The 576716-nt window shown below is 37.0% G+C and overlaps 1 protein-coding gene across 1 annotated transcript; it reads left to right on the top strand.

Annotated features, from left to right (window-relative positions):
• Positions 1-18053: 18053 nt before the first annotated feature.
• On the top strand, positions 18054-426882 carry ZNF385D (zinc finger protein 385D; the record flags this gene model as incomplete). Its single annotated transcript, XM_084222785.1, has 9 exons — positions 18054-18156; positions 100384-100662; positions 296800-296942; positions 336592-336702; positions 365225-365387; positions 417501-417734; positions 419676-419854; positions 421155-421256; positions 426068-426882. 9 exons carry the CDS (start codon positions 18054-18056, stop codon positions 426299-426301), a joined length of 1548 nt encoding a protein of 515 aa, XP_084078911.1. The 3' UTR covers positions 426302-426882.
• Between the last annotated feature and the right edge of the window lie 149834 nt (positions 426883-576716).

Raw genomic sequence — 576716 nt, forward strand, 5'->3', positions numbered from 1 at the left:
TGTGGAGGCTTCTTTGCACCTCCTAGGTTCAAACCAGTAGAATCCATCACTTTGCTTATGCTTAGCCACCTGAGACCTCCAGCTCCCCAAAGTGCTGTCAGACACCTCCAGCTAGCTATTTATTTATTTAGAGTTATGGTAGTTGCACAAGCAAATGTAGCTCTCGTCTAAGAGGCTTTGCTGATTACAAGCCCTGCTTACTCACAGCAAGGTAATTTACTGCCTGCAGGGCAGGACTTGGATATACCCAAGCTTCCTGGACAGCTAAATGGATCATTCCATTCCAGTGCTCATTCACTTGCTGGCCTCTCTCAGACTGTTTACAAAAGCACTTATCCTGCAAATGCTTACTCATGTAAGCTATAATACTCTAATCAGAAAGTAAGTGGGGCTTGGAGACATTGAGGTTTTTTTTTTTTTTTTGTGAGTAAGAACTTTCAGGGCAAAACCCAAGGGTATCAGAAATGATGATGATTTTCTGCATAGTATATTGTCTATTTTTATCTCAAAGTCTGGATCTTTACATAACTTTCTATTAAATTGTTTGAGATCTTCCCTTCCTGGATCAGTCGAAGCCCAGTAGGCAGACATTCTTATGCTTCAAAGCATTTTCTAATGACTCCCTTTAAAATGAAATGAAACATTAGCCTGAATTATAGCTGTGATATGCTTCTAAGTTCTTTTTTAAGCACTAAATTATATCCTAGCAGTGACTGTGTCCTTTCTTCTGTCCCTCTGAATCTCACTTTAAGCTTATCAAATAACTGCTTTAACAAAAGTTGGCATTGAGGTTCATGACTTGTCCTTTTAAAAGAAGATTGTTTACAAATGTCTTCCCAGCACCTAACGACTTACATGCAAGTGCACTTTTTCATCTCCAAGGATGAAGAAGAAAATGAAGATGTGCCTGTGCAGGGTCAGCTTTGTCCCAAAGACTGAAAGATAGTCATCAAAGCAAAAAATTCACTAATTTGATGAGTGGAAGACTGTGAACTACCCAGGCAGACATTAACTGGTATGTATATGCTTGACTTGCTGCTGCTGCTATTGCCACTCTTTTTAATAGTGCTCTGACTGCCTTTAAAAGCAAGTTTCTTGTAAGAATGCTTTCATATCTCAAACAGTTCTGGTGATTTCACTCTTCAGCTATTTTCTTCCTTCAGCAGTTAAACAGCCTTTATAAACTCAAACTCCAGAAACATTAAAGCAAAGGGTGATGTTTTGCCAAGCCATATGTTCTTAAATGGTGTATTTTATGAAGCTGATAATAAATACTTCAAGGCATAGTAGCTAAAAAAAAAAAATCCCAACCTAATGTAAGCAGGCACAATTCCAGTTATTTCAACATTAACATTAGGGATGAATTTAACTGTCTATTTTCACTCAGGACTGGGTGTAGTGTTCAAACTGTGTAGGTTTCATTGACATTATATGTTGGGCTAGAATCTAGATTAAAATTGCATTTTTTTAACTCTACTCAATTTAAGATTTGCTTCACTCTGTTTCCAGCTTTATTGCTTTGCAGAAGTATTAAAATGCTGGTATAAAGTGTTCACTGGGTATAAAATCTTGCCTGGTATTTGATCATTTTCCTATCTCAACAACTTTTTAAAGACATTGTTCATCTGCAAACATTTTAATCCTCTTTCACATGAATAATAAACCTAAACCTCTAATACATTCACAATTCTATATAAAAACACCAACTGTAGGCCATAAAATGACTGTTCAATTGAATAATAAATTGCAATACCAGGTAATCCCCAAGTAAGCAAAGCTTTTACTCTTTCTACTTGGTATGCCAGGGAGCTATGGATAACCTCAGGTAGTTTAAGTAGTGATGTTTCCTTTATACTTGTAGAAATATGTTGCACAGATGTTGCTTATCTAAGTTTTGATAGATGAAGAGAGAACATATAGTGTGGAATGCCAGGCTGAGCAGTCTTATTCAGTCACTTTTCTCCATCTAGAAAATTTGATTTGGAGATGGCTCCTTCTGCCTTCTCTTTTCCTTAGATGTGAAACAAGAAGGTTTTGAATATTGATGGATTATAAATTGTTCAGAACTTTCCTTTGTTCTCATTCCTTCACTGAACATCTAATTTCTCTCTCCTTCCTAGACTGTACTCTATCCTGCGCTTTTCCACTTTAAATAGATATCTGAGGTGCGAGGTGATGATATGAGAGTAAAACTCATCCTTACAGCTTAGATACTCTTATCACATTGTTTAAATTTTTTTTAGATTGAAATTACAATTTTAAAAAATCTATTTATGTCAGGAAACTATAATCTCATCATGGCCAGAATTGAGAGGGTATCATGGCATCTTTCTGACTTTGTTTTTGGCCTTCAGAGAACTAGAAATTTCTATGTAAACTGCAACATTTAAGATAAAGATTTCAAATCTTTGTAAAACTTCAGATTTTTAATTTCCATTCTTCCAAAGGATGTCAACATAAAAGAGGAAAGATAGAAGGAAATTACACTTACTGGCATTTTACTCTTTAAAATAATACTGTATTAAATTAAGTAAAGTGTTAAAAGGCCATAAGTCGACAAACCCAACTCGTTGATCAAAGGATAATTTTAATAAGTGAAGAGAAAATTACAGTATATCTGTCATTTTAACAGCATTAAAAAAGTTTCAGGAACATTAAATCCTTAAGTAATTTATCTTTTATTTTTCCCTTCAGATATTTAAAAAGGAGATTATAAAATTGGAATTAATAATGAATTATTAGATATTAAACTTTGATCATTTTCTCATGACTATATAATATTTTGGTTTCTTGTCTCATTGAATATGTTTACTTGGCTTAGTGTATGCAAAGTCCTTTCATGATAATATGGATTTTGATAGAAAGTTATGGTAAGTTTTGGAAAACAGAGATTGGCCTCAATATTACAACATTTTCTTTATTCCTCTCTAAAACCTATTGAGGGATCCTTAAAAAAAGATCTGGTCTAATTTTATCACTGGTGTTGAAATGAAGAAGATAATAAGTAAATAATAGACTGTTGATATTTATGGACAGGAAAAACATACAGAGGAGCTGAAAATTATAAATATTGCTTAAAACAGTAGCTAATGACTATCTCCTAAACTAGCCAAAAACATTATTAAATTTTTTGACATTTAAAAGTATTGTCCTCATTTGATTTTATCCTCTGAATAATGAAATACAGAGTTTTTCCCCAATGTCATTCAGTTTCTTAAATCCTCTGAACTATAAATCTGTGCTAACTGTGTGACTCCAAAATCTCACTGGTTGGAGTCAGAGAGGCTGGGAAAAGAAGTTGTCTCATAAAAGAGACCAGAAAAGATTTAGAGAAAAAAATAAATACACACACTCAAAAAAAGGTAAAAGTTACTCATAACTCTTGAAGAAAAGAATTCTGAAAAAATGTCACTAGCAATCAGTGCCAGCAAAATCCATCCAGGAAGGCAGAGAGACAGTAATTATTTGGGTCTAGTTTTGCCCATGTAACAAATGCAATTTCGGTCCTCCTCCTTGACAAATGGCAAAAATTGGCCCCACTGATGGGGCCAATATTTCTTTCAGTGTCCTGGTGCAAGCTTGACACAATAACCAACCAACTCACATGGCCCCCTGTAGGACTTTTGCCACTGACTTCACAGGCAGCACTGCTGAACCTTTTGCCCCTGGGCCATGAGGCTGAAATCAATGAAATATCTGCTTTAAATTAGGTCATGTATCCCAGTGTTGTTTGTTTGTTTTTTCTCATGGCTACATCAGGGTCAGATCCATACCATGGCGCAGAAGTGGAACAATCAGCTTTCAGTGCACACATGAAGGTTTGCATAGATGTGATGCTGTGTTACGGATTCGATCAATCTGAGCTCATTTTGGCTGTGATGTAATTTCCATTGGTCCCAGGGGAAAAAAATAGTAGAAAAAAATCTGGCCTATTTAAGCAGCACTTTAGTATTTCTGTTTTACTTTAGGGGCAATAATTGTCATTGCCATGGTTTTTGAAGATATGTAGCATACGTTATGAAGTGCTCAAGTGGTGTACTTTGACATTGTGTGTGAAGAGGAGACTATGTGGTCCAATACGATAATTATGGGGAAAAAAGCCAACCCAGCTAACAGTAAACATCTAATTTGCAAATGAAGACCCACTGGGAAAACATAGACTAGATTGCGTGATTGGATTTTCACAGAAATTTTTTTAAATTGCTTTTTATATTTATTTAGTTTGATTAGTTTATTTTGATTAAACAGTCAGTGCTTTGCAGATTGTTCTCCATTAGCAAGTGTAATTTTAATTTTTCTCTCTCTACTGAACCCATTTTTCTCTGGTCCTATGTTTTGTACTGCATTTGCATGACCTCTTTCACTTTTATTTTACAAGCAGTGGGAGAACAGATGAAATTATCTCTCTTTTCCGTAAGGACATGTTCACCCTGAGCACTGGAGCCTGATGCTGATCTCCTTGAATCAATGTGAGTTTGAACAGATGAAGATGTACAGTGCAGCATTTCCCCAGCACGCTGGCACAAAAGCTGTTTGCACAGCACTGCTGCAACACTCCGAGCCTTGATCCAGCCTCATAAGTCGCTGGGCTGGGTCTCAAATTCCTTATTGCCCCTGGCTAGTGGATGTGACGCCAGCTCAGCTCAGCTCTAGCTCATCTACCTGCTCTGAATATATGTAAAAAGTAGGAAGCTACCAAATCTATTCCTGTTGAGTGAATCCGTGTCCATTACATGTCTTCATATCCTACAGCAAAATTATCTTTGCAGAGCACCACCTGTACTAACTTCACTGTGCAGTATAATGAAAAACACATTCCTATCATATAGGCTTCATGCAAACCTATAAACACTTTAAATCAGGGGTGTTCCTCTAAATCTAGTAATAAAAAAGATTCTCTCCCTGCCCAGTGTATTCTAGAGGAGGTTTCTCTTTTCTGAAAAACATGCTTTGGCTTGAAGGAGTTGGCAAAGAGTGATGATGGGTGAGTTGAGGCTCATTGAAGCATCCTTGTAAACTGAAAGATTAATGTATAGCCTTTAAGCCAAGGCTGGTTACCCATTTTATGAATATTCCAAAAGAGCTGAGAATGTTGTTCAGATGAATCTATCTCTACTTGCTGCTCAGACACACAAGTGTTTTTGACGTGGTACCCGCTGCAGATTTTGGATGGAAATCTCACAACTTACAGGTGAGGGTTTCTTGGATGCCTGATAAGGAATATGAGTTCCCTGGAATCTTGGACAAAATGCACTCCTTGATGATTCAGTGTTAGGCCTGGGATTTGTGAAGTCATGGAAGTGACTCCTATGCTTAGACTGTGGAAAGTAAAGAGAATTTTATTGCAAAAGGAAACTCCAGTTACTAGGCAAAAGGCAGACAGAGGCCCAGTCTGAATCAAAGAGCAAAGAGTGTATTAAGCTGTGCAAGGTAAGATAAAGGCTAGGATAAGGGAAAAGATGGAGGTATTGCAATGAATAACATTACTGTGCAGGAATTTTTAAGATTTGGGTGACACATATCATGAACCAAGAGAATGGTGAAATCCCTAGCTCTGGGCATAATACCTAGGAAGAATAGTTAATATTGAAATGTATGTTTGGACTAACCACCTAAAGGCAAAAGGTGCCTTTTTGCCATAGGTGAATTTTGCACAAAGGTCAAAGTCAGATTTGCTACCAAAGATTTATGTGAGAAGCACCATGTGAAAGCAGCCTCACTTCCCCTGTGCAATGGACATCTGTGCCTCACTGGATTAAAAGTGTTTCTGAAAATGAGGAGAATTTATAAACCACTAATTTTAACCACTAATTTTAACTAGATTCTTTCACCAGCTCTCCAAGGAGTGCAAAGGAATCCCAGGTGACATGGCATGCAAGGGGTGAGGAAAGGCCTGGCAGAAGTCTGCAGTTGTGAGGTTGGGTGACAGTGGAGAAAATGTGCTCTTCTGAGTGCCTTTTGCATGCTCCCCATGAATGTATATATTGCAAGGACACCACTTTATGGGGGCTTTCCTTGTTCACAGACACAGCAGAATGCACAGCCAGAGCGTATTTGCACCACACAAATGAAAAGATGAAGCGCTTCTTAATCCAGAAGGGAATTTGTTTCTTCCATAGGGATATCCAAGGATAACAATTTCTGCAATTGTCATTAGGGTGTCCTATCAACAGACATGAGAGGATAAGGGAGATTATTTTTTTTAGCTGTAAGAAAATTTTCGTACAACTTCTGTTTTAGGATTTCCTGTTTCTGCAGCTGGAGATTGTACTGTTACTGACAGGTTGGGTCAAAGACAACAAGTGCATTAAAAAAAGCCTCATGTGCTCAAGGGAAATTTATGGGGACACGTGTAAATGTACTAATGATATTCATCTGTAGTTGACATATCAAAGATAAATGTCAACTTATCTATTTGTTAATGGATCTATTAAAAGCTGTGTTTATACTTTCTGTCTGATTTTTTTTTTCCTCAAGCACTTACACACAGATGGATTGTGCAAACAAATACTTCATTAATCGTGGGACTCAGAGCCAAGTGAACACTTTTGAGTCCAGAATAATGTCAATTAACCCAATTTAATTGCTTTCTTGATCCACCCCCACTTTTTAAACAGTTCTTTTTATGTTTTTTGTACAAGACCAGAGGCACACTGAGTAATTCTATACTATTGAAGGAGTCTATAGATCCCATTTTATTAAGAAAAATACAATCTGTGCTCTCAAAATGGCATAGCACCATGGAACATAAAGAACAACACAAACAACAAATCCAAATGCTTAATTAGAATGAGTCACTGAGGCAAAGTTGGCACAAACAGTCTAAGATTCCCAAGCTCAATTGAGGTGATGAAGGGAAAAGAATCCTTTCTACCTATGATAACCATTTTGTTTAAAATAAATTCTAAGATACTATTTCCCTACTATGAAACAGCTCCTTTTTCAGTATCAACAGTTCAAAGAAATTTGTCTCTAAGTTGAAATAATGATTCATTATATGTGTAGCTACAACATATATCTTTAGGTTTGCCACTTAGACACAAAAAAATGTTTCACTAGGAGAGCTTTCTGGAGTTATATAATACAAAGCAGAGAGGTTTTTTTTTCTATGCCTAGCTGTATAGCATAGAAAGAACTACTTAGCAGGTAACTATAATATGTGCAGTGCAAATGATCAGCCTGATTTTCTGAGGGGGAAAACAAAAACTGTCTTAAACCGGAAACTAAATCTGAAAACAGACAGCAACTGAATGTTTTGTTATGTCTTAATGACTAATAATAAAAATGTGAATTTTCAATTTGATCTTGCATGGTATTTTCTATAAGTGAAAAACCAAAGGGTTTAAAAAGATGCATCTAATCTTGTGTTTTTGTGAGCTGTATTGCTACCACGTGGTCAAATGTTTGACTTCTGAATGAAATTCTGTACAACAATTTCACAGGTTACAAGCCAGTAAAATATTGCCTATCAAAACCTAAAACCCTAATACTTTTTCCTCTATTATTTCACTTGTATACATTTCATTAACCTTGGCAGGTATATATGAAATTTGTAACTAATTAGATGAAAAGGTTTTGCTATACATGTGTTTCTGGCATGGTCTAAAGGATTAATCATGTGATGCCACAAGACTCTGCAAATGGAAAACTGATATTTTTTTTCCCTAGAGTGAAAAAATACGGCATATTTTAAATAATATTTCCTGGATATCAGTTATTGAATCTGTGAAGTGTTAAGGCTACAAGAATTTTTGTCAATGTTTTTAGATTTTTTTAATGTTCCCAGATAAGTAGGAATTTTTAGTAATAAAAACTTAAATGTGATGTTATTTACATATCGACACATAAGGATTTTTTGTCATTTCAACTTTCTCAGACCTTCAACAGCTTCTTATAAATCCATGCCATCTAAATAATTCCCATATTGGTGAAAATCCCCAATTTACCATTAATCAGACAGAATTTGCCTGTGCTGAAAAAATCCTGTGATTGAAAACAATGTCTTCATTCTATCTCTCTGAAAAAACATTTAATATTTCAGTCCTTCTGGACAATGTTAAAATAATAACTAAAGCCTAAACTCTCATTTGGTTTTCTCATTATGCTCACTGGAGTTAATGGGACTGTATGCATGCTTAAGCATGGACTCCAGGGCTTTCCTTATAGGCTGTAGTTCAGAAAGGCAAGGGGATAATATTTAATCAAGGAAGGAAGTTTGAACTAAAACTTCCACTGTCACTGTTATGTCTAATAGTGAAGGAAATTATTTAAAAACTGCTGGCTCTCCATCCTTATTCAGCATGATCTCAAAACCACAGAATGGTCTATTACATTTTTCTGCTACTTGAAACTCGGAACATGAAAAGTTATGGGACTTTTCCCACAAATCTCTTGCTGCAAGAACAAGCACTTACAGAACTGAGCTGAAAATCCTGAAGTTCTTTCTGAGTTTCCTGGAAGCTGGGCAGAATCAGGGTCTTAGAGTGCAGGCACCCAGCTTGGCACCTGGTTTGTATCTAAGCTCAGTCAGAATCCAGTTACTGTGTCTGTTTTAAAAAAACAGTTTAGCAGGATCTCTTGGGAGCATGTCTAAAGAATGATAAAGAGGTTTCTGCCTCACAAATATAGCTTGTGCCACTATTTTAAATTTAATTTCAAATTAAAAAAAAAAAAGGCTGAAAAAGGAAATTTCCCTTTTAGTCCATAGCCTTTTTATTGGATAAAATACTTATGTAGAAAGTGGCAAACTCTGGTTGAAAATCCTTTGCTGCCATTTAAAACTACATCCATTTTAGGAATGGATATTAACCATTGACCCTAAAGACTTTCCAAGGATGGGACATGTTTTCATTCTGAATTTCAGTTGATTATAGATCATAATTATTATAAGATATACATATTCTTACCTGATTAAAAATTGACATATTTGTGTTGTAGGGAAAAAAAAAAAGTCAGCATCACTTCATTAGGAAGACCTGTGGCAATTTTTCCTTCTGCTCCCTGTACTATTTATCTATTTTATATTTAGGAGTCTCTATATAGCTTTGTGAACCGCCAGTTCTGGTTCTTTATAGAGTTCACTTTGGTCCACCTCGAAGGTAGGTCTGCTCATAGACACATAGCATGACATTACAGACTCTTTTGGTAGTGAAACATTCATAATTTAGACATTGTATTCCCTAATTTTAGGTAATTGTTCTTTGTCTTTTATACATCCTATGCATTAAGATTGTCTCCTTTGTCTTTATTGAGGCAAGTTTCCTGTGACAGAGTCAGAAGCAGAAATTTAATAATGTAAGTTGAGTTTTGGTCAAAACTGAGATCTTCTGTGTTTGATATTAGGATATAGAAGATATTAACCCAGTCCAGGGGATGGGAACATTAGCCAATATTGCATGTGCCTCGGGTTTATCATATTCCTACTAGGCCCTATACATATATTCATCTAATGTTGAGTGAACCTCTGTAATATATTGTTCAAAGTATTCTTTAAATATTCCCAAATCCTTTTAAGTCATTTGACTTTATCTGGTGCAGCATTTCACATACCTTCTTTTTTATTTTTTCCTCCATGGCAAATCATGTAATTGTAGATCAAAATATGATATATTCTAGAAAATGTTTCCTTTCCTGTGGATGAGTACTTAATATTGCTGTTTAAGTATGAGTGAAAGAAATTATTGTAGTACAGGATACACCTAAGTCTAAGAGGATGTTGCATTGTTCTATTGAACTGCTGCAGGTTTTAATATTCAGACTCTTTGTCTCAGGTCTCTTAGAATAGTGCTGTACAGAGTTATTCAATAGGTCAAGGAGGACAATTTTCAATATTTATTTACTTTTCTGTGGGTGTGTGTGTGCAGCAGTGCTGAAATGTTTCTTGAGTTTGATTTCTGAAGAAAAATGTATAGACTGGTTTACATGCTTTACATAATTGGTTTTGGCAAAACCAGCTTTTTATTCCTGTATTTTGAGGTCTGGAGTGACCTAGAATGGTCTTTTCTCTCATTATATGTAACACATACTAGAGGTATTCCATGGGATTAAAAAAAAACATGTTAACAACAACTGTTTTAACAAGTTTTAACTCCCTGATTACCAATAAGAATTGTTTCGTCCTTTTTTAGCACAGACCAGGGAATAACTAAAGTGGAGATGATCTACCAACTATTTAAGAAACAAGTTACACATGACAAATATAACTCTGTATCTATACAGGGAATGCCTTTGAGAGATACAGGATTATGAAATCCTGAAAGATACGATGTATTCCTGTTGAAAATTATGAGATAAAAATAGCAGAGGCAGATACAGCTATGTGCATTGCCTTTCTTAGTTTTACTGTAGTTAAACAGAAAAAAAAATAGGAAGACATGGATCATTATTACCAGCTCTAATTGTGTTTTTTTGGTTTTTAAAAGTCAAGCAGTTCCATGGTGTGTATCTGACGCGTCACATATTTCCATATCCCTTAGTCCTCTGGCTATTAAAGCTGAGCTTGAAAAAAATGCATCGGGAGCTCAAAAGGTGTCAAACATTAAATTGGTTTTTTATCTTTAGTCTGTAGGAAAGGCAGAGTCTGGTTGTGACAGCCTAAAGCAACCCTGGAGAGGCATGTTGCTTTCCTTAGGTCGTGAACAGGGCACTGGCTCCTGGGAGCAGCGTGTTACACAGCTCAGCTTTGCACTGGGTAAATTAAAAGCTGCTTCTTGTCTCTTGTCCCCATTTCCTACACATTTCCTGTTTTCCTTTTCTATATTCATGCAGTACTGTGGAAATGTAGATTTTGACCAAGACTGAAAGATCAAATAGGTAAGACCAAAATGCATCCATCAGAACTGTGCCTGGTGGTAAAGCCCCCGCTGCTGCAGAGGCAGCAGGGAAGGAGGGCTGACAACAACCCTCATCTCTGACTTCACACAGCTCTGGTCTCTGTCAGCCCTGAGACATGCCAGTCAACTAGACAGCACACGACCTGGCATGCATCATAATTGTGAGCATTAGCAGTATCTGCTCCTGACTCTGAGATGAGATTGTTTTGCTGGTATGTGTATGAAGAAAAAGCTTTCATAGAGAAGGGGCACACATTGGTCAGTCTCCTGGGTGGTAGAAGTCATTCTTCCACATCTGAATCTTTTCTTCTGCAGGCCAAAAGAGCAAAGTTGCAAAAATTCTATTATTCAGAGCAAATAGGTTTCAAGGAGGTTAAATATTGTATTGTGGTGTGATAGCTCTTTCTATAGCACATCAAATAAGAAGGAAGCAGTGAGACAGAGGTGTCATGAAGTATTATTGCAATAACCTAGGAACTTGTCAGCATGTTCTGTTGGATAGTCAGACCATCAGAGACAATGTCCTGGAATTCTGCTACTGAATGTGACAGAGTTGTGCCCATCCCCTCAACTCTAAAAGATCCCTGGATACTGCATGAGTCCAAAATTAAAAGAAATAGAGAATAGCTTCTGAACAGAAATGGTTCCATTAGGGAAAAGGAAAGCAGGAAAGAAATCTGAGTAATGATGAAGGCAACTATAGACTTAAAAAGTTGTATGCTGACTAGCAGGGAACCAACCAAAGGAAAGAGAACCAGGGATCTCCCATACACCTAATTCCAAAGGAATTTCCTTATTTTCATTCCATAGTCTTCTTTGATGTTACATAGAAGCAGTGCACGGAATGTTTTGTTAAAGTAGCTTTTAGATATCTGTTTACAATTTAAATGTTAATGTAGCAATTCTTTCAAGAATTAGGTGGTTATTGAAATAGAGAGGGAAATACAGACCAGATTATATAATGCTGAGTTACATCTTTAAGAGTTGAAAACCTGTTTTTCTCTTTACCCAAAGCAACACTTTCTGACTAAAAGCCAGGGAAAAGCCATATAATGCAGCTGTGGTGAATTTTATGGGTGACCAGAGCTACAAAACTGTATGGTTTGGTTACATTAACAAGTTACTCAGTATGTAGCATAAGGCTGTGTTTGATGCACTTTTGGCTACTGCACTTAGGGCTCAATCCCAGACACCAAATTCAAGCTCCCATGGAAGAGAGAGTGAAACCCTGAATTGTGGCCATAGAAACAAAGACCAAACAAACTATTCACAGATGCTAGCACCACAAAACCTGCATGAGGTATCCTGCAAGCTCCTGCAACCTGCCATATGCCAGAGGGATGCTACAGATATTGTGGCTGTTGGCAGGGAGATGCACAGCCAGGAGAGGTAATGCCTCATTCAGCATGTTCCTTTTGCAGCCCCTGGCAATAGGTTTTCTGCAGTTTCCTACAGAGCTGCAAATAGAAACTAAAACTGTGTCTGAGTCCCTGAACCTTTAAGAAAGAGACAGGTGAAAAAGAACTTGAAAAAGAGCTTGTCCTTTTTTTTTTTATCTATCTATCTATCTATCTATCTATCTATCTATCTATCTATCTATCTATGTCTATCTATCTAAATCTATATCTATCTATTATCTATCTATATATCTATATCTCTATCAATATCTCTATGTCTATATCTATATCTATATCTATATCTATATATCTATATCTATATCTATATCTATATCTATATCTATATCTATATCTATATCTATATATCTATATCTATATATCTATATATCTATATATCTATATCTATATCTATATCTATATCTATATCTATATCTATATCTATATCTATCTTCAGGATGAGTTCCCACTGAAGGACAAAGAATTCATTCTAGTTAGGATATGAGATGTCTATTTCTACTCACAAGTGTAAGGACTAAATTCTTAGTTCATATTCTGTTGTGATGTTCAGTGATATTAAACTGAATTCAGTTTCATTTTTGAAAGAAGTAGCAAGGAAGATCTCTTTAAACTTTCTTAGCATAGCCATTTCTTTCTTAAATTCTGTGGCAATTAAAAGCTGAATTTAGCCTTTTATGACTGACCTTCTAATTATTCTCTCAAAGATCCCTGTGCATGACTTTGCTCTATATTTATTTAAAATCCTATTCCTCAGGGTATCCAGAGGAGAAGCCCTGGTAAATACCTGAGAGCAGTGGGATCTCTTGGGATCTTGAGCATCCCAAATATTATCTGTCTTTTGCTGTCTTTTAGTAGCATTCCTGTTTCCTTTGCTAACATGAGGGATCAAGAGGCAGCCCTGCAATAATTCCACAGCTTTGCAAGCAAAAATTTCTTTTACATAAGCTTTATTTTGCAGTCACTGAAACATGGCTGACCTGAAAAAACAGGAACTATTCAGTTTTTCATTACAATTTATACCTTTGCAACTCTTATTTCATTCAGAAACCTCTCTGTTTATTTGTGAGCTACTAAGTTGTGGAAATACATACTTTTACCTCTAAATATTTGGTCATTCTGTTGGTGATGTATTTTTACATGCAGTGTCCCCAGCCTGCTGTAAGTTACATAGTGAAACATTGAAATATCTCCTGCATCAACACTGGGATAAATGAACTTGAGATTACAAATCTTGTAGTTTTTTCTGCATGTTGAATGAAAAGGCAAAAACATGCAGACAATTCTGTCCTGCAACTACAGGACATTCAGAGACATAACTATGATTCAAGTAAGTCCCTCTGATCTGATTTGTGTAAAAGTTTGGGAAAACTGGACTTTTGGCAGGATGTTCAATATGTAATAGGATCATTTAATATTTGAACTTCTAGAATAGTAGCTTAAATGCTCAAAGGTCAAAGTTGCATCCTGTGGGCATTCTAAATTTCCATATTTATCCATCTGGTGCATCTATCCAGGACCCCTGATTCTTTGGGCAGATCCTTGATTGCTTTTTGCAGTCAACTGGATCAAAATCTATGCAGCATGAAAAGTGTAGGTGCAGTTTATGAATCGCATCTTCTGTATTACCCACTGGAAATGTATCCCTTCACTTCCACTTGCTGGGAAACAACTTTTCTGGTGTTAGGAGTGATAGCTGAAGGAACAGAAATGTATAAAAAGAAGCACAGGCAAGGGCATAGAGAACAAAAATGTTGCTTTGACATTGTTTCACAGTTATCTATTTTTTCCCTAGTTTGTAGGAGTAGGAGAAACAATATTACACTTAAAAGAAGTGTACTTTAATTTTTGAATATGTAAGCTAAAAAATCTGTTTTGTAGATATGAGGATAAATCACTATTTCTGCTTCACTGAACATGATTTTAGTGGCTGTCCTTTTTTGTCAGACTTCTGGAACTAAGATCTGTCATCAGTGCATGTTCTTTTTCTGTGACTCCAGCTAACCCTTTAAGCCTACCCCCCAGGTTTGTGGAATAATTATGAGCACAAGAAGCCAAAAATATGACTTAAGATTAGCCTTTAAGTCTGCTTCAAACAGCTTTGGCCAGCAGCAGTCTAATGGTTTTGGGCTGGTGGGGATCCCTGCTGCCCTCTGTGCAGGCACAGTATCCTTGCTGGACTTGTGTGTGCATAGTTTCCCCTGGAGAGTGGAAGAAATAGGACTCAGATTATACAGAAGATTATAAAGTTGTGGTAGGGGTGAACACCTCTATTTTCAAGGCAAGGGCCACCACAGCCTAACACCTACTCTGTGCCTTGTCCTGTAGCTGCAACCAAAGACAATCTGCAGCTTTTCCAATTCCTCCAGCACCAGGAAGCACAAGAGGAGCCTGCACTGGGTGGCACAAAGCAGTGCATGAAAACAGCTGAGGTTGCTGTGAAAGAGCAAGCTGGGGGTATGAGTGCCAGCTCAGCTGCTTTGTTGCAGCTGCACCTACACCTACCTGCACAAAGCAGAGTAGGGCAGCTGCAGACAGGTAAATTAGTGCAGTAAAAAAAAAAAAAGAAAATGAAAAAGTTGTGCTGCTTGTTATTCAGCTTTTGTATGGTTTGTGCAAAATCTGCTGTGATGCTTTGTAACTTCGAGGAATCTTCTGGAGGGACACAGATTTCCATGTGGAATGTCAAGTGGTGGTCTGCAAGGAATCAGTGGAATTCTGTGAACTGCTTTTGTCTTTGACTAGCTCTTCTCTGTTTGACCAGATTAGGAGAAGCAGATGTCATCAGAACAAAAAAAACAAACAGAGAAAATTCATGGTAATGGTAAATTATGAGGATGTTGACACCAAGTATTGGACTGGAAGGTGGGAAGGGGCAGAAGAGTCCAAGTATTCTGGATTAGGGGTGAATTGTACCTTGGTCTCAGCCATCCCAATCTGAGGTCATATCCTCAGAATGTACTGCATATTTCTCTTTCCAAAGGAAGGAAGTATAATAATTTCAGCACTGAGAACCTGTACTACTGGAAATGCTTCCATAATGTTCTTAGGTAAAACAACAGATGCCTAAGCAAAAAAGCAAGTATGGCAGTGCTCCTATTTGTGAAGGTCTGAATAAGTCTGTTCAGCAAAAGCAAAATTTAGAACACATACTCAAACCACCAGTCTGTTTTGTGTTTATGTGCAAAGAACATGCTAAACAGAGAGATATGACACCCAAATACTCATTTGCCAGTGGAAAAACAGCCCCAAGTTAATACATGGAAACAGTTGTACATCTCCAATGCTGAATGAGCAGGAAACATAAACAAGCCCAAACAAAAATTAGCTTGAAACCTGTGATGCCATGGCAAAGAAATGACAGTATGAAACACAGAGGTAGCTCTTCAGTATTATAATTTTATTACATCTGCACCTTTTCAACAGAGGCTTCTCATATTATTGATTCTACCTTTAGCTGGCAATGATGAAGCATGATAATCTGTCAAATCACAGGTATGAACTGAACAATAATATTTAAGAAGACTCCTGCCTCCCTCTTTAAAAAAGAAAAAAATATTTGATGTTGATAATAGGAAAATCAATCTTTTAAGGAGGGGTTGCAAATATGTTTTTTCAGCTGTGGAAGTTTCTGCGAAGTTACCTCTTTTCACAGTGACAAATTAAGTATGCAAGATTGGTACAAGTCTTATTTTTCTTTTTCCTTATTTATTAGGGCTGTTCTGGAATGTTAAATCTGCATACAACTACTGCAGACTTTTCCTCCTCACTGATACTTTGTTTTATATGGAATATATTTTTACATCATTTAAAAATATTGCTCTCTACAAAACACTTTTATACTCTATCTTTCATTTGCATTCCAAATAATTGCTGTAGGGTTTTCCTAGCAAAAGGAGATAGATCCCCAGATGTATTTCCTTTTGTTTTTCTTTCTTCCTTCTCCCCTGTGTAAATACTCTTATAAAAGTAGATTTAACAAAAGACCATTCACTATAAAAAACTTCCTCAGCAGTGACACGATACACCACACACCCACTTGTGTAGTCTTTATCAATAACAACAGAAACAGTGTCAAGTGATAAAAATATATGTGATTTAAATCAGCCGTTTTGGGAGTTTATTTATTCAAGACCCTTCAAGCTGAGATGCATAGCAGGTTTCTAAATGTGGTGTTATGAGGGTAAGCAAATGAGTCACTATTTGTATTCTAGAGCAATGGAGTTGGGCAAGAGCAGCGCTGCAAGAGGGAGTAAGCAGTGGTATCTAACTGTTTATTCTATTACATCCATCACCACAGGGTGTATCTGTGCATGTCAGGTCAAGGTCAGCGATCCTTGCTCACATGAATCACTCTCAGCACTAATGAGAAACACCCCTGGTGCAGCATGTTGGAGCACCAACAGCTCCGGCCGCCTTCTGGCGCTCCTGGCTCACTTGTGAGAGCCGCAGTCCACAGGTGAGGCAGCGCTGTGGCGGTGGGGTCCGGGCCTTGGCAGGGATGACAGCTAAACAGGGGCTGCTGGTGGAGATGGGCTTTGAGAAGAAGGAGGGTAATTTTTAACTGGAGCACACATCAGTGCTGCTGTGGGCCAGCTATGGCTCCTTTACACCTTGGCTGTTTGAGCTTCCAAGCTTAAGAGTCCTTCAAAATGAAATATTAATTAAAATATGGCAACCTGGATCTGAGTTAGTTTCCAAATAAAGTTTTAAAATGATGATAACAAATCCTAATTATCTTTCTCCACAAGTTTTTTGAAATCAAGGAAACAGAGGTGGAATATAGTGGCACACGAAGAAGGGTTTATTTTTCTTCTCCCTCCTTCCTCCTCTTTTAATCAGTGCAAATTCTGCATACATTTCTCTGTATTTCCATGTCCATATAGAAAGAAGGATACATTTTGTGAAAGCGCTGGCCACACATACATATATGTATATGTATATGTATATGTATATGTATATGTATATGTATATGTATATGTATATGTATATGTATGTATGTATGTATGAAAAATGAAAAATCAACCATGGAATAACTTTTCAGGGTTGCTGCAGTGAGTACTATAATTTGATATGCAAGCAAATTAATTACTAAGGTTGCAAACAAAAGTTATGCACATTATGCTTCTTGCACTGCAATAATCCTACTACAGAAATTTTGGCGGCCCCTCGCCAAGGCCACGGGAGGAACTCGATGGCCGGAGGAGTCACCGGGACTCTAGCGAGGAAGAAGAGGGTGCTCCGCGGAGGTGAGGGAGGGAGGGAGGCAGGCTGTTCTCTCACCACACATGGTCTGGTGGGAAGTGGGAATCTCAGGTTGAGTTACTCATCGGTATGGAGTCAGGAGTGTGCACAACCAATGATTTTGATGGCAGGAGGTAACGTACACATGTTTTTCAGGGAAGGTGCTGTAGGAGGACTTGCCGGCGGGCAGGAGGAGGTTTGTGCCGAGGGCTGTCATTTCCCAAGCGCGGAATTCTTCTCATCCCGGGAGCGCATCACCGCCGCCTCCGATGCTCTCCCTCCCTACGGTACGAGCAGGGGGCCGGCGGCGCACGGACCCGGCAGGGCAGGGGGGGCGAGCGCGGTCCCCAGGGCTGCTCCCGGCGCCCCGGAGAGCGGGCGGGGGGCGCGGGGCGGCGCTGCCCGGGCTGGGCGCTGCCCGCCCGCGCTGATTGACACCGGCCCGGGCGGAGGCGGGTCCGCTGGGACCGCGCCGCTCCCGCCCGCCGCCGCCGCCGGGCAGCGCGTCCCGCGCTCCGCCGCCGCCCCCGCGCTCTCCCGCCGGGATCGCGGTGCCGCCCGCGGCATGGCCGGCGCGCTGGGCAGGGGGGCGGCGTGCTGGCGGATGCGGAGCGCGGCGGGCGGCAGGAAGGAGAAGGCGCCGGGCGCCAAGCCCCAGCCCCGGCACGGTAAGGGGGCGGCCGCGGCGGGGCTCGGCGGGGCGCCCGGCGAGGCGGGACGGGAGCCCCGAGGTCCGCGCGGGGCAGCCTCGAGGCCAACTTGCCTGAGACTTGTATTACCCGCTCGGCCCCTCCGGGGCAGGAGGATCCTTTTCTCCTTCCAGCGGGTGCGGAGGGAGAGGAGCTCCCTGCTCCCAAATTCCGACGAGCTGCGCCTTAGCTCTTTTATTTGCCGAGGCGAAAGGAGAGGAACGGTGTTCGCGCGCGTTTTGGCATCTTGCTTTGACAGCGGCTTCTTTGATAATTTTTGCAGAAAGCATTTCTTCTCTGGCGAACGCCAGCGAACCTGAGAAGAGTCTAGGAAATCTCTTTTGGCTTTCACGATCTTAATGCCCGGAAAGCACTGTTGAAAATATTGCCCTGTGTGCTGCTGTCTCCTCCTGCCTTACTTGTTCGGGGAGACAGATGCTCTCTTTGAAGGCTAAACAGCACACAGACAGTTCTCCCAAAATCAGATCCTGACTTTGAAGACATAGAGCAGAATGGTGTTTCACGAACTGTTGAAAACAAGCGTTGAGGTTCGTGACCCTTGTGTGCTAAACACTGAATGCAGTTTACCCAGAGCCAAAGCCGTCATGTACGGTTTCCTTACTGTGCTGCTTGGCTGTCACCGATCTCTGCTTTGAGGAACAAACCCAACTGTTTGTGGATCTGGTTGCAATGTCTGGAAATCTCACTAGAATTTGTTCTAGCTGTGTGTTCCCCCTTGGGTTTTAAATCCACTGTTCGGGTAAGTGGGTTTGCAGAGGTTTCTGACCTAATCCTTCAAGGGTAAAGTAACAGCTTAAGTGTGCTTGAGTTCTGCATCAATTTGCGTTTGTTTGTTGTTGTTTATGTTAGTCCCCAAAGTAACTTTGTGTCTTTTCCTGACAAGCTAATTTGGCTGAAGGAGTAATTTGTACTCTTTACAAGTACAGAGGCTGCTGTAGCTCATTCAGTAATCTTCATGACAGAAATGTTGGGATGATGGGGAGCCTGGTACCTCAGGTGTTGGCATTTTGAGAAAATGCTTGCTAAGAAAGTAATATACTCAAATGCAGGTCTGAAATGAAAGCAAACTCAGTGTTTCTTCCATTGACTCTCACCTGGATGTTTCTGAGCTGGAGTGCTTCTGCAGCAATGTCTCCTTTGCCATTTAGCTTCTTTGTGTCCCTTTCACAAGCCAAAAGAGGAAGCAGACTAAAAGTTGGGGCAAAGGTTTTGTCAGTGGATGTCAAAACCCCTCTAAAATCAATTCTGTAGGGAAAGAAAAAGTGTTATCCATTTAGTGAAGAAAAGTGGTTGTTTAAAAGCAATTGTAAATATTTATCCTACTAATTCTGACTGTAATGCTGGTAGTAGGGACTCAAATGTTGATGGGATTCTGTTTAGTTGTGTACCTATTGTATGTAGGTATTACACAGTAGCTAGGCACACAGACCAAAATTCTGGATGCAGTGAATTCAGTGGAATTTTGCCACTGACCTAAGAAGAGCCAGAATTGAATCCACAGACTGTGTAGTGTGAGGTGTCAGGCCAAACTGAAAACATTTGGCTGATTCAGCTGTGCAATTGTGGCAAAGTTTATGATCTTGCATATGCTGCTATGATTAATGTATTATCATATTAGCTCTAAATTAAATTAGTTAAATTATGGAGTTATTTTATAACTTGGTTCTAATTTACCTTAAGAAAAAAGGTGTGGTATGCTTCAGTCCATCAGGATTGCTTCTTAGAAATGTTTTCTAAAGTATCATATCATACTGAATTCACGTTTAAGTAATTACTGCAACAACACAGAACACTGAATTACGCTGAAGCCCATACACTTTGCATCCTTTCAACTGTCATTTAAAAATAAGCACTCTATTGTATTGCCTTTGCAAAGTGAACTAGACTTAGTCACCAGATCATTTACTAATCTTTGACAGCTCCAAATGTAAGGTAAAAATGAAATTAGAATGATTTGCATGTCCTTAATACCGATTGTGTGCTATAGGGAAATATTTTGGGGAAAAACCAAAGATGTGATATTACTTAAGTATGTTTACTAAATTTCCAAAGTTACAGAAACATTCTCTTTTCCAAGAATGAGCTTTAAAGTAAATTTCAGCTTTTGTAAGCAGTGTTGGTAAATTCTCATGCAGGAACAGAAAACTTACTTGAAATGTTTAAGGTGAAGCATTAGAGGGGTTATAAGTGAGATATAGCTAGAAGTAAAACTGTGGTATATGTACTGCCAGTGATTTTTAGCTAGCAAACAGACTGACACGCTGGACTCATTTATACCTGCCTGCATTCAGTTATCAAAGTGAGGTGGAACTGTCCACAAGAGAGTTCTCTGAAACACTTTGAAATTTGGGAAGTAATATTTCTTGGGAAGTAGTATTTCTTCCTAATCTCTGTTTTTGCTACAAAACCATTTGGTCCCCGTCCTGCCTTGGTAAAAAGTGTCATAGCTCTATGGATCTCAACAGCACTGTTATGACTGACACCATCTGAAGACCATGCACAGTATTTCTGTGTATGTTTGGATTAAGATATGTTTATTTGGGCCTCACTTAAGGATCTAAATTGGCAGGGTGCATATTGAGTTGCAGCTGAGCAAACCTGCCATTTAACTGAGTCAAGTTACAAATATTTTCCAGCTTTGACATTCTTCTCACCTTTTACATGAGGAATTATGGAGACTTTTTTATACTTTTCTGATATTTAAATATACAAATATGAAAATTTCCCTGTGATCTCATGGGTAAAAGTTTTTGTTTTACAGTTTTTTTGGTTTCATACCATGTAAAGCAATATAAAGCAGAACTAGCATTTCCACCCATTGGGATCTATACAGTAAATGAAGTCTTGTCAAGATTCCAGCAAAAAGTTCAAGATCCTGTTGAGACAATGAATATTAAGAGTCTTGTAAAAAGTCCATTTTTAAATTATTTAATGTTGGGTTATCATTGGCAACTTACCTATAAAATTTCCAAAGAACTTGAAAACTGACAGCTGCAATCAGAATGCTATTACAGATTCTCTTTAGGCAGAAGAGATTAAGAAGTAGCATAATGAAAAATATGTAAATAAAGTAATATTTTAGTGTACTGCTTGAGAAAACTTTGAAATACTTGTATGAGAAAACCTCCTCTCTTGAGGAGTAGATATGAAAAGATTGTGACTAAAAGCTATGAAACAGAAATAAGTTTTTAATTACTTTGTATCACCAGAAATAACTTCTGGAGAGAAAGCGATGTTTTTTATCCCTTTTAAAGCTATGGGAAAGTTAGTATAAAAAGGCTTACCAGGATAAAACAGTACAGGTAAACAGCGCTGGATGTATGTATAGGAGTGTGTTGTCAACACAGGTCAAGTTTTAGACAAAAAACAATTACTTTCAATTAGTTTGATTTTTTAAAAAAAAGTTCACAAAATGTGCCGTATTTAGACTGGCAAGTGCAAGTCCTCTGTGCTTCAGCCAGCACAATGAAATCAGTTGGTTTGATGCCAATATGTTGAATTATACCCAGGTAGACTGGATGAATGAATATGAGCTCTAGCAACACAGACCACTATTTCACCTGGATCTGCTGACTAATTTTAGTCTTCACCTATCTAGAGTTGTCACAGAACAAGACAAAAACTGTTGTTGCCATATCTGTTTGATGTCATGGAAAGGTTGGAGTGTGGGAAGGGTAGAAGTCGATGTATTATTGCTGTAGAGACGTGATCTCTTCCAACTGTGTTGAACTGCTGGGAGAAGGAAGAGAGAGGAAAAAAAACCCTACAAACCTGTTCATAGTTCTCCTCTTGAATAAGCTCAGTTTTATGCACATGTGCAAACATCCAGGTTGCTCCAGGACTGGACTATTTCCAGAGTTAGTAAGGACTTTAGTAAGGAAATTGAATTATGCTTGAGCTTTCCACTTTCAAATGTTCTCATCTTTTTACATTTCTTCTTGAAATATTCAAGAATGTGCTTCAGTATTTTCTGTTGGCTTTTCCTTGTCTTCCTTCTCTGTCTCCTGGGAAATAATGTTGTTGGTCATGTTGAGGTAGTCATAACCAAATCTTCTATTTTGCTTGAGGCATAGTTCTCGCACCTCACTTTTCACATGTGCCTTATTGTAGCATTTGTGAAAGTAAATGTTGGAAATTAATGCAGGCTTTATATATATATTATATATATGTGTGTGTGTGTATGTATGTATGCATGTATATGCTTAATATAAAGAAATAGAAGTTTTCTTCTTGAAGCAAGTAAACATCTTTTTCTGCGATCAGCTGGAATAATCTGCAGGTAGGTTTTTAAATATTGAAGCATTTTCCTAGGCTATATGTTCAGAATGTGTGAACATTGATGTTATTTCTGTTTACATCTACTGACACTTTGATGCCTCAGCCACTTTTGGGGTCTCATTAGTAAGGCAGTGTGTTTGCTGTGTAATGCAGACCTTGCTCTGAAGGCAAGGCTTTCCAAACAAATGGATGGGTAAGGAAGGGTTTTGGCCTGGAGAACAAGAGGGGTTTGTTTACCAAACCTATTTTGACTTGATTAGCCTTTCCTTTTTCCTTTGATGTAAGTGCTAGCTAGCTGTTACCTCTTTCTGTGGTTGTTTCTGTTCGTAAAATCTTTTTTGTTTATTTCTTTTGTTTTGGTTTTCAAATTATTCCCTGTAAGAAAGGTGATACCCTAGTGGATGCCTAGTTCATACAAGAGGATATTTATGATACTGATAAAACCTAGCATTATAACTTCCTCAATTAGAGATAAGTGATCAGAGCTAAAAATCCACAGATTATTCTAAATTTTAATTTATGTTAGAATGAAAAACCCATCATCTAGATCCTAGAAGCAGACTCGAAATACAGTTTTCTGATATTTATTTAAATCTAATTTTGGCACAGAAATGTAGTTAAGAAACCAAAGACTTCCCTTCAATTTCATAACTAGATATATTTTTCTGACTTTTATTTTTTTACAGACTATTTGGGTAGTTTTAGTCAGACAGAGTCTCAAGTCATCTTGCTGGGAAGTACAAGGTGTGATCTGAAAGGAAAAAAAGAAAGAATCGCTTTGCTGATCATTTGGCTTTTGCTGTTGCAAATTCTGAAGCTAGGTGAAATGATTACTCTGACAGAACTATAGAAAATATCTCATTTCAGTACAGTCTAAAATATTTTATATTTGGAGTAACCCTGGCTCCAGGGCATTTTATACTTGCTTCTGGAAGTTTCCAGTCCTAGTATTCAGTTTAACATCTCTGCCTTTGCCTTTCCATTTAGCCTTGCCATGTTAAAACAATGAATCATCTCGTCCATTAACTACAGTTGGAATGTCTGTTTATGCACTGAATTTGTTTTGTCATGTTGCCTTAATAATTGATTGGAACTGTGGCAACTCCTGACTGCTTTCCCATATGAATTTGGGCTATTCCCAGTGCTGTTCTGAGCAGTAGAAGCATAAGCCATCCCCAGACCTAGAATGTCTTTACCCTCTAAGGATTTAACTTGTCTTTCTTATGAAACTGTAAGGCAGCATTTTAATTTTCTGTCTTCATGCACATGACATTGTGTAGAGGATGTAATATTTCCTATAACAGCTGAACAAGGAATGTTGTTATTGTAGGTTCAGTTTGATACATTCTGTTTTGCTGATGGATTTTAAATTGGTGCTGATTAATATGTTGAAGCATTAAATAGCAAGTTAAATAAAACTATAATGGCATTCTTTGAATAATTTAGAGAAGTGGCATGGTGCAAAGGAAGGGGCTACAGGGCAGGGAGGGTGAGCCAGCAAATGCAAATTTGTACCTCTTGCCTTGTGAGTGAGCTTGAAGATAGCACTTTGATTGCTATTTAGGCAGTGTTTTGAAAATAAATGCCCTTTTAATAAAAAGGCATTACACTGGCAGTTCCTTGAGTTATTAAATAGCATTTGCCTTAACTATGTAGTATTATGATTGAGATTATTTTCTTTATTTCCATAAGGAGGATCTTCTTAATAAATAGGCCCAAAATACTGTGTAAAATGTGTTCATTTTAAAATGGCTTTGTGGTCTTGTCTTGTGCACTGTGATATCTAAAAATATTTTTTGTGTGCTCTCTATGGCCAATTTTCATTGAGTTTTGATGCCACATTCCTGTGGAAACGATAAAAAAGTAGAAACAAGGAGTAAGAACTAGTGGGTAGAACCTTCTCCTGTCGGCAGATTAAAGCAGAACTATTAGTTTGTGATAATGAACCCAAGAGCCTGTGGAAAAAATCAAGAAAAAAAGAGTTGTTACTGTCAATGACTGCATTGCGCTTTGCTGTACAAACCATTCCAGTACTCTGTTCAATACTTATTGCTCTGAAGCTCTGAAACTACAGAGCTGTCTAAACTGCTGGCATTTGTAGTGAGGGGGAGGAATGGGAGGTTGAGAAGAGATACTCCTTCTCCAGAAGTTGAGTTGAGTAAATTCATGTAGTGTAGCCAGATGTCCTCATCAGTTTCATCTCTTTGGCTGATTGTCACTGTGGTTTCATGTGGGAGGTCATGGTTGCTGCTAGACAAGAAGTGGGCGTGAGTAAAATTTTTTAGGAGGTAAGTGAGAGGAGGTTCTGTAATGAGAAGCTGTACACAGAGAGATCAAGGGACCCCTGCATTGCATTCATATCAGCAGGACTGCAAAACAGATGAGATGCTGTGTTCTGGAATGGGCAGAATGTTTCAAGACTTCTGCATCATTTTTAAATATAAGACATCTTCATAATCAAGTCCTGACATCAGTAATGTGTTCCTTGCAATGTTCAAACCTGAATTAGAGGGAATGGGAACACAATATTCAATTTTTATTTAACTTAGAGGTGTGAATTTTTGGCCTTCTAGCTACTTGGAATGCCAAGATATATTCAAGCCTGTAAATCCATTTAGAAACTGGAAGAAAGTTTTTTTTTTAGATCACTATATGTGTTTTAGGGAAACACCGTCTTTTCCAGTCCTGGTGACGTTGGACTTCTGTATGTTCTCCATGGCAGGACTGCTCCCAGTCCAGCTATTGATTTCAGTTAACGCTGAACTTGCCTGAGGAGTGGTCAGTTGTTCCTGTTAATGGCACTGATGGGTGCAGCCTAAATTGCTTTGAGCATTTGGCCTACAAAGGCAAGTTCTAATGAAGCAAAACAGAATTTGCAGCTGTTTTAATTCATTGTGCAGTTGTGGAGGATTTCTTGTTATTTTTCACTGAGAAGTGGTAATAATCTGTTTAGAACAGAAGCATATATTGTTGGGGGTTTTGTTTGTGTGGGTAGTCTTTGCTTTCTTAATGTCCAGGCTGAAAAGCTAGTCCCAGCTCAATTACTTTAATTTTTGGGAGAGGACTGTATTGCAAGTGTGAAGGTGGCAGAAGGATCACCTTACAGAAATTGCAGTGGCTGGAGAGAGATTCTGATCTTGGAAGGGTTTGATTCTGTGGGCTGTAGCTGCTTGCTGTATGCACCAGATCAGGGAGCTGATTTTTCAGGCTTTCTGAATTCTTCTGCTTTGGCACTTGTTCCAGGGAGAGAGGACACAAATGATCTCACAAAAGAGATGATTAAGTGACACCTGAGAGTTTTTCAGAGTTCTTAGCAGCATTGAGCAATTGTACCATTGCAGGGAGGGTGAAGCTGAGGCAGCATCCTTGACTAGCTTATTTTCCCCTCTTATTTCTGCACCAAGATTATGCCAGTTTGATGGCAGATGGACATTTTTAGCCCAAGGCTTTTGTATTCTGCAAACTCAAACTCTGTTTTATTATTTTCTTAGCATAAAAAGAGGAAAGTGGCAAAATTATTTATTGATATATTTTGACAATCGTATATGACTCTTTGATGGTGGTGGTTTGTTTGTTTGTTTTGGGTTGTTTTTTGTTGGGTTTTTTTTTTTTTTTTTATAGCTAGTTAAAATATTTAGATCCAATGAGTTCCGATTGTATTCAGCACACCTAGTGGAAACCTGAGGAATACAAAGACTGAGTTGGAAGGATCCTAAGCAGCATCTGTAGTCCAGTCTCCTGCTCTGTGTCAGCTGTGAGATAAGATCAGGTTGCTCAAGCCTTTCTTCAATCCATTCTTGAAAACATCCAAAGAAGGAGTGCACAAAGTCTGGCAACTGGTTAATTTTTCACATCCAAAACCCAAAGAGGGCCTGATAATTTTGGAAAAGTGTGAGTTGTAGATAGCAGGCATCTTCCTAGAAATAAGTTCAAGAGTAAGTGGTGCTAAAGTGATTCCACTGATGATCTGAAGTGCCACTTACAAAATATAATGAAAGCTGCCTTATTTTAGGATGTTCCAGAAAAGCTGCTACGGAAAACTAATAATTTGCTAAATCCATAGTGTTCTGAATAAAAATAATTCAAACTATTCCTAGGCTTGCAGCCCGTTATCTGAGTTCACCTAGAAACTTAGTTAACTTTTAGAGAAGTACACAGGAGTATGCCAGCTGTGTGGCCCTTCAACTCTGCGCATAAATCAGAAGTGGAGGTAAGAGATTGTGGCGAGAAGGATCTTGGCAACCTGAGTAACTGAAATGTTCCAATGTCATTATAGCACAGAAGTCTCTGGTCACTGTGGAAAGAGGCTGAAAGACATTGCTTTACTTTTCTTTTTTTTAAATTTTTTTTCATTTTTGTGTGGGAGGGGCAGGGAGGGGAAGTTGTGTGGGGTGTGTGGGTTTTTTTTTTTTTTTTTTTTTTGTCCTGTTTGGGTTTGTTTGTTTTGGGTTTTTTGTTGTTTTTTTTTTTTTTTTTTGATCCTCCACAAGGCCCCAGCTTTGGGGCAGTGATGAGACTGCTTGTTCTGATGTTCCACTTGACACCTGCCCATAGGGTGGGTGGGTTTCGCTGGATGTCCCCTGTGTCTGGCTTAGGGAATTTCACAAAGAACCAGCAGCTCCACTGCGTCTTTATGTCCTGGTATCTTCTTGTGTACAAGCCTGCAAGTAAATTTCACAATTTTTTGTCAATATTCCTATGTAAGAAATCTCCATGTAACATAGCCTGTATGCAGTAGTACAACCTTGCTGGTAATGTATTTTCCTGATATAAAAGAGTACCATTTTTCTTTAAAAAGCACATTATGACTCTTGGTATTAACTGTTATTGTCCCATATATCCTAATTAATTCAGCTATTTGGTATAATTAATTTGTTAGTGCTTCTGCAGTCATGTTATAAGATACATTGGCCCACCAGCAGTCTCAAGGCACTCATGCTAAAAGATTGTTTAGAGACTCACTTTCATTGCTTAATAATATTTTAATAAGACCTTTCATTGAGCTCTGTGGCCATTAAAGTCTTATTTTTGAAATTTTGTCTTCCTTCTCTTGTCCTCAAGTGTTTATTTTTTGTTTTGTTTTCTTCAAATCTGACATCAGATTTTATCTTTGTTCCACTGCTCTTTGCAGGTTTTGTTTTTAACAAGTAGATGGGTAAGAACTTCTGTCAGTACAGATATGATTCAGAAATCTTTGATCAGTGGTTTTCCTTGAAGCCTACAGTCCTGGAAATACTTCAAGTTTCAAGGCTAGGGGCAAGAGATGATTGAGAAACTAGTTTGGTAAACAGAAGTCATTTATGATTTTCCTAATATAAGGAAAAATAAGAACTCTCTCTGCTACCAAAATTGTGAAAATTTGGCAGTGGCTGACCGTGTGATGCAAATCCCAAGATGGATTTCTCCCATTTCTGATATTTCACGTGTTTCTTGAGAATTAGCATTTTTGCCTCAACAGTTGTTTTTTAAACGTGTCTCTGTCTGAGAAAGGGTGTGTGAAGCCAATCCATACAGTAGAAGGAATTGCTATGTACTAATAGCTTTTTCAGGAATGTGTGTTCTCTGGTCATAGCTTACAGAACCTGGCGCAGAGGAAGGTGCAGAGCGAGGGGTGCCCTGCGGAGCTCTCACAGCGCTGTGCAGTGCCTCTCTGGGTTTGCCACGCTGTGCTGTTGGTGTGCTTCTGCCACAGAAGACATGCAGCAATCGCAGCAGGCACTACTGAGCAGCGTGGCTGGGAGCTCTGCTGCCATCTGTGTCAGCTCTGCCTGCTCCTGCAAGTGTGCTTGCTTCCATACGTGTAGTTCAGCGCTTAGTCTCTACAGCCACTGGAGTAAGAGATCTGAAAACAGTCGTGGTAATTGAAGTTGATGGCAAACAGTCATTTAAGAAGTTAATTACTTGGTTTTCAATACATGTTCTGGTTTTGTTTTTTTTTTTTTCTTTTTTAATATCTCCTACTCCTTCAGAAACATTTCATGAGATACTACTGCTCGGTCCAAACTTGAAATCATCACTTTTGGCTTTGTACATCATAATAGCCTCCACAGCAACCACTGTGATGCCATAAACAGAGGGTTTGACTTCAGGTGAAGAATGTAGGCAGTAAAAGCAGAATAACCCATAAAGGAAAATGTGGGAGGATGGGGAAGACAGGGAAAGTGATTATTTTGGCTTTCTGGGTAGCGATACACCACCCACCCTCCCGGAACTTTTTTTTTTTATATCTTTACTGATAGCTTAAAGAAAATAGATTATTTTATGATGTCAGGGTTGAACTTCCATTTTAGACAGTATAATTGAAAATATATACAAGTAATGGAGTTTTATTCTTCATGAGGTTTCTTTTCCTCTCTTTCCATTCATTTTTAAAAAATCACTTTAGTAAATCCACCGTGGGAGGATAGTTTTGCTGCTGTACTTTTCCCAGGATGCAGTAAAAGAAATTGCATTTGCAGTTCACAGAGAATGAAATTAGACTTGCTCTGTCCTGATGATCCACTACTCCTACACCCAGCACATTTCTGGGAGAGACTCTTGCTTGCTATAAGAGACATTGCCCTGACTGTACTTGCACCTGCTCTTGTGCATGAAGGAACAGGCACGGATTTGAGCCCACGTAGCCCCCAAATTAGAATTAGGCACTGCATGGAGTGCCTCTGTGTGGGTCTGCCTCCTTCCTCTCTGAGGTGTTGTTCCTGGAAGGGTAGAGTTCAAATACATCACTTTGTTTGCTTATAGGGGTGGAGACAACTTTCTGTTCTGGAATAGATTTATACCTGCTCAGAAATACCAGAAATACCATGGTCTCAGAGAGCATCATGCAGCTGAAGGATGTCCATTTTTGTCTTGCACTATCTCATGTTCAGCCCATAGTTGGGTGCTTGACTGTGAAATCAGTAGAAAGTAACTGGGAAATGCAAATCTCATTGTGGCATCTGGAAGAGTGGACTGTGTTTTTTTTAAGTTTTCTTGTCGAGTGATACAATCTTGCTCTTCAACCCTTCATCCATCCATCCATCCATTAGGGATTATGTATATAAACCTATTTCTTGTCTTTTGTGTCTAGCCAGTTCTTTTTTTGGGGGGGGCTGTGACTTCTCAAAAGCAGATTCAGTTAGACAAACACTCAAATGACCTTAGTGCTCATGTAGCAACTTAAGTACCTGTGTGCCAGCCTGCACAGCAATGAGTGCTTCCTTTTCTTACAGAACAGAAATTGAATGCATAGAGTGCCTATGGAGAAAAACATTCTCAAATAAGAGCAGAGAAAGCCCAAGGATCAGCAAGGATTTCCAGTTCATGTAATGCTGATCCTGTGCTCCACCAAGCTGGTTAATGTGAGGAGTCTTACATAGATCGATCTATCTGTATCTATCTATCTATCTATACCTATATGTATGTATCTATTTGTACAACAATTCCAGCTGTTCTCATTTAGATTTCAAAGGCAGAGAAAGACTGAGAGTACTCATGTCTGTAATTCCAGTATTCCAACAGTCCCTCCATCTGGATGGTTGTTCCTATGAAACTGACACAGTCTGGACAATTTGCATCAATTTCATTTTTTCCATTTTCTCAGATGAGCCTTTAATCTCTTGCTTGCTGATCCCTGGTTTATAATCAGATTTGACAGCGATAGGATGGCAGTAAATATCTTGATATAAAGGTCTATAACAAAGTAGACCTGTTGTTTCTCGCCTTACTCCTTGGTGAGGTAAAATTTTATTTGTGAAGTGTGAATAACTTTGAAGCATAAAGCTGCCTAGCTTTGGGTCATTTTCAGGTGGATTTATTAACAAGTGGTATGTTTATTATTTTTTTCCCCTCTTAAAAAGACAAATAAAATATTTGTGACCTACTTCTTAATATTTCTGGGAATGAATTTGATATCAACTTGACTAATTATTCTGTTTCCCTAGAGGCTGATAGGATACTTTTCCTAATAAAATCTAAGGTAATAGTTATTCGACATGTGGATAATAATTTTAATTCCTAAATAAAGCCATTCTGGAATAATTTTAATGCCAATAAATAATAATAATTTTAATGTCAATAAAAACCTTATTGTTAACTGAATAAAAATATGTTTAATAGTTGCATTTAGCCAAAGCCTGCCCATGGTTTGGGTTTTTTTTCATTGCTTTGTATACATGTGTTAGCTGCAAAATTTCTGCATCTATTTTGTTTCCCATCAAAGTGGAAAAATCCTTTCTCTTTGCCTTTTAAGCTATCCTCTGCACAATCTTACAGATCAGGTCAAATTAATGGCAAAAATATTCAAAATAGAAGGATAGAGTTATACACAAAATGATGAGCATACCCAGCTTAAATGCAAGCTGTGCCTATGGAATAAAGCAATTTTGTTCAAACAATAAGCTGTAATCATTCATGTTTCATTTTATTAAATTTTTTTTCTTGAATAATTTTTCCTGGTTGTGTCTCTCCTTTACTTTTTATATTCTTATTTATAATTTTGGCATTATCCCATTGTAGCCTGTCTGTCCGTACTTAATCTTGAAAGAAAAAAGCCTCTAAATATATTGCCATATTTTATTTCTTTCTCTCACTCTTCTTTTCATGTCTATACTGTTCCAAAAATTCCTCCCCCTTTATTCAGCTCCCATAACCTCCGTTAAATCCAAGCTTCACTCTCAGAGACAAGAATTTAAATGTGGTTTCTTCCTTTCCTGCTTAAGCCCTTGTCTTTCCTTTTTAGGATTTGGTGTTCTTGCCACCTGTGTGTTCAAATGTCCATCTGGCACACTACAGAGTTTTCTAATTCTTTTATATATGTACATATATATATGTTAATTTTCTTTTCTTAAAGAAATTTGTGGTGGTTTTCATGTATGTGAAATTATTCAGTTTTTTCCTTCACAATTTTAATGAGAGTCCAAATTGTCAGCCCGATGAGCTCCAAAGTCCAAACTTGCTTATATAATAGTACTGTAATTTTCGTTTGTGCTTTCTCTGCTCTTTCTTGCTTTTATGCCAATAACTTCAGGAAGATCAAACATCGTAAACTTTATGGGTATAACTTTAGAGTTGGGACAGAAGACTCTGAGGAAACCACACTCCTAACTGCATGCTTTAAACCCAAACTCCAATCACCTGATGTACAGAGAAGTGCTGGTGTTGATTTTCCTCTTTGGAAGCTGCTGTTTTCCTTGATGTTGCTGTGGGAAGAGCTCTTTGTTGTTTTGGGTACATATGGGTTAGAGAACTCTGGAAATTGCTGACAAAAAGGGAGAATCTGATTTAGGGCATTCCCACGGATTTTGTGGGGGTAGGGAAGGACTGCGTTAGTGCTCATCACTGGCAAAGGGTAAGAACCTTTTTTATTGGGTCGTTGTTTCTGACAGCTTCATCCAGCTGCCTTTTCAGTTCTCTCTGGACATGCTGTTACAGAACTTTGAGAAACAGATTGAAAAGTTGCAGGCAGCAAATGAGCAGTACAAGTTCCTTATTAATGCTACTTTTCCCTTTGGCAAGCTTTTCAACTTCAGAGAGTATATTTTTTCCCCTGCACTTGGAATTAATTTTGTATGCCTTGACAGCCAAATTATTTGCTGTAGGAGTAAAACACCACATCTGTCCCTCACTGAAGCTGAACACTTTGACTGAGCTGGTCCTACCAGCCCACGATAGCATCAAATGGTCCATGGGCCAGAAGAGAATCTTCTGGTAATAGGGAGTTGAAATTTGTATGGGCAAACACAAAGCTGAGGTGGACTTCAACAAATGGGGACAAGTTGCAAATAATTCAGCATTCAGGAAAAAGTGATAACGATCATTGTTCATGCCAGCATGTGGCTGACTTTTAATTAGCTCGGAATTATGCTTTGCTGGTTTAGGTAAAAGACAGTAAAGATTTTGTCAGCTGAAAATTAATTGCTCGAGTTTTTTGCAGGGATTATTACTGAAACCAACACAGTTCCTACTAAAAACTGGAATTCTCTATCATATATATTTTTATATATGTTAAATCCATATATAAATTAAACATTGATGTGTAAGAATAGAGTGTCTGTTGTGGAAAAGAATGTCCATATGAGAGGGGATGCAGCACTGCCTGACTCGACCAGTTATAAGTGGTTTTCTGGCAGTGAGTGAAGAGCTGAATTTAATGATTTAAACATACAGAGACCTATGGGCAATGTCTGCACAGTGGTTATTTGCATTTGAGAAATGGGAACAGGTACCCAAGGAATTTACTGAGGTAAGTTAATAGGTTTTTGAGTGTGCAGAAAGATATATGTACTCTGGGGAAAGGTAGCATGTGGCCAAATCTGAACGCACAGGGCTTGAACGTTGTTGGCACTTTGCAAAATTGCTTATCAATTTACTTTAGCAAGTGTGGAATATTGTTCAGTGATGAAATAAGAAATATGATAGCAGTGATAAGGAGGGTGATAGGAAAAACTGTGATTAACAAAACAGTAGAATTAGGACAGCGAAACCTCGCACACAAGGTTTTATTTCCAGATAAAGAACCTTCTACAACTGAGCCTGCACAAAATGTGTGCAGTATGTTTAAAAATAAGATGTGGAAAAGAAGAAATATTGAAATGGACCAAAAAAGTGAAGAGGACTGTAATGTACAGTGGTCAGCAATAACCATCATTCCAGTTCACTCCAGTTAAAAAAAGTATTTGATAAATGTCCTAATCACAGAATGAAACAGCAGAGAGAGACCATTTTAGTTTTCCCTTAATCAAAGCCAGGAAGCAAATGAGAATCCTGAGCTAAAAGTCTTTGGCTATCTCTGCTCTGCCTGTGGAAACTGACAGGTCTCCAAGCAGGAATATGATGATTTGTGAAAAAGCTAATTCATACAGTGAAACTGTTGCATGTTTGTATATTTATCAAATTTGTAAACCAAAAAATATATATCTACTGAGCAGCCCAGGCTGAAAGGGAGGTGTGTTGAGTTGGTGGGGGTTTTTTTTGTTGTTGTTGTTTTTGTTTATTTGTTTGTTTTGTGGTGTTTTTTCTTTTTTTTTCCTCTTTTAAGTCCAGAAATATGATTCTTGCACAGAGATAGATAGGCTGCACCTACAACTTTGTGTATCTGCCAGAAGATATCACTAAATAAGAATGTCTTTGGAATTATCCTGGCATTTGAGATGTTTCAGAGGAAATTGAACCAGGCACTAGGGGAGCTCTGAGACGTTGATATTGTTGCTGGTAAAGTTCTTGTTGCAAGGAAAGGAAAAGTTTGGGAAGAGGCAGTAGAATACTGTGGGGTTGGATTGTAGCAACTCTTTGGGGCACGCCAGGCAGTGCTTGTGTCTAAATCAAAGGATGAAAAGGAAGGGTAGCGCTTGTGGGAAACTAAAGCAAGATCAGAGTGCCTTAGATCAAATCCTAAAAGTGCCAGTGGTTCCAAAACTTTGTGGAAACAGCAATGTTATCTGCACTGTGATACTCCTGGAAATTCCCCAAAACAGGCGCTGGTGTAGAGTGTACTCGGTGGGGCTTGCTAGCAGAGCCTTTAGAGACACAGGCAGCTACAGCAGAGTCAAACTGGGAACAGATCTACCTAAAAGACCCGTGGTGAAGGTTAGAATGGCAGATCCTTGGCTGACAGTGTGTGACTGCTCACATCACTTGAGAGCCAGACAGAAGCGCAGCACAGGGACTGGCAGCGGGATCCCTTATTGCCTCTTGCAGTCCATGGCACTGCCGTACAGCAGACAACACGTGGAAGTGATTCATTTCCATCTTTTATTTGTATGTCTCAGCCTCTTATTTCTGCTTTTCCTGTCTCACTTTCCTTCTCCAGGTCATCCCAGGCTTGTTAAGTACTTTCAGTACCCCCCTGTATATTCTTGTCCCACTCCCTGTCTTCTAAGCCATTCATATCCAGTAATCTTTTCCAGATTTGTGGACAAAAAGTATGTCTTCCCAGTCTAATTTTCACAAAAAGTCTCTAGCCATGTCCCCAAAAAATTCCACCAGGGACAGATACTGAACAAAAAAAAGTCCAAAAAAACCCCACCAAAAACCAACCAACCACCTAAAAAGCCCCAATCAAAGTTTGGCAAGTTTCTAAGCTGGTAATGGGGTTTTCCTGATTGGAAGTGATGGCAGCATTGATGTGCAGTTCTACCAGGACTATTACAGCTCTTTCTAATTGCATATTTTCTTATAGATTCTGACTAAAAAATTGTTAAAAGTTTGAAGGACCAAATTTTGCCTAGCACTCACAACTCAAATAGGAGACATTTGAAAAGGGACTGAATAAGATCTAGGGAAAGCAAAAATACACTTCTGTCTGACACTTGCCCACACAGGTATGGCAGTCAAGCATAATGTGTTGAAGAGAATAAATGCATTTTTTTTCCTCTTAAATGTATTGTTTCTTTGATAGTGTTTGTGGGTTTTGTGTAGATCTTGTGCAATAATATTTTTTTAGCAAACTGCTACATTGTGTGATTTCAAAAAGGATGGAGGTACTACAGGTGAACATGCATTAAATTCCCCTTTTCACCCTGTGTATATTTACTCACAGGGAAATTCAGCATGTTCTTCAATATACCCTATTTTTAGTCTATTTTGGACCTCTGTCTTTAATTGAATGAAATGAATGCATGTATTTATTACATTTGCCTTTTTATTTCAAAACAGTCCAAGCAAGGAGCAGAACAACTGTCTTCTAGAAAGTTCCTACTTTGAGTAGAAAGTTTGTATCCAGAATAACTCTGCCGCTTCAGGAAGTTTTTGCTCTTGAACCGCTGGACCAGGTTTGCTGGCAGGATTTGTGACCCTGTGGAAGGGAAGCAGTTTGTGAAGAACTGCAGCCTTTGGGAAGGAGTGGTGTTGGAGAAGTTCATGAAGGACTCCTGTAAGATGGACCCTGCCCTGGAGCAGGGGAAGAGTGCAAGGAGTTCTTCCTTGTGGAGGAAGGATTGGCAGAGTTGGTGTGTGATGAATCGACCACATTTCCCATTTCATATCCTCCTGTGGTAGAGAAAATGTGGAGTGAAATTGAGTCTGGAAAGAAGGCAGGGCTGGGTGGAAGGTATTTTAAAATTTGGTTTTATTTCTCATTTTCCTACTCTGATTTGATTGGTAATAAATTAGTTAATTTCCCTCAGCTGGATCTGTTTTGATTATGGCAGCAATTGGTGAATGATCTTTCCTTGTCTTTGTCTCAATTCATGAGCTTTTTGATGTATTTTTTCTCCCCTATCCAGCTGAGGAGGGAGTGATAGAGCAGCTTTGGCGGGGATCTGGCATCAAGCCAGGGTCAGCCCAGCACAGCTGGGATAATTTACACAAATTTGAGGCAGGTGGGAACAAAACTGAAAAGGGGCATCAGGGTGAGCTTGGCCAGCACTGTGACCACCCTGGCTTAGGAATCTCTCACAAAGGCTGACTGGAGAAGAGCTGAAAGTGGAGATGAAGAAGCTCTCTTAGGAAGTAAGGTTTTCCTGGTTTTCTGTTGGTCTAGCAAGATGAAATGATTAATACCATGGTCAGATATGTGCCAGAGAAGGAGTGGGAATGTGTGGTTGGGACAAAAATGCAGGCTTGGCAGCCACATTGGACTGATTCAGGCATACAACGTCAGTGACAAGTCACTATCCTTTAGCAAACAAGGCAACAGCATTAGGCAACATTTATGCCATATTTCCCTTTTCCCATTGCCATATCACCCTTTTTTTACTCCCTTGCAATTTAAGCCTTTTGGAGGCATACCTCAGAGCAATCTGGTGATTGTGTGGGGATATTATATCCTCTATTAACTCACTCTTTCAATCCAGAACATGCCAGGTATTACACCAGGGCTCTGTGTGAAAATGCTTGCTGTATGAAAATTTATGATCACCCAAGTACTCAAAAGGTGGCTTAGGAATGTCATCTGATACAGAAGGGAGGTGTGCTGGTACGGAGGCTGGAACTGAAAAAATAGTTTTGTTTAGCGTGTCTTGAAAGAGTTCAGGGTAGCATGGTCATTATGGAGAAAAGTCTTGAATAGCTGCTGGGAATCTGAAACATCTCTAAGGAGTGAGAAAGGATAAAGAAGACGTGGTTTTGATCTCTAGAGTAAAAACCAGGAGGAGGTCAAGAGAGTGCATTAGCTAAGGGAAATACCTTGAAAAAGGCAGGGTCATGCAGGAAGGGCATTTGGGGAAACGCAGAAATAACTCTTCAGGAGACTGTAATGATGATGAACATTCCTAGTAAACTAAGCACTGTGGAGTGTGATGAGGACAGGAGGACAATTAGAGATCACTGAACTATCACAGTTTTCCTGCAGCATTTTACTCTCTAGGAGAAACTTGACCTTTATGATTTATAACCTATTGAACTAAAATACAACCAGTCAGAACTTCAAGCATGTTCTGCTACAGCTCTATTGCAATTTTATATTTTACTGTTTATATTCAATAAGGAAACGTTTCTGTTTTGAAAAACATGCTAAGGCTATTTCTCTGCAATGCAGCTTCCTCCTAATGATATCAATTCCTGATAACTTGTTTATGTAAAGGCAGAGCTTTAATTTTCTTACTTACAGCAAGGAATACTTTTTCCTGCCTTCATACTCTAGATTCCAGCTGGGAGCATATGATGCAGCTCTGACCCAGATTCACCTGCCATCTGGACTACCTTTTAGAAACACCCTTTTTCATTGTTTGTAGCATCAATAAAACTGCTTTAGCTTTGCCCCCCAGTCCATTAAAGAGGTTGTCAGATATTACTGCACAGATTAAAGCAGTAACAGCTGATGTGTATGACAGAAACAGCTGCTGCTTACAAGTATTCAGCCTTGTCACCTCCAGTTCCCATTCAGTCTCACAAGTAACAAGTTCTCTGCATTAGGAGGAAGTGGAGCTGCGTTTGCAAAGATCCTGGTCTAGGTGACTTCACTGCTCTCCTGCTCCAGGCTAATATAGGCTCTTTAGCCAGGCTGTGAATGCCCTGGGGAAGACCAAGACCTATTTTCTGGGTTTGGCCTCTGGAGTACAGGGAGCAGGCTAATGAAAGGTGTTGGTGTTCAAGCAAGTCTGGAAATCTCACGTGATTTGATGTGTCAGAGCAAAACCAGTTAGCTGCATATCGATATCATATCAGATGGCAATCACTGCCCAGCACAAGGTTAAGAAAGATCTGTCCTGTTGATGGTATATTTTGAATGAAGGAGTTTCCTCAAGGAATGTTTCTTGGCTTGTGCATTTTTGTGTTGCCACAGATGATCAAAGATCTAGAATGTTAATTTTGCCAATAGACCCTTGAGCTTATCAAGCCTCAAACTGATGATGATTTCTAAAGCTGGTCTATAAAAATTTGGAAAATACACCTTTTGATTCTTACCTCCCATAGGGTTCCTTATTGTTTTTATAACCATTTCTAGGTCATGAAACACAATGCAACTGCACAGCAGTGAGGAACAGAAGCTAATTGATTGCTTGCTGATGGTCAGCAGTATGATGTGCATTGGAAAACTGGTGTATAGTAGTGTGCTGATTTTTAAGAAATTCGTAAGAAAAGGAAAAGCATTTACAGATATCTGATATTTAACCTGTGTCACTGAATGTCAACACAGATCACTTATACTAATTTTGCAGGATTTTTTTGCAATGCCTCTCAGATATGTATGCATTTATGTGACTTTTTAAGAGAAATGATCCTTCTAAAATTTAAATGAACATCTGGCAACTGTCTGGTTTTTAGAGTTTCTGAGTTATCAGAAAGCTAACACCTTTGAGTAAAAACTAGGTAACGTTTTGAATTCAAGATCAAGTGTTTTCCTTACAGTGTCGGTAATTCAAGAATTTCTTGCTTTAATTTTTTTTTTCTTTTCCTCCAGTCCTTCAAAATAATAAATTTAACAACTATAATAGACTTTGTGTGGAAAAACTTGAAAAAATAAAAAGCTAAATGCACGGCACTATTTTAGATTGTTTGACCTAATTTAGAGAACTAAGGACATAGCCTTTTGGATTAAGTTCAATCAGAATTTGACATCTACCAAGCACTGTGCCAATTGTTATCTGTAAGTATGAAACACCTATGAGCTAGAGGGAAGTCATTGAAGAGAAACCAAAAAATTACATGTCCAGTTCACTGTCAATTAAAACATGATTTGAATTTTAAAGTAAATCTTCTGACATTAGCAATTGCCAGAGCTTTTCAGAGTCGTGAGGCAGAAATCACTATTGTATGCTTTTGTGTCGTAAATGATGAGATTCACACATTTGTGTCACAGTCTAGCTGAGAGAAAAACAAAGCTGAGACCATCTGAAATGAAATCATGTTGTGATTTGTGCCAGATGGGTGCCTGAAGTAATTACAATGTCAGTGCTTCCTAAGTAGGGTAACGATATGGACCTAATTCTGGTCAGTCTGGAGAAATCTGTTTCGATGAACTTTCAACTCTATTTAGTCAGACATATGTTGAAAGATAACCTAATGGGATGTTACTGCAATCTGCTGCTTCTTACCCAGGCTTTTGAATACACTGTTGCCATAATTGTACCAGTGATGGTTTGTACAAGTATTGAGACAAATAGGCTGAGGCCAATTATTTTTATACTTGGCATGAAATCTAGAGGAATAATCTCTGTCATTTCAGCATTGTGGATTGTTATGAGCAAAATAGTCGTGACTTGGGAACTTTGTTGAATTTAATTTTTTATCAGGTTAAAAAAACCTCTGGTCATGGATTTGGGTATTGAAGGGGAAGCAAAAAGAAAGCATATAAACAGTTAAAAGAATCAAGCGCTTTCCTTTCCCTTCCCCAGGATGAGCTTAACCCAAACACCTATTCTAACCCCTCCCTAGTCTTGGCTTCCCTTATTTTCACTTCAGATTAGGTTCAGTGTTCCCCACTGCCTTTAGGGAGATGAAGTGCAGGAGGGGCAGTCACGTGCCATAATTGCCTATTTTTGCTCCTCTTCATTTTACTGTTTTCCCCGCTGTTCTCTCTCTTCATGTCCTGCTCTAGAGAAGGACACTCAGGCCAAAGTGCCTTTGGGGGTGCAGCTGCCCTGGCATGGGTTCCCCACAGCTGCAGTCCCTTGGGGGTGTTGCTGCCTCAGCATAGGTCACCCATGGCTGCAGTCCCTCCTGCCCAGAGCGTGCTCCAGTGCTCTGTGTCCTGCCTCTTGTGGCTGGCACAGGCACTCTAAAACCTCTTTTAAACCTGCCTGAGGTTTTTCGGGGTGATGGGCTGTCTATGCTGGTTTCAGAAGCGCCTGGAGCCAGCTGTGGCCATCTCAGGGCACCTCTGCAACCCTCTTCCACCAAATCCCTTCTCTTGATGCCCAGTAGTGCAGATTTTCCCAATCTTGTTTTAAAGTTCTAATCTGCAAAAGACAGCGCACAGAAGATGTGAACCTGCAACACTGCATTTTGTAAGGGCTTGGAGGAAATGGTTAACTTCAAGGAAGGGCTGTTTGATGAATAGCAGATAAATAAAGAGGACTTGGTAAAGAATCATTTCTTAAATCCCAGTTGTGTGTCATAGTCCTTGTGTTTTATTGACATCAGTGTCATCTTTCACCCTTTAATAATGAGACAGCTGTATTTCCTCATGGACTCCTTTAAGATGACTTCTGACAGGTAAGCAGACTGCTCATTTATCTTAAACCTCAGCATGCTTCATGCTCTTCTTCTTTTGCTGCATTTTAATATATTATTTGCTGAAACAGCCTTAGCTCAGTGGAATGAAATAATTTTTCCGTGGGCTGAGGCAACAAAAAGCCTGAGCACCTGGGAGTGGGAGCTCTCACACCCCTGGCACCTGATGGTCACTGTAACCTGGGATTTCAGCAAGGGTATGTGTCCAGTCTGCTGACCCAGCACACACAGCTCATTCTTTGTTTCCCTCCTAAATCTCTGCAGAAGGGTCACAGCTATGTAATCTAAAGAGCTTCAGACTCAGCTAGCTGATGCTGGCATGTCTCTGTGTGGACTCAGTAGTGTTGGTTCTGAAGCTGCTGTCTGAAGGCTCAGAAGTGCAATGCCCTTCTGAGGGAACACTTCGTGAGTGTTAACACTTCATGTGGGTTTGAAATGCTTTTCGAGTTTGTTTTCTAATTGGTCATCATCTAAAGCTTATCTTTACTTTAAAGAGGGAAACTGGATTTGCTGGGATTTGAATGTCTGTTTGAATCTGACACACCAAGTCGAATGCTTCTAGATGGCAGGTCTTGTGACCAATATATCCTATTCACTGGAACAGAGCAGTCTATTTTAGAAATTGTCCAAGGCCTATTTTATTCAAAATGATCTATCACGCTGGCTTTACATAAGCTGAAGAAAATATCTTTTGCAAAGCTGACTGAAAGTCAGTAGACCAATTTGTGTAAAAAGAGTTCTGTATTTCAATTTAAAATTGTATTGAGGATGGAGGAGAAAAGGAGAGACCTTTTTGTGCTGAAAGTTAAGATGAGGACAAAAATAATTCTAGCATAATGGTCTCACCCTGGAAAATGGGGTTTCATTAAAAGCAGCCTTCAGCTGAATCTATCAGAACTGTCAGTCACAAGAAGAGGTTGTTAGGCATGTAATTCCATGGAAAGATTCTAGGTCCACAGCCTGCCTGTTTACATCTTCCATGATATATATACCTCCACATTTTTTGATTTGAGAAAAATGAGAATAGTTTATTTAGTCAGAAATGCCAAAACATTGAATTTCTGAATTAGGATTCATGTAGAGGGGAATGTGCTGCCTTATTCTGAAATCTGTGAAGAGTTTAGATTGTTATCTGTGAGTTTATATTGTTTTCTGTCTTGCAACTCATCTCTAGTGTTGTTGAGTTTTATTTCAGAGGTAATACATATGAGTGATGTTGAACATGGCTTAGTATGTAAGTCTTTTGGACAATCTGTGACTTTGGCAAGACATTTGCTCTGATGAGGCTGGGAGGTTAGCTGCACGTGTAATCCCGAGAGTTTCTCAGATGGGCAGAGAAAAACCTTTTGAAATCCAACAAAGGCAAGTGCAGAGTTCTGCATCTGGGGAAGAATAACCCCTTGTAGCAGTAAAAGGGGGCTGACTTGTTGGAAAGCAGGTCTGCTGAGAGGGAATCCTGGGGTGCATGAAGAAGAGCATTGCCAGCAGGTCAGGGGAGGTGATCCTGCCCCTCTGCTCAGCTAGCGGGTCTTAGTGAGGCCACTTAGTCTGCAGTGCTGTGTTCACTTTTGAGCTACTCAGTACAAGAGAGACCTGGAGCACCTGTGGCAAGCAGCTGTGATGTGTAGGGGATGGAGCACCTCTCTTGGGAAAGTCTGAGCTGGGCCTGTTTAGGCAGGAGAAGGCTGAGAGGGGCCCCATCAAAGTATGTATATGAAGGGAGAGTGCCAAGAGGATGGAGCCAGGATCTCCCCGGTGGTGCCAAGAAACAGGAGAAGAAGGAACAGGCAGAAAATGAGAAACAGAAAGGTTCTACCTGAAAACAAGGAGGAGCTTCTTTATTATGAGGGCGTTGGAGCACTGAAACAGATTTTCCAGAGAGTTTTTGGAGTCTTCCTCAATGGAGATATTCAGGAACCGTCTGGACACATTTCTGTGCAATGTGCTGACCCTGCTTGAGGAGGGAGGTTGGACCAGATTACCCTCTGTGGTCCTTTCCAACCTTTACCATTCTGTGGTTCTGTGATCTTCAGGAAATCAGTTACAAATAACTGCCAGTACACTTGAATCTATTATTGAAGTTGTATCTATTCTAAGATAATATTGAAAAAATATAAGTCTCATATTTGTAAAATTTTCTATAGTAATTGAATCAGTGGACTTTATGGCACTAATTGAATATGGGAGAGATCTTAATTATAGTATTAAAGTAATGTATAATAATTCTTTTTGCTGTTTTACTACTAAATTGCTGGCTATGGTAATAATATCTTTGAGTGAAGTGTTAATGAAATGTGATTCCTCGATAGAGGGAGAAAAATTACAAAATCAGAATGTTTTTGTTTTCTGTGAGGGGTGTTTGACATCCCTGATATGCACGAAGAGATGGCAATTGCCACTTAGCCACTTGATCTTATGTGACATGCTATCAAATTTGTTCTGGCTGTATGTAGCGTCCTTTCCACAGAAGGTGGTGGCACATTTTGGATTTAGCTTTGAGGGCTTAGGGACTGGGTGCATTTCACTCATTTATTTTAGTCCACATATTCAAGCCATTAGAGAGCTAAGACTCTCAAATTTATCTCTGTGTGATCTGAGGAGACAAAGTACCTCACCAGTCTAAGCATAGCTCTCAACAAAAAAAGGCTCTTTATTTGAAAGAGTAACATGACCAGAACGTGTACTGTTGTTTCAAGAAACAAGCCAGTATGAGTAGTTGGTTTTGGTTTATTTATTTATTTTTCTTTCCCAAGATATGGGGCTCCAGATGATATTTAAATTCCCTTCCAACCCAAATCTTTCTTTGACTCCATGATATGGCTATATGCTCTTTTGCACACACAATATGCCATAGGCTACTTGCTCTTTAAATAAAACAGATTTCTTCAAAGAAGCTTCCCAACTCTTCCCAACATCTGCAAAAGCTGTTATTTTCCTAGCTGTTCCTCCTGCTCCTTAACATCTGCAAACTCGTCCTAAGGTGAAAACTTCCTTTGGACTAAGAACTGCAAGATGTCTCTCCATTTGCAGTCTTGTATGGACTCTTTTGACAATTCTATATGTCAAAATTTCAACATGCAGTGTGCTTTATTCAGTGCATTGAGTGCTGTTGGAGTGGGCAAAATCTATATATACCAGACTGAACTTACACAGGCAATGAGTGATGGACAGAATAACTCAGAAAAGGAGCATTTTCCTTAAGAAAAAAAGCCTCTAGTAGTCTTGTCTTTCAAGAAAAGTGCAAAATATCCTTTAAAAATTAACATCAGTGCTAAAAGAAAAATCTCATTAGATACTAAGTGCAGTGAAGACATTGGTGTTATGGCAGAATATTGTTTTCCCTGAGTATCACCTTCTAACTCTCAGCTGTTCTCTAGGTGCTAAGTGTTTATTCCTCATGCTTGGGAAACATGACTTACTGCTTCTAGCCCTGCCAAAAGCTTTTTCTGCTCTATAGGTATCTAGCCCCCTTTTCTAAAATTTGTCTAATTGTTCTGGAACAAAGCCAATTACATAAACCCTGTGTTTTTGATTTGGTACTTAGATTAATGTTTTCTGGAGCTTTTCAAGTCCAATAAAGGCTTTGAGTGTCAAAAAGCTTTTATTTCCTCCAATATCTCTTAATCTGCTGATACAAGAAAAAAGATACTGTCTCTGCAAATGCTACTTCAGCTATTCTAACACACTCTTATTTCTTGTCCTTGTCTCACCTGGTCAGTAGTTGGAGGTTGTAAAGATTTTTGAAGGTTGTAAAGACAGATGAGTTAGGGGGGGATTAATTTCATCTCCTCTTGATGCAGCTAAAACTTCAGCCTGTAGGTCAAAGTAGCCAGCTAGTTTCCCTCTGTGGAAGAGGGAAACAGGGACAAGCAAAGGAAAATTACATTCTTTTATTACTTATTTCTGCTGTAGGAAAACAGGAACAACATAGGGGAAAAAATCCCAAAACTTCAACCCTGTCAGAATCCACTTAGTTTCTGTTCTACCTTTTCCCTTCAAAAATGACTGATTCTGCAGCAGTTTATGCTCAGATCTCCAGAATGCAGTTAGGACCTGATGGCTTTCCAAAACCCAAACAGGGAAAAGGCCCATTCATCTCTAAGATACGGTTCACAGGAGTAAATTTAAGTACAGGAGAGAGGAGACTAGGAAACTAATTACTCTCAGGGATTTAGGATTAGGATGCTGGTATTTGGTAATCAGAAAAAAATGCCATTAAAATAGCAATTTAACTGTCTGACTTTTTAATACTCTCTTGCAGTGGACTTTACATAGCAATATGTTTGCATTATGTGGCTGACATACCATTTTCAATGAAAAATGCTGCACTTAACCTCCCATTATTAATCTTTTGAGACTTTTGTGTTCTTTCCAAAAGTGAATTACACTTGAATTTTTGTACTGGACTGTTTTAACTAATTTCTTCTTGGTCTGACATCTGAATGTGGTAGCTCTCATTTTTTCTCTCTTAGGAAACAAACTAAAACAAGATAAAGAAAAATAAAAATCCAAACTATTCTTACTAATAATAAAATGAAGTTCATACAACTTTTACACATCTTGTATTATTGTTGTAGGCATATTTTTTTCAAATGCAGTACTCCAGGGTATCTCCAGGTTCCAATGGCAAGTAAGTGATTTAAAGCTCTGTTTTAATAGATTTCAAAGAGAATTGTATTCACTCTTCCCTGCATATGGTGTTTTTACCTGGAGCCCCAAGAGGACACCTGAGGAGATTAAAATGTGAATAAATTAATTTAAAAAGAGAAAGACTATACTGAAATATGTGTTTAAATTTACTTATAGTTGTTGAAATTTCTGTACTGTTTATTAGCATCTGTTTGCGAATGCTGGGCATTTAAGCTGTAAGCTGTTTTGAAAAAAGTGCCATTTTGCCTGGTTAGTGTTGGAATGTGCTTCCTTGTAATACAAAACAAAAATTAAAGATACAGTTGGTAACTGTACCTACCACAAAAGGAGAGAAAGACAGGCAACCACTTAATCAAACTAAAGATGATGTTCTATTGGAAATGCTGCAAACATTTGAGATATTTTGGTTATAAATTATTCAATTTCTAGCCTTGCTTTCTTACTAATGCAAGTTCACCCATAGAATAGTAGCAAGGGGTTATAGCAATTAAACTCTTTTTAATGAGTAAGAGTTAAAAGCTCTGAGTACCATAAAACTGTTGTATCTTTTCTAAACATTAAGCTATTCTGTATAGAGACATATTGTTTTGAATACCTTTAAGTTCAAACAGTTTTTAAATAAAGAAATTAAATGTTTTGGCCTCCAAATGCACATTCTATCTGTGTATGTCCTGTGCCATTATTACATACAGTATAGACCTTATTAATGGTATGATTTGATCTGCAAATTTAGTCACAAACAGAAGCCTGTGCAATTTATGGAGAAAATTGGTAAGAGGTAGAAATAAAATTACCTGATGAATTTGTGTATATACTTAGCTAATCAACTTTAAAGGACTTCTGAGATTTTATTTGGCCAGAATTATTTGTATTTGGAAACTGACAGAATGCAAGATCAAATACTCTATTTCCTGTGACTCTAACATTTAATATAGGGTTATTAAGTGGTCTGTGTTTAGCATATTTTTTTTCTCTGATTCATAGTAATGTGTTATTTTGGTTTTGCATATTTCTTTGGAGAAACTGTTGGGCTTTTTGTTTCATATTTGATTTGAGTTAGGAAAACCTTTTAAAATAATTCTTGTTTATCCACTTATTTGCTGGTGTAAGAGATGTTACAGTTTAAATAACTTATGTTATACAAATTCTTGGGAGGGAGGGATTTAAATCTTATGGTCTTATATTTACTCTTTCATTGAAATAAAAGGTAAATGGTTTAGATTTTCTATTACTAGTGTTAACATTTAGAGTAAATGAACTAGAAAATTATCGTGCTAGAGAAACAGTGTCCATAGGCAATATAGCATGCAACTCTTTAAAATTGTTCATCTGTTTGTGTTTGTGATTTATTCACATCCCTCAGGAAGGTCAAGCAAGATGAACTGTCTTTGAGTCAGTGAATGCACTGGAAAGGGCAGTAACAGAGCCTCTCAGTTCAACTGGGCTTAAATTTATTCATGTTCCACACCCTGCATAAAAGCATTTCATGATAACTGGGCAGCTGGCCATGGATTTGTTTTGGAATTGTTGATTCTGCACTCAGAGATCCACAGCTAAAATTTTGCTTATGTATTCCTTGGCAAACTGTTGGCAAAGTGACGATAACATTGTCCATTGAGACAACATCGAGGCCTGTGAAGCTTTGGGTTGAAGGCCAAGGCATTTTTTTGGGCTGCACATTGCCTCTTTGGGAGCAAGGGTTTTGTTCATGATGTTTTTCAATTAGTATTGTCTCCCTCCCTTATTACAATAAAAATGTTGATTGAAAATAGCTGTGTAGTGATAGGATATTAAGAAATTGTTAGAGAACTTACTTTCTGATGGATTGCAGAAGATTTATCAAAGGTGACCTCTTGGCACTCAAGTCAGAAAACTCAAATAGTCTCTAAAAGTCCTTTGACTGAACAGTGAAAGGTTACCAGACCTAAAGATCACTGAAGTCCAAAGGAAAAATACCTTTGTATAATGGGCTTTGGATGAATGCTAAAGAGACAAACCTGGTAGTAAATACAGCACTTGCTCATCTTGAAATGTTTTCCAAGTCAATTAGCAGAGAAACTTGTGCTGCCTGAAATTCCAGTGTCTTGTGATCTCATTTGTACTCTATTTTCCTTTTCCATTTTGTTAACATTTGTAGAAAGCACAAAAATGAAAGCATTTTGGGTAAGCACTCAAATCTATTGTCACAGTTTAGATTAATTGCACTCAGTTATACAATATGACCTGAAATTAATAGCCAGGCTTTATTTGGGCTATTAAATGAGATATTTTTTTATAGAACACTTGCAAGTTTTAAAGTAATTTTTTTCCAGATTATATGCAAGCTGGATGATTAATTAAGCTTGCTGATGTTTCTGTGGCAATACTATGGGTGAGAGAAAACTGCATATGTGCCAGATTTGTGGTGCAGGGGATTGTGGACCACATGTTTATGTACACACACACACTGACAGTGTTGGCTGTCTGTGGCACATGACCCCCTGCTGGTGTGTGAATGAACATCTCATGCTGATAATTTTCTCTTGGCATAGCACTACTCTGATACCACCACATCCCATGTTATTTCAAAGGGAGAAAGAGGTTTGCCTGCTATTTTTTGATTTATCAGAACTTACCATTTCTTATTATTACTACCACTAACGTGGTATTCATTTTCTCTTGGAACAGTGAACATTTTTTCCAATCTTATTTTTGTATAGAAAGAGTGCAGAATCTGTTCTCCTTTCCCTCCTGTGGTTTGTTCTCATTCTGTCTCTCCTCTCAGACTGACTTCACTGGCAGCCTGCTGCAGGACAGTGAGGCTGCACTGTGGGCTTCCAGCAGATGTTGGCTGAAACCACTGGGAGGTTGCAGCTCACTGAGGCTCCCACATAGTTAGTTAGTTATTCATGCTGCTGTGGCCTGTAGGCTGTCCCTTCTGGATGAGAAGGTGTGTGTGCTGCCAGTGGGCACATGGGCATCCCCTGCTATCTGGGGTGAGAGCTGACTCCACCAGGTGGTTTTGGTGTCACTTGTCAGATTGAATGAATCTGTCCATGCCATTGGGGCACGACAGTTACTGGGGAAAGAAGAAGGTAATATCTTTCCTTCTTAACTTTTTGAAATTTATAATATCTTATAAAACTTTATTTTATTCCTTAACTTGGAAACATCTAAACAAATTTAAGTAACATGTGGTGAAGCAGATAAACAATAAACCCAAATAATCTTCCTGGGTAAAACAAGGTGAGACCTTCACTCTTCAAACTTTAGTCTCTGTGAACAAGGTTGGCCTTGCAATCATACCCAGGTGGCCTGAGAATCTTCCATTTAACCAAGAGCTGCAGACTTTGGCGATCTTCAGAAAACATGATGAAAAGTAGATTTTAAGTAAATAATAAATATTGCAGAAGTTGGGTATAGTAAAAATTTTCATAGTGCAGAGCAGTTCCAGGTTCCCTGAATGGGCAGACTGATGTCTACTGTAGCTTTTTTTAGCAAGTGGATTTTTTGTTTTGTTTTTTTGGGGGGAAGGGTTTGCTTGGTTTGGTTTAAGTTTAAATCAGTTGACTGCAACAGAAAGAACTGTGGATTCTTCATTATATATTTTCGGGGCAGATATAGTTAATTTTGTTTTGTGCCCAATTTGATAGTTTCATTTTCTCTTAGTATCATTGAAGCTCATTGATAAATGGCCATATTCAAACCTGAAATAAGTGGAACAAGGGGTAGCTAGTGCCTGGTCTCCCACTGAAGCCACTTAAGCCTTTCCTCTTTCTTCCTGTCTTTTCTCTCAGTCCACCAGGCTTTAGGATTAATTATTATTTCACTGGGTGACAGTCAGAGATAATCACATGAAGAGACTATTTGGGCTTTCTCAGTCATGAACTGACAGACACTTTTTTGAGCTGACTGTCACTTAAGTCATAATTTGAAGGTTTTTTTCAGTGCCAGAAAATAGAAGGTACATATATTTAGAATTGTGCTGGTGGTAAACAGGGATATATGGGCAAAAAGAAGTACTACTATAACTTCTGTTGGCAGGCTTAGAAGGTGGAGCCTTGGACATATTTTGAGAATGTGGAAATACTAATGAAATCTTAATTAGGTGTGGAGTTGGCTGTTACTCTGCTAAACACAAAAATAAAGAATATTTCTATTCTTTAGCGTAGCTGTGAGGATAACATATGGCCTCCAAGCTTTTAAGGTTTTTTTTCTGGAAGCATTTATGCATCATTAATACTTAGCCCTTCTGGTAGGGAATAAACCAGCATTTACAAACATTCCCTTTTCTGTCTGTCTCAGCACGAAGCATGTTGTTTGTTGAGGTGGGATGAAAATCAAGCCAGAGCTATTTAGAACATCTGTTTCAGATACTGGACATCCAGTCTATTATGCATTTGTTCTGATATAAAGTGTCACTTTCATTTAGGGGTTTTTATGGTATTCTGATACACAGTAAATGTATGAGTTTGCAAATTACCTGGACCTTCTGCAGCCCTCTTGATGTGCAAATGTTATTGCCTAATATTGAATAGGGTTTGCATTTTGGAATTCTGATATGTCTGAACACATGTGTATCTGTGCCTAAAGAAAAAGGTATTTTGTAGATGCATGCAAGTAAAGTGCTAATATCTGAATGAGTGTAATTTTATAACTAGCAAGAGCAAGTAGTATGCTTTAGAAGAAATATTTTTCCTTGAAAACCCTTTGCTTCCACAGATAATTAAGAGTGAAAAAGCTGTTTCTATTTTTTTTTTTTTTGGTCTAAACAAGGGCTTCTTTAATATTTGATTTCATGACTGCAGAAACTGTGGATGACCTTACGTTTGTACTCAGAGATCCTTTTGTATTTGAGAGCCTCATTTGCCAGGCTTATCTTCATTCTGGGGAAGGAGCTTGTGGGGGGACTTGGTGAGACTCTTCAGAGCAGTTGCTGCCTATGCAGGAGCCCTGGCAGTCCCACCAGTAAGAGCATGCAGAAGATAACGTCAGTCTGCAACCTTTCATTCAGCCAGAGCTCAGTTAGATCTCTCTCTTCTATCCTGGTGTTGATTTCCTTCTTAAACTATATTGAAATCAAACAAATGTTTGTTTTGATAATTTGATATTTCAGTTCTCTGGGTGTAGCTGAAATTTGATGAAGGTGAGCAATCTAGATCTAAGATATGGGGCAAAATTTGGTTGTGCAGCATATTGCTCATTCAAACTCTGTGGTAGCAGCTTATTTTTTGTGGTTTTTTTTCCTTTCTTTCTTTTAATTAAATAAACGAGATGAGATTAAAGGCTGGCATTAATGACATTACCTATCTTGATATTGAATCCTATTTTATGTTCCCCATTAGGTTTTGAAGTGTTGAAAGCTTTTCTTTTGACAATACCTGAGGACCTAAATACTAACAGGGGTGAACACAAGACCTTTTGGAAGACAACAGTAGGGGTTTCTGGCACATATAAAATTTTGGAAACAGTTTGGGAGTGTTAGAATAAGCAGTGGCTATTTCTGCAGAAATGATGGACAGTTAAAGGTGCTGACATTTACATTGTTATCTCTGGTTGTGAGACTTTATGTGATACTGAAACAACTGCAGCAACTTGTACTGTGTTGAGGGATATTCCAAGTATATGTTGCCCTGTGTTGCACTGCTTTGCTTCCGTGAGTGGGGATCTTTCTTGGAAGTATATAAATAAATAAATAAGCAAAAAGGAAGCACAGCCTTGAGGACTGGGTAGCCAGGCAAAATACAGGTCTCAAGGAGTGACAAGAGAATGATTATGGGGATGACACCTGCCTGTGTTTCTCCAGGTGAAGTGAATTTCAGAAGGGAGGTTTTGCAAAGAGTTAATGATGGTGCAATCATGGTTTAATCAATGGTAATGATGATTTGGTGTTTTCTTTATTAGTTTTCTTCTTTTTTTTCCCCTTTGTGTCACCTGCACCACTCCATTAAATATTTACAAAAATGGTTTGATGTTGTGTGGCCCATCAGAAATGTGCTCTGGGGTTTGTAGGGACGCATCCTGTAAGTTCCAGCAGAAACTTACAGTCCAGTCTGCCTGTAACTGCTGCAAGTTTAACAATTACACTTATTAAAGGAGAAAAATGGGGCAGTAGGAGGATGCATTTTCTCTCCACAGGTGTGTTGTCCTAACCATTTGCAAGGAGGGAGTAGGGGAATAATCTTACTTTACTTAAGAAAGGTGGTGTTCAAAGCTGCCAGGCAGAAGATCCACAGGGTTCAAATTGCTGTCTGGAGGCATGCTAATTGGCATGCCTCTTCTGGTCTCCTACTGAAATGTTCTTACAGTAGCTTAAAATAAAATAAACCAAGAAAAACTGAAATGTGTAATAGTAATTGTTTGAACTCCAAAAAAACCCCAAGGGAGAGTACAGCAAAAATCTGCTTTTTGTAGCACAGTTGGATACTAAGGCTTTGCTCTTATGAATCTGTCTGGTCTTTCAGTTTGGTCAGAGAGTTAAAGTAGTTGTACAGCTGTGAAATAACTTTGAAGTGTATGTATTTAAAATCTTCTTTAAGGAGTAGCCTCCTGAGGTGTGAAATTTGTTTTCTTGAGAGACCCAATGGGATACCAGTGCTCCAGTGCTCCTTGAGCATCCTTTATCTCAACACAGTGCAGGCTGTATAATACACTGAAGTCTGTTCTGCAGCAGAAAAGACGCAGTTTTGAATGAGGACCACATTTGGGCTACTTTACACAGCAGGGGCAGCTGTTTTAAGGATGCTGAAGTTCACTGTTTTTAACAGAACATTTGGAAAGCAGTGCATCAAACCCAGACCAGGTGCATTAGGTGTTTGGGGAAGTATCAGTAAGTGCCTGACCTGCTGTGGACTCTCTTAGCAAGTGCATCATGTTTTCTGCTCTGCAGCACTAAGTGTGGGTGTCCTTGTGTTTTATGAATGCACATACTGAAATTCTATTTGGCTGCCGTGTAATAGCACAAGGTAGTAGAGAAATTTTGCATTTGCTGCTTCCCATGAACAGTTTTAATGTGTTCAGTCAGTTTGAGTTGCAGCATCTCACCAACTGTTCCAGTTTGTTTCAGAAATGTTACGTGCAGCACTCCCACAGCCTTTTTCTTTGGGAATGAAACTATTCCAGGCAAGTTTCAGAAGGCAAAGATGAAGAAGCTCTGCAGCTTTGTTAAATACCCTAACAGAGTTCGAAGAATTCTGGATTTGTATCTCCGTGTAACAAGACATTTTCTATGAAAAATACATTAATTATATTTCTACAGTGAGACATTTATTCTGCCCTAGTAGTAAAGACTTCTGTATTTGAATACTCAAAATTGTGATTTATTTTGCTTTAGTCACTGCTCAGGCTGTGTGTAGTTCACAGTATATTTTGAAATCGCATATATGATAAAAATTAATGGACATAGTTTGGATGGTACCACATCCTTTTTTTAAAATTTTATTTTATTTTTTCTTTTTTTTCCCTTTTGCTTTCAAAACCAAAATGTAATAATTTGGTGCCTAGAGAAACACCAAAGGAATTATGTGCATGTTTCCTGTTCTGATAATTTAACAGTGATTTTGACTAAAATTGTTCATCTTCCTCATGTATAAATTGTGTATGAAACACAATTCCCAACCCTATGTATTATATCACTTGCAAGTCAATAGGTTTGTGTTCAACTATTCGTGTTATTGTCGCAGCAGAATACAAATATGGTGATTTTTGTTATGGTAATAGGTGAACACTTCCTAGGGTTCCTTCTTGTTTTTGTTGTTTTTATTCCAGATGGAAAGGATTGTACCACCCAATTTGATAGAGTCTACTCAAGATATATTTTATAAAGATTCTCACAGCAATGTTTTGAGCCATTCAGAAACAAATGCACTTCTGACAGCACAGGGAAATTGATGAGTGATCACATTTTAACGGGTGCAGGTTTTCCTAGCATAAAGAGAAAAGAAAGAAGAGAAGAAAAAAAAGAGAAGAAAATGTTGCAATGGCCCAGATTTTAATACTAAGAGTAACTGAAGGCAAGTTTGAGGACTAACATTTGTTTTCTTTGATAATTCAGCTCATTAAGTGGGACTTAAATGAAATCCTTTGACTCTCTTGGGCAGGCAAGATACAGCAATTGAGCGATGTGTAATGTGTTTTATCCAATAGCTGATGCAGAGGATGATAAATCTAGTTGAAATATATTTGGTGGCTGTAGGCAGAGTGGAATTAATTAAGATTTTTAATTGTCATCTGAGAAAGAATTTATACCTCTGAATTTATAACATGGTTAAAGTTAACTACAATTTTCTTTGAAAAAAAACCTCTGACAAGCAGGAAACTATTAAAGCATGATTATTTGGAAACATTTAAGAAACAAAAAGCCAAATTCCTTGTTTATAGTTATCATAACATTGATAGAATAAGAATCCTGCAGGGATAGAAAGATTTAAGATAGACAGATACTGATTACTCAAGTTTAACTTAAAAAACTCCAAGAAAACAAAATTCAAACTCAAAACAATTAATCATTGCCAACCTAGCTCTCCATTGGGATCAGTCTGGGTAGAATATATTTAAAGTTTGTTATTGATGAATCTAACTTGGAAACTAGCTTGAAGCAAGTCCCATGAAGGCACAGCTAATCAGCTGCAAGCTGTCCTTTTGCTGGGTTCTGCCAGGAAATTTTCTTGACACCAACAGATACTTTTTCCCTTTCCCTTTCCTTTCCTCATGGTTTAAGCCACCTTTGGAACTGCCTTCTATCATCTGTGGAACAAACTCAGTTTTTGTGCAACATCATGAGTTACTTATTTGTGCCAATATTAGTAAAGCAGTCAGCAGCTGTTGGGATGGAATTTTGAAGTGGTGGGTCATCTTGCAAAAGATGATCTTAGCTGGGGAGGAGCACTGAGGGTAGAGTCTTTATTGAGCAAAAATGTATCAGGCCTGCTTTGTTAAATACGGCATATATTTTCAAAGATTTATTGTATAATTACCTTGATTGGATGAGGAAAAAAAGTGTCTAGGACTAATCAAAGAGGCACAATTCATTGGTTTTAATAATCATTATTTGCCCCCTTCTGAACTGCAGGTGCTTGGCTTGAGTGTATGGATGGTAGTGCTTATCTTCATGAGCTTTGATTAATATCTAATTCTTTGCATCATGGAAGGAGCTAATCAGATATTCAATTTGCTAATCAGCTTCTCAATTTGATTAGTAACATACTAATCACTTAAGAAAATCAAATGTGACATATGTTTATGGTTTTTGACTTAAAGTTACAACCATCTTTGAGGGTGAGGAGGTAGGAAGATCTGCTTAATACCACCAGTTTGATGCAGGGTGAAGTACGAGGCAGCTGGAGCCTCTCCAGGAGTACCAGGGAGGGAAGAAAGCTCAGGAGCAGATGCTGCAGTTCTTGCTGTTTGAGCTGCACTTGAACTGGTGTCCCTGGTGCCTGCTGCTTTACCTAGTCAAGAGAGAAAGTGAGAAAGCAATGTCCTGACTCCTCAGCTGATTATTTCTGTTTTCAATCTTGGAATTTCCCTTGGGATGTACCTTTTGTAGGAATTTTTCTTTTTTTTCTTTTTTTTTTTTGACATGTCCTGACAGTGGAGAAACACTATTTTTAGTATTTAGTGTTGTTTCAGGATAAGTGTCTCTGAGAATATGCTGCCATGTGAAATATTGTCACCAGCACTGTGGGGCTTTTACTCTGCACCATTGATAGGCACTGTTCCTCAGAGCAGTGGGACTGTTTCTCTTGTCTTCACAGGAGAAGCCTTTTTTAGCCATTTCGTGTTTCCTTTTTCTTTTGATTGTAAAATTCTCTCTCCTAGTGAAGTTGTCAAAACTTGCTTCCTTTCATGTCGTTTTATCTTTATATTTGTCTTTTTGCTGGTGAGGAATGGGCAGTGCTTTGCCACTTCTTTTGTTGCACTTATGCACTTGGCTTCATTTATATTTGCTCATTTAAAATGTTCAGGCTGCATTGCTGAGCCCAGACTATATTAAAGAGAAGAAGTGGTTCTTGTAAACCTATTACAAATTAGAGTTATTTGCTCATCTGAAGGTTTATTAATTGATAATGCTTTCTCTGTGTTACAAATCCGTGGGATATCTCTGCTCTGTGTTCAAATCCATTTAGGTAAATAAACCAAGGAGTAAGGTATGCTTTCTATGTGCTTCCCATTTACAATGTTGCATGCATTACTGGAACCAAAGTCAGATGAAGCATGTGCTGAGGACTTAAGAGACCAAACTGTCCTTTTGTCTGAGAACTTGTTAAAATAGAGAACTCAATGGACTTTATTACATTAATTGGTGTTTGGTTCACCTTTAAAAGCATAAAGTGGCATTTTAATTATTGTTTAATCAATATTTAATTTCCACTTTAAAAATGTTGTGCCTTCAGCTCTTAGATGGCTCCATCTCTTCACTTGTCTGTTGCCTGGCAATATTTGAAATGGGAACAGACTGAATATTGGTCCAAATAAAAATAAAGTATTGGAGTTGGAGTCTGAAGTCATAATTGGGATGTTAATGATGTCTAAATGTAAATGTGTTCCCTTTATTTATCTAATGAGTAGGGAAGTGGATGTAGCCCCATCTGCTTCAAGTAGATTTATTATCAGCTGTAGCAAAATGTGTGCTTTAAATCTGTATCTGACTAAAAACCAACACATGCTGACCATGTATTTGTCAGAATAATAAAAAACCTGGGAGCTGAATGATAAATATTGTGATTATTGCTTTTTGTGTGTGTCACCTTCTAAAAGCAAGTATGAGTTTTGTCCTATGGAAGATGGAAAACCATAACTTTAAAAGGTAGGAACTTCAGTTTTGAAGTAGTAGTAGCCTTCACTTGCCTCTGCCTGAGGTAGTTCAGGTTTAAATATTACACTGCTTGCAAGCCTTCTCTAGGAAATGAACATGCAGAATACAAGGGCACATTTCAATATTTGATGGTATTAACAGCCCAGTTTTTTCCCCCACTTTTTGGTAGTATGTGTCTAGATAGAACAGCGAGCCTAAGTTTAATCTGTAACTCAAATTCAAAGCATCTGAGAGCATTTGTGTTTTGCTCTTTATTTGAGAGTCAGGTGACCCTCCTATGTTGAATAGGACAGAGAAAGGCATGACAAAGCTATTAATAAAATTTCACAAGGAAACTGATCTTGCTCTGCTCTCTGAGGAGAGCCTTTGCCAAAGATGGTGTTCAGATTCATGAACTTTGATTACTTTTTGCCTCAATTGTCCGTAAAGGATTGCATTCTTATGTTAGAGCAAAGTTTGGATGCTTTGATGTTATGGCAGTGTTAGGCCAAAGGACTTTTGGTTTCAGTCTGTGTCAAGTTAAACCTTGGAAACAAGGAGAGAGTGCTGCTAAGCCAAGGCTGAGCCAGGGGCAGGCTGAGCACTGTTTTGCTTGCAGAAAAAGTATATTGCCAAGCACTGAAACAAATCCCCCTTTGCTATGAATCCATAAGAGGATATTTCTGTAGCAGTATTTGTTTGACTTCATGAATATTTAGTTTGCAATGTGTTTTGAATGCATTGTTACAGTATTCCCATCATAAATATGGCCATTAAAAAGGACACAAAAAGAGAGGATAGCATTGGTTAAGACAGAGGCAGGGGAGTGTGTGTCTTTAAATGTGCTCAATTAAGCCTTAGAAACTGGTAATTTGTGGCCACATTGTGACACTTAGGCTGACAGACAGAGTAGGATATTATGGAAAAATGCTGCCCAAATGGCTGAGGCTGCAAGCATTTCCCCATGGAAGGAAAGACACAGAGAGGATATTCTCCGTGTGATTCAGTAGTGCCTGCAAGTGTGGCAAGTCCTGAACCTTTTCCCTGCAGCATCACTGACTGTGGAAAACAAACAATCTTGTGGTTCAGCTCTCTTACTACTTCAGCCTATTCTGCCTGCCAGTGGGAGTGCTGAGGCTTTTGGGATCTTTCCAAAGAGCAGAACAGCTGGGATTCAGACTTGTGCAGTGTCTTGTTACTCGCTCTCATTGGCATTTATGGGGAAAAAAAAAATTGTGGAGGTTTTAATTCCTCTTAACACCAGATCTGGGCATGTGTCACATGGCTCTTTGGCAAACACTCAAAAGTGTATTTTGCTTTCTGGCATTTCACTTGCAGTAAATATGTGCAGTTGCCTACTGGTGCTCAAATGGTATGTGATAATGAATTTTCCCATAGAGATGGGAATGTTATAGCAACCTTCTTAATAAAAGGATAACTTTTAATCACCCTAATATACTCCTGGTAATCTAGAGAAAGAAGGATATTTTCTATGGTGTCATGCTCAAAGAAATGTGAGACACTCACTAGGCTGTAAATAAATCTGCCTGCTCCTTCTAAAGAGCCAGAGACTGCAATAATGGCATTCAAAATGATGCTGACATCAGCCCAGTAGTTCTTGCCACGAGTGAAAGAGCAAATAGTTGCCATTTAATTCTAATGCATCGAGATAGCCTGGAGCTAAATAATACATTTTTGTTAGTAATTATTTAGCACAATCCCAAGCTGCAAAATAAATTTGCATACGACTCGTCCCTTGAGGATTATCTTGCTTAGAGGGTATATGGGAACACAGGAAGGCAAATGACTCCAAGTTGATGGTTTGTTTGCATTATTTCAACTGTTAAAATTATCAGAAGCCTTTAAATAAAAATGAACTCTAAATAAGTTACTGGTTTTAAACATTAAGGACTCCTGCATGCAATATTTAACAATATTCCATCAAAGATATTACCTTTTTATGTGAAAAGGAATGTATGAATACAAAAACACTTTCCTGAGTCCTTAGGTATGGAACCCCTGCGGTTGTTTTTATTAATGTTCAAATAATTGAACGCATACAGTAGAGGCCATGTGAAATTCCTCCTCCTCTCATTCAGTAAATGGAAAAAAAAAATCAATTGATACTTACAAATCTTTGTGGATCAATTTTGACATAGCTTTTAAATGCAGCAGTGGTTGTGTTGATTCTGAGATGAGCTCAGTTGGTTAGAACATAGTGCTAATAATGGCAATGTTGTGGGTTTGATCCCTGTCCAGGCTGTTTATTTGGCTCTTGGACTCAGTGGTCCTTGTGATGCCTTCCAACTCAGAATGTTCTGTGATTCTGTGTTGAACTCAGTGTAAAATGAAGGTTTGTTCATTGGCAGTGATGTGAGTCTGTGTCTTTGTGCTTGGCTGTGATCTTTGAATGAGCTGGATGTGCCCAGCGAGGCTCCTAAGGGCTGGAATTAGGAGCTCCCGGCTCCACTGGAACATCCTCCCTCCTCATCTGTCCCTTTCTGGGCTGTTGAGAGTGCTTACTGTCCAATGGAAACATGCTAGAGAACAGTATGCAATCTGGCAAATCCTGAAAATGACTGTACTGATGAGTAAAGAATAACATTTATCCCCAGCAACCTCCCTCACTGCAAAATGTTGTTCCAAATTTACACCGTTTTGCTCTTTCTTATTTTATTTTTACATTTCTGTGGTTTGATTGCTCCAAGGCAGCGCTGGTTGCACTAGAATTGCAGAACTACTCCTGCTATCCAAGATAGCCAAACATTGATGCCACAGTATGTATTTAACATGATAATACAAGGTCACTTATTTTGGGCACCCTTCTCAAATGTGGGGCATTTTCCTGGCTAACAAGCATCTCTCCATGAGGACAGGGTAGGAGAACTGGGACTGTTCAGCCTGGAGAAGAGAGAGCTCAGGTGTATCTTGCCAGTGGATATAAATAGAGAAGGATGTAAGGGTGCAGCCAGGCTCTTTTCAGGTGTGCCCAGTGACAGGAGAAGAGGCAGTGGGCACAAAGTGATACACAGAAGGCTCTATGTCTGGATATCAGGGAGCACTTCTTCACTGCAAACGTGATGGAGCATCAGAAGAGGTTGCCCAGGGAGGTTGTGCATTCTCCATCTTTGGATATATGCAAAGGTCATTTCAACAGGGTCCAGGGCAACTGATTGTATGTGGCCCTGCTTGAGAGGGAATTTCAACTAGATGGCATCCAGAGATCCCTTCTAACCTCAGCCCTTCTGAGGTTCTGTTAAATCCTTGATCTGGTATGTTATGATTAGTAATTTTCATTTGTATGGGGCTTTCAGGCAAAAATAAAAAGGAAAAGAAGAAGAGGAGAGAAAAAGCAGTAATTAAAGAAAACATTGCAGGCCTTTTTTTAAACAGATGGACTGCAAGAGGAGGGAAACACAGTCCTTTCGGTTAGCTGGTGCTGTAGATCTTAATCCTCTGAGGGTGGTGAAGGACTCAGTTCTGGGGATGCCAAATAAGCTCATGTCCTAGTTTTTTGGATCTAGGAATACCCAATATCTAGGAATAGTGATCACTGCTTGGTATTGGAGAGGCTGCACAGGGACCTTGTACTGGGAATAGACACTGCCTAATCACAGCTGAGAGCTGCTGAAACCACTGCAGTCCCTTGCAGCACACAAGCTGACTAGATAAAGGGGGGGGGGGGGGGGGTTAATCATGCTTTTTTGAAAGGAAGAACAGAGTTATAGACAAAAGGCTGAGATGGTTCATCAGTGAAGAAAGATGAATGTGGAAAAATCTGCCCCTCTCCTTTTGATACATCAGGTTTCAGTGATTACAGGTTAGGATAGAAGCAGCAGGATGCTGTGTGCTCAGATAGGCCCTCTAAACTAATAGGTAGGTAGGTATTATTGGCTATTATTAGCTAATAGATAGGGGTAATTATTGATTTGTAAAGTGCATCTTGACAGAGCTGCTGGAAAGTCTGGGAGTTTATTACCCACCCGTGTCTAAAGCTGCGGGAATTTGTGCCTGAAGCTGCTGCCAGTGGTAATTTCTCTCCAAATCAACTATCCTATATTTAAACTGGAATCAGACTGATAGTGGCTCTTCTGAGATGAGTTAACACAACCTTTATGGAAGTGTTATGTAGGCAATGCTGTGTCTGCTCAGGGTGCAGGCTGTAGATCCCAGCACCTCCTTCCTCACCTGCAGCATGACTGCCTGTTGCAGCTGAGTCCTTGCATCTGAAGCAAGGTTTATGTTTTCCAGGCTTCTTGGTTCTAATGTATATGAGCTTTTTTTTAAAGAGGCCTTTTTTGTTCTTGCATACCTCATATGCAGACTTGGTTGCTGCATTTTGCATTGAGGGAAGTGATGAGGATGCTTTTATTTTGCTGAGGAAATCTGATGTAAAACAGATGAGAAGAATGGCAGCAACTACAAACGCTTCCTTTGATAAGCAATATTTTTATTGGTGATGCTTAAAATTTACGAGGGGAAAAATGTTTAAGTGCCTTAGGTGTTAAGACTTTTAAAGCTGAGTTTCATTAATAGGAAGTTTTATATCTAGGAGAAGAGCTTTTAATATGCATTTGTTAATTTCTAATGAACTTTACTGTGGCATTCAAATATATTTTGTTTACAGTGAAAAGTCAGTGCAAATGAGGTTGTAAAGGTTGCCAGTCTGAATGTTTTCATTTCAGTATTGGCTTGGAGTGGCTCCTTCTGAGGGAAGGGCATGTAAGGGAGATTTTGGTATTTGAATCTAGCCCTGAATTGTCATTCACAGTAATTAGATTATTAATATTTGCTATAAAAATATGTATGATTAAATTCAGCTGTGTTCATACTGAATATGACCCAGTAGCAAGCAAACTGACCTCAGAAAATTCCTTGGAGATTCAGGAAAGAGATGGAATTTTATTGTGGCGCAGAGGAAAGTGGAAGCACAGTGCAGTTCAGACACCTGTATCATTATGGCAATGGAAGATTTCTCTTAATTGGCAAGCCTGTGATTGAAGTGCTTTTCAAGAGAGTCACTTTGGGGAATAAGGAAGCTAAATTGTCCTCAGATTGTTGCACTCAGGTTTTGACCCTCAGCATAGAGGGAAGACTTGGAGCTGTCCTCCATTTAATGGGGACAGGGCAGGCATGTAGAGAAAATCTGGGGGGACTTGAGGTCTGAAAATCCTAGACAACCTAATCTTCCCACAGAATAAGAACAAGAAAAAATTCCCTCTGGTTTGGTCCTCTGTAGTGAGTGTGCATGTTATCACTGACTTGGAAGTGTTGATTTGCTGATGTTGTGCAATCACAGGACTGAAATAATTTGGCTTCATCTTTAGCAAAAGCCAGGAAGATCTGAAAGTGGTTGCTCCTGATGATGGATAAATTATACATAGATTAATGTTTTCTTACACAAAATACTTGTGATTTACTGGTTTAGATATTTTGCCTTCTTGAGCTCTAACTATTTAACGCCTGTGGTTTTTTTCCTGAGAGATGCTATAATTCATGGGCTATATAAACTTTTTTAAAAAATGGCATGTTACTGGGTTGTCATCTAAGGCATGCTTCCTAAATACATTGTTTATTGAGAAGTATGTTGTTTCTAATCAATTACATGCCTTTGGGCATGCTAATAATGACCTCATAATTAGAGCAAAGTGCATTAGATTTCAACATGTAGGGAATAGTGCTGTAGCATTACTGTTGACTTGCACCAAAGGTGTTAAGCTTCTCTAAGAAGTAGAAAAAATTACTGAGATCTCGAGTGGCATCCGGTAGCCTGAGAAACCAAATTCTGAGAATAGATCTAAGTGACAAATCTAATTATGAATTTTACCCATGGTATTCTGCCAAAAAGTCAAGGAGCTATCGCAAAAAGAAAGGCTTTTTTTCTTAGTAGCCTTCTTTTGAATATTTCCTTTCAATGGCTTTGGTGGGCTCTCTGCACCTAGGCTGTGATGGAGACCAACTGCATGGCAGCACTTAGTGGCCAACACCTGCCCCTAGGGGTACAGGAGGATGGCATCATTTATCACAGGCTGTACCATGTTATATTGCACAAAGTGATGATCTGTTGCCTTCTCTGGCTGAAGAATATAATTCCTCAAGTGCCTCTGTGTGGCACACTGTGCAGGGCTTTGGTCATCGAGCTGTATGCAGTTGGATTTATTATTCTGTGGCTTGACTGCTAGGAAAACATTGAAGCACTGGAGTTGAGTTGAAGTACTGGAGTTGAGTTTAACTGCAAAAAGGAGATGATCTTGCAAATGTTATAAATGACCTTGTTTATTTTATAGATGCTGCCAAATAGTAGAAACAGGTGGAAATAGGAATGTCAGTTTTGATGCCTCTTGCATGCCTATGCCATCCTGCATTTCTCTGCTGCTGTTACTTGAAGACTGGTGCTAAAAGATGAGGAGAATAAAATTACTTCTTAGGCTAATTTTTTTAAAACTTTTTGGCCCGTACCAAATTTACCCAGATTTAGCTATCGTTGTTTTAGAATAGTGGAACCAAACAGCATTCTTAAACTGCATGGCAAATCTCTCAACCTACAACATAAAGATGAGTTCTTCAAGCTTCTTGTTCCAGAGGTGGTTTTAGGTGGTGTCAGAGTAATTAGTGATATCTACATGAATTTGTAACACTGATAAATTCAGCAGAAAAAATTACAACATATTTCCAGGTAACTACATTGAAAAATTCTGTTACCTCAGGTATTTGTCTGCTCTCTTTTCTTGCCTGTGTTTATGTGAAAATATAATCATGATTGCATGGCAGATTTACTGTTGTTTACTTAGTTCTAAATGGAGAAAAAAAATGCATAGGCCTGCTACAGTACTTTTTCCCTGTGGAATGTGATTTTCCGGCCCTGCAGATTGATCATGCCAAGGTGTCCAGGGCATGGTCTTGACACAGGATGGTCTTGACAATGCTGCAGCTGAGCTGGGCTCTCTCAGCTGAGTGACACCCAGGGTCAGACTGGGGGGTTCCCTCTTCCAGTCATGATAAGAACTTGGAAATACAAGAACAGACCTGTTCAGTTCTGTCCATGTGGGATAACTGAATGGCTCTTCTCTCTTCCTGGCCCCTGCAGTGTGTCCTCTGGAGAGCCATACCAGCCTGTGGAGAGGCTGGGGATGCTGTTGGAGGTTTGCAGTGAGCTGCCCCCTCTTCCATGGCCACCCAGCTCCCACGCATCCTCTCGTACCTGCCTGCAGCCTATTGCTGGATGTGCTCCCCTGGGGCACATTGGTGCAGGAGGATAACTTTAGAAGTCAGATGAAAACTGGAGACTGAAGATGGGAAGTGACAGATGACGTGTACCAAAGTACTTTCTCCAGCTGCTCCTTGGAAATGGAAGAGTTTTGCCCAAATAATGTGTTGTTGTCTGTTCAAGGTCATCCTGAAAATTGAAGGCTGTGAGTGTTCTTGAACTGTGGTTTGAAGCAAGGTTATTGTGGTAAAGATTTACTCTCTGCTCTTCCTGCTCCAACACCATCTCTGGGCAGCTGAGATTTCAGTAATTTTTAAATACATTTCATCAAGATGCCTTTGGGATTCTTTCTGAGATTTCTTTGTAATTTCATTAAATAACTGCCTTCAGTTATCCCCAAATTTCATTTTGATTGACTTTATTAAATGGGCTTTGACTTTCCTGACATTTGATTAGAAAAAGCTTTTCCTGGCATTTGCAAATGTTCAGGGTGTGTTTGGGTTTCTTTTTTGCTTGGTTTTTTTTTTCCCCCCCTTCTGTAGTCAAGTTTTATGACAGCACTTCCAATTGTTTCTGTGCTTATGTATGAGTGCCTAGATCTGCTATCACTGTTTCCCTTTTCATCTCTATTGTGTTCTTTTCTGTACTTAAAATTTTCAATTTAGCTGGTTTTAGAGACTTTGACAAAACTGAATTTTTATAGGCATGTATAGATTCACATAATTAGATCTCTGCATCATGCCTAACCTGTAGTGCTGTTCATGAAAAGCACTTCCTAAATTTTGCCTTCTATTCTGATTTGAGACTTTTAGACAAATAACTTAAATGTCAGATTATTAGTTCTAAGTTTTATAAAAGTTAAAAAAAGAAGTGAATTTTATGTGCCTGATGACAAACTTGATGTTTTTGAGCTCTGTGTTCTCAGCAAATCCCAAATTTAGTGAGCAGATGTGTGACAAGCCATTGCTAATTAAGTTATGCTTTGGGCAAGCTGATTATGTAGGCTATTTAAATGGCTATTTTAGGGTAGATATATATTTTATTTCCCTGACAAAATTTTGCAGTAAATAACAAAGCTTGAAGTGCCTTGATCTTTAACAAAAAAAACAAAACAAAACAAAAAAAAAACAACCAAAAAAAAACCTCATGTAGAAAGGAATGAAGGTAAGTAAATACAAGTTCATTGAAAAGAGCTTTAAAGAAAAAAAATGAGTGCAGGGTGTAATATGAAATTAAACTGGAGAACATTAAGTAAGAGTGGTGGAGAAAAACTGTGATTTCTTTTTTCCCCTCAGTGCTAGATGGAATATCCTTCTGCATCACAGTAGCAAGGGAAATGCATGTGGAGGAAAAATGCATCTGACTACAATAAGAGATGATTCTGGAAAGTAAAGAGAAACTAAGGACTATGTCATAGCTGCAGTTAGTGTGAAGATAAGAACTGTAGGCTACATCTTTTAAGTAAAATAAGGCAAAGCAAATTATTTTTTTTCTTTTTTTTGGTAATGTGTTTGGGGAAATGTCCATTAATTCATGTTCAATGTTATGGAACAGAATTAAGGGGGAAACAATGGCAAGCTTTCTGAAATGTCAATTTGTAGTTGGAAATTCAGCCAACATAAATTTACTTGAAGCCATAGTTGTGTCTTTCCTTTTTTTTTTTTTAATAGTTATTCTGTGAAGAAAAATACTCTCAGAGTAAAGAGGGACAAATGGGGAGAACTGTAATTCTGGTTTATACTGCCTTTGACTTGGCTCATTTTGGAGAGTCAGGAGACTAAGATTAAAGTTTATATCCCAGCAAAATATGCTTAGCCATATAGGTACTCTTGTGGTTGCTTGTCTTGAAAATTGTCTGCTCAATTTTTATTATTATTACTATTATTGCTATCTTATTGCAAAATTCTGTACCTTCCTGGGTTTTGTAAATCCAGTCTTGCAAATGTCCATACAGGACTTTTGAGGTTTCCCAGGTTTTCAGAAGAGAAACAGCTTTTATTTAGTTTTGGCTTTCACTTTTTCAGCTGTTCTGATTTTTTTTTTGTTTTCCTTGTAGAATAGTAGTTCCTAAAGATGGACCCTCCTCAAAGCCTTGGCCTATGTACATAAGCAGGGATACCTTTTGACAGCAATTCCAGAAGTTTTTATATCTCTCTTTCTCTCTCATATTTAAAATATCTTCTGAAATTATTGAAGTACTTCTGAAATTTATAAATATGATAAATATTTAAGAAGTCTATACCTAAAATTCAAGGTAGACTTTTAATAATTTTTAACATTCTATCAAATAGCAGAGAAATGTTTTTGAAATGAATCACGTGGTTGTTATTCAGATCTTTTCATCGTGAGGCCTACCTTTTGTTTGGGCAGCTAACAGAATGATATATCTATTTTTTCCCACTTTTTGGTATTACAATATAACCTACTTTCCCTTTTCCCCTATTCAATACATTTCTGTTATCTTTTCCAGTGCTACATTGAGGAAAAATGTTAAATATTAAATCAGATGAAAAGTGAGACAATTTTCTCTTTGTGTTTATTTATTAAGTATAAATATTTTAATTCCATGAATAAAAACTAGGATTGAGAATGATGCTGGAAATTTGGAGAAGGATAGCAGTGATGAGTATAGCTTGATAAGTCTAGTAATAAAATTTATTTTAGAAAATAAGTTTGACTGTCCATATCATAGAGCTGAGTCTGTATTGATTATAGGAACATAGCACTTCTGGATTCCTGTGTGGCCCGGTACCATCTTGGAGTCCCTTGGTTGCCTACCCATTGTTTTGAAGTGCTCTTCCACTTAAAACCTTGCTCTGCTTTCATCCTTGTTCCATTTTTCTATTCTTCATCCTTCTCCTGAAAACATCCCACTATATAGTACTAATGTAACTGTTGAGAATACACAGAATACAGTAAGCTACAGTGCAATATTTTTGTATTTCAGTAATATATTATTTATATATCACTGACACAAGTAGTACATGGATTTTCTTTACTGACAGCTATGCAGCAGCACCCTTTCAGTCTTCTTACATTCATGCTGCCAGGATATTGCATATTTATTAAGTGTCATTGGGATGTGAGTCAGAAATACTTTATGTTGTAATGCATTGTCCCAGTATATTTTGCCTGCATGCATTTTTTGAGTGTCTGTCTGCAAATGCCCCCCACCTCCCTTGAATTTTTGCAGAAAAATGTTTTTGTTTTCTCGTGGATCATTAACCATTGCACTTTCTAAGACAATATCATTGGGATATTCTTGTATTATATTTGTGTCTTTGTACAAAACCTCTTCTGTAGGTGTGCTAACTGCATTATTCCATTAAACTCTGCCAATGAAAAGAAATAATGTGTGTCTTGAAGATCATGATTTAAATTTACCAAATTACATCAAGATTTTTCACATGGATGAGAAAAGGCAGTATTTGACCTGTGCTACTCCATAAGAAAGTGACAAGCTGTTGAATTTTCCTCCAGAAGGTTCATTCCCAAGAGCTTACAAAGTATCTTGTCATTTAGGATCTGACTGCCCAGCATGTTTTCTAAAAAATCCAATACAAGGTTAGGAATTTTTAGGGAGAAGTAGAAAGCAGAGCATCATGGTGACACTGAATGATTCCATGGTGTGTTTGTGTGCTCAGTATTTGAATCTAGTCTCCATCTCTCAAAAAACATGAAGTAGAGTTGGAGTGGGAACTATAAAGAGCAGCAAGTATGATCAAGGGTAAGCAATGACTTCTGTCCAAGGAGGGTCTAAATTTGCTGGAGCTCTTTATCCTGAAAAAGGGACCTTATTTTAGAACTCTATAAAATCATAAGTGGCATGGAGAAAATTAATAGGGAAGAAATGTTCACTGTCTCATCCAAGAAAAGAACAAGAGTTTAGTGCATAAACCGAAATTGCTGCAGGAAGCTCCAAATAAAAATTGACATGGATGTAAGTTATGGTTGGAAAATTTAAAAGAGAAGAAATCTTTGAAGCATGATTTTAAAATAAAAACAAAGCCCACCTCCCCCTGCAAAGAAATGAAGCAGTCTCCAAAGGAAACCTCAGTGTTCCAGTCTTTAAACTAAAACTGTTGGAGTCTGAGTATATTCAAGGCATTCATGCTAAATACTTGTTCCATTTTGAAACTCTTCCATCCCTCCAATTGACTTTTGTTCTTGTAGGCATCCTCAGTGGACTTGGGTTATCTCTCGTACTCAGGGTCTACCAACAGATTAGCAGGGAGAAGAAAGTTATTTTAAAATAATACTTACTGAAGTGTTTCTGTGTATACATATCTAAAGATATCTAAGGGATTTATTCAGGGGAGTTCAGTTTAAAGTAGTATAGTGGGATAGGAAAGTGGTATTTCCCAAATTCTGCACTTGAAGCAGTGATAAAATTCTTGCTACTCATATGAAAATATGCAGAAATCTGTTTTGAGCTTTATGGCATTCTTTTAAGCTTTTGTGGTTTAATTTTCTGTATATATATTTTTTAAAATAAAAACTATAAATGTTGTAATGGTGCAAAGAAAATAGATTATAAAGAGTATATATTTTTTTAAGAGCACAAGTGGTCCCATAGATTCCATTTGTATAATCCCTGCTTTTAAGTAACACTTGGTGAAGGAGTTTAATAGTGCCATTTTTCTTCCCCTTTTTCTGGCAAGCTCTGTCACTATATATAAGGAAATCTTTTCAATAGCACTTCTATTGTTACTGGAAAAAAAAAAAGACTTTGTGTCTTCCAGCAAAGTCGTAGAGACATTTAGCAAGGAAACCCTAAAGATCTCAAGGAGGTTTTTTAAGGGGGATGATCCGAATATAATTTTGACAATGTTGCTAATGTCCAGGTGTGAGTAGCAAAACTCATGGCATTGTTGGAACCATTCTCTTTGCAAAGCTCTCCTGCAAGGACTGTATGTTAAGCAAAAGCCACAATCTCCCGGTCATCTTCCAGTGATAATAAAAGGACATGGAACTATTCTGTACTTTGCCCAAGTATTTGGATCCTGCGTGATTTATTGAAGCAGTTTATCTACAAAAGCAGCACTGCAAGTTTTTAAAAAGTAAAGGTATTTAGTTATATTTTAAGATAAAAATTGACAGTGGGTCCCGTTTTGTGTTTTAGTTATTTATAGGTTCCTACTGAGCGCCTTGAGCTATGCGTATAGAAATCATCTCTGCTATAAAAAGGACCGACTGGTTCCTTCCCAAGAGGCTTTTTGCATGGTACAAAGCAAAATAAGAAATTGCTTATAGAGCACATCTGTGATATTGTGTAACTTAAATTTCTCCTGCTGCTTGACATTTACTTGGGGTGTAACTCAGACACTGGTTTATCATTGTGGCGACTTCTTTTTTCTTAATGAACATGAGCGTGTTAAATTTGAATAACTGCATTAATGTGACATTATTACTGAAATTTACACACATTGAGTGAGTAAATTTGGAATAATGATTCCCACAATGCTCATAACTTGTCCCTTTTCTCGTGTGAGCTGTACTGTTTTCTGTTACCTTCAGTAAGCCCTTGTGCCTTGTTAAAGACAGAATATTGCTTCTCTGGTTGAATCACTGCCTTTCTTAGATATGGCTTTGGATTTTACTAAGTTTGTAATCATGGTATAATTTCCTCAGCAGTAGTTTAATGTCAGTGAAATAAATACAGTGGGAAAATCCAGAAATATCTTTTTCCTCAAACATGATTTTAGCTCAAATGAGGACAGCATCAGGGACTGAAATTGTGCAGAAGTTCTGGCCAAGAGAAGGTCAGTCATCAGACGTTAATGCAGGCCAAGCAGAATTTTTGGTTTTTTTACTGCCAGATCATGTTATGACGTGACGTTAGAAAATATCTCTGCTATAGGTATTTTGCAACTCCAGTGTTAGGCTGTTTCAACATGTTCCAGTAACAGGATTTCTGCTGGCACAGTGACATTATTTTCTTAGGTGAGATCAATTAACACAATATGCAAATGCTCTAGATTTAATTTAGTTGAATCTAAATGAACAGTTACGCCAGATTAGCTGTGTTGGCAGGAGGTATGAATCTTTTCCTAAGAAAACCTCTATTGGAAATCTTTTCTGCCAGAGTCATGATAAAATTTTTGGAAAAGGAGTTTAGGTCTATAGCTTTTTTGAGACACAGCAACAGATTGGGGCAGATAGGTACTGGCATACCCAAAACTTATTCTCAGAACAATGCAAACTCATTGGAAATTTAATTTAATCAGAACAGCAGCTTCTTTTGTTTATGTGTAAGCATAATATGTGCTTTTACTGACTTGTGAAAAATAAAGCAAAAAAATGTATCAAATTTAAGAAAGGTGGTTTATTATCACTCTTAGAAGCTTTGCTTGCTGTATTTCATAAATAAGCATCCTTCTAATTGGCAAATGATAGAGTGTGGCTGTGTAGTAAGAATGTTATTTTAAGGTCAGGCCCTACAAGACAAAAAAAATGCTGTAGTGCCATTATTAGTAAGTACTTTAGCCAGTGGCAAAAGGCTGGATTGTCAGGCAGTCAGAAGATGTCGACAGAGGAGTTATTATAGTGGATAACCACAAGCCTGGTGTCAACTGTATAGTTTAGCTCTGCACCCTGCAGTATTTAGGCTTGTTTTCCCCTTCAAGGTGGCATCTCCACAGGCTTCTTTGCAGATCAGCAAGCAGTGAATTTTTTTTTCCTGTTTAAACAAAGCAACTTTCACTGTTCTTTTTCTTTTTAAAGTATCCATAGATGCTGTAAGCTTTTCTTTATGTACTGGAAGTGAAAGTTTACTCAATTAATCATATGTTTTGCTAATTGGTCTGGTATTCAGCCTGGCTGAGATCTAGAAAAAACCATATCACATAATCACTGGGTTGGAAGATACCTTCAAGATCATTGAGTCCAACCCATGCCCCAACACCTCAACTAAACCATGGCATTGAGTGCCACATCCAGTCTTTTTTTAAACACATCCAGGGATGGTGGAACTCCATCTCCCTGGGCAAACAATTTCAGTACTTTGTCACTCTTTCCACAAAAAAACTTTTTTTCCCTAATATCCAACTTTGCTTCTTGTTTCACAGTGTGTATTTTTAGCTCTCTGTGTGCACAGATTCATGAAAAATAATCTAATGCAGAGGGGAATAATGCATTTCACATATGTCAAAAACAAACAAAAGGTGCTACTTCAAGCATCTTCCAAGTAAATTAATTGTTGAGCTAAGACATTTTACCCCAAGAGTAATTTTCTTTTAATAATTTACAGAAGAGACTTATTTGAATGTTCTTTCACCTTAATGATTTCTGTCGGTAGCACAGAGCTCCATTGTCATCAGCATTCTGCACCTAAACCTGCCATCTGCTGAGGAGCTGCCAGAAACATTAACTCTTATCAACTTAGCAGAGATTTGTTTTAAGAGAAGCTGCCTTCTTCATAAGACTTTCAGATTGAGCCTTGACACTTAATCTAAATACTGGAGCTAGAGGGATTTTCCTGGAGGTAATGTTGTGTGATTATTAGTTGATTAAAGTAGTTCTCTGTGTCAGTTTCAATCATGAATTGGCCTCCTATGTGCCAGAGACAAGGGTTTATCATGCTGATGGACATTGGTGTGCAACTGAGTGTTTTTCACATAAATTGGAAAGAGCAGTTGGGTAATCCCCTTTTGCAATCCCGCAGAGCAGCTCTGCAAACATGTCCATCTAATGCAGCAGCACAAAGCAGCTAAAAGTTAAATACCCTTTTCATCTCCTGTTTTCATAAGGTAGATTTCCACGTGTGTCAAATTTGTTACGTATGACACAAGTTCATTTAAAAATAAATAGGCGTTCTCAGGTAATGAAATTTTAAGTATGTCAAAAATGTGATGGAACTGAATTGGATATTCATCTTATTGACTCTTATGAACGGAAGAGCTGATTGTAACAAATAATTATTTTGAGGGGTTTTTATGTACTGAAATCAGAAGTAAATATAATTTTTAAGCCTATAATCGCAGCAAAAATGAGCTCTTATGCCATGTTCCAAGTATATTATGGTTGGGCTTGTAGCAAAAGACAGGTCTGAATATGGTTTTCTGCCAGCTTTGCAAGAAGGTGCTCAGTTCAGAGGTAAATATAATTTTTTTGTCCTCATTGTACCTTTGTAAAATTAGTAAGATTATGATAAAATAACAAATTCAAATAAAAGAAGAATCCCATTTGCAAATTATGTATGAAAATTGTCTTTAGCATAAAGTAGGATTTTTAATTTCAAGAAATTTATCTTCAGGATTTTTTTATGATCAGTTGCTGTTAACTTAGAATATAGAAAAATGATCATGTAGTAATCACATTTCCATCTGCATTAACTTCATCAAAACTCTTACCTGACAGCTCTTGTTTAGTTAGATCTATTGAGAGTCACATATAATTTGATATGGCTAATATGGATAATTCATGATTTTGCCTCCTTTTAATCAAGAGGAGCTGGTATTTGGAAAGGCACATGTCAGAAAAGATTTCTTTAGGATATAATGGCACGGATCTACAGCTTGCAAAGACAGAAACTGAGGAGGCTGCTGGGGCTGTCACCTCACTCAGAGGAGATCTGGCGTAGGAAGGGGTCTTGTCCATGAATTCCTGAGTGGGGAAAGAGGGCCCACAGGGCTTCCTGAGGCCAACCATCTGGCACGTTGATGCTGGACTTGGGTGCATAGCCTGTCCCACAGTGTAGAGAAGGAAGTTTCTGGAAAACCAGTGCTGTCTGCTGCCTTCTTATGGAATTTCCTGTTTTCTGGCTCATTTGGGGTTGTAGTGTATGTTTTTATTTTCACAGATATGCACAAGTTCTGATGTACAGCGTATAGAATCAGGAAAGATAACTACCCGACCTACTCATAGCATCTTTCTTCAGGGAAGCCTTGAATTTTTATTATTCAAGTATCTTTAAATAGGTCAACGTTAATGCAGTATTTCTAAGCCCATATTTTCCCCAATTTCTTGATTTTATCTTTCTTCAAATTCTTGTTTGGTAATTTTTATCACAGGTTCTGTAAATGCCAGGTGACACTGATTACTCCAGAGCTACATAATTATGATTCTGCTTTTCGTACAAGAGTGGAAAAGAAAATAATTTAGTTCTTCCACTTTTCTTTTGACTAATGTAAAATTCATTTTTTTCCATAGTATTAAATTTTGCATGATTTTTTTTAATCTCTCTTCTTTGTACCTTATGTTGTTTGTATTTACTGTGGCTCTGAAGATTGGTTTACCCTGAAGTTCCTGTGGAAGTGAGTAGCAGGAATATGACTGAGAATTTTACATTTGTCAGACAAATATTGGATAGTCAGTAAATTTTGGTTTTTCTTTTTCATCTTTTCCATTTAATGTATTTATACAAGAATGATATTGACCAGTTTTGATAGAGGGAAATGAAAGCCCAAAATGCCTCTGCTGAAAGTTTCATAAGTAACATTCTTGTTTGTATAATTGAACCTTTTTATGGGTTTCTGAGATATTACCAAGAAGCAGCTGATATGGGGAGTGAGAGGCTTAAGTGGGTGTAAAGCCTTTTATCAGGCATTTAAATTTTTGTTAGATTTCTGTACATTACTTAGTAAAAATTGACAAGCCATATTAATGGTGTTCATGAAGGTTCTCGATATTTATGTGGTGAATTATCCTCCAGTTGATATGGTAGACCTGAATCTTCTAATGACTAAAACTTTGAACTGAGTACTGGGGAAGCAGATATCCATACAGTGAAGTTAAAAAGAATAGGTTCTTTAAAAAAGATATTTCTACTATCCTTTCTGAAATGAAGGTGATACTAGCTACCTTAGAAAATTCCTTTGTTTATAGTGAACTTTACATGTCTTAGACAACAGAAGGAAATTTGGGGCACAGAAACACTTCTACAGGTTAAACCATACATTTTTATGTATATAAACTCCTGTTCTTCATCTCTTGTCCTCTGCATGATCGCTGCACTATGAGTTCAAATGCAGCGCTGTGAAGTAATAGTGTTGAGTGCCTATGGTTTTGTTTTTAATTTTTGTTATTTCAGTTAAATAAATGGTGTCTGTTTATGAAGGGGTGAGTATTGTTTCACAAGAATTGGCCTCCTTTGTTGGCAAATGGTGATGGAGACACAGAGAGACATATTTCAAAGGAGACTGATCCAGGGAGGTGCCTTTGAAGCAGCTGTCCTGGTTCTGCTTCGTGCCAGCTCTGTGGTTGTTGACCACTGAAGGATGCCACAGTCATTCTGGATCTTTGAATTAATGATTACTTGAAATAGGATTAGGAAGAAGAAGGGAAGGGTCAAATTGAAAGCTGCATCAATTTATGTAGCTTTATTCTTAAAAGAAGTCAAATGAGGCATGAGGTTGTGTTGTGTGTGAGAGTAATATTTATCTGTTCCTGCTCTTCCGTTCTGGTGGTGCTGCTTTTCCCTCAGAACGGTAATTTGTGGCTGCTGCATGACCACACTTGGCAGTGGCACGTGGAGAGGAGAATTGGATACAGCTTTCTGGTCAGGCATGAAGGGGATTTCAAAATTGCCTTGAAAATTCCACAAAATTGAGCAAGTGGTTGTGTTGGTTAGACAAATAACAGTGAAGTTGCTAAAATAAACCAGATCTTTTTTATCTTGCTCTCACTCCCATGAGACCTTTTAGGATAAAGAGAGTAAGTGTTATTCAGTTGGTCTGGAATGGTTACAGCTGTGAGATAATACAGTTGGCTCTTCAGTTTGTTCTCTAAGTCAGTATTGTACTTGGAGATGTGCTTTATTGCTTGTATCACTCAAGTGGCATGCAAGTGAAGAGGGATGTAATTGATTTAGCAAGGATGCACTTTCAAATACAGATATATATTTTTCACTAGCTATAAATGGAAAAGGAAATTTCTTTTATTTTGCAATGCATCATTCTCTTTACTGTTATAAGCTTACTTTTAGGTATTCTTCTGAATGTGTAGATTTTTTCAGCAAAACAATCTACTGGGAATTCACTCAATTCAAATAAATCTCTAGGCAGCAGGTTTTTGAGACTTTATTTAAAATAAATCTTTAATGATTTTTTCCCCCATGATTGTAGAAGGTTTGATATGATTCACTTTTATTTACTAGACTTATATTTAGATGTTTCCATTGATTGCATTCTGAACTATAGTAGTTTATCACAAAAATATCTTGTTCTCAACACAAGATAATCTTTCAAATTGCTCCCCTGACTTGCCAATCTGGGTGTATTTTGAGCATGTTTGCATACAGAATATCTCCTGGTATTTATATGTTTTAAGATAGAAATCCTGAGTTGTTGACCAGAGGAAGAGTAAATTCCTAACATGTTCTGTTCTTGCAATCTGATGTTGTGGCTGTCTTGCTGTACTTCTCCCCACACCCGTCGAGGCTCTGAAATGTGCAGAAATAATTACATAGATTAATCCTTCAAAGATCAAGCCTGGATCTTGGATATATTAATTGCACCTTGTTAGAATTTAGTTGGTTTATTTTTGCACTAACATAATATTAGAGCAGTGTATCATGAACATGGTATTAGGCAAATCTCTTGCATACCTTGGGAAATTTGTGCACAAATCTCTTGAATACCTTGGGACATTTGCATCCCACCACGCTGATGTGATTTGCTTTTTTCCTTTTTAAATAAAAAGGAAACCCCCCAGAAACCGCCAAATGATCCAAATTCAAAAGAGAATATTTTTTCTTGTATCTTTATGTATAATGCTTAGACTTTTAGACCTCATGGAATTCATAAGTAATTTGTCCTTTTTTTCTCCAGTCTTTCTTTCATTGAAGATACATAAAAGATGTATGGATACTAATTTTCTTTTTAGGATAAGAGGAAATGGAATGAAGCAGTGCTGAGGCAGGTTCACATTGCACATTAGGTAAAAGCCCTTCACCCAGAGATCACTGGAATGGAGTCCCCAGGGAAGTGGCCATGCCTTCAAACCTGTCAGAGCTGAAGCTTATGGTGCTCATATGGTTTAATTTTAGGTAGTCCTGTGAGGATCAAGGAGTTAGGCTTCATGAATGTGATGGGTCCCTTTCAACCTCAGATATTCTATGATTCCCGCTTGCATAGAAATGGAGCGTGACAGTGGTCATTAACATTCTTCTAATGAGAAAATTGCAATATTTAGCATATTCTAATATAATGCTTGCAAGCTGAGAACCTAAGTACATGTGAAGCATCATATATCTTTGATAAAAAAGGAACAAATGTACTGAAGGTTCGTAACAGAAAATAAATTATAGATTTTGTGTAGTTATTTTATTTAGCTGCAAACCAATGTTCTAGTCAACAAAAACTGTTCAATATTAGCTTTTCTACAAGAAGACAAGTATAAAGTACAAATGTAAAATAACTAAATGAAATATTTTCAATGAATGCTTCTTACTTTGTTCATTTAATCTGAAGAGAATATTTTTAGGCATTTTAATTCAAACTGATATAGCTGCTCAGAGAAATATTTTGACAGTAATCCTATTCATGGATGTTTATCATTTTCATTGTAGAACATCTGTCTGCCTTAAATCTTTAGAATTTGCTGATGAAAATGTAATTGCAAATGGATTCTTGTAAGTGGCTGGGATACCTGTAATTACTGTATCCAGCTTTAATAGAAATACTTTATGTATTCCTTGTGTCTTCTGCACAGTAATGTGATTTAATAAAATGAACCAGTGTCTAAAAGCAGGATTCAAAGTACATTTTACTCCATTTCCAAAATATTTTATTCTGTAGTTGTCTTTAATGAGAGTAATTTCTCTGTGGCAAGTCCTTCATAAAGCCAGCATAGGAACAGAATCAAAATAATTTTGAAATGCAGTATGGGTTTCAGTTATATCAATTTTAAATTCTGAATATCAAACATACTGCTATATACCTGAAATTTGTCCTGCAGCTCACAGGATACCTGAGGCTGTAAGCCTCCCTCAACCCCACCCCAGTCAGTATTAATGCAGATTAATGAAACTCCCCTAGGCCTCCTCTTCTCAATTTCCTTTGTTCATTTGGGACCACTTTTCTTACAGTTAAATTTTGGTACCTTATGATACCATACCTTTGATATGTGGAGATTTTGAGGGATAGTTTTGGAAACTTTCTTATGGTGTATATAACTGATATATTGTAATGTAATGGTCTGTATTGACAGATAGCAGCATCTTCAGGTTCCTTTAAATATAGCTCAATGAATAGTAACAACATGGATTAAAAATACTGAAATTGTTCTAACTGAAAAAAGAAAAAAAAATTAAGGAGCTGTCTAGCTGTCAGAGGTTGAGCTTTAAGCCTGTAAGTCACTTCAAGAACGCTGTGTATTTTGCTGTATTTATGTGAATGCTGTTGAATAAACCAAGTGATGTGTCCCTTTTAAATTACCAGATCAGTGGCAGATTTGTGCATTTCCTATTAAGGACCATTGGGTCACTCTCTATGTGAGTTAAGAAGAGTTGAAGGGCAAAATTAGGATCAATGCCTAAGAGAAAGATTTCCTAACAGTTATTTTTGAAATGATCAAATGCAATTCATATTTGAACTACCTCTTCATCAGAAGCCCACTCTTCCAAACTTAGAACTCATCCATACAGAAAGCAAAAGCTATAATAAAATGGGTGTTTGTTTCTTCCGTGCAAAAGGATGTGTATCCGCCTGCATTGCCAAGTGCTCCAGGAATAGTTTCAAGGTCCCATCTTTAAAAATACTGGCAAATGTTGGGGAGTGAAAGGGGAAAAAGAAAGCACATGATGTTGTTAAAAATTCCTTGAAAAAAAAACCTGCAAAGGCTAAGTAGGAACTCTGTGGTGCCTGAGAGGTTTTATTCTTGCTTGTGTTTTGGATTCACTGGAGCTTCTTTGGAAGAATCTTAAAACTTCAGCTAGTGTGCTCAAGCATGATGACGCCTCAGCCTTTTTGTAGGCATTGAAATTAGTCCTGCAGAAATGTATTAATATAGTTCTTGTCTTAGAGACTGTCAGCAAGAAAAATTGTAATTATAACTGTGTACTGTAGCAAGTATATGATGAATATCCAGATAAAGCAAAATGCACGCTGGCATGTATTTTAATTTTATGCACTTCTGTAGTACTGCTTCCTTGCACAGGTTGATAAGATATGTATACCTGCCAACTGTAACAGCTTTTTCAGTAATTAGGATTTTGGGTTGTTTGGTTTTTTATTTTTGTTTGTTTGTTTTTGCAAATAATTTTTCACTCACTCATTTGATCATTTTCCCAGGGATGTTTGTACATCACGCAACTGATTGGAGTTGTTGTTTAGAAAAAATCATCATCAAATACCTCTGAGAGCTGGCTTTACATGCCATCTAAGTTGACTCTCAGTTGTATTGGATTCACTGCCTTGATGAGGAATAGCTGATTTATTCATATGCTGCAGTGTGTTTCTCTGTCAGATTTCCTCTGCACTTCCTTTCCACTGTTCTGGTGGAACTTCAGACAAGTGTAGTTTCAGGTCTTACTAATTGGTTTCTGTGAAAATGCATTTTATTTAATTCTTGCATAGCTCTCCTCAGATTGAGAATATGAAGCAATATTTTGAAATTTCAGGGTTTTGTGTGTTGGAAAGAAATACCATTGAAAGTTTGGTTTTGGGTAACCCAAAGCAAACTACCTTTCCTTTCCAAATGTTTTATCTTTGCTGTTAATTTTATGTTCACAACATTAACACTTTTGGGCAAGTATAGAGATAGTCACCAACATATGACCCAGAAAATCTACAAGTAAGCACTTAAAAAGCAAAACAAAAACCAGTCACTCAGCTGTCAGTTTAAATTTGAACATAATACCCGGTTCTTATCATCATGTCCTTTTTTATTGTTCAGACATGGTGCTCCTTGCACAGAGTACTGTAAGACACACTGGAGAAATGGGAAGTCCCCAGGCCTGGTCTGCAGTAGCCTCATTACCTGTCACCCTCATGTCTGGTGGGTTTTTTTTAGTTTATTTGTTTTGGTTGGTTTTTGTTTTTGCTGCTTGTTCTTTTCTCCTGTTCTTCTCCCATCCTGGTGCTGGAGCTGTCATGCTGAGACTTTATGCTTTCCCAAACCTGTATCACTGTTGAATGCCTGCGTATGATTTTTGTACCCAGCTGTGGTGAAAACATGTCCTCTTTAAATGCAGAAGGTGAGATTTCCTTGCTGAGGCAAGCCCTTAAAAAAACAGAAACATTATACCTTTTTGTAGTAATTAAAAACATTTTAGGTGGGTGGAGGGCTTTGGTGGTTTGTTTTTGTTGGAGCTATTTTATGGTTTTTCTTTGAATTTTTTTTAATTTGACCTTCCTTGTCAAATTTATCTTCCTTCATGACTCTATTTCAGTGTAACTGTCCTAAATTAAATATAACTGTTGGGAGAAATTTAACTTCCATACATTCTGTGAATGAGTTCTTGTTTTCCAAATTCTTTCTGTTTTCAGTGCAAGGCTAGGCTCATTTTTCACAAAAACTTAACAAGGAAATATGAAGGATTTTTTTGATTGATGCTGTATATTTTTGAGTGACTGACTGTCAAAGAGAAAAGGGAGGTAAACCTATTTTGGAAATGTCGAGCATGACCACATAGCCTTAATAGTAGGGTAGGAAGCATTTATAAAACTAGATGCATTCAAGATATAACCCATAATACAGTCTAGTTCTAGAGGTCTCTGATGAAAGTTTGAAGGAGACTTAAGTGACCCTGAGATGGAACAGAAATAGAAGAAAAAGTGCTTACACTATGAGGAGTTCCTACAAATATAGTCTCTGTCCTCAGAGAAGGGCAAAATACTCTTTCTTAGCAACTAACAGCAGAAAAAGTTTTATTCTTGATTGTGGTTTATCCGTTCATCTTTGGCATTGTCTGAAATATTATAATTCTTTCATTTAGTGTGCTAATTACTTGTTCAGTTTGTGAACTATTTCAACATTTATAGTTTTTGCCCTAAAACTTCAACCTAACTCATTTTTCCTCATCTTGTATTTGTATGGGTGGTGATTAATATTCCTGTCTTATGGGATCCTCTTAATAGGACCTTTCTTCACTGTGTCAATTTAATTTTGAATTTAATCTTTTTCTCTGATGTGCTTTCTGTCCCTTCATTCTTAATTAATATGTCAGTTTATGCTGCATTCTACCATCCAATTGTTAATGAAACTAATGAAAAATATTGGATAGAGGGCACATCCCAATACAGCCTGTTAATACATATTTCTCATTTGGAGAAATAATTGACAGTTAGAGCTTGGTCAGCTTTCTCATAACTTAAGCATAATTCTCATAGAAGTTTCACTTAGAGTATTTTTTACACAATTTGCATGGGAAAAAAAGAGAAAATTGGGTCAAATGGCTTTCAAAATTAGTGTATGGTTTTCTTCTCTCCATAAGGCCCTTGCCATTTTCAAAAGATGTTTTTGCATGACTGTTTTTGACAGTCCATATTGGGTCTAATTCATCCTCCTGATATATTTTAGGTACAAAACTTAATTATTTGGTATTTTTCCACAAATTGAAATTAAACTAGATTGCCTGTAACTCCATATTTACCCATAGTTTGCTCAGTCCTAGCTTTTTTTAGACAAGCTTTTCATTTGCCCTCTCCTAGTTTTCTTACAGTTTAGCTGCCCTCTTAGAATTCTCAAAGAAAACTGGCAACTCAGACTGCTGGATTGCTTGGGGTTTTTTTTGTTTGTTGGCTGTTTTTTGTTTGTTTCTGCTGTTGTTTTGTTTGGTTGGGTTTTTTAACCATTCCAGAGCTTTGTTGTCATCAGACAGCAAATAATCTTGTGTTTGTACCCTAAGAGTGTTGCGTAAAGGTCAAATTCATCCTGACTCCAATATTATTCCCAACTGTTATTTATGGACCTTGTAGTGAAGAACTGAAATGAAACTGCAGACGTTTTTTTCCTTGTAATATTGAGACAAACAAGTTGTGATGATAAGGAGAGCTAATGGAATATGAGCAAGTGGAAAAGCTCAGCTCAACTACTTCTGTAGTTTTTCAGCAAGGGAAGGAGCGTTTTGTGCTTTTGCTAAGAAGGAGTTCTCAGATTAAGCGGCATACATGGGATTGCTGTAGTGTTGTGAATATTACTAATTATATTTTCACCATATAAATATTCTCTCTATATGGACTGAGCCTGATTAAAACTTATTTGTGCCTCCCATGTGATGGCAATGCAAATCCCTATAGGTTCACTATAGAACTCCCCACAGGTTTATTTATTGCCTTTCAAGCCTGCTTTTGTTGTTGGTGCAGGGATGGGCTGAAGATCCTCCAGGGCCAAGGGGTGACTTGCTCAGGTCCACAATCCTTCACAAGTTTGGAGGGCTCAGAGCAAGGGATATGAGTCTTATAAAGAGACTAGTAGCAGTGTGAAAACTGCTCTAAATCCCCTTGCAGTGCGCACTTGTGCAGTTTTGCTGTGCCTGGACTGTCTCAGCTGGAGAAGATGCCTTGCTTCAGACAAGTGCCTGTTTCAAAAATGCCAGTCCCATCGTAAGCTTCAGAGTCTGCACTAAGTGCTTTGGGGAAAAGCTCCTGTGTTTTCAAAGCCCTCATTTGAATGTCCCACTGTAAAAGGGACATGGGAAATTCAGGGTCCTTTCTCTCCAGTTGTTAATTTTTCCCATGTGAATTAGGTCAATTATTGAAGCAAACGAGCATAATGTTTGTTTAAATGGGGAGATTAATTCAATGTCTGGTTCCCTAGTGCTTTGCATTTTCCTGGCTATTTCTCTTTTTCAAGACTGGTTTTCTTAGTTTTTGTAAAAAAGACAAGTATGTGTTTGTGCTTAGTATATAAATTTTTCCTTGCTGAGCAAGTTTGCAAGAAGCAGTTCAGTTTCTGGCAAGGTAAAGATGAGGTTCTAAGGTGAGTCAGAGCTCCATGACTGCTGCATTTTGTTACATAAACAGCACAAATTGCATGAATACAGGAACATTCCATTGGGTGAAGTCATGAAGAATGTGGGCAACTTCAGCAAGCTTCTGAGTATTTTTTACTCCAAGTATTTAGCTGAATTTATGAATTTTCTGCTGATACAGATGCAGTATACTGCTCCCTTCACAGAGTGACAGGCTGAATGTTGTCTATGCTGAAAGTGTCCTTGGAACACCTGATTTCTGTTCCAGAAAACATGTATGAATGCAGAAAACCTTCAAATTACTAAAAAATCCTTCATAACAATCAAAAAGAAAAAAAAAAGTGATACATTAAAATCTGCCTTGTTAGAAGTTTTCTACAAAATTCTGCGTTTGGATGTAGTTCCTTCAAATAAGACAATATACACTGAAACCACCATTATCAATCCTAAATATCCACTTGCTTCTTTTAGATGTAATCTTGGTGATGCATTTCTTAATAGCAGAAAACAACAAACTTGAGGAATAACAAAACCTGGATTATGAACATGCCTTTCATTTTCTTGTGACAAGTGACACACATTAGAATGCATATATGAACGAAAATTGCTTTGTGCAAAAATATGGATGTTAGTGTTCTTTCTCTTCATGTCTTAAACTTTGCTAAGGTCAAAAAAAAGACTGAGATACTACATGAAATTTGATTAATAATTTGATTTGTTTGTAATCTATTAATAAATTCTTGAGAGCTTTCCAACACCTACCTGTATTTTAGTACAGGGAACTCAATTTTGCCCATGTAATTTTTTCTTACAGTTCTTTGGAAAATTTCCACTTTCTTATTTGCATGTGTATGTCCACAGTTTTCCTTTCTACACCTTAATGGGTGTGAACATTTCTCAGTGAGATGCTCTCCTCAGAACTATGACAGTGCTGCATGCTGCCCATTGAGAAATCCTCCTCCACAAATTAAAATGTAGTAAATTAGGAAATTGTGGCAAATTATAATTACATTGTAATTATGAATAGGACTGAAAAAGAAGATTTTTTTCTGATGTAGGACCAACTAAGTATTCCTTAGAGGCACTAAGTTATTAACATGCTAATGATTTTTTTTTTTTTTTAAATTCTGACCAAGTTGTAGCCAGCATGAAAATTGCCAGCATTGACATTCAAAAGAGTTTTTGAATTGCTAAGTGGAAAATTGAAGAGAAAATGATCTTTTACAGTAGAGTGGATCTTTGATTAAATGTTATATGCAATCACCAGTTTTCCCTAAAAAAGTTGTGGGGTGTAGCACACTTCAGGAAATATTGTTCTAGTACAAATTTTATGCTCCTTATGTGAATATGTTTTATGGGAACACGGGGAATATTGTACTCTGTGGATCACTATTCTCACTTTAATATCACTTCATGTTCTCTCAAAAAGAGGAAGAACTGTGTATAATTGCCAGCAAGACGAACAATGCAACCCAGACTTATGTCTCAAGTAACCATATTATTTTCAGTAAAAGAGTCAGGAGCTTGAATGAAACAACCAAACAAACTCTTGGTTGCAGGAGAACTCATGTCCCACCTATAGCTGCAGGATTATAGTGTGAAATACAGTTAAATATTCCCAAAGTTTACTAATAGCTTGCTTTTGTCACAGATTTAATATGATTTCATTTGAATTTATGATTTGAGAGAAGAACAGCTCTTGATTTTTTTGATTGTTGGCAAATAATTACTGGAAACGCCTACTAAAAGGGCAGAAAAGGTCCCCTTGCTTGTCATGATCCATAAAATCTACAATGCCAGGGCAGAGGATGAAATATCTGTCCTTGAAACTTCCTGCTAGAATACTCTTTGTGGTCACGAAGATGCATAAAATGAATGTTATGATTGCTGTTGTTGACATAGAAGAATTGCTGTTTACTAAGGTATGTTGGATGTCTTTAACATGTGAACAATATGGCTTACATTTATTTTGCTTCTTTTTGGCAGCCAGTAGTGTGGATTTAATATGTTTTAAATCAAATTTCTGGATTCAGAGCAAGTTCATTAAGGGCTTTGATAATGAAATATTAGAACAAGCGAATTGCATTTCGACATGAATTAAGGCAAGCACAAGTTTAACAAGGTTCATGAACTGGACTGAATTTATTAGGCTTTCCTTATCTTCTCTTTTATGTTATTAATTGAAAGAATATGCAAATCAAATAACAACTCAGAGGATGTGAACCTGTAGAAATTAAAGATAAATACATGATGGACCAAAGTCCTGAGTTTCATTTTCTGAAGAGGGTTGATGTTCACTAGTTCTGGGCTTTTCCCCTGTGATCTGTTTTGAGATTTTCACATATCCAGTAAAATTTGGTTACTGAATTCTAGGTGAAGAATTACATAAACTTTGGGATATGGAGCTGTTGAAAAAGTGCCTTTGTTCCTCAGTCCTTGCCTATGAGCTGTATTTCTGTTATAAAAAAAAAAAGAGTTAGGAAGCTGGCATGTCAGACTGTCCACTTGCTGCCATAAATCCATGTCCCTCTCTTCTCACTCTTTCCCAGGAGATTCGGACTTTATGCCTGTGCTAGGAAACCTGCATGTCATCCTCTTCTGTCAAGCTTAACAGTATTTGAAGCAGTCCCTCTAGAAGTGAGCAGAGATGCTATTTTTGTACAAGATCATGCTAAGTTCAGGGGTGGTATTGATTTATGTGTTGTTTAGACAATACACACTGGAAATACTGCATACAAATACAACTAAGATGAGACTAATTCAACTTCTTTACTAGAGTACAAACAATAAGCATTCATTTATAAAAGTAACTTCATTTCTATTGAAGGCCTAAAGTTACTCAAACGGGAAACTCCTGATGGCATTGTTATTGCTAGGATATACTCTGTGTATGTGTGGGAGTGTGTGTTGCTCTCTGGTGGATGGCATTGACAGCCCTGGGAGCGGAGTTCAGTGCACCATGGAAATGATGGAGAGGTCAGGGAATGATTCATCCATGCTCAGCTCCTGCCTGGGGCTGCAGTGGTGCCTGGCGGGGAGGGACTGACGCATGGGCGCTGCAGATCGCGGTTCCCGTCGCGCACCAGACACCGATTTGTTCCAGCAGGAATTCTGGTTAGTCTCTCTGCACACTGCTTTTAGTTTTCAAATATTAAGGTTGTCCTTTCAATAGGTCTGCCTGAGCTAACAAATCCTGATTTTAACTTTTGTTCCTGTGCGGGCCACAGAGGTTTTCTACGTTCTCTGTGCTTGCCGAGATGAATGCAGTTGTCCCTCAGCTGGGTTAAGGAACATCACAAAAATTTAGTCCATCCCAAACAGGAAACAATATTTTCCTGAATTTAACCAGTGAAACAAAATCCAGGGAAAGAGTCTAGAAGGAATAAATAAACTAGTTTTTAAATTTTGAACCCTAATTCTCATGGAAAAGCATTTCCTGTCAAATATCTGTACTCAATCTATTACTCAAATGTAACTAAATGTTCACTTTTTGGGTAATTCTTAAATGTTTAGAAAGATGCATCTTCCTGCTGCCTGCAAAATCTTTCCTACACTGTTTTGGTAATTGCATTCAGCTGCTTTGGAAAATATTACATGTTCAAAGCATGAAACAAATATTGACTAATTAATTGAATAATTTGAAGAACAAAAGTATACTTCCAGCAATGCAGAAGACTGTGCTTAGCACATAATAGAATAGCGATACATGGATTTCTTTGTCTTTAGCAGATTTAGAAGATGTATTGTATCATGTGAATACATTTGAGTAAATGTGTTAATCTGATAATTTCACATTTATAATGACTGGACTTAAATGCCACAAAATGGCCAGCAGTGTCATGATTTTTTAAAAAGTCCATGTGACTACTGAAAATACTTGCATGTTTTCCTTATCTAATGATGTTTTTATGATGGAATAGTACTTTAGTTATTGTACAGTGGTTGCTGATTTTAGAAATTGCAGAAATACTCATATAAGTTAGACCAAAGCAATCAACAGAGTATACTAATTGCATTGTTAATTGTCTTTGGTTTTTAGGCTCAGTTTGGGCATAATTTTAAATATCTTGTCCCTTTAGAAAAGATATTATAAAAAAATACAACCAAGATGTCAAAGCTTTAGCAATGACCTATAAAATTTCCCTTCAGCACATACAGACACTATACAGAATAATACTAGTCATAGCAATTATTCAGCAGTTTCTTGAGAAAGACCACTGAAATTGAGCAGATCACATTTTCATCGGAGTTTCCTTTTCTGTCACACTTTCAATTTCTAAAATATCATATCCAAAATTGAAACATTAGCCTTTATCTAAGCAATTGCCCTTTGTGTTTGGGGCATTCCTATGTTTTTTTGCTCTTCTTATAAAAAAAGCATTAGATTACAGCAATCATGAAATTATTTGCCAATTCTCTGGGCTATTTGTGGTATTTTTTCCTGCTGAATTCTCAAATGGCAGAAAATCAAATCATCTTCTAATGTATTTTCTCTTTAAATAGCAAACAAAAGGGAACAAGAGGCTATGAAAAATGCTGCCTCACACTAGACATAATGTGATGCTAATAAATATCCCTCTGATATTCAAATAACAGAAGTTTTATTTTTCAGTTTTCTTTTAATCTGCAATAATCTCGGAGAAATAAAGTTGTGTGAAAAAGGAAAAGAAGCAGAGAAGAGGAGGGTTGGAAAGAAAGCTGAGAAATTGTCTGTTAATGTTAGTGTTAGAATCTGTGCTAAGTTCAGACACGTAGCATGAATTCAAGTTTCACTTGGCAACTGCATGACTGAATAAAGTTTTTTTGTCCTGATGCAGACAGGAATTCTACAAGATTTACAGACACAGTAAAAGGCTTTTAACAAGGTTGCTGCTGTCAGCACTGTTTTTCTATAAGGTATTTTTTTCGAGCTCCTGCAGGTAATAAAGAAAATATAATAGTGCATGTTTCTAATTTTCCCAACTTCACTGCTATTTGCAACGCTAAAATGTAGCTGTGTTCTACATCTTGCTCTTATAGTCTAGTATTTAATTCAATTTAAAATATTTCTGCAATATTTGTAATTTCAGAAAGATTTGGTTTCTTTTGTGTCTCTGTAGGCAGTCTTTCCAATCCATTTTCTTTTTTTATATGATGCATGTTTCCTTCGGTGTATTTTAGGAAAATAATACCTTTTGCAATGGCAATGAAAGATCTTTGGGCTTCATAGTAATGCAATTTTAGCTGAATATTCTTTTGATGCTGCTTCTTTTGTGCCTCTGATGCTGATACAAAATTTGAGGTTATGAATATGTCTTAATAAGGCTGTTCATCTTTAAAGAGGGAACCTTCTTTATGATGAAGAGATTCTGTGGTGAAAAGTTCTGTGTAATGAATGTGCTTGAAGAAGGGGGATTGTATCTCACAGTACGGGAGCAGTTGGGGTTGTTGCAGTAATTGGAAGCATGATGGGACAGGACTGCTCTGCAGCTTAATGTAAATAGTCACCTCCAGAAGAGGAACTGAGAGGAAGCTTGAACTAAGTTCTCCAGGAACAAAGCTGTCTTTGCAGTACTTTATGGGGAAGTTTATGAGAGTGATTAGCAGCACTGAGTTGGGACAAACAAATCATCTTAGTGGAAATTACGTCAAAGTAGAGTGAGGAACAAATGTGAAAGTGAGTGTGAAAACAAATATGAGATACTAATGATGTTTGGTGTGTTGCATAGCTAAGGGCATTACTTTAGCTAAAAATGTGGACTGCATGTTGTGGTCAATATTAATGGAGAGCTGCTTAGAGAGAAGAAATCAGAATGAAAATGAGGATCTGCAAGGAGACAGAACACAAGACTATCAGGAAAATATGAGTTTTGACTTCATGAATTTCCTGAAGGTCAGTCTTATGATGCTGTCCTTTCTGTTTATTCCTTGGCATAATCTTGCAATGTGGTTTAAAGTTCTCAGTATCCAACAATGTACTCAGTTACTGTTATTAAAATGGACACCAGAGCCCTTACCAAGCTAACATTTACAACATCAAAGAGGATTTCCTTTAGTTTCATTACAAATATTTAAATACTTATCAATCTCACTCTATTATCTCTATATCTCCCCCCTTTTTAAAATTTTTTCTTTCTTTTCTTCACTGATGAACTAGTGGTAGAGTGGCTTCTTGTTCCATATTGTGAAAACGGAAAGGTCTTCCATGCATGCTCAGAAATGTGACTGTTTATGGAGGTAGGTAACATTAGCAAATGGCTTTCCACAGGCTGTCTGCTTCTTCCATTACTTGTGCAAGTTAGTGGAGCCCAAAAGTTCATATCTGAAGGGTGAATTCTGCAAAGTCAGCATGAGAGGAAAGTTTAGGGTTGGAATAAATTGGTTGTGGTACTGACTGTGGACACTTGCCTGTAATCAAGCACGCACAAAGCGGCCAGCACATGGCATTCAGGTGCCCAGCATATGGCAATAACGTGGCAAACATGCATCAGGCACGTGCCTGGCACATGTCATTCACCTGCCAGTCATTCACCTGGCACACCACATTCACACACCTACATCTGGCAATCATGAGCCTGACACTTTAGTACAGAACAAAATTTGAAATGTACTGACTGAGTGTTGCTTGGGCTGTAGGGCTCAGAGCTGTTGCTTGTTTTTCTCATTATCATTTAAGTTTGTGCAAGGAAATTTGAAAAATCGTCATCACTTTGTTTGATTAATTCTTCAGTAAATGAAGACCCTTGCAGAAATGCTTGATATAAGAAGTATCCAGTATAGATGATCACTGCTTTGGTTTCTGTATGAATTCCCCTTGTGATGAAAGTTTCAGAATTTGCTGAAGCAGCAAAAAATTGATAATGTGGAATGAAGTTCAGTCAATGAAGAGTGATAAGCATAGTGATCAATAAGTGAGTGATTTGTGACAAGCAGTTGATGACAGTGAGTGTGTGTTGGTTCCAGATGTGTTTGCTGTAGGAGCAAGGCATGCTGAAATGGATAACACTGCTATGCTGCAAGGTAAGCCATTCCCATTTTCTTCCTGACAGTTAAAGTTGATTAAAAATGGCATTATTTGGCTCGATTTAAATACTGCTAAGTAAAATAATGAGGATTTTGTCTAAACTAGGGAAATGAGAGATAGGATGGAGTAGTCTCTTGTGTGCAGTGGCTTTGGGGAAGGTCACTTGTTCAGTTATTTGGTTTTAGGCTGTGGTTTTGATGGCTTTGCTTACATGCAGTGTTCTCTCTTCATATGCCTCCGTGGCAAACAAAATGAAAATGTGACAAGGATTTCAAATGGACAGCCATTAAAATGAAGCCAAAGTAAATGAATAGGTATTGGGAGAGTAATTTTTTTTAACTTGGTTGCCCATAATTCAATAGTTTTTTGTCTGTCAAAGAAACTTCTCAGGGAAGAAACAATATGTAGGTTTACGACTGAAGTAGCAATTTGGCATTGTTTGGATGTTATTGCCTTATAGAGCTTCTCTTATTGCTCACATATACACTATTAGTTAAATGAGCTTTGTCAGCTGGGCACTCAACAATGAAGTTTTAGCTATTGCAATTTTTGTACTTTTTAATCATTAAAAGTTTCCCTTTTCTGATTTTTGTCTTAGAAATTCTTACTCATGCAGGTAATCCCATTAAAATTCACTGAGACTGCTAGTCAGGTAGTCTGGGTCTAAATTAATAAAGGAATCTCATTTCTATTCTTCTACAGTACAGGTATATAAAACACTGAAAGTGCTTTAAGTGTTCTTTAACCCAAGCAGTAAAAGATACCATAAATTTAAAATGTGACAGTTTCTATAATATGTAGCAAGAACAGCACAAATTATGGTGACTGCTGAGATGCTGAAATTACTATGAATTTCCTTTCATTAGAAGGAAAATGAGGATCTGATTCTGCTTTTCTTGCACTGTTTTTATGCCAGTGTTACGACGTTGAGATCAGTGGCTGTCAACCTAACTTGCATCTGTGTAGTATATATGTATAAAAAAAAATATATATATAAAAAATAAATATTTATATATTTACATCTTGCCATTTGAGAAAAACTGATCCAGTTAGGTTTCTGGGTTTTTTAGTGGAATGAGCACCATGTCGTAAAACTCTGTCAATAGCTAAAGGTCACTCCTACCATTGCATTTAACTTTTCTCTAGCTTCTCTAAAAAGCTCATTTTGATCAAAGTTATGCACATATCCAGTGACCTGCAGTGTTTTAAATTATGAGGTGAGTTAGAGAAGATAATTCTGAGGAAAAAACCTTGAAATATCAGGCAGTTTAATATTTTGTCAAGTATTCTTAACTTTTGCCATAAAATTATTTTTCATAATGAGTTAATCTTGAAAATTTCATATATATTTTATCAATAGTCTTAAATGACTTTTACTGCTAACAAACATTTTAATGAAAAGTTGAGTCATCATTCTTTAAAAATAAGAAGTTGAGCAAATCCCAGGGATTTTTATAAAGTTGTTCTGTGTATAATTGAGTTTATAAGCTGCTTCATCTGAATCAGCATGCCTGAAGGGAGAAACTTCATAGGTCTTCCAGGGCTTTGAATCCTACCATGCTTGACTTCTCAGGGCTTTTCAGCATGTTCAGCCTACCTGACCAGTTGAGAGATGTTGCAGATGGCCAGCAGAGCTAGAAAGATTTTCCTCACTCAGCAGCAGTTTTTTTTGCAGATCACAGTGGCTGAGCAAAGCGCTCAGGCTGCCTAAAAGCAGCAGCTCAGGGTCTGTGCTGTGAGCACTTGCTGCAGAGAAGTGCTGCTGTGAAGGTCTCTCAGAGAAAGCTGGAAGTCATCAGCTATTTTACCTTCTTTGTATATGTGCTTGATGTCATTCCCGTGCTTTCCATGATTCTTTTTCAGAAATATATCCAATCATGGGAGGATGTTTCAGAAAAAACCATTGATTTTTAACTATTAGCAGTGCATGCCATATAAAGCCCAACAAAAAAAATAACATGGTGGTGGAATCCTGAAGGTGGTGGTCCAACACAACTTTGCATGGAAAAGATATATAATAATGCACAGATTTCTGCAAAACTGGGAAAAAACTTTCCTATTTTGGAAGCTTTTTTTGTATTTTATCATTAGTAAGGCACTGTCATTGATTAATGTGTTCAGTGAACTCCTGGGCCTCTCTGAAAGGCTTTAAGTTTTGGAAGATGCTCCTGGACTATGCTGTACAATCAGTAATTTCAAACAGGGCCTGACTTTTAGAAGCAAAGTTGAGCAGCAGTTCCTGCTTTGGAGGGGAGGTATGGGCTTGCATTCTCTAGTGTGTCCATGGTTTCCTGCTTTCCATACTTTTATTGTGGAACTGTATATGTCCAAATTCCAAATAGGTAATGTATTTCAGAGATCTTGCATCAGTAAACACTTACAGAAATAATTTCAAACCTTCCTCTTAGCTTAAAAGCTATTTGCCTTATAAAAAATATAAGCAAATTTTCCCTAATATGCCCTGCCTTCATTTTCCACACAATTCAGCAGAGGAGTGAATTACACTCGTGGGAAAGTAATGCAAGGGAAAAGCTAGTGCCATAAATATCTCATTGCCCAGGACGTCCTCTTAGGTCCTGATATTTTATGATGCATTTTCCTGAATGTGCACTGGCACACACACTCACCCTGTGGGATTATAGCAGTCGTGCCTTGAAAATATATTTACATTCACTAATAGTGAATCACCTGAATTTATCCCAAATAAAAAATAAATCATCCCGCTTTCTGTATTCAGTAATTAGATTCCTTTTGCACATTTTTATTTTTGATGCATAAGCGTTTCTATAAATGGATTACATCTGGGTACTGTGATGAAAAGGTTATTAGAAATGTGACACAGACAGATAGTCCTTGTGTTAAAATAAGTCCCCAGTGGCAAAAGCGAAGCTCTACATCGGCCTCGTGTGACTGTAACAAAAGATTTTAGCTGCTGCTCTGGGACACTCTGTCATCCCAAGGAAAACATAAATAGGTCCAGGTCCCACAATTTGTCTTTCAGATTTTTTTACCAATGCATGTCCAGGATAGTCTGATTTGCTGGCATTATTTTTAGATCCCTAGTACTGATGAAGAGATTCAGATAAATGTATAGTTGACAAGCAGAAACATTCTATCAGGCTTGGAGACAATAGCAAAGGCATTGTCTGTCAAGCCGTGATGGAGAATATGCTTTTTAAGTTCCACACAATATGTTTATACTTCTCAGCTAAAATTGTAACACCTACCCCAAAAAGCACATGCTGTAAAGTAGCAGAAATTGTGTTCATATTACCATGAATGCAGGGGTGAATGCAGTATTTAAAGAAAATGCAATCCAGAGGTTTGAGAGTAAGATAAGCAGCAATAACTTTCACAAGCACTTGCAGAAACATCTGCTAACATTTCCAAACACAACAGACTTTCACCTTGATGTGTTTGCATTGCTTGGAAAATGATCTGGTCTCCATTAAATTCAACACTAAATGGCCCAGTGGGTGTAATGAAGCAATAACATAATAAAAAAAAAAATCCCTATACTTGTAAATGTTGCCAGAGCTATCTGAATGTTTTATAATGAGCAGATAATCTGAAAAAAAAGATTCCTGCTGTGAAAGTATAAATGATAAGATTCAACCATAAGACTTTTTCCTCAAGTTTTTTAACAGAGTATTTTAGCAATGCATATAGAGAAAAGCAGAAGTAGAACTTTGTGTTTGATTTAGAAATATTTTCTAAAGGGAGCACTGATTGAAGCACTAAAATTGCTCTGTTTTGGTCTCCTATGGTTTTTGCGTTTTCAAGGTCTTTTGTTTAAAAATATCCACACAGCAATTCCCTAAAAGAAAATTATAACAAAATGGAGAGGGAGATTGTCTTTTGGATATTTTTATACGTGGTAAACATTGCTATTTGCTAGGACCTTAGAAGGTTTGAAAATTCAAACCATAGAACTTTGAAAATATTTGGAAATTGTCTTTCAAATACACCAAAGAATAATTTCTAAAATTTCTTAGATTAAAAAAAAAAAAAGAAGGAAAACCCCACATATTTATGGCATTTCTTTTGAACTGAAAACAAAAAAAAAATCTTATTTTTAGTTATCTCTTGTTTGTAGCCTTTAATTTCCTCTCCCTCATTGTTACTACATTTATTCCCAGTTTATTTCATTTCATGTCTAATGGCTGCATTTTTTTGTGTATAACAAAGATTTTAGGGGTTGAACTGTCTTTCTAAAAATTATTATTCTTTATTTTGCAATGTTTGGGTTTCTTTGTGGAAAGTGGTGGTTTATTTTTTTAAACAGAATTCCCACAGAGCTTATTCATGTGGCTTGCCTCTTTAATTCTCTTCCTGTTTCATTTTGTGGATGTGTTTTCATCAGCATATTGCCAAAATACTTATTTCTGAAATACTTAATCACAAAAGGGGAAAAAAAGGTGCCTGTGTATCCAAAGATATAACCTATCAGCAAACTTGTCACAAACACTAACTCAAACTTAATTTTTAAAATTGCCTACTTGGATACAGTGGTAGTGATTGTATTGGAGTGTTAAAAATGGAACTTTCTCGTCTGCAAAAACGAGCTGCTCGTTATGCCCAAACAGCTGTTCATGCTCTTGCTTTCTGCTGAGATAAAGTTTTGATTGGATATTTAGGTACTGGGAAAACTAAAGATATTTGAGGTGGAAAATGGCACTTATAGGAATGACAGGTTGTAGGCTGATTTCACATATGGGAGTTGGTCCAGAGAGTCTGTAAAAAGTGATTTTTATCTTTGAAATCAAAAGTAATATTCTTGTATCAGCAGCAGTGGGGTCAGCAGGACCAGGATAGGGATTGTCCCCCTGAACTGGGCACTGGTGAGGGCACACCTCAAATCCTGTGTTCAGTTTTGGGGCCCTCACTGCAAGAGGGACATTGGGCTGCTTGGGGTGTCTCCAGAGAACGGCAGTGAAGCTGGTAAAGGGTCTGGAGCACAAATCTCATGAGGAGCGGCTGAGGGAGCTGGGAGTTTTTTAGTATAGAGAAAAGGAGGCTCAGGACCCTCTCATTCTCTGCAGATACCTGACAGGAGGGTGTGGCCAGGTGGGGGTCGGTCTCTTCTCACTGGAAATAAGCGATAGATGTGCTCAAGTTGCGTTGGCAGAGGTTTAGACTGGATATTTGGAAAAATTTCTTCAACAAACGGGTGATCAGGCAGTTATACACCCTGCCTAGGAAACTGGTAGAGTTGCCAGTCCTGGGGATATTTAACAGACGTGTGGATGTGGCTCTTGGGAACATGGTTTAGTGGTGGACTTGGCAGTGCTGGGCTAACAGCTGGACTTGAAGATCTTAAAGATCTGTATCAACCTAAAAGGTTCTATTATTATAATTCCCTATTCTATTTTTTCCCTTCCCTTTAAAGCCTTTTCTGACTGCCTACCTTCTCAGAAATATTGCTAAACCCAAGGTTTTGTCCAGCAGAGGCAGCCAGAATTGCAGTTGGATGTTTCTGTCCTTTTTGCTTGAGCTCGGACAACTCTGACTACCATTGACAGGAGTTTTGAGTTTCGAGGCTGTGAGCACAATTTCGTATATCAAGAATATGGACTAAAATCAAGAATATGGACTAAAATAATGCACTTCAGGTTGCTTGACAGCAACAAATTATCTTGGTAGGCAGAGCCTGCACAGCTTTGCTCACTCTACCATTTGTCATGCTAATTACTGCCTCAGGTGCAAGGTCTGTACCAAGATATACTGCTGGTGGAGAGGGAAGTGACGAAACACGAGCTGCTCACTTAACCTGCATGGGAGGACACACATAACTGAACCTGTGTCTTTTTCTGGCCCTCTTTTATGCAGAAATCTTTGTTTTCACAAGGACTGTTTCTGAAAACAGATTGAATAGAAAGCAAATGAGGGAGTTTTCATGGCTTGTAAGTCATCACTGTAGTGCTTCTCAGATTTTAGAAGCTGATGTTTGCAAATTAATTACTTGGCCTTTAAATAGTTCCAAACCACCCAAAGTGCTCCATTATGTTAGCGCAGGCTTGAGAAATATATATGTATTACTAGCTAATTGAATAACATATGGTGTTGATTAGTGCTTAGCTCTTTTTATAGAACTCAATTAAAAAACTGACTGCAGTATATTTTCAGACTATGAGATGTCTGTTAGTTGCTTCTGGCACGAGAGAACTGCTGAACCAAGAAACGATGAACTTTTTCTGCTTAGTCCATCTGTAAGTTCCTTTAGGATCTCTTGGTGCACGTGGCTGTGATGGGAGCTAGGCTGGGGTTTGTTCATTTGCTGCAGTATTGAAATGCAGCCTTTCCTGAAAGATTTGAGTGCTCTCCCGGCAGAGCAAAACAAAAGCCCAGGCTTTTATTTTCTGTGCTATTGCTTAAGGTATACAAATATACAATGAGCCTGTTTCAAATGGATAAGTATCTATTCTTATAGGGTTCAGTTTGCACAGAAGCATTTCTTGGGAGGAGTCCTAGGACAGAGACATAAAATTATAAAGCACTCCAACCCCAAATAATGTCAATCTCATTTCACCTCATTCCCCCTCAGCAATAAACATGTGTGGAAAACGTGACTTTATTTCATTTGCTTGATGCAGTTTTTGCTTTAGAGATTATTTTCCTCTTAGACTTCACAAAAACACCTGAGATGATGATGATTATGAGCTTCTTATTATTCCCATGGATGATTGAAGTGGTGTAGCAGCTAGCAGCAGTGATCAGACTGGTTGGAGCTGGTAGGATGCAGAGAAACAGTAAACAAGAAAATAAGATGTTTCCCTCCCTGACTTTTCTTGCCCCCCCTGCTAGGACGCCTCTTTTATTCTACTTTGTGAGGAATTTTTAAAGAGAAAATTTGGTAAATACAGACTTTAAATGTGATTAGATCTGAGCTGTATTAGGCACACGGCAAGAAGAGACACTGAGTTTTATCCACAGTTTTATCACTGACTATTAATTTAGCTCTTGGGTGTTTGACCTGATGAAATCTTCCTCAATTTCTAGAAACAAGTGATTATTCTTGCTACTAAAACTCATCCTAGAAAAGACTTCCTACAGTGTAAAATTACTTAATGCATATATTTCCCAGATTTTCACATCAAATTTTATTGTATTATGTGCTATTTGGTATTTAAATTTAATCAGAAAGGCTCAGAAAGAAGGAGACCCTGAGCAATCGATTGGTTTCTAAAAAGCATTTCAGAACCCGGTAGAATCCCGTTCCATAGTAGCTCTTCCACTGAAATGGCATTCATCCATCTGTCCATCCATCCAGAGAAAGCAGACGAGTCCTGCAGTGCATCCTGAAGGTTATGAGGTCATGTGGGAGGGATCTGTGTTCCAGAGATGCAGTGCTTTCCCCGTCACCGCTCTGCTGCTCAGTCCCTTTTGTTGCGCGTTCGCTCTGCCGCAGCCGCGATGTGCAGAACGCGCCATTCATGACCTCGGTCGCTCTGGGCTCTAAACCAGGAGCAGGTGCAGCCGCCACCAAAACCGGAAAGCTGCAGTGTTGGGATCATCCAGTGATAATGGGGGGCTGGAGGAAGCCAAGGATATTTTATTTTTGTGTTCCTCATCCTTCCCCCAGGCTACCCTGCCCCCACCGTCCGTGTTTAAAATAGACGGCAGTATGATGATTTTAGGCTTCTCCCAGGAATACATTACTAGAGCTAGCCTTTTATTCAGTGAGCTCAATTAAAGGTTGCAAAGGCAAGTTAGCACTCATGGACTTTTTGGTAAAGGCATCACAAGTGCCCAATGCATCAGGGAGCTTCAAGGAGCATAATGTAAATAAGAAAACTTCAGCTCAGAGATACCAGTTTTCAGAAGGGTCCTGGCACATAGTTTCTCTCACAGAGTGAAGAAGATTCTTAAAAGCTTGATGCAAAAGTCACTGTGCTACAGTGACTTATGTGAACTGGTGATGTCTTATCACCGGAAAGATAGAACAACTATTTATGAAATTTGAAAAGATGAGAAGGTTCCAGTTATTACATGAGGGTGTAGCATTCCCCAAATATGTGAAAACTGACAAGATTAAGGTATTGATAAGTGATCAATCTCTCTCTTTTTTTTTTCCCCCTTTTTTTTCTTTTCTTTTTTAAACATTGCATTAACAGCAGTTTATTGAAAGCAGATGGTATCTCTCAATGTTTGTTGTTATGTGTTGATATCTCAGAAAATGAGCATTATTATTATTACCTGCGAAAATTCAGTCCTTTTAATGTTTGGAAAGACATTATCACAGGCAGAGCAACATTCTCCCCATCTAATTTGAGATTTACAGCATAGACATCTGCAAATGAAGAGAAATGTGTTTTTCTGACTACAAAACACCTGAGTTTGTGCTTTAGTCTGCTTCATAGTGAGATGACTCTGCATAGGGCTTCTTGGTGACATTTAAAGTGTCTAGGAATAGAGTCTGGGAATGAGTAACTGAGATGCAAACATCTGCATCTTTGATGACTGCTACTTGAATGTCTTCCACAGTTTTGAAAAGAAATATTAGAAATCCCAGAGTATTGTAATTAGCAGACTTTGTCCTTAATGCCTTGCCCATCTTTTCTATCCTTCAGCTATTCCAGGAATGTATTTATTGTAGCAACCTGTTGGGAAGTAGATACGCTTTAACATGTATAGAACCATAGGATGGTTTGGGTTGGAAGGGATCTTAAAGATCACCTAGTTCCAGCTATCCTGCCATAGGAAGGCAACCTTCCTAGGCCAAATTATGCAAAGCTCCATCCAACTTGGACTTGAACCTGTTCAAGGGTAGAGAGCCCACTTCTCTGGGTAACCTGTTCCAGTGCCTCACCACACTTAAAATGAGGCATTTTTTTCCCCTAATACCTAATCTAAACACATCCTCCTTCACCCTGAGGCCATTTCCCCTTGTTCTATCCCTGTAGGCCCTTGTGAAAAGTCCCTCCTCAGTTTTGTAAGCCCCTTCAGGTACTGGAAGGTTTCTCTAAGGTCACTCTGAAGCCTTCTCTTCTCCAGGCTGAGCTAAGTCATTCATCAATGGCAGGAGGTCTGCATTAAGTACGACAGACTTAGGTACACAGTGGGCTCTGGGATTCCTGTACTCTGTTGGCCTCTTCAATGTGCCCAACATGTTTAAGTATTATGTACACAGAGCCAAAGTCACAGTGATTGGTGCAGTTCTATACTGATAAGATGGTCTGGAAAGAGAACAATTAGTCCTAGTACAAATGAGATATATTTCCTTTCAATTTTCTCGAATAGAAAGAATGCCTTTGGCTTGCAGCTAAGAATGTAAGGATTGTTTTGGGGAGGGATGTGATTTCTAATCTCCTACTTTCAAGCACATTTTAGAAGATAAATCCCCAGGAAGTAGCTATGTTATCCAAGGCAGCAAACACCACAAATTGTAGTTCTGCTGGTTTTCCATATGGGATAGTTTTCTACTTCACAAAGCTATAATGTCATGCAAAGTTCATTTTACTGGTAAGCATCATTGAGCCAAAATTGAGTTCAGAGCCCCAGGGTAAATAAATGTAAGCATTTATCCAGAGTGCTATTTAAATTGGCATGAAATTTTGGGATCTTGGTTGCCTAGTTCACTCATTTCTAGTGCTCTGCAGGCTTCATTAGTGCCCCTAAAATTGAGAAGCTGGCTTTCTTTTATGGGGAAAATATAGTTCTCTGCAAAACTGATGACTTTAAAAGATATGTGACCAGTACAGTTGACATGAACTCCGTAATATAATGGCAGTGAAGGAGGGCTCCCATTAAATGCTTATCCACAATAAGACACCGATAAAAAATTAAAAATTGCTTTTAAAGTTAAGTTTTTTTAACCATATAATTTTCCAATAGGATGAAATAAGCATTCTTTTCCTTGCCAAACAAAATTGCTGCCTAAATGTTTTTACTCCAGAAAATGGCAGTATATAATGATGCATGCATGAGCTGAAGGCCTGTTGCTTTCATGAGTTAGACTGCATGTGTGTTGGTTTAAACACTGATGGATCTTTACAAGATTTTAAGGAATTTATTTTTTTCCCTGTTCATTTAAAAATACTATTTGGAGTGGTAAACTGTATTTTAAAAGTATGTCAGCATATTATATTCATATATCTCCCTCTTCTTCGTCACTTGCTATCTTTATTTACTTGTTCCTTAAGAAATATTGAATAAGAATGACTGAATGTTTTAATCAGAAACTGTTTCTGTTTTTTAAAAAAAAATCTTCACATTTTCACATTTTAATTTTTTTCTTAAATGGATTGTTTTGAGTACTGCCATGTAATGCTGGCTTTACAGGTGTAAAGGTTTGTAATATGTCCCTTTAGTCCTTTAGCAGTGTCATTATATATTCAGAAATCACTGTGTATCAGTAAAGAAAATGGTGTTGTGCTGTCATGTATTATATATTTCAGAAACTTCTGTTTTCCTAGTTGTTACCTAAACTCCAGTTATAAACTATCTCCTTCCTCCAGATTCGAGAGTGACATGGACATACACAAAATGGTATTGCAGCTCTAAGGATGTCACATGCTTTTCTAAGGAAAGCACATGGTAGATGTACAAATCACTCATTTCCAAGCTGGAATTTCCGTTATTATTTTATTGTGCCGTTATTGAGCGTGCATTTTGTAATTTTGTTTTCTGGAATGAGATTGTAATGCAAGACAGATTCTATATGCCCAAAATCAGACTTTAATGGATTACACTGTTTTGACTGGAATATTAGAAGGATGTAATAACATGCTAATACATTCTGTTAGGCTGCCAGCCTATGTGTTCAAATGTTTCAAAAGGAAAGAGTCATGCCTACACATAGCACACAATGTTTAATTTACTAGATTGTATTTCCTTACAAAGGTGTACATCTTGGTTGAAAAATCTGGGGTTTTTTATAGTAATCTTATGCCTATATGGCTAGCACTATAGGTCTAGAGATATATTGTTCTTGTAATTTTAAATTCACACTGCTCTCTAGTGGTGAATGCTTTCAATGCAATAGATTTTTAATATATATATACACATATATATACATATATATATTTATTTTTCTTTTTCATGTACAACATGTGTATAAAATGGGATTACTGAAATGTTAGTGGCATCTAGACAAATTTGGTAAAACTAGTTCTATTGTGAAAGCATTTTAATCATTATACTGCTTTGATTAAAGACTGAATTTACTGATTTAAAAATAGTTTAGACAGATGAATCTTTGGAGTGAACAAACTCCAGAAGGGCTGAGATGTTGATAGATTTATGCTTCTTCCTCAGGAGAAACATCCTCCTTCCGTTAGGAGAAATTTGTTATAGGTCTGCTATTGAAAAACATCAGGTTTTCTTCTAAGCTTCTACGGTCTCACAGTGTCTTTTGCTTTGGAATGAATTGTTTAGCCTGCTTTCTCATCTCTTGCTTTCAACAGCTACAATCCTAGATAAGAGCTGACTACACAGAAGCTGAAATAATACTGACAGATCTAGTTGAGTGAGGTTTAAATCTCCAGCAAGTGCAGAGGTCCTCTCAGACTTGAGTCTGTACTTTCTTAAATTAAATGGGGTTTAGTTAGCATAGAACACAATGCTAATTAGATATCAAGCAGATCTGAAAACTGATTTGAATATTGGTAGATTTTAGATTTGCTTCTTTAGATAAATTTGTTCTTGTGATTTGATTTGAAGGCAATAATTGTCTTCAAATCCTTGCGAGATCTGTCAAAAAAGTTAAGCTGATGAAATTTAAGGCATTTGAAGCTATCTGAAGAATGATTTGCAGCATTTTGTTGTAATCAGAGGCAAATCTGGAGGCTTGCTTTAGACACTGAAACTCTTCTGGATTTGGCATTAAAGACTCATTTTCTTGTGTAGCTGCAATAATCTTTTTTTGTCTCTAGGTTGATTGATTTGTCAATTAGAGACCAAATAGCATCATCGTATTTAAGGCTGCAGTAATTTTGTCACTCAAAGTATAGATTAGATTCTTTGTCTCGACCTTCATTTATTCACTAAGTCTGGGTGAACAAGCACTTTAAAGATTTATATGGTATATAAAGGTCTCATCAAAATGCTAAGTTGGTATAACATTTTGCATTCCTTGAATATAAAATTGGATTTGCAGTGCTCAGAGCATGTCTTTACCTGTGCCATCTCTGCTCACTTTTGATCATGGAAGCTCACAGTTACACTGGTTTCACTTGAAGTTCTGCTGATGGGATTATCTTCTCATTTCTGTAGTTGTTTCTGGCTGGTATTAGCTGAATCTAAGCTAACTATCCTTCAATTGTAATCCTGGGTGGTTAAGATAAGAAACAAATAACATGTTTATTTGTCTTTGAACTACTCTGAGAAAGTTATGAAGTTATTAGACTTGGGCTTGAAAGCAATCACAGGAAGTGGGGAGAGGATGACTGGGGCTGTTAAATAGCTAATAAACTCAAGGGTGAGGTCTGTGCATTTAAGCTTATGGAACTAATATATTAGTGGGGGGAGGTTCTTCTGTTAATTACACCTTCTCCCCCTTTTCTTCCATTGACTGAAGGGTTGTTTTATCTCACATTTTTTCTCATCTCCTGCAGTGTTTTTACCCTTTGTTAGATAAGTTATCACAGGAGGTGCTGCATTCACATCTGATGGTAGCTCAACTTTGGGCACTTGGCTGTGAAGTTAGTCAAGTTACGCAGAAGAACTGTAAAAGTTTAATGGAAACAAAATATATGACTGGAAATATAATGTTAAAATAGAAAATGAAAAAAAAAATTCTGCCTTTTAGTGGTGTGAGAATGTTGCAATCTTGTCTATATTATTTTGTGTCCTCATCAATTTTCTCTCATGTGTTTTTTTCTTCTCAGAAAATATGAAGAAGCCCTGGAGCCCTGATTTACCAGTTGATAACCAGTCATACAACTCAGATTTCACATCTCTCCCAGACCGGGAAGGTGAGAAAGAATTAGCACCTGATGGCTCTGAAGAAAAGAAGGAGAGAGAAAAGAAACACACCAATTTCACTTTGTGTAATGTCTGTAACATTCAGCTAAACTCTGCTGCTCAGGCGCAAATCCACTACAACGGCAAATCCCATCAGAAGAGGTTGAAACAGCTCAGCAATGGGAATCTCAAAAGTGATAATGGTAAGCATTATAATGTATACATCTTTGCCATGTTTTGATCTGAGAATTGCAGCAACATGCACTATCTTGATATATATGAATATAAACTTTGTTTTATTCAGACAACAAATACTTTGAAGTTAAAGCAAAGGCATTTGGTGACTTCAGAGTACTGGAGGTCATCCCTAGCATCTGGCAAATAGCTTAACATATACCATCTGTGTTATTACAAGAGTTTTCAGTTTATATTTTGTTTACATAATGATGTTGATTCAGATTCTTTCTCATTTCATTTACATTTTGATGGTTTTCAGCATAATCAGTGATAGTCCACATTTCACAGTCTACTAGAAAGGTTATCCTTGTTAGGGGCGTGCTTGCTTTTAACGAATGTAAGGTGGTTGTGAAATAAACAGAAACAAATACATTACACAGAAACACATTCCCAAACTCCTTTAACTTTAGCTTGCTTATTCTGGGTTCCACCCACAGCTAACATAAGTTTGTTTCAAGATCATGGCTGAATTGAAACAGAGATAGAACAAAACCTATTTTGACTTTGATCAATTTCATTGAGGAAAGCATTTCATAGTAGGAAACCCACTCTTAAATCATCACAGTGAATTGTGATCCCCAAAGAAAAACACATGTTGCTTTTTGTACTAAGGCAGATTAGATAATAGAGGCAAATGATGGTCCCTGAGAAGAAAAAACCAAATTACCATGTTGCAATTTTTTCAGTTTAATAACAGGTAGTACTCAACTTTGCTGTGCCATGTATAGGGTTGTACTGCATTCTTGTATCTGCTTCTGTGTACCATGTCAGAGAAATAATTGTCTTAATATGTTGTACTTGGGACTTTTAGACTTTCTTTCTCCATATTACATATGTTGCTTACTATTTTATACCTTGACTTGCTTCCTGCCCCACCTGCAGAAGGATATGCAAAGCTACAATTTTTAGATCGGACTTCATATTATTATTTTGATAGTCTCTGCTTTGTTCCCACATTAGGAGTGGGGAATAACATTGATATTTTGCCTAAGAATGTTGGATGAGAGTGCTTTTCTGTGTATGAGGTGTTGCTCATTTCTGTAAAACACAACAATAAAGCAAATAACACCCCCATAATATTCAACAATACAATTAAATTTGTCTTTGACAATGTTTGGAGTTCAGGCTTAGGAAAAAATGCTACTACCATTAGTAGGAGCTGTGGAAATGCATAAAGAAAGATTGATTTCCTAATTGATTAAAGGTGCAATGTGGTTATCCACAAATGCATTCTCCATTAAACCAAATAAACACAGACTAATTTATTGCTATCTTTGGTTAAGGAGGAATTGTTATTGTTATTATTAGCACAGCAATTTTGCTAATGATAGAAAGATTTTTTTCTGCAGTTCATTTTTCCATTTTAATCCATGATAATGAAAGAATTAGCAATTAAGCAATGCTGTAATTAATATCAAAGACCTTTAATCATGGTTCAACATTTATATTCTGGAGAGGCTCAAACTAGCAGTATAGCAGCATATTTCTTACTTCCTCCTTAAGTGTATTCTATGTTGTGTGTAGCTGCATCAATTTATAGTCAGAAAATAGCAGATTGACTATCTAGCTCTTTGTTTCAAAGTGCAATTATTTTCTGAGTTTATGCGAAACTTACGGATTTTCAAATCTGGCAGATCTTTGAATATCATCAAAAGTAGCACTCCAATGAGAAAATAATGTAGGGTAGATTACAAGGAAGGCATTTTTCACATCTCACCAAGTTCAGTTCTCTTCAACTGAGTGTTATAAATTAGAGAGACCAGTATAAAATATTTCTTGTAGAAGTTAGAACTGAATTAGAACTGAATATTTGAGTAACCATCCTCTCTGCACTTTGAATAGAGACACTCTTTGAGTGTTTTCTGATACAAGTATAAATCAGAACATGAGAGTCCTTTTACCATTATAGGTTTTGTCATAACTTGTATTTCTGAAATATGGGTCGTATTTTTCTGACAAATGATTGTTTTGTTGATGAGACCCCAGCAAGCCCAAGTGACATATGACCACGACTAAACAAAGGATGACTTGAGAATTTAATTTATCATGTACATGCAAATGGCACTTTTTGAAGATCATTGATCTGTTACACATGCACATTGTTTTCTCAATGAATGTCAGAAGGATATTTTATTTAAGAGAATGGTGTTTCTTGTGTGGAAGTCCAATTGTCACAAAAGACAGCTGTTGTGCTTGATGTCCACATTAGTGACATAATAATTCTAGAGACCACATTTTGCTGTAAATTAAAAGTATGTAAATGTTCTGCTTTATGCATTATCTTCTAAGGTTTTGTCATTATAGTTTCTCAGTATGTCTTGACATATGAATGAAGTATCTGTACAATGCACAAGGAAACTTAATTTCTAAATACAGTGTTTCACAAACTCTAATCTGTTGTATATGCCTTTGCACTGCTGGATGCTCACATGGAACTAACATACATGGAAAGGCTGGGAAAAATATTGGAGTTGTCATTTCTCATTTTGTTTCATCTCCAAATGAAGAGAATTATTCCCACGAAGCAGGATAGGTTTGTGTGTTCTGTATCACGAGGGGAGGATTGATTCATGAGAAACAAAAGCCCACGTCTTCTTCCAAAATAATTTGCAATGGACTGCTGAACAGAGGTAGGGTTCAGCTGTACTAGCATTTGACTGTGTAATTAGAGTTGTCATGCTACAGTCATCAACTTCCAGCTGTGTGAAGTAGCTTTTGTCTGTTGGACTTGAATAACAGAATATTTACTTTACTTGAATATCTCTGCCTAATTTCATCGGGTAAATTGCTTATGCACAAAGTCTGTTAGTATCTTCAAATCTATAATCAGTAAATAATGTGCATTATGGGGTTAAAAGCAGAGTTTCTTTGCTGCTCTGTTGGTATCTGGACTGTACTTGAATAACCAGATAAACTCTGAAAAGTTTTGTTAGTTGCTTATGTGTCTCTTTGGCAGCTTTACTGTGCCATACCCCTGTGGTTCCTTCCTGGGGCAGAGCAACCTCAGAACAGCACACTACAGCCACAAAAGGGATATGCACCCAATGTTTCTTGTGTCATTACTTGGTACAGTGATTTGTGATGACTTAACAGGATATAGTGAGGCATCAGCACTTCTGTTACTGAAACGTGCTTGGGAGCAACACAATTTTTTGTGCACCTTCCTCCTAATAATTGCCTTTAATGGCTCTTCAAAAGACTTCTCACACTTTCCTCATTACACCCTAGAAAATATTCTTCTTACTGGTGATTTTTTGTCTTTTCTGTTCTCATGCATGCAGTGGAAAGGTGACAAGAAAGTCAGTGGAGATTTTGAGTATGTTACGGGATTAAAAGGAGGGCAAGATGCAGTTCCTATCTGGTCTGCTGACATTGCACCACTTCTCATAAAACCTGCCTGGACACTGTGGGAAGAGGTGACCTCTTGTGGGAAGTTGTTTATTCTAACCAGCAGGAGCAAAACTCACAAAACTCACTGACAGAATGGAAAAATAACTGTGGATGCAAACATATAGCAGCACCAGTGAGAAAGCTGATGTTTCTAAAATTTTATGTAAACCAGAATTTCTTCTGTGCATCTTTTGTGTAAATTGCTGAATCATCATGAGTGAATGAGGCATGGTTAGGACAACACCTAAAACTGCTTTCCTCTGCAATACTTTTTACAATACATTAGAGAACCAGCGGGAAAATAATGAAGGAGGTGAGCAAAGTCACAAAATTAATAGAAATCCTTACTCTTTAAAAACTGTTTACTGGACCATTATTTTTTTGAAACATAGAAGGCTGTGAAGCATTTGGTGGTGGTTTATTTATCTAGCTTTCTAAACTCATAACCCCGACCAAAGTCTATCCAACTTAGTATGTTTTATTTACTTCTTTTAAACTAAATCCAACTACAACTCTTTTTCCACTAAAATTTCATTGAAGCAAAATTTTACTGTAGAGCCAACAAGGACATTGAGTACATGGAAAAAGGGAGCAAAAAAGTATCAGAATTTTCCACCTTGCTAATTTCAAAAAACAAATCCTTCAATTCAATACTTAATGTTTCTTTAGAATGAATAATGATTTTATTGTTATGGTAATGAATATTATGAAATATGCACTAAAAAGTGCATTTTATTCATTTTTCAACCTCACTCAGTAGTTGAATGTAGTTTCCTACAACAATGTTTGAGATGGCAGTTCCTTAAATCTACACAAAACATTTTTTGCACGTTGGTCAAAGAAAATGTTTAATCTTTTACAAGTTTACTTTTGCATCTAAATCCTTACTTTTTACCTATCTGCAGGTAGAAAATGCAGGTGATTTATCCAAACTGCTTGCAGAGTTCCTGTCCTTGCATTTTTGTGTTGCTGTTTATTTTCTGTCTCCATGCTGCTCTTGCATTTTACACCCCTGCTGTATGTTTTGTGATCAGGAAAACTGATAGCTTTGGGGTTGACACATTCTTACTTTTAGGTGGTAAGCCACCAAGTTAGGGCTTTCAGGGAAGTGGTGTCATCTTCTCTTTTTATTGTGTTAGCCCTCCTTTCAGAAGATAGGATTGGATGGGACATTGGAGAAAAGAGGTAGTCTTCAGACAAAGTATTTTTTCCTTCAGAATAGGTGATTTTCCATTAATTTTCTGGCAAGTATGAATTGTCAGATCAGCTTGAGACGTCCCTGGAAGTCACATATCTAGCAAACATTTTTTTTTTTAATGTCCTATTCTGATTCAGAGCTTCATGGCCAGTTAACAGTAAATCCAATATGTATTTTCCTCTGATTTTAAGCATCTAGTTTGTGGGTCATACATGCCAATATCTTGTAAAGCATCACAGCAGGTTCCTTCTGGGTATTTGTAATATCTCTCAAATGTCAAAGCTGGAGATTTCTGGACAAGTAGGACTGGCTAAGGGCAGTGTGTTGTCACTTCCATTGCTTCCAAATGTAAATCTTCCTCCTTATTTCAAAGCACTTGTCTATTTTCATCATATTCCTATTTCAGTCAGTGAACTATTAACAGTTTCTGATTTCAAGAGCACTTTTGCAAGCAATGTTTTTAAACCACCACTTGTATTTGCAGAATCTTTATTTTATTCAGAAAGGTAATATCACACTATAGGACACCATAGCTCACCACAAAGTTTTACCACAAGGGGAATGAAAGAATCTTAAGTGCCCTCTCACACCAGCCTCATGAATGGTGTTGATATTTCCTCTAACAAGCATCATAGGATCTACTTGGCTTTGTGAGTATACAAAAATGATAAGTGGATGGTAAATTTGGACAAACTCTTTACATGTGTCCAAATATTCATGTTGACTTGCTGTAGTTAGCTGTCTGCTATTACAAATCCAAATGGACATTGCTAAATTTTAATACAGATCAGTCACAGGTAAAGTTGGCGCTGGAATGAGTTGTAGGAAGGCTGTAGGGAAAGTTTATTGAGTGCACCTTCAATAACTTCAATAACAGCATGCAGTCACATAGATAAAATATATTTTAGCAATTCCCAAAAGATTCTTTTGGATTTGAGGGGAAAATCCATAGGAGTTAAATAATTTTTCATGTGGCATATCTAACAACTGAATAGGACAACAAAATTTTAAAATAAAGTATGGAAACTTATAGAACTGTGATTTTTAATCATGGATAATTTTTCTTGGAGTTGAGGGATAAGTAGAAATTTATGTCTAAATATACTTAATGTATTTTTGAAGTTTCTAATTGTTCATCAAGTGCACTTAAGGATTTGCTTATGTTTTTTGTTGAAGTATAGTTCTGGTCTCAGCTAGAAAATTCCTTTCTTTTTCACTGTCTTAAGTGACAAGTGAATAAAACGTGCCGTAGCAGCTTTATATCAATCAAACTGTTTAAGGTGTGTGGAGAATCTCAACCATAAAGAACACCTGCCCAAGATCTATGAGCCTCTAACTGCAGATTCAAAAAGTTACAAAGAATTCAGTTTTTCTACCTGAGTGTAAGACTGCACTAATTCTCTTTTAAGAGCCCCTGCTGTATAGAGTGCCCTCCTTTTTACCATCTTGAAGCAAGATGCTTGGTAAATTGCCTTCATCCAAAGGACATGGAAGTTTTCCCAAGAGAAGTCCAACAGTGGCAGCTGAAACAAGTTTAGAAGTGGGTCCTTCTTTGCTGCCTTTTAGCACACCTGAAGAGGGTTTTTGAGAGCTGTGTGAAGACATGGAGGATGGAGTACTGAGAGGTGTCCTCAACAGCACACAAACGCTGCTGTTATGTGCAGGTTAGAGGGTGAAAATCTTCATCCAGCATGTGCCTGCTTGCTACATTTAATCTTCCATACTCACTTGTCTGCCTATTCCAAATATTGTTCTGTCACAGTTTGCTTGTCCTTTTTAGACATTATAACCTGATGTTTTCAGGTCTTTATGTTGCTCCTGGGTGTGCAACTCTTTCTATCATATTGAAAAATAACTACCTTTTATGTCCTCGAATTTGTGTTTAAAATACACTTGAAAGAAATGGGACATCCTTCTTTTTGAACTTCTACTTAGCATCAATGTAGGCTCTTTTTAATTACTGAGTTTTTTTCCTGTTTTTTGGGTTTTTTTTTGAGGCTAGGACCTGCCATACAACCTATTTATCTGAACAAGTTTTTCTCTCCACTTAAAGGATAATATTGTTTTAGGCAAGTGATATCTTCGTGTTTTACCTCTAGCAGGAATATTGATAATCAATGCTCAATGGATAAAGCTCAGTTGCTCTGAGAGTGGTGTATATCCATCTGTGTTGTTTCTGAACTGTGTGAGGTGTTGGTCTGCCATTCTTTGCTTCTCCCTGAGTGTGGCACCATTCTCATTTCTGAGAATGCTGGCATTTGATCTTGTACGTACAGATAACAAACCTGCTTTGCAGGCTCTCCATTTAGTTCTGCTTATATCACTAGGTCCAATATAGATTATGATCACCATGGCTTCCATCCAGACCTTCTCAGTAACTTGTCTTCTTTAAATATGGTGGGTTTTATTTCCCCTGCACTGGCATCTGGTAGGCAACAGATCTTCTACGTGTCATGACAACACACAAAGTTTATCACTGTTTCCTGGTATTAATTTCCTAAGAGCTAGCTTTTCCCATATTCACTTGTTTTCTGACTTCAGATGTAGGTCTGTACTCTTCAATGAAGTTATAAAATAATAATTTTCTGTGTCTCATGTAGCATTAATTTTTAAAATTTTTTGGGATATCACAGAGTTCATACTCAGTATATCTGAGTAGAAGAAAAAAACCCCAATTATCCTATGTGAGACAAATTTCACTACTTCTGACTTTTACTTATTTATGGCTTTTTTTTCCCTGCTCTGATTCAAAATTCACTGTCTTCCTGATAGTCATGCCTCTGAAACCTTTAGTTAACTTGTTATCCTCAGACATATTTCTCAGTAGGGCAAATATATCTCAAGATTGAAGATTTAAGACCAGTGTCAGTGAAATTAGCTCCAAAACCTGTTGATTTCAAGAGGAAGAGGCATGTTCTTTACTCTGTTCAGGAAATTAATTAATGGTAGCTATGGTGGCTCAGTACAAATCTTTGACGAAGCCCTAATTCTAATCTAAAGTTCTGCTGCTGTGGGAGTGAGTTAATCTGTATGATGTCTTTCCTTTTTTTCTCACATTGATGCTTATAGGTTAGCCTGGCTGGAGTCCTCATGCAGACAGCATGAGAGCTGTGTAGACATAATCAGATTTCCCCCCAGTTTTTTCATAAATATGAAATTAGAGAGCTGGGAAGATACACTAATTGCAAGCAAAGCTGCTCACTTTATGTTTGGTAATACTTTGTTAGTATTACTGTTTAGTAATAATTTGCTCTGTAACAAAAATTCAGATTTTTAAAATACTCATCTAGAAACTTTGTCATGATAGCATGTTTTTAATGCAAGCTCTCCCTGGTGGGGATGATGTATAATTTTATACATAATATAATTTTATTTTATATTAATATGATATAGAATAATATTATATATAGTCTGTATAATATTATATTATACAGAATATAACAATGTTTTGGTTATAAAAGCAGTATTGAATGTTTCTTTTTTAACGTTTCTTTTGCTGTTTTAACAGCAAAATGACTATTAAATTAGAACCAAAACCCAGACAGAGTACTGTACTGAATTCTAAAATGTAGAAGAAAAAGGAAGTTAATGAAGAAGAATTTTGAAAGATCATACGGTTTTGATCTTTAAACAATTTCATTCCTAGTAAAGTACAGTGAAAGAAAAACTGGAAATGTAAAAATTACTCACTTTAATATTTTGATTCCAATTGGTTAGTGATTTTGTTAAAGATTATTCAGAAATGTAGTTTTCTTCTGTTGAACCTGTTCCATTTGGGAACACTTCACAACTCATCTGTCCCTTTTTGGCCAGGAGTACTCCATTCCTACCTTTGATTAATTCTCATTCTATCCCAAAAGACGTAACAATATTGTTTAAAAGTGATTAAAAATTTTCTCCTTCCAATTTTGTTTCTGTTCTCAAACTCAGCAGAGGTTTGAACCTTGACAAGTTGCATTGTGAATGGGTTTTTTTTCCACTTGGCAAACACAATAGAATTTTGGGGTTTCTTTGGTCCACTGTCTTACCTATTCTGATGCTGTCTTAGTTTTTTTTGGTAGGATATTGTTTTGATTTGCACCTTATTTTTAAATAATTATTTTGGCTTTTTTTTTTTAAGTAAAAATCTATTGTATTTATTTATTTATTTTCTTTTTTAATTTCATCATCAAACTGATGAAAACCAGTGATTACATGACCATAGTTTGGACTCAGCTCTATTTTCCCCTACATTTGCTACAGCAGCTTTGTGAAAAAAAAACTTGGGTGTCCTTGTGGACCAAAAGTTGAACAGGACTAATGAACCATTCACTGGGACAGTACCATGCCCAGTTTTGGGCCCCCAGTGCTGCAGGAGAGATGTCATGGTAAGGCAGTGGGTGTGGAAGAGCATCACCAGGATGGTCAGGTTACCTGAGCATGTGACTCACTAGGAGAGGTTGACAAGGCTGGTTTTATTTCCTGTGAAGAAAAGAAGGGCTCATGGGGGATCCCATTGAGGTCTTCAACTTCCTTTGGGGGTTTTTAGGTAGAAGATGTATTTGAAAGGGCAAGAGGGGAGCATCACAAATTGCAGCAAGGAAATTTCTGGTTAGATGTGTGGATACAAGCATTCAGAACTTCAGTGTAAAAGTGGGTAAGCACAGGAATAAGCTGACCAAAGAGGATGTAGAAATTATTCTCTGGAGACTTTTAGAACTCAACTGGATCTAACCTTGAAATTATTTCTGCTTTGGGTAAGAGGCTCAGTAAATTCCAGACACTTTTCCACCTGAATTTTTCTAAGGTTCTGTAGAAAATACTGGGAAAACTTCAGTTTTAAAGGTTCAGAGCCCTACTTGCTTGATTTACATCAGGCAGGACCAAGATAAATATAGCCAAAGGCTTGGATTTTTCTTCATAGCTGTGTGTTTAAAAAAGAAAAAATAACCAAGAAAATTCCACTCAGAATGTCAGGGTACTGATGGTATTTGGCAGAAGCAAAACAAATGCAGTGAATTCTGTATTCTGTGAAAGGCTCTGAGATGTAAAATGAGCTGTTGAAGCCTTTTTTACTACCTTTATTTTTTCATGAAATTGCCTGTAGCATATACTCAGAACTGCTGTTGATCCATGTTACAGTGTGTCTAGTTAGAGATTATAAAAGTAAAATTCTCGTCCTCTAAAAGAGGAAATCTAGGAACAAAGCTGCTAGCATAAATGGATCTTGTCTTTAGACCTTTTTTTTTCTGTCACTAGTGGTGTCAGAGGGAAGAATAGATGCTGCAGGATGCAGGAAAGAACATCAGATACCACCTCGTTGAATGATATTTTAAGATAGATGTGATCTTCATAGCAGGCCAATATTAATAACCTTTCAAACTTTCTTTTTCTTAAAATAAATTAGCTTTTAACCTAAACCATTGAGGATTTCAACAGTAGACTCTGTCATGTAAACAGTGGAATGATCAAAAGCTCCTTAAAAAAATTATCCAGTAATTGATATTGAATGTGTTGATTGGTTTTATGTGGTGTTTTATTTTCTGACCAATCACATCTCATCATGAAATTAAATTATTCTTAATTGAAAACTATTTTTTTATGTTAGGGGAAACATGGTTTTTATTTACACATCAGTGAAATAGTATTCCTAATGTTTTAAAATCCTGAAATTTTAAAGAAAAAAGCATTGCCACTGTAATTCACTGTATTGTATTTGATTTTATCACTGACTCTTTTCATGCCAGCGACCCTTGTCAAAACCAGATGAAAAATGCTTGAGAAAGCCAAAGAAAATATCCTGGAACTGTCAGGCTTTAAGAAATATATATTACTCAGAATTGCAGTGTTGTCATTTAAAGACTTTTTACTGTGAAATAAATTTTCAATAACAGTGGCAAGCCTCTCTGTTCATAGGAGCACTCCAGATTAAAAGATTGTGGAAAAAAATAATGTTACAGCTAAAGAAAGAGCAACTAAATTAGCTTATATCTGGCATAGAAGTTTCAGCACTATTCAAGAAGAAACTTTAGTTTCAAGAAGAAATTTTAGTTTTACCAGTGCTTTAATTTCTTTGTGAGCCAGAAGAGTTTATTTCAACAGATTGACTCTTAATTTTCTCTCTGTAGGGCTGTATGTATCTTATAAATTTCTTTTTCTCTTGGTACAGACTGCATTTTGTAGTCTAGGTTAGTTTAATCTGTTATATACTTGCAAAATTTGTTGTAAGGGAAAAATCTGCTTTTTTTGGTTTTCCTTTGATTCTGAATATAGCCCATCCTATAAAACCCATTGAGCACGTTAATGAGAGTACTAAAGGGTCTGACTAATTTTGAATATGTGTGCTTCTGAGTACAGTGATTATATATTCATACACATACATGTACATCCACAAAGCCCACTTTATTCTTAGTCTACATAGGAATATTTTAGCTCTTGGCTACTTTGGCAGAAAATTCCAGTGCTGTGCTTTATAGGGAGTGCATTTGTGCACCATCTGCTGATTAACCCAGAGTCCCGTATGGCAGTCAGCCGTTAGTTTTTAATCTTTGCAAAGTGTAGTCACTGGTGGTTTTGGGTTCTTTTGGGTTTTTTTTTGTGTGATTTTTTTTTATTATTGATTTTTTTTTCTGAAGTGCTGCAGTAATTTATTATTTAAAGGAGTTTTCCAAACAGTATGTGTTTATTTTGTCAAATCAGAAATCATATTCATGATGATTTCCAGTAAACCTCAGCAGGAACAGTATTTTTCAAATGGTCCAGCAAGATGAGTTACATTTCTTCTAACTCAGTTTTTATTATTTTTATTCACATGCAGATTTTGTAGTCCAGAAAACCTGCTCTTTCACAGTGTGATGTAATGTTTATATTCTTCTATTCAGTAAAGTCAGGAAAGCTCCTCACATATTAGATTTCTTATTATGATACAGCTGATATAAATCAACAATTAGCAAGAATAGGCAATATTACTTCTGACAGATCACTAGAATTATGTTAGTTCTTGATAGGGTTAATAAAACATCAGATCTATATGCATGACTTTTTTTTTTCTCATGGAAAATGGAGTAGTATAGTTACTGTGCAGTGCTATTAGGATATCCCTATTATATTGTAGTCAAAACTTGTATTCCTTACTGTAGTCACTCTTCCTTAATTTCTTTGGAGAATGATCTTCATAATACTGCTTTCTTCTTTTGCTAACTAACTGTGGATATTTTATGAAGTGTCATCACAGAAAGCTCGAGTATTCAACCTTTTCTGTTCCCCAAAGTTACCGAGAAAGAGACTTGTCACCCTGACTTACTGTTAGTGGATATCAGAGGATTTCTGGTTAATGTGTTCTGACAGAACTCTCCATGCTCCACAGTTCACCTGCTATAGATGTTATGTTCAAATGTGCTGGCTGAAGCAGCATGTGCAAACACAAAATGGCAGAGCTGGTGAGTTAATAGAACAGTTTCTTCAGAAAGACAAGGAGAGGATGAAAATAAATGATATCTGCTTCATCCTTTGTATTCCTTTGATAATAAAGCATTTCTCAACATTCTGGAAATCGATGCAGACAGAAATATATACACAAAGCACAGCAGGATTTTGAAACGTGCTCAGTTTTGTTTGTTTTGTGTAAAAATGAGACTAATTCTCTTTTTCTCTTGATATTGTGCAAGGGTGAAAAAGAACCACTGTGACCCAAAGAAGCCCCATGGGAAAGACACATATTACCCTTGCTGAGGGCACTAATCCGGCCAACAGCAGCTTCCTACTAGACCATTTTGCTGTAACAATGTGAGAGGTTAGGCTCATACTGTTTAATCTCACAGAAAACTTTAGAAGGCCTTGGCTCCTGTGGAGATCTGCTCTCTTTGGTAGTAAAATGCCCTTCACAACACCCTGTGAACAGTGGCATGATCCCCTGTACAAACTTACATTTATGTAGAATGAAATGGAATCAATGCAGCGACACGAGGAGAATGGCTAATGAGGGGATAGTAGGATTTGAATGGGGTTGGTCAGCGCTTTTTTTCCTGATTTGATGAGAAAATTAGTAATGAAAATTCATTTTGATAGGATAGGATTAACTAACGGAGCTAAAAACAAATATAGGAAATTATTACGATGAGTAAATGAACAACTGTGGGGATGCCTACAGAACAGGAGGGGGAACTGTTTGTCTTGCATGTTGAAGTAATTGAAAACCTGACAAAACATAGAATATATTTTGTTTCCTGACCATCTTGAAGCCATTAGGGAAATTAGCATAAATTTCCATAGAATTCGTATGTCACATTAATTTGAGTGCCTGGTGCATACATTTCCTACTCAGATGGTGGGCTCCTTCTGCCAGACGCCGGCAGGTTGGTGCAAATTACCCAGCAGAACTTGGAATGTTCTTTCATTGCAAGCTGACAAAGCAAAAGACATATGCACAAACCCAATACCCTCCCCAGATCTGCTACTCTCTCCTTTCTTCCTCCTCCTTCTTCAAGGAGCTCTGGGAAAAGAATTAATTGTCTTTATCTGAGGAAAGCTTCAGTGAAATGCTTATCTGAGGTCTGCTTGATTTTGAGCAAGTTAAAGACTTCAACTGTGGCATTTTTGAACTTTCTGGATTCAATGATACTTTAATTTTCTGGTTTGTTTTTTTTTTTTTAATCCAGACTTTGAAAATAATGATTCCATGCTACACAAGTTAAAAAAAAATTCTTAGTGACTGGAACTATGTTTCAAGAAAAGACACTTCTGCATTGTATTTTTTACCCCATATATATAGTAGCAAGAAAACACAATGCAAAACCGACCTTCACACCTGACTCAGCACAAGAAAGATTTATCCCAATTTATTTAATATATTTTTTAGCACTTAAGTATTGAGCAATGAATCACATATTTTCTCTGAGGAATCCAAGTCTCCTTGCACAGAAAGCCTTGGGTGAGCCCTGGCTTTTTCTTACAGAAACATATCTCACTCTTTGTACCTTACAAGAAGAAAAAGTCTCTTAGAGCATAAAAAGATCCATAGGATATTTTTTGTGTTGCAGTATCATCCCTTGTTCTTCTGTCACTAGTTTAATTAGATCCTGATGTGTATGGAATTTTTTAATATCATATGGTAATATTATATTTGCTGTGTTGGCAGTCCTTGGGATGGGGATTCTGTTACCCTTATCACTGTTTGAGGCAGAAGGAATGTGAAGACCCTAGAATAATACTATGAATAGCACAAGATAACTGTAGCATCAAAAATTAAAATTAAGGTTTATTGCTTTGGGGTTGTTTCTTTTTTTCTAAATTCACTTGGTAATATGCAGCCATTATTCCTCTTTTCTTTGTTGATGAACCTTGGCATTCAGACATAACTTTCTATCAAATTAAATTGCAAAGAAGTAATTCCCTCAGAAGCTCCCTTTCAGCTTCATTACAAACTCCTTGTATGAATACTGAAAGTGTTGGCAGCTATATTTTCATGATGTTTATAGAATTGCCCAGAAATTTGCAGCACTTTTTTTATTCTTTTTCTTCTTTGTGGAGATCAAAGTAAAAGTTTTTATTGTTCAGCAGTTGTTAACATACAAGACCTAATATTCCCAAAGGTATGGTAGATTCTTACATACTTGGCTTCTTGCAATTAGTGAAAAAAGCCCTGGTGGGTATTTAATTTACCTGGCAGTGCACTGGTGTTTGAAGCTGCTGCTGGCAAATTCTGGAAGGGTTTTTTCTGAGTAAATGCTTGGGGCCTTGATCTGCGATTTTTTAAATGCCTTTGGGAGGTGAGATCAGATGCATGAGAATGTGATTGTGTTTATTTTTTACATGAATCTCACTGCTGGAATCCTTGGGGATTTGCTGTATCAAAGATATTTATGAGAATATTGCCCTTGGCTACAGTTTGAAAGGGAGCAATGTAGGACAGGGACAGATGAAGGGTAGGCAAGCTGGTGACTCTGGTCATAGAGAATGCTGAGAGTCTCCTAGATCTGGATACCCTTTCTGATGCATAGCACTCAAGCAAAATAGGAGAGTGAGCAATATTCAGCAGTCACATTTCCACTTCAGGGGCTTGTTTGTGCATTATAGTTCCTGAATGTTTGTAATTTCAGAAACAGCAAAGCATGACCAGGATTAATCATTCAGTATATGCTGCTGTCCATTCATGGCCTCATCTTATTTGGAGAGCAGGACTTTCAGGCATGTGACTTATTATATTTCAACTTTGCTGTGAAGCAAATCTTTGTTATTTGGGCACTTGAACTTCTGTGTTCTTTCAATTTTTCTGCTTTAAAGGGAAGAATAAGGCAAGAAAATGGCAGTAATATCTGTCAGGTTTGTCATAGCATGTCCTCAGCATGACTACATTTAGGCTTGCCATGAGTAATAGGTAATAAAAATGATCCAGCAAGCTTAAAGAGGGGAGAATTGTAAAACCAAGTTGTAGCTTTTAATTTTTTTTTTAACTGAGGATGCATTGTTCTAGTAATAAGAAGTAATTATTTGCCTTAAATTCAATCAGAGATCTTGATCAATTACAGAGAATTGTTGGACTCAAGGATCTTAAAGGTTTTACCAACTGAAATAATATTATGAAGTAGCCATTTAAACAAGTTAAGAAAGCTAACATTTATATTAGTGTTGCTGACCAGAATAGTCCCATAATCTGTTAGTAATATGCATCTGCTGATTTATAAAAGTATGTCTATGCATGCACATGGGCACACAGACACAGGGTTTTAATTAGTTGCTGAGATAATTTATAAATCTCTGCCCCTTTTAAATTTGATGATTGAAAAATGAAGAATTCCTGCCCTTTAAATGTTCAGCTTTCACAGAGGTTACAGTAAATCTCTTAATCTCCCAAGCACTTATGCTCCTCTGTGTTTTTCACAGACATTTATCCACAGGACATTCATTTCCAATCTGTATTTAAATCCAGGAATAACTATGTGGGCTTTGAGCTATCTGCTTTCATGCACTGCTAATGGGCTCTACCACAGGAACTCTGGATGAGCTGGGGGGGAGAAAAAAAGAGATTCAAGCCATGTTCAGCTTCTATTTCAGCTTAAGCTGTGTCTCTATTTATTTTTGGTGAAGAGAGCACTAAAGAAAGCAATTATTTGGGGGTGAAGGAAGGGCAGGAAAGATCCACAATAAAGGATTTATTTATTCTGGCTTTATGGAGAAGGCCAGTCTATCAGATTTTCAGGCTTATAATGGAACATAGTTGAATTTATCTGCTAAATGGGGTGTGAGGATTTGAAACATATCCTGGATTTTTGTCAAACACTGTCAGCATTTTTTTTCATGTTCCTTACAGAATTTGTAGTCCAGAATCTTGAATGTAAATGATCATAGTTTCATATTTTTTAGTAAATACACAGGAACTCAGAGTAGCACGTTTTCCCATTACTCAGTGGATACTCTCACTGTGCTGAATGGCCATTTCTGAAAGAGAAATGTAGTATTAAATTAATATTATGGTGTAAAAGAAAACAGAGAAGCATAGTGTTCTTTGAAGTAGTTACAATGAAGTTGCCTCTTGACCTTTTGGCATTTTCTCTCCTGCACATCAAAGAATTCGTTTCAGTTCTATTCAGAGCACCTAGGGAGGCAAAGTACTTATGGAGGCAGATTGAAAGAAAATGTGCTGAGGAGACCTTTAATTCTGCATTTCCAGCCTATGTAAATTAGCCTAAATTTGAAAACTATGCTAAGATATATCCAGAGAAATGTGTGGTATTACCCTTGAACATAAACCCTTTCAGCAATGTTCTTTCTTCTTCTGTTGTTTTCTTCCCATCCTATTTTCCTCTCCAGCATCACTCGCTTCATTATTTCTCTTCTCTGTCTTCATTCTGTGAGCCTTTCTCCAGAGTACAAATCCTTCCCCTTTCTGTGCAATGTATTTTCTCTCTGTTCTTTGCTAAACCAGCTTTGTTTTGGTGTTTTGATATTATAATAAACATGCTATTTTATCAAAGACAACTAAATAGCTTCTTGTCAATAACAGCTAGGTGCATTTCTTCTTTCCTGCTTATAATATTAGATATACTTTCATTATTATTAGTATAAAGATTTGTAAGAGTGGTCATTATTTTCTGGTAAATGTTCTTAACTTTTGAAAAATTACCTTTGAAAATATTCTCATTAGAGAGAGATGATGAATCATTTGGTAGAAGATTTTTTATATTTTTCTTAATTGTGTGTTTTGGTGTGATGTGGAGCTATAAGTGAAAATAAACTGGCTAATTAAACTGTAATGCTTACTAAAATTATTGCCAAATTTGGTTAGACTCTCTTTCCTGGTGCAGGAAAAGTCTAACTCAAATCAGCATTCATATCATGAGTAAACTCCTGGATAGATGGAGATTAGGAAAACAGGGTCAGATCTTGTGAGATGCTGCTTACCTCTTCCACCTCAGATTAGAGAGCTCAGATCAAGGAGTACAGTGGAAGGAAACAATGGACTTGCACCAGTACCTTGGCCTCTCAGGAGAGCACAAAAGAGCATTTGAAAGAACTGCTGATTTGTACCAGTTTGAGGTTGGACTTCTGAATTTACTGGTATGCATAACCTAAAAACCAGGTAATAATATGGTCTAATTAAGTGATATCCAGCTACTTAGTAAATGCTTGAGCAAATTTATTTTAAAAACACTCTGGTGCCAGGAAAAGGGTAGGAATGATTCTGAAACTTGCTTTTTATTTCTGTATTTTCCTCTTCTAAGGGACCAAATCTCTGTCTAACAGTTCTAAGTATGTCTCTGCCTCAGTAAATTTATACTTTGTGGGTTCTCTCACTCTGTTTTCATAGTGAATTAAGAGAATAAACAATGGTTTTTGTAACCAGGAAAGTACCGCTAAAGATCACTATGCTTTTAGGTTATTTAGGATGAAGCTGACAAATCAACCTGCAAAATGACCTGTCCTCTCTCTGCAGGTTTGCTAAAGCTGAAAAAACAAACAAACAAAAAAAAATGTTCAAGGTAGAATAAAGATAAAACCTGAAAAGAAAAGGTGATTTAAAATTTGGGCAGCTTTGAAGTAGGAGTTTTCTAAATCTGGAAATCTGCTCTTTCATAAAAGGTTCAATGGCTTCTTTTCAAACACAGTCACAATGTGAGCATTTGTTCACATCAAGTTCTTGTTTGCTGCAGAATGCTGCATGTTGCTGATGGATTCTGCTTCTTAGCAATAACATTGCTTAATAGAATTGATCATAGCAGTAAATAGAAATTGTCTGTGAAAGAAAGTTGTTTAAACTGGTATTTAACTTCCAAGTCCTAGAGGTTTATGTTGATGAATAGCCCATTTTAAGTAAGGTGGACTAGAGCCACCTTATTTTTAAATGGGCTATTCATCAGCATATGAATTCTCCTCTGCAGCTTACTGAATTTAGTCTTAATATCTTAGGGCTCTTGATGTTACAGCCATTCCTTTACTTATTTTTTTTTCTTCAAAGCAAGTTCAAGGAAGCAAGATAGAGCCATGCTCTTCAGGAATTGAAACCTTCACAAAAACTGATTTGTCTATCCCTTATTGCAAATCCTGCAGACTGACACTCAAATTTCTGTTTCTCCATTAGAGACCTAGGATTTAAAATTTAGCATTTAAGCCTAATTAATTTTCCCAACATTTATTGACAGCATTTAAATTAGCCTGGTTTTTGTGGCTAATTATCGTGAATTTATGACTGCCTTGACATTTCTAATACAACAATGATTACAGTGAAACCACTTAAAACCTTTAGTACATCTTAAGTTGTTTACTTATGAACTGTTTATTCTGATTTATGGGAGATCACTGTGGTGGTAGGGACTGCAGGTACTCAGTGTAATGCTGTAGGAAATGGTTTATATCAGCCTCTCATCTGGCAAATTATCCAGTAGTCCAGCAGACATTTTCACCTACTTGTAATACCAATGGGGAAATTAGTGACTTATTAAAATTTCTCAGCCAGCCCAAATGCAGGTGTGGAATATGAAACATTCATGTGTCCTGACTCACTCAAAATCTTGCAATGAGTTTCTGGCAACCAGAACTTGAGTGAAGGATATATGACTCCAGTTTCACTTGTTGTGGCTTGCCTCTCTGACATTTACTCTCCAAATCTGACAGGTAATTCACTGTTTCATTTTCAGCAGTCTAAGTATTTTCATCAAAAACTGTGGTGCTTCTCTTCCTTTATCCACAGCTCCCTAATGAGAGTCAATTATGTATTCAATTAAGACTTTTGAAAAGCAGTGGTGTAAAACTTGGTTTTGTTTGGGGACTTTTCTCCTTTAATTAGTTTCATCTGGTAATAATTTCTGACTGTTTGGCTTGTAATATATATTAAACTTTGTCTTCTTAGCAGATCTTCTGTCATAAAATTCTGAAGAGAACTATGGTTATATTGATATGTTTCTAGGACTGCAAATGAAATAGTTGTCTACATTTCTTTCCCCAGACCTTGACACAGGAACTGTTTGTAAGAATACCTGCATGTCTGCTTTAAGCTAATTTTTCTGTGAGTTTTAGTTTGAGGATTTTCTTATTCTTAAAACAATGACAAAACCACTGCCACTAATAGCAACCCAAACAAAGAAACCCAAATCACAACAAACACATGTACCTCTTCAAACCATAGTTAAGGATTTTTTTTTGTTTTAATGTGGTAAAATTTAAGCATTTTACTCCTCTTAGGACATCAGAATATGGCATAAATGTTATTTTATGCTATGTACATTGTGAAAAGGATAACAACATAAAATTACAAGTAATTCCACAGAGAACAAAAATGGAAATGTGTAGCTACATCATTTCTTATAATGCTCAATTTATGAGATGTAAAGACAGGGTTATGAACTGGAGGCTGCACACGTTTTCAATACCAGCCATGTTCATAAATTATTTTACTTCTCTGAAATGTAGCTGAGCTCATCTGAGGCTGAAGTGTACATGCCAAAGAATCGTGGTCAAATACTCAGGCTCCTGCCAACGAGCTGTGGTACCACTCACTTCCATCCGCCATTCAGGGCTTTGCTCTCTGAGGAGCTGCTGCTGCTGCACGGAGGCTTCTGTCACTGGTGTGACTTTTTGCTGTTTGTTGTTACTGTCAGTTTTGCATAGCCCATTTAGCTGTAATGGATGGATGGATTTTAAGACCATCTGCAGCTGCTATTAATATAATTTTTCAGTGTGTGTATTTCCACAAGCTTTTGGTAACAGCTGTTTGAGCAGAACTCTCCTTGATTTACTTCCTTTCTATTTATTTTACAGTAACATTTTCTTTTTTCTTCTTTTAAGTAGTATTTGACTATCAAAAAATGTCAGTCATAAATTTAAAGAAAGTCCTTTGTAAATATCCAGTGAAGTATTTCAATTTTAAGAGAAAGTACTTAGTATACATTCTATGTCAGCAATTTAAAATCAACACAGCTTTTTTTAGTGGCATTTTTGTCAAGAGCGTACCAGAAGTTTGAGTGTTGCTATAAAAGCTCCCTATCTTTACTTTAACTATATATGTGTGTTTTTCTGGCAAATAAAGGAAATTATTTACTGTATAAGTTGTACTCAGCCTATATTTATTGAGAGATTTAAAAATACTCTTGCATTTAAGCAATTTCCTCAACAGACATAGTGTGCTTTCTACTTGATTACTCTTGGAAGTATGATGTATATCTAGGTAATAGAAATACTTTCCAATTAATTACAAGATTAAACAAACTTTAGAGTTACATAGGTTTCAATGATTAGCGATATTCTGTATATGCACATCCTTGGAGAAATATTTTACCTGATGTGCATTTCTCTTTTATTCTGCAGGAAATACCTTCAGTTAAAATATTTGCCCATTTTTGCATTCTAGAATGACTTCTGGTAGTTTTTTTTAAGTGATTGTTTTTCTAGGCATTTGTGGTACAGTGATTTTAATTTTAACTACTGTAATTAGAGGTAGATGTCCCCAAGAGAAAAAATGGGTTTTGTTGTAGTCTTCATAATGACTTTATATAAGAAAATGAGAAGTCTGGAAGTTTGAATCTTTTCAGCAGCAACTTTTCTTCCACAAGAGTTATTGCTCTTGGATTGAAATAGGATTCCCATGCTCTAGTAGATGTACAAGTGCTTAGTTAAGAGTACAAGAAAGTGACAAAGATATTTTTAATTCTTTTTTTCATCTAATATTATTAGGTAGTTTAATCAATCTATTTCCCATTTACTGTGGTGAGGAGTAATATAACATTTTCAATTAAAAACCTTCATCACTTAGTGATGATTGTGCCAGTTAAATTAGTTCTTGATGTTACAAGCTAAATTGATTGTAATTAAAGCACTTAGTAATAGGAAATAAATTGAGATCCATCACTTCTTGTCTCTGTAAGGAGGTTTTCCATTTCTGCCAATAGGGTTATACTGATCCTTCTTCCTTTGTGTCTCACCACTTTGTCAGACTATTGATAACATATTCTTTGGTGTTCTAGTATTTTTCTTTTGGCATTAGGAATTTCTTAATAGTTCAGTGTTTTGTAAAGTCTTCTTCTGGAAAGGCAAGAAATGTGGGAAGATCACTTCACCAACAGGCTTTACATCTTAGGTGTTTGAGCAGAACTGTGTGTCTTCTAGACTGATCTAAGGAAAAAATCGTGTTTGGAGACAAACTCTCTACAGAGCATACAATGCTTTAAATGGAGATTCTCTTTTGAGACCGGAATATAGGTTTTTCTTCCACTGTGTTGACTGGGTAAAATTAATTATACCAGTCAGTCTTAGGGATGTGGCTTTACAAATGCAAAAAGCCAGGACATATCTGTGATATTTCTGAGTTCCAGAATTAATCCTCTGACTGCATTTTGTTTAAGAAGCTGGTTTAAATGGCAGCACTACAGACAGAGTATGAGGAAGAAGATAATGCTGTTTTATAGCCCAGCTTTTTTAGGTTACAGCCATGATTCTGATAGGCATTGTACTGCTTCAGCTGAGGAAACTCCCCTGGTTCCTTTCTCAATATTATTGGTAATAAAGCTTCCAGACTTAGTACTTTTTATTTTATTTTTACTGCTAGTCAAATTCACAATAATGCAAATTCTTCATTTCAAGTCATATTGTCTGTTTTCACTACAGGAGATCTTGTATCTCTCTGAAAGCCAAACAAGAATTGTGGCAGGATGCCTTGTTGGATATACCATCAGCTGTTCCCACTTTTCTTACCATAATATTCCCAGCTATTGCTAGTGAACATCAGCACTGAAGCAAGGGTAGATTGTTTTTCTAAATGTGACTTTGCAGCATTGCTTATATGAGATGCTAACTTGTAGTGCTTCTTCTAGCCTGACCTGAATTTCTTGGGGATTTACAGATACATTATATTAAGGTACCAGGCAGACACTACATTTAAATGAAATACAAGTCTAGCTTTTTTGGCAGGTGGAGTGCTTAACAGTTCTACTTTCTAGTCCTATTGTTTGAAAGGATCAAAAGAAGCTTGATAGTCTAAAACTTAGCATTATGTTGCTTTGAGGAGAAAGCTGTCTGTTTTCACATCATCTAAAGCCAAATAATCCATGACAAAACCAGAGAGAATAAGTCTTTCTTGCTGAAACGTTATTTGAAAGGCTAATAGTAGAACAGGAGATGCATTTCTGGAGTAAAAGATAACAGCTTGAAAATGCTGTCTTGGCTGGCTTTGGCTTAGGTAGCAGAAATGTTAAGCCTCTCCAAAGGCAACCTTTGCTGACCCATATGCTAATACTTCCTGGCCAGAATTACTCCTGATTACAGAGGAATCTAATAACCTTCCTTGGCAGAGATTGCCATCTTCTCCTGCCACCCGTGATCTCTAACAGCAGCACTGAGTGGGGTGGGTTCATGGGAGTCTTGCCCATTTTTGCGCTGTTTCACAAAGATCTGCTCTCTGTGGTTTCATTCAAAGAGTATTTTTTTGGAATATGGCATTAATATTTGCCTCTTCAAGTTTCAAAAATGATGTAAGAATAAATATTGCAGTTTAAGAGCTTTAATTTGGTCACTAAGAGAGATTTCTCCTCTAGGGGTTGTAGAAATGGATGCATAAGATAATTTCTGTCTTGAACCATAATCTTGAACAGGATCCATTCACATTTTGTAGTTTGTTATTCCTGCTAAATACTTATGCTCTCTAGTTAATATTCTTTTATTGTGACTGCTTTAAGAGAAGGCTTTTCTGAAATAAAGCCTATACTTATGTTTTTGCTAAGCTGTGTTTTCCCCATTTAGCACATTTGGAAACTGCCTTCTCAAAAGTATGCATTTAAGGACTATTTTTTTGTGTATTGCTAACAGAATTGTGAATGTCAAAGCTCCCAGAGACAGCACATAGTTTAAAAACATAAACACCCAGAAAACCCCCCACCCAAACAACCAAAGAAACCCCGACACTCAAACCCCCTTATTTGGGGAATTTAAACTAGTTACCTGCAACATTTCCAGAATATTTCTTCATTTATTGCAGTGATTCCTATAAGATATACTACAGAAATGGGATCAGGCTAAAGAATTGATCTCTGATTTTGAAAGGTAAGAGGAACTCCATGCTGAACTGCCTGGCCTGGTTTGTTTTTCAGAGCATCTCCAATATGAGGAGCATGTGAAGGCTAGGTCATGGTTTATGAGAAGTCACTTGATACTGTCTTTCCATGGAATACTTGAAAGGTTTTGCTGGAGTATCACTTGCTCTGTATACTTGAAGGTGTTTTCAAAGTTATTTTTTATGCCACAGCATAACATTTACCTTGATTGCTTCCAGTGGGGGAAAGAAATCTAGTGGGAATATGTTCTTCTGAGAAATACAGTTTTAAGTAATATCATGGGGACATTAGGGGAGCCTGCTAAATCTGAAGAGTCTTACAAATTGTTTGCAGTCTTCTGATGAGTCTACTGGATATAATATTTTCATGACCTAAAATCCAAGTCCATTTCTCTTTCTCAACTAAGTTTCACTCTTAATAAGTTCAAACTGACCAGCATTTGACATAAATGTTGCTGTTCTCTTTAACTTCAAATCCAAATTTAATTAGATGCAGATGTTAGAGTGAGTAATATCTTCAGTGCTCTGTTCCCACAAAATGAACCCCCATGTCACTTAAAAGACATTTGATGTCTGATGTGGTTTCCTGTCTGCTTGTGGGAAATGTTTTCCTTAGGAATTAATGTCTTATGGAGAACCAGATGAGCTCCAATATGTGCCACAGGTTTCCATCTCTTGTCCCATGCCAAAAATCTGATTTTTTTGTAAGTTGCAGCTCTGAGTAAATGCTCTAAATGATGATACCTAAAGAGCAGAATCAATGCCTCCTTGGGCTGTAAAAATTTTTTTACTCTTTCTCTTTCATAATTTTCTAGCAATTTCCCCATAATTTGTAATCTTTCAAATCTAATAAGGCTCCCATTGCAATTCATTGGGACTTCCCTAAAGTGGCTTGAAGAACCTCAGTTCACAAGAATGAAAACTCACCTAGAAACTGCATGTTTAGGTTTTATGCATGTGGAAATTAGTTAAACCTACAGTGCTTTCCATAATTTCATATTAACTTCTTATATTTTTGATAGATGAAAAGGAAGACTGCTTAGTTTTGCCTTTAAACTGTGTATGGCAGAGAATTGTCTTAATATTTTTTCCAATTAATTAGATATATTTCTACTTAACTTGGCTACTCTAAGTATACTTTTCTTATCTGAACTTTTGCCACCTTCCCTGAATCTGTTTCCAAGAGTGGTTCATTTCCATGCAAAGGAGAGAGAGATCTTTTAATTGCAATTAGTAAATCTGGTTTTGGCTCCTGAATATAGAATGAAATGAAAATATTAATTTTAACTTCTTTACCACATTTTACTCATTTTTATAATTAACACCTGCTGTAGACATTTTGCATTTTGATGTAGAAAAGAGAATTACTGCATAAAAAGAAAATAATGATGCCTGAGCCATTAGTTGTAATTTTCCCACACTGAGACAGTAAATTTTTTACTAGAATTAAAGTTCTCTTCCTTAAAATAGTAGTGCTTCAAATTGTTACACTTTTTAATATGAACTTTTTATTAGAAAGTCATAGTTAAGTTTCCCTATGTCTGAGTAGTTTGCAAAATATATGTTGGAAGGAAACATAAAATCAGTGTCCATAAATAAACAAGTTTAAAGGTGAGATTTACTTGCCCTGGTTTTGATTGAGTCTGGAAGTGAAGACAATTGACTTTCTGATTCAAACTGTGAGCATTGTGCTCCTTGTTCTGAAAAATTTTGCCAAATGCTACCGTATTTCACACATCATTGGCATGTGTGCACACACATGCACACCCACATAGGTATAAGTGGAATACCTCTGTACATGTGTGTTGCTCCATGCCAAAACACAAAATGGAAATTGACACATCGAATAACTGTACCTGAATTTGCATGTGCTACTCCCCAAGAGCAGCCTATGCTGTGATCAAAATATCCTGTACCTTTGCAGCTGTTGGTCCTTTTAAAGGCTGCTCAAATGGCTTAAATTTAGCCATTTGAGCCAGATGCTCTCTTTAACCAGCTGAGTAATTAGATGTATTTCCTACATCATGTCAGAAACTTTCAGTTTCCAAAAATTCGTAAAAATATTTCCAGTTCTGAGTATAATGAGAGGTGCTTTAAATGTACTGCACTGAAAATATGATCCAAATAATTGACTTGCTATCAAACAGCAAATCACCTTTTTTGTACCTGCAGGGCTGCCCAGTTGGTCATGTTCTTATAATAATGTTCTTATATATAATTTTTCACAGGAAAAATTATAAATTACAGAAAACTGTTTCATCATTTGCACTTCTACTGAGGGTTCATTACTTATCTCAAGAACTGTAATAATTGGTTCATAAAGCATTTTCTTTGATTTTATGTTAGTGCTCTCCCTTTATTTTAAGTGCTTTGATATCTTTAAACTTTTTGTAGCTAACTATAATTTTTTTTAGGAAATGATTGCTTTCAAATTCCTAACTCCTAAACAAGTGTTATTGCATTATTGCCAAACTGGAACGAAACAATTTAATGTTTATAAAAGGTGACCCTGTTCTGTTGATGTCCTGGTGGTTCATGTCAGGTGCAACTTAGGCAGTTTAGGGAAGCCAAACCAGCCTTTGTCTTCTACTTTAAGCTTCCAAGTTTTTATTAAATTACAACTTTGTTATGACCTAGTCTAAATTTAAATTTTAATTTTTCTTTGGAGGCTTAGCCTAAATGAAATTTCTGAGAGGAAGCTTTGGCCATGAATCACTACTGTTAGGTGTTTCATGTCCATGTGAGGGCACTGCTGCTTATGCACAGATGTGGAGAAGGCTGACAGAAGCAACATAGCTTTACAGACATAACTGAAGCTAAATCTACTAAGTATCCTATGTTATTAAACTCCAAAACCAGAGAAGTGACTTATTTCTTGAGAAATAAGAAAAAATGAAAGTATGCAGAGACTTCACAGTAATTTTATGCTAAGACACACTGCAAAAATTAAAAGCAGACTATTATACAGATTTATTATTGCCCTGTTTTGTATTGCTGGAAACTGAAAATATTTAGGAACATATATACAAATAGTTTATCTTACCATGTCAAATTTGGGGTGGTATAGCTTTATGGGAGTGAAAGGGAAATGAATACAGTAATGCTCCCCATCTACCCCACTTTTTTTTTTCCTTAACTCATTGACTGTCAGAATAAAATAGTGATTTCCACTCTTCCTTATTCTTTCTGAATCAAAGCAGTCTTAAAATCAAAATCTAAAATTCAGACACTGTAAATTTAAATTATAGCAGCATCTGTAGAACTAGTTCTACAGGGCAAATTAAGCATAATATCAGGTCTCCAACCCCCAAGGGGCTGCCAGAGCAGTGCCAAGCACAATTAGTTTCCATGCTGTGGGACTTTAAAAAGTTCTGCTGGGGTGCAATTGAAGCCAGTACTCGGATATTTTTTTCCCCTGGTGATTTCCTATATTAGCTCTCCAGAGAATATGTTAAAGTGCTGAAGCTTAAAGGACTTCCATGTTTTCAAGAGCAGGGAGGATATCTAACATCAGAGTGTTATTTACACACCAACCCAACTGTTTCAATAACCAGTTTATCACTGGGGAGCAGAAGTGGCTTTTTAAAATTTTAAGATAGATTGGCACTGTTACTGTCTGAAAGAAAATTCATTATTCTTTTAGGAGGGGGTGCAGATACTGAATGGTTACAGGATTTAACCCTTCTGTTTTGGGTAACATTTATTAATATGATTTTATGAATCCTATTAGAGCTGTAATACTACCTGTTCTGCTGTACTCTGTAGTATGAAACAGAGATCTGTGTAAAAACCCTGGAAATTGTGTTATTACTCCTATTAGATTAATGTAATAAAATTGCCTGATCCCTACCCTCAGATTCTCTTTGGCAGACATAGCAAACTGCCACAGAAGCCCAATAATCACATTATTATCTCTCAAGAGGTGAAACAATGTCTGTGTTTGTTGTGCATAGTGCCACTCTTGCTCTGTTCCAGACAGTTAATTTTCTCCTTGTGTTTATATTAATTTGAGCAATGCAGGAAGTATTTAAGGTAATTGTCTGAAAAATCTGAAATATTGTGTTACTGCCTATCATTGTAATGGGATATTATTTTGGTATTTCTTTTGGTAAAATAGCTAATTTGTATTAACTGCAAGAAGGAAATGTATTCTTCTAAAACTGTTTTTCTTACCCCAAGAACTAGGAATTTGCAGTCTCTTTAAAAGTGGTCCAAAATATGCCAATCAGAGGAGTTTCATGCATTGTTTTGAAACTGAAATTTTATAATCCCATATGGAGTGATCAGGGCAAGATGGCTGCATTTAAAAGCAGCACAGTTTGTGTCTCACAGCTGTGACAACCCCCACCAGGTATGAGGCTGCTTCCAGGTTCAGTCACCTTCTTGTAGATTTGAACTTCTTTCTGTTTCTTCTTTCTTAGTTCTAGGTAATGATTGGTGATGGTTGGAGAGGTGAATTTTCTCTTATTTTGTGGTGGTTTTTTTTTTTTTTTGGTTTGTTTTTTGGTGGTTTTTTTTTTGTTTGTTTGTGGGGTTTTTTTTTTTTTTTTTTGTTTTGTTTGGTTTTTTTTTTTTCCCCTAGTTTTGTTCCCTCCAAATAGATTTCACACGTCTATTTTTCTTGTGATTTCTGTTATTACATTGGGAATATGGAGGAAGAGCTGACCATGACTGTCTTGCTGTAAGAGCTAGATTTCTGTATAACCTGTCATATAGCTTAATTGAGGAGGGATATGCACCCTGGAGGTGTTTTGTTAGTGCTGCTGCCGAGGTTTTTAAATTATAATACAATGTTCTCTAGAATGCTGATGAGTTTCAGTGACAATTTCAGTAAATCAGACAAGACATTTTCAGCTGTTCTTCCAAATTTGATGCCTTATTCTTTGTGAGATTTGGGCATACAAAGGACTCTCTTAAAAGGAAAGAAGTGGCTGCAGTTCCACAATTTACAACAGAAAAAAAAAAAAAAACCAAAAAAGAAAGTTTTGTATCTCTGCTTTACACATTTAAAGAAAGTAGATTAGAAGGTTATAAGAAGCTGTCAGTTCCAGCATGTCAGTGATTATGGGAAGGGAAGTGAAGTAGGGTGAGCTCTTCAGTGTGTCTCTAATGCGTATCATGGATTGCTTTGTTGAGTGTGCCATCCAGAATGTTGTCTTCAAAGCTGCCTATTGACATTGGTTCATATGCAGAGCCATGTGGCTAAGCAGTGGTTGCCAGAGAGGAAAAAATAAAAGGGGAAGGATATTTTGTGTTTATTTTAATTTTAAATGTGAAAGGATTTGATCTCATAAGTGCTTCATTCTGGTTAAAAGAAAATGGAGTGAGTGTCCCTAATGGGACATGGGGAATTTATGGCATGGTGTTGAAACCAAGATCGTGACAAGCAGCACTTCACACTATGTCTGTGGAAGCAGTTATGTTTTCAAAAAGGATGTTATGCGGAAGGTCACGTCTTTGCCTCCCATCAAGATCCTTCTACAATCCAGAATGCAATTTGTATTTTTAAAATTAGTATCAAATGCTGACTGTCCTGCTGACTGTGGGATAGCTGCTATAAAAATTAGTACTTCAGTTCCTGTTTTAGAAAAATTTTTTTCCCTAGCTGCAAAGTCCCTGAATGATGTTGCCTAGATATCAAGGATCAATCTTATGCTTATACTTCCAGCTGTTTAAACTGGAAATATCTCATATTACTATAAAACAGTTTTATGTCACACAAATGATCATGGTCTGCTTTGTATACCCTCATTGCAACCTAGCTAAAGTTATGAGTTAGTGGTAGAATAATTTCTGGATTCAGTTATCACATCCAATCTGGTATTCTATGTAATGAAGTCACTAATTTCCTCCAGCTAAATGAGGGTCATGGTTTAACCCTAGCCAGCATGCAGCAGCTCACTCTCTCCCCCACCAGTGGGATCTGGGAGAGAATTGAAAAAGTAAAAGCTGGGAAACTCAGGAGTTGAGATAAAGACATTTTAATAGAGAAAACAAAATCTGTACATTAAGCAAAGCAAGGAATTAAGTCACTGATTCCCATGGGGAAGGAGGTGTTCAGCCATCTCCAGGAGAGCGGGATCCCATCACATGTAATGGTGGCCTGGGGAGGCAAACGTCATCACTCCAAATGTCCCCTCACTTTCTCGTTCTTGCCCCCACTTTACAGACTGAGCATGATGGTGTATGGTTGGAAATGTCCCTTTGGTCAGTTGGGATCACCTGTCCCAGTGTTTCCCCTTATAAGTTCACTCCCAGTCTCCTTCCCAGCATGGCAGTACAAAAAGCAGAAAAGGCCTTGGCTCTGCATGAGCCCTGCTCAGCAATAACAAAAACATCTCTTATTTATCAACCCTGTGTTCAGCACAAATCTGAAGCACAGCCAGCTACTACTCACCGTGAAGAAAATTAACCCAATCCCAGCCCAAACCAGCACAATGGAGTCATAACAGTTTTGATGAAAGTGACAACAATACAGACAATACCCTAGGGATGCAATCGCGTCTCCATTAAGCAAAATTTCATTTTAGTTATTCACATTTCAGTTCCTACACTCATGTCTAGACTCTGTTATTTTACATATTCCAATCCCTTTGCTCTCATTGGGTTTTTGGGGTAGATGTATAAATCCTTTGCATCTTTGAAAAAAAATCTAATTTGATTTCTTGACCTTCAATGTTAACACCAGATTCTGACCACTTTTGAGTGTCTGACAAAGAGGCTTTGATTAAGTGGGTTTCTTCCTGTCACAAGACTGTTGAAATCTTTCAGTTCTCTGGTCTGAATTCAGAAGATGCTTTCCTAGTGTAATATAATTTAGACCTTACGCCACTGATAGTGACTATATAATGGACTCTATATTACTGGAAAATTAAATTAGCATGTGATAATTCTTCAACGTATTTGCTCTTTCCTGTCCTATATGACACTCCTAATTTCTGCTTTAATATTCTGAAATATATTTATGGGCAATAACAGCTCCATTTCTATGTTAAACACATAGATTCTATATTTAGAAGAGTCTTTAAGGGTGCTTTCTGCACATCTACAGTTGACATGTAGTATTAGAGCTTATCTGAGTCAAGCATAGAATTAAGCTTAGGGATTTCTTAGTACAACTGACAGATATGTGGAACTTTTCCTTCTTTTGTATTCTTGTAAAATGACTGAGAGAATATTTTCCCACAAAAATGCTATAAAACAGTTTGGTATGGGTTTTTCCATTCTCCCCCTGCTCAGTTTCTTAAATTCAAGGAATCATTGCAAGTTTATGCTAAGCATAAAAGGCCCTTCATATTCAGGTGAAATAACTTTGCATTTCCCTTCTTCTAGAAAGTGAAAGGAAGTCGTCAGTGGTCACAAAGCACTCTGAGTTTACCTGTAGTCCTATATTGTGATTTATGCTATTACCATCTTGATTCAGCATGATTTTGGAATGCTGTAGGTCCCTCTTGAATTTATCTATTCCTGTGTGTGCCATGAATTTAATTTATTGCTTGATCCAGTTCTAGCCTATTTGGTATAGTCAGATCTCTAGTTCAATTCTTTGTTAGTTGCATCTGTGGTTTGCTTTTTGCTTTGCCACTTGATTTTACTCTGCATCCATTGCAGTGGTACTGTTGGGCTTCTGCTCTTGTTCTTCTCTGGCGTTCAAATGCTGGGATGCTTATCTGAGATCACTGTTGGGTATTAGCTTTGGGACAATGCCATTTTTTTTTCTCTAAAAAAACCAAACAAACAAAAACAAAACCCAAGGAACATATTTGGGAGAATTTTTCTCAAGTGTTCCCAGGTTCCTCAGGTGGTCCTGCAGAGCCCTGGGATTTCATGGCAAAAGCAAGTTGAAACTGCTCTATGGGCTGGCAGATATAAAGCTCATCACCCAGTGGTGAGTCCAACAGCTGAAGTGATAAAGAGGACAAAAGCATTGCATCTTGCTGTAACTGGATACTTGAATTGATTTGGGTATGTCCACAGCAGTTTAGTCTTTCAAGAAGACTCCAGAGAACAAACATAACAACCCCCAAATCTCAAGCTAAACTGGATACAGGAGAAGAGTTTGTTGTTTATTGCAACTTTTTTCTTTTTTCCTTAGAGGATGAACCAAAATATTACTTGACTGTTTTTCATGTGTATAGTTTTTCATGTATATAGTTGCTGGTGTATTTTTTATTATACTTGGTTCTCTCTGAATTTATTTGACTTTGTTTCATGGTCTTTGCATTAATTTTTGCCAAGTAGAGTACATCTAGAAAGAACAGTTGTAACCAAATATTTGATATATTAAAATCATTTAGAGTGGAAAAAATCCCTCTGTTTTTGTCTGTAAACAGAAACTGTTCATCTCCTTTAATCTTGTGATAAGGTAATCTACTCTTAAATGGATAGCCTAATACCCTAAAAGTAGGTGTCTCAGTGTTTGTTTCTCTAATTGACTTGAATGAATGATGAATTTATATAGCTTTTTTCCTATTTTACTCTTATACATAAGATTTTTAGTTTGAAGCTGCTTTCATTGCTTATGGTAACATGTCAGATTTTAACTGGCTCTCCATTTAAATTTAATACCAGAATTAATTATCAGTTTAAGTCAGACGTAAATTCTGCAAAGTCCAGTTTTTTATTTGATTCTAGTGTTCCTTTTTAACTCAACGCATGCCTGTCCATAAACACTAATTTCAGTTTACTAATGGTATAAAAACTTTGTAGTCAATCAGTAAACACAGAGTTAATCAATTCAAAATCATGTCAATTGATCTCTTCTAAAAATATCTTCAAAATTATCACTTTATATCTGCCTCAATTTGCATGAGTTTTGGGGTTTTTTAGAAGGGGAAGCTGCCAGTAATAAAACAGAGAAAATGGTAACTTAGAACTAGTGCTGTGACAGTAGCAATAGCTCATTTTTACAACAATTTGGGGTATAAAAAAGTACACAGATTTAATAAAAAAACCCAAATGCAAAGTGTATGCATGATGTGCAGGGAGCAAGTTAATGCAGCCATTTGACATGCAGTAAAAATGTAGATTTGTAGTAAGTATGAGCTCCTAGGTCAACCTTAGGAGTTCATAAAATCCAGCTGTTGACAGCTTGTAACTTGTGCCTCAGTGAAATGAATTGTATGACACTAACTCTTAATTTCACAAGCCTGCATTTTGTTGTTTTTCCACAGGGCCTTTTCCTCCTTCAGAGTAGCAGGATAAGCAGCGCTCATATTTAAAAAGGAAATAAACTCTCTCTGTTTTTCCTATTTGACTAGATAGAATTTTAATTTAACATGCTTAACAATAGAGTTCAGGCATTTTAAAATTCCAAACCCGATGACAACACCAAGATCAAATCACATCTAGTTCTTACCTTTAACTGATATGAACATGCATCATAGTATATTTTGTTGTGTCTGTGAGCTTACAGTAGAAATGAAGTTTATTATTTATGGGCTCAATTCATTGCGTTGGCTTCTGAGAAACAAATTACATTTCACTGTGGTCAATTTGCGGTGTAAATATATTAAGGAGGTTGTCGGTGCCAAGGGTTTCCAGCTGTTATGACAACAAAAGAAATTAAAGATGTAATGAGGAAGACATAATGGGCTTCACTGGGCACCAGATACCCTTCTGCTGACCTCTGTAATTTTTGTTGCAATTTCTGCTTGCAGTTGATAAGGTGGGGGGTGATTTATGGCCGATTTTAGTTGAGGAGCGAGTGGAAGGTACCAGCAGTAATCAGAACAGGTTGAGCAGAGAACATTTTCATGTTTATAGCACCTCGTGCTGCATTTCTGTGTGTTTGTAGAAGTGGTCAAAAGTCCTGGAGGCTTCAGTATTCCTTCCCACATGTTAATGGTGAAGAAACCACAGGAAGTTGCTGAGGTGCGGCTGAGGAGGCTCCAGGCACAGTTGGGTTCATTACTAATCTCTACTGATTTCCAGGTTTGATGCCACTATTGGTCTCTGTTCCTAGCTTCTATTACCCACGCTATTAATAGGATGTCAGCCTCTATTAGTAAACTTCAATAATCTTAAAAAAAGTGGGGCATAATACTTTGGAGTGGTTAACCTCTTTCATTTTTGTTTCTCAAAGTCCTTCTCTGTCTTACTTCCCTACATTTTCTTTCAAGCATGACACTTTTGCTTTTTGATGTAGAAATAAGAGAAACAGGCAGAAAGGGGATCAAAAATGTTAAGATCCAATGCAAAATAGTTGAGGAGTTTAAAAAAAAAAAGAATTTTGAAAGGAAGTTAATGTTTAAGTTATTTCCCATGGGTAACGTTTTCCACTTGGCAAGAAACATGAAAAATAAATGTAATTTGTAGAATTAGACTGGCAGTATAGCATAAGACAGTATACTTCAGGCCTGATTATTCATGTGTCTGTTTTGTTGGTATCATTTGGAGTTTAAGGGTTGAAATTGTAGTTATATAACCGGCTATCTTATAACAGCTTAGCATGTGAACAACAGGAGCCAAAAATATGGATGATTGATTTAGTACCTTATTACATTACATTTGTTACAACTGTCCTAAAAAATAAACTCCATGCTGGCAAGAGGTGCCAGATTGACTCTGGAAATCTTATTTATCCATCAAAAGAGAATGTTTCTGACAGCAGGAGTTTGAAATCTCTCTTACTTTCTCACAACTCAGCCTAGCAGGACTCAGTGCAGAATATAAGGAAGCAATTTTGTCCTTCAACCATTTAAACCGTGTTTCTCCGCAGAGGCTGGAAAGTATTTGCCCTGCATAGGAAAGGCACAGCTGCATGAAAGGTGCTGAAGTTGTGAGATGGAAGAGCTCAGGATTATTACTGTGTGTGTGATTGCTGGCTGTGGAGCAGAGTAAAAGGGTGTGCAGAGCTGCCTCCCAACCCATGGTGCCTTCCGCAGTCCATGCAGAGAGTGGATTGTTCACTTGCAAAGGGACTCCCCATGCAATGCCATCAGGCTTGGGGGAGCCTGAGGGAGAGAAGTAGGGGAGCAGAATAAAGGTGAGGGGTCTCCTGTTATTTTCCTGTGTACATTGGTGCTCTTGTACTCTTAGTGCTGTAGAGAAGAGGGCAAAACCCTTCTGCATATAGCTCACTGCAACCAAGCTGGGCTTGTCTTGATTTTAAGAATAAACATTTGAATTCTTCTGTGTAAGACCGTGTATGTAACCCCTTCCTTAAGCTAGTATATTTCTAACATCATAGTTTCTTTGATGGCAGAAAAACATGTCCAGTTTTGGCCTAGTATCTTTGGCTTGGTTTTATGTCTTCTAGTAATTTACTTCAGGGTTGCTTTTTCTGTTCTTCTACTTCAGTTTTGTGTGCACCTTTTTCACAGTACTTTCATCCTGCACAACACAACAGTTGTGTGTGGTACGCCATGGTTATGAATTGCAGCAGTGCAGTCTTTGATACATGTGCCTCCTGATCAATCAGCATTCTTTTAAATTGAAAACTGTTTTCAAAAAGTGTTGAGAGGTTGTCTTGACTCAGTCAGTGTCTGTGGAGCATGCAGGAGTTGTGCTTTGAGTAGTCTGTGTCTCTGCAGAGCCTACTACTGCACTTAGGGAATGAGCTACTGGCCTTGAGTTTTGTATCCTGTCCAAGCAGAATAATGCAAAAAAGTGAAGGAAGGAAATAAAATTCTATCAATGATTTTGCCTGAGCAGATAAAGTTTGAAAAAAGTTCAGAAGAGCCTTTAAGATTACATTTGGAGACATGAATGTTTGAGATGTGAAGATAACATGGACTTCAGATAAAGCTTAGATGGACTGAAATATATTTAGTTCTGTGATACTACTAGAGGAAATGGATGGAAAATATTTTGATTAAATAAGGATTAGATAAAACTGCAAAATATATTAAAGCACAAATCTTAAATTGGCAGAATGGAATGCTGCCAGATGACTGCTGCCGATAAGTTATTTATTGGATCTACGTATCAAAAATGTGCAGAGAGTTTTATAAAATTTAATTTTACATTTTTCCAACAGGATTCTGAGTGAGTGCTCATTTCTACTGGAATAGTGTCGTATTCAGTACATCCCAGAATCCTTGAAATTTCAACCTGAGCTTTACTAGCATTGCAATAGTGCCCAGGGTTGTCCGTAATACAAACTTGGTGTTTGAGGTACTGGAGAATAGCCAGCAGATTTAAATCAGGAATTTGTTTTGTAATTTGGCTCCAATCAAGGAAAAAAAAAATCTTTTTCTTTTTCTTTTTTTTTTTTTCTACAATGCTGGCATTTCCATAAAGACCGTCTGTCTCTCCCAGAGCTGTAGTAACTTCAAAGGGTTTGTCATCATTAGCAAAGCTTGGATAGAAACAGCCAACAGGATGTGGAATGTTTGTTCAGCCTCTCCAATTCCTCAAGGGACTAAACACATTTGCTATTTTGTATTGAAATACAAGAGATGATGATATAAGATGAAAAGAGAGGATAACACAAAATGTATTCCTCACATGTTTTGCACTGAATATGTCAAAGCATTGCTAGTCATAATTGAATGTAAGTGCAAGACTGAATTCAAGATTATTGGTTAAATTCAAAGTTGAATAGAAGCCAATTAGATTTTTTTTCAACATTTATTCATAGTTTTTTTTTTTGCTTTCTTTGCATTAAAATGCAGCATGCTGTATTGTTGTAATATAATACCGAGATTATTGGAGATGAGTATTGCTTGTAAAATATTAGAATGATATATACATAAATTTTGGGTTGAAATTTCTTTTGTTCACTCTCCTCCTGAGGAAGACTTTGTACAATTTTAGGAACAAAGCAGTAGAAAAAAATGACTGTTGAGAGTTTAATTGCTCAGTGGTAAGAGTGTCTGTGAGAAGAAAAGTAAATTTTTTCAGAGAAAATTCCCTTGCTGAGAAGTAGCAATCTGAAGGGGCTCAATGAATAGTTTTTTTCATCACATTCCACTATTTGATTGGGACAATTATCCTTCAGAGTAAAAATGGTGCAGTTCCCAGTGCAGCACTAGCTTTTGTAGTTTCATTTTGTTCCATGTAAGCGTACTGGCAATGGAAAATGCCTTCAGCTACCGGTGTAATTGTTAGAGTTATTCTGGAGAGGCACTTGTTTGCCTGCTCACTTTTCTGTGGCTGTGCCAAGGGGTTGTCTGCTAGTTTGAGTCTATTTGAAGAGGAACTCACTGCTCCAGGTAAAGAGAAATAAAACTGTGGACATCTCTAGATACTCAGGCTGTTAACATCTAAGAAAGCTGCTGGACTGGGGAAGCCATACATTACTCTTTCACTTGGAGAAGAAAATCCAAGCTCCATAGGAACCTGGAATAGTAATAAGCAAAATGATTTTCAGAAAACTTATTTTTCTCTCTCTCAGAAAGGGTTGAAGAAAATTTAGTTTGTCGATTTAGTTTGTCATGGGGTCAAGTGTAGGATTATTCAGCGTGTGAAAAAATCCCTAGAAGTTACTTAGGTTTTTGAAAGGAGGCATACCATAACATGAGTTTGTATATATTTTTTACTCTATTCTGCTAAAGCTCATTATTTCTGGCTTCTTTTTCAAATTTATGAAGAGGGAAAAAAAAAAAAGAATCACTTTTTCAAATCAAAGGAAACCCAAGGATTTTACACCCTCACTGTTTCTCTGTGCTGCGATCTTGCTCTTCCTCCAAGTCTTTGGCTCCTGCCCCCTCCATGTCCATCCACCTTGCTGGTGTCACTGGTCTCCACCTACTTTGTTCTCCAAAAGATGACAATTCCTAGCTCCTAGGGTGTCTCACAGTGTCCATTCACCTGGCTAAATGTATCTTCATTCCCTTTGTTATTCTAAACAGTTGGCAGTTCATGGCCTCCTGTCCCAGGCTCCCCCTGAGAGCTCAATCTGCATTTCAATCTGCATCCCAGTCTGCAGTTTGTGAGCCCAGCTACCTGCACCAGGTATATCCTCAAAACAGCTCCTCAGAGGGATCCTACTATCTGAATCCCATCGATTTCACAGGGAGATTGGCACTTAAATATCCTTTTGAAAATGGCCACCTGATGTATTGTGAGGAACTCACAAGAGGTCCATGGTAGACTACTGAGCTACAAACCTCAGTCTTCTAAATCTTGCTCTATTCTCCTGACTACTGCCTTGCCTTTCTTCTAGGGATGTTTTAATGTTTTTTCTTTTGTCTCCTCTTTCTCAAAGGCAAAGACAAAAGAAAGGCTCTAGTGATGTCTCTGGCAGAAGTAGCCGGGAGTAGGGAGAGATATGGGGAAAAGGGAGAAAGAAATTCTTTCATATTCCCCTTTTAAGTTTATTTTAATTCTGACACACTAATCAAAGTGGTAGTGTTCTGCAGAAGTGTAAGCCTGAGTACTTCCACCTTTGTCAGAGTTCATTTGGCTTAGGTGTCAGGGCAATGGTTAGTGTACATAGTATTTCTGTGACCATGAATCAACCTTCTATAAATATGTTGCAGCAGTTGTACGTGGCTGTCTGAAGAAGTCTGTCTATGAAGATTTATTTGCAAATGTCCTTTCACCCTTTTCTTAACAAGCACCTTTCAAAGTCTGTTTATATTTTTGGCAGAGCTGTGAGCTTTCTCTCGGGGCTGCTCACATTTCAGAGAACAGGTGACTTGCATACTTTTTCTTCATAAATTATGAGTAAATTACATTGAGAGTCCAATATAGAGCAATCATAGTTGACCATGCTATTAAACGTGCTTTGAATTTCTGGTTGTTTATGAGGCTTTTGTTTTGTTTTGTTTTTTTTTTTTGTTTGAGTGTTGGGATTTTGTGATTTGGGTATTTTAAAATTTATTTTGTTGCTTGTGTTTGTAATTTTTTTTCACTTGAAGACCTCAAGAGTAATTTTAGCATGTTTAAAATGATGTTTTCATACACAGCTTCTCTCTTGATGCCTTTTGTTGTGCTTCATATGTATTTTCTAAAGGGGATGATTCTCATTTTTTTGCTTAAAATAGTGTTCAGTAATTATTCCTTGTTGCTAAAGGAGAACACGCAATGTTTGCTAACAATTGATACATGCAGGAACACACAGGAAAACACAGAGCATCTTATCAGTCCAAGGAAATGAACTGCTTATTTATCAACTGATTAAACGCTGTAGAACTGATTATTTTAGGATAGTTTTTGGTTTCTATTAAGTCCTGAATTATTTGGAAGGAACTTTGGGGAAGCAGTGTTAACAATGCACCCTGTTTTGTGGCTCAGTGATGGAAAGAATTTGCCTTGTGGTGCCCATGGCCTAATTCCTGTTGGAATCATCTGCTAGACTTTGTTGAAATCATGCCAGTGGATAATTTGGCCCCCTGATATTCCAGGAAAAAGAAAAATGGCTGCTGAAACCCACTAATATCACTGGACTTTAACCAAATGTCTCTTAATGTGGGAGTGGGGAATGATAATATTTTTTAAAGGAGCGATATGTCTAACTCCAAGGTCAAACAGTGTCATTTTATATTTGTGTACCAAGCAAAACTTTTTTCATAGAGGAATTTAGGCGCTGTGTCACTTCTATGAAGTAAGTTTTAGAAATCAGAAGGCTGAACAACACAACCAATTAGAAATAAAAGAACAGGTGATAACACTGGAACAAAGTTGAAAAATTACACTGTCACAGTCACCTTAGAAGTCAGATGCTTGCTGCAGGCTCCTCCAGCTCCAGAACTTTTGCGTTTCCCTTTCACTGTTCAGACATAATTTTTTCTTCCATGCTCAGCCTCTGACCTCTCTCAGAAGGAGTTGTCTCCTTTCCATCCTGTGGTTAACTGCACTGCTTCTGATTGTGCCCAAGTCATATTCTACCCAGGAAATGTGGCAATGTCAGTGGTGAAAATGGCATCTCTGTGCAGGGCATGAGTGTCCAGGAGAAAGCCCTTGACAGTCCCTTCTTTCCAGTTTTCAGGATCCTTGGGCCTGGTGTGATGGATTCCTTGTCTCCCTTACCCTTTATTGTGATAGTAGTAATATCTCACATAATAATAGATAGATAGATAGATAGATAGATAGATAGATAGATAGATAGATAGATAGATAGATAGATAGATAGATAGATAGATAAAAGTAACAGAAGCCAAAATAGGCAGGAGCTAGTCCAGCAGGCCAGGAAGTCTGCTCTCTAGATGTCAGTGATCCTTCTCAGCAGATTCCTCTGCCTGAGAGGTTTCAGTCAACTCTGAAGCCTGTTTTATAGCTCTTCTCCCTTTCTACAGTTTCAGAGGATGAGAGGCTGTGAGAACACAAACTGCATCTGAAAGTGTCAGAAGTTCATAGGGTTCTCAGGCCATGTAACAGCACTGAAGAATATAATCTTAAAGCAGGAGCACACATTGGTTCTGTTTATGCTGATACTAGCTGTGGTATAGTTGTGAGAGATCTGTACCACAGAGATCCTCAGACTAGCAGCTTCCACAGAATTGCTTTTGTTTCCTGTTCAGAACTAGACTTCCTTATAACATGAAGATAATAGCTGTTATCCTGCTATTTGTACTGTAGCTCAGATACTAATGCTTAATAAAAAACAGTCAGCACACTGGCAACACTTAGATTTTAAGATGACTGTAATGGAAGTTATCAGCGTCTTCAGAAGCTTGGAATAGAAAACCCAAAATTATTTCTACAAAGAAAACTTTTCATTTGTAGACTATCAAAATGATCAGAATAACATCAACATTTTCAGTATTCAAGTTTGGACTATGTCTAGCAAAAGTACTGATGAGTCTGTTGGTAACACATGAAGAGTCCCTAAGCAGCCACTGACAGCATATGTCAAACAGTTTGGGCATTTAATCATGGCATATCTCAATAGCCCACAAACACATATCATAGAAAGGAATGGCTCTCAAGGTCTTCATGCACAAAAGCATGAATAAATTGAGTTTTTAGAGGTGTGCAAATAGCATATGGCCTGAAAATACAATTTAAAAAAAGTAATTTTCAAATATCTCTGGGCATGGTCTGCTCACAATAAATAAATAAATGCATCAAACTGTTTAATAGGTACCAAATCCTAGAACTGGAAGGCAAATCCAGGTGTCACTGAATTCTGCTTTTGACTTTATTTTTACATTTGTGTGTTGGAGACTTGTTCATTAACAGCTGCATGAAGAGATTTAGAGAAAATCAGTAAGATTAGTGTTGTGTTCTGTCTCCTCAGGCTCAAATGTGCCTGGTTCCTTCTGTAAATTAACCTTGGAATGTGCTGTCTACGATCATATGCAAATGCTTTGCCTTTGATTCACAGAGGTTTAATCCAATACTTGATTGGTGAGCAAGAGCAAAACATCTCTTCCTGATGTCATAAGCAAATCTTGTATTTCTTTCATCCATGTACAGTGACAAAACTGTGGGGCCTCTCATGTTATCTTGAACCCTTAACATGCCTCATGAATTTTCCTGCTGTTTGTCACATGTTTACCTGTCTTTTAGGTCAGTCATTTAGACTGTTAGTTCCTTGAAGTGTCCACCACCGTATTTTATTATATGTGTCTATATTTTTCATTCAAAGGCACCTTGATCCAGCTGGATCTGTAGTATAACTAGCTACTATGCAATTTTTAGCCTTTAATTTTAGCCTTTAATATCCTTGAATCATTGCTTTTTAGCAATATTGATTGGCAGCAGTTATCTGTGGCATAGTAGGAATATATTCCATGAAAAGGAGGGAAGTAATATTTGAGACAAATCTTTGAAAGCGCCCAATTATTTTCTGGAATACATACAAGCAGCAAATCCAATATAATTTTGCTGAAATGCAGCAAAAACCATACACAGATTTTCTGAGAAATCTGAAGTCCTTGCACTGCTGTTTGTTTGGCCAGGGCAGGCACTCTGAAGTGCTCCCAAATTTGTATGATTAGTATTGTAGGCCTTATTTTCACCTGCAGTATACGTATAACTTAAATAGAAGTAAAATTTTTTTTAAGTTCTGGCATAGATTTTAAAATCTAGAGGAAAATGTCTGAATGTAACTGGAGCTTAAATATTTCCTGATTTACTCCATGCATATCAAATCCTATAAAAATATACTTTCTATGCTTTCCCCAGGTACCTGCCTGGGTCATCTTGCCCCGGCCTGTGCTGAGCTCTGTTACACTGCTGCATAGCTTTATGGTTCAATTTTTATTTCAAAGCTTATGTGCTATGTGACTGAGCTGTTGAAAAGAACAGAAGTGTTCTGAGAAACTGCTCAGGAGGTGAGTCCAGACTGTGCCTCTTTCTGGTGACTGCTTAATTCAGCACAGTGTTTAACACAGCCTCCAAGAGTTCCCCTGAGCCTCAAATCAGCATCAAACTGAAAAGCAGCATGGTCAGGGTAACATGCTATGTTTCCCACAGCTTCTGAACACTTATTTTCTTTTCAACTTGTCCTCCAAGCTATTGAGCCTCTAAATTGGCATCATGCTAGGTGACATGCTTAGGAGGGTACATCACTAATAGCATTAAATTGCTGATTTCTCTTAAAATATATACAAAATAAAAAGGGACTAGACAAAAATTCAAAAGCTGTCTGATGTTAATGGAGCCCACAGATGAGAAATGTGGAAATAACTGCTTGTACCATCATCATTAGCTGTGACTCTCTTTCACCTACCATCATTCTTTGGAAGCAGTTGTGGTTTCCTTGGAAGCAGTTGTGGTTTCTTGAGAAGTTTTTTATATATTGTGAAAGCAAAAGGATAGAAATGGTCTGGGTGATAATCCTTTATTGCATTAATTGCATGAATCCCATTTGATTATCTTTGTCCAGTAGTTTAAGATTAGGATGTGATACTTATTCCCTGACCTGAAACACCACTGTGTTTACCTCAAGGTCTCATTTCCCAGTTCTCTTTGCCCGTCTTGTTTTCCCATAGGAAATAAATGTAAGATTGATTTCAGCTCCACTTCAGGCATAACAAGGATAATCTGGCTGAAATGAAGTCTTCTTCTATGAGAATTTTGTAGTCAAAGTGTTGGAAGAGGAATGGTAACCCACTGGAGATTGATTAAACTTGTTTGAGATAGTGCTCCTTAAAAACAATTTTTGTCTGAAAGACAGATTACAATAATTTTTTTTTTTTAATAACTTAGAAGAAATGGTGATTTTGCAATGATTAAAAAAAACCTTTCTGAAACAATTTTTTCCCCGTGAGTTTTAGTGGGCTGTGGAAAAGTATCCATATGAATTAGGACCTCAGAAATTCTGTGTTCTCCTACATATTTGCATCTCATACCTCTGCATCTTAATAATACTCCCAGTAAACCGACATAAAATATATTTGTATGTGGTCATTGTGCACTTTGTATTATTTTTGTCATTTTGTTCCTACTTGCCCATATCTTACTGAGGATTAGAGAACTTGAGGGCTATCTGTTTAGCCTCCCATTGTGCTTTTCTATTATATGTATGCATTTTTCAATACAGTAAAATATTTATATTTTGCTATTTTACCAATGTGACTATTTCCACTAGTCTCAACACTCACACAACAGTTTTGGTTCATGTGCCTAGAGTTTAGATATACAAGGAGCATTCATGGGGAAGTAGCAAAATATGAGTAGCAGTTTCATGGGGAAGCCCCTCCAAAAGGACTAAAGTAATTCTATCTGACTTTTGCAAGCTGAAAATCTCTGACTTTTATGCTAATGTATCTGAATCATTAAATTCAAACTAAAGCCATTAAAATAATACTCTAAATTATGTTTTAGTACCCTTTCCTTGATTTCATAAGGGTTTTTTTCAGTTTTGTCTTTCATGGCTTTGACAAATGGTGGTACAAAGGGTTTTGTAATGATATGGGTAGATATGATTCTGCTCCACTTTCCTAATATTCCTTTTTATTTTCCCCATAATATTCATCTTTTTGTCTGTTGCTTTACTTTTTCTTTGTGCTGCCACAATAAAGGTACTCTGCTCCTTGTAGTTAGAGACACAACAGAAGATGCTCTGCATGTGGACAGCTGCTTGTACTTTTGAGAACTCAATTGCAAGCATTTCACACTGTTTTTTCCTGCTGTGTCCATTGCTGGCAATGAATTCAGTGCTGAGATAATCCAACTTCAATTGCCAAAGTGCTTAATTTTATCTTGTATCCTAATTTTAGTGTGCTTATTACAACCATGCCAAGAAATGGATGTGGCAGCATTTAGGTTTGTCCCAATAATAAAAAGTGTCCATAAGTGTTTTTATTTGGCACATTGAAGTAGAACTTTAAAATGGAAGTTGAATTGGCCCAAGCAGATTCCTAATTCATGTTATTTTGTTAATGATTCTGTGCAAATAAATGGGAGTTGGTACTGTACCTGGGACTGAAGTATTGTTTGACTGAGTGAAAACAGTTGCATTGCAAATCACAGCAAGTGCACATAACTTCCATCCTCTGACACTTTGCAGCTCAGGGACTGTCAGAACCAGAGTTGTTTTCTGGGTGCATGGCACCTTTCAGAGGATTTTTTTTCTTCCCTGTTGGTTGGTCAGTCCCCGTTTGAACCTATGAAATCCTTAAGCATCCACAACACTTCTAGGCCAAGAATTTTGACTGCTTAACTCCGTGTTGTGTGAGGAGCCATTTTCTTTCATTCAAGTCTTGCCACTTGCTTCCTTTGAAAGGTCTTAATATTTGTGTTGGATGATGCAGTTAAACTTCTAGCACAGTTTTTAGGAAGGAAAAGCTTTCCTCAATGTGTTCATAAGTTGTACCTTGGATACCTGGGATAGGAAGAAGGATAAGTACTCTAATCCTATATAAATACAGATGTCCATGCAACATTTCTATGAATTAGGGTTTTATTAAGTAGAAGTAGAGAAAGGCTGTTTCACAGTTTTAAGATGCTTAGAGACCCAGATAATAATAATTATAATGATTTTAATAACGATAATTATGCAATTCACTTTCCAAAAGCACACAATTATCTAATTCTCTCATATTCTCCTTTTGGTTTTCTAAATACTAATGTCTTATTTGGCCATTGGGTATCTTGCTGAAAGTTAACAGGTATTCTGTACTGCAGAAGAAAGTTAACACCTAGCTCTAGCATGTCAGAGCAGCATCTGCAATAATGGATCATCCTTTGTCTTGGGACAGAGGCAGGCTTTTTGACTTCCAGATGATACAATTCCCTTTGGAAGCAGAGTCCTGCATTGGCCCTCAAGCCATTGTTTTCTCAGGGTACCCTCAGCATAACTGAACCAACATCTGTATCCTGAAATCGATAAGGAGCGCTCAGAAACAATAAATTCTTTTGAATAGAAAAAAAAAGAGAAGCTGATATAGTTTTAATAAGAGACTTGTTCTATGAATAGTTCATCTCTTCCACTTGTCTGATTTGTAAAATACTTTTAAAATGTCCATGTATCTGCTCAGTCTCTGGGGTAATCTGATCATTAAACATGATATGCCAGAAGACCTCTTTTCTAAGTTCATAAGGACTCAGATTCCTAAATTACTTGTGGCATAGATGATTCAATCCTATATTCAGCTTTTGTTATTCAAAATCATGTTTTAGTAGAAGTAACAGTAACTGCTGTAGTTACATTGTAAGATAGTTTTAGTTGGTTTACAGCTGTAGTTATTTGTTCCCCTTTCAGCATGTACAGCTCTGGGTCTTGTTTCTGAAGAAACATAAATAGGTGGTTTTAAAAAGTCCTTGCACAGCTATAAAAGTCCTAGAAGAAGCTTTATATTTTTGACATATAAAGTTGTTATGAGATTAAAATAGAGCTTATTGAGAACGTTGTGTTATAGTGGCCTTGCCTGAGTATTGACTATTGTACAATTATTTGGAAAATAGTGTCATGCTAAAGAAGTTGCACATGTAGGAGTCACAAAAAAAGTTGTTTGCAATTATGTAAGTAAATGGCTGCTCAAGGTAAGATGAATGTAGCTTAACTTACGTATGCAAGGACACCCGTGACATAAAATGGAGGAGATACATTAAATATTCACAAGGAAAGAATAATTAGGAGATTATGAAGTAGGGATAATGAGTTATACAGCAGGCCTAAATTTCTTATATATTTAATTTTTCAATCTTAGTAAAATGCTAAATTATATCTTTTGGTTAGGTGCTCGCTGCAAATTCAGACTATCCTATCCAATAGAGCAGAAACTGAGAGAGAGATTTCATGGGCTAATATGGAGGGAAGTGCTTATGAGGTTCACAGTGTTCCTAAGCAGTACAGGCCAGAGAAAGACAGTGAGCTTGTACCCAAGATTAAGAAAGGAGCTTTCCTTTTCTGTTCTGGTCAACATTCTGCAGAAGTTGTCAAATGGCAAAATGAGGGTTGTACTGGATTAAAGATGCACAGTTTCAAAAGGGATGGCTGGAAAAAAGAATAATGACAGACTTAAAGAAGGAACAGTGTTTGAACCGATTACAATTATTAGCTAGAGTAGGTTCATCTAAAAGTTTTATTAACAAAAACATACAGTTTTCTATAGATCTACCATTATTTTATCAGTATAATTTTTAAATGGCAGAAGTTTGTTCTGTGGCACTGCTGGCCATAGATGCTTTAAGAAAAACTGCAAATACATTTCCATTTCAGTCCATCCTGAAGGGACACTGCAGTCTACTTACTGGAAGCTGAAGTCCCAAAGTAAAGGAATTTGATTATTTATCTCCCAAAGGCTGACACTGTAGTTTTGAGGATTGGTGAAAAGCATGAATTTTCTAAGATTAGAAAAAACATCTCTAAGAGATTAGAGGAAGAATATAGTAACCAGTCCTGCAGCTACAGATCACAGCAATTTAAATTTGTAGAACAAGCACTTCCTCATGCATGCAAGGATACTCTTGAGATAGAAATGAAAATGTTCATGAAAAATTCCAGAGAAGAGAATAAAGTAGTCTGAGTTAATTTCTAGTACATATTTTTTGTGAAGAGAACAGTCACAGTTTCTAACAAGCGCTAAACCAAACAGAGAGATACTATTTAACAAGATTTAATTTTTTCAAAATTTCCTTTGTGTGTGGGTAGTGATTAGGTATTTGATCATGTCCTTGATCTTGGGCAGTCTAAAGCCTTAAAAATCAGAAGATATTTTCCTCTAGCAATGAGTGCTTTTCTTCTCTCCCTCCAAGGCATTTCAGCCTCAGTGGCTGGTCCTTCAAACTCAATTTCTGTAATTTTTCAGAGTATGCTGCTGAAAGGAAATGTCAACCACATTCTCTGTTGAAGTTCATGACTGTCATATAATATTAACTTTTCAACAGTACATGAGAACACTAGAGTTGAACTTAAAGGATACTAATTTTGATATACTATCCTTCCATCATAGCCAAGAAACCTTAACGTATAGAAGGTCTTTTATCTTTTTATGAGAAGAAGAAAGACTTGGGCTTTCTCCGGTGAACCACCACATTAATGCAGTATTGCCACGGGGCACTATATTGTCTTTTAAAAGCAAGAAACATGCAAGTTGGAAAAGTCCTTTGAGATAATCGAGTCCGATCAGACATCCAATACTGTGAAGCCCACCACTAAACCACGTTCCTAAAGGCCACATTCTATTGGGTTTGCGTGACAAGGTTTTGGTATTAGGGGGCTACAGGGGTGGCTTCCAGGAGGATTTGCTAGAAGCTTCCCCATATCTGACAGAACCATTTGTTATATTTTCTCTCCCCTGTCTAGCTCAGTAGGGGAATGATAGGGAAGCTTTGGTGAGTGCCTGGCATCCAGACAAGATTAACCCACCATGCGCACTTACATTATTTCAAAATTCATTTGTGACATTTACAGTGCATTCCATACTAGTTTTTAGAAAATATTTACAAATTCAAGCTTCAAACTTCACTCACCTGTCTGAAGAGTTTCCCATCAAAAATATTGACCGAGCTGTTTTGGAATATTTAATTTAATTTCATTTCAGCTGCTTATGTGAAAGGTTTCAAACCTTGTCTTTAGTTCAAAAGAGAATGTTAAAAAATAATTTGAAACTTTTTGGGTTTTTAATCTCACGTTAATATTTTCCTTGAACAGAGAACGATTCTGTGGCCTGATGGTGAGGTTGCTCACGCCTATCTTTCAGTCACTAAATGTCAAAACCATTTTGACCAGCTCATGCTAGTGATCTTTGCTGAAAGGAGTGCCTGTCTCACAATGAACTGGAGGTAGTCCAGTGGTTGTAGAACTCGTCCATCAGTCTTCACAACCCAACATCAGGATTTCTCTGAACTGATGTTTGTGACATCCTCAAGTACTGCCCTCAGTGTTTTGGAGATATGTCTGAGCACAAGCTATCATGTATGGGCTTTATTTCTACTGCCCTATTTTGTGGCCATTGCCAGAGAAGCTTATGAAGCTGATGCCAAAACATGGGAATGCCATGTTTCTGATAAAGTGTAAGGAATCTTGCACGTCAGATACTAATTTTTACTTTTGTATCCATCTGAATTATTTAACAAATATTTAGCAAATATTATCATATGTAAATTGTTCATTAAAGAAAAATCATGTGGCTGTGAAATTGTGTTCCACAACTTTTCTAAGACCTATTTTCTTTCTAGCTGATGTATGCAGAGTTCCTAGAAACTGAGGGACCCAAATCACTAACAGGTCTTGAAAATTGTTTCTTTCATGCTTAATATATCTTGGAATTCTTCACAGCTCTTTACCTGTGCAGAAATATGTGACACATTACTTTGAAGTTAAATCCTTCAGTTCAACCCTTAGTTCATTCCTTGAACAAATCATGAATGAGAGCTTTCAGAAGATTTGCTGAAGTTCTATTCACCTGATTTTTCCCCCCCCCCCCCTTAGTTCTAAGATACAGGAAGCTTCCAGAGAGGACTGCAGAACGTAGCACATTGTTGGCTCTTCAGGGAAAATATTTCTCCTGTGAAACACGTAACATACTGTTCCCACTTTCAAATTCCCTAGAAAACATCTGATTGTACCTAAATTATGATTATCATTTTCTGTGGAAGGCATTGTAAAGGCTCAGGTAATTTGTGACATCCACCGAGCAGCTCTTCAGCCTGTCAAAACTAGTTTTGAAGGATATTTTGCCTTGCCCATGTAATACAACCCACTACATGCTTCTGTATTCAATCAAATCACCATGAATCTTAGTTGTACAGAGGTGTTTTTGATGGCAAGCTTGTTAATTATTTATCATTTCACTGTCTTTGCTAGTAAGTTGTCTGGTTATGGGATATGTGCAATTCAGGCAAAATGAATTGGAGATGCTTAAGCCCTGTGATTTTTCTCATCTTCCTATGCATAGCACAAGCATGCAATTTAATAGAGTTATAGAATTATTTAGGTTGAAAAGGCCTATAAGATCCTGGAGGCCAGCTGTCAGCCCACCAATAAAGCACATCCCTAAGTACCACATCTACATACCTTTCACATCCCTTCAGGGACTGGGATTCCATTGCTTCCCTGGGCAGCCTGCTCCAATGCTTGGCAGCACCTTCTGTGAGGAAGTTTTTCCTAACATCCAATCTAAACCTTCCCTGGTGCAACATGAGGTTGATTCCTATTGTTTATTGCTTTTTACCTGGGAGAAGAGACCGACTCCCACCTCACTCCAGCCTTCCTTCAGGCAGTTGTAGAGAGCAATGAGGTGCTGCTACTCAGCCTCCTTTTTCTTCAGGCTAAATAGTCCCAGCTCCTGCAGTTGCTCCTCATATGACCTGTGCTCCAGAGCCTTTGCCAGCCTAATTGCCCTTCTTTGGCAATTCTTTCAGTACCCCCAAGTCTTTCTTGTAGTTGAAAAGAGAGGGACCAAAAACTGAGCACAGGATTTGAGTTCAACAGTGCTGAGTACAGGGGAATGATCACTGCCCTAGTCCTGTTGGCCACGCTATTTCTGATAAAAGCCAGGATTCCACTGGCTTTCTTGGCCACCTGGGCACGCTGCTGGCTCATGTTCAGCCAACTGTTGACCAACACTCCCAAAGAGAAAGAGAAAGTCTATGAAGACTTTTGAAAAAATAAAATACATATTTACGGTGAAGTCTAATTTTTAATTCAAAACCAATTTCTAAACCTATAATGCTTGCTTGAACTTTATATATGCTTAAAAGGAGAAGGAAAGGAAGCTTGGTCTTGTGAAGTCTTAGGAGATGATACTAAAATCAACTTTGATAGTGTTACAAATTCTAAAACTATGACTAAGGACACAGAATTGTATTAGCTGTACCATGTCATTATTTAGATGATCTAAAATAACCTGTCATCTTCTGTGACCTATAAGTGATATTAGGTGTTTTATTATCTCATTGCTATCCACTTGAGTTCTAAACCTTTATTAAAGATTGTTTACAGATGTTATTGAGTGCCACTAGGTTTATTTGTAAATCACTGACAGGATGGCATTAATGTCCCTAAACATAAAATTAAGAGATAAATTTTGAAATCATTATCTAAATGCAGGAAGAAGTAAGATAAATATAAAACAATCTTGTACATTCTTCCTTACCAAGAATCTTTTTATATTCTGACACATTTGCCATTACTTTAACAACTTCTGTCAGAGTAAATTGGAAAGAAAAAACATAAAAACAGTAATTCAATGCACAAAATACTTCTTAAGAGTCACATTAGGCACTGCCTCTGAATATGATCTTTGCTTTCACAGTGGGTTTAGTGCTTTGATGTATGTTAAAATTATAAGGATGCTGAATGGGGATGGAACATTTTTGATCATGGGCATCATTGCTCTTGATGAAACACTCTAGGTATGACTTAGGCATAGTGGTGCAGCCAATGCTTGTGATTTCCTTGCATTTACAGCTCCTTTGTATTAATGGCTTCTTTTTTTCCACCATTCTGGTCTTAATATGAATGTGGTAACTTCCCATGAACGTGTTTTTGTTCTGAAACCTTTTTAATTATAGATTTTGAAAAGTATGTGTAAATCAGAAATAGCCTTAGTAAGCAGGAAAGGTCAGAAGTACCAAAATATGTTCCATCTTTTTAATAATCATTGAAAGTTCATGCACCTTGAAAGAAGTACTTGTATTCATGGCCAGTGTGTAATTTGGGATCAGCAATCTCTATTTTTGATCAGGCAATTTGAAATTAAGAGTATATCCAGGTTACTGGCTACTTGTGGCCTGAAAGAATTTGAGATTATCCATTTGACTCTAGCTTACAATAGACTGGTCAATTTGTAACACCATTCCTTGGTCAATATTTGTAAGTACTGGTTTTGGAAAACATTTTTTAGGGGAGCTGGTTTTGAAAAAAGATCCAGCTAAAAATCTACATGGTCCAAACTAAAAATGGTCCATACTCTGTTTCACCTCAGATGAATTACTGATTATACCTAGAGTAATGCAAGAATAGTTTTTCTTAAATATGAATTTTCTTACAATTACTTTTATCAGCAAATTTTAGACTTTATCTCAACTGGAAGGTTTGTTGCTTTTTGCATTTTTTTTTGTCCATAACAGATTCCTTGAAATTTAGTTTACTACTTGGTCATTGACTTCCTCCAAACCATGGCAAATTAAGATACCTTTGTGTGACTTGGTGAAGACTCTTTTAGTCTGCCTGCTGCACAGCTGCTATGCAAATACTTGCTTAATCAAAAGATTTCTGTGCCCTTGGGTACAATATGTCATGAGTTGTGTTTCATTACTAATTCACGCAGTTTCTGGTGCTGGAACATCTGCTCCATATTTGGAGAGGTGTAGAAAAATGCACTATGCAGTAATTGGATAATAAAGCTTCTGAGCTTGAGATAATTGCTTGTGCTAAACTCTAAATTTCTTTTGCTGCAGGCCAAATCCTCATTCAAATCCTTGACCCATCTTTCTCATTAATTAAATCACTTTGATTTCTACCAGTACTGCACTGCATGTTAGTAACTCTTGCTTTTATTTTAATAATTTAATAATACTGATGATTTGTGTAACCCGATTTATTGCTATTGTTTGCTGCTTAAGTGTAAATCTAACTACACTTAGGTTTGTAACAAATAGCCAGCACTTTTGCACTCTCTCAGTGCATAGAGTACTTCTGTTTTTCAGAAATTTTTCCCCATGAATTTTAAACAGGTAGATGCTAATTCTTCCAAATTATATTTATTTTTCATTAAAATGTCAGTAACTTTTCAGGACAAAGAATATAAGATTAGCTTTTTTTTTTTTCAAGTTACATGTAAGTCAAAAATTATTTTATTGATCTTATGGCAGTTGAAAGGCTTTTGGAATAACAAACCATTTAGAATCAGTGATAAAATTAGTGGACTTCCTAGATATTTTCAGAAATACCAAACAGCCTTACTGTGACTGAAGAATATCATAAAACCGTGTAGAGCACATTCAGTTCAACAGATTGATCTTGGAGGAGGATTTGTTATTTTTTCACTAAATGGTCTGTGCTAGCAGTGAATATTGCAGTAATATAAAGTTTGCAGTCTCAAAGTTTGTTTTAAATAGACTTCAGTGTTGTTCCCTGCAGGCTTCTGTGAAAAGAAGAAAATGAGAGCAGAGAAATCCTGTAGGGAAGAATAAATGTTCATTAGAAAAAAGTAGACTTGGTTAGAAAAAGACTCCTTGTTGTAGTCCTCAGCAATATTATAAAAATTACTTTGTTCACTGGAATATTGAGTTGTTCGGAGCATTTTTGTCTCCAGTTCTTCCTTGGGGTATTTAACTGATGCTGCTGATTTCATCAAGATTGCCCATGCTTGTATACTGCAAGACTTTTGTCAGTGGTAACTCCCTGACCTTCTCACTGATTTCCCTGCTTTCTCTACAAAGGCTGATAATTATTTTAGTAACAGATGCTAGCTCAATAATATTTAGTCACAAAGGTGTCCTCCCTCATTGTTCTTCTTCCTGGGGGGCAACTGTTCCAAAAACTATTTCTGTTTTCATCTAGGGTTAAGGGTATGAAAATTCATTCAGATCACAGTTATCTTTCCTGCTATCTTCCTTGATTAAAAGTATGATGAGCTGAACTGAAGTTTACAGAAGCAGTTGGCAAAAGTGGCTGGCAGCCTACTTTGAAGCCATCATGTTCTCCCCCTTGCAAGAGGCAAGCTGGGAAATGGAATGAGAGTTTTAATTACATGTGCGCTTCAATATCATGTTCTAAATATTAGTAAGTGTCATTGCTTTCCTTATGGTAAGGAACATGCTGCCAGAGCTACTCGTTTCTGTCTTTTTTTCATCTCTCAGTGGGAGGCTTTCAAACCAAGCCCAGGAGCTTTGGCGTGTAGAGGATGTCCCCAGTGGATGGTTATTACTGCCACAGCCACCAGGGAACGTACTGTGGGCTACATTCGTCTTTGCCTCAAGAAATTTATGTAGAAGTGGTAAAGTTACCTTAGAGAGACTCGTTGTTAATTAAAATCTCAAAAGATAGGGAAACGTTTAGGCTTCTCGAGGTCTGCAGAGTCACTGCTTGAGGAAACCAAGTGGGCTGTCTTTCAGCCATCATTCAGGGTCGTGCATTCTGCTGAGGTAAAACTTGTGGAGACCCATGGTACACAACAGAGCACTGGCTTATGAGTGGGACTTTGGCTGATATATTTGATTAGTTAATATGCTTATATTTTAATAGAAAAAAAAACTTGAAAATGCAGAGCTTCATTCTCTGGTGTGTAGCAGATCTCCTGAAGTATTAGTGTCAGTAGCAGCAGTATTGGTTCTGGATTTAGATAATGAAGTTGTAATGAAGTGTAGTAGATCCCCCCAAAAAAATACATTGGACAGCAGGCAAGAAACTGTTCTGACTCTCTCTGAAATGACAAATTCCCAGACAACTTTGGTAGTACCTGATCATTGCAGGGGGGTGGGACTAGAAGAATATTAAAGGTCCCTTTCAACACAGATATTCTGGGACTCTAGGAAGAAAGTATTGGAAGATGAATGGGAATATTATCATTACCAATCTGTAGTCTGCATGTTTGAAACTGCTTATTTTTTCTATAGTAATTTTTGGATTTTGATAGCATTTCCTAGGATTCCTTTAGTGTGAGAAAAATGGATGCTTGTGAAAAAATATCTAAAAGTCTACCTCAGGGCAAAACCTTAAACCTATGCCTACTAAGAACAGGGCTCACTGCTGGAAACTGTTCTTTTAATAAGCTATGCAATTAATAATATTAAGCTGTTCATCAAAAAGCTGTGTGAACCATCCTTGGAAATGGAAGGCACCTGTGGTAACATCTGAGTAGATATATTTTAGATGCCTAAAGTTAGGGAAACCTGTATGAAAATAATAAAGAAAGAAAATTATATTCTATATTGCAATTTATAAAGGCAACCTTAGGGGGGAAGTAGGAAGTTAAGTAGGAAGGTACATAGATCCACCGTGCCTATTTTGCCTCAGACTTTTTAAAAAATTTTTATTTTTGTGGTAACAGCATAACATCTTTTACTTGAGAGCATTTGAAAAAAACCCAAAAATTCTGTTGTCAGAAGTAATGAGCGACAGAAGAATTGCATGTCTGACCCCGGCTGACCATGGTAGTTGAGTTTTAGCTGACTGGGGCTTCCTATAAACAACCCCCATCCAGTGGGGTTCAAAAACCAAAACTGCTTCCTCCAGGCTTGACATGGAGCTTATGTGAGTGCCTGTTCTATAAGAACAAGTTGGGCTCCCTAGGTTTGGATTTGTAAGGTGTGAAAAAAGCTTCTCTGGAAACATATATATTACTTTTTTTTTTCTTATTGTTATAGTACGGAAGAGCATGAACTTGAAGCTGCTTGATTAGCTCTTTATAATAATGAAACTGCTTTATTGTGAGCAAAATTGACTCGTGTCTGTATGATTTTGCCATTGCAGAGAACCTTCATATTCCTGATTTCTTTGACTACAGTTCTCAGTCTTGCTGTAATCTACCATTACCCTGCTCTTATGTTTCTCAGCCTGAGCTCTCTCACACATTTGCCTTTTTATGCACAGCTTTATCAGCATTTCTGATTCTTTTTAAAGGTCTCTAAAGATATGACTGTGTTGTCCTAATATCTTTTCCCAAGCAAAATGTATTTTGATTTTAATCTCGTTAGGCATTAGACCTCAGAAAAGTCTCTTATGTTATTTTTGGCCACAAAGTGACTAGGAAAGAAATATTTTTTTCTGCTACAATGTAAAATATAATAACAGATTATTCATATTTCTAGCAGTGTAAGCCAGAAACCATGAATTGCCTTTTTAAAAACAAATGCTGCATTAGTCTTCTCCTCAGAGGTGTCCCTTCTGATAGTTGGTGAAAAATGTTTCACTTTCATTATTTGATCTGCCTTTCTACACCCCTACTTAAGGGAAGGGACCTATGTTGTCCATCTATCAGTGTACTTCACATGAGTTGTTTTATGAAATCTAGAGAAATTAACTCCCCTAGGAGTTAATTCTCAGCAGGAAGCTATTCCATAGGAGTAAAGGGAGCAACACTTAAAAGTAATGCTCCTTTAAGATACATTCAAGGATCAGTTTTTGGCTCAGCAGATTAGTTGATCAAGTAACTTTCTGTTTTAGGTATTAAAGCAGAGTTCAAAAATAGTTTGAAGGTTGAGCACAGGGTGACAAAGGTGCATGTTTCTAGTTTAAAGCAGGGGATGAAGGAAAAAACAATCACTTGATGATGTGAAACAGGTTTTTTTCCTTCATCATTAAACAGGAAACAATAATGGATGAAGAGCCATAAATATAAAAAAAAAAAAAGAAAAAAGAAAGAAGCAAAAGTTAACATTTAATCTGAGAGCAGAAATAGAAAGGGGTGGGAAAAAGGTAGAAAGTATGCCTCTAAGGATCAGAAACCAGACTGGGATCTGGGTTTTATCATTTTAAGAGGTAAAATCAAGGCTGCTGGAGGAAACATTGACGCACCAATCAAGACCAGGGCTGAATGTAGAATTCCTTAAGTGATTTAGTTGTCCAACAGATATTATTTTAGGTTCACAAAATATGTTTATGAATTTGTGTAGAATTTACCATATATCTCTGGCTGAAAACCAGTGAACTGTTCTGTGATTTTAAATAGTGCTATGAAAGCTGTAAGGGGGGAATATATAATCAGGAAAAGAAAGCTTTCCCCCACTGTCTACATTTAGTTACCTGAATGAAACAAACAAACAAAGAAAAAGTTGGAATATTTTGATTTTGAATCAGATGAGGTATTTAACATAACCTTAAACTGTTTAATATTAGTTTGTAATTTCATCCAAAAAAAATTGCCTACTGTACACTGACTTAAAGGAAGTTTTTTTCTTCTCAATTTTCAGCTCAGTTAACCATGATAGGGGACTTTGAAGAGAAGATTTTTGCTATAGGACTGGAAAGTATGTCTTACAGAGAAAATATTTTGATTATTTGATATTCCTCATTTGGGATGATTGTGACAGAAGTTAATGGTCAAGCTGGTGACTGGTTTTCAATCCTAAATTAGAAAAGTAATCCCAACATGGTCCAGAAGCTCATGCGAGCAAAAAGGTTGTTCTCATCTCTGTGAAAATGTATTTACTGCATTCCCCAATCTGGACCTTAAATTCTTATTCTTTCCCTGGAACAATGCTGGAATGCATTTGAGTTTGATATATCCCATGTCCCAGTGAAGCAGTGCTTGTGTTTGGTTTTTGTGTAAATGCATGCATATGCTTTTTCTTCTGTCTGCCACACAATGAGCATATTACTTTGTAAGTCTTTGGTAAGGAGTGTTCAAATACTGCTTTTCTTACTAACAGATTGTTACTAAGTTGAAACAGATTCAGAGTAAATTAAAACAGTAAATTTAACTTCTGGTTGAAGTCTCAAGCATAAATTTCAGCTGTGTTGTTAAAAATTAAGGTTATTAATTATGGTTATAAAATAATTAGTTAAGACAATTAATAATTAATATAATTATTTAAGGCTATTAAAAAGTAAGATCCAAAAGTAGAAAAATGTGTTATTGGATATCAGCCAGTGAAGCTGCACAAGTGAACTGGATATCTCCACCTTACTCCAGAGTCTGCACAGACTTTTTCTGCACAGAACTTTTTCTTTCAGGAATAATTTTTGTCATGCAGTGCAGAATTGGGTACAGGGAGACACGTCAGATTTTGAACAGTCCATGCAGTTTTCAACTGAATTCCAAACAGGAAACCACTTATTTTGCTCAATCTTTAGGATGAATTTGACAGACATTAGAAAGAATAAAAACAAGTACTCTTAGCTTCTGTATAATGATAGGACCTTTATGTGTGAAAATGACTGACCAGGATATAGGAATTAGAATATAAACTTAATTGATATCTGCATTATATTCATGTATTGGAAAATGAATGTATGAATTTAATTTCATATATTTGATATCATAATACATACTTGTGGGAACTCGGCGCACCTCTCCTGATGCCCAGAGCTACCGAGAGAACCCTTGGGGAGCTCGGGAGCCTTGGGATGTTGCTAAAAGTACCTGGTGGCTCGACTTTGACCCTGCAAGAGATGTACCACCTGTATGTGGGGATATAAGAATCACTGGTGTTTAAAGGATATAGAAATAGAACATTTATAGGTCAAAGTACAGATTTTAAGATTTTGGTACAGGGGGGTTGGAAAAACAAGATGGAGGGAGTTGGGGCCTGCCACATGGTTCTTCCTCCTTCTTCTTGTCTTCCATTTTCTGTGTGACGTAGGTATTTTTGATAGGTTTATAGTAAAAGTACACTTAGTAATAAAAATGATAAGTATTGGGGACAAAAGATAAATATAGTTTACGAAGTCTTTGTTATAAAAAGATGCGACTGCCCTGTGGGCAGTCAGAGTGCCTTTGGCTGCCTTGCTAGTTGGACCCCGGCTGGGCAGAAAGAAAATTTTTGTAGATAAGAAATAATAAACAACCTTGAAGACCGAACCTGAGAGTCCAGCCTTGTCTTTTGGAGTCCAGGGAGAAAACCCATCTCACCCTTGTCTGGGCAGAGACAAATAACAGTGAGCCCGGACACATACTCATATAAATGAACATATGAATTCATATTCACATGCACATAGAAATGTATGTATTTCCCAGGGTTGAATTGTAGTGTTAGTTCTGTTTAATACCTTTATCAACAATCTGGGTGCAGGAGCTGAAAGCACAGTTAGCAATTTTCTGATGACACCAGATCATGAGGTTCTATTTACACTCTCAAGGGACAAAATCCCTTCCAGAGGAATATAGTCAGATTGGAGCACTGGACAGTGATTAATAGGATGAAATTATTATGTCCAAATGCTGGATTACACACCTAGAACAGAGTCACATGGGGCGAGAAATGGTGAGATGAGTGGCTGGAGAGCAGCCCTGCAGAAAAGGGTCTGGGAGTCCTGGTCAGCAGTGAGCCCTGTCAGCCCAGCAGGCAAACCCCATCCTGAGGTGCATCAGACACAGCATCAGCAGCCAGCCAGAGGTGACCATCCCACTGCATTCAGCCTTGGTGTGGCCTCACCATGACACTGAGTGCAGTCCCAAGTCCCACAATTTCAGAAAGTGGTGAAGGTCCTTGAATGCATCTGGAAGAGGGCAACAAAGCTGGTGAAAGACCTGGAAGAAGTGTCCTGTGAGGAGCAGCTGAGTGCTTTGGGATTTTCTTGTTTGGAGAGTCAGAGGCTGAGGTGACCTCATTGGTCTCTACGGATTCCTGGTGGAGGGGAAGGTCCTGATTCCCCCTCTTCAGGATTCAAGGAGAGGAAACATGGGAATGGTACAAAGTTGTGCTAGGGGAGGTTCAGAATGGACATGAGGAAGGATTCCTTTAGTAATAGAGCGTCAAACACTGGAAGTCTTTCTGGAGAGGTGGTCAATGCCCCCAGCTGGTACAGTCCTGTGCTATTCATGCTGGTTTTCATGCCTTTTTATTTATTTTTATTTAAATAGTAAGTCCAGAAGCACAGCTGATATCTCTACAAGTTAGACCTTCAGGATTAAAGTGGGTGGTTGTCAGGATTTTAGTTTCTTGGCTGAGTGATGTGTTAGATGTCAAGTTGTATGTCACTTTATTGAATTTCACAGCAGAGAAATAAATCAGCAAGGTTTTCATAGCATTTGCAATGATTGAACTTGAGTGGCTTTCAGCAGAAGAAAATAGCAAGCAGATTGTAGAAGTATTAGGATAACCTGAAATATTTTGATTGGACTGTTTGCAGTGCAGTACCATTGGGATCTCAACAATCTACAATGCAGAAAACATGCTGGATTTAAACTTTGGGTGTTGTTGGATCAACTAAATAAATGTTATCTCAGTATAAAAACTTTAGCCATACTATATATATTGTGAAATTACACAAATTCCCATTTGTTTCACTGTGCATTTTATAGAAGATTATATGAAAGATGCATATAAAATAATGATAATATGTTCCTCTAAGTCTAGAGCCATGAGGAACATGACTGCTCTGAATTACTCTGCTTGATGGTGGAATTCGGAGCTTTTTGTAATCATGAAAGTCCATTGGTTTGTTTTATAAAACACTTGAAGGTTCATATATTTGGAAAGATGAATCATGCCAGCAATGTGAATAAATAAATTTTCATTTTGTCAGTTCTTTGGAAATATGGTTGCCATAGTGCATTGATTTTATTTCAGTTCTTCTAGAGTATTGAATATAATGTCTTTGGAAGTATAATCTGTGTATTGCTTTTGCACTACAGTTTGTGCTATCTACATCATGCGATGTGACTAGATTGAAAAATGATTCAAAGTTGAGTCACAGGCATGCATTTACATAATTACTTGCAGTTCTCTTTCCAATAAAGTTTTTGTTAATCATTCTACTTAAAAAGGAATTAGAATAAAAGCTCCTATTGTCCTTCTCTCCCAAGCTAGGAGCCAATGAAAAATACTGATAAAACTGTATGCAAGCTAGTTTTCAAAGAATCTGACACAAGTCCACTGAGCCACTTAAAAAACAGTAAGTTTTTTTGTTGCAGCATGAGAAAAAGCTATCTAAAATAAGAGAGTGTGATTCCATCATGGCTCCACATTGAGGAAGGATAAAAAGTGATATACAATGATGCTCTGTTTCTCTTCTCTTGTTCCATAAATCACACTTCTAATCAAGGCAGGACAGCTTTCGGTTAAAGCTGAAAGTTGAGAAATTGAGAGCAACCTGCCTTATATCTTCTGATAGAGGGAGAGGCGATGGTGTCTCATTCTTCTTGCAGTAATGTGAATTTATTCCTCTATTTTCTTTGCTCTAAGTACAGGTGTCTAGTATGAAATGTTACATTTCAGGTCAAATAAGTAATCTGATCTGAGGCGCTTTTTTCTTGCTGAAATAGAAGTTGGAAGGACTTTTGTTTTAGATTGATGTGAACTGGTTTTCTTATATTTGTCAGAAAACTTAAAAACCCCATGTATTCTGGTCAAGTCTTTATACCAACAAACACAATTGAGAGTGTGTTTTTTTCCTTATTTAGATAAATCCTTGGACTAAGATAGTATTATCATATTGCTGAATAAATACATAGCAGTCCACTTGATTCTAAATGGCCAGTCCTTCTTCTCTTGTTCTGGTATTTTCTTCTTCCTGGAGCACCATATCCATTTGGAGGGTTATTGAATGAGTCTTCTCCCTCATCCTTCACTGTTTTGATTTTCTTTTCTCTTGTTATTAGTGTTGCGCTTGACTTCCTCCTATTTTTTGCATCAGAGATTTCTGTCATAAGATAGAAAAGAAAACCAAAAAGGCTTTGATTGGAGAAATCACTCAGGGCTATCCAGCCATGATATTTCTTGGTCTGAGTTCAAATTCATTGTTGTAAAATGATAATTAATATTTCTGAAATATTTGCTCCACATAGGTTTTTCAAATAAAAGGAATACAATTAATCTTACTTTTTTGTTCTTCCACCGTCACCCTCCCCCTTTCCCAAACAAAGACTTATTTCTTCCTAAAGCAGAAATACTGAAAGTTCTAAAGAACTTTTCCGTGTAGGACTTTTGAACATACTCTTTGTAAAATTTCTACTAATACTTCACTTAATTGAGAACAAGAGAAAGTTGGCAATCTTGTGAGCTTGCAGGTCATTTTGCCAGAAGTACTCTCTTATTTTCGGTGTAATAAAGCATAGCTGAACAGTGTAATTAAAATTCTAAAAGGAAATTGAAAACAAAATCACCAATGTGGTTTACAATAAAAATAATTACGATGATTTAAATGCCGGTTAATGAATTTGAAAGACACACATAGGTGTGAGTTTGTGTCTTGCCGTGACAACACTGGCAACAATCAGAATATAAAGTCTACAGAATATAAAGTCTAACTACTGTGAAACAGATAGAAATACAAAGTTCAACTTCTCATCTAAACGCACTTTTGAAAAATAATTCCTTAGGTTCTAGTGTTTTTATTTGTAATCAGAATCAGTATCTTTGTTGAAAAGGTACTTTCTAACAACTGAAAAAAACAAAAAAAAACATATAAAAAAGAAAGAGGCAGCAGTTAAGAACTATGTATTCCATACAGGCTAATAGTTTCTTGCAGCGGGGTCTCTAACACCAGGCTTCATTATCACTGCTTGATCATACACTGCTTGTTGTAGTCTGCCAGGTGCTCTGGCAAAGCTTGTGTCAGGATGAAGGACTGAATATTGAAGGCATTTTCCTCTCTCATCTCATAGGCAAATGTTTTAAACGATTATTTCTTTTTTTAGTAAGAGAGATCCTCTGTATATATATGAAGCACATATCTATATTTAATGTGTATGTGCATATCTAAATACTTATATCCATGTATGTTCAAATTAGAGCCATGCCTTATTCACAAAAGCTAGGAAAGTCTCACCCAATTTTTATGTGATTTTACAAATGGAAATCCATGCAAAAAATTTGCTGTTCTAATGTTTTTATCTTAGGGAGGTTAAGATAGTTTTTTGTCTCTTTTCTGCAGACTGCCAGGAAATCTTTTTTTACACCCAATGATTATTTCCTGAATGCTTTTTTCACACCAATTAGTCAAGTGAACGTTATCAGAAAATATTTTATTTAATGCCAGTGAAATTGAGGAAAGAGGTAAAAAATTTGTGATTTCCCTATATGAACTGGAGCTGAGATCTATACCTGCATGCCAGCTGGTGATTCTGATCTCCTCTTTATCCTCTTGAAAATTGAAGAGTATTTATTTGCCTCAAAGCTGAAAAAAAAATTGACCTCATAGGACTAACTACTTTCCTTGTGGGACTTGATCTGTGGGCCATTGCTGATCCACAAGAAAACAATGAAAACACAGTTCTCAAGCTACTGAAGACAGAGTAGATCTCCCTCTGTCTGCTGAAATCTGAATTTTACAAGAGAAATGATGGCAGAAAGAGGCTAAATCAAGTCCAAAATGTTTCAGACATTAAATCATACACTTGTATCCCAGATGATTTTTCTTTTCCGAGTGTCCTTTTTCTTTCTTGTCTGCATTTTGAGATCATCATTTCCTAATGATTCAGGACACAAAGAAATGCCAAAGCTTGGTCATAACTTTGCTTGATTTCCTGCTTTCTGGATGGCTGAGAAGTGTAACTGATACTCATGAAAAAAAGTGTGGAAAATTTTCTTTTATCCATTAGATTTTATTTTCCTACACTGGGGGAAGGTGTCTGGGTGTTTTTTGTTTTTTTTTTTTTTGTGTAAGGGACTATATCTTCTCTTCCTGCTCCTTTGGCGCTGGAGAAGTAGCCAGCGACTTTTAGCTACTTGGTGTCAGACATTGTACTAACTGCAGCTCTGGGTGGGGAGATTCTTCCTGCATAGACAGATCAAATTGTGCACTTGCATTTGTTACTCACTTTTTCTCTACAGCCCATGGACCTGGTGGACAGATTATGTTCCTCTGCCAATTTTCTTACATTTTTGAAGCTCCTTTTAGTTGTCTGTTTAATACCTTGGTAAGTCAGAAACAAAAGTGAACTGACAGGTGCCATTTCCTGGAGGGTATCAGAAAGAATCTTTTATGTAAGTAGTAACTCTTCTATCCTTTGGCCATTAGCCAGGAAAAGCACTGTGCTCACAGGGGTAGAACAGGTGTTTGTCTAAACTCTGTGTTAACCCCAGGTTAACCTTGTTGGACTAAATGATTAGAGGTCTTTTCCAACAAAAGCAATGGCATGATTCTGATTATTAGCATTGTGTTAGCACGTGGAATAGAGAGAGATGGATGTTGGTGGCAACCTGTAGTGTAGTGTAGTGTAGTATGCCAAGTACACTGCCAAGTAGTATGGATTGAAAAAGAAGGGTGAGCTGTATGGGCTGAATTGCTGGCAGAAAACTTCCATTTCAGTCATTGATGGAGGTGTGCTCCCCTGTGTGCAAGTCACAGAAATCGCATGGCATCTGACCCAGGATGTTGAGATAGAGGTTTAATGCACTTATGCATTGGCAGAATGATGACAATCCATATGGAGCTTAATAATTGGGGAGGGATAGAATGTAAGAAAATAAAGATAGTGCAGAAAGTAGTCTCACACCTGAGGAGTTGCAGCTGTACTGATCACCAAAGATTAGGAACAGGCCTGCCCTTAATAGACCACAGCTGTGTTCAATAAGAAGAAGAGTGGGTGAGCTGGTTGAGGAGAGATATTGGGATTTGTTGGTTGTGCTGTGAAGAGAGTTGCAGTTTGTTGGCTATACTGTGAAGAAGAAGGAGTCAGTGCTGTGAGGAGCTGTCCATGAGAAATCACCAAGAAGGTATGGAAATTTTGCAATATGATGACAATGAACAATGGCTATTCTTTCATCTGAAGCTTTGTCTTACTTTCTGGATTTCCCATTTCCCTATGGACCTGTCTGATTGAAAGAGGATCCTTGACTTCTCTTTCTCTTTTGGTAACTACTGCATTAAAGACCTCTTGTCCTAGGTTTTGTTGATTAACAAATTCAGTGTGTATGTATGCTCTGCTGTGAAGGTGCTTTATGGATGCCTCATTTGAAAAAATTGGGGCTTTCAAGTTGAAGAACGTTTCCACTATCTTGTGTCACTAGACCGTGTGACAATAAGACAAAAAGGAGTTCTTGAATAGTAACTGCAATACCAGTATTTTTCTCTTTCTTCTTGTAATATTCTTTCATCCTTCACAAACTTTAGCCATTATAAAGTAACTGTCTTTTCCAAATCGTTTTCCCACTGTGATGTTCTGTCTTGTTGGATGGTTTTTGCTTACATGAGCTTGTTTTATAGCATGGCTAGACAAAATGGAATCTATCATAAATTATAGCAGTTACCAGTGAGAATAAATCAAAACCTGAAAAATATTCAGTATGCTCCTGGGAACAATTAGGATGTGATTCACTGTCAAAACCTGTGGAAAACAAAGTATTATGACTTCAGTGGTGACTAAACCTTTTTTAGTACAATTTTGAAACAGAATTATGCTATTTAACATTTCTATCCCCTTTTGCCTTTTATAAAGGGACAAATACTTTCCTCTTAAAAAGAAAGACAAACAAAAAACCAAACTCTGACTCACTGGAAATAGATGTCATATGTTAAAACCCAAGTTATTATTCTATAGATGACTACCTTGTTTGTATTGTGTCCAGGGAACACATTTTTAACTTGGTCTCTTCCCTCCTGTGCTTGGCTGTTACTCCCATTTGGATTAGAAAGTCTTATAGTCTTAAAGCCTTAATACATTTCCTAACCCCTAAAGGCAAAAGGTCAGATCTGGGCTGTTGCTTATCAATGTACCATTCTTGGAATCAGTGGAATTCAGAGTTTGCAATTATGCAGGATTTGGTATAAAGGATGTGACACACGCAGTGCTGAGGTTGGAAAAGAAAACATCCTCAGGACTAGGATATGACTGAACTAGAAGGCTTTGATGCTATTTAAATGATATTGGAATTCTTGCTCTATAAGGGATGTGCTCAAGTATGGTCCTGAGTACAAAAACTTTTATTGAATGATAAGGTTCGTGGGGGTTTTTTCTCTCTCTTTTTTGTTTGTTTCTTTTTGAGTTAGTTAGGCATGAGGAGAACATCATAAGCTGCAATTTAGAATGGTGCAAATGCATGTTGTTAGTGCTGGAGCGAGTGGAGCAGGCATTCTCAGGAAAAAAATGAAGCAAGTTAGAATATAGAATATAGTGATATGCCACTGACATATAAAAAACAGGAAGAAAAAAGAGGGAAGAGACATGAGATTTTTCCTTCACAGTATTAATTAGCATTCATACTGTTACTTTGGGATTCATATTTCTACCATTGTGTCACCTTGGTCAGGGCTTGTACTGAATTATCCTTAGATACTAATTTATTTCAGCTGGGTTTGTAATATAGTTCCATGATTTTTCTATAAAAGTCTAAAGCAAAACTAAACAAGTATCCCAATCTTAAAAAAAAAATTAATGCTTTAGAACAATTACTATATTCTAGAAGTTAAATTTCCTATTTTTCTTATAGTGCCTTAGAGAAACTTTCACAATTAGTGGTGTGGAAATGATTTTAAATGCCCAATTTAAACATGAAATGTCAAAAGAGTAGTTCTTTCTCTAGGAGTCCCAATATTTTCCTAGCTCATATGGCTAAATTCATTTTAGATGTTGTCATAGTAACTACTATATGTAAATCTGTATATTTGCTATAATCTTATGATGTACTGGTGATGTGAATGTACACGTGGTGTGAATGTCAACACTTTGTTTAATGTCTATGTAGTATAATGTATTTTTCATACCATATTTGGAGTATATGCATGTGTTCTAACTTTACACACATGTACACATCCCATATTTTTTGTACGTATTTAGTAATGAAAAACATCAAAATTTTTCCTGTAACAAGTAATAAGGACGATCGTGATTTTATTTCCAAGTTAAAAAAAAACAAAACCAAAAATGGGCACAGGTTACTGGGACAATTTCTTAAAAATACCTATATATAGTTTTGAAAAAGGACAAAGCACAAAAACATCTGTAGGATGAGATTGAAATTTTAACAAAAATATAATGCTTTAAATAAGGAATTCTTTGCATTATAATGACACATCAAAATTATATGTAGTTGTTGTGGAGGAAGCATGAGAGACTGGTAAGCATAATGTGGAGTCTTGCTTTCAAGAAGTCAGGCAGGATAAGAAGGTTGTTTGGTGAAGAGGAATGGACACCACAGCAGCTCAGTATTCTGGTGTCTAGTGCAGTTTGTGGGAGAACAGAGACAAAAAATTCAACTGGTCCTGTCCTAAATAATCTGCTTTTTAACTGAACTCAGTTTTTTGTTCAAATCTTGGAAAAATTGACAGTGACATTTTTCAAATATGTTTATTGACAAAAGAGTAATGAAATGTATTAAGGTATTTGGTCTGAAAGCAATGACTGATCTATGTTTAAGCAAGGGCAGAGCCTTGCTCTGGAAGTCAGTGTATTTTTGCATTGAGAGTGAGACACCTTTGGAATGCTTTTTAGCCATTAGAAACGTTAGAGTAATTGCCAGAAGGTATGAAGCAATGGGTGGAGCTGGATGAATGACCCAATAATTCAGGATAGCTCACATTAATCAAACTGATTTGCTGTTGGTCAAATTTGCTGTTGTGTAACAATGTGATCACAGATATAGGAAAAATAATTTCCTCTGTAGCTGCTGAGGTCACTGTGAGACTTTCTTGTAAGTTCTATCTCACCTATAAACATAAGTCAGGTGAAAATACAAAATACATCAGGAGAAATCATTGAATATGTATTTGAAGGTGCACTCCTTGGGACCCATTAGGAAGTGACAAAAAATGAGTTCTCACAGAATGTAAACTGTAATTTATCCCTAGTGAGAAGTGATCCGAGCAGCCATGTTAGCAGGCTGCAGAAGTCTTGGCCATATCTTTAGCTTGGCTTTTGAGGTGTGTGCAGTGGAAAATATTTTGATATCAGCTGCACTAAAGGTCTGAACTACTGCTTATGGCTAGAGAATTATATTTAAGATGAGGTGGTTTCCTAGAAGAACTGGATGTTCTGTTTGCCAAAGTTGTGTTCTAGTGTCACATTCATTACTCTTGATATTCAGGAGTACTACATTTCCACATAAGTTAGAGTTAATTTATTTTCTTTCTTTTATGATTGAAAATACTTTAAATGAGATTATTTTCATTATAACCCAGACCACATAAATGATCTTTTCTTATCAAATTGCTGTGCAATTACTGTAAACTGTACTGATTGGGAAGTGGAACACATGCCATTTGCTTTCTAAGGTAACTGAAAAAAAAAACCACCCCCTCAACTAGCTGATAGAAGGAGAAAAATAATTGATAGAGTAAATTAAATGTCTTATTTGTTTTTAGAAAGGGTTTTAAGTTTCGAATTATCATGGCATGCTAAAACTCTGATAAATGTTTAATATTCCTTTAAACTAGTGTGCTTTTTGGCTGCTTAATGGAGAATATCACATGCCTTTTTTTTTTGCTGTGATTCTTAATTTAAAAAGTGGTATTAAAATATTACTAAAATTCATGGCCTAGGTTTAGAAAATAAGGAGGGGTGTAGAAAGAAAATAGAACAAGAAGAAAACTAGGTATGAGAAATCCTTGACAATCTCTTGTTCAGAGAAGTCTTTTGACATGACATAATTATCTGGCAAGGCTGAGATAGTTTATTTAACTTTGAAATATTCCAGCTACTCATATACAAAAAGTAAGGCTTTCTTGTAATCATTTCAGCTTTAATATCTCAGAATTGCAAATTATTTAGCATGCAATTCTTCTGAGAGGAAAATTGATAATACAAATGCATTTCTGGTTAACAAGCTGGATCAGGAGGCACAATCAGCATAGTTAGGAGAATATGCCGTGAGAAAAAAAAAAGGTCACAGAGATGTGGAAAATCTGCAGATTAGATTGTGTCAAAAAAAAGGTGCTAAAAGCCACTTAGTGAAGAGCCTAATGTTTCACTTGTGAATGCTGACAGCTTCAGAATTTATGGCAGTATAGTATTATGATGCTCTTGTTGACAGTTGTATTATAAATGCAAACCTAAGTATTTTCACTGAAAATATTGCAGTCCTTTTTAGTATCATTTTGTGGTGAATGAAAAATTATATTTATTGTAACTAAAATGACAGATTTAATAATGTACAAAAATCAATAGTTAATATATGTAGCAGTTTATGTCTTTCAAATGGTGAGAAATAATTTCCTTCAAAAATAGTGTTGATTTACAGTCGTCTTTGAAATATTTTTAAAGATTATATTGATGTTGAAGCTTGCACAGCCTCAGATCCTACAGTCCATTTGAGTAATGAAAGGCAAAGGAGGTCTTCTTGTACAACCATAAAAAAGAAATGCATGGCGTCATCCCTTAAAAAAGATTATGTGTACAAAGATGTTGATAATTTAAATCCTTAACAAACTCATACTCAGAAATGAATCTGTCATTTTGGAAAAAGATTCATTTTGTCAGATGGACTGCATCTTAATGCAAAAAGAAGAATCATGTGATGAATTTTCTCAGAAGAGCTTCACAATTTTTCCTGTTTAAACTGCCTGCTTTCTTTAGGGCTCCTGGTGTAGTTTATTTGGCTTTTCTCTTTAATATTATACTAGACATATTTCTTTATATCTTTTATTCTTACATTTTGCGGGGAGTAACAACAAAAAATTGGTACTGTTTAAAGAAGACAATTTGTTTTGCTGTCATAAAGAGTTAATTAGTCTTTTAAAATTGACTATCAAGTTTTTTAAATTTTTCTTCCAATGAAAATTTATTGTAATTTAAGCATCAGCTAAACTAAAATATTTCAGCTGCAGAATTCAGTGTTCCATGAACTCCTCTGTTCTGCTGTCCACCACCTTCAATAAATGAGGAAGCAGTGCAAAAACAGCCCATTAGGATGATATTATTTATAGCCCAGTAATTGTGAATCTATTTATAACTGCTCTTTTGCAAATAATTGAGTCATCCTTACAGCTGCAAATAAGTACAACTGTGCCAATAGCCCACTCAAACTGAAGAAAGTATTTTTCAAAATTTAGCCTCCTCTTTTAAATAGTTTGTGTAAAGACTGATAATTCAAACTGTAAAGAAGGCATCTGACATTCATATACCAATAAAAGTTTTTTAAATAGTCACAGGTTAGAGACATAAATTTCTCCATGCAACATAAATGACACTGGAGAATTTATTTGCAACCACAGTGGGAAAAATTAGGGGTGGTTAAGTCTGACTTGTGCAACAAACCACATGGAGCAATTTATAGTTTTATTTACTGGGCTTTTGATATACTTGGAGGTACTTGCCATAATCCTTGCCTAAACTCAGTGCTGTCACTTACAGAAATTTGGAATCCTACATTCTAAAATGTTTAGTGTTTTTTTTACGACTGCATGAACTCTAATAAATGGGCCACTACTCCTTTCCAAGTTTTGATTTAATATTGTCTGTATCTACCCTGGACACCTGTTCATAAGGCGCTAAAGAAGAAAAAAGTGAATCTTCATAAAACACGGTATAATATTTACATTTCCTGTGCAAGCTTGTTTGGCACTGAATGTTTTACAATTTTAATTGAGAGTTGTTATAATATGACCATATTTGTGTTTTAATAATTTTTCTCTATATCATACTTTGTGATCATCAAGTCTTCCACACTTTATGTACTTCCCTAGATAGAGTAATTAATATACTAAATCCAGTCAACACAATGAAACTGTTTGTTAGCTGTTTTCTTGTTCTTTGGAGTGACACACTGTTCTGGAAGGGAGGCTCAGGGGCTTATCTTTTATTTCTTTAAGTAAGTAGGTTATTTTTTCATGGTAGAAGTTGATAAATCTCAGCTTGCTTCCTATGCTTAAGTAACAAATATGTGTTAAATATAAGCATGCACCACACACACATAGATCCAATTTAATATTAATAAAAATAGGGCTGCAGTCAGATAGAGATGATAATAGGGCTAAAAAGTTAGAAAGTTCCATTTGAAAGGAAAAATCAGAATAATCAGCAAATGCAGGGAATATTATTGTTTGCAAATGGAAGCATCCACAGTGGTCTGGCATGGCACAGTGTGAAAACATATTCACCTTATTACAAAGACATTGCACATGAAAAAGGGGACATAGAAGATGAAGACTTTAAATTTGGTTCCCTGTATGTCCTCAGCTCCAGGGCTTTTATTGTCTCCTGAGACATTGCAGTAATGCTTGATCCATCAAATGGGATCAGGAGGAAAGGGGTTTGAAAAGGTCTGGGAGACAACCTCTTTCACAGTAAGTATCCTGGGACAAATTAAAAGTCCTGCAGCAAATCCATTGTATCATAGGCTTTTTAAAATAAAGAAAACAGTGGCACATTTCAAGCAGAAGTTAAGTAAGAAAATATGACATAAATTCATTAAAGATATATGGAAATTTTGTTATTCTATACTCCTGTACATTGATTTGAGCCTAAATCATGTCTCCAACAGAGCTGCTTGGAATTTTTTTTCTCTTTCCTAAATATTCACTGTACTTACTCTCATGCTTACAATATATGCTTTGAGACTATTTGACTATCTGGTTTCTGACTCTAAAGATTCTAAATTTCTGGCCTTTATTTCTGTCCCCACATGCATTCCTTATTATCTTTTATTTAATATTATAACCCTTTCATTTCCAGTTACAAAAATTAATGCCCTTTCCTTCAGCTGCTGCATGTCTTCCTCTATTTTAATCAAGAACCTGATTTCCTGGTCTTATTCCTGTTCCTGCTTTTCATTATGGAAGTTTTTTAACAATTTGATATACTTATTGTGTATCTGTTCTTGTCTGTTATTTTCCTACTCATTTGCATAAGCTCTACTCGCCTTGGATGCCTCTATCCATTTTAGACTTACATCTGCATCTAATTGCAAAAGGTGCTTTCATCTTGAAGTGTAATCTCAGAGTTACAACATTTACTCTGATCCTCCTCCACCTTTTTCCTTAATACCACCTGGAGATCTGAAATAAGCTGTCAGGGAGATGCCTAAATTTAACAGCCTATTGGAGACAGGCAGGCTTGTTTATAAGAAGTTTTTTTCAAAGAATAACACTTGAACATTCAAACAGTTGTAAGGCGTTGAAATGAACATGTGTCTCTGCTCCTGTTCTATACAGTCACAGTTAGTTTGGTTCTTCCCACTCCCGTGCTGTCATTCTTCTCTCTGTCCCTCTCTTGTTGATGCTTTGCCTCAGATAATTTGTTTTTGTTCAGGACAGAGTCTGACTTTATTTATTTACAGACTCACTCCCAAGAGACCCACAGCCTTGATTAAAGACCCTGGATGGTACAGCAATATAAGAGTAATTGCAATTAAAGTGATAGTCCTGAAACAGCTTCTTAGGGGGAAGAATCTACACCATAGCCATTCTCTTGTACTTTTTCTTTCTGCCACGTTACAGATTCAGTCCTGCAAAGATTTGAACTTTCTGCAGCCTGTTGAACTCCTGACTGGAGCTGGCAGAAATCTTTGTGACAATAGAGGAAGGGGCACCTCGTTTTTATTTTTGTTTTCAGATAAACTTGCAAGGCCTGAAAAATTATATTCTAGTAGACTCGTCTTATTGCAATGGTAGTGATTTTTAACAGGAGGTGCTAGAATATTTGTAGCACTGATGCCAGAGAGAAGGAGAATAATGGTCACATTAAAAAAAAAAAATCCAAGGGAGTAATTTTAAGATGGCATATTGGCAGAGAAAATTGCAGCATAGTGCAGCATGATAGATTACAGTGCATCTTGTTAATGCTTCAGTACTTAACCTCTACGAATCATTTTGAATTTTAAATGGACATGAAAAGATAAAAATCCAAAGCTAATTTTATCAGATACCTGAAAGGTCTTTTGTGCTGTTGTAACTAAACCAGCAAATGCTTTTTCTGGTATCAGTGGCAGGAGTTTGACAGATTTCATTGCAAGAAGTGACAAGAGCTGAGCCAGAAAAGGGAGAGACATTCATTATTATTTAAGCAATAATAGTGAAAGCAATGTAGTGAAGCTAAAAGAAAGAAAGCATTTTAATTTCCAATAAATTTGCAATGCTGACTTCGTGTCATGTTTTTGACAACTTGGCAGACAATATTAGACTCGTAATTGAAGGAAAAAATCATAAAGATGGTTATTTCTTCAATTTTCTTTGGGATGCCATGGTTTTAAAATCCAGTAATGTTGTTTTGACACAGTTGCAGAATTTGCAATTCTTCTAAATGGGATTTGCATAATCATAGCAACATAAAAAGAGAGAAAATATAAAATTACACCTTTTATAAATTAGCATATCTGGTGGAGGAGATAAAAATACAAGATGGCCTAATGTTTACATTAGTTTATCAAGCACTAGAGTGCTGCTGGTGTTGCTGGCAAGATTTGTAGTTTCTGTTTGTTGATCTAGTCTTAAGAGTAACTTTTCTCCAGAATAAGCACACTTTTTCATTTACACTAAAAACATAAAAGTGAATTTTACGTGCTGTGAATTCAAGTTCAGACTGAATCTGGCTGGAAGATGCAGTGGGATGAGTTAGATAGGCTGCCATTAACCTTGTGGTCCAGATGAGGTTATGAAACAGTACACATGACTACAGGTAATATAATGGAAAAGACCTCTGTTATTGCATGGATTGTCATTGCCAGAACATGAGGTCACCTCCTCTACCATATCCCTCTGCCTTAAAATAAATTTCTTTCAGCGGTTTACTATGGGAAAAGATGAATTTTCCTCATGGTATTTGGTGGGTTTTTTTGCATTTGGTCTAAATGTTACTTGTGTTCTTGTGTTATGTGCTATCATATTTTCTGCCTTGTATATTGGGAACTTACCTAGCTGCAGTAATTAAAAGAAAAAGTCTTTCATGCTCTTAAAGATGTAAATTAAGGTATCACTGGTGAAGCCTCTGTGTGCAGGGTGTACATTACAAAGAGGTTTGCTTTCTTTTGTAAGCATCACAAAGAATGTAATTTTTCATGAGTATCAGAGAAGCGCTCATGGAAGTAATTGACCCATCTAAATGGTTTTTGCTATATGTGCTGTATAAGCACTGCAGTTCAATTCACATGCTGGTGCTGCCTCACTTCCATATAATCAGAATCCTTGGAGTTCTAAAAGATCTCTAAGATCATCAGGTCCAGCCATTAACCCAGCATTGCCAAGTCCACCTGGTGGTGGTTTGAACTGTGTCCCTTAGTGCCACGTGGTGTTCTTTCAATTTCTATGCATGGTGGTTTAACCACTTCCCTGGGCAGCCTGTTCCAATGCATGACAACCTGTTCAGTGAAGAAATTTTTCCTAATATCCAATCTAAACCTGGCCCAACTTGAGGGCATTCCCTCTTGTCCTAATGCTTGTTACTTTGGGGTGTAACACCTTGCTGCACCCTCCTTTCAGGCAGTTTTACAGAGCAATGAGGTCCTCACTGAGCCTCCTTTTTTCCAGACTACAACTCCCTCAGCCACTCCTTATAAAACTTGTGCTCCACAGCTTTCACCAGCTCCACTGGAAACACTTCAGCACCTCAAAGTCTCCCTCATACTGAGGAGCCCAAAGCTGAACACAAATTTTCTCTCCTTTTGTATGGTTACCATGACAAGTAGTTAAGATTTTGCTGCAAAAGGTTCCAAGGCTGCTTTTCTCCATTCTGCTTAAAAATCTTAGTAAGTATAATCCTGACAAACAGATTTTATCTTATCTAAGGGTTTTTGACTGTACCAGCAAGGATCTATAATATCTGAAACTATTTTAACTATTTAACTTTTAATTAATGTTAGTCAGCCTCTGGCTCTGTATGCCAAATGAAGGCTAAGCAAACACACAAATTCTTCTTTTTCTAACTAATAAATCTCAAAATTATTACTGTGAGTCTATTCCTTTTTTAACATGATGTGCAAGGTATCTAGCAAAACTTGAGAGGTTTGAAAAAAGTTTTCTATTTCTGTGCAATGTCAGACAGTCTTACTAAATCACATTTGCACTAGAACACTTGACGAAGCTGAGGGCATAGTCAAAAGTGTGTAAAGTCTGTGTCATATCTTACAAACACTCTGCAAAAGTGATGTTTTAAGCATATATAGCCAGCATGATGAGTGGTTCTCTTTTTGAGAAACTTAAGATATGACAAATTATAACCACAGCTGGTGCAAGCAAAGCTGTTAAATTGATTTCCTGTTAAAAAAAAAAGAAGTAAAGACATAGTATTTTTTTTTCCTCCATGTTAAACCTCAACAAATACTTGACTCTTTCAGTGAGTTAAAGATGTAAGTATTTAAATGACATAACTGCCACTTTAACTTGACTTTAAGACACTTGTCTCTTCCATAATGAACAGCATTATTCTGGACAGTCCCTAAGGCAAAGAGAACCATGAGAGACCTGGATGAAAAACAAAAATTCTATTTCATAGAAAAAAAATCAGAATGTAAATGTTGGACTCCAGATTAGAGTGAAATTAGAGTCCAAAGTACATTCCATAGCAAATAAATGAGTATTCCGACCCTGCTTTAGCCATAATGTTTCAGCTGGAGAAGAAATTACCACAGATAACTTTGAAATTTTCTAGCATTTGATTCTTCTCTACATGTAGGTCAAAACCTTCTGTCTTCATTTTCAGTGGCTGGTAACATATGTAATGGTTATTAAATATTATCAATTAATTCCCTTCAGACCTGCTAAAGCTTTCAAATTAAGATGTTTGTATCAACCTTTCTATGTACTGATCTGTTATAATAATCTGCTGAGTCCATCTCTCTTTTTTTCTTAGATGATGTGTTTAGGTTGACCTGCAATTTCTAACTATGTATTAACAATCAGAAAACTTTGAATTGAATCTCAGACCTTTTCTCCTTATCTTATGAGGCTTCTTTTTGGTATTTCCTCTGGACTAAGTGCTCACTATGAAAGTAAGCAGACATATTTTTGCTGCTAGGATGGATGTATCTGGGTGTTGTGATATTAAACACCAAAGCTCTTTCACATTTGTCAGTGTTTGTGGCTCTGAGGTGTAATAGATTGTGCTTGTTCTTAGTTCTGAAAGCAAAATATCTCATAAAACAAGTAATACACTATTCATTATTTTTATCTTAAAAAGTAGTGTGATTTATAGCAGTCTTCCAGTTTGGATGTTCTCCCCATGAAATGGCATTGCTACCATGCATTTGGAAACAGTTACTACAGTACTCTAGCTAGTGATGGTGTTTCCTGTAAACAGTCCTCAAAATGTTTATGGCTTGATATGAAAGTGCTCACGTTTGCATATTTCCAAGTGTTAATGTTGTTTGGCACTGTATATACCAGGAACCAGCTGTAAAACCACCAGGAGATCCGGAATTATTAATCTGTATTTTTTTATCAGCTTGTTCCCTTGTAGGCATCAAGACTGGCATTAATAATCAGGGTTTCCTATCTATTTCTTCAATCTTTTTGTTAAACCACCTGTCTAATTGTTGTAATGTAAGTTTAGAATAATGTGAAATTAACCATGCTGTATAAATATGTGATGTTATGTATTCTTCAGTAAAATACTTGCACCAAAGAGTTTGAGATTTTTGTCAAATTTATACAACTGCCCAATACCAAAATAATATTGCTTTTAAGTTTTGGTCAGTATCCATGGTCATGACATAAACAGAATGGCATTACAGATATCTCTCCACTGGATAGAAGTAACAAGTAAATTGTTACCACATAGTCTCATATATTCTGCTGAAAATTCAGTAGGTCAACATAGTTGGGCAGTTGCTTTGGGCCAGCTGGGTAGCTGATTTGTAGGGTAAAGAAAATGAAGGAAAAGCTATAATAATCTTTCTGTTTAAGTCATTGGCAAACTCTACATACGTGTTGGACCTGGCAGAGACCTCAGATGTTTCAAAGATATGTTTCTCTATAGACTGTTATAATTTTTCTTTCGTTTTTGTTGTTAAGCATTAGGAGAGGTTGTGTTGTGTTCTGTTCTTTCATGTGCACTAGTGATTATTGTGCAGGCACCATGGTGGTTATCTAGTGGTTATCCTTTGTAACTGAGAGCCTGAACCTAGAGCTCTTCTAATAGAGTCTAATATTTGAGCATGAAAGTCCTCTTTTTATGTTTTGTTTTAGTTTTTTTTTTCCCAGTTACTTTTCTATTTTTTCATATTCTAAAGCATTTAGAATTTTGAGGAATAAGAAAGTTTGTACAGAACCATGGATAAGAACCTTAAAATTTTGAACCACAGGTCCAATCAAAACCTTAGGAATATGTTTGTGAAATTTGAATAGTGGAGGAAAATTACATATTCACAGTGCAGTTACTGAAAAATATCCCAGAGTGATTGTGCAGATCCTTGCTCTTTGATTGGCTAATGATAGGTTTTAGGCAATCACAGTAAAGGGAATAGCGCATTATGCAGTTATTTAAAAATTAACTTGTGCAAATCAGACATGTGTAGTCAATCAGAATGCAAGGAAGTAGATACAGTTTGAGGAAAGAAATAGTCAAATTATTTCAGCAAACTAACAACCCTTGTGTTTGGAAGTGATTGATGTGTCTTTTCTGAAACTTAAAAAAAAAAATCATCTTCCAAGAATGAGAGAGCAGCAAGAATATCAGTGTGAATGTTAGGCCAAAATACACATAAGAGTTTTTGGGATTTAGTAAAAGCTATGCCATCTTTACCAGCTCCATCTACATGGCCATTTTACCAAAAGAATAAGTTTTAGTTTTGCTGTTCATTCAGAGTATAATAAGTAAAGTGAAAGGAAAAAAAAAATTTCCTTCTTAGCCCTTGAATTTATTTTTCTTAAAATTGTAACTGGGACAAAAGAGTCCAAATAGCGACTTGAACTGGGCAATATACACATATTTTAAAGATTAATTTTATATTGCTTCTTTTGTTCACTGGTCTTTTGAGTGGGTGTGGATAAGATCAAAGAAATGGTGCATCCTGACAGCTGCTCTGCAATAGTTTCAAGTTGCTAAAAACTGTGAGGACTTGATTCATTATCTAGTTTATTGTTAGAAAGCAGACTGGTTTTCTCAAAAGTCCTATAGATGAAAAAGCATTGATTAGTAAGTGCATTCCAATAAATGTATAGCAAATATGTAATCTGAAGGTTAACCCTTACATAGGAATTGACTCAATACTGTTTTTATTCTTATTGTATTTTGCCCATGAAAGGTGTTTTAAAATTGAAGAAGGATGTAATTTATTTGCTTTAAATCTTCATTAGAGAACCAACATTGATCTTTAGCCAGATCTTTCTCTCTTACCTTATTATTAAAACTCTTCCTCAATTTTGATACGTACGTACTGAATTTGAAATGCTGACTGTTCAATGCAGACAAAAGCATTTATTTATTTCATCCCCTATGAGCTCCATCTTGGAAAAGCAGTCTTCCAGCTCTAACTGCTGGTAAATTATTTGCCTTTTTAAATTAGGAGAGGCTTGCTTTATAAGTCCCATTAACTTCCTATTTATTGGTGCTGGCTGTGAAGGGATATTTTTGTTACTTTGGATAAATATGTTCAAAAAGAATAGTGCCTTTGCTGATTTAATACTCCCCACCTATTTTAATCAGTTGAACATCTGGCCATATGTGGCTTTCCATTTGATCATTGTGTTTAACTTTTTGGTTTTGGGATATAGCTTGTACTAGAAAATTCAGCCCATCTCTGAATATATAAGTGATGGGTTTATAGTGGAGATCTGTTGGTATAGACTAGAGACAGTGAATCTCACTGTGTAAGATTAAATGTATTATTCCAAGCAAAGTTTGCAGTTTTTAAAATGTAGCTGCTGGACTGAATATCCTTTCTGAGTTTTGTGCAGGATAAGGCTTCTTCAAATATTCGATTCCTGAAATCTGATTCCAGTTTTAAATATAGTGCTAAAGGACAGTTGTGTTCCTCCTTAGTGGTACAGAGAGTCTATGCACTAACTATACAACTGATCTGAAAGTTCTAAGATCTAAAAAGTAAGTCTAAGCATGTGGTATTGCCTGCTACAATAATAATGAATTTCCCATATGTGAATTTAGGTCAAGTTCTGCGTGTTTATACTAAAATAACATTCATAAACTATTGCCTTCACTGTGCTACAAACATCTTGTTAAACATGGTGGTTTAACCCCTGGGGGCAATTATGCACTTCACTCCTCTGCAGAAGGATGGGGGAGATGATCAGAAGAATATGAGTGGGGAAACTCATGGCTTGAGATAAAGATGGTTTTATTGGTAGAGCAAAAGCTGCACACAGAAGCAGAGAGCAAAGCAAAACAAGGAATTCCTTCACCACTTCCCGTGGGCAGGCTGATGTTCAGTCATCTCCAGGGGAGCAGAGTTCCATCACATGTAGTAGCTACTTGGAAGACCAAAGAAATTACTCTCAACATCCCTCCCATCCTCTTTCTTCCCCAGCTTATATATATTGAGCATGAAGCTGTATGGTATGGAATGTCCCTCAAGTCAGCTGGGGGCAGCTGTCCTAGCTGTGTCCCCTCCCAGTTTCTTGTTCACCCCCAGCCCAGTTGCTGGTGGGGTGGTATGAGGAGTGGAAAAGGCCTGGATGCCAGCTGTACAAGCCCTGCTCACAATAATGGACATAATAATAAAAATAAGCACTTTAAGCTATTTTCTATTTTTTGTTCCTTTCCTTTCATTTTTGCCTCCAGGGTCCCTGTGGGTTCTTTCCCAAGCAGCAGAACAATTGGAGTTTAGGGTTATGTTCACAGAAAGATCTAAATCTTCCTGCTACAAGGATCTGGGGGAAAGTAGTTCAGCCACTAAGCACATGCAGCTTTAGGTTTACAAGAATGAGTCATTATTGGAATGTCATTGTGCTACTTTTGGGAAGCTAGCAGCCAGAATGAATTACCTACAGGAAGATTGCACAAAAAAGATGTATGAATTAGTTTATTGTTTCATCAGGCTATCTTCAGGACTGGGTTCAGAGACAAATAATTGATATTTGTTTTTTTAAGTCCTAGTAAAAACATCCCCTTATTTTTCTTTCAAGCCCTGTTCCATCAGGTGGAATGGTGTTAGAAGGAGTCCCCCCACTCCTGCTCATATGTCCCATGTTGTTATTATTTACACTAAGGAAGAATAAGGTTTAAAATGTTCTTTGTTTCCAAACTCAAACTGTGTCTAAATTAAGACAAGTTCAGTGGAATGAATTGATGACAGAATTTGTATTTTTACAAATATATTCTTTATATTCTTTATCTGCATTTTAGGTTGATTTTTTTTCACTTAAAAACATTTGTGATACAATATGTTTTATGTTTAAGTGTATTTAACAAAAAAGAATAGCATAATTGACTTATTTTCTGTATTTCCTTCAATGTTTTTACTATCAGATGTCACCAGGGAATACGTGCTCTGTAGATTGCCCATCACAAGGAGTTGTGTAGAAAGTATCAGAAAGGGAATTGTGCAATTCTAGCAGCAGGGAGATATGGTCACAAGTGACCTGCTTTGAACAGCTTAAGTGACTGGTACAGCTTAGAGTAAATTGCTATTTTAACAGTGCAAAGGTGCTGGAATCTACTCCCTAGCACGTTCTGCTCTAGCGCAGCATAGTTCAACTCCCTTTGCAATAAGCCCTGCCACTCACACTCTGCTATGAAGACATTAAATAATGACTGAAACTTAATTACTATTTGACTGGCACTCAATTGGCTGTGACTTATGATGGAAGGTTTTCCTATTTGTAGTCCATCAGTTGTCATCATCAAGTATTCTTGCACTAATTGACATTTTGACCAATATTTGGGTTTATATTAATGCTGTTTCTTGCCATAGTATTTGTGCGGGCCAAATTGGTAGTCCTCTTTTTCATGTTGGCTAGCAACTAGCTAATTCTGTTGCCCTTGTGTACTGGAAAAACTCATTCCTCTCTATTTCTGTGTTTTCTCTTATGTAGCATAATTGTCATTCCCGAAGTTTTGATTATTAGTCATCAAAACTTTGCAAGATGAGACCTATTGTAAAGAACCCTACAGAGAGACAGATATTATAATACCCTACGTATATTTTTCTAAATTAGAAAAATATCCATGCTTGACCCAGTTTCTATTTCTGCACTTTCTCTAAATAATCTTAAAAGCATGGTAAGTTGCGGTTTTGTGTTAAGACAGTGTGGCAGGTAAAGGCACAGTCTTGTTCTATAGACATGTCAAAGAATGAACAGAAATGGAAATGGTGAAAAGTGCCATGATTGTTTGCACAGACAAATATAATTAGTATCAACAGAAAGTATTACATGAATAGCTGAGAGTCATGCACAGCAGGAGATAGGCACATCAAGTGTCTAACCTAACACTGAGAAGCGTTTTCAGTGTCTTTTATGGTAAGTTGGGAGGAAAATATGGACTGTTCTTGTCAATATCATCTTTGGTTCAAATTGCATCACGTTAGACTACATTTAAAATATATGTACCTTTGAGGAGATAAAATGAAAATCCATGACTAGAGTAAAATTCATTATTAACAAGTACAGACCTGTTAATAATACATAGGCTGTATTGTATTCATTTTCATAGTTATTCATACTTTGGTTTGCAGTAAACACAGCCTTTATTTCAATAAGTGCAGTCCTGTTATAAAAGAAGATTCTGAAGCATTGCTGATAAATGTTTAAACTTTTATAAAAAGTTGTCATTGTGTAGTTCTACAGAACATAAGATGCTCAATATTTCTATGCAATAAGTTGTCAAAGACTAATACTAATTCTATATATCAGGTGTTTTCATCAGCTATCAACACTGAATACAAGGTTACGGAAAAATAACGAAAGAAATATGGATTTACCATCATTCTTCTTGATTATTTCCAAAAGTAGTCATTAAAATCCAGTGTTGCCTACTTATTGTCAAGTTCTCCCCATAATGTTTGTGATGGTTTTAGTAGAAAATCCTCTATATTTCCTAATTTAAAACTCCTTTATAGGTCAGTTCACCTACAGCAAAGGCAGGGAGAGCAGTTTTATTCAAATGTGCCATATTAGATGTCAATTGCAGATCATAATAAAGCTTGAGAAAAAGATCCCATTTACCACGTGGTTTCTAGATGCTAAATATACATTTTAATGTAAAAGGGAAAAGAAGGGAGCTCTCCTGTTCTTCAGTGACACCAAACCCAGGGGCTCCAGTCTGCCGCAGCCGAACACCTCGATCACAACACGAAAAGCTTGGGATTAACTGTATATAGATGCACTGGTTTGATGTAACAGCAGCTTGCTTGAATTAATGTCCTGTGACAAGCCCTCCCTTGCAAACCTTTAGAAGCAAACTGTTTCTGTGGCTACATTTTAAGCTTGGCTACAGCCTCTGGTAGATTCTGCATTGTTTCTCACATACTGTTTTTTGGACAAAGTCGAATCATCATCTGTGAAGGACTAACTACCCAAAGGGTTTAAACCCAATTGCTAGTGGTTTATTCAGCTTTGACACTTCTCAGTGTGATCCTTACTGCCTTTTGTAAAACAAGCAGACAAGGGAAAGGCTCCAGAGACTTTCTTCTGTTCATTCTGTAATAGTTTTCTTGCCACGGGAGGCTTAAGAAGATTTGTACTGCCTGCTTTCTTTTCATTAGCAGTGAGTGCAATGCTGTTGGGTAAGTTAATGTGTGAGACTATAAAAGGAAAAGCACAGGAATTTTGAAAAAGGGTGGGTTTTCTTCATTAATACATTTTTAATGTAATTTTTCTTGATTTATTCTTTATGGGGTGCAGTGAAAAATAAAGTAACGTGTGACATTTGAGATATTTGCAGTTGTTCTCAGCCAGACAGAGAATTAGAATCTAGCTGTTTCTTGAATGCAATACTATGCTTCACTGATTTTTGGCAGCAGCATGTTAAAATTCTTGTTATTAGACTGACAAAGAAACCTGATTGAATTTTCAACACAATCATACTTCCTGTCATGAAATGTAATAATATTTAATGATATCCTTGTAAATCTGTATGGAATAAAATGCATCAGTCTGGACCACTATATTGCACTTACCTTCGATGCTTAAATTGCCATTAAATGATTTACTCGGTCTTTCATTCTGAACGTCTATTTTAAAGAAAATTGAGGATGTTTGTTGATAAAACCCCAAGTTTAGCAAACAGATTTATATTTATTTTTAATATATACTAGCTATTTGCATCAGATTAAATTTGACTCTCAGCATTTTGATAGTTTTTTGTGTTGTGACAGTTAACATGTAAATATTGTTGTGGATATATACATAGAATAACATTTAAAAAAAATAAGATTATACCATCGTTAGTGTTATAATTTTTCAGAAAACTCTGGGCTTGTAATATTTGCTATAAGTACTGCAGAAGAAATAGTAAATATAAATTAGCTTTAGAGATAGCCTTTTTGCAGTTTCACTTTGTTTCTGGTGGATTGATAGATGGTAACTCATGCAGGACATATATGGTTTCATATATGAAGATGAACAGGATGGTAAATGACAACAGTCATTAAAGGATTACTGTATGCTACATTTCTGGACTTTCTAATCATTGCTGCTTATCATCAGCAAATGTATTCTACTTTAAAATTTTTTTGTTGGCTTATCTATTATGCACATTTCTGGTCTTTTCCTTTGTCCCCAAACACATACTTAAACTTCTCTTCTGGGATGTAAGGAATGCCAAAATTACTTAGGAAAAATGCTGGTAACTCAGCTGGAACGGTTCACTGGGAATTTTTTTTTTTTTTAATTTTTTTTTTTATTTGAGAGGGTAGGCACAACCACAATGCTCTGCCTGGTAGACCAGTAGTTCAAGATTTCCAAAGCAATTCTTAGTGAAATGTACGCAGATAGTGTGTGAGTTTCTTAAATGCCAAGTTTTATTGCTTTTTTTTCCCCCCCTGAGAGTTACTCGTATACTCTTTGACATTCTAAAATATTCAAGCAGAGATAACTGTTGATACATGTAACTCAGCACTATTTCATATTTATAGAACCACATTAACTCCAGCCACACTTGTCAACAACTCTGCTCTTTTAATCCCCAAGAACCATAGCTTGAAGCATTATCAGTATGTGATATAATTAATCAAGAAAATATTTTTCCTCTCTTTTATTTATATTTGTGTGCCCATTACTACATATTACCAGACACAGTTGTTCAGCCCTCAGATAGCTAGTCTCACTGCTTGATGGTTTAATTGTGTTCTATTTCTGTAGCTTTTATAAGACAGAGGAGACTAGACTGGATCATAGCCTAAAAATGGCCCTTACTCAATGGAAGTTGTATAGTTTTGTCCAGAAAGTATGTATTTTCCCATAGTTGATCATGCTGGTATTTTGTTTTTTGCCTACAATAGCTTGGTGATTTCAAAAGGAGAGCTCTTCTTGCCAAATCTGAAAGTTTAGTTGTAGTGGTACAGGAGTAGTCACAGTTTATCAAATTACACCAGATAGCTCCAAGACCTTGTTCCCTAGCATAACAATCAGAACATCTTTGAATAGCAATGTGAGCAAACATATATACAACCAACACATGAACACATTTAAAAAAGTTTAATGTGATTAATCTGTTGCCCTCCTTATGAAACAGGCATTAAGGCTCTCAGATGCATTGATTTTCTTGTCCCACTTCCTTCCCTTGTGTGCATAGATCTGTCTTCATTCAAAGTTTTATCCCATGGTAAGCATGAGATAAAATTCTCACATCACTGAAGTCAGTATCGACATTTAATGCTTGAGTAGAGTCAGTTTATCACAGTGTGAGCTTCATGTATCACACCACCTGCAGTGAGGAGATCAGAGGAAGAAGGGCAAAATTTCTACAGTGATCCAGGCTTGATGTCTTGAAGTCATACCCTGCAGTAGTGGCAGTGACACACATAGAGGTGCTTCAGAAGGTATTCAGCATAATTCTGATTCACTTCACCTTACTCTACACTGCAAATATTTTGGAAAGTATTTCTCTTAGAAAATGCAATGAGGTACCTTGAGAATGCCATTTGTAAACTAATAAATATGATAGGTGTTTTTCTGCTGCTGCAAGTAATAATGTGGGCCTTTATTTTTTCTCCTTTTAAAGGTCCTTGCTGCATAAATTTATCTAGAAGACATTTTATATTAATAGAAAAACAATCTTTGGCATGGCCTTTCAGCAGAGTATAACTTGTAATTATTTTTTTGTAGAGACCATTTTAACTGTCTCCAAGGACTCTGATCAGCATTCTTCACTCAAACACCCATTGAGTTCAATAGGCTTTTTCATGATTAAAAGAACACGTAAGGAATGTTGAATAAAGCTAGCTTATTTAAATGCAAGCAAATCCTTTATGTTTTCATAAGGGAATTAACAACCTAGATATTAAACACAGAAGACGAGTAAGCTCTTATGTGGTGCCTGGGTGCCAAAAAGATGGTGTCTACAATTTTAGAGCCATTTGTTATTTTGTCAGTGTGGCTCCAGGCTACATATCACTGGATAAAACTTTTATTTTACATAACAAATAATGAAATACTGCTGCTTCACTGTCTCTCTTCAAATGATTAAAAGAGATTAAATTTGCTTAACATCACTTTACAGTAATTTCTGATTCTACACATTCTATTAAATCCTACTCTTGATTTTTGAAATAGCTATATAGGATTTTTCTTCTCCCTATAACACAGTACTCAATTGCACAATGAACTAAGAGCTACTCATCAAATGGTACCACATTTTTTAAGGGAAAGAATAATCAAGAAATTGACAAGTAGCTTGGGAAAGAGTTCCTAATATTCAACTATAATTTTCAACTACAACACGAACAGGCCAATACTCAGATTTCAGAGTTGCTTCTATTACAAACTCTCTACCCATCTATTGGATACTCTTGCAAGAGCTGCCTTTCATGACTTGCACAACTCAATTAGGGAACTGTTTTGTAAGGAAGAGAAGGTGATAAATTGCTTTGTTAATGAGGAGTCTGTGTGGGTGCTGAAAAGGAATGCTAGTTAAGAGTACAATATATTTACATTGTTCAAAACCATAAATTTTCTCAGGTTAAGAAAGACTGAATATTAGAGTTGTGATGATTCATTGCCTTTGAAGGTAGTGGAAGTACCAAATATATGAAAGGAACTTGCTGTATAAAGAAACATTTCATCACAGAATAAATTTTCCAGACCATGTGAGAGAGATTTAGTGAAAACATCTATAATTAAAGGCATTACATCTGTGGTGCTTATTGAGTTGTACAGTATTGTATTGCAGGGAAAGAACTCCTTCATATATATTCATTTACTTTGGGGCATTCTGCTCCTTTGTGATTAGAAGAGAATACAGCAGAAAGTGAAATTACTCCAGCATATTATTGGGATGCTAACTTGACGTTTAAAAATACAAAAGTTCTTCATACAACTTATTTTTATGTCATTTCATCTCTCTCCAATAATGGCATAATCAGCTCCTGATCTGCACTGAGGTTTCTGTTTCAGAGCTCTTGCTGTAAGATAGCAGTAGTGTAAGATAGAGAACGTTATTACTTTGGTGAGCAGGCCTCTGCTTTCCAAGATTTGTTTCTAACTCCAGCTGGAGACTACTCTTTCTACATATATTCTGCTTATCTTTTTCTGTTCTCTATCTTTATTTCTTGATGCTTCCTCCAGTGTTTATCCTCCAGCCAGTTGTTGCTGTCTTCATTCCTCTGGTGCTGCATATTAGAGCAGTTGCTGTTGCACATTCTCCTCATGCACTGCCATGTGCTATGGGTAGCATAAATAACTCAGAGACATAGTTTATAGTCTTAACATTTGCAATCAGGCTCCTCTCTTATTTACTTTACCACATGACAGAAACAGTTCAAGTACAAATAGGAATGAAAAGGTGTAATATGTGTTTCAAACAAAAGGGAATGGTGATCAGCACCAAAATCAAAACTAAAATGTGTCTCTTGTGAACTTGAGTCCTTTACAGGAGATGAAAAGAATGATATTTATATGTGTGTATTATGTATGTATTTATATCATGTGAAGAACATAGGTGTCTCACAGGTTTTAGATACATACAATTGCTCTTTAAGAGTAACTGTTCTCACATGAGTAAAGCTCTGTAGAGAAGTTCACTTTGTAGAAACCCATTATGGTTAGATCTGACAGGTCTTGATAGTTGGTTTCACCGGGCCTGTTGAGAACTTTAATTCAAAGCACTGTTATGTTGAGCTGCATTACAGCTCTGGTTGCATTCCCATATCAACAGACAGTTCTCTCACGGGCTTACTTGAAACATTTTAGCAAGGTGTTTATCTGTGATAAGTCATTATTGCTTCTGATATGGGAGGTCCTTGGTGACCAGCCAGAGAATCTTTATCTCAGTTATTTGTCCTATTCAAGAGTCTTTCACAACAGCTCTGTTGAATTCAGCAGATTTATATTGTTCAGGCTTGATAAGCAGTTCATTGATCAGTTTTTTTTCTGTGAAGAGAGAATGCAGGAGACAAGTATAATCTATGGTACTTTTACTTGTGCTGACTGAGAGTAATGCAATATGATATGCCCATTTTCTTGTGGAGTTTCCATGGGCTAGACCTGAATGGATGCATTTTATGGTCCATTTGGCATGCTCTAAATATCTGTTCGTGCCCTTTTTATCAAAGTCCATCTTTTATGTCACTATATAGAGTTTTATTTTATGGTTTTTCCAAAGCATAGAACGGGAATGATATCCATTAACACAAAAGGCACTTCAGTGTCCCTGTCACTAGACTGACTTGGTTCAGCACCTCTTGCATGATACAGCTGTATAAATCTTTAACCTCTATAGAAGTACCCTTTAAATCAGTAACAGTAATTGAAAAAAGGAGATTAATGTGCTGGAATCACTTGAGAATGCTTCTGTTCATGGGGTTGGCAAGTGTCTGTGAACAGTCAAGCAGTTAATAAGCATCTGTGTTAATTCATGTATTTAATAAACATTTACCTGGTTTCAATACTGTCTCTTCACTGACTTTCCAACACACAAGAAATTGTGTTTCACCTGCTTTATAAGATAGCACAAATTTATTGTATTATATTATTGTGGGTTGACCTTTTACAAGCTAGGTAACTCATCTGAAGAAGTCTATAAGATGTGGGAGCTATAAAAATTACTAGCATTCCTATGGCTCAACTCAGTTACTGCTGGGCTTTAGTAAATGCTGGTGTATATGCTCTTACTCAAACTGTGCACTAAAATATAGCATCTTAAAAAGCATTCTTAAATTTGGAAAAGGGTTTTTTAATCTACCTTACTAAATACCTGTCTTCTTATACAGCAAAATAGGTTTGTAGTAGTTAGATTTAGGATTCCAGGTCAGTGTCAAGGAACTGAATCCTCTTGGAATTTACTTCTTGGCTTTAAATGTGACCTGTGCTAGGAAAGAATTACTTGGTTTCTATCAATTTCACTGCCCAAGGTCCTTGGTGCTACAGAGGATAAGGCTGATAGATTAAAGGGAAGGCTGTTACCTACTCACAGTTCTGAGATAGATACAGTTCAAAAATATCTTGCAGCTGAAACAAAGAAGAAGAATTTCTTCCAAGTATTACTTTGAAGTATAAATTAGTCTCCTGAAAACAATTACATGAGAGCTTTCTTGTCTGGCAGAAGAGAAGGATGACCTTTATATGTACATACATATAAGTGGTACATATAAGCCTACAAGTGGTAGGCTTACTGGGGGCGGGAATGAATGGCAGCTAGGGAATGTGCTCTGAAGAAACCTAAGACTGCAGCTAGCTTGCCATCAGGACAAGTTTCTGGCACTATTACAACTCTTGAAGGAACCTAGTTTTATTTGCTGTTAGGTATAATAATTAGCATTCATTTTTAATTTAATCAAGCCATTTTATTTATGATATATCAGAGATACTTTTACTAGATAGACATTTCTGTTTTTATAGTCTCCTAGCAACAGAAACTTTTCTTAAGCTGACATTTACAATCTCAAGAGTTCTGTGTCCAAATTACTTTGAATAGCCTTAATTTTCAACAGAGTTTCTAAAATTTAATCAATCTCATCTTTTGTTAGTTTTATTTTCTAACAAAGGCATTTGATTAAGTTATTTTCTGAGCCTTGATTACACTATCATCCCAAATGTATTTCAGATCACGGCACAAAAAACATAACTAGCCATTCTGCCTAGTCTTGAACTGGATACATCACTAGGATATACGTTTCCAAAGCATCCTCAGAATCAGTGATCTTGAAGAGAGCTACAGTTTTTCTTTTAACTCACACAGAGCCTCTGCAGTAAAAGCCATTGATCATTGTTAACAGAATTTGTACCAGATGGGAGACCGTGGTACTACCTGACATTTGCAAGTGGCAATGGAAGGAAAGCAGAAATATCTGTTTGCCAACTTCTGAATGCTTTCTGTGGTCATAAGGGTGCTCTGTAAAACCTGTAAATAGAGAAATTAAGGGGCCAAATTTGTGACCCTTAAGGAAAAGACACAAAATATTTGTTAATGCAAACCCAATGCGTATCAGTGGAGAATGGTGACAGTAACGTCAGAAACAACGCAAGGGCATCAAAGGGTCCTCTGAATACTCTGCAGATGTTGCCAGGTTCTGAGCTTTGTGACTGGGTCCCACAAAGCTGCCCGAGATTACAAACTGACCTGAAACTGTTGGCATTGTCATTTATGTGTATGTGGCAAATACAGTATGTAAAACAGAGCTGTCCTGCACCCCGAGGTCCTGGTGGTGCGTGCTGTGGTCACGTCCAAAACTGATTGCCATGCAGGAGCAAGCTTACAGCATCAGTTTTTCAAGGGTATCTGATTTTTGGATGCTCCAAACAAATGTGTATTTTCAAAATATTCTCAGATCAGTGTTTCAGGGAGAGCTTGAGTATAGGAAAATTTAGATGCTAACCCTGGGACAGGACATCCTCATAGTGGTCCCTGAGTTCACCTCAATTCATTGTGACTGATAAAGCCATGGAATGGCTGAACAAATATGTTGGTTGCTTGTTGCTATCTCCACTAATGGTCTTTCTGCAGTCATAAACCTTGCATTACTTCTACAAGATTTCCGTTGTGCTTGTCTTGGCACTGCTTGTGTATTATCAAGGAATATGTACTTCCAAATTGCAGATCTATTAGCTCCTATCTATCAATTTAGGCACATATGTACAAACCAGTATTTAACATATTCCTGCATATGGAGGGGTTGTACTGCAAATAGATACAAAGGTTTTCATGCATTTTGGTTACTATGTTGTAGACAGAAATGATCCTTTTTTTCCCCATCCCTTACAAGATTTCTCACTGCTCATAAAAGAAAAAAAAAAAAGATTCAATTCCTAGCACTTCAAAATTTTATCAGGAAGTAGTTTCATAGATTTGTACAAATCATGCAGGTATTTTCAGGAAAGTGGATGTAATGTGTCAAGTAATATGGCAATATTAGTTTTTCTTTCTAGAAATTCTACCTGCTTGATTTCTGGGTTTTCCTTATTTTTTAATTCACGTGCCACATGGTCTACTGCTTCCTGGGATTCTGATACCACTTGTGGATTGCCTGGTCCTCGTTATAATCCACGCAGCTCAGTTTATTTTAAGACATGCTACAACCACAGTAACAGTCTGTTTCTTCGTTATGTGCATTGCATTTAAAAAAATATCCCATTTTATGTAAGAAGGTGCTTTATATTCTGTATGCATTCTGGTAATGATCCTTGGCTCTGTACAATCAAAATGTTTTAAAGTTAATTAGGAGCCAGCTACCTGTGAAGATGTGAACTTGGGAGAGAGCTGGTTCTGGGAGACTCAACAATCACTAGCTTGGGGAGATTCCACACAAGCCTTGTATAGGCCACTATGGAAGCATGGAAACAAAATAAGTAATTTTACAAGAAACCAGGTGGATTTCCAACTAGACTTGTAGATTATTTTAGGCTTGTTTTTGGGAAATAGCTTCCTTTTAACACATTTTAATTTAGTGATCGCGGAAGATTTCTATTTTGGCATCCCTTGACTTGGCCACTCATTATCTTTGTAAAGGCTGATATCTTCTGCTGGTGTCTGTTTGGGATAGATTTATAATCACACAGGGATGAAATGCATTTTCTGACATGTGGGAAAATCTATGTGCTTAAGTCCTGCATTCTATTACTCTAGCAGTAGAAATATGTTGTTGCACACTCTATTCCTCCTCGTGTAAGTGTAAGATGGAACAGAATCAGTGAAGTTCACAATTGGGTAGCGATCAGACGCTCCAAGTTCTTGGCTTGGATTCTTCTGCAGTTCCCAGATTCTGTGATGCTAGAAGTTAGCTCTGTTTAATAAGTGTGTTTAATAAGGAAGTGGCTGCTACAGATTAAAGTAGATTAAATATTACAGCAGATTGATCCATGAACCATCCCCCTCAGGCCTGCTCCTTATTCACAGCACTTCATTCCTTAGGACCTCATCTCCTGGCAGCCTCTTTCTCTCTGACCAAATGAATATTCACAGCCTTAGGTTCCATCCCCATACTTAAATAGATCCTCACAGGATAAACCGAATCCCTGATAACTGTTTCAAATGTGGACAGGAGGCTTACAGATCATACCTATCATCCTTAGGAGAGAACCCCAGGCTTCTGAGGTCAGTTTCCTTGACTATCCTATCTGTGGTACCTTTATATTTTTAAAACATGTGACCACTATGGCAGTGTCCTAAAGACATTCCTAGCTATCATCAGACTTCCACTTGTCATTTGCCTCTTCAAAAAATTCTTGGCATAAGCTGGAAGCATGTATGCTAGCATAAAACTTTGCTCCAGGTTGTCCAGATGCATCTAACATTTAGAATTTATGAAATCATCATCTCTGGGACTGTTTTTTTTTTTTTTTGTGTGTGTGTGTGTGTTAGTTACAGAGAATCTTGCAATACTAAACTGACTGTTTTCATATGGAAAAATGATCTTTATAATACAAAGCTTCAGGATCCATGCCTGTAGAAGTATGAAAAAAGACACCAGTGGTGCTCATAAAAATTCAATAGAAAATAATACCTTAATAGGTAAGCATTAGGAGTTATATTTAAATACATATTGTTACATTTTGCTGTAGAAAATAAATTAGATGTTGATTTCTGATCCTGATGAGTTTTTTCTTTCTTCTTTCTTTTTGAAAGTATATTGTATATATCACGAGTTGTCCTAAGACTAGGAATTCAAAAAGGACTCTCACATTTTCATCTGTGTAAGGAATAATAATGCAGTCCTTGCAATGATTAGTAAATAACTTATTGAAAGTTATCCTTTTTTTCATGGAAATGAACCACTGACAAATTTATCTGACAAAATCAGCACTCAGTTCCTGAAATACAGGTTAGCTCTTTATGCCTGACTTCTGGTTTTGCTGTGATACTTTATTTCCTTTTGAAGCCTTAAACAACAAGAAAAAAATCCCCACCCTAATTTGTCAGTTTTGAGAAGCCTGTTTTTCTTATGAATACTGTTTTAAAATATGCTTTTCTGTCTCTTTTTAAACCTGCATAGTGATATTAGAGCTTAGCAGGCTGGGTGATCTTTTGGGCACAATTATCTATCTTCTGTTGCTCAGTTCCAAGCAGAGCATTGTGCTCTCTGTACCTGACCTGCTTTTACACCAGGAACTGGCTGTGAGATGGAGCTGGCAATCCGAGCTTGCCTTTAGAAGTTTTGGGATTCAGTCAAATATCCATGATTGGCAAGTGACTTCCTTTTTTAAGTACTTGCTGTAATTGCTCTTTACAGGTGATATAGATTACAGATAACAATGAACTCTAAGATCATTATTTAATTATTGTTGATCTTTGTACTGATGATGGACTACACAAAAAAGGATTTAAGGCAGGGAAGTTTAATACTACCAATAGTAACTACAACCCTAATTTCAGCTAATTTAAAACAGACTTGGCAGTTGTAAACAATATTTGTTATGCTGCTTTTTATATCAAAGTTGGTTGTAATTAATTTTGTATTATATGTTTAGTTTTAAGAACTCTAGCTTGAACCAGTCCTCCTAAACAGTGAATGCTAGGATTTTAAGAGTTCTAGGTTAAAGTTTCAAATCAGGACTTCTCTACTTCCAGTACTTAAAATACAAGCATAGGTGCAGCACCTTGCTATTTCTCAAGCTTGTCCAAGTCCCTCTGGATGTTATTCTGTCCTCCAGATGTCCCAATGACACCACTTATATTGGTGTCATCTGGAAATTTGTTGAGGCTGCACCTGATCCCTTTATCCACGTCATTTCTGAAGATATTAAATGACACTGTTCCCAATAAGGACCCGTGAGGGACGCCTCTTGTTGCTGGTGTCCACTGGGACTCTGAGCCATTGACCACTACCCAAGGAGTTGTGCAACCAACTCCTTGTCCATCCAACAGTCCACTCATTGAATCCACCTCTTGTCAATTTGCAGAGAAGGATGTTGTGGGACACCATGTCAAAGACTTACTTCAGCTATTAGGAGATTTTTTACTTGGGCTGAGAGAACAGGTGATGAGTTCAGCAAGGCAGAATGTGATATTGGCTTACACTCCTAACAGCATTCTTGAAAGGCTTATTTTTATCCCTTAAGAAGTAAACATCCACCCAAACATCAGAGTGCAAAAAGTTTTGATTTATCCAGGTGTGGCACATTCAGAGAGGTTGTAAAATATCCTATGAAATATGCCTTCTTCATCATGGAATTGTTGAATGCATTCTGAAAAGTATATAGCTGTGCAAGGCTCTGATGTATTTTATACATTGAGAACATGGCATTAGCAGGTGTTGATAGAAAACAGCACCCCAAATATTCTCCTCCTCACAATACTATAATTGGTTATCAATGTGCCAAAATGTCGGTATGGTCGCCCCAAATACATAAAATGTCATTATCTTCTGAATAAAATATTTAAAAATTAAGAACCCTTTTAAGTACTTACAATGAAAACTTCCAGACCTAAAACAGCATTGATTTTTTTTGAAAAAATATCAATGACTGATTCTTGTTTGTGTTTTTGACTTTATTTGATTATGTGTCCCTTTATATTAAAATCACACCTTTCAACTGTTAGAGATTATCCTATTGCTCAAATTGAGAAAAAAAGATAACAAAATATAAAACCTGACAATACCAAGGAGTAGTCATAATTAAAGTTATGGAAGTTTAGGAAAACCCTCCCAAGAAACAGTGAGATTTGTTGTTTTTTTAATTCTTTTTCCTTTAACATCTGTAATCTCTTGCTTTGATTAGAAAAGCACTGCTCAACTTACTGTAAAGAGAACGATGCTGTTAAGTCTTCCATTTCTCTGGAACATGACATGAAGTGTGGAAATTTCATGTATCTTTCTGTAAATGCATGTCAAATCAATCACTTTGTCACTTCCTCTAGTATAAAAATATTCTTGTAATTCATAATTAAGATCCTAGTGGCAGATCTGTGATATAGTCCTGTGTTCTTGTATCTCTGAATTTCCCATATTAAAAAAAAAAATTCACATGAAGTTTCCAGTCAAATATATAAAACTACGAATGTCTGTGGAAACAATGAAAAAATAGGTTTTAATTTAGAGGAGATTTTGATTGAAAAAATAGATTTTCAAAATTAAATTTCTTTATTAAGGTTATAAAATAGGATTTTATTGGTCTCTTATCACTCCTAGTACTTACCTCATTAGAAATATTCCTCATTGGAAAAAAGGCCATTTTATGTACAAGAACATTGTCTTTTCATAGGAAAATAATGCCTTCAGCTTCTATATTTTTATTTCATATTTAAAATACAATGTTAATACCTCTGTAGTTGTTAATGGCAGGTGCGTAATTGCCAATGAAATAAAAGCATTCTGTTTACTCCTGTGATGACATGAAAAACCTAAATAGCATTTCAAATTTGAAGGCATATGATTTGCCCTGAATTTTTTATTCTGCTGATTAAGCAGCAGACCTACAATTATCTGACAGAAGCTGCCTTCTTGACATTTTCCAGCTTATTTTTTACTCTCAAGTAGAGCTGTGTATTTTGCATAAGATATAGATAATCATGTAAGCTAGTTGCATCACTGGAGTATTTTTATTTCAAATTCAAATATATTGAGGGGTATATACATGAACTTAAAATAGATTTTTCAAATCTCATCTAATGTCTATCTTCATCTGATTTAAATTGGTTTTGGATCTCCTACCTTTGCCTTCCCTATCAAGGCCAAATCTATTTAAATTTTCAAAAATATGTGAGCCATTTAGAATACATCTGCAGAAATTTAGGTATTGACATATAGGATATGATTGTTAAGCCATACTTTCTTTCCTTCCCTTTAACATAAGTACTGCATCCTCACTCCCATGTTATGTTCAGGGTCAGGCAGAAATATTTGGAAAAGCTCTGCTAGGGCAAAGCAATGAGACTTTTCGAAACAGTTAATTATTTGTACAAGTGTTGAAAGGTTTGTTGCCCTTGTTGTTTAGAGTTTCTAGTACAGTTTTCCCTGAATACACCAAGAATACTCTAAAATTGCTTATGGTCCTTTGTAAGGATTAATGTTAGCTGCTAGTAAATAAACCTTTTTTCTAAATTCTGGTGCAGAATCTTAGAAACTGCTCTCAGTTTTCTTAAAGGACCAAAATACAGATTTACTAAACTGTCAGGTACCATAAATGCTTGCAGTATATCATTCCTAATTTGGCTCAGGCCAAAGAATTTGATGTATAATATAGTGCCATAGGTTGTGCATGCACAGAAATTGCACAGACAGGTATTTGTCTCTCTTCTTCAGCTGCCAGCCCAGATTCATCACCATATATCATTATCACTTCTAGCAATGACTTTGAAACATCCTGAGCACTAGTACACCTACTGTGCACTTATATGGTAGCTACCTCCCTGTGGAGAGTTTCAAAGGTGTAGCTACCTCATTTAAGGCTCAAAATAAATTAATTCTTTCTTACATCATGAGAAAGCAAAGGTTTTGTTGGTGCTTAACAAGTACTCTCGTTGTGAGAACGCAAAGGTGTGCTCATAGTGCACTGAGGGGAAAAGGTATCCTGTAATATCCTTTAGAAAAGGTTGTGCTAAATTAGCAACAGAGCAGACGTGTACCCAGGGCATTTAAATTCTCAGATTATGCCTATTTCATGTCTTGTAACCCGTGGAAAAGGAAAGCATTTCCAAACTGCACACGTCTTAATTTTCTGAAAGACTGGCAGACTTTGGTACTTTGCCAGATTTTGAATGTTGAGTGCTCAAAGATCCACCTTTGGGCTATAAAGGATGCCCAGATGATTTGGAAAGTACCAAAGGAGCTGCTTTCAGTTTATACCAAACTTATCTCCTTTTTTAATTGTGCGAAACATTTATCTGTATTTTGGAGCACCTATTAAAATGGATTTTTAAATTTTTTGCTTTAAATATCCTCCTATGAAGCCATTGTGTGACCTGCTAAAGTGTTTGAAAATCTGCTGCCTGTTACAGTCGCTGTACTGTCAGAAAAATTGTATTCCATTTGCTGGAGACTCTTATGAGTATTCTAGCACACTCCAGTTTAATGTTCTCTGCACTCTCGCTCCTTGTGCACATGGAGGTTTGAATGAATTTCATTATTTTTTAAATGATCAATGCTAATTGTTGTTACTACAGGAAAGAGGATTTTGAAGAGCAGGTAAAGCTGTCACTAGAGGTATGCACTATTCAGTGTCTATTGGTTAGCTGTTCCCAGCTACTACCAGGTGCAGAGAGTTGTGGGATTGCATTTAGAGATAATTTTGTTGCTTGTCCAACAGATACCCAAATTAAAGCATTAAACTGATTTCTTGTGAATAACTGAGCAACAGTTAAATGGCAGAATATGTGCAGGGGTAACAGTTTGTCTAACAGACTGTTGCAATGGTAATTTTAACAAAATTGTTTGTAAAAAAATTAATAATAAAAAAATGTATGTTAATTGTAGCTCTTCAAATATTTATGAATAGCTGTAATCTTAACTTCTATTTTTTCATATATAAAGTAAAATGGGTTTTAATCTGTAGACTCCAGAAGTTTTATCATTTCTAGTAAGAAATGTACTTATTTTTCCATAGTGTTCCTTTTTATCCATATAAAGGATTCTAATGACTACAAGATGAGCTGAAGAAAGAATGAAAAGAGAACCTCATTGGAGTAAATGTAGTTCCTTAGGTCTTTTCTTCATCTTTGTGTTAGTTCAATCAAAGAATAAAGATTAGTACCAGTAAATTAGCTCTGCAATTATAGTTGGAAGTAAAAGCATAAAAATGGTAAAGAAGAAATATTTGACTTTTAAGATAGTGTAGAAATGACATATATTTTATATGCCTACATGTGAGTAAAGTAACTCTTAGAATATAATTTACTAAAGTTCTAATTTCTCAAGGATTTTTTCAAACCTAGAATTGACTCTCTGAAAATTCAGAAGGATGAAATCTTTTCCTTGCTATAATGGCAGATTTTCACATTATCTAAGCATCTAAGCTCAAAAAAGAAAAAAAAAAAAAGAAAAAGCCAATTCTTTCAATTGTTCTTCCTAAAATTATTTTTCTGATGTTCTAATGCTCAGACTGACAATCTGATATAAAACCTGTTCTTCATCTGTTCATGTTCCTGGGGGATAGCATGCCACTTCTTTCCAAACAAAAGAGGGAAAAAAACAACTTTACAGAACTAAAGGAAGTGAAAAGCACCAGAAAGTATCTTATGCATAATAAGCTGAAGATTCAGCTATTTCATTTTTTTTTTTTGACAATTGAAAATTCCTGAAATTGCCTTAGAGAATGAGAAAAGCTTGAAAATTTAATGGAAAAACACTTTTTTTGATGGAGACTTGAAACAGAATCGCTAAATCTAGGAGTAAAATTGCTTAAGTGATTTTTAAAAATATTTATTGCTTAGTTTCTCTTCCCATAAATCTATTTCAGATCCAAGGAAGGTGGGAAAGGAAAATTAATATAAGTTTTGAAAAAGGAAGCTGAACAGCTCCATCATTTCATTAGAACAATTTGAAATCCAAGATCTGCAAAGACAAAGATCAGTTAGGATCAGGTGTCAACTCAAGAGGGCATTGGGAACCCACACTTACAAAATAAAAGCAGTTAATCTGCTCTTGTGTAGAGATCTCTTCTCTTAGTTGGCTAACGTTTTACAAATTTGATTGATGGAAATAAGTTTAAAATTATTAAAAAAAATAATTTTCACTATAAGTCCAAATATGAATCAGCTAAGGTTTTTGTAGAAGATACTGTCCCTGGAAAAGGGATATGTTTTCTGTTTTATTTAGTAGATATAAAGGCCATAGATTAAAGCCCAGTTGAAGGACATCCATGTGTCCCTTTTTGAAAATAACATTCTATGTTTTGCGTGGATATTGCTGGCTTTCTCCTAACTGAAGTATTTAAGCAGTATAAAAGGGAGTGTAAAAGTAAGATAAGATGTTTTAGTGGTTGAAATATTAGTCATAATGGCCTACTTTGAAAATAATTTTGATGGTTTTACTTGTTTTCAATAAGTACAGCAGAGCAACTCATAAATAACAATCTAGTACCAACAATATCCAGCTGGTGTCAGAATAGTAAGTAATGCAAGGAAATAAATCAAGTATAGGATGGGAAGATTTATTTACTTTTCAGTGAGCATTCTAGCTTATGGGGGGTATGCCTGACCTTAATGTTATTTTGGAAGAGTTACCTTGTACTTCACTGAATCCTAATGCTTAGGAGATGGAAAGTGTACTCATTTTAATCTGTGAGAATTTCAGGACAGATGGATGAACAGAGATCATCACTTGCTTGCATTCTTTGAACGCCATCTGGTTAGCAAACACTAGTAGGACAGAAGTAACATATGTTGTTTGGCTGGCCCTGTGTCTTGCCAGGAAACACAGCATGGTCCAGGGATGGGTACGTTCAGTGTTTCAGAAACAGCAAGGATCTTCACAGGTGTAAGAAATTCTCACCCATAGTGGAGGCAGATATAGGAATATTTAACAGCATTATTGAAATCCCAAGCAGATGTCGATCTTTGAAGCCCATATAGATGGGACATGCAGAGCATCACTCCTGAATTCATCTTGCTAACACTGAGTGCATCCAGATTATTGTTCAGCTAACTGAAGGTCAATTATTTTTCTGACCTATATTTGAAAATGGGAGGAAGATTTTGTCTGAATTGATAGAAGAAAAAACGTGGAATAGAATGTGGAAGGAAAGCTTCGTTCTGGGTTACTGCAGCTCTCCACATCAGAGAGTCTGGTTTCCATACAAACTAGAGCTGAAAATAAAAACAAAGACATGTCCCTGTGGGAAAGAGCCAGATACATTTGGTGCTCCTCCTGTCTGGTTCATTGCTGCTTTTTTCTCATCCTCTTAAACCCTTTTCCAAGGGTCAAATCAGCATAGACATGTTGCAGCCCAGCAGCACAGACACGGCTCTCTGCCCTTGCCCAAAGGCGCAAAGGGGAGGGAAGTCGCCCTCTCTATCACTCACTGCTAAATTTCATGCCCAAAGGTGAACAAGTCTGAGCAAGGCTGTAGAACAAGTATACACATCTTAAGAGCCTCACTAACCAGAGAGAGACTGACATCAACCTTTGCTAGGCGCACTGGATTACAAAGGAAAATGTGTGAGGTCAGCTCAAGCCAGCTATTTCATAAGAGCGAGATTTGATTAAGGCCAGGCTATGACCCAGCTGGATGGGGCCAGAGATGGTCTGGACAGTTTTGCCATTAATTTAAGTGGGAGCACCGTCTTCTGGCAGCCTATAATCTTTATCATTTTTAGTTTGTGATTTCATTATTAAAGCAAGCTCTCTGCTGAAGATCAGAGGCAGAATTTTTATCGATTATTATAGAGCTAGTGCTTTATCTTGGCTTCTCGTATAAATATAACCTTGTTTATTAGTTGTCAAGCAGCCGTGCACTCAAGTATATAAATAGCATTAGGAAAAAATGCATTTAACTTTTAAAAATCTAAATTCACTTCCTATGTAAAAATAAATTTGCTTTGAGAATTGTTTGACTTCAGCAGATTAATCTGTTTCATTTTTGTCAGGCTTTCACTTTACTACTTTTTAACAAGATGAAATATCCATTGAAAGTACAATCATAATGAAATTGCACAATATAAATAGATGACTTTCATCATAATGCACTGTTTTTAGAAATGTTCATAATTTAAAGAATTATGTTTCTTGACTTCTTGCCAATTAAGTTTAGTCAGCTAGGGGCTGTGAATTTTAATGAGAAAGCTGAATGGTCTTTTGCAGATAAAATCTGTTGGCAGGAACACAATCACAAGAAAAGGTATAATCTTTACTTTTCCTGTTATTTCTCTGAGTATCATAAAAAAGATAAGAGAAAAAAATTAAGTGGCAGGAGAAACAAAACAACTGTGCAGAAAGTGCTTTATCGCTCTTACTTAGGTTGAATATATTTTAAAAAATATTTGCTTACTACCCCTTGAAATCATCATGATACGTGTGAAAGATGCAAGAGATGTTAAACATACCCATGAGAAAATTAAAATGAGAAGCAAACCTTAGCCAATAACCGTTACACTGTGATTATTCAGACAGTTCTAATGAACCTCTTCAGAAAAATTTTGAATCCAAAATCATAAAGAAAGAAATGAATAGGAGTGACATAAGATACTTCAGATGGTAAACTGTGGTCCATGCATCTAACTTCCAATGGACACACCAGAATCCCCTGGGGATTAGAATTAGATTAGCTAAATGCCTAACAGCTGTTTTACAGGCATGAGACTAGATAAAGCAACCAAGCTGTAAATCTGTGCAAACTGCATGAAAGGCTACATAATGCAAATTGATTAGTTTAGGACTTGCATTAATGTGGTTGTGAATAAAAATAACCCACCAACAAATCCTCTCCTAATTTTAACAGCTACTGAAGAGAAAAACTTAACAGAGACGGATCATTATGAGGTATGAGTCTACAATGAATTTACATTGTGATCAAAGAAAAAAATGGAATTACTAATCCCCATGAAGAAAGAGTTCTAATCTCTATGCAGAAAGGCAAATATTTGAGGTTTTAACTTGGATTAATAGGTGGCTTTCATGGAATACCAATGCCCTTTGCATTTTTGTGAAATGAAAACTATGAACACTTATTGATTTGCATTCAAGGATGAAATATTTGATGTGATTCATGTTTTGGTACATAGATCATACATTATTGAAGTGCAACATACAGTAACTATTAGTTAGTAACTGATTCTTTTTCTATAGTTTTATACAGCTATAGATTATAGAATTTGATAGTAAGAATGGTAGGAATATTGACTTTTAAACCTAAAGAATCTGTTTTGTAATATTTCTTGTCTACTCAAAATTGTACATATTTTATTCAGTTTAATTTTATCACAGAAAAATAAATGCCATTTAACAAGTGCTATATTTGTAAGACATTTGAGAGTGGTAAAATTTTATGTCTTAAATAGTCAAGAGCTAATAACCATCAGATGATTAAAATACAGTGAGATCAGTGACCTATGTTCTCTCTTTGAATGCTCGTCCTTCATATCATTTTACTTTTTATTTATGGACTGCTACGTTAATATTAATATAGATTTTTCAGTTATATATGCCAAAAGAAAGAATTTTCATCAGATTATTGGGCTCTTGGTTTCAGTGAGACTAAAAGCAACCTTCTTGTATGAAGCACTGAGTTCTCAGAGCTTAGGGAGCCAAGTAGGATGCCTCTGTGATGTTTTTGAATGCAGATGGATGGAAAGTTGTTCTACACATTTTTAGAGTCAAACAGAAGTCATAGAGCCATAGTTTGCATAGAAGTGAAGCCCGAGGTAAGAAGTGAGATGTACTGAATCAGCTGCTAATGGGGCAACATAGCTTCTGGCTAGGTAGAAAATGCAGAATGAATTAATGTACAGGGTTTCTCTACACTGTCCCCTAAGTGCCCACAGCCAGAGCATGTAGTTACCTCTCTCCCCTACGTGTGCCAAGAATTCACCAAATAAGAGTTTCTCTGCTTCTACTGCTGAGAGACCTGAGAGTATATCTTTAATGCCTTTTTAATACAGGGCACTATTGCAATAAAGCACCTGTAATTCCAATTCTAAAGACAATCTGCTATGCCTGTGATAATTAAATGCTCATTTGACTCAAATCAGATTTCCCTCACTGATAACTGTAATCACTACAGAGAGTGCCAGGCAGCACTGTATAAATACAATATTTCAGTTGTTCCTGTGTTTAGAAAGATGCATAAAAATTGTATTTCGACTTTCAAATTTTCTTTCTGTGATATAGGAAGAAGTTGGTAGTTTTGGATTATAACTCACAAATGAAAAGAAGGTTGCATCTTAAGTAATCTTCATTATAGACAGTTAACATGACTCTACATCAAATCTTTTTCTAACCTGTTGGTTTATTATTTGTGTATTGTACTGCTTCTGAGGAAAAAAATGTAGTCTTCTTCTTAGAGGAGTGCTCAAGCCATCAGTGTGCTAGATAACAAATGGGTGTTTGAGTTCTTGTTGGCTGTATTTTAGGGAGTAACTAAAGCAATTTAAGAATTCAGTACAAATTAATGAAGATAGTTCATGGAGGTAAAACTGAATTTTGGCACAAAGTTCATACAGTTTGACGTTCATTGCGAAAAAAAAAGCAACCTTCCCCCAGCAAAACCCCAAAAAATGGCCCTAAATCACAAAACCAAAGAGCCTGAAAGAAGAAAAAAACAAAATAATGGAAAATGTAAGAAGATGAAATAATATGTTTTCTTCTGAAGCATAGGTTGTGTATTTATTCCTTCAGCACATACAACAAATAATGTTAAAGGCCATAAAGCATTGCAGCCTTTTGCAATTTTACATTACTCGACTCACTGATTTCCTGTAGCAGAGAGTTGCACAGGTAGATATATCTCATAGACTGTTCTTTCCCTGTCTTTCCTACGAGCCAGTGGTTTTATTTCCTGGTCACAGAAGTATGTCATCACTGCCTTTTTCCTGGCTAAGCCTTCCAATCAAGCTACAGGAAAGTAATAGGGAGCTACAGGAAACATAATCCCATTGCAGCTCTCCGTGTCCTGAGTCCATAAAGCATGAAGCATTCAGGCCATGTTACAAAGAAATTGAAAGTGGACTTACAGGAAGTTATTTCCTAAATACAAGGCCTCTTTATACCAGTCCTTCTTTCAAGGGCATGTTAATGGACTCCCAGCAGCAGAGTGAGATTTATAAGTGATGGGTGATATCTCACCCCTAGCAAAGGAAACTAAAGGAAAAAAGGAAAAGTCTCATGCTACCTCCAAGTATTTCACAAGTGAATGAATACATTTGTGCTCTTATTAAATCTCTTGCTGAGCTGAAGTTTAATGTGACTTGATGTTGGGAAACCAATCAAGGTGGGAAGATAGGAGCAAAATACAGATGTGTGTATTCACAGCTTTTGAAAGTCCTTATTTGATTAGTCCAATACTATACAAAAAAGGGTGCTTTAATGATAAACATTGTCCTGCAGTGAAAAAAATGTGCTAAATGGCAATGACAAAGTAGAGATTGTCCTCTGCTGATGGTAAGGAAAGACATTTACAAATAAAGACAATATGGTGCTTCTTTACTGGAGGACATGAGTTTCCTTCCTTTCTGTTCTTCCTTTCTTTTTATTCTTTGTACAGTCTGTGCCTGTCTTATACCTTCCTGTTATTTTCACAGCATTTGGGATATTTTACATATGTCATATACCAATTTTTTATTCTCCCTGTGCGGTCCTAAAACCAGTTTTAGCCAGGTGTCAAGCTTTCATTCTTTCTTGACCATTTGTGATTTGTGGTTGAAGGGCTTGAATATCATCCTGTGCTTTTATTCTCTAAGTTTCTGCCTTGTGCCTTTTCTCCGGAGGAATGTTGCTACATTTTAACCTCCTGTGCCTTGTCTGTGATATGCAGGAGAAACACAGCTGTGTCTCTCCAGTTAGTTCCTGGTAAAATTTATTTTCCTCTCAAGTCTTGCAGGATTTCAACCTGCTTGTTGTTCTAAAGAAAGGTGGAAAAGAAACTATACTCCTGACAAAGTTTCTGAGGAGTTTCATTTTTCTGCTTGATTGTGCATCACTCAGCTAGTGACTTGGAGCCCTCTGTTAAAACCATTTTGAAATCTGACTTTGCGGGGGAAGGGATTATTCTGCCATTATATTGCTGCTGTTGCTATGTGGCAAAGTTTGGGAGAATGGTCCAACAAATGCCAGCTCTCATAGCTGTCTCCTATCAGTGATATTTGAGCACTGACTTCAAAGGCTGATGAGGGACTTAGTGGACATACCCTGCTGAGCAGAAGCCAAGAAGGAGTCTGAGAGCAACATAAAAGGGCTTCCTGCTGGTTTCCTGATACATTAATTCTGTATGTATTGACATTATGTTCCCTTCTCCCTTAGCAAATAACTTAATTGTTTGAAACAATCCAACAAAACAAGTCACAACTGAGGTGACATTATTCTGCAATGAATGCTGGAATTCTTGAATTTATGATTCTTGGGATTTTAGACAGATTAACTCTACCTGTATGTTGTTTTACTTGCCTGTGTTTACTTTATTCTCTTACACAGATATTGCATCATGCCAATATACCCTTGATATTTTTTTTTTTTCCCAGAATTTTGCTTCATAGTAGCCAAAGAACAGACTATAAGATTGAAGGAAGTTGTGTCCTCAAGCTTCTCATTTCCTTGTGCAAAAAGTACCCCTTTAGCACTGAGGTTCTCTTGCAGGAGAGGACTCCCTGGAGAGACAGCCTGGTTGTGACAGGTTAGCATTAATTTTCATGACTTAATGACTTCACTTATATTTGAGTCTGATGGGGAGTTTAATGAAGATCTGTTCCAGTCTTTTATATTTACAATCAGAATACTTTGGGTTAGAAGGGACCATTGAAATTAATCTTGTCTAGCCTGCTGTTATGAGGATCAAACTCTAGTAGTTCTGAGCGGAGGTTATCCTCAATTAAAAGACTGAACTAAAGATTGTTCAAAATTGAGGTCACCTATAAGTGGTTTGTTTCCTAGTGGCTTAACTCCTCTGTGGTTCTGAGCAGTCAGACATTCACCAAATTGGCTTATTTCAGTCACTGTCTTTGCTAGGGATGTGGCACTGTGTAGTGTAGAGAGAACAGTAAACATCATAAAATAAAATGGAAAGCAAAATGTAGCCATGATGCAGTAAAGCACGTAAATAGAAGTATTTCATAGCAAGCACATCGGGCTAAGTGTAGCCGAGGGTAGCAGCTTTACTGTCTCTGCAATTAAAGCCAAGGACACTCATGTAAATTAAACACAGTATCTTGAATTGATACTGTTCTAAGAATGGAAGTGTGTTGTGCATTCTGGGATGGACAGGAACAGAGCAAATCTGGGCCGAAACTGGAAGATATGTCTCCCTCTTCATTAAAGAATTCATTTTATCAATTTTTAATACACCTTTCTGAGATGCTAATCATACCCTATATAATAGGACACTATGTAGATTTTTTTTTGAAAATGTGAATGGTAAAATATAAGGTTCTTAAATTTTCCAAATTCCCAAAAAGTCTAGCCTGACTGAACAGCTAAGTTTTTTGGAGGGAATTGTTTGTTTTGAAACTAAATTGTTGAAAAGTTTTGTTTGGAATGTGCAGATTTTGTATGACATTGAATATAGTGATTAATAATGCTGTCTGTGTCAATACTATTGAAAAGGAAAAAAAAGTGCTAATAAACCCCCTATCCTAAAAAGCCTTTGAACTCTCAGCCTACAATGTGTGTGGCTGTTATTTTGTTTATTAGGCTATACAATTAAGAACATAAACAAGGGTGAAGATTTTTGAATGTTAATTTTGCCACTGGAGGGAGCCCATATTCCACAGATGTTGTAGAAAAAGAAAAAAGGATTATAGTTTTAAAAGCAAAAAAATAATGCTTCTACATTTTTCCTGGTGTTGACTTTCATTTATGCAGAATTTCTGCTATACTTACTATAGTGTTCATTTTATTACTTCCATGTAGCGCAAAAATTAAAAGTCAGAAAATCAGCTGCCTGCTTTGAATATAACTTTTTCCAAAAAAGTGATACTTTGGAAGAAAACTAATTACTGCCTTAGTTTTAACACTGGAGTAAGGAAGTGCACAACCAGACCACAAGATCAGCTCCAGAGCTGGCAGAGCTCTCAACTTGTTTTTGAAGTCTTTGACTATCATTAAGTTTCATTTTTCATAAAAGCAATTATCTTCTAATCTAAATGGACTTACTAGTATGATTTTTATCTTTTGAGACCTCTGACTTTTAAAATATGATCTTGTGTTAATCTGTTCTATAGCGTGGTTCAAATGCCTAGGAAAATTATCAATGTAGAGCTGTTTGTCATCGTCTTATAATAACCAGTTGACAGGCAAGAAGCTATTAAAGCTTTCCTCTCCCTTGAGGGTTGTTTGATTTGTCATTCTCCATTTTTGCAGGCTGTGGTACTCAAACCAATTTGTGATAACACGACCAGAAAGCTAAATTCAGTAAAGAGTTCATGCTGACATTGTTATTCCACGCCAGAGGCCCAGCAGGGAGAGATAGTGCTATAATTCAGACAACATGATGAAATGAGATCTTGTATCACAAATACTTTAGTGGATGAAGAAACATAAACATTTCCTCTTTTTAAAACAAACATTTCCTCTTTTATTTAAATTAGACGAAGATGTGGGCCATCCTGAAGTTGCATCTGCAATTTTTGTTTAGCATTTTTAAAGAAAATTCAACTGAACTGAAGCTTAGGGAAATGGTTGAATTACATGTTCTCTCAACACATATTTTTAAAAATTAGATTTACTTTGCCAGGTAGCTTTTATTTCAAATATTTGAAGCAGGTTGGAAGAAAAGCATGCAATGATCTATATTTATCACAGGAGATACTTTAAAAGTAAATTGCATAAGCCGAAAAGAGTTTTACGTTTCCATAATTAAATTGATATTGATTTGTTGAATATTTTAAAGAATCATTTTTGAGAACATGGGGCAGGTCAGAACGTCCTTGCTCTCAGCAGTGAGATCATAAACACTAGCAAGAGTCTATTGTTATTTTCCTTCCTATTTTGCAGCGTCTTAGTTAACCAATTTTGAATTTTCAATTAATTATGTAGTATTTCTAATGTTGATATGTGAAATGGAATATCCCTTCTTGATTTATTATTATTATTATTATTATTATTATTATTATTATTATTATTATTATTATTATTATTATTATTATTATTATTATTATTATTATTATTATTATTATTTTGTCCTTTTTGTATATAAATGCAATGTGGTCTTGCTATAATTAGGGTCTGTGGCTTTGCATGTGTGTGTTCCACATTGGCAACTGAATTTAGCTTGAGTCTTATACTTTTCTGAATGTGTTTGAAGAAAACCTGTATTAACATGAAAGAAAATATAGCAAAGCAAATGCAATAAAATGAAAGCACTGAAGTGTATCAAAGAGATTAAAGATGAATTATCATCTTGTCAAACCACATTGAACTGAGGTCATAGATATGTTTTAGATCCTATCATTCTGTAGTGTCCAATCTGAGATTTTTCTTGAAAAGTACATTCTGGCAAGTCATAAGCAATTAATTTCATTCATTCTTGATAGTTTATTCCAAAAAAAACATGCTCTGGGATGAACTGCAAATTTTAATGAAGCAATATGAGATTTAAAAAAAAAAAACAAAACTGGATCTTAATTAAAAACAAAATAATTTCATTTCAGTATTGACATGGACAGTTTCTGAATGCTTCATTGTATTTGAGGTAAATACTGGCTTTAGACTGTTCCTTTTCTGTTTGTACAGTTTGAAGTTTTGCTGCTTGGCCTGTGCTCTTAAACACAAAGGAATTCCATTTTCAAACAGCTTTCCAACCACTTCTTTCTATCAGGAATATTCAACCTCAGAAGAGCTCTTCAAGGAAATTTAAAGTGAAGTAAATGGAGTGTTTGGCTTCTGTAGAGTTCTTTTGATGTAAGCATTTCAAGCAGTTCAACCAAAGAGTGGGTTTGTTTTTTTTGGTTTTTTTTTTTATTAGGATCAGGTAGAGAAACTAAGCTGTGGAGCTGAAGAAAGCCCAAATCAAAAATAGTGTTTCCAGAACCCTGATTCAGCTTTATTCATTAGCCTGCATGTGTTGGTCCCCAATTCTGCATGCTAATATATTTTTGGAAATCACAAAATAACCTTGCTTAAGGCTGCTAAGTCTTTATATCTCTAAAATCTCATTTAATTTATTGAAGCAAATCACATTACTTCATCTCAGTAGTGCTTTTGGTCTTCTTTCCTTAGTGAGTGGATGTATAGAAAATCAGTACAGGCAGTGTTTTCTCTTTTGTTTATATCCTTGCTACACAAGTATTTTATCATAACATCAGTTCCCAATTGAAAAAAGAGATGAGATCTGAAAAAGCGGACGGTGTGCAGGGAATGGTAATTTTTCAGGCAGGAGATACAGGAGAGGCCTTTGCGACCTTGACCCCAAAATAGATATTCCAGGAGATGTTCCTGATTGAGCTAATGACCCTTTTTTTTCACCAGAAATTTATGTAAAATTTTTTTCTCTATTTTCTGGAAAAACTCAGTGTAGAGCAAGGAAAAGGATTACCCATGCCCATTCAAAAGAAAGCTCTCTCACATCAAATCTCTATTTCTAATGCATGCAGTATGTGAAAAATTAAATCCCTCCTCAACTCCTCATGTGGTGCCAAATTGAGCTTTCATCTTCTGAGCAGAAAAAGAAAAACTGAAAGAAAAAAACCAAACCAAAACAGATTGAAGAAACATTTCATAGCAGAAGAACAGGGGAGCATTGTAAGGACTATATGTCCTAAATACCATGATCTCACAGTAAATACATGTTAATTAGTTGAGTCACTTAAACAGAAATATTCTGCCCAGTTTTATGTCCTATTCCCCCCAAAAAATCTGCATTCATATTTTTCTTTACAGTTGATAGCTACTTGAGAAATTGTGATCGTATTGCCGAAGACTGAGAATTTTTATCAGATTTTTATCTACCAACTTTTAGTATTTTCTTCTAGGCCCAGACGTTTTTTGCTAGTTGCAGAATTATTTGAAGATAATGAAAGATATGCGCTCCCTGTGCTTATGATAGTTCAGTGGGTTTTTTCCTGTTGTTTCTAGTTTGCAAGTATAGTTATAGCATTCAAAAAAACCAAAAATTTCAGACATTTCTAATTTGAAATATGAGGTTTTTAGTATTTTGTTGTTCCTAATGTTGTTAAATAGATTAGCTTTTTAGAGAAAATACAAAGGCACCCAGATCTTCTTACTAAAACTAAACATCTATGCATGTCTCATAACAATCCATTCATTTACACTTCAGTGCTTCAGGTTAAATGAGGTTGAGCTTGGCTGCACCAGAGAATAGGGAGGAATGCATTTTCAAAATTCCCCCACTATTTTTGCTGAGGGGACATTATGAACCCTATGCATCTGCTAGGTCTAAGTGTCTCCATTGCCAAGGTGTAAAATGTTTCATTTTTGTTTCTCAGAAGATGTTGCGCCGGACACAAGATAGATAACAGGTGCACTTGAAAGCTTTTCGGAGCCTTGAGAATTGTGACATTTTTCATGTGACATAAAATTCAGATTTGAGCCCAGTGTATTTTTGAGACCTTTTTTAAACACTTGGAAGAGCTACATTAATAGTATTAATTAATTATCCTAATTTAAACATAATATGTATTTAAAAAAAAATTTCTTAGGCCCTGTACTAAAGGATGTGGTGTGGCAAGCAGATCTCAAAGAGATATTTGAAATAGAGGAGAATGCAGTGGTTTGTTTGGGATTGCATCTAAATGGCCTGAGATTGTTTAATAGACTATGTAAGTGGCAGGAAATTTTCTTGAAATTATGATGAAAAGATTCTTTGGTTTTGTTGCTCAATATCAGTGAATATAGGAGGCAGGCTTTAAGGCAGATTATAATCTCTGGGTCTGAGTTTTTTAAAAAAAAAAAATCTTTCTTCTTCACAGATGAAGCTAAATTAGCATTTGGTAATGTAAGTGTTTTAACTGAATTGTTTCTAATAATAGAAAGCATGAAAATAAATTATGTGAAAATATGGTTGCTTAAACGAGCGTTGAGAATATGTTGATATGTTTTTTAAATTTCAAGAGGGGGGAAAAACTAAATTAAAAGTTAAGTACTACAAGAACAAAATGGAAACCAATTGTGCAGCCATCTGCAGGACATATTTTAATGACTAACACCAAAGTGTTTTAATAGAGTTTGAACCCTTTGGAGAACCAACTGTTATTTACAAGCTGACCCTATTAAGTGATAAGAAATGGCTGACTGTTTGGTATCTAGATGATTAACAAAACAAAGTCGATGTTGCTTAGAGGTTTGGAAAGCTTTGTTTGAGCTTTGTGACAATGAAGTAAGTATTGCATTAAGGAAATTATTATGGTTTTCTATTTTAAAGAAAGAAAACAAATTAAAGTGTGAAATTAAGGTGTTAGATATCTAACTTCATGGAAATAAGCCTTCTTCAAAACAATAAGCCGGAGGATAATAGAAACTTTTTAAATACATGGATCTTAAAAAGGACTGAGGTAAAAATGACAGCTATATGGCTTGCTTGTTAGCAGACTAACAGAGCCTTTCCCTTCCTTTACAAATTACCTACTTATTCATTTCTTTGGCACTGCAATGCAGTCATTTTTATTATTTTTAATAATAATAAAACAAATCTGTTTCCTTAGGTTTTCACAAAGACCACTATAGAGATGCTGAAGCAGAAGGGATTTAAGTTGTCACTGAACAGCCCTCCCTTTCAGTAGCTGGGGCCACCATCTCATCCTTTCACCCATAGAGTGGAGTTTTGCACCTTGCTGTAATCTGTGCCCTTCACAGAAATGATGCAGAAGGACAGAGGTAGAAGTCAGTCTGGCCTTCTCTCCACAGACTCATTCAAAATATAATTTTTCCCTCAATAGCACTTAGCTAGGTTTTTGGAATAATTAATTAGAGAGTAGAAATGTTTTGTGGCTAGAAAATGCTGGTATTGCTAAATTACAGTGCATGTGGCTATCCTAAAGCATTTATCATATTATACCCCGATAATGATAATAATAATAATAATTTAGTATTATGACATTATTAAGGTGTCTACTTATTTTGGAAACTTTATTTAGATTACAGCACTTGCTGATCTGGGTTCCACCAGAACAAGACCATTACACAAAGTGTAGCACATAGTATAAGAAAGAACTGTGCTATGGACAGAAATGTTTTGACCTTCCTATTGCTTACCTACATCAGCTCTGCATTGTGTACTAACATCAGGTTTTGTGTAGTCCTGTGGTGAACTGAATCAGGGAACAGATTTGGTAGAAAATGAACAGATCTTTTGTAGTTTCAGGGTTTATAAATTTTCCATTCCATCTGGGCAAGAGATGTGATGAATGTGAGCACCAGAGCAAGGGAGGCAGTAGGGCTTAGTACTGAGAGAGTATGTAAGGAAATGGGAATGTGAGATTGCCTCATTTTACAGAAATGCAGTTTGTTGTTGAATTAATGTAATTGCTTTGTATAGAACCAGAGCAGAGAGGGTAAGTACAGAAAGTTAAAGAAAGCCCACAGAGTTTCTATGTGGAAAACACTGGTACTTTTTGTTTGGCTTTTCCCCCTAGTGTTTTTTTAAAAAAACTGAAGCAGGTAATGGTAAAGTGGGTTTACTTTCACTGGTCCGTTTATAGCAACATTGAAAAAGGCTTCACCAAAATGGAAAGAGTATGAAAGTGGACATACCAGAGCTTTCTTCACTGCAAACAGTTCAAACAGCCTTACTTTAAAGAATCATGTGACTTATTCTCCTGGAAACACCAGTATAATTTTTCTGTAGTTTCTCTGTATTTTCAGGGTGTCCACGTGATTAAACTTTAGTGGCCTTCCTCAGAATAAAGTCCTTTTCTCAAAAGTCCCCAGTAGTTCTTCCACCCTTTGCCAATAGAAACACAAAGTAGGAAGTTGAAGCCAACAGTATGGTAACTATGAGGTCCTTTGGTACCCGCTGTAGGTGGGAGCTCATAATTCCTGTGCTCCTTTGTGGGGTGGTTTTGGTCCTGGGGTAGTTTAACCAAGAATAACAACAATAGGAACCTTCCAGAAAAGTCCTGCTGTGTCATAGCCATGACTCCTGACATGTCAGGAGAATACATTTTCTGATGCGTTTGCTCTGTCTAAGTAGCGGCACAATCAAGAAACATTACAAATGTGACAATTAAGAATGAAACCACAAAACACATAACTTTTTTAAATGTGAAAGAAATGCATCTGCATTAAGAAGCATCAGAGGATTTAAAAGTAATTCAATATCATTTCCCGTAGCCCAGTCTTTTTGTTATGTCATTAAGCAGTAAGTAATGGGATTTTTTGCAGGAAAGACATCTTTTATTTTCAAATCAGTGGCATAAATCTAACCATATGGATTAGGAAGTCATCCTTATCTACTTACAGTCTAATCTGCTGATGACACATACTGTGTTCTGTTGGCATTTCTTTAATATTGTAGGACATGAAGAGGTCATCAGTCACTTCCAGTTTACCTTCAATAAGGTTTTCAGAATGCGCTTTTAATGAGGCTAATTTTTAATTTTAAAATTGTGTACAATTCCCTGACATGGGGGATAAAATAAAGTGAAGAAAATCACAAATGCAACTTTTGTAACAAGGGTCTACTTGCTGTCTATTATTCCTGTCTTACTCCTCATGCCTAGCCCTAAATCTTAACATATCAGAAAAATATAGGTCTGGAATTCCTGCAGATCTACAAAAGCGTGCACATCTAAATGATGAAGAATTGTTGATAGTGAATCCAAATAACAAATATACACAAATATTTATGTTAATGTATTTGAAAAATATGACTGCTTAAATGACTTGAAAGTATAAATTTTTGGCAATAAATGCTGTTAATATTTTCCTAAATTTTGGTCTCATACAATTTTTAAAAATTATTTTAAAGTGGGTAATATATCACATGTTGTGTGATGTCCCTCGCTGTTCCTGCTGCAGTTGGTTTTTCACTGACTTGTAAGTCTTAAATTTTTGAATGTTACCACTGCCATACAGGGGTTTGTCAATAGAATGAAAAAATAGTACAATATATTTGGGGGATTAATCCTTTATTATGGCTCTAAACAGTATGAAAACTGACTAGATAAAGGAGCTGAGAAGGAGGAGACTGTGTTCCTTTTTGTAATTGTTCTCAGTCATCCTCTTTGTAGGTAATGTTGTGATTGTCAAATCCTGTTTTACCTGATGATTTCCATGAAGATCAGGATTAAAGACTGAGCATGAAAAGGAATGGTTTATTAAGTTTGGTATTTTTTAGTACTTTGTGGGATTGTTGCAAAGTTACTTATATAAAACAAAATTTGAAAAAAATAGATCAGCTTTTCTTACATAAAAATGGACTTATTAAAATTAAACCAGTGCTGCATTACTGTAATGTCTACTGAAAGATTTTTCAATGTAGAAAGTAAAATCTGAGACCTCTATCTGTAATCAATAATTCCTGTATAAAGACTGTATAACATTAATTCATTTCTGTAACGGTATTGTGACTAACTAGTCAAGATTCTTGAATATTAAATAAGAATAAAAACCAGGCCCCTTCCCTTATAACTTTGCACTAAGTTAATCCATGCTTTTCATTGTAAAACTGCTATATTAACTGTGAAGGCAGCAGCAGCAGCTGCAAAGGTAGCAGAAAGCTAGCAATATATACACAAAGATAGCAATAAATGGATCCCTTGTGTTTTCTCACGAGAGTACATTCTGTTAGTGGGATGACTGCCTTCAGTCAGTAATAATTTATGAAAATTAGCTATTCTGTGTCAAAAGGACTGTAGTCATTTACGTGATAGGTCTTGGCAGGCAGCAAAATGTGGGGTTTTTTTATTGTATCTGTGATGCATTTTTTTAATCAGCTAAGGAGCGAATTATCCCATCAGATAACTGTCTTGTTAGTGTCACTTTGCATGAACCAAATGAGAACATCTTGACATGTTTTAAAACTGATATATTTGTATGTAAAAGGAAGGAAAGCGGAAAAAAATCTCCCAGAAAGAATGAAAAGCTGACATCCCACTTTTTAGAGTATATTACTATATTGCTGGCATATCTAAATGCAGTTGGGAGTGATAGTATAAATGACTGCACAGAGGCTAATTAGTTTCTTGCTTAGTTTTTACTTAAAGGGAGGCAAACAAAAACTAGAGCTTTTTGACATTGTGAAATTAGGTTTTTTTCCTGTGTTTTGAAGAGTATGATGTTACCTTGCTATCTGCAGTACAACATTGTTTATTATGTAATTATATTTACTTTTCCCCAAGTAAATAAATCAATATAGTAGCTGATTGGAAATATCCAATCTACATATCACGGAAGAGTTCCCTCTTGTGTCTTTTTGTGTTGTGTTGGAGAGAGGGAAAGAGGCTCAGACATACTTATATCAATAAAACTTGCATCCTAGCCATATCACTTTAACTGCTCTCATTTGCACATTTCCATCCCTTGTTTGTTTCCAGTCATAAAATTAAATAAGTCTGGTCAGAGTACAAAAGTTTGCTAAGAGTTAGGATCATTATTCACAATAAGCCCATCTGTGGACAGCTATATTAGCTATGATAGCCAGATGTGGAACCTGTATGGTCTTACTGGAAGCTACTTTCTAGTATTATGTGTGTTTCTACTATCTCATATGTGTGTGTTTGATGCAATGAAAGAACCTCAGGAATTAAGGTAACCTCAGACAGTGTCAGAAGTCTGCCCTCCAGGCTGGCCTGCAGGGCTGAGAGTGCAGATTTAGAATGGACTTGAGGTTCACCTAGACCTAGCTTTATCCCTTATGTTCAGATTGAAGAAAGTATAATGAGACCATCTGTTTCAGGAGCTCACTATGCTGTTATTAACTATCTATGGCTGAGTAGATTCCAAAGCAGTACTTTGCCATGCTTCAGTTTTTAATTGCCATAATCATTAGAAAGATATTGCTGGTATTAACCCTAGGTCTTTTTGTCAGACGTAAATGATGATTCTTGTTCTGCTTCTGTTGACTGATACGTGGAAATGGCTCTGACGTGAAGAAAGACCTCATGACATTTCTCTAAGACTTTATGATGAGGAGATAAATGGTCATGCCTTTCCAAAATCATTTGACTGTTTGCAAATTCTAAAAGTCTTAATTCCTTGAACTTTTCTCAGGAGATCTATTGTAGATTCTTTTTTTTTTTTTATAAAGTCCATCAGTAACTAACAAAGCTGACAGATTTCATTCCAGTTGTCATGAATTCCATGCCCATTAATAAATCCAAAAATCAGATGTGCTTTTTTTGGAACAGTGTTTCATAACTGATTTACAGTCATATACTGCTCACTGTGAAACTGCAGTAACGACTAATTTTTTGCCATTTGGTGCTATGCATTTGTCTTCTCCAGATTAACTGCTGTCCTCAAGCATACTTTTGCCAAATGGCTTGTTGATTTCAGGGCATGTCTTCAGCTTGACAAAACCATTTGGAATTTTGATCTCATTTTCCCTCTACCCATGCTACAGAAGAAGCTGCAGTTTCTCCTGTTTTGTAGCTGCTGACGTTGTGAATGTATTATTTTTTGTGTTCCCCTGGTGAGGTTTCCCAGTGAGAGCTGTTTCAAGACACCTTTTTTATAAGACTGCTGGACACTGGTAATTAGCCTTTTGGTGCAATTTCATTTTTCAGCTTTTACCTTTAGCTCATGTAAGTGTCCTCTATACTTAATTTCCTTGAATTCTGGTGGAGGATACTGAAGCCTTGCTGAAGTTTCTGACCAAATGCCACAGTACTCATTGAGCTGTTAGCTCTTAGATGCAGAGAAGGTTGTTATCCCAAATTAATGCTGATAAAAGTCAGTCAGTACCTCTGTCTCTGCCTCCCTATATATGATGTGTAATCTTTAGCACATCTTGCTGATGCAGTTGTCAGGCATTCTGCTGTCAGGGCAGTGGAAAAGGTATTTTCACTGAATTAACATCCCGCAGATCAAAGCTTTAATATTAGTGAAGGCTCTACATAATGGGCTGCAAACACTTTATACCATTAGCAGGACATCTTGAGCTCCCTCAGGATTTGCCTCTGGGTTGTGAGTCACATCTCAGTTTCAGACAGGGTTTTTTCTTTGGTGATCAGGGTGACAGTTAACATGCTCATGTCCTGCAATTTGCTTTTGGCATTGGCATTACAGTTTATTTATGGATTCATTATAAACCCACAGAACTAACTTTAAGAGCACTCTATATGCAGCTTTTATTATTTTTGTTGTCTGAAGAAGGAGCAATGACATTTAATTAGCACTTTAGGGAAAGTTGTTGACTTGAACCATTACAGTAGTTTAATCATATTGGCATCCAAAAAACATTTGCTTAATTTTTGAAGTGTAATAAGTGTTCCTTTTCGTGGCACAATAAAGAGACCAGAATTATGATATAGTAAGTTGCATGTACTGGGAGTCAAAAGGTGGGAAAAAATAATGCTGACATATGCCAAACTGCATTATTGAGAATTTTATTTATTTAAATTTGTAGGAAGACAAAAAGTTTGAACACTGTTTTAGAAAACATGTCAGAAGGTTGTTGGTAATCATAGGGGAGTAAGATTAAGATTTACTTACTTTATTGTCTGCAGGTTTCTTTGACCAGGGAAGTGCAATAAAAGATGTGTTCACTCAGTATTGAAAAAAATATATTTATTGGTTTTGGTCTGTTGTGTAATAAGTTCTTCAACTTTTACAATATTGAGGTATACATGTTACATACAGGGCAAATATTAGAACTGGATTTTTTTGCTTGTTTTGCCTTTTTTTCCCTTCTCTCTTGGCCTGTAAATATATTTTCCCCAATATTTACCAGTTAAGGGAAAAGCTACACTGCTGTGCTTTTTCACTGACATTGCATCAAAATGGTTTCAGCAGCTCTCTTGATTCCCTGCCAGCTGGAGGCAGGCAGCTGCCAGTTCCCCTCCCTTCCAGCTGTCTCTAGAGCTGGGCTGGGTTTAGCAGAGGTGAGGTACCATGGTTGAGAGAGGCAACTGATGGGGATGGCTTTGCAAATGCCTTCTGTGGTTTTGGAAAGCTGCACAAGAACATTGTGTTCCAAGACTAGCTTTTGCACCTGGAATAATTCTGTCTAAAAGAGCATGTTCAGCCATTTCTTGTTCTATGTTATATTTGTTCATTTGTTGAGAATCTCATTGCAGAGGTGGGTGTGACATTCAGAATACAGGAGGGAATGTAACATTAATTACCAGTAGAAATGGTTCTTCTGCAAGCTAACTTGGAGCTTTCTAAACGTGCATTTTCTGTAAACAACCATAAAAGGCAATCAGATCTCCAGTTGGAAGGATCGTTGGCCTGGTTATGTGTTCTTTAGCAGAGAACGTATATTTCATTCTTGAGCATTTTTATTTTCAATTATAAGTTCTGTTATAAATAGTTGTGGGCTTCAGCCTTAATTGTCACTAGGAACAGGGATATGGGATCAGTAGTTCATAAAGTGGGAAGGTGGAAGATGAATGTTGTTATTTTGATGTGATTTTGGTGGGGGTGCCACTCATTCTGAGACTAGAGGTCAGCTGAGGTTTGCTAAATGAGTCAGTGAAAGTGCTAAGTGAAGGACAGTAAGGAAATCAAGGCTGGCATGGATTTTGCTGTTTATGTTTGGATAATGTCATTTTTTTTGTGTGTGTGTAAGCTGTTCTTTGTAGTTTTATTATTGTTATAATAACGCTGTCCCTTGGATACATCTTCCTTCCTTCCCCTGCTTTTCTGGCTGTGATGCATCAGCTCCATATCTGTTCATGAGTTGCTGTTGTATGGATCTGGGATATGATTTTTCAAAATCTCCCTTTACTACCAGAAAGCCCTTTGTCTGGAAATTTCCATACAGTCCACTGTAGCTACCTGTGCTTCCCCAGCCAGTCTCTTCCTGCATCCCCATCTTCCATTCACAGTCCGTCATTTGCCTCATCTTTCCAACACTTCCTGATGAAAACATTAAATGTGGAAATAAACATAGTCTGTAAGGAATGGAAAAACTCTAATTAGGAAATAAAAAACTGGCAGTGGGACATAAGTGAATAGAAGGAGTGACTGCAGGGAACCTTCTTGCAGCTCTGCTCCTTAGCAGCTTTCACCTCAGCATCTTTTTAATATTTCTGCGCTGGTTCATTTGGAGAAATACTGCTGAGATCTGGGTAAGCAGAGGATAAAAAACTATCTGAGGTCAAAAATCACTGGCATAAGAGGTTTGGAGCTAAGAAGGCAGCATCAAATGATGGAGATAATTGGGTAGTTTCTCTTTAGAAAATGAAGCCCTTCTCTGTGCTTAAAATTTGCAAGAGCCCTCTGCCTGAAAATGTTTGTCTGGCTGTCTGGAATTTGTAGTCTGTAGTTATTAGCTATTGAGACTGAGATGAACACTGACATTTCAATGAAATGGCTTTTACAGGCATATTTTATTTTAACGCATTTCCTAAACATGAAAGGAAGCACCCTAATAAGCAAATGTTATAGAAGATCGATCTGTGTTTGGAATATATTGTGTTAAATATTAAACCAAAATTCAATCTTCGAAGTTTGAAAAAAAAAATTATGTAAGACTCAATGTGACCTTAAATACGACACTGCCATCAGTGACTTTATGATAAATTGGCAAGAGCAATAATCTGTCCCTGAAATCAGATATGGCTGTAGTATCTATGGAGTTACATTTCTGCTTATGCAGAGGGGTCCATTCAATTCATCAAAAAAGTGGATTTAAAAGCAAAATGTAATCTGTTAAGATGCAAGACCTGGCAAGTTTTGTGTTTCTTCAGTAGTATAAAATCGAAACTGCTTTAGTTGTGGATGGAATTAAACTTTTCCCTAGATATCTGTGATATTACATCTTCAAGAGGCAGCAAAAGCTGGCAAGCAGATGAAAGAGGAAAATGTTTTAAAATATTTTACTTTAAAGTACTAAGACATGGGGTGGGGGGAGGGGTATGTATGTGTGTTGATGTGTTAAATGGGTGCCTGGATATGTTAACTACTGTAGATGGTGAGTATTCATCTCTGTCAGTTTTATGGATTTAGCCAGGTTTTTAATCTTATGATTTAGTTATGACAGGGGCGAGTGGGCATCTGCAGAGGAAACTTCAGAGCTGTCTCTGGCCTCTGTCTGGAAAGAAACCTTGGAGACATGGTTGCACCCAAGAATGTTTTTGTTTGTGTGAGGAAGAAGCTCAGGGGGGTATTGTGCTAAATAAATAAAGACAGTCCTTGGGATGGCAGGGAGAGCAGATATGCTACATAAAGATGGTTCTAAAGGTGGGCATTCAGCCCAGATGGGGCTGGTGAAACTGGAGTACCCTGGCTGTGTGGGAACAGATGAACAAGAGCAAGGGTCAGTTCAAAATCTAAAAATATATATGGTTTTGATCATATGGTTCAATTTCTATTGAAGTTGGCAAAGAGACTAATTTATCTTGATGTCCTTGACTGCGACAAAACCTCTGGATCAGTTTCCTTAAAATGCATGAGGTATCTGCTACTCCAGATCCCTGATCTGCTTTTATTTTAATCACTTTTAAATGAGAAGTAGTGATTTTATTGCTGCTTTGTTTTGCTAGAGGAACCTAATAACAATTTGATATTGGAAGGTTTTGTACAAGTTTGTCTCGGATCACACGACGCTTCAAAATCTGGATTTGTTTTTTCTCAATTATGTGTTGCACAGAAAAAAAAACCCCTAAAATCTTCTAAAATAAGGAATGCTCTTTTGTGTTCAGACTAATACTTAATATTATTAATTAATTCATGAAGTGCAGAGTTGCACAAATCCTTGTTTTCCTTTGGTTTTAACACTACTTGTGATGGATATTAAGAAAACCTGTATTGCTGTTGAGAACTTATAATACTTCATTAAAGAAGTGTTTATCTCTGTTTTGAAATGGCACCATGTTTATTTTAACAATATTGATTAATTAGGTTTTTGTTTAGTGATGCGTGTATAAGGTGGAGGATACCTGGCTGTACGCATCACAAAATACTTATTGAAGTGAGTGCAGCAGGTCCCTGCTTATACAGCTTGAAAATGTATTTAAATCCCTGTAAGTTCAGAGCCTCACAGAAAAAAAATGCAGATAGGAGAATGTTCATGTTTTGAAACTGAGGGAATGACAGAGGCTGGCTTTTTTACAGGCAGCCATCATTGTTTTAAAAAACACCACAACCATAACCCAAAGCAAGAGAAGTGTTTTAGGCTAGGTGTCTGAGATTGCTTTCAGCTTCTTGTAGATAATTCTATCTAATTCAAGAATAAATTACTTTACAATTTCTAACCAAATTTAGAAGGCTGTCTGAATTGGCTCTCATGAGCTGAAAGGTGTGCCTACCTATTTTGTATATGTTAAAGCAATTTAGGATTTCATGGCTTGTGAAAGCATTTGTAGAACATTGCAGTTAAGAAACCATGACATTCAAAAGCTATTTTGTGGTTGATATGTTTTAAATTGTCAGAACTTATTTTAGAACAGGGCTGTTGAAGGCTGTCTGAAGCTACGTGTGTTCATTACTATTTTTTGCACTGACCCTAGTCCTGGTAGAAATAGGCTTACTCACAAACAGTGGTAAGTCTTTATATTAAATGGCCTAGTCTATTTCTGTTGCCTTTATCTTGTCCTTATGAGTTTGTATAAATCTGCTTCTTTCATTGTTATGCATCACACAAAAGGTACTAAAAATATCTAATGTTTTTTTACTGCATACTGAAACTGTGATAATAAGATGAAGAATATTTTGTTTTATGTAACTCCTGCTAGGCTAATATTTCTCCTTTAAAATGTCATTTTGTGTCAACACACCCAGCTAAAGCTGTAGGACCTTAAATGCCACCCACACAAATAGTGTCTGGTTCCTGCTAGCAGTCGTTTTCCTTAAGTATCTATCCAACAGATAGATCACAATTTCCTTGTAAGGCAGAAACAGTTAAAGTAGGATGGAGCCACAGGAACTTTATATTACAACGTAGTTTCAATTCATATTACTTGCTATCTTCTTGTAGCATAGCAGCTTGAGACACTGGTGATCTTCCCTTTTTAGAAGCCATAAAAATTTTCATACTGTGTTGTGTTTTCCTTTGTCTTAAATCTCTTGCTGGCTTGGAAATTTCATATGAAGGATTTTAGTTTGAATGGCCATTCTTAAGTTCAGATAAGAATAGGAAGGGGTCATGTTGCTGGACTGAATCTCTTTTTTGGCAGAGAGTTTGTGGAAAAACAGACATGCAAGCTTCAAATTTAAATACACACAAGATGTTATGATAGTAATGCATGGAAAAATGGAGAAGAGAGTTGCTACTCTGTCACTTTGATAGGTGTGTGCCTGAATAGTTATTATACCATTTGTATGGAATTTTTGGAACAAAAATTTTAATTTCGGGATACCATATATGCAGGCAGCCTGGACTAGCTGCATTCACTTCTCTTTTTAGCCAGCAGAACTGCAAAGTCCTGATGTTGATAATGGCTAGCATGGTCTTAAATACTAGACTGTGAAATAGATTTTTCCTGGGAGATGGGAACAAAGCTGATCTGACAAGCATTGCATCATAAAGGAAAAGGAAGTCTAGCTTTCTAACCTGTCTCATGGCTCTGTAATTCCTCTATTTTTTTGCCAAAAATAATTTACTGATAATTTACCTCCAAAGATCTTGGCAAGCTTTTTTTTTTTTTTTTTTTTTTTTTTCCTTTTGCAAGTTCCCAACATTTTGATCATGATCACTACTGTTCATATATTGACAGTGTATATTCCTGTAGCTGCTTTGGGTATTTTAAATAAATTTCAAGTTTAAGCACATGGAAGTAGTGCATTTTAGTTGGTAATGCTCCACCATGTATTAACTCTGCACTGTTAAAACAGGTTTTAATTAAACATAAATTAGTCTACAACCTGCCACTGTGGGTCTTGAAAGCTAACATTTAATATACACACTAGTTAAATAGACAGGAGTTAGATCCAGTTAGATTCATTTTAAGTAGTGTCCTCGGATGAAAATGAGAGGAGAGCTGAACTCTTGATCCTTGATTATGTAAAGGAGGACAGACGAAATGTAGCATGCTCACCTTGGGGGGAAGACAGAAAAAAGCAGGAATGAAATGCTAAATGCTGACTTGCATGGGATTAGAGCTGGGACATGGCCAGCTGGAGAAGCAAAAGAAAGAGGAGCAGAGAAGAAAGCAAGAGAGCTCTGGAATGCAGCCATAAGACAATGAGGATGTGGGAAGAGATTTCAATGGAGAATGATCCGATGATCGGTTAAATATTGCCCCTACATTTTAATGGATATTATGGATTAATGGAGCATGAATAACTGGAGTGCACAGGGAGTGTGGAGTCCCTGCGTTCTCATGAGGGATAAAGTACAGCTCCACTGTCATCTGAGAGAGGGGGTAACAAACACTGCTGAGAGGTTGGACTTCTGTCATCTTCCTGTGGCAAAGAAGACAAGCAGATCTGTTTCTTGGGGTTTGATTGTGGGGGGTTTTTTGGTGGTGTTTTTTTCTGTTTGTTATTGGTTTCCCCCCCTTTGTGCAAGCTCTTAAGTCTGTGAAAATGCCTGAACTTCAGTGCAATTACTGCCCGTATGGCTGAAGTGAGGAGCATCCATTTCTTATAAAAATACAGGAATGACCCTAATAAATCTATTGCCTCACTCACTTCATCTTCAGTAATTCCTGGGACAATAGTTCCACTTCATTAAGTTTTTTGGAAATGTCTCTTCAATAGATTTTATCTGAAAATAAGTTTTTTGAAGGAACACATGAAAAGCAAAACTATGGGATAAGGTGAATTCTTATTTGGGGAATATGATATCAACACTCAGTATTCCTTGAAGATTAGAGAACTGGTTGAAAATCTCTTTAGTTTGTAAATAACTTTGTATCACTGGCACTGGGACACCTTGAAACTCAGTTCTTAGCAGCAAAACGTAATCATTGTGGTTTTTCTTTGCTCCTTGAAAAGATGCTTGGAGTTGAGATCTGCTGTTGTGACACTGGATGGCCGCCACTGATGTTTATAATGTGCATTTTACATATTTTTGCCTACCACCATCTCCTTTTTCTTTTTCATTATTACTGCCTCAGTTTTCCTCGGGGAAAGGCAGAAGAAGATGCTCAGAAATTAAATGACACTTAATCCAACAGTACCTTCACAAATGTATTTCTAGAAAAAGTATTTTTGCTTTTTGTTCTGCAATTTTATATGGACTTACTCTGCCATCTCCATAGCTCATGAAGTGTAACTATGCAGTGTCCCACTGCAACAGCCATGCATAATGCATGGTTTTTGCCTTAAAAATTGCCTTGCATTAGAAACAATGCAAAATCACAGGCTGCTTTGAGTGGCGTAACAGGAGAGTAAGGGCAAGGGAAATAATCTGTTTGGAATAACTTAGTTTCATAAAATATTTGTTTACAGTATGAATTTTAATAATTAATGTTCGGATTAAAACATTTTCCTTATCTTCTTCTTCCAGCAGTAGGGTCAGCACCTACAGCTGCACAGAAGGGAACCAGAATAGCTTCCAGACGCAAAGCTGACAAACGCACTGCTTCAGCTGCAACCTCAGCATACGCTGCAAAATTACATAGATTGCTGCACTAATGGGAATGTGTTCAGGTTTTTTTTTTCTGGCCAGATCACCAGTGTGCTGTTTAAGCTCTCTTTTTCTTCTGAATGTCATTTTTTCCTTTTGGTATTATAGAATGTGTATGCCAAAACCCTTACGCACCTTTTAATACAATAGGAATTGTTCCTGCTTCTCTTCCTTTTATGAAGCTTGTTTACCTTCAGGAGTCAGATAAGCCGTTTGTGAACTAAATTCTCCTTTCTCTGTAGTGCATCCCTTAGTAGCTCTGTTGTCTCCATTGTTGGTTTTGCAGTATATTCACTCTTAAACTGTGGGCTCTCAAGTGTAGAGACTTGATACGGCTGTGGCGCTATTTTTATTATTCAAACAAATATAAATAGAAGCTGCAGGTGGGCACTGTTTTATCTTAAAAATGCTTTTCTTAAGCTCTAGTTTTTTAGATCTTTGAAATGCCTAGGTTTTTTTTGTTTTTTTTTTTCTTCTTCTTTCAGGACAATAAAATAGGATAAGACTCCTAGATTAACCTCTTTTATAGCTTATTGACAAGAGGAATAAACCGATGCCTAATAAAGCATTGGAAAAGCTCTTCTTGTGGATGAGTCTTCTAAAATTTTAAATACACACAAAGGAGCAAGCAAATGCTTTGAAAGTATTGAATCTTAAAATTGATATTACTTTTTCCTTCATTATTCACACTGATTTAAACATAAGATCATGGCAGAATTGCCATAAGTAGACTCCATCGATTTTTTAAGATGACTTAAGATTGAAGTGGCATGAAAACTGCTTAGAGAAATGCAGAAGGCAGATAATTATAATAATCTAGTTCCCAAGAGAAAAACATGAAAAATATTTGTGCAATAATAGAAGGTCAAAGGTAATTGTGGCAATGGGGAAGAATATGATTATTTTATGGGCACTTACTTCTAAGGGAAGGTTAGTTGAGAACTGCAAATACATTTAAAATTTATTAGTGCACAACACAAAACAGTCCAAGCCCCCTCTTTCCATAAATGTTTAGATAAAAGGGATTAATCTTGTGTCATTATTTGGGTGGACTATTGATGTGTGTGTAGGCTTGTAAAATCAAGCTATTACTATTGCTATGCTAATTAAATAAGGACTTGTCAAACATACGTGTAAGAACACCTGCAGCCTAGAGAGGGCCTCTGATGGTCTGTGTACCCCAGCCAGTAAAAATATTTCTTAATAAGATTTTCACTGTTACTCTTGTTTTCTCCCCCAAATCAGAAGCCCTAAAATGGCACAGGGAGTGAGAAAACTGCACTTGTAAGAAGACCACTTAATACCTTCCAAATTTCTATTCTGTGCAGTAAGTTTGTGATCTTTTGTGATCTTTCTGAAGCCTTATATGTATCTTTTTAGCATATATGGATGTTTTATCTATTTTTGTGCCTTATGAGACAGGGAAGAGAAGGGTTGTGCAGTGCCAGCAATAGAGCATCACCTTTACCCAGAGGCATAACAGACTAGAAGATGTGTATTCCATCTGGGAGACCCAGTCTTGCCTCCATTTGCATAAAAATATTCCTCTGCATATGTGACCACTAACACAATGTACACATAGTACATTTTAACAGAACTTTGATGTGTACAGGCAATATAGATTCTGATAATTTATGCAAAAAATATTCTAGGCAACTGGCTTGCTGTGATTCTGTTTCATTTTTCTGAGGGATTATCTTCACTTTGGTAATGTTGTTTTCTCTTGAGGAGTGCTTTTATAGCTTTCAAGCAGAAAAACTGAAATGATAATGCTCATGTTTCAGTTGGGAAACTGCTTGCTGTCAGGATCTGATGTGGCTTTTACTTGTACCATAATTACATGAATTCATGACAAGATTGTGAAATCAACAGAAAATCGTTAAGATTTTTTAGTGTTTGGTGGAGAGAGATATGTGGGATACCCAGAATGGGAAACATTCATCTGCTTTTGTATTTAGACCATGCTAAACCATATTGAAATGTGTCTGGGTGAAAAAACATGAAAGCATTTTGCACCTTCCAAAAGTGCAATATGCAAAATTCTCAGTCTCAATTTTGATCTCAAAAATAGAGCCTTGGGGATTCTTTGTTTTCTTTAGTGTTTCAGGTTGGTGTCGTTGTTGGGTTTTTTGAGGGTTTTATCATCATTATGCACAGCATCAAATATATCATAAAGAAGACAGTGAAATGTATTTACTTGCTGTGTTGGGCTGTAATGTTAGAGGAGAGCTTTTTTACCTTATTTCAATACATTATCATACATTAGATTTGAAAGACTGCTATAGGTTTATTAGTATATACATTCTGGGAAGAAAATGTCAGTCTATTGAAGCTGAGCAATTTTTAGGTGAAGAGAGAAATCAGTGCATGTTTGTCGGGATAATTAGAGGTTGCAGTTGTCACTTGCCCTCAGTAGAGATTTTAAGCGCTGGAGTAATTTTAAACATGGGCTAATTAATCCTTGCAACACTGCTGTGAGGCAGATAAGAAATGCCATATTGTACAAGCATGGTAGAGATTATAACTTCAGGCACAAGTGTGTTAAGTGTGTAGGTAAACCAGAATTATCACCCAGTACTCTTGAATTCCAGTGAGTTCTGTGCTTGAATAATAACTTTCATCTGAACTAGAATAACTAGCAAAGGGTTTGCATCTCAGAAAAGAGTAAAAATTCTCCTAATTGTGAGACAATTTCACACATTTCCTGTTCAGAATCTTGATATGATCAGGACGTTCTGTGGCTTGGGTCATCCACCTTTTCTTTTTCATGCATATATACATGTTAAAATGCAGTTAGAGATAGACATAAAATTAATGTGGCACATGTATTTATGTCCATTTAATTTTATAAGAATGTGATCCCAGCACCATACAAATTTACATTGGCTTAATAAGGACTCTGTCCATTAGGCAGTGGCATTGGCATTTTGAGCTGAGAGAATAATTTTTAAAATAATAATAATAATAATAGTAAAAAGAAACCAGAATAAAATGGTAGTCCTGGTGTTAGAGACACTGTATTTGAGGCTTTTATGTCTGAGTTTATGACACATCAGAACAATTATGCTTATTATTGCCCATTACACAAGAAGTAGTATCTTTGTGTAAAGAGGCTGTCAGGAACAGCTTAAATCTCTGAACACACTTATTTTTCATCACAGGCAGCTAAATTATATTTCAGCTAGAGACTCTTCTAGTTGAAGAGACCCAATACCTAAAAACTCCCCCAAGTTAGCCAAAGAATAAGTGTGTAGCTATGTTTTAGTTTTCAGATCAGCTCATAGGTTGCATGAATAACCTTAGTGGATTAAAGATGATTATATGCTCTGGGTAAATATAAACAAGTATAAAAATATAACAACTATAAAGGGAGAGCAGAAGATATGGTCTTTAAGACAAATTTTGTTAGAAGTTAAACTCTTATTTAACAGTTAGAGATATTAGTAATATAGGTATTGAGTTTAAAATTTTTGTTAGAACTTTTCCAACTTTGAACAGTTTCTTTGTTTTTTCAGGATAACATTGTAACCTTTCAAAACAAAATTACAACAAGAATGCAATTTTTAATGTAAAAAGAAAATGTCTAAATAGAAGTTTTGGGATTTCTGTTTTAATATCCTCATATAAAATGTATTAAGATAATATATGGAAGTTATGGAAGTCACCACCAATTTCTGCTTTGGTTTTAAAAAGAAGAAATCCCCTTTCCACCAGGGAAAATGACATTGGATTAAATAAGCTATTGCAACTTGAAATAGAAGATTGTTTTATGATATTATTTTTTCTATATACTAGATTTACTAGCAAAGAATACACCAAGAAGGTAGTGATCCTTAGTCCTGACAAGGATTTTGATCTTCATAATCAGCAGAAAGGCCTCAGATTTCATAGTGATATATTACTTTATTTTTCTCTGAAAATACCACCTGGGCTGGCATTTTTCATGATAAATTTTTGAGCAGTTATTGGCCACTAATACAGTATCTCTCAAAGGATGAATGGACCTGAGTGTATCACTGGTTTCACATGATCTGTTCATTATGAAAAATTATGGGGAATCCATATCTTGGAATAAACTAAAACAGTGTTTTTAACTACAAAACCTCAAATTAATTCATAGTTCATAGTTGCAAAACTTTTTTGGACACAGTCCCTCAGACTGTGCAACTAAGACACAGGTTTTTTTACTTACTTTTGTGTTCATTGGTATATAGACTAGACTCAATATTTTAACAAATATGTACCATTCCCAGCATTTTCAGTGTAATAAAGATTGTAGCAGTTCTTGACTTTCTTACATCTAATTGAAGTATTTTGAAGATATTTTAAGATTTCTACATCTATGCTAATCTGTATTTTTACTGCTTCTCCTTTTTTCAAATCATCAGCTTGGGATAGTTAAATTGCAATAACTGGGAATTTTTACTTCGTTTTTATTGTTTTTTTTTTTTGGGGGGGGTTGGTTTTTGTTTTTTTTTTTTTTTTTAACTTATGAACAAATCTTCACCACTTTGTATGATAATACGGTGGAAAATAAAGAGGAGTGGTTTTTCCTAACATGAGTGATCAACTTCTGCTTGGCAGTACAGTAAGAGTCTTTTGTGAGCATGGAAGAATACATAAATACACATCCACAGATACCTACATATAAATAATTCTGAAGAGTGGTCAGGATATCACAGGAAATTGCATTGGCATTTAATAAAGCTTACAGGTGTTTGAGCATTAAAATGCCCTAACACAAAAATGACTTTAAACAGTGATGTAGTGTCCACAGCCTTATGAACACTTAGTTGTATCCTGCTGTTAAGCTTGTGAGTGATACTTCATTTTAGATAGGGATCATAGCCATGTGTGAGTGATAACCAGTGCTGCTTCTTGGCTGGAAAAATAACCCTATAACTCTCAGATTTACGTTGGAGAATAAGCCTATCCACCCGTTACCCAAAGGTGAAGGGAAAGAATTCGTACTGGGTTTGGAAAGGACTTTATCCAGTTGTAATGGTTAAGTCTCTTTGGGAAGTACAAGTAACTCCTAAACTTTGCCCTTAAGCAAGTTCATAGTTCTGTCAAGCCAGCTATTTCCCACTACTACTTAACAAATTCATTCAGTCAGGTTTTGTTTACAATTTGAATATTAAATTTCAGATAGGGTCTCTCTTCTATTGATTTTATGCATATACAGACACATAAAATATCTATATGTTTGTTTAGGGACATATATTTATAAAAAATTATGCAGCACAAGATGTTGTTTGATGCAGTATGCTAACTAAATGTAGTAATGCTTTCACTTTTCAAAATAGTTTTTAGAAAGGGATATGAAGATGCTGTGCTGAAAAGTGGAAACATGATTTAATATTCCTTTTTGCTTGTGCCATTAAGCTCATTTTTGCATGCTTGATATTTTAGTTCTTGTTACTCTGAAGTCCTTGTTACAAGTCCTGCCTAATGGGAGTCTCCTGGTCGGACTAAACTGGTCTTCATTTTGAGAGTTGTGTAATTTGAAGATCTGTAATTTCCTTAGTAGTAAGCTCATTTCGCTGCAGTGGGAAGAGGACTGAGAGCCTTTGCTTTTCAGTCTAGAGATTGTGGATATGGAGAGTAAGGGGAAACAAAATCACAGCACTGGAATAAGGCCTCACCTGTAGCAACAGCCAGAGTGACACACACTGAGTCCTTCCTAATGTCTGTATTTTCCTGGGAGATTTTGATGGCAGCCTGGTGGAAAAAACTTCCCAAAGCTGTTAGGAAAATCCCTCCATACTACAGTGTGCACAAAAGATTTCCTAATGAAGCTGGAAAGGAGCTGGAGAAATTATATCTTGCTAATGTCCAGATTACTGCTCAAATAAGAGACTTCAGCTTAAAATGTTACTTAGCTGTTAGATTTCATCAACTTTCCTTAAAGATTCATTTAGTTTTTTTCCACACACAAAGTATTTACTTCATAATGAAGTACAAAAACAAGCAAACAAACAATAAGATTCTAGCTTTTTATCTGAACAAGGAAAAGTTTATCTTAAAATGTTACTTATTCAAAAACTAGTTCCTTTAATTGAGCTTTTATTTTTGCAAAATGCTCTCTCTGTGAATAGTATTGTGTTCAGTATTGCATTCTGCAACTCAGTCAGGCTGGAATTGTTTAAAAGATTTCATTTTTTGTACTCTTCATTTCTTTTTCTTTATTTTCTTTTTTCTCCTGAATACACTCTTCCAGAAAGACACAAAAGCTTTTCTTTACATATTATTATGCATTAACATAATGGCTGATCTCAAACAGTTTTCTGCACTATAAAAAAAAAGAACCTAAAGCTCTGGCCTTAATTTCACAAATACTGAATAATGGTATATTCAGCTATTTATGAATAATGATATTCCAGCTGTTCATTACTGTTTTTTTTAAATACATCTTAAAAAAAAAAAAAAACCCACAAACCCCTCACAATATTTCATGCCTGGCTGATTTATTTTTTCTTTGAAACTGTACAAACTTTTTTGTGCCATCGGGGTTAATCTAAGGGGACTTAACTTTGCATGGTAATTATTTTATTTATCTGTAATACTGATTTATAGTTAGTTAAATGAAATTCCTCCATTACTGAGGAGCTTTTATGCTAAAGAACTATTTGGTGCAGATCCTCTAAAGGTATACGTGGATATTTTTATCAGTAGCTTAGAGGGAACAGAATTTCTTTGAAGCTTGAAGGCAGAAATCCCTGAATGACAGAAATGTCTTTAGAGGGAGGAGGGGAGGAGAGAAAATACCTTCATAAAATCTGAAAAGCACATTCCTGTTCTCTGATAGTAGATACCATAGCACAATGTTTGCCAGAGTTTAGCTAAGCTGATAAGCACAGTGGAATGAGAAAAAAAAAAGCTACCAAGTCAAACAAATACTGACTATCAATGATTTAGCCAGCACATTTATAAATAAAGTACTTTACAGGTGTGAGTGGAATTCAAACAAGAACAAACAGTGAATATTTTGGCTAAGTGATGTAATGGCAGAACAACATAGCTGACCTGAAGGTCATTTTAGCATTGAATAACTAGTACTTTACCATCAGATGTTTAATCTGTGACAAGAACAGTGCAGAGTTTGTGTGAGAAAGTGATGACAGAACTGATTTTGAGCATTTTTCCAAGAAATTGTATTGAAAAAAATTTGACTTTTTTACTTGGTAAAATCACAGATTACCAGATTAAAGCTATTTTATCAAAGAGAGGAAAATAATCCTATAGAAGGATGTCACGGGCTTTAAGAACAAGTAAAAAAGGATATCAGTGTATGCATTTGCATGTATATATATATATATATATATATATATATGTATCTAATGTGTATAAATATGTATCTATAAAGATGACATCAATATATATGTATACACTATTAATTGAGATTGCCTGTGCCTGGTGCATAACTAGTAAGTGGCTAATCAAAAAGATTCTATGCTTCCAGTTTGGTAAACATTACCTGGATGATAATTACCTTTCATTCTTCTCTTGCTTTGAACAATTTAGTTTTAAATCCTAGGAAAAAAGAAAAGGTGTTGGGTTTTTTTTGTTTGGTTGGTTTTTTTTTGTTGTTTTTTTTTTTCCATGAAATTGCCAGCACTTCTTAGTTTAGCTAGATAACATCTGTATGTCATTAACAAGTCAGAATATAAGAGAGAGTTATTAGGAAAAAGAATTAGCCCTTTAAAAGATAAGGACTAAATGAACATTTAGGTACTGTGAAGATCATATTTAGTGCAGAATACCTAACAAATTCCTTGTTATTTAAACCAGTTTTCAAATCCCCTGCTAGGCTAATTCCTATATAATATGGTAGAAGGACATGAGTTCTATTTTTGGGTTTGCAATCATATTTTAAATGAATCATATTATTCCCCTGTCTCATTTTCCATATTTTTAAGTAGGGATAATAAGATTTATCTGTCTTGGCAATACATTAAAGAGAGTATAATGCTCCAAATTATTAATTCCTATTAACACACACATGCACACCTAAACAATGGAGATCAGTTTATTACTGAACTTGAAGTAAGAATCTGTTTCAGTGTTCCAGAACTAAAATCCTGTTTTTTGAGGAAAAAAAAAGTTAAAAGCATGGACTTGCACTTATATGAGAGAGAGTAAATAATTTGAGATCACATTTTTCTGACACACTGAGGAAACAGAAGCTGTAGTAGCACAGTTATGAGAATCTGTTCTTGGGAAATCTGACCTTCTAAAAAGCTTTATTACAGGTTGAGTCCAATAGGGAGGATCCAGAAGTGTTTCCAATTCTTCTGTAGGTTCTCCTGTAGGCAGCAGCAGCAGCTGCCTTCTGACCCCTCATTTAATCTAACATGGACACAGATCAGTGTCCCCTCCGAGTGTCTTGTTCCAATGAGAAGGGAAACCAAGTGCTTTGCCCAAAGAGATGCTGCAGGTGTGGGCCCAGCCTCAGCAGTCCATGAGCACAAGGATTTCCACTTCCCAGCAGTTAACAGACAGCCTAGAAAAGTGGCACTTGGGCTACAATAATTTCCCATGTTTATCTCAGGGATGAGTGTAACACCTAACAGGGGCAGTGTAATGCTGTAATAGGATTGTTGACAAAGTATTTGCAATAATAAGCAGAATAAAGTTTTAGACTTTTTTTTTTAATTGTAAAAGCTTACAGAAATAAGAGGGATTACTTTGTGCATGTGTTTCTGTAGTGTTTTGTAACTCAACCATTTCTGTATTGTTCATATACATGGGAACTGGAAAATGAAAAGGTTTGAAGCCATTAATCAGCTTGCTGATGTGTTTTCCTTATCAGGCTAAAAGAAGTGCTAAGAACAAGCAGGTAGCATACATTATGAAAAACAGATGGAGTGTCAGATATGGCTTTGTGAGCTAAATCTGTTCAGTGGAAGAGATTTAACCTATATTACCCCTAATATAAAATTCCCAACTCTATAAATAGCATGATGAGAAAACACTCATGTGTGTATAGAGACCTGGTATACACTTCGGAATCTAATGCATGTTTCCAGCTGACATTAGGCAGGTAACTCAAATCTCCTGTATCATCAGTGCATATATGCCTCAGCAGTAACCTATCATCTCACTTCTCAGCCAGTTCATTACCCATATAAAAAATGCAGTATTCTATCATCCTGTGATGTGCCATGTCATCTGCCTCCAAACAGTGGCTACTGTTTGCTGTAAGCACCCTGGCAATTTTTCAAGCAGTCCTGAATGTTAGCACAATGGTGTCTAGCATGATGAACCCATTATTTCTGCATTTTAACTACCACCTAATCTTGTGTGGTGTCTTTAATAACTACTGTAACAGAAATAATAATTATATTTGTAAACTTATCCTTTTTATTGCAGTTCCTAACGTGATCATTTTTTAGGTCAGTTCAATGCTAGTAGCTATTTAATATTGTTTGATAGTTTGGGGGAATGATTTTGCATTCTAGTTATCTTTAGCCTTAATTTAGGATGCAGATAAATCTGAAGTGCAAAAAAGGCATTCTGTCTCAATATAATAGCTTTGATTTAACTTATGTCATTGACTTTTCACTTCATGATTTGCACTGATGTTCAAAAAATGCCATTTGATAATGACTGGAATGGAATTCATACAGAGCATCCTCAACTAAATTTTCACTTTTTAAGGCCATGAATCATTAGGTATTGGAACAAATAATGATTGCACAATAGAATTATAAGTTCACTCCAGGTTTGATGTACAGATCTCTTGAGTCTATTTTCATATGCTGATTTTCAGTGAAAGGAAGCAACCTTCTTCCATAGGGGACTGACAAGATGGATTACTGTAGCAACTTTAGCCATGTAGTGAGATAACCTGCTTTAGATCATATATAGGTGTTGTTTGCTTCGTGTGCATTTTGCAACCCACTGTTTGGAAAGAAGCCCTCTGTGGATTTGGAGCTTTCTGTTGGGATACCACATGTAGAGTCTTCTGGTTTGCCATGGAATATTGCTTCTGACTGTGCAGACCGATCTCCTTGGGGCAGAAAATTCATCTTTATACATCAGAACTAGGGTTGATCGCTACAGAAGGCCAGCTGTAACAGCAAGTGAATTAAAACAAACTGCATCCTGACAAACTCAACATGCAAAGTGCAGAAATGGAGCCAGTGAATTTATTATTATCATTGCATAGAGATGCTTCTGCAACAGATGTGTAGATGGACACAGCTCTGTGGATTGTGAGGCTTTTGTAATTAATTATGATGAACCCATTATGGTGGCTCTTCTACAACACCCATTTACATGTAAGATAGGTACACTCTTGTTTATCTGAAAAACCTATAAGGTAGAGGAACATTCTATTAAATAATAATAATAATAGCAACAATAAAGTTAAATAATGACTGCCCAAGTAAGATTCAGTTCTTTCACATGTAACAAATTAAAAGGGAGCTGGCTTGAGTGAATTTGATTCAGCACTTACCTTGACTTCCTAAGAGTTCATTAACTTGTTTCAAAGAAAATGTGTACATGAACACACCAAAGGTCTGCACAGAAAACCCAAGTCATTGTCACTTTTTTGGAAATGGTAATTGTGTTAATAATTGCTTTGAACCTGTATAATCATTTTAACTGTAGTGCTGGGGAAAAAAATTTAGTCACTGATATTGATGGAAAAAGACATACTACTTATTTTTTACTGTGAGCTAACCTTTGCTGGTTTGTTACAAACACCAAACACGGTGATGATATGAAGCTCTTTGCATGTGCATGTGCTTGGGCCAAATATTTAAACTGCCCAAAGCATTAGACATGCTTATTTGAGTGCTCAAGTATTTCATTAAAACCCTGAAGTGATTTTTTCAAATTTTTTGCAATCTGCAGCAAATTTCTAGATGATGTTGTGAGGAGTTGGTGAAATAGTAGACTTGGTTAATAGATAGCACAATGGAAATCAGAATGTGTAATGAATCTTATTCTTACCCTTAGCTGTGTCCTCTATATAGTAGGAATACTTAACAGGGCTGCAGGGGAGAAAGAGGTTAAATGTACTTATATCTTCTACCTTGACCTCAGAGTGTGCTCAGGAGTGCCCTAAACATTGTCTGGGCCTGGTTCCTTGCTGCTTGGCCCCTGACATGCAGAAGAAATATGTGAGTGAGTCATCATCGGCTGGTGCTATTGTGGCATGGCGATGGGAGAAAGAGCTCTGCCAGCCTTTCATGCCTGAGGAGTTTTCTTTTTGCTGCTGCCAAGGCTTTGGATGTTGTGGTTGGTGCCTTCAGCAAGAGAAGAGTAACTGTAGGCATGAGGGAAAAATTGGTCCCATGTCCAAGCAAACAATTAGTTATAATCTCCACTCTTGAGTACAAGCCAGGAGAAGAAGAGAAGACATGCAACAAGCGAGTCTCAGAGCTTATCCTGAGAAAGCACATGGCAGTAAGCTTCCAGGTTCCCACTGATATTAACAGTTGAGCTATAAAAATGACTTTCAGTTCAAATCCAGACTCCCCTATTGATTTCTAGCTTGATTTTTGCATGACTGTTCTATCTTTCTCTTATCAGCTTTGTGCAGCTCTAGTTGGTTTGGCACTTTCTGATGTTCTTGACATTGTTCAAAGAGATGTTAAGTTAAAGCTGAACAGTTTCCATGACCTGAAGTTTATACAAGAATTTGACAGTCCTGAAATTTTATTTAAGACTCAGAAGCATGTCTTTAAAAATACATGGAAACTGTCCTTTATTAAGCATTTCAGAGAACTGAATGCTAGCTGTAATTATTTGGGGGCAAATCGTAACTGGTCAATATTTTCATAGGCACCATTCAACTCCAGATCAAAAGCAATTTACAAAGGAGATTTTTATGCTAATCTGAAGCCTATGAGATGCTTTTCTTCCCCCGCCACCCTGGACTTTTTTGTTTCACAGATATATGTGCGTTGATGTGGGTGCCTTTTACACACAGTGGTATGAATAAACCTATAGGTTTCACAGTCATTCTGTCTGCATTATCAAAATTCTGACAGGTTATATAGGGACTGGCAATGGTTTGGGATGTTACAGATAGCAGAGAATTATTGATAAACCTATTATTTTTAGTCATAATTGAAGCGCTTTGTTCCAGGTCACTACAGAAGTGTTGCAGTCACCATTATTAGTTTGTGTCCCCTTTTTGTTAAGGGTTATTGCATGTTGTCAAAGTGACAGCTAGACCTGGCCCTGAACTGAAAACTAAAAATAGAAAAATATATTGAGAAAAAGAAGATAAAAGCCTTTAAGACATTTGAAATAGCAACACAGGGAAGTTTTCTGAGCAAATGGACTGAGGAAATCACTGCAAATTGGAAAGAACTGGATTGAGCTGTAACATCTCCTTTCTCTGCAATCACGGTTTTGAGGTGGCATTTGAGTGCTCTATAGACTCCTTTCTTGTCTTTTGATCCATGGTAACTTTTCCAGTTAGGAATTTACTGTTAGGAGAATAAGAGTTTTCACTGATCTATTTTCAGGTCTTGTAAATTATTGCCTCGTGATATTTCCTACTGAACAGAGCTGAGGACTTCCATATTCATGGTTGCAAGGTGTCAAATCAGAGGAAGATGTGTGTTCACTTTCATGAATTGTGAACAATGCTTTATACTTCTGCCGAGACAAAAATCTCTTGGGACCTAAATGGTGATATATTTTTATTTCCCTTGGAATTTAAAAGTAGATTGCCAGGACGCTGAAAGAGGAGCCAGGAATTACACACCTGACTTAAATGGATGGAGAGTCTTGCTTTGATGAGCAATTTGCTCTTAATTGGCTTGCAAGGGAGCTTTTTGGAGGCAGGAGTAAGGTGTGGATAAAAGTAATGTAAGGATTTCACAACTGTTTACAGCAATTTCTCACCACACTGTAATCAGATACTCACCGATACTAAGAAATCTGATGCCCTATTACAGTACTGCACAATTCTCAAAAGAAAATTATGAGATAATTATGTACAAATGAAGTGAACTTATCACACTAAATAACTGCAAGGAATTTCTTGCCAGTGAACAGCAGCATAATCCATCAGGACATACAAAATACAACTGGTAAGTTTTGGCTTTTATTTATTTTACGTGGATGTAATTTTTTTGGTAGCTGATAATATGACTGTCACCATACATAGGTGCATGTCTGTGCCTACATAGCAGCAAATACTTCATAATAAAATGTTATATTTTCTTTCTGTAGTAGCAGCAGTTCAGTTCTGGAGAATTTTGTTTGTATCTATTTGCTGATTTATAGATGGGCGCCTTAAATAAAGTACATAATTAGGGTTAATTCAAGTAACACTGGCTATAGGTTGTAGAGAATTCTTAAGTATCTTTTATGTCTTGTAGGAAAGGATCACATGGGGGCAGCTCTTGTGGCAATTGCAGTCTCCAGAGTGTCTTTGCACAAATGAGCAGACTGGATCCTTAGCTGTGGAGAGAGCAGGCGCAGAAAGAGCAGCACTCAGATGATCCCCTTCATTGTATCCCTGTTGCTAAGCAGAGAGGCTTTTGTACCAGTTGGAACATTTTCAGGCTCTGTGGCTGCATTCCTAGATGAGTTGCAATAATTAAATGTGAAAGCAGTGATTGCCAGCATTGCTTGCCAGTTCCAGTTTTATAATAAGGGGCAAAAAACATCTGATCAGCCCCAGACAGAAACAGAAATTTGTTTGACCTGTAATTATGTGCCAAACCAATGGTGGTGTGAGTTTAAAGAGACAAAAACATAAGCATCATCTGAAGATAAGGACTGTCTTACTTTTCTGAGTGCAGATGTTCCTTTTTGATAGGGAGTGCTCTGGAGGAGGAAATTCCCTTTAAGTGGTTCTCTTTCTGCTGGTAAGAGGCGGGTTGGTTTGTTGTTTTGTTTTTGGTTTTGTATTTTTAAACCTGTTTCAAGGCTCCTTTAGCTTCTCATTTTGCTCGGCGCTAAGTAAATTCTTTTTATACAAAAGATAAGTCTAGGTATTATCTGTAATCCACTGGATTTCCAGTCCTGTCGTCTCATCAGCTTTTCCAGCCACCTCTTCTAAGGGCTGAATAACAAGAAAGATGGAACTGAACTTTTTGCTGCTTCTGAGTTGACAGATGTAGGGATGGACAAGTGGCAATAATTAACTTTTAGAATTTATGTAAGTGAAAGGGGCCTGTACAGTCATTTTCTGTTCTTTTGGATGGACTCTGTGGAAGAAACTCAGGGCTACTGGTGATTCTTGTTGTTAAATCTTGGTGAAAGGTCTGATAATATAATTTATACCACCCAGAGAATAAAACCAGGTCTGTTAAAGATGTGTAGCTGTTTGCTTCTTTCTTTTGCAAATTTATCAAAAAAGACAAATAGGATTCTCCAACATAAACAGATTACCAGGAGAAAAAAATATAATTAAGTGGACTTTTTCTTTATCTTATAAGGTTGTTACTAGAATTTTTGTTTATATATTTTAAAGTTTATGAAATTCGACAGTTTCTACATAATTATTCCAATCTTTTTCCAGCCTGTTTACAAGCTTTTGTTTTTCTTGAGTAGATGACCAAGAAAACAAGTGAGACATCCTTCCTCCTTGTTAACTCCTAATTCAGAGTGAGAAGGAGTTGAGATTAAAATTTCTCCCACCATGAAATAAGACTTGTCCTTCTGAAACTGGTAGCTTTGCAGAAATGGCATTTCTTCCTACTGGAAAATAACTTTGCATTAAAATTTCCAGACAGCTTTTCTGAATGTAGATAAATTTTCTTCTCCTATGGATAAGATTAAAAAAAAAAAATCAAAGTTCAAGCCATAATTTAGTACTGGCATTGGAGACTTGCCTTGAAAGACTAAGAAATCTCAGTGTGAAAACCATGTTTTTCTCTATGCTTTCACAATAGCCTATATAAAAGTAATTTGTGAGGTCTCCAATATCCACTTTCCTTTTACAGGTCTGGTATTGTAAGTTGTAGGGCAAATAGAAAAATGTGAAGTAAGTCTACAATTGTCCTTTTTGTTCTAATTTTAGCTTTACTATTGTATAGCTAGAATCACAAAGCTCTGACAGTTTGACAGACTTTGTCAAGTAAAAATTTTTTGGGGACTTGCACTGGGCATGGTAGTCAGGGAGCAGGTATCAAAACAATAGATGGTAACTTTGATGGATGGTATATGAAAAACTCCTACTTATTATTCCTTTGTTTGGTAGTAAAGAAAGCTTCTATTCAAACCTGCTACTTTGAATTTAGCAGTAGCAGTAGGTTATTTCCTCTTAATAGCTAGCTAATTTTTCACCTGATTGATTTTTGCTGAACCATTACCTTTCACTGGTAGCTGTCATTGCCACAAATTCTGCTCATTTTAATTATGGCTTATATAAAGAATTACTTTTTTATCTTCGTTCAAGCTGCAAGTCACATTTTATCATGTAAACAAAACAATTAAAAATGCATAGAGAGGAATAGCTGTGAATAATGTGCCTCTATAAATGGCTCACATAAGACAGAATGGTATATAATGCTGTCTCTAAATGTGTTGTCCCCCAGCTTGCTGCTATTGTATTACCTCACTGTAGAGCAAATGCACAATGTGTCATTAATTATTTAGTTTTCTGTGTTTCTGGGCTAACATTTCACTATACAATAACTCCCCTTTACTTTTGAATTTTTGCTGTTGGTGCTCATTGGTGCTGATCCTTAGGTAGGAGCAGGGGCCTTGTCAGGGAGACACTCAGGGTGCCCACTTGGTCCTGGTGCTTTAGAAGTGAGCAAAATTAAGCTGCACTCATGCATCCTGCAGGTGGGTCAGTGTTGGCACAACAGAGCTACTGCAGTGCCAGCTGTTCTGCAATAGCTCCTCTATGCTGGCAGGTCCTGCTGCTGCCTTAACAAGCACTGCAATGCAAACAGGTCTTGAATCTGAGATATTTCATAACTTTTGTAGGTGGGGGGCTTTTGAAACTCACCTTGGGAAACAAATGTTTGTAGAGAGTTGCTTCATAAACACGTTCATGATGAATATTCATTCATCTGCTCTACAGAGGAGTTTCTGACTGGGATTTAACTTGTATGCATGTACTAGGACAAATTTTCTACTACAGGAAATTGCAATAATTTAAAGGAAGGCATGATGAGAATAAAGAGTAGAAAGAGCAGTCGTAGTTGCCTTAGTGATTCTGTTTTGTCTAAAAAATGTTCGATTTAATTTCCAAGAGCATCTGCCATATTCAGTTTTAATCCATTAGACCTATCCATTTTTAATGATAATTTGGGTTGGAAAGGACCTCAAGATATCTGTAGTACAATCTCTGTCTGAAGCAGAGAGGTTGAAAAGACAGAAAGCAGTGAGATCTGACTGGCTTGCTCAGAGCTTTTAGACCTTGAAAATCTCCAAGGATGAACACACACATTTATTTTGAATATTTGTTTTCCTTAACTAAGGAAAACATTTAATCTTATGGTGAAACTAATGAGACATTGAGGTTATTGCAAGATGAATCTGAATCAGTTTTAAGGAGCAGAGTAGTAAATCCCAGTATGTAGTTTCATCCTGGTTTAAGTGGGAGGCAGCCTAATTCCCAGAAGAGACGGGAAGGTTCCCTTGCTGCTCTTGCAGGCATAAGTGTGAATTGTGGGCACCTGTCATCAAACAAGAACTCATGCTGACAGTAGTCTATTTTATGATGATTTTGTTGTATTTTTGTGTCAGTTCTCACTGGAATATCTCCCCTTATTATTGGTAGGAGTTATGCAGTTGAAATATACAGCAAGCGTTCATCTCAGTACATATCTAAGTGAATTTTGGTACTTCCAAAAAGTGCGATAGTGAAAATAAAGGATTTCTGGGCAAAAAACCTCAACATTTCTGTTGATAGGGTGACATGGCTTTGACTGATCTTTCACAACATTATGGAGATAAAAGTTTACTGGGGATAGATAGCTATTTAGGCCAGAGTGCTGCCAAAGCTTTTGGAAATAGATTTCATTTGATTAGACTTTAGGTCCTTTTTCCATCCCAGCGGTGCTTTCAGAGAAGTAATTATTCTGTTTGGCTATGACATGAGTCAGCAAAATGAAAAGGCAGATTTTTCTGCCTTTAGAAAAACTGGAGTGACGTGGAGTGTTTGTGTTAACTCACAGTTTTCTTGCTCTTTTAGAAAACTCTAATCACCTTCATCAAAGTCATGCCTTGTGCTGTGATTCTAGTCCCAGAAGTCGCTGTTCTGATCATCTGGGTTTACATGCACACCACAGTCACTATATGAAAGCTATAGTTGTGGAAATGCAGCTACTCTTCCTCTGTTCCCATTCCTTTACATTCCTAATTTATTAAATGTCATGGGAAGCTCTGATCTGTGACATTCAAGGGGGCAGTTTGGAGTTTCAAAAGGGTTAGAAATGGGAGAAAACTTGGCTATAGACAAATGAATTGTTATTCCGTTTCACTTTTCAATTATGGAGCAAGAAATCTAAATTTGTGTTATCCTGCATGCATAACTTTTGTTGACTCATCCAAATTGTTGTTTGGAGAAAATTGTGTTGTCTAGAGAAAATTGGAACTTGTCTCCTGGACAATTACCAAGATGTTATGCCACCTTTTTGATCTTGAATAATTCACTTGCTGCTTAGAGTTCCAATCTCTCACCCCTTTGTTGCTCACTGGTTACTAGTCCATGCTTACTTCTGGTTTTAGTTTTCTTCTGCCTTTCAGCCACTTTAACTTTATTAGATCTACTAGATCAAGTTTGTATCACACCTGGATGTGACATGAACTTGAATTGACCACAGGCCAAGAGCCCTTGTGTTTAGATAGTGGTTTTTTAATCATCAATTTTAAAGAATTGAAATGTGAGTAATACTAAATAAAATGCTTAAATGTTATCCACAATGGCATTTATCTCAAGGCAGGATGATATTACTCGTGTTATTTTGTCTTTGGGTGTTTGCGGTTGCACTTCATGTTGGGAAAATATAATGTTAAAGACACAAGTGACTTTTTAAGAGAGCTTGCCTGTTATATTTTCAGGCAAGAAGATTAGAGTGTGGGGTTTCCACACTGGTTCAATAAACTGACTCTCTGTCAGGATAGCATGTGAGGTACTAAGCAAAGAGGATCTGCTGTGTTTTCTCACAAACACCCTCTGAGTGAAGAACCTTTTCCAAATATCCAATCTGAGCCTCCCCTGACATAGTATCATGGAACTCCCTGTAACAGCATGGCCCTGTCACTGGCCACCACAGAGAAGAGACCTGTACCTGCTGTTCTGTTTCTACTTGTAAGGATGCTGTAGACAGCTATTAGGTCTCCCCTCAGTTGCCTCTTCTCCAGGCTGAACAAGGCAAGTGGCTATATCCTGTCATCACATGGCTTCCTCCCCAGACCCTTCACCTCCTCTGTAGTCCTCCTTTTGGACACTCTCTAATAGCCTCCTATCTTTCTTATACTGAGCTGCCCAAAACTGAACAAAGGACTTAAGGTGAGGACTTGCAGCAATGCAAGGTAGATTGGGACAACCCCCTTTGATTTGTTTAAGAGAGCAGTCTTGAGAGAGAGAGAGAGAGTGACACCAGCCTAATTAATCATCATAAGCTTAACTAATTCAAAGTTAACTTTATTTGCCTTCATGGTTTAATAGATATGGGATGTAACTACCAAAGCAATAAATACTGATAAGTATTATGTGTATCTCTAAAAGAATAGCTTTCCTTAGGTAAGGCTGTAATTCCTTTTGTTCTTTATTTGTCTGTATTGCATTCAAAGCCTAATATGTTCACTGAGTCAGGCCAGACAGGATATATAAACAGTACTCCATCTCTGCCAGCTACATTTGTAGCTTCAAGTGCTTTGCATTATTTATTTGAAAGTGTCTCTTGCTTAAACATTGTCTTTGACTGCATGATTTTAAAGTGACAGGAGGTCTACAAGTTTGGGTCCATTTAATGAAAAGTGAAAGCTCCTTCCTATAAATTTTGAGCTTCAGCAATAGGAAACAGTGTCAGAAAGGGTACTGAATCACGTTCTGTATGAAAGTGGTAATTGAGTCTTCTAAACAAATGGTTGCATGGCTGTCTGTGCTTCCACTTTAATTTCTTACCACCGACATTTATATAGTGGGCATCTAACATGTTTATGCCATTCTTGGTTGTTTAGGCAATATAAAGGACTCATAAGAAAAGGATTGACATCTAATATTTGTAAATTAAAACACATAACTCTGTGTTCTGAATAAAATTGCCTTGAATATGTAATATAGATTATTCAGTGTGTTATTTAATGAGGCTCCAAAGATGATTTGAGACCCAGATTTCAAAAGCCTTGCAGATTCTGTAAGTTTGGTTTTGCGGGATTTATACTTGTATGAGATTTCTTAAGGAGCCCTGCTAGAATGTCAAGACCTGTAGAAAGATAAAAAAGTCTTCAGACAGTTCCTCTCTGGATCCTGCACTGAGTTCTCCTGATAGGAAGGGAAATGTGTGGTGGTGGTTCCTGATTCTGCATATGAATTCTACATTAGTTGGATAATAGTTGACAAAATCACTACACTAGAGTAGGAAATGGGAAATACTTTCATGAAAGGTTCCCTGAAATTCCTATGGTCTGGGCTTTATTGAAATTTCATGGTTGTTGATACTTTTTACATAAAAGCATAAAGTGTAAGAACACTTTTACTGACAATAAGTAAATTTTTTTACAATGCTCAGCATTTCCCTGAGACCATTCAGAAGAAAGGTCATGATCTTTAGTTACACAAGATATGGACTTCAGAACCTACAAGAAAAGCTTGTTGTTTCCTCGGAAGAATTTCTTATTGTTAGTTTGAATCAGTTAAACAGGTAATGAAAGGCCTGTATATTTAATTTAAAAGAATTGTGTTTAAAAATGCTTGGAAAGCCTTTCTAATTGTTTCAAAATGGAAAAGCTAAATGTCTTGTTTTGAAAATGTCAGAATGTTTTATGACTAAAGTGTAGTGATTTATTTTGGTATTTTCAGAGCAATTTCCAGTTTTCATTAAAAAAAAAAAAGGAATTTTGGGTGGTTTTATTTTGTTGGGTTTTTTTTTTGACATTTTTAAATGTTTTCTATTATTTAGAAGTTATGAAGAATGGAAAATAAACTCTTAATCATAGCAAAACAGGTAGATCATTATGCTATAGAAATACGGTGAATATTTCCAAAGGAAAATATAAGAAAGGGACAAGCCTTTCAAATTGCACAAATCTTTATCTTTCTATATTTATTTTATGTGAGGAAATGACATAAGTATAGTCCATCATGAAATACAGCAGAACACTTCTTTATTGATAATATTTAACATGTATAAAAGATAAAGAGAGCAATTTCAGAGTACTCCTGCATCACTTAATTGAATTGCTCTTTATCATATAAATGTAGTAAAATGCAATTTCTAGTAATGGCAAGGTGATCACAGATGTGGGGGTAAAGAGGAAGGCTTAGGAGAAAATAATGACGTGGTAAGTTAGGGATAAATAATTTTTGAGCGTGATATCGTTGAAATTGTTGGACTAAATACTTTCCAAATAGGACAGTATGAATAAATAGGAGCAGTAAAGCTTGAAAATTGAGGAAAACATTATTAAAATTTTAGGTACTATTTTCTATGTAAACTTACCCATTTGTTTCAGGTCTTGTTACATCAGCCAAAGAAATCCTTATTCCAGGATTGTGCTGGAAAACTTCAGTGTTATGAGAGTGCTGACCTTGGATTACTGGCAGGGTTTCCTGGAATATCCAATCTAAATAATTATCCAATGATTATACTAGCTGTGTTTCAAGTGTTATTTTATATGGAACTTGAAAATAGGATAATGAAGTTACTTTTTCCCAAATCCTTGATTTAGCATAATTCAAGTCCACTAAGCTTCCATGACTTTTAAAACCAAGTTTTACAGCGCAGCTATAACATGGTTACAAAATGCAGGCGTCATTGGTCTGAGTTCTGTTGGAAGTGGAGATTGTATTTATCTACATTTTGAGATATAAGTCTCTCCACTTTCTCAGTAATGACTCTTTTGTTTTGTTTCTTCAGTGCATGTGCATAAGATATGTAGCACTATCTGAAAATATGTATAACTTATTACAGAAATGAAAGACTTCACATTGATTCAATAGGAAAAACACGCAGAATTTAGAATCTTCCCTGGGGTCCTGTCCTATTCCCATTTAGATTGACAGATACCTTCCTCTTTCTCTCTGTTAAAATAGGCTCAGGGTCACTATAAAAATTTAGGAATACCGAAGGGCTTTTCTCTTCTCTTTAAAATTACTTCCACAGCACCTTAAAATGTCCTTGATGTTTAAGTGATTCTTCTGTGCAGATGAGAATTGCTGCTCCTAATAGCTGATAGTTTGATAAAAAGAGCAAGTTACCATTCAGTTATAACACACCAAATGCAGACAGACTTCTGTTTCTATTTTTAATGTTAAGAAATACTCCATAGATATCCAAAGACAGGAGACAAGTTAAGGAACGAGAAGGAACAAAATAAAAGGAAAATATAAATAAACCATGGAATCTAATATCAGGGTCCCAGATGTCACACACTGATGACTATTTTATGGCCTAAATAGTAAAACAATTTTTTCTCCCAACTGGATTGTAGGGTGAGCAATACATGTGAGACTTGCTATTATATCTCCTTGTTGATTGTTTTTTCTGTTTTTTTTCTCTCTTCATTCTACTTCATGGTAGTTTAAGCCCTAGGGATGCTTTGAATATCCCATAGAAATACTGTCTCCAGCTACCCTTAGAGAAAAGCAAATTTAAAACTCTGCATTCCTAACACTAACCTAGATGAAGCTCAGACAAGGTGGTTATCAAATTAGTTGATTCAATGCATACCATACAAAAATTTCCAAATAAAAACCAAGTAATCAGACCTGAACATAACTAGTAATAGCAAAATTTAAATGTCCTTTGGTCCTTTGTGAAGATGTAGATTTGGGGAGGAGAAGGGAAATTATTTTACCTATTAAAAGTCATCTTGTACTTGGGCTTCTCAGTGCTGCTGTCTGGAAGTAGCAATTCTCTATGAATTTGTTTGCTGTAAACCTGAAAATGAGAGAGTGTATTTGGCTTGTGTGGAGAGGATGGGGGGGTAGAGGAGTTGCTTCTCTGAGAAGCTGCTGGAAGCTTACCCTGTGTTCAGTAGACCCCATTTCCCCTGGGGGAAAATTGGTCAGGAGCAACAGTATTCAGAGAGAGGAGTGAGAATATGTGAGAGAAACAGCTCTGCAGACATCAAGGTCAGTGAAGAAGAAAGGGAAGGAGATGCTCCCAGGCACAGGAGCAGGACTTCACCTGCATCTTGTGGTGCAGAGTGTGAGGAGTCCTTTCCCTGAAGAAGGAGTAGCAGAGAGAAGGTGTGCTGAACTGGCCACAGCTCCCATTCCCTCCCTCTGTGTGCCACTGTGGGTGGAGGAGCTGGGGAAAGTTTGGAGTAAAGTTAAACCTGAGAAGGTGTTTTATGATTCGGTTTTATTTCTCATTACCCTATTCTGGTTTGATTGGTAATAAATTAAACTAATTTCCCTGACTCAAGTCCATTTGATCCATGAGAGTATCTGGTGTGTTCTCTTTCCCTGTGCTTATCTTGACCCATGAGTCTTTCACTGTATTTTCTCTCCCTGTCTAGCTGAGGAGGGGAGTGATAGAGCAACTTTGATGGCAACTTTGGGTAAGTAAAATCCTTCTGCTCATGCCTTGAATCATTGTAGGGTTTTTCTGTTCTGTTTCAATTGAAGTTGGGGGGGAAAGTCAAAGCATGGTATGTCCAGCAATGTATGTTATCCCTAACAAACATTTTAGGGAAGAGCAACAGGGGATATAAGGAGAGGTTAGATGGGGAAAAAAAAAATTATGTGAAGAAAAAAAACTGTGAAGAAACTATAGAAAATCCTGTATCTCTTCCTTACTGAGGAAAGGAGGTAAAGTAATGGTGCTGCAAGTCTCCTCATTGCAAGTTTTTTTTTATATAGCATGTCTGATTAATTTCATTTTAAAGTTATCAAAGGGATGAAGCTACAACTGGTAGGGAAGGCTTTCCTCAGGGCTTGATAAACTCATCCTCAAGCTAATTCTTGCAGCTTGGTGGAAAGGATATTGCCATTCCTGAGACTTTCAGACCCACTCTCAGGCTCTTGTGGTTTGTCAGTCCACAGCACTCTGCCTCTTGGGAAACAAGTAGATCCAGTTAATGTGACTTTGTCAGCTGAGCAGTCTTCATTTTTCACACTAATGAAGCTTTATGGGTTAAAAACCAGATACTTTGGAATCAAGCAAAGCAGACATTTACAGCCTTGATCACCAAATTTTGAAAGATCTGTGACAAGAAGAAGTAAAATAATCAGGGTAGCCTTAACGCTTTTTCCAGAGGTGAAATAGTTTCCTTTGTGTTGCTTAGGATTGTTAAGGCAAATCTTGGCCAGGGGAGCAATACTGCTGGCAGACACCCCTTTGTGAGGTGCCAGACCTCACAGTGAGAACCTGAAGCCACCTGTCTAAGGGAGGTGCTCTCCATATCCTGTGACCGTGTTCACAGGGGTCTTAGGATGAGGGAAGAGACGAGACAGCCGACTCCACGTTCAGAAGGCCTGGCCCATCACTTTATGATATGTATATTATACTAAAAACCATGCCAAAAGAACAGAAGAAAGGATTTCATCAGAAGGCTTAGCTAAGAATAGAAGAACAAAGGTTTGTCTCTGACCGAGACAGTCTGGACAGCTGGAGTGTGATTGGCCATTAACTGGAAACAACCACATGAGACCAATCACAGATCCACCTGTTGCATTCCACAGCAGCAAACAATCATTGTTTACATTTTGTTCCTGAGACCTCAGCTTCTCAGGAGGAAAAATCCTAAGGAAAGGATTTTTCATAAAATATCATGTTCCCATGTTGCTCTGAGCAGCAGGGGTAGTAAGCATTTCCCATCAATTTACAAGGGATGGGAGTTCCCCTGCCTTCTGCTTTTGGCACTTTTAACCTGTCTTGTATTGCTTATCAGAGGATGCACAACCTTTCTCTTCTGCTGACTTCTCTCAGATTATTCCTGTGCTTTGTTAGTCCATTTCTCTGGTGTTCCTCTTCTCAGCTTTTCAAGACTGCTATCAGTCTTCTAAAATCAATAAGAGGATCGATTGTACAACTGTTCTCTTAATTTTACAGTCTGTACCACATCCATAGCTTTCCATAGAAATCGTGCAGGGTATGAATAACCCAGGCATCAAACTTGTCACTAATTGAGCCTTGAAACTCCATAATATTTGTTAGTTGCATGCCTGTATCCATTTATATGAAACACTGATTTTTCTAGTGTAACGGGCCAGTTTCTAATGCCATTATTCACCTTGCCTTGTGTCTCTTAATGATGAATGCTAAGACAGTAGATCTGTTCAGAGTTCCGAGTAACATGCCAGAATTTCGTTTCAAAAGAAATAGTCTATATAGATGTGATAAAATCATCGACTTTCAGTTTTCATAAGTTATAATATCTAGAGAAATCTCCTTTTGGATGCCTGGAGTGCAGCAGTTTCAAGTCCAGCTCAGGGAGTCAGGACAACAACTCGCCTTGTGTCTGAGGATCAAAACACCCAAATTAATATTCTTCTTCAAGCTGACCCTTTCACACAGAGAGACTCATTTAGCAATCAGTTGATGTTATGCATTTTCTCTCTGTTCATATTTGAAATATATTCTGTAGTAGAGGATAGACTGTAACCCTTATGTGCTTTATTTTTCCACTTCATAGAGGTGCATTAAACCCATTCCTGGTGTTCTTAAAGCATGGAGGTATTTTGCTGTTTTGGGCCTGTTGCTAAATGCCAGGTAGCTTGAAAAGGCAGAAATTAAGAAATGAGTTTTTCCAAATACTGGAGAAAATAGTACATGCTAATGCATCTAAAGAAATTGTGGGCCATAACCTGTGTGCATTTGAGGAAAATCACTCTTTTTATTTCTTTAAAAAATGCAAAGCTCAGTTAAAAGTTCTGCTTGTTGGAGATTCAAAAGTAATAATACATGGAGTTCAGTTTACATTTTACAGTTGCTTTTGGAGTTAGTTTTAAAAATATGACAGAGTAAACAAAGCTTCATTTGAAAAAAAAAAAGACAAAGTGGACTATTTTCTAGTAATGAATGTCAGCAAAGTGTAGCCTGATTCCTTGTGATAGGGGTAAGTATATTTGCACTAATGTGCTTAAAAGGCAACTATTAGTTATTAATGTATGTAAGAGATTTACTTTTTTAGCAGAGCTACTAAAATAATAATCATACATAAAGGAGTACTTCACACAAGCTCAGGAAATTATATTCAGAGATTTAACTAGGGAATTCGGTTCTGGTTTGAAAGATAACATTCATTTCTACATGCAAAAAATTGTTTAGTTCATTAGCATACTTTTATTCTGCAGACATTGAAAAGCGTTAATGCCCCCCAAATTACTTAGATGTAACTAAGTTTTATGAGTTATCAAGCACTAAAGATATAAATAGCCTTGTTATTCTCTGGTAGCTGTTGCAGTACTGTTCCAGAACACCACTATTGCACAATAGGAGGCATTTTAAACAGTGGTTTGCTCCTCACATTAGTGTACCAGATAAGCTTGATTCTGAGATAATATACTGACTGAAAGTGGACCTGTGATTTTAAGGCATCTGGTGAAGTGCAGACTGTCACGTTGAAGCATTAAAATGTGTCTAATGGGCAGGCAATGTGTTTTTTTGAAATGAGACTTTTGTTTCATAAACTAATGCAGCACCAGTGGAAGATTAGTGACATCATTTTATCAGCTAAGAAAAGTGGTCAGACCAAAATGTTCTACCTTCGTGTTGGATACAGATTTCCCTTGCTCATATCTATGAATAGATGAGGATGTGTATGTCCCTAAAATATAGTGCCATTGGCAGTGGAAAACCATGGAGTTGAAGTTAAGAAAACCTGGTTGAGGAAGAAGACATTTGGGCTGTTTCCTGTAGAAACTCAGCAGGATGTCACCAACAGGTTTTAACAGTAGCAGTCATATGGCTACGCATGCCTTGCACTTTTGGAATTTCTCATCATTGAGGTAATTCTCTTTCCATTCTCCAAAGAAACTCATGACAAGCTCTATAGGCTATAGCATAGTATCAGACAGCAGGGATAAATGTCAGTGCATCATCTTCAGCATGGATTATTGTTGTCACCAGAAAGAACTCTTTGTTCTCTGCAAAGCACTGCTCTCTCCTCTCTGGTGACCAGTGACATGACCCGAGGGAATGGCCTGAAGTTGTGTCAGGGGAGGTTTAGATTGGATAGCAGGAAAAGGTTCTTCATCCAGAGGGTGGTTGGGCACTGGAACAGCTCCCCAGGGAAGTGGTCACAGCACCAGCCTGACAGAGCTCAAGAAGCATTAGGACAACACTCTCTGGCACATGGTGTGACTCTTGGGGATGTCCTATGCAGGCCTAAGAACTGGACTTGGATGATCTTGTGGGTCTCTTCTAATTCAGAATATTTTGTGAAATGCATAAACTCAGCTGAATTAGGCACTAAGAAACCCACTCAACTTCGGTTTAGCTCTGCTTGAAACTTTATATTAATAAGGGTGAGTGTATCAGATAAAAAGCAGAAACTAGAGAAACAGCGTTAAAAATAATTGCCATGTGCTGGAAAGCTGATTTGAGGGAACTCAGTGGCAACTTTGTAATTGGGAAATTTATGCAAAGAGTGATTCTTTTTTTGTCTTTACTGAATATGATGTAAAAACCAAAATCAATGTGGTTGTAGAAAAATATGCTCTACAGAACTGCTAGCTGTTAATACCCAAACTGTACTAAGTGATAATACTCTTCTGCCAGACTGATAAGCACCTGTACAAAAGATATAGATTGCCAGCTAAATTAGTCTGGTAATCCTGATAAATCCATAGTGAGGTCTATAACTTCTGCTAGGGGCAAAAATGTATTCTGTAAGACTTGCCTACCATCTATATTTTCAGACTATGCATGTCAATCAAATTATTTTGGGAACAGCTTTAGCTTCTCAGATATAGAAAATGGCCTTGAAAAATTCCTTCAAATCCATGTCCTATATCTAACTTTCGTCAGGGTAAAAGATGATTCTTCCTAGGTTGTGACTTTGAAGCTCACTGGGGCTTTCACAGTGGCCCCAGACTAGAAGTGAACTTCAAAAAGTATTTGTGTTTGATCTAATCCTTCTCTCTTTTTTCTTTTTTTTTTCTTTTTTTTTTCTTTTTAATTTTTATTTTTACTCTTTCTCTCTAAAGAGAGAGAACATTTGAAATGGTGGTCGTATATAAGCAGCAACAGAGAAATGGTCAGAAGCGACTGTATCTTGCAGTTCAGGAGTCACTTTGGATTATATTCTTTAATCATTATCACATGGCTAAAATGCATTCCTAAGGCTGCTCTAAAATGGTTTGCATAGTCTGGCTCAGTGGCATCATATGGGAATACAAAGGTGATTTTTAAATTCAAGTTGAGTTACAGATGGGTTATACATACATGCAAACTGTATTTGTATTGAATTCGTGCACAGCTTTATGAGTAGAAATAAGAACATTACATGTAAAGCTAATGAACTCTCAGTGTGCAGTCAGGTGGGCAGAATGCAAGTGATTAAATACTTACATGAGAAATTCCAGCAGAGGGAAAAACTCTTTCTTTTGGTGGGCACATATTTTATCCTCAGTACCTTGTTCTGTTTGGAGAACATACTTTAAATCTTGTTTAAGTATGAATGAGGTAGTTGATGTGTATGAGGCATCAAATGAATCTCTGAGACCTGACTGTTGATGAGGTATGGAAACCAAGGGCTTGGCAATTCTCTACTCACAAACTTCTTTGCAATCAATACTGCATTAATCATTTAGTTTCTGCTAATTTAAAATAGATATTCTTTCAGGGACTGCATCCAGCGCAGTGAAATGTGATGTAGCATCAGCATTGAGAATGGGAAGTAAAACCAGGAAATTTTAATTTGTCCTCCTAGAGCAAGTGTGGCATTTGTCTACCTGAGTATAATTTATGCATGGTAAACTGAACATTTTTTGCAAGACACTTTCCCTGGGAGACACCTTTCCTCAGACAGAAGACTAAAGGCTGGGAAAAAAGAGATCATTCCAACAGCAGCACATTAGTACGGCAGTCCTGACTGAATCCTGCCAAATAGGTTGTGACGGAAAGCAAGCATGATAGAGAGAGGCTGTTTCAATTTTTTTGTACAGTACTTCACTTGCTTGTCCCAGGCATTTTATTTGTGGGGATTTGAGGATTTTGGGTTATTTCACATGAGCACAAAACAAAAATTCACTTAAATGAAATAGTTGAAGAAAAAATCGTGAGCCTGAAAGGGGGGAAAATAAATGAGAGTGTGCTTTTTCTGTGTGATTCATGTTAACAGAGCATAATTTGGGAACTGAAGTCCATTGCTTTGCAATGCATTGTAAGAGAAATTATTTTATCATAGAAATGGAGGACAGCATCTTGGATGACAAATGTGTTCTTGTGTGTGACCTTCTCCCACATCCTTTTCTTCTAAGTTTAAAAGGCAAGAAGCTGTCAGTAGAGGTAGTAATTATTATAAATCTGGTCCCTGGAGGCGCTCTCATCTGTGCTTGTATTTAATAAATCGCCTGTTCTGCCTTTTCCAAAACAATATTTGAAAGTCTTTTGGGCTTGCAATTTTTTTTTTCCTTTTTTTTTTCTCTATGTCTGATCCTATTGCAAGGCACATCTCTGGATTACTCTGTTGGCTCCCTATGTTCTGCACAAGAGCAAAAGTCTGTGTTGGATGTTAATCCCTCTCTGTGGTCATGACTAAAGAGACATGCCATGTTGATTTCACTGTTTGCTTTCAAGCCCTCTATGTTTGGATCTACGTATCACAGCTTACAACTGTAAATCTTTCCATATCTTTTGACCAAGTGACTTGCTGGTACTTACAACCATTTTTGAAGCTACTCAATCTATCATCAGTCTCCAGCTAATAAAATTGGTGTTTTTAGAGAATGAGGATAAAAGCCATCTGTGTGAGCCTTCCTGACTACTTTGAACCATTACTTCTGGGAACTATTTGGTTATAGATTATGCTCCATTCTTTGTGTTTTGTTACATACTTTAAATTACTTTTTGTGTACTATGCTATTGGAGAGTACTTGTGAAGTGGAGGCAGAGGTCACACATGGCACGACTTCAGCCATGGAGGTTTGAAAGGGCAGCATGCTCAGTGTTTCTCTACTCACCCTTTGAGAACACTGAAAAAATGTGGTACAAAATTGATGCTTTTTGGGGACCTTATAGATCCAGTCACAGCAAAGATGAATAATTATCATATGCAGTTCCCCTCTTCACAGAGGATGGCAAAAATATTTGTCCACAAAGATAATTAGAAGGAGTAGACCAAAAAAAAAAAACCCAAAAATCCACCAGCAGTTGGGTTAATCCGTGCATTTGAGCAAGCTTAAATGAAGGGCTTGCTTGTGGAAGTATGGATGGAAGGATCATTTTGTGCACTTCTTAATTCAAAAGATTTTGTCAGAAGCTGGTTTTTATATCCTCGTTGCAGCTGATGTAGTCCCTTGTGTCAACCCATCAGGAATTGTAGTACCTGATGTGAGATGACCCAACAATGGCATCAGATGTCCTTCAGAGGTTTTGTTTCTTACCCAGACTTACAAAGCCTACTTTGCTGAAGTTGTTTAAATCCCAATCACATACAGAGAGTCTGGTCGTGACTGAGAATCTGTAACTCAGTGCCATGACTATTTTCCAAAAGTGTTAGATATTCAATAGAACTGTGTTGCTTAGGTGTGACAGGCCACTTTGTGGGTGCCATCAGCTCCCTCTCTGCGCAGAGTACAAGTAAGGACTGAAATAGACTTTGCCAAAGAATTCTGTGGTTATTTCCATGACAACTTTCTAGGTGCAAAGAATGTGCCTCAGCTGATGTTAGCCACCTGGGCATTTCTGGGGGCTGTCAACAAAAATTAAGGGGTCAAGTTTTTGAAGAAAGTGGGAAGTGGAGTCTTTCATGTCTTCATATGCACATACACTTAAAATAATATGCTCCTGCTTATTGTTGGAAGCACTTTTAGGCAGTTGTCCAAAAGCAGGCCTGTGGTGTAATTCTTTACAGCATATTCTGATAGCAAACTCTGAAATGATTCTTTTTCAAATAATAGCTCTAGCATATCTTCTGTAAGAGGACCTAACTCAAACAGATAAACTAAAAGCATAATCCAGGATTTAATATAAGTACAAAACTTAAAAAAACCTAAAAGGCAAGTTTATTTTTATTTATTTGAATTTGTTTTGCGTGACTTTTTGGTTTTATTGCTGTGGAAACTGAAGGCTTTTCCTTTAAAATGTTTGAAACCTGTGGAAGTAGGGATTTTCTTTTAAATTATCAAACACTTCATAAATAACACAATCCCCTAAAGCATAAAGAATACTTGAATGTCAATATTTGCAATGAGATCTGTTTGTTAGACATACTGATATGTTTGCTCATCTGTATGCTCCCCTTCTTAGGAAGCTTCCAAAACTGTCTGGCATATACTGTAGCCATTGGAAATATAGTAGAATCCAAAACTGTGCAAAATGTGCCCTTTTTGGCAAAACCCATGTCCCTTCTTGGACATGTTTGTGCCAGAGCAGATGTGGTGTGCAGCTGAACACTATTTACTCCATGGCAACATCCAGCTGAAAAAATTACCCACACTGTGAATGCAGCAAACCTTCCTTTCTGTTGCTTAGCTGAGAGCCACCCTACCAGTGAGTCTGACTGGGGGATTTGCTGGGGTGTTGGTGGGGAGGATTTATTATCTTTGGAAAAGTAGCATAATATTAGCAGAGTGCTCTTATTTGTAACAATGCAGTTGAAAGCCAGGCCTTGATAAGGGGTGGTACTAAAAAAGACTTGACTTGGCAAAGATTTTGTGTAGGCACACTGGATGTTTACAGGAGAGTTGGCCACAGATATTGCATGCTGGAAACAGTGCTTTACGCACTGCTAGCATCAAATGAGATTTTCCCTTTTTCCTCTTCCTTTTTCCTCTTCCTTTTTCCTCTTCCTTTTTCCTCTTCCTTTTCCTCTTCCTTTTTCCTCTTCCTTTTTCCTCTTCCTTTTCCTCTTCCTTTTTCCTCTTCCTTTTTCCTCTTCCTTTTTCCTCTTCCTTTTTCCTCTTCCTTTTTCCTCTTCCTTTTTCCTCTTCCTTTTTCCTCTTCCTTTTTCCTCTTCCTTTTTCCTCTTCCTTTTTCCTCTTCCTTTTTCCTCTTCCTTTTCCTCTTCCTTTTTCCTCTTCCTTTTTCCTCTTCCTTTTTCCTCCTCCTTTTTCCTCCTCCTTTTCCCTCTTCCTTTTCCCCCTTCCTTTTCCCCCTTCCTTTTCCCCCTTCCTTTTCCCCCTTCCTTTTCCCCCTTCCTTTTCCCCCTTCCTTTTCCCCCTTCCTTTTCCCCCTTCCTTTTCCCCCTTCCTTTTCCCCCTTCCTTTTCCCCCTTCCTTTTCTTTTAATTGTTCTTTTTTAATTTATTTTATTTTTTAAACTAATCTGGTTTCCTAAACTTTAGGATTTAGGATGTGAAAATCTATCTGCCTTTGTTGGATGTACTTTTTTTTTAATTAGATGGTGAAATTCTATGTAATACTTGTTTGCTATCCTCCCCTCCTAAGTAGAATTGGACTTTCATGCATTTCAAGAGCTGCATTTGAGTGCAGGTGGAAGGGAATCTTGGCTTGACTGGCTGTGAAATGCGTTCACATCTATAGATATTTTCTGTGAAGTAAAAAGAGGGAAAAAATATACTTTGATAGTATCTGAAAATGCAGTTAAAACTGCTATAGGTGTAAGTGTGAAAGAGAAGAGAGAATGATTGGGGATGGAAGATTGAAAAGAAGAGTGAGAAATCAGGAGATGAGTTAAAAAGAGAACTGAAAATACTTTCAAATTCCTTACCAAATAAACAAAACAAAAACCCCACAAGAACAAAACATTTACTGAATGAGTCAAATGTGTAATAATATAGAAATTAAGTCATGAGTCATAATATAGAAAGAAAAAAACTTCCATATGCAGGTAGCAGGCAATATAATCATACTTTTACTCTGAAAAATTTTAACTAAGGTAGTACTGCTATGTTCCAAGATGTTGACTAAAATACTGTGTCCAGAGAAAAGATAAAAAAAAACTGTAAGGATGCATTTCCCTGTCTTATAATTTCTATAAAACAAAATATTTATGCTCTCAAAACCATGTTAATTTATTTTTTTTCCTTAAAAGCTGTTTAAGAATATGGCCTAGCACAGTCAAGAGTTTATGGAAAATAAATAGAATTCATTATATTGAAAATGGATTCCTGAGAAAGATCAATAAATGCTATATGCAGCAGAATAAAGTTATCAAAATGTAAATATTTTAAACAAAACAGAATTTAACAATTTCCAAGATAAGCTATTCCCTCAAAGTGCACTGAAGATATTTTCTAGTTTACATAAGGTAATTAAATTCAAGCCTGAAGAATTCAAATTCCTCCCAAAGACATTATTGGCAGGGTGATTTAATGTGGTGATAAGGATGAAAGTGTAGCATGTCTGAAGGCCACAGGAGTTTTATAAAATTGCATTTGAAAGCTGACAGCAATTGTTTACAAGATTTTTTTTTTAACTACTGAATAGTGTCACAGTGAACAGACTTTTATCTTTATTAGCAGCACAACCCTTTTCCTGACACAATTTGGGTCAAGTTCACCCCAATGTAACTTTGATAGTCTTACAAAATCTATACGAGGAGACAATGACCCATTTTTGTCTTGTGAACACAGTGTTAGGAAAATGTGAGTCAGTGTTTTCTTACAAATAATAACCTATTTTGTGTATGTTCTTTCAGCATTAAGAGGGATTAGTACAGGTTTTATATACACTTCCTCACAGTTGCATTTTTCATGTGATGGGAGATGTTTTGAGTTGAATGCTACTGTAGAGTCAAGAACTCCAGGGATTCAGCCTTTCTTCTTTCACTAACTAATCCCTCTTATTATATTTTAAATCCACATTTCATCTGTAAAACAAGGGTATACTATTTCCTATCTTAAAAAATAATCTAGTAGAAACTGCATCAGCTCTTGCAAAAATATTAATATTGTATCATAAATGCTAATGTCCTTTCATCCTTTTATATCATGAGTGCCTCAAGTCTAGTAAATTAGGACTTTGTCAGTCAGGTTACAGAAAGATTAATTCTGTGAGGCATATCTTGACACTGGTGGGGGGAACACCTCAAAAAGTGACAATATTTTACTGGTGATGAGTGAGGGTCATTTACCTCGCTCAATTGAAAGGGTCTCTAGCAGGAATAAAAAGGGAGAGAGTTATTTGTATAGTGATGCTTCCCACTGGAGGAGCTTTACAGCCAAACTGTCCCTCTTTAGAGGATTTATTTGTTCTATAAGAATGTCATGGTGTGACCCCAGAATGACAGTGAAATCCTATTTATGGTATTTAGCCAGTCATCAGAAATGACTAATTATCCCTCTCATAATGTACATGCTCTGATGACTCATGTAATATTCCTTTAGTATCTCATAATGTGGCTTTTCTGATGCATTCAAAAATATTGACATATGTGTAGTAGTAGTACTAAACATCTACATTTCTTAAAGTTCTGTAAATCACATACTTTGCAATTTCTAGGTAAAAACTATTGCAACTCCTGTGATGTCCCCCTTCCAAGTAATAGGTGTTTCTTGTTCAGTCAGTCTTGCATCTGTCATTTTAGAAAATCTCCTGGCAGGCTTGAATACACATTAGTCAAGGAAGGAAGATCAAAGGCTAATCCATTCGTAGCCTCTCAGATCTGACCTTCCCTTAGAAAATATTCAATGAAAAGTTTGAAATGACTCTTTACAAAAGGGCAAAAGACTATAGCAGAAAAATATTAAATATGAAGTATGAGCAACAGCAGGACCTAACCACCAGTCCATCTGTTTCTAAACTTGAAAATCAGATTAAGTAGTCACATAACTTGTAAAGAAAAATCTGTTTCTTTGAGCTTGCTGTTTGACTGTTGCAATTTTTTTTTTGTAACTTTCTTCTAAAGAAACCCTGAAAGTATTAATGATAAAATACCTTGAAGCCTCAAAACTGTGGGTTTTTTGTGATTGTTATTACTTCAAAATATCTGAATCTTAAATTTTCTGGGTTTTATATTTAAATCTGTATAACTCCAGTGAAAAGTCAATAGTTATTAATTTTTTTTCAAATATCAATATATTGTGATTCCCTTTACTGAGGCACCTAAGAATAACTCTCACTCAGAATAACTCACACTCCCATTTTATTGATTATAACAAAAATTTCAATTAGCAGGAGGCTGCCCATCAATTTTGTAACCCATTTTCTCAGTTAAAAAATGTATTTTATTAGTGAGCTTCCATTTCTTATCTCTGGGAAAAAAAAAACAAACAGTAACCTAATGAATAGCTTACTTGGACTGTGGGGGCAGTTTTAATTGTCTTGATTCAGACCAAGGCATTTTCCTTTGCTCTTGCCTCTCTTGGTGACACATTGATGTGAGACACTTAACCTCAAGATTGTCTTTTATTTTTTACTCTGGTGGAGTCCTAATTTAAAACACTCATAGCATCAGGCAGAAGTTTAGAATATCACAGGTTTATTAAAGTGCTCAGCAGGTGTCTAGGAGACAGTAGTCCCAATTCCTGTAGTGACTGGGTGATGATGAGAGGTAAAGCACAGGCTGTGGAACTGTGGATAGTAATCCTTGCAAAAGGGGGACAAGACTTATATAGCCTGCAGAATTGCTGGCTAGCTCTGCCTGGAGCACATCTTCCCATCTGCAGGTGGTTTCATGGACCTTTTTACAGGGAAAGACCATCCCAGAGGACACTGACTAAAAGTGTGATTCGCTTTTATTCTTACCTTATGCATTGTTTGGGATATTCAATAAAATAGGTTCCTAACCTGGCCAGAACAGTTATGAGACCCAGGAGACAGAGCAATAGCCAGTCATCACATTTTTTATGCTGAGCAGCAATGAGCATGAACCCACTGTGACTTTATTAAGAGCAATTACTAACACTTATGAATAATAAGCTGTTATTATTATTATTCTAAATAATATTATTATTTAGAATAATAATAAAATTTAAAAATATCCAGACTTTTAATAAAATGTAATGCTGAAATATTCAGCGTGATAATTTAACTTCCTCCTTCTAACCAAATGTCTCTGGCATACTGATAGGAAGTAAAAAGTAACAAAATAGCTTGCAAATTTTATCACTCCTAATTCTACCCTTTGATTGGCTTCATATCCAATGACGAAAAATAAATCACCTTGTGGAGGAAGAATGAGTAAGAAAAAAATGAGGAAACTGGAATCCTAGTGTGGCTTTTGACCTGTGTAGCAAGTTAATTATACACTTGAGAAAGCATCTAGCATTGTTGTGTTACACTGCATGCATTTGTGTGTGCACAAGGCTGGGTACAAATACGTGTGTATATTAGCATGCATATTTGCTTTATGCAACAGTGCACTACCTCGTGCTCGGTACTTCCTGAATTTGTTCTTAAAGTCATTGGTTTTAAGGGATGAAAATAAAAATAGAGCACGGCCCAGTGGATTTTGATGTATAGACAGTTACTCTTGGTAAAAATAATTACTTAATTAAATGCTCTGGTGGACAGTGATTAAGGAAGGAAGTGGTAGATAAGTGATGAAGAGTGTATCAGTACATAAGTATCAGAAACTTAGAGAACATGATAAAATAACTTTAGTAGGATTAAATAGGCACTGCAGACTTCTGCATTACATGGTTTTACTGAGGCTTTCTCTTTCTTACACTATTTTCCATGAAAGCTTTTCTGTCAGTGATGAAGTTTTCCATTGCTAAACCAGTTTTCCATTCCAAAGCTCAACTGCCAAATCAATGCAACCCTCAGATGAACTGGAAGTCACTTTTACATTGCAGTCCACTCTGTCTGAGCAGTCAGAACATAAATGACAATCACCTTCTTACATTTGGAGAATGTAGAGGATCTGCAGGAGAAGTGAGCAGAGAAGTCCAGTTCACCACTCCTCTATATTCTGCTCTTCTGTCTGCACACCCTTCCTCAGTCTGGCCAGAGATACAGACCCCTACAGCCAGTTCTTCCTCCATTAACACTTCCAGGCTATCATAGTCCTGACATGACACAAATGGATCTAGTCAGTACACCTGGAACACTTGTCTCGTATCTAGAGAGACTAAAGAGATGTAGCTGGGGCTTTCAAACCCAGCTGAAATTCTTTCAGCTGTAATGCTCTGTTGAAATATGAAGTGAAGCTATGAGATACATTTTCATCTCTTGTATTCTGTTCTTCTGTATAGTGCGGAGAAGAAAAAATTGAGGGCTTAGACCAAAATTTTGTGTCTATATAAATGTTTAGACACCTAGTGTTACAAGGCTTATTATAAATGTTACTGTGCAGCAAACTAAAAATCACTGAATTATTTAAAAATACCCACAACACTCTATTTAGGTTGAATTTAAAATTTATTAATTTTCCAAGTATATTGGTATAAATAAATTGTGAAGTGTTTGTATTGAGCCAGGTCCTGAAAAGTGCATGTCAAAGAGGGTGTATGGCTTTGTGATACACTGGTTTTGTTCAGCTGTGGGAAACAGAGCTTACCTATAGGCTGCTAATATGGCAGGGTGTTTTCAAATCTGATAATTTAATTCAGAGGTATGGCAGATCAAAAGGAATCTGTACAGAAAAGAGATGCAATGAGAAAGGAACAGATACAGACAGGAGTTTTTTGCTGTACATGACATTCTAAATTAGAGTGGCAGAAGTCTCTGTCAATAAGATCAAAGGTGGGAACAGAGATGAAAACACTCCTTTTGCTGTTGTTTATTATAAACCAGGTAGGATTGTATTTGAACACTATTGGCAGAATGTTAAGAAGCAGTTGCACCCTTCCATTTCCCCCAGGAAAAGAATATTGGAGCATTTGAAATTAGAAGAAATAAATAGTTTCTGGATGATTTTAACATTCTTTTTCTGTTCGCTATAAATGCCTATATTGTCTAACAGCACCTTTGTGACATGCTCCCATTTTTTTCTTAAAGGTAAGCATGAATACTTTAAATATCTGAAGTTAAAATACAGGGATTTTAGCAGACCATGGTTATTGTAGGATGAGAGCTTGGTAATACAAGAGTTGTACTTTTTTCTGTGCCTGACATTTTTGAGACAGACATTTTCGATCTTTGATTTTTTTTTTTTTTGCAAGGACCGAAATATTGAGGCACTCTAGGGTCATGTAAGAACCCAGGAAATTTCCCCACTCACTGAGGAAGCTAATTTATAGTTAATTCCTTAGGAGATAATTCAATTCTTCTTGAATAAATTATATGCTTGTTTCACTTGCAGGTGTTCCTCATGTTCTGTTTTTAAGTGCTGCTTAGTGTTGGTGAGCACAGTTGGTAGCTGCTGTGGTGATCCCAGATGGATCTGAAATTCAGTAGGTGTGGATGATCTGCAGGGGTCCCAGATTGTTTAAGGGATTTGGAAGCCTTGGCTGGGATTCAGCTGGCAGAGTGTGTGTGTGTGTTTCTCTAGGAGTGAGCAAGGTGTCCAAGCTCCCCTTTGGATTGGTGAAACTCCAGTCAATATAAATAATGGAGCTTGGAGAGCTGCTTGGCCACCCAAAGCTGTTGTCTATTTCCAGATGTAATGAGTAACTCTTTTGACTTTGTTGACTGAATCAGTTTGATCTGCTTTGACTGTGGTGGGAAATTAGACATCCAGATTGCAGGTACACACACAACAAATAGACACATAAAACCAGAAGTGTCAGTCTCTGAGTCCAATCCCACCTACAGCGAGGTATTGCTGATATTTTCACTTATGACAATTTGTTTCTTGCACTCTGCTGTGGAACTTGCATGTGTGGAATTACAAAATGCTTACACCTGGACAGGCCTATCAAATTCAATGCTGCTGTGAATAAATCTAATACAGATTTTTAAAAACAATCTCATAAAAAGTTGAATAGTGTGCTATAACTTGCATCCTTTTATAGCCCCAAATTAGTGTCTTGCCTGCTGCCATTGTGTCCTCTCCCCTCTTTGCAGGCACTTTCTGACTTGCATTTCCTTTGATAGCTTTAGCTAAAACAGTTTTTCCTTGAATATGAAAGAGGAATTCAGGTGCAGCAATAGTGTTTTCTGTGAGATTAGTTTAACTGTTTCTATGTCAGTGGAGATGAAATTTCTCCCTGTCAGATTACAATTTATCATGGGATGAGTTGCCTCAGGAGGTGTCTGTAGCTCTGGCTACTTTAGTTGGTTGAGATGCTGTCTCTTAAGGTCATTAAAGTAGGACATGCCTGAAGCTCCTGCCTCTTAGTTGCAACTGTGGTGCTGGCACCTTGCAATCGCTTTGGGTGCTGCTGCAAGGCATCTCAGTTCTCCAAAGCAGGAGGGAAGTTGTAATGTTGTGCAGCTGGCAGTGCTTGTGTCCCTGCCTGCCTGTAGGTCTGTGCTTCAGCCTCACTCCCACTGATTGATCCAGTATAAAACCAAGCTGCTTTGCACCCATTCACACTGGGAATTCACATGCTGGCATTTTCCTCTTGCAGTTAAGTACTTAAACCACAGCTCAGTGCCTTCATGATCACTGGGAAACTTAAAATCATACTGCATTGCTACTTTTTTTTTTTCCCTTTTCTTCTTTGAACAGCATAAAAAAAGTAAGGAATGGGTTTTTTTGTGCATGTATCTTGAAATACTTCCCTTTAGGTACTTAAGGGTATGGAAAGGGATTTATTTTTAATATTCTATAGGAGCAAACAGAATACAAATAAAATTGGTTGCAGATTTTGTGTTTCGAGATATTTTATTTCTTATAGGAAAATTAGAAGCAGAAATGTTTGGTAAGAAAAGAGCTAAAAAAGACTTGGGAGGAAAATGGATGCTGCCTTAGATTACTAGAGGTCACTAGATGACTAAAAAAATTGTTCCATGTTCAGAAAATGGCAAACTTTAACTAAAAGTCTTTCCTGGTTCAGCCACAAAATTAGCAGAGCAACTAGAATTTAAAGCACATCTTGGAACAAAATAATAAAAGAGGAATCAAATGCTAATCAATATAAATTAGAAGTAAGAAGTATGCAAAATTTATAGGGAAAGCTGGAAGCAGGAAATGAAAATTCTGTGGTTGGCAAGGCAAAGGACAATAAAAAGATTTCAGTGTATTGATAGCAAAATTCCTAATCATATAAGCCACTAGATGGAGATAGTAAGATTGTTACGAGTGATTTGAAAGCACCATAAGTGGTAAAAAAATATTTTTATCCTATATTTTGAAAAATGCTTGATGCAGTCTCCATGAAATGAGTGTGCTAAGGCACTCTCCAAAGGGCCTGGAGGAAAGAAAGGAAGATGCAAAGCAGCAGCTGCTTGAACTAAAGACTGTTTAAAATCAACAGTCCTGGACAATTTGCACACAAGAGTCCTAAATGATGTGTTGAGAAAATCTCCAGTTCTTTGATGCACCTTGTTGAAGGAAAAAAAAGAACACTCAACAACTAAAAACTAAACAAGAAACAAAAAACCTCACCCAACAACCACCCCCCCCCCCCAAGAAAAGCCCCCAGACAAAAATTCCCACCTTAAAACATAGGCTGATACCTGTGCAATAATTGCTTTCTATAATTTTTAACTAAATTATGTGATCTCTAATTAATAATGTAAGAAATTGTTACTTTAGTTCAATCAAACACAGTAAAAGCAGGAAAAGCAGGCAGAATGAGTGGATGAGTTTACTATATACTATCTTTTTTTTACTTGAGACTTATAAGTTGATTGATAAAAATTTTTATAGAAATAATAGAAGTGCATAGTTTTGGCCATTTGATGCTGTAATCAGAAATGCAAAATGCATCCATTCATTGATGAACAGATGCATCCTGTAAATCAGAGTACAAAAATAAAAAAATCCTGAGTGTGAAATTTGTACAAAATTTTTTAGTACAACATCTGAATTTCTAAATTTAAGTTTTAAAATTGTGAGAATACATCTGGATTTTGTGATATGTCTACAAGGTATGTTGAAAATTTATAGAGAGTGTTGGAAAGATGGACAGAAATAGTGAAACATTAATTAATCATTCACCTCACAAGAGGTAGTGATGAATTGTCTGCTTGTGACATGCTCAAACCCCACATGCCAGAGAAATTGTTCTGAAAGCTGCACAGAAATAAAAGGGGAAGAGGGAGAAAGGGAGGATTATGCAGGTTGGACATTGTGCTGTCATCAATTCCAGTTTTCATTTTTGAGGGGAAAAAAATTGCATTTTGTGTGTGGTTGTGTTTCAAAATATGTTTGACACGCATTCAGACAAGTTTCTTGGTCTTGTTTGCTTTTAAGACCATATATCTATTTAAAATTGTTATTAATATACATATTCAAAGAAGCTTCTGCAGCAGTTGTGTATTCATTCACATTTATTAACTTAAATCTTGTCCCATGCTTAGGAGCAGAAGATGACAGGAGTGGGCATTTAGTGAAACAATTGGCAGCAACAGTGCCCAAAATTTGGGTTTGGTTTTATGTTGGCTACATTCTGCTTTTTTGCTTAATAACTATCCATGCCTATGGGAAGGAAATTCAGAAGAATATGACCTTTCAATTGCTGCATGTTATCTGTGTTCAAACTACAAAATACCAGAAGTAGTAGCTTTAAGCTTAGAAAAAAGCATATTGTTCTATTTATATTTCTTAAGCTGTGTATGTGGAAAATCCCAGTTGCTTAAAAAGAGCAGTGCTGTAAGTACTGTTACTGAACTGATAAAGTCTGCTTGGCAAAGCTTTGTAAAGGCTCTCAGAATCAAAAGTGAGCCTGTTTACCTCTTGAAAATGCTTTTATAGGAGGTTCTGGTTAGCCATTTCCAATAGAGAAAGGAGCAGTTGATCAGATAGCAGCTAAACTAATGAAAAGCATCATGGAAGTGACAGGAAGATTAATTAAGTTCCTCCAGTTGTATTCACGTGTTGTGGTACAGAGTTCCTTTGGGTACTGCTGCAGTTAAATGGTATTCATGGTGACAAATATTGCACATTTCCAGAAGTGACACTTCTGAGTCAAGGGTAAAAAACACATTTGGTAGTTTTAGCCCATGAAGAATGTTCAAAACCAAAGATGAGCCTCTGTGGTTGTTTAAAATATACAAATGTAACTTGCCCCTTCCCTTCTTATCCTTTAGTGTAACCTCAGGAGATTAGTAATGAATCACAAAATCTGCATTATTGTGTAGTGTGTCTTAAACTGCTCCAGATGGCTTCAAAATAAAAACAAACCAAACTTCTAGCTGATGTACTTAGTATATTTGATTTGAGGCACAAAAATGTGTGTGCTTGGAAACATTTTCAATTACTTTTGGAGGCTTACAAAGCTGTGGCTTGTTTGCTTTTCTTTCTTTCTGCACTGTGGTCACTAATAGGAATGAAATAACTTCAATACATATATTTCCAAATTATGTGGAAATTCTAGACCCACTTTGCTTGCAGCAATCTTTTAGTTTAGGGATGCACTTGATGAATTAATAGGCCAAGTGTGATTTGGATTGTTTCTCCCATATTATTTTCAGAAATGAATGTTTCCACAATACATTTTTTTTCTTGATGGCTCTCTCTGTACAGTAGATAAAAATTATTTTAGGAAAATCTGGAAACCTCTGAGTTGTATGAGATCTTTTAGCCTTCTACACATGATGCATAGACTTAAAATGTTGTGTCACTGGTGTATTTGTTGACTGTTATTACACTTCTGCCAGCAAAGAGTTCCTCGATCTGCTTCTGCATTTGCAAGAGATGATCTGTGGTCAGCCTCACTAACTGGCATTCATCAAAGCCAATTGGTAATAGTTTGGGTATAAATCTAATATTAGTTGCCTCCTGGGAGAGTTCAAGACTAGAAGAGGGTTTTCCAGGAATCCTAGGCAGTTAACTGGGCGCATTAATGTTAAATATTAATTAGTCTCTGCAACAGACTTGCCTGTGAGTGGCTTTAGTACTTATTATGGAGGCATTGCTTAAATCATTGGACAAATAAAAATCAGTAGAAACCACAGGACAGAGGAGCTACTTCATGAAGTTGGCCCTCTGTCTCGAGATCAAGCCAGGTATGGGGAATAACCTGTAGCTTTCCCAGGTCTGGACAAGTACAGGGCATGTGCTGTACTTCTGAGCCATGTGTGCTACCTGCTTTTTGTTTATTCCAAGGAGGTGATGTCTTGTGGGTTGTTCTGCATTTTGAAAATCTGCCCTTTGTGGCAAAGCTTTTAGGAAGGTGAAAAAGGGCAGAAGAACCCAAGGTAGAGATGCTATTATGAAAAAAGAAACAGAATGTTGGAAAAGAGGATTTCAGGGAGTAGAAGTTGCTTCTTTTATTAGAAATAAGAATGAGGGCTAGCTCGTTTGGGAGAAGTAATTTTTTTCTTGTTATGTTTATGCTATTGTTGAATCACAAGAGTATGGGAGTTTTTGTTTTTTTTTTTATAAGTGAACCATGCATGAAAATATGATAATTTTGCAGTTGACAGGTATCTTTAGCAAAGTTAAATGCTGGTTAACCTGTGCTGTCTTGTTGATGGTTGGAGAGTTTGCACCATGGGCTGACATCATGGACTAATTTGCTCATTCATTCTGCATGATCCTGCATGCACAGGCTGGGTCTACTCAAATCTCCAGGCACACATAAGTGTTTGCTGCTCCTGACTGTACTTCCCTACAGCTGTTCTCAGCAGAATCCTCAATGCTTGCATTAAAACAGCAGCCATTTGGGATTGCAATTACTAAACTAAACCTTGCTTTCACTGACAGTGACAATGTTCCACTCAGGGAATAAAATTTATTTTTTCTTCCTTGCTTCAAACCCTGCTTCTTTTTGTAGCTTATTAATGTTGTAGGCATGTAAGTGAAAGCAGTGTTTGTCATAGAGTATGTGAATTTGGGCTGTGAAAGCTTTCCAGTGATTTTTCCCTCCTACCTTGCATTTCTGGAGTTGAAATGAAAAGAAATTGAAGTTCTTGTTTCAGTTTCTTTGTTTACTTTAATTACATACTTACTCTCAGAACACAAATAAGGTGCAATAAGGAGGAGGGAGGTTGTCCTTCTTGTTTTACATCCTACAGGGCAAAACAAAACAAGAGGTAACATTCAGAGCCAAGTAGTGGAGAACATGTCAGCCAGAACATGTGGCACTTTGGTGTTTACATTGGCTGAGGATCTGACCTGCCATCAGACACCACCAAACTGGTACAGGTATTGTAGCAGAGCAGCATTTCAAGAAGGGCTGTTTAAAGGTAGCAAGGTCCTTGCCTGAGCACTAATGGCACATCTACACAGACATGAGCGTTCTGTTCCCGTTCTGTTCCCGTGCCATGAATCAAGAGGCATGTTGGCTTGGTGGAACACTGAGGTAGCCTACATCTTGCAGAGTTTGACTCCTGGCAGAATAACCCCAATCCTCTCTTTCTGTGATAGGGTAAAGGCAGCTTAACAGGCAAACGCTGTGCCTGGGTGCAGCCCGTCTCAAAGGACGTCACGCAGTGGCTCCGCAAAGCACTTCAGAGCTGGAAAAGGAGCCGAAGGATTTCACAGAGAATTGATTCTCTGAGCTTTTACCCTCCGTGAAGGGAGAGGAGGGAATGCTTGTGCTGCAGAAGGCTCCTGATAGTAGCTTATACCTACTGCTCAGGGAACATTAGAGGGTTTCAGCTGAGATATTTTAAACCAGTCTTTGAGGATGGTATTTTCCCTTTTAGCGAGGTGTCCTTCCCTGTGTTTTAGAAGCAAATGAGCATTGTAATGATGAAATAAAGGCAAGGAATGTGCTGTGAAACCCTCTGTTACTTGCTGTCCACACTATGTAGTTGAAACATAGGCCATGATTTCTAGACAACTTTTTTTTTTTTCTCCAGGGATTTTTAGATGGCATTTCTTCACTGTTATTTAAGATCTGCTTTATTTACTTTGTTGGTCAGTTTGACCCACACAAGAAGATTTGGTCTTCCTCCCTTTGTGCACTGTGGCTGCAAAGTGCACTCGTGCACTGTGTGCTTTTAACTCACGAAGCAAATCTTATTTTGGAGTTTATGTGTACCATGGATCTCTTGTTTCAAGGCTTGCCTCTTGCTAGGGCAGCTGAAATAAGAAAGGGCGCTGAGAAAGGCTAGGTATCAGAAATGAATAGCTGTGGGACTGCCGGTGAGGGACAAGACTGAAATTGGTGCCCCAGTTCCCCGTCAGTGTTTAATCTCAGTAACATTGATACAGGTGGCATGAAACCTCGTGAGGGCAATGCTGCAGAGGACTCTTGCTGAGAGATGCATAGTGGCTCTGTACACCGGGGCTCTTACCTCTGCTGCTGCAGCTGCAGCGTTCCTTGGCTGCTGTGATAATGTTGCCTGAAGTGATTGGACCTCATGAAATAGTACTTGTGTGGTGGTTTTACAAATAAGAAGTGGAGCTTTAAATGAATTATACCTGTCATCCTCTTTCCTGCAGAATGAAAGCATTCATCCCATTAGATCCTATTATAATGAAATAAACGCTTCAGCATACTGTCCATTACTTTTTACCTTTATTTAGTATAAGTGTACTTTCACTGATACGTGCCAGACTGACAGCAGGAAACCAGTGTCCTCTATTGATTCAGAGAAGAGACATGTGTGCATAAATACAGACCACATTGTCTTCACCACACTGCTGCACTAGCATGTTGTCTGATCCATCCCGAGGCACTACCATGTACATGGTTGACAGTATTCTGGTGTTTCTTTGGTCTTTCTTCCTCTGAGGCTGCTACTGGTTTGTGCAGCATCAGGGATTGTGTGGGGACCTATTTACGAACTTTGGACCACTCCATTTGCCACAGAATAATAGAACACCTACCAGGTCCTTATCACCCTGGGCCAGAAATCAACTAGAGACCTGGAGGGTGAAAGGTTATAAACTCCATCACAGATCCTCATTGTCGTATGTCTCCTGTCTTCATGCTTTGTTATTCAGGTGAAGAAATTGTTGTTTAAAAAATCAGTTCAGCTGTATTGAAATTGAAATACCTATTTGCCACTTGCTTTTTAAAAATAGAAACAGACGTCTTTTTATCCAACATTTGGATTGAAATTGTTTATTGAAGTGGAACTATTGATTAAAAAAAAAAAAAGTCTTAGGGGTACATGATCTAGCAAAGTGCCAGGCATCTTTATCTTCTATTGAAGTTGGAGTATTGAGGCACTCAAAGCTTCTCCTGGAGCCTGCCCTTCAAAGAAAAATACACTAACAATATAGGCTTTGTCTTTGCCATCTATTATGTAATTGAGCACGTTATGTCACTAGACGCGTTTACTGCCAAGAAAAAAAAAAGCCCGTACAATTTTAGAAGGGCTTATTTTTTTTTATGTCCACACCAGAGTTAGGTTAACCAGGATATAAGAGCATGTCGTTGTGAGCTCGAAGCGAAAAGATCTGTTTGTAGTACTCAGTCCTGATGTCACAGGCACAGCAAGGACATCAGAAGGAGGAGTCAGATTACAGTAAGAATGGGCAGTGCAGCATGCAGCCGGAGTAAACGCTAAATCAGACAGGGATTGTATCAGGGATAAGACTGCCTGCAAAGCGCTCATCCTGAGGAGGCACACTGCTCTCTCACGCTTCTCGTGCTGGGAAATTTCCACATAATGTAGAATGAAAAAGCTCTGTTTTACATGTCAGCCCTGTGCAGGAGCTAATGCTGAATACACAGCCGTGGGATCCTGACTGCATGATTAATGAGAAACATAATGTATTTTGGTAAGTGTTAACCGTGATGTAATTCTGCTTCTGCTCACATTATCAATAGGAGTGATTATTACAGATTTCGGATTCAAGAACATTTCGTGCTGGCATGCACCTAAAACTGTCAACTGGGGAATCCTGCCGGCTGTGCAGTTTGAAAGGATTCCATTGTCTGGGAAATTTTCTGTTTGAGTGGGCTACTGCGTAGTTCTAGCGGTTTGAAAAACAAGCTAGATAAGATGAACTCGTGCTAGGTTTGTTTTAAATGAACTTGTGTTTCAGCTGCTGAGAGGGGATGAGAAATGCTTGTGAGGCATGGGAAGTTTTAGACGAACTTAATGTAATGGACGAGCTGCTGCTGCACTGTCAGTGCTGGGGAGGCACAGCGAGCCTCAGTATTTCATTCAGCTTTTAATTTGAAGAATTCCAAGGTATAAGGGGAAACAATGTTTTATTTGCAGAGTGCTGCGATTGCCGAGTACTCTGCATTGTGCACATCACCGGTGTGGAGTTGGCTCCTAGCATGCCACAAAAAGCATATTATTTTAAGCCTTTAGGGGTCTTGGAACTGTTAAATATTTGTGCAGAGTTTAGTTTTGTTGCTTGACAGAAATCTTCCTTTGGCTTACAGCTGAGCTGGCTGCATACCCTAAAAACATGCTGGAGTGTAGAGCTATGTCTGAGCAATGTAGTGCTGCAGTACTGGACTGGGATGTACGATTGCAATATAATGCTGCAAGTTAGTGCTGTTAAAGAGCAAAGAAAAATAAAATAGAGAATTTGGTGGTGTGATGGAAAAATGCTATTCTTGGCTGCTTGAAATCTCATCTAGTCTCACTGTTAATTTATAGCAGCATAGTACTTAGAATGAACAGAGAGCGGGGAGTTGAAGGATTTCTGGGACATTCAGCAGCTTTCTCAGTTTCATTAAATATTGAATCAGGAGTTCACTTCAATCTTAAAGGGAAGAACTTCTGCAATATTCTCAGCTCTGTCAAAAAAGTACTATGCCTTGTGCCATGCTAAACACTGTCTTCTTATTTTCATAAAATTAAAGACTGTGTATGTATGTGTGATTTGTCTTTCACAGTGAAATACATCAATTATGAAAGCCGATAGATTTAGATGTAAACTATCCTAGCAGAAAAAAATATACAAATTGGTTGAGTGTTCAGAACTGTTCAGTGTCCCTTTCAAAGATAAATTTTCAAAATTTTAGTTTTACTACATTTTCAAAAGACTGAGGAGGAATAGGCAAGCAATATGTTTTTAGGTTTGAGTAATTTGGATTAAGTCTCTTCACTATTAAAGAAGCCAGGTTAACTTGCTATTCATTTCTTTCCAGTATTTTTCTACCTTTAACAGCTTTGCAAGTACAAGATGGATTATTATTTGATTTTTTTGGTTGGTTGGCTTTTTTTTATCAATCAGTTTTTCTTGTGTGGGATTAGAAGTTGCAGTTTTCTGAAGTTATAGAGTTAGGGTATTAGGTATATGTTAGCTGAATGGTATGTAATTTTTAATTTTTTTTTCCTGTCTGTAATTTTCAGAAGGTGATCAAACTTTTTTTGGTGTTACTTTGAAAAAATAAAAATCGCCGTATCATATGCTTATTTGTTTTCTGGTGCAACAGAAGTTTTTAAATCGAAAGAACTGTGTTGTGCTTTGTAGTAAATTTCACTACTGAGAGCAGAGCTGAAAGTTTCTGCTAGGCAGGTTCTCTGTCTGCTGAGTTCAGTCTGAAGTTTCCTTCAATATTAAGTTTTAAATGTACCTGCCTTTTGCATAAGACAGCATGAGCTGGGGGATGATATTTACCTGTGGCTATTCTGGGTATTTTCTTGTTATTTTGGGCATTTTCTTGCACTGTCAGTGAGAAGCAAGAACATCTGTAATCTCACCTGTCCCTGTTACTGCACAAAGCAGTATTGCACTGAGCCAGATGAAAGCCTGACTGCGTACATCGTGCACCTACTTTGATTTCAAATTGCTACAGACATCACAAAGACAATATTGGAATTTTACTTTTCTAAGGGGAAAAAAGGCACTTTCCTTTAAATATTAATGAAGAATTCTGTTGTTTTTTGGGAGGGGCGTTTTGGTTTGTTTTTTTAATCCATACATGCAACTATTGGGCCACATAAGTATAGAAAGGGAAGAAAAGGAAAGCCTTTTTCTGTATGTTTCAATGTATCTTGTTTGCTTTTCTGGGCCTTCTTGTCAAATTGCTGCTGATGTGAGGTGGCATAGTGGGAATGCCTGTGTGCAGCATTGAGGTTGAAAGAAATACTGAAAATTACCATGGAAAGTGACACCAAACCCTCTGATAGTATTATTGTTATAGAGCAAGTGTTAATGGGTGAAGGGAGTTTTTTAACTATCAGAGAGAGAAGTTGCTAAATTCAGGAATTTGTCATCATGTTTCTCTCTCTCTTTAAAGCTGTCACCTCCAAGAAGATATTCTTCCTTTATCTTACATCCTACTAGGTGTATTTTACTTTTTGAGCTGATCTTTCAAATAATTAAGCTCATTGTAACCCTTCTAAATTCATGAGCCGTTCTTTTACAGTGCAACTGAATTGTGATGTAGTTGTTTTAAGAATGCTAATTTTCACTCACCGTGCTGTGCTTTTGAGTTTGTTGTTTGGTCACCGTGGATACATTTGTTACTTATTGTATTGATTTTGCATTCATCATTTCAAGTTGAATAGGAATATGGGATTGTAATAATAACAGTAATAAAAATCCTACAAAATGATGTAGTGTGTTTATGGAGTAAGCCAAAAGCCAATGAAAAGAATACATTTCTGTTAAGTGTTATCATATGGAGAGGTTTTGTGCTTAAGAACATATGTACCTCAGAGCAACTTTTGCCTGTATTTATCGCCAAGTTAATAATTTAGCTTAAGATAAAAGTCAGCTGTGACCATTCTCAGCCGTTCCGAGAGGAGGAATGGTGGGTGGCTCTCAGTGCCACGGCGCTGATGAGGGAGACCCTCCCTAGTCCTGCTGTGGCTAATGGCCAGAGCTGCACCTCTATCTGTGAAGGCCCCACTGGCCACTGTCACCTTGGCTTGGCCACCTGGCCCTGGCTGTGCCTTCCTGGGCCAGGCGGCGCGGGCGCCCACGGGAGCTGCCTTGTCCTGGGGCGCGGTGGCCCCGCGGCCGCCCCTGGGGCTGGGGTGGCCGCTGTGGTTGGGGCAGGTGGGAAGGGCTCTTGGCCAGGGGAAGGGGCAGAGCTGCTGCTGCCGTGTGTCCTGCACAGCTCCACGCTCCACGGCCGTGGAGCCGGAGGGAACGCCGCAGTGATATTGCGGTTCTGGGACAGCGAGCACGAGGGCTCGGGGAGCCTGGCTGGAACCGAGAGCAATGCGAATCCTTCACCCCCAGCACCGAAAAAAATCACTGCCCCCATACTTTGGTCTTACTGAAGAAGCACAGCCCAAAGAAACTCTAAAATTAAAATTCACAATGAAAAGGGAGAAGGAAAAAGGAGAAAATTGTACCTTTCTTTTTTCTTTTTTTTTCCCCCTTCTCTCCCTGCCTCCTCTGAACCTATTATTGTTTTAAGTAACTTCTCTTCTCAATGTTTTACATTATACAGGAAATTAATATATTGGTGTGGAAATTACTATATATAACATAAAGGGAAACAAACAAATAATTTTACCCGAAAATGCCATAACATTTCTGTTTGTATGGTACCTGTTTTAATCTTTAGGGGTTTTTTTTCAGTCAGTGTTGCAGAATGTAGTAGTTCATCTGCATGCATGCTACTATTCTGAATATCACTTTTTATTTCTGGAACATTTTCTTTAAGAGATTCATGCTGGATGAGTCATGGAATAAAAAGAATACTTCCCCCCCACACCCCGAGTCTCATCACCTCTTTAAAGAAAACACACATTGTACAAGCCAACTGACCAACTGCTGAAACAGAGGGTTTTTTTTTGTTTCAATGAAAATATTTGGTTGTTAGTGGTTTGTTTTTAGGAGGTTATATTTCCTTCTAGGTTAGACACTGTGGAGGCCTTCAGTACCATTTCTGTTTTCATTTAAGTCAGGATGAATCTGTGTTGATAAGGCTGTTCTTTTAAAACGTTTTGAGAAGCACAGACACTGGATTACTAACTGTGTTTTATCCCCAGCCATCTGCAATAAGAAAGTGTAGTTAATATATAATGGATGCTGTGTGTGACAGAAGAATTCAGCTGAGCAAGCCAATGTATAGGATCTTTAATACTGCAGGAGCCTGATGTTTATATTTGGAACATTACAGCCTCCTGGGCAGCGGAGTTCATATCTTGAAGCACCGAATAATCATTAATGCATGTATACATCATAACAATTTAAAAAATCCTGTTTGAACTTACAGAAACTGCTCTGTGCTAGATTGCATCCTTTTAGTTTCTGTAACAGAAACTGTTAGTTTGAAATGCCTCAAAATACATTCAGTATGTTGCCTTCAATAAAAGGTCCTTTTGCCATTTCACAGACAAAAAAAAAAGTCATTCCAAGTGTGACTTTTCTTGTGGATGACAGAATTGCTCCAAACCCAAAATTGGAATCACTGGCTTCCTGCTTTATTAGAGAAGATTAGATCACAGTTGCTTCAGCTGAAGGTCCTTTAACAAAGTGTGTGTGCGCTCACGTGCTCATGTGAATGTGTGTCTGTGCATATTTTAACTGGGATAATTGTAGAGTCTAATCCTACATTCCTTCCCAAGAAATGTCTTTCTTCTGTTTAGAAATGAAATTAAAAAGAAAGCAGATTTTTAAAATTTTCATTGTGATAGCATACATCTGTTTTATTTTTTTTTTCCTAAAAGGCAACACATAAATTTTTAAAAAGTATTTTGAAATAATGAGAGCCTTTGACTGTATTTATATTAGAGTCATATGGCTGATAGGTCTCTGTGCCTGCGTGCAAATACCCTTCCATTTTATTTGGATTTTGTTTCATAAGCTAGTGGCAATTCTAGAAATTCTTGCAATTACAAAAATGTTAATCAGGTTACAGGAAACCCTTTAAAGATTTTGCCTCTCATTGCTCTAAAGAAGGTGGTATTTGAGAAAGGAGAAATATATTTGGACTGGGAAAAGGAAATATTTCAATTTGCCATTAGATCATGAAAAGTTCTTGAAATACAATAGAGGTCATAAGGGCTTCCGCTTTTAAAAAGGAGATATTACATGTAATATACTGCAAAGATTAGTTTTGCAGCTGAAATTGCATAGATGATTGGTAACATTCAGAGAAAATGCAGCGAAAGAGAGAAATACCAAAGCTTGAAGTGGCCGAGATTGCACTTGAATTAAATTGCTGAGGATGAAAGTGGAAAGAAGCTTTTCCGTATTGTAGGGCTCAGTCATTATATGGCAAAACCACATTCTGTAGGTCAGACTATGTGCTCAGTTATTTTAGCAACACTTCTTTGAGAAGTCTACTTAGGGGTGAAAAATCTAATACACGAAGCTGCATTATTGACTCATAGGCTCAGACCTTCTTGCTCATTTTGTTGACCACTTCCTTCAGCTCATCAGTCTCATGCTCACGATCATGTTGCTCTTAGACAATTTTTTTGTGTACATATTCACCATAAAGAGTTAATGCAACCATAAGCACAGTTTGACAGCTTAAAGTAGTTGGCAAGGGTCTGGATCAAATGTAAAATTTGAGAATGCAACTGTGATTTCAGCTTGGAATTGTAAGGGAGGCTCTTGTGAAATTTCAATTGCTGTACACACTTGCCTCTTGTTAATAATATAGTGATTATTATTGTTTAATAATACAGTTCTGTCTTTTTTAGATGCTTAACATAATATCCATTTTAAATTTCTTCAGGTTTGAAAAAATAGAAAGACATCTTGAGTCCTATCTTGTGTTGAAACAAAAGTACTTTTTCTCCCTCTGCATTTTTTTTCCTTTTTTTTCCCCCTTATTTCTCTCCCCCCATCTATTTTAAAAAGGTGGAGTTAGATCAATCTATTTATATTTTTTTTTTTACCTCTGCTAGCTGGCTGAACCAGTTGTTTGGAAATCATGAGAAATACTTTCATCACTATGAGATGAGGTCCTGGATCTTTTACCAAGCCAACTAATTTACTCTGTTTTGTAGTCCCTGCAGGTTTCAGAATTTAAAACCATAATGTAACACTTGCTTTTCAAGTAAAGCTTGAAAAGCTCCTGGGGTTTGATAATGTATAGTATCTTCATCTCTGAAGCAGTTACAGGAGATACAAAAATGAGATTGACTGTCTCTGCTAACTCTGGGCATGGCTGTTTGAAATTTTAGCATATGCTTAGTGTCTCAGAGGGCTTTGACTCATACTGGCAGTTTTTATACTGTGTGCTGTTTATGTGTTCTCTTTATTACAATGCAAACCAGCAGTCTCTTCCCCAATTCTCTCGATCAGAAGACAAGATAGAACCTAAAAAGCAGGTTTGTTGCAGAAAACCTTCTCTGAATATTAAAACTTCTTTCTTGAGAACAAAAGAAAAAAGCTAGGCTTAATTTTCTCTTTGAGTATTTCTTCATAGCGGTTCTCTCATTTATTTACTTTTATGCTGTAATTGAAAAAGCAGATGGACAATTCATTGAAATGAAAGCAATGAAAATTTTCTCAGCTTCTTTTGTTCTTGTTGACCTTGTTTACTCAGTTTGTTTACTATGGAGTGTAGTAAGTTATGAAGATAGAGGGAGATAATGATTGTGTTTTCCAATATTGTTGCCCATCATTGCACTAAGGATCGATACTGAATGAAAAGAAAAAAGAAAAAAACAACACAGAAAACCAAGTCAAAATACACAGAACCTTGACCAAATCTGCAATTGTGAATGCAAAAGGAAGGAGCAGGTGGAGAGGAAGGCGGTCTTGGCACTGCAAGGAATATCAGTGTTCTTTTTGCTAAGCCAAGTCATTTTTCAGCAGTGACCTGAGGGTCTACTGTCTCTATAGTGCAATGTTTAGCAAATTAGGTTTTGTTTGCTGGTATTTACCTGTGATAGCAAATCCACTCACCTCCTGTCAAAACCAGCAGTGTAACAGGTGCATTCAGTTTGCCAGGTATGGGACTATTATGTAGCAAGCGCACTGTTTCTCTGTTTTTCTATTATTGCTGGTAAATTGTGCTGCTGTAAGCAGCAAATTTTTCAACAGTGGAAGTTGCATGGCTTGTCTGCTTTTAGGTAGCATAGAAAAAAGTAATAACTTTGCAGACATACGTCAAACTTTACATAATCTCCTATTCAACTTTGCAAATCCAGTGTTTTTAAAGGACAAATTCTAACAAGCCAAACAGGCCATAAAAAGTTGTGTATGCATATGTACGGATATATTTAAATCCTTTTGCTTTTTGTTTCCTTCTGACTGAGGGCATGGTAGCCACATGGACATGGGTACTATAAAGCCACTGAACTGTATTATTTCTAGTATCCTTACAAGATTTCAGCACTCAAGACATGATGTAATCATTTACAAACATTTGTCTCGCCAATCCTGACCACAGTCTGTCTGCCTTGTAATAAAACTGGTTGTTTGGTCCTCCTTTCCACATGCAGTGCTAGGGCAGTTGCAACAGCCTCCTAATAACACATTTAGATTCTTAGGCTTAAATCCTAGTGGCCCTGAGTACTTGGAAATTGCATTGGTCTACATGGTATTATCTTTCTCTCCCCATTATTTCTTCATTAAAAAGTTTCAAAATAACAACCCTTTTTTTTTCAACTGGGTTGAGGTAAAAATTTTCATTACATTTATAAATTCCTAATGGTTTCCCCTTTTTTTTTTCTTTTTCTCCCAATTATTTGCAGTATTTTTGTGGAACATGAAATATATATTCTTACATAGATATACCTGATAAACCTACTCAGTGCTAATGAGCACCCCATCCATATATCCATATTAGCATTTAGCTCTACACACTCCATCAATGCATGCAATAGGTTACCTGCATGAAAACATGCAGGTTTTCAAGGTTGAAAGAATCAGTGGCCCTAAAGAGGGACATTACTACACAAATACCCCCACAGATACGCTCCTTCACGGGAATGAACTTACCAAATGTAATAAACAAACATAGAAAGGCTGAAAACGCATCAAAAACCAATCAAAGCAACACTGCAAATCTCTCTAGCACTGTAGATACAATCAAAATGTGATTGTGGAATGACTTAGAGAAAGGCAGGCAGCAGGTAAAGTGGGGGGCCTGCAGGTGCTGCAGCAAAATGGTGCTGGCAGCAGCACCCTCCACAAACACTCCAGGATGACCAAACAAAACTGCTCTGATTGTCGCTACCTTGAAACAGAATTGTCATCACGTGCTATCATCAACACACAGGGAAAAAAATTATGTAAATACTCTGAAATTAACGTTCTGAAGACCATGTATGATGATGCTACATGTCGCTGTGACACCCAGGAAACTCCACAGATTTCAGGAAGAAAATGTAGATGTATAGTACATTAATTTATTTTTACTTCTTATTATCCCCTGCCCTATTTATAAAAAAAGCTAAATGTATCCAAAAGATTCAGTGCAGGGATGAAAAACAGAACAGAACTGTCTCAGGTAGGCAGTCTTTGATGATACTTAACATTGAAAAACATTAACAATTAATACTCTTAAAATATCCCTCAGTTTTTTCTAACAATGTTTATGTGATTTGTATAAGTTTTTTGTGCATTTCTAGTAGGAACATTTCTTCACTGGAACATTTACAAAGATAAAAATTGCATGATACTTTATTGTAATTTATTATGGGAGGGTTTTTATGGTAAAAGCTATGCCAGCACATTTTCAGCAATACAAAGCTCACTTTAGATTCATCTGCAAACAGAAATATTGCCATCTGACCTCAGTATATAGTCAAATAAATTATGAATATTTTATATCAAATATCTGTTTGAGAGACTCCAGCTGAGCTAATATCTTCCAAGTCACAATGATAAGAAGAAATAATGGTAATTATAAATTGTTAGCCCTTTCTAGATGCTCACAGCAATAGATGGTTAATGCTGTCAGAGAATATTTACCATAATGAATAAGTTAATTTTTAAAAAATCTTTGTGAGGTGTCTTTGATGGGCAGATTTCCAATTTTGCAAGTTTTTCTGTCTCTGTAGCCATATTCTATTCTAGTAAATAATGTTGGGAGCTGATTGTGGTAGTAAATTAGTTAAGGTAATATTGATGGTTTGTCTGAAAGAAGTTGGGCAGCTTTTGAAAACTGTTGGTATAGTGTAAGTATGGCAACTGCTAGCAGGCATCAAAAAAAGCTCTCTTGTAAGTTCAAAGGTCTTTCAGAAAAAATTGAGCTTTCCTCACTGATACTGTTTTTACTTAGATCTGTTCCTGGAGAAGGAGGATGTTTCAGAAAGTAATTATTATTTGTAATGAACTGTGGAAAGTGTTGGACTGTGCTAACAGATTTGCTCGAACTCAATTTCATTTACTGGACCTAACATCCTGGGAAACTTCCATGGCCCCCAGAAAAGTAAGAGTTTCAGCTGTGCTGGAATATTAAACTAGACCTATTCTAATTAAGGTAACTGCCAAATAATTTGTGACAGTTGTGTTTAATGTCTCCAGTCATTTTAAATGCGAGTTAAATGCTCTTTAAAAACTTAAAACTGATTATGAGCAGTGTAGTCAAACTCTGGCAGCCAGTTGGGCAGTGGGCCTGGGGGAGAGGCAGCATGATCTGGGGGCGGTGAAGAATTCAGCTGTTTGGGTGCAGATCCTCTTTAAACAGCTGTTCCCTGTGTCTTTGTGGGAAGGGGCAATGAATGTGACGGAAATATGAGCTTGGGTGATTGGATAATTTCAATTGTATTGGCCTTGTGTGGGGAGTCTCACCTATGGGAAGATGCATCTGCAGGAAGGAACGCAGTGCTGCAGGTCTCACCATGCTAGAGGAGCTCTGAATACCTGTGGGGCTAGACTCCATCATTCCCTTCTCTACCTCAGCTTTGATGGTTTCCATAGAAAGGCTCAGGAATCAACAGGCAATGAAAATTACCCTTTTTTTTTCTTTTTTTTTTTTCTTTTCAGGAAGTGTTTTAAAACCACAAACCTCTTTTCTATAAGCTTAACATATGCAACTTTCTACTGCAAACACACATAGTCATTATTGTTCTTATTAATTTCTGTTACCAAGTCATCTGTGCCCATAAGGATAACATGACATTCTTGAGTCAGCTGAACTGTTTAGTTCTACACACTCCTAGGCCTAAACCAGTTCCCTCTTAGGCTTACATTTGCAAGGAATTAATCTATGTGTGCAGGATGGTGGCTTGCAAGCTTTCCTGGTTATGTACAAGTTTGTAGAGTAACTCCTAATTCACAAATGTCCTCTTTTCATTTTAGTTTTATTTACTTTCCTGGGGCCAGCACTCCAATGCCTTGTTGAACTCTTTGTTTGCCTCATTAAGGCACATTACTGGCATTGTCATTAAAAAAAATCAAGATAATTCATTGAATAGTTTAGTAGTTTCTGGTGATTCTCCTTCAGTTAACAAAGAGCATTAGTTAAGCAGAAAAGCAGCAATAAGAAAAGCCTGGGGTTTCTTATCTTCCCTACCTCCCTCACCCCCACCCCCTCACCAGCAGAGGAGGCTTAACATTTTTCTTAGAGCATCATCTCATACAGCTCTGTTGAAGTTTCTGACCACAAATCATATCAAGCTATCATTTCTGTGGGTTTGTAGCTCAGCCAGAAAAAGCTGCATGTGGGAGAAGTTCATTTCTAGTCTGCAGGATTTTGACATTTGCAGTTGTGTGTCTAGAGCTACTGAATGGACATGTATTAAAATTGTATATGGGTAATAGTTTCTAGTGACAAGAAAACTGTAATTTGTAATTAAAAAAGTTGGTTTGACCTTTGAATGTGAAAAGGCCAAATAACATTATACTACTATAATATATAGCACATTTGAAATTTATAGTGCATTTTAGGGGTAAAGAGAGAAAATCTTGTACTAAATCACGTCCAATAAGAGGCCATTGCCCATGCTGTTGGAGCAAGACCACAAAATTAGGCAAACATTCTCAAAAATAGATTTCCATTAAAAAAATTTAAAGAGTTTCTAGTCCCCTTGGGTGTGTATAGGCATTTACTTTTTACATGGGTTTTTCAGTGTGTGACAGCTCTAAGAAGTAGCTCATGTCAACTTTTCCTGGCTTTCAGTGAGCAGAAAGAATCCTGAAAAATCCTGAAATCATGTGAGGTAGTAAACCTAACACAAGGGGCTTTCTAGTTGCATTTTTTTTTCTTTTCTTTTTTTATTTGGCCTAAAACCAACTTGCATACATCTGCCGAGGAAGTTTTAGGGAAACACTGAAGGGTCTTATGAATACAAGAAATGTATCCAATTTGTGGGAACCAAATTCTCAGCAAGTGGTCTATTTACTTTAGGCTGTCAGACACTGAATTACACGGGATTTTTTTAGTCTTGTTTTGGTGTTCTTGGGGTTCCACCAGTCTTAGTAGTTTGACTTTACCAATTTATTAGCATGACCAGGCATGGTCTTGGCATTGCTCTACAAAAATATGTTGAAAAGTGCCCAGTGTAGCAACCTAAAGATGAACTCTGCATTGTTTGATTTTTTTATCCCTGCTGCAATCCCAAGGCTACAGGCAACCTCTAGAACTTCATAAGAGTTCTGTTAATACAGTTGGTGCTTGACCTTGGACACAGAGATTTATTTTACTTTCACAACTTTTGGAACTGTACATACTCATGTAGCTGAGCACCTGGGTCATTTAATGCCTTCTGTGAACTTAAATGGTCAGTTAAGTGAGAAATAAAATGTAAAATTTTTTGCCATGTGGTAGCAACAGAACTACATAGCAACATGAAACAGCTGTCTGTGCTCTACGTTTTGTCAATGTACTTTAAATATAATTTAGCTGTCTGAAGAGTGTAATAAAGAAATCCTATCACTCCCCATTTAAATTTTATCTATATTTAGACAAAATTACCGTGTATACTGCCGAAGTCCAAGTGAAACAGAATAGCCAGAAATACAGGTTTGGGGAGTCTTTTCTTAGATGATAAATCAAGTCTTTCTGTAAAGCAGAAAGAAAGGCAGCAGATTTGTGGAGCTACAGATGCCATGTGTTCAACTTTAGGGGAGCAGAAGCTGTAAGGGCCCGGCCTAATGCAGATATGTGGACAGCAGAACTGTGCCAGCATCAGCACTTTATGGCTGAAGAAGATTGTGCAGATCTTGAATTTTCTCATGGTTTGGCCAACACTGCTGAAATTGCCTCAGCCTTTCAGGTTAACACATTCTGCACAAAACATTCTGCTGTGAATCAGGTGATTTATGTTTAGTTGCAACTCCAGATCTGTAAAGTTGGCTTGAGCTTAAGCTCTGGAATGCAACCCTTATACAAGCAAGCTGTGTTTGGTTTCAGGTTTCTTGGAGGCTTGCATGCAAAATTGCCTCATTACTTGAATTGATACCTCTAATTAAGCAGATTCAGTGTGCTGCAATAATTGTCCTTTAGTATTTCAGCTCAAACTAATGCCCAGTGTAACTCTCCTTAAGCCACTGGAATCATATAGAGGGACTGTCTTCTCAACACTATCTTCTTTTAGTAAGGTTATGGGAGTTTTTAGCACCATCTCTAGATACAGGAAGCATCTTCTTGTCACAGGAAGTGTTTTCCTGTCACTGAATGATTCTGAATTTTTTTAAATAATGTCAGCAAGAAGGGATGGGTGTCTTCTTGCATCTTTGGCAATGTACTTAGAGTATCTTCATTTTCATCTGCTGTTTATAGTTTCATCATGTATTTCTCTTCTGTATCTTGGTACTTTGTGGGTTTGTTTTGCTTTTAAAGAAAACAATGACACATTCTGGATTATACAAGCAAATTCTCTTGTATATGGCGATGTGAGTTGTATATTTGGGGTTTTGATCAATCCTTCAAATTCAGAACCCTTGGTAAATTTTTAATTCCTTTTTAGTAAAATAGCAGATCTCTTTGTTTAAAACTCATTGTTATTTAACGTTTTGAATGTTTAGCCAGATGGAATCACCCAAATATGGGATGGACCCACTCCTGCATGCACTTCTGAATTAAAAAATAATTAATTTTTCTGACGTTGTTTCACTGATTTGAGGGATTGGAATAGGTGAGCATGTGCAAAAGTATTTGTAGGATTGAAGTTTGTCTGTGACTTAGCAAATCCTTGAATTTCTATAGCAATCTGACAATTGGTTGGCTCACTTTATGGTTTAAAATAATTTCATTTGTGTAAAATGTATTGTGAGATTACCTCTTATGGAAAGCAAAGATGATTACAGTATGTGAGGCTCCCTTCACTCTTTAGCAGTGGAGTGGGAGGAGAGCTCTAGCTTGTCAACACATGGCTCTGTTAAGGCTCTTTGCTCTTGCATTGTCTTCCTTGCTTCTTAGGTTTTGTAAGGTTTTTCTGATCACATTAATAACCCAAATTCATTAAAATTCAAAGGTTTTTGTTTTTGTAGAGGGGGTGACTTGCTCATCTCAAGTCATAAAACCATACTGAGAAATTACCTTAAACACTTGACACAAAATCCAATTAGATAAAAGCCTGTTGGCTAAATTTAGGTGTTACTTTTCTGTTTTAATCTGAAAAAGTAATACAAATATTAGAAATGTGTCAAATGCTGTGATTCAAAAAAGTTAAATTTGATTAGGTCTTCATTCCATATAATTGAAGCAAAACAATGCAATGGCTTAACAAGGATGAGAGCAAATATCTATATATAGATATATCTATATATAGATATATACTTACAGCATACTCAATAACACCTGGAATTATAATAGATAGACTTAAAATTGTGAAGCTGCAAGATCCTGATCCTTCTGATCTACTTGAATTATCAGAAAAGCACACACTGGAATTTTTCTCCTCTTGGTGCTGTATTCTATTTTATCATGGTTACAAGGCTTGGTAGAAATGCTTTTAAAAACCCCACATTTCCTTTAGTATCTCTGAAATAATTGTGTAATGCAACAGAATAAAAGTTATTGATCTTCTTTTATTTTATTTTTGCCTCTCCAACTGAGAACGCCTTAAAAATAAAATAAAACATGTCAGCTGAGGCTTTTTTTCCCTGTGGAATAAGTTTTAGTGTCTTTTGCCCAAGGCTTGATTTTTTCAAACACCTTAGGAAGAAGGTAGATGGCAAATAGCCTTTGACTACAGCAAACTGAAATGTTTGAGGTGGGTTGCTTTTATACTAGGCCTGTTTCAATATATATTTAGAGTTAGTTCAAGGAATGCTGAATTATAGACCATTAATAAGGGCAAAATGAGGGCAAAAGCAGTGAAGGCCAAATTTGATTTTTGATACACACAATGTGAAATTTTAATAGTTACATAGGACTAGAAGTAACTATTTTGACTAGTGACATTGTGTGAGCAAGCATGGCTCTCTCTAAAATGTTTTTTAAATGTTTTATAACATTTTCTGTGTTTGATTCCTGGAACAGGGGATATAAAATTTTAACATACACAAGCTATGTTGCGGCTTGGACCACAACATAGCCAGGCTGACTGAAGAGCAGTCCATGAAAGGTACAATTACTTGAGATTTTATCATATTTCTTTGTCTTTAGAGAGGGTTTCAGGCTGTTTCTGGCCTATGTAAAAATGCAGATGAATAGTATTTGTCCCTTCAACCATGCCTTGGTATCCCTAGCCAGCAGTGAAATCTGCACATTGGCATGCAGACCACTCCTTGCCACCTTTCATATCCCTGCGGGGGGTGGTTTTCCCCCTGGAGTTTTTGTTTGTTTGGTTTGTTGTGGTTTTTTTTCCTTTTAGAATTTTGCCCATATGAAATGGTAACCGAGATACACAGGATACTGGTCTGAGCCTCCTGTTTACAGTTACAAGCTGTGTGGTCTACTCAGGAACCCCTATAGCAAAATATGTATCAGAACCTATAAAAATTTCTTTGCTTTTTGCATGAGGAAAAAGCTCTGAATAGAGTGAACAATCGCATGTGGCTTTTTCATGGAATAATTTTATGTCACATGATGGTAAAACATGCTTAAGGAACATCAGGATAGGATATGGAAAAAAATTGAAAAGTCATAACTTCATACAGCTTAAAGAAATGTGTACATATTACTAGGTTTACATTTTTTGGCCCACAGTTTGTGCTGCTTTACAGAAAATTCTTGTGTGTACTTGTATAAATGTAACTGGACTGTAATCAATAGAATTATCCACCAACAAGAACGATTTATATTAGCCAGGGGCAGGGATTCCCATTCATTAAATCTGTGGAGGACAAGCCTTTATCTATTTCCGTAGATGCAGCCTGGAGCATCCAACATGTCATGGATTAGATAAATTGGGCTTGACATGCCTGTGTTTCTGGAAAATGGGACAAAAATTTCTTTTGTCCTTTGCGTCTTGTCTGCAAAAGCAGTAGGGCTTTTCCCCCACCTATAGAGAATGACAGGAGATAGTTTTACTTGCTTGAAAAACTTTTTTTAAAATTATAGGCATATTTTACGTAGAGATTTGAAAAAAGAGCTGCCAGCATTTTCACAAGTGTGTGGAGAAGGACAGTCAATCTAATAACTGTGACATATTCCACCGCTCAGAGCATTTGCCTAAATCAGCTCCATCAGGTGTAAGCTTGCCAGAATTGAAGTTTTCATAGTCCCTTTTTTATAAATAGCTATTGTGTTAGAACTTCTCCACTGTAAAAGAATGTATTCACTTCCCCAGAAAAGCACTAGCCCTGAGGTCAAGGGATTTTTGTGGGCTGCTGGAAACACAAGCTAAATTCCTCCGTGAAGTGAATACACATTTACACAAATCTAAACTGCTCCAAAATGGTATCATTGTGCAAGTCTCCCCAGTCAGTCAACAGCCCCACTACTGGGACATTTCCCTGAGGTGCTGAGGACTTACAGAGCAGGCTTCAATATGAACCTTTGATTAAAATACAGACCTTGATTTCTTTAAATTTTTGAAATTTTTAAAAGAATTTGTTTCTACATTATGTGTGAAAGTGTAGCTTCCACTAAAGTGTAGATCTGAAGAGAGGATAAATTCTGACAGACCTTTGCAACACAGAAAAAGTTGAATTTTTGCTGTTTTATCTTCTTATCTGTAAGCAATTGTGTCTTGAAGCAAAGCATCAGCCAAATTAGTGCAGAGGAACAGATTAATTATCAGTAACTTTGTAATTGTTATGGCATGTGCAAACCCACAGCCTGATTGAAAAATTATTAAAACATGGTTTCAAACTGATCCTTTAAGACAGGGAATAAAAAGGTTTATAAAAGTGAATTCAATATAGTCTGTTTTGTCATATTTTCCCTGTTGCAGAAGGGTCGTGGCTGGGATCTGTTAGTGAGAATGAAGGTACCCTGCTTGGGCAGTGGAATCAGTCTTTTGGAATTTTTGCTTTCTCTTTTCTTTCTTTTTTTCTTTCATTGCAGCTAAGCATGTAGAAGCGCAATTGCACAGTTTCTGGATGAAAATAAAAACGTTTACTCATCAGGATATACTGTGAATTAACACCTAGTTCTGTGTTCCAGCATATCATATGACACATGTTTATTTCTGTTTAAGAAAGGGAAAAAAATAGTAAAATCATTTGAATTGCACAAGAGCAGCATGTGATTGCAGTAAATAATGTTTGGCAAAGATGTAATTTGTAGATACCATAGAGTTACACAATTACTACTATTTAAGTGTGTTAAAACATGTCCTATTTAAACTTTATTAAAATTAAATCTGTGACTGGATATAGAATTTTCAGAAGACAACAGTTTAATTGATTCTGGCCAAGGTTCAAATTTCCCCCACTGATTTCCAACATCCCATTCTTTTATTTCCAATCGTGTTTTGCCTTCTGCTGTCTTTCTTACTTCCCTTTCTTTTCCCTCCACTTTTCACTCTCCCAAACTTGATGTGAACTCCTTGCCCTTAGCATTTTCTTCAGGGGTTTGTGCTCTATCAGCACCAGCTCTCCTTTTGTGGTTCCATGGTGAACTCAAAGCTCTGTCCTGCAGTGCTGAACTGCTGATAATTTGCACCCCTAGCTTTTTCAGAGAGATCAAGAATGGCTGACCACTTTATCAGGACAGCAAAAAGGTTCCTAGCAAGTCAGGAGTGATCTGCAAATTCCTGGTGAATTCCTCATCTCTTCACTCTGGAAGGCTGCTCTGTTGTTAGCGGTCACGCTTTTGTCTTGTGTGAGTGTTTGACTTGAACCTGAACTTTCCCGAGGTGGGGCAAGAGAGAAACATCTGATGGCACACCTCCAGTAAGATGTAAGCTGATCTCGGTTGCTTAATGCTGAGGGGAGTGACTCTAATCTGATCATCAAGTACTGGGGTACTTAGCAGAAGATATAGATATTTTTCTCTCCTCAGTACTTTTTTTTTTTTTAATTACCGGCTGGTAAAAATCCAAGGTATAGTCATGACTGATGTAGTGCACGTGTGATTTGAGATGGCATAAAGGTCTGTCCTAGGAAGGTTCAAACTTAACAGTTAACTAAATATTTTATCCCTCTCTTCCCCTGTCTCTATGGGGACAGCAAACTGCCAAGCACTGTCTGCTTTTTCTTTGCTTCTCAATACAAAGCATAGGTTGCCTGCTAGGAGAACTTCAGTTTTGCATCAACTTCTTTTCCAGAAACTCTCGGCCACAGAGCCTCAGGCTCTTGCTTTTTGCACAAACAGCCGTATCTCCTGAGGAATGAACTTGTTTCATCTCAATAAAGTATAGTAGAAGCTTATGAAAAGTAATGGGTTGGGGTTTAGAGGCAATTGGGCCATGTGATCTAATAGCCTTTTTTTCTGGCTTTACATCCTGAGAAAGCAAGATATTTGTGTTTACTGTTTTGGTTTAATTTTCTTTAAGAACTTTGGGTATTTCATTCAGAGTGGGAATTAAGTTATTTCATTGTTGGAAAAAGTTCCTGAGCCAAATAACTTGAAGTGTTTTTAATTTAGAAATGCATACATACAGGAAAAATGATGCTATGATCTATAATTTATCTTTGCAAGTATCTTTCAAACCACCATGGACTGAAAATTTTTTATGTCCTGTAAAACATAATTCTATCTACTGTGGCACTGGTCACTGTCCATTAGCAAATCCTGAGCTTTTGTTTCCATTCTAATTTTTCTACTTATTCTTTTACCTATCTACGAAAGATCATAAACCTAATAATTTTAAACACGTATGTGTTGGGGCGATTTTTGTGAATAAAAATTTTTGAGACTGTGGTAGTTTCTGATGTATTTATGCTGTTATGTATGGAAAGAAAAATGAAAAATATGATTTTATTTCAATAAGTACGTGTTTTTGTCATGCACATACATATAGGCAGGCCTGTGTACGCAGCTCTGTGAAGTTTATTCAGGAGGAAATCATGGTCCAGGCTATGCGACACTGGCGTAGGTTGACAGAGGTGTTTTCATGTCCATTGTTGGGTGCTACCTGCATGCCCAACAGCCAAGTGCAGCTGCAAAACCGCAGACTTTCTGCCCCTTTTTTTCTAAATGCACCTCTCTCCTTCCTTTCCTTGCATTCCCTCTGTGGAGCTAGCTTTGACTTTACTCTTTTGGCTTGGATTCTGCCATCCTTCTCCTAACTTCATCACTTTCTGAAGTTGATCAGCCTGTTATTCAGTAAAGCAACAGAGATTTGACAGCTAGCAGAAGACTGAAGTGGTACCCTGGAAACATGAAGTAACTTGTCATTAAGTTGCACTTACTTTGCACTACGCAGTTGCAAATATGTAAAACCAATTTCCAGTGAATTATTAATGCTAAATGGAATTATTAGTGCTGAAGAGAAGATGCATTGCTACACAGAACTATTTTCATAGAGTTTACTAGTGGAGTGTGTCCATTTCATGACATTAGTTACATATTCTTCTCAGTCATGCGCTTGTTTCATTTCAAGTAAAGACTCCAGAAGTTAATAGTTATTTCTTCCCCAAGCATGCTTTTGAAAAATGGCACTTTTTAAGCTGATAATATATTCATCATATTCAATATATTCATAAAAATGAAAAATTCTTTGAAAATCTGTTTGCAATACCGTGTTTTTCTGATTAATAAGCCTTGGAAATTTGTGCTCATTATACCATAAACATGACCTTTATAAAACCATCAGAAAAATCCAACTGCAGAATATGCCAGGTCAAAGACTTTTTAAAATGTCAAAAAGCATAAAGCTTTAAAATTAATGTGATTTTTATAATACTTGGCTGATGCTTGTATTTTTGCTTAGCGTATTTATTTATGGTGGGGGTTTTTTGAGCCTTTGTGGTTAGGATCTACCAGGAGACTGTGACCTCAGGGGAGCACACTTTGGGATGCATCTTAATCTCCTTCAGCATTTTCTTGTGTTTCAGTGTTTAGATCCAGTTAGTTTGTAACCACATTTTTGCTGGACATGATCTGATAAGATCTAGTATGTCTCCAATAGAAGCTACAAACCATATATTGACCCACTGGTTAGGAAACATCCACGATGTGTCAGTAAATAATGGTGCAATCAGTTCAACAGTGTCACAAAATACGTCTCTAGGCAGAAAGGTGAAGAGAAACACTGTGCATGCAGTTTTGGGGAAATGCACATTTGTGACACTGTGACCTTCCTCTAACTTCATCGGGTTGTAGTGCTCCTCTGAAAACATCCATGCTTCCCACCTTAGCTTGAGTCTGAAAGTAAATCTTTCTGCTGCAGGCTGGAAATCATGCTAGGGTAGCTGCTTTATGTGGGAATAACTAGCTAAGATCATGATGAGAATAGAAAGGAAACATATTTTTTTTACAGAAACACAGAGTGAGTCAGGGTAGAGGGCCACACAGTGGGTCATCTGGTCCCATCTCCCTACTCATCAGGGTCATCCTAGAGCACAAGGCACAGGACTGCGTCCAGATTGTTCTTGAGTATCTCTGGTGAGGGAGACTCCATAACCTCTGAAAATCTGTTCCAGTGCTCAGTCACCCACACAGTAAAGTTCTTTCTCATGTTCACCTGGAACTTCTTGTGCATCAGTTTCTGCCCATCGCCTCTTGTCCTGTTACTTGGCGCCACCGAGAGGAACCCAGCTTCATCCTATTGACACCCTCCCTTACAACACTTATTTACATTGATGAGGTCCCTTCTCAGCCATCTTTTCTGTCCTGGCATTACTACATGGTGGTGGAAATGTCTCTGTACATTTCTAGCTCACTCTGTGCAAAGCAGGCATTTCACTTCCTTGTTCGCTTTCTTACCAAAGAAAGTACAAAGTAGTACAAAACATGAGCAGTATGGGAAGAAACTGTAAAATAGGGCTGGGGATATGTAGTTTGCCAAAAGAAAATAGAATCATTAGTGCAGCTGTAGACTCATTGGTGAACTCCTCTTCCCTCTAGCATTTATGGCACCAAGGAAGAGCAAGTTTTGACATTGTCTATGAGATCATTCTAGTCTAAGCGAAAGCACGTTCAGTTTGCTGTTAGCCTACAACCAGGAGAGGATATTACAGTGCTCAGAGCACTAAATCTGGGGACCTAGAGGTCAGGTCCTTTGTCTGCCACAGATTCCTGTGTAAGCTTTGAGAAGAAGACTTTTGCTGTCTGTCCTTGGTTTCTTCCTAGCTGAAAAATTGAGATAATCTCTTGCCAGGTAGAAGTGTCCAGAGAATTAAGACAGGAATTGCATAGAGACAAAAGTAAAGGCTGATGGATATTTAATTTTTTTTTTTTTTTTGTAAGGCAAATAGAAATTAGAAGCTTCTTCATTCTCAAGAGGGAGGAGAGCTGAGGTTCATGGGTATCCTAGTTTGTCTTCTTCAAAGCCATGACTTTCTGTCTTGGGCTTTCTGGTTCTGATAGTTGGCATGGTTGATACTTGGTATGGGCAGCTGGCAATAAGCTTGTTAACCAAATTGGACAATTTCTAGTTGTTTCCTTATACTAGAAACAGACAGAACTTTACAGAAAGTGGAACATTCATTTTAGATCATGTAATTTTCAGTGATCCAACAGTTTCCAACAGGGAAAAAAAAAATCCAAATTTGTCTGACCAACTGCAATAAAAGCCCAAAGGATTCTGAAGAGCTCAATTAGGTAGGTCATGTTGCTAAAATAAAAAACTAAGTGTCTGCCCTTGTGCAATTTAAAATCCATATAAGAAGCGGCCCATAGTGGGTTAGACAAATTCCTTGCTTGACGGTATTAGGTACTGAAGTTCAGGTCATGGTTTTTCAGTAGCAATTATGTAAAAGTCCAAAACAAAACACACCAGTATTTTTTTCAGTAGATTGTTACCTGGGGTTCATGGCATATTTTAGATATGGGGCAAAAGAGGTGATACTTTGTGGGGTTAACAGGGGCTCTGACATTAATTACCCTCGAGGCCTGAGGTGAGTGAGATCTGCACAATGCTGAGCACCTCAGTCCCATTCAGTCAGAACAGTCATTGTCTCCAAGGTGGGCCCACCTTCCTGTAATGCAGATGATAAAGGAACAGGAGGGGAAAAGGTAGCAAAAGGGGAGCAGAAACCTTGCTTGAGCAAAGTAAAGGAAATAATGGCAGGAGATTATGGGTATGAGGCTACACATGCAAATTTGTCTCTGCATTTTCCCAGTCCAGCATCATAATCGTAGTTTCAAAGGTTTCTACATAATGAAAAGAGAGATTTACTCCTCTGTACACCTAGAGAAGTACATTTTCCAATCAAAATTATTGGGATATATGGTCTTATGTGTTTCAAAATTCTAGTATGTGTGAAAGAAAAGACTTTAAAAAACACTGCATGATGCATAGCTGCAGGCTTCTAAAACTAATAATAATAATAAAAAGAATTATTTTTCTAAACTAGCTCACTTTGCAGGAACTAGAGAACAAATATTTTCTCTAGAAAAAATAATACTTTGAATAGCAGCAAATGACCAGAGTTGATTCAAACTTTCCAGGTGAACAGAGTATGTGCTGAAAAATGCTGCCTATAAATAAACAGTGGGTACTGATTTGTGCCAATCTGGAAAAAAAAAAAAAAAAGGAAGGGAAGAAAATATTTTTGTAATGAGTCACTTTGAGTTGTTTGGATCTGGATGTTTGAATTTTGCCAATATTTAAATAATAAAAACAGTTAAGTATCTAAGTAGGAGATATAGGGTGATGTTTTAGGTGAAAGGAGAATTTCAGCTGACACAATGGTGGGGTTTTCCTCCCCTTAATTGTCCCTATTTTTTGGTTTGGCCAGTGAACTGAAAAATCAATTACTCACAGATCTCCACAGCTGAGACAGTGTTGCATTTATCCTCTTCAAAGTGACTAGCCACTGCTAGCATTGCTAACAGCAAAAACTGTGAAAGAAAAGCTTGTGTGGCCACACAGAGTACTTGATCCTCAAGCTGTCTCAGGAGAACCAGCAGGATTGAGGATGGTGTGGTTGGAGTCCCATTTTGGAGGCTCTTCTTTTCAAGGGGGCTTCAAATATTTAATACAGTTGGGGTTTTTTTTCTTTCGTTTCTGGACCTAAGAGTGATTATATGTAGAAGTATTGTGTTTAAATGTGACTATCGTATTTTTAAAGGATTTTTTTTGAGATTATTAAATATTGAAAGCACTCTCCAAAAAGAGAGCAAACGATACAGAAGTCGAAAGCACTTTAAGATCCTTACTTCCCCTTCTAAAAGAAATAAATTTTAAAAAAGAAATAAACCACTCAAAATGATAAAAAAACCCTTCAAGAAGCTGAGTTCTAAGACTATAAATGTAGTCTGAAAATAGATTTTCTGAGCACTAAATTCTCCATTCACGTCATTTGGTTACATCTAATCTCCTTTCAGTTCATAGGTAATAATGCGTCACCTACAAAAAAGAAATATTCAAGATCAAAAGTTTATCTTTTTATGCACGTACAAGACACAAGTTGCATGTTAGCTAACTTTCTGTATGCTGAGTTCATATTTCAGACACTTTATTACAGAAACTACAGCTAAGTAGTTTGGTGATTGGGTGTCATTTTTCTGTGCCAGGTTAGATCACTGGTACTACTCATTCTGGACATGAATTTACCTTTAAAGCGACGATTCAGCAGGTTTTGAGAAAAGTATCTGTTGTAAAAATGAAGGTTACCATACAGTGATAAAAAGGAGTGCCCTAGTGACTGTGGACCTTGACAAATTACATTAAACTAATTCCTAAAAGCCACATCTACAATTCATGTCATATTCTCTCTGTTAGACGCCAGAGAAGTTTATTCTTTTGGTTTTGGATGTCTTAAAATTTCCTGTTTTATCAGATTCCTTGAAAATATAATTGTGATATCTGTTATTTTAGATCATGAAAGAGCATTATTCACCATGGATGGCCTGCTGTTCTTAAATGCTTGTGTCTTTATTGTCTTTTCAAAAAAATCCCTCCTTTGGCCTACTGGCAAACTTGATTCATAACAAATTAAAAGTTCTAGCTAATACTGAGTTATCCAAATGTAAGCTTCTTAACATTTATAAGCCTGACCATGAGCTCCCCACATATCCTTTTCCTTTTTTACTTTAAAATAGCCTGAGTTATTGTTCTTGAAAATTTTCTATGAAAATTCCTGGTTTTGCCCAGGGTCTCTGGGATATATTTTAATGCTTAGTGCATGTGTACTATTAGATATTAGGTTCCTATATAAACATTACTAATTATAACTGTTGAAGTTCTTTTAAAGCCTCCTAAAAGTCAGCTTTTCAGTTGGAAATGTGTGGTACTTTCCCAGCTTCTCCACTGAGTCATACCAACTGAAAGGTTCTCTGAGCTTTTGCCAAGGCACAATGTGTATATTTTTTTGACCTCAGATAAGTTATCATGGAAATAATAAGAGAGGTGTGAGATGGGTTGCAAAACATGGAAATATCCATATCTTAGAGAAACCAGTTTATGATTCTGAAAACCAACTCAGACTCTAGGAAGGAAGGGAAAGGGTACATTAGTTGAGCATCTTTGCTGTATTTAAAATAGCTGTGGACATAGACAGAAGGAAAAACTTGCAAAGTAGTGAAGGAATGAAAATAAAATTCTGCAGAGATTTGCTTTTTCACTCAGTGTTTATGGTGGTAATAGTTAGTGATGGAAGAACTGCAAAAGATTTAGATTAATGGGGTATTAGTTTAGAGTTTCTGCCCAGTTTACATACCTCCAAGTTTCAAATGCATTGCAAAAAATTATCTACATTTTTGTGTCTGCAAGAGCTCAGCTAGATTCCTCCTTAGGGGAGACTTTGATAATGCATCTGGTGATTCTTTTTCTGGAAACTAAATCTGCAGTTAAGTTTAAATTTGAGGGGTAGGGAATGAAGGTGTGCATGAGGAAAGACTGTGCAGAGAAAGATGTAACATAACTTTCTCTATAGCCAAGTCACAAATAACATGAGGTGATTGCCAATTTGTTGAGCTGTTTGTTGGGAGACCTGTAGAATGGGGCTCTTGGCCTTGAAAAACAGTAAGGAAATTTGCTATTAAAAACCACCCTGCTTTATGATGTCTGCCCACTCTAGGATTATTTTGTTTGGTTTCCTATGTGTATGTTCAGACTTTGTGGTTCTCTTAATCCAGATTTTAGGGTGGGTACTCACAGCTGTTTATACTCTTTACCTAACACCGATCCAAGCAAAATTTCAGGTGAACTGGGCACAAAAATTTACATGGGAAACTTTATTTTCAGTAAGTGTTATTTCATTGAAAGCAAAATTTCCCCCAGAATGTGTGAACTTTTTGTAAAGAATTGTCACCAAAAAAAATTGCAAAGATAAGATTAAAACTTAAGAATTTTTAATAACTCATGGTTTCTTATTTTGAGAATGATTCTCATTTTAAAATCTATTTTCAGCTCCACAGTGAAACATGGTCTCTAAAGCCAAAAGGGGGTAGAGGGGAAACAGGGCAAAGGACAGGCATCAGTATTTGTTCTCATTCATACCCAAAAAAAAAAAAAAAAACCAAAAAAAAAAACCAATTCCTCATGGAATGGACAGTTTGAGGCGCAACGAGCAGGAATCCTCTCTTCATTTGTTTCTGTCATATTCCCTTGGTTCAGGCAAGAGAAGTCTTGTGCTGATTAAGTTCACATCACCAGTGATTTCAGGAGAACCCACCTGACTGGGCTCTGTCACCAAGAGCATGAACCTCATTTTGCACACATGCCTTTGTAGCACATGGGCTGTCCGTGCCCAGAACATGGTGTTATATTTCAAACCAGATTATCCAGCGGTAGGGCAAAATGTCTGGTCCCAGCTGGCGACGCAGAACTGCATCCCTGTGCAAAAATGATTGATTGACACTGGAGGAGTTCTCAAAAACAGGCTCAATGTGATATAGGAAGGGGCTAAGGTTTGTTGCAAGCTTTTCCCCAAACTTGTGTGCTCACACTTACTTTGGATATATAGCCAGTGCCTCTGTCCAAGAGATTTTCTTGCATGTGATTTAAATTGTCTGAAAATTAAAGAAACAAATGATTACTTCAAACTTGGGCAAAATGCTGAGCCAATTAGGCTTCTAAGTAGCATTATTCTTGGTCTTCCTACAAAGAAAATTAAGGTAACAGTACTGATGTGAATTTCTGAAATGTATAAACATTCATCTCCCATTTAGAATCTGATTCTTGTCCCCTTTAGAAAGACACAAGACTCTAGCATCACTAACTTTTAAGACTGGAATTAGAAAATACTGTATTATCCTGCCATTTTAAGGTGCAGCATGCCCCTCATAAAGGCAAGGTTGTCTATGTGAACTTCAGGTAAGAATAAAAATAGCAGTGAGCATTAAGTGCAGGCGGTGAACAAAATCTATCAGTGCTGTGGGATTTTATCCTGGTTTTATTGGTCAATGCTATCCAAACCTTGCTGGTAGAAAGCTTGTAAAAAGGCTGACATTGAACCTTCACACTCATTGTGTGTTGATCAGCAGTGCTGCATCTGCTCAGGGAATGCTGTGGAGGTCTTTGTGGAGAAGCATCCCACACAATACCAAAACTGTCATAAGCGAATTTTATGGTTCTTCATTGTAATCCAATGTTCCGTAACACTTGGAATTTGTCTGTGTACACTCTTCAAGAACTCTTCCCAGTGGTCTTCTACCCCTCTCCATCCCTCTGCTAATGGATTAGGTGTGAAATAGTTATTGTTGGCGTTCTCAAAGGTTGTCCAAGCTGAATCACAAAAATGGTTGCCATTGCTTCAGTTTTTCAGTTGCAGATTCTAGATTACAACTCGGTGCATGTTAAATGGAAAGAGAAGCTAATTTTTGCAGCCATAAACATTAGAGAAGTTCTTAAGCAAAGGCTCAGATTTCATGATGCCTCTCACATGCTCCATCATTTAGGGACATGTCTGACACTATTGAAAAAACAGAGCAGCTGTGCTCCTGAACATACTAATTTTCTGTGCCACTGTAGCCAGGACTGTGGTAGATTTTAAACTCTGTTCCAGAGGCTCTGAGTCCCAGCCAAGGTCCTGCAGATCTGGCTGGATTTTTCCATTTAAAGCTTGTTCTCGTCCCCAGATGGCTTTGCATCGCACTGGCTGGCAGCAGCAGGTGCGCGAGTGCCGAGTCATGCCACAGGAAAGGATCACAGAATAGAAATATTTCGTCCTCCGTGGCTTGGTACCTCAGATGAGTTTGGGAGAGCTCTAGGTAATCCGAACCTGTGAAGCTCTTCTCTGTAGCACTGAGATAATGCAGCCAATGGGCTGTGTCCCCAAGGTGACATTTCTCAGTCCAGTTTGCATTTTTTAGTTACAGAATGTTTGATTAGCCTCAAATTCTTTGTTATTGCCAGGCAAATGTTCACCTTGAAATTTCTGTGTGATTCTGCACAATCTCAGGTGCAATGTGTATTTTTTTCTTTAGTAAGAATGACTTTTTCCTTTCATGATGTGTGAAAGTTTTACATAATTAAAGCTAAGTATTTCCAGCATTTTAGAAAGTACCTTTATGGGTCTTTCCTATTCTGAGGTAGTATGATTGGCATGTTCAACACTACCTTATCATCATTCTGACCTGTTAGATTTATTTTTACAGTGTTTTTGTAACCATGTCATGGGAATGTAACAATTGCCAAAGCAATGGCAATCAAATACTTGATAATTCTATGCTGCTTGCACTCTGCTTTTCTGTTGCCTGTATCTTCAGCTGCAGCATTCAAAAACTTTTGGTTTCTTATACATTTAGATTGAGGTACAAGGTAGAAACTACCCCAAAAATGGGAGCTATTCTTGGGATTAAAAATATCATGAGATTACAGTGACCCCTAATCGACTACCTTTATTTTACTAGTGATTCTTAGTGAAATGCTTCACAGAGAAGTTGAAAGTTGGCAAAAAAAACAGTCTTCAAAATTTGGCTCCAGCTGATTTTATATCTAGAAGCACAACTTGGATGATCTTCTACAACTGGTTAATTAAGTCCTATAGGTTTAGCCCTCAGTTAGATGTGTAACATGACAAACCTTGTTAGCAGATTTGCTGGCCAAATACGGAGAGATGTCAAATATCTTTCTGACTCCTTTATATTTGCACTCTTAAGGGATGTATGCAACTTGTCTAACAAAATGTCTGTAGGTATGAGAGGGGAAAAAGAAGCAGATTTTGGATCTCTCCCTCTGTTGGTCTGTCTGCCTGTGTCCCTGTTTAGTGAGTAGGGCAAAACTCCCCTTTCTTTTTGTTTTTCAATGTTTCTTGGACTCTTACCAGCAGGTTTTTACAGTCTGTTGCCTGCCTCTCGGATTAGAAGAACACTGGCATATTTTAACAGTTTCCTAGGATCCAAATAGTCTTTAATTAACAGGGAATTGATGTTTTGGAGTGCAACCAATGTAGGAGACACTGAAAGCAGAGAATGAACTTGGATCCTTCCAGCTTGTAGCTGGCTATGGCCAGGGGCAAACAAATAAGCAAAATAGGGTCCACTGCAAACAGGTAGTGCCTTGTTAGCATGCAAGGGGATTTCTTCATTTGCATTAGGTTCCCACAGAGCTGGTGGTTAGCTGGGAGGAGCTTTCTGCTGCACAGATTTTGAAGCGGCTCCACCCCTTGCAAAGAGCAGAAAGTGTTCATCGGAACTTTCCCATAAACAGAATTTCAGTGGCTCCTGAAACTGTTATTTTTAGATTTGTATTGATCAACTGTTGAGGCAGCAAGGTATGTTGTGTTTGTGAGGTTTACGTTGAAATGGAAGCCGTTGGCTCCACGAGTGAGCATTTAATTAAAAAAAACCAGAAGTCTGCAAATAACATGACTTTTGCTGAGCTGAACAGCAAGTTGTTCCTTACCTTTTGAGTAATCTGCCTTTGGTAGGGTTGAGCAACAGGGTAGGGTAAAGCGCTGAAATTATAGGAGAATGAAACTAGTTGAAGGTCTCAAGGGAATTTGGACATATGCTGAGCTATTGTTCCAGATTGTCCATGGAAATAAATGGTTTATAAGGTAATTCTAATCACCATAGACTGAAACATGAAGCAATTTCTGGCAAAGAATTATAACCAACTCATTCACTGAGTCAGCTGTGCTTTTTTTTTTGCTAATGCAGTAATTTTTGGACAAGTCAAAATATATTTTCTTGATGTAATGTTGTCTTTTTTTTATTGCTGCTTTGTGTGTGTGTGCCTGTGCTGGTTTTTATCCCCCCACACTAATCACATCACCTGCTGAGTGCTTTCTGTTTCTTTGTACGTGCAGGTGGTACATGCCAGAGCCCTGCTCTTCCAGCCCTCGTGCGTCCTCCTGCGCCGCCCTTGCAGCCATCGCTGGATATTAAGCCGTTCCTCCCGTTTCCTCTGGACACTGCTGCAGCAGTGAATCTCTTCCCCAACTTCAATGCAGTAAGTACTCTCCCAACACTTACACTTCCATGGAAGACTCAAGTGGGCACAAAGCAGGATTTTACGCACTCCATTACACCTGGAGTTATCCTCTCCCTTACTGAGGGACAAATAGGTCTCCCAGACACGCTGATAGGCCATAAATTGAAGCCTTCCTGGGTGTTAGTCAGAAGAAATGTAGAAGGAAAAAAATTATATGATCCCGAGTGACATGCAATAAAGTTTCAGGCCGTATTCAGTCCCAGGCCTTGTGAATTTCCCACAGTAATTTAGGACGTGCAGAGCTTCACTAACTTACAGTTCACTGCAACTCTCAGAGAGGGAATGTTTCAGAGCATTGGGATTCTAAATCCCATCTCCAACACACTTCCTGAAAAATACTAAAAATTTACAGAGCCTAAAGAAGAAAACTCTGTCAGAGCAAATAAAGTAAGAATGAGAACAATGTTAGCTGCTGTATGAGCTATTCAGTGGGAAACAATCCAGGGTATTTTTTTCAGGTTAAGATGTGTTATTTCTCATGTCTTAGGTTTAAAATAGGATAGATTTCTCCCTTTTTTCTTTTACTTAGTCATGCTACGTATGATTATAAAAATCTCATTCCGTCTTTAGTATTTTAATTATTTTAGTGACATATGTCATCAATGTTGCAATTTTCCTGTTTCAGACTGAGATAATTAATGCTCTAAAAAAAAGGGTCTACATTGGTTTTATGTTAGTTTTGACTTTATAGAATCATGCCCCTTTGCAATTACTGTTTTATGCTTTTTTCTCCTTATTTACATGTACTCTAGATACAAAAAAAACCCTCTTAAGAACGTGTGTGCTTACCTGCTTTGAGAGACAAGAGGGGGTGGAATTTTACATTCTGAACCAACTCTAATTGACATGCAGAAATTTTAATTAAAATAATTAAGAGTAGTAAAGGAATATGTGCTGTCAAGAAAAAAAATATTGCAATCAATAGCAAATTTCTGTATTTAAATGTTTATTTTTTACCTTTCATAGACGTTAATTTTACTCTAAAGTAATTAAAATAAGCTAATTGTGAAAACTGTTTATACATTCTTGAATTCAAGAAATTCAGTGTTAACAGAGAAACTGCAAGCTACAAGTCTTAAAACCCACAGAAACAATATATCAATGAACTACTATTACAAGTAAACTTTAAATTTAAAAAGCCTGTAAGTATGCCACAAGGTTTTAAAATGTGCTGGGTTTAACCAAGGTAGTGATAACCCATTACAAAATGGATAGAACTTTAGACTTGTTTAGTGTGCATTAGAGTTCAGGTCTTTTAACCAGTTGTGCTTTGTAATCACTGTTTGTAGTTAATGCAATAGGCCAGCTGAATTTTAAAAATATATCTATTAGAATGTCTTATATTTTTCTTGCTCAGGATTTTCCGTGGTTCAGAGTCTTCAGATTGCTTTGCTAATTGTTTAATTATATAACTGAAATTGAATTTTTATGATGAATGTTAATAATTGTTAATCCTGTGCTACTCCATAAATTTCCAGCTTCTTTCTTCATACATAAACTGCTTTGCTACTATAATTATTTTGAGGGAGAGGTGGATAAGCCATGCTTATATTAATTCGGAAGTAAGAAAGTATAAATAGACTTGTATCAAAACCATGTTATTCCTGAACATTATCTTAGTAGCATATAATTTGGTAAGAGCACTGGTAAAGTGAGCCTAGTTTTCAGGAGTGAGACTTGAAGCCCTTTTTAACAGCACTCTGAAATCTGTTCCCATGCAAAATGCTGCTTCCTGTGATGAGTGGCCATCTGCCAAGTCCACCTTTGGCAGATATGTCAGTCCTGAGTGTGAGGATGCTGTCATCAGAGCTGCTGTCACCTGCCTTGCTGCTCATAGTTTATGCCTCGCTAAGTGACCTTTGCCTCCTCATCATGTGTGCTGACATGCAGCGTCATCCTCCGTGCTCCCATTTTCTTTGTGAACAGCACATTATTGAACACTGCTATGTTTAGCTCATATGCCAGCCATGGTTAGCAGCAACCTCCAAATGTATAGAGTAGTTTTGCACGCTTCCAGAAATTCTCTCCAAGCCAACAAAACTTTTGGGGGCACATCAGCTGCTGACTGTTATCAGCCCAAGAAGAAGTTAACCCACGCATCATGTTAGGCTTTAAACACAACTTCTGACAGGGGCTTCAGTATGTGAATGTGAGGCAGAAAAAAGGATTTAATAAAAAAATTATCTTTGTAAATGTGGCTCTTCACGGTTGACTGCAGCTGTTGATGATTCTTTATCTTCATAGACTACACTGGCAATCCTATGCAGTGTCAGTGGAGAATCATTTATGCTCTGTGGCTAAACCCAGGTCAAGCAAGTGGTCCATAACAGAACACCTGAACTGGAAGTTCTCTCTTGTGTTGTCAATAAGTTAGCATTTCCCTTGACTGAGAAATCAGGGTCATAAATTGAGTCATAGGAAATGGATTTCTAAAGACCTCTTGACCCTCACAGGAACAAATTCCACAGGAACAAATGAGTTTGGCAGCATGTCTGGACTACTTCTCAAAAGGCTGGAGGGAAGTCCAAAATTTTGGCCACTTCTTGGCTATTTTTAAACAGCCTTCACTTGAAACAGCATGACCAAGGGGAAACTTGAATAAAAGTTCAGACATATTTCAGAGAAAATAAGTAGTCCCTCGCAATCCTAATTAGCGTGAGAGTTTAGTTGTGATGGACATAGGCATCTGAGCTAATCAACCTAAGCTTCTTCACAAAATATAATGGAGAAAAATCAGCAATTTCTTCAAGTTATGCATGGATAAAAATGCACAAAGGTAGCTTGCAGTGCAAGCTATATGTATACTTTAGCATGGAGTGAAGTGAAGTGAACCCTGAAAGTTCTCATTCATCTGTTCAGACTGTAATGAGGGACTGGCTCAGCTGCATCTACATTTAGATGAATCCCACATTATGGGACAGGTCATAAGCTATTCACAGCTCAAATATTAAATTCCACTCAGAAACCACATGACAGAAGTGCTGACATTGTGTTGTATGTTTACAGAGGAATGCTCCATTTATTAAGCAGTTATGCTTCTAATTTTATCTAAAGACAATCTCCAGGGAATTTGAGGATTCAGATGAACTGGATAGAAAGATTAGGAGAGGTGGAAGCAAGAATAACTCACCAGTGGAGAAAGTCAGACATGTACATAAGAACTGATAAAACCAAATACTATCCTTAAGTATTGCAAATAATCCTAGTAAGGTGTATTTTATAACATTTTTCACTCTACTTCAGCTTATTACAAACATGTGAAAGTTTTATTTGTTACTGATGACTTTGCTGTAAAATAAGCTCAGTTTTTGCTGGCTGCCTCTGAAGAAAACATTCAGCCCTGGTTTCCACAAAGTCAAAAGCTTTAACTGAAGCAGAGACTAGAAGAGATAACATGGAGTATGCAAACCTTTATCAGTTATATCCCCGGACAGAGGGTAGAGGAAAAAGAAAAAACTGAGTAACCTGAGAAAAATTAGGAAGATTATGTTTGAACCTTTGAACCATTCCATTTCAGGAGGAACATTTTCTATTTATAGGAGAAAGCGTAAAGCAAACATAGCAATTAACAATCTGGTTAGCTGAACATTTGTAGGTGCTGTGCTCTTAATTGTGAAGCAAATGGGTACCCTCAAGTCACATGTAAAAGGAAATTGTAACAACACAGCTGTTTAAGCTGAAAACAGCCCACTGGAACAGACCCTGAAGAATCCCAGGTTCACTGCAAGTTTATCTGATCTGAAAAGATGAATCAACCGGATGGGATTTAAATGGCTAAATTTTATTTAATGAGAGAAGCTATGGCTATAAATAATGTTTATCTAGCTCTTTAAAATACAATTTGAAAATTTTTAGAGGAATGGAAAAATAATTAAATTCCTCTGAAAATAGTTTGAGATCATTTAGCAAACATTTGTTATGTTTCTGCATTTTCATCTGCAGAGGGAGAAGCTGCAAGTCTGCATACACCTAAGAATTAGTTCTTAGAGATGCAAAGCTTTAACAGTTGTATTGTATGTACAGCATGTACTGCTCTTTGCATGTGAATGTGTGTATTCTATTCATGAGCCCATAGTTTGTTGCAGAGAAATTTCACAAGGCATCAAAATCTAGAACTTAATTAACTTGTAGAAAAATATTGATGGGTCTCTAGTCTAAGAGGAGATGCCTAGTTTTGCAAGGTATCACCATCAGCCCTAAGCTGATGGACCCTATGACAAAAAAAAAATCTTATGTAGACTTTTTGGTAGTCTCCAAAGCACAGATGCATCAGAAACTGGGTTTTGCCTATTTCCAAAGCTCTCAGAATTGTATACTTCAGTCTCTTGAGCAGGCGACAGAATTTAAAGTTTAGAAATGCAGGACATTTGCCATTACAAGGTAGAAAATTGGACAGTGCATTGCACTCCTTGTTTGTTTATTCTTTGAAGGATATGCTGACCATCTTTCTGAAAAAATTCTAAAAAAGCATTTTATCACACTTTGTAGTAGGAGCACAATCTGTAAAGGAAGAGGAGCACAGTGTAGAAGATCTGAATAAATGCTTGAGAACAGAAAGAGTGATGTTGCTTGAAAAGCTCCATCCCTAACTCCAAATGAAAGCCTTGTTGCTGATAGAAAATTTTCCAAATAAGCATGCTTTGGAAGGAAACATCACTACAATTTTTACTAGAAAAGTATGACTTGGAAGAGCAGGGGCAATGCCAGAGTTGCACTAAACATGGATGGAAAATGAACTGTTACCCTACAGACATGTTTCTCATGATCCATCTGTAGTATCCTTGTTCAGTTCCCTGATTTTCCTGTTTGCTTGTCCTATGCCAAAAACAACAATAATAATAATGCCCAGTGTATTATTAATAGCTTCTTATTTCACCTTCCCTGGTTATGGGAAAGGAGGAGGAGGAGTCAACAGTGTCCCTTGCCCATATGTTGGGGCTCCAGTGGTACCTTGGGTTAGAGTGCCAATGTGGTGCTCCTTGCTTCCTGAAAACCGCCCTGTGCAACAGCTCAGCAGCTTCCAGGGCAGCACAAAGGCTGCACTCTCTATTTATAGAGGTGAACCTTGTGTTTGTAGGTATAGTCTTCTCCTATTGTGGCCAGACTGTTGATAGAAATGGACAGTGCGGAAAACCTGCTTGCTGAGAAGCATTTCTGGGAAGGGCCATGCCAGGAAATGCAGAGAAAACCTGTCAGAAAGCTGTCAGAAGAGATTTAAAAAATCTTTTCCTTAGGCTCTTGTCCTGGATAGTTATTTTATCTAGAAGAGAGATATGTGCTGCAGAAATGATGTGCCAATTTTCTAGATGTTATGAATAAGAAGTAGTGTTTTGATAGTGAAGACTGGAGGAGGACTCTGAAATACATGTTGTTTTTTTTAAACATTATCAGCCTGAAATTTACAAAATAAAGTCAAGTCTTTTGTATGCCGCTACATAATGGTTTTGTTTTATTCTTTCTGACTTAATTGAGCAGAGTAGCATAACGAGACTATTTTTTCTCATATAAAATCCTTTCAAGTTCAGTAGTGATGACATGCTGTCAGAATGCTTTGTTTCCAGAAGAGGATAATCAGGCAACAACACAATGGCCTAAGTCTGATGTGAATCAAAATGGAATATTGCCTATATAGAAGAACTTGGCAGTAAAAATATAGTTTGTGCTGATTTTTAATGTTATTTCTATGAGAAGGTCCTTTATCAGGTGGAGAACTGTAGTGCACCAAATTTTTCATTTGTCAGACAGAGGGGATTATTGCTTCTGGGGCCAGTCTTTGAGCAACTGCTCATTTACAGGTAGCTAGAAACAGAGGGTTTGACTTTTTCATTTCCTTACATAGCGCTGCAGTTGAACTGTAAGATGGCTATACTCTTCTTTACAATCTATATCTCTATTGCTGTTTAGCTGAATGGTATTGAAAATAGGGAAAAATGCAAAAATAATGGCTGGGTTCAGGAATTCTTTATTATAATAGCATTTTCTTTGCTGCCCAGAATGCTTAATTAAGTCTGCAGGAGAAGTACAGGAATTAGGAAAAGAGCAAACACATCTGACAAAAAATTCTGACAATTCAGGTGTTTTATTTGGTGCTTGTAAAACAGGAATGAATCAACATCAGTATGAAATATTCAGTCATTTGAATTGGCCAGATTTATTTCCCATACACTTAAATCCTTAAGCTATACCCTGGGTTCTGTTTGAAATACCAGTAAAATACTGATTTCCTGATGCAGAGGAAAGATTTACAGCTCAGAAGACATCATGAAAATAAGCTTTTGTCTTTTTCCGGTTTTAAGTCAGATTAGCCTGGATTGAGATCTCTAGGCATACTCTGCCTCTTTTTATATATGGTCTATGCTCTATGTCATGCACAGGGAGGAGAGTTGGTACAAATAAGTGTTCCTGAAATGTTGTCACCTGTGATTGCACGGATGTTATTTCTGTTTGTAGTGCCTCAGATCCCTAGGACCTGTCTCCAGAGTCTTTGCTGTTATGTTCTTTAGACTTGATGCACTGTTAAGGAGCATCTAACCTTAGTCCCTTTGCAACCTCCTTTAAATGTTTTTTTTTTCCGTGTTTGCAACTTGTAGTTGGGCCTTAAACCCAGACAACAACAAAATTTTTCTTACCTTTCTCTTAGAATTATCTTATGTTGTAGCAGTGCTCCTGGTCTGTGTTTTGAATTGCTTTCATTGGGCCCATGTGAAGCTCATGAAGTCCAAGGCCAGGAGTAAGTTCATGCACCAGAGTCAGCACCATCCCTGGTAGCAGGACAGACTGGGGGCTCCAAGGACTGAGAGGAGAAGGACTTTGGGGTACTGATGCATGACAAAATGATCATGACCTTGCAATGTGCTCTTGCAGCCCAGAAAGACAGTTTTTAGCTGGGGCTACATCAAAAGCAGTGCGGCCATTAGGTCAAGGGGGGTTATTCCTCTCTATTCTACTCTCATACAACCCCACCTGGAGTACAGCATCTTGCTTCCAATGAAAGACAGTGATGTATTAAAGCAGGTTATGAGGAGGGTCAGGAAAATTGTCAGGGCAGTGGAACACCTCTCTTGTGAGAAAAGATTTGAGAGAGTTGGAGTTGTTCAGCCTGGAGAAGAAAAACTCCGGGGTGACCTTGTTGTGGCCCAGCAGTACTTAAAGGCACTTAGAAGAAAGATGGGGAGAAAGTTTTTATGGGGGCCTGTAGTGATAGGACAAGGGGAATGTTTTCAAAAAGAAGGAGAGTAGCTTTACAATGGAAGCAGTTGTTTACAATGTGAGCGGTGATGCATTGGAACAATTTGTCCAGAGAAGTTCATAGAATCGTATGATAATTGATTGGGCTGGAAGGAAACCTTGAAGATCATCTAGTTCTAACTCTCCTGCTGTGGGCAGGGGCACTTTCAACTAGACCAGGTTGCTCAGAGCCTCATCAAACTTGGCCTTGAATAACTCCCATGGGGCAACCTGTTCCATTGCCTTACCACCCTTACAGTAAATAACTTTTTCCTAATATCAAATCTAAACCTACTCTCTTTCATTTTGAGCCCATTCCTCCCTGTCCTGTCACTACATACTCTTGTAAATAGTCATGTCAGATCTTTCCTAAAAGTTCCCTTCAAGTACTGGAAGGCCACAATCAGGTCACCCTGAAGCCTTCTCTTTTCCACGTTGAATAATCCTGATTCTCTCAGTCTTTCCTCTCGGGAGAGATGCTCCATCTCTCTGATCAACTTGGCGCCTCTCCTCTGGACTCGCTCAAAGAGATCCTTCCTGTGCTGGGGACACAGAGCTGGATGCAGTGCTCCAGGTGGGGTCTCACCAGAGGGGAGAAGAGGGGCAGAATTCCCTCCCTGCCCTGCTGCCCACGCTGCTTTGGATGCAGCCCAGGATAGGACTGGCTTCCTGGGCTTTGAGATACCACTGCTGGGCCATGTCCAGCCTCTTGTCAGCCATCACCCACCCACAAGTCCTTGTCAGTGCTGCTGCTCTCAATCTGTTCATCCCCAGCCTGTGCTGATATCGGGGCTGCCCTGACCCAGCTACAGCACTTTGTTCTTGGTCTTGTTAAACCTCATGAGATTCCCACAGGCCCACTTCTCCAGCCTAGGTAGATCTGAGTGGCATCCTGTCCTTCAGGTGTGTCAACAGCATCACTTAGCTTGGTGTCATCTGCCAGCTTGCTGAGGGTGCACTCAATCCCTCTGTTGATGTAATTAATGAGGATCTTAAAAGACATTAAGTTGTATTGTATTATATTATTATTAAAGATATTACTTTGCAGATGCCCCATCACTGAAAATGTGGAAGGTCAGGTTCAGTGGGACTTAAACAACCTGATTGACGAAGGATGTCCTTGCCAAGGGCAGGATGTTGGACCTGACAACCTTTACAGGTTCCTTTCAACACAACCCATTCTCTCTGATTTACCACAACGTATTTGAGCAGCTTTAGGATTAGGTTCCACTTAGGGAATCAGCAGTCTCCTATGCTTATGATGAGCAGCTGTCACCTCCCATTGCATAGAATACAGTAGCCTTGAGACCTTCAAGGAGTTTATTGAGTACAATTGGGTAGATGTCATAAAAATATCAATTAAAAAGTTTTATTTTTATTTAAGTTAAATTTGTATCAAGGGTGCTCTGACCTTCTATGATTGCTTTCTGAAGAAATTCAGGTTTCTAGGGTGTGTATTCTCCTGGGAACCAAATAATAAGGTTAAGATAGCCTGTGCTTTTGTCGTTACACTTTGCTGAACATTATACCTATCCTTGAATTCATCTCTGTAACTGTAATGTGGATGCAAATAAAATACCCGTTTCCTGGTTGCTGTCCAATTTTTGGAGTATAATATGTGTCTTTGGTTAATCTGCTCTGATTTATCTGGCAGATTTATTTTGTGCAAGCATGTGTGAAACAGCATTGCCTGTGTTTGGCCTTCTGCACCTACCATCTCTCTCTCTTCAGTTCCATGGCCTCGTTCAAGGTCCTTACAGATTCCTCAGTGCTGGTGGTCATTTGGCCACCTGCAGATTGTATATACTTTTTGGGTGCAGGTAAGATGTTGCTCTTTTTGGAAGCTGAGCTTATCATAGATGCACTTTCATCCTCTGTTTGATAGCTCACAGTTTTTTCAGGATTTTTCACACAGTGTATCACTCTCCAGTGACTCAGCACCTTGTCTCTGAGGAAAAGATGTTTGTGCTGCTCCCCCTTGTCACATGAGAATGGGTGAACTTCTAACTATTCTAACCATTCTCTTCCAATTCTCATGTCCATAATTAAACAGGTCTGAGCCACAAACACCCTGTTTGTACAAGCTCATAACTCTGTTATTGTATAAATGGCCACAAAATAGGCCATGGAGTATAACTTGAAGACATTTTTGTAAGCAGTGTTGCAGGCTGGAAGTGATCTCTGGGAAAAGGACTACACATACCTAAAAATTACATACTATACGCTTTGTTTTCAGTGTATATTTAAAATTTACTTAAGTGGTTTCTTGTTCCTAAGGCAATAAACAGAATCTAAATACCCCACATTCTTATTTGCTTAGCTGGTGATTAGGAAGAGCAAAAGAATAGACTTTGAGTCATCTTGTCCTGTCTTACACATTTGCTGGAGGGCACTGCACTGTGAGCCAGCTTACTGTTGGAAGTCATAGTACCCAAGGCAAAGACAACAGCACAGCCTTTTATGGGGACTGAGGGTCCCTCAGGATTTTGCTTTGAATACAAGACATTTTCATAAAGGAAATTAAATTAAGTACTCTTCATATTTGTCAAGTCTTGATGAGTGAAATTACTTAAGACTAAATTTTATAACGCATTTTGTAAAACATTTTAAATAGTGTTTTAATCGGTTGATGTTTACACCCTTTGCCTTAACAGCACTCAGATGAAAAAGATCAATGATTATTTTATTCTGCAAAGACTATAAAAATTTAATGGTTCGAATAATAAGTATAACTCATAAAATCTACGGTTTAAATATGGATGGTTATTAACCTGTTTTTAAAAGCTGCAATTAAAGTGAAAAGGAATTACTTAAAGCAATCATTTTATTACTGTAGTCTGAGGATGAAAAAAGTGATAAAATTCTAAAATCACTGTTATTTCTATTGATGAGACAGACATTTGGAAAGATTTAAAGTAAGGCATGAATTTTTTCTAACCTTAGGTACACTTGTGTTTCTAACATAGATGAATAACTATTTGCAGATTTTTTTTTTTTTATTTTTTTTATAACAGCCTGCAACATGTTCTTAGGAATTTCAAAGATATCTTGAAAAAAGCATGAGTTTACAGGACAGGTAATTTCACAGAGAGTAAATGCATTCCTAAACACCGTTACTTCATTAATTGTTTATTCATAGCATGCAGTAACAGTGCTTCTACTATTCAAGAATGTGCCTTAAAACTCATGCACACTTTTATCCTTTATGATAATGGAAAATCTGGGACTCTTTTCTACTCTTTTTACTCACAGTACTTGGAGCTGGTAAAAGGCACATGCTGAAGAACTCATTTAAGTCTTTGCATGTTGCACTCTCCGATGAAATATTTCTCTAATGTCTGTGTCCTGTCTAATTTATTTTATTCTAATATTTTTTGATACGGGAAGAAAATCCTCAAGGGTCATATGTTGGACTTGTACAGTAAAATTGGATATAGAATTCCAGATTCTCATGCTCTACTGTTTTTCCTGGCATCCTTCCTTTTAGCTCTAGTGAATGCTTAAAGTAATCCTATGTTAATATTCATATAGATTAAACTGGTAATCAAAACAATTATTTAGAGAATAGTACAAAACCTTGTATTTCCCAGGAAATCTGTGTTTCTCTTTTAAATGCATTGGTTTATGTAAAACAGATGAGTATCAAATGCTTAATATTTCAGAGAATACAAAGCAGAGTTTTTCTAGTGAACATTGTTTTTTCCAGAATTAAATGTTTTGTGATTTCACAAGTAAAAAAAGTTTTAAATAGCACATTATATTTACACATTTTTAATAAGAAACTAGAAGAAAAATTTAAATAGATTGTGTAGTTTCCTTACACAATAAAAACAATTATGTTAAGAACTAAATGTAAAAGCTGTCATAATGACTCACAAAAGAAGACTAAAGAGTCTACAAGTGAAGGAAAATGGCAGATAAAAGAATAAATTTATATAGGAAAGAGACCTTCTTAATTACAGTTAGAGATAGTGTAAAACCAGCTGCAAAGCTGTCTGGGAGAAGTTTCTTTCTGTAATTTCCTACTGTGAAACTGCCAGGATGTTTGAATGCAAGAGAGACCAATTCTAATGAATGGAGACCATGGAAAGAATTCCTCAAGTTGAACATAATAGGCCTGTGAAAGGAATACTGAAAGAAAATTTTAGGGCAACAGTGTTTATTTACTTCATGAACATTTGTCAAGAAAATAGTAAAAAGGTGTAAATCTGCAGCCTTTACTTCTTTTATTCAGGTCCAGTTTTCATTAAACTTATCTGTAGCCCACCATGCCCATGCTTTGTTAAAAATCAAAATGCCAGGACTAAGTCAAGCATTATATGTGCCTGCTCTGACAAGTTACAGAAGACCAGAAGAGCTGAGAACACAAATAGCAATGCTTGCCAGACTATGCCTTTGGTGAGGTATATTTTAGGAAGTTCTTGAGCCAAATGTGTTGTCCTGGCATGTGCTAGCCCCCCATGAGGTAGCGTACTTAACTGGATGGAATCAGCAGGAGAGTTTGTTTATTTTAACTCTAATGTGGTAATTTGAGTTTTCTCATTCCCTTCCCCAGACAGAGCCTAATATATCCAAGCAGAGAGATACACAGGAAGATTTCCTTGGGTAACCTAAGTAGTAGGAAGAGATGAGAACATATGAACTTTGACTTGCTATAAACAGTAGAAGTCTAAGTACTATTTTTAAGGTGCTATGCTCGTGGGAGCTGCAAGTGGATGAAGAAAAAAAATGTACATCACCTTACTCATATTTTTGTGTTTGTAATGGACTGATTTACTAATGGATCTGACCCATTACATTATTGGTATTGCTAGGACTCAGATGACCAAGATAAATCACAGGGTTGATGCCTGAGTTAATTATAGCAGTGCCCTCCCAAACAGCACTATCAGCTCTGGGAGGCAGCAAAAGCTATTGTTGGCCTTGGGAAGTAACATGAGAGAGTGGTGCCTGGGAGAGGAGAGGCAGTGAGGAGACTGCCATTTCCAAGGGATTGGAAAATACTGGCTCTGTGGTGTTTGGCAAGGAAGAGAGGTGTGAAGACTAGCAGAAGATTTTCAAGAAAAGAGACATATCTCAGAACAGGTATTTGAAACATGCATTTGCTTAGCATACACACACCCTCATAAAAGTAACGGTGGAAACCCTACAAAGTGAGTTAAAATACCCAGTTTCCACTTAGAGTCCTTCTGTCCTTGTTCCTGGCAGGAGCAGGTATTTACCTTTTTGCCTTCAGGCTTTTCCTAGGAATTTATTATCTCCTGAAAGTTTTTGAGGAGAGTTTGTTATCTCTAAATCTCTATCTTTGTTTTTAGGGAAGCTATTTGAAACCTAATTATGTTTTTCTTCTAAATTTGAACCAAAAGAGAGAAATTACCTTGGTACTTGTTGAAAATGTCTCAAACTGAACTACAAACAACCACATAATTAGACTCTACATATCTAAAATCAGAGAAAATCCATGTTTAAGAACAAACCCTTAGATACTCTAAAATATCAGAGCAGCACACTGTTCACTCTGTTCTTTGGTAAGGATTCTCTGATAAAGGGGGATTTTTCATAAATTTCTGTGTGTAGAGAGCACAGCATATACTTTGGGTCTGAACTGCCTTCGTTTTCCATTAAACAAAACAATAAATAAAGGTAAAGTCTACTTCAGCAAGTACTGTGTGTTAAAATCCCTATTTAATGTCTCCTATTCTCTTCAAACTGACTGAGTTTCTAGAACCTGAAGAAATGTCTGTTTCAGATTACACTGAATTGCAGAAAAACTATGGGTCTGAAGATTAGTTTGTGGGTGTTTTTTTCATTTGGTAGAACCCCAATGTTCCCCATTCAGTTGATTGGAAAAAGTTTTCTCACTTAGAATTACCTCCTTTAGCTGTTTCTTCAGAAACCACTGCAACGTTTTAAAAGGAGCTTCAATTTTTTTTTTTTAGAATCTGCTGTGATATGGCACATAAATTGATGCAGACTCTGAGGGTAAAGGGTTCTTTCTGTGAGACACTAAATTTAGCGTCCCTTGAACAGCTCAGGTGAAAGAACAAAAACCAAAATTCTGTGGTTAATGGCATTTGTATTAATAGAAGCAAATAATTAACTTTTAATATAAACAATCAAGGAATAGTGAATTTTGATAAAATTAAAACTTCCTTTGTTTCAGTTCAACGAGAAAAAGGCAGAACATAACCAACTCAGTACTCAGAAACACAGAACATGCAATACATAAAATGCGTTAGGATTCTCATCCTTACTCATTTGGTGACTTGATTAATATCTCTCCTTAACACTAGTTTGACTCCCAATAAAACACTCACAAGAAATATTTTATTTGTGTTTCTTAAAAAATAATTTTTTCAGACCAAATCACAGCAGGAGGAAGGCTGTGAAGACCAACTTCAAGTTCATTAGTTAAACATCTAAAGCATTTGTCAAGTTCTTTAATAAGACACAAGATTAATCAGCAGAGCAAAAAGCCACTTAATACTGCAATAATGTATTATTTAGCCTATAGCTTCTTTTAAATAAGAGGAGGATTAACGAATATCTACTGTGGTCTTTAGCTGTCATTGACAACATTTAAGTCTTTAACCTATGCAGGGTTTTAAGGTGATTATATAATCAGCAGGTTTTTTGGTTTTTTTTAGGTGGCTACAGCTGTTGGTAAGCATGCATTATGTCAGGCTTCCAAGCCATGCTAAGGACTTATATTTTTGCTAGGCTTTTGTCATGTTATAGTATAAAAAAATTCCTCAGTTTCAAAGCACAGAATGAGAGAAAAACACCAAGTCTTAAAGTTTTGTTGAGGAAGAACAATCTGGCTGATGGGGATGGTTTTTAAAGGGATTGGCCATTTTATTGGATAAAAGTTGCCAAACTTATGGATAGCAGTAGTAAGTGGGTTTTGAACTTGAAGAAATTCTCTGTGATAACAGGAGCTGGAGGGGACTTACTTTCAGCTTGGGAATTAATTTGAATGTTGTTTGTAGCCACCTCCAACTCTAGATGATAAGATAGCCATACATTGTTTTTCTTTCTTCTCCTCATGTTTTCTGAGCCTGAAGTAGCCTCTTTGATGTATTTCTTCCTCAAGCCAGCAATACTGAAACATGTGGAACAAAAGAAAATCTGTTCAAGTTAGTCTAATGAGTTTCAACCTAAAGGTTCAAGTTGACACTATAGTCTTTTAAAACACATACTTAGGCTTTGTTTTATTTGATCTCATTTATCAGTCATTAATTTTGCACAACAGATGCAACCCTGAGTAACTTAAATTTGGCTTTACCATACATCTTTTATCTTACAATGTAATTACTACCAGTCCCTGGTTTACAGGTTACTGAGAAGGTCTGTGACTATTGGTCATTTTCTTAATTTTCAGTTGATTCCCTCATCTGGAGCAAGTTCAGAAAATGTCTGCACTCTTTGCTGTGAACAACTTAAGCAGGCTGGCAGAGATCAGTAACTTCAGCAAAATGCTTCTTGACTGGTTGTGTGGATTGTTTATCCCCATTAACTAATGACAATTCCTAGGGCCTGGTTAAGCTTTTTTTTACTTTAGGAAAGTAATTTCTCCCTTTTAGTGCTCTGATTTACTTTCCATTTCTCTAACAGGGAGTGATAGTGCATTCATGCCCTTAAGGCTCTGTTTTCATGCTCTGGTTGTGTTTTGAAAACCAGGCAAATATTCACAGAAGGCTTAGAAAACAAAATGTGCCTGAAGAGTCTGAAAAGTGAAAAAGGTTTACAGATATGTACCATATAAAAGTTTTTAGGCTTCTATCCTATGTGGATATGAGTTACTACTCCCTTATGTTTTCCCCCTAAATGCTACAAAATGTTTATTAGTGTTGAGCAGTCGGGGTTTGACAGTGATGACTGCTTGATGCCATCACCTAATTTTTTTCATGTGAACATCTATCACAGCTATGCTTAAGGTGAAATTATTGCTTCAATGCCTAAAGGCATTTTTTTCATTGCTCTATCCGGATTAAAGAAAAAAATAAAATTAGGGTTAAATCCTATTTTTGTTGTTTAATCTGCTACACAGCCTCACAGATCCATCTCTGGATAAACACATAAAAATAATTCATTAAAAGTAAGCATTTTTAGGTTTTTAATAAGTTTGCATGGAATTGATTTACTAAAGAAATCTACTGGTCTTTCTAGATATTGAATAGTTCTCCTTCCCTACAGTTTTTGCCTCTATCACAATGTTTTCCCTGGAAGTATGTGGCTCTAACTACTGAGATTTTCTTGACTTGGTTTTCATATCTCACTTCTATTGCAATCACTGCCTGGCTCCTCCTTAGACAAATGGTTAAATGAAATATTTCAAATATATTCAGATTTGGTCTTCTAATCAGTATTAAGGAACTCAATTAAAGAAGCAAATTAGAATATTTGATCTATGAAGACAAATGTCTTAATCCAATTGTGTGTTAGACATCAAATGCATATTCATGTAATGATTTAAAAAGGAAGGTGGCAGAGGTCAATAAACTTAATGATAGAAAGAACAAACAATTAGCCTGCCATAGACTTGTCTGGCATTTACTTGGAAAAAATAGAGATATAGTTTTGGTTCAGAGTGAAAAAATAATGTTGAAATAAATTATCAATATTTTCTTTACTTTCAGCTAGAAATTTACTGTTATTAAATAAAATTTTTACCCAAAATGATAATGCCACTTAAAAGATCAGTGCTGCAAATTAGTATAACTATTTTAGAAAAGTTTGAGATATTTAACTTGAGACTCTTGTGGTACAAAGACCAAAAAAAATTCTGGTTTTGTTCTTTCATCTCTACATACTTGGCAGTTCAAGCACGTGCCAAAGTATGCTTCTAAACCCCTAGCATAGGAGGATATAAACAAATCATTCTGTGACCTTTCAGAAATTTAAGTTAGAGTGAATGAGGTGTATCTGACCGAAATTGATGTCTAAAAGAAAAGTGTCCAATCTGTATCAACCATTCAGCTCTTTCCAGAGTAAGGCAGAAAGATGGGTAGCCACAGAAACCAACTTATCCCATCTGAGATGCTTACCAGGGATGGCATTAATCATTTGCAGGAGGCACTTGCCATCAATAAATTCTATGCCAACTGCGCTGTCTTAAAATGCTAAACTTAAAGTAGCCAGTTGACATGGGAAATTCTGCTTATAACTTAGGAAAAATTTTTTTCACAGTAAGTGTGGTCAAGCACCATACTGGTTTTCCTCTGTGGATTCTCCATCCCAGAAGACACTCAAAACTTCACTGGCCAAAACCTGGTGTGAGGGCCTGGACAATGCTGCTGGTTAGCACTGCTCTGAGAACAAAGGATGTGGAACAGATGACAGGCAGAAATGTTTTCTTAAACTAAACCCTCTTGTGAATTCTAAAGGCATTGCAGCAAAACAGAGACTAAGACTATTGTGTTTAGAGGAGATAAGGAATGATGAAAGGGAGGTGATGAAGAAACAAAGCCAGAAGGGTTTTGTCCAGCCTGAAATGCTGCTGAATACTGTGGCTCAAGCAATGCAAGATTGATACGGAGAAGTAATATTTTATGTTAGAACAACAAGCTTCAAGTGCCCCCCTCTCCTTTTCCCCTCCTTCACCTTCTCCTTCCCTGCCCCCCAGCCCCTGCCACCTTCAATATTTAGCTCTGGCTGGAACACAAGTATCAAAGAAAAAGAGGATGAGAATAGAATTAAACAAGGTTTATGAAAAATACATTTTGATATTCTAAGATTGACCTTTGTTTAAGACATGCTTTCCCCAAGTTTGTAATTACTGCATTTTTGCTTTTTTTCTTCAGACACCTAAAATGTGATTTTCAGTAATCATACTCTTGATTAATCTCTGGCTAAAATTTTATAAACTAATGTAGGAGAATGGAGGGTAGGAGTAAAAAAGATATCAAACTCATGGGTTGAACTGCCTCCTATCTGAAGGATGACTCTCAAGTAAAGTTGCGAGTCTTAGGACTGAGATCTAGGAACACTGGCTAGATTCTGTCCAAGCTTGGATGTATAAGTGACTTGATTTAAAACCTGTTGGTTTCTCTGTATTGTGACAGAAAAGGAGAAGCAATAAGGTAGGGTTGAAAATGTGTGGTTCGTATTAAGCTGTGATGTCATTCCCTGCTGGATATTTACAAATTGTTTTTTCATCAAGAAAAGACTGCTCCTTGTTAATTGAAGTTAAGTTTCAGCATTAAATTAAGGAATAGTTATTTCCAAGGGTTTTTTGCCTTGAAAGCAAAAGAAATTAATGCTGCCTATATACAGTATTTCAACAGTCACACAGTTGCTTGAGCAGAACGTATGCTGGTTGAATGCTTCAATTAGACAGTGAGATGTTCACTTTGGAAAATTCATACTGTGAGGGAGAAGCTCACAATTAGAGCTTACAGTTTAGTCTGCATGCTGCTTGCCAAAACATCTGATGCAAAATGATGTCTTCTTTTGACATTGAGTGAAATTTAATTCCTTTGATTAACCTATTTTCCTGCAGTTTAATAACATTACTATTAAAATTCTGGAGGTTTGTCTTTTATGCATTGGTATGGGTGTGCATTCCTGTTATTTTCCTTCATAGTGAAACTGAGTTTTGATGTCCTAACCACTGATGGAATATTCCCTTCTGATACTGTTACTGTTCCTTTCAAAGGGCTGCCGTGTATGGAACATGCCAACCCCATCAATCCTCTTAGCACTCAGCAATGGTTTGTTTAAATACTAATGCACAGGAGTAAGGACTAGAGGCCACTGCAGTGGGTGATGCAAATACCCTCCCCTTTTAGATATACATCCACAAAGAAAATTTAAATTTATCACAGTGTGAGTTTGGCATGGCCATATAAATACAAACAACGAACTGCATTCTCTTTTTCTGTAGAATTTTAGTCAAGAAATTTACTTTTCTTTTTATTCCTAAATACAATGGCAGAAATAGCTAAGGACTTCAGGACAATCCATTCTTGTAGTATATTTTTTCTGCAAAGAGATGGGGACAAACCTCCATGCTGGTTTGTAAAACTTGTTGCTAGTTCTTCTAGTTTCTGAACTCCTCAGTCTTCAATGATTGTATGCTTCAGCACCCTGTGTACCTCATTTTCTCTTTGATGGCTTAATTGAGGTGGAAGGACATTGGCATTTATTTCATGTCCTACGGGAGATAAGTGTTTGAGCAGGAGATTGACCTAAATTCCTCTAGACTGTGTGGTATCTGCTTACTGCAGGCACTTTTCTGCAGTGGGATGAGGTAGCTGCCTTTTCCTTTCAAACATAAGACTGTGATGTGAAGTGGACATCCCAAAATGGGTCATTGTCAGTTCCTCAAATGTAGTACCCATCATTTTAATGCGATTTAAATCAATTGTCTCCATTGCTCAGTGATACCAAATATTCTTATGTACTCTGGAAATTACTTAAAGGTTTAGATACATCAACTATGTCTTTCTTAGTAATTTTTAAGTAGCAATGTTGGTTGTAACTAATTATATTCTGTTTAATGTATTTTTAGTTTTAAATGGTTACCAGAGTCTGTTAACAAATAGAGTATTTTTGAGTACCTGTGGGCAGAGGACTAATGACGGGACGGTATTATATTTAACTGTACATATTTTTGCCACATAGTGGTTAAAATGTTAAGTGTTTGTATCAGCGTCCATTATAACTTCCTAGCATTTCTTCAGCCTCAAGTAGAAGTCGTACATCTTTTCTGGAACAAAGATTTATTAAGTGCTGTGCCAGGATTTATTAATGGCTGTGCCAAGTAAAGACAATTAAATGAAAACAATGAAATAGCTAATAAAAAAAAATTTTGCTGAATAAATAGTGAATTGCCAGCAAATGAGTTCTGTAGGAACCAGTTCACATTTCTCAATCCAGAATATTACTGGAGTTTAAATTTAGGGTGTCATAAGTTAGCCACTTTCTAACTGGGTCCCAAATTGAGCCATTATGACAGAACACATTACAAGAAAATTCTTTCATTGAGAAAGAATTAGTATAGAAATTATGGCATAGGCATTTTAAGTGTATAATTCTGAAGCGAGACTTTCAGTAAACTGTATTTTGCTTTTGAATTACCATTATGCATTTTATTTAGCATGCTGGTCCTTGAAGCAAGTGTCATATCATCTGCTCTGTTCCCTGAAATATTCTTACAGAACATGCGTTGGGACATAAAGCTATCAGATCAAAAAATTTTGATGGCATCTTCTTCTTAACTCAAATGTATTGTCCAGGAGCTCATATGAAATGAATTTTGATGTAATATTAGTGTAGCTTGATTTATTTTATGTCCACTTTGCTTTACTATTAAAAAAGAGCCCCTTGGTCCGTATTGAAATAAATGTAGGCATTGCTGGATGACATTGCTGGATGGGAATTATGTAATCACTGAGTTTCCCCCCTCTAATCCGGTCACCTAAGTAAGAAAGGATGGACTAATGCATATCTCTTAAATTTTTCATTAGGAGTAAACTAGACAAGGTGATTGTGATAAAAGCCTGTTTGGAAAAGGAGTGCATTGCAAGAAACTGTATAGAGAACAGTAGACAGAAGAATGAAGGAACAGGCAGTTCTGACCCTAAGGCAATTTTTCCTCTTCCTCCAAGAACATTAAAATAAAATCTTGAGAGTTTTCTTTCAATCTACGCATTTGTTATATCTGTGCATATGAAATACTGTATCTCTGAGGCTACTGGTTTCCTATGTTTTTGTGTGGTAGTTAAGCTCTAGTATTATGCCTTCCTCCTCCTGAATCTCACAGCAGCATGCCCCTTTTCCTTCTTGCTAACCTCATTAATATGTCATCATCTGGCACCCTTCAGTTCCTCATCTTCAAAACGGGCTCCTTGTCTACAAGGTCCTCCTCCACTTCATGAGTACCAAGGATGTGACAGTGCCTCTGTCCTACCTTTTATATAACTAAATCTCTGTGTCTAGTAGAAACAAGCTCAGGATGTACAAAGCCCCCTGAATTCTGGCTGATTTTGGTATAATAGTTCTCAAACAGGAGAAAGAGAGATATTATTACAGGTGGTGAGTCAGAAGGGATAGGGAGAATTCTACATCTCTCAGATTGGAATTGTGTGTTAGTACTCACAAACCCTGGGATCTCTTCAATCATGTTTTTCCTGTAAATCTATGAGCTAAAGTGCTACCTGCTGCTGAAGAATAGAAAGTCTTACCTCAATTTTTATAGGAATGTTTTGTCTCCCACAGTAGCAAAAGTGGACTTGTGTCATTTAACAGTGTAAACACTGGATGGCAAAAAAGAGCAACTGTCAGCAGAAAATGAGATTAAAACAGATTTAAACACAGGATACAGTATGTTGGTGCCACTTCTTTCCAAGTAACCCTTCAGTGATATTGTAGCATTGGAAAATTGTTTGATCTGTTGTCACTTAAACAGGATTATGAACTCTTCCCAATTTATGAATAATGCTCAAGGAAAGAAAAAAATAGTAGGAAGACAAAAAGTCACAACCAGAAATCAATCACAGGTGCTTTGGAACAGGAAATTTTATATAAGGCTGTGGAGAAGCAATATTATTTTGTATGAATATTATATTTAAGGTTATCTGCTTGGTATTATTCTGGCTGCTCAATAATGAAAGCAAATGAGGCTTCAAGGGAGGAATAGGTATTGAAGAAAACAATGAAGGATATACACTTTATCTCTAGAAAGTATATTGAGGCCCCTGACTGAAAAAATGATGAGCTTGTCACCAGAAAATATTGATGTTCCTGTTGCCATCTCAGTTAACAAGCTTGTCTTGTTACAAGCTAGCATCTAAGAGCAAAAAAATATTTAAGACGCTAAAAAATCCTTCTTAGAGAAAAGGTAATGGAACAGAGAGCAAGTACTTTGACACATTCTTGTGGAAAGTTTAGGAGGGAAAGTGTAGCAGGAAAACTTGTCTCTCCTGGCTCAGTGACCTGGTTTCAGCTGTGATAGAACTAATTTTCTTCCTCATAGTATAGTCCTGTATTTTGGATTTAGAATGAGAAAAGTTTCGCTGACACACCAATGTTTTGGTTATTGCAGTGCAGTGCTGACACTAAGTCAGAGATTTTTTAGTTTCTCACGTTATTGTGTCAAAAAGGAGGCTGAGGATGCATGAGAAGTTAGTGAGGGGACACAGCTGGAAAAGCTGACCCAGCTGGTCTAAAGGATATTCCATACCATGTGACATCATGCTGAACAAGAAAACTGGGAGAAGTTGTCTGAGGCATGGCAGCTTGCTTCCTGGGGGCAGGCTGGGCATTGGGCAGCTGCTGGTGAGCAGATGAATTGTGCATCATTAATTTTGTGTATTCTTTTATCTTTATATGCCTTCCTTTTCTGTCTTATTAAACTGTACTTATCTCTGCCCCTCTGTGTTATCTTTTTTTTTTTAATTCTTTTCCCTGTCTCACTGAGGGAAGGTGAGCAAACAGCTGTGTGGTGTTTAGCTGCCTGCCAGGTTATACCTGGGGTTGGGTGCTGCTTCCAAACAGGTAACTGAATTCTCTAGGAAGCACCGAGGTAAACCTGAAAGTCAAATCTGCAGACTTTGGGCAGGCTGAATGATTCCTTTTACCTGCGTGAGCCTTTTGGCAAAGGATGTCCCTGTGCTGTTGAGGAACTGTTTGGGGCCTCTTAGCAGCTTCTGTCATGGGCACCTGAGAGGACTTTCAGGAGCTGGTCAGCGCCCATAGGTGTTGTGTGACAGTAATGGCAGCAGTGAGACTCAGTGTGTTTATTTGAGTCACTGACATCCACCCCGAGGAAAGTGAAAACCAAAGCGCTTGTCGCCTCAGAGGTGCATTTGGGAGTAATTGTAGCTGTCCCCAAGGAACATATATTGTGGAAACAACTTTTTAAAAATGCTTTTTGAAGAGGCAAACTTAGATGAGAAGATACATAGAGTGACAGCTTCCCTGGTTTTTTAATGACTAAGGCAGAGCTCAGTACAAGAATAACTAGTAGATGCTTGAGCAGTAGGTCTCAGATGAAAGCTCTTATCTCCTGATGAATTTTATCCTTTACAGGACTTTTTTGGGGCTTATTTACCATAAGGAGTTCTTTCACCCATCCATTCCAGTGCTTAGTTTCCACTACCTTGAGCTACCATCCTCTCATAATTAAATTGCTTAATTTAGCAGATTCATTACTGAATTATGAAATCAAAAATTTTTCCCTCCTGCAATTACATCTATGTTTTTGTACCATAAGACAGTGAACTTTTTTTCATTTATTTTGGCAAATGCAGATTATCCATAAAACATCAGTCTACCACCATATGTAATGCAAATTGATGATGCCTTACTTAATTACTTAAGATTATTAAGTTTAAAAATTAGACGTTCATAACAGCATTTGTAGGACTGCAAAGCCTTTGGAAGGGCCAAACTCTGATTGTTTCACATTGGTTGAAACAGTGTGGCCATAATGTGGCAACAAGCTCATAATGTATATTAAAATGATGAAGACTCTTTCTAGTTTATGCACTAGCTAAAAACTTGCTTTTCACACTGAATGAGAATGAGCCCCTCTTTGTCCAGCTTTTGGTAGAGTTGTCTCAAAGACAGCATTCAGATAAAGCACTAAAGGATAGGATGTTAAATTGAGGAGGATACAGTATGGACTTTAGGCCTTCAGTCTTCGAAGTATTTAAGCATGAATTTGCACATCAAAGGTATGCACAATGACCTGCTACCCAGCAGCTTCTGGAGAATTAGCACATTTCATTATAAATGACTAAAAGACTGAACTCCACTGTCAGAATAGTCAATCCAGCTCTATTGCTAACATAATATTCACTTTTAAAAGGAAGTAACTAAAGAGATTGAACCTTATTATCATGCAATTGTCTTATTTATCTTTCTTTTGTATTACAAAAATATTTGTCATTGGCATGGTGTTTGGAGATAGTTTTGCATGGTGTTTCCATTTGCTTTAATTTTAGGTCAATAAATACACCCCTAGAAAAGAGCTTCATTTCCTTTCTATGAAGTTCAGAGCAAAATCATATCATTCAATATGTTAATAATTTCCTAAACAAAGGGGTTACAGTGGGGAAGCCTGCCAAAATCTTCAGTGTAGAAGCACCACTAGCCCCTGCAATAACATGCCTAATGCACTAGCATAGAGGGCACCAGAGAAAAGCTTTAAAGTGTGTGGTCGTGGCTTGTTTTGTGGTTTTGATTTTCCTTAATCTGAATATGCTTTGAAATCAAAAGCATTAAAATAATTTTTTGAAAAGCATTGATTTGAATAGACATTATATGTTGTATTTTTAGTAATATTGCAAATGTGCTAGCCTGTATAATGAAAATATTGGACACCTACTTTATCATTTACTGCAAGGCAGTCAGATCCATCCTGAGGGGATTTATCTATTATCTCATTCAATTCCCTCAAAAAAAAATGAAATTATATATTTCTCTTTGTGCTCTTGAAGCAGCAAATTCACTAGTGTATTGTATTTTTTGATACTGGGTTTATAGGCTTTTCCTTCTTTTCTCTGCAATCTTATCAACTTTTATGAATCAGTATTTTATTCTAGCAAACTTCTCTTGCCCTTCTACCTAAAATTTTACAGTCCACACAGGCAGTTCTGCATTTTGGGGGGGTCCCAGTGGAGTGACAGAGGGAGGAGAGCATATACACAAGAGAGAGCATGCTAGAATGCTTAGCACTTATTCCTATAGCAGGAGAATGGAATTCTTACCAGTGTACAACACATTTTTGATAGCAATGTAATTATCATTCTCAAGAATTCAGGTTTTTTCCCCCCATGTGAAAATTAAATTATACTAAGTATTTGGGAATTAATTAAATTCTTACCTGATAATAATCTACAGTATGTTCAAAGTAGCTGTTCATGTAAGTTCTGAAGTTAGGATGTTTTTTATCACTGGCATCTTCCTAAGTTATAATAAAATGCAAATATCCTAAGTGTTGCTTTACAACTTCAATTTGAAGGCAGTAAGTTGTGGTTAGTGTGAATTGTCATGTTGGTATTATAAACTCAAGATTCATCATGATTGACATAGAAAATAAGTATGAAACTGAAGGAATGCCATTATTACATAATGAATCTCACTTATATAAATACCAGTAACATTATTTTTGCCATTTTTGGTTGTAATATAGCTTGTCGTAGTTATAGACCGTTTTTGGTCACGGTCTGGGAAGATTAAAATCAGCCTAATTCGATGATGTTTACTTGGAATAATACTGTTAGCAGGGATTTGAAGGATTAACTCTAGCTGGATTTTTGTAAGTATAAATTCAGAATGATTAACGTGTTGGTTTTCATCCTGTAAGTAAATCTAAAAATTGTGATATTCCTTTAAAGCCACTAACTGCTACTGCCTTTAGTGTAGGAAATACTTTTCACATGCAACAGTCACCATTAGATTTTGATTTTGATTCTACCTCCCACTTCTGTGTCTTCCTGTTCCTAGGGCCATTTTTGCAGGTGGGGGGATGAATGTTTCGAGGGGTTTGGGTGTTTGTTTTGTTTAAAAAAAAGAGGAGGCATATGTTAACCTCTGAAGCCTTTGGTATTCACTGTAAGATTTATTCTCTGCTCTTAGTTCCTGGTATGTGAAATGATGATGCATAGGTTCATAGGCAAGAAGATGAGGAGGATTTCAAAAAGGACCCTAAAGAGTTATGCAGGGCTGTTTGTGTCATAAAGTGAGGAATACAAGGGAGCTACAATAAGATTGCAGTAAAGGTTTTATAGGAGCACTTTTAAAAGTAATGCAAGTACTAAATGCATAAAATCAGTAATCAAGCTGGGAGCAGCAAATGTGCTATGTTATCTACAAAGATAACACACGGTTCTCATTTTTCTTACTAGCTAATTTAACTACCAAGCTTTTATTGCTGCTTCTGCTCAGTCCTTCCATTATTAGCTGAAGTTGAGATTTCTCACAAAAGTTCATCCTTGGCAGTAATAATTTGCTGTAATATAAAATAAATGACTTAACATAAAAGATTTTACTGATTGCAGTGCCAGTTGGCACTTTCTTTTTCTCTTTTGAAACGAGCACAACACATTGTCTGTTACAGCTGCACGGCTACCCTGTGACCACTCTGTGTTGCAAGTTTTAACATTACTGCTTCTGCATGTGTTTTTCCCCCATAAATTATTCTTTGCAGAAGAATGTTAATTAGTAACTGATAGATATAAAAATTGCCAGGGACAGCCCATTAATTCCATTTACCTTAATGGCACTTAGATCATAGCTTGCAGTACAGCTGTATTCAGACTGGATTATAAATGTAATTTTTTGCATCATTAACTACCCTGATTAATCTTAGACAGCAAAAGCATAATTATAGAAACACACGACTTACAATGTGCCAGTTTAAAGTTGTAGCTTTCTTCTTTTGTAGCTACATCAGTGTAAACAACATAGGGTTTGAAAATTTAGACTGAAACTGTTTTTCTTCATTTCTTAATAATTAACTTTTGCCTTGTAGCAGTAATTTCTCATTTCTGGTTTTACTTGGGGGCTCCTAGGTTTTATTTTGTTTGTTTGTAGTTTGTTGAGGATTTTGAAGTGCCTTTTGTAGCATGTTTTGCTTTTGACTGGTTCAATTACTGGATATTTGCATGGTAATTGACCACCATTAGGGAGGTGTTCATTCTGATCAAAGTGTATTAAGTAAAGCACATGTATTTTCTCTCTGGTTTCTGTGGAGGCCAGCAGATGTCATTCTGATTTTCATGTTAAAGTCATCGGGCCAAACAAAAGTACAAATTCAGATACTAATCTCAGACAGAAGCAGATTTGATGACTTGCTGGTTTTGCAGACAGCAGCCAGGAAATAACAGGTTCTACTTGACTCCAGGTCTAATATTAACGGTTGGGAGACCTGACCAGCTTGGTGTCATAAAAGCTTTTGCCATGTGGGGGTTTTCAACTTGTTTATCTTTGGATTTACTCAGAAAAAGGTGATATTTGATCAGAGAAAGGCAAGAACTGACAGAGAGAAAATTTGCACTGGTAATGCCATTTCAATAATCATAAATCTGAAAGGAAAACTAAAAGCAGCTCCTTGAATGATGATGGTTCAGAAATAGTGTTTGTAAACATGTTGATTCTCAAGAAGATACTGGATTTTTCAGGATCAGATGATGCTGCTGCATGCTGCAAATGTGCTGTGTGTCTCCTCATGTGGAGTGTGGACTGAAGACCCTTTAAAGGGGGAAAGAAGAAAAAAACCTTTCCAATCATAAATTCAAATGGGTGATTGCATTTATGTCTTTTTTAGTAGCATGTATTTCATGTGTGTGGAAGGAAAAACCGACGCAAGTCCATTTCAATATAACAACCAACATTTGGGTTTAATTCTTTCTTTGAGTCTTCTGCTTTCTGCTTCTTTCAAGCTGTAGGCACAGCCACTGCAGAGGCAATCTTCTATGTAAATTACAAGGAGATAGCAAAAAGTAGAGTTGTCTCATTAGTGCCCAAAAAGGCAGCAGCACTTTTTAAGGAGAGCAGGAAAAGGAGGAGGGTTGGAGCATCGTAGTTTGCAGCTGCTGCGGAAGTACTTTTTTAGTTATCCTACCCCATGGCAGAACTGTTTGTGCATACAGTTGTTCCTGAGAGCTGCTGGGGTAAAAGTCAGACTGTCTTTTGAAACAAAAACCAAAAGACACAAGGTGTGGTGGGGGTTGATCAAGAATGCTGCTCTGAGCTAGCAAGAAGGAGTTGGTGGAAGAGGCAATGCCTTCAACTCTGCATTTAGGAACAGCCCTTCACAGTGACCTTGAACCATTACTTACTCTCAGTTCCTATGTGTAAGATGAGGATAATATTTCCTGGCCTCTTAAGTGTGTCACAAAGATCCTGATCATTAATGATTAATCCTAGTCCAGGAATGTGTGCAGTGTGTATTAAGATCTAATCATAATTGTCAAAGCTGAGATCCAAGGTCAAGCCTTGGTTTGCACTTCTTCCGTCAGGGTGTCAAGATAAGCAGGAATAAGTCATGGATTCATCTCTAATATTACATAAGTATAAAAACTTTACAGCAGCAGGAGGAATGATGTTTTAATTTGTGATCTTTTTTTATAATCACAGATAATTAACTGAGTAGAAAACAGGACAAGTGACAGGGTTGAGAGCCCTGAAGACATGTGACAGGAGCAAACCCTCTGGGAATTTGCACTGCACTTTTTATGTGTTCTTCATGTGTTTTCAGAGTTCAGATAGTTGCTGCTATTTTATCAGGCCCCTCATACCTATTCTGTGTTTTAGATATCTCCAGGACAGAACTTTTACTATAAAAGTGGAGACAATGCACTTTTGATATCCATAGACCTTAAAGAGTGCAAATAAACCCCGAAACCTTCAAAATAATCAAGGCTGGGCTGCTTGTGCATCGTGGAGTTTCTTTTCTGAGAAGACATGCTAGCAGCACAGATGTCTTTAAGTACTTGACTTGCAGACAACAACTGCACAGTTCACAGGCAATAAAATTGCCCCTCTTCCCATCCACAAGTGCTTTTGTGAGGTACTCCAGACATGGATGATCTTGAATCAATTATGCCTGTGCTGTCTCCTGCAAACTCATAAGGCTGTGCATAAGAACAAGTGGATTTGCCAAAAGTTGTAGTACAGCTCAGTTTTCATGTTAATTACCTGTCTGTAAATGGTCTTTGTGAAGGGAAATACTCAGGTGAGACTTCCTGTTGTGTATAAGTTCATAATATACACCAAATCCTTTTCAGACTTGCTAGTTTTAAAGACTCAATGGGCACCATAGTTTCACTTAATGTGAAGTGAGGCTGCCCTGCTGGCAGGGGTCAGCTGAGCAGATGGAAGAACTATTCAGGGCTGCTGCAGCTCGTGGTCTACCTGCTTCATCCATTCATGTTTGCCTAAATTCTGGTTCCCATCTGCATGTATTAGTTCATCTGGGCTTACAGCCTGGAGGGAGACAGAACATCCCTTCTCACTCACTGGACTACAGCCCGCAGTCCTCACCTGGTCACTGAGCCTCTGATTACCTTCTGTGTGTCAGGATCTGTATGCCACCAGTGTAGTCAAAGCTGATTCAGGCATCCAGTTTGAGTTTTTGATCTTTTGATAAAGATCAAAATCAACAGGAAGCAACTTTAAACAGAGATTTCAAGAAAATGCATGAGTTAGTCCAAACCAGTACACTCTGCCATGACAGTAAAGTGCAAGTGTTCACCTTGTGATAGCATCCTTTCACAAAATGAAAAGTTACCAAAGTTGTGCCAGAAACCAAAGGCTCTTATTAACTCTACATTTTGGTCTTTGTAGTTACATTAATACTTATTTTGTGGTAGTAGAATCTTGCAAGGAAGGGGGATTGCCACTTTAATCCTGTTTTAAGGTATCTTGAACTCATAGACAGGTATTTCTGTATGCACACATGTAGAAACAGGTTTCTTTCCTCCCTCAGTTTCATTTAGTTCTGTTTTGATCTACAAAAAGCTCAGAACTCAGGGTCAGACTGGTACTTCCCTGGTAATACCTTTTTCTAAATTTTAATTTTGATATATTACTCAGATAAAACTTCAAAGATGAAATTGCATGGAAAAGTACACTGTTAACGTTTCATCTTTTTCCAAATTATATAAAAACACGCTGAGAATTATTTAATGCATCACATTTCAGAGATGAGTAGGAAGGGATTAAAGCACTTCAAGTAGTGAATGAGCCATAACTATTTTCTCCACAGCTGTTCAGTGCACTCAGGATTGCACTAATGACTTAGGCACTAAGACTTACAGGGGAGTTGGAATGAATCTCAGTGGTAATCTGTAGAGAATTATTGGAAAAGTACAGTCACAATGTAAGGTATAAGTGTGTTCTTTTCATCAAAATGGAAGGCAGTCCTGGTTTTTTACCATGAAGAAAATGAGACATTTCAACTGGTCAGGAGTTGGGTTATAATCTCCAGTTAATGGAGTTGGAAATTATCTCCATTTATTTCTAAATTATTTCTTTTCTATGTTTTCCTGCTTTCTGCTTCCTAGAGAGCCTGAAGAAGAAATCAGGTCGATGTTAATTTTTAAGTTAGAAGTACTTTATTAAAATACAAATCACCTTTAACCACCTATTTCCCTCATCTTGGGATCTTTCTCAGCTCAGTACCAAATCCTAATGTTGTTTATGCACACATAGTTACTAAGAAGAGCAAGGTTTGTTTACATTATAATGTAAACTCTTAAACTATATCAAGAAATTGCAACTTTTTTTTTCCATTTTCCGATTTCATATTCCTCTCTCTCTTGGTGGAAGTATCTTGAACACTCAGTCATATCCTGGTTAAAAAATCAGGGAGGTCTTAGAGCTAATCATGTTATGGAGGGAGTAAGCAGGTTAATGACTTCTCCTGTGGTCCATCCAAGATCTGAGCAAAGTTGAAGCATTATTTGCCTGCAAGGAGATATAATGCTCTTAAGTGATCTCAATTAGGGTTATGAATATAGCAAGGCACATACTTAACCTCATACTTGACCATTACATATTATAAGGTTGTTTTCAGCTGCATGTGCAAGCTATAGTGCCTTCATATGTGAAAAGTGTGAGGAACTTCATTCTTCTGTATTGAGTGCTGGTGATGCAATTAATTTAAATAAAATTGTCTTGAATCTCCAGATGAGAGACACAATGACGACATTTGGTCACATGGTTTTATATCCTGGAATTATCATAAAAAGCAGAGTAGAATTTCCTTTCAAGAGAAGGGAATAGGGAAAAAAAAAGAAAACAAACCAGAGGAACACCTGTAGTAAAATAATTATATTAGCAAATATATCTCTGGCTCCACCTGAAGTACTTGTACCAGGTTCTGAAGATAGACAGACATCTATTAAAAGCCAAGAGAAAAATGCAGTAATTTTCTAATTACTCCATTGTAAAGGGTTGTCAGAATTATAGTGCCTAAACAAGCAGAGTAGCTTTATAAAATGTTTCAATTGAAATGTTGAAGTGTTTCTGAAACAATTATAAAATGAGAACCTGAAACAGTTATAAAATGAGAATCTGGAAAATATCTTTCTCCCCAACATTCAACTGCTATATTTTAGCCTTTGCTTCCTGAAAATACTTGCTCACTGAAGTATTACCTACCAGAACCTGGCATAAAATTATTCTGTCCCCTTAATTTTTTTTTCTTTTTATTATGGGATGTATGTATTAAATTATGTGTTGGGGTCCCTTTTAGTGTTTTATTTTCTGATTCTTCAAGTATGGCTTAAGAATTGTAACTTATCCCAGTGTTAAATCCTAACAAACTAAGATGTTAAAATGTGTTTAAATGCTCTAAAATGATAGATTTTATGGAGTATTTTAATGTTGTCTGAAGCATATAATGATTTTTTAAAGTTGAGTATATACCTCTTTAAACATTCCAGTTATTGAACAGAATAAAAATGGTAAATAATAAGAATTGTTTAAATAGGCTAAAAAAGTGTAGCAGCATCAACAGGAACTTAGCATAATTGCAGAATTATTTTGTCAGTGCTTAAACACATGCATGTGTTTCACTTCTCTGAAAAACATATAGTTTTCAGAGACCACTTTGCACCCTGATACTTGTGGGCTATTCACTTGTAAGAGTGCATCAAGTGCCTCTCTGCCAGTTCTCTGGCAGACATCCTGCTTTTATTATTGTTGCGATTAGAAAGACTCACTATTATTAAATACCAGTTATAACACTTGGTACAGCTTTCTGGGATACATTCACATATGAATGATGCTATTGGGAATTTGTTGTGCAGCCCTCATTAGGCCTGCCAACCTTTTGTTCCTAACTCTTGAGCACAAACATGAAAATGCCCTTAACTTTTTTAATGGATTCTTTTTCTCATGAACTCATTTTTGCTTTGTTCTAGGTGAGTCTCAGAAAAGGAATGGTATTTGTGAACCTTAGGTTTTTATCTTTATTGGTACCTTTAGAGATATCTTTAGGGAGGGTATAACATTTATGTCTCTCTGTTTTAAGCAATTGTTTTGGGTTTAATCATATTTTTACCATCTGCCACTGCTCACTTAAGTGAGCAGATAAAAGAAGCAATCCACCCTTTCTTTGCACACCACTTTGTTAATGCCTGCTAGAAGGGGAATGAGTAATTCTCTCACTTTCAAGATGATGTGTTTCATGCTGGTCTGTTCTTATGCTGCAATTGTTGTATTGAATGTTGTCCACTAGATAATTGAGCAGTATGATAAACACACCACATTTGGCTGCCTTTCATCTTCTCTTCTTTAGGAGAACCTTATAGGTCTGATAGAATTTTCCTTTGGATAAGCACTGAGAATCAATCATGGTTTCACAATTGAGGAGGTTATTATCCATAGTATTTTTGCTCTGTTTGTTGCATAAACCAGAAGCATATTTTGAATGAGATACACTAAAATAGGGGCTATCCCATTTTAGAAAATCAGTCGAAACAACTCTCTGAACAAGTCCAGAGAGTTCTTCCCTGAGATGTTAGGCAAGTAGCTTAACACAGACATTTCCCAGACAGCTCTATGGATTCTAAGTCCAACTTGCAGTTGTAAAGCTTTGTTTAGTAGCTCACAGATGAATCTGCAATCAGGAACGTTGTGGGGATGATAGGAAAGGCAATATAATAGTAAGTACTGTCACAGGTACGTTAGGTTGAGTAACTGGAACTGTGACTGGTGTACAGTTTTGGTTGTTTATTTCTGAGAAATTACCATCCATCTAAAAAAGAGGTTTTCAAAGTACGTTAATTATACTTGTGAACTACTCACATCCTGGGCCAGTGAAGACTGTAGGAGAGCAAATGAATAGGCTGATAATTCACATTGGGAGTGAGGTTTCAGCTTTATATAGTCAATGAGGTTTAGGGTTATTCATTGAACCTCTTGGACAGAACACAACATTGAACAGTTGCTCATTAGGTAAACGCTGTCCATCTTCTAAACAGAACAAAGCTAAAACCTTCTGGAGAAAAGATGTGAACATATTTCAAAAATATAAATTCATAAGGGTGTCAAATTAAAGCTTATAGGTATTTAATGTTTTTAAGGGCTTGATCTGCAACCTTAATGTTCTCTTAGTACTATGTGTTTCTGTATTTAGCATACATACACAGATTTGTTCCAGTTTGACAATCCTTCACATGTTGTTTAGTGTGTTTGATTAGCATAATCACTGTGTGATTATTTCTCACTAGCCTTAGCATATGCAAATTCTTGTCTTTTGACTGACAACCATTATTAGACAATCAGAGTATAAGGATTTGCATAATCTCTCTGTGGTTACAGTATTTGTGTGCAATACCACTGTGAATGCAAATTTTTTTGCTCTGACTGGTTTCTGTATATTCAAGCAGCTTGCCAGGAATACTGCTGCTGCTTCAGCATCTTATTTGCAAGTGGAAAAATCTACAAGAAAAAAAAAAAACAAAAAGAAGGGAAGAAATACTAGAGTCACATCAGAAAGGTGACTAGACAACTGCTGCAATTAAATAGCTCAGTTAGGAAAAAAAAAAAGAAAGAAACAGTCTTACAGGATTTCAACTAAAGAATAAAAAGTTTACTTTGGGAATTCATTCTGAAGTACCATTTGAGTGACCTCTTGCATTTTTTTGAGAACTGACAGCAATTTTCTTTTTAATAGATACCACTTTTTAAAAGAAAAGTACTTATTCTGTAAAAATTGCACATCATTGTAGTTGGTGCAGATATTTCACAGGAATTATGTTATATTTAACAAGGATGAGCAATATTTCTGTTTATGTACGTGGAAAGCATCAAGTTAGTTCTACCCTCTTTCATTGATAAGAACAGAAATGGTAGACACTAAGAAAAGATGGGTAGTGCTGAGTTGAACTCTGCATAATTATTCACCATAATTACTAGAGCAATATTGAATGAATTAGCTGTCAAAGGCTAAGCCATGCATGATAGCACGTCTAGAATGTGTATTCTGTTTGATATTGTTTTATTCGTACATGAAACCAAAATATTGTTGAGCATCATTTTTTTGTGTGTGTGTTTAATTATGCTTACTAAGCTTTTCCCACCATTCTTTTGAATTGTGTTCTTTAGTTAGTTTATAAGATTCTCTTTCACAGATTAATGTGGCAGCCCTGGAGTGCCAACCATAACAATGGGACTTATTTCGTATGGAAATGTAGAATGTCAGATACACTTAGGATTAAATTGCTGAGCTGTTGCCGAGCTGTTCTGTTTCTGACATGGTCACTAGATATTAAGAAGGTGTCAGGTAGGTTGTAAGTTATAGGTCTGACATTTCTGGAAAGCATCATGTTCCGCACAGAGATTATTTTTTTAATGTGCATGATTAATAAATACTTTTATGAGTGTTGGGATTGCTGTGCAGATGCAGAAATGAACAGCAATGTGTGGCACACAGTACTTTATGTTTTCCCAGGAAGTTTTTGACCCTGTTGCACATGCTTTGTGCTGCTTGAAAATGCAAATGCAGTAGATGCCAGGTATTACTTGGAGAAGGAGTAGCTCCTACTCAGCTGCACAGTGCCCATGACGTGGGCAGTCTAAACAGCCAATAGTAGTCTGAAAGTCCAAGAGTTCTCCAAAATATCTAACTTTCTGCATAAGTAATAATATTACAATGTAGTCTATCTAGTATAATATTGCTGCATCTCTACAACTGACCAGCATGTTTGCAGAGGAAATGTCTGTGAATTCTTGATGCCATTTAGATCAGAGAGGAACTGCTCAGTTTTCAATTCGAAATAGTCAAATTATGCTGTGAGAAAATTGCTGGCTCTTAGAGTCCTGAGCTATAAATGACAGTGACTTTGCACCATTGAGGAGCATTCTTGTAGCTTAACCTTTCTGTGTTTCTATAAGTATGGCACAGTAATAATCAAGTAAACAGTTTTATGTTTGAACTGGTTGGTGTTAAAACTGCATTTATCATGCAGTTTTAAAAATGGTCAGGTTGAGCAATAAGTATGACATGGAGGATGTGGTATTTTGGGATTTTTTTCTTGGTAATGGCAAAGATTGATATAGGATTTAAACTGTTTCTAATGCTGTTATTAGTTTCACTGTTTGTTGGAACATAAGAGAATGAATGAAAGGAGCCCACACTGAGTTATCTTTATTTCTTATCAATGTTACAGCCCTAACACAGTGCAATGTTACAATCAAAATAATATTAAAGGAATTATATTATGAGTAATTGTACATGATTATTACAATTATATGTATATAATTACACATTTATGACTATGTTTCTTGCCATCGGTCTGGACTTCTACAAACATATGTATTAGTAAGGACAAAATAAGGCCAAATAAGCACAATATTAATTGTAATATTATTGTCAAATATGTTAGGATCTGGATTTTAAGAGTTTCTGGGAGATGGTGGTACTTGTGTCACTAAATTCACTTAGCTGTTCAAGTAATGGAAATCAGTTTTTTGGTAGGTAATTTTTTTTTTTTATTATTTCTAAAATGGTCTACATTAAATTTTCCTGAGAGCTTCAATGAGCTGATGTGTTTTTCTGCTCATTTAGTATAAGACCATAGTGATCTGAGTCAATCTTTTTCAGCTAATTTCTTTGGTCTTGAGGTAAAAATACTTTCTTACATATTTGGTTGCTTTTAGGCCTAACATATGCTCTGAAAAAGCTCTAGGCATCCACATCATCTTATCTTTTGACCTGGATGGTTTTATTTACAGACATTAGTGAATTTCAATTAGTTTACTGCAAACCTTAAGCATCTGAAATGCTCATATCATGGCTTTTAGTTTTAATGGAAAATTAAAGAAGGAGTCCCTTTGGTTTATATCCTCTTTGTGATTTGAGTCTTTTTGGATCAAATTTGCCTGCTTTCCTTTGCTCTTCCTTTATTATGGTTTTTAACAGGCACATTCTTGTGCCTCTGGGATAAGAAGTCACAGAAAATAAACTAATAAAAATTATATATATTAAAAAATTATTGAAATTCAGGAAGACACTGAAGTTTCTTGAAATTTGTGTTTGAATTTCAGCTTCAGCATAAAACAATTCTTCACACACACACACACACACACAAATACACACACGCAAGCTCATGCACGCATGTGAAAACACTGAGAAGTTATTTGTGGAAAGTATATAAGATTTATTTTCCAAAGGATCAGATTTATTTTCCAAAGGATCAGATTTCTCTGTATTTAAAATATACCATCTCAGGTTCTACTGAAAATTTAATGAGATCAAGACTTGGCTACAGCCAGCTTTCAAGGATAGCTATGATGATTCTGGAAAAGTGTTCCAGACAGGTAGGATAACAAGGGCTCCCTGGGTCAGCTTGGTGATTTTGTGGTAGGTGTTTCCTCCAGAAAAGTTCATGCAACAACCACTCCTTTCATCTTCAGTCCACAAAATAAAGAGCATTTCATGCTCTATAGTAAGCACAAGAACAAGGAATACAGCTAATATCATAGGTCTGGCAAGACTGAATTTAAAACAAGCAAAATCAAATTATAGGGATAGGGTCAAAGCTAACACTATGCAGCAAAGGGTCAATTACTATCATGCCCTTGGTTTAAGCCTGGATTTTTCTAAAGTATGATAAGTTCCTGATGATTTTGGGAAGGAAGTACAGTATTTGATCAAAGAACGTGAATCATATCATCTTGCCACAAATTTCAGCTTGAATAATTAAAACAGAGAGGTGTGTGTTTTTCGGTGTGCATGTATTGAAACCAAAAATTAATCAAATTAACTTATATATTTATCTTCATTGTTCAGTCTAATAGTCATCCTGTGTTTCACAGTAAACCTTGAGCAGTGCTGTCCCTAGACTGACCACATGGAAAAGTGTGACATACAGAAAATGCCTGATGCTGGAGAGTAGAAAACCAAAGGGTGATGGACAAGTCAAACAGTGCAGCTGTCAGAGCAAACTCTCTTTGTGTTGTAACGTTCAGTGCAAATATATTGTCAAGAGGAAGTAAAGGGATATGTTGCCAGCCTTAGTCTTCCACACAGCTTTGACATCTGAGTGAGAGTCTTTCATGTGAATTGCAAACTTCTCTGTCCTTCGCTTTAAGTGAGAGAAAATTAAATTAGTTTTGTCTAAGAAATGAAATCCAGAATTGCAAAATCGCACTAGTAATGAGTAAAAAGCAGATTTTATCCAAGTTTATCATGATAACCTTTATTTTGAAAGTGCATACCACTTACATAAGTTGAAATGAAATTTATATGTGTAATTAGTAAGGTTCAGTAAGTCTCAAAGTCCATGGAGGTGCTTTAAAGTATCTGACCACTTGCTGGTTATCTTGGCTATATGATACTGTTCCCCTCTCTGTATTTCCCTGCAATTCTTGCTCTCTATTTTCTGCAATCAGCTAGCTCTGTTCCTCTGACTCTCAGCAGGTCTCCTCTCTGTCTTCCAGTATCTGTGAGATCTGAGTCCTTATCATGCTGCACCTAAGTATCCTGCTGCCTCTCAGATTTCCTGCATAAAACTTGTGGAGGCTTATCTGATGCTTTTGGATGTTTATTTGGAATTTATGGATTGATGATGTTTCCTAAATGAAATCTCCAGGGACAACTAATGATGTTAAATATCCCTCAAGAATTCTGTTCCAACTCGATCAGAATCTGGTGCTAAGTTTTTGCTTTGCAGTATCAAAGAACAATTCTCCCATCACTGGAAGCCTTCAAGGCCAGGCTGGATGGGGCTTTCAGCAACCTGGTGTAGTGGAATGTGTCCCTGCCCATGGCAGTGGGCTGGAAATAGATGATCTATGAGGTGCTTTCCAACCCAAACAATTCTATGAGTCTATGAACTGGCAGAGAAGGGATTATTATTTTGAAGCAGTTTTCCTTAATTAATTTGAAAACTATCCAGAGCACTTCTTCATTTAGAGCCCCAAATGCAAAGCATCCTATTCCCAGTAATGCCATGTAGTTGAGTACCTAGAATTCTACGTCTTTAAAAACTCAGAGGGAAGGGTGTTGATGGATTTCTGCATCAGCAGATAAACAAGAGAAAATCTGTGGTCTTATTGGGAAAGAATCCACACATATTTTCCATGAGACCAAATTAAAATTAAGTATAAAATAGAGCAACTATTCTACGCATTCATGATATTTTTAATTCTAAAAAATATTTTGTCTCATTCTCAATATGAAAGCATCAGTTGCCTCAGAAATCCAACCTCCTTTGGAGCTAGAATACTTACTCTGAAGATGGATAAATCCAGTTAAAAAAAAATAGTATTTCCATCTTGTGAACCGTTGCAGTACCATTTATTTAACCCATAGAGAACTTTGTTGGCTTTCTCTAGTCGTTGTGAGATAGTGGAAAAGATTAACATGGTAACACTGAAGGCCATTATCTCACACTATCTGACAAGTGCCATAACTTGAGGACTTGAACAAAGAAGCTCTCTAAAGAATCTCACAGCTGTGGCTAATGTGAAGCCAAACAGTTACACTGGATCAAAGAATGCACAATTTCTTGTTACCCTGTCCTGACTTATCCATGGATCTGAACTTCAGGTTTCCCTGATTGCTTTAGACCTGCAGTGGCAAGAGGAACAGAATTTTTCCAAACTTGAACAGCACAGAATTAGCATCAGTTAAGATCATGTCATGCTTTAGTGTTAAAAATAGCAAGAAACAGGTCTATTGATTCTGCTAGGATAAAAATTCACTTCTCAGTGGAGTAGTCAAAAAAAGAAGAGCTGTTACAATTTATTTACTTTCCTGTGTGGTGGTGTCCTTTTTGGTGTATAGAATAGTATTTTTGTATTGTGGACTTTTTCAAGATTGTGCTACTCAGTAAAAGGAGTGCTCCTTTTGGTTTGATCACTGCATGGTTTGATCACTGCAAAAAGTCTTACACAACTTGCTGTTGTCTTTCAGAGCTTGATATACTATGCCCTCAGTCATCAGTGTTATTTTGGGGTTATGTTACAGTGGTATCCCTCATTTCTAGGTGAGATTGGTGTTCTTTTATACTGGTCAGTACACAAATGTATGAGGTGTTTCATATCAAATTGAAGAAGATGCTCAAACTGAGAATTTTTTCCAGACCAGTCTGCTGTTCTATAAAGCTCTGCTGTCTTCTTTGGTTTGTTTGGGGGGTTTGTGTGTGTCTGTGTGTTTACTTTTTTTTTTTAACCAATCATATTTTCTTTTCAACAGGAATTAATTTAAAGACCTATTTCATATTTGACACTGAACATCTGTCAGGTGATGCAAAAATTCTGTAGTGATCTGCTCTGGATTCACAGCAATAGAGGCCATGCCTGTCTGCCATTACAGCTTTCATGAATAATTGATTACCCTAAGGACAAGCTCTGATTCTTTATTTATCAAATAACCCTTTGCCAACAGACTAGAAAATAGTGAATCATGGAGACATGGGCAGGGAGGAAGATGAAATCTTTTTCATGACACACCAGATTATGCTCTGTGAATACTGGTTATCAGAATTACTCAAAATATGTGATTTTTTAAACAATTTAAAGATAAAAAATATCTGTGGTTTAACCAAGTTGCTGCAAAGCTATTACCAGATTTTTTAAGTACCTGTCAAATGTTTTTTTTGAAAAAGAAATAAGAAGCATTTTGTCCAATGAATTTGGGGAAGGTGATTTCAATCCTCCAAGAAAAAAAGTACCTCGAGTAGTTTTTGTGAAGTTCTCTGCCAAAATGGAATACATTTTTTTTAATAGGGGACCTGACTTGCAGACACTTTCAGATCAGTGTTCTGGTAGAAGTTAGCTCAGAATAATCCTTTTCATAAAAGTCTAAATTCACCGTTAAAGCAGAGTTTATTCAAAATAGTTTCCTCCCAATTACTGTGAAAATAATCTTTGGAGGTCTTTTATCTTTTGTAAGTTGTGTAGATGTTGTTTCAAAGAAGAGTTTAATTTATTGGTTCATGGGATATTATTATTATTTGCTAATACTGAGGTATTTTGTGCTACTCTAAAATTATATGTACATAATATTATTTCACATTTTCATTAATCCTTTTCTTAGTAATTTTATTTCAAATGTTCTTGTTTTGTTTATTTGTGTGAGCTAACTTTTCTCTGATATAAAAATCACAAATTGGTGTTTGGATAGGAAAACCTGTTCAGCATTTACAGCTTATGCCTTTCTTCAGTAAAGTGAAATATAAAATTGAACTAAAGATACATGTTTCAAGAAAGACAATGACATTTTTCTTTGTTTCCTTCTACATAACCTCTTTGTATAACTACATGAAAAAGAAATACTCATTTTCAAAGAAAAATGGTAGTTTTCTGTTAGAACATGGTATCGAATGATGCAGAACCTCTTTTGACATTTTAGATAACATAGCACACAGTGGAACAGCAAAAGCTTTTTATTTTTCTTCTTCTCTCTTCACAGATGGACCCAATTCAAAAAGCTGTAATAAATCATACATTTGGAGTTCCTCTTCCTCATCGAAGAAAGCAAATCATATCATGCAACATTTGCCAGCTGAGATTCAATTCTGATGTAAGTTGACAATTTTGTATCAGATTAGAAATATGTACTTATCTTCTAGGATGTGCCATAATTTTCAGAAATTGAGCCTAAATGAAACGTTGTGATTTCAGTTTGTTGCTCAGCAGATGAAAAGGCTGTAGGCTTTTTCAAATAAACACAATGGCTTGGTAGTGTTTATACACCCAGCCAGATTTTCCCTGCCAATATATCCCTGTAAGCTCATCAACTTCAGTTGTGCTGCACTGAGTGCAAATAGGAAAAACTGACTGATCCATTACTGCTAATAATGCTGGTATATTTGCTGGATCCTAATTCTTCTATACCAGCTCTGGTTATGTGTCCCTTCTGTTGGCTCCTACCTCTCATCCTGTCGCTCCTCCAGCGTCAAAGCACAGTAAGCTGAACTGGAGATGCTCCCTAATACACCAAGGAAGGAAACCTGTCTCCCATAATTACCCAAGGGAGCTGTGCTGTGGTGCTCCTTGCCAACTAATACCTGTTGTGTCACAGAAAAGCCTCTTAGGTTTTAGCCCTTCTATTTCCTTCTCAGAATCACTGTGTGTGCAGACCGAACCTGACATAGTAAAGTGAATTTTTTTCTGCTATTCTAGGCTCTTCAGGAAGTTTCTTCACATGGGCATTGCTAGTGGGAACTAATCTTTCCCTGTCTTTAATTCACTACATAATTTAAATATGGAAGTTACTTCTGCCAGAATAAAAATGCTTTGACTTAGAGTGAAGTCAAACCCAAAAGTGTCCACAAGATTCCTTTCTAATTCTAGTCATAGGAAGAAGTGAAAATAATTCTTGTGTACTCCTGCCTCTTACAAGGCAGCTATTTATATACAGTTTGTACTATTTTTATTTTCTTGATTTTTTATCAAAACCATGAGCTTGTCAAAAACTTAAATTGAACCTTGAAGCCTAATTTTAGGGATTTCCCATCTGGGGGTGAAAATATTGTATTTCTTTTCATTCCCTTCTGCTTTTTTATCCCTTGTAAATAATTTCAAAAATACCTCAGTCACAATTTCTGGACCAGTGAGCATCACATATTTAATTTTACTGAGGACTCCAGGTTATTTAGCTCACTTACTGAATGGACACCTTCTCTTATAGCACTGGCATAATTCTCAAAGAGTGGTGCAAGGAAGGGCAATACACTCTCTGGAACTGTCATGTCCATCACAGATAAAAATAGAAGAGTCAAATTAGGCTCTTCCTAATTTAGAAACCAGATGCCAAAATTAGGACAGTGGATACTGAGTCATTCATGAGGAAGGGATGATGGAGACTTCTGAGGCACAGTGGATTTTACCAACTGAGCAGCCAAATTTATCACTCAAAATTCTCAGCTTTTTCAGCTTTGTCTCAGGAAAAAGCATGTCACACTGAACCAGACACATTATATAGGTGAAAAAGGGATCAAATACTTCGGTGTTACATACCAGAGTGAAACACCTCCTTTCAAAGAGGATATACCATTTGTTTGTCTTCAAAAAGGTCTAGACAAAAGAAAAGATTAACATCTTGATAAAGTTACTTAGTCCATTAGCAGTTACACGAATTGGATTGATATGTGGAGTGGAAAATTTTCCAGCTGAGAAGACCTAGGCATTTTCCAGAATAAAATGTTTGAAGAAAAAATCCTTCTACACAGAGACAAACAAAGCATCAGAGGACACTGATACTTTTTACTCAGAGGATTACTCTGCTCCCATATTGCTCCTTTTCTGCTGCTTTTAGAAAGGTTTCTGAAGAAGAGAGAGGGAAGAAGCAGAGGCCATTTTCAGAGCCACCTACAGTGTCAAAAAAACTGGTTTCAGAAGTCATCTGTTAATTTAAGCTGTTCACAGAAAACTCTTGGAAGGCTAGCTGATATTTATCTGTCCCTTCACACCTTCAGGTGTTTGAGGCTTGAACTCAAAGAGCCAACTCTGTTCAGAAGGTTGTTTTAATGCTCCCCTCTCCCTAATAGATCAATATTATCTCTACCAAATGGGGAGACCTTCTAGATGAGTATGTTGCATTTTCCCCTTTTAATATTCACCTAAGTTTTACAGCGACCACAGTGTTGATTGATTGAGAGATTACCATCCAAAATCCGCCCATTGATTAACCTGGAATGATATCTCTCCCTCTTCTCACTACCACACAGAGGCAATTTGTGGATATCTTTATGATGGTGTCTCCTCATTCCAGTGCTCATAGTTATTACTGCTGAAAATCACAAAGTGCTCTGCTGAGGTGTTCAAGAAATAATTTGTATTCAGAGTTCCACTGCAGTTTAGGAATGTTTTTCTGCAACATGAGGGGAATAGGTAGAGCTATTTCCTCCATTGCTTAGGTAATTCTGAAATGTCTGCCTGTTTTGAAGCAAAAATGTGGTAAAATAAAGATTTAATATTTGGATTCAAACGAAAAAAAATGCTTTGAAGAAAAAGAGCTGTTAGCTATCATTTTTTGATAACTCTACTATGAATGGCAAGCACACACATTGTAATTCTTTCTCTATTATCATGAAAAAGTTTTTATTTACTCAATATTCCTACCTTTCATTTTCATCACATTTTGTTGAACACAATTTAAATCCATAACAGCAATAAATAACTTTTCTGTCTAGGAACCAAGCTTTGTGTCTATTCTACCAATATGTCTCTATTTTTAGATTCGGGAGATAGGTTTTATCAGAGGGTAATGAATAGAAGTTCCATTTGCCTGCTACACAACAATATTATGAAAATGTTTACAATAAAACTGGTCTGTGGGATTTTTCTTTTTTGCATCGAATACACAATTTTCTCCCTTTAGATAGAGATTTCTTTAAGAGCAGCAGAGTTTTTTTTTTCCTGGTTACATGGTATCAAAATCACATTTAAAAAAGATGAGGAAAGGCAGTACTGTAGTCTAAAATCATTTAGCTTCTTTGTAAAAGAATTATCTATAAATCTTCATGACAGCTGTGCATTCATATGTTTTTTTAAAATAAATCTCATACAAGGGAAGGGAGAAATGTACAAATAACCAAAGCCTCTCCATGCTGAGCAAAAATATTAGAACAGCAAAGGTAGGTTTTGTGGAGTCCATTTCAAGCAATTTTTTTTTTTTCAGAGAAATCTAGCTATATCATTTACACTCACATTGTGCATTCAAACTAGGGTGAAACATTTAAATATAGGCTCAGCTGCAAGTGCCCAGTGTTGCCACTTAGATGTTGGCAGCTGCTGAGAGCTATAGCACCAGTAAATGCTTGCTTTGTAGCAAGCATTAAATCTTTAAGATCTAAAAGTATCTGTAAAATGTGTTTCATCCAACTTTAGTAGCATAGTTCAGGTGCTAGCTGTAAGAGTAATTTTCTGCTTATGGTCTGAAAAAAAAAGCACTTACTGAATCTTTCTGCCTTGAATATGTGATCTTCCTTTGCCCATGAGATTATTTGATGAAGTTATATAGTTATCAGTATCTGTCAACAAGGTCAATTTTTTGCAAAGGGATTACCATTTTCTTCCCTCTCATTTAACGAGATGGCTGAGTGATGACCCAGTTTGCCTTTATAGAAAGGTTGGGCAGGGTTCTGATCTGTTCAAAGGATTTGAATTCCATTATGATACACTTTAAAAAGTATTTCCAATTATATGAGCCAGAAATTATTGACTTAAATAGCAACAGTAGTAATATTTCCCTGCAAATCAGGCATGCTCATCAGTCCTTATTTGTTGTTTTTACCTTATTTTTCTCCATCTCTATGAAACAAAGGTATCACCAAATTGATACAGTGTTCCACTGTATGAATTTATCTGGATTCAAAAGATAAAACAAATTCCATTAAAAAAACAGTGAAAGATTTTTTTGAGGATAAGGATGCAATATAACTCTGCAGTATTTTATTATGGTTCTAACTTTTGTTGGGAAAGAAGCAGGACCAGAGGACTAATATCCTATTTAGGCTTTGCTTGATATCTAGAACAAAAGATTAATGTATCAACTTGTAAGGGCCTAGGGTCTAATAAGGTGATAATAAACAGTCAACATGAATTTGTCAAGAACAAATCATGTCAAATGAATCTAATTTTTTCCTTTGACAGGGTAATTGGCCGAATGGATAATAGGGAACAAATAGATGTGACATATTTTGGCTGTAACAAGGGTTTATACAGTCCTATGTGACAGTCCTGTAAAATATGTAGGGGAATATGGTCCAGGTGAAATTATTAAAAATTGGTTGCACAACAGAATGAAGAGCTGCAGTGAGAGTAGCTCCTGATGGTTTTCCTGTCAAAACAAAAGGTCACAACAAGTCAGGATCTGAAAGAGTCTCTTCCATGCTTACTGCTACTCTAATTTTTCGTTAGCAATGTGCCTGACAGGACAGTGTACACATGCCAGTTTTGTGGATGATATCTAGATGAAGGATGTCAGGCGCTTGATGGATGGTGGTAAGTCCCAGATCTCGGTCCAAAATTACCTCCAGTTGGAGAAAACAGTCTGGAATTGTGACAAGTGCAGTAAATAAAAGCATGAACTATTGTGCTTAGACTGGAAAAAGTAAATGCACAAGTACTAAAATGAGTAAATGTTGGGTTTAATGGGATTATGAATCATAATCCAAATATGATGGCTAATGCAGGAAAAAAAAAAGAAAAACTCACACAACTAATCCTATGATAATTTTTTCTCCCAAATATGAGATTTATCAACAAGTATTCCACAGCAAACATTCAAGAGCAGCCCCATGAGAAGGACTAGGGATGCTTGTGGATGATAGGCTGGACATGACCCAACAATGTGCACTGGCAGCCCAGAAAGCCAAACAGGTCTTGGTCTTCATCCAAAGTGGTGTGGGCAGCAGGTCAGGGGAGGGGATTCTCCTCTGCTCCACTCTTGTGAGACCCCACCTTGACCCTGCATCCAGCACTGGGATCTTCAGCACAGGAAAAGCATGGATCTGTTGGAGCACGTCCAGAGAAGGGACACCAAAAGGATCAGTGGGCTTGAACACCTCTCCTGTGAGGAAAAGCTGAGAGAGCTGGAGTTGTTCAGCCTGGAGAAGGGGATGCAGTAGGGATCACTGTGGCCTTTGAGAAATTAGAGGAAAGATGGGAACAAATGTTTGGACAAGAATTAATGGGTTCAAATTAATGGGGAGGATCAACTGGATCAGACATAAGAAATAAGTTTATTAAAATGGGGGTTATAGAACACTGGAACGGGTTTCCCAAAGAGGTGGATGCCCCATCCCTGGAAATATCCAAGGTCAGGTTGAACTGACCTCTGTGCAGCCTGATCTAGTTCAAGATATCCCTGCTTCTTGCAGAGGTGCTAAACTAGATGACCTTTAAAAAGTCCCTTTCAACTTTACAATTCTATGAGTTGAAATTGGCAATGCCTCAGGTGAAGAATTATTTATAACAGTGGTCATCACACTCCAATGAAAGCATAATTAGTTGGAGGATTTAGAACATATCCACTAAGATGACATGAAAAAAATTCACTCAGCTAGGGAAAGTAGAAAGAACTGGATAGATGTACAGCAAAAAAGATCAGGGAAATATAATTGGCTTTCCATATATGAAAGGGAGTTAATAAGAGTTTAGTGACCAATTGATCTTTGTGTTCTTTGGTTTTGATAGATAAATAAATTTGTCTAATTCTGCAGATTAATTTGATTTGAGAGATTTTATGTTGGACTTCTTTGTGTAACTCTAATGGTAGTGAAGTTCTGGAAGGAAACGTACAGAGAGTTGAGGGACGCCTGTTGGCAGAGCGTATTCACAAATTAGACACCTGTTTCTGAGGCTGGACAAGAGATGGTGAATGTAATCCCACACCTGAGAGATTGTATGACATCTTACTTGACTAATTTACAAATCTCTCTCTGTAGTTTGGAAGATATAATAGGGATTTTTCATCCATGCCCAATGACAGTCACACTTGGTCTGTGGCCTCTGTTTTAAAAAGAGAGGGAAACTTTTAAATATTAGTCCATTAAGAACCAGGAAAGCCAGGTACAGTTAAATACTAGAAGTTATTTGGCATTTCACCCTTCTGATTTGAAATCTGTTGTTGGTCAATTTGCTTAAATGGTATTTGAAGCAATCAGTGCTATTTGCTTCAATCACTGTTCTCTTTGTGGCTATAACCACAGGGTCTGATTCTTTGTATGTTTGGTTGTACATGCAAATGTACAACAATTATGGGTTAGATTCAGATTTACAATTAAGCTTGAGATTTAGAATCCTGGTTTGGTATAAACCAAATAATTTCTGCTTGAATTGTAGTGCTCAGCTCTTTTAAGCAAAGTCACTTTTGGCAGATATTATTAGCCATCAAGCACATTGATTGGTTGATTGATTGATTGATTGATTGATTGATTGATTGATTATCTTGGGGGATTTTTTTTTTTTCTTTCCAAACCAATGTGCCTGTGTTATATGAATTCATCAGTCTGGTTCTTTAAGGAAGATTCTTTTGTGTAAATATTTACAGATCCTCAGGATCCTCTTAAAATCAGTATTACTATATGAGAGTATTGTAGTGATTGCAGCCATTGTACCTGAACAAGCACAAAAGTTCATCCAGATTTAACTTATTATTCATGTGTGTATATATATATATATATATATATATATATATATATATAAAATTTATATATTTCTGTAACTGCCTCTCTGTATATATGCTATTTCTTTCTAATAATGCACCATCTTTCCTGTACTATGGAGTTTAAGTAAGGAGGAGCAAATACTGATTCCAGTTACAGAATTGCACATGATATTTATTTGAGATCAGAATACAAGTCAGAATGGAAATACACTCAAAGTGGATATTTTTCCAGAGGTATTGGTCTGCAGTAATCACTGTAAAAAGTAGCAAGTAATCACAGAAAATGATTTCTATGGGATATCTGGCATTTGCATCAATACTATATAGAAACCATAAAAAAACTGCTAACAAAGTATTTAATTACTTGATTTTTTGGCATTCCAATAGTCTAATCAAATAGCACTGAATATTTTGCATTTCAATTACTTACATGAAGAATTTTGAAAGCAACCTCATATATCCTCTGCCTAGTATGATGTTGAGTGGAGTCTGTTTTTATTGGCTTAGTCTGCATATTTTAGAAGAATTACCTCCTCTTTCCTAGACTACAGTTTTAAAGATTGTAATATGAATTGCAGTCAGATCCTGTGCAACTCTGGTCTTTCCCATACCAGAGCATTCAAACTTTTTAAAAATTTTTTTTTTCCTTTTTTTAGTATTAGTTTTGAAACAAAAACATCCTTATTTGCTTATATAAAACCTTTTTCATGTAGGGAATAAGTAACTTCATTTCTAGATTATGAAAGTCAGAATAATCTGAATTTAAGAGTAGTAATAAATTTTCACATAACCTCCAGTTTCTTAAATACTTTCTAAAATGCTTAAGTAGAAAGTATAAATAATTTCCTTTTGTTCTATAAAGTACCTTTCCCATAATTTTCTGTTTCTATACAGTAATTTTATGTATCAACTTAGAAGCAAAAATTATTCATGTCTGACAGAGTACCTTGTTAGCTTTGAAGTACTTTTGGTGTTTGAACTCTAGGGTTCTTTTGGAGTACTTTTGGTGTTGAACTGAGTCCTCTGACTGGTTTCATAAGGTTGTGACTATTTCTTTGTCTCTTAAGCACTGGCAGAAATCTAAATATCTTGCATGAGCATCAGTAACTGCTGTGAGTGGTCTCTTTGTGGTGTGCAAGCTGTGGAGTTGGCTAGACAAACTCACTACACAAACTCTTGATAATCCTTGTCCTTATCTCCTCTCCTTTAATGAAAGTAACCTATTTTGTCTAGAAAATCTGTACTGCCCTAGAATATGGAGCAGCCTGGGGGTATCAGGCCCGCAGGGACATTGTCTCAGGTCAAGAAGGCAGTAAAATAGAAGAAGGTTTTAAGTGACTGAACTTTAAGAAAGGACGTTCTTAATGTCAGCTGTTTTCTCAGGCGGTTGCTGGTGGGGACACATGGAGTGCCTTGGTGTCCACTGTATTCATGTTACAAGAATTAGATTTTCCTCTCAAAATTCACTCTCTAGCCACATTCAGCAGTGGTAGTAGAAGAGGGAGTGTCTAAATGGAACACTGGAACAGGCCCCCAAGGGAAGCAGTTGGGTCACCATCCTTCAAGGTAAATGTGGGTAGAAGTTGTACTTAGGGACTTGGCAATGCTGTTTTAACAGTTGGACTCAACAATTTCAAAGGTCTTTTCTAATCTAAACTATTCTATATATCCAGGAGAAAGGAAAATCTAATGCTTTCAGCTACCTGGTCCTTGAAAAAGCTGGGTTGAGGAGAAATGTCTAATGTCTATGTCAGCTGAATGCCAGAGTCACTATAGGGAGAGATTAAAATATTCAGCTGATCATCAGGTGTTGCTGTGTAGGATTTAGATCATGTCAAACTCAAACTTTTTTTTATTTTCATTTGGCAGCTCTTGCTTCCTATTAGGTTATTAGGCAGCTCTGTTCATCCTATTAGGTTACTTCATTTTCAAAGCTCTCACTTATTTTGATAAAACAAGTCAATTGTGCAGAAGGTTTGACATCTCTTTTAAATTACTAGAGTTTGCCAGAAATGATATGTGAATAGGCAATTGCTCTCTCTGATAGTCCTGTTTATAAATTGCAAAAGATTAATGGCTGGTATTCTGACTGTGGAATATGAAGACAAATTAGTTAAAAAGGTTTTTGCTTGTGGCACTGAAGAGACTGTTGCAGTATTTGCCCTTTTGGGGCCAACTTTTAACTTTAGGTGGGCGTGGATCTCAGAACTGCTAAGAGCTGAAGGAAAGGCAGAGGTGATAGCAGTTAATAAGACAGAAAGTCTGAAATAAAAGCAACTTCCCTCCACATCTGTGTGTGTTACTGTCAGAAATTCCCTTTCTCTCAGAAATTATTAAATTAATATATAAGAATATGTCAGAAAACATTATACTGGAAGGCAGCATGCAGGCTTAAATGGTCTCATAGGTCCTAGATCTTCCAAAATCTGCTTTCAGTGGATTATCTGTTACTCACTGAGATGTCTTCCAGGCAAATTACAAATGTGTTTCCAGTTGTTTTAATGGATTTGGTCCTGTAACTACATTATTTGAGTTATAACAGAGTCAGAAAGACTTTCTGCCTTGAGGAGGATGGAGGAATATATGAATGAAATTAAAATGCTATGGTTGGGCAGGTAGAAGCTAACCAGAGCTTCTTTGAAGTTTTTGGCTGGAATTGTGGGAAAGAAGACAGTGTTTATTATTGTAAATTGAAAACTGTACATTGAAAAATACCATTTTATACATGAGGGAATACTCATTTTATACATGAGCGAATTAGTGTAGACAGGGGAAAAGACAGTATAAAAGAGGGGAAAGGAAGTCTCTCTTCCTGTTGTGTGACATTGTGACATTCAAGGAAAAATCTGCCTGTTTAAGCTGCAAGGAGAGAAATCTCTTCACTTTTTGCCCTACACTTACCTGTGTTTGAGGCAGTTTTTCTTCTGTCAGCTGCTTCAGTTAACATGCAAAGTCAATCAAGTCTAACAAGCAATTGAAATTTAAGAATAATTGTGCTGCGGAGTTTTTACAGAAACCACTTTCCATAAGCACGTCCTCACTTCAAAGGAAAGAAAAATTTTAAATTCTTTGTTGTGCGATCTTCATCTATCATTTTTTTTTGTCTGTTTTAAGTTCTTACTTTCACATTTATTTTTAAAAATAAGAATTCATATAGTAGGGAGTCTGAGATTCTGGATTATTAATAGTAGGTGCAGATAACAGATTTCACTGTAAAAGTGGCAAAACATTGTCTCTTCCAGTTGCCAAGCAGTGACTCCAGGTTCACTTTCTCAGGCACTGATAAGGACATAAAAAAGAACTAAAGATAAACAGACAGGGGTATATCCCAGTCTGGGATACAGAAAAAGTGAAGCAAATTCTATTTTTCATCAATTCTTCCCCCACCGCCCCCAATAATTTCTTCTAAAAATGCATTAAGAGTAAAGTAGTGTTTTAGTAGCGCTTATACTTGGCTTTGGTTGATGATACTCTCTTCCAACACCCATATAATCTTTCTAAGTAATGTTACACAGACACCTTTTTCTTTTTTTCTTCCTCTTTTTGGTCAGTAAATTTGCACTCCCATAGGTACCTGTAATATGTTCTTCTCCACTGTGTCTGTGCAGCCTCTTCTTGGAGCAAATATGTTTCCTTTTGAAAGAATTGCTATTGAACACAACTGCCCCCGATGTAAACAAATTCCACTTCAGATCCTCCAGGCCTGACTTTTTCAGCTCCCAAGTTCTTTTATCACTCCTCTCATGTCTTTTGCAGTCTCTGGAGATATTGCTATTCTGTGTACTTACATCACAGCTAACAGCTGGGAGCCTTATCCTCTGAAGGAATGGAATTGCAACCCAATACCTCGTTTTAAAAGCTTTATACTGGAAGAAAAATCCACACGTTTGAACTATACATTTGAGGGCATATTGCCCACACCTGTGCATTTTTTTTTTTAGCTCAATTGAAAGTGAAGTCTTTCAAGGTTTTAAATGGTTAAAAGGGACTGACTTCTTTTCAGCAAAGAATTCAATATGGCACTTACACCCAACTCGCCCATAGACTTCAAAATCTGAATTATGAATTCAAATAATGTATTTAAACTGAGGTAATGGTCTACTGGTAGACCATACAGGTACTTTCATATATATAATTGTTTGATGAGGTGACCTCAAAGTATGATTCTAAAAATGGATTTAGTCTGTTTTGTATTTAGATAGGTCTCATTGTGTTGTGGTGGGTTAACTTGAGATACAAATGCATAGCAAATGTACTGAATTAATTTATGTTAGCAATTTTCTGATGGGTATAAATGTTTCTTTCTATCCCTTAGAAAGGAGATTTTATAAGGTAGTCTTTGAACAGGTTTTATCCTTTCCCCAGCATAGCCTATTTTCTCTGCATCAGCGGACTTGTCATGATAATCAACTTTTTTGTCCCAACCATCAATCACTCCTGATTACAGCTGGGGAGAAGTTCTGTTCTGTTGATCAGCCCATCAGTGCACATAATGTTACACCTGGAGACAAGTGAAAATCATCCCTTGGTGGGAGAATCACTTGCCTTCAAGCCTTTTGTCTGAAGTATTTTAATTTACATTTAGAGTATTGAAATTGTCAGTGCTTGCTTTGATTTTTTTTATTTCTTTGACAAAAATAATAAGTTCAGTTGATCTTTCCCTACATGATAGAAGAAGAATGCTTTTCTATTTCAACTATCTTATGTTCTTATTCAGTTTATTGTACAAATATTGCAATAATTATAACAATGTAAATTAAAAATAGAATTGTTTTGTGGTACTCCATTAGTAGAAATTTAGTATTCTTATATGTTAGCCCAGAATTTTTGAAAAAGCAATTTTGTTGGCTTTTAATTAGATATCTTGTTAGGGTAATATCAGTGTTCAATTTATATGAAGGCTGTATAGCAAATTTCATAGCAATTAAGTAATTAAAATCCAAAGGCATAATTCCTTTATTTAAAGAATTCTTCTTATATTGTGATCATTACTGAATAATTTTTTTTTTCCTTGTAATAAAGGTGGCTTTCAGATGTCAAAAGAAAGATGAAATTTCAGCTTGAGGAAGCACCTTATGTTTTGCTAGTAATTAAATATGACTTTTAATTAGCTATCAGAATTACCAGATGTAGTTTAATTGTACCATTCTTTTTTCATCTATGGTCACTTTTTTATTTTAGTTATCTTCTCTAAATAATCATTATCACAAGTTAATCCTATTACATGTCAAAAATCCACAATTATAAGACAACTATAAAGCTGATTCTCCCAGGATTACAGGATGAAGTGTAAATGAAGAAGAAAAAATGTGACAGGGTGGGGTGATAAAGATTTGATTAGCAATCGTGTTTTTACATTAAAAGTTTAATTAGCAAAAGCTCATTTTCCTATTCCTGCTGGTCATTTTCAGGATAGTGATATGTTGCTTTTTTGCTGTCAGCCATGCCACCCAATAGAAGGTGTTATGTTTTCATTAGCTGCAGACACTTCAGCATTATTATCTCTCACCTTAGTCTACACACCAATACATAACATGTCTAAATCTTGTAATCCAATGAGCCAATTGTATAAGCAATAGCTTTAAAACTATGAGATATTTGCTCAGATGTTTTGTTTCTTTTTAAATTGATGATAAAAGCACTAACTTGCAAATCAGATAATCACTGAGCCTCGGTCCTTATATTCTGTCTGCTTGAATACCTTGTTTGCCAAATACAGAATTTCATCACTTGCATAGAAGTTTTTCTTCGAAAATGACAATCTGTTTATTTTCATGGTTTAGTAATTAATCTGAGCATATGGCATAATTATTATTTTACAGATACATCAATCTATGTTGCCTTTTCAAAGACTCTTATCACTTGTTATAATGACAGGACAGAAAATTATTTTTTTGTTATTGAATAGAGATTTTTAATGGGTTTTCAGTAATACAATTCTAGCCAAATAGCCCATCACAAGTGACCTGTCATTCTTCAATTTATTCTCTAGCATGTTTTTCATACCAGAGCTATATGTAAGGGTAAACAGTTGTAATAAAATAAATTTCTAATGCAAACACGTTCTGAGAAGAAGCAATAAAGGAGTAAGAATGTCTGAAGATGTCAGAAAACATGCAGTATATGGAAATGATTAGCATTTAGGACACTGGATGAATGAAGATTTTTTTAATGCATTTAACAGTACTTTCTTTTGTATAATTCTCAGGAGCAAGGAATTTTTTATTCCAAAATTATTTAACATGCCTAATCTGTATCTCCTTAGCGTGTGAAAAGGCTGTAAGAATGAAACCTCCTTCACAGGAGAACTAAGAAAATGCCCATCATGTATATGCAAAAATTGTCCAGAAAAATTTTGCCCATTCTTCTAGAGTCTGAGCTCCATGTCCTGATTGGTGACATGGTAAGCATGGTGACATTTACAGGCATGGTAAACCAGGGAGGCATAGGACACAGGGAGAAAACTGGTATATTTTTAGGCTTATTAGTGTCTCCTGTGCTAAATTAGTTCTGTTGGAGGTGGTGCTGCCACCAAAAAAAAAAAAAAAAAAAAAGGCAAGAAAGAAGGAAAAGAAAGAGAGGACATAGATTCAGAAGAAGAAAGCAGAAGAGGCAGTTGCATCATGTAGGGATCATGAGTAGGGACTGCAGTGAGAAAACAAAGGTTCCAGACATTGAGGTATGTTGTTCTAAGGTAGGCAATTATGAGAAGGAGCTGTATAGGAGAAGAAACAAATAAACAGTATTGAGTAATGGGTGCAGTGATGCAGAGTGGGAGATCAATATGTGGAAAAAAAAGGAGACTCTGAGTCTGTCATTGTTAATGATTAACATCTGGGATATAGTGACAGAAATGGGTGATTTGAGAAATGGAAACTTTCAGGTGGCAAACTAAACAGTAGGAGAACAATTAGAGCCACCCAGGAGCTATTAATGCCAAATGATCATAAAGCTATTTGTTGAAACCCGAGAAAAAGTTATCCCAAGGAAAGTACGTAAGTACGTCCAAGTCCAGAGAGGAGAAAGGCTTGAAGACAGAATCTTGAAATACATGACCCTGGCCAGTGCAAGTCTTTTTCTTTTTTTTTTGAACTGGGAGGAGGTTTGTCAACCCAACATTCTTCAGCTGGAGTTACTTAGTATTCAGATGATCTCCAAAGTCAGCCTTAATTAATATTTTTTTTCTTACTCACTCATAAAACCTATACAAAAGTTTAAGTGGTTGAATTCTATCAGCCTTTTTCTGGTAGTTGCAGTAAGGAATATTGAGAGAAGCAGTTCTAGGATAGCTTAAATGGGTAACTGACTTAAAACTGGATTTTCAAAATTAGCAACTATTGTACATCATCTTTCTCAGAAGGTCTACTTGTATCCAAAAGATGACAATTTCTGTATTCCCTGAATGGGAAAGTGAAGGCCAAAAAATATTTGCCTTCCTTTCCCCCACTGCTACTGACGTCCTCATGTTGGTCATTTGTTATGGCTGCTCCTGACATGAATAGTAAGAGATTGAGTCTCAGTGAGGAGGTTTAAAAACTTAGAGTAATTGGACTACAAATTTTAACTCAAGTATTGAAACTGATTGTTGCAGTCATAAGAATCTGTGTGTTTTGCAGACATGATTCCTTTTTTTCTGTAAAAAAGGTCCCACCAATTCTAAACATGCATCTTAAATTGAGTATCTATATTCACAGCAAACTGAGGGGTTTGAACTATGGCTATGAAGAAGGATTTTCCTTGGCTGAGTGGGTAACAGCAGCTCATTTCATTTCAGTATGTTGTTAATATAAGATGAATTACATTTAGGACAAGGCAGGGGCTCCTGGTGTTTCACTGCAAGCTGTTGTGGTATGTGCAACCTGATAAGTGATGATAACTTATAAACAGCGAGCCATGAGTTGGCCCTTGAAGACCTTTGGCTGAGGAGAGGCATAATTCTCTTTTATCAGCACCAAAGGATAAATAAACAGGATGATGATTTTATCATTAACATCAAGTCATTTTCTGAAATTCTTGCACTGTAAATAACCGTACGTTCATATATATTATCATAGAATGCTAGATTCATTAAGGCTGGAAAAGACCTCAAAGACCGTCAAGTCCAACTAAAGAATGTCCCCAGTGCCACATCTGCACATCTTCTGCAAAAATAATGTTTAAATTCTTTTGCTGCCTCCTGTGGTAATGCATCGGACCAATAATGTGGTCTGTCTGATCAGATAAAGGAGGTAGAGGCTCTCTCCTGTAAAATATCAGGGGTGTTATACCCATATTCCTGAACCTGTGAAAGTCATAGACCTGTTTGACTTACTGAAAGATTTTTGCACATGACTGAATAAATGCTTTGCCTATAGAGTTAATCCATAAAAAGCAGGTAACTGCTTGTCCTCCTACCATATTTGAACTAGTCAACACTTTGGCTTAGCCTGAAAGCTCCCAATTTTATTCCTGGTCAGTTGTCTGCCTAAAGCAACCTGCTAGATTTATCTTCTGTAAGCCTGAAGGTGCTAATGCATCTTAAACCACTCATCTGGAAGTAATATCTAGTTTGTATTTGAAATGCAAAACACAAAAAAGAAGCCTACAGAGTGGAAGGAAGGACAAGTAGCCTGCTAGGAAAACAGAAAAATTGGGATCCTGATGTAGCCTAGGCAGACAACTGAATCCTGCATCAAAAGCAGGGTGGGCAGTGGGTTGAGGTTCTGCCCCTCTGTCCCTCCTGGAGTGCTCTGTCCAGCTCTGGGAGCCCCAACAGGACAAGGACATGGACTTGCTGGAGTGAGCGAGTCCAAAGGAGGGCCATGAAAGTGATCAGAGGGCTGCAGCACCTCTTCTGTGAAGACAGGCTGGGGGAGTTAGGGCTGTCCAGTCTGGAGGAGAGAAGGTTCTGGTAGCACCTTACTGCAGTCTTCCAGTGCCTAAAGGGGGCCTATGACGGAGCTGGAAAGGGATTATTTACAAGGACATGTAGTGACAGGACTAAGAAGAGTGGCTTTAAACTGAGACAACTCATGTTTAGATCAGATATTAGAAAGAAATTCCTTACTGTGAAGGTGATGAGGCACTTGGACAGAGAAGTTCTGGGTGGCCCATCCCTGGAAGGGCTCAAGGCCAAGCTGGATGGAATTTTGCATAAACTGGTGTAGTGGAAGTTGTCCCCGGCCATGTCAGGGCTGTTGGAAATAGAAGATCTTTCCGATCCCTTACGACCCAAGCCCTTTAAATTCTGTGATGTGGCTGGTGGAGTACACAGAGGCACATCTTCCAGAGCTGGGAGTGGAGGCCTCTCAGGGCTCTGAGGAGACTGACATGCACGGGCACAGGGATGACATGGTTCTAGCCATTAACTCTGAAAGCCAGGAAGATTCCATGGGAATATGGACTTGTCTCAGGCCAGTTAATTTTTCTCAGGCAGATAACTTACTGGCAAGTATTTGTCATAATTTGACAGATCATAGGAACCTATTTCTGCAAGTCCTTTCTTTTACAGTCACAACATTTGCTGTCTGCTATTACCCTTCCAAATCCATGGTCTGAACTCACACCTTTAAGGTCTTTTCAATTTTTCTCTTTGTTTTTTTGGTCTATCTGAGGTTCATTCATGTCGAAAAAAAGTCATTCTTGAAATTATTTATACTATTAAGCACAGTCTTTGAGAAATAAATTGAGTTATTTATTTAGTCTATTTATTTATTACTTTTTTTTGTACTTTTATTATGAGATGGACTCAGATGTAATCTAGCTCTCGGATCAAAAGTGAGAAAGTACTTAAAATGGAGAAATAGTCTCAAAAGTTCAGTTGAGACTGAGAGGTCTAATGATTATCTGCCTTCTTCTGATGTCATACTCCCTAGATATCATTATGTGGTACTTCTGATATGCATTGTGTCTTTATATCTGTCCATAGAGTGCTGCACAAATTATTTGCAACCCGCTAAGAAAAGGGCAATGGATTATGTCTCTGACAAAACCGTGAGTCTCTTATAGCTGGGTATTTGCTGGGGATATATATCTATCTCTCAAGTGTACTCCACACTGGAAAGTTTTCCATTTAGTATTATATTTCTGGTGAGATGGCAGTTTTCCCATGCTGCGTGTGTAAGTATATAAATACTTATATATATACACACATACAATTACCTTTCTCAAACAGGTTTGCTAGAATATAAAAGAAATTGGAAAATATTCCCATGGTTGTCTCTAGCAGTGTTAAATAAAACCTAGTAAAAAGAGCAGAAAAATCAAGTCATTTCCATTTGAGCTTTTTTTTTTTTTTTTTTTTTTTGTTCTGGTTTTCTTAACTTTTATTTTTCACTATTTTGTAGCATATATTTATGCACAAGATACCAGTAGCTTCTGAGTATTAGTATGAAGTGCCCACTAAGATGATGCAGTTACTCAAACAAGTGCTATAGTGAGGCTAAGCTTTTAGCATATTCCAAGTTGATTATGACACATTTTTGTGGTAAAAATAAAACTTTTTTTTTCTCAGCTGTTGTGTTTCTGTGGTGTACATTTGGTTTTGTTGGCTTAGCCAAAGGCTGTTCTTCCATCTTTAAATTCTTCACACTGTTTCCAGATGGAGTATTGCACTTGCTTTCAATTGCTAGTCCAGGGTGAAATAAATGTCAACAATTCTGTTGACTTAAGTGGTGCCAGGATTTCACCCACACAATCTAAACTGGACATGTTTGCTTTCTGTTGTGGTTTTGTTTTTCTCTCTTTCATAGGAAGGAAGTCCTTGCCATTTCCAAAGGGCAAGGAAAATATCCTGGTTCATTGTTTCTAGATTTTGGTGTATAACTATTTCATAAGCATGAATGTTGAAACAGTTGTAAAACTTGTGCCCAAATATTGTTTTGTTACAGGCAAAGTAATGAAGCATATTAGCTCTGGTAAAAAAAAACTTTTGGATCAATATGATGGATAACATGTCTGTTAGGAAGGTAACAGAACACAGCTGGGATTTGAATAAATGAACTAAAGCCCTTCTTTTGCAACAGGGCTTCTACAGTAATTTTCTAACTTCCTATCATTGGTGATTTCAACACCATTTCAAAGGAGGTTGTAATATTGAAGCAAATAGCTCGTTCTTGAAGATCTTTTGTTGTTTTTAACACATTGCATTAGCTCATTACAGCTGAATATGTAGTGGAAAATAGCATCTGTTTACACTGCAGAATTATAAAAATTACTTACCAGTAACAGAATAAGGAGCAATTTGCAAAAGCTAATCATATTTGTGCACTTATTTGCAAAAAGTGAGTCGTGAATACATACCCAAGAGAAAAATAACTTACTGCTTTATGCAATTTAACAGTAATGTTAAGAATAATATATTAAAGAAATTTTTTAGGGATCAGTTTTAAAAGTTATAAAGCTATGGATGTAAGAACATGGCTGCCCCATATTGCTGCTTCACCTGTACTCATTGGTGGTTGAACTCCAGAAATCATCCTGAAGCTCAAGTCAGTTGATCCCAAGTCAGTTCAAACTGCCCATATGCTCCAAAATGTACGCCACCAGCTTGGAAACCCATGAAGAGATTTCCTTGTTCAGAGTTCTTGGTTTTTGTAAATAAAAGTTTTCAGTACAACAGGCTCCATTGTATAAATTTGGGGTGCTGCAAAGCACGCTGAAGCATGCTAATTATCCCAGTAGTGAAATGTCACAGATGTAAACTGAGAGCTATTCACAGTTTCAGTTCATCATTGGAGGTGAAGTTAAAGATTCCTCTTTCCATTTTGTTCAAAGAGGATTCAGAAATCTCTGCAGGTTTTTTACTAGTTTCTGAAAGTAATTTTTCAGGGACTAGGGAAGACATATTGTCTTCTCCTTAGCCCTACCATAATAAAAGGAAGAACAACATAAAAACAGAGAGAACAAATAAAAAAGTATAAATTTGGTAATCAATTTTGTGAACAGATATGAAGAGATTTGCCTGCTCCAAAAACTTTGTAGTCTCAGCATTAAATTTCTGTACCATTTGGAAATTTCACTCTTTAAGTAATCTCTGCCCAAACAAATGTCTTCGGTTTTGAGGTCAGAAAGGGCTTTTATACCTGCCTAGTTTAACCTTTTTTTACGTTATACACCTTATGATTTCATGTAACTGTTCCAGTTTTGAACCTGATAACCTGTGCTTGACTAGAGGAGATGAGAAACATTAAAGCCAATGTAGAAGTATAGAGCATCTCTGTGACACTTGTCCTATAGCACTTCAACATCTAAAATGTCCAGTTGATTTCAGAGGCACTGTTCTTATCCAGTAAGGTTTATAGGATTGCAGCCAGCTTCTTTTATCTTCAATTTGGTTTTGTTCAGTGGGAAAAAAAAAAAACAACCCAGATTTTCAGATTTCAGTGTAACATCAAATAAGTAGAGTTGTGTAGGAAGGAGACAAAATGTAACTGCAGTGTAAACAGTAAGTGATGTCAGAACATCTCTTTAAGTTTTACATACTATTTAATATCCCTAATTGTGGCTTCCTACATGGAACCTAAAATCTTATAGCAGTAAAAGATTCTGACCAGTCAGCTTTGTACTGGAAGGTATCATTGCCACTTCTATATTGATGGTAGTACAACAGCCTACATGTCTCATTAAATGAATCCCAGTTTTCAGCCTTCACTACTTTTGGAACAACTTGATCTATCCACATGTGTGCATTACTTTAATAACCAACCATATTAATTGATTTAATGACTAACTTTAATGGCAGATTTAATGACTTGCTCACAAGCAGGTCTGTGTGCTCTAGGTAAGTGTTAAGGTAATGATTTGAGGTGCTATGGCTCTGTGATAGCTGGTAGGAGAGTAGTGGCAAATCTTGGAGGTACGCACAGCATCTTTTGAACTTCACTGAGGCCCTGAATATGTTCACAGAATCACCCAAGGATGGCTGAAAGCAAGGCAAAACAAATAAAAAAATATGTAAAGGAATAAATAGAACCGTATTGTAGACTGACCAATCTTCAAGTTCCTATGCCTTATAAACCTGTGTTCCCTCTGGATATTTGGATTATTTTTCTCAAAATATTTTTCCCTGGTTAATTGTTTAGATAAAACTAGTTTTCATATAAATTTCCTTCCATGGTATGGCACTAGTTTTTATCACCACTAAGCTATTTATATTCTATTTATATTGATTCATTGTATAAAAAATTTACTTTTGTTTCTAGTAGGTAGGTAGCGTTTAGTAGGTAGCATTTGTTCATTTTACTTATTTGCCTTTTTTTTTTTTAATGCAGTGTGTATTTCTACCTAGAGAGAGAAGTCCTATGGATACACCTATAGTGGCACTTTTTAAGCAAACTACTGGCATAGGACACTTTTAGACATACAAAATGTGTCTAAATTAAAAATAAGCAAACAACTAGTGGGCTAAGATTTCTTTTATTCTAAGGAAAAGCACTGCCTCTCTATGGATGGGTCTGCACATGGAAGGCTTGGGTGCCTTTCAACATAGGAAGAGAATGAAAGAATCTATAAACTCTTCCATCCTTAAATTATCCGTGTTTGTGCATCTGTTAAAACTTTTCACAATGGAAAAGTTCATTTTATGTGTATTTATGGGCTTCTACAAGAAGGCTGGAGATTTAACCTGGGAACCTACACTCAAGCTCACATAAAATAGCACCAGAATCAGCAAATTTGAGCATTTATATTTCTTACTGTGGGTTTCGAATTTCTGCTTATGAGTAGGAGTTGATTTAAAGGACATCAGAAATATTTACATTAAAACAATTATTGAAATTTCAATTGAAAATCCAAAATGAAAAAACTTTCTAACAATATATTTTGATAAAAGACTCAGAAAGTTGAACCAACGTCTTTCTGAACACAAAACTGAAACTTGAAAAGCTTCTAGTAATTATAGTATTAAAAACAGTGACTGTAATAAAAGTATTAAGACTGTGCATAGGAGCAGTTACAATAACTCTGTGGACTCTCTTTTATGGTTTTGTATATAGAAGTCATATTAACTTGTTTGTAATTTCAAATAACAGGTTCGAATCATAAGGATGCACTTTTTGAGCTTTTACTGTTTTCCATGAAATTTCTTGTAGCATCTTTGTGTCTGATCATTACTCTTCCATGATGCTTTGCTTCAGTCAAAAAATATCAGAAAGTCAGAATTCAGTGAGATTTTTATAGTGAAGATAAACAGACAGAAATAGTTTCCTTGGCAACAGAAAACAGGTGAAAGTACTCAGACAAGGTACTCCAAACCCACCTACTCAACTTTCTCTAGTTATAAGTTCACAAGATGCATGCTGAGGGAATCAAGTTGGTTTTGTTCAAACAGTGAAAAATTTCTAAATTAAATGAGTGTCTGGGCAGGTAAGTGCATGTGTAGACCCTTGGCTCCAGTTAGGTGTCGTGAACAAACCCCTTTTCAAACAGGTGCTGGCTCCATATCCAGCACTGTCATGCTTTTGATGACACCAGAAGAAACGGAACTTTTAAACGCTATTCAGAAAATTGATGTTAGTTTAAACAGCATCCATTATTTTAAAGTAAACATAATTTGTGTATTACCTGAATATTGAATGACATTTACATTATTAATACAATGTATAAAAAATATGTTGTGGTGCACACTGCTAGTGCAAGGAACTTGGGGTACATTTCTACAAAATAACAGTAGCATGTATCATTTTTCAAGTTCTCCATTTGGAATATATCAGTTCCAGATTCAAAACTGGAAGCATATATATTATATTTACTAAGCTGAATTAAAACATGTGTTATTTTATTATATGCATTGCTCATAGCAGTGTGTAGAGATTAACTTTTTTTGTATATCATTCTAATATTAATCTGAGATTAATCACTTGGTTAATCTAAATTTAAAAAAATACCAGTGGAGTTTAATATTCTCTTGAAACTCTAACTACAGTAAGATTTTCTATGGAGAAAATAAATTTTCCTGCCAATTAATGCAGTAAAGATGAGATTAAATGTTAAAGTTAATTTTATTGATAATAGCAGTTTTCAAAAGACCATGTTTCATCTCCCCATCAAAAGAACATCCCCCTAAACAAACCATCTTGCTTTGGAAGACAGAATATATGAAGTTCCAGATTCTAGAAGTAGATAACCTTGTCAAAATAAGGTTAAAACTTCTTTTTCTTAACAATAAAAAGGATAAAATAGATGGCAAAATGAACCGCCTGTTTATTGTATTTCAATGTGTAACAAAATTTTGTTGTTCTGCATGAAGTACTGGTGTCCTTAAAGGAAAAATGTCAGGTATGAGAACTGATTGATTACTTGAGTTATATTCCCTTCAGTATATATATTTTGGCACAGTGTATGTTGCCTCAGAATACAGTGTGTTATATTCAGGAAGATTTTTGTATCTTGCCTAAATTATTTCAGGTAATGTCACACTCAGCGGCAGTTTATAGTACAAGCAGATGCATGGTCATAAAAATACTGTCTTCTGGAACAAGTAAAGTTAGGTAGGAAATTTTTACCTTCTTCATCTGACCAAGGTAAAACAAGTTTTGCTTTCCATAATGAAAAGATTATATTCGTTTTCATAATGAAAATGAAATTGATTTTACTAAACTATGGATTGTTTTACCATAAGAATGGTGTCGATGCCAATCTCTCACAATGTGATGCAGGCTCTTGCCAGGTGCAATCTCTCACCATTATAGAAATGACTCTGGAAGAAGCCCAAGAACAGGGAGTGGGCCAGAGGAGATTAATTATGCAAGGGTGCTAGTGAGCTCAGGAAGCACTCATTCACTCTGGGTAAATTCATGAGTATACTGAATAAATGCTTCAGGAAAGAGAAGAGGGAGCAGAAAGAGGGAGCTTTCATTCCATAGAAAGATAAACACCTAGGGAATAATATATTGGGACATTTTATTCTGCCATAATGGTGGAGAATTGTTTTGGGTTGTTTTCTGCAGAATAGACCTTTGTGATTCTTGACCTGTTATTGTATATTTGGTTCTAGAGAAAGGGTGGATTGATCAATCATAATTTAGGGGGCAAAAGCCTTCTCTCAGAACATATCTGAACGAAGTCATGTTACACATATCCTTGGTGTTTGGTACCACAATTACACCTGAGTGAATAAGGTAATTGGATTACAGAGTTGTGTTGTGGTAGACTGCACAAAAAATTTAAGTGGCACAACTCAGAAGATAAAGGTAAGCTTAGCAGAAGGTAGAAATAATGATAGGCAATGTTTATCTTCACCATAATTGACTGCAGATTAAATTTTTAAGTAATAGGCAGAAATTAGGATGCTTGTTCAATATGAACCATGTCATCATGATGACATCATCTTTAAAAATTACATTACATGTTTTTACTTAATCTCCTATTCTGCTAAGGCTTGCACAGGTAATTAGTTGTTTCATGTACAGTGTCTGTGAAACTGCTAAAGTCTGTGGAGTTTTTCTGTTTTCTAGTGGGTAAGCACAGGACTTGTGTGTAATTCTGGATTTCCCATGTGCACTCACTGACCAAACAAATAGAGGGCCTTGTAAGAAAGTTATTTTTTTTTAATTTAATATAGCTTCATGTAAAAGCTTGCCTACTAAATAGAGTAACTACATCTCTATGAAAAAGACTGCACAATACTATACAATCTTTTTAGCTGTTTCTCACTGTTAGAGCCCTGCTTTGGGCTGAACCAAGTGTTGGGTATCTCAGGGCTGTTAGACTTTCTCCATGTAAAAAATCTCCAGTTTACTTACTGGAGAAGTTCCAGAGATCAGCTCTGGTTATGTAAATGGCATGTAACTGGTAGGATACAGATGTCTCAGCTGCATCCTTCCCTGCAACCTTCCCTGGGCAATGCTGTCATCACTGGCTGGCCAGGCTTTGGAGTCACTAGAAAAAATGACACACTTGTTCCAAAAATAAAAGATCATTTGAATTTTGTCACTTTTTTGTGTGCTTAGGACACCAGTAAAATTATTTTTCAAGTATTTACTGGCAGCCCAACTATAGGAAAATATTTGCACTCAGAGATTATGATAATGAGTGATAGACCTCTCATAGGCAATTTCCCTGATTTCATCAAGAACAGAAGCCTTCTTGGCTTATGAAGTTATCTATTATTGCTTTCCATGTGTGCCCACCTCACTGATAATGTTAGTTTGAACTGGAAACCTAAGTTTTTTTGTTGTTGTTTTAGAGCTTTTTGTTCTGGAGAATCCTGACAGCAGTTGCAGATGTGTTAGCCAAAATTACTACTATTGTTTTGTGAACAATAACAGAGGTAAGGGTAGCATGCAGTAGCTGGTATGAAAAAAATTAAAAATGATGGCATGAACTTCTGAAGTCCCAGGCAGACAGAATAGACTTTCCAGCACTCTCAGCCCTCTCAATTTTGTGCTTTCTTAGGGTGCAGACAAACTGTAGTCTTGCTACTAGTAAACGAGGTAAAAGCATGGAGCCTTCTCCACAAGAGACATCTTTCAAAATGCATTGTGAAATCAGAAAGATATAATGCAAGATAGTTGGATTTAATTTTGTGAGGAAGAATCAGTGGACCATATTCACTGCACCTTTTTGCAAAAGGTTTCTTTTATTTGAACTGGCTTTGATTATGAAGGCATTGCCTAGAGGGAGTGATTAAGGCAGGAAAACAATCTGTAAGAAGAATGGTAACACAAGGTAGATCAGGAGGGATATGAAAAAGAAGATGCAGTGCTGCTAAGTTAAAAACTCAGAGAATAGGACAAGACCTGTTTTTTCTCTTGATGCACAAACTAAGCAGAATGTTTTTGTTGGACCACTGCCTAAAGAACATAAGTGAGAAGCCATATAATCCAGTGAAGTACATTAGGCAGACAAACTTATTTTGAAGACTGCCATGTAGATATGTTGACTGTAATTGTAAAAGAATACTGTCTGGATTGTTTAAAACATTTTATCATTCTCAGTGTATTTTACACATTACAATTTGCTTGGTAATATGGTGTTGTGATGGTGACTGTGGTACAATACTGCACTGAAGCAAAGAAAATACAGCTGAGTTTTACACTACGGGTCTGTTTTCTAACTCTTCACATCTGCATACAGTATTTTTATTGTTTTGTACTATGTTTATCTGTGTGGTTATAACATAAATATACAGACATTTTATAGACAAATCCTTTCTTATATTTGAGCAATTTGTCAAGGTTATAAAATATATGGCTTAGAAAGGTCCCTAATTATTTAATACTCTAACTCAGAACCAGAGGAAAATACAAGGAGATGATTAAATTGACTTCTGCTGCTCAAATAGGTAGGAAGTTGCAAATAACATTGTAAGGTGATTTGCTAGCAGACATTTTGCCATTTCATTGAAATAGTTCCCACAGACCAAAGTTTGTCTAGATGTGATTTTCAGGATCAAGGTCCTCAAAATTTATTTAAGGATATTTGAGTTTTCAACTTAGATACAAAGTAGTGATAAAAATTATTATAATTAAATTATTAATATTTATATAATTATATTAGTTATATAATATTATTGTATTTTATATTATTTATATCTTGCATAGTTATATATCATTATAATAACTAATAATGAAATAATGTTTACCTTCATGTTGGAGATCTTTTTGAAGAATGGATATAGTTTCCTAAAGTTCTCTATAACATTACACCAGCAATGTTTCACATATTTCTCATGCTTCATCACTGGCACTAGCTAACAGTGACTTGTCTTTGTAGTGCTAGGATTAATTCTGTGCATCAAAAATGGAAACTGTGGTGAAGGAAGAAACTCTTTCATAAAGTATTCTTCTAATGTATTCTTTTGTAAAAGCGTTCCAAAAGGAAACCCTTCTCACCTTTGTGAAAGGGTGCAGTCTCTTCACTCAGTTAAGCATCATGGTTAGCAGCAAAAACTAGTACTTAACTAGTTTTTCACTTTTCTGCTGTCTCCTATTATTGCTTAATTCAGCATGAAAGTTGGAAATAATTATATTATATGATATATCTTGTTTTTGTATTCATCCTACAAGTAAATGCTCTTTCAGCAATGAATTTTATAGGCTACAAGTAAAAGCCATTTAAGCAGTAAGGATGATTTTGGTCCTCTTATGGCTGCAAGAAATGATTCAGTGGGGGTACCATATTTTGTGTTGCTTTCCTGTTGAAAAGTATGTTTATGGATATTTTTGCATCTCCTACATCTTACATCTTACTCCTGCAAAGAAAGATAATGACAGAACTCTTCTTTTTTTTTTTGTCTTTTTAATTAGGGTTCCAGTTCAGTTGTAAAAGTTCAGCATAATCTAATTTGGAGCTGGTTAAATGCTTAGGAGCAATCTATTTGCTCTCACATAGAACTCCCATTAACATGCCAGCTACAGTTATATTGAAACAAGCTTAGGTGGCTTCATGTCCCCACAGAGGAAAGAGATTTAAACTTAGAAATAAATAGACTTGAAGACTTTATTCAAATAGAGGCTGGGTAAACTGGCAGCACTCTGTGAGAAGTGAGTTATGGACAACTCTGAGTAGCAGCCATCATACCTGCAAGTTCGAGCAATGTGTTTCCACTTTAGAGCAATTTCATTTGTATGTTTCAGAGCAATGAAAAGGTCATCAGTTTCTACATAGGCCCTCATTATATATTCCTTCAGCATCCAACATACAACTTGAGATGAGGTTTGTGGAACTATGGCTGAGAGAATTCAGAGAGAGGTGTGGATGCAGAATAATTAAACTTAATAATAATAATAAATAATAAACAGAATAATAAAACTCTACCAACAGTTCTGTGAAGAAAGCTGAGATTTGTATCAAACTAATATCAGCATTCGTGGTTAAGTATTAATGACCACATTGTGAATATGTTTCAGATGTTTGACTAGTGACACTGTTAGTTAAGGGAAAAAAGTGCAGTCAGAATCTGAAGCTGACTGCTTATTACATTTGACTAGAAACTCTAAAAATAGTTGACATGATAGCAACACAAGGGCATACAGTATTATGTCATTTTTAATGCGTCATTGTAACTTAACACTGGTCTTCCGGTTTGATTATAATTAACATCCTCTGACTGTTTGTATTTGGCTTATAGTATGTCTCAATGTTGTGTGTTGAGAATTGTAAAAGGTGCATGATTGTGCTGTTTCTGTTCAAGTTGTTTCTAATTAAAAACTTCACTGTCCAGTGTTCTTTCAATAAGGGTACCTGATGCAAGATTTACATTATTTTAGGTATAGAGAAACTGGCTTTTCAACCAAACTGAATGATGCATCTCCAGGTTCAAGAGTGTGTGTGTGTGTCTAATTTACACATGTATACACTTACACATATATTGTGAATCAATTTTAGTCAAGGGCTCCTACTTCTTTCCTACTCACCTTATGCTTTTCAAATCTCAGGCATCTGGAAGGAATCAAGACTTTTCCTGTGAGCTGAAAGTCATAATTCCCTTTATGTATCCTTAGAGTGATAATTAGTTACTAGAACTCCTCTCCCCAAAATCCAGGACAACAAATAGCATTAAATAATGGTCTAATGACTAATAAATGCCAGATAATACAGGATTCTTCTACCTGCATGAGCAGCTTAGTGATTGGCATGACTGCGTCTTTTTATCCCATTTGATTCTTTAGGTTTATAGTCACTAAATTTCATATATATGTTTTGATTCTTTTGATTCCACAATAGAAAGCATTTACCTTTCTTTTATGTGAGAAAGATAAGTTTCTTAGTATCTTCTATTGTTTCACGTTTTCAAAAATAAGATACTGACCTTATGGGTCCTTGAGCTGACCTAGAATTGTTGCTTTTCATTTTTTTCAATTCTGTAATAGCTAAATTTGACTACATTTCTGAAGTCTTAACTTCTCTTTCAAGTAATAAAGGAGTTACTTTCCTTAAAGTTTGAAGTTCAAAAGGAAAGATATAAGCAATTTTTCATATTCTCAACTTATCAACTGAAAGACTGTCTTTCTTATAAAACATTAAATAATGAGTGAAGAAAAAAACCTCTGAATATTCATCCAAATTCTAGTGGTTTTGGTATAAGGTTTAATCTAATAGTTCAAATACTAATCTAAAAATATACTTGCACATATATTAAATTAATACATTTGGTAGTAACTCTTAAAATAATAAAGTTATTTGTAATGTAATGCATGAATTTAAATAGAAGTGCATATACAAATCTATTTTAGCTTAGCAATATGAAGTAGCCAAAATATATTTGGTACTGTGACAGGATTTGTGGGAGATTTCTCTTTTGAGAGGATGCTCCTGGCTTTGAATTTCAAACACTAGCTTTTGTAGCAGGTGCACAAAAGTAATCCTCTCCTTTTAAATTTTTTTTCAAAATTTACTTTTAAAAAGCCAGATAATTACACGTCTGCCTCACATTCAGTTAAGTCTTTGCAGATGGGCTTTGAAGGGTGTGTTTTATATTTTACTTTCTTTTGTTTGGGCTTTAGTTTTGGGCTGGGGTATTTTTGGTTTGTTTTTTTCTGTCAGTCTTTGCTGAGAAGTTGCTGATACCACTGTCAGTAGTAAACTGTTCTTTGAAGGAAGCTTTGGTAAGAATTCTAGTTTGAAATAGAAACTGGAAAAGTACAAAGCTGTCAGGAGGAGAATGCCATCCTCCCCGTTGCCTGAGAATTTATTTTTTTCATGTGAAAGCAACATAAATATTAATAGAAAAATTAATGGTAGCAAGGTAGACTAAAACAACCTAATTTTGGTGTGCCATTAATCTACTGTTATACAGTAATATACTGTATCAATTGAATTTGCGTGGCTCTAGTACTTTTTCCATTGTTTTCCAAGCATCATTCTAATTATAATTTTCTGTTTGGTCACTACTTGGATAATGTAAGTGGTACCCATTATTGAAAGGTAGTCTGTATTTGTACTAATACAGAGAATGCCAGTTTAGAAATGAGCCTGATTGCATGGTTCATTTTGTTCTCCTTTGTAGAGCCAGGCTGCGGCCCACTACAAAGGCACTAAACATGCCAAGAAGCTCAAAGCACTGGAAGCCATGAAAAATAAGCAGAAATCTGTTACTACCAAGGACAGCGCAAAGACTACCTTCACTTCCATCACTACCAATACCATCAATACCAGCTCTGACAAAACAGGTTAAGCGACAATCTTTGTTGGTTTCGTTTGGTTTAGTTTTGATTTGGCTTGTATTTTTTGTTTTTCTTCTTGTTTAATTCCATGTCTGTTTGGTTATGTGCTTGCCACATTGATTCATGCTCGATCCATCTTTCTGTGTGATATTGATTTCTTTAAGTCCTTTCAGTAGGCTGGTGATAGTCTTATAGTCATGTAGCTGATTTCTCTTAGTGAAAAGAGGCTTGACATTCTTTTTATGATGGAATACAGTACTCATTACTTGATTAACATATCAACGGATCCTGGTCTGTATGCACTCTTTATCAGTAATTATATATGGCACATTTCTTTTAACCACAATGTAATAAAGTGCACTATATGTGTCTAGAAGCCTCTTAAAAATCCTTTGCAGTAAAAACCTAATTTTCATAAATTTCAAACATTGCATTATTTTTTTAAAATGGCTATTGCATGGTTTTGAAATGGAAAAGAGCTGTATAACCTCTATTCCACACAATCAGGTAAGTGGTATTGATGCCAATTATTCTGCTTAAAAGTCTTCATACTGAAATAATATTGCTTAATTTATTGCGTGGGTAAAAGTTACTCCTTTGCAAATCAAATCTACATATTTATAAAGTCAACAGGATTTGGTTGTCATGGCATTTTAAATATTCAGCTATTGTTGGGAATTTCAAGGAAGACTGTAAGGTCACTGAGAGGTAGTCTAGTGTCTCACAAGGTATGACTGCTCTTGTGTATACAGTTTGCATATTTAGACACAACCAATCCCCCTCCCCAAGCAAGGCAAAACTAACAACAGGGGAAAAAACCCAAAGCTGTGAAACATCAGAGACCTACCTACTGATGCTGAAAATGGCTTGTTTGGAACCACTTCTGATCTATTGAGTTCAGCATTGTCAATGGTGTGCAGTAACCAACTATGGTACAACAGGAAAGTACCTTGCAGGCATGTGCAGTACTTTCTTGAAGACACATCTTCACTGTATTTGTTATAGACAGATAGCTCTATGTCTCTCTCTTTAAATATATCTTAGTTATAACCTACTATTATAGACAGCATTTTCTTTTTCCTGTGCAGATCTATAACCTAATTATGATGGCTTTAAGAGATATTTGCTACATTGTTTTTGTCGTTTTACCACAAAGAAAAGAAAGGAAAATATTCTGAGAGGTTTTGTGGGAAGAAAGAAATGAAGTATGAGAAAATAGGAAAAATGTCAAAATTTATTTGGGGAAATATTTATTTCTAAATATACAAATACCTTTAAAAGTGTCTTGTGATGTTACTTGTTGAGATATTCAGAACAGGAAGGATGATGTTGTGTGAAAGAGTGATTTATTGTTTACCAAATATTATCTAGTGGTTGAAAAAAATAACTGAAGAAAAGGAAGATCTTTTTAAAGCTTTAAACTGTATTATTCAAAAGCTTTTATCTTATGCTGCATAAGTTTGAAGGATTTTTCCAATGTGCCTTAAAAACCGATCTGAGTTTTTCTATCAAGCTTTGCATTAGATCCCTGACAAGATATATGAACTGTCCTGTATCCAAGGTCAGTAGCCCAAATCAGTTTTCATATCAGAATAAGTAAGAAAATATCAGAAATCTTGCTGCACACATAAGCAGTGGCCTATGCTGGAGTTTCTTCAGGTTTCCACAGTGGTTGCAAATTCCTGGATTCATTTCATAGAATGTGTGCAAACATATGTGTATGTATATGAAAACATATATTTATTCTGTGTTAGAAACACTGACCCTAATAAGGTTCTAAAAGTTACATATTTATGTTAATTGACAAAAAATTAAAAAATCTTACCATTTTTTAAATTATTGAGAGCCATATTCAACAGCTGCCAGAAGCCCTATTCAACAAGTGGCATTCAAAGTAGGGTAGGCAGTTCTATCCAGATGCAGTTATTACAGATCAGCATTGATGTGACTGGCAGCAGAATAAAATCCTTGGTGTAAATAATCCTTTGTCAAGCATGTATACATGGTCAGGGAAAAAAAACTGGGTAGCCAAAAGGATGAAATTTTCTGTCTACTATGAAAAGCCAAAAATTTCATAAATTGGATTTTATTTCCTTTCTAGTTGTCCCTATGTCCTATATTAGCTTGATAGAACTTTAAAGGGCCATATGATTCTGAACATCGGAATATACTGCTCTGTGTGAGTTACTACATTTGTAAATTATCACTGTAAAAGTCAAACATCCTGATAGTAGTACCCAGCTCTCAGGGAATTGTTGTACTAATGAATATAATTCATAAATTAATATTTTGTAACTAGAAGAAATTTATTAAGTCCATGTATTTGTGATCATTTGGAACAGAAGATCTTTCTACAGTATTTTAAAACTGTCTGCTGAAGATTAATAGTTGATCCCAAATACACTGAGGATAGGGTCGAGTACATATCACTTCTTATATATCACCTACAGCAGGGGTTAAATGCTGAATTGCATGTCAGTCACAGCATATTGGTCAGGGCTTCAGATCACTGGTTCTGTGTGCCCTTAGCAGCTACAGTAAACAAAATGTCATCAGGAAATCTGTGCTGCTATGCAATAAAGGATTGTGAAAAAAGTCACATAGTATACAAACTGATTCAAGGGCTAAAGCTGTAATTTGTTATGTTTCTTATTCTGGGACTATTTTGTTAGATGTGGTGCCAGCACGTGTTATTGACACTGCGCAGCTCACAATATAATCTAACTCCTTAAAACCTCTCACACAGGATTCCTGGTGTTTAAATGATGTGTTAAAGAGAAAACATAAGATATGAGGGTTTTTTGCTCATTCTGTGAAAGTCGTTAATTTTTTTTCTTTTCCATTTTACTAACTTTTGGAATTATTAGAAGGCTTGAACTTGAGAAGTCTTTGGAGCAATAAAACGTCATGAAAACATCTTATAATGGCAATGCCATTCTTGAGATGTAAGAACTTTTTTATCCTATCTCCTATTTAACACACTTCTTTCAACTGTATTTACCAGTTTTTATGTTACATGGGTAGGCAGGACAGAAAAACAGAAAATGTGAGCATTACAAGGAGAAGCCTACTTTATGGCATTATACAGACCAGGTTTCACTATTTCTTTATTCTTCAATTCAGGTGTGACAAAAAAATGCATATTTATGCTATATATTAACACACATGCATACTTATCCCCTGAGAGAAAATTGTTAAACATCTTTGGTAGCTTTGCAAATTGCTCCTCCTTTCTTAAAAGGTTTTCCTCAAAAAGCTGCTTCATATCCTCAGCTGTAAGGACTGGTACTTTAGAGAACTTGTCAAAATATATTTAGATAGGGTGCATTCTATCATCCTAATTAAAATACATGTCCAGAAAGGTTATTGTCCTGCACTTGGATTTTTGGAAAATAGATTGAATCACCAATATTATATCCATTTAAAATTATGTCCCTCTAGTTGTTGCATATGCCTAAATATTAATCCTTTCCAAATCTATGTGAAGTTAAGCAGGACACTCCATGACCACATTATCACAAATTAAGATTTCTTAAAGATTTCGGGCTGCAGTTATTTATTTATTCAACAGAGAATTCAGTATGAGTTATATTATTTGGTGTCAATGGAAAAGAAGGAATAGACCTTTCAAAGGGGAAAAACATGTCATTAGAAGCCATCAGTATGGCAAAGTCTTAAGTGCTGCTTTTGAGTGTTACACGCTGTGCCTTGTATCCTATGTACTCAAATGCAATGAACAGGTCTTAAAAACAGACAGAAATGTGATGAGCAGAAAAAGTGTGTATCTGGGCCAAGGCACAGACAGGTTCATCTATCACTAGTACGCTCTTAACAGCTAAGAGACCCCTGTGCTGTCAGAGAACAAAATACTGGTGCCTGTCCTAAAAAGCTTACAGTTTCAGATAGGATGAGAAACAACCTAAGGAGCAGACACTGTAAATGTAATAGGCAGGTGTTTAAATGAGTGGTAACATAAACATGTTCAAAGGATAAAGGCATCACAAGAAATGAAAACACCGAGGGGTAGATTAGAAGGAAAAGGAAGAAGGTTGGGTTTTTTTCAAATAATGACCATGTGTGGGTGACAGAATTGGTGAAGGCAAGGCATAAGATTTAATTTTTTTTTTTTTTTTAATTTTTCTTTAAGATGTGGTAGGATATTTCTGGTCAGCAGATGAGACTCACTCCTGAAATAGCAATTTCAATACAGCTGGGATAATTATGAATTTGAGAGCAGTTGTAGTGGGAGAGAACAGTCATTCAGGCAAGGTTTTGGACATAAAAGTGAAAGGGGGGAGAAAGCAATCAGAAATGATGCAGTAATTTAGGGTAAATTTTGAAGGAGGAAGAAAGGTAGATGGCATGAAATGCAAAGGTTTAGAAAAATATATATATGAGTTTGGCAGCCAAAATACCAGAGGATGACAGATTTTTTTGAGGTTCTGTGAAGGTGTGTCTGAAGATTGACAAGGCCATTCCTACAGGTGAGAGGAGAGTCAGCCTGAACAGGAAACTGAGTGTTTTGGGTGTCTTCACAACCTTTTGCTGGGCAACCCATTCTATGGTTTGACCACTCTTAAAGAAATGCAAAGTTTTTCTTGTGTTTCAGTCCAATGTCCTGTATTTCAGTTTCTGGCTGTTGTGCCTTTTTCTGTCACTGGGTAATTAAAAGAGTCTCTGTATTTTATATTCCCTGACTTCATCAGGTACTTATTTATATACACTGCTGGTTTATTTTTCAAGTGGTGCCCTCCAGGGTTCCAAGTCCTTCTTCACAAAGCTGCTTTCCAGATGCTTAGCCTCCAGCCCAGACTGATGTGTAGCATAATGGCTTCCCATTCTGTGCTCTCCTTCACCGAATTTCAAGGGACTTCTGTTGTACAATTTCTCCAGTCAGTCCAGGTCCCTCTGAATGGCAGCCCCTCCATCTGGTGTATTATCAGGCCTTCCTCCCAGTTTTTAATTGGCAGCAAACTTGCTGAAGGTGTACTCTGCCCCATTGTCTGGGTCATAAACAAAGACTTTTAAAAATATTGGGCAAAACTGGTCACCTGCGCAGTAAAAAAGTTTTTCCTCACATTCAGACAAAACTTCCTGTGCATCATGTTCTGCCTCTTGCTTCTTTTCCTACTGCTTGGCATCGCAAAGAAGAGCCTGGCTTCATCCTCTTGGCACCCTCCCTTCAGAAACACATAGACACTGATGAGGTCCCCTCTCAGTCATCTCTTCTCAAGGCTGAACAGGCCCAACTCTCTCAGCTGCTCCTCATAAGAGAGGTGCTCCAGTCCCTTAAATCATCTTTGCTGCCCTCCTCTGCCCTGTCTCCAGGAGCTCCACGTCTCTTTACGACTGAGGAGCCCAGAACTGAACATATCACTTCATATGTGGCTTCACCAGGGCTGAGTAGAGGGGCGGGATCGCCTCCCTTGCTCTGCTGCCAATGCTCTTCACAATGTGCCCCAGGACACACTGTCACTCATAGACAGCTTTTTGTCCACCAGGACCCCCAGATCCATCTTTGCAGTGCTGCTTTTCAGCCTGTGTGGGTGCATGGGGTTATTGTTCCCCAGATGCAGGACCTGCATTTGCCTTTGTTGAATTTCAGAATGTTCTCTGCCCATCTCTCTCACCCATTCAAGTCTGAGGTATCAGCCACATCTCTCAGCTTTGTGTTATCAGTGATCTTGCTATGGAGGCATCTGCCCCTTCATCCAAGTCACTGATGAACAAGTTAAACAATACTGGGCCCAGTATTGAACCTTGGGGAGCACCACTAGTGACAGACCTCCAATCAGACCCTGTCCCACAGATTATGACCCTCTGGTCTAGCCAGTTCTCAATCTACCCCACCATCCACTCATCCAGTCCACTCTTCCTGAGTTTTTCTATGAGGATGTTGTAGAGACAAGTGTTGGAAACCTTGTTAAATTCAAGGCAGACAATAACTTCTGTTCTCCCCTCATTTACCCAGGTAGCTGTTTCACCACAGAAGGCAGTCAGGTTGATAAAGCGTGATTTACCTTAGTGAATTTACCATAGTAGTCAGTCTATACTGACTACTTCTAATCAGCTTCTTGTCATCCTTGTGGATAGTGATGACCTCCAAAATGAGGCACTCCAGCGCCTTTCCAGGGATTGAGGTCAGGCTGAATGGCTGGTAGTTTCCTGGGTCCCCCTTCTTGCCCTTTTGGAGACCAGGGTGACATTTTCTTTCTTCCAGCCTTCAGGCACCTCTCCTCTGTTGTCTTTCAAAGATTGTGAGCAGCCTAGTTGTGCTAGATCTCTCAGCACTCATGGATGCATCCTGCCAGGGCCCGTGGGCTTGTGGATGTCACATTTGTTTAGGTATTCTCTGACCCAAGCCTCCTTTGACCAAGGAAAATCCTACTTCCAATACTCCTTTATCCTAGTCTCCAAGGTCAGAGATTCCTGATTTTGTTTGTTTGTAACATGAATGAACATGTCCTTATTAGACCATTGTGTCTCTTTCAGGTCTCTAGTAAGGAGGCGAGGGGCTCTTTGTTAGTAGTAGGCACTGCTTTATTTAAGATTCAGATTTTCTGTCCTAAATTGTAGGGACAAGTTTTCAAACACGGTGCTCAAATGAAAACTTGCTTGTGTGAATATTTCTGGATGGACAACTTATAATTGACTAGTGCTACTATTTGTATTAATATGCTTCTGCATGTTTGATAGCAAATATTTGCCCTTTTCTGACCAGTTCTTACGTGTTGTTTCCTTCAGTACCATGCATTAGCACACCTTGCTTGTTTTCTTTAATCTTTTAATGTGTTATATTAGTTCTGTACACAGATGCATCTGTGCAGTTCCTGCTTCAGCTCCAGAACCTATAATAGAAAGGAAGTCCCATTTAAAAATTAAAATAATTTTCCTATTTCTCTGCTTTCCTTTTATTTTCAATTAAATCTCCTGTACAATCAGCTGTTTATTATAAACATACATTTTGGAAATGGCTAGGGTTTCATGTTTCTGAAAATTTCCATATATTAAGAATTACTGGATTATTTCTGGTATTGCTTGGTGTATCTACCCTATTTTATTGTTATTATATTTATTGTTTTTACTCTTTAAGTTACTTCTTTAATCCTCTGTTCCTAATGCCAAACTACCCTAACTTTTTCTATCTTTTTGAAAGCTTAAGAAGATATACTGCTGTATTTACGATATTAACATTGTCTATTTATTAGCATTTTTATAGGCAGCAGATTTGCTTGTAATCTTTTCTAAGTAAAAGAAATTCTATTTATAACAACAATACTTAGGTCAACTGTATTTAGAATTCAAAATAGTATTTAATACTATTCCAAATCTGCTGGTGTATGCAGAAACAATTTACTGTATGATCCCAGTGTGCAATTTACTTTTACAGCTTAGACTGTGGGCACCCTTGTATATGTAATTATTATATTAAGGATGTTTAATCTAGGAATACGATTCAGTGCAGTCTGTTTGTTTCACTTAGCTGTTTTGTTTCCATATGCTTTATTTTATCATAAAGCGTGCTTTTGTTTTGGCAAGTGATTTCTTCAGATCATTTCAACATAGCTTAGGGCACAGCAAAATAAACAGGCTAACTCTGGGTTCAGGCTTGTGAGATACTGGATGTAAATTGCTTTTCATTGCAAGTCAACATTTTATTACACATCAAAACAGAGCAATGACCTTGAAGTTTGAATTTATAAGGATTTTTACTTCATATTTACTTGTTTATGATATTTTGCATGGTACATTCAAAAGTTGCAAATGTGAAATAATAAAAGAGCAGCAATTGCTTGGTGATTAGTAGAACGCAGATGAATTTCAAAGCAAGCTACAGGTCTTCATGGATCACTTCCCAATCACCCAATTTCTAAAGCTGAACAGTTTCTTTTTTAATTTTATTTAAATAAGAAGTCTTTAAAAGAAGCTGTAGTCTGAAAGAGATGTTCTTATTTTTTAATTCTCTTGTCATTTACTTGGAAATTAGAAATTACTATTTCACAACTATCAATTGTCTTTATCATATGCCTGGAAAATTCAACCCAAACCAGCAAAATTTAAGCGTGCAATGCCATCTTTCACTTTAAATCATCTATGCTTTGACTTTTCCATACTTCAGACAATCTGCAGCTAACTGCAGCACTAAATGTTATCAGCATTTCACAGACTGTTGTACCAATTTTGTATTAGAGCTTGATGGCAATTTGGAAGACAATAGCTCCTCTTTTGATCTCTGTGTAGAACTAGAGCTTTTTCTTTCTTTCAGAGCGTAGCTAAATGACGATATAAAAATTACAGTAATTTATGTGTGCCTCAATTGATCATGAATGTGAAATAAAATCCTCCTTTGCTTGCATCTACGTATGCTGAGAGCTTCGTCATATGAACACCATGTGTTTTCTGTGGACCCAGCTGCTTTTGATTGTGATTGCCTTCACAGCAATTTTAAGCTTGAATAATCCTGCAGTTGGAAACTGCTGTCAGTCACAACATCTGTATCAGCCTATTGAACCCGTGTCAAAGTCCAGTACAGACAATGGTATTGTTCAGAGGTCTGAAAAGCCTTTTCTATTGAAATTTCAAGTAGAGTCTTTAATTCTATCTAAGGGAAAAGTCAGCTTGACTACTGCATGCCCAAAGTAGTAACAATTGGAAATTTTGGGAGTAATCTCCTGTTTGTTAGGTGTCTGTTTATAAGTTATTCATCAGGACTGCTGCAAATCAAGCACCGTAGCACATGTAGCTGGATGGGGCATTCTACATGGTCTCTTTTGTTGTGTTTGGCTGGGCATTGACACTATCTAGGAGGATGGGTCTGAAGACACCTCAGTTCTGGCCTTCAGGATTTCTGAAAAATCATTGCAGTCCTAGATTTCCTTTCAAGTTTTTATTGCAAAACATCAGTTTCAGAAGCCTGTTACTATTGAGGATTTGTTTATGGACTAATTTGAAATGGAGTAAAAACTTCTTGATCCAATGCTCTCAGATAGGTGGTGATTTTTTGCAAGTATGGATTTTTTTCAAATGAGAAGAGTCTTTTTTGAGGGCAACAAAGGTAGGTCTTCATTCAAGTGATCCATCTTGTTTCAAGCTGACATCACAGTGGCTGGACACAGCAGAATTAGCAGGTACTCAGTTATCTGTTGAGGACTGGATTTGTTTTGGGGGAGATGTTTTTAAGGCAAGAACAACCAAATCTCCAAAGATGCTTTAGAGCTTGCTTAGATAATTTCCTTTTGTGGTTCATCTCATGTTCTTTCCATGCTTAAATCAAGAAGGCTGGAGAGTATGGTTAAGGATATGAGCAAATGTACTGTGCTAAATGTCAAATCATCGCTATATGATCCCCTCATAGCATCATTGAGAGGGATCTAAAGACAGCCATAGCTGCAAGAGTTCTGCTAATAAATGTAGGGGAATCTGCTTTGCCCAGACATTGGCATTTCATTTGCCATTCATGTGACAAGAACTCGGCGCAGCAGAAATCATGATTTCTAGAAACAGATTATTCTGTGTACGTATAGTAGGTGTTTTCAGAAAAAGGCCAAAAGTGAATAGTATTAAAATCTATTGAAAGAATGGGAAGAACAATTTAATTGTGTAACAGTTCTGTTTATTCTGTCTTCCATTTGGTATTGGACAACTTTCAATAATGTGTTTGAAGTCATTGCAGATCGGTGATTTCTTTCCTCAGCTAGAGAACGCTTACAGGTGAAATTCCTCCCTGCTGTGTCATTCTTTTGCTAAAATATGCCTTCCACTCTGCTGTATTAATGGAGTTAGACATCATAAATATTCATTTGGTATTTGGTACCAGTCAAACAAAGTAAATATCTGACAGGACCAAAGACTTTCTTTCCTCCTGCCATTTCCCATCTTATCCCTGAAGAAAAAGAAAAAAAAAAATTTGTTTTGAATTAATGGATATATAGCAAAATGCAAAAATTTGCCTAACTTCTTGTTGTTTTAAGGTTTGCTACCATTTGCAACTCATCTAAATGAGCCAAAAATTAGGCTAAACTTTAGTAAGGTGTCTGCAGCACCAGCAAATATCAATTTATTTTGACACAAAGCATAGCTGTGACTGTGATATCAGTTTGAGGAGGAATGTAAACATGCAGTTTGTCTGCATGCACCTCAACTCTCTGCTTCTTAGACTTAATGTACTTTTCCATATACTGAGGGGTTTGCTTATAGGTTGAAGTTTGGGCAGACCACACCTATAACTTCAGAATAGGTGTGTTCAGTCTCTTATTTTCAAGATTCATAGAGGGTATCAAACATTTTGAAGAATTATTCTGTGTTTCTCATTTCATCTCTGTGCATTCTGTACTCCACTGTCCTATATCTAATAATAGTCTCAGTATTAAAGCTCTTGTTTTATAGCATATCCATAATTGAATTAGAATTACAGGAGCTAGAAAAAATATGTAAATTGAAATTAAGAACTACAAATTAGTATTATAGGGGAAAATGGATAAAAAAATAAATATCAACTCATAAAGGAACAAAAAGGCATTTTTAAGAGTAACAGGACAAAGGAACTGTGTCTTAGATTTAATTTGAGAGGGGACAAAACCAGACAACTTAATGATGTTGTTGATGTTAAATACTTTCCATACTAATAGTAAGATTTAGTACATTTAACCAGAAGTCTTAAACTAGACAATGGATCAGGAAAACTTGTATATGGTTTTAAAAGAAGCAGATAAAGAGCATTCTGGACAAGCTGTTATGTTTTTCTGTTCATTGTAGACACTGTAAAAAATCCAGAAGAAAGCTAATGTTGTGTCAATATTCACAAAAGGTAAACAGGATGAATCAAGTGCTTACAGGTCTATCAGCCTGACAATAATCTCATGAAAAATAAAGCAGCAGCTGGCAGGGAACTAGAGTGCTGAAGTAAATGAGATCAATTATATAATGACAATGAATATCAATTGAGAGAAAGTTATATTTTTCTACCTAATTTTTCTTTAATGGCATTACATATTTGATGGATAAAAGGTAAGGGGTGTTTAGTGTTTGCATGGCGCTAGAAAGTGCAGAAGCTAGAAATTTTCTAAGATACTGGAGTGCTACAGACTGAATATGGAGCATATTAAGTGGATTTAAGCCTGCTAATTATAGGCCTTGGAATGGAGTCTTGAGATACAAATTGGTGTAGAAATATTCCAGTAAAATCCTTTTGGAATAAAGTCTTAACTGTAATATAATTTTACATTATCTGTTACCTCCAAGCAATTATAAAATCTTTACAAATGGCACAAGACCCTAGAATTTTGGGCAAGTAATAAACATGAGCTGCAGATTTAGTGCGTCAAATGTTTTTAATATAGTAAAGAACCATATGGAATTTATTGAAAATCTGGGGGGACTTAATGTAAAGATGAAGTTGACTGGGGAGTACATGGCTAAATATCTGCTACAGGAACCACTGGTGTATTGATGTTTACAGACAGCCTTGTGGAATAAATACTTTTTTTGAGCATGATGGAGGGATGTAAAGATTTTGGTCTGTCTTATTACTGTAAATGAAATAGTTGGGTTTTTTTCCCAAAGAATGGTGTTGAATAAAATGGAAATTTGAGGAAGATCTAATACAATTACTAAGAATGTTTTAATAGTGAAAGACCTAATGAGAGAGATGCATTCAACTTGAGCATTCATCAAAGAGAAAGTAAGAAATATTTTGATTACAGTCTGTAAAAACTAGCATGAAGAAACCAATCTTACAGTTAAACAACCCCAACTACCTGGGACATGTGACCATATCCAGAGATTGCAAGTTGGAAATGGTTGTCCTTATTCCACATTCAAGATAGAAGTTGTATAATCCTCAAAAGGATTCTAAGAGATACAAAATTTCATGTAGAATTCTGAATTCATTTGAATGAAGCAACTAGGTTTAACTCAGGAATTAATAATTAATGTCCTTTGGAAAATATCCTGGTTTATGCCATGCCGTGGACAGAAGTATTTCAGGCTTCAAATGAATTATTTTTTTTTTCTCCTTACTATACCCAGAAAAAAAAAGGTTTTGCTGCTTTGAGGCTGCAAACCTTGTGTATTACTCATTTGAGACCTCCTGTAATGAAGTCCTACAAGTGGCACTTTATAGTACTTAAATTGAAATATGAGACTAATTTGTTTGACTTCAGTCAAACAGCATACATTTTCAAAGCTCAAGAACTGATTCTTGAAGTTAAGACCTGTTAAGGTCATACAATTTTATCTTTCTGTGTTTTGTACAGGACTGGACAAATGAATAGTGCTTCATTGGCCAAAACCTTAGAAAATTGTAGTTGCCGGTGTAGTTTTGTTTGAAAAAACAAAAGCTTTATGGAACCAAGCTGACTGTATCTTGTCTCAGTGTCCTTAATTATGTCACAAATTTGACTCCAGATAATTGAAGAGGTTTTATTTCTCTAGAAGATTAATTTCTTTCTATTAGTACACCTAGTTTAGTATTTTATTTTTTCTGTCATTACTAAATTTTAATTGAGAATGAAAATTCATGTTTTAATTCCCACGTTGCATACTTTCAGGTATTCTTACTACTTCTTTCAATCAGAATTTAGTACTGCTTCCTCTTCCTTGTTCTACATCTTTGTTCCACCTCTGATGAGTTTTAAGACCTCTAATAAGCATTTTAGAAGATTCAGAAGGATTTACTTATTTAATCCAGTAGATCTGCACTGATCAAAGCATAGGCAATTATATTCCTTTGAGCAACTCATGTTTCCAGCTAAGTATTAGAGGGAAAGCAAATTTAAGAAATCAGACTTTTTTATCATACTTTTCAAATTATCTCATTTCTGCTTGCAAATAACTATTTTCTTAAATGAGAACACTGAAAAGATCTGTTTAGTTCATTCATCTTATCAGAGGATTCCTGACACTGCTGCCATGCACTTTTAATCCCTTCCTTTGCTGTACTTTACTTTTTACTATTTCTGGTTCATTTTCTGCTCTGCTGATTTAACAGCTGCAAGTTTCTAGCATTGTCTTAGCAGATCCTTCTGAAAGTTGCATCAACTTTCCCACTATGGCTATCCAGTTGAATTTGCTTGAGGTAGTTGCCCTTAATAAAACCAATATTTCCCAGCAGGGAAAGATGCCTCACTTTTTTCCTGCTTTCACATATCATCACATATCAGCAGAAAATATCAGCAGCTATTGATGACAATACATAGGGAGCTTGAAATACATGACAGATCTTGCCAAACACCCTCGTCATGCTTTTCCTACATGTGCTTTGTGGCTGCTAGCTCTTGTTCTTGGCAATGGCTTGGAGAAGGCTTAGTGCATTATCTCCCTCACAGAGTTTGGCTGGTGTGAGTGAACTTGAGCAGCACGATTTAATAGGTTGGTTGTGGGGTCACTTCTGGTGGGGGTGTGTGTGTTTGTGTGTGTGTGTGCTGCTGGGCAAAGCTTCTGTACAAATCAATACCATGGCTGGCAGGATCTCATAATGTCAATCAGCTCTTTTATTTCAAAGTGCTGAGATTTGGGAACTTCTAACGATAACAATTGGCTTTGTTACTGGAAGCTTATGACTGGCACTTACCTCATGAAAATTCATACACACTAATCTATGAGATCCATCTACAAGATGGATCCATCACAAATCAGCTAGATGTTTTTGTTGAAGTGCAGATAAATTCAGGCATGATACCTGGGTGGTCAGATGCTTATTTGTGAAGATGAAGAGGGGAAATAAAAGGGCTTTCATTCCTGCTGCTTTTTGCTCCTAGTAGTTTGCCTGCCTTAGGTGTGTGTTGTGTACTGGCTCCTGCTGCTCCTGCTTCAGGTATCACCAGTGAGAGTGGTAACCTCATTACTGCATGGAGAAGGTGAATTACACCCATGATGAACAGAAGAACAGTATGGAAACTAATGAAGTAGTATTAATGTCCATACTGATGAAAGTGCTACCAGATTTGAGGGGGCATCCTCTACTTGCACAAGGGCTCCATCAATTTTACAAGTTATTTACAGATATCTGAATGCCTTCTTGATTTAAAGTCATGCAACTTATTTAAGGCTGTATGAAGAGTTTAAAAGGAAGACAGCCATCCAGCTGAATATTCACACTACATAATTAGTTCTATTTAGTTATTTAACTAGTGTGTTTGGGTAAATTTAAAGGAAGCTTACCCAGCCTGCTGCTGCAGATTTAAACCTTTAATCATCACTTTTTGTTGTTGATAATTTTTCAGTTTTAACATTTGTTTCACTGCACAAAATTTGAGATTCTCATCCTGTTTTTCTTGTGCCAGGGGATTCTTCAAGCTGTCCACTGTGATGGCTGCTCACAAATGCCAAGTTGTTACTGTACTGCCTTTTAATTATCCAATTTTATGTCTAGCTCCAAATCAAGGTCCCTGGTTGTCTTCTTTCACAACTGTGAAGCTTGCTTCATGACTGTCATCCACTGTCATTTTGGTTTAAGCTTTTCACAATTCCTACCTCACTTTAAACAAAGGAAGAAAATTAATGGAATTTTGAATTAGCCCACTTCTACTAATTGGCACTAACACTGTTGTTGTCAACTGCTTCATTTTTGTCAATCAGTAATAGTCCCAAAGAACCATCTGTAACTGGAAATCTCTTATTGTTTCCTTCAGGTAACAGTCTTTAGAGTACTTTAAAGAGATTTTTAAAAATGCAAAACTTTGCTTTCCAGGACACTTCAAAGTAAGCCTTTGAATTAAGAATACTCACGGGGAAAAAAATTCAAGTGTTGTGGGTACTAATCTGATTCATGCAGAGCAGGTCATTATATTTTGCATTATCTTCAGCCTCTGCCTCTATTACTTTAATTGAGTTTGTTTCTGACTGCTGTTTATGAGAGGAAAAAAAAAAAAGGCAACCAACCAAGCAACTGCCAATCTCAACAAACAAAACCAAACAAACCCAACAGCCAAACCAGAAAGTTGGAAAGAACAGTTTCTCTTTTCCTGCACTTATATGCAGCTGTGCTACTTAGACCTCTGTTTTTCTCTTCCTCGTATGCTGTGGACAAGACACTGAACAAGTCAAGATACCTGTCATTATGGAACTCTTGAGATATATTGCTGGCATTTCTAGCCTTACATGTTTGGGAGTTCATTTATCTTCCTTTAGCAGTGTGTCACCATGCTCTGAGCTGCAGCTATTGCGTGCATATGTGCTTTATGGTTGGCATGAGTGAGTGCTTTCCAGTGCCTGAGCCCACCTTTTACCTACCCAGTCCTTCAGTACAACTTTCAAGAACATGCTTAACATTCTGAAGGTCACTGCTATATGCTTAGGCAGCATCTGAATCAAGAGACAAGATCTGATATCTTACCACAGGAAAGAAGTTTTGTGGTACATAGAGAAGTTTTGTGATGTGGTGTTTTTTTGGGTTTATTTGGTTTGTTTTGGGGGGGGGGGGTTTAAATTTTTATTTAGATTGGGTTTTTTAAATATATCTCTGATTGTCTGAACTGAACCAGGACATTTATTTTTAGTATTTGTAGTTAACCTAATGTATTAGTGGCTGCTTTATCTCCTTGTCTGAAGAATTCATTATTATTTGTTTTATTTTAATGGATTTTTTTTCTGACCTGAATATCTGAAGTGCTTAAATGTAGTATTTGAAGTATTGGTAATAAAGTTCATATATTGACCAGAAGAAATATTAGGAGATGTAAGTATTCGTTTCACAGAGAGTTTAAGAATTTCTTTGGTTTAATTTTACTTCAGTGTCATCATCACCCAAGAGGCTTCCAGAAGTTGAATTGGGTTTGAATTTGATCAGTGTGGAAGGGGAAGGAAGATGCATCTCTGTGGTACTGAATGGCTGACTGGTGTCAGAATAATGCAATTGATACCCCAAATTCTTCTTTCAGATATGAAAAATTGTGCTTTTGTAAAAGAGTTGTTCCTCACCAACTTATTGGGTTTTTTTTTTACTTAGAAAACAATTTCGTATGACAAATAATGACCTGTGCTAGTGGGGCTGGAACTAGAGGATCTTTAAGGTCCTTTCCAACCCGTCCATTCTGTGATTATATACATCAGACAACATTTATTATTTGGAACACATCTTTACCCTATCTTAGCTACAGACTAGTGAAGCAACAGGGTGATCTACAGAAGATTCCTCTTTTAGCTCTCTTAGGAAATGAACAATTCTGATAAAGTAACACAGGGACTTCAGTAGCAATGCAGTAATGTACAGCTTTTTTATTGTTCTCCCACTTCATTTATGGCAAAAGCTTGCCTGTCTTCTAGATCAGACATACTTATGATGTCAAACTCATAGTTTTCAGCTTTAAAAAAGAAGTGCTGAAACTCATCATAGTAGAATTTTTAATAGACTACTTATGAAGTTTCGTAAATGCAAAGAGCATGTACCCTGAAGGAGAACCCTTAAAGATTTTGTACTGAAATTTATTTAATCAAGAGTTTCTGAATGGAATGTGTGTATTTTAAGTGGATCAAAAAGTATTGATTACCATTGATGGAATTTTACAAAAAGTCAGGGAGAGGTTTAAAGAGAATTTCCCCCATTGTATAAATGTATATTTACCATTGATCACTGGTTGATATAGTGTTATGAGTTGAATAAATAGAGAATTTCTGGGCTCATAGAATGGGCTATCCAATTTCAGTTCAAATGAATTATGTTACTATCATACTTATTGGCACTAAGATTATCAAAGTGGGGAAAAATCCCAGAAAACTGGGACACTTTCCCATATGCAAAAGTGGGAAGAAAACCCAGTGGAATTGAGGGACGAATTCCTGAAGTTCAGTTATGAATTAGGAGGCTGCAACATTACCTATTTGATAGCTATGTTGTTCAGAGCCCCAAAAAACCACCAAAGGAAAATTATGGAGAGCTTCAGGATTTAGCTAAAGTATGGTAACTGCCTGTCTGGTGTTTGCTTTCTCTTTTTTGTATATCTCCCAACAGATTCATGTCAAAAATGGATTTTGGGCACGTGTTCCATGCCACGTCTTCTGCCAAACCATGCGCATTTCTGTCTCCATAGAGGAAGGGACGGTGGCCTCTCTGAGAAGGAGAGTTTACCAGCCCTCACAAATCCCAACAATAGAAACTTTTATGCAAAGAAAATAATTAATGTAGTGCAGTCTATTTAGCTGAATTTTCTGCTTTAAAATGGTGCTACGAAACAATCTTGTTTTCCTCTATTCAGTCTTTATGTGTAAGTTTTCCTGAGGTTGTCAACATGCGCTGCTGTGCACTGTGAACATATCAGTTCTATAACAGGTATAAATTCTGTATTTCAAACATTGGTAGTCCAACAGATTTATTGCTTCAATTAATTACCTGTTTGATATCAGAAATATTGATATCAGATATCAATATATCCATTGATATCAGAAAGGAAGATATTTTTCCTGATTATTTGTTGCATAGATGAGTTGGGGTTTGGGTTTTTAGAAAGCAAATTCTTAAACTATGCCTCTTTTTATAAATGAACATGGCAAATATTTATCTGGACAACTCTGGCACCTCAGACTATCAAAATATATCATACAAATGTCTTAGAAAATAAGAAATTGATTCTGATGTTCTTGGTGTGAATTTTTCGGCAATTCTGCCTGAGAGCAAAATAGACTCATGGCAATTATAGCAAAAACATTGGTAGCACCATTCTACAACAACATGATTTTTAGTGTTTTTTTCTGAGTTAATCAATGAACGTATCTATGAAGTTGAGCTATGATTATAATTCCTTCTAAATGCTGAAATGTGGATTATACTATGTTACGTTAAGGTGTTGTAAATATTGGTGGTATTGGGGGGTTTTTTGTTTTTTTTTAAATGGGTAACTTTGCCATATGACCTTACAGACTAATATGATGATCTATTTATGTTGCACTATTTGAATGACATTTGTGGTAGTACATTACTTACGTAGTTGCTGAAACTTCAGGCCCTATTTCTCCAGTCAAAACTTATAACAATTGTGTAAAGCAGCAGAAATCCTGGCAGCCAGAGTCATTCTACTTTATGCCAGTAAACATTCTGACTGTTGTCTTAGATTGCATATGGATACAGAACTTTCATGAACAAGTCATCTCCTAAGGAGGAAAAATATATTTACTCTAACATAAAATAGAGCTCACATCCCTCCCCAAACCAAAACATCCTAGCATTTTTGTACTTTAAAATTCCTGGAAGGACTGAATTGGTTGTTTTTCATATGGTCTAGTTCTCCAAGTTGAGTTTAGGAATGATTCTGAATGATGTATAGTTATCAAAACTTGCATTAGCAAAAAGCTTGGAGGAAGAGAGAAGAGAGTAAATTCAAATGAAAAAGAAAATCTTTGTATTCAAGTAACAGCAATTATCAGAAGTTCTGCTTGTATTAATATTGTCTGAGAACATTATAAAGCATTTGTCATAGCTAATGCATTCCTGTCAAATCAAGCGATATTAGAAGAGGACTTTTAGAATGAATATTAATATAAGAGACAGCCATAAGTGAAGTAAATTATAGAGGCATACAAATTTAGTATTAACTGCTACAGCAAATAGTCTTCCACTGTAAATCAATTTCTTTTTCTAAGGTTAATACAAAATTAGGCCACTTGGTAGTCATCTGAAAGTTGCTGAGCATTGATACCACTTTTCAAGTACTTTGCTTATGCATCTAACTAAATTAAAAGTCATATGCAAGAAACTGAGTTTACAGTCTTTTCACTCATCAGTTGTGCTGTTTCTTCTCTGTTCTCATATTCTGTTCTCACATCAGAACACATTTCTGCTGTTCAGCCATCTATGACAATTCAGGCAAGTTAAGGAATAACTACAAGAATTGTCCCTCTACATCAGAAATAAGATGGATGAATTTAAAGTTTGGCTGGCTTTTTTTTATACAGGTTGTGAAAATGCCAGGGGTTTTTTTGTTGTTTATTTGATTTTTTAAGTAAGGATTCTTTGCTTTTAACTGCCATTGTAAAAATATGCATCTGGATTTGTGTTAGGATTTTTCCTTTGCTCTCAAATTTGGTGTGTGCTGTTTTGGATTAGGAAGTGGAAGACTTTGGCACATTAAGTATTTCGTGCATGAAGCTGGTCTTCATAATTTTACCAAAATATAGGTTTTGGTTTGGGTTTTTTTAGGATTTGATTGGGTTGGGAGGGAGGGGTCATTTCTGGTTAGCATTAATTAGCAATTGACATCAAAACAACACCATTACAGGAAAATTCTTTTCCAGGGAAATTGTGACTTTCTGTGTAGATATTATTAGATTTTTTTTTCTCAGAACCAAAAAACTCATTCAGAATTTTAATAAGTACATGATAACTACAAAGACTGTTTCCAGTAAGGTATAACAATGCTAAAATCTTATTTTCTACTAGTTTAAGTTGAAAAACAAATGAATTTTTCTTATTTGCTTTTGATAGGTGATGACAGTCACACTTTTGAAGTTTTGAAAGCAATTACCTTATGGCTTTTTTGTTGTTGTTATCATTGTCATAGTACATTGATAGCTAATGATTCCTCTTCTGTAATAATAGGAAAAATTGGCAAATGTCATTAATTAGCTTTAAGCATCATTAATTAGCTTTAAATTGGTGTATTGTTTTGATTCTGTGTAGGGTTATTCCTATATAGAAACAAATCTGTAAACTGTTTTTCAAATGAGCAAGTATTGAGCAAAGGCAGGATGACATTTGATAATATAACTCTGTCTAGTGACCGGTCTTAGACATCAGAAGTGTGGAATTTAAGGAACTAAGTCTGAAGTTAACCATTTTTAAGGCTTTTGTTAATCTTCTATCTCTATTTCAGAGACATCTCAGTTTTTAGGATTTAAGTTCCTCACATTGACATAGCAGAATCATTTTTTCCCTTTCTTGTGTTTCACAGAATTAAACAATTTAGGATTCATCAGGCCTTTTGTAATTAAAGCTGATAATATGCTATTATATTGCATCTGATTTTTAGCTTATACTGTGCATGTAGATCTGCATGTAACAGTCAAAGAGTCTTCTTGGAAATAAATTAATTACTGCTTATGATTGTGCAACTGTTTTAATTTATCTACAATTACAGTCCCATTATGATTTTCCAGTTATTTACTTTTCCAGATTACCTTTGTCCATATACCATTACCTTTCAAATATGAAATATCTATTCAAAAGCTGAGGAAAGCTTGAAAAGATAATGGTTTTACAACAAGTTGCTTGCATCTTTCAATTATTCATCAGTAGATAGATCTTCCATAATCAGGGGCACAAAAATGATTCTTCATTTAGAAAATATAAGGTGAGGAAGCTATAAGCATGGCTTACATTTATCATGAAGTTGGGTCAGTATGAAAATGGCTGTGCCTGAAGAGAATTATTAATAAGAATAATATTTTAATTTCATAATATCAATTTTAAGTAAGTGGAAAACCTTCATTAAAAAAGTCCTATTCCTGTAGAAATTATAACTGATTTCAGTGAAGTCAGGTTTTTATGTTTCTTTCTGTGTTTTCCTCAGATTTCTAGATGTTTAAATTTTATATGCTTTAATTTTAATTTTTTTTATTTTTAATTTTTAAATTGTTTAAATTTTTAAATTTTTAATTTTTAAATTAAGGGAAGTTAATCTAATGATGAGAATTCAGCCTTCAAGGTATGCAGTTATGATTGCTGGAAATGTTACTTTAGAATAATTTTCAAAGGTTTTTATAGAAGAGAATATAGAAGACGGAGAATAGATATGTCAAGATTTTAACAGTGTAGGTTAAAATCTTGACATATCTCAGTGTAGGTGTGTCTGTTGTTTTTCTTACTGCACTGAGGAGTAGCAAGCAAAAAAGTTTGGAAAAGTAGTTTAGAATTTTCTAGGTAAGTTTCTACTTTTTCTCAACTTTCTATTATCTAACATTTCTGAAGAGTAAAACTATTGTTTACAGGAAATTCACGGGCTTCACTAGCAATGCAAGAAAGCATCATCAGATGTTTTGGATGTTTTTGAAGTATTTGGCATTTACTGAATTTTTACTGAGAAACAAATGATTTCTCTTAAGATGCTCTTTGCCCATCATGTCTTCAAGTACTCCTTGCATTTTCACTGAAAGTGATTTCACTAGTCCTTTAAATTGTAAGGGTTGATAATGCTATTTGTGTGCAAATGGAACTTATAGTTTGAGAGAGAGATACATTTCTATTTCTAAGCTTCCTAAAGAGTAACTATATAAATGGGATTTTATACTTTGAAGTGGGAGGAGGAAGGAAGGGCAAACAATGGCCAAGTGACAATGGTAGATGTCTTGGTATCTAAGGTCCTTTGCAATTTACGTGTTTAATATTCCCTTAAATCCATGTAACAATTCAATTCCCTACTTTTCCAAAACAAATGAAGGAGGAGAAAAAAATGGGATGCACAAATAAGTCAAGTAAATCTCATACTTGGGTTTGAATTCATCTCACTCAAGATGAGACTATTTGAGTTTCTTTTATGGGAACAATTTGCATAGTCAATTGAATAAAATCATGTATTGTAGAGAGCGTTCGATCTCACTGTAATGTCATTCTCCAAAAAAGTTCATGTAAATCTGCTCTCTCTTTCCAGCTCCTCAGGGAGAATATTCAGGTGTAGGAATTTGGTGATGGACAAAGTGTTCATGGACAACATATCCATTTGTGGCATTTGTTGTTGTTTTGGTTTTTGGGATTTTTTTGGTTGGTTGATTTAGTTTGGGTATTTTGTCTTTTATTTTTTAACTTCAATGAACATCGATGACATTGAAACACTTTTATCTTATGTTAGATTAAATAAACCCTAGACTATTACTGTAACTTTAAGAACTACATTAGTTCCATCTTAAATATGAATGAGAACCAAATTTGAGCTTCTGTCTTTGTGATTTCTGCATCTTTCTTATTCCTGAAATACCTAATTCATTTCAGATGTCTACACCCTCTACCTTCTGCTAGCTTTGGTGGTGAAAGCATGCTGCTTTTGGAGTGCCAGCCAAGACGCCAGGTTCAGGGGCTGCCGTCCCTCTCATGCTTCACAGCTGTTACAGGCTATTTTCAGCTTATTATGTAGTATATTTAACTGTAAAATTGTTTCTAAGCTTGTTTTATTAACCCTGGGTGGGCTAATGTTTCCTTAAATGAATCACCAAACGAGTTAGTCCTTACCTGACCTCTGTTTCTTTCAGACTAGAGATAGTAAAAGTAATATAATGTCAATGTTTTAATAGTGTATTTCCCATCTGCACTCTCAGTGCTTCAGAGAATTTAAAGCATCTGTTTCCCTCCCAAGCTCCTCTCATACACATGCAACCTTTTCATCTATTATCTTTACCTTGACATAAGAAGTACAGGGAGCTCAGAGCTAAGCCAAAAGCAACAGTTTTTCTTGCAGACTCTGTAGAAGAGTAATCTTTGAATAGCTGCAGGAACTTTTGTAATCATATTCATAATGTTCCTGTTTACCATCTGGGGGCTTAAAACATTAAAAGTAGAAAGCTATAATTTTGTGTTTGCTAAGAAATTTAACTGCTTAAGGCCAGTAAGTTGTTTATGATTTTTACTATACATCTTTTTAAAAGAAAAAAAATATCACAGAAGAATGAGAGAAAAGCATGTAGGTAGAATGTACAGTTTGGTTTTAAGTCTCTGTATCTAGTTTGTCTCTTTGAGTGTGGACATATACAAATAAAGGTGCCAATTCCTGGAGAACTCTTATGCACTTAGTTGACTTCATGAAAGCTTGTTTGTGCATTAGTTAGACTTACTCCCATGTTATGGAAATGTTTATGGATGCTGTCACTCTTCACTGCATTTTTTTTTAATTACAGAGGGAAAACAAAGAGGTTACAATAACAGTTTTTTCAACAAAAGAAAATAATTTTTTACTGTGAGATATATAAACTCGGACTCGTGAACCCAATCTCCTTTTATCCCCGTCTATTTTTTTCTTTTGGAGTGGTTCCATGGGAACTGTCATTGTTCTAACACTTCTGTATTAAAGATATTCCCTTCAGTTCTTGGTCATTCTTACATGCACTTATTTTCTGGTTATTGTTGATACTGATTTTAATTTTCTTATGGTGGAGAATCTTTTTTATTTGGTTTGGGTTCAGAAATTACTGATTTACTGCAGTAAAAGTGGAATTATTCTGAACAAAATGCTCTCAGAGGAATGAAAGTGAATTTCGTTCATGAGGGTTGCTTCCTCACAAACAGCAACAAAGTGAGAAACCTCTACTGACTTCTGTCTTTCTGTTAATATAAAATAAGTTAGTCCACTCTGGTCCAGGATCTAGGACTTTTGCTGTTACAAATGTATTCATCAGTGCAGTCCAAGTTACTGCTTACAGCCTTGATATTTATTGAATCAGTTTACTGCTGTTTCTGACTATTGTCAGTGTATTCTTAGCCAACATGTTTATTTTTCCTTGTATGAGTTTTCAAGTCCATAAGGTGTTCTGTGCTTCACCAAAGGCATTCCAGAAACAAGGTTGCTCCATTTACATATTCTTCTGTAATCCAATACAGCAAGCAAAGCTATTTTAGAAAATATCAAGACAACTCAAATAATAAATAGAAAATCATGAAAAGTTCTTAAAAAATTAAAATTTTGGTGTAGTGCCTAATTTCCATTGTACTGATATAAAACTGTTTTCCATAGGGTAGTTGCTGAGACGTCGTATTTACATTTTATCCAAAGAGCAGAGCCAGACTGCAGTATCTCACACCATCCTGCCTGCCAGCTCCCACCAAGTATGGAGACTTCCATAGGTCATTTCTGCAAATTATCAGTTTATCTAAGAGGTTCAACAAGCTTAAGTTGTGTGGCCTAAGAAAAACAACAAATTATTGTTTGTTGACCTATGTGTGAAATTAATGGTGGTTTATCTTTTGTACCTTTTGGAGAGAAATGTTTTGGCCATGATTTTCTCAGCTAAAAAATACCAGCTTCTGAATATCTCTTCACTTAAATTCAGAATTCCTGTGTTAGTGTGCTCAGATACAAGAAGGCTGCCATTAATACTATCCAGATGTAGAATTTATATGAGTAGTAAGTATAAAGAAAGAAATAAAATGAAGCAAATATAGGAATAGGGATTTATCCATTTCCCCTCTCACCTTCTGAATGAAGACATTCGAAAATGGAAACATTGACATCTTAAGGACTATGTTTTTTGCTCTCTGGAGTCCTCTAAAGGAAAGAAAAATATCTATTATTGGTGTGTAGCTTTTTTCAGTTTGTTTTTCTCCTCAAGTTGCATTAACACGATATCATTTTCATGCAATTCAAAATTTATTTCATCTAACTGTGTATATTGGCTTTAATATTCTAAACTATTAGTGCTCATTCAAAGAACAGCACAATTTAAAATGTCATCTGTAATGGCTGGTTATGACATTCATAATGATATCTTCCTAAACTGGCCAAAAATTACTTGAAAAATTGAATGCATTCTCTCTATGCATTTGCATTTGGTGAATATGGTCAAGTAATGATTCAGCTTCAATCTCCTAGACAAAGGAGGAGTATTCCTAGCAAGTGCTAATTGATTATTCTTCTCTCTCTATCACTTTAATGCTGAAAGTTTCCTGGCAGACAATGTAAATATTGCTAAGGATAAGTTATTTCCAGAACCATTCTACCAGCACTAAGGAGTCTGAGGGGGAAAGAAGCCATGTAGATTTTAGGCCATGTGAGGAAAATTCTTCTAACATTAATTAAATCTCTTGATGTTTAAACTTCTATGGTGAAAAAGGCATGAACAGAGCTAACAGCAGTTCTTGCTAGGTCTCTAAACCATTTAGATGATTATGCATTAAAGATAATAGAGAGGATGAAAATATACATTTTGTAAAGAGGTTATCCAGGAAAGTTTAATGACCCACCATCTGGAGAGGAAAAAACCCACAAAACCACAAACCAAATAAACCCAAAGCAGCTGTACTAGGAGTAAGTTTTTTGCCAAAGGGTTATTATTGGGAGCATGGTAAAAGATATTAAACTTCCAATTGAAATTTGTGGTTTCACATCTCTTAAGCATCTCACTTAATGCTCTCTGTCTAAGGGGAGAATGTCATTCCTTTAAAAAAAAATAAAACCAAAAAAAATTATTTTTCTCTTTGACTAAATATCTGTTTTTCTGCTTAGAACCACAGAAAAATAAATCACTGCATTCTGGATTTAAATCTGCACCAAAAAAAAAAAAAAAAAGGAATTCTTGAACAGAAGTGCACCTAGTAAAATGGAATTTAAGATTTTTGTCTCTTTTGTTAATTACTGTCTCTAAAAGTCAGAATTCTGGGCTATATTTTATACCGTATTTGTTGATACTGTGGTCACTACCATCTCCTAAGACAGATCATTTAAAAGTGAATATTTATTCCACTGGCACATGAGGGACACCAGTCCTTGTTGGAGGTTTTTCAGTGAGCACTGCAGATTTAGAAGTTACTGACAGCATGTCATCTCTAACTGACACTCAAAAGTCACTGGAGAGCAAAGGTTCGACAAGAGTAAAAATCTGATGTCCTTTTCCATTCTCTGTCAAGTAATTTGAGTTGATAGTGTTAATTTGACTATCTACCACACATAGTGTAAACCCCAAAGAGCACATCAATAGGTCTTGGTAATTATTTTTGAAAGAGACAGATCATTAAAAAGGAGTAGTATGGATTCCTCTAATTTATCAGCATCTGTAGGAAGTGATCCAGCAACAAAAGGGATTCCTTCATTCAGGACCTTGTTTCAGTCTGAGCAGCAGTAGTTCTGGGGTACAGAGAGAGCTCAAAGGGTGCTCAGACCTTTCTGCTCTTCCACTTTCTCTTTCCCCTTTCATCTGAACACCTGACATTGCTTCTGGTTTCATATGCATCGTGGTAGCATTATTAGCTATCTCTAGATTATTGAAAGTCCTTTTGGAGAAGGATACTAATGTTGATGGCTAGCTGTGGATCCATTTGTCTCAGTTATCACACTTTTTAAAAGGGTCTGTGAATACTGCTTCTCTCGCTTCTCTCTCCTGCTTTTAAAGGTGGTTTTGGTCAGAGGTGTCAAAGAAAGGCTGCAGCAAACCTTTCTATCAGAGTTTTTTTCCATTGTGCTCTCAAGCACCTTTGCTGTGCCCTATCCCCCTTTTGCATAGTCTGCTGCAGCTCTTACTGCTGTCATGCCCTATTCTTGTCCTCAACTTGTCAGTCAGAGATAGATCTCTTCAGACTGCAACACAATGTTACCTTTGTACGCTTAAAAATGAAATTTTAGAAAGCTAAGTAGAGGAAGTATGAAAAAATTATTTATTAGACATAAATTAAAAGCCAGTACAGTTTTCTATAAGCCTCTAGAAACCTGTATCCAGATGTAAAATTAGAGTTATGTCTAATATCATATATATATATATATGTATGTTTGTATGTATATATGTATATGTATGTGTATATGTATATGTACATATACATTTAATTTTATTTGTTGTATGGTGTTATGGAATTCCTGGTTTCGTATTTATGTTTCCAAGAAAATCAAAAGAAAAATGAAATGATACACATTTATAGTTATGAAGAAAAAATTGTATCAATGCAAGATGAATGAATTAGTTAATATTTCCTTTTTGAATAATGACTTCTTGGGTTTTGTGATTTACTCTGTGCTTCCATGAAAAAACAGGTGCATCTTTCAGCCTAAGATTAGGCAATATTTGTCATTCATGGTTCTTTAACAATCATGATAAAGCAAAACAAATAATTAGAATGAAGCTTTGTATCATGGAATGCATTTATTCTAATAAACACTGCTAGTGTCATGCACAATAGCCTTTTAAAGTACCAGAATTTGCATTCCCCAGATGAAACAGGCCTATTTATGTTTCAAATGTTGCCATCACCAAAATTAGACCCATACTAGCTTTGAAGACTAATCTCCAGTCATTTCTGTGTTTCTCTTCTGCCTTTTTAAGTGCAAAATTACATAATAGTTATTCTTTGGAAAAAAAAAAAAAAAAACCCAAACCAAAAGGAAAAAACCACCAACTTTTTCTCTGAGCCTTCATTGTATTGATTGATTGAGCTCGTTGCATCTCTGATTGCCCAAATGTTAGGTCACTTACAGAGCCTAAAACAATTTTTAGCGGCCTGGGGAAACCTGCTCTAGGAAGATGGTTGTTAGCTTAGTTGTACACCCAACACAAAATAATAACTTTTTGATTTGCACTATGATGTAACATGCAAATTAAACAAAACAGTAGGTATGGCCAACCCTATAAATCAAAGACTTCCTTTAAAATTTTTATTTTCAGGCCGATTATGTCAGGCCTTCATACAGAATAATTAATTTGAAAGAGTCATTTGATTATGAAACCTTAGTGGGAAAATTCAATCTGTATTCAAAATTCAAGCAGGTCATTGTGAAAGAGTGGAGCAGTAGATTTAGAACAGCGAGGACATGCACTAACAGGCGCATCCTGCCAAGCACAGATGAGTAATATCTGCATGTGACAGTAAACAATCAAGGAATCAACCACATAAGTGAAGATAAAAAAGCAAACAGAACACTGTTAGTGTTAAAGAGGAGGATAGAGTGCAGTGCAGGAGAAATTATTTTAATGCCCAAGGGGCTTTTAAGCTCATGTTTGGACAGCTGTATGCAATTTGGAGCGCATGTATAATCAGAGGCCTTAAAAAGACCCTAAAAAGAGAGATGTAAAAGGTTCACAAAAAGCCAAACTAGAATGACTCATGTTCAGAGGAGTCACATATGCAGAAAGCCTGGAAAAACTAAGACCAAATTAAGAAAGCTGTTTAGGCAAAGTTATTTTTCAGGTTTCTACGGTGCTGTAGGTGGTGAAAATAAAGGCACTTCAAATCTCATTATAGCGTTGTGGTGAAAGGGCTAGATACCAAATGATCAGTGTTATAATGTAATGCCTGATCAGCTAGTGCCATTAGAATATTTTAAATAGTGATAAACATGGCTTGATTTTGTTTCTGAGTTACTTAATGCAGAATATTTCAACCACAAATCTGCATCATTTTCATTTTACTTTAAATGGTCTAAAAAAAAAACCAGTCGATAAAAATCCTCAGAAATTGTGCAACTTTTTGTATATATGTGTGTGTATGTAACTATCTTATGATTTATGCTTTCTGTGGAAGCTCAAGACTGGTTGAGATGATCATCATTTTTCAGCAGGTTAAGGCTGGTCACCCAGTCAGACAGAGTCACCATTGTGAGAAGCTTATAGAAAATGCATTCTGCATTGCTAATTCCTGCAGTACAGCTGCATATTTAACAGATGTGAGTGGGAGATGGTGTTGAGCTGTGTAGCTAATTTCCTTCAGGAAACATGGATGGGGTCTAGGGACCTATGCTGCTACCCTCAAAGGGAGGGTGAGGTGGAGGTCTCGTACCAGTCTTGGCTGAGGTGTTGGGGTGTGTGAGGCTTACTGTGTACCTCTGAACAGACTCTGAGGCTAAGTATTTTGGGATGGAAATGGATAGTAGGCAACCCCAGCTTGGCATGTGCAATACCAGAACATCATTTAACCAAACAGTTTTAGCAATCAAATTCAAGCCTGTCAGAAAAAAAGCTATGATTTTTTGTCATATGCTTGCTTTCCTGCCCAAACTGCAGCTGAATTATTGTTTCAGTGGTCAGAGCCCATTAATGTGTCATTTTATACTCCAATTCTCTCCATTTCCTCAGAACCATCCGTGGTGTAAAATGAGGCAATGCAAATGGAGCCAGGAACTCAAGGAACAGATCTGTTCTGGAATCAGAAGAGGTGGACACCCAGTAACTCCATTTTTGTTCAGTCATTACAATCCAGTAAAATTTTACTGAGTTGATGTTAAATGCCCTTGTATTAGGGTGCAATGGAAGGTAACAGACATAGCTGAGAGAAGATGCAAGGGAATAAGCTGTAATATAGGAAAGATTTCTGTTGTTGTTGGTTAGTTTTTAGATAGTACTTTGACATACAAAGAGATATTTCCATTCCAGTGTCATTCTTGTTTTTTTTAGCTGGTGATACCCATCTGTTCTTGCTCCTTGCAAGTTCTCTATTGCTCCCTGTACATCCTGGCATTATAAGATTCTGCCAAAGCCTCAATTCTCACTGGGATTAGACTGGTTTAAAAACCATGCTGCTTCTGGAGGCTGTCTTCCTTAATAGAATTTTGTTGCCTTGCTGATGGTGTCACATAGGATTACTTGCTCTATTTTCTCTCTGTGATCCAAATGAAAGTACTGTGTTAAAGACTAAAACAATTTCTGTCTGTCTCTAACTAGTTTAAAGCTACTGTCTTGAGTTTGGCATGCTGGAGTTTTTTTATTTTATTTGAGTAATATGTTTTTAAATATTTATGCAGGGAAATATTTTTCTTTATAGAACTGGTTGTACCTCAGGGAACTGAGTTAAAATGGTGGGGCTAGACCTAAGGCGTGCTTGAAAGAGGTTTAAAAAGTACACATCTGAGGTGTTAAAAACTATTATCTAACAACTATTACCCAATAGCTAATATCTAATTTAGCTAGTTTTGAAGCAAAAGTTCTCTCTCCTTTTGGACAGCTTTGAACATCAACCGGCTTTTAGGCACAATATTGTGATCTCCATTCCAAAATGTTGATGGTTATAGATTTTTTGTTTAGTTTTGATTTAGTCTTTTTATTTGGTTTTGCTTTCAAGCTGAAAGTGTCAGCTACTGCTGACACTTGGTCAAGGTGGACCAGAGGTTTCTATATAGTGGTATGAAATTCCTGTTTATACCGCAGTAGTGATGCAAGGATGTTTTTTTGAATGCATTATTTCTTGACTTTCCTGCATTTTAGACTGGGTGTTTTTGTGGAAAAATTGCATCATTTCACATTTGAAAGAATGGAATTAGATATCTCTAGCTTTGGTTCTTTGGGGATTATTTTAGCAAACCATTGCTTTTTGGAGATGTGAAGAGGTTTAAATGTTATGTACAGGTTCTGGGTGAGAGAGATAAGCAGACAGAGAAAGGGATGAGATGATAAAAAGTGCAGGAAAAATGTCTGGGTTTGAAATTTATTAGAGGGGTTCTGTTCATGTAATAGTCTTTATCTCGTCTGGAAAACCAACAAAATGCTTAAATTACAGGACTATCATTCCTCTGCAAACTTTGTTGCAATTAGCTTACAAGTTTTCTCAGAACCCTCTGCCTGTTTATTTCAAAGTCACTATATTTATTGCTTATTGTGAGGGCCATATGAGCTATGGAACATTTAATTTCAAAATTTATCACATTTGAATGTGTAGAGCAGCCCAGCTCTTAGTTCCTGAGTTCCAGGAAAAGTATTTGGAAACTCAGTTGTACACTGGAATCAAAGTATTAAAAATTCCAATTTTATTTCTGCGCCTATTGCATTATTTTTTCATCAACTTTTTACTCTTGCACATTTGTATGCTTGAGTCTAAAACTTTTAATATCTACTGGGCAAAGGTAATTTACTGTTTCCTCTTATTTTATGAGCATTTTTTTGAGTGTCTTCTGACATTTCAAATAAATCCCTACATTAAGGAGAAATCATTAACTATCCATGATGTTGCTCAGTGTAAAGTTTTGCTAAACACATAATTTTATGCAAGTTTTAATCAAAAACTAAAAATATATGAAATAACCAGACTCAAGTAAGACACAAATATCCATCAGAAAGTGACTTTGCTGTACTTGTTCAGTGCTTTCAAAACAATCAAATTATTCTGAGATTGGGGGGACTAAATATGTTTCAGCTACACAGTAATTTTTAATCACAGTGCATATCAGTAACAAGATGCTAGCAGTGAAGTAATTGTATAAATGTCTCCAAAACCCCAATGATTTAGCAGACAAAAAATGTTTAAAATGTCATTTTCTGTAGGATGATCTTGATAAGAAAATAAGGGATGGCTTTGAAGAATTATAAATGTCAAGTTATGGGTATCAAAGACAAAAAGAAAATGAAAATTCAATAAGTATTTAAGAGATGTTCATTAGGTCTCTCTCCTGTCAAACAGAATCTGTTGGGTAGTGCTGTCTCTTCTCCATTTAAAAAAATGCACTGAGAAATTACTGTTGCACAGCAGACCTGCTAGCTGCTGTGAGCATTTGTATGTTTCTTATGGACAGCATCTAAAAAATGATTAATTTTTAAGTTAATGTTCAAATTGTTAAAACTGCCAACGGACTTGTTTGCCATAGGAAGCTAACTCCTAAGTAGTTCAGCCAGACAGACACCAGAAAAAAGGAAATTCTGTAGGAATTTGTCAAGAAAAGGTTTATGTGCTGCCCACTTTGCTCCCTCCCTCTTTGACCTGCATCAATATTGACATTACCTTTCATTTGCCCAGTTTGGATAAAGAGTAAATTTCACATACATAAAGTAAATCTTTAACCACGTGTAAAATGAAGGAGCAGCATATATATCAGTTGTTCTAATTTTGTAGGCAATAGAGCTGTTTGCCTGTGTAGCTGAGCAGTGTACATCCAGCAAATTAGAATTCATAAAAATATGTCTTCCCAGAGATGTCTGAAGGCTAGCTCAACTTAAAGCAGGTTTTTTTGATTGTGAGAAAAAAAAATATAATAGATATGATTTTGACAAAATGATAGGTGATTGCACAGAGAAAAGTTCATGGGAATTAGTGCCAAGTCTTCCATAAAATCGCCTAATAACAGAAATGAGGTAAAACATTTGTTTGCTTCTCCTATTATTTCAGACTCTTGAAAGTGCTGATACAGGACTTAATTATCTATCTACAAATGTACAGAAAATATTCTTATTTTATTTCAAAATTGGTTTTATTTTAATATATCTATATACTTGTAATATGCTGAGCATGATCCTTCCTTACAGCAAAATAAAAAAAATATTTGAATAATATGTTTCCATTAAAATTTATATTTGTAACCTTCTTATTATCTGTTTGTATTATTATCTCTCATCTCAGACTCCAAACATTTAATGATCTCATGAAAAAAATTCACGGAACCTAAATTCCAGCCTGATCCTCCAGCTGCGATTCACCTCCCACTGGGAATATGAGATAACCAGAATTAGAACCATGTAAATCTTTCAGGCAGCACAGGTTACCTCAGAAAGTTTAAAATATAGTTTGCATTTGATATGCTTGCTGCGATGGTCTCATTTTAGTCTAGGAAAGATATTGTAGAGTCTTTACATAGAAGAGATGGTCCTTTGTTTTAAAATGACAGGAACAGTTCTGCAATATTATTTGTATTATAGGAATAAGTATGCTATGGACAGGTAATAAAAACAAATACTCCATTCCACGGGCTTCAGTTGAAAACTGACAGATTTCTCAGAAGTGTATTTTTAATAAGAAATTGCTTTGATTCATGGAAATCTTTGTTTTTACATCAGTTTATTTTATATTTCCATCACTTACATTTACGTGTAAGATTTATATGTTTAAACCAACTCACCTTCTGAGTTTCAGCTTCCTTGGTCATGATTGATTGGTACAATGTTCAATCAAACACTTCCAGACTGAGATTATGGCTACATTATATAAACCAGATTAACATTCTGATTCCTATATCCACCATCAAAAGCCTGGGCTGGCCAGCAAGCCAAATTGTAACACACATCTAGGAGTTAAATGCATTTTTTATTTTAAACTGAGCCAATTTGGTTTTTAAGACCCACTGACAGCTCTTGCAGTTCAGTGTAATATCTGACCAATCTCTCTGTCAAAAGTGCCCTGGCTTAATTAATGTCTTTGCATTGCTGTGAGTGATTGAAATACCCGTGTGTGGACAACGAGGGCAAAATCACATCACACACAGTGCTGAGTCTAGATGACAGTGGCATTTTAATGTCAGAGTTAGCTTGGTCACTTCATGCAAGCAGGAATACAGATAGAAATGAAATGTTGCTAGCTGCTTCTGAAGTTAGAATCGTTTTGCCCGGAGATGAAAGTAACTGGTAAATCCTTCTGGTATAAAAGAAAAGATGCTATCCTCATGAAATCCCATTGTCTGCACTAAAAGCATGCACTCCAAGTATATATTAGGCATGTTCTTTATTAGTAGTATGCTCTAAATCTCTTTAATGTTGATTAGTTTATGCTCTCTTGTCCAGATGTTTGTAAGACCATCATGAACCTCAAAGTATGATTTACGTAAATGTATTGGACTGAAAATACTACTTTTCGCAGGACTTTAGAATAGATTCAATAAGAAGTGATTCAACATGTGCAAGTCATTATTTATAGTGTTCTCCAGTGATCCATGAAATCCCCTCCTAGGATTTGTAGGAGAAACATGGTCATTGTCCTGAGACTTGCAGTCTACACAGAACGACTTGACATCTGTTATCCATTAAAGTCTTAGTGGAGAGGGCATCTGGAACTTCATGCATGATAAGGGGTAAAGATTTCAGTTGGACAACACTCTTAAAAAGGATACTGGAATATCCACTTCCAAGGGGCAGGAAGGAGCCCCCAAACCAAACCCTGCTTTACATTAATAGCAAGACTTCTTTGTTTGAAAACTTCCTGTGCATTTTTTTTTGCTTTCTACTTTCTTTTTAAAGGTTTAGTGACATCTGCCTATGTGTGACAAAAATCATCCAATGAGACAAGAAAAAATTATGAAAGATCATGTGCAATATACAATCCCATATTAGTAAATTTTAACTGGAATATTTTGGGGGTGTTCTAGTCACTTTAGGATAACTCTTAATCCTTCCTTTTCCAAGATAAATATTATTTATTTGTTAAATGAAAAGACCTCCTGAATATCCTTATCAGAATGATACTAAGAGTCATAGTCAAAGTATGTCCATTGCATTCACTAAAAAACCATTGCAGTATTTTGATAATCCTTGCTTTGGTAAATTCCTGGTACACTTTGTACTTGAGTAGATTTGATTTTCACCTAATTTCAAAATGGACTAGCTTAAATAAAGGAATAGGCATTTCTTTAGATTGCCAAATTCTATCTGAATGAGTAAATTAACAAAATTTGTCAGCAGCTTTTGCTTCTTAAAATAACTAGGAATTATAATTATGTGCATAATTTCATCTTTGCAGTTTTCTGCAATTAAGATGCTATTTAAATATTTTGGATCTCACTCCACAATGTTTAATTTTTTTTTTTTTTTTACTCATCAGGGAGCAAAATTCTCTATTTTGCTGCATTAAATCTGTGTCAATAAGTCCACTAGGTTGCTTTTCGGGTAACAAAGGAGCAAGTTTGTCACTTTTCTAAACAAAGTAAAATCAATGCATGAGAGAAGAACTGGTGATTAAGCCAAATTTGTGTCCTAGATAGAATAATTGATGTATTCAGTAAGGAACAAGTACAAGCTCAAGGAAAATTTTTTTCAGTGTAGCTACCATCAAAGAACTTCTATTTTTTAATGCTCCATTAATTACTGTTTTTTATTTGAGCTTCAGACACCTGAGAAATGTATTTATAGACCATTAAACCATTTGTGATTTTCTTTTAAACTTTGAGAGATTAATTTCAAAGTCCCCTTACCACATTTGTTATTTTGCAGAAAATGTTTTGCTCAATTATTGCTTGAAGCACCTGTTGTTTTTTCTTTATAAGCCACGTAAATTATCATCTGAGAGCTTAATTTTGTAAAAAAATAGGTATTCTGAAATGGTGGCATATTTCTGTTTAAGTTTTCAAGGAAACATGTACCTTATCTTTGGGAAATCAAATTATTATGCTGTACCTGATATTCAATGTCAAATACCTCCAACTTCTTTATATGATGCATCAAAGTTCTTCTAAGAAAAAATTCTGTATATTCAGAGGTGAAGGTTGTTAATGACATTGATATCTTCTTGATCAGGCAAATTATTCTGGCATTACATGAAATACATGTTGATATAGAATCATACAACAATATAGTCACTACTGTGTCTGAGTAATAATCAAAACAGAAGTGAAAGTGTGGTTTAAGATAACTTTTGTGTTTGAAACACACAAACAACTCTCAACAACCAAAAAAAAAAAAAAAAAAGGAAACCTTACAGAAAGTAGGTTTGGTGCAATTTTTTTCAAGAAATTTAAAGTCCACAAAGTCTAGAGAGCATGTTTTTTAAAATGACCTAGGAGATCCCTCAAGAACTGAAGTGACTCACCACTACTGGAGGACTGGGAACTAAAAAACCAATTAAACCACTTTGTTCAACAGCTGGTACAGAAAGATGTTTCAAACTGCACTGTACCCACGTTAGTTTTGTTTACAGTTGCAATATCATAGTCATTACTTTGTTCTAAAAGTCAGGAAATAAATGCTATGGGTATTACTACTCCTGCTAATATGGCAGTTTGAACCTTTTTCCCAAGTGTGGTTAGCAGGTTACAGCCATTCAAATATGGAAGAGTTAATTCTTTCTGTCATGCATGTGGGTAAGAGTGCTCAAAGTAAAACAACGAGTTAGAGAGGAAAACTGGCAAGTGAATCCATTAATATAAAACAAGACAAAAATACAGTTATTCAAAATAACAACAAATGGTATTTTCTTCATGCAGGTAAACAATTTAATATTTCACAGACTAGGCAGTGAGGTGTAACTTTGACAGACAGATTCACAAATGGAGACGCTGTTTACAATTTGCTATCATGTTGGTTTTTTTTTACAGAGGGTTTAGCATCAACATGTTCAAAATGCTAAAAGTGGAGGTGAAAATCACTCTCAGTTGTTCAAAACTGTCTTTCTTGCAGAACAAACTGCACTGAGGAGGCAGTAAAATTTTTTCTGCAATATTAAAACATTAAGGTGTGTGGGCATGCACGTCTGTGCTTAACTGCATCCTAGATTGCACAGCTGGAGTGGGCACTCTCAAAACAAATGGCTTGATGCTAAGGACCAATAGAGCTCTGACACAGGGATTTACTAAAGTGAATTTGTAGCTAATCAATTTTTCTGCGAACTATTCTGAAAGATTTATGTTCAGAACTCATAGTAGTAATTGCAAACCAAACCTGAGGCTTTTCACCTTGAATTTCACAGAATTGATTTGGTCTGGCAGATCTGGATTTCAATCCAGTCATGTTTAAAGGGAGAGGGAGAACAAACTGAGAAAATGATGAAGGATTTTCAGCTTTCAGTCACCTCCTAGAGCAATGGTACCCAAGAAGAACATACTTGTTTACATAATTTAAGCATGATTACACAATTTTTCTTATCACGTAGGTGAAAAATCTCTGACTCAAAGTATCCCTTGTGTTCCTATAATTCTATTATTGTAGAGGTCTGTTCCAAATATGTAAGAGACCGCATGTATATCTGCCATAACTGATGAAAATAGTTTCCAGAATATGTCTTTCACTCTCAAAACATTCTGGTCTGGAGATGATGTTGCATTAAAACCCATCATTTTTGGCTGAAGTTCTGTAAGCATAATTTGCAAGATTTTATTATTGTTATCTGATCTGCAATATTGAAAGATTTTTCATAGAAATTAGCATAGTGCTCATGCAAGCCAACTTGTGTTCCATGGGTGAAAAGTGATAAAACTACTTCCAAGACAGATAAGTTTATTTCACAGTAATGAATGAATTTGTAAGTTATCTGCAAAGTAAGTTGAACTCTTGGCTTTCCAATTTGATATTCCAAATACAAAGTTGACTACTTCATAACTGAATCAGTGGTTTATGCAACCCAGTACATAAGACATCAACCTAGAATTTTCCTCTGTTCCATTTTTCCTAGTGGAGATGCAGTTGGTTTTACAGCATCATCTGTGCATGAAGCTCTAGCTGGTTGGCCGTTGGTCCCAATAGAACCCTTGTGTAAACAACATGAACACACACATGGAAAAAAAAAGGCACAAGTCTGGAATTCAGGGTAAATTGAGTGAGAATTTTGCAAATTTGACAGGTGGTTTAACAGCAGCTGCTGATACTGATGATACACGCCAGTGCAGTGCAAGTCTTCGGTCATAAAGCAGCAGCCTGTGAATTACTGTGAGCCATTGGACTGGAGAAAAATAAGAGAATCTGAAAGGAAAAAGGCATTAAAGGCCTTAAAGTTCAAAGGGGAAAGAAGCAGTGTACATCTAGACAAGAGTAATGAAATTTTTTGAAGGCTGAGTAGATAAACTTTTGAGCTAAATATGTTTCCAGTTTATAAGAGCATTACTGAGATATTTTTCATAATTTCCAAACTCATGAGATTTACTATATCTTTTGCAAATATTACCTCTTGAAAGCTTGAAACAGCAAAAAATATTTACCATTTGTTCCTGTCCATCAGGTGTGCAGATTGTTTTTTTATTGTCTGGATGCTGGCACTATTTACTTTCTTTTTTTAGAAAATAACATGGTTGAAGTATTTGTTTTGGAGAAAAACTCCACATATAAAGAACTACATGTAGTATGTTAACAGCTATGAGAAATTATATTTGAGAAGAGGCTGGTCACAATTTAGGCCTAAGGGCATTGTTATACTCTCTTAAATTCAGCTGGTTAGTTCCAGTAATTATAATCTGACATACAAAATTATATGAAAAGATAAAAAAACACGATTTGTGTGGAAGGGATCTATGCCGAAATTCCATTTTTGAGACTTTTTCATAGATCTGCTGTTGTAAGAACAATTTATCTTCTTCCATTTTTTGGTGCTACTTACAGAAATATTCTCTTTTGCGGCCTTAACCTGCATTTGAACAAAGTAGCAGAGTAACCAGAACTCTATACTGCAAACACATCCTGAAGTGATTGGGGAGTGCAAGCACTCCTGGTGGTACTTTGAAGAGAAATTGATTATGTCATGTCTTAGACCAGTGTAAGCAGTGGCAAACAGCAGAATCACTGCAGCAAGGTATCATGCTACATGAGCAAAAGTGAGATAATAAAAAATGCTTGTCTAGTTTTAGCAATTAGAATAAAGGAACGGCTTAGGTCATGAAATGCATTCAGAGGACAACTTGGCAGCCAGAGGTATGGTGTAATCAGCTCACAAAAGACTTTCACCTATGCAATTAAATGAGAAGCCTGGGTCTTTTTGTTTGTAAACTGCCTTTGAGAGAAATATTCTAGATTAGTGTCCTCTGCATAGCATAGAAAATGAATTTGAAAGATATTTTTTAAAAACACCAATTACCCAAATATTTTGCTAAAACTCTCTCTTCCTGGGATGTCAATTGTTATGTGACATTTTTTCAGTATCCCTACAGAGCAGAGGATTGGTTTATCAGACTCATGTTATTTGGCACTGTGGCAGCTGCATATTTAGACTGATTAAAAGTATTAATAAATTTAGATGGAAAATTGGTAAAGAGCTATCCATCTGCAAATTTCTTGGCATTAGGCACAGATAGGTTAGATCTGCAATTCCCCTGTCCACATTGTGTATCCTTTTTAATTCTGCCCTATCTGCTGACATTTGAAACAGCTGTTACAGCCTGAAGTCACAAAAAAGAAAGATGTTACACAACATGGATGCTTTCCAGTCCAATAATATTTATTTTTATGGAATTAGGGAAAAACTTAAGTCTGCAGAGAGATCATTGATCAGTTGACAAAATTGTAATCAACATGTTAGAAAAACCTGCTTGGTAGCTCTCAAGTATGTGCACTGAATGATTTAAAGGTATGACTCTTTCCTCAGAGAGAAAAGTTCCATTCAAAATCCTGCAGTGAAGCTAGAAATTTTAACAGTGATGCAAACTATTTAATTAAACTATTTAAACTATTTAAGCAGAAGTTGAAAGGCTGAAATCAGTACTCACAATTTTCCCAAGGCTGAGTGAGTTCTCTGAGATTCCATCTAGGACAGCATGTTAGAAGAAATTCTGTGTGCAGTGGCAATCTTACCTAATGTTGGCTGGAATGTCGATTATTGTGGGCTCTGTCTTTAGATTGTGAACGAGCACAGACTAAAAGGCATTTTAGTCCAGATCATCTTTTCTGGCATCACTGAGTTCTGTTGTTAATGAAATTTAAGAGGTTACAGCCTAATGAAGATTCAGCCTAATGAAATTTCAGCTAGAAAGAAAGGTAGCCATGCTGGTTATTTGCTTTAATGGTTCCATTTTGACTTTTCTACCCTTACTTAGGTTCAAGCTGCCTGTGCAAGTGCTGTAGGTGGTTAGCAACTTACAACTGGCCCTTAGGCCTTCACCTTTTTAGTCTAAATTTTTAAATATTTTTTTTACCTTTGAGGTCTGCTTAAATTAAAAAGGACTGAATGCTTTGCTCTCATAGCTAATGGCAGCTCTACTCTTCCTCACTGACATTTTAGCCTAGCATGTAAAATTGGGAAATCTAATCTTCTTTGTACTGTATTTCTAAGGATTCTCATAACATCTCAAAGCTGCATCTTCTACTGCATGTTGGAGCATTTGAAGTGTTGAAATATAATCTCCACCTTACTTTACAAACACGTGTAAACTAAGGATAGAAGGAGTGAAGGGATTTGGGGTTTTTTGTGATGGGAATTGTGTCTAGATGGCCACATTGTTTACCTGCTGAATCTTCATTTGAATTTCTTGTGAAAAACGTCTGAAAGCCATAAGAACAAGTTTATAAAAGCATAGTTTTGGAGCACTGCTTGTCAACTCTGAGTTGTGATGTTCATGATTGACTTTCTATTCCTGCAGAATTTTACTGATGATACAAAACGTACTTTCCACACTGAATGAGTTATCTGGTCTATCCTCATCCTCATCTTTTGTCAGTACAATTCACTTTAGGAGTAGTGAATATTATAATGGTTGTCCAGAGTTATTTCCTGCCATGGGATTGACAGATAGATGTGTTTTCTTTTCTGTATGTTTGTGAACTATGGACAGCCTTTAAAAATCTTGGTTTCACTATTACCTGGACGTGCAAAGTAGCAAATATCTGTGTGCTGTACAGCAAACAGACTTGGGAAGCATACTATGGCTGCTTTCCAGGAAAACTGATGGAAGGCTTATTTTGAGGCCAAATGTCTCAAATCCCTTCAATTTTTCAAATTACTGGTAAAGTTTTTGTTTTAATTCTGTATATCTTAAATGCAGTATATTTGGATTGCACTGGTATGATTATACTTTTTGAGGGAGAGGAGACAATGTGTAGCCCTTTGGAGAAGAGAGAGGCTGCAAGAGTTTGCTAGTGGTTGTATGATAGTGGAAGCCTGGAGCTTTTGCTTTGAGCATTTTCCCACCTTCTCGTTTTCCATTTCACAAAAATCTTACAGCTGTACAAGCAAATGCATTTTTCTCATGGTCATGGATTAAGAGATGCGTTGATCTATAGATTCACTTGGTCTACAGCTCTGGGGCTTTGAGAGGGAGGAACCAGTATTCTCTTTTCTGATAAACTCGCAGTCTTTCTCTCCCACTTACCCAAAAAAAAAAAATTTCTAAGTCTGTATACCTGTATCTCGTAAGGCTGTAGGTCAATTGCCAGTGTAATCAATTGGCTTACAAGATCACAAATTATTCAGGTTTTCTGAAGTAAGCTCCCTACCTGCCTGCCAAATGACTAATGCACAAGCATTATGTAAGGAAGCTTGTGCAAGTGATGGCCAAATTCTTTTATAAATTAAAACACTGGAATTGTCCCAAAGGTTGAAACCTCCATTTTTATAGCGTGTATTGAAATTTCAGAGACTGGCATATCTGAATTTTTGCTTCAGAAAAGCAGTGCTTTTACCTTGCATAACGTCTGCTAAGGTTTTAAAAATGCTGTGTGATGCAAAGGGATCCTAAGAAAATCTATTTGTAATTTTGTCTGTATGGAATGGTAGCAAGAGCTCAAGAACATACCTAATATATTGTATCAGTGCTAAAGAGATGCTTAAAAGTCCTTATTGGATATTGCAGAAGCTGAAGGATGTTCAGAAGTTTGTTGTTCCAGCTGCTGTTATTCTACAAATGCAGCCATACTGCAACTTTTAACCAAGGTTTTTGAAAGCTACTACAAAAAAAGAAACCCTTAATTCCGTATTTTTCATCCAAATCCCTTTTTTGTTTCAAGTGCTGCTGGTTTCCTCTGAAAAATTTGAAAAATTTATTGCATTTCTTTTTTATTTACTACATACTAAGTAAGAGTGAGCAAAGAGTGGTAAAATGCACTCTACATCATAAAAAAACCACCATCCCTCTGGTAATCCCTCTGACCTTACACAGAATTATTCTAGGTTTGTTTTTAATTGTATTATCCGGTTGCTAGTATTTTTCCCCGTTTTCTGTGTATTCTGCTCTTCAGTAGGGCTTTGAGCTAGATTTCTTGACATAAGACCTGATGTCATAATGGAAATGCTAAAAATACTATTTTTTATTAGGGAAAAGTGGGTTTTAAAGAAAAGTTACAATGCTAAACTGAGTGAAGGTGTGGCTGTGGAGTGATGGTTGCTGCAGTTGTGTAATCCTTCAAATTTACATGCTCATTAACAAATATTTATATGTCTAAAGCTTTTTGAGGCAGGCAGATTGCACCTATTCACCTAGACACTGTGTAAACATGAATATGAAAAATACATACAGTTATTCATAAATAGCTACAAATGAGGGCAATTTTCAAATATTTGGGCTTGTATTAGTGCTTTCATGGACTCTTATTCATACATTTTTCTCCATTATAGTGTACATGGGAGAGAGATATGACAATGAAAAATAAGGAACACAATAGTATATTACCCTGATAAGAGCTTCTATTTTCTTTTTTTCTCTTTTCTAACAGATAATGCTGGATCTGAATGATGTCAGATCTAGTGTTGTTTGAATAACTATCATGGAAAAAAATTTAACAGAGGAAGCTGGGGTATGATCTTGTAAGTGGTGTAGTATTTACAGCCATGTTTAGAAGGGAAGCTGAAACCTTTTTTGTTACTACAGTGTTATGTTGTTAGGGAAAGAACTGCATACAAATAAAAATGTGGCACATGAAGAGAATGACAATTTGGGTATACCAAAGAAATTAATCAAAGCTGTAATTAGGGTCATTAATACTCTTTCCTGCTTGGGGAAAAAAAATTAACAGAACTAACAGAGTTTGCAGTTATTATCAGTCCTGCTCCTGTTGCTTAAGATTGTTTTCTTCAAATATCCCTCCATGATATTTGTTCTGAAGAGATTGGAGCTCTCACTTTCCTATGACTACTTGCCTAAGAACCACACTTTTACCAGGTAGTTACCTTCACTCAACACAACAGAACAACTGTCTTTGCAAGTATTGGACCAAACCTTCTGAAAAATTAACTACATCATTATAAGTATTAATTCGTATAGTTTTCCAGAAAACATAGGCATTTAATGTCAGCCTTACAAGAGGATATATAAGAAAAGGTCAAAGCAGAGCAAGAATTAGATACCTCTCATCTAGAACCTTCAAATATTTGCTATAGCTAGTCATGTGCTGCCATTTTGATACTTATATCCATTAATATGGAGTTACTCTCTTTTACTGTCACTGCAAACTAAGAGCAGTCATTTCCTTTAAAGCCTATTCTGCTAGCTTTGTGTCCTAAAGTACAAAGCCATCATTGTTTTGAGTGTAATTGGTTAAATCAAATAATACCTTTGATTCTATAAGCTTTGAAAGTAGAAGTGATAGCTATGAATGCCACAAGGAAATACTTTTTGATTTTTACTATTGTATGCAGAAGGCTTTATATAATTCATGAGAACAGCTTTGGGCTAGGAAAACATCACTTCTTGCATTTTTCTTCTGTGGAGAATGTGCCTGATAAAATTATCACATTGACTAGATAAATACCCCAAACAGCAAAGCACTAATAACCTCTCTTCAGGATAAGTATGGATGGTGTCAGGGAGAACTATTGGAAGAGACAAAAAGGGTTGATTCAGTCCCTTCTGACAAAGACAACATTTGAGGAAAGGGAACTCATTAAATTGTTAAAGTAGACAGGTTTCTGTTGGTCTTTGCCTTATCCCAGGACCATTTATCCAGCCTTACTGTGGTTTACCAAGTATGTTTCTTCTGCCAGCTAATGTAATTAGACTAATAGTTCAGTTGGTAGCCGTCTGCCCGGAGGCAAAGACTGACACATGAGAGCCAACATCGATGGCTTGTGTTGCATAAAATAATTGTTTTATTAAAAAGTAAGAAAAAGCAACCCAAAACCTGTAAATTATACCAAGAACTGTGGTGACAACGAGTTATTTAGAAATTGTGGTCTGTACTGTCTGTGAAACCCTCTGTAAACATCATTCAGTGTTTTTAACTGCAATGATGACACAGGGCATTTCATAAACTCTCTGTTTCAGTCCTAGCCCTGAAGCAACCTGTGGTGGGTGGGAGAGGGGAAGGAACAGAGGGCATGCAGGCAGTAGTAAAAAAATTTATTTTAGAATATGGACCCTGGTGGAGGTGTAAGAACAAGTTAAATAGATGGTCATATTAACTGCAGCTGTGAATAATAAAAGATCCTTCCAGAGACACTGAAAATTGCAAAAGGTTTCTTTTCCCTGGCACTCAACTGGATGCTACTCTTATAGCAAGAGTGCTCTTGTCAATTTACAAAATATATTATCAACCATGTGTGATCAGTGAAGGGAAGAATTCCTTGTAAAAACATTGGACTGAAGAAGACTAATAAAAATCTTAATGGGATACCAGGAAAATCAAAACAATTAATTTCTCCAAAGATTAAGGAATGGTAATAATACTACCATCTCCTTTACTGTTCTCCTCAATTCTTTGTGAAATCTGTTCTTCCAAATGTGGGCATTTGGTATCCAGCTACTTAAGGAAGAGCAGGTGTTTTGTAGCGAAAGTCATTGCTGATCAGTCCCTGGAACACATGCCCTACAGGCTCCACTTACAATGCACTACAGGACAGATGTCTGGAAGAATGTCTCCTCACTGCTCTCCCTGCCTTCTCTCCACTGAGAAAAGTTATATAATTGTGATGCTGGTACCGCAAGGGACAATTCCTGTGTTAGACACAACCTCAGTTATTGCCAAAATCAGATTTACTAGTTCATTGCTTTCCAGTAAAGGAAGTAAGCTGCTGTAAAGGGAATAGCTTTAATTATTCCTGGATTCAAGACAGGGGAATGCCATGAGGTATTACACTTACAAGAGCAGTCAGAAGTCAGACCTTTTAGAAATTCTGAGTTATAGTCCAGTTGTTTTAATTTACTTTTAGGGATTCTTTGACTATAAATCTGCTTTGAAACAACGTTTAGACGGAGCTTTTAAAGAGGACATTCAACTTGCTTAAAATGCAAAACAAATCTCAACTACCTGCTTAAAATGGAGACCAATCCTTTGCAATCTGCAGTGCAGTTCACTTATTCTTTCCTTGTTCCATTTGATTAATGAAAGCAATGTATTTTCTCTTCTTCTGCTGGTGATTAATACTTCATGCTTCTTTGTTTTTGGTGGCAGATTGCTGGGGAGAGATTCCACTGTAAATTGCTTTTGATATCAAGTTTTAAGTAGGCTTCGCCAACCTACTTATTTTGTGAAAAATACTTCTCAGTTTCCAGCAGTGTATATCCTAGACTGTGCCTCCTCTGTCTCTGTCAAAGAGAAGGGGAGTTTAGGAGAGGCCCTTTCAATGCTCACTTCCATCACTACAGTCGACAGTGCAAAGTTAAAGAGGACAGCTTGCCTGCTGCTTCCTTCCCCCTGTCTGCATGGTAGGTGTGTGGGGCAGCAGGAGCAGCAGTCAGAAGCTAAATCATAGTTACTTACTGACCTTGGTAAGACCAATATCTTCCCCTGGGTACATGGTGTGACTTAAAGCTCTAATGAGTTTTCAGGTAGTAAGGTAATACTTTGAAGCCGTTGCTGTTAGTGACACAGAGGAAAGATGCTCCCTGAATTCTCCTTGGGGAAATACTGTCTCCAGTACTGACTGGATATAACTCCATGCCACCTGGACCTTGGCACTGATGCAGGCCCTATTTTTAAACATTATTTTGGACTTCTTTCTGTGCTAGTGATTCACACGGTGCCAAGGATGTTCCTGGAGACAGGAATGCAATCATCCCATTCCACTGCTATAGCTGTCTCTGGATGACTTCTGGATGAAGCTGAATCACCCAGATATCCCTGGGCAGTCTGGCATTCAGTACAAGCCAAGGAGCAACAGAGGCAGTTCATGTGCAGCTGACCTGCTTTGGAGGAACAGAGAAGATGATAATACAGATGGGGACTGCTGTGCACATGTTGGCCTCCAGAAAGAGACATTCAAGGCAAATTCATTTTACTGCAGGATGTCTTGCAAGACCTTTTTCCTTGTTGGGTTTTTAGCTTTTCCAGTTTTTTCAGTTCTTTGTTTTTTACTGATAATAAACTCAACTGATGCTGAGTTTCTACTCATGTACTACGAATAGCTGCGAGTATATTTTTTATTATGTTTACTTTTACTTAAGAGTTGGGAAATGAATACTGAGGTGCATGCAGATGTAAAACTGGTGGTAGTTTGTCAGCATAGTCTCAAGCATGCAAAAATCCTCTTTGAATTTGAGTGTGAACTCCACTTCTTAAGCAAACACTTCATCCTAATTTCAAATCAAATTTTCACTACAGAGTACCCATTAATTAAACTTTGAGAGTAATTTCAACCAGCAGTTCCTTGCATGGGGACCCTTTCACTCACAGCTGGTGAAAGGTGATCTTCTGCCTGGCTGAGGAAAAATCTATACAATCATAAGGACAGCTCAGTGTCCAAACTCAGTCATCACCAACTGTCCCTTAAATGACCTGAAAAATAAATGGTTTCTCTTCATCATTTCCTTACCTTCCAGTCATATTTTTCTCAGCTACATTCGCCTAACAGCCTAAAACTCAGACATGGCGTGACATTTTCCTATCTAACTCCCTCACTTTCCATGAGCCTTTTACCCCAGCTGTTACTGTTGCTGCCAGCTCAATTAACCTCAACAGGAACTGTGCTGTAAACCAAGAGAACTGCTAGAAAAAATTAGGTAGAATTTTCATTAGAAAATTTTGTACTCCTAATTAATGAAGAAGGTCATCTGATGACTTGACAGAAATGAATTTAACCAGAGGAAAATATCCAAAGATCAAATATATGAAGTTTCCTACTTTTCATCATCACTCTCTCTGTAGACACCTTTTGTCACCAAACATCCTGTTTTCTGTCTCTCTGCCATCAAATCTCTGCCAAGGCATCTTGATGGGAAGCATGGAGTAGAGGCAGCAGTAAAATGAAGTCACTTGTTGTGTATCCAGTTGTTTCCTCATCTTGTTTCTGAGTGATGAACACTCTGTATAATATGATTTATTTAAGTGTTAAAAAGCAGGGCTGCTCAAAATACTGAGGTCATTGCTTCTCCACTTACAATCCAAGAAAATTCCTGGTATTTGTCTTTCATGCTCATTCTGGGAAACTTTGTAGTCCTTCAGTTTCTCAGTAATGCTTGTTTGGTACATTTGGGCAAAAGCTTGGGCAATACCTTAGACATGTTCAGACTCACTTTCTGGATATTAAATATAATTTTGATAGACACCTAGACAAAGAAAGTTAACAAGGAACTTGACCAAGAAAGTACTGACAAGCCAGGATAGTTACAAGGAAAGGGAGACAAAACAGTTAAAGAGCTGTTTAAAAAACAGACTTAAAAAAAAAAAGTTCAAAAAAGACAGCTCATCAAAAATTTTCAAATACTGTTCCTGGTTTGTCATATTCAGCTTTGTTTATTAGTTCAGAGCTCTTGACCCTTTCATTATGGCATAGTAATTAGCATCCATCCTGTAGAAGGTCAGGTGAACACCATGGTTTCTAGTGTTTCATATTGTGCCATTGAAGGTGACCACAAAGTGATGAATTGCACAGTTTTCAATCAGATATTTAGGTCTTTTATGCCAAAAACCCCTGTGATGTTTGCTACTTATGTCTCTAAATCATGATATAATAATTTTTCTTTTAGAAAATTTATATGGGTCCTTCTAAGTTCTAAGTTCTAAGTACTTATATCTCTCCAAGTAAATGTATCTATTCTGGGAAGGATATGTCTATGATAAATAGATTGAATCCAGGTTTTGAATGTAAAAATAAGTCTAATGACTGGATTTTTGATGATATGATACCAAAATAATTTTTCGTACAAAATATTGTAGAGGGCCAGATATCCACCGACCAGGAAATATGCAAGTTTGTGTTCTGCATGTAAAGGTTAAGAAATTGATACATTTGAGTCAAAGTTCCTCACAGTGTTTTGTTTAAGTGCTGGAGCCAGTCGATGTGCTGGCACACATGCTTATGTTTCAGCATATGAGAACAGAAAATCAGCTAAGCGCAAAAATATCTGTCAGCCATAATTTTTTTGGAGGTGGTACTTTGGTTTTGGTGTACTCCACCATTCTATAAATAGATTCTAAAGAAATTATCTTCAAACGTAATTACCACAGAAGTAGTGGAAAATGGAATTGTCGAAGCAGCCCAAGGAAACTGAGGACACAGTTCTTAGTAGTCAGGAAAATAACATCCTGAGCCCCAGTCCCAGCCTTGAATGTGCCAGTATCAAGGGCCTGTATGGGAGCATTGACACGGGTTTGTTATAAGCTGTACAGACAGCTGATGATGCTTCTGCAATACTAAGTGGTCTCATATAGTGAAATATTTCATATCAAGTTCTGTTTGTTATGAGAAAGAATGTGTTTTCTACATTCTGCAGAGGTGCAGTTGTTGGGTTTTTTTTGGGTTGTTTTGTTGTTTATTTTTTTTCTCTGAATGGTGTTATGGGCCAAATCCTCAATCCTTTTATGTCAAAGGCGAAGTTTGATTTAAATGAGACCAGAATGCATGGGTATGTGCTAAATCAGATATTTTTAAATGTGTGCCACTTGAGATTGTGGAAGAAAAAACATGCTCATAAATATTTGTGATTTGTTTGAAGTCAGACTACACTTCTCTCTCTGGGTCTATTTATAGCTTCAGGATAAGAAATTCTTAGGCTTAGTGGCGGGAACTGATGAGTGAAACTTTCACATACTCAGAAGAAAAACCTGAGTTGTAATTTTCTGTTTCTTCCGACTAAAGAAAATTCATGAGTCTTGTAGCTGGGATATGAAATTAATCCTGCTTACTTAGGAGAACTTAATCACAGTTCAGTTTTCCATTTGAACCCTGGTACCTGTGGTGCTCAAAGTCAGTTCTCACAGAATATTTTTTCATCTGTCTTTGTCTCTTGTTAAAACAGACCTTTGATTTTGCCAGTCACTAAGATTAGATTGTAATGTAATATTTTTTATTTTTAGTTTTTATTCTGTTGCTATATTAAGACCATTCACAAATGGATTCTTTTGAATCCTGAAGTGTTCCCTTTTTTTTTTTTTTTTTGCTGCTGGAGTCCAGTTCCATACAATATCAGCAATCAACTTCTATACCAAAGCCAAGCAGTGACAGTTGCAATAATGAATATTTGCTGTGGGCCACTGGTATGAAAATAGCACAGTGCTGCAAGCCTGCGTCACCAGAAACAAATCTTCCATTTGTCTGTGGCCGAATTTCCAGCTCAATTTTAGAACATTCATAATTGAAATAGCTCTTAAAGCACTGTCATAATATAGTGTTAAGAAATGCTGATTCAGTCTACAAGGCATGAACTCAAATGCCTTCCTACTTCTTTTTGGTGTTGTTTTTCCTTGTTTGTTTGGTTTTTAATCCCTTATACCTTTAATGCTGTACCTTGTATTTAGGGCACTGAACTCCAGACAGGCAGCAACACTGTAAAATATTCAAAGGGAACCATGCTGGTTAGGATAGAAGTTCTTGTGAGAAAAGGAATTGAACTGCCTCTTTGTAAGCTTACTTGACAGCTTTTAGAATGTTTTATCCTTAATCTCTGCTGAAAATTCTAAAGTTTGTATGGGAATGAGCAGCTTTGCATCTTAAATGTGTCGTGGCTTTTCCATGGTGAACTTCAATGGCTTTCTATTTATGTTTTAATGTCATTAATGTATTTGCATTAGTAGAATATCAAGTGTATTCACATAGGGCACCTCTTAAAATGCAGAATAAATGCACTGAACTTTGATTTGTTTTCCTGATGACCTTTACCATTTTAAATTTTTTATATACTATGCTGCTTTCATTTGTGCATCTCAAAATACCCTCAAAATATTCAAAACAGCTAGCATAATTGATTGTATTTTCTTCTAGCTTTTAAATAATTACATAGTGAAATATTAGATCATCATAGATACAGAAGGTCAGATACTTGAGGCAGAATAAAATCTGCTGTTATTTCAACTTTTATTGTTTTATTTCATTCATTGCCTTAGGGTTTTCCTGAGGAAAGTAAAGAAATTATCATCTATATTTTGCTTAGGGCTAAATACTGACCCTTACACTGCAAAGCTGGCAGTGGTGATTGATGTACATTTGTAATTTCCTGCAAGATTAGAATGAGCACCAACTTTGCTATCAATCCTGAGAGAATGTTAATGCCCCTTTCTTCTGCCTGGGCCATCTGCCCCTTGCCTTCCACGTCACCAAGAGAGTACTTTGGCTAAGCCTACTACTGTAGAGTAGTACCAGGATGCAGAAACTGATGTTTTTAAAGCAGTGTTAATGCTTATAAAGCAGTGGGGTTTGGATCTGGATTGGGCTTTTGAGGAAAATAATTCACTGCAGCAGTTTTTGACTGAAGGAAAGCAAACCTTCAATGGATTCTCTGGAATGGGAAAGGAGCTCTACAGTTTTGTGGACAGATCTTCAAGGGTTTTATTTTTTCATCAGTTTCCCAACAAAATGCTTAATATTTCATTTTTCTTTTCTTTTAAAACCTTATTTAAAAAAAATAATAAATAAGAAGAGACTATTCAGCAAGGTAACCTCATTCCTTCTGCACTGATATTTGACATCCCCAGTACCTTCAAAATATGACAACTTTCAGGCATTCTTTCAGGGAAAAGAAAACCAAACTGTGATTTGACTTTGAGTGGGACTTTATCTTTTGCTACATGTTTTAATGTCTGTCAATACCTAGAATATTCCCATGAAAAACTGCTTTCTTGGATTTATGAATGTTAGTTTTTAAAAACCCTCAGGGAGAGTATGTAGGAACATGACAAAATACACAATGTATAGAATTTAATAAAGCTTAAGGGCTGGCATTCCCGTTGACTGAAAGGGAGTCATATTTGTGTAGATATTTGTTCAGCCAGCTTTAAGTCCCCCAGTAGGAAATATTTCTGGATCTGTGTAGGTAAGTTATTCCCAAGCTTCATAAACTTCAATATTAGAAAAAATTTCCTTACATTTAATCCAAGTCTCTCTTGATGTAATCCAACAGTCCTTGTTCTACTAGGAGGGATGAGGGAGAAGAGTATATTCTCTTATTTTTAGCTACCTTCTACAGATGTGAAATCATTGTCAGTGCTTACCCTTTTTCTTCTATATTCACAGTTCATGTTTTCTAAACTTCTATTTTATTTTGGCTCCCTCCATCACAAATCCTCTCTTATTGCTTTGCATTTGTATTGCTTCTGAATTAATAGCAAAGCAAGTAAATTTGGGGGATTTTTTTGACATTGCTGTCCCCAGGCTGGACACAGGGCCTTCAGAGGTGATCAGAGGAGGAAAAAATAGCTCCTAAATCTTTTGCTTTGCAGTTTCAGTGTGGTGGGGACCTCTTTTATAGCACAATGATAGAAGAGATCTGTGTTCATCATGTCTGTACTGAAAGATTTTTCTGAAAACCAAGCCTGTAAACAAAGAAAACAATCAAAATTAAATATACAATAAAACTTCCCCAAATGCAGTACTGGGGTTGCTGTTCATCATTCTGTTTTAATAGATCAGATTAAACCTACTGAGTGGGGATTCCTGCAATTGTCTTTACTGAAAAGCATCTAATTTTCTGATCTGTTTCTTCAATGCATTAAAATTGTTTTGAATCAGGTTTCTCAGTGTGTTTGCCCCACTTCCAAATTGATATTGCCTGGTAAGCTATTAGGAATGTTCTCCATTAACAAAGTTAATGGAGAACACCACTGTGGTATCAGCTAGTTGTGTCCCTTCTGCATCAGAGCACGCACTTAGCTCTCTAAGTGAAAGAATTGCTATTTTGTCCATTCTGATGGGAGGCAGTAAATAAAGCAGAGTACAGGTAGAGTATCACTAGCACCTAGTAATGTATGAAACCAAAGTGAGCCATGCTGGAAAGTACCCAAATCCAGGCATATTTCAGCAAAGTAACTAAGATTATTTTTTAAAATTTTTTTTTTAATATGATAAAATACAATAATTCAAAGGCAGAACAGCTCCTGTCCTTTGTCTCCTTCTCATGTCCCCTACCCACCATCTTTTTCACCACGTCCACTGCTGCATTTTGCTGTCCTCCACCCTGCTAAGTACTTAACAACCACATGATACTGCCATATCCGAACATCATGTATCAATGATTCAAACTAAAATATCATGGTGTATTTTCTCTCTCTTCCATTTGATAACTACGGGAAAAGCACAAGTTCTTAGCTTCAAGAAATAAATTTCCAGATTTAGGTATATGTCTTGCTTGTAGTCTTTCCAACTGATAGGCAGAATGAAAATCTTATTAGTGTTTGTTTAGGTCTCAGATAGGGAACGTTATATATATATTTAGTTACTATAAGTATGTATCACCATTATGTAATAATGGATAACAATGTGTACTGTGTATTTATAATTACCTTCATTCTTTTAGTGTTGGTATTGGGAAAAATCAAGTGACGTATCAATTTCTTCTTTTTTTTTTACCAGTTATAAAGGCCAATTTAATCATTTTAGTTTTATTAGTACAAGATGTTAAAACTTTAGCTTGGCTACCCAATCAGCATAAGTATTATGTGTTACTATGGCTGTTTTTGCATCTGAAGTTGTGTGTATAAATTTAAACTGCCTGTCGTGCTGGTCATTTTCATGACCTCTTTTATTGCACTTTTCTTCTGTTGTACAGTACATTCTTAATGACCTTTTTGTTCAGTTTATGAGTTCTGTGTGAGCAGACTGCAAGAGACAACACATGGTTTTCTAATACAAGGGAGTACTGGATTTTGTAACCACACGAAATACAAAGAAAAGGGTCAGGTTTAGTTCATTACCATTAGTCAAACCATCACCAGAACAATCTGTCTCTCTGTGTCATCACAGCATTGGGACATCAGCAAGCCAACACCGAAGGTCACACGATTTTTTTCTGTTTGTTTTTATTTCTTTCCATCTCCTCTCTTTGCCCACAGACGCTAACACAGGGACACCAGCAATATCAACGACGACAACCGTGGAAATCCGGAAGAGCAGTGTTATGACAACTGAGATCACCTCTAAAGTGGAGAAAATCCCCACAACAGCCACGAGCAGCAGCACTTGCCCTTCCGTTGAGACTGAGGAAGAAAAAGCAAAAAGACTGCTGTACTGTTCACTATGCAAAGTCGCTGTCAACTCTGCCTCACAGCTGGAGGCGCACAACAGTGGTGAGATGGAGCAGTGCTTGCTTGCTTCCTTTTTTTTTTTCCTTCTGTCTCAAGAGCGCTGCAATTATCTTCCCCTGAATAGATTAGATCTCTTGCAGCAGGGGACAAAGAGGTGGCAGAAAACTGGCAATTACATGGAATTCATTAACTATTAAAGTATAAAAATGACAGGCAAAGAGCCTTTCAAAAAAGAGAAAGAAAGGAATTTATTGCAGGTTGCAGATTTTCTTACACTTTAGCCTTTGCAGCTTCAAAACCTTATTGAGCTAAATGACAGCTCTACTCCATTACCTTTGGTGTTCAGAGTTTGCATAGTTTGGTTGTGCCAACTAGCAAACTGAGAATGAAGGTGATCAGCTTTGTTTGAAATTTAACAAATTAAGTCTGAAAGAGGGAGCATCAGTCAGTCAGAGTTCAATGATGGGAGTTAGAGTTCTTAGCTCCATATTGTCTATTAATAAATAACTTGTTAAAATTATGTATATTTTCCCTTTGTTTTCATCAACTGATAGCAGCTGCTGCACGAGTTGAATGCATAATTACCTGCCTTCATCTTTCTTAGATTCTGGACTTTAACTTGTCATTAGAGCTCATACCATCAGTAATTCTGGTAGTAAACAGCCACCATTCACAGTCACTAATTTAAGCATGTTATTGATTGGCTCAGTGGTGGGTGGGGTTAAAAGATCTAGGGATTTGATATGGTGGCAGTGACCACCTATAGCCATCTTACAGAAAGTTCCTGATCTTGGATGTTAGGGGCTACCTCTTATCATGGGTAAGTAGAATTCAGAGACAAAAAGAGAACCTTAGGTTTGAAATTTAGAGACAGTGATAAAATACCTAGAGCAAAATGGCCAAAAGTTTTATGATGCACTTTAAAAAGAAATAACTTTGGCGTATATATAGAACTCAAATTAGAATGGAAATTATGACTACTTGGCATTCATGAGAAATAAAATTCCACCAGTTTTGAATGCTGTTTACTATCTGCCAGATCTTCAACTGGTGAAAGTTCAACTTCAAGCTGTATCCTTTTAAACTATTTAACTTCATACAGACTCTAAATATTCTGATCAGGCTGAGAGCCAAAACACCATTCTGAATATTTAAACACAACCTTCCAAGTTTTTGCTGCTGTGCTGATAAACTGTGTGTGTGCTCACACACACATTTTTTTTACAAGTCTCTGTGGATGCATGCAGCAATTAGCACTGGAGTGGTGGTTCTGTATGCAGTAGTTAGTCCATTATCGTCTCAGACTACCTGTGTGGGAGTCAACAGTGTAAGAAACTGTTCAGTCTGAATAAAGGTCCAGCAACAGAACACCAGAGTTCTCTATGCAACCTTTATTTACAATTAAAAAAGAAAAAAAGAAAGGCCATTGTGTTTTTCTCTCATATATGTTTCTCACTTGTTTTGGTTTCTGTCCACGACATTAATGATCCATAGGGTGCTTCCAGGAACCTCTGCCCCTTTCTGGTTTGGAGAGTAATTAGTTAATTACAGATTTAATTGTAAGCTACCTAGACATACTGTTTATCAATCTCTTCAGGAGGACTACAAATCACAGCCAACTACATCTTTAATAGCTAAATTACTTTTCTTTTGCAACTACAATTCAGGTCTTATTAGCAGCAGGAGTTAATGAAAAAAGTCACACACATTTAACTTCACATCAGGATACCTGATTGTGCTGCTACCTTCTGGTCTGGCTGCTTCGTTCTAGTGCATTACCTATAGGTATGTAATTTAGTAAATAAATATCAGGTGTGAAATACTGTTACATTAGCATAACTCTGATACAGACCAAGACAGCCCTATTCCAAGGATAGCACATGGCACCAAGCTGAGGCCCATATGATTTTATTTAAAAAAAAATAAAATGAATGCAACCCAATTGCCAAAGTTCTTTCTGTTTCCCATTTCTGTTGTCTCCAGGGACTAAGCACAAAACTATGCTGGAAGCTCGGAATGGAAGTGGAACCATAAAAGCCTTTCCCCGGGCAGGCGTAAAAGGCAAAGGACCTGTGAATAAAGGAAACACAGGCCTTCAGAACAAAACATTTCACTGTGAAATATGTGATGTACACGTAAACTCCGAGACACAACTGAAACAGGTACACTCTTTGGCTGTTCTTTGTTTGCTTGGTGGTAAAGTACCAACACAGTCAGCACACGTCCATATAACAATTTGTGTCCAAATGGAACTCACAGTTTTGTCTGCTGTACTTGTCTGCCATGCTGTATGTTTTGTTTTGATTATGATTTTCTCTTGCATGGAATATGTTGTCTCAAAAGCTCTCAATTATACACCATTGGTAAAGAGTTATAGAAAGTGTAACGTGTTACAACTGTCTTTAGACTGCTAGAATTGTCCTGAGCTAATAAACTCTGCCATTTCATGTACATGATATTTGCCTTGACAAAGATGTGAAGGTGGATGTAACCAGTGCTTTCATGGAATACTAAGTAACCCACTTAAAAATGTGGGATGGAGATGATTTCTAATATTTTTATCAATGTTTCACTCTAACTGAGAAGTGTGACCTCTAAATTGCAATTACTCTAAGTTATGTTCAGTCATTCTTCAGATGATCAAAGCTTTCTGAAAAACACTTAGTTTAATTCCATATGCCTATTGGAATTAAATACTTGTAAAGGAACTTTACAAGGATGAAGACTAATTCAATAAAGGACAATAACAATACACATTCTTCTAGTCTCAGAGAAGAAAAGTCCAGTTCTATGTATTTTTATTGTGATAATTCTCTTGAAAATGAAAATCAAAGTAAAAAAATAATTCTGAAAAAAGTCCCTTACTTCTAATACTGCAAGATAATCTGTGTAGAAAGATACTTTAAAAGTCTCATAGAATTTATGAAGAAGATAATGGATTCCATGCATTTTTTTAAAATGTCTATTAGTTTGGTATGTAACCATCTCAGAAGGATCTCCAGGCAGCTTAGGGATTCAAAAAATTTTCTGACCTTATATTCTTCCCCAAATAGGGGATGCTTTGCTACCTAATATTCCTTAAAAACTTTCTATCAGCCGTGTGTTGAATTTGATGGGTGATGAGTTAGGGAGGAGTTTTTCAAAGGCTTTAACCTGACTCAAGTCCTGCTGAAGTTAGAAAAGGTGGGAAAATATTTAACTGTAGTGGAACTAGAGCTGGACTTAAGACTGATGAAAATCACAGCACCAATATGTGGTGCACAAAGGATCCTTCAAACTTCAAAAGAGCCTATTCCTTTTCATTATTGAATTAGTCGAAGTAATGCTGCTGTAGAGCAAAAGCCTTTCATATTGGAGCAGTAATCTTGTGTAAAGCAGAATCTGACGTGATCTGTTGTGGAACTCTCAACTATCACCCTTTGTTTTCTCTCCCCCCCTTCCCTCCTTAATATATTTTAACAGCACATAAGCAGTAGAAGGCACAAAGACAGAGCTGCTGGGAAGCCACCAAAACCTAAATACAGCCCTTACAACAAACTCCAAAAGGGAACACATCCGCTGGGGGTAAGCCAATCACTCTTTTTTTATTTGACTTTTATTTTAATCCTGATGAGTAGGATTTTTAGAAAACCTAAGTGGGAAAATGTTTAGAAGTAGAGTAATAGTGTAAGCCATTGGCGTATCAAGTACATGAAGGAGCCACTGGAAGCCCACAAGGGATTTTTTTAATATACTTTAAGGCGTGTTTACTACAACCTATGGACCCTTGCTTTTGTAGCTACTCTGAATAACCTCAGAAAATAAGCTTGTTACAAAGGTCACTAGAGAGCAAGAGATGGAAAAAACCTCCAGATGTCAAACAGGATTTTTCCACTTTTCACCAAGGACAATAGTGATGAAATAACTAAATAAAACTCTATAAAATATAAACCATTCATTCTATCCTTATTTAGAGAATCATTGTGATAACAAGTGAAGCAATTAAAAAAACCTGTCTCTCATTCAACTGTTTCAGAGTGGTTCTGGTCACATTTCAACTGCCAAGATAAACTATCTGAAACACAATTCTTATTAGCTCCAAAAGCTGTTTTGGGGTTTTTTTTGTGTGTTTTGTTTTTTTTTAATAAAAAACCCTCTAGGATACTGCCACTAGTTAGGAAGCAGCTTATATTGTGGGTGGCATAGTGAAACGTGTGACTTTTGCCTTCTCCATCAGTTGAACTGCCTGAATGAGTCCTGCATTTTGGCCACAATAACCCCCTGCAGCACTATAGGCTGGGGACGGTGTGGCTGGACAGTGCCCAGCAGTGTGCCCTGGTGGCCAAGAAGGCCAATGACCCCTGGCCTGCGTCAGGAACAGTGTGGCCAGCAGGAGCAGGGAGGTCATCCTTCCCCTGCACTGGCACTGGTGAGGGCACACCTTGAGTGCTGTGTCCAGTTCTGGCCCCTCAGTTTGGGAAGGACGTTAACACACCTGGGCGCGTCCAGAGGAGGCAACGAGGCTGGTGAGGGGCTTGGAACACCAGCCCTGTGAGGAATGGCTGAGGGAGCTGGGGGGGTTTAGCCTGGAGAAAAGGAGACTCAGGGGTGACCTTATCGCTCTCTACAAATTCCTGAAAGGTGGTTGTAGTCAGATGGGGGTCGGTCTCTTTCACCAGGCAGCAACAGACAGAACAAGGACGCAGTCTCAAGCTGCATCAAGGAAAATATAGGTTGGATATTAGGAAAAAGTGAAAGAGAGATAAAGTACTGGAATGGCCTGCCCAGGGAGGTGGTGGAGTCATCATCCCTGGATGTGTTTAAAAGAAGAGTGGATGTGGCACTTGATGCCATGGCACTCGGTGCCATGGTTTAGTTGAGGTGTTAGGGTGTGGGTTGGACTCAATGACCTTGAAGGTCTCTTCCAACACAGTGACTCTCTGAATTCTGTGAATGTTGTATCTGCTGCTTTGTGGGGCTTTATAAATGGTTCTGGCAGAGGGAGGATGTTGATTCATTGTCCTCGTAGGGATTAGCCCCTTATGCCTTGACCATCTTTTCTGATGCAGGCACAATATGGAGTTTGCTTTTTTTTTTTTCCTGTGAGAACCCATTTCTCTTTACATTAGTTAAAGCTCGTGGCAGCAGAAACTGTGTCCTTGTTGGGGCAGTCCTCATGAGTGGCATATTCATGCAGGATTCAGTTGTAGAATAAAGCAGTGCACCATTCTGGTAGATTCACTAACATGGAAATAGCCCCATAGGGTTACTCAGTAATCCACAAGAAAGATCAAGGTCTTCAATGCAAGCTATACTTAAAGGAATAGAAAATATGTAATGGGGTAAGTAGGAATATGGAATCAGGAAAGCCTTTCTGACAGGAATGTTATTCCTTTAGGAAATTATTTTTCAGGAGATGAAAACAACTATTACATTGTTGTTGGGGTGGTGCACAGCTCTCTACCAATTTATATAATGGTGATTTCTGAGAACTCCAGCCAAGGTTCAAGATAAATAACAGCAGTGTCCTTTTCCTTCTCCCTCAATCCCAATTGCTCACAATACACAGGTCAGGCTAGAGGGCATCAAAAAGGCAAAAGAGATTTAAGAAGGAAAGAAAAAAGTATCAATAAATGAACAGATATATGTAGTAGAATTGCAGTTTCAATAAGAAAGGAGACACCAGTTCTCCATGAAGTCTTTCAGGTTTTAAATATAAATACTGCAGGAATTATTGTCACTTGAAGTGCAGAACAGCACAGCAACAAGCCAACTAATTTCACCTTTAATTTAATGCTCTTTCTTTACTTTTCTTTACTCTCTAGCTGAAACCAGGATGCTCCCCATTAATATTTGAAGTTATTTGTCCCTTAGTTTACTTCATTGGAACCATTCCATTACTTTACTCCTAATGTTGATCTGTGAGTAAATTAGAGTTTAGAAATGAACGTGCAAGGTACTGCATATGTTAAGTATTACTAGTTTTGCAGCTACCTTGAAATCAGAATCACGTTGATAAGTTAACTGAAAAGCTATCTAACTAGAAGTTATCTAGTAATTTAATTAGAAGTTCCTGATTCCTCCAAGAATGGCAAGAAAGCCTTAGTCTTTTAGTAGAAACAGCCACATGAGATGTTTGTTCTTCATTACACAAAATGTATGGACATTGCCAAATTTGTCTACAGAAATTTAAAAAAGAACATGCTACATTTTCATGGCTTTTCTAGACCAAAAACCTGCTTTTACCATATTTTCAATATCATTTGTACTTCTTTGTCTTTTCTAGATTTTCATGCTTCAGAGATAGAAAATTTATAAAATTCCCACAGTGGTATTTCAGAGTTTAAGAAGTCTTGTAGTGTTGGGACTTGCTTGGTATTTCTTCAAGCCACAACTGTCCAGCATGTATAAAATACGGCACTGGAGCAAAAAAAGGTTATAAAGCATTTGATAGACCAAACTTTCTGCAATAAAATAGCTGTTACAAAAAACATCCTTCACTGGGAACTCTAAACCAAAGAGTATTTTGGACTTAGGGTTACTTTTTTCCCTCATGGTTGTTTTGAGGTTGGTTTTTTTTGTTTTGGTTTCGTTTGGTTTTTTGGTGGGGTTTTTTTTTTGGTGTTTGGGTGGGCTTTTTTGGTTTTGTTTTGTATTTTTGTTTGTTTGTTAGTTTTGGCTTGGGGTCTTTTTTTCTGTTCTAAATAAGGCTGTAAAAAGTATTTATTAAAAAATGTGAGAAGGGAGGGAAAAGTCATGTGTTCAGCAAAGGAAGAAGACAGCTTGGGTCAGTGAGCATAACACTGATCAAGGAGAAGATCAGATCATTCCTTTTAATAGGCACCATAAAGAACTTAATATCTAGCATCTATTATATCCTTTGTTAAGATAATTAAAGAATTTGGTTTGATCTGTGTGTTTCTCCCAGAGCTTTAAAGGGCCTGGAAGCCAGCAGTTTTGCTGATAGATGCTGGGAAAAATAAAAATCCTCTATCCATCTGGCCAGTAAAGAACCAACAGACCTTTTGGAATATTGTGATAGCGTAATGATGAAACTCAGTTGTGGTTCATGCTAGAGTACTCCTGCCCTTAATTTCTGATGACTCACTCACTAGGGTTCTGTTGAGTTGAAAATGTCAGAATGATACTGATCAAGTTAATTACTTGAAAATCCCTTTCAAGTCAGGAATGAGAAATTGTGTTTCCTTGTAAGTAAAAAGTGCCCATGCTTACACTGAGATGTACCACAGCATGGTACATATATTCAGTATATTCCATACCATGTATTCAGGTTTATGCCCTTTGCAAGAGGCCTCAGGTCATGCTAGGACACAGACCCACCAAAAGTCCATCAGGCTTTTCTTTGTCGGTAAATGAGGTTCTGATCCTATCTCAGAGTTATAAAAGCTGGACTGCAAAGGTATTCAGGTTCTTGGCATCTCATTAGAAATTTGAAATTCCACTGAAAACTGCAGAAATCTATAAAGACTACTCTGATGGTCTTTTGTATGCAAATGTAAATTTTCTTAAATATTACTGAACCTCTTGTGAGTATTTTCAGTCTTGGTGAAAGTTCAGGGTTTGGGGTTTTTCCCTTTTTTTAGGAAACTCTAAATGAGGGGGTTTTTGATCTGTATTTGGTAGTCCATAAGAAAATCATGTTATGATTTAAAATGTTTTTTAAGAAGAAACCTCAGTGACAGGGACAGAAAGATCGTAGTTTGGCAGAATGCTAATTTAAAATATCTGCCAGGTTTTCACAATCCTTGAAAGAATGAACATGATCTTAGCGGAAAACAGTTGAGTACAAAGCGGAATTATATGGGACAGCACCCATCTAAACGTGAAACATGAGATTTTCATAACTCATGAAAGATAAGATTGGTTTATTTGCTTGTTATTAGAAGCAGGACTAAATGAAGAGGAGCTATATGGAGATCTTAATTTTAAGCAGAACTCTCATCCTAATGATTAAAACAAAAGTATCTTGTAAGACCAGGGAATAGGATATGTTTTCATTCTGCTCTGGTCTCTGCATTAAGCTGTCCAGATGGAGATCTATTATTGATATCTGATTTTTCCCTCTTTAATTGTTGTAGGATACATGCAGCTTTGCTTTGGTGCCGATTCCCCAATCCCATTTTGGATTTGCTTTGATTTCTAATCTTGTATTAAATTGTGAGTGTGGAACTCTCTCCCCTACCAAATCCTTGTACCTTGTCCATCGGGGAGGTCGTATCACCTGTTACAAGTCTGTAGCTCATAGAGTCAGTAGCCACCTCGAGGCCTCTCTTGCTTGAGTCTGCGCATATCATCTTAAATCAAGCTCCCTCTCATGTAGCTAATATGAAAAAATGATGTGTCTCTGTTTGTTTGTTTTCTCTTCTTCCCCACAGGTAAAATTAGTATTTTCAAAGGAACCTTCAAAGCCGATGGCCCCACGAATCTTACCAAATCCGCTAGCAGCTGCAGCAGCAGCTGCTGCTGTGGCTGTGAATTCCCCCTTCAGTCTTCGCACAGCCCCGGCAGCCACCCTTTTCCAGACTTCAGCACTTCCTCCAGCACTCCTACGACCAGCTCCTGGGCCTATACGGACCACCCACACTCCCGTGCTGTTTGCTCCTTACTGAACTCCAAACAGGAATTAATTGTACTGCAATAATTTTTCAAATCAAAACAAACAAAAAAAAAAAAAAAAAAAAAAAAAGAAAATCAAGGACATTGAACTATGCAGTGTTTATTTATAGTTTAAAGTATATATGAAGAGCCAGAACTTTTGATAGAGAACTGAACAAATTCTGAAAGGGGGAATGGGCGGTATTTTCTCCAGATAAGAACATTTCTCTCGAGCATTGATCGTTTTAGAACTGATCTCCAGCATTGACTTGTAGTGACATATAAAACTTACAAAGCCTTTTGACTGTGCATTTTGGCACATATTTCCCTGCAATGTCTTTCCTGCTTTATGAAACAACTTACAAATTTGTCTAAAGGGCATTAACTGGTTCCAATGTACATAAAATACTTTATTCTGTAGATTAAAGGAGAAGGAAAAAAAAGAAACACTGTGAATAGTAGTACCCTTACCAATCCTCCTGCCAAATCAGCAGTTACTGGGTATTTATCTGAACAAAAGTAGATACAATAGATGTCTTGTAAAACAGTAGTATTGTGTCTCTATCTATGCCACTAGGTTTCTAACTGAGTTGCAAACGATAAAATGAACAAAATTATGTCACTTTGGTAAGTAGTCAAAAATTATTACAATAATGTGGACATGTTCCTGATGAGAAAAGTTTTCCTCACTCACATAAGAATGAAAATTATTTAGGTTAGGGCAAAGAAAGTGATAAAGAGGACTAGTGGAGGAAAAATAATTCAGATACTGTACACAGAATGGGTCAAATGTTTATTTAACTTTGAATGTATGTGTACACTCTGCGTTTATTCAAAAAGTGTAATACATACATGATAGATCAATGTTTAAGACATGACAGTGGAAAACCAAAAATATGATCTTGTCACGAAACAGGCCTGACACTTCAGTGTTGAGCAGAGGGAAGACACAAATCAGTTACGGAGAGTCATAACTGACAAATGAAAAACAGGAGAGAAATCCTGGTCTCATTTAGGTCAGTTTAAAGTTCCTTCTGACTGCAGTGTAGCCAGAATTTCATCCCAAGAATGGCACATATTCCTTTTATATCACACCAGTGGGAGTGTCTGTAGATACAGGTAATATTTTTTGCAATAGGCTTAGTCTTAGCAACAGACTTATTCCCTTGTTTTATTTCCTACTGATGTGATATAAAATGTCTTAATATACCTATAAAATGTAAACAGTGACACATGAGATACATATTACAAGATAACTGCACATCATGGTTTTGGAACAAATACAACTTTTAGGATCTCAAGGGACCCTTGAATTCTGTAACTGACCATGATGTATGGACAGCTTAAAGCCTTATATATTTACTGTGAGGCTTAAAGGGGTTGACAGTGTCCCTTTAAAGTAAGATTTATCAGGGGTATATATAGATATATTGTATATATGTTAGAGTAAGAAAAATAACTTATAAACAGAAAATCTACTATATAAAATAATTATATAACCATTGATTTCACATGTGGGTCATTAAGTGGTAAGTAACAAACAACAGAGAAAAAAATAATCCTTGCTGCCTGCTTTTTCCCATAGGGAGCTGAAAAGTATCTATTAATATTATGGAGTGTGCTGCTGAGTCACGTGCAACCACTCTGATGTGTAGCTAAGTGAAATGCCTACCATACATTTAGGCAGAATAAAATTTAAAAGCATAATTTAAGTTTAGATGGGGAAATTATTTGAAAGATTTCATTAAAAGGCAGTAATGCAAAATATTGACCATGTGGTTGCTATATAATGCTGCCTGTGGTTAATGCAGACATGTAGGAGATATAGAGGATGGGAATATAGAGCACTTTTGACTTGCAGTTCATCAGTGAGCCTTCCATAAACATTTGTATTTGCCATTTTTTAAACCTCTCCGCATTTAGATTTTATAAAAAATATATAAAGAGAGAGAAAGAAGAGGTTCCATGGATATCTGTGTCCGAAGAATTCCAAAGAGATGCATTTATTTATCTAGAAGTATTAAAATAAGTTCTGTATTATGTATTTGTATTTCATCCAGTTTATTTGCAAACGTTTGTGCCTTGAAATGAAATGAGCTTTTGTTTATATTTAATTCACACCTATGTAGCCATGAAAAAGACATGATGGTGATTCCAGGGCAAATTACCAGCTGGATTGCTTTGGCCTAACTTTCAAAACAGCAGTATGAGTAAGTTCCTGAAGCCAAGTTTAGACATCTAAATAACTAGGGGCTGACATTTAAAAGGGCTCTCTACTCTACAGCTCCCAGTAACGACGCAGTAAATAAGCCAGCCTTCTAAACCTGCTCCTCACACTCAATTTAGAAAATTTTTCATATATTTGGGTACATGAGATAGTAAGATTCAGTGGACTTGGTCTTTTAAGCCTGCTTTCAACCTTCCATCTGTTTGCAGAAGCCGTAGTGCCATTGCCAGCTGCGTTCAGATTCCTCCTTGAAAAGGGCAGCAGCTTTCAAGCTGTGCTCCATGAACCACCACTTGTTTCCAGAGCCTTTTGTAGGAGCCTGTGTAAGTAAGATCTTGCTAAAGGAGCAGAGGAGTACTCACATTTTGGGAAGGTAGAAGGTCTGGGCAGACTATCTTTTCCCCATGAGGAAGCAGGCAGATGGGAAAATGGGAGACAGACAAATATCCTGAAGGCTCTTATGCACAGCCTTCTGGTGCATCGACACCTGCTGTACATCCTGCCATGTTGTTGTGAATCCATCAAAATCAACAGGCTGATCCTTGCCAAAACATGGCCTGTGGCATGTATGGAGGCACAGTACTAAGAGCAGGGTGCATACAAATTTTGCTAGAAATAAAAGAGTGTCATTCCAACTACTTACATCAGCTGATTTGCGATGACACCTTCAGTTTTCTTGGACCTCTTTTGTCACAGTGCTCTATGGAACAAGTTTTTGTTCACACAAGTCTCTTCTAAAGTTCAGCTGTAAACAACAAACTCAGTTCTTTTTGTCTCTTACTCACTACCTAATAAAGGATAAAGCCTAAATGTTAGAATGTATAGTGGGTTTTCTGTGCCTTGCTGCTCCACACCCCTTTCGGTCAGCGACAAGCCAATGTACCCAGGACATCAGCAAAAAAGTTCTATTTTATATATATATATATATATATATATATATATGTATGTATCTGTCAAGGAAAATACTGGCACAGCTATCTAATGGGGCAAAGAGAGCTTCTGGTCAAGGGTATGTCCACAGCAGATGACAGAGGAGGTAGCAAACAGAAGACACTTTATACCTATTTGTCAATACATCCAGTGTGGAGAGCGCTGTTAAAGAAAAAAATGCCATCATATTTCATATTACCATAGCACTCCAGGGCCAAGAGGAAGCCTAAAGCACAAGGAAGCAGATCATTTCATCGAAGACACAGTCACTCACTGGAATAAGAATGTGAAATCAGCCTGTGGGGAAGTGGCTGGGTAATGAACTCAGAAAAGCAATCAGGTTCAGGGATGTTTTCTTAAGTTCTGTTCAAAGTGTTAAAGAATAACTATTCTGTTCTGACCCAAAGAGATGGTATTTTTGTGGGAGGTATATATCTATATATATTTATATTTTTATGCTATCTGCATTTTTCCAACTACCTATGGCTTCAAACCTTTGTTCTGAGGGATCATCATTGCTCTGAATCATAAAATTAGTTACCTTCTTGAAAACTGCTGTAAAAGCTGATGTGAGAAGTCAGTAAGCAAATGGTATAAATATGATGATCTAAAATGAAAAAAAAAAAAGGACTGACCATGTCAAGAAATACTGTATTTGAAAAGTATACATCTTTATTTTAAGATAAATTATATAAAATTATATAAAATTAAGAATAGCTAAATAAAGTTAATATAACTAGAAGAATTACATCTGTCATTTTAGTACTGAAATATTACAATTGGCCATACATTTTAAAAGTTTAAAAGACTTTCTAGATGTCGAATCAATGCAAGGATGCTGTTGGTACATTTAATGTCTCACATCATTATCTTCCATTTCCATCAGGAATACCATAACTGAATGGACCTGCCTCTAGTCACTTTTATTTAATTGCCAAAGATACAGTAGCATATTGGCCCCATATTCCCTGAAAAGTTAAATCATGCTTAGAAGGCTCTGTTTCTGCATTTTACTTCCCATAAACACACAGTTTTTAGAGTCCCTTCAAAGTATCCTGGGGGATTTCTAACTCAATATCTTTTTTTAGCCAAAATTTATTTATAAACATTATGTCATTTTATGAACTTTAGACCAACACTGAGGAGCAAGATCTAAAAAGCTTTTCACAACTGTAACATTCTTTTGGGTAGATATGAAGCATAGACACTCAAATTATGTGGTTGCACAAATCTTTTTGAAAACATTTGAAATCAGAACCTAGACTACTTTATAAGTGTCCTGGTTTTGGGGTTAACTCACAACAATAAGAAGTCTGGCCTTCTTACTAACAGGTGTCTAAATTTTCATTTCTAAAACTGACTTCAGCACACTTCAAGCTTCAAGACTCTAAGCTCCCAAAGCTCTCAAGAAAATAAGAATGGGCTTCCTGTTTATCAAGATGCATGTGAAAATGTGAGCCTATTCTATGTAAAATGCTAAGTATTTTTTTGACATCATGTCTTCTCCTGTTCTCATTGTTTATCTCTAAGTGCCATTCCTTCAGTGCCAATGAATCATCCAGAAGCTTCTGTGCTGGAATTCTGTAGCCAACTAAAAGAAACAGTAATACTGATAAATCCTACCTTAAACTAGTTGAAATATCAAACACACAGTGAAGAGTTTAGCCAAGGACGAGGTCTGTATGGCCTCTCACTTCTTCAGGTTTATTAAAATTCAGGACCATTTTGGAGTAAATGTGACTATCTAGAAGGTTATTACATAGCCTGACCTGAAATGTCAGCAGCTGAAAGAGTCTGTGCTCCAGACCGAAATTAACAATGGTATGAAAACCGTAATTCTCTTACCTTTGGGACTCCTGATAGCAGTTGCAAAAATCTTTGATTTCAATAGAGGCAATTTTTTGCTCTTAGTGGATGAGGCCTTTTGCAGTCATGCTGCGTACTGCAATTAGGTGTCATTCAACTCTGATTCTGTATTGATACTTTGATAAAGAAACTTGGCTGAGTGTGAAACATGATTAGTGGCTGCCTAGTTCATGTGGTCAGCTTCATGCTGGGACGATGCTTGGGTGGTGAAATAAGAAGAATTGAAAGAGTCAATGTAAAGAAATTGGTGGACTAATTTGACCTTTTTTCTACTCAATGTTCTTTAATGCGACTTCTGAGGTATGAACAAGCTGGGACATTGAAGAGTTCCTGGATAAAAATGTAGGGACCTTGAAGATCATGAGATCTTAACTTTAAAATAAGTTTGATGAGAAAGAACTCAGAAGACATTCTTTGGAGTAGATGCCATGGTGACAATGTAGCAATGGTCTTCACACTAGGCACACTGTCAATACCCTGACATTTTTCCTGTTCACAGCAGAAATCGAAGGTTTGACACCCATGATTAGAAGCAAGCATAGTTAATAATATTCATTGCATAGGTATTGGACACTCAGTTGAAGGACACAATAATTTTCCTTGGGACTCCATGTCTTCAGGTGTGTTCATACCAGCCAAGATATCACTGCATTTTGTCAACACCTGGGTCTCCAGAAAGGATGTCGATACTTTTTATTTGTTTTTATTACAATTTGATTTTTCTTCTATGTTTCTTTATTGGTTGTCTTGTCTCTTATATGAATGAACAGAATCCATAAAATTAAATATACATTTAAGAAGTGTGTAATCATCAATGCCCCTGTTGGGCCATTTGATCAGAGTCAATAAATTGAATAAAGAATTTTAAGCAGCAAAGCCAAAGTAATGGTAAAATATTGTGAAGAGAGAACATCTATACTACACTGCTCTTTACCTAATCTAGAGTTTTATGACACAGACAGCTTTTTATCCTGTAATACTTTCCTGAAATATTCATCTTTTGGGATCCTTCAAAGGTTTAATCAAATTTAAATGTTATTTCTTATGTTCAGTAAAAACATCCATGTGTTTCTGAGTGCAAAAGCAATATTAAAAGGGATAAAACCTACAAACCATTTTCTCACTACAAATGCCTGCAGCATTTGTTAACAATGTCAGCCATTTCTCTGCTTGTGGCTTGTGGCTGGCATTTGCCATGGGAACTGCTCTCATTGAGACATGTATAAGGTGAAAACTGTCAGTTCAAAACACAATCTGTCAAGTGCAGAGATTTGTTTTGGGCACAACAGAATGGGAGATTAGAGAACACAGGCAAACCTGTGCCTTTGTAACAGCCTGTTTGAACCCTCTCAAAACTGCCTGGTGGCTTGATGGGGAGAGGCAGAGGCTCTTAATGTGGTCATTCTGTTGTATTTCTAACACAGAAGATGTAAATCTGAAAAAAGACTTGACTTGAGGGTTTTAAACCAGTGCTTCAGTGTGGGGGATGATCCCTCCCTTGCCCACCCAAAAGTGTAATCTTTCCTTCAGACATACTTTCAATGTAGACTTGCCATGATATTATTGCCAGTCAAACTGCTGCCTGAATCTGATTTTTGCATTGGAATAAAACTATTCATGTCAGTTTTGGTACCCAGAAGGAGAACCCAGGAATTAAAAATGAAAATATAATGAGCCTCCAGTTGGGTCACTTTTTTTTTTTTCTTCCTGCAGTTGCTCAAGTTGTACCAGTTTGCTGAAATCTACATGTCAATCAAAGAGAAAATGCCTGTTTCTTTCTTCTTCTACTGTTTTTATAGTTTTAGAAAGGAGATGGAAAGAGCTGTAGCTCTTTTTCCAATGACCCACTCTAAAGCCACCATGTAGTCAACAAATGCCTGCACATGTATTGCCTCTCTGCATACACACAGATTTACTTCCCTCCAACCCTTCTGCTAAATCACATTTTGTGACTCCCTCAGCACCATGGGACACGGCAAGGAGCATTTAAGAGGAAAAGAAAAACCAAAACACCCACTTATGGTCTGTGTAATGTGGGTTATAATACAGTACTCCTTTATCCCCTTCAGTGGCATAATCAAACCATGTGGCTGGAGTCCTGCATTAAGCCCCTCATTACAGTATTGGCTGGTTTAAATGGTGAGCACTGAAGCCAGTTTTGTTGGCTGTGCTATAATTAAGCCTTCTCCCTAACTGTGTAAGGTTCTCTGTTCTCCACAGGGGTATTTTTCATGTCAAGTGAATTCTTGGAATAAAACCTAGAGCTTTTATCACCTCCTTATACAGCTGTGAAAAGCAGTAGCGAAAAAAAAAAAGTAAATTAGCCTTTCACATTTTATTGATACCCGTGTCCCACCTGACTGTCAGCATTTTCATACACTAAATACTCCAGGAACTCTTCAGTTCTGCTCTTTGAGACAGGCTGCAATGGATCACTATCCTATGCAAAAGATATATAATCCACAGCAGTATGCAAATCATCTGCCAATGGCACTGACTCATTAAACTCTTTAAATCTGGATAAAAAAACCTCAAAACCTTCCAGAACCCAGTGTAAAGCACTAGAGATAAAGAGCACACAAGTTGCATGATGTGTCAAAGAACCTTCAGGAGAACATCCAAGTTAGTCCAATAGCAAGTGCCAGAGAGGGTAATTGTTCTGGAAATTACATGTAGGGTGGTCCTTTCTGAACCCAAGTGCGAGAGCAAGTATAACCCTGCCAAATGCACTGCAGCTATTGAGAACTGGAGAAGTTTGTCAGCATTCTTGAACAATATTCTTCCAGCTATAGACAATCTCCACCACTGCAGTGAAAAATTTCAAACATGAGACCAAGTTATTTAGCAGGGTAATGAAATATTCTTCCTAGTGCTTGCAGATAACCAGCATAAGCTCTTCATCTAGTAATGCAAGGCACAGTTAAATTACTGGGTAGCAATTTACTATCACTACTACCATCCAGTACTGACACTTTCACAAAAACTGGCCCAGATCCACTCACTCTTCAAAAACACTATAAATTTAAATGACATTTTTATAAGTCCAAGAGTAAAATTTCATGGTCTGGTAGTTTGTAATAGTAGTGTTGACTCATAAATAGTCAATATAATATCTCCTCTTAAAAGAGAGTGGAGGGAGGTGACTGGGGCAATTATACCTTACTATTTAAAACACCTGATAACTGCCTGAGGGCCTTTTAAAGGTCAGAGTTAGCAACCATATGGAAAAAGGCAATTGGTTAAGAAGATAGCTGAGCTGTCTCATGGGTAAGTTAGGTAAGACAAAATTATCAAAATTTTAGTAATTTCTTAATTAGGTAAGTGTAGATTAATTCCTCCAGATTTGCTTAGGTATTTGAGACTGTGATCCATAAAAATTCTTAGAGTGGTAGTATGACAATTCAAATAATTCTGAAAGAAACTAACTGAAGTCTGTACGGGTTATAGTGCAAGAAGAATTGTTAGGCTGGGGAGAGAAAGTAGAAGGCAGTTTTAAGTTGCATCTGGCTTCACTGGTGATTTTGTACACAGAAAAAAAGTGTGCTCTTGTAATTCTTTGATAACACATATTAGGAGCTATCATCAATTGAGAAAGGAACATTTTCCAGAAAGAATAGAATGGCCTTGGGAACTGATAAAATAGAAAGGAGCTGTAACTGAATAGGAGAGAAAGGCACAATCATGTATTTAGAATCTAATAACAACTAGCTCCAAGAATGCAGTAGCTCTAAACAACTGAAGGGCACAATGCACAAGTATTCCCATTTGTGGCAATGGGTTACAAATTTGATATAGCAGTTAAAAATAAAATCAAACATTTTAATTGAGGTATATTCTGTATTATACCACTACAGAATAAAAACTTTGTATTTTGACAACTTCATTGATTCATAATAAAATGCAATTAAATCTTTTAGGAAAAGACATGAGGGATGAGAAAATAATATAATAAAGTTTACATGGTTAGAATAAGGATGGAAGGCTGAGCACGAAAGAGATCCAATTGCTCCTTCTACGATGGGACAGAAATGGTGGTAACCATCAGGAAAAGAAGAAAGCTATTCAAGGTAAGAAGCTCTTCAAGCATAAATACTTGACTTGATGTCTATAAAATCACCAGTGAAAATTCTCTGGAAATTAAAAGAAACATATAAGTGTTAAAATACAGAAAAGGTGTCAAGCAGGCAAAGACTGAGGTGATCCTCGTCTGGGCTTTGTCTTGGTTATGGCCACGTTTGCTGTAGCAGCAGCTAACTGGGCACAATGCAAGACTGTTCCCGTTTCTGTCAGAGCATACTTTAGTGTGTTGCTCCAAAATATGTTAGTGACTTTACTGATGACTTGATAAGTTGGGGAGAGAAATATATGAAGTATGGGGGTTGACATGTCATAGGAAAAAAGACTTTTGAATCTTGCCTAGGGTCTACTTCATCTCTGTATTCACATAATTATAGTAAGAAAATTGTTGCAAATTTGAGTGTAAGTATGTATGTTTGTTGGTGGCTTTTTGGACACTGCATGTCAGCTGAAAGAGTCTGTCATATTCTTGCTAAAATAGGATTCACTATAGTTTTCCTAGACAATCTCATGTCAAAATACCTCTGTCACAATCAGTTGCTATGCATAGCTCAGGCTTGTAAAAAAATCAGACAGATGAGTGAAAATATTTAACAGTGCTTAAAGCAGAAATGTGTCTCTAGTTCCCTGAATTAACGAAAATATGCAGAGTTTAGCAACTGTTTAAGACTTGCTCATCTTTTATTTTGGACAACTGCCTTGGGACTTTAGGGCAGGGCATGCCGTAGGGAGACAGATACCTGTGACCAAGTCCCTGCAACTGAATAAGGGGGTGAAGTCAAAATAAAAGGCCTCTTCACTCATTTCAGACTCTTCAGTTGAGGTTGCTGAATCCTGTGAGTAGTGTTCCTCAGTGAAGGAGTCCCTACATGTTGTATGGCTGTGCGTGGTGGGTGAGAAACTATTCAGTCAAGCTGTGGAGTTCCAAAGGTCAACAATAAAATACAGATCTTATTGAAGTTACTGCACTAGTTTGTGATCTCTGCTTCTTAACACTTAGCGTTCAGTTCAGGCTTTAGCTGATAATTAGGTAAATAAATTGCCACTTGACACCTGCTCGTCTTTATTTTTCAAACATTCTTCTGCCAAGAAGTCACAGATTTATATCCAGCTCCTCCCAGAAAGGTGCAAATGTTATGCTGTGGCACACTGCAGATGCATTTTTACTTTCCGCTCCATCCCATATTTTGCAATCAACAAAAAAAAAAAAAAAAAAACCAAACAAAACCACAACAACCAAAAAAACTCTCCCTGCCAAAAAAACAAAGCCTATGAGTCAATGTTCAGCAATATGTTCAATATTTTATTTGTTGATTTAGAATATTCCTCCAAATTAAGCATGTTCAAAATATTTTACAGAGCTAAAAGCTTTGTGTGACTGCAGCACAAAAACATAATCTGTTTTGGCTAAAAAAAGGAAGCCTTCTGTTTTCCTTACAACTGAGGCCAAACCAATTTTAATTTCTGACTTCTTAATTAATGTTAAATACAATTTAGACTGAGTTTCTCATTTAAAAAACCCTGCAGCATTTGTAGATTTACAGTTATTTAGTCCACTGTTTTATCTTTAATTTGAACATTTTAAGTAGAAGAACAGTTAAATTCAAAGTCTCATACATTATGCCATCTGTTAATGGAAATCTATATTTCAGAGCTATGCAGAGCATGGTTAATAATTTGGCCATTTTACAAATTGCCCATTTTACAGCCTGGCCATTTCTTATTTATTTTTGCTGTATTGATGTCTAAAGGTTCTATGCGCTCATAAAACAAGAATTTCATTTTAGGGCAGAAGACAAGTCTTAAAAGTTATTTTCATTATATCCCAGCATAGCTTGAGAAGCTTTCACAATTTTTCTTGGGAAAGAAAGGAAGAGACTGGCCATCTGAGATATGAGATTCAAGTTCATCTGACACTCTCTGCAGACCTAAGCTTTTGTTTGGACCTTAGTAAAGCTGTTAGGCACTAAAGCAGTTCCCCAGCCTCTGGTTTATTGGTAGGTGAGTTGATTCCTTCATTACTATACACAGTAATGCAAATATGTACACCTCTATCACTGCTTTTCATGAAATGTAGATTTTTGAGCTGTTCTCCATGAAAAGTCTACTATGGGATGAGATTACTTGTGCCCTGGAAGTGCTTATTTTCCCCACAGACTGCAAAGGAAATATTGGATGATAAATCACAGGTAGACATCTGTGCTATGTGACTCTGAAATTGACCAAAAAGTTAAGCAAATATTGTATGTCATAAATTAATCCTGTGTAAGCAAATTACTACTTAGTTCAGGGTGGGGGGCAACCAGCATGAAGTTCAGGGTATGGTAGAGAACAGTGATGGAACTGAGTCATTCATATGCAAGATGAGTGTGGAAAAAACCCATAAATATCCTTGTTAGTAAGTTTGGTTTCAGTCTTAAAAGTGAAGAGTTTTTTTGCAGTGAAGGTTTTATTACACCAAGCATGTTAATGTAAAAGTTTTGAAATAGGGTTTGGTCTTGGGGTTTTTTTTTTGTTTTTTGTTTTTTTTTTTTTTTTTTTGCTTTGTAGTTGTTGTTGTTTTGTTTTTTTGGGTTTTTTTTGGGAGGGGGGGAGTTTTGCATGTGTACATGTTTTGTTTTATTTTGGTTTGTTTGGCTTTTTAATTTTAAGCAAAAATTAAGGTCTCAAAAACTCTCCAGGGACCCACTCTGTTTTAGCAAGGGCAAGAAGAATGGGCTGCTCCCCAGGGCGGGGGTGCTGGGAGCCAAGGGTGGCAGCCAGGCAAGGGTCCCCCAACAAGGGGCTGGTCCCAGAGCAAGGTGTGCAGGAGGTCTGACAGCAGGGACTAAGTCAGATGAGAGTCCAGGTCTATCCAGGCCAGTCTGTAGCAGTGAGGCACGTACAGGATCAGCAAGGCAGGCAGGGAGAAGAAGGTGCAGTGCCAGACGCACCTACAGTGTACCCTGGGCATCCTACAAGGGGTCAATGCAAATCCCAAGTTCAAGTGTCCCAGCCAAGGCTGTGTCTCTCTCAGCTCCTTCTCACCTTAGCTGTTCTCCAGCAGTTTGTTTCTGTGTTGCATGGCCAAGCTGTGTCAAAGCAGCCCAGCCAGCTCACCCTTGGGAAGTGAAGGAGATGGATTCACACAGGGCCCTGGCAATGTTACTGCTACTTTGTAAAGACTGGAAGAAATTTTTTGACTCTAGAAATTACAGAGTAAAAGGGAATCAAAGGGCAGGAAAAGAAATGGAGACACTTAGCTTTACGTACAAGCCCAAAGAATAATGGAGCAAAGGTGGTTGAGTCCTTCTCTCCCTGCCCAGCACTTCAGTGAAACACTGGTATTTGCAGCATGGGATCATCAGGCTAAAATAAAGAAGCAGAAGACTGAAGCAAATGTAGAAGTTTGTTGAGGATAGTAGGAGTAAATCTTAAGTATAAATTCTATTTGGCTTATAAAAGTTTTCTGATAAGAGTGATATGCCTTCCTTACTTCCAACAGTGCTCAGTCCCTCCCAGGTAAGAGCGCTTATCCTCTCTGTTAGAGTCTCAAAAAATTCCTTATTTCAGAAACCACAATTGTCTGAAACTTTATCAGAAGCCAGGTGTTTCCTTCCATTGCACAAAGCTATTGGATAAAAACAGTAAGCTTTCACTTTTTTTAGGGGGCTTTTGCAGTCCTTTCTAAAGGCTGAAGCTGTTTGATTTGAAAGCTCAGAAGTGACTCTTAGTTGGTATAAATAAGCATAACCTCATCATTTTTCTAGGCCTATAGCAATTTTTGGTGGCTGAGATCTGATATATAGTTTGGAACAAAAGTGTTATTTTCAAATCATAATCAGAGAGATGACCCCTGTTAAAAATGATTGTATTCCACTGTAAATATGTCCTGCCTTACCAGAGAGAGTGACTGTGAAATTTTCTGAGAACTGCTATTTCCACTTTTCTCTGCTTTAACATCAAACTCCTATAGATTAAATAATTTCCTCATGCAAATAACCTCTTATTTTCTAAACTATGTAGCTGTTGACAGTTTTGTGTCATTATATTAGCATAATATAATGCTATAATTGTAATAGCTTAATACTATTTTATAGAATCAGGATATACTGCTTTTTGCTTGGGTGAGGCGTGGTGGATGGCATCTTCCTCATTTAGCCTCAAGATCTTGGCGTGACCAAGGCACAAACTGGTGTGTCCCAATACTGCTTTTGGGAGCATGAACATCCTCTTGTAGCTGTAAAAGAGCTGAATTGCTGTGTCAGTGTGTTATTACCTTGTTCCAGTCTGTTACCCTTTGTGACAGGCTGTGGTGGAGAAATCCTAATCTAGTGAAGGCACCATGCAGATCCAGCTTTGTATGTTGACTGTTCCTGATGCTGGTGAACTTCTCAAGGTCGTTCTGCTACTAAAAATGGGCTCTGAGTTAAGTGCAATGGAGAATAGGATCTGGTCTAAGGTCCCATTAAATGATGGGACTGTCATGAAATTGGTAACCACCAGTTACTGGGCTTAAGTAATACACTGACTAGCATGCTCAGCTCACCATAAATAATAAAATACTTCCATTTGGTAGTATTGCCCAAATAGTATTTCCCATACAAGTAGCATGAAAGAAAATGTCTGCATTTATAATCATATAGCTCCCTGTCCACTGAAGAATTTATCCCAGTTTTCTGACTTCCCCTAAAACTCCTCACCATCTTCCTAAGTCAGATTTTCCTGGTTTGTGTGTGTCTTTATCCTCTCCCAAAATCACAGAGCTAAAGTATCCATGTTGGTGACACTGCTTAGGACAAATTTCTTTGGTGGTATTGTCCTGGAAAACATTCAGGCCAGTAGGGGGAAAATTTTCTTTGGGGGATAGACAGTGTTGTATTAAGAGCCTGCACAAAGAAAAGTGGGCTAAAAATGCAGCTTCTGGGCTGCTAGCAAGATGTCATTTATTGATTATTGATTCCCCAGAGACAGTAGGTTGTAAAATTTGTAAGTGTTAGGAAGGGCTGAGTTAGAGAGCATATGGATATAGCTTCTTCCTGCTTTGACTTTGATGTTTTATGCTTTATTGAAATTCTATTTCTTTTAATTAGCATTCTGAAATCTGGAAAAGAATTAGGCATAGATTAGCATAAGACAATGCATCAACATTGTCAATACAACTGTTATGGCCAGGATACTTTGCAGGAGGGAACACATGCACTTGTGTCATTCAAGCATTTGCTGAGCTATGGAGAAGGAATTTTGGGGATCAGAAATGTTTGTTTAAGGGTTGCCAAAGTTCTGCTCAAATCTCCTCCTGAATGTTTAGCTCTTTATCTTGGATCCCACTATTATGGCCTAGCTGCTTAAATCTCCAGAGACTTTGACAGTGCTATATGTACTGCTCTACAAGTACTGTTAGAGAGCAGAGGGGGAGACCAGAGTGTCAGAGATCACAGATTTTCTTCCCAGAGGTGTTAAAAAATGACCCCAGAGGGACTGGCACACATAGATGTGTGATTCATCTGTGTGTTTGCACAGGAGCAGAGAAAGTATTGGGGAACTCTTGCTTTTATCCCACTTGGCTCACAAATCACTAAACTCTTGGCAACATGGAGATGTAAAACGCAGATAAGAAAGGTGGCAAACAATTTAATATGGATTAAATAAACTAGTGTAAGTGCATGTCCAGAAACTGTGGAAAGCTATTCTTATTTCCCCATTTATTTGAAAGCATGTGCTTCTGCCCAGTATTGACCTATGTTAACCACATCAGAAATTGGTGGTGGTCTCCCTGGAATTAATATGTTTCCTTAGCTTCCTTTCCTCATTATTTATTTTCTTCTGTTCATTCTAAGTTCCCTGGTTTATCTGTGTTACTAGAAGCTTGCCTAGTTCCACTCATTTCTGCAAACTACAGTCAGTCCATCACTAAACGCGTCCCTGTGTGCCAGTTTATACAATTTTTTGAATGCTTCCAGGAATGGTGACTCTATCACTTTGTTAGGCAACCTGAACCAATGCCTGACAACCCTTTCAGCGAAGAAATTTTTCCTAATATCCAATTTAAATCTCCCCTGTTTCCCCTTGTCCTGTCACGGGTTGCCTGAGAGAAGAGATTGACTCCAATCCTGACTAAAATACTTTTTCAGGTAGTTGTAAAGAGTAATGTGTCTCCTTCATGATCCTCATTTTCTTCAGGTCAAACAATCCATTTCCTCAGTCACTCCTCACAAGACTTGTGTTCCAGACCCTCCACCAGCTCCTTGCCCTTCTCTAGACTGCCTCCAGCACCTCAGGGTGTGCCTGCAGAGAGGGGCCCAGAACAGAACACAGGGTTGGAGGTGCAGCCTCACCTGTACAAGGGGATGCTTGCTGCCCTGGTCCTGCTGTCCACACTGCTCCTGATACAGGCCAGGATGCTATTGGCTTTCTTGGCCACCTGGCACATGTTGGCCCATGCTCAGATGGCTGTCCACTAGAGCCCCACCCAAGTCTTTTTCTGCCAAGCAGCTCTCCTGTCCTTCTTTCTCCGGCCTGCAGTGATGCTGGGATTTATGTGACCCAAGTGTAGGACCCGGAATTTCACATTACTGAACCTCAATGCAATTAGCCCATGGATGCAGCCTGTCCAGATCCCTCTGCACAGCCTTCCTACCCTCTGGCAGATCAACACTCCTGCCCAGCTTGGTGTTGCCTGCAAACTGACTGACAGTGCACTAAATCCCCTCATTCAGATGTTCCATTGGTAAAATAATCAGAATGAGTCCCAGTACTGACCTCTGAGGGACACTTGTCACCAGATGCCAACTGGATGTAACTCCATTCACAACCACTCTCTGAGATCAGCCAGCTAGTTTTTTACCCAGCAAAAAGTATGCTTCTCCGGGGCCTGAACAACTGGATTCTTCAGGAGAATTTTGTGGGAAATATTGTCAAAGGCTTTACTAGTTTCTAAGCAGACTTTGCTTCCATTTCTTCACAGTTTTTTTTTTTCTATCCTTTTTTCCTTTTTTATGTTTTTTTTTCCTCTGCTGAACATCAGTTACTGCACATCATTCAAGCAGCTGGTGGAACTCTGTTTTGAAATTCTGGAGATCACTTACAATTATCTCTTCCCAAACTATAAAGGCAATCCATTTTTCATCTCTATTCTCCACTTAGAAACTCCAGTGGTTTTTTGTTTGCTTTGGACTTCTGTAATATTGCTGCCTTGAAAAGAAACCACGTCAGAAATGTGTAGAGGTATTAGAGAACTTTTTGCCATGCTTTGAGAATTCATCTATGACAGCAAATAAAGATTTTGTCTGTGTTGACATAACATCTATGACTGAAGTGAATTGGAATAAGATTTGTCTGATTAATAGCATCACCCTGGGAAGAGCTGACATCATTTAGTTGTGGGATTTTGCTATATTAAATGATTGCTTTTAAATATTTTGTCTGGAGTTGATTTTAGAGAATGTACTGGAAGGTGCTTCATGTGCTACTACATGTCACACCATGCTATGAAACAAAAGTATGCAATGGGGAGCAGCATGAACCCGAGACTATGGTTATTATGTCACTAATGTGGCCATTAAGTTTTCATGTTAAGATTTATTATGCTGTCATTATAGCACTTTTGGTTTTGATGTATCAAACCACTACAGTACATATTTGTTGACATCTCATCTGTTTTAGAAAGGCAAATGATTACAAGTTACCAAGGAAACTAATAAGCAGTATGCAAGGAATCGGCTGCACAATTCGTTTTGCTGGATTGCAAGTCACTGCTGTTTTAATGTCAATTAAATTACTCCTACTTCTCACACTGATAAAATAAAAACAAACCATGTAACATTTAAAAAAATTATAGCCATATCCATTTAGTAAATGGAAATGAGCATTGTATTGTAGCTTATATGAAGATGGAAGATAAAGAGGCATGCAATTTGTGGAAGGTTTTCTGTACTTGATATGCAAAGTGCTTTATTTTATGACTTTACAGAAAATCTTCTGTTCCATTAAGTCCATAAGACTCCATGACCACAGACCTTAGAACCTGAAGGATTTTTTAAGACTAGTAGATACAAACTTGCTTCCTTACTTTGAACTGCCTGGACAGTTTGATAAAAAAGAATTTCATTCAGACCTGCTGTTGAACTGTACTGTGAAAAGAGAAGTTAGGAGTAAATCATATCAGTGGGATTGAAATTGATTTAGGCTGGTGACTCAGATAAAACAGGTCACCTGCCCCAACTCCTGAGCAGATTACACTGAGGAGCTGTACAATGCCCTGAATGAAAATCAAATAGTTTAATTTTTTTGAAGCAAGAGGAGATCCTCAGGGGACTATACCTTTTGAAGCCATAATAGCTGTTGTTAGGTATTGTTGTGTCTATTTTCTGTGGAAGAAATATTAGGGATTCTCTGTAGCCCTAGAGAGCATTTTTTTATGGTTCTGACCTTCGAGTGAAGGACCATGAATTTTTAAAATAACTTTGGATATTCTTTGCTATTTTTCTTTCTGCCATGTTCTCCTGAGCCTTATGTATTCTAGATGGTTTGTTTCAATGAGTTATACTACATCCCCTTTCCATATTTATGAGCTTTCACTCTTGGTTAGTCCCCCATAATATTTACAAGGCAGACAAAATATAAAGCAAAAGCTGCTGCTGCCTTCTCACTGCTTAAACTGACCGTCAGTGGCCATGGAAGGCCAGGAGGGTGTGGGTAGCTGAGTCCCAGGGGAGGCAGGCAGCTGAGCAGGACATGCTCACCTGCAATGGAAGGAATAGAAGGTGGAAAAAAGGTTATCATTGTGAAGATATAATATTGTGGGGCATTGCTGCCACAATGAATTTGTTAGATGGATTTATTTTCTCACTTGTTGGGTTTGCCCTCAGTGGCAGCAGTGCTGCCTTGACTGTGACAATTGGACATTACAGCTTATGCAGAACAGATCCAAGTCTGCTACAAACAAGACCAGACATATTATCTGCTTTGTGTACACCTTAAAAGGAATAATCTTTCCTCTTTGTATCAGGAATGCTGAAATGAAACTAAGCATGAGGACTTCTTGACACTGAAAACCTTCAAAATCTGAAATTAGCTAGGTAATATTTCTTAATGTCTGTGATAGCAGGGACAGGCAAGGTGGTGTGCCTGTCACTTTGGCTTTGAAATCCCTGAAATCATGGGAGATGCGAGAGTATCAGCTGAAAGCATTTTTAGCTGCTTTCTGTTTGGATAGCATTTCTTCAAAAGTATTTTTGGTGGTGGGATTGGTGGGTGTTGACCAGTTCTAAAATGAAAATCAATAATTGCCTGTGGCAAAATTAGATCAACAATCTGCCTAAACTGCAGGTGCTGGTATTAGTGAGGCAGTGTGCATCAGCAGCAGGGGATAGCTGGATAGGGAGTAAAAGAAGTGGTTACGAAGGAATTGGTGGAAAGAAATAGATAGGAATGGTATGTAGAAAGCTAGAATAATATAATTGTTTCTGGGTTTTCTGAACTCTTAGTTCTTCTTTCCAAACCATATATTGAAAGTAGTGTTTTCACTGATCCTGTCAATAGTCCTTGTTGCTCTCAGGTTTGACTTGAATACCTGGGGCTGCTTTTGGAAAAGTCCTTGTGGGAAATAGGAGGGAGATAACTTCATGGCTGCTTTTTTAACATGCTTCCACAAAAGATGTGAAGTTGCTGAAACTTGGCTGCACAGAAAAGTCAGAAAGTATCAGATACAAGAATATATATTTTACTGGTGTATACAGATATGACACTTTCATTTAGCTTTTCCACGTTTGCAAAGACTGAAAATTTAAATATGAGATTATTTACTAAATATTCTGTGACTTTAGAAGGTAGATTACAAGGATGCAAGTGGACTAGGAGTGTGAAAGTACACACTGCAAGACTGAAAAAGATGGAGTAACTATTAAATTCAGGAAAATATTTCCTGCAGAGGAAAAGACGTCATCATAAATGAGAAACTGTTGCAACAAATGCAACTGTTGAATGTTTAAGGAATTGAAGTTGAAGAGAATGAGACTGAAAAAAAATCATTCTCTAGCATCTTGTAAAAAGTAACCAGAATTAAAATTAACACACTCAATGTAATCAGGGAAAAAAAAAGTAAAAGACAAAATGGAAATACAGTCAATAAAGGCATTAATCAAAGACAATAGTTACAGGATTATTTTAAACCTATCAATCAAACTTTAAACAAAGGAAGAAAGTGGAGTAAAGTTTAGATTCAAATTAAGGAATTAAATTATATAGTAACTCAGGCAACTCTTTCTAGATTTGTGTAAGTAGAAGCCAGTCCATAATTTTCCCCTGTGGAATAAAGATGAGAATTTCAAAGGATTACTCCAGGCTAAATGCATTTTACATAAATGCATAATGCAAAAGTATAAGCTGCAGGGAAAAACATTCCAGTTATATGCAAAGTTAAAATTATGTGACATTTAAAGTAAAGCTCAGAATATGTATATATGGAACACAGAGTGTTTATTTCTTGGACTCAGATCAACAACAAATTGCTTTCATGGCATCTGCTTTCACAAAAATGCTTAAGGGTCAAGGGGCTTGAGTTTGAGGAGGGGTCTTCCCTAGTAGAACTGAACTGTTCTTTAGCTGTCAAGAACACAAGCCAGTCAATTAAAGGCAGGAGGGGGGGAAAGAAAGCAAAATACAAAAACATATTGGGGCAACTAAATGAACTGGTTTTGAAGGCATGAATTTCTTTGGTGTGGTAAGAGAAAGGAAATGACAATCATAAAGATGTGGCTGGGTTGAGCAGCACTTGGAGCAGAAATGGTGTGAGCTTTCACCTGAGTTACTAATGTACTTTCAGTCAAGTGAAAAGGGTATGCTGAGAAGAATAAATGAAATATTCATGTTCTCCTAATGAGCATCAAGGGTCCCTCAATTTTCTGTTTGATATTACTCTATCCAGACAACTTGAAATTAGATCACAGGTGGGAAAGCTGCAGGGAATAACACTGGATCACAGAATATTCTGAGTTGGAATGGACCCACAAGGATCATAAAGTCCAATTCTTTAAGTGAATGGCCCAAACGGGGATGGAATGCGTGACCTTGGCGTTAACAGCGCCGTGCTCTCACCAATTGAGATAATGCTCAATCCATCACAGTGATGATAAGGTGATATCAGAGACTGGCAGGAAACTGTAGGAAACAGCAGGGAAGCTATGGACTGGCAGACTGGCTCCTAGCAGCAGACCAGGTTTACTCACTGATGGTTGTTTACTTGTCCCAGACTGGAATATAGGATCAAAAGGGATTTTTAAATTTTAAAATTACAAATCTAGGGGAAAGCCTGAGGGGATTTTAGAAATTGTTATGGTGCTGCTGAGAGATGGCACAATTAGAGATGCTAAAGGAGGGAGAGTAAATGACAGAAATGAAGTCTATTTCTTATTCATAAGATGGGGTAATTTCCCCTCATTGAAAACACTACCATTCAGGAAAATAAATATTATTTTAGACACTTAGGGCTAAATCTTTCAAAGGTGCAGCTACACTGAACCGGAAAATTCCCTGGCAATTTTGCAAAGCCACTTTTGAGTCAACAGAGGCTCACATGAAGTACTCCAGGCTTCTGAAACAAGCTCCTGCACACTGCTTCACATCTTGAAAGGTAGAAGGGCAGGAGCAAAGACCCTCTAAAGCTAAGGAAGTAAAATTCTAGTCCCACTGCTCTAGGCTCAGGCTTGCATAAACCTTCTATAATTACTCTGAATGTGCAAGAGAAGAGACCTGTAAAAATGTTTAACCAAAACACAAGTGCTAAGGTTATTTATTTAGGCAAGGGAAGGCAAGATGCTTTGTGACTCTGCATCAGGCCAATGCACTGAGGTAGTTTCTACACCGTTATTTGGTATAGGTGTGGGATATTTGTTAGAGATAGAACTCTTATCTCTTGCACTGTTGAGCAGTCACTAACCTATATGGATACATGAACTATCTCTGTGGCTTCAGTTCTTTGAATAATTACTTTGCTGGGCACCTTCTAGTTTTGGAACATGTAATAAGGAAACCCAAAGGAACCTTGATCTGCCATTTTGCATTTGTTTTTTAGAGAGGGAGCATACTACCAGCCTTCAAGTCTAGTTAATGAAAGCCACTGTGGGAAGTCTAGTTTTATGGTCTAATCTGGGAAGAAAAGATCCTTTTGCAGGCAGCGGTAAAGATTTTACCTCCCTCCTCCCCAGCCTGCTGTGAAGGCAAAATTTAGCAGTCTTAGCAACTGTCCTGGTTTGGGACAGATTTGGGAGGAAATCTCTGAATGGGGTCCCTCTAAAAAGCAAATTCAAGTAACCCTTCTCCCCCACTGATTCGGGAATCAACGAACGTGGGAAAATCCTGTTTATTTAGCAAGGAAAGTACTTGCAAACATGAAAAAAAAAAAATTAAACAATGGAACCTCTCATTGTTCTGAAGAGATGACAAATTCAGAGAGAGTCTTTTTTGTGGGATGTAGCTCAGCTCGCTCAGTCTCTTATCAATCTCTCCGGTGCTGGAAAATGCCACATCCTGGGTGGGCCACAGGTGTGAGCTCCTGGTGTTTTTTCTGGGTTTTCAGTCCAGACCAGTTCCAAAGAAAAAGAAAAGCCACAGTCTGCAGAACTTCTTTGCCTCAGCTAGCTAAAAAGAAGAGCTAAAAGCAAAGGAGAGCTCTCTCCAGCTCCCTGTCCATGCTGCAGACAACACGCACCAAGAGAGAGATATGAAGTCCTTAACTCTTTGTTTTTGAATACAGCTGCAAAAAAAATTCTACTGCTCTTCCTTCTCCCCACTCTTTGCTCTCTGGTCTAGTTTTAAAGGTGTAGAACTCAATATCCAGCTCAAACAGATCAGACAACTGGGGATACACAAATACAAGTTATATTGCAAGTGAACTTTATAAGGAGAAGATTTTGTTGGATGGTGCAGGAAGCAAAGGATAAGCCCAAAAGCTACTTTCAAGAAATTTTAGGTATTAGCTATGGTCTGCTACTTGGACTTGGAAAAAAAGAGTAGACTGAAACTTGAAAAGCACTTTGGTAGGGTCTTTAAGGGTAGGCACAATCAGATTTTAGCAAACTTTCCTAATAGCCTATTATATAGCTATTATATAATAAATATAAATAGCTATTCTATTTAATAGCTATTTAGAACAAGCTAAAATCACTTGCACAATTAAAAACATGTTCTGAAACAAGGATCCCACACAGAATCAACTGCTGCTCTGCAATACAAATGACTAGAACAAAATCCTTAAGTATTATTCTGTCATAAAGTCGCACTTTATTTTCTTGAAGCAGTGCTAGTTGTACATGCTGTCTTAGAGAGTCAAGCCTTTCACTCAAATTCATTGCCATGCATTTGGATGGCAAACTATTTTTAAATAATGAAAGACCAGAGATAAATCTCTATTATTAGTGCAGAAGGCAAGGTCTAGTGTGGGACCATGCACTTCATTCGCTCTTAGTACAAAGTTAATAATCTCTCTTAAAGTTTTCAATATTCAGCTTCATTAATCTAGACAAGGTGGCAGAATGAGTAATTTGAATTCAAATCCCTGAAACTGAAGGAAAAGGATCAGTGCACTAGCTGACTCTCCTTCACCTTTGCAGAAATATATTATTTTAAAAATATATTTTGCTTTGAATTTCAATGCTTGTAAAAGGTTAAGATATACAGATTGAGACACTGACCTTTCCTTTTCCTTCTTGGACAAAATAGAACACAAGCAAGGCCGTGCAATCATCCAGAGACAAGAAAAAAGGAGGTGAAGCATACAAGTGTTTTGGTGCTGTAAGGATAAAAGTCACTCTTGCAATTCTCTGAGAGGAGAAGAGGTCATGTGTGGAACTGTGGTGAAGCCACCCTGGGAATTTTCTAAAAGGCCCTGAATTACTCTTTCTGACAAAGCAATTAAAATATAAAAGGCAGAGGAAGTCACCCAGTATGTACAAAAATTTATAGAGAATGGAAGGCACCCTGTCAGTATGATTGAGAACTGAGCAAAGTCCTCACAAAAGGACTTGCAGCAGAAAGGATGGCAGAGTTCAGATCAGCATTTAATGAGGCAATCCAACACAGAGTAGCACAAGTCCAGTGTTTGGACACCCAGTTGAGATTGCAGTGCTGGCAGCATGAGCACAACTGGGGCCATCCTTCCAAATTTGCTACTCTACCCATGTTACCAGTACTGCCTCTGTCTGTTCCACTTAATCTTGTGCCAAGGGTGCAAGGAAGGTCTCTGGTCTCTTGACTTCATATTTAGGTGATAGATTTCCACCTCATTAGCCTGGAGGTCTGCCTCCACTCTTCTGTCCAGTGCTGGAAGGGTAAACTTGCAAAATACCTTAGTGAGACATTATAAATGCAAGTGTGTTATACCAAATTGTTGCTATCTCTTTCCATACTGGAGTTAACATTATGCCAGCTTGCATCAAATATCACCTGAAAATGTTTCCTGTATCAAGCAGAAGAAAAATGCAGATTCAGATTCAGGTTGTGGGGGGTGAACAACTGCAAATGGCTTGGAGGGAGGCTGCATACAGCCTCTGTATGTATTCTGTATGTTGTACAACAGCGCTCTGTCTCTGGAGAGCCTCTGGAGCAGGTCAGGATCCCTCTGTGGGAAAAGGACAGCTGAATGATGACTGTTTGGGCCACGATCAGACCACACGTGTTTGCCCAAGTCCAATTTCAGAACAGCTGAATGGCTGATGTAGATGATCTAATAGCTTTTTAATAGACCTAGGTTTGTGTGTCGATTTACGACCTTCTCGGTCATAATTGGCTGTGGCCAGCCAGGCCCTTCCAGGGCTCATCCACATGGTGCCTTTAAGACCTGAGAACATATGGGGATACAATGATGCTCACAAGAATTATACATGCATATTGACTGGAGATTTCATCACCCAAGGGCTATGTGTAAAAAATGTGCTCTCTCTGGCCTCATAAATGTGCAGCATTTACTAGCAGACTAATAGAGAGAGGCTGTCTCACTCATTTTTGGCCAGCACCAAAATATTCAGTGTATTAGATACTGTTAATTTCTAGTTTTAAATATGTGATAATAGATAGAAAGCTCCTGCAATTTCCTGTCTCTTTTCCTGCACTCTTTTGTACCTCTGTGCTGGGACTAATGGCAGACGGTCCCAAAAAGGGAGGGGAGTGGGAAGCCAAGAAGAATCCTGCAGGTCTGGGGATGGCTGCCAGGATCAGCTGAGAGCCCATTTTGCAGTGACAAGGCAGGCCTATGGCTAGGCTGGGGGGCTGGTCCGTGGGTCAAGGACTGGGTTTAGATGGACACCTTGCACCCCAGCTGAGATGCTGCTGCACTGCAGCTCAGGAAGGATCTGAGTGTGAGAAACTTTCACTTACAATTGTGACCACAGCACAAGAAGGCTGCAGAGGCATCCTCTGCTGAGGCTGACTCTTGCTTTCCTCATTACAGCTTCCTTTAAGTCCACCAGCTGTGTGGTTTGGATGCTGGCCCCAAACCTACGCAGCTGGCTGTGGGGGATGGCTGGTGTCCTGCTCACCTCCCCACTGCAGTAAAAGTAGATAGGAGGCTCCTGCACATGCTCCATTTCTATTCACATGAGAAGAGCTCTTTGGAAACTTGGAAAGTATAAATTTTTGGGTTTTGTTTTCATTTCTTTGGTTGAGCCCAGTTTGCTTCATGAGGAAATGCAGTGTAAGCAGGTGTGAGTGCATGTGCAGGACAGATGACAGGGCTAAAGATTTACAAGTAATAATACCTAAGTTCTGCCAGGACTGACTTCAGAACTACAAAAGTGCTAAATGGCCATACCCACACAGCCTGTGGGTACAAGCAGCTGCTACTGTATGGACACCATCAGCTCTGCCAGACACCAAACCATAGGAGGGGTCAGGTTGGAAGGGGCCCACATTGGGGCACCTGCTTCAACCTCCCTGCTCAAGTAGGGTCATCCTAGAGCTCACAGAACAGCAGCACATCCAGATGGGTCTTGAATATCTCCAGTGTGGGAGATTCCACCACCTCTCTGGGAAATCTGTTCCAGTGCAGGGTCACCTGCACAGTCAAGAAGCTGCCCCTCTCTGGTGCACCAGGTGGGTACAAGCAGAGAGAGAGGCTCTGTGACAGCCCTGCAGAATCATCTTTTGGGTCCTGTTGGACTCTGGGCAATTAGATGCACTTCTGTACTGGTTTTTGGATTTTACATGGCAAAATCTCCTATAAATTCAAGTAGTGACCGCTACACAAGCCAATACCACCTGATGAAGTAATTCAGTGTCAATGAAATTGATATAGTATCTGAAACCAATGTTTATATTCAAGCATTTGGCTAGCTTATGATGGGACAGGCACAACTGGAGTAGATTTAGATACATGTGCTGAGCTTTCCCATAGTTACATAAAGAAGATTTTGTGATACTCTTTTACCCCATTTGGTTTGTGGTAAGTCACATAAGTCCAGAGATGAGTGAGCGCTGCCACTAGTCAACAGAACTGGGTCTATCTTTGTATCACAAGATTTTTTAGAATTGGGGACATTTGTGGTCCTCTTGACAGTCAGCAAGAGAGGGGAGGTTTAGTTGTGAGACCATCCTGACAGGGGTTTTCCTGACAAGTGATTCTCTCGTGAGAGTTTTGATATGTAATTCAAACCATACTTATGGCATGAATACTGCACCCTGATGTGCTGTATCCTCGTGAGCAGGTTTGGAAAAAGAGACAGCTGCTGGAAGAAGAGCAGGTGGCATTCCCATAGCAGGGATAAAAATGAATAAAGAAGAGAAATCTGTATGAACAATGAGGTATAACAGCTTACATGCTTTCATTAAGGAGGAAGGACAGGAAAATCCTGCTTAAATCAGTCACATGGAAGTACTCAACTCAAAATGAGGGGGGAAAAAAATCTTTTTAAACCATGGCTCAGGTTGAAAGTCTTCAGTATGTGAACAAGAAAGTGTATTTCTATGAGGTTTGAAAAGAAGCCTGATTACTGGAAAAAGAGCATGACAATCTCTTGTTTCATGGAGGGTCAGTGAGGGTCTCAACATGACCCTGAGTGCTGTTGTTTATCATGTCTGAGAGTTGCTATGCTGTACACTGAAGGAGTTATTCTGAGTGCCTAACTCTAAGTGTTGCAGAAGTGTATGCTTAGGGTGTTCTGGTCTGCATCAATCAGGACCTGCCTGTATTTCATTCAGCATTTTAAAGCAGGCAAGAAAGACCTGAAGGACAACTCTGTCAGATGTTCTGAGTGACTCTGAATACCTCAAGAATGAGACAAGGACTGTGTAAATGTCTGCCTTTTCTGCCAGTTTGATTCTCAATAATGAATATATCACAGTAATCCTTTCCTTGGGATTCACCCCAAAACTAAAAAGCTCAAACAGGTGATCTGTCCCAGAAAACTGGAGAAATAAAACAAGGAGAGGAGATTATATATTTCAAATAGTGTGTGTTATGCACATTTTATATAACAGGACATGCACATCTTATATGTGTATAAAATCCCTAGCACGGCTACAATTCAATAGAGACACACGTGTGTTAATCCAAAGCATATTATGGTGCCTTAATTAGGGAAAAAAAATGAATATCTGAGGACTGGGAGTAGTGGCAAGCATACTTCAGAAACCAAACTAGTCCCATCTCCAATCCAAGCCTTTGTTGTGTCTTTAGATATGCACTTTGCCTGTAGTCACTTTAGTCCAGCCTAAAGATTTGTTCTGGATGTCACCAAGCTGTTCCTGTGCTCATACACTTGGCTACAAACAAATGGCTTCAAGAGTTGTGTCTAAAGTAATGGCAAGGCTGCATTTCCACAGACTGTGCTCTTTGGGTATTCCTTAACATCTCAGTAGGACCTTCTGCCACTTTTGTATTTTTGTCTAATGTATGGTTTGTCATCTATATACCTATTTACTGGTAAACTTGTGATTATAAAAACAAGGCACCTTTTTTTCATCAAAAAAATTAAAATGTAACCTTGGGCACAAATATAGTAGATTTAACCCTTTTGATATTATGCTAATATTTCATTGTTTCCTGCTGTTTCATAAGAAATTAAACATAAAAATATTAATATTAATCCTCCATAGTGGTTCACTGGGGTTTTTTAATAATACCAGATATTGGGAGCTTAATCTTTTCTTTTTGAGTATCTTTTTTTTTTCCTATGAGGACAATTTTAGAAAAGGTGAGGAGTTGAGCAGTGAGCACAGATAGGAGCCAGATACTGAGGACAGCTTAGTGAAGGGACTTGCCAAGTTTCCTGCTTCCCCACTGGGAAGAACTGCACTTTCCAAATCTCAGATATCCAGAGGGGAATTTTATGGCTCTTTGGAGCAAGTATAATGATGATACAGTGCCTTTTCCTCCCAGTTCTCCTTCATCAAAACTGCAAATGAAACTAGCCTCTGCCTTTCTCTGAAGCTATTAAAATTGTATTAAAAAGGCAGATATAAGAGAGATAAGCTCACAGAATTTCAAGGAAACCTTTGCAAAAGAAATGCCAGTAACTGCAAAGCAGCAAACCAAGCAAGAAAATAAAACTTGTCTAATGGCATCCTACAGCTCTGGACATCTTTTGCCTAAAATTAAAGGTTTTAAGAACCCCAAACCTCCAAATTATACTGTATGATATTGTGTCATACATTGACTGGTTTGATTGTATCACCAGACACACACCCGAACCATTGTGAAATTATTTCTTCTCCAAAATGTCTTTTTATTTTTTTCCATTTAGTATCTTCTGTCAGGTATATAGATTTCTTAAGTTGATAACTTGGTGGAAGTTATCCTGCTCTTTTGCATTTCACTGAGTTCCATTAATAACAAATGACAAGCACTGCTCACATTGGTTCTATTCAAGAGAAAAAAAATATAAAGAAGGGCTGGTGAAAAATTGTGCATCTTATCAAATGTTTGAGAATCCCTGAAGATTGAATTATGAAAAGCTGTAGAGAAATGTGTCAAATAAGTGAAGGATAATGAAAAATGATCCATTCCTCTGAGCATTTTGTGGGAAGGACCTTGGGGAGCACTTTAGAGAAGAACATAACCAATAGTCTAATCCATGTATTTTCTCTGTGGAATTTTTTATGGACATTGCTATCAATATCCATTGATATTTGTGTGTTTATTTTACATGTGCACTGAATAACATGGCACATTTATAACATGGAATCTGAATTCTATATTTGTACATATATATAAATGCACACACACACACACATATATATATATATAAAAAACAGGAAGTGAATCTAAATTCCTGCTCTCATCTTGACACATGGAGCTGAGTGGATAAGAGCAGAGTCTTTGAGAAAATCTCTTAGGAAACAGGCATACCTGTTAGTTTTACCTTTCTTATCTGTAACTTCAGTTCTGTGAATTCTCAGCACAGGAGCACCTCAAGTATTAATTGTTTCCTCCTTGTCTGTATTTAACTGGAGCAATAGCATTGCAAACAGCTTCCACACTCTGCAGAGTGCTAAGTAAAATGCAGCAAAATGATGGGCTTCTGATATCAAGAACTTATTGCTCCTGCATGTTGTGACAAGAGCGGGAGGAAAGACTTGATGTGGAAATGCAGAAAATAAAAAAGGAGCTGAGCCTTTTAGGCCAATCTGAGAAGGCAGAAAACTGTGATGCTGGAGAGCTTGTGCTGAGGATCAAGGGCAGAAGAAATCACCTTATGTATACAAGCAAAAACATGGACAAAAACTTTGCATTCTCTGGCACAGTTTAAGGAAGAAACAGAGAAAGCTGCAATGAACTCTGCAGCAGACACAGATCACAAGGGACATGTGACAGCTTGTGGTTTGTGAGCTGTTCCCACATGTGCTTTATTCTCACAGATGCTCACCAGCAGAAGGATGAAAAGGTAGTGTCCCTGAAGGTAGTGTCTCACAAATCATTGCAAAATGGGATGAATGGGAAAAGCCAGTAGATTATTTCAGTACAAACCCATGAAAAGCTTTCTCAAGAAGGAATCATATAATAAAGCAAACTGTTAGTAGTGGCTAGAATTTGAAAACTGAAGGTAAATTAACAGGGAAGCCCAGAGGATAAACTCAAAAATATTAAATAGTTGTACAGAAAAATTACACAGGCTGTTGATGGGCTTTATTAATTGCATTCAATGGGGATGTTAAAAATAGAAGTGTGAAAAGGACTAAGACTGATGTCAGCAAATATTTAGACCTAAACTTAGAGCACAAAAAAATAAAATCAAATTAAAAGCAATGTTGCCATAATGGCTGGATAATTAAACAGATGTTCTTGCAAGTAGAAGCAGCAGACTTTTTCAATGTTTGGAAAACTGAAACAGAGGGAAAAGATCTGCAATGAGTCCTGATGGTGTTATTAAACAGGGACATAGAAATAACATCTTCAATTTTGCTAATAAGATGGGTAGATCATATTTGTGCAATTGCATGATTTACTAGAAGCACAACTAAGAAGTTCTTGCTTTTAATTTTGGTCTTTCATGTAGCTTGAAAAGTATTTTTTAATATAAGTTTTCTCAGTTTATGCTGCCTTTTGTAGATCTTTGTTCCTGTCAATATGTGAGGCAAGAAAAAGAATTTGTGAGGCAAGAAAAATTAGAAATTGAGAAATATTATTGTTACTATTGTTTTTCTTTTAAAATGTTAATCTCTTTTTAAAATCAGCAGTATTGAAAGGTTATTTGGAGTGAAACCAACAGAGTAAACTACAAGTGATACAGTGGTCCACAGAAATCACTGGCATTCTTTAGAATTACTGTCTATTCGAAGAAGATTTCAAGTACAAAGATTCCTTTAGCTATGTGATTGATATATTCTTTTATTGACAGAACCATAGAGTCATTTCCTTTACCTTAACCTATTAAGAATTAGAATTATAAATAACAAATTGAGGTTTCCAGCATTTTCATGGATTTGTAGTAATAGTGTATGTTGTGAATGGTCAAATTGTTACCAAAAGCAAACCATGATTGCTACAGATATATATCAGCTCTGAGGAGTAATTACTGAGAAAAAAAAATTGCTTTTCAGAAGGGAAAAAAGCTTTGATAACTCTAAATTAAAAGTAAAACCAAATAGACCCACTATTGTCCTGCAGATATCAGGCAGGCAAAATTTCCCTTGAATGGATAAGAAATAACATAACCTTGAGTCCAAAATGACCTCTCCATTCATATTTTCAGGGAATTTTAAATATGAGGGAGGTTATTCCCACAATCAGAACTCGGTTATCTGCAAGAACATAGAACAAGATTACCACCTCAGACTGAGCAGGTCTGGACTGGGCTTCTGGCTGACTCCTGGCCACATGCTTTGTGGTAGCCCTTTCCTCCAGACCAGATTGTGTAGAACCAGTTTCACACCTTTGAAAGATATTTTTTACTTTATTTTCTAAGTCCTAACCATTATCTGTAATTTAAAGAAAAAATTTTTCCCTAGGTTATATTGTCTCCTAATGTCATCATTAAATCTTGGCATAAATAAATGGGTATTTTTAAAAGCTAACAGACTTCAAGTTTAATCCCAAGCTTATTAGATATCTGTAATAGGCTGATCATTAAAAAAAAAGTCACTGCTTTGTTCATGGTGAATTTAGGGTTGAAAGATCAGCTAGAGATAGCTCTAGTATACAGACAGTAAAAGGAACAAAATAATCTTTATTTATTTGTTATGGCTCAGGCTATTAATTGCTGCTTAAAAGTAATCAATATTTGTGCAAACATTGGAGGAGGCATCTTTAAACATGGAAGGGAAAAATTTTTGGAAGTACATACGTACACATCCTCCTTAGCCAAAGGGAAGCCTGGGAGTGTCATGAAGATGTTATGGAAGAAATTGGTGCACAAGTTTTTGTGGAATAGAAGAGAGACATGTGGAAAAATACAAAGGGAGAATGACACAACGCAATCATGGTTTGTATAATCCAAAACTGCCTCTTGACATTCAGTCAAAATTTATGCAAGACATGTATTTGGACTCTGGATCTCCTGGGCCATGCAGAATTGGTATGGCTAGTGAGATTCTTCCAATTACAAATATTCCCTATTCCTCAACCAGAACAGCAGAGGGTCATTTTCAAGGCCTATCAGAGCAGTGATGTTTGGGCATCATTTTGAACAGTAGGGACAGAGAAATGTTGAAGAGAAACATGTTTCAGCTATGATAGCAGAACTTAAATCTGGAAAGAGAGGAAAAAAGACCCATTCTCTTGGTGATGTTTGGCAGTAAGATATCCCTCTGGATGTGAAAATGTAAGGAAAATACCTGACTTGATGGTGATGTTCAAGCTATAGACCTGAAAAAATTATTAGTAAGGGGAAGTTGTTGACGACAAACTAAAAAAAAAAAAAGACACAAATAAAAGACAGGGCAAGAGAAAAACGGAGAGTGGAATAGGTGAGGAAGAAAAATGTAAAAAATCTCAGGAGAACTTTCACGCTCATTGTCTCACGTTAAAACTTCCCCTTTGTAGTACTTGCTCTAGAACGTGGCCAGGGCTTCAGTACTTCTCAGATCCAGGCAAGCAATCTTTATGACTTCTGTAAATTCTCCCTATTAATGTCACTGTGGTTGGCCAGGGAACAAAGCCTGTGATGCTGACACCACTGTGTATAATGGACCATAACAGGGTTTGTAATTATTTCATCTATTTGCTCCATTGTATTTCTTTCTGTAGTTATTTTCGTTTCCCAGATATGTTTTAAATATATTTTGTAAAACAAGAAGAAAGTATTTATGAAGAAGGACATGTACTGTTCCAGCTGTGTTGGAAGAGGTAAGAAAAGGGAGGGAATTAGATAAATATAAATGTTTATAAAACATTCTTCAGAAATATTAGCTGGCAGGATCTCTTTAAAATCTGTGACAATCCTGGGAATAGAACAATGAGACCAAATATAAAGTTCAGCTTTAAATATTTCTTCTAATACTTTACTTTTTCACTCTTTTTTTTTTCCTTAATACCTTTTTCTCCTTTTAATTGAGACCTCAAGGGAAGGAAGAATATTATAATTTATGGAAATGAATTTCAGTCCCTGGCCTTGTTTTACCTCTTCTGGTGTCATAGTACCAAGACTTATTTTGCTGGGTTATGAAGAAGGGGAAAAGATCTACTAAAAGTGCTGTGCCAGGAAGAAACTGTTAAAAAAAAAAAGCTAAAAACATTTTGCAGGTAAAATGCATAATGAGATAGTCAATGGTTTCCATATGCCTAAGGCCCTTGCAGCATTTCAGACCCTATTAGGGAAACCAGGATTCTTTAAAGAATCTGAAAGTGAAGATTGAGTGAGTCACTAGGTGGGATTTCCCTGCAAAGTGCCCCCTAAATCTGTTGTTCCAAAGATCTGATATGAGAGTGTCATGAGACCAGATCCTATTTGAATGCAGGACACAGGCAGCACCCACATGAGGAAATTTGCATCCCATGGGAATATTCTTCAAGCTGGAATAGGAATTGCAGCCCTGGCCTTGATTACTGGAGGCTCAGTTTCAAACTTTCAAGGGAAGTGCAGTGGTCAGGCTTCACCCTTTAACATTAGAGAAGCTAGAGCAGATCCCATTATCTCTTTTTTTTTTTTTTTTTTTTTTGGACCAGAAGTGTAACTGATTAATTAGGAAGTCTTTCCTGATGCACTTATTGCTGAACTGGATTTAGCTCCTGAGGCAGCTGGTCTTGATAGATCATTTGTGAGTAGAAATGAACATTTTATTAATTGAAAAAAAGCCTTTATTTCCCCTGATACTTGTGGATTTGAAGTCATATTTATGTAGATTTCTTCCTTTTAATCTGGCCACACTGATGACATTAAATTATTTTAATTCCTACTACTCTATATTCAGAAGTGGTTTTCGGTCTGCAGCTCACACAGCCTTGAATATCCACAGGTTATTTTTGAGTGTGCTGTGAAAGGTAAATTAAGAACAACAAAATGACTCTCAGAATTATGGAAATTTTATATTCTCTATGCAAATTCTGCCCCCTCCTAAAATCTTTTTAAGTGGCTAATAACAAAAAAATAAAAAAGCTTCTCTGGAGAAGAGCAAGAGTAAATATCAGTTCAGGTTACTTGGCTTTTAATTTTTTTGCTTTACAATTTTATCATCATGCAGGAAGAGAACAATAACTTATTGCTAGAAATGATGTATTATGATAAATGAAGGTTGAAACGTTCTTGTACATACAATAATATGCCTGCATTGCAATTCAGTATTACAGTCTTGTGACAAAAGCTATAACATGACTGGGCAAAAGGATTGTGCAGATCTTTCATTTATGTAAAAGCATTAGGAAAAAGTGTTAATTTCTTGGGGATGTAGCTTCCAGAAATCAATCCTAATTTCCTTTTGACCATTTACTGAAAATAATTTTGAGCTTTTTACACAACCAAACAAAAGTCAGTAAAAGCCTACTATGAATTTCCTGGCTGAATTAAAGGTTCTGTTAATGCTCAGTATCCTAGTTCAGTTTCAGCTCTGAAAAGAGACTTGTGCCATGTGCAATCAGTTACAGAGATAAAGACTTTACCTTCTGCAATATATTTAGAGCAAGGACTGACTTCTTTTGTGTTCTCTGTAGGCATGAGTTCATGGTCAGTGCTACACAAATAAAATTTGTAAACTTCTTATTTGTGATTTTAAATATGCCTGTTTCAGTTCTTTAAAACAGGCAATTCAAGAATTTATTTGCTCAGTGAAATGTGTTTCTAGGTATTTAATTTTGTTTTTTATTAAATTTGTAACAGTTTCTTGTCCACATAAAAAGATGTGATCTTGATCTAATTTGTATGAAGGTTTTTTTCTCATATTCTGGAGGCTGCTGTCCATGAAGAAGAGATGAATTCAAGTCCCTGATTCATTTTAAATAAATACATATGAATGTTTATAATATCACACAAATACGTTTATATAAATATTTAATATAAATCTCTCCTTGTAAATTCCTTTGCTTCCAGCTGTTGGCTCCGTGGCTGTTGTGACTTGAGTTTTTGTCAATATCAAGCAGTAGTACTTAAGCTCACTGTAGGCAAGTAAACATCAGAGCCAGGATCTGCAGAGCTGTTCCCAGTCCCTCACAGCATGATCCAGCTCTGTTGGGTGCACTGATAGCTGTACTGCTTCCCAAGGAAGTCTAAGGCTTGATGTTCTGTGAAGCCATAAATGTCCTTATCTTTTTCTTTTTCTTTTTTTTTTTTTTTTGGGGGGGGGGGGGGGTAATGCAGGTCCCTGAAAATCTGCAGTAATTTTTGGGTGGGTGCGCTTTGGAAATGTACTTAAAGCTGTGACAATCCAATTTCTGTAAATATTTTAGAGTATTAGAAAAGCTGTAATGTCTGAAATGGATTTAATTCCTATACTTAGTGTAAGATTAGAAGGTAAAATCTTTCTGTATTGGATGCTCAGGAGCAGAGGGTTTTGCTAATTAGATCTAATTTTGTCAACCTGTGGTGCTTGATAAAATTCAAATCGAACACTCTGTTGACTTGACAAGCTATGTAAAGCAGTGCCAAACTGTAAAGAAAATAAAAAAGAAACTTGGTTTCTGGCTGGAGGTACTGTCGGCCCAGCATTAACCTACCTCATGACTGGGGATTTTATTCTCTGTTTTTATCTCCATTGTTACACCCTGATTTGACTCCAGGTTTCTTCACAGTGGCCACTGTGGCTGCTTTGTGTGCCCACCTCAAGGAAGGCGACAATTCTGCTGAGACAATGTCTCTGCCTGTATGTGGCTGGAATCACATTAATGAAAGATCCAGGGGAGGGAGAGACGCTGTGACAGAAGTGTGCCTGGAACAGACACACGGTTGAGACTAAGAGAGGGTAGATACTAAGGACTGTCAGGAACCAAAGTGATTTTTTAAAAAAAAATAAAATAAAAAAGAGGTTGATAGTTTGGGTGGCCTCAGGCAGAGAATATAGTTTGAGGTAGAGAAGCACAGAGGCTGACAACAAGAGGAAGGCAGTCTGGAGTGAGGAAGTGAACTGATAGTAAAATAGAAGGTATTCTGCATAATAGATGCCTCATCTGAAACACCAGCGCTCCAGTGTAACATTGCTGGAGATCAGCCTGCTGGAGAGAGGTGAGATACTGTGAGGAGCCCAAGGAATGTCAAATCACCTGTCTGACAAAGGATATGAACACGGTGTTCATAAATATTCTAGTGCATTACCAAAGCAGGAGCTAAGCTGTGTCTGCTTGAGGAAGAGGAGGAATTCTGTCTTTACCTGATAGGATTTTCTACCTAGGAAATTATGCTGACTTCTGTGCTGAGATCACACCTATTAATTATCAGTTCCTCTTTCATACAAGCTGTCTGTACTGAGTCCTGAGGCAGGATACCAGAAAGCTGAGATGTACCTTTGACTGCTGTGAACATGAAGCATGGCTTGGCACAATTCAAATATCTGTGATTCTTTTTCCCTTCCTCTTCCAAAAATACCTGAGGGCACAGGTGATCCTCTTTTTTTTGTAGGGACTCTAGCACTTTGTTCATGAACCAGGGCTTTTAAGCTCTACTATGTTTAACACAGGTTACTTTTGTTTTTCTTTTTTTTTTTTTTTTTTTTGGGCAGGCTTTGTTTAAGAAGACATGGGATTTTGTATTGAGCCATATTATGTTTGACTTGTCTTTCTCATCCCTCTAAGGATAAAAAGAAGTTGTTGGGCACACACATAAGAGTATGTACAGGGGATAGGAAAGTTGCAGAGGAGTACTGGGGATGGATAGCTCTGACAGTCTGAGTTACTGTGACTTCACCACATCTCTTGTGTCACAGTGACTGACTGTGTACATGTCCCTGCCCACCAGTCACTGACAGCAAGACAAAATGTGTTAGCTTCAAGCCTCTTCCAGCATAGTAATGCTGTTGTGTGTCAAAGCTACTTGCTGTTTTTCAATGATAGAATTTTTTTTCCTAATAAAATAAAATATTACACTGTGTCATGATGGACTGAATATTCTACAAATGAGCCACCCTTTCCACCGCCCTGTTCATTAGTGGAATTACTCTAAGAAAAACTATTTCGTATTTATGTCTTGGCAAGTTGTGACTTAGGATTGTGGAGAGCACAGTGCAGGTCATTGTCAGGAGAGTGGACCCCCCATTCCGAGGTGTGAGGCTTGTAATTTATAGCAGCAGTTAAGGGGCAGCCCATGTACTAATAACAATTTAATCACAGCTCAAAACTTTTCTAGGCTTCTTTGCCAAACTGCACTTCATATTGCTGTGGCTAAATTTGCTGTTAGAGCTGGAGCTGGCTGATGGAAAGCTGCCTCACTGGTGTGAGATTTAAGCATACTACTGGCTTTCCTGGAACTTTCTATATGCCCGCCTCTATCTTTTAGAGAATGTATGTAAAGTTTTAAGTAATGTAAGTGCTTTTAAAAATCTACTTGTAATCTCAGTGCTGAGAAACTGTGAGTGGAAAGATGCTTATGAGGTTACATTGGGTAAAGCCTTTGGCACTGTTCACTGCAGCCATAAAAATTCAATGAGGAAATTATGAAATTGTGTCAGAGGAAATGGTTCCAGCAGGAAACTCAAAACTATAAAAATAAATAAATATTTCTGTCTTGTGCAATGTTAATGACAATTTGGAAAAAAGATACTTTGAACCTTTTTGTCCAGATGTTGGAAAAAAAGAAAAATTGCATAATGCCCTTTAAACTATTTTCCTTGTGATAAACTCAAGGGTGGGGCAAAAACCTCAGCATCCATTCAGTCTCACTTACTCTAAAATGACTGGAATAAATCTCTGTGCAGCAGGACAGAGTTTGTTCATGAAGCTCCCTTTTTTGCTTAGTAAACTTATAAAGACAAGATGGTATGGAAGAAGATCATGGGAAAGTCTTATCCACACTCCTGATGTGACTCAGAAAAGCAGTACAAAAGGGGGCTTGTGCAAATATTCTGCATTACAACTAAAAATATTTTTTTAAATGTTACACATGATAGAGCAGAGAACACTCTGAAGCCCATTGGTAAGTTTGCTCAAATGAAACCCATTTGCCAGGTCTTGCAAAAAATAAGTGTTCTTTAGAGTTGTTCTAGAAACCAGTTACCAAAGTTTGTCATGCAGTATTTCTTCATTGTACCGAAAAAGTGAAGCACAGCCTAATATAAATGTTTACTTTTGCCTGATTCATTTTGATGTGCTTTTATTGGTGCAGAACTGTGGCTCTCTTTGGGTGAAATTTCTCTCTCTGCAGAGCAGAAACACTTATGTTACAATTAAACCCCTATTTTCAGTGCTCAAGTGGGACTTCCATGGTTCATAGACCCTGTGTTGAAGTAATTTGCATGTTATTACTGTTTCACTACTTTGTGCCTGAAGTAGGTTGCACCATGCTCTTGGCAAGTATTTCTGGGAGTAACACACCTTAAGGCAGCAGATAATTTTCCAAATAGATGGAGAGTAAAAGGAAGATATGTGGATTTTCATGTGACTATTTTTAGTGTTCATCCTTGCTGTCTAATTCTCTGTGACATGGCAGTTATACAAAACATATTGTAATGAAAAACACAGGTTGTAATTTTTTTTTTTTTTTCTTAGGTCAAAGACCTCTTTTATGACTTTCTTCTGAGTCAGAACAAGAGCACTATAGTGAACTTTAATGCACTGGAAGGGTTAATCCAGAATTGTCTCTTCTGAATAATCTTTTGTGTTTCCTGCTGTTTTCTTTAAATACTTCCAGCTGCATAACTACTGTAATAGCTGTCTTAATTTCCAACCAATGGCCAAGAAAACATGAAACTTCTCTCTGAGGCAGTTTGATTCTTAGTTTTCAATTTGGCTTCAGTGAGAGCTAACCCACATGTTTAAGATTCTAGTAGCATATAAAGGTTTCTGATAACCACAGCAGTGTTAATTTATAATCCCTACTAAAATTTTCTGTCCTTTCCTGGTGAGTACCACAAATGAGCAAAATGTTTCTTACAAGCTATTTTGAGTTATGCATGTATGACAAGAACAGAAAAGGCAGCCTTTTGGAATGATAGTGTAATTTGGTGTGCAAGAGCATGTCACAGTTGCTGACAAGCTGAACACCACATACTTGGCTCAGGAAGCACACACATATTGAAATTAAGTTTATATTCTTAGTCATTAAGAAAGAGAATGAAAACAAAACAATCTCACTGTTTTTTAGTGAGCCTGATACAATGGATACATCAGAATCAATAGCACTGAAAGTAATGGTGTGAGGCTGCTTGCATCATTACTCTGCAGATATTTCTCTTGCCCATTCCCCCACTTCTCACAGAACTTAATCTTGGTGGTTTATTCCTAGTGTCACATCTTCAGAGAGACAATTTTGCAAAAAATAATTGTTTCCCATCAGGTATGACATTATAGGTTTCTTTTTGTGGATCTGGGAGGTACCAGTGAAAATTAGCAGCTCAGTAAATAAAACCCCAGACTCTTAAGGAGTGTTAATTTCTTAATACTGAGCTAAAATAAGAGTGACAGCTGTCATTTAATGGTTTAGGAGGTGTACACCCAAACTCTTTTCCTAGCTGGTTCAAGGCTCTGATCAGGCTGCTTTTACTTTTCCTACCTTCTGGCCATTGTGCTTACTTGGACTCTAAATTTTCTGTGCAGTAAGTGCTTGTGCAGTGCATGGAGTGCACATTGCAACAGGGTCATCATTCCTCTCTTTGCTTTGGAGTTATAAGCTCTGAGATGGTAATTATGTACCAGCCAGCCTTAATAGATTCTATTAAAAAAAACCCAACAAAATATATCCAGTATTTCAGTGTCTGAGGTATAAGGACTGCAGAGGGTAAAAAGAGGAGGAGAAGGGAATGAATACCACCAGAGATGACTAAGTTATGGCTCTGGGCTCAGCTAAGCAGCTACAGACAGTAACCTGACTTTCTTTGGGGCACATCATCTGCTTTTACACTGGCCTACTTAGATGGCAATGCATTCCCCTGAGATACTCCTCCAGAAGCAGTTAGGGCTGTGGAAAGGCTCTGTCAGCATTAGCTGCTTTGGCACACGTTATGAGTTTTATGGTACAGTACAGGCTTTGTGGCAGAGCCTGCACCCTGATTGTCCATGGTCAGATTGTAGACTATATTTGTACTGTTAAGTGCCTGCCCAAATTTTGTTCCATCTCATAAGTCAGGAGGGAGAATAGTCTGTTAGAAAACCCCAGAATAGGCACAAGGAAGTATCTGGAACAAATGAATGTCAAAGGACATCTCTGACTAGTACAGTACAGCCACAGTGAGTATTCCAAACAGCCCACTTCAGCCCAAAATAGCTACCCTGGTTGTGTGGGAGTTATTGAATTCAATTCTTTTCAGCGTGTTTCCTTCAACTATAATATTGATCTTAAACTAATTAGCTATTACTAAAGGTGACTGTAAATCCAAAGTTATTCATTTGGGAAGGGACTTAAACATGGTCAGGGAGTCATGCCTCATAATTGAGGCTTAATTAGAAACAGAATAAGGATGTCACAGGTCTAAAATTTTAAATGCTCTGTTACTGTCAAAAGCCTTTAATAATGTAAATAATGAAAATGAAGTTGTTTGAAATTAAAAAAAAATAGCATAAGATTTTACCAAAAGAAATCACACTCTTAAGGGGAGGCAGTAAAATTATCTTACTGGTTTTGTTTCTTCTCAGTGGCATGTGGGTTTCAGATCAGGTATTTCAAATTGGTAAGTAATATAGAGAAAGGAAAAGTAATCTCTGGCTGTACATGCAGCTCTTTCATAGGTCTTATGTAGTTTTTGCTTGTATTTTATTTTTAAATAAATATGAAGTACATGATGCTGTCCACAATGCCAGGAGCAAAATACCCAGGAAAAGATAGCATGACACAATTAAAGACCAAAGAAATCTATAGCCACAGTTCAGTGTAGAACTGTGTCCAGATCTCCTCACAAAGTAACCTCAACTAAAATCAATAATTAGGTGTACTAGACTTTTTTATAAAATTATGTCTGCTCTCTTAGTGACATTCTAATGAAGTGACAGGTGACTAGTTCAGTTCTCTAGTAAAAAGTGGTGAGGGACAAATTTATTGCATATAGGGAATTAAGAATCCATGCTGATGACCTGTCTGTGTATGTACTGGCTTCCTGGGGAAGGATGAAGTGGGTAATGGTCCTAGAATTGGTGGTGTGTGGTATTCCAGTTTTCTCAGTGCTCAATTAAAGGAGTCTTCCTTTTCTTCTACCCTGGCAAGACACCCCTTACCTACCAGTGCCCCATACATCTGGGATGTGAGGTATTGAGTTCTTACTGCAATGTCATAGTTCACCAGAGCTTCCTATACAGCAATGCAGAAGAGATTTTTGGAAGAGCTGGGCAGTGAGGCACCTTTAACAGGACCTCTCAGAGGAGCACTTCTCTCCTGCGCTTAGGCTGGAGGTGTGCAGCAGCTGAAAGAGGCACAATGCACAGTAAGCAGAAATTACCATGAAACCATTGAAGCCATGATGTTTGACTCAAGCCTTTCCAGTTGGATTAACTTATATCAATTCCCTGCAATAACTGGAAACTTATTTGAAGATGAATAGGTGTAATGATTAATGCCATTATTGCAGGGACCTTGAAGTTAAAAAAAAAAAAATTAAAAGGTAATGATGTTTCATATGGGGTGTTAGATGCTACATGAGACTCAGAAAATATGCGTGTAAATGATATGGAAGGTCACTCTGGGCAATTCCAGCTGGGGGAGATGTGAAGTCATGTCACTGCCTGGTTCTGGGCCAGAGGATCATTCTTGGAGCAGGTGCCTTTAACACCATTGGGATAATTGTGAGATCCACAATGTTGCCTGTGGGAGACTTAAATTTACAATGGCTCCCAGGGCATCTGACCTGTGTATGGGAGGAAACAGAGTGCCCAGAGGACTGTCTTTTTTCTAACACCCTGCCCTGAGGGGCTGCATTTTGGTTGGCAGGCTTTTTGTGGGGTTAAAAATAAAAAGGCTAATCTGTATTAATGAAGCCAGTAAAACCTTTCTGCATTTTTGCTAGCAGCAAGATGTTTTGGAGCTTTCTGGCTTCTGTGTCATCAATCAAAGCAACTCTGTTTAGTCAGCTTCCGGACCTTTTCTTGAACTATCCATCAGGGAGGCTTTGGAAGTAGAAAGGCAGTGATTCTTTACAGAAGAACAGAAAATGGAGCAATAGGAAAAGCCAAGCCAACTTCTTTGTTTGATTTCTTTTGTGAGATGAGACAAAAGAAAGAAAGAAAGATATTGAGCAATTTAGACTAAGAGAGCAAAATAGTCTGACACACTGCACATTTTCAATACATTTAAGTGGAAAAGAGGCTCTTTGCTGCTACCATTTTTCACAAAATATCCCTGTGTTCTTTTACATCCATTTGGAATGCTTGTGTTTATCCCTATTGACCATAATGCACAGTATGAAATCAGCTAAGAAAATATAAGAAACTGCTCTCAATGAACCAAGTTTCTCCTGCCTTCTCTCTTGTTCCTAGCAGGTTTGTTAATTATGTTTCTTGTTTCCCTTCATCTCCAGAATCTTCTGAGTTTCTTCTCCCTGTGCCAGCTCTTAGAGCAGATGGAGAAATATGTAGCATAGAACGACATTGTATAGCTAAAGTTCACAGTTAGAAAAATGAGAAGAAGAAGAGTCCAGGAAAAAGGTGAATTTATAGAGACTTGTGTTCCAGTCTCTGCTTTATTGGCCATTTCTTGGATCACCCATGTTTAGCTTAGCTGCATCTGAATTTTATGAAAATATGGATGAAGAGTTCATCTCTACTTTTCAGAGATCTTCTGAAGTTAAACAAGAGAATGTGGTACTTAGTACTTTGAGAAAAGGAGTCATATAAGTACTTTGGATAGGTGTATTAATCAGGTGTTTCTGATTGCATCTTCTGAGCAATCTATCTCACCAGGACTACTCTGATATCAAGCAGCTTTTAGCAACCAACACAATAAATACAAATCCCAAGCGCTACATTGCTCTTTTCTTTGAAATGTTTTTGAGAAACAGACAATATGACCCGGCTTGATGGTCAAAATATAGCACTTTATTGTCCACAAAAATCTGATGGGCCTGACAGAGGGCTTGATATTTCAACAATAAATATCAAAATTCTACAACTCACAGATCCAATGCCAGAAAATGACACCAGCTTTTATTTTAATCAGGTGGATGGATAGAAAACCTATCAGTGACTCTGTGGACTATTATAGGCATTAGGTACCATTGATTGTACCTATTTATTGTGGTATGCTGTCCATGGCAAAGGGTGCCTACACAACCAGTTCCAAGTAAAATAGACTGGAGAACAATTCCCTATAATTAATACAGAAAGGTCAGCAAAAATTCCTTCAAAAAGCACGTCTGTCTTACTTTCATCCAGCAGGGTTCCTGTTTAACCACCATCACCAGTATTTTCTCAGACTTTGTGTTATCAGGTAGGCCTAGTGCTATATTCAATTTAGTGAGCTCTGCATGTTTTGTTTACCTTTTAAAAATAGTCTTGTAATTTCTTTTTATTTGTATCCTATTGTACACAAGCACAGATGCAGCATACACAATGCACTGCAATTAACAGAGAAAGTCTGAGGAAGGCTGAATACATTTCTATTGCCTGAATCCAGTCTGACTGCCTCTGGAGGGAAATTTGGGTAGTGCTGTTCCCTTTGGGAAAAACTTTTCTTTCATTAGCCTGATTGGTCACTGAAGGTAATTTTTTATTCCAATGGAATACAGCTGCAGGTGCCTTTTATCTGTATATAAATAAGAAGATTGTTAATGCTGAAAAATTCTGAGTGACTGATTTCCTGAGTGTCTTCAGTGTTTCTCTTTGATACCTAAAGCAATGGTAAATAATTGTTTATGTCCAATGTGCATAAACACGACAGGATGTCTGCTCTCACTGAATATATCCAACATAAATTTCCATGCTGAAAATGTCTCTTTTGCATCTATTTCCTCAATATGCACTAGTCAAATTCATGAGCCAAACCTTGTCTTTTTAGAAGCCTTGTTATGTAACATAAGTCCCTATCCTCTATTTTCCAGAGGGTTCTCATGCAAATTGCGGCACTCCATTTTAAACCGCTGACTAAATATTACAGTGGGATTTTGGAGAAATATACTGAAGTCTCCAGATTCAATTACTGGAAATTGCAATTTCACCTATAACTACTTTTATGCCCTTTATCCGCAATGTTGAAAAAATTTATGGCACTAAATTTTTCCAAAGAGCTTTGCAAAAAGTGTGCAAGATATTCATAGATATATAGAATTTCACTCCTTTCTCCTTTGAAAGATTTACCTAGTGCTTTTCTGGCTCACAATTCCACAGGGAACTCCTACTTAGCAGAATTGTCCATTACAGGTCTTGAACAGATAGATCAACATAATAGAATTGTGATTGCTATGCAGCAACATAAGGACACCTATATTATATTGAAACATAAAGGTATCATAATCTTAAATGCATTCTGCAGTGTATAGACAGTTTAAATATTTTCCAGTCTATCAGATACACCCTATAGCTGGAAATAACTTTGCTGCACCCACTATCGTGTCGATAAATCAGTTACACCACGTTCTGAAACTCTCTTAAGGACATATTTACAAAAATGAAAATGCAGTGAATTCATATGTAATTTCAAAACTGTAATAACTAGATAACTGACATTGCTGTATACACAGCTTCAGATTATTTAAATAGGAAAATATTATTCTGTGTGGGTTAAGATTTATTATTTCTGTAAACAAACACTGTTAATTTTTATTCCTCGCACTTTATAGATTCTTTAACTGGGATTATATTCTGTAGTTAGTAAAGACATCACTCCACAGATTTTATGGGAGAAGCTAAGGCAAAATATGTTAGGAGTATTTGAAGGAAACGTTTTCATAACGAAGTTTTAAATTTTCTTTCACTGAAAAACCCTATTGTTCAGGTTGTGTAAGAGCCTCAAAACTGTAACTTTTTATAGGAAACCTCATTTTCAACAAAAATGAGAAGACACAAAGACTCTGTATTACAAGACATCAGCCTGGATATAGAAGACATTCTTAATGACCGTGAGATTAATCATGAGGGAATTAAACTATATTCTTCAAGACATTCAGTTAAGCACAAAGTCTGACAGGCTTTTGCTATTCTGCTCATTATTCTTTGTAATTTAAGTGAATAATTCTGAAAGAGATGGTTTTCTTAATCTTGCAAAGGAATAGGCGTGTGGCAAAGTGGAAGTGCTACAAAACAAAAATATGAGCAACTACTTCTATTTTACTTCAGTGGCTTGAAGGGAATTGGCAAAATATTTTCAAATACTGGTTCATTACTCAATGTGATTGATTCTATACCTTTCTAAGGGATAAAAGGAAAATTCTAGTTGAGAAGATTCTGTATAAATACATAAAATCAGTTAATAATGAGTTCTTTGATTAAAAACATGCTATAACTTTCCTAACCATGGGTGAATAAATGAGCAAAGGAAGGAGGATAGGGAACATTGTTTCACAGCCTTTCAAATTAACCTGATCAGATCACATGAGCTACTGTACTGTGTACTCCAGCCCTTCTTGCCCACTCACCATCTCTAGATGAAGCAGCAGCAAATATGTGTTTAGTTTTGACTGTGCTTTGAGCTCTGTCTGCTTCAATGGCAATCCAGCAGGGTTCTGGCGCTCCACTTGTCCAAAAGGAGTTTCCTGAACTATGACCTAAGGTTCTGCCATAAGAAATAGAGTGTGTGTGTGGACCAACCCACAAAAAGCAGAATTGTTCTCTTCGAACCGTTTTCTCTTAGGTGCTAACTAAAACCAATAAAGGTGTCACTTCAGCACCAGCTATATCTTTATGCCTAGGAAGGTAATTGAAAATGTCTTGACAGGTTGAACTTCATCAGCTGAAAACACTGCCTCCTTAAATATGGGTCTACTTCAAGAAATGGCTGTTTAAATGTCACTTTCAAATGAAAGACTCTCTTCCTGTGTACTTTCCAGTCACAAGGGACAGCAATAAGTCAACTGCTGTTTATTTCAGTTAGTGCTGCAGAGACAATGCAGCCAGGAAAAGAGAGTGCTGATTCGTTTTCTTCCTGTGTGCATTGTGAAAAGAGCTTTGTATTTTGCTGCTGGTGGATGCAACAGCATGAACCCTTCCAAGTTCCAGACTGTCTAAGGATTTAGTTGAGGCTAAGGAATATTTCTTAGGTGAAGAGGAATTACAGCTTTGAAAGTGTGGGGGTAATCTTCCATACTTAAAAATGTTGCAAAAAGCAACTGTATATAATATTACCATAGAGGAACAGAACCTTTAAAGTATTAGTTAAAAATCCTGAGTTTTGATAAAATACAGACATATGACATAAAGAAGTCTTGTAACAATAATTCAAATTCATTCCACTGGCACAAGCAACAAAAGAACTTTCCACAATGAAATGAAGCAGGATTAATTTGCCATTAGCTGGAATTTCATGCAAAAATATAAAAAAGGGTGTAAAACTTTGCAACTCTATCCCTTAGTTGTAATGCAGAACCTAAAGCAATTGATTAATCTGGACTTCATGTCAATTTGTGAAATGGCCCAGAGTATTTTTGATAAGTTTCCGTGCAACTTGTGAGTTCTTATTTTGGGTTTATGGCTAAATGTGACAGGTTTAATTCTATTCAAAAGCTAACTAGCTACAATTCTGTAATTAAATAAAACTAAGAATAATTTCTAATTAGTACTTTGATTATTAAATACAAAATGAAGATATTGGTGGCATTCAGGCTACAAAGGCTTCAAGCTCTGCCAAGCTGCAGCCACAATAGTGGGATTAGCAACAGCGTTGTGTTTTTAGCCATCCTTTGTTCAAGTGATCATACTGCATTCTGATTACAAGAGATAATGGGAAATGCTGCTTCTTTTTGGGGAGGTTCCTTTGTAATTTAAAAGGACATAAAGGAATTTTCTTCTATTTTATTGTAAGGACTTCAGGTAATTTCTTTGAGGAGAAATCAAATTGAATATGCCCATACAAGGAATTCAAAAAGTTATGATTTCAAAAGTATCAGATACTCAGCATCAAAATGGTCTCAGAGCATGGAACTGAGAGCAAAATGTGACTGATGTGGTACCTGGAATAGAGTCCTTCTGTATGCTGACATTTTCAACGTGTTCCAGCAGTTACCACCCATCCTCATTAAATGCTTTGTTTTGAGCATCTTTAACCCCACTGAACATAGTTAAGCAACAACAGGGCTGAGGGAAATCTCACACTTATCCTTTTTAGCCAGTCAAAAAATCCTGAAAGGCTCAGGACTGCACAGTGATGTGCTATGTACTAAGGTTAAGGTATGTACAGGCTCTAAATTATTATTGGAGCACGGATACCTCCAGGCAGGGAGGATGTTCCTCCTCTTAAACTTCATGGCTTGAAATCTCTGGGATCTTGATAATTATTGCTAATTTTATTTTATGTTATTGAACTTCTGGCTCTTTTTAACTGAATTTGGATAAAGAGTCATCCAGGAACCATTTTTTCCGTATTTCTGCCATCTTACAGTGCATTACGAGGCATTCTTTTTCAATTCAAGTATTTCAATTTTTGTTTAAAAGCCTTTATGATACTGTATTAAGCATGGCTGAAATTCAAGAGAATTTTTGTTTGACTTTAAATACATAAACCTTACTGACCTCAAGAGCTGAAATGGACATTCCTCATACACAGGGACATAAATGCAGAAGACATACCGTGCAAATGAAGTTCAAACTTCAGAAGAAAATGAAACATGAAACTAAAGAAAATAAATTAATAAGAGTGAAATTGAGTTGCCAAGAATGGTACATGTGATTTAATCACATTTTCTATAGCAGTGGTGAGGTAAAGTGCTGCATAAGAAACTAAACTTTATTTCTACAAAGGGCACAGTGTAATGCTGAAAATTTCAACATTCACCTTTTACATGTAAAAGGTGATTCTAACACTAATCTAGAAAAAACCTTTTGTGAAATAACCTTTCTTTATATAGTTTCTGGATTTTGGTTGGATGTTAAAAAATTTCATAGAAGAAACCAATCCTTCTACTCTCAGGCAGCATCATCTATACCTGCTTTTCTCTTGGTGCTTTCTGAGCCCAGCCTTAGTGGCCTACAGTGACAGAGACACCACACTTCTCCCAGTCAGTGTTTCAGGGATTCACTTCCCCTTTCCATTTAGAAAGTCTTTGATAATGACTCACTTGGACTTTGCTCAGTGCAATTTAAATCCATTACTTCTTGTTTATCCATGAAGAACAGATTATTACCAGCTTCTTGCAAGAGCTTTTAAAGCATTTGAAGTCTGCTCATCAAGCCTTCTCTTTTCAGAACCAAACACTCTGTATTTAGGAGACTGAAATGGATTAGTACTAAAATCAACCATCAAAATTAATAATCCACTGAGAGCTTAGAAAGCTGTTTATAAAGCTACCTCATACCATAAAAAGGACTGATTACAAGCTATTTAAAATAAATTCTTTTGATGTTTTGCCTGGAATGGGAGTCTGTCAGGCACGTTCAAATTAAATTTCTTTATCCTGGAGAATTTTTTACTCTTTAAACTTAAAACTTTTTCTTCTAAAATATATCTGGTTTGAACAGAAAAGAGAAACTACATGCAGCCATGCCTTAAGAGTGAATTGTATAATGTTATTAGCTCAGGCAGTATCACACTGAGGTCAAGGCCCTTCCTGTGCATGATTTGGGATGTGAGGTTTAGCACCTTATACCACAGGTGAAGATCCTAAGATTTGTTGATGAGGAGAGCCTTAATGTAGGTCCCAAGAAAAGAGGGATCCTGAAAAGATGCAATCAGATCACTATAGAGACAAATTGTAAAAATCTGAGGTTTTGCTTTTTTACAGTTTTAAGGAGCTGGTAGCTTCACATATCAAGAATTTCTCACTTTCTTTACAGAAAAACTTAATTTGTTATAAGAGAGATTTTATTTGCTGGGAGATTTCTAGGAAAACATACAAGCAAATAGTGAAAACAAGGAAAAAACTGTAATATTGACTTGTTTGTTTAAAGACTAGACTCAGGGCTCCATTCTCTGACAAGAAATTTCATTACATGCTTAGAATTTGCTGAAACACTAAATTAAAACATTTCTGCCAGATTATGAATCACTCATAGGAATGGAATCAAGAGGCATTACAGTAGATGCAGGTCATGAGCTTTTTGTGCTCACTAAATCTTTTCTCCCACTACTGATATGATGCTGTCCTAAAGCAATTATCTTTCCTTCTTTTGCTTGTTTTCTTCTTAGTTATCTTTTGCAATCCCACTCTATTTTCAGACAGATCTTTTTACGTAACTGTGGAGGGATAGAATGTAAGAAAATAAAGATAGTGCAGAAGGTAGTCTCACACCTGAGGAGTTGCAGCTGTACTGATCTCCAAAGATTAGGAACAGGCCTGCCCTTAATAGGCCACAGCTGAGTCCAATAAGTAGAAGAGTGCTACAAAAGAGTGGGTGAGCTGGTTGAGAGAGAGTTGGAGTTTGTTGGCTGTGCCATGAAGAAGGAGTCAGTGCTGTGAGGAGCTGCTCATGAGAAATCACCAAGAAGGTATGGAACTTTTGCAATAAGATGACAACAAGTAACACTGATAATTAGGAATAGCAAGCGTTACGTATGCATCCTCCAGAAGAGAAACTTGGCAGAGTTTTTTTTGACAGAGGAGCTGGAAAATAAAACACTTGTGTGTGAATGACTGATGGATTTACAGTACTCCTAGCTTTTGGTTTAGTTTCTGCTGTACACAGGACAAGGTCCTGGTGCTCCTAGATCTTGTGTGCAGCAGCATTGATCCACATGTAGGCAAAGAAGAATTGATGGCTTGTGCATCTCTTGGGCAGACATAGGATTTGCAAGACATTTATTTAATTGCTGACTGATTTAGCCCATGGAAAATCTCTGAATCCTCTGTATCTTTTGTTGATTCTCATTGGATTTTTTTGTCAAACAAGAGGGATGCAATCCGTAAGACAGAAATAATGACTTCATGTTGAATAAGCTTCCAAACTCAGAGAACAGATGTGTTAAAGGACAGGCAGTTTCTGTTTTGCTGAAGCTGTGGCAAGATAGGAGTTGCACTCTACCACACATAGCATTAAAAATGTTACAAAAACTAACAGTGGAATAAAATATTCTGAAGAAAATATTCTGTTATCTTAATTTTCATACTGTAGCCAGAAAAAGCATAGTTTTGTGTTAACTAAAGCTATTCCAGACTTTGCTGAGAAGCCCAGGCATCCATTAGCAGGAGGAAATTTGAGGTTTGAGTGCTTAATTAGTTTACCTGAGGACTGAATTAGATACTATAGCAGGTGTTTGTAACAATATTTTTTTTTGTCGAATATTACCAGTGATAAATTCCCTATGAAAAAAGTACCTAAGTAAGTGTTCAGTACAGTTACAGCTTGCTTTCATCATCCTGTGCTTGCAGAGTGGTAACTTGTGGATGTATGCTAAGTCTGTGGCTAAAAGTACTCTTATTTGCATGTCACTCAAGGAAAGCTGAGGCATCATAATTCAAGAATTAACTGTATCAAAAACACTTTTATTTTTTGGTTAAAAGCTAATGAGGAATTTTGAAAAATAGTACAGAGGTGATTTAGATTTTCTCACTGTCTGCATTATACAGTGCTTGAAGGTGAATAGACATTTCACAGCCAGCCATATTCACGGCATTTTGTAAGAATATAAATTCTGAATCTCTCGTGAAATGATCCTTCTTGGAAGGACAAGATTTTTGAGTCACCCTTTAGTTGTGACAATTATTTAATTGCTTTGCCTGTGACTGTTTTCTTTCCTATCTTAGATTATATAACAAAACTCTGGTGCAGACCAAACAGTATTTTCCAAGCTAAAACAAATCACTACAAGAAGTGGAGTCATTTATTGATACTTTTTTTCACTCTACTCTGGATCCTAATTAGAATTAATCTCTGTACCAGAATGACTTTATGATTTAAATTCCCCACTTCAAGGTGGGAAAAATCTATTTTGCATTTTGAAAGATATAACATATCCCTCATTTTTCTGATTCATTTGTGATGTCAATTACAGTGTGCATATAGGCATAAATAGAAATACACAGATAAAAAATCTTGGCACTAAATCAATGTGCCATCTGCATTGTGAACTGAAACGCATGTTAAAAACTGAGCCACAACAAAACAACAGTCTTATATCAAAGTCACAGGGAATATGAATAAGAGACAAGACATAAAGGAGAAGGTTCACCTGTCATCTGCCATGACAGAAAAAGAGGGCCATGATTTTTTATGAGGTGCTTATACAAGGTAGACTGTCTGCTCTAAAATCTGACTCTTCTGCAAGAGCGAAATCTTTGTCATTACAAATCACTACTCTAAACTGCTGGTCTGGTATTATACTGTGCCTCCAGCAATGACCTGTGTTGGACTGGAAAACTAAACAAGCAACCTTGTAGCCTTGTCAATTCTGCAGCGTGCTACACATAAGTCCACAAGGACTTTTTTCCCCTGCAAGAACCTGCTGATGCACTGCTTCTGGTTGCTGCTGTTACCCTACTGCATCAAGACTGAGCACCATTTCACCAATTCTTTCTGTGTAAATTCTTATGAGAACCTAACCAGGCTATTTTTTGGGTGGTTTTCCCATAAAATTGATTTTTCTTCTTCTGAAGACAGATTTGTTTGTATGTTGAAACACTTGTTCTGGGTGGGTTTTTTGACTAATAAGTTATCTGATTTGACTCAGGTTCTGGATAGTTGTGTCTTCATTTTATTATAAGAAGGTGGAATATTGAATGGATGGGTACAGCACACCTGAAGCCGTCTTTTTAACCTTTGTTGTGTTGTTCACAGCAATGAGAGCCAAAGAGAGGAAATACTGCCATTCAAAACTGACTAAAAAGCCTGATTTTAATGCAATCAAAACTAAACAGAACAGCTCACACTGACTGTGATGGAACTTGGCTCTGCAATATTTTTAGGCTACTTTCTATATATGTTTCCACACATTCTTAAGGGCTGTGTGCTTGTCCCTGAGTGTTTGTCTTTGAAAGCTGCATGAGTTGCACTGCTCAAAGTCATTGCAATTTGATTTGATGAGCAAAACAATACTGCACCTAAGATTCCATTTAGGAGTCCTTTTTTACTGCATATGCTTGCTGTTAGCCATAAGTGGAAAGCTTCAAAAGTATCATAAACAGGGGGTTTCTATTCTTCCTGAAGGTGCCCTTCTCTTCTTAGCTGGTGGGAAAAGTAAGTTGAGTGCTTGTGTACTCCATTGAAAGTCTGAGTGAATAGAATGGAGTCTTGCAATAGCAGAGCAAAATTTTCTTTCTTCCTTTTTTCCATTGGTTAAAAAAGCTAGGGCAAAGCTCAAGCCTCTGAATATGTCTCTGCATTTGAAGTAAGAGTTGTTGAGTGCAGCTCTGCACTTGACATTGGAGCAGTAATAATAACACCCAGTGGAAAAGCAGACTGTAGCCATAGGCTGCCATCCTTTCTCAGAGATTTTGTCACAAACTACATGATTTGCTTTTAAAGAGTTCTTTCTTCCCAATAAAACTCCCTTTCTCTGAAGTATACAAGGTGCATTTTGTAAGCGCATTAATCAACTTTCCAACCATACAACAGATGTATCACTTGTAAATGAAGACCAGAGAGCAAAGGGAATAAAGGTTATGAATTCCTCTTCAGACTCAATTTATAGTAAGGTCCCCACTGAAAACGCTGTGCCATGTTGTGCTTTCTTTCTTCCAAAATAAAACACTAATATAAGGAATTAAGTCTTTCTAAAATTTTTTTGTTGCTGTTGTACAACCTCTTCGTCTCATGGAAAATAAGAAGCTATATGTCAATAGATGTATGTTCATAAAAATTAATCATTTTGTTGGGTGTTACCCTCTGTGTTCTGGCTCTTGCTAAATATAAGCAATGACTAACAGGCCAAGAAAAAGAAATGCTTGTATTTAATCAAAATCCTTCAGTGATTTATGGGTCTTGGCTCTGACTGGGAGCTGTCATCACTACAAGTGCTTGTGTTAAAAAGAGGCAATATAAACTGCTGGGTCTGATCAAAGACTTTAAAGGTAATGAACAGGTTTCTTGGTAGGTTGCCAAACCCCCAGACCTGAACTTTGGTTAGATTTTCCAGGGGTTTAAAAATGGGAGAGAGGCAAAATAATAGTGACTTTTGTGTTTGCAGAGATACAGTAGAGATGAAGCACAAAGAGAAAGGGACTTACTGTGCTTCCAGGTTTTGTTTTCTCTAAAGATCTTTGAGTACAAATCACAGAGAACAGCTGTTCTCTACAGTTGTGACTTGAGACTTCACCCAACATGATATGTGTGTATCATTGTGTTATACAGACCTCCTATTAGAAATAAAACATTTGCTGAGAAAGACCGTGGGGAAACCTGGAACAAGTTCTTGAAGTGGTCATGGCTTATTTTATGTGGGATTTTTACATCATACACTGAGAGAAATACAACATTTTAGAGGGATTTCCACATAATTTATTTGCCCTCTGCACATACTTGTCTCTGAATTCTTAGTGAAAACAAGAGAATCACACCCCTCTGCATCTAGGATCTTGTTCCTTGTATTTAAGCAATGAATTAAATGGATTAACTGCCCTTTCCTTCAGCCCCCACAAAATGATGAATGTTGGAAAACTTTGGTAAATGAAGAGAATATCAAAGCTTGATCTCACAAAATCAGAATTAAGAGTGAAACAGGATTAGAATGTAGTATTGTTTCTCAATTGTGCTCTTTTTCCCACCCCTGCTACCTGATTTCTGTTTACTGCCTTGTCCAATGTTCCAGAAAGTGATCATGTTTCAAAGTCATAAGCAGATATCTCCATTTGCTCTTTCTCAAGCTCGCCTGAACCTTTTTGGCATCCTCCCTTCATTCTCTTTCTGTGGGAAGTATGCATAAAATTTGTTTAAAATTGTGTTGCAACACTACTAGACATTTCATGTAAAATGAGCTGAATAAACAGCACTCTTTTACAGCATCTCATGGAAGATTGATTCTTGCAGGCCTTGTTTTCAGAAGCCTTGGTTTTAACTTCTGTTTAATGGAAGAAAATACACCCTTACTAGATGCAAAAATTGTGCAGAAACTTGTCAAAAGTTGCTGAAAACATATGGCAGCGTCTGCAGAAAGTTTGAAATGAGAAGTCTGGGTGTGAAGTACTGCAATGGTTCCAAGTTACTAGTGATAACGCTTTAAATATTTAAAGTATTGTGACAAATTCAAAGCTGCATGTAAATATTTTATGAATGCTGTGGCTTAACGGGATTGTTGTGGTGTTTGCTTCATGCATCTACAGAGCGTGTTTGTCAGGAAATTGGCTCTGTAAACAGTGTATATTACAATGCTTATATTCATTTCTTAGAAACACTTCAGAATATTGTAGCTCCATCAGTCTATACCTGAACTTGTGACATTCCTGACAGTTGACTCATTTGGTTTAGCCAGGATCAGACCACAGAGCAGAGAGCAGAAAACTTGGATTCAAATAAAAGGAGAAGACTTCAGGGAAAAAAAGGCTGAAGTGCAAATTCGTGGAGGTAGACTAGAAGCCAGACTGAGAGATAAGCAAGAATTGAAACTTGAGAATTATTTAATGTAATGTAGACATTTAGAGTGTCTGCAGGTAAAATAGTTGCCCTTGGCTACATTTCTTTCCACATAATCAATGGGAAGTTACAGGCAGTTTTGGATTAAAATAAATATCCTTAATCCTAGATTTCCCCTTTTTATTTGAAATGGTGTCCTAATAATGAAGAATTTCTGGATACATTATCTCAGACATAAAAAATGTGGAGGTTCACATCTCATTAATTGAATGCCATCTATACATAGTTATAGTTTTATAGAACTATCTTTTGCTTTACCTTCATCCTATTGTTAAGATTAAACTATATTTTGTTTCAAAGATATTTTTTAGATTGCTGAATCTGCCATTTCTCACAAATCTCAAAGGAAAGATCCTCAGATACTAATTATGGTCAGGCCTGCTGAGTGATTAAGGCTTGTAATCAGGCACTTGGAATAAGATTAAGCAAATTGCAGATTTCTTGCTGGGAGAGGTGAATGCGTCAGAAGCAACACATCATGATCCAGAGTAACAAAATAAGAAAGACACCAAAGGAACAATTTGCTCTGCAGCTACGACAAATATTTAACTATTTCATCTCCCACTGACCCCCTGCATATATCTGCATTAATTCATAAAGTAAATTAATAATTTAGATGGGAGGCTACTGCAGGGTATAATACGGTCCAGTCCCCTCTCAGAGACATGCCAACTTGGAGCAGGCTGCTAAGGGCCTTGATCATTTTCATTCTGAATATTTCCAGGGAAGAAGATTCCACATCCTCTTAGGGAAACTGTTGGAAAATTTTATCACCCTTGCGGTGAAAAAAGTGTCCTTATGTCTAATCCTTTCAGCAGCTTTTTTGTCTTCCATAAAGCCACTATTGGTGTCACCTGTGTCAGTCTGTCCTCTAACCCTAAGTTCCCAGATAAATCTCCTTGAATTCAACCAGCAGCATTGCCCAAAATGCATCTTTTCCAGCTTTCTGAAGAGCTCCTACTTATTCAACACAGCACTCCTGTGGCACAGGTTACCCCACCACATCTGTTCCTTCCAAATGAGCTCACAGATCTGCAGCCATACATGGACTTCTGACTCTTGCCATTCCTTTCCTGTGCTGTGTGGCTGCAGGTACTTGGGGGAGTTCCCAGGGCAGCTGTTTTCATGGTGCAAGCCTGAGAACCTGCTTCCTCCTGCTGTTCATCAGGCCTGCCCCTGACTGCAGCCCATGAGGCGTTGGTCAGCATCCTGCACTGAGCGTGGCTGGAGAACCTCACTGCTAGATTAGGGAGCTTGGTTGCAGACGTGGCTCTTTTGCCACTTCAACAGATGGATCCATTCACTCCAGACAGACTTTCCTTAGGTAAAAAAAGATATAATTTATGAAGTCCCACACCAGATTTTTTTAAAGGATATGAAAAATGGAAGGTGGCAATGATGGGGGAAAGGAATGACTAACAAGGAGAACAATGTGAAACATGAACATCTGCTAATACATGGATGGATCTTATTTTCCTAAAATGGTTATTTGAGTCATTTTAGGAGGTATTTATGCAAGAAAAGATCAGTTAGTACAAGGATGTAGTGATCTCCAATACCTTGATGAGATACTTTTTGTGTTATTCTGTTTTCCATCTTCTACCACTCTTAATTGGATTTTTTCCATTATTTCTTCAAATAGAGTTGTAGACAAACTACATATAAACCTAATGGGATTTGAAAACTCTCAGGTATGTCTTCTGATTCAGAATGAGAACTAACAGTGTTTCGTGACTGCTATGTTGAAATAGATCAATATACAAGCTTCCTCCTTTTATCAAGTATTTGACCATCTGATGACAAAGATTACTTCTGTGTAAAGAAGTTGTTTTATCCTCAGTGTTGTCAGTGTACAGCATAACTGATCAGAACAACATTTGTTTTTCTTTCTGCTTGATGATCCTTGTGTATAATATGAAACTAACAAATACCATCACCAAATGGTTAGAGCTGTGCCTGCATCTCCTTTCTTCTACATGTGGATCCATCTCATTGAAACTGCTATGTGTCTGTGCCAGGTTTCAGTTTGGGAGAAAACAACAGTCTGCTGAAAATGTGCTCCCCCCTCCTATTAGACAGGGAGAGTAGACATCTCCTCTGCAGCAACTGCTGTTTCTCCTCTCTCTGATAACTTTGGGAATGAATCATCAGCAAACACTGGTACTGGAATTTGGACAAACTGACTGCAATGTTTTATCAAGTCTGACAGATATTTGACATTACAGAGATGTAGTATGATTATTATATGACTTCAGGCAACCAAGGGTTTGTATCTCTATATCTCATGAGACAGTTGCTTTCCTGTTCACTTCCTAAAAGCAGCATGACAAAAGTGCCAGCACAGGAATGTGAAGACCACTACATGAAGTCACAGACCAATCCCATTTAGCTTTGCTCTTTTCTCAAAAGCAAGGCAATATCTTTTTGGTTTTGCTGCCTTTGAGCATGAAACAATTAATTCTAGCTCAAAACTAGAGGGCACAAAAAAAATTACACTTTCACTTTGCATATATGTATGTCTCTTAATATTTTCCACAAAAAGTCATAGCCCAAAATTATATGTCTTATTACATAGTAAAACACTTTTAACTGGAACATTGTTTCTAGAAATTTGCTTGCAATGCCATAAAAGAAATGAGATTATAGGAATAGATACATTCATGTTTCTCTCTCTCATGGAAAATGAGACCAATCCTTGAGGTTCCAGAGTGGTAGTACCTGCAGAAAGTGGAAGTGTTTAAGCAGTCCTAAGTTCTAGAAGTGTTTTCAGATTTTTTTTCTGTTTTTGCCAAGAACTTTTTTCCAACATTTTTCATCTCTCCTTTTATTTTTTCTGACTGTGTTTTTCTTCTGCTTTTTTTTCTTTTTTTTTTTTTTTTCCGGAATAGATAGATCTAGATACACAAAAGCCAGAAGAAATCAATGGGAGTTGAAAAGAGATCTAAGTGCTGAGACCAGAGTAAATAAAACTTCAGGCTGATATCCCAAAATCTTTCAGAACAGGTTGTCTAATGGAAATACTATCTCATTGTTTCTATGTTTCTATCCCTCTCATCATCTATTACAAATCGCTTGCAAATTGTGAAAAACTTAAGGTGGGGATCATGAATCTCAGACTTTTTGTCCACCATAATGGACCTGGAATTTGAGTGTGTCCTTTTAGTGTTACTAGAGGACAAGAAATTTTGTTATCCACTTTTATTATGGTTCTTTAGGTTTAGAAAATAATGACATGAGGAACTGGGAAAAAAAAATCAAATGTTGTCCCAAAAATACATTTAACTGCAGAGGGAGGTTGATGTGTTCTGTTTTCTAATATGACTTATTCTAGGCTTTTACTTGTGTAAATTAAGAATGCAATGGCTAGAAAAATGCATTGGGGTTTTTTGGTGTTTGTTTTTTGGGTGGTTTTTATTTTTTCCCTGCTGTTTTTCAAATGTCTGCCTAATTGAGCACAGCTGTGCAGTGGCGCAAAACTAACCAGGAAATGAGCATTTTGATAATTTCACATTTCTAAAGCACCTCTTAAACGTTTCATGTGAGAATAGCAGCCGCAGTACCTTTAGAGATCAACAATATTGAGCCAGATTTATCATACTGAGCTGTCTCCTGCAGGCACTTCAAAAAACCCATCCACTTTCAAGACAAATTCGTAAAGGTTCCCCCAACTGTAACTGTCTTGTAACATAAACAAAATGTGTGCAGAATAGAGACAAACTTTTCCAGGCTGCTCCAAGAATGTGTTACTGTCTTTTCACTAGTCTACTGCCAATGAAGGTTTCATGTTCCTTACTTCATAACAATCATCTCTGCATCAGTTTTCCATTTTGGACTATGGCCAGTGGAAAAGTATATAGACCTATGAAATACTCTGAAGTAATTAATTAAGTGTTGCTTTTCGTGAACATCCTGTTTGTGACTTCAGGCTTGATCTTTAAAGGGCTGATTTCTCCCTGAACCATACCCTCAGAGGATATATCGTCTGACTAAGTGCGCTGATACACGTTTGTTGAGTCATTCCTTTCTACAATTAAAAAAATTTATTTAGAAATTGCTTTTCTTTCTAATTCAAACCCAGAAAGATGGACATCAGTTCCAGAATGTGAGTTTTAAATACTGTCAGAAATCTCTTGTATGGAGCTTGTATGGACCCAAGCTTTGTTTTCTTGATTCTGACTGAACCCTAGTGCTGACCTGACCCCTACCTGGTTGGTGAAAAAAAAAAAAAAATATTTTCTTGTCTTTAAATCTGATCTGGATTTGAAGAGACTCCTCTAAACATCTTTATTCACTCTATCCTAAATTTGTAGTTTAGTAGGGATTCTCTCATGCACTGGTCTTCTAGACCACTGCCAAGGAATGTAGGCCCTGGAATACAAAGATACCTCTTCATATTTTCATTGGGGGTGAAATGTGTCCTTTGGTATTCTGGTTTTCCCTTTCCTTGAGCATAGTCAGAGATCACTTGTAGCAAATTTTGAATGCATTCAGGCTTCTATAGCCTGACTTCTGTGGAGGTTTAAATCACAGTGTGCCTTTCACTAATCTGTTACACTTATATCTATCTAATAAAAATTGGCTTTCTGGACTGATTTTGAGAGCTATAGGGAGAAATCAAGCCAAGAGTTCCTTGAGTTATCCACTGACACAAGCATTGCTCTGGCTATGCCACTAAATGCACTTCTGCCTTATTAGTCTGTGTATTCAAAACAAATACAGCTTCAGAATTTGAAAGTGCTTTTCAGTGCATATCATCTGAGAAACAAGAAAAATGTCACTGGTGTGGAAAACAATGTTCTTTCAGTACAGCATGTTTTCGCTTACATTGTGGTATGCCAAACTACACTTAATTTTTAAATAGTCTTCGTGCTTTATTTGTTTTATTTCTGGTTCAGTAGCCGGAATAAGATATTTTCGTTTCTTTTGATTAAAAAGAGTACATTGCCATTATAGAAAGGCTTGGATTTTGAAGGTTTTGGTTATTTGAACTTGATTGGCATGACTGTATCTGTAACACTAATTTAAAGTAGTATTTAGAGTCTGGGGATGGCTATGATTATCACCTTCCTGGGGTAGCTTGGAGACATTAATTATTGCTTTTGCTCAAAAGTAAAAAGGCTGGGTTAAAAGTAACCTGGTAATGTAAAGTAAACTCTGTTAATAATTTTTCCTGTGTAAGACACAGTGATAGGAGTGTCATGACAGTGATTTAGAAATGTTTTCTTTCTCTATTATCAGCATCCCTCCTTTTTTTTCTTTGATTTTTTCATCAGTCTTATTTCTGAGACCTATACCAAACAAATTAAGGTTCATAAAGATATAAAACTATGGGGAAATTTAAATTTAAAAATCTGGTAATGTGGATACTTCTGAAGGAAAATAATTTTTCTTGTTTCTATTGAGAATTATTTTCCCATTGAGAAAATTTCTGTTACATATGGTGTCAGCTAAGAATCAATCTTTCATTATTTTTACAGCTGCAAAATTAAGATCTTTATTTTTCAGTTAATGAACAGCACAAAATTCTAAACCATCTATATTTGGCCCAATGACCCATCAAACTCCCTGTGACTTTTAGGCTAATCATGATGATCATATTTAGACTCACTTTAGATTGAACTGGGCAATAACTTTCCCTGTTGCCTGACCTGGTTAGCAGAATTTATTGCCTGAGTAGCCACTCACAGAACCTTTCTCTGGATATTTCAAGACTCATAAGATGTTTAAAATTTAATTAACAATTTTAATTAATATTCAATGATCTAATCTTGTGCATGGCATACCTTAAAAGTTTGTTGCCTGGACCTGAGAGAGGTCTCCTTCAGAGAGATTATGGGGCCAGGCAAACAGTTGCAACTATGGAAGGGTCTCAAGGCCAAATCCAAATTAATTATTAACTTTTTAGTACAGTTTGTCTTTCTGCTGTGAATAGTTTATAATACAGACTGTCAGTCATATCCCATGATGCTCATACAGTCTAGGGAAGAGGAAACATAGTTGTTCGAGATTTTGATTTGGATTTTTTGGGGTTTTTTTAATGCACATATATTTTTTGGTCATTTTTAAACAACACTTTCCCCTCAACTATGCCCCTACTTCATCTACTGTGCATTGAACTGAGTCCTACAATAAAGGTTTCTCACACTTCAAACTTTTGAGAGTCTTGTACACTGTAGTGGCTACCAGACAGAAAAAAAAAGGAGTAGGATAATAAAACTCTCATAACGTAAGAAATTTAAAATAATTTTTTTTAAATTTTGGACAATGAAATAGGAAGTTGTGGAATTACAAGATCTTTCTTAGTGCACAAAATTCAGATTAAGAAATTATTTTTAATTATTAGAGGTTTTGAGCTTATGGCTGTGAAATAATTAAGTCAAAGGAGGGGTAGCAGTCAAATTAGTAGAGCTTAACATTAGTATAGCACTTCAAAGCTCTTAGAAAAATAAATTACTTGAGTTCAGAGTGTAGCACTCAAGAAATTATTTCCTCAGCATGTACAGCCTTTTCCTTCTACTCTGACTACCCATAGAATAACTAATGCATTTATTACTCCTGTTCTTGTAATAATTTCTGTACTAATAGTATAGAAATATATCTTTATATCGAATATCCTGTAACAGAAGTCTGTGATGTTGATTGTGGAGTGGTGCCTCTTCCCTATATCTGATAGACACAGGCAGACTTTGAAAAAATCATTGTACTTTTGAATCCATGGTGAAAAAATTCCAAATAAGGGAGGATGAGGGGGGGAGCGTTGGTATTTTTTGTTCTTTTTATGAGAAGGTTTTATTTCTGATTTATGTCTTTTCCATCTCATTCTCTTCTTTCCCTTGTTGTGAGTTTTCACAAACAGTAATTCTGATTTGTGTGCCTCTAAGTGACGAGGTTTTTTGTCAATTTATGCTGAGTTATTTGATGGCATTTTGGATGGATAGTGCCAGATTAATGCACAGAGATGCTAATTTGCTGTTTTGGCAGTCATTCTGCCTGGACTCCCAGACAATCACATGTCCACCCCCACACTCTGTTCTTTCTGATTCAGTCTGAGATATCATCCATATGATTTCACAGACACAACTAGAGCACTTCTCTGATTTTCTTTCCTAATGTCAGCTAGAGAATCTGCTAACAGCCTTATATAAACTGCAGCTTTGTGGCTCTCCTGGGCCAGCCTGCCACCAGGACTGAAGGAGCAGCACACAATCACTGTCTCTCCAGAGCAGTTGTGGTGATCCAGCAGAATGGATGCCCGAGCACTGAAATGCCTTCATCAGGACTCCTTGGTCTCAGAGGAATTTGCAGGCTCAGCACAAACTCCATAAAATCAGAAGTGGAACAGGGAGAGGGTTAAGGGAGGTGAAAAAAAGCTAGCTGCAGAACTTGCAAATCTAAGTGATGAATGAGTCCTTGCAATAATTCTTATAGATCTAAGTGAATGGCCTCTCTGGTGCTGCAAATGTGACAGTATCGCTGACAAACAGAGAAATTAATCACAGGGAAGACAATGTTTATGGAGATCTGTACCAAGAAGCAAAGTCAATAATTATTTAGGTGATTCTTTTGGGCCCACCTGCCTTTAACTCATGCTAGTTTGTTTGCCTTCCTAAAGAAAGAAAGAACAGAGATGCCAGACTTGACATATTTCTGATTAAATGATTGGCCCAAGGTCATACAAAGACCGAAATGCAAATACATTACTGGAAACATCAGATGTCTGGTTTTTGGCCGCACAGGTTGAACCATCTAGTTTGTCAGTAAAGAGTATGGCTGCTAAACTAAACCCAGACATGTTGTTCAAATTGTTTTATTGTTTGGAGGGCATCAGAGTCAGCAATTCATGCCATTAAAGTTTTCATAACACTCTATTGAGTTTATGTGGCCAGGTTTTGATAGCAGGGGGATTATATGGATGGCTTCTGTGAGAAGCTGCCAGAAGCAAACCCAACGTCCATCAGAGTCAATGCCAGCCAGCTCCAGGATGGACCTGCCAGGGGCTACGATGGGAGTGCAGAGATCCACCTGCAGCCCATGGAGGAGACCCACACTGGAGCAGGTGGCCAATGCTGGAGCAGGTTCCTGGCAGGGACCTGAAGCCCAAGGACAGAGGAGCCCAAACTGGAGCAGGTTTCCTGGTAGGATTCGTGACCCCATGGGGGACCCGTGTTGAGGCAGCCTGTGCCTGAAGAGCTGTGCCCCAAGGAAGAGTGACCCATGTTGGAGCAGTTTGTGGAGAACTGTTGCTCATGGAATAGACTCACCTTGGAGGAGTTTGTGGATAGCTGTCTCCCATGAGAGGGACCTCAAGCCAGAAAAGGGGAAAGACTCCTCTCCCTGAGCATCAGCAGGAACAATGCACGGTGAACTGACCATAACCCTGCTTCCCTGTCTTCCTGCCCTGCTGGAGGGGAGGAGGTAGAGCTAGTAAAGAGGGAAGGGTGATGGGAAGGTGTTTTTGATATTATTTTGCTTCTCATTATCCTCCTTTGATTTTGTTAGAAATAATTTAAATCAATATACCCAAGTTTAATCTGGTGATAATACTTGGTGAGTGATCCCTCATGGTCCTTATCCCAACCCATGAACCTTTCACTGTGTTTTCTCTTCCCTGCCCAGCTGCAGAGGGAAATAGACATTTGTGAGTACTTGGCATCCAGCCAGGGTCACCCCACTACACATCCATTAGGGAAGGGTCTGTAAAAACCCCAAGATGGAACAAAACAAACCTCTGCATAGGTCAGAGTTACACGAAGGAGCAGCAGGAGGTATCATGGCATAAATTCCAAGTAAATGGAATGTGGGTATAATAGGGAAACATGAGATATTAGAGATTTGATTTTGTTAAGGGTAGATGAATCAGTAATTTAAGGCATTGATGTGTAAAGTTCAACCCTTTGATAAGATTTACAAATAAGGCTAAGGCTGAGAATTCACTGAATGTCTTCCAATGAAACATACTTCTCTTTTTTTTTTTTTTTTTGAAGACTTGTGTAGTAAAAGATTATATCTTAAAAACACACTTGAGTTCATCTTTGATTTCTGACAAAATGCAAAAAATCCAGTCACAACAGTGGTAACATTTACATTCAAAACTACCTACATTTTATAGCATAGCAATTGTTAACAGCACAGTTAAAATTGTTAGGTACACACAATTCCTTATTGCTTTGAGCATGTAACCCCTCTCCTGTTTACTCACGTTAGATTCACCCCACCACTGTTCTCCTGGGCTCTGAGACTAATGCAGCCAGTGTGACCCACTCTCTGGAGGAGGAGGATAAAGGGGAGAGGATTTCTGGAGGGTTGTCAGTGTCCCATGTTGTCTGGGAAGAGCATGATATGGACAGTGAAGATTGCTTCCTCCTCACTCTAGCTCTGATATTTTTATACACTGGCACACTGTGCTCTTTTCTCCACTGGTCCTCAGATGGTGTTACAGATGAATTTACTGGTGTGAGTTAGACACTTGTTCTTTATTCTCCTTACTATGCTTAAAAACTATTTAAAATTAACAATATTCTGAGGTTTCAATCTTTTGATGATTAATAATTGAGTGCTGATTAATTATTCATCATTCCAGAGCCTCTGAATTTGTACTGTTCCCACGCTTGCAAGGACTCTGCTCTCATCCTATGCCTACACTTCTCTACAACAAATCATTATTCTAAGGCCACAGCTACTTCTTTGTGCACTGAATAACTGCTGCTGGTTACCACTGATTAGTTGCAAAAATGCACCAGAACAGTTGACAGTTATTGCAGCACACAATCATAAAAAGCTAAACTAAAGCTAAGAAAATAGGTATCAGTTGCCTAGGAGCAAGAAAATTGCTGTTAGCTAAACAAGCTGAAGCAAAGATCCAGTTAGGCCAAGACAAATCAAGCCTGGCAAGTCTTACCTCTGAGGCTTTGCAGCATTAATGTAAAGCCTTTGGCCTGCCACAAGCCATGGTAATGCTGTTATTTGGATCACAAGGCTACAGCACCTGATCATGTAGGTAAACACACAGACAAACATACCCACATATCTCAACTTCATGTACTTCTGCCTTCTGCACTTCAACTGCAGGAAGTAAATGAAGCTTTCTCTTATTCCAAGCTGCCAGCTGACTGCACACAGCAAATGAAATCCAAGGATCTTCATCAACTCAGAATTTTCAGTTGGGGAAAATTATAGAAATTTGGGGTCATCACACATGTTCAGATTGCAATGGAAAAAGAATCAAAAAAAACACAAACCCACATTTGGATTTGCAGGACTCTAGCAGGTATTCTGTTGACCTGAAAACCTTAAATCATCTGCAAATCTTAAACTATTTGAGATTTTTTATCAAATTATCTTCTATCATTTTTCCCCCATGAGAATAGAGTAGTTATTTTCTGGTACATCTAAAATAAAACTGAGTCTCATAGTAATGAGGTTGAATAGATATGCAATTATATTTTTTTAAGAATAAAAATTAAACCTCATCTTAAATATTTAATGTCTATGGATTGCATAGTATATAGCAAAAAATGGTCATAATTTGGGCCTATCATAAACCAATTTTTATGGTATATGAAAAAGGAAAATTTCTCTCTGGAAAGAAGCACTTTCAAGTAGTTAAACTAGAGATAAGTGGACCCATTAGATAGAAGACGATGGGGAGAATTTGTAGTCTTCAACCAATGGCAAGAACAAAAATAATCATCTGCCAAAACCATCTTAAAAAAACCCTAGAAGTGTAATGTACTTTCTGGCCTGAAAAGATAGTTTATTGCCCATTACTGGGATTTTTTCCACCCATCTTGATTTTTATCTGAAGAAATACAAATATAAATCTGGGGTTTTTTCAGTTTTGAATGCAAGGTTTCAGAAATGAATGCTAAGTATTTGAGCATCTCAACTGAAGTTTTAAGTTTGGCTGATAAATGTAATATGAATTATAAAATACAGTTGGAGTTTTGCATGGGCAAAACATTACCAGATAATGTTTTCATTTAAGAAGTAGAAGGGCCTATAATCAGCATATAGATGGATTCAAAGCTTGCTGTCAGTTTCTGAAACACAGTTAGTTGTGGGAGAGGAATCTCAATGAGATGAGTGTGTTTCTTTTGGGGTATCTTAGATTTAGATTTAATTTCAGAACCAGCAATCTTGAAGAAGTAGCATTGGTATAAATGAAGTGTATAAATGACAGAGATATTTATGGACACAGTAAATAATGATAAATAATAGTCTGGCTGTCTGAACCCAAGTGTTAAATGACAGCAAAATACAAAGTCAAGCAGAGAAACAAGAAACATAATTTTTAACTATGGGAAAGAATTATAAACTTCATAGAAATAATGATGCAAAGCATTGGGGGGGGGGGGGGGGGGGGATAGTTCACTAGCTAATCAGAGAAGCCTAATGACGAATTGTAGTCAGTGAACTAAATACTCTAAGAAATATCACATTAAGAGGAAATTATATCACCACCCCAGTTCCTCAGTCTGACATCTAGAGTGAAAAAAGGGCTGGTAAATTAGATGAAGGAAAAAAGCTGAAGGATTAGGAGAGTAGGAAACGTGTCTTGCAGACACTCTTCAGGTGTTTCATCTACTTAACATATCAAAGGAAAGGAGGAGGGATGGCTTCCTCCAAACCTTTTAGTGCCTTGAAGTCTAGGAAGTGGAAATCTGATAACAGAGACGCCTTCCACCTGACTAGCAGAGAATGTGGCAAGATTTAATGGCTGGTAGGAGGAACCAGGGAGGTAGAGCAAGAATAAAAAGCACATTTCTAACAGTAAAAATGATGAATCCTCAACCCTGCACACTGGGAGTGCGTTATCTCACCCAAGTGCTCAGACTAGCTCATAACCGTGCTCCACTTCAACCATTTGCTCTGAAAATCTTCAGAAGAAACAGAAATTTTAATTCACTTAACAAAATTTTTCCTTTCAAAGTATTTGTAAATCACCAAAGGTAAATTGCTGCAAAGAAAAGATTAGGAAAAATCAAATAAGTGCTTTGAAACAACCTTTGATTTTTTTTGTTCATAGAAACTGCACAAGACTAAGTGTCTTTGTTCCTGTATTTCTTTTTGCAAAGAACCCATATCTATCTGATTGTTATTCCTGAAAGCTGGGCATGGACTTGAACAAAATACTTGGTTTCCATTACTTTACTTTCAGTATCTTGTAACAATCTGCCTCGTGGCTAATAGCAGCTGCCCTCTATTTTGTGATTGGCAATTGGTCCCACCCAGTGGGACAAACAGATGATGATTTAGCACCACTAAATATTGCAGTTCCACCAAGTGACAGTATTTGGTCACAGGAAGAATAAACCAGCTAAAAGCATAACACTGAGGGGGTAAATTAATTAAGAACACATTTCACACATCTGCATTGAGGTCACTGAAATCAGTGGGAAAGTCTCTGGTTTGGAGTGGATATAGGACTCATCTGGTAAAGGTATTCAAAACTAGACTCTGACAATGGGAGGTTGAACATTATTAATAAAACAAGCCCCAAACTTGTGCTGAGAAAGACACAAGTACTAAACGTACTCTTTGTATAAATATGTAAGTATGAACTGAGGAGGCATAGGTTTTATCCATGCATAACTCTTCAAAATTGAATTCGAGTGGATTACATTTTTAAATAGGAGTAGATTGGAATAAGTTTTGAACCCATGATTTGTCCTAAAATAAGCAACCCACTTCTCAAGTCTGAAGCATGGTAACAGCTCTGATCTGTAAGTCTTTCCTTGAACAAATTGGAAAATCTTATTTCACATTACATCCCTGAATTCTTTTCTTCCCAGCTGACAATGATTTCACTTAGAGGAAGTGTATGAACTCCAAAAGCTGGCTTTGGGAAGAAGATAATTTCTTCTCTTAGAATAAATTATGCTTTATTCTTTATCCCTCTCCAAATTCCAGTAACAGACACATTTCAAATGTTTCACAGTTTCAGCCAGGAGCATGAAAAATCTCTTAATAGAGAGGTGACAGGCCTGCCCCTCACATTTGGGCACTAAATCTGCCTCCCTTTTATATGATATGCCATCTGACTTTCAAATAAGGACATAACTTGCCTACCAACATCTCCTACCAGACCTAGAGATTCACTGATAATTCCATGTCTGAAATATCTTTCCTATTGGCTGTATTAAAGAATGAAGAATAGGCTTAGGCTAAAAGCTACACATTTTATGAATTCTCTTGCCTGATGGCATCCTGTTTATTGCGCATATGCATAGGTACTTATATATGGTAGTAGAGTATCTTTCTATTTATAGCTATATATAATATACTAAAATTTATTTTTTTTATATAGTACTGCAGGAAGTTTATAGGTTATGCAATAGGAATTGCTCAGTATCTGGTAGAAACATCCTTGTCTTGCCTAAAGTCTTGTAACAGCATGGTTAACAGATTCCTATACTTTTCAAAGCCCTGGGAAATACCCTTCATGTTTAAGATAAAGCAGACCTTTAAAAGACAGAGTTTTGAAGATGACTAGAAACTCAAAGTCTGATGATGAGCTGAAGAATTAGACATTAATTCCTATGCCTAGAATAAGGAAGGTCAATTTGCTGGAGAAAGAATTCTGCTTGCATATGAAACATGAAGGATTGTATTTAAAAAATAAAAATTAGTTGCTCATAAAATTGTTTGAAATGGTGAATAATCAATTTAACTTAAATTCATAATACATTGCATGAGCCTAAAGAGAAATTTTATGTTTGAACAAGTAAGAAAAGTAGCAAAGGACTTTTCCATGATTACACAGAAATTTTGTGTCTATAATTATTTAAATGCAATCAAGTAAAGTAACAATGTTGCTTTTCTTTATTTATATATTTATTTATATATTGCAGTGACCTTTGCTGAAGTAATATTGATCCAGTAGAAATAAATATAAAAAGAAATTGGAGATGTTTCGGACACCAACGAGACAGTTATAAGTATTATTAAACCCATGAAATGTAGATTAAGCAGTAAAAAGGTTGACCCCAGCCAGTATGATTAAAATAAATTTGTTTTAAATAGATAAGGATATGAGAAAACTTTTTTTAATTGCTCTTTTTTCTAAAGGTAGAGAGAATTGAACCATAGTTGAATAGGAGATGCCCTTGCACTTCTTCCAGTAACGAGCTGTAAAATTTTTCCAATGTCAGACTCTTTCCTGTTAGTTTGTTGACATAAATTCAAGATGTTTACAAGCAAAAGCATGTAATATTGAATACAGTCTAGACTGAACCTCAAAGGCTCCAGATCTTCTAACTGAAATCAACAAAAAATTCTAGCTGGAATCAATACAGTGGATCTTGTAATTGAAGGGGAGAAGAGCAGCCCTCTTGGCCATAGCCACCATGGAAGAAACTGATTTTAAAATCTCTGTTGACAGGAGGAAAAGTGACAGTAAAACCTCAAATCTGGACATGAGGAGAGATGACTTCAGATTGTTCAGGAAATTAGTAAGGTCCCCTGGGAAAAGGTTTTTGCAGGTGGTGGGGTTCATCAGTACTAGTCTCTTTTTAAACATCACTTCCTAAAGGCACAGGAGCAGGCAATTCCCAAATGTGAGAAGTCAAGCAGGCAGGGCAGGAGGTCAGCTTGGCTGAACAGGGATCTCCTCTTGGAAATAAGGCAAAAAAGGCAGGTGTATCCCCAGTGGAAGCAAGATCAGGAGATGGGAGAAGAATACAGACATGCTGTTTCCCTCTGTAGGGAGAAAATACATAGGTCCAAAGCTCTACTAGATTTGAAGCTGGCCAGAACTGTGGGAAACAATAAAAAGAGTATTTTCAAATATGTTAATGACAGTAGGCAGTGCAAAAATAGCATTGGCCCATTCTGGTATGAAGATGATCCCCTCACACACAGGGACAGAGGAATTCAATGAATTCTTTGTCTCCCTCTTCAACATGGACCAAGGGGCTCTCAGTGCCCGGAGCTGGAGGACCATGACTGCAAGGATGATCAACTTCCAGTTGACTATGAAACTGTAGGAGCTGCTGCTCCAGCTGTATCCCTATAAATCTATGGGGCCTGATGGGATTCATCCAAGAACCCCCCAGGAACTGGCTGATGTCATCACAAAACTTCTCTTGAAGACTTTGGAGTCATCTTGGGAATCTGGAGAGGTTCTAGCTGACTGGAAGCTGGCAAATATTGTCGCAGTTTTCAAGAAGGGCAAGAAGGATGACCCCAGATACTACAGGCCTGTCAATCTCACTTCAGTGTCTGGTAAAATTATGGAGAAGATTATTCTGAGAGGTATCGAAAAACACCTGAAAGGCAATGCAGTCATTGGTCACAGCCAGCACAGCTTCATGAGAGTCAAGTTGTGATTGTCAAAACTGATTTCCTTTTAGGACAGGGTAAACCACCTAGTGAATTAAGGGAAACCAGTTGATGTCATCTTTTTGGACTTCAGCAAAGCTTTCAGCACTGTCTCTCAGAGTATCCTTCTGGACAAGATGACCAGCATGCAGCTCAATAACCATGTTACATGATCAGCGAGCAACTGGCTCGTGGGTGAAGCACAGAGTTGTAGGGAATGGGGTGACAGCAGAGAGGTGTCCTGTCGCTAGTGGAATCCCACCTCAGGGCTCCATCTGATGCTCTGTGCTCTTCAACATCTTCACAAATGACTCAAATGCAGGACTGAAAGGGATACTAAGCAAGTTTGCAGATGATTCAAAACTGTTGGCTTCCTCAAAGACAGAGAGGCCCTGCAGAGGGACCTTAACAAATCAGAAGGCTGGGCAATCACCAGTTGTGAGAAGTGCAACAAGAGGAAGTGTTGAATTCTGCACCTGTGATGGGACAGCCCCGGATACTTGTACAGGCTGGGGAGTGAGATGCTGCAAAGCAGTGACACAGAAAGAGACCTGGCTGATGGCAAGTCGAACGTGAGTCAGCAGTGCCCTGGAGCCAGGAGGGCCACCCATGTCCTGGGGGACATCAGGCACAGCATCACCAGCTGGACAAGGGAGGGAATTGTCCCACTCTGCTCTGAGCTGGGGCGGCCTCATCTTGAGTGCTGGGGGCAGTTTTGGGCGCCACAATATAAGAAAGGAATTAAACTACCAGAGAGCATCCAAAGGAAGGCAATGAAGATGGGGATGCCATATGAGGAGGAGCTGAGGTCACTTGTTCTCACTTGGTTCAGCCTGGAGAAGGGCAAGGGGAGCCCTCATAGCTGTCTACAGGTTCCCTCATGAGGAGAAGAAGAAGGGCAGACAACTGATCTCTTTCCTGTGGTGACTAGTGACAGGACCAGAGGGAATGGCCTGAAATTGTGTCAGAGGTTTAGGTGGGATATTTGAAAAAGGTTCTTCACCCAGAGGGTGGTCAGGCCTTGGAACAGGCTCCCCAGGGCAGTGGTCACAGCACCAAGCCGGACAGAGCTCAAAAATCATTTGGACAATACTCTCAGGTACATGGTGCAACTCTTGCCCAGCGCAGGGCCAGGAGTTGGGCTGTTGATGATTCATGTGGGTCCCATCCAAATCAGCATATTCTGTGGTTCTCTGGAATGCCTGTCCCTACCAGCTCAGGAATTTAATGCACTTGCTGTACTCTTCCTGACACATTTCCACTAAGGAGATATATGGATGTGTTAAGATGGAGACATGGTTCAAACAATAGATGTTTGGATATTTCTGCATGGTTTTATATATGCTCTGACATATTCTTCACTGAAATGTCTTAAAATAAAAAAGGTAGCTTCCTTCAAATACAGATACTAGCACTTATACTCTCATTTATATTGCTGGGGTTCCACTAGCACTGATGTAATTCCTTAAATGTCTGTAGCTTATCATTAATTTCAGGCTAAATTTCTGGAAGTTTTCAATAGGCATATGCCGGTCAAGACAAATTGGGGTGATGGTGCTCCCTTAGTGAGCAGCTTTCTGAGTAAATTTATTCATAGTAAGAGATAATGTCTGGACCAAGGTCAGAAAATCTACATCTCTACAGGAATAGCTGTGTGCAGACAGTTGAGGAAGTAATTATATCTGAATTTTTTTTAAAAAATCAAATGGACTGAGGGCAATAATTATTTCAATTCTTTAACCCTAGAGAATTATTGCAGGTCCAGATAATGTTGGAAACTCATTAAAGGCCTAAAGGATTTCAATCCCATCTGAATTTCTGTTGGAAAATAACAACAGTCATGTTTTGGCAAATATGCCCTGGAGTTCACTAGTCTGTACGCACTAAATCCAAAATTATTATAACTATGTGAGCAGAAAGGTAAAAGCTGCCAAATAAACCAAACAGAAATGTGGGTTCCAACCAGCAGGGCCTGCCTAAGCAGTCAAAGGAGAGCATGGAGTTGAAACATATGGATGCAGTGGGTATGGATCATGTCATGACTTCATTATACATATGTGCACACACAAAGCATTTAATGAATAAGCATTCATGAATGCTTACAAAAGGCAGAGCTTTCCTTGCCAGTTTGCTCAGGGCTCAGAGGCTGTGGTCACCAGGATTCCTAAGGAGAGCAGAGGGGCTTTGCAGGGCTCCCTGCACTTCTGAGGAAAAGCCTTCTTGTGCTGCTTGTGCTCTCTTGCAAGCCAACAAAACCTCAAAACCGAGCCTGGGAGGATTTGGTTTTGAAACATTTTGAGAACCGTAACTATAAAGAAACTGACATGCAGCCAGTAAAAGTACAGCTCTAATTTGTAAGGGAAGTAATCAGTACAAATTAAGAGCAGATAAAAAGAAATTACCATCATCATGAGGGAGAAGGCAGAAATGAAGAAATGAAAATTCCTGGAATGTCTCCAACAGAGTTTGGTTCTCATGTTACTTTACTTTTATTAGAGACAATTAGGAGAGATTTGTCTGTTGCTAAGAGTCCCTTAGATTAGATTAGAAGACTAAAAAGTTTTAATGTGTTGGCCTTTTTCTGCCCTTGGGGAAAAAAATCCAAATCCATTGGAATGGTAATGAGGGGTAGAATCTCTAAATGCTTTAAAATTAGTTTTTTCTTTCTGTCCACCCCACCCTACTTTTCCCTCTTAATTTCTCCAGTGTGTTTGCATCTCTACCTGTACAATTTCACCTGGGAGACTGGCAGGAAGTCTGAGAAATCATGAATTCTCTTGAGATGCTATGAACTGCTCGATTTCTGATAATATTTATACCTCTGTTTGCAACAGAAGATGGAAGCAGGTAGTTTGCAAAGGAAGTAAAAATAAGGTCCTTTTAAGAGGAACTAAATCATGCTGACTGCCCTGTTCCACTCACACATCATTAAACGTTCTCCAAAGCTGTAATCTGCAATGACAAAGATGGAAAATGGACCATTCATTTGAAGCATTAAAGCAGACTTGACTTCTTTTGATGGTGTTTTCTTGACAGTCTGTTAAATTAGCAACTGCAGATCTGTATCAAAGATGTAGGCAGCTGTCCTGCATTTGCTTCACATAATAAAATTTCCCTCAGGGACTGAAGACACCAAGGTTTTGTGAGCACCTAGGCAGGAGCCATGGAAGAAAACATTGTCTGAAGGGCAAGTGACCAGTCTTGAGAGTGGAAGCCAGGAGTCTGCAACTGAGGGAAAGTAGAGTTTATGGAAAAACAGAGTCCAAGAATTGTCAGAATTAGATGAAAGGTCTTCCTAATGTAGCAAGAACACCTTGAAACTAACGTGAGCTCAGATTAACAACTAGCAGTACAACAGAGCCAGGTCTGGAGTTATGAGCTGTAGCTATTCAATGCCAGCAGAGACCAGGCAAGGGAATTCTGCATCACTGCTAATTGTGCATGCAGAGGCATTAGTGAGGAACGAATCACTGCAGTAGCTTAGCCAGGACAAAAAGAAGGGATGGCAAGGATATCTGCATCAGCAAAATTATTATGTTCTCTTGCAATGTTGCTAAATTTAAGCACGGACAAGAAGGAGAGAAAATAGAGTTCTGGAATTGTGTTAAAAGCAACAATGAAGTCTTGTTTTGCCTCACTCCAAGGCATTTTAAGTTTCTTTTGCAATTTCTTAGAGGATGTTTTCTTTTAATATCGGGCTAATCTGGAGAAGAGGTTTACGTTTTAACAGCGATATATGATCTTGCTATAGTGAAAAGCTGACAGACACCAAGACTCCTGGCCTCACTGCAGCCATAGCTTCACCAAAAGAGTTTAGTGTTCCAGCAGGGAGTTGTCTGCCTGACCCCAGCCCATTCCTCAGAGCTGCCCAGTAGTGCTCATCCTGCCCTGCTTGAGGCTTCCTATACTCTGCAGGCTCCAGAGTTCAGCGAGGCATCACTGAATCACACAACATCCGGGGGGAGAGACCTTTCTGTGTGCATCCAGTATATTTTGAACAGAACCTTGGTTATATAGGCAAAACATGACCATTTAGTACTCAGCTACAGATAATCCAGGCTCAGAACTTGGCTGTCTTCCTCTGAAAGCATAAATTCCATCCAACTAATTTACTAAAGCTTTGTGAAATAACATGGACTGACATCACCATGCCTGTCCTTAAGGAGTTTGGCGAGATGAGCAGAGAAAAATAGAAATAGCTTTACATTCTTTCTATTCATCTCACAAGCTACAGGAATTATTTTTTCTTTTGAAAGCATGCAGTAGCTTTGTTCAGTAGCCTATAACAAAGCGTGGTTTTTCCCCTTTATCTGTTTTTTGTTGGTTGATGGGTTTGGTTTTTTGTTAGACACAACAAAGGATCGTGAAAGACTTGTATAGAGCACAAACACAAGAGGAAGCTATATATTTTTTGGGAATGATCACGTCTTCTGGTTTACTCAGTCTGCCCTGGCCCGTTCTTCCAGAGAGCATTTTCAGAGCTGTTTGTGCAGCTGATGAGACTCAGGCATCACCTCTGGCTTACAATCTGAAATACTAGCAAAATTCTGATAAAATGACTTTGCTGTCATATGATATCAACATACTCGTAGGAGGGATAGATAAAGTATGGAGTAGAAAAAACCAAAATTGGTATTCTCAGATGAAGGATTGAGTCCTGGTTCCTATCTTGTATGTTGTGTCCTTGTCAGTTGGTGTGAAGGAAGAGAGGAAATATCCCAAAATCTAGTTGCCAGGGCTATCCCAAATTGCAGCCTCCAGGTATGTTACGCAGCAATATGAGATACACATTTTCTGAGCCCTCCTCTAGGCCCAGGCTGGCAGCTGGGGTACAATACCTTCACTTGCTTCTTCTCTCAGGAAAATTCTTTACAGCTACCATCACCTATACATGCCATTAAAAATTGAGCAAGGTTTTAGCTATGGGACAATTTACAACTTGGTTGCCAACATATAAGGAAAGTTAAAAGATGGTGACAATCTCACAGAATTAGGTCTCTGATTGCATTTGGAGTTTTAAAAACCTCTGCTGTTACTGAATATTTCTCATTCTGTGTGAAGATGAGAAGGAGATAATACCAATGTACTTTTCTCCCCTCTTTCACCATTGTTTTTTATCAACATGAAAATGGTTAAAAAAACCCCACATAGTAAGAAATACTGAATATAACTAAAAACAGCTGAAGATACTCTTTTAGTTTCTACAGCGTTTACAGTGCATGTTGGATAGCTGTGCATATTTCTGTACATAACTGAAGCTACTCTAATACAGCAAATACATCTAGTTGCAGAACAAATCCTGCTGTCCTAATAACATACAGAGATATTAATAGTTTCCACTTGTGAAATTGCTTTTTCAAAGACATATGGTTCAATTTGGCTCGACAGCTTTTATTCCTTTAAGTGTCAGCAATTTGCTGAAAACATTATTATTAGTTATAATTTATTTATTATCTCCCTCAAAAATTCCTAACAATATTTTTTGAACTCTGCCATTACATCTAGAAACACCACTGAGCCTAGCAATTGACAAAGCTGTGTCATAATAAGTTGGATGTATGCTGCCTGTGGATTTTAATATACCAGCAATGTCATTATTTTGTCTTATAACTTAAAGGGCAAATTAGCCTCTTTGCTAAATCACAAAGCACACATCCTTATGCAGACAATACATTTCATGCAAAATTACATATAGAAATTATAATAAAAGAGCATTCACTTTGTGGTGTCTAATCAGAAAATGTTAAGAGCTGCCAGAGTTAAGCTGTCCAAAATGAGAAATGATTTGGCAGGGAAAGTTCCTGTGTCCTGGTCTAATCTGATGCTTACACACCGGAAAGCAAATTATCATTTCTTTTCTTGAAGCTTTCTGCTCTGCTTGTTCTGTACCCTGGACACTTTTCATGATCAAATAGTAAAGGACTGAATAATAATTTGTTTTCTTATAATGGATGTATCTTGCATTTTGCTTGTGCTACTTGCCAAGGCTGATTCCTTTCCTTGGGGTTTTGTTTGTTGTTGTTGTTGTTGTTGTTTTCTGGGGGCTTTTGTTTGGTTGGGTGTTTTTTGGGTTGGTTTTATTGTTGTTGTTTTTTTGTTTTGGTTTGGTTTTTCTAACATAAAAACTTCCTACCTTAAAATGACAAAGCCCATTACAGATGTGATAATTGCACAAACTAAAGACTAATTAACAGTACTAAGAGCTGACTATTTTTTAAGAGCTGACTATTTTCTAAGAGCTCTTTTCTATGTCTCTGTGGACAGGTAGTGTCCTGAGCGATTCCACAGAGCCTGCAGGCTGACTGAAACCAGCTTGCTTTCCCTCCAGAAACCCAACATCTGTGTGGGAATACTGCTAAGCTCTCTTTTGCTCAGCCATCCAGACTAGTTCAGAATCTCCCTGAACACACAGGTGCAATGTGTGCCTTGTGGACACCTCCTGACCACTGGGAACTCAGAAGAGGGAGATGATCTAGATGTCCAGGCAGGGGGAAGCACAGCTGTGACAGAGCCAGATGATAAATCTGGGGAATCAGGAATTTTGTGTTGAACTTTGAGCTTGGAGGGAAGCAGTTTGAGCATTACAGGCAGCAAATCATGTGCATATACCTGCTGTGATATCTAACTATAATATAGGGCCATTAATGGCAACTTGGTAGAATTGTTAATAACAAAGCAGAAAAGCCACGAGTCTCTTGTGACTGTGTTTTCTACATTATATGCATACAAAACAGGCAGGCTGTTCTTGCACAATTGTAAAACTTGGAACTAGGATTCCTGGCTCCTCCCAGCTCCCAGACCCCCCAGCACCTTCGGAAGACTTCAGCAAAAGGGGAAACTAACCTTGTCAGCCAAGGAGAAGACTGAGCAGGCAGAAGGGAGCTGGTCCTCACTGGAATAGCCCCAAAACCCCTTCCTCAATGCCTCACAACCTTAAAGCTCTTGTTATAAAAAGGTAACATTTTACATGTTTGCAAATCAATCATAATTGTAATGTGTGAAGGAAGCAGAGCTGCTATGTGCTGAAACTGATCTCAGTGTGACTCCGAGCTGGGAAAGAGCCTGCTGCAGCTGTTCCACTGCATTAGAGTCATCAGCTCCACCTCATTAGGAGAAGCATTCACTTTCCTGTGAGATCCCTGCTGCATAACCTCCTGCCCTGCCACCAAGACAGACATGGTATGAACAGCGTCACTTAACCCCTTGTGTTCCCAGCTGCACTCAAATGTAGGGAGCAGAAAGCTGCAGGAGTAGCTAGAACACCTTTTTGGCAGTACTGGTGTCTAGGGACAGAAAACTGCAGTTTTAGGTACAAATATTCATGATGCCACTATGTGCCTCGCTTTCTGTCAGATCAGCATGCTGTGGAACACTGCGTGGTGCACCATCAAACACTGGGCAGTCACCATGGCAGAGACAACATATTAAGAAAAGAAAGTGTCAGTATAAAGGAAAGAACAAATGTAATGTTTTTAGTCTCCTCACAGCAGGATGACATAGCCAAATGTTCCTCTTAGACTAAAATGTTTTATATTTTGTGAGGGGAACAGGAGAGTATGCAATGCCTCTTCTTTATATTTAATTAGATAATTTAACTAGATACGATTTTCATCAGCTGCATTTGATTTTCTTTATTGTAGAGAGGGTTTTCCTTTCCAAAACAAATGTAAAAGTATAGTTTGAGTATAGTATCATCATAAGGTGCATGAAAAATTTTTGAAACATTTTTGAAAAATTCTACTTGGAAATCTTCGAGGCTTGCACTCAGAAACATGTGCCCATAATTTTTCATGTACCCCTCAGGACTGTTAAAAACCAAAAATGTGTCCTGAAGTGTCTGGAGGTTGTACGAAGTCAGGCTTTCCAAGAAAAGTGAAATCCTATTTTATGGAATTCAGTGTCTGGGAGGGGGAGTTTTGTGGCTTTTTTTTTTTTCTTTTGAGCATTATTTGGTGTCTTTCCTAAACTTTAATAGGCTGGATTTACAGACTGGTAGAACTGCTTTACTCCCAATTAATTTATTATTTTTAGGACTTTTGTGGTAAAAGACTAATATAATAGGGCCTGACTCTTATTTCATATTATGTAAGCTTTGCTAAGGAGTGCTCTCCCAGACTCCAAAGTTCCTCTGTCAAGGAAATGAGAGCCTTCAAAAGACTCTGAGTTTCCCTGGCATTCAGTTCATTTGCCGCTTTTGAACATGAACTTGCTTCAACACAAAAAACATATGTTTTTGTGCCCCCTCCTTCTAAAAGGGCAGAGAAGGAGGGTTGTGGAGGACCTCAGATGATGGATTTCTTCAGGCTCTTTTATCTCTGAATATGTACCACACACGTTAAGTCTGAGAGTAACAAAGGTAGAGCCATGTCCTCCTTTTCCACAGGGCGCTACTGGAGCTTTGATCCTTTGCCCATTACTGTCTGGAACTGGGAACCACACCTCACTACAACTCTTTGCTGCTGTAAACACAGCAGGAAATCCTGCTCCTATTGCCAAGATTTCTCCTCTTAAGGAAAGGGTGCCATTGGAAAAGGGAGTACTGTAGGCTGCAGGAATATGTGGCAAAATTACGGGGAGACAATGGGCCCAAATGCAGACAGAACACAGGACTGTCTCCAGGTGCTTAATTGTTGCTTTGATTTTTTTAAGATTTCTAAGCCTTCTGATGTTGACATTATTGTAGCAAACTTTCTCACACACTTTCTGTAAATAACTCATTGTTTTACATTCTTTTATGGAGGAGGAGAAATTTGATAGACTGTTGGTTTGTCCAGTGTCATTGGAGAGGTGGCACTGTCACCCTCCAATCCACTGTCACTTTTGGAAAACTGTAAATGCTGGAGTCAGAAAACAAACTTCCCTTTTTCTTCCTCACGTTAAGACCAGCCATGTGCACTTGTGTTCTTTTGTGTCCTATAGTGACACATATTTTCTGCAAAGCATTTTCTAAACTGTGTAGAAGAGTGAGGTAGTGGTCTGTCTATGGATGTCTTGTGAGGTGGTGAAAACAAACCTGTATCTCGGTTCATGATTTAGAAGGAAAAGCTAAAGGAAATGCTGACACTGGGAGAAAGAGAAGCCATTGCAAGGAATCTTATCTGATGGAAAATCTCAATATAAAATTTTTGATTTAAGCTCTTGTTTTTTAAGGTATTTTCCTAATGGTCATAAACTGCACAAATCTGCAGGTCTGTGCTATCAGAAAGAAATGTGCTTCCTTCTCTTATGCCACAAGAATGGACAGTGAGTGAAGGGGAAGTCTGGCAGCTGCTGGCTCTGATTCCAGAGAAGAAAATGTAGGACATATTTGGTACAGACTTCTCTGAGCTCTAAGACTGCTTCTGTTGCCAGTAATCAGTCTAAGATCAGGAGCACAGCTTAACCCAAACATGGGACTTTTTGTAGGATAACTTTGACTTCCTAAGTGCCTTCTGTTCTTTTCATTTACTGATGTTATGAAAATCAGACAATATTCAGAAGCACTTTCCATAGTGTCTGGTAAGATGGAGCAAATCAGAAACCACTAGATGTAGTCAAGCATGAACCTGGGAATGAAGCCTACATTTTCATGCATGTTTTGATCTGGACCAGCAGGATAGGCGTGCTCCATGTTAAATCCATTTGCAAACCTTTTGTGGTATGCAATAGGTGGATTCCATCTAAATCAGCCCAAACTCTATGTTCCATTCTGTATGTAATGCCTTCCCATGCTAACAGGTTACTGAGTTTATTTAGTATCCAAGCTAGGGCATTCAGACAGCTTTGGTAATGCAGGTAGAGATTTTTTTTTTTTTTTTCCTAGACCAATATAGAACTCCCAAACAGCACTGACAAAAAATACAGCAGCCTCAACACCAAATTATTTGCTCTGTTGGGGCCAAATTGCATAGTAATGTGGAACTGTGACTTAGACACCAGCAGCCTTTTCTCACACAGATCTTAGCAGCAGAATCTGATCCTATTAATGTTTATATCCCCCTTCTTACACAATTTTTTCCATGAACATGGCTAATGAAATAGACCATTCTTGACAGCAAAATGCATGTGAACTTGTTGGAAAGCAGTGTATGCACTTTATACTACATGAGAGGATACAGAACAAGGTGACATTCTTGGAAACTGAATTTCAAAGGATGTGGGAATAACACAGACCATCTGTGTAGTCACCTCATTTTCTGTTGAAAACATGGAATTTACAAACAGGAAAAAGATATCTGGCCCAGCATGTCTGCTTTTTTTGGTACATCTTAATCCCACTTTCCTGTCTTTTCGCTCTATGACTTGATTCTTTTTGTGCTGAAGAAGGATATATGAGACTCTCTTGAACTCATTTTCACTTCTCAGCCCCAGTCTTCTCTTAAATTATTTATTCCATATATTCAGAGCTCTTTCAGTGAAACATCTCCTTCTGAGTTTACTTGGTTTAGTTTATGCTTCCACCAGTTTTTGTCTTTTCAATATGAGTAACTTGAAGATTAAAAATGCCGAGATTTGCAAATATAAACTTTTCATACCAAGCAGAACCACGATGATTTTTTTTTGTTTGTTTGTTTTTTAAAACTGGGAATATAGTTACAGTGATACTGTGGAATCTTAACAACATTTCAATTTTTTTTTCAAAGGAGGGAATTGAAAAACTAGAAAGTGCTGACATTTTTACAAATTTCAAATATTTTCTGAATTACCATCAAAGTGCATCAAAGTATTCTTGAGGAAATTTAGATTTCTAAAAATCACATGTCTAAATCTGTGATGAGTTCCCTTGGCTAATGAACAGAACTGTTTACAGGACCCATTGCAGACATATGTCACTAGGAAATGAATTGTCCTGTAGGTGCTTATAGCCCTCCATTGCTTGCTAAAGAAACCTGTGGATTCTTATTCAGAGTGAGACACCAAATTCTAGATGATTTAATTATAGCTAATGAATTCCTCACCATGTGTCCACTGCTCCACAAAAAATTTAAGATAATTTGAAATAATAGGATTCAGAGGCATAGGTTTTCATTGTGACTCTCAATTCATTACCTTATCCACTGGACCACTAAGCCAGAAAATGTCAGAGCTGTAAAAGCGACAGCAGCTGAAGAAACTTCCATATCAGTTTCATTAAATATTGCTGAAGAAATCAGGCATGTCCCTTCTCTCTCCTGGGTGACATGGGGAATCTGAAGCTGAAATCTGCAGCCTCTTACTGAGAAATGTGGCTGACAAGAAGACCAAACAGCTCTTAGGTCATAAACATTTTGAGGCCATTGCAAAAAGAAGCCATGTCAGAAAAGTCTACCATTGCTTGAGGTGCTAAGATGCTGAGCTCTGCATGGGATGAAGGGTTTTGTTAGGAATGTAAAACTCAGGGCAAGGCATCTTCCAGCAGAGGATGTGGAGGGCGGGAAAAGCAAGAAGACAGTCTGTTCTCTATATACTGATGTAGCTGGCACCATGGGACCCAAAATTACATTGCAAAGTAAGAACTGTTGAAATACCACTCACATAACGAGTAGTGTCATAGCCCTTTCTTCCTGGGAGGGTGCCCCTAGATAGAGAAGGGAAGCAGGAGGAAAAGAAATATATTTCAGTCACATAAAGAATTGATGTCTTGGGTTTATATAGGCTATTTTGTTCAAATATTTCTGTATTTGTTATTTTCTTTCCTTAACATTATTCTCTTAGTCCTGGTACAAACTTTGCTTATTTATGACTGTGTTTTGGGAAATTCTTGATAGATAAAAAGCTTTACATGACCATTGGTGAGGGACTTTTTGCACAGGAAGGCAGTGAAAGGACAAGTGGTAATGGCATTGGACTGGAAGTGGGTAGGGTTAGGTTAGACACTGGGAAGAAATTCTTTACTGTGAGGGTGGTGAGGCACTGGGAAAGCTTGCCCAGAGAAGCTGTGGATGCCCCATCCCTGGAAGTGTTCAAGGCCAGGTTAGGTGGGACTTTGAGCAAGTTGATCTAGCAGAATGTGTCACTGGCCATGGCAGGGCTTGGGACTAGATGATCTTTAAGATCACTTGTGACCCAAACCATTCTGCAATTCCATGATTTTATGATTTTCACTAACCAGTAACCTTATTTTTTAAAAAAAAACAGTAACCTTTATGATTTATGAAATTTATGAAATTTTATGATTTTCACTAACCAGTAATCTTATTTTTGCAAAGAATTTATAAATGTAATTACTGTGACTCCACAGACTTAGGGATGCATGGAATATTGTGTACCCCCACTATCCAGGGAGAATGGTCAGTTCATTTAAAATGAGAGGTGGAAGGCTGGAAGTAGTACAGTTGGTCAGATTGTAGCTGGGCTGCCTCTCAGTCAAACTGGAAAAACAACTCAATAGGTCAGGATGCAGATTTGCCTCAGTCAAATTCTTCTTTTTCATTGGATTTTCCAGAGTTGTCTTCTGAGAAGAGTTTTGTCTTCTCCCCTGCTTGGCACTGTAGCCTAGAAAGGTCCTAGCAAAATGTATCATTCTCAGGTGTGTGATCCAACTCTGCTCTGCAGCATCATTTAGGTCCAGAATAGGCAGAAATTAAACAGTGCTGGAGAAATATTTCCAGGACTTGGACAAAATTTATGTAAGTAATGTACTATAAAATATGTATTTTAATATTTGGTCTATTTACTGCTTAGGCCAAGACACATACAAAAAAAACCAAACAAACAAAAAAAAAAAACCCACAAAAAAAAACCCCCCCAAAAAAAAAACCAAAAACAAAAAAAACCCACCAAAACTGACTCATTTAAACCCTTGTAGTTAGCCAAATACCAGATTTATTTCATGTCCTAAGGTATGAATACCCATGGGGAACTAGGTAAATTACAGAGAAAACAGTGGTGAGAAACACTGGACATACAACTGGGACAGTTCTTGGCAGATATTATATTTAATAACAATGCTCTCAGTAGAGAAACATAAGTTTTAGGCTATTGGCCCTGCACACTACATCTCACATAAGTGAAATATTATTAAACCAGATTTCAGTTTTATCGGACTGTAAAGTTCACTCAAACTGAGCATGCTTCTTTTCTTTGCTTAGGACTAGCTGTAGGTACATATGCCAGCACAGTTTTGGGGCCAATATTTAATGTGCAATTTTGATATTTTTATAGATAGGAGAAACTATATGTAATTTACATGAATTCATAGTTTCTACTGCAAGCTGGGAAAAAAAATATTCTGGGTTTGATTTTTTTTTTTATGGGTATGTTTGCCAGATTGTAGCAAGGCATATGTGCTATGGAGAAAAAGAAAATCACAGCTTGAAAAAAGTCAGCATCTGAGTGGGTTTTATTCCCCCCTCAAAAGTAAACAGTTTTCACAATTAACCCCACTGCTCTGTTTATACATCAGCTAAAATGTGGAGAGTACACACAGTTGTTCTCATTAATTTGTGATAAGCAATACTGACTTGAAAAATTTTGCTATGTTTTATGCATTACTATGTCTTGAATTCAATGTGAAACATATGCAGAAACAGATTTTCAGTCTTTCTCTCTGACAAAAGAGGTGGGAAGCCATGGAATAAACACATTCAGATTTATCTGTTATAATGGAGTTCCCTCCTCTCTTTCTTGGTGTCCCTTGACAATACAGACCCATAAAAGAGATCACACTTCTAAGTTGCCTCTTCCACCTCATAGTAATCAGCAAATATGCTGCAAGGTGGAAAAATGCAGAAAACAATGTACATAATATATTTCACTGCTACCTCATGGATATAGAAACAAATGAGCATCTCTTGACAGTCAATATGTTGTAATAGCCAAGAATTTGCAAACAATAATGGCTTTTGTAGGAAATGCCCTGCCTGCAACCCTTTGTCAAATGTGTTTGGCTTTAGGTTTAATGTAACGCAATGAACATAGGCATTTATGTGATTCTTTAAGAGGACATTCTGTATTTTTTGTTTTTATTTTAGAAGAAGAGAGAAACATATAGTGATATGTCTACTCCAATAAGGTGATTTTAAAGTATTGAAATTGACACCTATTGTCTCTTAAAGAAGTGACCCTGATGCCATAAAAACATATGACTAATAAGGTAACATGCAGGTTAGACATGCATTATTGTGTATCTAAAGCTAGATGCTCTTTATATCTTTATTTTATTTCTCAATGTGAGATAATTTTCAAAAGTAAGATCCTGATGTACTCAGTGGTCATGAAGATCAGACCAATAATTTCTCACTTAGGTGCTCTGAAGCTTAGATTACATTGCATGTTTCTGAAAAATAAGATTAATGGAAAAATTATAAAAGCCACCTGGAAAGTCTAAAGTAGGAAGACAGAATTTTATCTAGACATGTGTTGTTACTGCCACAAAACTGAATCTAGTCATCTCCAGAACTTCATCACTTGATTTTTATTAGCCTTATAGAAGTGAGATTTATTTAGCAATAAATAACGATTTACTGGCTAATTCCCCAGTACCAGTCTTCAATACACACAGTATTACCCTCTGCAAAGCTGTAATTTGCCACATACAGTATTTGAGAAACTACCCAGCTTTTCCTTTCAGATGGCTGAGTCTGAATAGAAATAGGCATGGAGTGAAACCTCTGGATAAAGCATGTTTTTCCCAAGTGCACGCTGGCCTGTCAAGCACTGTCCTTGACTGCGCTCTTCCACTCATGCCTGCAGATACAACCTGCCCTTGGTGCAGATTGAGTGTGTGTACAGTGCTCCAGGGAATTGTCTTCCAAGGTTTGTACCCTCGGATCTACTCAGCATCTGCTGGTGTGAGTGGCAAAACAGGCTTTGACTGCAATGAGATGATATCAGAACTGAAGAATTAAATGCTGACAAGAGAGAGGTGCATGTGGATAAGAATAGCCGAGTGACAAGTAGGGTGGTGACACCTTCCCTGCCTTCTCTCACCTCAAGAAATTCAGCCAAAGTTCTGAGCCAGCATGAAGCTGTAGCATGAGCCAGACTGCCCACCTTGCACAGAGCTCACACCCGGATAAACTGGAATAAAGTAGAAATGAAGATCATGTCAATAATATTTTTAGTTCAACTCTAACAGTTAAGAGAACTATTAGGAATTAAATTCTCCAGAAAACAGAGGTAAAGACAGCATTAGTTGTGATGATGAAGAGAGTTTTCCATCAAAAAGAATATTAATCTGAAATTTATTTCTCATAATAGCAATTTCTGAAGTAATAGAGGTTTTTCATTGTTTCCAAGCTGAGGCAAAAGACACAATGCAGCTACTTCAGACCTTGGAAAAGTACCAAAGACCACACAAAAGCAAAGAATGAATGGCATGTTTTTAAAACAGGCTTCAGGAAGATGGAAATGTATAGAAGAGTAACTGGAAAAAGGAAGAGGCATCTAAGGGTTTCAGGCACTGTCTCTGACAATACCTCTAAGCAGGATCTGAACCCAAAACTTGGGTAAAGACTCTTTGAAGATTAAAAGATAGACTTTGATAAAACAGTTAAAAATTGTTGATATGTGTGTCAGCACAGACTCTTTAAAGTAGGCTGATGGTGTTCTGATACACTGCTCACAATTGTGAGTGCAAAACACCTCAAGAGGGCAGAGGTAGAAGGATCTGGGCAGTTCAGAGATGGCATCCAGAATATCCTATCCAAAGAGTTTCAAGCACAAACCCAACATTTGGAAAACAATGCCAAATTACATTTCTTAGCTGGAACGAGAGAGTGGTTGAGTCAAGACAGGACATTGGCTCTGTCATTGTTACCTTAGGAATAACCCATAGCAAGGCAGGCAGTGTGGCAGGAGGGATGGCTGAAGTCTCAGCATAAAAGAACTCACCTGCTCATACCTTTAAGCTGCTGGTCCTACAAGGTAGAACAGTTCACAAACTAGGGCCCTAACATTATATGAAAACCTATGGATAACAAGAAGGGAAATTAATTTTACAAAAAATTGATCAAAGACATAATGCATCTGATTTTTTTCTTTTTCGGTTTCTATACCCCAGATAAAAAAGTAACATTTGAAAAGAGATTTTTGGAAGAGATGCAGAGACTTGAGATACGCATTCCAGTGTCTAGGCAGGGTATAAAAGTTGAAAAATAGAACATCAATATCAGTACAGTAAAAAACTTGTTTGTGCTCAGATGAAATCTGGATAATGATTTACAGATATAAAGTTGAATGTCAGATATGACAGAAAACACCTGAAGTGACTAGCCAGAGATGTCAGGGACAGTGCATTCTGAAATCTCAATATCACTGTAAGGAGTCTTTCTTGGAACTGGGTGAGACCTCTGGGTAGAAAAACAGGTTTTAATGGAAAATAGTGGAAAAGAGCACTTGAAACTTACATGGAGGTAAAACAAATGTAAGAGAAGGTCCAGAGATATTTTAGGTTGTCCTTAGAGGAACATTAGGAAAACTTTTATTTCATATGCAAAACTGTAGGCCAAGTTGAGAGAAAGAGCACATTTAGGTAGTGAAATTGGAAAAGATTAATTTATTTTGCCTGTGAAAAATTTTTCTGGACAATGATTCTAGTTTTTTACAAGCTGTTACTTAAAAAAAAAAAAAAACCAAAACCTAATGCTTATGCTTATGTACAGCATATTAACTTTTCCCAAAGTGGCAGTCTTTACAAAATAGTGAAATTTTTTCAGTGGATTCAAGCAGTTTGCAAGAAGTACAGGTTTTTACTACTGCAGCTTCAAAAAATGGCAACTCATCGAGGTTTTTCAATCAAATTCTAATAAAACATTCAGTTAAAACATGTGCCCAGCTGGCACGTACCCCTGGTACTTAGCTTCAGTCAAAAGAAATGCTGCACTGCTGGACACTGATATCAGAATCATCAGGAGCTTCTGGCAGGAAAAGAAAAGCAAAATCTGAAGAAATTCAATGCAATTTGACATCTTAAGTACTGCTCAGCTCCAGAAAATGATGCAATGCCTACCAAGGATAGCAAATACAGCTTACAAACAGCAGAGTTGTTGCAAGATGTGACTCACACATCTTGTACATTTTAAGTTGACTCTCCTAGCAGAAATAAGTTATGGACCCACTTGCAAATCTCAGACAGTAAGAATATAAATGCCATTACTTGTGTCATTTACCTGGGAGTGTCTGAGGTGGAAAAATCCTCAGTGGGCAAAGAGAGATGGTTGCCCATCCCAATTAGGATAACACATTCACTGTTTTCTGATGGCAGAGGTGCCTGTATTTCAGGGTAGATGAATCTGTCAACACTTTCCTCAGAGTCTAACCAAACACCTTTAGGCAATGTGGTCATATTAATCACAAATATTTGCAATACTGCATGGGACTAATAGTATTAATCCTTAAAAGTGGCCCAACTCACAGAATGAGATGCAATAAGGAAAAAAAGGCTTTCCATTAAAAGTTTCTACTAGCAGCTTCAGATGATAGAGGTACATTGTTGGCCCTTACTTCAGCCATTTTAATTTCACTCTTTCTGACTTTTAATTTAAATAAGCCCAGTCATCTGCTGCCCTCTTGTTTACAGCACGACCTCACTAGTGCTTAGGTAACAGGTCAGTAAGAGTTCCTTCTGTTAAATGTACTTTATAAACACATGGGTAGGTCTCCTTCAAGTTCTCCAATTTAATTTGCTCCACACTACAGTGATTCAATCTGATCACCATTTAGTTATAGTGCTTGTCAGTGTAACACTGACAGTATTTCCACATTTGTCAGAATTCCCACTAATCTGCTCACATAATGCCTCACACATTTACTGAGGCTGCCTTTTCAATATGACTTGATTTACTCTGCCTTTGGGAATGCTTGAAAAAATTATAAACTCTGCACATTTTCCCTTTAATTCAGACTGGATTTGTGGAGTGCTGTTCCTCTTTGCTTATTTATCTTAATTCCTAGGGTATTTAGAAATTTTAGGATGCCACATCTTTGTTATGGTGAAGTTGTTATTCTTACTTTATGAAAGCTGTGAACAATCATTTGCACAACAGCTAGAAATGTTCGTGTGTTTACCTTTGATCTGTTACTTTATGAGTAAAAAATTAGTTGTTTATTAGTACTCATAAGTCATATGACTGCCTATCATTTCTGATTAAAAAAAAAGAATAGGTTCTGGTGGAACCATTAATTTAACCTTCACAATTAGTTTTTTTCAAGGATTTGGTACATCTCAGTAAAGCAGCCTGTGTGGATTTTGGAAGTGGCTTTGCTTCTCCTGTCCTGTAGTCTGCATTGGTCCCATAGCATATCCAGTCCGCAAAACACTGCTACAATATTTATAAAGCTCTCCAAATTCATGCAATCTATTTTCTGCAACTGTGCATGCAGTTATGAAGTTCAAAGAGTGTCCTAGTCTCACTAAAGAAATTTATTATTTTAAGCTGTGACAAGTGATGTCCTTTTGGTAATTTTTTTGTTCTCAATAGATTACATGTAACATAGGAAATATATGGCTATACTCTCATTCTTGCTAGGGGATATGATCACAGAGACATGTCAAAAATGCCACTGTTAAGCAACAAGTTTTATGCATGCTTTTTGGAGAAGCTACAATGACATTTGAATCCAGCGTATGATGTATGAGTATGAGTGGGAGAGGAACCAAATCAAGGTAAAACTCAACATCTGTGCCTCTGTCAACTCAGAACAACTGAATCAGGAAAAATGGAAATAATATGATCTGGGAAAGATGGCACATATGGTAACCACATGGTTAAAGACAAAGCTAACATGTTTTATCAGGCAGTTTGCTAGGCAGTTTTTAGAAAGAGTTTTTTCTTATTTTGAACATCTCATAGTTCCTTCACCCTCACTGGGGTTGAGAAGGACAATTCAGTGACTGAATGGAAATGTTAGTCAAATTAGTAGTTGTCCATTCAGTAAGAATGTCTAAGATCTAAAAATTTTTCATAAAGTCAAAACCTGAAATTTCAATCTTGGACAATTTAAATAATTTTTTGCAAATAAACATTACAAAATGTTGCAAGTTTTTTGTTTGTTTGGGGTTTTTGTTTTGGTTTGGTTTTTGTTTTTTGTTTATTTGGGTTTTTTGTTTATTTGGGTTTTTTGGTTTTGGTTTTTGGGTTTTTTGGTTGTTGTTTTGTTTGGGGATTTTTTGTATTATAAAATAATATATAATGTAGAACAGCTGTCCAAATTATTTATATCAAACTTTAAGACTCAAAATCTTTAAGTATCAAAAGTGGAGCAAATTTATCAATTTTTTGGCTTATTTTTTTAATTGTGGTTTTTATGTATCTTCTAAGTACACTCTCAAATGATAAACAGAAAACCATGAACTCTCAAATGATAAACAGAAAACCATGAATAAATAAATCATAAAGAAATAGGTCATCCAAAGCATTGCAAAATTAACATAACCCCCTACCTTGAACAAATTAGCAAAGCAATTGAAATCCTGAGGAATCCAAAGGCTCCTGGATCCAGTAGACACATTTAATTTTGCATAGATGAATCATACTTAAATATGGAGTTAATTACACAAATTCTTTAGCGACATATGGAAAGGCAAATGGTAATTATAGCTCATTACTATCTACATCAGTAAAGGCAACAATTCAGATTTGGCAGTTACCTCTCACATCAGCATGTGTGTGTCTGGCAGCCTGAGCAAACATAAGATCTCACCATTGGCTGCACAACTCCATCAGCTGTAAACTAAGTGTAGTTTGATCTGAGGCACAAATAAAGCACAGCTGAGGGCCTATTTGTAGTTAGCAGTCGCAGGGCAAACAGCACTGGACTCCTAAAACTGTCCTCAGTACATGGGGGAAACTCTTGAATTATGTCAGCAGAACTAGAGTGTGGCTCTTGTCACCTAATCTGTGGTTCCAATCCAGTCTCTATTCTAAACCAATCATAAATGACATTCATGTGACCAAATGCAGAACTCTATGGTGGAGGATCAGTCAACATGGAACTGCTGGAGCAATTCCAGAGGAGGGCCACAAAATTGATAAGAGGCCTGAAGTACCTCCCTTACAAAGACAGGCTGAGAAAGGTGGAGCTTTTCATCCTGAAGGGGAGAGGAGGTTGAGTGGAAACCTCACTGCAACTTTCCAGTATCTGAAAGAGGCTGAATAGGAAGCTGGAGAGGGACTCTTCATCAGGAGATGTAGTGATAGGACAAGGAGGAATGGGTACAAATTGAAAGATGGCAAATTTAGGCTGGATATTAGGAAAAGATTCTTTACTGTGAGGGTAGTGAGGCACTGAGACAGGTTATCTGGGGAGGCTGTGGATGCCCCAGCCCTGGTGGTGTTCAGGCCAGGCTGGATGCCCTTTGAGCATCTAAGGGAGGTCTAGTGGGAGGCATCCCTGCCTAACAGGCAGAGGGCTGATGGCACTAGAGCACCTTTAACGACCCTCCCAACTTTTAACATTCTGTGGTTCTATAAATATATTAATTGGGGGATAGAGTGATGTCTACCTAAAGTGCTCTAGATACCATTTTAAGAATATGATTAATAATCCTCCGGTTTCACTGACTACACTTAGTAGACAAAATGTTACTGTTAAAGGGACATAAAATGTGCTTTAATGAGGTGTATCTTCAGTCATCATACACATATTTTTGTGTGCTTCTCCTGTGATACGAGACAGAGTTGTGTGACAGTTCAACAGCTATGCTCTGTCAGTGAGATCTGAACATGAGATCCCAGTTCTGGAATGCAGATACACTTGTAGTTTTCTGGACACCTGATGAACTTAAAAGTTGCAACAGAAAAGCATTAGGTACGATCTGCTAAGTGCTGAGGAATACTTTGAAAAGATCATACAAGGAGAAAGATGCCATTGGCTAAACTGGTGAATTTGGGGAACAGACACACAAAAAACCACAATGACAGAAGAGCAAATCAAGGCTGCATATACTAAGCTGCAAGAGGAATCAAGAAGTAAATTTGGCAGTGTACTAATGCAAGCTATCAACTCATTTTGTCTATTATGATAAAATTTTGAAATATGCTTATTCATCCTGTAGCTGACAGATGACATTAACAGAGCTTGCACATATTTTGGATTTAAAAGCAAATCGGAATCAAACCTAAGACTGAATTAAACACTTTAAAAACATCTTGCCATTGAGGTGCATACAACACATTTGATATCAATAATATATATGCATCCCAGGCAAATTTGACCTGTAGCTGCTTGCATTTCCTACTGCATACTAGATGATATCATAATTTAGAGATTACAGTTATTCAGGAAAACTCACTGTAGCAACACCATGATGTGACAGTCATATGCCTAGAGTACCAAAATTCCAAAGCCATTGCTGCATTATCCACTAAGAAACAGAACATAGAATTAAAGGGAACGCATGAAGACCTGTGCTTTAAAACACAAACCTTAGCAAAAGTAATATAAAATGGGAATCAGTACTTATTAGCTATACACTATATAATTAGTTATATACTATATATAATTAGTTATATACTAACGCAGTACAGAATCTGGAAAATGTGAACGCTAAAACTTAGGGCATCAAAACAATACTGTGCACAGATTAATCACCCTTAAGACGTTACAAGGTGAAGGGATTCAGGATTCAGTGATTGTATGTCAGATTAGAGACAAAATAACCATTGTCTTGCAAAAGATTTTTTAACTTCCCCCAACTCACCCCTTTTGTGCATAGCCCGAGTCACTGTATGCCCTTCTCTGAAAGCTTTGGGATTGCCAGTGAAACTCCCACTACAGGCTGCGTAAGAGACACGTCCTTAACTGCATTGAGGTTGTCAGTTCAAAAAATGTATCTACCAAAGCATGTTAGACGCTGCAACAAATTTTGACCTGTTTCAATGAGCTTATATGAGATTTACTGCTGCATGTATCATGCAATCTTTGTTGACTGCATGTTTTGTCATCAATACAAAATCACAAAAATGTTTCAGCAGGTTTACAAAGTCTTTAGAGGGGTGGACTGCACCAAATATCAGCTGTCCCTTTCAAGAGAAAATAAGGAGAATTAAAAAAAGGCAAAGGTTTCATCAACTTCAGAGGTCCCAGCGTCCTCTGATTACATATGTAGCTAGTGAGTAAAATATTATTTTTATTAATTGGCAATTTTAATTCATATATTAAAGAGAGAGTTGCCCCACTGCCACTAATTGCAACACATAATATAAATGGTAAATTTGGGTTCCAATAAATTCTGTTTTTCCAGGGAGGGGGTATTTATTTGAAAAATTTCTGACTTACTCTGTTTGACTTTTGGGTTCACATCATAGTGTTTGTTCTATAAGGAATATATTTTTCTACATGTGTAGGTTCTGTGTTACAGATTGTTATTAATACCATATCACTAATCTCTGGAGTTCAAGAAATATTTCAACTCAGAACATCCACTTTGCCCTTCAAAAGCCACATTTTCTCTCAATAATAAGCATCAAAATAACAGCATAATTGAATGAAATGCAAAGGAATTATTTATGTAATGGAGACATCTTGTTCTCATGAATTATTGAATAAGAAATAGCTGACAACCTGTAGAATTTTCCTAGGGCTGTGCTGAATTTCTCTTTATCAACTTGATATATGATTTATGAAAGCAGAAGCATCAGGGTAAAAATGATAAGAGAACTTGGCTTCCATACTAATAAAGAAACTTCAGTGAAACCAATATTTAAAAGTTATAAACTAGGTCAAACTATTCTCAGTTTCATTGTTGACATTCATTATTTTCAGTGTTTCAGACATAAAACTGCAGGAATTTTTTCCCCAAACTGGTACTAAAAAACCCCCAACCCCCCAAAAAGAACTGATAAAAGCCAGCCTTTTTTTCTACTTGTTTGGTGGTTCAAGATGTCAAAGGGTAAGGGTGGCCTCCATGTGAAGGTTTCCCTTTTATTTCTATTTCTCCTCAATTTCATCTACAGAAATGCTGTCTGTAAGTTATCACAATACTATCTATGAGGCCAAAACAATGATCTGATAAAAAAGTTCCAGCCTAAGAAAAAACCAAATGCAGCTCCCAGAATACATGAACACTGGACACCAGCATTTCAAACTACTAAAAAAAAAATTTAAACCACTACAGTATTAGAAGAGCAGCGAGACCTTTAAAGTTTGACATATTTAATACTTGCAAACCCTCTTGCACTTTGGTTTTCAGAAGACCATATTTCACTGCATATTTTATCAGTAGCCTTCCATGAGCTTGCTTTTCTGCCTTGGGAGGAAAGTCCCTGCACTAATGCATAACATAAAATATTTTTGTCCAAGAATTCATACCACAGTAACCAACAACCTTCATGATTTAAAAGCAAGTTCCAAAGAAATAAACAAGGCTTCTCAATTTTAGATGAAACTTCACATTTTATGAGTAGAATTTTGTGACCTCAGGCCAGTTCATTTCTGTTAGCAGAAGTAAGCTGGAGGTGAGTGATACTGACTGCTCCTTTAAACAATTATTTGTTCTTGCTGGACATCTATCTGCTATTATGTGTTTCTGTGTATTACTGTAAGAGGAAATATATATTTTTTAAAGAGCAGTAATATACAAGGGTGAAAGCCATCCGTGCTTTAAGGATTGCAGGGGTGAGAAGACAAGAGAATAAGTACCTCATCCTACTGTTCCCTTTATAGTTGGAGCTGGGTGGCAATGTTTTGGCTGAAGCCTTGTTAGAGTGGACACAATCCCAGCACAATAATAGTGGCCTAGAGGGAACAAAGGCTGATGAAGATGATGGATTTCCCAGGGGCTTTTATTTGAGAAAATCCCTATCATTAATAACAAAAGCTCGCAGCCTAGCTTCTGCTGTGAACAATCACTTGCTATTAGATGATAGTAAAAAAGCAGAATATTTTTTCCTATCCAGGCATTTTCAAGAGGTAGCATTTGTTTCTTACAGCTCTGAATTTTGCTACTCACTGTGATACACTCTATCAGCAGATTTCAAAAGCCACATGGTGCCCGAAGAAGATGTAAGGGATCAGGAGGATGCAGCTTATTGTCTTGTATCTCTCAAACAGACCACATGGGAGAACAGAAAAGGTATTGATGCAGAATGGCACCAGAGAGCTCATTTTTGCCTGTCAAGAAAGGCAATAATACCTTGGACATGAACCTGTATAAAAGGGGGCTCTTATTACTGGTACTTTAGCTTTTCTTAGAGGTGTTTGATCTGGACTCCTGTCATGTACAAAACCAAAGTTCTGTGAGCAACTTACTGTCAGAAGAAGTTTTTTGACTCTTTACAGACCTGATGACCTTTTAATAGCCATAAGAGGTCTGAGGCACGTTAAGGGGAAAATTAGAAGATATGTTTCTAGTTGTTGGTAAAATGTCTTCTTTTGATTTTTTTTTCCCCTACATGTATTATCTTGCTGAGCTTTTAATGTTCTGGATGGTCTGTTTGCAAGAAATAAAATGAATGGCCAAGGCATGATTCACTATCATTTTTCTGAACAAAATTTTGGGATACCTTTTCTGCATAGAGAAACACAAATTAATAAAACAATTGCATGTGCTACTTACAACCTTACACTGAATAATTTTGCACAGGGGGGATTGAGTAAACACTGGGACATTTCAAACTGAATAACTAATTGCCCATGTTGCACAAGCTTTCCTGTACTGTGCATAAAAATAAATAGCTTGGAGAAAAGGACTCAAAGACACTCAGGCTTTTTTTTTCATTACTATCTTACATTATAACTGCACTATCACATTACAACTGTATTACTTTCTAATCAGCCAATGGAAAAAGTAAATATTTAAAGCTTTGATTATAGATATTTTTATAAAGCAAGATAAACAATTAACTGAATGAATCAAAATCCTGCATGTGATGCAGCAGCAGTGGGGTAAAGAGGAATAAAATCCTACTGCATCAACAAAGAGGAATCCTCACTTTCCTGTGCCTTGGCTCTTCCCTGCATTGCTGTCTGTGTGAGAGTGTGTAATGAACTTGAGGGATGTGTGGAACAGGCCTCTTTACCCAGTGATAAGCACAGCATTGCTGAGGAAATAGCTTCATTTAATGGCTGCTTTTCATCTGGAGCAAAAAGAACAAAAGGAGGGACTGTAAAGCCTGACAGATAGGAAGCACCGAAGCAATGAGAAAATTACATATATGAGAAATTTATCGAGAAAGGATAATGTCATTAGCTGCCTTTGGTTCTTAACAAAAAACCCCACTGATGTGCAAGCTAAAAAATGTAAAAATTAATGAGGTTGATGTATTTTGTTTCTGTCCTTCTGCCTGTTCATGCAAACTAAACTAAGGAGAGGCATGAGATTATAGGAACTTCTAGTGCTAAACTGAGCAAAATCTGGGCCACATCTCAAACACAAAATGAAACAAATCAGTTTCTGTGCCTCAGACTGATGTCTAAACAGGAGCAAAATGGGACCCTGAAGGGAAAAATGGAGCAGATCAATAACTTACTCTTTCAGTCTGAAGCTTATGGAAGGTAAATAGCATCCTGACATTGAGGTCATAACAGGGAACAAAAATGCTACAAGAAATCAAGCAAGGCATGCCAAATCAGAGTTCACAAATTAGCAAGGACTGTGGTTTGCAAGATAAGTCAAAGCAATGCCAACATTTGAAAAACGGGCTGCAGTATCTTACCTTGGAATTTGGAGAAAGTCTTGTCAAGAAGGAAACTCTGTTGAGGAAGTCTCAGGTAAAAGCAATCATAAAAAGGTTTGGCATCTTCTCAGGAAGTGGGATGGTCCTGACAGAGCCCAGGACAGCAAGAGAAGCATTGATGTCTTAGATTTACACATTCTGAATGCTGACCTGGAAAATAAATTAGGATCTGTGTAGGCCAGGTTCTTTGGAGTTCAGAGTAACAAGAAGAATTAGCTGGCACCTTTAATAATTTTGATAAAAAAGACACTCAGCCCTCTGCTCTTCTCTAGGTTCATGCTGTTCTCCAGAACAAGGATCCTACTTGACCTAGATCAAATGACTTTTAGTTTCCTAGATCAAAATGGACATCTTGAAGGATGTAGCTGAGGTACTTTAGTTTTCCTAAAAAATAGTTCTGCTCCTAATTTTAATGAATTCCTTACTTTCTTGAGGCTTTACCACCTAAGAATGTGATAAAATAACAGTAAATATAGCATCTAGACATAAATAAGGCTTTTCTGTGCTACAGTGATGAATGGAAATACCTGCACAACATTTACTGCTGCTGAACTAAGCCCAGCAGAGTGATTCAATAATTGATTAAAAAGATAGATTAATTGATAGATTTAAAGAATGTTTTATTTGGTGACTTGTACCATGGACCTAAGGGAAAAATATCCATCAGTTCATTATTTTATGATTTTCTATAACTCTTGCCTTTGATAATTTAATTCTCTCCTCTGAATGCAAAGAGAGCAATAAAATTGCCCTAATATACATATTTGCATTTTCAACTCCATATTTAAGTTTGCATAGAAAATTCGTATGTTACACTGTCTCCTAAAGAGAGATCTTCACAAAATGCAGTAAGTATATAAATGTTAAACCATATACAGAATAATTTTTACTATATTAGCAAGAAATGGTTGCTGGCACTTTTCTAGTCCTTTATAGTTGCTACGTTTAATTGTAAGTCAGAGCTGGTATAAAATATAGCAAGATAGTGCAGTGAAGCTATAGCATGTTGGTTTTTAATTAATATTCTTATAAAATATGAATTAGCATGGTTAGAAACTTACTTGAAATCTAATTAACTTGCCATAGCTATCTTGTTAGGTGCCTGCAATACTAAAATATTTTTACAAGGTTAACATATTAATAATATTATGGTTATGCATTTCTATTCATTTAATTATATTGCAAAACTTATTTTGTCCTTAGATGAGCATTAAGCATCAATTCAAAGAGCTGTCCTTTAGCAAATCATTTGATTGCTGACATACAAAATCTGATTTAGTTACAAATTCATTATTAAATACTTTTATACATAATGTTAATTTTGTGTTTTCCTGTCACGCTACATAGAGACACTTAAATACATTTTAGATGCTTTTAAATAAAGGGGAAAATAGTTGGTTGAGGGAGGAAGGTCATTTGGTTAGCTTTCTTATCTTGGAGGGAAAACTAAAAAATTTGCTGATCTAGTTCTACATTTTGTCACAATCACAATTTTGTCTGCAGCTAAAGGTGGGGTGAATCTCTCATTATTAAAGAGAGGCTCGTACTCCAATAAGGCACAGGCAGTAATAGCATGTCGTGTTCCTGGAAATCTTTTCCTGTAGACTTTGTTGGAATCAATGAGCATAATTATACTGTACTTGTCAGACAGCTGAAATGTTTTAAGACATGAAGCATGTTCTTATGTGAACACCTGGGGCTTTCATATGAGACACGTGACTCAAATAGTCAAGTATCATATGAAGACCTTCATAATGAAATTATCTCAAGGAGTTAAGCGAAAGGAGCAAGAGTTGTGTAATAATGTGATTGTTACTTCCTCCTCCTCCCACTGGGAGACTGATTACAAGGAGTACTTTGCTGTCTTACTGAAATTTAACAGAGCTTGTGTAACTCCAAGATTAGAAATGGATAGACCTCATCAAGAAAAATTTGACCTTTTCTTGGAATTCCAACGGTAGTACTATTCTGACATTATAAGAGGTGCCTTACAGTTGAGGTGATCCTCATATTTTTGTGATTAGTTGTTTCAGTGACATCCTGAACATTACTGCAAGTAAAAGTATGGTCTAGAACTCATATTCCACAGTCATTAACTGTGTTCAATCAACACAAAAAAACCCTAGAAGACCTTATCTTTTGTGTGTTAACAAAGCTGTGCCTGTTTTCCTCCAAGAGAAGATGTTCTATTGTTTTGTAATAGATGTACATGGTCCTCTGACTTACTGCTTGGATTTCTGTGCAGCTATCCCAATTTGAATCATGGATCATTCATTACTAATTTTTCAGATGTCTGTTGCCTATCATAATTCTGTCCCCAATCGCACCTCCAAAATTTACACTTCCAAATGCATTCCCAGCAAGTCTTAATTTATGACTATGTGTATAAAAAAGAAATTAATGAATAGGAATATTGTTCCATAATTTTATTTGCTGCCTGCTTACTATTAGGTTTTCAGTAAGAAAACATGTTGAGGTTTTTTTTTTTAGTTTAATGAAAGGCATTATTATGAAAATGGTCCCAAAGTAAATGTTAAGTAAAAATAATCATCTAAAGCTGAATGAATTTTTGACTAGAAAGGATATATTTTCTGAAATTTCTCATTATGATTATTTTCTGCTTTTAATAGAAATCTCGAACATTTCTGTATCTTCTATATCTATAATTTCTATATCTACATAAACAACAGCATTATTCTCAAATTTTATTTTAAGGGGCTGCACAGAAAATTATTGCAGCTATGTGCTCTTATATAAGTAACTGTGAGTTGTGAGAAACAAGATAAAAGTAAGCTCATAAACTGTAAATCTTCAGTATTACTGCATAGTAAAATTGTTATACATAATTCTTGTGCAGTTTATCTGGAAAACCTGATTAAGATTTACTGCAAAATGAAATGGCTGCTACCTAAAATTTTATGGGATTATATGGGCACACATGACCTAAATTCCCCTGTAGCACTGATTTCCACACAGGAATAAATGGATGCTGGTACACTCTGCCATAGTTCTGTGCAGACAAGTCACATGAGTGAATGTTTCAGTTAACATTTGGGATCACAGTCCTGACATATGTGTATAGGTTCTAATTTCACTGGGAGAAAGGTTTGACCTTTTGAAAAGTAGGCTCAGCTCTAAACCAACTAAATTTTAATGTAGGCCATGGATGAAGATCAGTACAACAGTCATAACTGATGACTGGATCCTTCTTATCTTCCAAACACCATGGCTGGGCATTTCAATACAGTGTTATGACATGCTGATCATACTGATGACTCTAGGAATATTATTTTAGTAGACACAGATGGATCTTTTCTCCTACACAAAGTCTGTCAACTCTAAAGATTTCTCATTCTGCTTTTCAGAATGGGGGAACGGAAAGGAGCCATCCCCCAGCAAGTAGAACACACTCATGAGTCATGCACAACCACCATGAGAATTCATGCTTTCCTTCCACAGTGGTAAACAAAAGTAATAAAGAAGATGACTGAGTAAATGAACAGGGGAGGTAGAAGCAGCCCAAAATAAAGAAAATCCTAGTCCAAGACAATTGTAATTCAGTCCCTAAAGAGCAGTTTACTTCACATGATCTACTCCTATTTACTGAGATTTTGCTATTTCACCTGAAAAGGAAGGCATGGCATGAAGGTGGCTCAGAGTATAAGAGAACATGTAGAAGCTGCAATAGGGAATCAAGCAGGATATTTAAATTACCCTGTGTAGTGAGCCAAAAGGTGGTTAGATTTCTGTTAAGATCAGCAAAATACAATTTCCTCTGTCTTCATTTAATTTACTAATGTGTTGACAGATGATCTTTGGCTTTTTACCTCAGGTGAGCGTAACTAACTCGACAGGTTGCAATCTCAGTGTGTGCTCTGAGCTGGATTTGTGCGTTCCATTGCAATTCCTGTGAGATGTTAGCAATTAAATAAATAAGACTTGCAGATGCACAGATATGTTCCCTGTCCGTAAGTGAGCTAGGATTTCACAAAGTATAATCAGTTTGTAAAGATATTTTTCAAATGTGCTCATATCTGTTCCTATTTGAGCTAAACATGTTCTAACGAAAGAATTTTAAAAATGCATTTAATTTTTCTTAGGTAAGCCTAAGAAATTTGGTCCTCATAACATGCAAAAAATGAACATGTGTATCCTAATGAATACATGGTGACTATACCTCCTTTGAGCATAAATTTTCCAGTGATAATACTAAGGACATTTCATTGTCTCTTCTTTAATTAAGAGGAGCTAACATTTGTAAGTAATATGAAATTTACTTTCCCACATTTCTTTAGTCAGTTTTATGTTCCACTCATAATACATGTCATATTTCTCAGTCTTTTATTTATTCTTCTTTTTTAAATCCACAAACAAAAATAGATGTCTTTATTTTATTATTTCTCTTGGAGACTATCAGGTGATCAGACTTCAGACTACAGCTTATATTTAAGATAAACAGATTTTCAGCATTTTTTTTCAAAGGGGAAAGAAAGAAAATAATAAGTAGATGTGACCTCTCCAACAATCAAAATGCCCCTGGATTTAAGAAAGCAAAATGCAGTTGCTTTGTGAACAGTTTTCATATGTTCCTCTCTTGTTCCAAACTGGTTTTATGCTGTTTTTGGAGTATGATCTTAAAATGAAATCCCTAAATTAATGAAAACAAAATAGAAAATTTTTCATATATCTGTTCCACTTAGCTCTAAAAATAAGAGAAGAAAATTATTAATTAGTAATTTAATTGTCCTGCTTGGTTGGAGTGAAAGGGTAAAATTCTTACCTTAAAGTTTTTGTAGTTTTTTTTTTCAGAGTAAGCTGAATCTATCTTTCCTGTGCTGATGGGTAGCATTTGTACATGAAATCCCTTTAGTTTCATTAAGGCTCATGCTGAAAGCAACAGGTCACAGTTAGGAGCATGACAGTGTGTATGATGATCCATAAGACAGCCTGCCTGTCTCTCTGGAACTTGGCTCCTACTTATAATTTTTGCACATTCTCAAAATATCTACCCTTTGCAATTACAGCTGTCAAAATTGATGAGTAAAAAATGCGTCGAAAACTATACGGAGGTACTGGTCCTTTTGAGTAAGCAATAATAGTTGTAATTATTTATTAAGTAATTGCTGCACTGTTTTGAAAAGCAATTCTAAAAGGAAAAAATTGTTAAGGAAGGCTGGCACTTAAAAAGACCTGGTAATCACATAAACACAACATGTCACAGCGCAGGAAAAGATTGAGAAACACAGTAGGTGCTCATTTTGTTTCAACTGCAAATTCTTCACTGACTTCTGGGCAAGATGGGAGCAAAGAGTAGAAATCACACTGTTGAGAGGATTCTAAAGGAGTATTTCAAGCTGGTAGAGACAAAATCAAAAAGGCCAAATTCAGAAATAGAGGCATTTAGCAAGCCAGGCCAGGAACAACGAGGACTGTTTTAGAAGTGCATTAACAGTGTAAGGTATGAAGTCTGAAGCGAGTGTTGGCCTACTCCCTCTGTGAAACAAAGAAGTTATTTGCAGGTGATACTGAAAACAACAAAATGCCACAGTCTTTTTCCAGACAATCTTCCCTAAAAAGGTCAGTTTATGACTAGTGCAGCTGGCAGCAGAGGAAAATGAGCAAGATCTTCAAAAGAACAGGAAAGACAAATTTGAAGATTATTGGGATAAGGGGTTGTCAAATCTCTGGGTGCAACCCTCTCACACTGGGAAAAAGGACTTGGTGCTGTTCCTGGATGTCACACAGTCAGTCCTTCTTCCCATTGTAGAATCACTGGAAAATGAGAAGTGCTGGAGGAAGAAGGAACTTCAAACAAACAAACAAACAAACAAACAAACAAACCAAATCAAACAAACAAAACACAAAATCCAAATGCATTTGCAAACAAAGAAAGGAAATATTTTTCTTTAGCATGGAAAGCAGAGTAGCATGAGAATTTCAGGTTAGTCACATTTCAATTCTTTCCCCAGCAAAGACCTGAAGCAAAGAGTGACTACCTGTAAACTAGGAAAATAACAAATAGATACATAAGAACTAGGATAGAATGAATAATTTTCATGGATAATCCTATCCAATAATAGACTTTCCCTCTTCATCAGATCTTCCTGATGGGAAACAAGACAGAGATTTCCTGGGGTTTCTTGCCATCAGAAGGGCTTTGATACCTCCCTGACAAGCCAGACAACAGCTTTACAGCCAGGAGAGCAAAGCCTCTAAAATTTGTGCAACGCAGGTTAGACAAGGAGTAATCCATCAATTCTATATGAAAATAAAAGAAAGTTTTCAGGTATGGCTCTGCAGAATCAAACTGCATCCGCTTCTATTTGATGCTTTCACTAATGAAGTGCGTGATGTAGCAGAAAATGACCTTGTTAAATTTTTAAATTTCAAAACAACATCAGACCAGGACAATAAGCCTGTTGGAAGACAATATTAGAATGCCAAAGGACAATTCTTAATATACTCAAGAAATATTCTGAAAATCAATCAGAAAGTGTGACATTAAAATCAGTTGCACAATAAAGGACAGGAATAACCAGTTAGACAAAATTTCTGAAAATCATCTAGATTTAGAAGACAGCACATGGTGAATAAAGAAGATATTGATTTTATAAAAAAGAAGTTTCTCTACAAAAAGCCCCAAATCTTTGGTTTTAACTTTGCTTTGTGAAGGCTTCAATTAGAGAGGCATGCAATTTTGGGGAATTCATTCCCCAAAAAGATGTTCACTGGTTAGGACGAGACCTCCAGAGACCAATAAGAATGCTCTGATATAAAAAAGATGACTCCTAGAGAAAATACTCTTTTAATTTATTTGAAAAATGTCAAAAATGAAGAATAGAATAATGATTTTTTTTTAAAGTATATAAAGACCTACTACAAAGGAAAAGGCAACATCTCTTTTCAACAACATTTGTGAACAGAACAAGTAATAATGGATTTAAAGTGTGACATAAAGCACAAATCCAGACAGTAGAAACCATCACTGCAACAAGGTCATAAGGTACTGTTGTGGGTTGATGGAGGACTTGAGGAGTTTCATTGTTGAAATTCTTTTGAGAACTGGTTAGACAGTAAGGAATGACCCCTATACTGGCTGTCCTCTGAGCAGATGAACTGGTGGCTTCCTTGATCGTGATTTGTATTTCTCTGTGATTTCACCACAAGAACATTCCATATTTCACATTCACCCCTGCTGGTGCAAGGTACAAGGAAAAGTAAAGTTTCAAAAGCTTTTTGTCTGGACTCAAAGCATCACTAGATTTAAACCAAAGACAATTTATTCCTAGATGTTGTCCTAAAAATGTCCATCATAATTACAGTTTGTCTCAGGGAGGACAGAAAATAACTTAGGACTTGATAGGTCAGCTAGGACTCAGGTGACCAAGATATTAAATATCCACACTACATACAAGTAGGAATTATCCAAGCCCATTTGTGTGTACATTATATACATATTGATACCTACATACTTATATGTGTATGAATAGACACCCTATATGTCTATAATATATAATATTATAGACACATAATATTATATATTACATATAATATTATATATAAAATATAATAATATATTTTGCATGTGTCTAGTTATAGCATAAATATATTGTATTTATATCAAGGCAGGCATACATAAAAGTATTGTCCAAAATAAAATTCAGAGCATTTAAATTGTCTTCAGTGATTATAAAGGTTACATAAAGAGCAAAGTTTTTAACTTAGGTAAATGTTTTTTATGTATGAAAAACCCACTCCCCTTCCCCCATTTAGCAGTAAAATTTTCTGCAAGCAGGGAAAACGTGAGCAGTTTATAATCCAATTTGTCATTTGAGCATTTTTCATTCATAGTAGAACAAATGTTTTTAGCATTCAGTAGTACTTTTAAGACAGATGATGCAGGCCTTTCCTTTTTAATACACAAATTTGATGGGAAATTGCAGGTTCCTTGGCCACGTGTGAATTAACCATACAAAAATTCAAAGGTAAATTCACTCTGAGGCCTGTCAAAATTGCAAATGACAGAAGCTCTTTTGCTTCTTCAAAAGATGAATCCTAATTTCCTAATAAAATTATTTTTATCACTTAGTAAGCACTTCAGTATATTCATTATTGTAATAGCATGCATAAAATCTCTCCTTTTTCATGTTCAATACTCATATTTAGTTAGACTAGTGCATCTGTCTTTGCAATCAGCATCTACATGTCTGTAGAGATCAACTTTCCAATGACTTAAAATTTTCTGAGCTTCCTTATCTGATAATGCACATTCATGGTAGTTGACTCGCTGATCTACTTGTCATTGAAGAATTCAGGCTTAATGTGTACACAGAAAACTTTACTCATTTGTTTTGTTATAGAAATGCACTGTCCAAAAAAATCATCACTTCTTGCACGCAAATGGACAAGGACACTGATATGTTATTTAAAATTTTTAAACTAACAAGGAAGTGATGATTAGCCTGGGAAACAAGGAGGAATGCATATTATTTTATATAGCTTTATTATTCCTTTTGTGTAGAATTATTCATTGATTCTCTGTGGTTTTTGTGGAAATGCATCCAAAATCAAACCAAAGTTGCAATTTGCAATTTTTTTCAAAACAAATGAGAGAAAAAAACATTTATTTTCCGCATTATTGAATGTTTTCTCAGATACAAAGATCAGAAAAAGAAATATTTGGAAAAATGCTGGAAAGTTTCATTTTAAGTCGGCTAATGGTCATTCATACCACTCTGTTTCCTATGTAATTTAGTGTTACAAATTCAGCCATACCCTCTAACCACCATAAATAAACTGTTTAACCAGATGGGAAACCACATTTTTGCATGGAAGATGTAGTCAAGGAAAAATTCACTGTATAAGGGAAAGAGGGCTTGATGCAACACAGAAGGGAATGTTTGTGTTCATACACATGAAATTCAGACTAAATCAAAATTAAATTTTGATTAAAGTTTGTCAAGTAAAAATTTAAAGTATTAAGATGTCATTGAATTCTGCATATTTTTATAAAATTTCTATGCATGAATTTATTAGCAAGATTCCTGCGGAAAATTTTAATTTATAGAAATTAAATTATATTTTGGAAAAAAATGTTTCAATCAAGTTTTCTATAGTTTTGAAGAAAAAATAATGACGGCAGGATCTGCCTAATTTTAACATAAAATTGTTGTAACAATAAAAATAAGATGATGAGTGAAGTGAATCTGAAAACCAAAATCTATGGTTAAAGGATATGGATAATTAAAACTCAACCCTGGGAACTGGTCAAAGTGAAGGTTATTTAAAATTATCAGAGAATTGAATCTAAATTGGATAATTTACCAACAATGGAAAATAGAAAACCAGCTGTACTGAGCATCAGAGTCACTGATTGGAGTCGATCCTGACTCTGCTACAAATGAGAGGGAGGAAATGCTTCTTTCCAAACCAGCCTTGTTGCTGCAGAGGAATTGTGACGAGAATTACTCCTGTATTTTTACTAAATGCATTGCTAAAGGATCTCCTGAGGTTTAGTTGGACATTGCCCAGTTATACCAGCTACACCATAGCTGCTCGCCTGCTTGGCAGTTATCAGCATCTGCATGCCCAGACAAATGATCAGTGAGGAGGTAAATTTTACAAATAAAAAGACAATCTGAGACGTGCTGACATTCTTCAGTTTTAGTGACTTGTGATGTGATATGAAAAGCAGCCACATCCCTCTGTAAACTAGGCCACTGTTTTGAGTCAGCATTCTTCAGGCAACTTTTGTATCTGCTTCTAGAGCGAAATAAAGTTTAAAATGACAATTTTACAAGTGAAGTTATGCAAGTGAACTGATAAGACCTATAGGTTTTCAGTGAAATAAACAGAATAGTTAACATAAAAATGACACAGAAAATCTCCTCCTTTGAAAGGAATTGCTTGTGAGAGGAAAATGCAGTAAAAATTATTACATTTGGTTTATTAAAAGTAAACTGTTGACTTCATTTTCATTTCTGCTTTGAAATATACATAGACTATCTTCGCTGAACAAGCCATAAACTTACATCTTGACCATTTCTTATATAGTAAATTGTTATTTCCCTCCACAAACTGTGAAGGGGAAATAAAATAGACCTTTTGTATTTGCTTTTTTCAGTGAGTCATCAGACAAATTCAGTTTTGAAAATATAAACTTAAAAAAACTCATAAGGGAAAATATAGAAGTTTCAGGCAACCTTTAAGGGAGAAACAGCATTTGGATGTGTTTATGAGCTCACCTGTCTCTGTGTCTGTTCAGGTAAATGTAAAAGGGAAACGTCAAAAGTTTAAGGATAGGCAAACTGTCTGAAAAGGTATGTCTGCCATTTGTACATGGAGACTGTGCAACCCCTTGAGGAAAACCAATTGAAACTCACAAATGTGGAGTATGTATCAGAGCGAGTCTAAGTTGATACGTTTACTGCACAGAATGCCTGTTAATTTCCACCCCTGAAGCTGAATTCTCCTGTGTTAAAACCAAACAACCATGATATGATTATGTATTAATGTCATTACATCATTATGAAGATTGGAAAGGGAAAAATAAATTTACCAGTAGAATTTACCAGAGAGCATTAGAGGCAGATATTAATTATCCGAGATGGAATTTGACTAGGACAGGAGAACATAAATAGTATTAATTCATTAACTGCACTAAACAGTTGAAATATACTTCTCATTTAAAGGCTTCTATTTCTAGAAAAGCCAAGGTTTCAAAAGCTTGATAGAGAATTTATTTCTTACTTTACCAGGGAGACAAGAGCCCTATGCTGAATCAGCAAAGTAATCCTGAAAGTAAATCCTGTAAGATAGCTGTGTCACCAGGCTGAACCTGCCTCAAGACAGCTTGCCTTTTGAATCTAGTGGAAGGGTTTAACTCCACAGCAGGACTTATTCCTCTCTCTCATTTTATTTCTGGATCCTTTATTTTGTCACTACATAAGGGGTCATTCAGTTCCTCACATAAATAAAGAAGATGTGGGTCAGAAGATGGTATTCTTAACTTTTATTATGAAGGAAAACAGCTTCAGCTTTATGGAAATGGACCTTTCCAACGTTTGAAGACTTCAGTACAGTGGGAGATTATTAAATTGATTATTAAATTAGTTTTGAAACTCCTTTTAGTTTAAGAGTTGTGTTGTTTTGACCATATTACCCCTAAAATTTTTGAAGTTCTTTTAAGGCAAATGTCTTCACATCTTAACCGGCAGGCAAGCTTAAAGAAGTACTCTAAAATGGTGTGAGTCACAGACAGATGAGATCTAGCAAAATAAATCTATACATACTGACAAGCTTTCAACAATTAGACATTTGTAAGTTCAACATTAGTTTTATTTCAGCTCTTCTCCAGACACTGGAAACTGAAATTTTCTCACCTTTTACAGAACCACAGAACCACAGTACAGTTGAGGTTGACAGGGAGTGTCAACTCCCTCTGCTGGGTATCGTCTAGTCCAAGACCTCCTCCGTGGAGGGTGTGTTCCCAGCTCCAGACTTCCCCTGGTGCCAGGGGCCTGGGATTCCTGAGGGCCAGCCTTAGTGGCAAAGTTTCAGGCAAAGAAGATGTTTAGTAGCTCAGCCTTTCCCTTGTTCAATGTAATAAGGGCCCCAAACCCATTCAGCAGCACTTTTCCCCTTATTTTCTGTCTGCTGTTGGTGTAAAAGCCCCTCTGGTAGCCCTACACGTTCCTCACCACACTCAGCTGCACTTTATGTTTGCTAAATCCACCGCTGAGGCCATGAAAGCCAATCTCCTTATTCTGCTGATTTCAGGATCTGATCTTGTGACATCAGCTAAATTGATATCAACCAGCTTCCAGGTCCAGCCAGGTACAGACAACCACGAACTTTGTTATACAAACACAGTCTTGAACAGAGGCTGTTAAGGAAAAAAAGTGAAAAGAAAACTCATGGAAAATACCAAAACCCAAAAAATTTGACTCAGGCTGCTGCTACCGGAGGAATAGGAGGATTACCTGTCAGCTTCTCTAAACGGAGCCTAGCCCTGGTCTCCTGTGGTAATGATGGTCTATTCAGTTCCTCCATCTGTTCTAGGGATGGAGCAGGAACTGAGACTACTCAAAGTCTTGACATAGTCAAGCAAATGTATTTTGCTGTTTCTGACAGTCTGGGTTACCCTGGGTAACTAATTTACAGGCAGTCAACGCTAGCTAAAACCAGGGACAAGCAACTAACAATGGAGATGAAATATGTATGTGTGTGGGTTTAAATGCTTATAACACCTAAACTAGAAATTTGGATATCATCAGTGTCTTTTGATACCTACAAACAATCTTGGCATGCTCCTGTTGTCTGCATCAACGGCAAGTTTCACACTGAGCAAAGGACTGTGAAAGGGAGCAGGCAAAAACTTGGGATCCACATTTCCTTTCAAGGGAGTGAACCTTTTGCCCACCTGGATGGGGAGGGTCTCCTTCCAGCAGAGGGGAACACTGTTGTTCTTGCATATGGTACAATTTCATCATCCCAGCCTCTCCTGTAAAGGAAAATCAATTAGCACACACTTAATTATGTTCTGGTCTACTTCTTGCATATACTGGCATACAGGTATAATACATAATACATGTATAACCTGTGGGACAAGTTGCCATAAGACTTTGAGCCTGAATTTATTTTGAAGGTTTTCACACTACAAGCAAAACCCAAAGATATTAAGGTTCTTTTCATTTATCTGGAACTGCAAAAGTGCACGTTTTCAGGGGGAAAAAAGTTCAATCACACCTCAAACGAGCTAATTTAATTTCTAGCTTTATTTCCCAAGCTGGTAGTTTTCTGCAGAAATTCAGTTCTTGATTAATATGCATCATTAATCATTTAAATAAAAGTGGACCCCATAAATTCAAAGAACAAATAATGCCACTTGACTGCTAATTCAGCAAGGTAATTAGAAGACTTCAGACACTCCAGTTGACAGACTATGATTAATAAAAATGAATAAACCTTGCTTGTAGGGTTATTCAATAATAAATTCTACTACATCCTTCTTCTTGTTTATGTGTTTGTATACATTTATGTATATTCATTTAAGTTCAGATAAACATAATCTTAGTATAGGACAAGACTTGGGTCTTACAATTAGGGTTTGAAGAAGGTGAGATTTAAAAAACAACAGGACAATGTCAGTGCACCTCTAGCTCTTAAACTCAACAATGAACACTTTTGCACTGGATCTTTCACCCTTAGATACCTTATTCAAAAAGTGTGCCCATAAGCTCTGTTCTGTCCTTATGTAGATATTCTACTGGGCAGTGTCACCAAATCAGCACAATGTGAAATGAAAAGTACAGAAATATGGAGATTTTGTGACAGCTGAACAGGTTTATTGCATGTCACACGTCCTAATCTAAAGGGACACATTTGCTATGGGAGCATATTTCTCCATGTTCAAGTCACTCAAATTTAATTTCATCCTTTGATCATAATTGTGCACCCCGAGAGCTCAGTTGTGATGCAGGTCCTAGATTCAGAGGGCTAGATCAATGAATTGATTGTACAACCCTCAGTATGTACAGATGACTCAAAGGTGCGTATCAACAGCTGAAAACAGCAAGGAAAGTGAGGAGAGAACTTCCAGACTTAATGAAGGTTATTACTTTCAGATTGTTTATTGAATGAGATTCTTTAAGTTAAATGGATTGCTCATCAAGCTCAATCCATTGTTATTAGAAAGTACCAAAATCCCTGACCTCACACAAAAACAATACCTATTTGTAGAACAGCTTTTAATAATATATTAAGAACCAAAGTTAATGTAGAGGTCACTAGTAGCTATGTCTGTACTTGTCTATAACTCCCTCAACTGGTTCTGTGTTCTCATTTGCAGCCCTGGTAGCTGGGACATAAATCTGGAGAATAGTAAGTGTAGAGCAAAATGTCGCAAAATGATGTGTTCACATGTTGGACTATATCTCAGCACTCAGCAAACTCCTGTTTGTTGACAGATGTGCTGTGTTCTCAGGCGAGATCAAAAATAGCTAGCACCATAAAGACTGGTTTTAAAAAAAACTTTTTCGTACTAGATTTGTGATATTTAAGTAATTTTATTTTCTTTTTCAAAAATGTGGTTTGGATACAATGATATGTTTCACTAACATTCTTTTCTATTTGTCACTAAGGAAAACTTGCAGTACCAAAACAGATACTGTAAGAGACAGGATGAGTTTTCTTATAGATAATGCTTAAACTTAATCTTTTAGTCTCTAATTAGCATTTACCAGAAATATTAGACTGGGGAGAGGGAGCTCGTTAACTGTTTCCTTGTGAAGAAAATGGAACTGACAATATTTTGCCTGGGATCAACAAAACACACACCTAAGGAAAAATGGTGGAGTGCTTTGTTCCCTAGCTAATAGACATTGGTATGAAACACAGACTACTGGTCTTGGAGATGTGTGAGGTTTTGTTGTTGCTACAAAGCAGCTTGCTAGTCTGTCCCTTCTGCAGAAGTACTGACCAGTGGTTCTAAACAAGACTGTCAACTTCCAAAACCTTGAAATCTGTTCATTTGCTATGAACCAGAAACTAGGACAAATCTACAATCCAAATTAAGATTTGCATAATGTGAGACAGGGAGGGAACTTGGTCTCAGATTACTCAATACTACATAATTATGGCTATTACTGTTCTATTCACAGGATGTAAAACTGCTCAAGTTTGGATCCAGTGCTGTGGAGAGATCTAAGAACAATATTAGCACAGGAAAAATAATTGATTTCTTGTGGCTCCAGAGACTGGACTTAGGACAATTGTACACTTTGCCTGGGGGCACAAACTGCTGAAAATTCAACTTCTCTAGTTCTGTCAGCAAAAAAGCACATTTTACTTTTCTCTTCTGCAAAGCGCTATATGCCCCAGGCTAGCAAACACTGTAACAATGTTTTCCTTAAACTGTTCTAAAAATGGTATTCTTTGGAAGATTGGAACATTAAACTAGTGAGCAAAGTTTGGATTGAAGAGAGATGGGCCAGGAAAGAAACAAAAATTATACCCCTAAAACTAAAGAAAGTGAGTGAAATGAACATAGACTATAGTGGCTATTCCTGAAATCCCTACGCTACTTTTATTTCCTCTGAAAACAAAAGTTTCTGCCAGGATAAATATTGAAAAAGATTTCAGGATTGACCTCGAGATGAGAAAGTGTATAATACATGTATGTGATGGAGTGCTTTCTTTTCAGAAAAAATAAAGCCAGAAGTGAGTATCTTGAATAAATGCCATCATTTTGAAAAGGACTAAGCAGCCAAGAGCTCCCTTTGGATTTGTCGTATTTGTGTATTTCAGTGATGTGCCTCAACAGCTGTAGTGAAACTCACGTTCATTTTGTCTAATAGTTTCATTATTAAAGACTCATGAAACAGACAAAAAAATGAAAGCAAATAAATTCAAACAACTCTATCACTTACAAGAAGTTTCCGAAATTCAGCAGAGAAAAAAGGGAGCAAATTCCTTCATCCTTTGAAATCTTATCCAATTTTTCCAAGATCTAGTGGCCTGAAGATTGCCATTTTCATCCCTTACTGCTTGTCAGAAACACAAGGAAGTCACTTGTGCATAGCCTTTTGTACGGATTTCTCAAAGTTAGAATATATACCTTGGAATTTCAATAAGGCTTTTGTTTGTTAGTTCTTGGTAAAATTCACAGTTTTGATCCAAAAAGTGAGCGGAAAAATGAATAGGAATCAATAAAATTAATGTGCATTTCACTGAATTTAGGGAAAAAAAGAAATGTCTTTTTGCCAACAAAACCCCATTGAAACACAGATCTGCAGCTATATCAGGAAAGGCAAACTGTGGGAATGCTCTCCATTTTCTTGGAAAAAGCAATAAAGAAAGACCATATGCAGTGTCTGGTGCTTCAGACTGAAAAAAGTATTGGTAAGCCCACGAATCTGTTTGTGGGATGTTTTTGCCTTTTTTTCCCCACAGATTCTCTGCTTCTATGAAGCTGATTACCTTTCCCTATAAGCTTTGCATTTTTTTCTTTTTTTGTACTTTTAAGGGCATATGACTTCTAGTAACCATCACTAATACTGGGATTTTCCCCACTACGTGTCAGTGTTTTGAATATTCCACTACTTGCTAATCTAGCTAAAAGGGCTCAGCTTTACAGTAGGTCAGGCCTCAACAACTGAGCAACTGTTTATGTATTAAAACTCTGAGAGGATGAAGAAAAGTCAGAAAGAATTTCAAACTTTCTTTTTTTCAGAAAGGTGCTTGAGGGTAATTTAAACAAAATACCCTTCCAGATTCTCTTTTTCCTGGATGATCAGTGTTTGGGTTTAGTTTGGTTTTTTGGGTGGGGTGTTTTATTATGTTAGTCTTTTAGTCTTTTTTTTTTTTTTTTTTTGCTGTTGAACACCATGTTCAGGTCTACTTGATCTGAAGTAATAAGTACTTTCCTTCCAGATCATATTTAAATTAAATGTTACTGCATGCAGAAGTGGTGTCTAATTGACTTAAACAGGATCTTCAGCCAGAATTGTCACATCATCCTGGCTGAGTCACCTCTCCTGAAAAGTCCATGGCTTGTTATTTTGTTAAAAATTTTCTTCTTTTATAAGGATGTGTCTAGTAGGGAGAAGACAGATTTTATTTCACTGTTAACCAATTCTGCATCACTCTTTTGAAAAAAAAGGAATTGGAGCTGAATGACCCTTTGTGGCTATCCACCAAATCAGTCTTTCCCATCCATTTTCATTTTTTTTTGATCCTTATGTTTGAAGATCTGATTCACCATATTTTGTAAAAAAAAAAAATCCTCAGAAAGCATTTTTTTCTTCTGAACTACTTTTCCTCACACTAGCCTTCCTGACAAAGATTTGATCTCTCTCCCTCCCTAGGTCCTTCATCTCTCTGAAGGAGGCTTTTTAATTAAAGAGTTTGTTTGGTTTGGAGCATTTATTATTATTTGTTTTAATGTTATTGTTTGTACTTTGAATTGATTGGCCCTGTACAATCTGATCATTTGCTGTGGCACTGAGTGAATTCCTTCTGCTATTGCCTCAGGACATTGCTGCAAACATAGTGTTGCATTTGATAAAAATTCTCATGATAAAAAAATTTACAACAAAGGAATAATTAATTTTTCCTAAAGCTCAAGATCAGATAATGCCTCCCTTTTTCCCATTTCCAATTCCCATTTGCTTAGAAAATAGGTTTCTATTTATTTGGTCCAATATGAAAAGCACATTGTCGTACAGACAACTGCAACACTCAACAGAACAAATGTACCTTTGTCACAAGCATTTCTTTGTAGCTACCCTTCTAGCTATTAACAACAGGTTTAAACCAAGTGGTACTATTTTAGTCCTAGTGCAATTTTCTTGTTCCTGCAAGAAATAACTTTCACTGTTCAGTTTAAAGTAAATTGACATTTCCAGCCATTCTCTGTTGTAAATTTCTTTCCTTTCATGTTTTTTTACGAAGCTTTTTCATTGAGTTTTCAAAGCAAGAAATTTCTTCGTTTTTTTTGTATTACATCCAGTTTTGCTGATGCTATTGTTTCAGTTCTATAGAACAGTAAAAAGAAGATAGAAATATTCTATTCTCGGCCCAAAGAAGATGAGCAGTAATGCCAGGAACAGAAATACTTGAGAATCAGTAGAGAACTTTGCTGTACTCAGACCAAAATAGTCAGTGACAATAACTTCTTATACCTCTAGTGATTGTGCATGGCTCTTATTTCTGCAGTGTTCTTTTGAACCTTGGTGTGCATTGAAGCCCCTTCCTTGTGAGCTTTTAGCACATCATAATGGGCTGTGGTTCATTCAGAACTCCCTCAGCTCATGAAATGATTTTGGATAAAAATCTCCTCCCTTCTGCCAAAAGCCTTCCATTCCGATATCAAATAGGACAAAACTTCCTATCCATTTTCTACATAGTCATTGCTGTTCCATTACCTAATGGATATTATCAAAAGTGCAGTAGAGCTGCTTGTTACCACAGCAATATCACAGAAACATAGATTTTTAGAGTGAAAAGAAATAGCAAGTGAGTCACTTCTTGGCCACATTGGCGTTGTACACAACTGTGTTTCCTGTTGCTTTATCTAGTCTGGTTTTAGGCATCAAGCATTGCTATTTCCCTGGGGAGATCATTCCACAGTCTATTACAGTTCATTGTTAGCAAGCTTTTACCTTCTGTGCAGTTCAAATGTTCTTACACTGGATCAGCCCAGATCACTCCCTGCACAAAGTAAATTTAAAAGACAATTTAAAGTCAATGAATTCCAGGTCCCTTAGGGAATTTTTAATAATCTGTGGGGTTTGAAGGCTGGGGATTTTGGTTATTTGCTTGTTTTGGCGGGGGAGGGGAGGGGGGATGTTTGCTTGTTTTAAGGAAATGGAAGAAAGCAAAAATGACATTGATTTTTAAACTTATATATGCAAATTGTTTTGAATAGTCACTGAAGTAGTAGGTCAAAATTCAGAGATGGAAGAAGTGACTGTTACAAATTTTTGTTATCTCTCTACTTTTAGTTAGTGGTTTAGTTAGAGAATCGGGTTTTATTTTGCTTTCTTAAATGTTGTTTAAAGGTCTTCCTTTATAAAACATTGCCCCTGAATTTTGTCTGAAGTTACTTTTGCTCACTTAATGTGAACAAGCAATACAGTTTAGGTATCTTCTCAATTTGGAGCACTTAATCACTTGTATGTATCCATTAAGTCAGTGCCTTCATCACAGTGATTGTTTAGGTTGTTTGTCACTGTTAGGCCGGACATGACATACACACACATGACCAAGGTCCAAGAAGAAAAAAGTTTTTTTTTTTTTTTATTCTGTGTGTTCTCCAGTTTTTACACCCTTAACAAAGCGTGATCTTAAGTCATTAACTACATCACAATAACTTATTCTTTTCATTGGTGCAAAGCAATCAGCATCAATATAATTGACAAAAGTTTTACAGAAATTTAATAAGGCACATATACACATCTACTTAGGCACGTAATCTAGCCTGCAAAAATTCTCATGTATCTTTTCTAATCAGTTTCCATGCTGACAGCCTTGTCCTCTTCCTTGCTATGGATACACTCAAAAATCATCATTTTTTTTCTATTGACTCAGCTTTGCTTGCAGGCCAGCTGTCAAGCCCCTCCATAGTTGTCCTAAGTATTAATTTTGTGCACTGAAATCAGACACTTTTGCCACCAGATCTGCCAGAGCAGTACAGATGGTCAGCATTTCCTAGAGCTTCCACATAGCGCAGTACCTCACAGTGAGTCTTCACAGCTCCTTTATGCCGCTTGGGGTTGCAATTCACATTTCTTTTGCCGCCTTGTCTTACAACACCTTTGGTAGCCTCTTCAAAGCAATTTATATTCTTTTTATTCTAAAACTGAACAACTTTCATATCTTGGATCTGAAAAGACTCTGCTTATTGCTGAAACCTTCACATGACCTTGATCTTTGCTGTCTGACATACCATGGTAAATAACACAATGTATGAGACTGTGGCATCCACAGACCATTTTAAAAGAGAACATGAAGGTCGGGAAAGGATTGAGCAAGGAATGATTTCCTCAGACAGTCTGTAGATCTCTCTTAACCTGGCTGCTTGAGGGGAGACAAGATTTTAGGATATCTGGGTATCCAAAGGTTTGGCTCTTTTTAGCCAAAGGGATCTCTATAATTGTGAGGAGAGGCAGTGGCAATTGCCCTCAGCAGGGATCTTGCCCTTGGGACTTTCCCTCATGCACAAACCACCCATATTGTTCTGTGTTTGTGTGCAAGCTAGGCATGAGTTTTGCAGTATTTTGGTATCCTCTGTAGACACTTGAAGAAAACATTAAAAGTGATTGAACATAGCTGATGTTACTTTCATCAAAGTATTTCTAAAATTGGATGCAGTAGATGTTTATTTTAAGGCAGGCTAACAAATGCACAGTTCAGACTAAAAGCTATTATCAACAAGAAATGAAAGAATCAATATTTGAATCCCACCTGTATATTACTTTTGGATGTTATATCTGTACCTATACATGAGGATAAAGTCAAGTAATTCTCTTCCTCTCTTGCTTATTACAGCACTACATAGCAGCAAAGTGTAATGCTGCCTTATTTCTCCAGGGAGCATAAAGACAATTGACAAATGACTCCTTTGGCAGCATTGCCCCTTTTAAAACAAACCCAGAAGAAGCAAGCCCTGATTCCTGCTGCCACCTCAGCCTCTGGGGCATTGCTGGGGCCAGAGAGAAAGCACTGCTGGGTGGCGGGTCAGGGGCAAACCTGGTTGGCTGGACTGGACCATCTAGTGCTGTTTCCTCTTGTATCCAAAATATTTCCAGGACTAGGCTGTGCTTTTCAGGCACAGATAATTGCCTGAGCCTTAGCTAACAGCCAGCAGCAGCTGAAACCACACTGCTATCTGGCAATTACCTCTACATGTGTTAAGTGTGTGAAGTCCAGCAGACTTTTGACCTTTTGTACTACTGTGCTCTGCAGTAGTTTTCTTTGGGAAGGCTGAGGAATACGAACCACAAAAAGGTAATACCTCTCTGATGCCCTGAATTTACAATGAAAAGAAAGTGAAAACCTTTTAAAAGTCATTAAGGAAGTGATACAGTAATTAAATTCTAATTAACCAAAGAGACAGTAGTTTCTTTTGTGAGCAGATTTAGGTCGCTCCTAGTTTTAAATGTTTCAGCAATGACACCTCTGTATCAATCCACATTTTAGAAAATCTTATTACTGGCAAAAATTTGGGGGGCTCCTGGGGGAAAGCAGCAATTAGTGCTTGAGACAGTGACACTAAACCGGTTCAGAAGTAATCTGATAATACAGAGCTAATTTTAGTTAGTATTATTTAAAATTTTTGCCCATTAAATCATGGCCATACTTTCCAACTGTGATACAACTGAGTTTCTAGGTGGTGAGAGAGTTAGACAGTCCTGTGTGAGCTCCTGCACCTGGCATTGGGAGTGAGACCTCCACACTGTAGTTTGGGATTGCAGTAGAGGTGCTCCTTTCATAGATGTGACTATTTGCATCACAAGGAAGCTCCAGTGAAATTTACTACAGTCCTTAGAAATTGCAAAAGATGGAAGTGAGAGATTGCTTTTAGGCTGGAATGCCTCACGAGCATCTCCCTAGGTCACACCATCTGAAGAGAAAGACAAGGCAAAGAAGCAAACCAGATGATCTTTTATTCCTTCTAGAGCCTGTCAATTTACTGAGACTTATTCCTTATACAGTTATAAAGATAAGTGATGCATATGAAGAACTGACATTCTGACTTCTTCTAAAACTGGGTAACAAATGAGGGATTCTCTGGTTTTTAGGCAATCTGCCTGACTCTGCTGAAAACTGAGATTGGCCAAGCTATGATCAAAATACACCATATCAAAATTTGCATATCCAAAAGTGATTACAGCAAAAAAAAGAATTAAAAGTAATGATTTAATATTAGTTTATTTTCAAAACCCATCACATATCACTTCGTGCTTAATCTTTTCTTTAATTGCACATTACACATTTAAGATTTAGGGCAAGTTATTGAAAATCAATAAGGTTATAAATGTAGAATTGGTAATTACTGCATGACTTGTGCACTATCTTATTTGCATAATTCATTTACTGGCAACTTGCATTTTAATTAACCTAAAATGAGTGCTTCAGTGAAATTGTAATTTACTGTAATAAATTGAAAAAGTTGTCAAATCTTGCACTTAGTCATGCAACTGTGAATTTCATTGTCTATTCAAAAAGATTAAGAATTGTGCAATTAAGAAGACGAATTTAATTCCCAATGTATTATATAGAACTTTGGTTTTTCCTGGTGAATTGCATTTAAAACATGGTAATGATCTGAAACATTGACAAATTAATAAGCTTTGCTGACCATATTTTCCTCTACAGTAGTCTAGATGTCATAAAGATGTCATAAAATAGAATTACAGGGAAAAAGTTGATGAAGAGGTAGTCACTTTAAAACCTCCCCAGATGGTCCAAGCTGACAATAAAAAGACAAAGGTAGGTAACAGAATCTTGTCTTTATACTGGGTAAACTGTGAATATGAAATATTTTCTTCTTTTTATTAGGTAAGGGAAAAGGTTAATGCCAGCCTAGAAAGATAGCTATGGTAAAGTCATTATCAAGATTTTCCAAAACTCTGGAATGATTATATGGACTTATTCAAAAAAGTCCACTTAGTTCTTAAAGTAAGAAGAAACTTCAGTTTGATTTTTACTGGCCTGCTTATGCTGCAGCAGTTTATATGTAAAATCAAAAATGCAAAATTCCCTTTCTCAGCTATGTCCTGCTGACAGTCATCCATATATGAATGAATTTTCCCCAAACTTCAATTTGGTACCAATGTCCAAATTCTTGAAAATAATTCCTTAATAGTTTTCCCCCAGATTTGCATTATAATGTTGTTCCAAACACATTTTTAGTGTTCATCTGGAAAACACCAAAAAGGCTGTGTTATCACATTATTGTTATCAGTGCTCTGACATAATCAGTTCTTTCTGAAAACCCATAAAAGCCCAATGGCTTTTAAAAGGGCAATCATGGTAGAAGTGTGTCATCTCACTTACAGCACTCCAGAGCTTGTGAATATATTGACATATAGGTAAAGTTAATTTAAAGAAAGCAGCAGCTTTGTAACACATGAGATAGGAGGGTTTTGTCACTGGCACAAAAAGGACAGAAAAATACCATCTTATGTCATTGCCAGGGGTGGGGAAAGGGATTCTTTTCTCTCCCTTCTGGGAAGAAAGGTGTTTCTTTCTCCAGCCAGTGAAAAGGTGGCTGTGGTTGGGTCAGGCTCTGCAATAAGCATTTTTACATGTGAATAATTCTCTTTTTTTTTTGTATACTTATCAGAATCAATATTGTTGTTGTTAGAGTTCATCTTCTTGTCTCATTGCTGCTTCCAGAAAATTGCTCTCATGTCAAGCTCTAATTTTGACCCTTTTGTACCTCCAGTTCTCAACTCAATCCCCAGAAGAGGGAAGGGAAATAGGGGGTACAAGTGAGCATTATCTGGTTCGGGAGAATCTTGTGGGAGGAGGGGAAGGGGGCACTACATTTTGGATTGTCGCACCTAAACCACGCACGACACCATCCATTTCTGCCTATTTCCAGTGTGGTGGCTGAGATTTAGACAGAAGATATAATTTAGATTTTTCAAGGCACTTCTATGTCAGTGTACATGCCACAATATGTAATGCAATTTGTTTGCTGCACTCTTTATGCAGCATGCTGTCTGGCACCACAGCCCCTCTAGACAGAAGGTGCTGACAAATTAAAGAAGAAAGCAACAAGCATTGGATCTTCTGTTTATATTGCTTTTCTCAGAAAAACAGGAGAGCCAATTCAACAGAGATTTGGTTGCCACTGTGCAAACATAGCTCCTGACCTGAAGGGTAAGCTGGAATTTTATAGCTTTAGCATCTCAGTAAATTTAAATACAGCACAATCTTTAAAAATAAAAACTTTCTAGAACATATATTCTCATTTTTCCTGCTCAGGTGCATGTCAATGGCATTGTTTCATAAGAAGACATGGTGCTTATGTTATTTTAACCCAGCAAATTTGAGGTAGAGCTTTTCAGAAAGGCAAAAAAAGTAATCATTTCCTTATTGGTTTTCCTTCCTATCATCAAGAAAATGTTGCTTGAAGCATCAGAGCTAAGAGAGTTCTTAATGTCAAGCAGGCTTACTACAGGACTGTATATTTGACTGGCACAGATTGTGCTGAGGGAGAATATTAAGTTTTTATGCAGTAAGCATCATAAAGTTCTATTTCCTTCTACCATAAAGTTCTATTTCCTTCTACTGTACCAGATTTTAACAAAATGCTGTAGTGCATGAAAATGTCATTAACCTCCTGTCTCCAGACGTAAATCCTCATGCTGCAAATGGAAATGCTAACTAAATTTATTTTCCCAATAAGATACAGTGACTATAATGCACTTGATATATTTACTGATTTCAATATTAGCCTTGATTATCTGAAGTGAAAAATAGGAACAATAGAGACAAATAAAAATAAAAACATTGTTGGGTAGTATTTTTGCTTTGGAAAAAAACTCATTTCTGTTCCACAATTCAAGATTCTGCAATGAAGTGTTCACCAGTACCTGAACAAGTTAATTGAAAACTGCTTTTGATATCTCTGTGATTGCTGCTGCGAGTGGAAGGGTGACATGCACTTGGCATGTCCACATTACTTGCAAATGAGAAAAGGGGCTAATGTAGATTAAAACTGGGGCTCAGACACACAGCCATAATTAGTAACAATCAGCAGTTTAGACCCTCCATGATGAGGCACAGTAACTGTGCGTGAACTGCTCCCAGATTCCTAAATGTTAAAAACCATATGGCTTAAATTCCTGCCCAGTGAAAAGATTAAGCTGTGGCATTACTTACATGTGTATACAAAGCCCTCTGGGTTAATGAACGAAAGATTATAGCTCTAGGTACATAATGTGACTGCACTGGAGCCGCCCATGTTGCACTTTCGCATACTGTTAAAAAGAACTTCAATATTTAGCCTGTTTTATTCAACAATAGCTACAAAAGAAAACTGTGCCGTATAAGCACGTAATCTGTTTTCCTAATGTGCCTTGTGACATCTCTTGTAATGGAGATAGTAAATCCTCAGTACCAGTTCAGCCCCTTGCACCTCTGAGAATCATGAAAGAGAATATATTCACATGAGATGTCCATCCATTTCTCTCAGGTCTGCAGAAATCCTTCAGATGACAATGTCTTCTGATACCATAGGCTGAATATGGATCTTTGTAGTGATGAAAGGGGTGTCTACACTGCATTCTTTAACAATGTAGTTTCTCTTAACATATAATTTCATATTTGTATTTTGAGTGAGACTAGATTTGTTATTTCATTTGAAGCTATTTACAGCAAGAACCACTGCTATTGTCTGTGTAAGATCTCTTTCTTAACTTCTCCCTACTTATTTCTTAAAGGCTCAATATTTTTATTATAGTTCTGTTCCTCATTTTCCTGTTACTTTACACTGATCAGTCTGTAAAATGGAATTTCAGAAAAATATGAACTCATTGTTCTTCTATTTTAAAACAGCATTCTGTTCATAGAATTACTTTAATAACTATCTATATACAGCTATTACCTTTTGGCTACACTCAGTGATTATAGTGAAATTGTGCTGTATTGAAGCAATGGAAATTTCTATCTTTACTCACCATATTTTTAGTAAAAGAAACTTAAATATATGAACAGAAAGTATTTTACAGTTTTATCAGATATGTCTAGGTTTACATAGGAAATATGAAAAATTATTGAGAATAAAAAATATTCACAATATTTCAGATATCTTCTGTATCAGAAGAAAAAAGACCAGATAAACATGATGGAAAAAGGAGTTGAAAGAAGAGTTTTCTCCACTATGTAGTGTGATTGGGACCCCACAGTGTGGACAACCCTTCTAGCAGAACCTTTCCAAATGAGTTGAATTTTGTCTCAATAGTGTTACTGGCACTGGTTATTACAGCTGTGATAAACAGATACATTTGAACTAATAGCTCAAGAACTGTTTTCACATGGAATGCTTTTGTGCTTTTCAGATATATGCCTAAGTGCACGTATTGCATAAGCAAAAAGTGAAACCAAAAAAAGTTACATCTTCTGAACCATCACCATGCATTAGAGTGAAACCAAATTCTTTAACCTGTGTGAAAGCACAATTAATTACCATGTGAAAGCCTCTAAGCATATGTTTGCAAAATTTAGTAAAGAGCTCATATAAAAAATGCTTCTCTTCTGAGTGACACTCCTCCTTGGTATCTTGAACACTAAAGGTAGTGCTCAGACACAATTACAAGCTTATGGTAGGAATTAAAACTGAAAAAGGTTTATAGTAAGCAAATTAATGAGTTCTTGTTTGGGGGTAAAACTGCTTGTCAACAGTGGAATGAGATAGACCACACCTGAATTCCAGGGTTTTTTGTGTTACTACACCACCAAGCCAAAAAATTTCCCATGGGGCTGAGCAAGTCAGAAACTTGTATGTGATAATATGAGTTGTTTGAGGATTAGAAAGGAAATCTGAAAAAAACCCAAAAATTCCTGAAACATAAAGAACTATTAAACTCCACAGTTATCAATGTTACAAGTCTATGTAAAATATATTAAAAGTTAAGGAACTCTTCTGTACATTAGGAGTCAGGGCTTTGCTCATAGCCAATTTCTGCACATCTGTCAAAAAGTAAAGTTGGTTTGGACCAGTAACACCTGGGATACAGCTTGGCACAAAATTAGATGACTTATTGGATGAACTATTAATTTTGATTAGAAAGAGATTGCTTGTTTAAATGGTTGCTGTCCAGCTTCAATTGCTTCCTAAAATGAGCAGACCATATCCTCTTGGAAAATGGAAAAACTCAGTATATTTTGGTTTGCAAGCATTTAAGAATTTGGATCATTGTCTAGGTTTGCTTCTTTCAGGAACTTTTATTTATATGAAGAACAGTGAATAGCAATATTCATCGCTATCCACGTGACTTTTCTGTTCTCAGGGCTTCAGTTCTTTCAACGTCAGTGGGAGCCCAAAACCTCAAGGTCTCAAAATGGGAGGAATCTTGGATAACTTTGATGCTGCAGCAGTATGGCTGATCTGTGTGCTCTCTCCTTCCTTCCCTGCCTCATCATCATCACTGTTAATGTATCCACTGTATTATTTCCTGTTACAGAGAGAGGCCAGAAGATGACTTGACCTAGAGCATACTTCAGAGAAGTTTCTGGACTTCTAAAAATTATTCCACCATTGCAGCAGCTCCTGAAAAGTCCACAGTAAAGCACGAAACATAGCTGAATATTCCAGAAATTGAGGTTTAAAGAAGAAGGCTCCTGATTCGTACACAGGCTATATTTGATGCTTTTGTTTCAATTACAGCAATTTAGGGAAAGTTTAACACAAATAAGGAAGCATTTAGTAAGATTTATAATCTCCAAATAATAGCATCTTTTGGGCAAGGTGATTTTTTTTTTTTCCTTTTAACTAGGAATTATGTAGATTCCTTTCATTAACTTCTGTTACTTTGAATCATGCCCAGGATAAACAGCAAGAAATTAAATCAGGCTAAACATCATATGTAATAAATTCTTCAGCTATAATCCTTGATACACACGAATCCATCACATTATGTAATTTTTAAATGCAATATTTTAGGCTATTTTCTTAGGAATAAAAAGTTACATTTATGAGCAACTGAATCGTTGAACAGCACCAGAGAAATTAACTTAGTTAATCCACAGCTGCCTCTTTGTAAAACATCAACTGTTGTGAACAAAGAGTAAATAATAAGAGCTTTCTATTTCAGATGTCTGTGCAGTGTGTGAGAATGGAATATTTATAGAGTTTGAAGATGTGTTAAATAAAAAGTCATTAGGAAGAAATTAGTTTTATTTTGGAGAGTATTTTTACCTATAACCTTTAGCACATAAATGCTGTAACAAGTTGAGAGGCAGCTCCTTGCAAATAAGGGAAATTTTATTTGTTTTCTAATAATTTTAAAGAACTCAGAGCAGTACTATTTTTTTCCATTATGTGAAAATCACGAGGGTGGGTAGTTTTCATGCACAGTGCATACAACATAGTTATTTAAAAGCCCAGGTACTCTTGCACTCAAGCTTCCTGAAGAGCTCGGTCAGTGAGTTTCTGGTAGTGAAGGACCAGGACTTAGCAAGGTGTGCAAGCTCAAGGTGTTAGCCACAACCTTCCTCACCCAGTGTAAAGGACTTATTATCTTTGGTGCTTTTGCAAGAGTAGATCAGGAAAGAAACTGGGAGTCTGAATTAAAAACCTCTTACTTTTTTCCCACAACAATTTTTCAAGAAATTAAATTTTAATTATACTGCATAAATGAATGTCCCTCCTAAATATATGTTTTATGTCAGCCATTCTATTAAAAAATTTCCCTCTGCTCAGTTTCCCCCTTGCTACAGTTTACCCATAAAATATAGAGCTCTTATACAGTAAGTTTGTAAAGCATCAGCTGACAAAACTAAAAAATTATCTTGCAAAGTTCTTAAGTTTAGGGTTAAAACCATGTTGTAGCATACATTAAACATCTCAAAGTACCATGGTTTGTTGTTTCTTGGCATGATATTCATGGCTTTTGTTTGAAAGTTACCAGGAGAACAGAGAACTGGGCTCTCTCACCAACTATTATGAGTAATGCCTCATTTTCTGACCCATCAAAAGGCAAGGGGCAAGGTATACAACTGAGTTTCTTTGGACAGTTAAAATCCCATTTTAAGGCAGGATATCATTATGTCTGTGAAGAACAGACATAATGATAAAGCAACCAAAAGGAAAATGAATGGCGGCATCATCTCTCCTTGCCTCAGCTAGAGGAGCCCTGACAGAATGTGCAAAACAAGAAAAGTTGCATTTTTAATACCCAGAAAAGGTAATGTCAGCCAGGTCACCACTCTGCCTTTAATTAGATGAAATGGCCTTAATTGAAAGCCACCTGCACATAGGTTAGCTTACATATGCAGCCTGCTCACTTCCCAGCAGGTAATCTGTTCTGTGAAAAGTACATTTCAGTTAGAGAGAAAAGGCCCTACAATGCATCTATTGTGAAGTGTAGCTAATGTGTCATTCATGTACAATCCTAAACAGCTTTAAAAGCACATTGATTCTGTTTATTTTCATTTGAACATACAGTTATTTCTTGAAATAACTGGGAAACAGCAATCAAGAGAAAGCAGTTGATTAGCAATTTAAAGCAAAGCAAAATGGAAACATTTTTCATATACTGTCAAGATTTATTCCAACTGCCTCCCGTTAAAACAGTATTGCTTACAGTAGCAGGCTGCAGTGATTCACTGCCATATTAATATGCATTGCTGAGTGCAAGCAAAATCTATATTCAGCTACACAAGATTTCAGTGTTTTACCGTTGATGGCCTTTTCTTCGAACATAAGCTTTTTGTTGCACATGACATCATGGCCCATTAAAACATGAAACTTCCTGGACCAATGTCAAAGACACATCTCCAAGGTCAATGAAATTATTCAAACTTGAAGTCAGAAAGAAGGCAGGGGAATAAAGCACTCAAGAGCTTGAGGTATTTTGAGGACTTGGGCCATAGCATCTTCTCTGACTGATTAATTATTTTCCAGATTGCAGCTTCTCATTTGTGACAATAAAATTTTTCATTTCAAATTCTCATGTATGTGGTGTGTGTGTGTGAGTTTATCTATATTTACACTCATGTAAGAGTAGACTAAAAAGGAAATATGTAAAAATGTAGTAATTTACAAGGCTCTGTCATAAGAAATTTCTAGGTGGCCATTGCAGAGTTTGATTTTTATTTGCTGAACAAATGGCAATTTTTGAAAATTATTATTTTTTTAATCTAGGAATTCTATATTATTTATGGAGGCCCTTATAAGTAGTAAGATACTTCAAAATATATTTATTGTGTAAAAAATTGATTTTATTTTTGAAATTAAGGGTTAATTTTTAGGTGCGACCTCTAGCCAAACCATCTTTGGCTGTGTGCCAATCAGCTCTCCTGAGCCACTTTAAAATCTGCATTTTCTTTTCCCAAAATCTGTGTGTACTGCAAAAAGTGACACTGAAGATGATTTAGGAAGTGCCATTTTCAAATCATAACAGATAATTGCACTCTGAGGATAGTATGATATTTTCCATTTCATGAATGATATATGAAACTAAGGCTTTGCTATGTTTCTTGATTAAATAGTTTTCAGAGTAAATTGAAGACGTCTCAGTACACTGTCAGATAAATATCTTTTTACTATCCATATTTTATGTTGATAAATGCCTTTAAAACTATTCCTTGGAAAGCACTTCATTTCTATACTAATTGTAGCCATCTTTCTCCTTTGGAAAGGATTACCATAGATGGTCAAAGGATCCTCACATACAGATGTTAAATCAGCTAGAATCTAGGTCCTTCTTATGCTCATAAATATTTGTAATTCATGAAATGTATAAACAGTTCCACTGTGCTTTCATGCTTGGAGCTGGCAGGATAGTTAAAGCTTCACTGTGTGGGACTGTATGATGCTAATGTGCTTTCTGTCATCTGAGATGATAAGGTAGAATTATCTGTCCAGCATCATGGTAGATGATCAAGAAATTAGTGCCAGAACCATTAAGCATCAAAGAGATAAATATTATACTGGTGCATACCACCAGCTGTATCAAGAAGAAGAAAAAAACAAACAACCCAAAACCACCCCCCTCAATCAAACAATCCCTTCAAAACCACCAGTGAAATTATGAGTACTTATTCAGTGTATTTATGTAGGAATTATTTACAATATAAGTGAAGGGCATCAAATCAAATTGTATCAAATACCAAAGCTCACATTCCTCAGGGTTGTTATGTGAGGTTAGAAACACACATCTCCCTTTCTAAAATTAAATAAATACTGAAACAAACAATGATGGAATTTACCAGAACTAATCAACATGTTTAGAGTCTGGCTTGTGACAGAGCTTGACGTTCCCAGTTTTCTGAGAAGGCATATAAATAGCTGGTCATATTCTCTCTCATCAAAAAGAAGTAATGACAAATCTGATGGTGCCTGAAACTGGCACTCAGATGTGATCCTGAGTGGCCAACTGTAAAACTGTCTGTTTCTCTGTCAGATTTTGTGTATTGTAAACTATGAAGGAACTAGAGGAAGGTCATCTTGTCAGATAGGTAGCATTAAGGTTTTATGCTACAAAAGTGAGATATTGCACCCAGAAATGTTTAAAATTGAAAAGGACAAAAATATGATTCCACTGAAGTTGTTTATGTGCTTATAGCAGCAAAAACTTACTCACCCTTCCTCCACGCCAGAGAAGCGTCATAATTTTTGCTGACACATGCTGTTATTGTGTTGATGTAAAGGTCATTTTTTTGAGAAGACATATTTATGTTCAAGGAAAGAAGAAACCCTAGAAAATGGTACGCAGATGGTTTCACTCAATGGAATCTAATGTGGGCTTAAAGCATCTGTTCAGGGCAAACAACTGCTGAAGAGAATGGGATTATATGTGATTTGGCCCCTTGCCATAGGTGGCACACTGGTTTGGGTTGCTGCAAAACATAAATGTGATATCTTTGGAACACTGAGGATGCCTCTGAAAACTACAAACAGTGCAGTATTCTGAAAACATTTTGCAAGTAACTCTTGAAAAATCTGGAATTTAAGGAGGTAAAGTCTCTACTCATATGAACAAGTTGATTTGTTTTTCCATTTTATAATTTTGTCTGCTAAAGTTTTAAGCCTGGATTTGGTCCATATTTTAAAGGCAGTGAGTAGTGTGCTTTAGCTTGTGACTTTTTCTGTGCATAGGGCTGACTTCAGGCAACACTCAGTTCAGTAATTTGGCTTGTCAGCTTGGGACATATGAGGGCCCAGAATTAGGCAGTCAGCATCCTTTCAAGAAATTGGTCAGCCTAGCTTGAAATGGGGATTTCAGGTCATATCTACATTTATGGGATGAGCAAGAGCAGCAGAAGATCTGGACAGTGAAAAGGATTGGACTGGATGCCTTTGCTTACAAAGCAGGGGTGTGAGATGAGGTGGAATGAAGTGCTCCCCTGGCCATTCTGGCCCGCTGGGTGACATTAGGTGGGCTCCTGGAGTACCACTGGCTTACTTTATTCTGAGAATACAATTTGTGCACTCTGCAATGTCAACCAAAATGTGGCAACTGGGGGCACATGGAAGATCTGCTTCAAAAATTGATTCCTAATCTGAGCTAACACTGGTGTAAATAGGTCCTCAGAGCACAGAACTGGCATTCAGTATTGGAGGGGTGGTATACTTAAAACAACCACAACTGCTTTCTTCTCATCCCCAAATCATACTATTGACTTCTCTGTCCAGGGTATCTGGAGCTGGGAAAAAACAACTGTGACCCATTTTCCCTACTTCTGTTGATGCCCCATTCATGTACAATTGATCACAATTCACCAGCCTGGTTTAACGTTTTCATACAAAAAGAAATGAAATCCTTTACTTTCTCAGTGTTCTATCAGGATTAGCTTCAAATACTGTGGGTATTTGATGACTGCTAGTCAAAATTTCTAGAATTTAGGACCCTTTTAGAAAACATAAATATGTAAAATCTTCCAAGAGTAACTCAGGTGACTTAAATTGAATGCCTATGAGTAATCTTTTTATTTTTTTAATGAATATTAGTACATGAACCCTAAGTTGCAATAATAACATAAAGGTAAAGAATGGAATTTTAACCATCTTTCCCAAATACAGATAGGCTTCTGACTGCTAACATTGCTGCCAACAGGTCAAAGGACAAAACTCAAAATTGAGGCTGAGAAATAATCAGTGTTGGAAAAAGTAAAAGGGAACATAAAATTTTAATGGTCCTCATGATTTTAAACAGAACAAGAGGAACAAAGCCAAGTTTGTTTCATTGATTGGTGGCATGGTAGGTTTTTTCCAGGGTACTTTTTCACCCTGTTCCTTCCCTCAGCTGTATGGACACCTTATTATCTTCTTTCACGTCAGTACCAAGTTTATATATGGACCTTCCACTAAATTTTACCACATCGTCCTTTTTCGGCCCCACCAAATTATTAATTTCTGCATTGTAGTTCAGTCTTAAGGGAAACTTACAAATAACCAGGAGGACAAATACTCTGCTGGAATGCGCTATGTTTAGAGTATGTGGAATTTTGTTTCTAAACAACTTGGCAGTGAGCTCATTTTCCACCTCAGTGATCTTCTTTAATCACTTCTCCCATTTGTGTATCTAGTTTTTGAGGTTTTTTTTTTACCCCCACCTCCTTGTCTTTTTCTCCTTCAGCTAGTGGCAATGGTACAGAATGCTGATGAGCAAGACCAGTCTGCAGCCAGGTAATCATTTTGGCCACCAAACACTGACTGCGCTCCTAAAGGAAATTTGCAGGCAGAACAAACCTCTAAAGTACAGTAAAAGCATTTGATATGCACTCATTGCAGGTGCATCCACTGAAAACTGTTCAGACAAGGACTTGCTACAGCACTGATTGCACCAAAATTATATCCTATAAGCTTTCTCTATTTTAGCTAGTACTTTTGCCATATCAGCTGCACATTACAGCAATAAAACTGGCTTTAAAGGACATGTGGAATGGTACATTGGTGATATGCAATGCTGAAAAACAAGTACTATTATTACCACATAATGTAAATCTTTGCATAACTCGTCACTGGGCAAAAATTTTCAGCTGAAGTACATGTCTATAACTCCTGGGAGATCAAGGGATCTCACGAGAGTGGGAGTTCAAACTTAGCAGGACTTATGAAGAAGAATCACCCTTAGCTGGCATTTGCTTTTATAAAAAACACATGCAAGGGTAAACATTTGAAGAGGCTGGGTCTTGTAATCCTTTTTGCATTTGAAGTATGATTTAGGTGAACAGCTGGTTATTCAAATTTCTAACTACCAGCTTCTTCCCTGCAACCAAGTATTTAGAATTGTTATCCTGGATTCGTACTTTCAGCTCAAGTGTGGGTGTGAACTGAACACACAATGGACAAGCCCCTGTACAAAAACATAACTATAAGGGTGAGTGTGCCTCTCCTTGTTTAAGAGACAAGGACTTTTATTTTATTCTGATTTGAAAATTCAGACGTACAAGAATCATACTGACAAAAGTTTGGATGCCTTGCCTGTTCTAAGGTACTTTCTTTTTCTTAGGAGCATTTGACTAGGTTTGTTGCAAAAAAAAAAGAAGTTTACTTATGACTTTACAGAAACTCATGAAGTCTTTCGCCACTGTTAATTTTCCATTTTCCTAAATATTTTTATTTATTTTTGTTTGTGATCACCACCACAACATGAGAGTTACTTTATATTAATCATTTCACTTTTCATTTCACAAGTGAAAACATCATTTTGTTTTAGTAATGTGTTACAGTGGAAAGGTGATAGTAAGGAAGAAAATTGCCAATATGATAAAGTGAGTGCAGGACAAATTTGACTGAGGTGATCTGCATTTTTTTTCAACACCCTTGCACTAGGAATGAGGCACACAATGATTTGGAATTGGAATGTGTGTCCAAAAGAGGCTTCTAGCCTTCAGACATTGCTGCTTGTTGGTTAGATTGTCACTTGCAGGAAATTAATCAATATTACTCTTTCTTCTTCACCATCTTGCTAAATAGTTCAGGAGAATGCATTTCAATTATGGGCCCCTGCTATCTTGGGAAAATCTTTGATTCCGTGAACAGATACTCTCCTTCTGAACCTAATGTTTCTGTTATTGCCTGCAGTTAAGGAAAGACTGATGACAGTGTGCTGTATATATATAAAGTATATATTCCTGCTAATTTTATAGTGAGAGCCATGACGTGATGGGGACTCTGGAAGTATATTTCAAGACTTTGAGGGGGTCTTGACCATCAGTTTGGACATAATGGAATACAGGTAAAATGTATTTATAATTTTCATGCTTATGAAATGAAAGTATGTTTTTGTTTAAGAAGGATCTGAAAGAAAATAAATACTGCTCTTTTAATGTGCTCAGAGCCATAACTGATTTTCCCAGATTGACAGCCTGTAGTAGCACTACTCTTGAAAAGGAGGTTCTTATTGGATAATATTAATAGTGGGCATGGGAAAATATGCCAGATTTAGAATCGTGGGGAAATGTAGATCCACATATGCTACTTTATGCTCCTCTTAGCTACAAACTATTAACCAGGTGATGGGTGATCTGTGGAGTACAGGATTCCCCAAGAAGAAAGACACTTGCAAAGTGTGCTAGGGACACTCACAGGGAAGCTTAGCCTGGAAGTCTGCTTGCTGGAGGAATTGGACCTCACCAAGTGACATACACACACAATGAGCTGAATTTAAACTTAGATAAAAATGCTGTGTGGAAGTATGTTCTATATTTGGACTTCTGACATCCAAGAAGCTGCTGAAAATAACAGCTTGCTGAAACAGGAAAAACATTTGTTAGAGGAACTTAACAGAAGAGTTTTCATCATTTAATGTTTTCCTTCCTTCCTTCCTTCCTTCCTTCCTTCCTTCCTTCCTTCCTTCCTTCCTTCCTTCCTTCCTTCCTTCCTTCCTTCCTTCCTTCCTTCCTTCCTTCCTTCCTTCCTTCCTTCCTTCCTTCCTTCCTTCCTTCCTTCCTTCCTTCCTTCCTTCCTTCCTTCCTTCCTTCCTTCCTTCCTTCCTTCCTTCCTTCCTTCCTTCCTTCCTTCCTTCCTTCCTTCCTTCCTTCCTTCCTTCCTTCCTTCCTTCCTTCCTTCCTCTTCCATGACTGTATGTTCTGCTACTCTCCACCAGTAAATATATTTCCAAAACATATTAACACTGTGTCCAAACTTCCAAAGAACATTAACAGTATCAGGAAAGTGTCTCAGTCCAGTGATGAGAGTGATGAGTGTGCAGGGACACTCACACAGAATGTGCAATCAATTCTCACAAGCAGGTGTGATATTTCCAGCATCTGAGGGGAGATGAAATACCTGCCTGGAACTACAGAAATTGCAAGAGCTCCATATAATTGCATAATGTTAACTACTGCAGTTGATTATTATGGAATAAATCAAATCTAGTAGCTTTGGAATTCTAACTTAAACATCTGATCCTTCCATTTAGTCTCACTTTATGGATAGAAACTGTTTTACTTTTTTTCTTATTCTACAGCTTCTATATATCAGAAATATGCTGTGAGACGTGATAGAGAAAGCTGGAGCAGGTCTGTCTCCCAGATGCCATCAGAAGTGGCCATTGTCTTGTACCAGATATAACCTCACAGAGCCTGGCACTGCCATTGAGAAATGACTGACCTGTGAGCAAGTGGGATCCAAGTGCTGGAGTGTGTTTATTTGTAGCTGTTCTTAGTCAGGCTTGCCCTCTTAAAACTTATATGTTCACTTTGCCCCTTGTGATCTCTCAAGCCTCAACAGAATGTTCTTTTCACTAGGCATAATTCAATCAAATAAGTCATGTTCCTGCAGGAGCAGACAAAAGCACCCTTCTTCTCTCACCCTTTTGCCACAGCATGCATCTCTCAGAGTCATCTTGTAGTCCTTTTATGGACTACCAAGAGCCTTTTGGTCTTTTGTTGGCTGTGACTTCAGCTTTTGTCACTTGGTTTCATTTTGTCATCTGCTGGATTCTTCATAGGAATACAGATTTGGTGAATTGTAGTACTTCTAACCACAAATAGAATTTTACTTTTCTTGAACCTGATAGTTTTATATGAGCCCTTGTTATCAGGTTCCTTTGCAAGATCATGTTGTTTCTATCACATTACAAGCTGCTATCTCAAGAATCTTTCCAAAATTTCTAGTGTTCTTTTGTTGAAGCATTTTGCTAGCTGACGTAATTTCAAAATGAGAAATTTAAGAGTCTTTTTTGCATAGTGCATTGCATTCTCTCTCAATGCCTTGCTTTCCTCTGATTTGCTGAGATTTTCTTCTCTTCTAAACCAGTCAACCTGTTTTCATCAGCAAATCACTTTTAAATATTCTTTAGTCATCTAAATATATCCACTAAATATAGAAGAGGCTAAGTCAATCACTTATTTCTTTAGATTTGACCAGAATAAGGACACAAGTAGTAGAAAACCTCAAGCATGTGTAAGCTTCGTTCCAGTTGTGGCAGTTATGCTGTGGTAGCTAAGTGTGACAGAGGAGTGATGAAAAGTGCTTTATTTGGGATTTTTTTGTCTCTGGAGGTGCTTGCAAGTGTTGTGCTGTTAGTGCTGGTTTGGTACAATGCGCTTTAGCATGTACTATGCCTCTTTTGCTTTTCTTGTTTCATAATTGATATGTGAAATAATTCCTTTCAGATTGAAGTCTCAATGGAATACAGACTGTAAAGTCTCTGAGGAGGGTGGTAGATAATTTATGTTATCCTTCACTCTCAAATTCACTGCCCAAATCACTCTTGCTAGTTGAACAAGGAATTTGTGACTTTTTTTATTTTTGTTGTTGGATAGGCTTCGTCACTAGTGATTATATACACAAAATAACAATGTTTTGGTTCTCTTGAGCACTACTCTCTAAGCTGACAGGTCCTAGGTGAGGATGTACTGTCACAAAACAGGTACAGACAGACTTTCTGGCTAAGCTATTGTCAGACTTCTTTTTCTCAGACCTTCTGAAAAATTTTAGTGTGTGGCCTGTATATTATCTCTGCTTGGGAAGGAAATGTGTTTTGCTTTCCTGAAAGCCCAAATTAATATGCCTCATTTAGTTTTGTATCATCAACATTTAGCATAGTTTGCCTCTATATTCCTCAGCAAAAAATGCTGGATACAACCCTTTTGCCTCAGATCTGTAATATGCTTATTTGGTGTCTAGATATAAATGACAGCAGAATATAGCATTCAAATACAGTGGTTTTTTATAACATTACATTATTTCCTTTGCAGTTTTAAGACTCAATCCATTTTCAGTTTGTTATTCTATCAATGTTTCAAGATCTCCTGTCCTACACTGTGTAAATAGCTATTTTTCAGCCCTTTCCTTTTTATGCTCTCCTAAGGCTCTTCTATAACTGCAAAAGTGTTGCTTCCACTATCAGTTCTCAGCAGCACTGCTAAGATAAAATGGGGTTGGGTTGCAGCCCTCCATGTGTACGAAAAATTCTCTTGCTTGGTTGCTTTTACATTGGCCTCATTCTCTTGTATTTCATATCTCAGAAGAAAACCCTTTCCTTGCTTCACACAGATGGTGCATACAGCCAACATCATGTTGTGTTTCCTACCTTGTTCCACTTTTGGTTAGTTGGGAAACAAGAACAAGACCAGTCATGAAAAGGTTGAAACAAAGGTCAATATCACACACAACACTGGCTTTTATGTAAAGTTTGACATGCAGGCTTCAAACAGGTAGTTTGGCTAAGTTGGAAACACCTTCCCAAAAGCATACAGCTGATTTGAAGAAAATGGCACACTGGATATTTTTCTTTGCACACCTTTAGATCAAATGGTATCTCAATCACCGTGCAAAAAGGAATGTACCTGCTAAAAATAACCCTCTTTTTCTCTACTGTCTTCAGCATACTGCTTGTATTCTAGAGAGCACAGCTTGATCGCCAAAGCAAAAAGCTTTTTTTCCCTCATGAACTGATTTTCCAGACCTTCTGGCCCCACGGGAAGACATCCATACCACAGTGATCTTGAAAAAGTTACTACCATAAAGGGCAAAACACTTTACAGAGAGGGAAGCCTCCCCTCTGCACTCCAGAAATGTCCACAGCACAAATACCCAAGTACCTGGATTGATTCACTTAACCTGTTAGTGGAACAGGGCAATCCAGCTGCAAGCACATCACAGTACAGCTGCTTAGAGCAGAGCTGTATAATTACATCTCAATTTGAAGGCAGAGGAGTATTTTGAAATTCTTAGATGCTTGTGCATTCCTAGTTACCCCTCAGCTGCCTTTTGGCATGAACATTCAGGAACCTGCCCCCTGAAGCGAGATATTCCATGTGCAGAAAATGTGCAGCTTGTGATGTTCTCTAAGATGTCCTTGATTTTATGGAAACATGACCTACACTATGCTCTACAAGGCCACTGACTGGGACTCACAGAGAAGCCTAAACCCCTTCTCAAGGTTTTGGGATTCAATCTGCCCAAAGTATAAGGCAAAAACCCTGAAACATGGGCTGATGGGGCCAAACCCTGGAACCTAGGACATATACAGATGACAGAAAACAAAAAATAACATTTCAAAACTATACTCAGAATTTATACTCTTCCCTGATGTACTCGCAAGGGAATGACAAAGAAGATATCTCACTGAGCCAGACAAAGAAAATATAATACATGAGTTTCTTTGCCTGAAAAAAGTTTATTTTTCAGTATAGCAATTAGAGTTAAATAATTTTTTCTAACAAACCACTGGCTATAATAAATGACTACCACAGATATTATTGGTTATGAGGGTATATTTCACTGAATATTTTTTAAGGTGAAATTTTCTATGAAGATTTTTTCCCAAAAAAAAGCAGTGAGAATACCTCCCTTTTGTTATTCTTCTGTGGTTTTTATGCTTTGCAATAAATTTAACCCATCTTCTACAGCTGAAGAAGAAAAAAAAACACCTTTAAGAGTTTAATATAAATTGCTAGATGAATGCCCAGGTGAGCTACAAACTTCATGAGTCTTTGAAATTTCTAGTTGGTTTTATAGTACAGAAATTTCTTCAAGTTTCCCTCATGATTTCTTTCAGATAACATGATAAAATTTGGTGTGCAATGGTTGTCTTTCCTTTGCTGAGTTTTTCCCTCACTTGAGCTGTCATCCAGAAATAAAAAAACTTCTACATAAGTAATCAAAATATTCAGTTGACCACATTCAGAAAAAGCCTCAGTCTTCTATGCAGTTATACAATTATGGAACTTCTTGAATGATTGTCACTTAAAAGGGTTGCAACTTTTCCTGGTTTATTAGAAACAGCTGGCAGATACATCAGAGGCGTCAATGGAATTATTTCTCTGAAACAGATGTTAAACAGAATGGGGCAATAACAGCTGTTGCAATTATAGGCATTGCAGGCACATTTCTGCACATCTCTGGCTCAACATGAAAATGATCCAACCAAAGACCACTTAGTAAAATGATATTTTCTTTTGTATATTCAAAAAAATTAATTTCACATTATCTGCGCAAGGAATGTGCTTTTTTTTACAGCTTATGGTGTTTCTGAGGTAACTCAGACAACTGAAAGACTTAAATGAGATCTCAAGTGCCAGCTGATTTTTTTTTCCACTTTAAGTTCTCATTAAATATCGCCCACTAAATTAACTCCTAAGTATATATATTACCTATTTTTGAGTGCTTTTGAGTGAGGACAGAAGAGCTTTGCTTACGTAGAACAAGAGGATCTCTCAGTTCCTTGGAAGAGGAAGGTTCAGAGGAGGAAGGGTCACACAATTCCCAGCTGCATGAGAAAATTTCCTCAGAGTTTACATATGTTTCCCATAGTGTCCATGCCATTACATGACATCCTCCAAAAAATTCATACCAATTTATTAATCCTTCCTGCATCATCATGACAAATGTTTTCTCATTATTCAGCAACATCTTAAATTGATGGAGTCTTGTTACTGAGTCACAGTTAGAAAATGAAGGTAGATGACAAGTTTTGTCCTCCAGAAACTCTGCACTGCCTTGTATAAAGGAGAAGCTGAAAACCAGCTTGACTCAGATTGGCCAACATAAACTCAAAAAATGACTACATATTTTAAGCCACTAACCAAATGCTGTATGGAAGTCCCCCAGACTGACAAGAAGACAACAAATTGGACATGAAAGAGGCAGAAATTAGGAAATTCTGATTCATAATTTCACAGCTATGTGTCCTTTCCCCCTAATTACTTAGAAGTCCTTCCCTAGCTGTGACTGGGATTCACTTGTGCCCCAAATTCTCCTCAGCTGAGTGTATCTCAGAGAGCTGCAGTTTGCAGATATTTAATTTAACCATATCCATGGCTGTGTCAGTCCACATCAGGTGAAAAAAGGATTTAGATGCTGAGGGAGCAGTTCAGACCACTTGACTACAGCCAGAGGCATTCTCCTTGAACTGAACACCCTGATGGAGAATGGCTCTATGAAAGACACAACAGTACATAAGATATTGTTGGTTGCCAACACAAACTATGTGCATCTCTTCAGTGGATGTGAAGCCCAGCAAAACTTTGAGAGTGACACGCATTTCTTTTTTTAAACTTTTTTCCCCCCTGTTTTAAAATATCTTCTATATTTTTTTGTTTGACTTCTGAATCAAGTTGCTGGGAGAAAGTGGGATGTGCAACAGAGGGGAAAGAAAGAAGATGGAGGTCAAAATACAAATTTAATTTTTCTTTTTCATTGACTAAGGTAGTAGAGAAATGCTTAAAGCACTCAACCTTTCTTGCCTTCATCTGTAGGAAAAAAGTTTGCTCTCAAATCTCTCAGCCACCAGCATGCTGTGGAAAGAAAGGCATCCAGAAATAGGTTTGGGAATATTTAGAAAAGAGAATTATTTAGAGAATAATCTAATTTACAGAGAGAAAAGAAGCCAGCAGAGGTTGCTCTAAGTGTTGCAGTGACAGCAACAAGGCAATGTTTAAAGTGACTGTGGAAAAACCTTTGTGTTACTTGGGAAGAACACTGACTGCCTGGAAACAGGCTAAACTTTCACTTACCTTTAAGAAAGAAAAGAAGGAAGAAAAAGGTAACCACACATGAGTTGGTCAGCATCTTATCAGTCCCTATAAAGATCATTAAGTCCTTTTTCTGAGAATATATTCACAGGCACATGAGGAAGAGAGGGTCACTGGGAATGGTTACTACATCTCTAGAGAGGGCAACTCCAACTCAAGGCTGACCAAGATGATGAATTCAGTAGGCTTTCTACATATTTTCTCTGTAACACACTTCAAAGAGCTGCAGAAAGTTGGCTTTGGTGAAAAATTGGAAGTTAAGGTCACTGTTGTGCAGCTACATAGCTCTTTGCCCAACTCCCAGAAAGCCTCACTGTGGAAGCTCTTCAGCTGATGTCTCCATTCAGACCAGGTGCTCTCTGCCCTTGTGCCTGAGGGCTGATGTGACTCTTTCAGACAGCTATTCTTTGGAGATACTAGGGTTAGCCACTTCAATGACTGTATCAGTCCATCCATGGCAGGCAGGAGTAATCAGTGAATTGAGGATTAGTGTGCAACTCTGGTAGCCTGAAGGCATTCTGCCTTTGTTGGACTGGGGCACAGGCAATGTCTCTGTGAGAAGGGGAAATTATATATACAGAGCATAAGAGATCAACAGTTGGTTAGAAAATTCCTCTGCCTTGATCTTGATACTGAATCTCACTGACCCATGGTTTTCCACATGTGTGGTCAGTTCCTCAATAGCCTTCATAAGATAATGTAAAAAATTCATTCCTTGTTCAAAAGTTAAAACAGGTTATATATTTATATTTTTTTTTTCTGTGTATCCTTAATCTTCCAGAAGTATTAGAGTAGATTCCCACCCTTCAGAGATCAGGCAAAGACACTTTGCATGTTTTGTGGGGATTGTGGAGAAGTTTCTAACAAACCATTTTGACTAGAAAACCATCACTCTCAGCGGTCTATTTATATTGAAAGAAGTGAACTGACTGAAATACTAAATAATAATCGGGTTTCTAATCTATTGTCCAGGAATGGCTGCTGCCTTTATTTATTTATTTATTGTTACTGTTGTTATTTGTTGTTACTGTTGAAGGAATGAATAATAAGATTGAGATGATGAGATGAAAGAGAGAACGGATGAAAAAAGAGTCAATTTTCATTTTCTTTTTTTCTTCTTCCTCAGGTAATTATGTGCTCAGTACTAGTGTACAATATTTACTGAAAATGTGCTATTGTTACTGACACATATTTATTGGTTTTCTTCATTACTTGGACATGAGAGAGGAAAAAAAAAATTATCTTATGTTTAATCTATAATCCATCCTGTGATCGTCCCTGTAAACTTTGAGGAAAAATTAGAGTTTGGTTGTTTTTTTTTAAACAGGAAATGTTTTTACTTTAATCAATTATTTAAACAACACCTTTTTCTCTATGAGTAACACTCCTGACTTTGATGTCACTACATGTACATATAACCCCATGGGCTCTGAATTAAGTATTTTAATTTTTTTTCTCTGTTTTTCACCTGCCCTGCACCTCAACAACAGCGTGCCAGCTATCAGAGTCATTTTCTGGTTACTGCATGAGGACTGTCACATGCTGGTACCTGACAGTGCTCTGGGATGAACAGCCTCAGCTGTCAGGCTGCACTGTATATGCATCTGGGACACCTCTTGTGCCTCTGGGACACCTCTTGTGCCTTGTGCTCTGTGCTTGACCTCATGGTGGCTTTTTCCATGAATCTCATTTATTAAAAAAAACCCAAAAAACCAAAAATAACTGAGTGTGCAATTTTTAACACTAACTTTGTCATTAGAAAAGAGCTTCTCCTGAGTGAAAGCTGGCAAGCTCACTTCATTCTGATAACCTTACAGCGTCACAGAGTGACACTCCTGCAGTACAGTCCTGTATCAGCACATCCCCTCATGCTGGCACATGCTGGACAGCATTACCCAAGGGCTGTAACTGCTGTTATCTAGTGGTCATGTCAGCAGTTAATAATTATGTTATGCAATCTTTCTAAGTACATATAAATTGCTGCCATTCAGCTAAATTTTTGCTATATTGCCAGCTATAAATTGTTTCCCTAGTTCACATAACTCGTTACTTGCAGGCCACAACTGACCAGTAAAAAGGTATATCTGGGTCATGTCTGTCAAAGATCATTATATATCAGAGAATACAGATATTTTTTGGAAAAGGAGTGCCCAATTCAACTGCTATTTGACTCTGAAAATCAGCTTTTTCATCCATCACCAGTAACGTGTGCTCAAGCTCTGCCTTGAAACACTTCTCTGTGGGCAATGAACTGCACAGCAGGATAGATACCATCAAAAGAAAAAATAAGTCTATAAATCTACAATCTCATATACATGCCGAGAGCATGAATAAAAAATAGTATTTCCCCAAAAGCTGCTCGCTGCTCTTGCTTCCCCACATAAGATACATCTGACAATACTAAGTTTTCATCTTCATTTCAAGTGAACTGTATGCTCACAAACTATTTCTAACCTAAGAGGAAGAATTCCCATCTTTATCACCAGAACAGTCAAATCTAATTCAAGTTTCACACATTACACTTTCAGCACCCTGCAGTTCCTGGCAAAGCAGCCTTCATATACTAGGAGGTACCTTTTCTTTTATACAGTTTTCTTTGCTCCAGATTGTAGTTTTTTTACTGGGAATACACAGGAAGGCCAATTACTGACAATTGCAGTACTGTCTTTGGCTAGGCTAGCAAATCCTCACAGTAGTAAATTTGTGCAGAGAATAGATGCACTTTGATTTTATACCTACTATCCTCATTGCAAGTCCGTCTTAAAAAATACATTTATTCTTGCAGATGTCTTTTCTGTCGTTGCAACCTTTGTGTTTGGACCCTGGAAAGGAGATCCTCCCTGTTGTTACTGTGTTAGCACATTACCTTGTTATTTAGAATTTATCAAATATACAGAAATGTTGGTGATACCAGAGGAACATTTTTTAGGACAGCAAATGTAAAATAAGTTGGGAAATTAGGCAACTTGTGTTCCTTGTCAAGATAACATGAATAACAGAGATGGGAAATAAAAGGCAGCTCTGCAGATGCTACAAGATTTTCTAGGGTTTTTTTTTTTCTTCAAGATTATTATCAACTGATGTAGTTGCTAAAACAAATTTATAAGCTCAGCTGCAGTTTTATCAAACATCACAGCTATCCATATGTGTTGATCGGTAATTACCCCAGAAATAATTAAATTTTCCAATTATATATATTCATTTGTTTAAAAAATAATCTTACAAAAGTCTGTCTAGAAAAAGAGTTCACTTCCAGATTATAATTCAAACTCTGACTTAAATATCACCAAAAGATAGATTTGTGTTTCTGCTCCAAAGGGCAGCCTTACTTTGTCCTTTTTCTTACTTCTATTTCTGAGACTTTTGACGGGCCACAAATCTGCTTCTGCTCCTACTTCCACAAAAGGCTGTGGCATCATACACAACCCATGACAAACTGTCCTAATGGCAGGATAAAGCAAAGGTCAATGTAAACCTCAGACGTTGCAGACACCATTTTGGCATAAATCCCTATAGTTATGTAATGAGGAAGATGTATCTAAAGGTAAATTACTTGCTCTCGAGATTCTTCCAAGGGAGTACTCATAGTGCTTAATTATGAAGCACTATGAGTACTCCCAATTATGCCAGTATTGCTATTTATAACAAAGAAATTCAAGAGTGTTCATAATTCTTCACGATAAGGGTTATTACTTTAAAATGATCATGGGAAAAGTAATTTTGTGTACAATTATATCTATTTAGGTGTCCATCTTAAAATATTGTTATAGTTTCACAGGTTAATATATCCATAAAATGTAATTTTAACTCTGAATTTCCTCATTTATAACATTTGGGTTTTGGGGTTAGAGGGTCCTTCTGATGCATTTTGTCTTAAATTATTGATGTGCGCTGTCACCCTTAGTTCCATCATCTACTGTGGTATCTCATCTCCATAATTATGCAAGTTAATGAAACTCATGAGAAGGTATTATGAACATTTAAACTAATATATATGTGTTTTATATGCAGAGGAACATATTGTATGGAGAACTGAAAAGTAATAGCAATTCCTATAGAAATTTAAATCTCTTATTTATAAGGATATTAAAGCAGCAGAATGAGATTTATGTAAAATTCACAACACTTTACAATTTTTAAGATACTGGTTAGAGTATTCAAAAGAACTGGTATTTTTATGTCCTATTCTGTGTGTTATGTAGATAGATATTTAATCTCAGAAGATGGGCTCAGTAGCCTGTCAGGATAACTAAAGAGCATTATTAAAAATACATATATTCCAGTTCCTTTTCTGCAAATACATTTTCTTTGTTATGGTTTCTTGAGTGCTTTCTTGAGGAAAGATTCTCCATGTTTCCCTTCTGTCTTGTCTTTTTTCCCTACTTAATTGGAAAAAGAACATTGTCAGCAATTTGAACAATTTCAGCCAGTTCGAAAAAGCACATTCTTTTAAAAACATCTTTCAATCTGATTTGAACTACAGCATTTATAATTAACAAATTTCTCCAGAAAGTACTTCTACAGAGTGCCAATTGACTTCTAACTGCTCTGCAGCTTGTTGGTGGTTTGTACAGTAATACCCTGAGCTGAAACACTTCATGGAGTACCTAAAGGACATTCCCATTGTGGGCATGGAATAGCTCCAACATGCAATCCGCTCCAGGGGATGGGGCAGCCAACACAAACAGATCTAAGTGGGACTGGCAAGAGAACTGTACCTGTTGCAGACTTTCCCTTGGAAAAATGCCAAACACAAGGCAGAAATGCTTAATTTCTACAATGGTAGAAAATCCCTATTAGACACCTAGCCATTTACATCTTACAGCCTTTAAAAAGTTGGCTGCTGGTAGGTGGGGAGGGTTTTTTGAAGAACAGATATTAAAAATTATTTCTAAGTACATTCTGCAGATTACTGCTTTCAGGGTAGTAACTCAGAGAAACCGAGATTGGTGAAGTCTCCCAAACAAGGTGCTGAACTTAAAACTGGCCACTGCTTGCACTCTGTAATTCACATTGTCATGGGTTGACCCTGGCACAGTGCCAGCGCCCCCATGAAAGGTGGATTTTCCAAAATGGTTACCGTGAGATGTGACCCAGGAACAGAACAAAACAGGCTCCAACTTGGGAATGGAGGGAAAAAAAGACAACATTTTATTAATCTACATAGACACAAAAGGGGAAAAGGGAAAAACTACACACAACAATCCACAATAGAACATCTTCAAAAACACTTCTCCTCCCCCCACCTCTCCAACAAACAAATCCCCTCTAACACATCAATTCTCAGTCCAATACCCTCCTTCACACACACTCTCCCCAGTTCATCAGGAGAGAGGAGTCTTCCTCTCACACCATGGGCCTCCCCAGGAAAACACTGCAAAGTCCCCAGTGCTTCCATGTCACACACTGCAGCCGCCCGAAGAAAATCTGTAGTGGTGACCATCTTCCTTCCATGTCCAGCGCTCTCACCACTGTCCATGGATCCAAACTGCTCCTTAGGTCCTTTTAAGAATGCTTTGCCCAGTTCCAAGAAGTGGCCGCCGCTCACCATTTGGGACACCTGTCCCCCCCATATTATTTCCCCTGGGGCCTGGGGCTCTCAGGAACAGAGATCCTTCCCTGGAGGCAGAGGGCTCCACCACACCCTCCCCCTCAGTCTCTGTTCTCTCCGCTTCTGCTCGCGGCCTTGTCACTCCTGGCTTCTAGCCAACTGCCTCCCCCAAGGAGCAGTCTCTGTATTATCAGAAGAACTTGGTTTCGCCCGTGGCTGTGTAAGAGAAAAGTCCAGCCAAAGCCACTCCAATCATCTCCTCCACCTAGGGCACTCTCATCTGCAAGCATTCCTTCACCTAGTCAAACTTCTTCTTCTTTCCCATCCTCCGTCCCCTCTCACTCCTCAGCGGGGGAGGATCAGTGTTTTTAAAGCTTCCAAAGGTTCAAAAAAGTTAAAAGCTCGGCCTGGTCTGCTGGCAGCTGGGCACCTGCCGCCCCCCCCACTTTCTCCTCCTGGCTGTGCTCCCAGCACAAGATAACAAATTTCAGCCTGCACAGTCTCTATCATTCTCTCTCCCAGGGGGGCTGCCCAAACCATCCCAGGACTCCTCCACCCCTGCACCTTGCCGGGGCTCCGGCCTCCCTTCTCAGGCCGCATGGCCTCCCCTCCCCCGCCCAGACACCGCTGGGCAGGGGAGAGGTCAGAGCAACTCACCGGCCGGACTCCAAAGAGGAAGGTCTTCTCTAAATCCTCTGCTTTCAACCCACTGAGTGTGTTCTCGGAGGCGTACCCAAATCCTCAGTGGCCACACCAAATGCCAATTTCACATCTGGCCACTGATTGGTTTGACCATAACTTTCCAAAAAAAAACTCTCTTCCGGGTCAAACCATGACACACATGCTGTTATTTAGTATCAAATGTGTCTGTAGACATGCTGTTTCAAGGATGATTTTAAACAATTGTACTACTATATGATTTACATGTGGAGCATAGCTTTCTTTTAGCAGTCTGAACTCTGAACTAATAAAGTGCATGATGTCTGGGACACATGAGAATGAGGAACCATTTTTTTCCATTAGATGATCACAGATACTGTATAAATTTTTGAGGAGGCAGTTAAACCTCCCATTGCAGGCTGAAATATTGAAAGTGTTTTTAGCAGTATTTCCTAGGTTAATATCGACAAAGAAGCTTTGCTTATAGAGTGATCAAATCCAAAATCTTTAATCAGAACATCTAATACAGAAACTGAATCTACCCCATCTCCAGCTTACATTTTTGATAACCAAATTTGGTGGGAAATCCAAAAAAAGAAACTCAGAGCGTGCTCTACACACATTTCAGGTCCTTTCCTCTGCATGTGTACAAGATAATTAACAGAGACCAATCCACCTAATGAGCAAATAAAGCTTCATATTCCATTTTCATTGTAATTTGCAGTTGAAGATAAAATGTATGATCTTTTTCCCTAGGTTTTCCCGAGCCATGAAATCAACTTGAACCATTTTTCACAGAGCAGAACTATCTGACCAAGGGGATACCACACCAGATAAATTATAGAATCATAGGAAACATTAAATTTTCCCTTTTGCTCTTGCAGGGATCTAAATTTAAAAGTCCTTCTGGGGCACTTTGAACATAGACACTTCTATACTTGCAGCCAAAGCAATAAGTGGAATATATTCCATTTAGATCAATACTGACCATGGATGTAAAATCTGCCCCCAAAAATAGCAAACCAAACCTCAAGCACCTTTGTGAGTTTTAAGTTGATTAAAAAAGATGAGAATAAGTCCCAAAAGATTTAGCTTCAAATACCAAGGGGTACTTAGGTTGCTCACTTTTACTAAGGTGTCATTTCCCATTAAGAGTTTTAAGTCCAGATATTTTAGAGGAATTCAGTCCTTGATGTGAACTGGAGGCTTGCATTTAAAAAGCATGCAAACTTGGAGGGGCAGTTCTCCATACAATGGGAAAAATCTGGAGAGAATACTGGACTGAAGGGTGCCTGTAATTTGGTTTAATTTTATGTGTAAGACTGCTTCTAAAACTTGCTTTATTAATATTACAGCAAGGTTGTTATAAGCCAGTACTGAAGTGAAAATGGTGCAGTTGCTCTGAGGAAGCCCAGAGCAAAATAACTCAGTTCAGTATTTTATAATTGTGGGCCAGGGCCACCTTTTCTCTGTAGGGTTGAATCACACCTGGAGCATGATCAAGTTTACCTGTGACTCACAATTTACAGTGGGTGCACTGCATCTACTGCACAAATATGTACTATAGCATCTTTGTTAACCACAATGGCATCTTATTTTGCAGTCTGTTGCCATACTTTAAATGAGTCCTTTAATAGAAAGGACTCATTTTCTTTGTATTTGGACCCTGTGCTTCATAATGACATTCCTGCATCATCTATCTGTAAGACGCTACAGAAATAAAAATACAAGAAACCCTAAAAACCAAGTATTCATCAGAGAGTATCAAACCCCAAGATATTTATCTCTGTCATGGGGTATGAGTGGGATGGTAGCAAAACAGACATTTCTGAGAAGACTGCTGAAATGTTTCTCCAATTCTCCTCATAAATGAGTCATAAGAAAGAGGAGATATACAATTGAGAAATAAAATCAGTTCAAAAGAAAATACCCCTTTTAGAGATCTTCAGGAAATAATACTGTATTATGCAATGGTCCCAAATGTGGCTTTAATCTAAACACACAATAATTAAATAAAAGATTGAAAGGTCTCATTTTTTGCAAAGAAATCGCAAACCCTGCAATTCTAGAGGCAGCAGTAATCACATACTGAAATTATTGGATAAATTTTTGCTTTGAAATACAACAGAAAAATATTTGAGTCACTAGAATTAATATGAGTCCCGTTGATTTCCATGAGACTGATATTATTGTAAGATAATTGTGTGCTAAACAAAAATTGACATAAAATTACATGAAAAGCAAAGAAGGGAATGTGGAAAGAATTTGTGTACCAAAACATTTTCTCCATCAATATAGATGTTGGAATGATGCTCTGGAAGGCAGCAGGACAACCCTGAGAAGAGGTTTTTCTGAATGCCTAAGACATGACACTATTAAAGAGAAAAAGAGTAGAAAAATAATAGAGAAATCACAAAGGATGCTAAGAGAAGCCCATCAGTAATGCATAGGTCCTCAGAGTATACTTTTTTTGACCATAACTCAGAATAATAGAATAGAAGACAATTAATGTGTTGCATTTCTGAGTATTGCTTTGTAAACCCACTTTTGGGATACCTTCAATCAGTGCACAGAAGCATGGATTATTCTCAACTGAATACAGATTTTCTACCCATTAATGACACATTTGTAAAGGTACAGAAAGGGGAAAAAAAGTAGAAACCAATAGAGGAGTTACAGATAAAAATACAGATAGATTTCTGTTGATTTTATTTTGCTCATCTCAACAAGTAAAATTTTCCAAGGGTGCCTGACATGCAAAACCTTAGGTTTTTAAGGGTTAAAATACTAGACATGCAAAACCTTAGGTTTTTAAGGGTTAAAATACTAGATTCAAAGTAGTGAGTCATGTTCTGTTTGCTGTAGTGTTATTTTTCAAGCAGCTCCAAACAAAAATTAATAAATCTGCATTTTGGCACTCACTTTTTAGTAGGCATTTTCTAGGCTGAAGTTGAAGCAAAATACTAAACCAAAAATTTTTATAGTGTATTTATTCTTAGTGACTTTCATTTTTGTTGAGAAAGTTTATATGACAACAAATGGAAGGGGAAGATAGAAACATGGGGAATTTGCTGATGGGGAATTTGTTGATCTTCTTTGACTGGTGAAAGCAGAACAAAAAAAAAGTTTAATGTTAGATTATCACTGTAATACGTAAGTAGCAGTACTGCAAAAGGTTCTTTCCTGATACCTGAGAGAAGTAACCATGGAAATACTCTTAATGCAGGTTAGTGCACTAGCAAATAGATGTCAGACAGGGCCTGTCCATGAGAAAGCAAAGCTCTCTGTTCATCTTGGGCCATTGCCTTTGAAGCAATTTGAAGTTCTTTTTTCCTCCCCAGACATGAGTCAGAGGGGCACCTACCTCTGCATGGATGTTTATCCAAACTTGCTCTGTTGAGGCACAGACCCTGTGCATTTGCCTGTTTTCACTCAGCCTTCTGGGGAATGATGTGGCAAGAGATGACACATTGAAGCTCAGTTTTGTTTTATTTCCACCTCCGAATGACATTTGCTTATATGAGTGCAGAGGCTTGTAGTGATCAGTGATCATCCCCCTGTGCTCTGCACTGATGAGGCTGCACCTCAAATCCTGCCTTCAGTTCTGGGGCCCTTGCTGCAAATAAGACATTGAGATGCTGGAGGGTGTCCAGAAAAGAGAATGAAGCTGCTGAAGGGTCTGGAGCGCAATTCCTTTGAAAAGGGGCTGAAGAAGCTGGGGGTGTTCAGCCTGGAAAAAAGGATGCTCAGGGGAGACCTTATGGCTCTTTACAACTACCTGAGAGGAGGTTGTAGTAATGTGGGGAATTGGTCTCCTCTCACAGGCAACAAGTAATGAGCAGAAATGTTGTCAAATTGTGCCAGGGGGTGTTTAGATTGAGTGTTAGGAAAAATTTCTTCACTGAAAGGCTGATCAAGCATTGGAAGAGGCTGCCCAAGAAACTGGTTGAGTCACCATCCCCGGAGGTATTTAAGAGGTGTGGATGTGGACTTGAGGACACAGTTTAGTGGTGGACTTGGCAGTGCAGGGTCAGCAGTTGGATGCAATGATCTTAGAGGTTTCTTCCAAGCTAAATATTTCTATGACTCTATGATTTTACAGAACAGAGTAATAAAAAAAATTAAAAGGTAGTATTTTTTACACAAAAATAAAGCTGAACTTCATATTTAATAACGTGGTGCTAGGAGTCAGGTCTAGGATTTTGCTACCAAAGTCCTCTTTGGAGGTCTCTGAAGGACCACCCTGTCTCATTTCATACACTCTGGAATAGCTTAAATGTGTGTGTTATTTACAATATTTACACCCAGCTGTTCTATTTGTTCAGGCCTCAGTCCACATTAACTGTTCATCCACAGTATTACTGTCTTTTTAAAGATCTGGAATACCTATCAGCTTAAATAATATGCTTAGGTCACAGAGTGAAGAAATGAACCTCCTTTGATTGCTGGAGTCCAATTTGTTACATGGACTTACAGTAACAATAAATAATTCCTTGTGCAGTGTCTTTGCATCTATCCCAAGAGCAGAGCACACTTAAGCTAGATAGTCAGCAAGTGAGGGCATCAAATCTACATTATAATGGAAAGAGTAACCTCCACATTTGTTCAAAGTTAAATTCCAGGATGCCTAAATGCATTTTGGTTTAAACATCACTGAAAAGTCATCCTCACCTGGCAGACAGCCTCCATAGGCCACACTGTTATTTACTGAAGGTAGAAACGATGGTGAGTGCATGACAATGTAATGATGACAATGTTATAAAATTATATAAATTTAATATCCATGAATATCAAGATGCTTTTTCATATTAGTTATTCAGGCCTCCTGACACTACAATGCACCTTACTGAACTATTATTTCACTTGCTAGACACAAGTCTGTGTTGTCTACCTCACCAAGTCCTTCAGACTGGTAGTGAGTTTTGAAGTGGTTTGTGTTCACCTCTTTTTTCTCTGTTATTGTTCACATTGCAGAGGAGCTTTGGTGAATCCCAGCTGGATTGCACTGGGATGTCTCTAAACCAGAGGAGGTGTTCCAGGAACACACTTAATCTGCTCCCATAACAGACAGACATGCAGTCCTTGCATCCAGTATGCTACAGCAACTCCCCAACACATGACAGCACATGAACCAAGTATTTGTGCTGGATGCAGAGTACCTTTCAGCCCCCTCAGCACAGCTCTGCAGACCCCTCCCAGCACTCTGCACTAATTTCTCATTCACACGTCGCTCGCACAGCTGACCCAGCTCACTGCTCCCAACCCATTGCTGTGGAACTTCTTTGCCTCAGGAAGGACACTGCTTCCCTACATTTGATGTCAAATACAGGCAAGCTGTTACTCATTATTTTTCTTTTTCTTTTTTCCTGCCATATTTTTCCATGAACATACCATCAAAAAGACAAACAATGAAGGAGAGTGAAGCAGCTCATCTTTTCACTGTTTAAAATGCCATTTCCTCCATGTCACTTTAATTTTAAAACATGAGGTGTAAGGTTATAAAGAACATTGGTGTTTGTCTTGAATCTCTGCCTTTGTTTTGGATCAAAAATACAACACCCAGGCCAAACACAATACTAAACATTTACCACTGAGGTCACTGATCTGCAATTTGTTGCAGCGACAGATCCAATATTGTGCTTGGGGAACAGACTGGATGGCTGTTAATGCACTATTATAGGCACAGTTGGGAAATTGGCTGAGCACCAGGTAACTGGAAGAACTGGAGCTTATTGCACAAGTCCAAGAGTGTTTTAACTTGTGACTTGATTGCTAACATGGGGAGAGCTTTTAAAATGTTAATTAATTTTTTCTTTTATAATAACATAAACCATCTGTAGCTTTGAACTTAAATTTAACTTCTCTAATTAATTCTAATCCTTCTGCTACAAGAACTGTCTGTCACACATCAGTCTCTTCATTCTATTTTTGGTTCAGCTTGTCACATCATTTAAAGCCTTGACCCCACCATAGCCAGGTTTTAATTAGCAGTAAAATATTTCTAGAGAAAACTCTATGAAGCATTTGGAGTTGACTTCAATACAGCATAGGAAGACCTGACATATATTTCATGTCTTACCAATGTGTTTATGAAAAACAAGTAATTTCATTTATCTGTGGACTTTTATGATAAATTTTAAAGCCATGGCTTAAAATCCTGTTTTACTATGGAAATTTCTCCTCCTGGCCACACACTGTACTTTATGTCAGATTCTGAGAACTGTCAAGATATTGACAAAAAAATGTAAAAAAACAGATTAAAATTACTGGGAGGCATAGTGTGGGACAAATAAATACAAGGTGTAGAAGAAATCCACTGACAAGATGATAAATCATTTAGCTCTGGAACAGAAACAGACTAGCCGGAGGAGGAGGAATGTCAAGGGCAAGAAATCAAAGATAGGTTGTGAACAAAGCTGTTACTGTGTTCATTATCATATTACTACGTGTGGGCAAAGAATGTCTGTAGGACTAGGGGTTGCTATGTGGAAAAGAGAACAAGTAAAACTTCAAGGGATACTTTTGTCTGAACCCCTTAACTACTTTATTAAGGCCGTGGTAATTGTTAGGCAGATATAATGCAGCATGTTTACATTAATCATAATTTGTAAAATAAATCTTACTGCATAGTATAGAAAAAATAATACTCTCTTCTTCCAGAAAAGGCATCAAGTTAAGTGCCAATCTCTTGGATGAGTTATTATATATAATATTATAGCACTTATTATATAAAGATGTTGAATTTATACTCAGTTAAAGGAGGATGTTAGATTAGTCAAGACTTCAGTTAAAGGAGGATGTTAGATTAGTCAAGACTTCAGTTAAAGGAGGATGTTAGATTAGTCAAGAACATCTTTTTTGGAAAAACATGTACGGGAGATATTCCAACTTCATGTAACATGCAATGCAGTTTACAAAAAAACTCACACCACATATCTACCCTCCACACTTTTGGAGATGCTGACAAATGTCTGTTCTGATGGAGGAAAAAGCAGTAGTGTGTCAAAGCTGCCACTGAATTCAATGTGACGTCTGCAGTTCCAAGACCTGGTTTGAAGATCTGAGTCTTCATATTGAAAATGATATTGAGATGTAAGAACAATGCAAAGCAGACTGCAGAGTGAAAGAGCTGGATTGTATGCTTTTCAGGAGTTGAGACTTACCCAAATCCAAGAGGATCAAGTGCTTCAAGCCCTGTTACACAGGCTTTTTAATCTCATCTGTTTTTTCAGCAATTGTAATTTTAATTAAGTGATCCTAAAATTCACAGGGACAGAGAGTCCTCTAGAAATGTAGCAAAGTGGGCAAACAAACTGTAGACACACAGAAATTGTGAAGGTACTGCTACAGGCAAACAGATAAAATTGATAAGAGACTTTGATAAAATTGCGCTAAAATGTTCTGTGGCAGCTCCATTCCTGAATGGTACTTCATTAACATAGCATAACTCAATCTAATCCATTTATGTGCCCCAAGTCTAAAATCTGCAGCATCCAACACTTAACAATACACCGGCAGATTTGAATCTTGGTCAGACAAGCACAAGATTTTGAGAAATTCCAGTTTCACATCAAGATCATGAGGTGACCTCTCCTTGTCTTATTCTATTTTTTTCCCTTGTCTCATGACAAATGAAAGAAGGACTGATGTCTTTCTTTGCAGAACAATCACTAACTTGTTTGGCAAGCATGAAGCTGGAATGTGGAGCGGCTGGTTGAAGGTGCTGGTCTGATTTAGGCAGAACAGAGATTCGAGCCTGATTTTCCATACAAATGCATTATGCACCAAAGTAATTGGTTCTTCTGGGATCACAGTTATTATCTTTTTTTCCAAACAGAAATTCCTTTCCAGTCCCAAGAAACTTTTCTCAGATACAGTTTCATGCATTTGGTTTATTGAATTGATATTTCTGACAAAACAAAAGCAAAAAAAATATTATTTCTAGCCAATTTTGCTGTTAAAATGTTGTCTGTTAAAAAAAGAGGAATGATTCAGAGAAAAAGAAGCTCTATGGAGGACAGTCTTGAAGAGAGACACTGAAAGACTACATAAAAAGAAATCATTTCAGTGATAATTAAAAGGTACTAGTTTTACAAGGTGTGATGGGAGTTGGAGTTATATTCAAATGTAAAGCCTGTCATTGTCCTGCAAACTAACTGACAAGATGTTTGCTCAGATTGTAAAATTTCTATAGAGTCATCCACATCAACACCCTTGGGCGATTGTGGAGCATTTCAATAGTATGGGTAGAAATGAAAACCAAATGAAATCACCCCTCAACATGCAGCTGGATTAATGAAATCAAAGGGGACATTCCAGTTTTACAAGGGCTTTAAGAGCTGCATTAAGGATCTGGTCCACCTGCCAAATGTAAAATAAACTATTTGTGAATGGTTATTGTCTAAGCCACAGCTGATCCCAAGTGATTCCCATGAATAGCTTT

The sequence above is a fragment of the Fringilla coelebs genome, assembly GCF_963513975.1.
Source record: "Fringilla coelebs genome assembly, chromosome: 1".
In the NCBI taxonomy this organism is placed as follows: domain Eukaryota; kingdom Metazoa; phylum Chordata; class Aves; order Passeriformes; family Fringillidae; genus Fringilla; species Fringilla coelebs.